This window comes from Heptranchias perlo, chromosome 14 (genome assembly GCF_035084215.1).
Source record: "Heptranchias perlo isolate sHepPer1 chromosome 14, sHepPer1.hap1, whole genome shotgun sequence".
NCBI classification, from domain to species: Eukaryota; Metazoa; Chordata; class Chondrichthyes; order Hexanchiformes; family Hexanchidae; genus Heptranchias; species Heptranchias perlo.
Window position 1 is genome coordinate 32,996,363 of NC_090338.1, and position 569,896 is coordinate 33,566,258.

General features: G+C 43.4%; 2 protein-coding genes across 4 annotated transcripts; both read right to left on the minus strand.

Annotated features, from left to right (window-relative positions):
* Window positions 1-242,591: 242,591 nt before the first annotated feature.
* LOC137332413 (BTB/POZ domain-containing protein KCTD16-like) lies at window positions 242,592-472,110 on the minus strand. Of its 3 annotated transcripts, none has more exons than XM_067996225.1 (2): window positions 471,208-472,110; window positions 242,592-245,392 (listed from the first exon to the last, which is right to left on the minus strand). In XM_067996225.1, the coding sequence occupies exons 1-2, from the start codon at window positions 472,034-472,036 to the stop codon at window positions 244,944-244,946; spliced, it is 1,278 nt and encodes a 425-aa protein (XP_067852326.1). In that variant the 5' UTR covers window positions 472,037-472,110; the 3' UTR covers window positions 242,592-244,943. The 3 variants fall into 3 exon arrangements, with proteins under 3 accessions (XP_067852326.1, XP_067852328.1, XP_067852327.1); XM_067996227.1 differs by lacking the exon at window positions 242,592-245,392 and adding an exon at window positions 325,532-325,613; XM_067996226.1 differs by lacking the exon at window positions 242,592-245,392 and adding an exon at window positions 391,091-394,112.
* Window positions 472,111-502,736: 30,626 nt separating this feature from the next.
* yipf5 (Yip1 domain family, member 5) lies at window positions 502,737-531,844 on the minus strand. The gene is made up of 6 exons (XM_067996228.1): window positions 531,698-531,844; window positions 526,654-526,779; window positions 521,736-521,896; window positions 519,459-519,604; window positions 515,696-515,877; window positions 502,737-503,831 (listed from the first exon to the last, which is right to left on the minus strand). Exons 2-6 carry the CDS (start codon window positions 526,764-526,766, stop codon window positions 503,669-503,671), a joined length of 765 nt encoding a protein of 254 aa, XP_067852329.1. The 5' UTR covers window positions 526,767-526,779; window positions 531,698-531,844; the 3' UTR covers window positions 502,737-503,668.
* Window positions 531,845-569,896: the final 38,052 nt, after the last annotated feature.

Below are 569,896 nucleotides of genomic sequence, written 5' to 3' on the forward strand. Positions count from 1 at the left end.
GCTGACGGCTGCAACATGTCCAGTTCAACTAGGACTGTTTCCCCCAGTGTGTGAAACAGTCCCATGTTTCCCCAAAATCACACACAGTCCCTTAATCAGGTCAGTTAATGACTTGAACAAGCAAAATAAATAACCTCAAGTGGCATCCCACTGGCTTTAATTGCCTGCGGGATTCCCACCAGCGGGGGCCACGCACGCACCCCCGCACGTCATCGGGGAACCCGGAAGTGGGCGGGATCGTGGCGCGATCCGGTCACGTGACTGGATATCGGGATTTTCGGGCCCCCCCCCGCTGGAAACCCACAGGAAACCCGACGGTAAAATCGAGCCCATTAAATAGAGTTCAAAGCTAGATAAAGCCATTTAAAGGAATGGAATTTATAGAGTACAAGAGAAATGAGGCTATGATAAATTTGTACAAAACACTGATTTTGCCACAATTCAATTTTGGATGCACCATTATAGAAAAGACAGTAAAGCCTTAGAGAACATACAGTATCCAACATGGAAGGACAGTGGACATATAATCATTTTTATAATTATGTGTATGAACAGTTTAAAATGTGCCCTCTAGAAATTATTCATAAATACCATTATTATTAAAATTATAATTCACCAGATATACCAGGGATAAGCAACTATAATTATGAGGAGCGACTTTGAAGTACTGGGACTATTTTTATTGGAGCAAAGATAATCTGCCTCTTCATTATGATGCACTCCCAGAGCATCATCAGGGTATGCCAGGAGTGATGTTAAAGCCTCCTTTTATAGTAGGGAAAGGGGGTCAGAATGCACTGCACTGAAGAAGCATCATTCTCACCATCATTGCAATGGAATCACATCATCAGCCCCTTAGTCAAATTCAGTCAATATGTACGATAGTATTTTATTGGCTTGACATTGCTTCGAAATTTTAGTGAATGATCAATAATTTCACTCAAATTTTCCTTCTTCTCCATCTTTACTAATGGACACCTTTTCATCATGTACACATTTGTTGTTTCTTGTCGGAGTGCTGTGGGCAGTTTTGTGCTCCACGGTATAGAAAAGGATGTTGAGGCAATAGAGAGAGTACAGCTCAGATTCACTAGGATGCTGCCTGGTATGGGAAAATGCAAAAATGAAGAAAGACTTGAAAATTTGGGGCTGTTTCCATTACAACAGATAGATTGTGGGGTAAAAGAAAGAACTTGCATTTATATTACGCCTTTCAAGACTTCAGGATGTCTCTAAGTACTTTGCAGCCAAGGAAGTAGTTGTGAAGTATAGTCACTGTTGCAATGTAGGAAACATGACAGCCAATATGCGCACTGCAAGTACCCATGGGCAGCAATGAGATAATGACCAGTTAATCTGTTTTAGTGATGTTGGTTGCGGAATGAATATTGGCCAGGATTTTGGGAGAACTCCCCTGCTTTTCTTCAAAATAGTGCCATGGGATCTTTTACATCCACCTGAGAGGACAGATTCTGCCTCGGTTTAATGTCTCATCTGAAAGATGGCACCTCCGACAGTGCAGCATTCCCTCAGTACTGCACTGGAGTGTCAGCCTAGAATTTGTGCACAAGTCTCTGGAGTGGGACTTGAACCAACATCCTTCTAACTCAGAGGGAAGAACGCTACTACTGAGCCAAGGCTGACACCCAGCCAAGGGTGATTTAATAGAGGTGTTTAAAATTATAAAAAGATGGGGCAGAGTAGATAGAAAAAGACTGTTTCCAGTGATTGAGGGATCTGGAACAAGGGGACTTGGATAGAAGATTAAATGTAAGAGATTTAGGACAGAGAACAGGAGAAACATTTTACACAGAAGATTGTGAAGCAGTGGAATGCATTACAGCAGTTAGTGATTGAAGTAGAGACCATTCAACATTTAAAAATAGGTTAGATAGGTGGCTGAAGGAAAAGGGAATAAAGGGATATGCGAACAGGGTGGGCACATGTGATTAGGACTACCGTTCGTGTGGAAGATAAACACCGACACAAACTAGTTGTGTTCAACAGCTTGTCTCCATGTTTTAATTTCTATGCAATTCTATATATTTGCTATGGTACTGTTAGAAAACTTTATAATTTTGCATATACTTTCCTATAAGACATGAATAGTGTGAAAAGCAAAGGCCTCAAAAGAGACTCTAGAGGGATTTTGCTAGTCCTTTACCCAGACAAAGTTTATTTATTCATTTATCATTATCTTTCCTTATTATTGCCACCCAATTTTCATTCTAGTTAGCAAATTTTTATTAATTCCATGAGCCTTATGTCCATTAACTCTCACACTGAACTTAATTAAATACTTGCTTTAACTCCAAATAATTTTTATTCATTGAATACTCTTCATTCACTCATCTCTCAAAAACAACAAATTAGTTATCCATGAGCTATAACTTCTGAATCCATGCTGACTTCTAATCTAGGCGCACGGATAACATCCTGTATGCGCACTGAGCTCATCCGAAACTCTGTTACCCGAATCCTAACTCGCACGAAGTCCCGTTCACCCATCGTCCCTGTGCTTACTGACCTGCAGTGGCTCCCGATCCAGCAATGCCTCGATTTAAAATTCTCATTCTTGTTATCAAATCCCTCCATGGCCTCGCCCCTCCCTATCTCTGTAACCTCTCCAGCACTACAACCCTCCTAGATCTCTGCACTCCTCCAATTCTTGCCTCTTGCGCATCCCCGATTTTATTCGCTCCACCATTGACGGCAGTGCCTTCAGCTGCCTAGGTCTAAAGCTCTGAAATTCCTCACTAAACCTCTCCGCCTCTCTACCTCTCTCCCCCTTTAAGATGCTCCTTAAAACCTACCACTTTGACCTGTCCTAATGTCTACTAATGCAGCTTTGTGTCAAATTTTGTTTGATAACCCTCCTGTGAAGTGCCTCAGGACGTTTTACTACGTTAAAGGCGCTATATAAATGCAAGTTGTTTTTGTTGTTGATGCAGTAAAAGAGAATTTTGTTGTGCAAAATTCTAATTTGGAGGCAAGGGGCTCGATTTTACAATCGTGACGGGTTGGCAGCGGGGAGGGGTGAAGGAGCGCGTGGCAAACCCGCACAAACAAAACTTACCGTTTCCAACACGATCGTATGTTGATTGCTGATGATTAACGGCCTCTCCGGGTTTCGAGTCAGGCAGCTCGCCTGATTGACAGGCTGGCTGCCGTCAGGAGCTGGACTGGAAGACTGGGGAGGTGGGGGTGGAGAGGGGAAGATCGGGGGGACATCGGGGAAGATCGGGAGGACATCGGCAGAAGATCGGGGGGTAAAGAGGGGGACGTCGGGAGGACATCAGGGGTGAAGAGGGGGACATCAGGGGGGGGAAGAGGGGGACATTGGAGGGAGAGACATTGGACATCAGAGCAGGGTGCAAAGGTAGGTTCATTTAGTGTTTTCACTTCCGTCTATGGTTTTTTATTTCATTTATTTAGTTTCTTGTTCCCTGATCCAGCCCTTCACATCTGGTTTCACCAGCCGTGAATCAGAAGCAGTGGGCAAGCTGCCCAGATAAATTAAAAATCTTTCTAAGTACTTAACCTGTCACAGGCAAAGTGCCTTAAGTACCTCAATGAGGTCCATTTGGCTCTTTAACCGTCATCCCACCGGCTTTAATTGCCGGCGGGACGTCCGTTTTTGGGTCGCCCGCGCGCACACAGGTGGGTCCCTGGGAAACTCAGAAGTCGGCGGGTGGGAGCCGGCTTCCGAACCCGAACGGGATTTCCGTGATTTTCGGAGACCCCTGCGCCCAATGCACCTGCAATTGCCTCTTAAAATCACCCTCAAGGGATTTGATGGCACTAGGGGTTAAGTGTGGATTTTCTAAACAAATCTGCAATGGTAGTGATTGGTATTTCCTCAGAATGGGCCTCAGAGTTAAAAACCTTTGGATTTTTAAAAATGAAATCCAAAGATCGGACTTTGATCTCAATTGCAGGTGAGTCAATGACAGGGGAGCTACATCCCAGCACTGGGCTGTGAAGAGAAATTGATCCTACTCACCTGTATACTATCAGGAATTGCATGCACCCTTCCTCAGATTGATGACATTTCAAACACACACATACTCTGAAAGAAGACCATAAGGGATTACATATACTCACAAGTCTGATAGTGAAAATGGACTTAAACTAGGCTACAAAGAGTAAAACAGCTTCCCCCAAAATGGACCATCAGATTTGGCCTCTCCTCTTGTATCAGATAAGCAAACATTACTCTTTTCAGTTGTTGAGTATGTGATCCTCACTGTTACCTCTCATGCAACATCAGTTAAAAATATTCCAGATGATGAATTAATTGACACTGCACACTACCCTGATAAATATTCCCACTACAGTTTTCACAAGGTTTTCCACAATGCTGAAATATAATGATCATAATGACAGCAACTTTATTGATTTCCCCTCAGATGAATTCCATTTATATTGTTCATTATCTGGGAAATATGATGTGCAATAAAACTTCATATTTTCATTGGGAATTTAATTTGCCTGATCTGGTGAATTTTATAAACTCCATGAATATTAAATCCCACTGAAAGTTAATGCGTGTCATTATTAATACACATTTCAGTTTCATAACAAAATTTTAAAAAAGCAAATACATCAGTGCTTTTAATATTTTGGCATATAAATCCAAGAAAACTAAAAGATTTGATGGGTTTATCTGTTACTTTTGAAGTGACAGCTCATCTTGTTATGAAATAAGGCTGTTCTGAAGCTGCTCAAGGAGCTGTAGAGGCAATTCTCAGTCTGCCAGCTCATTAATTAATACCTCAGGACATCTGAGGAACCTCTGGCCTTGGACGTCATGGACTGAGAGACTTTGGAAATGAACTGACTGTTTTCCCTTAAAAACAAGCAACAAATTAGAGTTTGGTCATTCTATTTAGAAAACCTTGGGATATAGCTTTGCCTCTTTTTGATGACCCTCTGAATTCCACAACCTTAATTATAATGCAATTATTTATAACAAAATCCCAGAGCACTGAAGCACAAAATTTTTGGGGGGCTGTACTGAAGGTAAGTGAAGCCTGGGTTAGCATTCGAGTTTATACTTTGACTGTTTTGTAGCACATCCTATTTATTGATATCTAGGGCTGAAATGTTTCAAGTCCTCAATCCTCACCATACAACTTGTTCCCCTCTCTCTGCATCACTGGTTGGTATCATAGGGTTAAAGATTTAATGCAAGGGGAATGGATGGGTTTTAATCTATTGCATCATTTCATCCAGTGACAGCAGCAGGAATAATATTTATTAGATCACAAAATTTGACACCTATATATTTTGAATTTTAAGTGCAGTCTTAATAACCATTATTAAAAAGAAATTAAATTCTGTTATGTAAAAATATGAAAAAATGCTGTTAGTGGTTTAGTTACAAGGATTTATTGAATAACAAAATATACCCAATTGGTTTCTATTAACATATTCAGCCCTTTATTTCTATACAGTGCTGTATATGTCCATTTATATATTTATACGTTTCTATATTTAGATTCCTGCATACAAATATCCAAAGCAAAGCATTGCCAAAATAAAATAACAAGGAGGTATAAAGAAAACCGCAGTAATGGATATCTTAAATAACAGAAAATACTAGAATGCACAGCAGGTTGAAATATAGGCAAATATTTGATGTGTTATTTTTCATCAGAACAATACTTGAAACTTTAACCTATCTTTGTCTTTTAGGTGCTGGTTGACCTGCTGAGTAGTTGCAGAATTTTCTATTTTTATTTTGAAATAACAAGGATATTAGTGCAATCATATTACAAAAGCAATTGCAATAGAGTAAAGATGATAAATAGAGAGACTAAATGTTAATTCAATGAAACTGAATAGATCTAAAACACTACTAAACAAGAACTCAGAGCTAAACAAAAGTAATGGGACATGTTTTTTATGCTCAAGATGAGGGATGTTTGTTCTGGCAAACTATAAATTTCTCTACCTTTACCCTCCTGCATTGCCCAATCAAGCACTCCCCAATCAGATTGAATACAGGTTAGATGCAGAGTATTCCAGTGTCCCAACAATGTTCCCACACCTTTACCTCAGAAGAAAGGCCTCTAGCACAACTGTATGACATTTCCTGTTCCAAAACCAACTGTATTTGTGAACTGAATAAAATTGATAATTTGGTGCCAATTAAAGTCAGATTAATGCCAGCTATGTGTTATCAATGTGTGCTTAAACCATTGTATTCAAAGTATTTCACTTGAGCTTTAATAGTTTTCAGAGGAGACTTCCATCCCATCAGTCTGGGCAGGAATTAAACCTAGGAATAGAGGTGGCAGGACAATGTACTTACCCGTTGCACTTGCCAGTTCCCTAAAACCACCACACAGAAGTCTGCTACATCATAATTGGGAGGATTTGAGAGAATCACATATAACACCACAACTAACGCAATATTGTACAGTCACTGGTACATTTTCTGCCAAACATGGCATGAAAACCCTTGTCTTGGTAGTGGCTCTACATGTTGATAAGTTGATCTTTTCTGCTACTAATTACAAGGGTCACTGCAATCTATCCTTTCTGCAGATTGTAGAGACTCGTAATCGAATGACAATAAAGAACTAAAAAGCAAGCCAGCGAGGTGGCAAATTATTTCCTAATTAGTGCACTCCATTAAATTATTCCTTCCACTTCTCCATTTAAGCAATGGATGTCGGAAGACAATTTGAGACTTGTGCTGAAGTATTATTGGTGCAAAATTCAGAGCTTTACCTCTCCATTAAAACCAGGTAAATTGGAATAGGGTTCATTCTCTGTAAATAGGAACTGTAGGCCTAAAAATCCAAGCGTGCCAGCACGGGGAGTGATCCCTATGCCAGAATGGATAGGCACGAGGTGCACATAATATTGGGCCTCAGGCCTCACCTAATGGGTGTCCTCAGGCAGCTCGCCGGAGACGAGGACTCAATGATCTTGGGCCTCTGTGACATCAGCAGCAGCCCTCATGTAAGTTCTTAATGTGGACCAGGAAGGGGGCGGTGGCAAGGAGGGAGTTAGACCGCATTTAGACCTGCTTTTCTTGAACACAGCTGGCCCAGCGCTAGCTGTGTTCAGGGCAGCCCAATATTGCAGAGGGTCCTCAAACAGGGGTTACCCCTTATTTGCATATGCAAAGGACTTAATGTCTATTTCAGGTGTGGGTTCTGGACACTTATTTTTCTGCCTACACCAAAATGGTAGGCAGCACACTTCCATCTCGTAATGAGTGTGCGCTTCCTACCTGCCATGTTGGAGGCTTTGGTGGCAAATTTAGCACCCAAAAAAGGGCATCTCCCTGAAGTTGGATTCAAATCTGATGAAGGCTGGCACCTTTTGCCACATACAAAGCTGGATAAAGGTTGGGGTGTAGAACGATAGCTTGAGTTCTTGTGCATGCTTTATTTCTGGTGAAAAGTTATTAAAAAAAACTTAATAACTTTAATAACTAATGCTCCCACAACATTAGAAACTGACAAAAAAGTAAGAAATTAAATTATACTTTAAAAATCAGATTTTTGGTGTTTAGTTTATTTTTTAGAACTTTCTGGATACTACACTGTCTGATTTAAACCTGGAAAGGTGGCAACACTAAATCTAACCCTTACAGAGATTCAGTGATACAGTGTAAAAGAATATTACTCTCTCACTGCTGGGACTTTGGGCTCAAATCCAGTGGAGACTGATTTAGTATAGCGACATGCTTGGAGGAATTGTGGCACAATGTTTCAGTATATTTTTCCTTAAGCTCTGGATTCTGTTTCTGATTCCTGTCCATACACACAGAATGAGTCACCTGCCTTTAATGCCTGTCGGAGGTCCTGAGGGAAATATGTTTCGCTTGTCTCAATACTGTCCTCAAAGGATGTAAATCCACGACACAAAACTGTTCTTAAATTGAAACTTTTCCTCTTTGGATGTTATGCAGTAGATGATTTGTCATCATTGATCTGCTCAGATACAAGTGTAAGGTGTAATGTGAATAGAATGGCAGAATGGAACACTGCATCATCGTAGCAGCTGTAATTACAATCACATCTGGGTCTATAATAAACTCTCTGAAAGAAACAGATTGGATGAGATTTCAGCCAAAAAAACCTTCCTCAGGGAGAACTTATGGGAAAAGGAAGTGTGCTTGATGGAGAAGAGGGCACATGCTATTTATAGATACACAAGATGGAACTACAGTGTGGATATAGATGATGAAATTGCATGACAATGAGACACAGAAGGGAGTAAATAGAAGTGGCGATAGTCCAAAATTCTGGCTTCACAGATTTAAGCTAACTGAATAATTATATTTCAGATTTGAATTTGACTTTTGACTGAGGTTGACTTTAAAAACAATGAAATTCCTTGAGGAGGACATAAGATGTAACAATGAATAGTGGTGTGGAGATAGAGCATATAGAGTGAGCAGCATTGCTAAGATACACATTGATGGAATCAGTACCAAAAGAAAAAAAAGACTTGCATTTATATAGCGCCTTTCATGATCTCAGGATTTCCTAAAGCACTTTACAGCCTTTGAAGTACTTTTAAAGTGTAGTTACTGTTGCAATGTAGGAAACACAGCAGCCAATTTGTGCACAGCAAGATTCCACAAACTGGACAACCAGACCAGAGATACAAACATAATAAAACAGATTATAAATCAAAACCACACTGGAAGAGAGAGAAAATGTCATTTTGTGTTGAGTATTTCCTTGTTGTTGAATCTGAGGGGTTTATTTCAATGCTGATGTGTAGTTGTTTCCCTGGTATAGTCCAGAACCAATAATGTTTCAATTTATTTTAAAGGAAAAAATTTGCAGGGCTATGGGGATAGGACAGGGGAGTGGGACTAGCTGAATTGCTCTTGCATAGAGCCAACGCGGACTTGATGGACCAAGTGGCCTCCTTCCATGCTGTAACCTTTCTATGATTCTATAAAGCCGGACATTTACAAACTGCCTGATTAATTGAAGCATAGGAAACAACATCAATTTGTATTTATATAGCACCTTTAGTGTGGAAAAGTGTCTCAAGGCACTTCACAGAAGCTAAAAGAAAAGTTAATGCCAACCCAAAGTAGCAGAGATTGGGAAGGGTGACCAAAAGCATTGTCAAAGATGTGGGTTTTAAGGAGGATCTTAAAGGAGGAAAGGGAAGTGCAAAGAAGGAGCGGTTCAGGGAAGGAATTCTGGAGCTTGGCACCTAGATAGCTGAAGGTACACCACCAATGGTGAGGCAAAGGGAGGGGACAAAACACAAGAGGGTGGAATCAGAGGAACAGAGAGCACAGAGAAGATTGTAGGGCTGGAGAAAGTCACAAAGATAGGGAGCAGCAAGGTCATGGAGCGATTTATAGAAAAAAGTTTGAATTTTAAATTTGAGGTGTGGGTTGGGGAGGGGAGGGGGGAACCATAAGACAATATAAGTTATGCAAGGAGAGGGTTGATGGTTAATTGGGACTTGGTGCAGGATAGGATATGGTCATCAGAGCTTTAGATGAGCTGAAGTTTACAGAGAGTAAAAGATAGGAGGCCAGCTAGAAGAGCATTAGAGTTTGGAGGTGACAAAGGCATGAATGAAAGTTTCAGCAGTAGATAAGCATCGAGCCCCCAGACTGCTTACACATTAACCAATCAAATTAAAACAACTGTTATCACCTTAAGACAGTATGCCTTTGTTTCACGCAGTCTGGTTCTATAGTTTTATCAGTTCGTTGTGAAATGTCTTTTGTATTCCCAGACTGTAAGCCAGTTTTGGAATGTACAAACTCAACACTTTTAACTGTCTTTCCCACAGTCACAGAATCCATTTTGTTTAGTAGTGTCCATTTTGTTAGTAGTCAAGTGTTATGTTTAAGCTTTAATTAGGGTTAGTCTAATCTACACAAAGCGCATTTCGGTGTGGTTTCAGGGTAAAGACCACCGCCATGTACCCAATAGTCACTTCATCGTTGCCTTTAACCCAACAGCCCAAATTTTACGCTAACAGACCCCCCTGTTGGTCATGATTATGGCTTAATAATCATAGAGACCAATACCGATAAAGTCCATGCAACATTGGTCCGGCACTTAATACACAGCCTTTCGGGTATTTAACTTCCGTGATGTTCTGTGCGTATGCCTAACCCGTAGTTGGGTTAAAGGCAACGATGAAGTGACTATTGGGTACATGGCGGTGGTCTTTACCCTAAAACCACACCGAAATGCGCTTTGTGTAGATTAGACTAACCCTAATTAAAGCTTAAACATAACACTTGACTACTAACAAAATGGACACTACTAAACAAAATGGATTCTGTGACTGTGGGAAAGACAGTTAAAAGTGTTGAGTTTGTACATTCCAAAACTGGCTTACAGTCTGGGAATACAAAAGACATTTCACAACGAACTGATAAAACTATAGAACCAGACTGCGTGAAACAAAGGCATACTGTCTTAAGGTGATAACAGTTGTTTTAATTTGATTGGTTAATGTGTAAGCAGTCCGTTGTTGCCATGCGGGCTTAATTGGTTAATGTGTGTAATCAAGATTAATGATGTAAAAGCTACTGAAAATCTGTATTTCAAAGGTATAAAAAAGCATGACAACCATTTTAAAGTTGAGAAAGGTGACTGCGTGCACTGCGGAGTGTCCAGCTGTTCTCCCAAAGCTTTGTCCAATAAACTGCATGTTGAATCTTTAAGTCTGACTCCGAGTGGTGATTTTTTTCCCACAACAGCAGTAGATAAGCATATGAGCAAAGGCAGGGAAAGTAAGAGAGAGGGAAGTAAATAGTTGTGATGGGGTGGATAAGGGGTTGGGAGCTCAGGTGAGCATTGAATAGGATGGCGAGGTTCCAAACAGTCTGGTTCAACCTGAGACAGTAGCCTGGGAGGAGGAATGGAGTTGGTGGCAAGAGTATGGCATCTGTGCAGATGGCCCAAGGCAATGGTTTCAGTCTTCCCAACACTTAGCTGGAGGAAATTGTGACTCATCCAAGACTGGATGTTGGACAAGCAATGTGACATCTCAGATGCAGCGGAGGGGACAAGAGAGGTGATGGAGAAGTTGAGCTTGGTGTCATCAGTGGACATGTGTAAGCTGACCCCATGTCTATGGAAGATGTCACCAAGGGGCAACATGTAATTAAGGAAGAGGAAGGGGACAAGAATAGATCCTGGATGGTGACATTGCAGGGATGGGAAGAGAAGCTGTTGGTAGAGATGCTCTGAATACTATTGAATAGGTAAGAGTGGAACCAAGTAAAGGCAGCTCTACCGAACTGGAAAATAGAGGAGAGGCTATAGGGGAAGATGATGTGATCGACTGTGACAAAGGCTGCAGAGAGGTTGAGAAGCACCCTAGTCCTGGTCACTGAGAATGCTATTTGTTGTTTTGGTTAGGGTCTTTTCAGTGCTGTTGAAGGGGCGGAAACCTGTTTGGAGAGATTCAAACAGGGAGTTGCAGGAAAAATGGGCATGGATCCAGAAAGCGATAATACATTCAAGCTAGACCCAAAGAATATGTATGAGAAGCAGAGACAATTCAAAGGAAAGTACTTGGCAAGGAAGTTCTTTGTGTCTGCTCTTTTATCTGTATAATTCATACAACATCAAAAATAAACAGAGGCCTAGTTTCTTGAGTTGGGAGTACAGCTGCATCATAATTCAAAAGTAATTCTGGCAACATAAGTAAAGGTGATTAGGAATAAACCATTACAATCGTCCACAGCTAAAAAATCGCCCAACCTGATATGAGGTCAGATGACTTTCAGACATCCTTAGGGCACAGGACATAGCCCATGAAATTGGTCCTTCTTGCCCCCATTTTCCATCCCGAAATTAGGTGCAACTAAGTCTAATTTCTCCCCCTATATCTTGTAATGTACTCTAAATGTGTTCTAAATAGTTACACTAGTCAAAATTATCCCCATTGCTCCTTTGTGAAGTTGAGGAATGAAAAGTGCTCCCTGAAGACCAGGCATGGGTATGGCCTCCTGTATAGTGTCCTCTTCCTCCCTCTTCTCCCTCTTCTCCTGTTCTATCCTGTCTAATTCACTGCTCTCCCTCCTCCTCCAGGTCCAAACCACCCAAGATTGGCAAAGCAGACAAAAATAGTTCACTTGTTGTTAGAAGTCAGAATCATTTGTGGAATGAAGAAAATAGCCATAGAAAGGCTCAGAAGTTACCTAGCTGCCTAAGAGGACAAACCAGCAACTAACCAGTATTGAGCGGAAGAGCCCTTTAAATAGCACTCCTGCAGTGTCCTTGCTGACTGTTAGTGCCACAATTTGTTGGGCGAGTTTGTTACATGGCAAATCGGGAACTGGGGAAGATCAATTTCTCAAAAGGGTGCTAAAAAGTATAGGACCTTTATTTTATTATAATGAGGCTTTTTAATACTTTTGGCACTACCTGGATGCCCAAGGAGCAGGTGGCGTACCTTCGGCGCGGGACGGGCGTACTAGCGCCTCCCACCATAATAGACCATCAGGCACCGGTTTTACGCTTGTAAAATGGGCGCAGTGCGATTGGCTTTCTAGGTGTGTCAGTGAAGGCATTGTGAGCTGTTTTGAGAATGTGCCTGTCATGACTGAATAGTGCAGATGTTGTGCAAAAGGTGTGAGGTGCGGAGAAGTGAGGGTTGTAATAATGGTGAGTTGGAGGTGTGGAATCTAAGGAGGTGGTGTGAACTGTGGTGCAGTGATTGTAGGAGAGTGAAGGAAGACGATGGAGGGGGGTGTTATGAGTAGTGTGGCTGCAGGTGTGAGCAGAGAGTAATTGAGGTGAGAGGTAAGGTTCTTACCTTAACAACACTGTTGTGGTCATTAAACTTCTTTCGGCATTGCAGCCATATCCTGGGAGGTAAGCTCCTTACACTGACCTTCTCAGCTATCTCTTCTTTCTGGCAACGGAGCCTGGAGGGCTTTCTGCCCCCAGAGGGAACAAGATCTCCCTCCTCCTGCCAACCGCCTGCACCAGGGCCTCCAACACTGCATTGGAGAACCTAGGTGCCCTCTCTAGACCTCTTGCAGCCATATTGCACCTTTCAGCATTTCCCGCTGTCTGCAGCAACAGTGCACCTCCCTTATAAGAGGTGCTGGCTGTCTTTAAGTGGTATAGAGATGCCCAATTTGCACCCCCCCCCCCAACCACGCAGCCAATAAGCAAAGTGGGTACCGCAGGCTGTATACATGATATTGAGGTCCCAGCATGAATTTTGCGTGGTTCCTGTGCCCACATGAACAGGCGATTGCAGCACGCGCCCCACCTACTGTACGCCCATTTCCAGGCGTGATCGAATTCCTAAGCCCATATATTCAGAATGACAGACAACTTTTTTTATTAGTGAGGGAAGCACAAACAAACTGTGATGTATTAGTAGGTGGTCATGATATATCACAAAATGTTAGAGTGAGGAACTAATGTGCTTCTATTCTATGTAATTAGTTGAATAAAAGGTACTAGAGTTCATAATGGCCCGGAATTTGTTTTAAAAATAATGGCAAGCCTAACAACGCTCATCGTTATTTCAGTGCAAATAATGGTAGAGGTCCACATGTCCGGTGACCGCACATGCGCAGTTAAACTTGGAAATCCGGAAGTTCCTCAACCAGATGCCCCACACCTCCATAAGTTACGCGGCAAGGAAATCTCGCTGGCTGACACAACGTTGAAATGATTGCGAACAACACGATGTTCCTCTCCTGCCTTGCTGGAAACGAACTAATTTCCCAGAAAAAGATACGTCCCATTTTTTTGGTCTAAACAAAATTTTAACGGCATGGTAAGTCTTAATGACTGCCAAACAACCTCTCTGGCACTGAAAATTAACTTTTATAAGTGTGGATTCTCATTCCTTCAGATTTTAATTGTTGTTGGACGTTTAAAAAACATTTTTTTTAAATTTACACTTTTTTTTAACTTTTTCTGTCTCTTTTATTTCTGACTTTTAATTCAATATTTCTTTATTTCTCTCCTTATTTCGCTTTCTGCCACTGATTTTACATTAAATTTACTATTTGAACTTACACTTCTTGGTTCTGTGTCTGCGCTGCTTATTAACGATGCTTCAATCTGATCGGTTAAGGGGGATACCCAGCAGCTTGCCCCGTTCACACAGTTCACAGATGCCCGGGAGAGGGCGCCACGTTGGATTGAGGGCCCAATATGAGGAACTTGCAATGTAAAAGTCCATGAAAAATCAATGGGCAGGTCCAAGCCTAACGAACGGCAGGCGTCGTTTGTTTGCCACTCAGAGCAAAATCCAGCCTATTATGTTTGTACTTTTAAGAGTAGGTAGATTCTGTTGGATAGTAATTCATGTAATGTTACTGAGTGCTGTTTAAAGGTTGAGGTTCATTGTCTGAGAGTAATTAGAATTCTTGATTATTGTGACATTCACTATGCCCCTTATAGGCTCATGGATCATAGGTTCCTGACTGTATACAGTAGACTGTCTTTTAACGCCAGCGAAAATATATTTTAAACATAAGTGCATACAGACAGCAAAATGTACATTAATTCACACATACCATGGGCCCAAAAAATTCAAGTAGCATTTAAGATTAATTCCTTTACTTTAAACATGTACTGTATTTTCACTGCAGACAAATTTCTGCTTTTGGTGAGTGTTGAAACTAAACCACTCAGGAAATAATCATCTTAAAGTAAATTGCAGATAATTACAGGCCATTAAAATGCTGATTAATAGCCAAACCAATTTTTAAAAAGAGCACTGGATGAACCTATCATAAGATTATCGCTTCCAGGACTCTTTGGCACAGTTCTAAAAATATTTATTATTGCACTGACCGATGGTGCTAAAAATATTTAATATATAACTTGTAGCAAACTCTATTTTTTTTTATAACAGCACTTAAAGATATGTCAGGCCACTGCCATTAACAGTGAATGGGCAAAGTAAGATTCATTGTGACCATGTGGAGGTGTTATCAGTGTAATGAAGGTGATTAACAGTGTTTACTCTGTGGGAGAGTGTTTAAATGGGCCTCTGGGAACTCAAATTCAGCTGCATCTGCTTCTCACAGCTCAGGCAGCAGTGCTTTGATATTATAGTTAATACAAAGCTTGGAATAGATTCTCTGACTAAAAGGCCTCGCTAAAATGACAAAAAGTGTGAGCATAGATTATAATTAATCTGTGCATCAGGGTATCTCATTTCTAGCTCCATGCTGTGCCTGAAGTATAGGCAATCAAACTGGCATCACCAGTTTTACAGCAAGCTATTGTGCTCAATACTGAAAAGAACTTTTCTTATATCGCCAGACATCAAATTATCTCAGCACCCAGCCACTTAATAAGAAAAATCGTGAATGTTTAAAATTATTGAGGGTAGTTCTTAAGAAATTTCTATGGAAAAGCTGAATGATCTATGACTTTTATCCAGTTTCCTCCATCCGAATGAACTGTTCAGAAAATGTCTCATAGGGGCTATGAAGCATTAAACTGTTCTTGTCTGGAGCTCCCATAATTTTATTATTTACATTGTTTTTATATCAGGCTGAATGTATACAATAAGAAAATCGAGCCAATGGCTTTTAGTGCACCAGTTAGAGTCACAGTGCTAGGGAGACTTGTCTCTACTTTATTTTCCCAATCACTTATCTACTATTTGCTGCAAACTCACTGCAACCAGGGCTTTGGAAATGACAAACATCCAAAGCTGCTGCAGTTAATGGAAGCTGATGACAAACACAATAATGCACTGTAGTTAATGCGAATTGGTGACAACCTCAGAAACACTACTTAATGCAAGCTGATATCAAGCTCTTAAGCCTTGCAAATAAGCTCCTAAGCAGATACAAATGTGGAGAATGGGCATGTAAATGGCAAATTAATTTCAATACAAATAAATAAGAGGTGTTGCATTTTGGTAGGAAGAATAAGGAGGCCTCCTTAGAAAATAAGAGTCTAAATGGAGTGGAGGAGCAAAGAGATCTAGGGGTACAGATTCACAGATCATTAAAAGTAGCAACGCAGGTTAACAAAGCCATAAAAAATGCGGCCAAAGCACTGGGGTTTATTCCTAGAGGAATAGAATTCAAAAGCAGAGAAGTTATGTTAAACTTATATAGAATCTCGGTTAGACCACACTTAGAGTACTGTGCACAGTTCTGGCTTCCATATTATAAAAAGGATACAAAAGCACTGGAGAAAGTGAAAAAAAGACTTACATGGATGATACCAGACTGAGAGGGTACAACTATCAGGAAAGACCGAACAGGCTGGGGCTCTTTTCTCTAGAAAAGAGAAGACTGAGAGGTGACCTGATAGAAGTCTTTAAAATTCTGAAGGGGTTCAGTAGGGTAGACGTAGAAAGGATGTCCCCACGTGTGGGAAGTCCAAAACTAGAGGCCATAAATACAAGATAGTCATTAATAAATCCAATAAGGAATTCAGGAGTAATTTCTTCGAGACCAAATGGACAGTGAATTCAGTCGATCGCGGATCTCCTGCAGTATGCTGTCCAACAAATCAGTGGGAGTGTTGAACCACAACCCGATAGTGGAGGCAAATATGCAAAGGGAATGAAACAGTTTCCCATCTCTGGCGATGGGGTTGCGTGAAGGTCAACATGAGTGCAGTCAATGATGCCCTGGACTTGGGGGGAGCTTGCAATCTGTGCAAATCCCAAAGCCCTATCCCGCTGCTTCTTGTTGTCAGTAGGAAAAGTGATGAAAGTGTTTTTTCTAACAAACATGGCATCAGTTGACGATCCGGATTCTTTCCCCTCAGTCTGGTTCAGTAAAAACTGAAGTCGAATACATTTTAAAGTTCAGCACACCTTTAATAGCAGGGTTCTTAGTCTGCAGCATTGATTTGGACTCCTGATAGAGCCCCTCTATGCTGGCAGAGCAAGAACAAAAACATACAGAAATCCACACGTTTTTATACAAATCAATAGGGTTGGAACATACTTAACCAGGGTCAACACCAATCATAAGCCGGGCATAGGTTGCCATGCGGGGTTACATTATTGCCGGCCAATCATAGATCGTCCATGTGCTGATCATGTTGCTGTTAGACATCAAAGGGGATACTTCCTCACTTTCCAACTTGGAATGTTCTTCCCTGTTCCTTCTGTTCCTTATCTCCCAACCTGGAATGTCTTTCAACTTTGGCTAAGCTCGTTACCTATATTGATCTGCCATAAACATGGAGACATTCAGACCAGTCCTTGAATCACATCAAAGACTCTACATTGCTAATACCATGCAAACCTGCTGACTACGCAAACAGATGGCCCAGCAGGAGGGCCAGGCCACTTGTATCAATCTCAGTTACTAACTAATTAACCCTTTCTAACCATTTTGCATTCTGCTTCTTTGCCACATAGGCATCTTAATTTTTTACCGAAAACTGACCACGTAGGGATTCTCACAGTCACCTGTTTAATGCAAACATAAACTGCAAACTGACTGATGTTACTGATATCCCCTGAGCAGTCTGGAACAAGCCAGGGACAAAGTAGTTCAGGGCTGCAATAGTTAATGCTGTGCTAGTTGTAGCAGTTGGTTGCAGGTCTTGTTGCAGGAGGCGACACAACTCTGTCACAGCCTCCCTAGAGAACCACCACCTTCTTATGCACTACTCTGTTGGGACCATAAGGATTCCAAGAGCATATCTCCTTTGAAATGGTCTAAATAGCAAAAAAAAAGTACAATGTAATACAAGCAAAATGTCTGAAATGTTCTAGAATTTTACTTGAGAGTAGCTGAGAATCCTTTTAAATATTGTTAGAAATGACTGTCCCATGACTTGTACTACGGGATCAGGAACTAGTGGTAGCAACGCAGGCAGAGTCAAAAATGGCATTGGGAGTTCTGACTACGTCATCTGATTCTGATTAGCAAATATTCATTAGGCCCCAGCCTATTTCTGGTGACACTCTGTCCTAAATCAAGGTCTGCTGGAAAATCGGAATGGGCGGATAGCCAGTGATAAGTTGATGGTTCTGTCACCCAAGCGATTTTGGTCCCATTACTGCAGTTTCTTAGGCATAAATAGGATGATAGAGATGAAAATCGTCCCCAATATTTTAATTCTGGGTTTTTCCCACTTTCAGAGCCAAGCATTTGATTATCATTATCAGAACCTGTCCAAAGCCAGGATTATTGATATTTTAGTAACATTGCTTCCAGACAACCTATAAACACCATATTATCATCTTGCACTACAGCTCATCAAATGCCGGCAATAGCATTCAAAAATATGCCACGTCCAGTTTCCACCTTTCCAGTACCACCAATCATGAGGAACAGCCTTCTGAGAGAATGGCACACTGGGCCTCCTCTCAAGTACCAGTACCTTGTGATGACCCATGACACTGCTCTAAAGTGGAAACCACTGACAGTGAAATCCTGAAGGTTTCAGCAGTGTGTGATGACAGCATGATACCACAGCAGGTTTAAAAATCGATTCTCCAATGATCCTACTGCACTTCATTTCTAATTAAGTGTTTAAACTTCATAAGAATTATCTCCTCTTAGAAAGCCTTTTGTGCCCATTAAAATTGTCAGTTACTGCCTGTATCCCATGGTAATGAGGTGTTTGGAATTAATAACATTATACTGTCAGTTTGAAGGACTAATCATTTAGAAAACACATCTCCCTGTGAGGCAAGCATTTATACAAACATATTTACAATATTATTTTTTTTGTTTCTAAATCACAGAGGTGTTTTCACCAAACACTTTTCTCAAATTGTGCAGGGTCCTTCTATGCAGGTTTGTATTACACTAAACTGCTAACCAGGCTGCAGCCAGTGCCATAACTAATCCCACTGAGGGGTAGTGAAAACATTTCAATTCATTAATTAAAATGGACCCAGGAAATTTCTACCTCATTGATCACAATAGCACAATGGGGTGACATTTGGGTAATCTAGCTCTGTCTAATGAGAAGAATTGGAGGTCCCACTACAGGATGTGCACCAAAGAAGGCAGGCCCTATTTGAGGCTGAGGCCCACCTCCAGTAAAAGCAGAGGTGCAAGCTGTAGGAAACACGACAGCCAATTTGCATGCAGCAAGCTCCCACAAACAACAAATGAAATAAAATGACCAATTAATCTGTTTTGATGTTGCTGGTTGAGAGAACAAATGTTGACAAGAAATTCCTTGCTCTTCTTCCAATAGTGCCATGGGATTTTTTATGCCCAATTGAAGAGGCAGACAGTGCATCAGGTTAAAATGCACCTGCATTTGGTAACCCTCATGAACTCCTCTTCCTCATCGCAAGCATATTTGGAACCCAGCATGGAATGCTTAAGCTTAGCAGTTGGCGTGTTGTCATTTAAATACTTATGTGTATAGAATGTGGTGCATGTGTACACTTTCTGCAAATTAGAAGATACGCAACACAAAATGGGGGCAATTTTCAACTGGCTGCCCGTTTCTCAAATGGAAAATGGGCGCCCAGCATTGAAAATCGGGGAGGGAGTCAACTCAGCTGCCCCCATTGATGTCCAAGGCCCGTTTGATGCAATTTTCAGATGGGCTTGTAAATGGGCGAGTAGCCTGAAACAAGTGGTAGGCTGCTTAAAAATGCAAATTGTGTCCAACGCCAGCTGTAGGATCTGATTGTAATATTCAAGTACAACTGGGTGGACCGAGCGCCGTGCATGCTCCGCACCAGTTGCACCAGACATTGATTGGCCTGATCAGCTGTCCTTAAAGAGACCATTGGAGGTTGCTCACCGAATGGCCTAGGAAAATTTAATTTTTTTGGTGGGGCCCACAAAAAAACTTCGGCCCACTGCTGGTCTGCTTGGGGCCCTCCGCTCGGCATCGCCTCCCCGCAACACGCCTTGCCGGCTGGCTCAATGTAGTAGTCGACTGATTTCCCACCTTCCCACAACCAGCAGGGCACCCATTTGACACCCACAGCTTGCCGGTGGCAGCCAGATGCGGCCTGAAGAAAAGATGCTTTGGGTCCTCCTGACGTCAGCATTGGGCAGGTGGCACCTGTTTTGGGCGGAATTTGAAGATTGGCCCAATCCAGCCAAACATGAACGGAGAGAAATTATGGGGAAGAAGCAAGCACGAGGGGGAAAAGTGAAGAAAGAACAAGAAAATTGATGGGGTTTTTTTTAACCTTTTTTTAAGTACTTATTTTAGAAGTTATGGGGTTAATAATACTCATAAAGCTACTCCGTATATTTAAGTGCTTTACTACTGTAATATCAGAGTTTGATTCAGTATCACTGTATGTGAGCTGGTAATCGGGCTGAGTTTGCTGTGAGCGGCGCCCTCCAGTCATTAGACTTGCACTTGCCCACAGACTTTCTATGAGCTTTCGCACGGCAAGTTTCTCTAAATTAGAGATCCAAACAGCATGGTGGCCTCTACAGGGCATCTGGGACCTGTGTGAACAAGGCAAGCAGCTGTGTATCTCGTTAATCAATCAGATTGAAACATCGTTAATAACAGCGCAGTCTCAGAACCAGGAAGTGTAAGTTAGACTAGCGAATTCAATGTCAAATCAGGTGCAGGAAGCAAAATAAAGAGAGAGAAAGAATGATTGAATTAAATGACAGATAAGAGAGACAGAAAGAAACAATAAAAATTTAATGTTCAACAAAAATTAAAATCTGAAGGAATATGACTCCATGCTTGTAAAAGTTAATTTTCAGTGCCGGAAAGGTTGTTTGGCAGTAATTTAGACTTACCATGCCGTTAAAAGGGTACTTAGACTGAAATGGACTTGACTTAATTTTGTTTGGGGGGATTAGTCTGTATCTATCAGGTAAGTACAGGAACTTCACATCGTTCAATACATTTGAATGGGGAGCCAGACGGCGAGATGCCATATTCGCACAACTTTTGGAGGAGCAGAGTGTTTAACTGCGCATGTGCGGTTACTAGAAGTTGCTGTACCAGATGCACAGAAATAACGGTGGGGCCTGTTAGTCTCGCCGTTATTTTTACAGCAAAATCTGGCCCAATGTTAAAAGATGGATGGCTCAGGGAGACTAGAGTTTCCCTAAATCTGCTGCCAGATTAAGACTGCCTTGTCACATCTTTCAGAAATATCCCAAAGCACTTGACATACAATAACTCATGTTGAAATATACTGAGTGTTGATATTTAGGTGAACATAACAGCTATTTCACACAAACAGGTAATGAGATGAATAACCAGTCAATCGATTTTGCTGGTGTTGATTGAAGGAAGAATGTTGCCCGTGAAACCTCCTTGCATTTCTACCTGAGGATCCTTAACATCCACCCAAACAGGCATATAGAGTTTCAGTTCAACAGCTCATCCAAAGGACAGAACAGCACCTGTGATGACGCAACGCTTTCTCAGCCTAGATTATTTGTTCAAACGGGGCTTGAACCACTAGGGGCAAAAATTCAACTCACGGCCACCTGCTCTGCATCTGAAAAATGGACAGCCAGCGGTTGAAACACAGCTGCCTCTTTGATGTCCAAGGCCCGCCTGATGCGATACTAAATCAGAGGACAGCATGGTCCCAGCATCTGGTTGATTCTAACTTATTAATTGCAAAAGCTGCACTACTGCTGGCATCAAGTGCAAGCAAATACAGACACATGACCATGAACAAAATGAGAAAATGTCCAGAATAGCCGTGGAGATGTTTGCAATTTAAATGGGACAGTTCTGCTGAGTCCAGTCTTGGAGGAACTCAAAATCTGAGTTTGGACTAGGTATTGGTCGCTGGGACACAACAAAAAAATACCTTTCAAGACTGAAGGAGTATTGTCCAGAACAATGTGTTCCCAGATCAGTCCACAACCTGCAATGTGACTGAAGATACATAGGGCCAGATTTTCCTGTGAAAATAATGGTGAGACTAACAGGGCTCATCATTATTTCTGTGCAAATGGTAGAACAACTTCAGGCAACCGCGCATGCGCAGTCAAACGCAGAAATCCGAAGTTGCTCTACCAGATGCTCTGTGCCTCCGTAAACTCTGTGAGAACAGCATCTTGCCGGCTGGCTCACCGTTCAAATAAATAGAACAGCGTGAACTTCTTGCACTGACCTGATGGATACGAACGAATCTCACCAAAAAAAGGTAAGTCAAGTCATTTCAAGTCTAAGCACACTTTTAACAGTGTGGTAAGTCTTAATGACTGTCAACCAACCTCTCTGGTACTGAAAATTTACTTTTACAAGTGTGGAGTCTCATTCTTTCAGATTTTAACTGTTGTGGACATTTATGAAGAAAAACATTTTACATTTTTATTTTTTTAATTTTTTTTGTCTCTTTTATCCCTGAATCTTAATTCAATATTTCTTACCCTCTCCTTATTTCACTTTCTGTTTCTGATTTGACATGGAATTCACTATTCTAACTTACACTTCCTGGTTCTGACTTTGCGCTGTTATTAGCATGCTTCAATCTGATTGGTTAAGAGGATACACAGCTGCTTGCCCTGTTCACACAGGTTCCAGATGCCCAGGAGAGGGTGTAGCGTGGGATTGAGGGCCCCATCAGAGGAACTTGCCATGCAAAAACCCATGGAAAGTCTATGGGCAAGTCCAAGTCTAATGAAGGGTGGGTGCCATTCATTCACTGCTCAAAAGAAAATCCGGCCCATTATACAGGAGGACAAACTAAGGCAGCAAAGATACCAGCATGGGTCATTAGCTAATTTTAACATCTACATAATTCAGCAGGAAGGCAATTAATTTATTTCTCCATTCTCTCAGGAGGTCTATGCTGAAGATGTTCCATATGAAAAGAGGCTGAATGAGGCTCTTAAATTAATCCCACACTAAAGTAAAGTATATTAACAGAGTAATGGATCTCGGAGGTGATTTATAGTAGCTTGCCTCAGGAAATCCACAACAATTTCAACTGCAGGTTCTCAAAGCTGACACAAAATCTATGAATATAAATCACTTTGGAGGCCTATTATTTTTTAATTAAAGGATCTAACAGTTTCATTTTTTAAAAAAATACCTGCAGTGGTGATTGAGCTCTTTTTGCTGTGAATGTGATTTTCACCTAAACGTTTTATGTACTGTGAAACCATTCTAACATAACAACTGAAAATTTGTGAACCCTAAATGTTATGAAAAATCATCCCCAGCTACACATTTTAACTTTCCCTTTGACCCTCAGGCTAGCCCAATCAATTTTGTTAGTTTCTGTGTAGCAGTTACTCTCAGAATGAGGAGTTCTTGGGGACTGATAAGAAATAGATTAATATTAACTTGAGAGAAATTTCACACTGCTAGCAGAGCAGTTAAAATGCTTAACTGGCAATCTTGAAGTCATGGATTCTAATCCCGCTGCTCCCTGGTCCTCTATTCAGTTAGCCTGATGAATTTCATTACTTTTTGGTCAGCAATGCATGTCATTCATTTACCTGCTCTTGTACCGAAGAGACGCAAGTTATCTGTTCTCCAATTGATTGGGGGTGAAAGTAATATCAGGCCCTGTTGCCTCTCCTCTAGCTAATTGGAGGCGAGACTACACTCCAGCTTAATCGTCTACCCTTCAGCTGATTGGGAGTAAGAGCAATCTCCAGGTCCCACTTCTTCTTCTCCTTCTTCTTCTTCTTCTTCTTCTTCCAGTTGGATGATGCCTTGGACTTGCTGTGTGCCGAGGCTAGCTAGTATCTACAACAGTCTTATTGATACCTGTTGGCTGTCCTTAGTTAAATAGTTTCAAGCCAATTTTCAACATCATGAATCATAGGATGTAAATTCAGTATCAATTTGCACAAAAAAATAAAATTAAATGAGACATCCCTCAAACTATGCACATATAAGGAGCAATATTTACACTCGTATAAACTATTATGAATCATTAAATATGTGTTAAGCGAACAGGAATTATAGATAAATCTATAGAAACTAGCATTTGTTGCTGGTTGGGTTCCTCAGAGTATAACTAACAGATACATGGGAAACAGCTTTTGAAGGGCAAGTTTACACTTTGGAAGTCCTTGTTAAAAGTAATCAGTGAGAAAAACGTACAAAATTACTCTGGGTGCAAAGTAAAAGATATTGGTGTCGTTAATACATACTCAGACCCGGAATCAGCAGACTACTACTGAGAAAGAGTAATCTCAAACATGTTAATACCATGCTTCACTAGCTACCCTGTACTGTCATGCCATATGTAATGAAGTTCAGTACTTTTACCTTCTATATCTTCCTTGTTACGTTCTTTATTACAAAGGTCTGCGGAACTTCATTTCAAATTGTTAGATGTACTTAGTACTTACTTTTAAGTTTCATGTGTACACCTTCTGATTATATAGGAAGGCAGTCAGCTTATCTCCCCAGTTAACTTGCTTTTAATGTTTATTGATGTCATCCTCTTCATATAACAACTTGCATTTATATAACACCTTTAACGTACCTCCTTTCCTATTCCTTTCCATGTTCTTCTTGTAACGGATTGTATGTTGGTATTTTCCATGATCACTTTTCTGTATGCTTTTGTCTCCTGCCCTTCAATTCTTGTTTTAAGTAAAAACTCATCAGTGAATAGATATTTCCCTTTGCAGCACTCAGTAGTTGTGTTAAAGGTTTGCTTTCCTTAGGCCACACTAAAACATTTCCACAAGATTGAAATGAATTCAGCAACTGGTTAGCTATTTGAAATGTGCGAAAAGGCTCGTTATTGCAGCTACTGCTGACTGGAAGCTCACAGCTGGGCAGAGTGTGCAGATTCACTGTGCTTGCAACCAACATCAGGAAATTTGTGTTGATAACGCACACTCAACTGCACATTGAAAACACCTGTAAATGTACTTTACTAGAGCATGGTATGTGGCAGAGGAAACTATGGTCACTGGTATGATCCTGAATGTTTGGTTTCACTGCTAATTTTGCAGTAAACCAGATTTTCATTGTGGTAACAAGATCACAAAAGGGGCAAATTTCCTTTGGCTATTAGAGCTTATTAGTTATTTTATGCCTTAGCATTAATGTAAGAATTCATAACTTTTGCCCTGGATGTAATGTATGTAAATGAGCTGACTGCAATAACTGTTTTTGCTTGTTAAGGAGAAATTAAAGTATTTCTCCCAAAATTTCATAGGCTTGACTTTCAGCCAAAACCACTGTTCAAAAATTGGCATGAGAGCAGCTAAAAGAATGAGAAGGTGCACAAACTGAGCAGAAACAAACTGAACTAGAGCTTGGAAATGGTGAAGCTGAGACAAATGCATAGAATATCAAGGAAACTGCAGAAAACTCCTGAGGATGTCCTGATGGGAAAATGCTCAACATGTCTCAAACATTCTTTGTGGGTGCCTGGAGGTTCTGTTAGAGTTGATGTCGAAGCATAAAATTCTGCTTCTGCCAGCAATCTGATACAGTCTATAATGTTATTGATTGCACTTATAAAAAGGTATATTCAAGGAATATAAATGGTACCCATGTAAAATGAGAATTTCCATACTGATTCTTTTTATATAGTCTTGCAAGCAAGTTTTCTTAAAGTTATACAAAATGTGTATGAAGTTATCACCTGAACTCATTTCATTATGGCAAACATAATATTTAGGGAAAATACATAGTCCTCTCAGGGCAGCTTTCCATTAATCTCTTGACCACCCAACTTCCCTTCCTGGCCCCTATGCTAGCTGACATTATAAATGATTCTACCCCCCCAGGCATGATCCCACTCCCCTTCAAAACAATCGTCATCACCCCCCTCCCAAACAAATTCATCCTCAGCTTCTCTGTTCTTGCAAACTGTGCCCCATCCCAAACTTTCCTTTTCTCTCCAAAGTCCAAGATCTGTACAGCAACTCCCTGTTTAAATCACGACAACCATGTTGCCACCCTTTCCATAGCACCAAAACAGCCCTAACCAAATTCACAAATAACATTCTTTGTGACTGTGACCATGGTTCATTATATCACCTCGTCCTCCTTGACCTCTTATAGCCTTTGACATGGTCAAAAACACAATTTTCCTCTAAATCCTCTTCCCCATTGTCTAGTTCGGTGAGACTGCCCTTGCTTGATTCCACTCTTGCCTATCAGACTGTGCTGTCATTCCTGTTTCCTCTCTTTTCCAGCTTACCTCTATTTATCCCAAAGCTGTTAGAACAGTCTCTAAATGCCTATCTGACATGACATGGATAAGCAAAAGTTTCTTTCGGCTTAATGTTAGTAAAACCTAGCCATCCTCTTTGGCTCCCAATGTACCTCTGCCCTTTGCTCCCAACAACTTCCACAGCTGCCACCTCAATTTAGTCCAGAGATGTGGAATCTTGGCATACTGCCACCCAACCTGAACTTCTTTCTCCGTATCCACTGTTACCAGGACAACTTTCTTCCACTTCAGTAATATCACTAACTCTGCTTCTTCCCCCTCAACATTTCCAAAATAACCTAATTATTTATTTATCGTCTCAAAGCTCAATTTCTCTAATGCCCTCCCAGCTGGCTTCCCTGCCTCCACAAATTACAACTTGCTCAGAATGCTGCAGCCTGGGCACTCAACTGCACAAGTCCCTCACTCCCATCACCGCTTTCTGCTAAGCTTCACTGCCTCTCTGTGCCCTAGTGAAATGGATTCACATTATTGACTTTACTTTCAAATCTCCCACGGCTAGACCCATTGTACCTCAGTGATCTCCAGCTATACATGCTTGCATACACCTGCCACTCCTCCAATACCAGTGACCACCTTGTTCTCAGCTCCCTCTGCTCTACCAACTGTGGCTGCTCTTTCAGCCACTAAGCCTCTGCCCTCTGCTTTTAAATCCTTTTGCTTTACCATCTCCCTCCCATGCTTTTAAAAGCCTTTGCTTCAACTGGAACTTTGCTCCCTTTCATCCCATACTCAATTTTTTTTCTGTTCACTTTCTCTTCCTATTCAGTGCCCTATAAAGCACTTTGAGATGTTGTTCTGTAAGTGAGCAGTGCTATATATAAACTATTGTTGACAGCTTCTAGCTCATTCTTACTGAAATTAGGTTCAGGTCAAACAAGTTTAAAAATCTAAATTAATTAGGATTCAATTACAGTGTTTGATAATTATAGGATTCTGATTGGCTGAATGCTGCTGTTTAAACTCAATTGATAATCAGTCCAACTAAGAATAGCCTCACAAGAAGCTCTGATTGGACCCTTCAGCCATTGATGACAATGAAGATAACTCGACAACTATTTAGATACAGAGAAGGTGTGTCCACAATGATTTTTAAGAGCTCCAAAAGAACCAGAAATAACAAAGTGATGACTATATTTTTTTGTTCATGGGATGTGAGCATTGCTGGCAAGGCCAGCATTTATTGCCCATCCCTAATTGCCCTTGGGAAGATGGTGGTGAATGGTAACAATGGGAATTGTGTAATAAGGAACTAAGGAAAGTGGGCAATTGAGGGTGGAAGTCTATGTAATATGTATGTGTTTGAAAAGAAAAAAACTTCAAGTGAAGGTTGAAAGATTAATAGAACATTCGATGATATAAGGGATCCACCAAACAGACACTGAAGAAACAATAGATTGAGAAAATAGTTAAGACTATAAGAGATCCACTCTTGATTTAAAAAAAAAAGAAAATAGCATAAAATTGATAAAAAGAAAAAGCCTTTAAAAGTAGGTCTGGAATTAAAACTGTAATGCTTGAAAATGGAGGATATTTCTGAGGTCTGAAATTACTATATGAATCTGTATTCTCCGTGAGCTATGTACCTGCCTCTGTGATCAATTATTTTGCCTTGTAATAAAGCCATAGGCATTCCCTGATGACTTCTGACTGAAACCTGCATACCATGTGAATCTTTAAACATTGTATGGTGGTTAATATCAGATCTTATCCACTGGAAACAAGAGGAAACTATTGATATAAGCTTTGCTTACTGAGAACCCTTCAGCAGAAGAAGAGCAGAAACAGACATCAAGTAGGGAAGTCAAAGCCACATTGGCTATGGCTGAAATACTGTTAGGATGTTCCGAAATGTGAGATAAGTGTCAAGCAAAACTAAATATGATGGCGGCTGATAGTGCTATAGTTCTTTCAGTGCAATTTAATTTTTTCAAACCTGAGGAATGGTTAAGGTGGAAAAAAGTTTGGAACACTATTGTATTCCTTCACACTAGCAGATAGTACTGAAATTAGATAAGTAAACACACCAATTTGCTGCATGCATGATGAAACTATCGATATTCTCACATGCCTTAAGCTTAACAGTTTGTTCATTCATTTCTATATAATATGATGAATTTTGTTTTATGATATATCATTTACCTTAACTATTTTGGTAAAAATTGCACAGAGCAAATTAGAATTTATTGGAATGTTGTAGAAGATTTCAGTCAAAAGTGAAGAATGTTCTTGACGTTTCTGGATATGATTGGAAAGCTTCCAGTTACCTATAGCTTGAAATTAAAACGTGACATTATGCTTGCTGCATGTGATGTGAGTTATTCCAAGTGGACAGTATGTTCGATCCACATAATATATGTGATCTACTAAGTTATACCAGTGTGGATATTTGCCTTAATGCTATAAGTTCCTGTCCTAGATTATATAAGGTCAACTTCTGGTGTAGTATATTCAGCCTAGCAGAGTAATAAAGTTACAGGAAATTTTAAAGCTATACTCACTATTGCTCGGTATGTTATTCTGCTTATAGCTTTAAGAATCTGAGACTGGACATTTTCAACCTGATTGAGTTCTATTTCAATTCCAATCTTAGAAGTGAAAGAATAATGTTTTAACCTTGTGCATTGCTAAGTCCCCTGCTGGAAAATCCATTATCACTTGTTTCAGGACTGGGTAGGAAGTATAGCTGCATTTTGTTACATGAATTGCCACAACACAAACAGAGGATGACCAAGGTCCCAACCAGTCTCTGACTCAGAAATGTTCTGTTTCATAATCAGGAGCCATCTATATTTGTTGTCATTTATCTAAAGGCAGTGCTAAGAAAAAGTTACAGGGAAGATTTAAAATCCCGCAGATGGTGTCTTTTTAAAAAAAACTGAACAGTTATGTTCCAATCCTTTCAAGAGATTACTGCAGTGAATGAAAGAAATCGGATTACAGTCTGCCTGTGCAGAAGGTCGATATTGTGCTTTATCTCTAATGACATTCATTGCTCAAGAGAGAATTGGTACTCTTAATAACCATATGTGTCTGCCATTGCAATTCTAAACAGGCTATGAAAAAAGAGATGAAGAGAGAAACTTAATTCAGAAGAGAATCCTTCTAAAATAATCCTGAGCCATTACCATTTCACTGAATATGCTGGAAGGAATAAAAGTGAAAATATTTCAGTTCATTGAAGGAATTGAATACAGATAACAAATTAATGCAGCACTGCATCTGAAAAAACTGCAGACAATCTGTTATTGATTTGAACCTGCTCATCTGCTTGTTTTGATGAATCTTTGTTCTGTAGCTTGCAATACAGATTTGATATTTTAAAAGCTGTCTGTGAACTATACTTTGTATGATATGCTGAGATTTTGTGCCTTGCGAAGAGTAACTGGTTACATTGAAAACTAAATTAAGACACTCACTCTTTTTGGTAAATATATAAAATAGTTGGGGCCAGAGAAATCTGGCGCAGGGTAATTAAAAGATTCATGAGATGAACAGGTATTAGGAAATGATCAGACTGGAGGTAGCTAATTGAAAACGATGATGTCCCTTTGTGTTCCAGTAGGAAGTTTGCAGATGATATAAAAATTGGCCGTGTGGTTGATAGTGAGGAGGAAAGTTGTAGACTGCAGGAAGATATCAATGGACTGGTCAGGTGGGCAGAAAAGTGGCAAATAGAATTCAATCTGGAGAAGTGTGAGGTAGTGCATTTGGGGAGGGCAAACACGGCAAGGGAATGTACAATAAATGGGAAGATACTGAGAGGTGTAGAAGAAGAGAGGGACCTTGGAGTGCATGTCCACAGATCCCTGAAGGTAGCAGGACAAGTAGATAAGGTGGTTAAGAAGGCATATGGGATATTTTCCTTTATTAGCAAAGGCATAGAATATAAGAGCAGGAAGGTTATGCTAGAACTGTATAAAACACAAGTTAGGCCACAGCTTGAGTACTGCGTACAGTTCTGGTCACCACATTAAGGAAAGATGTGATTGCATTAGAGGGGGTACAGAGGAGATTTACAAGGATGTTGCCAGGAATTTTAGCTGTGAGGAAAGATTGAATAGGCTGAGGTGGTTTTCTGTGAAACAGAGGAGGCTGAGGGGAGATTTAATTGAAGTGTATAAAATTATGAGGGGCCTGGATAGAGTGGACAGGAAGGACCTATTTCCTTTAGCAGAGAGGTCAATAACCAGGGGGCATAGATTTAAAGTAATTGGTAGAAGGATTAGAGGGGAGCTGAGGAGAAATGTTTTCACCCAGAGGAGTGGAACTCACTGACTGAAAGAGTGGTAGAGGCAGAAACCCTCATTGCATTTAATAAGTACTTGGGTATGCACTTGAAGGTTCACTAGATTAATTCCTGGGATGCAAGGGTTGTCCTATGAGAGGTTGAGTAGAATGGGTCTATACTCTCTGGAGTTTAGAAGAATGCGAGGTGATCTCATTGAAACATATAAGATTCTGAGCAGGCTTGACGGGGTAGATGCTGAGAGGTAGTTTCCCTGGCTGGAGAGTCTAGAACTAGAGGGCATAGTCTCAGGATAAGGGGCCGGCCATTTAAGACTGAGATGAGGAGGAATTTCTTCATGCAGAGGGTTATGAATCTTTGGAATTGTCTACCCCAGAGGGCTGTGGATGCTGAGTTGTTCAGTATATTCAAGGCTGCGATAGATAGATTTTTGGACTCTAGTGGAACCAACTGATATGAGGATCGAGCAGGAAAGTGGAGTTCAGGTTGAAGATCAGTCATGATCTGATTGCATGGCGGAGCATGCTCGAGGGGCCATATGGCCTACTGCTGCTCCTATTTCTTATGTTCTTATTGTTCTTATGTTCTTGAAGTGCCGTAATCTACCAAGAGCTGGAAGGTGGGATTAGGTTGAATAGTTCTTTTTCAGCCGGCACAGACATGATGGACCGCATGGCTTCCTTCTGTGCATAAATTTCGATGATTTCTATGATGTCAGTCTAAAGATAATTTTTATCAAGTTGACAGATTCAGGATTAAGTGTGATATGAGTAAGCTGCAAACGAATTCAATCTCTGTCACTGGGAGGTTGAACGCTCATGACACAACCATTGAGTGGGACACAGTTAAGATCTAAGCCTGTTTATGTGCTAAAGATCCAAGCTATGTTACATTAAAAATGCTCAATAAATATTTTACTGCAAAACAGCTGATAGCGAATAGGCAGCCCATTTTACATCTCTCTTGACTTTTATTTCCATTGAAGTCATTGGGGAATTAGTTCATAACTGTTCTAGTAAAGAGCTGGCACATACAAGATGGGCCGAATAGCCTCCTTCTGTGCTGTAAACTTCGAAGGTTCTATAGTTAGCTTTTGAAAATTCACTTTTCTAGAGCAAGTTAATAATGCTGCAGAGAAAATAATTGACATTATCTGGAAGGGAAGGCATACTGGTTCCACTCAGACCATGTCATCTCTCGTGGCGATAAGAATCTGATCCAGCTGAATTCCTCGAGCAAACCACAACTTCAGTTTTAATTCATTTTTCGATATGAGACAGTATAGCTGATAATGGATAAATTATTAAGGTTGCTGAAACGTCAAGTTTTCATGTTTAGAGTAACTACTGATGCATTAATCATTATTGTAGGACACTGTCAGAAAGAAAAGAGGAGGCTTGATTTTCTTCACATTCTGTGGTTTTGTTTCACGGCTCTGCCAACTGAACCCTGCTGTATCTATGGAACAATTTAGAGTACTTCAGTGAAAATTTAACTCTTGGTAGACATTCTAAAATTATAAATTAAAATATAGGATTTGTTGTTTAGTGTTTACTGCCATTAATTGTACCTGTTAATTTTATGGTAGATATTTTTATAAGGGCCCAGACTTTCAAGCAGCGGTGAGATTGGCGACAAATCTAGCATCCATCCATAAGTTCCTCGATATTTTCCTGCATTTCTCATTCAAATGTGCCACAATGATGATGGCAGCGAATTGGAAGCACTGCGGCCATTTTCTCCCGGCGATTTGACAAATATATAAACAGATGCTGAAGTCTGGCGCTCAACAAAAGTGCAACTCCCACTAGGCCAATTTCTTCTCCATGGAATCGGTTGGCTTGCTTCTGTTGAGAACGCATTGTTAAAGTGTCATGAATTTGAGTAAGAAGATTCCACGGGTGTGCTGGGCCTGTTTTCTAGCCTCAGACCAGCCATTGTTTAATCGTGCAAGCAATTTTTTAAAAAAAGAATCTATCAGCTATAAATCACTCCACTGCCAGACCACCAGAGCCATTATTTTTCAGTCCCAAAAAGTACTTCATCAGCTGTAAAGCGCTTTGAGAGGTCCTGAGGTCATAAATACAAGTCCTTTCCTTTCTCTTGTGCTGTACAAGGGTCGCTATGATGTAGATGCTCCAGAAAATCTGGGCCAATATCTTATTCAACTGTTCTATAAGGCCCAAATAGGATTATTCTCATTTCCAGAACATCTCCTAAATCTAATGAAACTCCAAGAATGGCATTTTATACAAAAGTTTCAAACTGACTTGAGTTGTTCTAGATGGAGATGTTCCAAAGATCAAGCTGGATTTTAAACAAGCTTTGGAGAATTTAAAGAATGACATAAACCTACCAGTGTATGTTCATGTTATTCTTAAACTCCACCTGGGGAGTGCTGCCTAAATTGAGGTGTACTTTAGGTGGGCGGGGCCTGTCACAGTGTAGGGGTGCAGTCAGCCTCTGTGCTTCCTGTAATCTTAATATTTTCTTAGAAAGTTTTATGCTCACCTTTTGGGCCTGTACAGTGCATCAATCAGAGAGCCCTGCAGCCACTGGTGTTCTTCTGTTGACTTTTCTACACTATATGCCTGGGATTTACAAACATCCTTAGTGATGCAAATGGAGGGAGATATGTTAAATCATAGAAAATCTACAGCACAGAAGGAGGCCAATTGGCCCATCGTGTCTGCGCCGGCTGAGAAACGAATCACTCAGCCTAATCCCACTTTCCCGCATTTGGTCCGTAGCCCTGCAGGTCACGGCTCTTTAGGTGCACATCCAGGTATTTTTTAAATGAGTTGAGGGTTTCTGCCTCTACCACCCTCTCAGGCAGTGAGTTTCAGACCCCCACCGCCCTCTGGGTGAAAACATTTTCCTCATTTGCGCTCTAATCCTTCTACTGACCACTTTAAATCTATGCCCCCTGGTTATTGAGCTCTCCACTAAGGGAATTAGGTCCTTCCTATCCACTTTATCTAGGGCCTTCATAATTTTGTACACCTCAATCAAATCACCCCTCAGCCTCCTCTATTCCAAGGAAAACAACCCCAGCCTATCCAATCTGTCCTCATAGCTAAAATTCTCCAGTCCTGGCAACATCCTCGTAAATCTCCTCTGTACACTCTCTAGTGCAATGACATCCTTCCTGTAATGTGGTGACCAGAACTGTGCATAGTACTCAAGCTGTGGCCTAATTAGTTTTATATAGTTCCAGCATAACATCCCTGCTTTTATATTTTATGCCTCGGCTAATAAAGGAAAGCATTCCATATGCCTTCTTAACCACCTTATCTACCTGTCCTGCTACCTTTAGGAATCTGTGGACATGCACTCCAAGGTTCCTCACTTCTGCTACACCTCTCAGTATCCTCCCATTTATTGTGTATTCCCTTGCCTTGTTTGCTCTCCCCAAATGCATTACCTCACACTTCTCCAGATTGAATTCCATTTGCCACTTTTCTGCCCATCTGACGAGTCCATTGACATCTTCTTGCAGTCTACAACTTTCCTCCGCATTATCAACCGCACGGCCTATCTTTGTGTCATCTGCAAATTTCTTAATCTTGCCCCCTACGTTTAAGTCCAAATCGTTAATGTATACCACAAAAAGCAAAGGACCTAGTTCTGAGCCCTGCGGCACCTCACTGGAAACAGCCTTCCAGTCGCAAAATGACCCGTCGACCATTACCCTTTACTTCCTGCCACTGAATGAATTTTGGATCCAATTTGCCAGATTCCCTTGGATCCCATGGACTTTTACTTTTTTGACCAATCTTCCATGTGGGACCTTGTCAAAAGCCTTGCTAAAATCCATGTAGACTATATCAATTGTGCTACCCTCATCGATCCTCCTTGTCACCTCCTCGAAAAATTCAATCAGGTTAGTCAGACGCGACCTCCCCTTAACAAATCCGTGCTGACTGTTGGAGGATGCATTTCCATCGTTTGCATTTAGTTTCTTATGCCTGCTCATAAAAGTGCACTGTCTGTTTCCAGGCCTGGACAGCAGAAAATGGGGGGTGGAGGGTCTGCATGGATTGCATTCTCAAGCAACTTTCCATCCTGTCTGAGACCAAGATGTGCCCCTCACCTTGGTAGGGAACAAAAAATCCAGACTAATGTCTCTAAAGTCTGATTGAATTTATTTGCAGGTTAAATCACCATAGCCTGCATTTTCCTGGGTGTGGACTTTTCTGCTAATTTCTTTTAACATACAGATATAACCTTCATTGGTCTAGGCTGCAATGTTACTCACCTGCATTTAATTAAATAGGCAACAGGCTATTCTTTTACTGTATCACCAACTGTTTTCATTATTTGCTCTCTGTACCATAACTAATTTACTGCATTTTAAAGTTTCCAGACAGCAGTCTAAAATTGTAAGAATACACCTTTATAATCTATTAAAATTCTAGTCTCACAACACATTGATGAATATGGGAATAAGAGACTTCCATTTTAGAGTGAAGTATGGTCCATATAATTTAATGAATTCAAAATATAAATGATCCTGATTATGGGAGCATACAGCAAGATTCTTGCCCAGTCTGGGACTTAGCTCCAGTCATGTAAGAGGAAATGAAGGAACATTTCTTCATAAAAATAGTTTATTGGTCATGGCAACATTTATTGAGCAACTGAGGATTGTAACTTAGAGTTGGATGATAAGTGCTGCTGCGCACACTGTCTTTCCACTAAATTAATTTACCCTCAGCAGTGACAAACCATTATTGGTTAAATGGCCACACATTGGAAAATGGAGTACCAATCAGTAAACTGATGGTATCCATTTCACATGCAAGAAAATATCCGAAATTGTATTTAACTTTAAACTAGTCTGTAAAATGAAGCTCCATTATTCCAGCACTGTAGATAGTACTGTGGTTTGTTGCATATAAACCTGATAATAAACAGTCACCAGCAATAGCTCCATCTAGGATTGAAAGATCTATACTGATGCACTGATGTGCCATTATTGCAACTTATGCTGTAAATCTTTGAGTTAATGCATACTCCCTCCCACCCCCACAAACACTTTTGGAACATTTTTGGCATGAAAATGTGTGCATTATACATAAAGGTTCATGATGCTCAGATTTACGGAGTAATAGGAGAAAACTTACATGTACCAGGCAGAAAAATAAGACTGGTCTTCAATATCAGCCTATGCTTGCACATCTGTAACACATTTCCCACAATGTCCGTTGCTTTTTATTTATTTTTGAAGTATAAATTTACAGTTAGCCTTTTTGCAACAATCATGCAAAGTACACAGAGTAAACAATATATAATCAACATTAATAATTTTGAAATATTTGAAAACGGAATTACGAACATGGAGGAAAACCATGTTGGTCCTTATATTTGGAGCTATGAAGGAACCAAAGGAGAAAGTTCAGAGGAACTCTGACCATGAGTACTATTGATGAAACAGAGAAAGGTTAGAGAGGTTGTAACAGAGAGAAAGAAGTTGGAGGCTAGAAATAAGACAATTTTTTTTCGTCTCCTATCCAGGAGTACGGGAGATGGCAAAAGAGCCTCTGCTGAAATGGGAGTAGCAGTCCATTCTTGGTTGCGCTTGGATTTTATAGAGAATTAAGAGTTACTGGAGGTAAAATTCAACTTCAGCAGGGGCTCCTTATTGAAGACAATGAGAAGGAAAATCAGGCTAGGTGTACAATGGGTAGCCAATCTGTTACTGTTCATTTTGCACTCCTACCAAAGTTGAATTTTACCCCTGTTGAAAGGAAAAGAAGTGTTTGGCATAAAAGAGGAAACAGCTCCTTGAAAGCACTTTAGCAATGGAGGAGATGTTGAGGTTTGAGGAGTTAGTGAGGCCAAAAATGAAGAAGCATTAGTGTAGAGCACTAGGTTAAGGGATGGTAGCTGGTAAACTTACAACACACATGAAGAAACAATGACCCTGAAATGGCACTGCAAGATATTAACATATACATGCTAAATGCGTTTGTCTGAAATTGCTTTTTCTGTTATTTTCACAGAAGCAACATCCAATTATTTTGAGCAGGCTAAAGTCTTTTTTAAACTAACAGAGAGAAGTTTCAGACATGCATTAAGAGTTTGTTTGCTACTTGCAATGGTTTAGGGGGTAAAATTCAACTTCGGTGGGGGCGCAAATAGGCGATAGTGGATTGGCTGCCAATTATACAGCCGCCCAATGGAATGGATATTGGGCAGGGTGCATAACGGGCAGCTGATCTATTACTGCCCGTTTTACGCCTCCACCGAAGTCGAATTTTACCCCCTTAATTTCAGGGTCTGTGTCCAATTGGAAAAAAACTAAATTTTCACTGATCCAAGTGCACGGAGTTGATAAAGACATAACAATTCAGCCATTGCACGGCAAGAGCCGTGGATGTTGTGAGCATAAGGGTGTGCAATCTGAAGGAGCCTGCAATATGGCACCAGGCCAGGGATTAGAGTGATGTATTATCATCACCAACCGTCAATAATTACTTAATTAATTAAGCCAGATGCTGTGCTGTCAACCATTAACAGTTACATTATGCTGCACATAGTCTTCATACTGCTCATTTTCAGGGCCCCTCTGATGGCTTAGCAAACGTACCCAGTGAATAGGTGAGCCATACAGCCACGGTAGAGATGTTATAATTGGCCTTGATCAGAGAGGGGAAAATTGGCTAGTGTTCCCTCTCCTGATCGCCATCCAGCATCGCCTGCTGAAAATCTAATTATCCAGGTATCGGGTGAGGGCAGGATTGGGCTTGACCCGATTGGTCAAATAGTCTGTTGACATTCATTGTTGGCCATTCAGGTGAGATACCCAGAAGGCACCCCACACTATTGGAACTATACTGTAATAAGGTATCAATGTGTTTGGGAAAGGAAGAGAAGGAAGAGAAGGAGAAGTTTAGTGGAGAAAATTGTTGAGAAAGCAAAAAAAATAAACACTTTCACATCAATCTGAAGTTTGGTAAATGTGGTTTAAGATATTGCAATCTACTATATCCTTGTTTGTTACATTATTATCAGCAATGCACAGCCCATAACTGTAACAGCTTATTTGACCCATTTAAACCATCTAACCCTGGGGATTTCTTTTTTTAAAGCTCTTTCACTTTGTCTAGGGCTTCCATCTCATTTATTTCAAATTCCTGAATTTTGTCTTGGTAATCTTTTTTTGGGGGGGAAAGAGCATGTTGTTCATGTCTTCCCTTGCAAATACTTGGAGGAAGTAATCATTCAGAATATTTATTATCTTATGCTCATCCTCAGTTTCAATTTCAAGTCCATTCGCATCTTTTAATGTTCTCACTACTTCTCTGACAGATCACTTGCAACTGTAGTATTGAAAGAATTTTCCACTCTTTGCCTCTGCAACTCTGTTTTTTCTAGGTCTCCTTGTCTCTCTGATACCCCTTTAATTTATTTTCATGTGATCTTGTATTCATCCCAGTGAACCCCCTTCTCCTCTTTCCCTGCAAGAATTGTAGAGGTCATTTTGACTCTTTATTTCACTTTTAATTTGTTTGTTAGTCCATTTAGGAATTGTTAGTCCTCAGAGTCTGAGCTTACTGATATTAGGTAAGTACTTGTCTTGCATGTCTAGCAGTATTATTTTAAAGTTCTATTTATCTTTGAATGAAGTGTTGTTAAGCACCCTCCTCCAATTCATTTGTTTTAAATTTTCCCTCATCTCTTTGAATTTAACTCTTTTAAAATTATAACCCTTGTATATTGTCTTAGGTTTAATTGTCCCATTGTGTGGTCACTGTCCCCTATGATGCTACTAATTTCATTTCCTGTACATTGTCTGGGTCATTTACAAATGCCAGGTCAAGATGCCTCTCATGACCTCCCTTACACACTAAATCATGAAGCCTTCATGAATTATATTTACCAATTCTGACTCTAGGCCACTTGGGTTTTTCCAAATTATATTGGCTTCATTGAAATCACCCATTAAAATTACTTTTCTGTTCAAGCACACCATGCTTATCTCTTTGAAGAGCAAACTATCCTTCTTATGCTGTCCTGATGGTCTACAACACTGCCCCTAGTGCTGGCTTGGATTTTTCATATTAGATATTTTTATATCCAAAGCAGTTCTTTCTGTAGTTAACCTCCTCCCTCAGGATCAACTTCATTTATCTCCCAGTTGTGTTTGACATACATGGTTACACCACCTAGTTCCCTAATGCAACCTAGCCTCCAGTTCTGTCATCCTATTTCTAATGCTTCTAGAGTTCATATATAAGTGTCTTTTTTCATGTCCCTCAGTTTCAACTTATTCCTGGAATCCTGTACATTTATGTCTCTCAGAGTTACTGTGTCCATATCTATCTGATGATTACCTTCTGCCCTCTGATCCATCCTGTCTGGGATCCGATTATTTCCGAGTTTCCCTCCTCATCGCCCCACCTATCTGGTTTAAGTAATTTTTAATTGCTGCAACAATGTTTCTCACCAGACCATTTTGTTCCAATTTAATGAAGGTGCAGACTGTCTCTTCTGTAACAGTCCTTTTTATTCTGATAGGGTTCCCAGTTATTTATGAAGGTAGCATTGTTGCGTTGACACCAGGGAGTAATTTTAACCCCAAAGAATGGGTGGGTTGGGGGGGGGGATGGTGAGAGGTTAAAATAACAGCTTTTTCCAGGGTGACAGCAACCCCAGCTCCAACGCATCCACTTCTGGGTTATATGTGGATGCACAGCCAAAACCTGGAAGTTGCATCCCCAATTAATGCCGGTGGGTGGATCGTTAACAGAACGATTTACCTTATTGAAATACTTGAGTAGGTAATTTTTTGTTGATTCTGAGACTGAAACGAATTTTACTTCACCTGCACAGGTTTTCCACGGCTTCTGAATCTCGTATTGAAACGGAGGTGAGATGCAGCCGAAGTTGATTGGCCTTTTAAACCTATGATTGACGCATATAAATAACAGCTCAGGTATCACAGGTGGGCTTTCAGTTCTCTCAGCAAACGTTTGGCTGAGAGTTCTTTGTGTTCACTCTTCCAGCCATCATTCAATTAAATTAAATATTCAGAAATTAATCAGTTGTTAACATCCTGAATCAGTCTTGAGGATGTGCACAAGATTATATTTTTAAGAATGATGACAAAATCCGAAATACTGGAATATTCTGCAGTCAAGTCACTTGAAAGAATCATAACATTTTATAAGAACTTGGCTCTTTTGCTAATATAAATTATAGCGCTCCAAATACATTTCCAATTCTCATCCATTCTTTACCTTTGTGTGGTCCATCTCTTCCCTTCTTTTTCTGGCTTTCTCTCTCTCCATCTTTGGCAATAGATTTTCCATAGATTTTTATTACAAGCTTGGACTCTCACAACTATTTGGATTGTGTTTCTTCACTCCCCACTTCCAGTAAATACTTCATCCCTTTCTCTAATTTTCTCCTTCTCTGACATATCTGCTCCAATAAATCTACTTTCCACACCAGAGTTCTTAAAGGTCCTTTTTCCTCAGCTAAGTCTTCCCTCAGCAATGGTTGACAGGCCCTTTGGTTGAATCCACCACATTTCCCATAGTCAGCAGAAAATAACTGCCAGGGACATCTATTATGCTTTTCATCTTTTAATGCTAATGCTGGTGCTATTAGGAAGTTCATAATATGAATGTTACTTCTATTATACTGATCGTCAAATCGCTTCTCTGTTTCTCATCCTGGGTATGTGTTCCTTATTCCTGGCCTGAATGTGGAGCCAGCTCTACATGCCCTCCTCCCCGTGCAGCCTCAATGCAGATCGGCATGTACTGGAGTGGGTGCAAGATGCTGCTGGCTCCCTTTGACTCCCTGCTCAACTTCAGTACGTTGGTTGCAGGTCTTTCCTTGTTTAATATTGTTATGTGTTGTCTGATGGCTTCTCCCCACCAATATACAGTCGGTAATAAAAAACCTAAAGTTGTTTGTAAGGAAGTATGGGGTACCTTAAAAATACAGCAAGTTAAGTAACCTGCATAGAGTAAACGTCCTTAGAAATCCAGGATGGTGGAAACACACACGGAATCAATTGTAGAATCCTCAGAGCAATAGGCAACCCCAAAGAATGAATCCCAAATAACATGAAACACAGAAGTCAACCAAAAATGACTGAAAATGTTCATTAACAAATCTACTTGAATTACACTTGTGGCTGGCGGCAGATGTCCATGAATTACAAATAGCTCGACAAACTACCAACCTGCCAAGGAAACTATCAATTGGACTTATTGCTTGTTGCTGAGTTCTTGGGAAGCACCAAGACACTCCATCCAGAAATCGGATAAACCTCAAGCTCCTGCCTCATTGCCCCTTCCCCCACTCATCCCTCTCTCCCCCTCATCTGCTTCTCTCCTCCTCCACCTCACCCTCTTCTTTCCCTCTCCCCTCCTCCTGCTCCCTCTCCATTCCTCCCCTCATATTTCATTTCCCTCTATCTTTTCCCTTACCATCCTCCTCTCCCCTTATCTCTCCCTCACCCCACCCTCCCTGTCCTCACCCTCTATCCGCCCTCTCTCCCGTCCCCATTCCTCCCCCTCACTGCCTCTCCCTTCCCCACCCTTTCTCTCCCCCTCACTCAGCCTGCCTTCCATGTTATCTCCCTCTCCCTTTCTCTCACCCCTCCCCTCCATGTCTTGGTTTAATTATCTCCCTTGGTTGACCTGGAAAGTTTCATCGGTTTTGACTCCTTATGTGCAATGGCATGGGAGATTAACTTGCAAAACATATAGCAGAAATTCCAGGATAGGATAACAAACCTTCTCCTCCCCACCACTGAACAGAAATTCTGGCATAGGATCACAAACCCTCATTCACCCCCATCCACCCCCATCTCAGAAATTGCTGGTTAGGACTTAAACCAACATTCACCCCAAAACCCTCCCGATGGCCGGGATGGCTGAGTCTCCCTCCCAATGGTCACCCCCCCTCCCCCCCAATGGCCAGGATACCCCACCCTCCCCATGGCCAGGATACCCCCCCTCCCCCCGATAGCCGAGACCCACAGATGGCCGACCCCCTCCCCCACCGTGATGTCTCCAGCATTGACAATTCACCCCGATCTCAGACTTAACTGGCATCCGCTCCCTGGCTGTTTTCCTTCCCGACAGGCAGTCGGCCTGTCAATCTGGCTGGTTGTCACGCGGGAATCCCGGAAGCAAAGATAATTTCCTTCAATTGGGTTGTAATCACAGATTCCGACGCACTCACTTCACTTCTGGGTTTCCTAAGCAAAAATCTACCCACCCGCTCAGTTCCCGGCTCCAGGTAAAAATCATGCCCCAGGTTGCAATCGTGGTATATGTGCTTTCTCAGGCCCCTCTATTATTTGTTCCTATGTTGTTTACCCCTATATGGGCTACCACTACACGCCTGGTCCTAATCCCTTCAATGTTCCTTCTATCCACAGCATCGACACCTCATGGCCTCCTTTTTAATTTTGCTTTTATCAAATACTGTCCTTTCAATCTTGTTTCTCCATTTTGCCCTCTTTACATAAACTTCATTATCTTTGGTCTTCCTTTTTTGATTTAACTGCTTGCTGGTATTCTTTCTGATTTTTTTCTTTCCTTTAGTTATCTGGCTTGCCTCAATGGACCCTTTAATAGTTTTACCTCCACATGTTCTCTAACAGCTTGGCACCTTTCCCCTAATAACAATTTATTTTTTAGCTGCTGTCCCTTTAATATTTATTATTGCCTGTGGTGCCCTTTCCTTTTAAAACAATCAATCCATACTCCCCGTTATTTACCTGAGCACTATGCCTGCTGCCTTTCTCAGAGCTTTATAGAGTGGTACTGTCTCACAGTGAGATATTTCACTGTTTCATCACCAGAACCACTGACTTGGAGCCTGTGAAGTCAGTTACTTATGATCATTGCCAGATAAGTGTGCCAAAGCCTGCAGATACAGAAGGAGTTACCATGAGGGTGCAGTTAATCAGGCTCTGCTAGTTGTTGATCTCCTATCAAGTCTGCTTTCATCCAATGTTTCTGAAGAACTAAGTTTATTCAAGCCTTCACGTATCACATTTCTGCCTTCAGCCTCCTTTGGGAATAGGAGCCTTCACATGTGCTAATTATCTGACAAAACAACATATATGCACATCTGTCTGTAGATGTGGGTCTGAGTGTATCATCAGATAGGCACAGAATGCCTTTGTTGCAGCCTGACCTACCTGACAACCCTTTGTTCGTTCTCTTTGTTGTTATTGCTACTAAAAGTACAAGTATAAGGGGATTCCCATGGGAATCTCAATGTGCCACTATTGTTGTTGACAAAAAAATAGCTGTGCTACAGCAATTGCCTGTGGATTCTGACCACCTAAGTGAGAACAGCAAAAAAAGAAAAGAAAAAGAAAAAAATTGAGAGCCTGAAAACGCTCCGAGGAATCTTCAAGCAGAACTCTTAAAATCCATTGTTACACAATGTACTATTGTGTCCGTGGTGTGCTTTTGCCCTGAATTTTTTTATGGTACCTTTTGTGTTAAAATCAGTTACACTTTATGTCATTACATCAGTGTATCCACCACCAAACACAAACACCTGAGATGGGAACAGTTGTTTTTTAATCTGGAACTCCGTCCCCCAAAAAGATGTGGATGCTGGGTCAATTGAGATGTTCAAGACTGAGATTGATAGTTTTTCTAGGGATATGGAAGAAAGCTGGTTAAATGGAGTTGAGGTACAGATCAGCCATGATCTAATGAATGGAGGAAAAGGCTCGAGGGAATGAATGGCCTACTTTTGTTCCTATGTTAATAATGATGTGGAGATGCCGGTGATGGACTGGGGTTGACAATTGTAAACAATTTTACAACACCAAGTTATAGTCCAACAAATTAATTTTAAATTCCACAAGCTTTCGGAGGCTTCCTCCTTCCTCAGGTGGTGTGGAAATGAAATTTTTGAATCCTTCGCATTTGAAAATCACAGAACAATGCCTGGTGATTACTGCCTGTTGCCAAGGCAATCACAGTGAGCAGACAGAGAGGTGTCACCTAAAAGTCCACCGAATATACAAACCCCCCAACAAAAAAAAGAGAGAGAAGGAAGATAGTCAATGACCCGTTATATTAAAAACAGATAACGTTTGTTCGCTGGTAGGGTTACGTGCAGTATGACATGAACCCAAGATCCCGGTTGAGGCCGTCCTCATGGGTGCGGAACTTGGCTATCAATTTCTGCTCGACGATTTTGCGTTGTCGTGTGTCTCGAAGGCCGCCTTGGAGTATGCTTACCCGAAGGTCGGTGGCTGAATGTCCATGACTGCTGAAGTGTTCCCCGACAGGGAGAGAACCCTCCTGTTTGGCGATTGTTGCGCGGTGTCCGTTCATCCGTTGTCGCAGCGTCTGCATGGTCTCGCCAATGTACCATGCTCTGGGGCATCCTTTCCTGCAACGTATGAGGTAGACAACGTTGGCCGAGTCACAGGAGTATGAACCGTGCACCTGGTGGGTGGTGTCCTCTCGTGTGATGGTGGTATCTGTGTCGATGATCTGGCATGTCTTGCAGAGGTTACCGTGGCAGGGTTGTGTGGTGTCGTGGACGCTGTTCTCCTGAAAGCTGGGTAATTTGCTGCGAACGATGGTTTGTTTGAGGTTGGGTGGCTGTTTAAAGGCGAGTAGTGGAGGTGTGGGGATGGCCATAGCGAGGTGTTCGTCATCCAGTACTTCCCCGGAGCGGAGAAACTACGCCATGTTCTCCGCAGCCTTCAACATGTCATCAATGATGACAAACACCTCGCTATGGCCATCCCCACACCTCCACTACTCGCCTTTAAACAGCCACCCAACCTCAAACAAACCATCGTTCGCAGCAAATTACCCAGCTTCCAGGAGAACAGCGTCCACGACACCACACAACCCTGCCACGGTAACCTCTGCAAGACATGCCAGATCATCGACACAGATACCACCATCACACGAGAGGACACCACCCACCAGGTGCATGGTTCATACTCCTGTGACTCGGCCAACGTTGTCTGCCTCATACGTTGCAGGAAAGGATGCCCCAGAGCATGGTACATTGGCGAGACCATGCAGACGCTGCAACAACGGATGAACGGACACCGCGCAACAATCGCCAAACAGGAGGGTTCTCTCCCTGTCGGGGAACACTTCAGCAGTCATGAACATTCAGCCACCGACCTTCATGTAATCATACTCCAAGGCGGCCTTCGAGACACACGAAAACGCAAAATCGTCGAGCAGAAATTGATAGCCAAGTTCCGCACCCATGAGGACGGCCTCAACCAGGATCTTGGGTTCATGTCACACTACACGTAACCCCACCAGCGAACAAATGTTATCTGTTTTTAATATAACGGGTCATTGACTATCTTCCTTCTCTTTTTTGTTGGAGGTTTGTATATTCGGTGGACTTTTAGGTGACACCTTTCTGTCTGCTCACTGTGATTGCCTTGGCAACAGGCAGTAATCACCAGGCATTGTTCTGTGATTTTCAAATGCGAAGGATTCAAAAATTTCATTTCCACACCACCTGAGGAAGGAGGAAGCCTCCGAAAGCTTGTGGAATTTAAAATATGTTAATAATAATAGTTCATTGCAAAGTAATTGGGGTTTAAATCACCTGATAGCTCTTGTTTTGTTCTGTGGAGTGTCCATTAGGACAAAAGGAATTTGCAGTCAGGTGATAAATGAATTTAGTAATGAAATTTAGTAGATAGAAACTGTAGACATCCTCTGTGTCTTTCTATCTCAGGTCTAGATTCAATAAGAGTTTTAGCAAAGATTATGACCATATTACTTTCTGTATTTCGGGAAGAACCGAAACGTTCTGTAAAATACTGTATTGCCTTTGCTACTGCTTATCTGTTGCGAATAAATCAGTTCTGTAGTTTATTGGCTAAGTTATGGATTGTTTATTCTACTGCTTTCTGAAGTCCAGGAGATCACTAGGCGGTTCGTGACATAACCATTAAGCTTACGGGAGTTGTTTTTAGTGCCTAACATGAAAATAATACCTGATTAAAAAGAGCAAAAATGTAACATCCAGTTCCATTTGTAACTGTGCCTATTAACTCTGGATGTCTGTTTTCAATTGGCTGGAGCATGAATCAGTGCTTTGTGAGGGGGAATGCTGAGAAATTGCATTCCCATCCAAATGACATAATGGGAGCTTTATTAAAATGAAGCTCCTGTGTATTTCAGGGGGGAGGTTCCTGCGCCCAATATAACTCTGAACTGGAAATGCAAGTGTTGCGCCAAAGGGGCAGAGATCTAACATTACGATTCTTTGTTCCACTTTCCGATCAGATTTGCCTAATTTATCAGGTGAACCCAATTTAAAAATTTAGGTTAAGAAAAGAAGAAAAACAGAAGAAGGAAATAAACTCCGATCTGTTCTGAATATTACCATGACTTGTATTTTTTTCTGCAGTTTATCTGCTACCTCCAGTTGTGGACATTCCTACAAACTGCTCCCCTGGTAGGTTTTAGCTTTTATGTTTTTGGCACTCTGTTCCATGGCCAAAGTCTTAACTGAGAAATTTCTTTGAAATATGGCCTTAGCAGAGTATGGGTATTGACTTAATCTTATCTGGTTATCCACTTAAATAAATGTCTTAAATACATTAATCTGACTTAATTCTTTAATTTACTATTCTCATCAATATCCCTCTGTTTCATCTAGGTTAATACAGTAGTTTGTTACCGAGTAGTCCTGCTTTTATTTCTACAAAGGCTTGGCTCTGCTACTGTGTCCATACCTCATGCAGCAGATAGGCACTGATAAAGCCTGAGGCTCAAATGTCTGAGCATTCACTTGTAAAGAAAGTATCTATTAATGGATTTTCTTTATATTGAACACAATGTACAAAGACTACTTTGAACCTTGTTCAGTTTCTATCCTGGGAGAAAATGTTCCATTCACATGCATTCTCCATGTGATCATACAGAACATTTAATCAAAGAAAGAAAACACATGAATCAGTTTTACAGCATTACTATTGATATAATTTCTTTTCATGTGGTTAATCATTGAAAAATAACCTCCTCAAATTCATTAACCTAGATTTTGAGGTTGAATTGTCCTTCTGTGCAATCAGTATAATTTCACATTCATGTAATTTTATTTGATTCAAGTGCAGTTTAATATTATTAAAGGGAAAACCCTTTAAAGATTGATTAATTGGAAAATGAATGAATGTGGGCCCACAATTCCAAATTTTTTTGTGGGGAGGATAGTTCCGGGACCAGTAAGGGCTAAAATTTGACTAGAGTGATTAGAAAAATCTTTTCTTAGCTGTGCCGCTAAGAAAGGACACACCAAACTGTCCTTCAGCAATTTCAGGCAGGGAAATATTTTGCTTCCCACCCTTCTGTCCTGGAGCCTTTACTATGGTGTTCATCAGGCCTATTCCTATATATGTTCTCACGTTGGAAGCAGAACGAGAGTAGAAGGAAGAAGAAATGAGAGAGACATGCAGGATAAGGTTACACCAAAGGAGAAGATGATCAGCTAGAAGGTGCCCTTCCACAGGAAATGCAGCTCCTTTGGGAATATATTGAAAGCAATTTGCTTAAGGAGTCAATGGTTCATTAAGGAAGCAAAGAATGAACTGTCTGTCCCATTTCAAACTGACCTTTAAACATCCTCTCAAACACAAAAATAAAGGAACAGTCCTGAGGAAGGGTCTTAAGACCTGAAACGTCAACTGACGTCAGTTTCTCCATAGATGCTGCCTGACCTGCTGAGTATTCCCAGCTTTTCAGTTTTTTCTTTTCAGATTTCCAGCAATTGCAGAATTTTGCTTTTTGATTACATCACTGGGGTTGTACTCCAACCCTCCTAATTGTACAAGGGAAATGGAAGAGGAAATCTGTAATTAGATCAGGGAGATGAGTAGGAATAACAAAAATATTGTTCTAAGATATTTTAATTACCAACTTATTGATTGAGACAGGAAGGGCGTAAATGGTAAAAATGGAATGGAATTCCTAAACAGCGTTCACGACCCCTTCCACAAGCAGTATATTCATATGCCTACAATGGGAAAGGCATTGCTAGATCTAGATATACGTAATGGAATAGATCAGATATAAGAGTTAAATATGGGTGAGCACTTCGGGAATAGTCACCATGATATGATAAGGTTTAAGGCCCAAATAGTTAGAACATAAACAAGGGCATCAGATTAGAATAGGGTAGATTTTAGAAAGATGATGTGAGGTGGATAAATAAATTGGCACACAGGACTCTGGAACAACAATGGGATATTTTTAAAAAGGAAATTGCAAAGGTGCAGACTAAAAATTTATACTATTAAAAAGGGAAACTACTTCAAGTTAGAGAATGCTGTGGAGGTTAGAAACCAATTAAAATTGAAGAAGAGGGCAGTATGGGACTATAAATATGATATTTATAAAAGAGAATGCGGGGAAACAAGGAAGGAAGTTGAGAGGGATAAAGAATGCAGGGCAGGTGAGGGCCTCATAAATATGCAAAAGTTGGGGTCCTACAACGCAGTTAGGACCCGGACGCCATTTTAAATCAGGAGTGCCAAAGCTGTGCAGGAGGGGGGCCAGAAGTGTTCCTCTGGGCCTCACAAAGGAACATTGGGCTTCCCCTGCCCTGGGCTTCTCTCCCCTCCAAATGCGACTGTCTCCTAACCCCTCCCTCCCCCACCACCCCCCCCCCCCCTGCCCGCCCCACATGCCAGGAACCATTCCCTAGGATCCCATGCGGCAACCACCTGCTGCTTGAAAGTCCCATTCCTGCCTATCACTGGGTTCGGGTGGGAGACTCACATCCAACATTTAAATGAGGCTTGGGAGTTAAAATCTCTCCGGGTCTCACCCAGTCCGGTGTTGCAAGCTAGCCACTCGACCGGTCCTTGCACTCCACACACATGCTCTGAGTTAAAACTGGGCATAGAGAGTCGTTTTTCCAAATTTGCAGATGGCACTAAGTTAGGAGGCTTAGTATGTTGTGTAGATGGGAGCAGGAAGTTACAAAGGGACAGAGGAAGACATTTATCTCTCACCAACTACCACCAAAACAGATTAACTGATCATTGCAGTTTAAGGGATTTTGCTGTGCACAACTTGGCTGCTATGTTTGTCTACAGTACAGCAGTTACTACACTTCAAAAGTAATTTGTTGGGTGTGATGTGCTTTGGGATATCCTGGGGATGTGACAGGTGCTATATAATTGCAACTTTGTTCTTCCTTTCTTTACAGAGCCACACAGACCAAGATGATTCTAGTTTTGATCCTTGATCTGTACTGTGTTAGCCGATCTCAGCAAAGACAACAGTAGGAATGCTACAACTAGACCCAATTTTTACATGGAGGCAGGAAGGGAGTGGGGGAGAAGATAATCGGTCATGAAACCGAAAGTAAAGTTGGTGAGTCACCATCTGTGATCGCGACCTTAATGAGGGCAATAAATTTTACTTCCAGGTTTCGCACCTGGCAGCCAGCTTGATTGACAGGCAGGCTGGCTGGCTGTCAGGCAGGAATCGGAGAGGAGAGAGGGAAAGATCGTTGTCCATGGACGACATGGGGACAGGGGTCAATACTTGCTCATTAGCCTAGTAAAACCACTCTGAACAGCTGTCAGAGCAATTACACTTGTATAAAGGAACTTGGGCAATCATTGTCATACCTTATGTATCATATCATAGCCAAAAACTTAATTAAGGCTTAAAGAATGTTTTCATCTATGGTGCAAAAGAACTCACCAGGTTAGCTACCAGAGACCAAGGTAAAGGTTTTCATGTCATTGAATCATAGAATCATAGATTCTATGATTCAGCCCATCGTATCCGTGCCGGCCAAAAAGGAGCTATCCAGCTTAATCCCACTTTCCAGCACTTGGTCCGTAACCCTGTGGGTTACGGCACTTCAAGTACACATCCAAGTACTTTTTAAATGAGTTGAGGTTTTCAGATATTGAGTTCCAGACACCCACCATCCTCTGGGTGAAAACATTTCTCCTCAGCTCCCCTCCAATCCTTCTACCAATCATTTTAAATCTATGCCTTGTGATCACTGAGCCCTCTGCTGAGGGGAAATAGGTCCTTCCTATCCACTCTATCTAGTCCCATCATAATTTTATACACCTCAATTAAATCTCCCCTCAGCTTCCATGGTTCCAAAGAAAACAACCCCAGCCTATCCAATCTTTTCTCATAGCTAAAATTCTCCAGCCCTGGCAACATCCTTGTAAATCTCCACTGTACCCTCTCTAGTGCAATCACATCTTTCCTGTAATGTGGTGACCAGAACTGTACGCAGTATGGTGGCCTAACCAATGTTTTATACAGTTCAAGCATAACCTCCCTGCTCTTATATACTATGCCTCTGCTAATAAAGGAAAGTATCCAGTATACCTTTTTAACCACCTTATCTACCTGTCCTGCTACCTTCAGGGATCTGTGGGCATCACTCCAAGGTCCCTCTCTTCCTCTACACCTCTCAGTATCCTCCCATTTATTGTGTACTCCCTTGCCTTCCCAAATGCATTACCTCACACTTCTCTGGATTGAATTCCATTTGCCACTTTTCTGCCCATCTGATATCTTCCTGCAGTCAACAACTTTCCTCCTTACTATCAAACACGTGGCCAATTTTTGTATCATCTGCAAACTTCTTGATCAATCCCCCTACTTTTAAATCCAAATCATTAATATATACCTCAAAAAGCAAGGGACCTAGTACTGAGCCTTGCGGAACCCCACTGAAAACAGCCTTCCAGTCACAAAAACACCCGTCAACCATTACCCTTTGCTTCCTGTCACTGAGCCAATTTTGAATCCAACTAGCCATTTTCCCTTGGATCCCATGAGCTTTTACTTTTTTGGCCAGTCTGCCATTTGGGACCTTGTCAAAAGCCTTGCTAAAATCCATGTACACTACATCAAACGTGTTATCCTCATCGACCCTCCTTACTACCTCCTCAAAAAATTCAATCAAGTTAGCCAGACACGACCTTCCCTTAACAAATCCATGCTGACTGTCCTTGATTAACCCTTGCTTTTCTAAATGACGATTTATGCTGTCCCTCAGAATTGATTCCTATAATTTGCCCACCACGGAGGTTAGACTGACTGGCCTATAATTACTTGGTCTATCTCTTTCTCCCTTTTTAAACAATGGTGCAACGTTAGCAGTCCTCCAATCCTCCAGCACCACACCTGTAGCCAGTGAGGATCGGAAAATGATGGTCAGAGCCTCCGCTATTTCCTCCCTTGCTTCTCTTAACAGCCTGGGATACATTTCATCCGGACCTGGCGATTTATCTACTTTCAAAGATGCTAAACCCCTTAATATTTCCTCCCTCACTATGTTTATCCCATCCAATAGTCATCTTGCATTACCAAGTCTTCCAAAATGGCTGTAATGTTGAGCTTTGCATTTAAGGAATAAAAATCAGTCATCTATCACATGTGTGGTCATGTGGTTAGAACTTCTCCAGTTGAACCTTCCAGAAAGACTATAACCACCAACAACTGTTACATTAGGAGTAACTGCAAAAGCTCTCAGAGGACTATATTTTTTTTCTAGGTTCTAGTTTTGTTTGAAGATTTGCATAGATATATATATTGTTCCATCCTTCCTGTTGGGAAAACATTTAAATATGGAGTACCTGCACAGTACAACATTCCATCAATTCAATTTAGGTGCAGTCCAGTATTAGCTGTAGCCCTATGTCCACCATGGAGCTTAAATCAATAACCTTTGAATCCAAAGACAAGAGTAAATCTAGCAGGATCTACCATACGATGATATTGTTTCTTTCTTTAATTCAAATCAATAACAGAATTCATAGTAGTATCATAGTATGTTACAGCACAGAGGAGGCCATTCGGCCCATCGTGCCTCTGCCGGTTCTTTGAATAAGCTATCCAATTACCCACTCCCTGTTCTTTCCCCATAGCCCTGTAATTTTTTTCCCTTCAAGTATTTATTCAATTCCCTTTTGAAAGTTATTATTGAATTTGCTTCCACCATCCTTTCAGGCAGTTCATTCTAGATCTTTGCGTAAAATAATGTTTCTCGTCTCTGGTTCTTTTTCCAATCACCTCAAATCTGTGTCCTTTGGTTACCGACCCTTCTGCCACTGAAAACAGTTTCTCCTTATTTACTCTTTCAAAACCGTTTATGATTTTGAACACCTCTATCAAATCTCCTCTTAACCTTCTCTGCTTTAAGGAGAACAATCCCAGTTTCTCCAGTCTCTCCACATAACTGAAGTTCCTCATCCCTGGTACCATTCTACTAAGTCTCTCCTGCACCCTTTCTAATGCCTTGACATCCTTCCTAAAGTGTGATGCTCAGAATTGAACTCAATACTCCAGCTAAGGCCTAACCAGTGTTTTATAAAGATTTATAAAACTTCCTTGCTTTTGTACTCTGTGCCTCGATTAATAAAGCCCAGGATCCCATATGCTTTTTTAATGGCCTTCTCAACTTGTCGTGGCCACCTTCAAAGATTTGTGTACATACACCCCCAGGTCTCTCTGTTCCTGCACTGCCTTTAAAATTGTACCATTTAGTTTATATTGTCTCTCCTATCACATCATACTTCTCTGTGTAAAATTTCATCTACCATGTGTCTGCCCATTTCGCCAATCTGTCTATGTCCTCCTGAAGTCTGTTACCATCCATCATATTGTTTACTATATTTTCAAGTTTCGTCTCATCTGCAAACTTTGAAATTATATACCCTCTATATCCAAGTCCAGGTCATTAATATATATCAAAAAGACCAGTGGTCCTAATACTGACTCCTGGGGGACACCATTGTATACTTCCCTCCAGTCTGAAAAACAACTGTTCACCACTACTCTCTGCTTTCTGCCCTTTAGCCAATTTTGTATCCATGCTGCCACTGTCCCTTTAATCCCATGGGCTTTAATTTTGCTAACAAGTCTATTATGTGGTACTTTATCAAATGCCTTTTGAAAGTACATATACATAACATCAACCACACTACCCTCATCAACCATCTCCGTTACTTCATCAAAGAACTCAATCAAGTTAGACAAACATGATTTTCCTTTATCAAATCCATGCTGGCTTTCATTTATTAGCCCATATTTTTTTGTCTCGGATTATTGTCTCTAAAAGTTTCCCCACCACCGACATTAGGCTGACTGGTCTGTAATTGCCAGGTTTATCCTTCTCCCCTTTTTTGAACAGGGGTGTAACATTTGCAATCCTCCAGTCCTCTGGCACTGCCCCCATATCTAAGAAGGATTAGAAGATTGTGGCCACAGTCTTGGAGGAAGAAAAGGCGTTTGATAAAGTGCCGCAGGTAGGCTTATCATCAAGATTGCAGCCCATGGAATAAAGGGGGCAGTAGCAACATGGATACAGAATTGGCTAAGCGACAGGAAACAGAGAGTAGTGGTGAACGATTGTTTATCGAACTAGAGGGAGGTGTACAGTGGTGTTCCCCAGGTTGGTGCTGGGACCACTGCTATTCTTGATATATATTAATGACTTGGACTTGGGTGTACAGATTTGCAGATGACACAAAACTTGGAAGGGTAGTAAACAGTGTCAAGGATAGTGATAGACTTCAAGAGGATATGGACAGGCTGGTGGCATGGGCGGACACGTGGCAGATGAAATTTAACGCAGAAAAATGCGAAGTGATATATTATGGTAGGAAGAATGAGGAGAGGCAATATAAATAGAGGGTACAACTCTAAAAAAGGTACAGGAACAGAGAGATCTGGGGGTATATCTGCACAAATCGTTGAAGGTGGCAGGGCAGGTTAAAAAAGCATATGGGGATCTTGGGCTTTATAAATAGAGGTATAGAGTACAAAAGAATGGAAGTCATGATGAACATTTATTAAACACTAGTTCTGCCACAACTGGAGTATTGTGTCCAATTCTGGGCACCACACATTAGGAAAGATGTGAAGGCCTTAGAGAGGGTGGAGAAGAGATTTACTAGAATGATTCCAGGGATGAGAGACTTTAGTTATGTGGATAGACTGGTGCAGCTGGGGTTGTCCTCCTTAGAACAGAGACGGTTGCGAGGAGATTTGATAGAGGTATTCAAAATCATGAAGGGTCTAGACAGAGTAGATGGAGAGAAACTGTTCCCATTGGCAGAAGGGTCAAGAACCAGAGGGCACAGATTTCAGGTGATTGGCAAAAGAACCAAAGGTGACATGAGGAAAAGCTTTTTTACACAGTGAGTGTTAGGATCTGGAATGCACTGCCCGAGGGGGAGGTGGAGGCAGATTCAATCATGGCCTTCAAAAGGGAACTGGATATGTACTTGAAAGGAAAACATTTGCAGGGCTACAGGGAAAGGGCGCAGGAGTGGGATTAGCTGGATTGCTCTTGCATAGAGCCTTTGAGAACTCGATGGACCGAATGGCCTCCTTCTGTGCTGTACTTTCTATGATTCTATGTAAGAAAATGTCAAAAGAGTAAAGTATATAGAATAATAATCATGGGAGATTTTACCTATCCCCAAGAAGAGGTAGATAAAAGGGTACAGGGAATAGAGTTTTTACAATGTGTGCAGGACTCCTTTCTTACCCAGTATGTAAAAAGTCCAACAAGAGAGGAAGCACTGCTGGATCTAGTAATGGGAAATGGACCAGAACAGATAAGAGAAGTAAACGTAGGGGAATCTCTAGGCAATAGCAATCACAACATAATAAAGTTTAAGATAAGGATTGAGAAGGACATAAGTCAGACAAGGACCAAAGTAAGAAATTGGTAAAAAGCTGATTTTCAGTGGATGAAAATAGAACTAGGTAAAATAAAATGGAAAGATTTACTGATGAGCAAAGAAATAGAACAGCAGTGGGAAACATTTAAAATGGTGATCAATAATGTCCAAGAGAAATGTATCCCACTAAAAAGCACTAACAAACTAACCAGTAATGATTTACCATGAATAAAGAAATAAGGGCAAAATTGAAACTAAAGAAAAAGGCATATTCTCAGTACATAGATAACAAAGGAGAGGATGAAAGGGAATATGAAAAGGTTAGGAAAGAAGTTTAAAAAAACAATTAGGAAGTCAAACAGAGAACTAAAGGCCAGTTAGCCTGACATCAGCCTGGAAAATGCTGGAATCTATTATTAAGGACATGGTAACGGGGCATTTAGAAAATCATAATATGATTAGGCAGAGTCAACATGGTTTTATGAAAGGGAAATTGAGTTTGACAAATCTATTAGAGTTTTTTGAGGATGTAACTCACAGGATAGATAAAGGGGAACCAGTGGATGTAATATTTTTGGATTTCCAAAAGGCATTCGATAAGGTTCCACACAAAAGATTGTTACATGAGATAAGGGCTCAAGGGGTTGGGGGTAATGAATAGAGGATTGGTTAACAGACAGAACACAGAGTAGGAAAAAAACTGGTCATTTTCAGGTTGGCAGGCTGTAACTAGTGGGGTGCCGCAAGGATCAGTGCCTGGGCTTCAGCTATTTAAAATCTATATTAATGACTTAGATGAAGGGACCGAGTGTAATGAGTCCAAGTTTGCTGATGATACAAAGCTGAGTGGGAAAGTGAGAAGGACACAAAGAGTCTGCAAAGGGATATAGACAGGTTAAGTGAGTGGGCAAGTAGGTGGCAGATGGTGTATAATGCAGGGAAATGTGAGGTTATTCACTTTGGTAGGAAGAATAGGAAAACAGAATATTTTTTAAATGGTGAGAAATTATTAAATGTTGTGTTCAGAGGGATTTGGGTGTTTTGTACATGAAACACAGAAAGTTAACATGCAGGCACAGCAAGTAATTAGGAAGGCAAATAGTATATTGGCCATTATTGCAAGGGGGATGGAATACAAGGGTAAGGAAGTCTTGCTGCAATTGTACAGGGCTTTGGTGAGACCTCACCTGGAGTACTGTGTACAGTTTTGGTCTTCTTACCTAAGGATGGATATACTTGCCTTAGAGGCAGTGCAACGAAGGCTCACTAAATTGATTCCTGGGATGAAAGGGTTGTCTCCTATGAGGAGAGATTGAGTAGAATGGGCCTATGCACTCTGGAGTTTAGAAGAATGAGAGATGATCCCATTGAAACATTGAGAGGGCTTGACAGGGTAGATGCTGAGAGGGTGTTTCCCCTGGTTGGAGAATCTAGAACTAGGGGGCAGAGTTTCAGGATAAGGGGTCGGACATTTAGTACTGAGATGAGGAGAAATTTCTTTACTCAAAGGGTTGCGAATCTTTGGAATTCTCTACCTCTGAGGGCTGTGGATGCTCAGTCATTGTATATATTCAAGACTGAGATCAACAGATTTTTGGACTCTTAGGGAATCAAGGGATATGGGGATAGGGCAGGAAAGTTTAGTTAAGTTCGAAGATCAGCCATGATCTTATTGAATGGCGGAGCAGGCTTGAGGGGCGGTATGGCCTACTTCTGCTCCTATTTCTTATGTTCTTATGTTCAAGGAGAAACTATGAAATTAATTATCAAGAAATAGTAAAGTATTCTACAGACACAAAAATAATAAAAGGAAAATTAGGATGAGGATAGGGCCACTAAGGGATACACACAATAAACTCACAAGTAATTTCAGCGAAATGGCAGAAATGTTAAATAATTACTTTGCCTCATTATTTACCAGGGAGACTAACATAGTGGGCATGACATTAGAAGAAGAAATCAAAAAAGATATAAAGACATTTATGATAGAAAGGTAGGAGATAATTGATAAGCTTATCAAATTTAGAGAGGATTAAACCCCTGGTCCGGATGGATTGCATCCGCACATATCAAAAGAAGTTAGGGAAGAGATAGCAAAGGCACTATTACTTGTATATAAAAATTCATTTGAAAAGGGAATAGTGCCAGAGGACTGGCAGAGAGCTAATGTTATTCCTATATTTAAACAGGGAGATGGAACCAGTCCAGGGAACTATAGACCAATTAGCTTAACGCAGTGGTAGGAAAGATAATGAAATCCTTTCTCAAAGATTTAATAGAAAAACATCTAAAAACCAAAAACATAATAAAAAATAACCACGGATTTTAAAAGGAAAGGTCATGCTTGAAACTTATTGAACTCTTTGAAGAAGTAGCAGAAAGGGTAGACAAGGGTATATAATATATTTGGCTTTTCAAAAGGCCTTTGATAAGGTACCGTACAGTAGACTCATGACTAAGGTCAGAGCATGTGGAGTCAGGGGACAAGTAGCAAAATGGGTAACAAGCTGGCTACAAAACAGAAAACAGAGAGTAGGGGTTAAGGGTAGCTACCTAGACTGGCAAAAGGTGGGAAGTGGTGTTCCACAAGGATCAGTGCTGGAACCATTGTTGATCACCATTCACGTAAATGATTTGGACTCAGGAATCAGAAGTACAATTTCAAAATTTGCGGACAACACCGATTTGGGGGATACAGTTAATACTGAGGAGGACTGCGACAAAATACAGGAAGACATTAATAAGCGTGCAGAATGGGCATGTAATTGGCAAATGAATTTCAATATAGATAAGTGTAAAGTATTACATTTTGGTAGGAAGAATAAAGGGGGCACATACTGCTTGGATAATAAGAGTCTAAATGAGGTTAAGGAGCAGAGGGATCTGGGGGTACAGATACACAAATCACTAAAAGTAACAACGCAGGTTAATAAGACTATAAAAATGGCAAACCAAGCACTGGGGTACATTTCTCGAGGGATAGAATTGAAAAGCAGAGAATTTATGTTAAACTTGTATAGAACCTTGGTTAGACCACACTTGGAGTACTGTGAACAGTTTTGGTTTCCATATTATAAAAAGGATATAGAGGCACTAGAGAAGGTGCAAGAAAGATTTACTAAGATGATACCAGAACTGAGAGGTTATACCTATCAGGAAAGATTGAGCTGGCTGGGGCTCTTTTCTCTAGAAAAGAGAAGACTGAGGGGTGACCTGATAGAGGTCTTTAAGATTATGAAAGGGCTGGATCAGGTAGACGTAGAGAAGATGTTTCTAGTTGCAGGGGAGACCAGAACTAGGGGCATAAATATAAAATAGTCACTTCTTTACCCAGAGAGCGGTTAGAATGTGGAACTCGCTACCCCAAGGAGTAGTTGAGGCGACTGGCATAGATGTATTTAAGGAGAAGCTAGATAAACACATGAGAGAGAAAGGACTAGAAGGATATGCCGATAGGGTTAGATGGAGTAGGGAGGGAGGAGGCTCATGTGGAGCATAAACACTGGCATGGACCTGTTAGGTTGTTTGGCCTGTTTCTGTGCTGTACATTCTATGTAATTCTTTGTCATTTCTACCCTTACTTCCCTCAGTAAGCCAGGATGCATCCCATCTGAAGCGGGTGACTTTTCTACTTTTACTACTGCCAAACTTTGAAGTACCTCCTCTATACCTATTTTTACACTATCCAATATCACTACTACCTCCTCCTTTACTGCTACATTGGCAGCATCCTCTTCTCTACTGAAGACCGATGTGAATTCAGACAACCTTTTACATAATATATTTGTCAGATCCAAATAGGCCAAGGCTTTTCTGAAATCTTTGCACTCCACATTTCTTAAATCTTTAATTAGCTAAATTTGCCCATAGCTCACTAGCTGAAAGCTTTTAACAACCCAAGCATAGATTTTGTGCTCCACAAGACATTAATAGTTGATGTGTTTCTAAGTACAAGAATTCTCGGGTCAACAGATATACATATGCTAGAAAAAAGCCAGCCCTGGGATTTATATGGTACGTGTACATATGCTTGTAAAAAGGTTTCTCCCAGATACACTAGAATTACTTGGTTAAAAGAAAGTTTTTGCTTTATTGCATGGATGTGTGAGGAGCCAAATATTCTTTTGGATTTCACATTACCTGTATTAAGTCTATTCTAATATTTTTTTTAATCAATTATAAAATTTCACTTTGTATATGTGGATTGGATGGCACACAGAGGGTAATCAAATGTTCCCTTATTGTATTGCATGTAAAAGTGGGGTATACATTCCTGTCCTGGCAATATAGGTTATGGATCCAGGGCACTATAAACTATGCATTCACCTGAACTAGGAAGGGCTGACCTCACTGGATATGCTAGGGTCAGCACTCATTAGGAACACAACTCGTCAAAGGGGAGAAGGGCAGAATACCCGGCATGCTAGCAGCTCTTGAAAGGATGCAGCCATTTAATGGTAAGTGGCTGCATGTGGGACTAACATTTTTGGCTGCTTCTCCAAAGGCTTTCTGGGCTCATTATTTTTTGGCTTTGTGGGCTCAATATTTTTTATTTGCCTGTCCAAAAGCTGTTTGAGGAAAAAAAGTGGCTGGCAAAACCAATGGATGGAAAGACAAATAGGGAGGCAGGAAATGGAGTCTGTGGGCAAATAATGGAGCAGCTTAGTCCTCACATTCCCTGGTTGACTGATAGTGAAGTGGAGATGCTGCTGCATGAGGTGGTTCGACCTCTTTGAATTCTAGGGCATCTCCCCAGAAGACAGCAGTACAACGTGCCTGTCAGAAGATGGAGGCAAGGATCAATGCTGTTTACGGTACCTGCAGGGCCTGAGAATGAATGCAGAAGTAGGCAAACTTAAGAAAGTTGCTCAGATAAAGCTACACAGAAGTACCGTATACCAATTTGATGAGCCAAGTATGCATGCTGCAAAGTTTTACCAGTCAATCTGCTATACATTTACTGTAGACCAATCCCAAATCCCCAGACATCCTTACAGCTCTTTCATTGTTTATCATGCATGCCCACATTCCAGCTGGGCACCTATTCAAGTGCAACTTCCAACTGAAATCCTTGACACTTTAACATCTTGTAAGGGCTTCATACAGCAAATCATTGTAATATCATCTTGCTGCACCATGCGTGGTCATAACAACTACAACAACTTGTACTTATATAGCGCCTTTAACATAGAAAATGTCCAAAGGCACTTCACAGGAGCATAATCAGACAAAAATTGACACTGATCCAAAGAAGAAGATACATTTGTATGGGTGACTAAAAGCTTGGTCATAAAGATAGGCTTTAAGGGGGGTCTGAAAGTAAGAGAGATAGGTTTAGGGAGGGAATTCCAGGGTTGAGGTACTAGATGGCTGAAGGCACTGCACCAATGGTGGGGTGAAGGGAGTAGGGAATATATAAGATGCCAGAGTTGGAGAAACGCAAAGTTCTTGGAGGATTGTAGGGCTGGAGATGATTGCAGAGATAGGGAGGGTAGAGGCCATGAAGGGATTTGAACACGAGGATAAGAATTTAAGTGTGAGGCATTGGTGGAATGGGAGCCAATGTAATTCAGTGAGCACAGCAGTGATGAGTGAGCATGAGTTAGTAGGGGTTAGGATACAGGCAGAGTTTTGGGTGAGCTCAAGTTTATGGAGGGTGAAAGTTGGGAGACTGGCCAGGAGACCATTAGAATAGTTGAGTCTAGAGATAACAAAAGAACACAGGATGGACTGAAGACTTCACAAATGTCTATCATTGTATGTGCTCCAGCACAAAGCGGTACAGGCCACCTCAATCCCAATAAACACACAGTGACACCTAACAACTAGCCACCTCACTTATTACTCACACTAAAAGGAACACTAGGATAGGTTCCAAAAGATGCAACCCATACACTGATTCTAAGGGGAAGAACCAGGATAATAAAACCACAGTAAAATCAAATACACTGACCACGTATGGAGTAATAAATTAGTTGCACTTTATCTCAACTTTGTCCAGAGAGCTTACTTCTGATGGGGACAAAATAAGGCAGATCAAAGAATGGACATCCAGGGCAATTGAGGTTGTGCAGAGGATAATGTTGTGGATAGTGTATTGGGCCAATTCATTGAGCTTATGTAGACTGCTAATGCTTTGGATGAATCAGGCACACAGCTAAAGGTTTTGTCCATGAGAACCTATCATATGACTCTTCCAGGCTGCAAAGAGATTTCGGCAAAAAATACCTTCTTGGTCATTTTCAGTGTCCTGCTCTGCCATTGGCTGCAGCTGAGGGGGAGGGGGTGTTGAATTATATTCTTTCTGATGGATTAAATGGATAGTGTGTTGGAATGCTAATCTATCAACTATTTTTCTTTACTTTGGTCTAATTGTGCCAGACAGAAGAGATGAAGATTGACTATCCTTGGAAATGATTTATGTTCAACCTTCAAAAAACACAGAAAGAGTATAGCAATGAAGCAATACAGCGAGTGCTCTTTCAAATCCAAATTTGCGATAAAATGTCAGGATAGTGTGTGAGGCAAGGAGGGGGTGGAAATTTTCTGTTAGATCTGGTCCATGTCATATATGCTTAATGCTCTTTCTGACTACAAAGTACGAGAATGCTCAGCCTCCATGCTAATTGTCAATTACTTTGATTAGTGCACAATAAAGAATGAACATAAGTTTATTGTAGGTCAAACAAATCAATGGCCCAAAAATTGCTCCCAGTAGCGAGGCAGCAGTGCTCGCCGCTCCATATATTTATACTAACCCACTAACTTACTCAATCTTTACTGAAAAGGAAGTGGAGAAGAGCCCAGCGTTAGCTCCAGCGAAGTTAGGACCTATGGGAGAAGCGAAAGGATCACTCTCTCCCCTCGACCAATCAGATTGCAGCTTTTTTGACATGCTACGAACATTTTCTTCAATCTGGAACGTAAAATCCAGGAAGTAAAAGGCACAGCATTAAAATCATTTGTAAAAACAGATATAGACAGCGAAAAAAAGAAAGGTTAAGAAAGAATCACATTAAATAAAAGAGACAGAAGGGAAAAGTTTTTTAAAAATGTATTAATTTTTAATTTTAATTTTTTTTTGATGACCAAGAACTATTAAAATAAGGAGTAATGAGACTCCACATTTTTAAAAGTTAATTTTAGTTGTTTAGCAGTCATTAAGACTTACTGCACTGTTAAAACTTACTTAGACCTGGTATTTTTATGCATACCTGTTTTGTGGCAATATTAGTTACTTTCCAAATGGGCAGCAGAGCAAGTTGACGCTGGTCTGTTGATTGCAGCCAATGATATCCCTCTAATGTGAAGCTGTCAAGTCGCCGACAAACCAGGAAGACCAAGTTCCAGGTTTCTGCGTTTGACTGCGCATATGGGTACACCAGAACCTGCTCCTCAATTTCACCACTAAAAACGGTGAGCACTGTTGAGCTAACGTTTCTTTTTTAAGCAATTTCTGGGCTAACAACATCTTATAACACTTATGCTGTGCTCAGACATGTTTCTATTTAAAATGTTGATTAGCTCCAAATGGGCTATGACTTCCCAGGTTCTTTCCACTCCATTACTCAAAAATCTTTAATTTGTTATAAGTGGCATCTATTCACTAATTGAAAGGAAGAGCCAAGTTCAGAAGCAGAGAAGTTGTGACGTTTGTGATGAAGATTATTATGTTGGTTCTTTACATGTTTTTTAAAAATTCAATCTGGATGTGGGCTGGCAAGGTTGACATTTATTATCCATTCCCAGTTGCTCTTGAGAAGTGAAGGCTGTCTGAGTGAGGATGTGCATTGGCAAGTGTAGATAGACACCTTAGCTACCTTTATGAGGCCATTGAACCTCTTCAGGCACTGTGTGGCAGTTAGAAACATAGAAAAATTTACAGCACAGAAGAAGGCCATTCAGCCCATCATGTCTGTGTCGGTAGAAAAAGAGCTACCCAGCCTAATCCCACTTTCCAGCAGTTGGCCCATAGCCTTGTAGGTTATGGCACTTCAAGTGCATATTAAAGTACTGTTTAATGTGATGAGGGTTTCTGCCTCTATCACCCTTTCAGGCAGTGAGTTCCAGACCCCCACCACCCTCTGGGTGAAAAAAAATTTCCTCAGCTCCTCTCTAAACCTTCTACCAATTACTTTTAATCTATGCCCCCTGGTTATTGACCTCTCTGCTAAGGGAAATAGATCCTTCCTGTCCACTCTACCTAGGCCCCTCATAATTTTATACACCTCAATTAAATCACTCCTCAGTCTCCTCTGTTCCAAAGAAATCAACCACAGCCTATCCAATCTTTCCTCATAGCTAAAATTCTCCAGACCTGGCAACATCCTCATAAATCTCCTTTGTATCCTCTTTAGCACAATCACATCTTTCCTGTAATGTGGTGACCAGAACTGTACGGAGTACTCAAGCTGTGGCCTAACTAGTGTTTTATGCAGTTCTATCATAGCCTCCCTGTTCTTATACTCTCTGCCTTGGCTATTAAAGGAAAGTATCCTGTGTGCATTCTTAACTTCCTTATCTACCTTTCCTGCTGCATTCAGTGATCTGTGCACATGCACTCCAAGGTCCTTCTCTTCCTCTACACTTCTCAGTATCCTCCCATTTATTGTGCATTCCTTTGTCATGTTTGACTTCCCTAATTGCATTACCTCACACTTCTCTGGATTGAATTCCATTTGCCACTTTTCTGCCCACCTGACCAGTCCATTGATAGCTTCAGGGTAAGATAAGGCAAAAAAAGAAAGCCTATGATAGACACCGAGAACTCAATACTACGGAAAGCTTAGAGGAGTATATAAATTGGAGGGTTGTAGTTAAAAAGGAAATTAGGAAATTAGGAAAGCAAAGGGAGGGCATGAAAAAATATTAGCAGGTAAAATCAAAGAAAACCCAAAGATGTTTTATAAATACATTAAGAGCAAGAGGATATCTAAGGAATGAGTAGGGCCTAGTCGAGACCAAAAAGGTAAATTATGTGTGGAGGCGGAAGATGTGGGTATGGTTCTTAATGAATACTTTGCATCTGTTTTCAGAAAGGAGAGGGATGATGCAGGGATTGAAGTTAAGGAGGAGAAGTGTGAAATATTGGATGGGATAAACATAGTGAGAGAGGAAGTATTAAGGGGATTAGCAGCTTTGAAAGTGGATAAATCACTAGGGCCGGATGAAATGTATCCCAGGCTGTTAAAAGATGCAAGGGATGAAATAGCGGAGGCTTTAACAATCATTTTCTAAACTTCACTGGATACAGGCGTAGTGCCGGAGAATTGGGGGACTGCTAAAGTTGTACCGTTGTTTAAAAAGAGAACGAAGGATGGATCGAGTAATTACAGGCCAGTTAGCCTAACCTCGGTGGTGGGCAAATTATTGGAATCAATTCTGAGGGACAGGATAAGCTGTCACTTAGAAAGGCATGGACCAATCAAGGACAGTCAGCACAGATTTATTAAAGGGAGGTCATGTCTGACTAACTTGATTGAATTTTTCGTGGAGGTGACAAGGAGGATCGATGAGGGTAGCGCAATTGATGCAGTCTATATGGATTTTAGCAAGGCTTTTGACAAGGTCCCACATGGCAGATTGGTCAAAAAATTAAAGGCCCATGGGAATCAAGGAAATGTGGCAAATTGAATCCAAAATTGGCTTAGTGGCAGGAAGCAAAGGGTAATGGTCGATGGGTGCATTTGCAGCTGGAAGGCTGTTTCCAGTGGGGTGCCGCAGGGCTCAGAACTAGGTCCTTTGCTTTTTGTGGTATCCATTATCGATTTGGACTTAAACGTAGGGGGCATGATTAAGAAATTTGCCGATGGCACAAAGATAGGCTGTGTGGTTGATAGTGAGGAGGAAAGCTGTAGACTGCAGGAAGATATCAATGGACTGGTCAGATGGGCAGAAAAGTCGCAAATGGAGTTCAACCTGGAGAAGTGTGAGGTAATGCATTTGGGGAGAGCAAACAAGACAAGGGAATACACAATAAATGGAAGGATACTGAGTGGCGTAGAGGAAGTGGGGGGCCTTGGAGTGCACGTCCACAGATTCCTGAAGGTAGCAAGACAGGTAGATAAGGTGGTTAAGGAGGCATATGGAGTATTTTCCTTTATTAGCCGAGGCATAGAATATAAAAGCAGGTATGTTATGCTGGAACTGTATAAAACACTAGTTAGGCCACAGCTTGAGTACTACGCACAGTTCTGGTCACCACATTACAGGAAGGATGCCATTGCACTAGAAAGGGTACAGAGGAGATTTACGAGGATGTTGCCAGGACTGGAGAATTTTAGCTATGATGACAGATTGGATAGGCTGGGGTTGTTTTCCTTGGAACAAAGGAGGCTGAGGGGTGATTTGATTGAGGTATTTAAAATTATGAGGAGCCTGGATAGAGTGGATAGGGAGGACCTATTTCTCTTAGCAGAGGGGTCAATAACCAGGGTGCATAGATTTAAAGTGTTTGTAGACGGATTAGAGCGCAAATGAGGAAATTTTTTTTCACCCAGAGGGTGGTGGGGGTCTGGAACTCATTGCTTGAGAGGGTGGTAGAGGCAGAAACCCTCAACTCATTTAAAAAATACCTGGATGTGCATCTGAAGAGCCTTGGCCTGCAGGGCTATGGACCAAATGCAGGAAAGTGGGATTAGGCTGGGTGGCTCGTTTCTCAGTCGGTGTGGACATGATGGGCCAAATGGCCTCCTTCTGTCCCTCAGAATTGATTCCATTAATTTGCCCACCACCGAGGTTAGACTGACTGGCCTTTAATTACTAGGCCTATCCTTTTCTCCCTTTTTAAACAACGGTGCAATGTTTGCAGTCCTTCAATCCTCCGGCACCACGCCTGTAGCCAAGGATTGGAAAATGATGGTCAGAGCCTCCGCTATTTCCTCCCTTGCTTCTTTTAACAGCCTGGGATACATTTCATCTGGGCCTGGTAATTTATCTACTTTCAAAGATGCTAAACCCCTCAATGCTTCCTCTCTCACTATGCTTATCCCATCCAATGGGCCCAATGTTAGCAGGGATGCGGGTTCTCGGCGGGGGGGCTATCGGGCGCGTGGGTAACGCCCCCGGTGAAATTAGTCTGCTTCCCACGCGATCGTAGCAGACAAACCACTAATTGGATCCACTTACCTGCTCCTCCGGGTTCCCCACTGCTGATCTGCGCGTCGGGTGGGCTATGCATGCGCAGTAAGATCTGTCAGCTGGAGGCGCTCTATTTAAAGGGGCAGTCCTCCACTGACAGATGCTGCAACAAATAGCAAAAATTACAGCATGGAGCAGCCCAGGGGGAAGGCTGCTCCCAGTTTAATGATGCCTCACTCCAGGTATCAATACATGGGGTGAGGAGGAGGGGGAGGACAGAGATCTCCCTCCTGGCGTGCGGGAGGAAGCGGCCTGCCTCTACCACCAGGAAGGCCTGGCTCGAGGTGGCAGAGGAGGTCACCAGCGCAACCAACATATCGCCCACCTGCATACAGTGCAGGAGGCGCTCAAATGACCTCAGTAGGTCAGCCAAAGTGAGTAAACGTAGTCTTTCCCCTACACTCCGTCTGTCACATCACTGCTCCCACCCCACATCTCCTTCAGCACTGCCAACACAACTCTGTCACATCACCCCTCATACCCACTCAAACCTCATCCTCATCTTACCTGAACCTACTCACCTCACCAGTACTCATCCCGCCACTACCGCTCAACCCAATCCTCATACAATCTCATGGCTCTATCTCATACTCACCCTCTCGTGCATCTCTTTCACGGCCAGCCTCACTCAACCTGCCACTACCTGTGCTGCAGCCACAGGGCATGCATCACATATGTGCAGTAGGCAGCGTAAGGCAAACGTGTCGTGAGCATGAAGGGGATGCACAAGGGTGTTGAGGGTTTGTCATGGGTGTTACTTATATTGAATTTCTGAACAACTCACATTACATATTATATTGGCACCATTACTGCCATGTCTTCGCGAATCCTGTCTGGTTTGTGCAATAATGCCCGCTCCTGAGGATCACTATGAGGACCCACAACTGATGCCACCCATTGTGTCACTGCAGAGTGGGTGTAAGTGTATTTGCAGGGCTCTTTTGTGCAAATGACTGAGAGACATCAGCGATGTCCCTGGTTGCACCCTGGAAGGATGTGGAGGAGAAGTTGTTGAGGGCAGTAGTGACTTTGACAGCGACAGGTAGGAAGATGGTGCTCGGGCCAGCCAGGAGCAGCTCGGCATGAAAGAGGCTGCAGATGTCCACGGCTACATGTCGAGTGACTCTGAGCCTCCGTGTGCACTGCTGCTCAGAGAGGTCCAGGAGGCTGAGCCTCAGTCTGTGGACCCTGTGGCGAGGGTAGTGCCCTCTGCGACGCATCTCTCTCTGCGGTAGCCCTCCCTCCTGCTGTGCAGGTGGATGTGTCACAGCACTCTATTGTGGAGCTCCACGTGTCAGAGGTGGACTGCGTGGATGGCGAGGCTGGTGAGGCTGGTGATGCTGTTCGCCCTCCGAGGAGGTCATGACTGCAGCTACGGCGGCCCCCATCCGCAAGATGTACATCTGAGGGGGTGCGCAAGGTAGGTATATGTCTCCGGACCCCGGGGTAAGTGTGCAGGTTGGTGACTTTGACCGTCAGGAGGAGGGTGGTGGAGGCCAAACTTTGTCCCCACAGGCTGACAGCTGCAACACGTCCATTTTACCTGGGAGTGTTTCCCCCAGTGTGGGAAACAGTCCCACTTTGTTCTAAAATCCTACATAGTCCCTTAATCGGGTCAGTTAATGACCTGAAATATCTAAATAAATACTGTCAAGTGGCATCCCGCTGGCTTTAATTGCCTGCGGGATTCCCACCAGCGGGAGCTGCGCTCGCACGCCGGCGCGTCAGCGGGGAACCCGGAAGTGGGCGGGATCGAGACGGGATCCGGTCCCGCTCCGGGATTCCCCGATTTTCGGGGCCCCCCCTCCGAGAACGCACCCGATAGCGGGTGGTAAAATCACCCCCAATATTTCACACTCCTCTTCCTTTACTACAATCTCTGGATCGCCCCCCTCTTTTGTGAAGACAGTCGCGAAGTATTTATTAAGAATCGTACCCTCATCTTCTGCCTCCACACATAGGTTCTCGGTTTGATGGAGGTAGCGCTAATTGCCTCCACTACCTCCTTCCAATCAACCTGCATCAGCCTCTTAGGGGGTCTCCTGCCCACAGAACCGTATTGCTTCCCTGGCCCTGAATTCTGAGAAAAGGACCACCAGGGATGCATCTGAATATCTGGGAGCCCTGCCAGCTGCTGACGCACATATGGTTGCTGCCATTTTTCCAAAAAAGTGATGTTGCCCTTTAACTGGTTGTAGCCTTTTAACAGTATTATTGCTCCAAACCTGCCCTGCATATCAATTGAGGGCTTTAGGAGGAAGTTGCAGTATTGTGGATTCACAATGGTAGGAGGTATTCCAATTCCATTGTAAACCCAGCAAGGGGAGAGAAATCCAGGTCAATATGTCTTAGTCCATACATGAAGAGTGGTCACTTGAGCAAAGTGCAGCCTTCTGCTAGTGCCTATGGAACTGTACCCCAGGATCAGTTACTACCTTTAAAGCAGATGTGAAGATTTTTTTTGAAAAAAGCATGGGATGAGAAATGACCAAAGCCATTTGGCTCATGAGCCCTATTCTTTCACAGGCCATTTACAATCTGCTCTCATGTGGACTCTATCCAACCCATTTAATTATAGGAAGGTTAATTTAAGTAAGGTTCATGCTCGGAGCATAAAACCTCGTTTCTTGTTTATATCAAGAGCATAATGAAAGGTTGCAGACTTTAACAGTCTGCAAGGATGTAGCAAGGCTTGTACAGAGATCCAAACCACAGATTTCCCATCACCCATTGCATTTTGCAGCAACTTGAATTCAAGAAGTTCCTATAAGAATTAGAAGGCTGGGAATTAATGTTGATGATATTAACAGATTAGTGTTTAATACATATGTATGATACTTCTTTGTCTGGTTATATCGTGGAGGCCTCAACCCATTTAAATTAAGCATGCTAACACCTGTGTTAAAATAGTTGTAGGGGTGGTGGTGTGTGTCAGCTTCACCTCTGACTTCTGAGCGGTTCGAATCGCTCCCACTCCCTGGGTTCTAGACCTTGGACTTATTTGGGGGTTGTGACAAAGTGCAGCAGACAACTGGTTTTGGTACAAGAAAAGAAACTGGGTTTATTGAAGTCACAAATGAACTTATAACATTAGGATTACACTGAGATTATACAGACCTACAAAAGTACACTTAGTTAAGAATGGGGAACACACGGCATAACGAGGGAAAATCACGCTACTAATCCCCTTACCCTTGTCCCACCCCCAAAACCTAACTAAATTGAACTAGGAGAGGTCAGGGATCATGCTCACCAACCAGGGTTCCGTGACAGTTCGAAATCCAGCCAGGTAAGCCAGTTGCAGTCTTGTGGTACGCTCTTTGTGTCCTTTGGGGCCTCTCGTCCCCACGTGGTCCTGGTCTGTGGAATCTGCAAAGGTTCTTCAGTTGGGTGGAGTCCGCTGATGCGGTAAGGCGCGGTTGTGGGTGGTTGATCTTCGTGGAGGGCTGCGGTTGCGGCCTTGTTGTCTACGGTTGAGCCTGCCACACCGTGCCCCTCGCCGTGATGTTGCCTGCGGGCCTGCGAACCTCCGGATCTCCTTCCTCCGCTTAGCTCAGCTACCTCTCCCCGCTTAAACTCTACTTCCACTCTGCTTAAACTGCTTAAAACCCGCCCCCTTCGTAACTTGTGGTCCAGTTATACTGTTTTTTTCGAATTTCTTATCTGAGAGCCAAATCAAGGTTAGTTCTTTGTCTGATTTAGGTGGGCTTCTTCAGGTGATTATGGTTTTTCGCCTTAACTGGTTTTGGGGCGGTTGTCTCAATGTTTTTAATGGGCTTGCATAATGTTTATCATTGCCTTCCTGCCCCCGTAACTAGTCTTGAATTGAAAGCCATTGTATATGTGAAGTCTTGATGGCTTGCATAATTGCTCCATTGTTGCCTTCCTGCCTTAGTGATTATTTATGCAAGGTTTTGATGGGCTTTAGATTCGTGTAAGATGAAGTCTTTCGCTGGGTTGATTGTTTTAAAGGGAAGAATGTGTATTCTGTCTCCTCTCGTTGTCTGGTTTCAGGCAACAATCCACACTGCACCCAACAAGCCTGGGCATGTCAAGTCCCAGGCCCTCATGGGCCTAACCTCCTGTCTGCAGGGTTCCACATTTAACCCAGCAGTTGGGTCCTCTGCCATAAAAGTCCAAAAGTCATATCCTTGTTGATGATATGAAAAATGTTGGAATTTTGAGAACCCTTCATAGTGGATAAAGGAATGCCATGCAAACATGTTAAGCAATTGCTAATATAACCAAGTGTAATTTTTAGCCTAGTATATCTTTGGAAAGAAAGATCCACTTTTAAGACAAGGTTTGTGTAAGGTTCACTGAGGCTGCATCTGTCCTTCAACATTCTGGGTCAATGCAAGAAGTCCACGCAGAATATCAGAAGCAAAGCTGCACACACTAAAAGGCTTCTCCGGCCTTCAAAATGTTATTCCAGATAATGGCCGGGATTCTTCTTCTTTGTAACCCCAAGTGGGATCATGGGAGAGAAGGAGAAAAAATTTGAGTGGTGAGGTTGGCTGCTGCTCCCCCCACCCTAACTGGGTGGGGCCCCAGTCCCTGGAAGATTTCCCTCCCGCCTCTTCCTCAGGCCACTATGTGGAAGGTAGTGGAAGGCCCTGGGAAATGAGGGTAAAAGCCCTAAGGTCCCCCAATGGCAGAAGAGAGCCTTGTGGTGGCCTCCTCTCCTTCCATTTCAGGCTCAGCACTTATCTGGAAGTCCAACCGCAGAGAAGAATCCTGGTCCATGTCTGCACCTGGAATGCTGATCCTTTTATGCAGTTTATATTTTCTGTAACATGTCCTTCAATAGCTCAGTATTCATATTGGTCTCAAGCACAGTGTTTGGTGAACAAGTGAAAAAATGCTGACAAAAATTTTAATGAGTGAATACCAGAAATGGGTTTCGTAGGCTGGCTGTTCAACTTTCAGAGGCTGAGTGAACAGCTGACAAGCTCAAGCTTCAGTATGTCCTTCATTTATTCGTTCTAGCCTCTGGTTAACAGGATGATGCACACATATATTTTTTATTTCTTAATTTTAAACACTCCTCCACATAAGACACTTGTTAATAATTGTTTCATGCAGAAATATTATAACAACAGAGCATAATAAAACAAACTCCAGGACAGTTTCCTTAGTAACATGGGCTGCTGCCAAATATTTCAATTTAATCAACAGATGCTGAATAGCATTAGAAAAACAAAAGCTTAAAATGAAAATGTAATTATCAAGTGTTGTAAAATGTCAATGCTACTGGAGGTGGGATAGGTGACTGTGAGTTTCATTGTGCTTTCTGATTGTTACAGACAGTTGAGATTAAACAAGAAGGCAGGGAAATGACAGAATGATGAAATTATGAGCTGGCATGGGAAATGAACATGATAACATGAAGTCACTGAGGGCTACTGGAGATTTTCTGCATTGCATCAAAATGATAACAGAAAAAGAATTTTATCTTTCAGGCAGACACTAAACCCTGTCCTAACTGAATTAATATATCATATCAACATCATACAAACATAGTGAATGATGCTTTAACCATTACCCTGCTGAATAACTAGGCACTCCAAACAGTTACACAGCAAGTAACCTTTAACGCTGAAAAAATAGGAACTCTACAGATATACAATGATGGAAGTTATAGCTCCCCTGGATTGAGGAATTAAAAGTGACCTAAAGAGGAAAAGTGACCTCTACAGATCACGCAGGGAGAAAACAAAAAGGGCTCATCGGGATGAAGAGAAGAAAATGCAGAAACATGTTAATAGGGTGATCGGTGAGGCAAAGGGAAACCCAGAAAAAGCACAGCAGCAGAGACTAAACATAACAGTAAAAACTCTTTTGGCACTCCAACAATAAGAGGGTAGTCAGGAAAGAGAATAGAACCATAAAAGTTGCAACTGGGCTCAAACCAGAGGATGAACACAAAATAACAAATAATCTGAATGATTGCTTCCTCCAAGTATTCACAAGAGAAGACATGAGCAACAAGCCTCCTCCAAACTGGGGTAACCAAAATAAATTCAATGGCCTATAATTTCCACACTGTTTTCAGCATAATATCAGTATATTTGGCAGTAAAATAGGATGAATGCCATTTATGCCAGTTTTCCATCAAAAAATCAATCCCCCAAAATTCCCTCACACTTCTTGGCCCTTCCTGTGATCTGGCCATCGAGTACATGGTGAGATCATTTACATATATTATATAATGAGGGCCAATGGTGCTGCTGCTCTGAATTTCCTGGCTATACACTTGCAAAGTACTTGGGGTAAGTTAGACTCAGAATTTTAAAGCTGAGACATGCAAAAGTGAGAAGTTTCTGAGCCTCGAGATTGTAGACAGTTTCAGTCACAATCTCTGCAACTCCAAATGACATTTTGCCATTTTTTTTTTGGCATTCTCCCTACATAGACCTGGACTTGCTTCTGACAGTATGAGACTCCAAGAAGATTTTCTGTCCCCTGCTCCACGGTGAATGCATCTCAGTAGATTTGGCATTCCTTATGGCCATCACCATGTATGACATTATCATGGATGAGGAGGGACAGCAGCAAAGGATGGAGCAAAGGAGAGTCAGGCAACTTTTAAGGATGATGAACCGCACCAGGTATTTCCCCGCCCCAATAGAATATACAGGCAACACAGGTTATATGAGGACTTTAGTGAGGAGATAAAACAGAGAAGTTATGTTAAACTTGTACAGAACCTTGGTTGGATCACACTTGGAGTAACAGTTCTAGTCTCCATATTATAAAAAGGATATAGAGGCGCTGGAGAAGGTGCAAAAAAGATTTACAAGGATGATACAAGAACTGAGAGATTATACCTATCAGGAAAGGCTGAACAGGCTGGGGTTCTTTTCTCTAGAAAAGAGAAGACTGAGGGGTGACCTGATAGAGGCCTTTAAGATTATGAAAGAGTTTGATAGGGTAGACGTAGAGAAGATGTTTCCACTTGCAGGGGAAACCAGAACTAGGGGCCATAAATATAGTCGCTAATAAATCCAATAGGGAATTCAGGAGAAACTTCTTTACCCAGAAAGTGGTTAGAGTGTGGAAAACGCTACCACAAGGAATAGTTGAGGCAACTAGCATCGATGCATTTAATGAGATGTTAGAAAACACATGAGGGAGAAAGGAATAGAAGGATATGTTGATAGGGTTAGATGAAGATAGGTGGAAGGAGACTCATGTGGAGCACAAACACCGGCATGGACCTGTTGGGCTTCTGTGCTGGAGAGTGCATGTAATTCTATTCTATGTATAGGAAGAATGTGCTTCACCAATGAAGCAACGGAGCAGCTCTGCCACCTACTACATGAGGACTTGCAGCCCTGGGTCTTCTGCTCACATCATTCTCTTTAAGGCTATGAATGTGACAACTGCACTCAACTTTTATGACGCAGGCTCATCTCAGACAGCCACAGGGTATGTCTGTAATATCAGCTAGGGTGCACTATGGGCATGGGTTCCTCAGATGACTGACAAATTATTCAAAGATGTTCCAGTAACATTTTTCCAGGAATTAAAAGAAACAACTATATCTGAATAGAGGATCAGTTGGAAAATCTCATGAAGAAAGGCAGTTCCTGAAATTTTACAGAATCAGTCAGTGGCAATTTGAAATCCCTAGAAGAAAAGAGAAACAATGATTTTCCTCTTTATCACCTGGATGTTGAGCATCTCGTGGATGGAGCACAGAAAAGAAAATCAGGCAGGAAGCATCAAACATTGGTAAAGAGCCTGCCTAATTTTCCTTCTCATTAATTTAATAGATGGAAAATCAGGCTGGCTCTGTAACTAATGTGTGATGCTCCCTGCCCAATTTTCCGTTCTTCGCTCCATCCATGCGATGCTCAACGCCCAGACAGTAAATAAAGATGTATACCCCAGCCTTTGTATTTAAATTCATTTAGAAATGATTAGGTTAGATCTTAGAGTGAAGAGGCTAAAAATTATGCACCATTTTTGATGTGGAATTAGCCTAATCTGGATGGCTGGTGAGGAATTTAGGGTGAACTCCATTCCTACCAGGTTTTCTACCCCATTCTGTTCCAAATTTCAATTCTGAATGAAGGGGAGGGTGGACACTTCCTGAGTAATATTTACCTTGCGAAATAAATTGCAATTTTGTAGCGTATCCAAAAGATAAATGCATGTATTTTTAAAGTGCATAATCCTTACCCTGATGAACAAGTTTTTTTTATTCGTTCATGGGATGTGGGTGTCGCTGGCAAGGCCAGCATTTATTGACCATCCCTAATTGCCCTTGAGAAGGTGGTGGTGAGCCGCTTTCTGAAACAGCTGCATTCCGGGTGGCGAAGGTTCTCCCACAGTGCTGTTAGGTAGGGAGTTCCAGGATTTTGACTCAGCGACGATGAAGGAACGGCGATATATTTTCAAGTCGGGATGGTGTGTGACTTGGAGGGGAACGTGCAGATGGTGTTGTTCTCATGTGCCTGCTGCCCTTGTCCTCTAGGGTTTGGGAGGTGCTGTCGAAGAAGCCTTGGCGAGTTGCTGCAGTGAGTAACCCTTACCATGGTGAGTAAACAGAATCTCCATATAGTTGTCATAACAAATGATTAGTGTGTTCATTTTCATGTTAATTGATTTGCCCACATTCTCTCTCATGTTTGAGAACAGCAAATGTGTTTTTACATAAATTAAATGCATGAAATAGAAAAGTAGTAGCTTTGATTCATAAATAGGACACAGTGAAATAAGAAATATTTCAAGCTCCCTTAAATTTCCCAATTCTAATATGGAGCACTTACCAATGTCAAACATGTACATTTGCTTCAAAAATTAATTTTTAAGTTAGAAGTTTTATAATTTTCTGGGGTTTTTTTGTGTCTTCTCTCAATTTAGCTCCCTCCTTGGGTGCCAACAGGAGAATGCACTTGATATCAGGGGCCCAATTTTAGCATCGGGTTTCGTGTGTGTTCTCGGCGGGGGGGCCTCGATAATCCTGATCCCCAGGTGCGGGACCGGAACGCGCCGTGATCCCGGCCACTTCCGGGATCCACGCTGACGTGCGGGGGTGCGTGCACAGCCCCCGCTGGTGGGAATCCCGCATGCAATTAAAGCCAGCGGGATGCCACTTGAGTGTATTTACTTTGCTTGTTCAGGTCATTAAATGACCTGATGCAGCTGTCTTATTAGGAAGTGTGGGATTTTACCTTCAACTCAGACTGTTTCACATACTGGGGGAAACAGTCTCACTCCAACCGGACGTGTTGCAGCCAGCAGCCTGTGGCAGCTGCCAAGGTGCACTCCACAGGGGGGGGGGGGGGAGACCCCGCACCCACGCAGGAGGCCACTCCGTCACATAGGGCAACGCCTGCCCTCCACCATCCCCCTCCAAGCCAGAGGAAACCCCGACGTGGAACCGCAGCCCCAGTGCGAGGAAACACCTACCGACCGTGCACAACCCCTCAGACCAACACCTGCCAGATGGGGGCCGCTTCGACATCCTCGGAGGACGAACAGCATCACCAGCCCCAGCAGCCTCGCAGTCCACGCCGTCCGCCTCATTGACGTGGAGCCCCCAACACGTTGCTGCGGCACACCCACCTGCACAGCAGGAGGGAGGGCAACCGCAGAGAGAGCTGCGTCGCAGGAGGCACTACCCTCCGCAGAGGGTCTACAGACCGAGGCTCAGCTTCATGGACCTCTCCGAGGAGCAGTGCATACGGAGGCTCAGAGTCAATCGCCAGGTAGTCGCCGACATCTGCAGCCTCCTTAACGACGAGCTGCTCCCTGATGGACCAAGCAGCATCTTCCTACCCGTCGCCGTCAAGGTCACCACTGCCCTCAACTTCTTCGCATCCGGTTCCTTCCAGGGTGCCACCGGGGACATCACCGGGGTCTGTCAGTCCTCTGCACACAAGTGCATAAGGCAGGTCACCGATGGTTTGTTCCACAGGGCCTCGCACTACATCAACTTCGCCATGGACGAGCGCAGCCAGATGGAGAGGGCAGTTGGATTCCATGCCATGGCCGGCTTCCCACGGGTGCAGGGTGTAATCGACTGCACCCACATCGCAATACGGGCACCTCCGCATGAGCCAGGGCTGTTCATCAACAGGAAGGGGTATCACTCCATGAACGCCCAGCTCATCTGTGACCACCGCCAGAGATTCCTACACGTGTGCGCCAGATACCCCAGCAGCTGCCACGATGCCTTCGTCCTCAGGGAGTCCACCGTCCCGCCCCTCTTCCACGCACCCAACACCGGCAACGGCTGGCTCCTAGGCGACAAGGGGTATCCCCTGCACACGTGGCTCATGACATCTCTGAGGAACCCCATCACCGAGCCGGAGCGTCGGTACAATGACAGCCACATTGCTACCAAGTCTACAATTGAGCAGACCATAGGGCTGCTCAAGATGCGCTTCAGGTGCCTCGATCGTTCTGGGGGAGCGCTCCAATACACGCCATTCAGAGTGGGACGAATCATAGTTGTCTGCTGTGCCCTGCACAACATGGCCCAACAGAGAGGGGTGCCGCTGGAGGAGGCCCCATCTACACCCGCCACCCACATTGAGGACGACTATGAGGAGGAGGAGGAGGTGGAGGAGGAGGTGGAGGAGGAGGAGGAGGTGGAGGAGGAGGGGGATGAGGAGGAGGCCACGTGAGAGGAGGATGTACGACCCATGCGCCGAACACCGGTTCACCGGGATGCTCGCCAGGCCAGGGAGGCACTCATACGTCAATGGTTCTCCTAGAGTCAGACAGTCTGAGGCGTTCACATCCCATCACCTGCACATACGAGGGGCCATACCAGCGCCCTCCACAGAAGAGTCTCGCCAGTACTCCCGCACCCACAGCAGTGTGGCCAATGGGCGGCAGCAGGTGTTCGTCGTCATGATGGCCCGCACGGAACGCACCTATTGCACAAGCCGCAGAAGAATGGACGAGAGGTGGCAGGAGTGGTGAGAACGATTGTGTTTAATATGTACATGGTGAACGACTATAAACAAAAAGTGTACAAACGAACAGACACCCTGGTGCATTCCCTTTGTGCTTATAACGCCCTTGGCTTTCGTTTACGGGAACCCCTACGTGGTGCTACCCCTGTGGCTCCAGCAGAGGTAGTGGCAGGTTGCTCCTGTTCTTGCCCTGACCGTGTAGATGCTTTGGGCCGACGGCCCCTGGGTTTCGGTGCCCGTGAGGGCACCTCCGTAGACTGCTCCTCCTGCACCTGTGCAGGGGCAGACTCGGCCACCTGGAGAGGAGGCACCATTGCGGGTACTGGTTGAGAGGGGGGCAACGGTGGGACGTGGTGGCACCTTGAGTAGCGTCCCCGCTTCCATGTCCCCATTCACCATCATCCCTCTCGTGGCGTCGGCCCACATCACCCCTTCCACCCTGCTGGACGACAGTTTGGATGGCATGTGTGAGGCCTTGCAACGCCACCTCTAGTGTATCCGTCAGCCTGTTTATGGCGGCGGAATGTTGCTCAGCCTGAATCCGTACAGCCGTTGTCAGGGCCTGCATGGACTCGATGTTCAGCTGTGCGTGACGCTCGAGGGAGGCTAGCCTATCCTCCACCGCAGACGTTCTCGCACCTACCCGTGACACTGTGTCGCCGATACCCTCCTGTACCTGCGCCACCAATGCCCGCGTGCAGGAGTTGGACTCCTCCATCACCTGCGCGATCGTGGACAATGCGCGTGGCACCTCTCCCAGTACCTCGACGACTCTCCTTTTGACTGGTGGCCCCCAGGGTTCAGCATCTGGGTCCGGCTGAGCAGAGCCTGGAGATGAGTGCTCCCACCGACGCGGACCCTCCGCGGCTGCCCCTGCCACCAGGGTCTGCTCATGCTCACACGTGCGCGGTGAATCACCATGTGCACGCCCAACTAGTTGGCGAGGGGGACCCACCGAGGTGCGTGTCTCTGCGCTGGTGGATGGTTGGCTGATATGTGACGATGCACCCTCAGAGACCGCCATGTCCTCTGAGGAATCGCCCTCCTCACACACAGCGCTCGCAGACGGCCCTGCAAGAGAACAGAGGGCACTATGAGGCATGTGCACAAACGTTACGGTGCGCCTGATGTCAGGTGATCATACGGTCACTCGCGATCATGAGTGCTGAGTGTCAGCTTTCCCTTACCGGCCGTTTCTGCAGCGACAGACTCGCCATCCGCCACGGAGAGGCAATGTTGCGTGCCGGCGAGGTCGAGCGCCTCCACCTCTGCATCCGTCAGTTGGACCACATGCGGCGGGCCCCCTCCGGTGCGGCCCTTTCTCGGTCATTCTTGCATCTCTTCTCCTGTCAAGGCAAAACACAGATGCGTGAGTGAGTGCAGATTGCATAGTGAGACGCATCAAGCATCGGTGTGGGTGGGTTGAGCGTGGGGCAGATGGATGGGAGGATGCGTGTGCCACATGCCCATCCCATTGCATGGGGATTGGGGTGTGTGTTGTGTTCGGGTGGGGACAGGGACGGTGGGTACTTGCGGGCACGGCGAGGATGGTGAGTGAGTGGCTGTGAGGATTGCTGCGGGAGCGCTGTGGTGGCTGTGCAGGAGGGGTTGTGATATGTTTGGCGTGATGGTGGGGAGGGGTTGTGGGAGGGTACGTTAGTGTACTCACCTTGCCGGACCTAGTGAGGTCATTGAACCGCTTGCAGCACTGCTCCCATGTCCTGGGGGTGTTGGCCCTGCTGCTGACCTCCGCCGCCACCTCTGCCCATGCCTTCCTGGTGACGGAGCCAGGGCACTTGCGTCCGTCCGCCAGGAACAGCGTGTCCCTCCTCCTCCTCACACCCTCCAGCAGCAGCTGCAGCGCGAGGTCGGAGAAGCGTGGCGCAGCCTTGCCCCTGGGTTGCGCCATCCTGTGTTGCCTCTTGCTTGCAGCAGGAGGGGCTTTGGGGGACTGCCCCTTTAAGTGGAGCTCCTCCATCGCGATAACGTTAGTGCGCATGCGCAGCCCGCCGGCGCGCAGCTGGGGAGCGGAGAACCCGGAACCAGGGCTTAATGTGATCAATTATCCCGCGATCGCGCGGGGGGCGCACTCAATTAGCCGTCCGCGTTTTCCAAGCTCCCGAAGGATCACCCGCTGGGAACCCGCAGGCCTGCTAAAATCGGGCCCCAGGTCTCTGCAATGCCCTAGAACACAAGAGCAATTTGAGTTAACCAATACATCAAATTTCCCTTCCGAGCTCTTAGGATCTATCAAATGTCAGGGCATCCTGGTGATGCAGTGAATCACATATACAGAGATTGGCATGGAGCAAGCCATAACTTGTATGTACATAGTGCTTTTACCTTAAAGAATGTCCCAAGCGCTTCACAGACAGTCATATAGGAAACAGATGCCAATTTAAGAAGGGAGGGGTGACCAAAAGCTTGGTTGCAGAGATGGGTTTTCAGAAGATATTTAAAGGAGGAGAAGGAGGCAAAGAGGTTTTTTTTTTATTTATTCGTTCATGGGATGTGGGCGTCGCTGGCAAGGCCAGCATTTATTGCCCATCCCTAATTGCCCTCGAGAAGGTGGTGGTGAGCCGCTTTCTTCAACTGCTGCAGTCCGTGATGTGAAGGTTCTCCCACAGTGCTGTTAGGAAGGGAGTTCCAGGATTTTGACCCAGCGACGATGAAGGAACGGCAATATATTTCCAAGTCGGGAGGGTGTGTGACCTGGAGGGGAACGTGCAGGTGGTGTTGTTCCCATGTGCCTGCTGCCCTTGTCCTTCTAGGTGGTAGAGGTCGCGGGTTTGGGAGGTGCTGTCGAAGAAGCCTTGGCGAGCTGCTGCAGTGCATCCTGTGGATGGTACACACTGCAGCCACTGTGCGCCGGTGGTGAAGGGAGTGAATGTTTAGGGTGGTGGATGGGGTGCCAATCAAGTGGGCTGCTTTGTCCTGGATGGTGTCAAGCTCCTTGAGTGTTGTTGGAACTGCACTCATCCAGGCAAGTGGAGAGTATTCCATCACACTCCTGACTTGAGCCTTGTAGATGGTGGAAAGGCTTTGGGGAGTCAGGAGGTGAGTCACTCGCCACAGAATACCCAGCCTCTGACCTGCTCTTGTAGCCACAGTATTTATGTGGCTGGTCCAGTTAAGTTTCTGGTCAATGGTGACCCCCAGGATGTTGATGATGGGGGAATTTGGTGATGGTAATGCCGTTGAATGTCAAGGGGAGGTGGTTAGACTCTCTCTTGTTGGAGATGGTCATTGCCTAGCATTTGTCTGGCGCGAATGTTACTTGCCAATTATCAGCCCAAGCCTGGATGTTGTCCAGGTCTTGCTGCATGCGGGCACGGACTGCTTCATTATCTGAGGGGTTGTGAATGGAACTGAACACTGTGCAATCATCAGTGAACATCCCCATTTCTGACCTTATGATGGAGGGAAGGTCATTGATGAAGCAGCTGAAGATGGTTAGGCCTAGGACACTGCCCTGAGGAACTCCTGCAGCAATGTCCTGGGGCTGAGATGATTGGCCTCCAACAACCACTACCATCTTCCTTTGTGCTAGGTATGACTCCAGCCACTGGAGAGTTTTCCCCCTGATTCCCATTGACTTCAATTTTACTAGGGCTCAATTGACTTCAATTTTACTCGGTGTTGGGGTTTAGAGAGGAAAGGCCAGACAGTAGATCCAGGCAGCAACAGGCTCTGGCCTCAATGGTGGGCATGCACAAACATTCCGGGTCCAAGGAATGGAGTGTTTAGGGGAGCGATACAGGGCTGGAGGAGTTTACAAAGATAGGATGGTGTGAGGCCATGGAGGAATTTAAAGGCAATGCAATACTCTACACTTACTGACACCAAATACAAGCTGTATTAGTTCAGCCTTTCATAAAAATTCTGCATTTTAAAAAAAATATGTAAAGTTTAGGATCATGGTAATATCTGAAAGCCTTTTATTAAATCTGCAGCCTATTATTAAAATACTACTGATAATAATTAGCTTTGTGATTATGCACTGAGTGCTGGATCAAGTTAGTTGTTAATGAGCTAATGAGAAGCATGTTACATTTTTTGGCCCCGAATTCCAAGCTGTCAAGTAAGCATGTTAGCCCTTGGCTCAGAGTATTGAGTAGCCTTTACAGCATTTAAAATACATCAGCCTGAATTTTCCTGTGGGTTTCTAGAGCTGCAAGAAGTGCTGCTAGTCATGTGTGCCCCTGATTCCAGCCAGATCCCAGGGTCAGGGTGAATGCAAGTGCTGGGGCAATTTCTGGTGTCGCTGGACTCCCCATCTCAGGTGGACGGAGGGAAATTACTGTGGAATCTTGTTTCAGTGTAAGCGTGTCTAGTGGTAACAGGTGAAGATGAAAACATTTTTGGAAAAATTTTAAAATAAGTTTTAAAATTTCCTACTTTGACTAAAGCATTCAGGCACTCTGTGATCGACTGGCTTAATCAAAGCGGCTATTTAAATTTTAAATCCCCCCTGCAGCCCTTAGCAACACTGGATGTCAGGATTGCAGTATTGTTCCTTCGCCCAGCATTGCTAGTGTGCAAATGATGGGAAATATGTTATATGACATCAAGTCATTTGCATCTATTACAATTTGGCACAAGGTACCTGACATAATTTCTTATGAAAAATCCTGGAAATGGCTCCCTACCCAAATTTTCTCCCCCCACCCCTCCACTCTGAGACTATGCTGATTTATCAGTGTAACAGTAGAGGAAATTGAGTACTGGATTCTCCATCAATGACCTAACCTATAATAGATACTGTACATAGAGAGGTTAACCTCAAATTACTCAATGATTCTGAATAGTGTTTAACCTAGTTCTGGATCTAGTTCTGGGGAATGAAGTGGGGCAGGTGGTGCATGTTTCAATGGGGGAGCATTTGGAGTAGAGTGAACATAATATCATTAGGTTTAGAATAGTTATGGAAAAGACAAGGAACAATCAAGCGTAAAATACTTAACTGGAGGAGGGCTAATTTCAGTGAGTTAAAAAGGGACCTTGCCCTGGTGGATTGGAATCAAAAATTGTTCGGCAGAACAGTATTGAACAATGGGAGGCCTTCAAGAAGGAAGTGGTTCGGGTACAGAGTAGACACATTTCCTCAAGGAGGGCATTCAAAGCTAGAGCTCCCTGGATGACTAAAAAGATATAGAAATTAAAATGAAACAGAAAAACAAGGCTTATGACAAATGGAAGATTCTCTATCGGACCAAATGCTGGAATATGGGATTAGAGTAGACAGGGCTGATGGCCGGCGCGGACACGATGGGCCGAAGGGCCTCTATCTGTGCTGTATGACTCTATGACTCTATAATGCAGTAGAGAACCAAGCTGAATACAGAAAGTACAGAGAAGATCTAAAAAAGAGAATAGGAGGGGCAAAGAGAGAGTATTAAAACAGATTAGCGGCTAAGATAAAAGAGAACCCAAAAGTCTTTTATAAACATTTAAATAGTAAAAGGGTAGTCAAAGGAAGGAAGGGGATAATCAGGGACAAAAATAAAGATCTTCTTGTGGAGGCAAGGGGTATGCCTGAGGTAATAAATGAATACTTTGTATCAGTCTTCAGTGGAGAAGATGCTGCTGCCAATGTATCAGTCAAGGAGGAGGTAGTAGCGATATTGGATAGGATAAAAAAAGATAAAGAGGAGGTACTTAAAAGGTTGGCAATATTCAAAATAGAAAAGTCACCTGGTGCAAATGGGATGCATCCTAGGTTCCTGAGGGAAGGGTGGAAATTGTGGAGGCTCTGGCCACAATCTTCCAATCCTCCTTAGATATGGGAACGGTGCCAGAGGACTGGAGGATTGTAAATGTTACAACCCTGTCCAAAAAAGGGGAGAGGGATAAACCCGGAAAATACAGACCAGTCAGCCTAACATCGGAGGTGGGTAAACTTTTAGAGATAATAATCCAGGACAAAATTAATTGGCACTTGGAAAAGTATGGGCTAATAAATGAAAATCAGCACATTAAAGGAAAGCCGTGTTTGACTAACTTGATTGAGTTCTTTGATGAAATAATGGAGAGGGTTGACGAGGGTAGTGCGGTTAATGTTGTGTATATGGACTTTCAAAAAGCATTTTGATAAAGTACAACATAATAGATTTGTTGTTTTTCAGACTGGAGGGAAGTGTACAGTGCTGTCCCCCAGGAGTCAGTATTAGGACCACTGCTCTTTTTGATACATATTAATGACCTGGACTTTGGTATACAGGATATAATTTCAAAGTTTGAAGATGACACAAAACTTGGAAATGTAGCAAACAATTTGGAGGACACAGACAGACTTGTGAAATGGGCAGACACATGGCAGATGAAATTTAACGCAGAGAAGTGTGAAGTGATGCATTTTAATAGGAAGAATGAGGAGAGGCAATAGAAACTAAATGGTACAATTTTAAAGGGAGTGCAGGAACAGAGAGACCTGGGGTTGTATGTACACAAATCTTTGAAGGTAGCAGGACAAGTTGGGGAAGTTGTTAAAAAATATATGGGATCCTTCACTTTATTGACAGAGGCATTGAGTAGAGAGCAAGAGCGGGAGGTTATAAAGCCCAAGAGGAGAGCAAGAGCAGGAGGTGATAAAGCCCGACAGCAGACAGAGAGCGGGAGGTGATAAAGCCCGAGAGTAGAGCGAGAGTGGGAGGTGATAAAGCCCAAGAGGAGAGCTAGAGCGGGAGGTGATAAAGCCCGAGAGTAGACAGAGAGTGGGAGGTGATAAAGCCCGAGAGTAGAGCGAGAGTGGGAGGTGATAAAGCCCGAGAGTAGACAGAGAGTGGGAGGTGATAAAGCCCGAGAGTAGACAGAGAGTGGGAGGTGATAAAGCCCGAGAGTAGAGCGAGAGCGGAAAGTGTTAAAGCCCGAGAGTAGAGCAAGAGCGGGAGGTGATAAAGCCCGAGAATAGAGTGAGAGCAGGAGGTGATAAAGCCCGAGAGGAGAGCGAGAGTGGGAGGTAAAAAAGCCCGAGAGTAGAGTGAGAGGTGATAAAGCCCGAGAGGAGAGTGAGAGTAAGAGGTGATAAAGCCCGAGAGTAGACAGAGAGCGGGAGGTGATAAAGCCCGAGAGGAGAGTGAGAGTAAGAGGTGATAAAGCCCGAGAGGAGACAGAGAGCGGGCAGTTATAAAGCCCGAGAGTAGACAGAGAGCGGGCGGTGATAAAGTCCGAGAGTAGACAGAGAGCGAGCGGTGATAAAGCCCGAGAGTAGAGCGAGAGGGAGAGGTGATAAAGCCCGAGATTAGAGCGAGAGCAGGAGGTGATAAAGCCCGAGAATAGAGCGAGAGCGGGAGGTGATAAAGCCCGAGAGCAGACAGAGAGCGGGAGGTGATAAAGTCCGAGAGTAGACAGAGAGCGAGCGGTGATAAAGCCCGAGAGTAGACAGAGAGTGGGAGGTGATAAAGCCCAAGAGGAGAGCGAGAGTGGGAGGTGATAAAGCCCGAGAGGAGACAGAGAGCGGGAGGTGATAAAGTCCGAGAGTAGACAGAGAGCGAGCGGTGATAAAGCCCGAGAGTAGACAGAGAGTGGGAGGTGATAAAGCCCAAGAGGAGAGCGAGAGCGGGAGGTGATAAAGCCCGAGAGGAGAGTGAGAGTAAGAGGTGATAAAGCCCGAGAGGAGACAGAGAGCGGGCAGTTATAAAGCCCGAGAGTAGACAGAGAGCGGGCGGTGATAAAGTCCGAGAGTAGACAGAGAGCGAGCGGTGATAAAGCCCGAGAGTAGACAGAGAGTGGGAGGTGATAAAGCCCGAGATTAGAGCGAGAGCAGGAGGTGATAAAGCCCGAGATTAGAGCGAGAGCAGGAGGTGATAAAGCCCGAGATTAGAGCGAGAGCAGGAGGTGATAAAGCCCGAGATTAGAGCGAGAGCGGGAGGTGATAAAGCCCGAGATTAGAGCGAGAGCAGGAGGTGATAAAGCCCGAAAATAGAGCGAGAGCGGGAGGTGATAAAGCCCGAGAGTAGAGTGAGAGTAAGAGGTGATAAAGCCCGAGAGTAGAGTGAGAGTAAGAGGTGATAAAGCCCGAGAGGAGAGTGAGAGTAAGAGGTGATAAAGCCCGAGAGTAGACAGAGAGCGGGAGGTGATAAAGCCCGAGAGGTGATAAAGCCTGAGAGGAGAGTGAGAGTAAGACGTGGTAAAGCCCAAGAGTAGAGCGAGAGGGAGAGGTGATAAAGCCCGAGAGGTGATAAAGCCTGAGAGGAGAGCGAGAGCGGGAGATGATAAAGCCCGAGAGTAGACAGAGAGCGGAAAGTGTTAAAGCCCGAGATTAGAGCGAGAGCAGGAGGTGATAAAGCCCGAGATTAGAGCGAGAGCAGGAGGTGATAAAGCCCGAGAGTAGACAGAGAGCGGGAGGTGATAAAGTCCGAGAGGAGAGTGAGAGTAAGAGGTGGTAAAGCCCGAGAGGTGATAAAGCCCGAGAGTAGACAGAGAGCGGGAGGTGATAAAGCCCGAGAGGTGATAAAGCCTGAGAATAGACAGAGAGCGGGAGGTGATAAAGCCCGAGAGGTGATAAAGCCTGAGAATAGACAGAGAGCGGGAGGTGATAAAGCCCGAGAGGTGATAAAGCCTGAGAGGAGAGTGAGAGTAAGAGGTGGTAAAGCCCGAGAGGAGACAGAGAGCGGGCAGTTATAAAGCCCGAGAGTTGACAGAGAGCGGGAGGTGATAAAGCCTGAGAGGAGAGTGAGAGTAAGAGGTGATAAAGCCCGAGAGGAGACAGAGAGCGGGCGGTGATAAAGTCCGAGAGTAGACAGAGAGCGAGCGGTGATAAAGCCCGAGAGTAGACAGAGAGTGGGAGGTGATAAAGCCCGAGAGGAGACAGAGAGCGGGAGGTAAAAAAGCCCAAGAGTAGAGCGAGAGGGAGAGGTGATAAAGCCTGAGAGGAGAGTGAGAGTAAGAGGTGATAAAGCCCAAGAGGAGACAGAGAGCGGGCGGTGATAAAGTCCGAGAGTAGACAGAGAGCGGGAGGTGATAAAGCCCGAGAGTAGACAGAGAGTGAGAGAGGGAGGTGATAAAGTCCGAGAGTAGACAGAGATTGAGAGCGGGAGGTGATAAAGCCCGAGAGTCGACAGAGAGTGGGCGGTGATAAAGCCCGAGAGTAGACAGAGAGTGGGAGGTGATAAAGCCCGAGAGGTGATAAAGCCTGAGAGGAGAGTGAGAATAAGAGGTGATAAAGCCCAAGAGTAGACAGAGAGTGAGAGCGGGAGGTGATAAAGCCCGAGAGTAGACAGAGAGTGAGAGAGGAAGGTGATTAAGTCCCAGAGTAGACAGAGAGTGAGAGCGGGAGGTGATAAAGCCCGAGAGTCGACAGAGAGCGGGAGGTGATAAAGCCCAAGAGTAGACAGAGAGTGAGAGCGGGAGGTGATAAAGCCCGAGAGTGAGAGTAAGAGGTGATAAAGCCCGAGAGGAGACAAAGAGTGGGCGGCGATAAAGCCCGAGAGTAGACAGAGAGCGGGAGGTGATAAAGCCCGAGAGTAGACAGAGAGTGAGAGAGGGAGGTGATAAAGCCCGAGAGGAGACAAAGAGTGGGTGGTGATAAAGCCCGAGAGTAGACAGAGAGTGGGAGGTGATAAAGCCCGAGAGGTGATAAAGCCTGAGAGGAGAGGTAGAATAAGAGGTGATAAAGCCCGAGAGTAGACAGAGAGTGAGAGCGGGAGGTGATAAAGCCCGAGAGGAGACAGAGAGTGAGAGCGGGAGGTGATAAAGTCTGAGAGTAGACAGGGAGTGAGAGCGGGAGGTGATAAAGCCCGAGAGGAGACAGAGAGTGAGAGAGGGAGGTGATAAAGTCCCAGAGTAGACAGAGAGTGAGAGAGGGAGGTGATAAAGCCCGAGAGTAGACAGAGAGTGAGAGAGGGACGTGATAAGGCCCGAGAGTAGACAGAGAGCGGGAGGTGATAAAGCCCGAGAGTAGACAGAGAGTGAGAGAGGAAGGTGATAAAGCCTGAGAGGAGACAGGGAGTGAGAGCGGGAGGTGATAAAGCCCGAGAGTAAATAGAGAGCGGGAGGTGATAAAGCCCGAGAGTAGACAGAGAGTGAGAGAGGGAGGTGATAAAGCCCGAGAGGAGACAAAGAGTGGGTGGTGATAAAGCCCGAGAGTAGACAGAGAGTGGGAGGTGATAAAGCCCGAGAGGTGATAAAGCCTGAGAGGAGAGGTAGAATAAGAGGTGATAAAGCCCGAGAGTAGACAGAGAGTGAGAGCGGGAGGTGATAAAGCCCGAGAGGAGACAGAGAGTGAGAGCGGGAGGTGATAAAGTCTGAGAGTAGACAGGGAGTGAGAGCGGGAGGTGATAAAGCCCGAGAGGAGACAGAGAGTGAGAGAGGGAGGTGATAAAGTCCCAGAGTAGACAGAGAGTGAGAGAGGGAGGTGATAAAGCCCGAGAGTAGACAGAGAGTGAGAGAGGGACGTGATAAGGCCCGAGAGTAGACAGAGAGCGGGAGGTGATAAAGCCCGAGAGTAGACAGAGAGTGAGAGAGGAAGGTGATAAAGCCTGAGAGGAGACAGGGAGTGAGAGCGGGAGGTGATAAAGCCCGAGAGTAAATAGAGAGCGGGAGGTGATAAAGCCCGAGAGTAGACAGAGAGTGAGAGAGGAAGGTGATAAAGCCTGAGAGGAACAGAGAGTGAGAGAGGGAGGTGATAAAGCCCGAGAGTAGACAGAGAGTGAGAGTGGGAGGTGATAAAGTCCGAGAGTAGACAGAGAGTAGAGCGGGCGGTGATAAAGTCCGAGAGTAGACAGAGAGTAGAGTGGGCGGTGATAAAGTCCGAGAGTAGACAGAGAGTAGAGCGGGCGGTGATAAAGTCCGAGAGTAGACAGAGAGTAGAGTGGGCGGTGATAAAGTCCGAGAGTAGACAGAGAGTGAGAGCGGGCGGTGATAAAGTCCGAGAGTAGACAGAGAGTAGAGTGGGCGGTGATAAAGTCCGAGAGTAGACAGAGAGTGAGAGCGGGAGGTGATAAAGCCCGAGAGGAGACAGAGAGTGAGAGCGGGAGGTGATAAAGTCTGAGAGTAGACAGGGAGTGAGAGCGGGAGGTGATAAAGCCCGAGAGGAGACAGAGAGTGAGAGAGGGAGGTGATAAAGCCCAAGAGGAGACAGAGAGTGAGAGAGGGAGGTGATAAAGTCCCAGAGTAGACAGAGAGTGAGAGAGGGAGGTGATAAAGCCCGAGAGTAGACAGAGAGTGAGAGAGGGACGTGATAAGGCCCGAGAGTAGACAGAGAGCGGGAGGTGATAAAGCCCGAGAGTAGACAGAGAGTGAGAGAGGAAGGTGATAAAGCCTGAGAGGAGACAGGGAGTGAGAGCGGGAGGTGATAAAGCCCGAGAGTAAATAGAGAGCGGGAGGTGATAAAGCCCGAGAGTAGACAGAGAGTGAGAGAGGAAGGTGATAAAGCCTGAGAGGAGACAGAGAGTGAGAGAGGGAGGTGATAAAGCCCGAGAGTAGACAGAGAGTGAGAGTGGGAGGTGATAAAGTCCGAGAGTAGACAGAGAGTAGAGCGGGCGGTGATAAAGTCCGAGAGTAGACAGAGAGTAGAGTGGGCGGTGATAAAGTCCGAGAGTAGACAGAGAGTAGAGCGGGCGGTGATAAAGTCCGAGAGTAGACAGAGAGTAGAGTGGGCGGTGATAAAGTCCGAGAGTAGACAGAGAGTGAGAGCGGGCGGTGATAAAGTCCAAGAGTAGACAGAGAGTAGAGTGGGCGGTGATAAAGTCCGAGAGTAGACAGAGAGTGAGAGAGGGAGGTGATAAAGCCTGAGAGGAGACAGGGAGTGAGAGCGGGAGGTGATAAAGCCCGAGAGTAAATAGAGAGCGGGAGGTGATAAAGCCCGAGAGTAGACAGAGAGTGAGAGAGGAAGGTGATAAAGCCTGAGAGGAACAGAGAGTGAGAGAGGGAGGTGATAAAGCCCGAGAGTAGACAGAGAGTGAGAGTGGGAGGTGATAAAGTCCGAGAGTAGACAGAGAGTAGAGCGGGCGGTGATAAAGTCCGAGAGTAGACAGAGAGTAGAGTGGGCGGTGATAAAGTCCGAGAGTAGACAGAGAGTAGAGTGGGCGGTGATAAAGTCCGAGAGTAGACAGAGAGTAGAGCGGGCGGTGATAAAGTCCGAGAGTAGACAGAGAGTAGAGTGGGCGGTGATAAAGTCCGAGAGTAGACAGAGAGTGAGAGCGGGCGGTGATAAAGTCCGAGAGTAGACAGAGAGTAGAGTGGGCGGTGATAAAGTCCGAGAGTAGACAGAGAGTGAGAGAGGGAGGTGATAAAGTCCGAGAGTAGACAGAGAGTGAGAGAGGGAGGTGATAAAGTCCGAGAGTAGACAGAGAGTAGAGTGGGCGGTGATAAAGTCCGAGAGTAGACAGAGAGTGAGAGCGGGCGGTGATAAAGTCCGAGAGTAGACAGAGAGTAGAGTGGGCGGTGATAAAGTCCGAGAGTAGACAGAGAGTGAGAGAGGGAGGTGATAAAGTCCGAGAGTAGACAGAGAGTGAGAGAGGGAGGTGATAAAGTCCGAGAGTAGACAGAGAGTCGAGCGGGCGGTGATAAAGTCCGAGAGTAGACAGAGAGTGAGAGAGGGAGGTGATAAAGCCCGAGAGTAGACAGAGAGTGAGAGAGGGAGGTGATAAAGTCCGAGAGTAGACAGAGAGTAGAGTGGGCGGTGATAAAGTCCGAGAGTAGACAGAGAGTGAGACACAGTTGGAGTCAACTCACCACAGGCAGAAATTGAAAGAGTGACGTCGCAGGATAGCAGGAAGGTGATTGGTTGGTGAGTATTGGTGAGTATTACTGTTTTTTTTCTCTTTGAGTTAGGGCAGGGTTTAACTGAGAACTTAAATCAATAACTTGATGCGGCTAGCGGTGCAGTTGGTAGGAGACGCCACTTGACAGTTGACCTCACTCACCTGACCACTCGTGTCAAAGCATTGAACTTCTTCCTGCACAGCATCCATGTTTGTGGTGCTATGCGCCTGGCATTGACTTCGTCCCCTACTGCTTCCCATGCCTCTTGAGACTATGTCTGGGGCGGGCGGGGTCTCTTGCCCCCCTGCGGATATAGGTTGCCCCTCCTTCTGTCCACCTCTTACACCAAGGCCTCTAGTGCATCAGCAGAGAACCTTGGTGCACGCACTCTCGCAGGCCTGGTACAAACTTAGATCGGCAGATTGGTGAGGTCTGGCATGCAGATTGGAGGATGTGGGATTTAATAGTGCGCAACCTTTATTCAGTGTTTTAACATTTCTCAACAGTTTGTAAACATAGGGACGGGACCTGCATCTGTGTTTTACGTGTGCGATGTCTGATTTCCATTCAGACTCCCTGTGGACCCGTATCTTATTTTTTGCAAATAAAAGGCAATATTTGGGCCCCACCCCCGCTGATGAGAAGCGTGAACTTGGTGAAAGCATCGCAGCTAGGCCTGATTGCTGCGCTTCTATCAGGTAAGTGACCATCGGAACCACTGGGCGTGGGTTAATGGTGCACCTCGATGCCCGCACCTGGATTCGGTGGTTAACCAATTTAACCCCCAGAGATTTTTCTCTTGGAACATTTGCTGCTTAATGCTAGATACTAACAAGTGAGCTTTAGTAACTGACGATGTCGGGCACATTTTAAAAAAAAGCTTCTTTGGTTAGACAATCAAGCCCTTCAGCTGCAAAGCACATTGTTGCAAACAGTGTGAGCGCTTGAAGGAGTGACTACTGTGGGGCAGCTCATGTTTCAAGAGAGGAAGACCTATTGGGCTCGATTTTGGCGTCGGGTTTCCGGCGGGTTTCCTGCGGGGGGGGGCCCCGAAAATCCCGATATCCGGTCACGTGACCGGATCACGACGAAATCCCGGCCACTTCCTGGTACCGCGCTGACGTGCAGGGCTGCGCGCGCAAGCCCCGCTGGTGGGAATCCCGCAGGCAATTAAAGCCAGCGGGGTTCCACTTGAGTGTACTTACCTTGCTTGTTGAGGTCAGTTAATGAGCTGAATCAGCTGTCAAAAGAGGAAGTGTGGGATTTTAGGTTCAAGGCAGTGAGTTTCCCACACTGGGGGAAACAGTCCCTCCTCAACCAGGCGTGTTGCAGCCAGCAGCCTGTGGCAGGTGCCAAGGTGCACTCCACGGGGGACAGCCCTCACCCACGCAGGAGGCCACCGCGTCACATAGGGCAACCCCTGCCCCCCACCACCCCCCGCCAAGCCAGAGGACAGACCGACACGAAACCGCAGCCCCAGTCCGAGGATCCACCCACCTACCCTGCACAACTTCTCAGACCAACACCTGCCAAATGGGTGGTGTGTGGACACCCTCGGAGGACGAACAGCATGACCAGCCCCAGCATCCTCGTAGTCCACGCCGTCCGCCGCAGAGACGTGGAGCCCCCCAACACGGTGTTGTTGCACGCCCACCTGCACAGCAGGAGGGAGGGCTACCGCAGAGAGAGACGCATCGCAGAGGGCACTACCCTCGCCACAGGGTCCACAGACCGAGGCGCAGCTCCCCGGACCTCTCCGAGCAGCAGTGCACAGGGAGGCGCAGATTCGCTCGACATGTAGTCGTGGAGATCTGCAGCCTCTTTCATGCCGAGCTGCTCCTGGCTGGCCCCAGCACCAACTGCTTACCTGTCGCTGTCAAAATCACCACTGTCCTCCACACCTTCTCCTCCGCATCCTTCCAGGGTGCAGCCGGCTACACCGCCGATGTCTCTCAGTCGTCTGCGCGGACGAGCCCTGCAAATACACCTGCACCTACTCTGCAGTAACACGATGGGTGGCATCAGTGGTGGGTCCTCATAGTGATACCCAGGAGCGGGCATTATTGGACACAACGGACAGGATTCGCGGAGTCGTGGCAGTGGTGGTGTCAATATAATGTGTGCTGTTTGTTGCTCTGAAATTCAATATAGGTAACACCCATGACAAACCCTCAGACACCCTTGTGCACCCCCTTCATGCTCACGACACGTTTGCCTTACGCTGCCTACGCACATATGTGATGCATGCCCTGTGGCTGCAGCACAGGTGGTGGCAGGTTGAGTGAGGCTGGCCGTGAGGGAGATGCACGAGAGGGTGAGTATGGGATGGAGCAATGAGATTGTATGAGGATTGGGTTGCGTGTTAGTGGCAGGATGAGTACTGGCGAGGTGAGTAGGTGGAGGTAAGATGAGGATGGGGTTTGAGTGGGTATGAAGGGTGATGTGACAGAGTAGTGTTGGCGGTGCCGAAGGAGATGTGGGGTGGGGGCAGTGTTGTGGCAGACGGAGTGTAGGGGAAAGACTTCGTGTTCTCACTGTGGCTGACCTACAGCGGTCATTGCAACGCCTCCTGCACTGTATGCAGGTGGGCGATATGTTGGTGGCGCAGGTGACCCCCACTGCCACCTCGAGCCAGGCCTTCTTGGTGGCAGAGGCAGGCCGCTTCCTCCCGACCGCCGGGTGGAAGATCTGTGTCCTCCCCCTCCTCCTCACCCCATCTGATGATACCTGGGGTGAGGCATCATTAAACTGGGAGCAGCCTTCCCCCTGGGCTGCTCCATGCTGCAATTTGTTCCATTGGTTGCAGCATCTGTCAGTGGAGGACTGCCCCTTTAACTAGAGAGCCTCCAGCTGACAGATCGTACTGCGCATGCGCAGCCCGCCCGACGCGCAGGCCAGCGCCGCGGACCCCGGAGGATCAGGTAATTGATTCCTATTAGTGTGTTGCCTGCTACGATCACGCGGGCAACCCACTAATTTCTCCGAGCGTGTTGACCACGCTCCCGAAACCCAACCCGCCGGAAACCCGCAGGCCTGGTAAAATCAGGCCCCTGGAACTCCTTCGCCACACGGACTGCAGACGTCCCATTACCACCTTCTCAGGGCAACTAGGGATGGGCAATTATTGCCAGCTGTAAGAGAAATGATTTTTTACACACTTCTCCCCACAGGTATACAATGATCAGCACCTGAGAAATGAGAAGCACTAACACAGGATTGTTCCTTTTTATTCAAGTTTGTTATAACCCAATCCAGATATAAACAAATACGACCTTTAAGCAGGGAATATGACTCGACCATGGAGGGTGATCAGTCCTCGTAGCAGAAAGAGAATCTTTCTTCACCGATGTTCCCTGACGTCTCTTTGTCAGGACCCCCCATCCTGGGTTGCGCCCCTTCTCCAAGCAACACACAATCTTATACCAACGCCCTTCTTATCACAAAATCTTTAGCTTTAGACTGATTGGTCAAAGCCCTTTCACCTGTTCCTAGGCAACCATCTTCTCTAATCTGCTCACATGGAGCTGACTGCAGACCATTCTCATCACAGCTTTGAAGCTGTCTGACTAATACGCAAAGTCTGCAGCTGTATCCTGATGAGGCCTCTTTTAGGCAATGTCTTTGTTCTTGCTTATCATGTTCTTTCCGTTTCTGCAGTCTCAGCAAAGTCTTTTATGACCACCTGAGGAGAGGCCAGCAGGACCTGTTAGCCCTCCAACCGAACAAATCCTTATTAATTTCTCTGCTGATCTAGATTTTAATTCCCGATTCTTTCTCAGCCTTGCCAGCAATGCCCACATCCTGAGAATGAATTTAAAAATAGATTTATCTATACAGTTGTGGCATCAATTTACTCTTGCAAACTTCTTTCATTGGAGATGTGCACCCCTATCCAACTTTCACACCCGAGCACCCACTCCGCTCTGACTCACTGGTGCAATGGCACTGGAGGTCTATAATATCATCATGTCTGGCACGTGCTTTGTTCGTCGTGCTTTGGGCGTCACACGATAGCAGGCGTTTATATATGCACATTTCTGTGATACAGGACTTGATTGGCTCAAATTTTATGTTCATGAAACATTAAAGAATCAGAAGTGAAAGGGCCAGCAACATACAAATCAAAATGGGAAAAGCAGCAACAAAAACTACCAGTGGGGAATTACTAAGGATGGATGAAAACAAAGAATGAACAGTTGGAAAAGTCTACCTATAAAAGAGAAGAGAAGGAGAACCATTAAAAATTATTCTAAATATTTTTTGAAAATCCTTTTGGTAACCATTTTAGTTTCTTAATTAAGCTGAGGATTTATTACTGCGTTACAAAGTTTGTAACATAACAAAGATATAAAATTTAAAATAAAACTGTTAAACTTACATTTTCTGTGTTTGAAATGACTCCAAGAACATTTTACATTGGAGGAATCTCAGCTAACTCAAAAAGATACTTAACGGGCTCAGTAAGATAATAGGCTACAGCTCCTAACATACAATTATGCCGACAACTCCAACTATGTTTCTGTGATTGACAGCAAGATTGGCCATTCAGAGAGTGAACTAAGACTTGCTGTTTGTAAGTTCCACTGCCTCTCTCCCTGATGTCCATAAATGAAGAAAGACTGCCAACTAAAATCGCCAACAGAACCATTATTAGAAACCGTTAAGGTAATCTGATTTTTTTAATATAAAATCAACAAAATGTAAAGCATGAACTTTGAAATTTAATCTATAATTACGTAAATATTACAACACAGAAACAAGCCGTTCGGCCTAACCAGGCCACGTTCATGTTTATCATCCATGTGAGCAGTAGTCCTAATCCCATATGTCTGCCCTATTCCCATATCCCTTTAACCCCTATCCTTCAATTACATATCTAGCCTATTCTTAAATCTATCTGAGGTAACTTTCACAGAAATTCAATGCAAATTACTATATTCATGTTGTTTAATTCAATAACTACAATATGATACATTTGTGGCAAGTAAAACAATGTACTTTCAAATGTTAACAATGTTTAATTTTATGTTTTGTAATATGTTCTAAATAGTTAGAACAGCTGTACATGTTTGTCTTGGTGAATGCACTTGGAAGCATCAGCAGAAAGAATAGCAACTTCTGAAAGGACTGTGCAATTATTCAAATTTAGAAGGAGGCCCTTAATAAAAATCCTGAACTTAAGCTTAATTTTAGCAGAACCTCTTAGTAACATTAAGTAATGTGCCAGAGATATTTGTAAAGAAGAAAAGATTCAAATGGTTTAGAATTTTCTTCTATTTTATATTTCTTAGTCCTCACTCTAAATCCTTCATGGGATGTGGACGTCACTGGCAAGGCCAGCATTTATTGCCCATCCCTAATTGTCCTTGAGAAGGTGCTGGTGAGCCTCCATCTTGAACTGCTGCAGTCCGTGTGGTGCAGGTTCTCCCACAGTGCTGTTAGGTAGGGAGTTCCAGGATTTTGACCCAGCGACGATGAAGGAACAGTGATATATTTCCAAGTCAGGATAGTGTGTGTCTTGGAGGGGAATGTGCAGGTGGTGTTGTTCCCATGCGCCTGTTGCCCTTGTCCTTCTAGGTGGTAGAGGTCGCAGGTTTGGGAGTTGCTGTCGAAGAAGCCTTGGCAAGTTGCTGGAGTGCATCTTGTAGATGGTACACACTGCAGCTACTGTGCGCCGGTGGTGAAGGGTGTGAATGTTTAAGGTGGTGGATGGGGTGCCAATCCAGCAGGCTGCTTTGTCCTAAACACATAGGACAGCCTGCTCACTCGATAGTGCAAGGACAGTTTTTGAAAGAAATGATAATTTATGTATTATTGATGCTCCAAACATGCCATGCAGGAAACATGGAAGGAACTGTAAGGCAAAATATTAATGTTTAAAATTGTGCTTAGAAAAAAATGGTTAAAACAATGATCTGTAACCTGGTTTGTGTATTTTAGTTTATGCGATACAGTTCAGATCAATGTAGATATTTATTCCTCCAGGCCCACAAGGAACCTTTAAAGATTTTTTTTAAAAGGACTTATCTGGATCCTCACTGCTGCCATTTTAGTGGGCCAGAAACCATGTGGGCCACAGTTGGACACGACACTGCCATTTAAATTAGGATTCTGGTCCTCTGGGATGGGTGCCCTTCCCATGCCTGAAGACAGATAAGTAAAAATGATGGAGTAGGAACGCATCACAAACATGGCCTGAACCCCCCCACCCCCCTCCACCTCTCTCCGCCATCTTATCCTCCGCCAACAACGGTTCTGCTAGTTGCGGGGAGGGGTTAAAATTGACCCTTTAGAGTTCCAGCCAGGCAAGCAATAAGCAACATGAACCCAGTTATGCCTGGTTGGAACCCAAATTACAACTACCAGTAGCTTCAAAGTACATGGATCCTTAGAAGTGAAAACATTTTTTTTAAATGATGTCTGCTGAGCACTTTCAATTATGCAGAAGAGTTTCAGCTCAAAGAAAGGGACAATCACCACCTCAATCAGCTTTTTGATCATAATTGTAACTTCAACTGTTAACAGAAATAAATCACTACAGTACTGAAGTTAAGTCCTTCATGTCCAAGCCATTCAATCCTCCTGCACCAATAATACCTGAACTCACAAGTCAAATTAGGCAGAAGCCATACAATTAATAAATGCAAATAACAACCAGACGTAGCACAGAGATGTCAGTTGTTCTTATTTCTGAGTGCTTCCAGTTCTAATTATTTCTCTTAAAAGTGTGAACTGCTGCATATGAAAATACTTTGGACCAAACTTCCAGTTAAATGTCATGGCAGCATTAATCTTGATTCAGAAGTACACTTCAATGAGAGCACAATCAAGACCACAGAAATGGCTCCCTGTTTGAAGGTACTAATTTTGTATTTCTCAGGGCATTTGAGATGTCTCCAATATAGAAAATTACATTTTATCACAGCCCTATTTCTTACAGTATCTGGGGGATTCTTAAACTTGAGTACAGTATGACTGCACAGAAGACCTATTCCTCCCCAAGCTCAGCACCAAATACCATCTATATGCATTTCTGCAGTTCTGTGATTTGCAGTCACTAGGCATGTTTTATATTGAATTGTGCAACTGTGATCTAATGACTTTTTTTATTGTGTTAATTAGATTTTCACATCTTCTAAGGTCCCCACAGTGGTCTATTTCACAAGCCCTAAAGCTTGCCATGCTATCATTGCAGGTTTGGACTCAGTCAAATTGACAGCAGACGCCAAAGAGTTCTCAAGCATGAGGTAAAATTAGAAAGTAAATTCAAATGTATGGAATTACTCATTCTTTTAAAAAGGACACATTTTCCAATCGTTTTGGAAAAAGCATGAAATTTAACTCTGATGTGACCCGACATTCATCCTAGCTTTGCCAGCGAGCTGCCTGGGGACGCTAGCTAGGTGTCTACAGCTTGCCGATCTTATTAAAATGAGGCCCAAGGCCCAATATGGATCTGACCTCGGATGTACCTGTTCCAGCGCAGGGGTCATTCCCTGTACCCAGTTCAGCCCGGCCTGCCAGCCCGAGCAATTTCTACCTCCTGTTCTGGTAATCCTTTAACAATTGCATTTAAATAAAATCTGTAAGGAGAATACTGATTATCGCCTAGAGTACAACACATGCAAGCGGAAAAAAGTGACCCACACTGACCCTGTTCTGTTAAGTGTCCCTCTGCATTACTGTACTGATTGGTGCTGTAAAGCTGTCATTTTCCCATAGGGACATCTGTTTTTAGACAGAATTAAAAACGAGAAGACTTCACATGTTTCATAAGCATTGTTGGACTCTGCACTGCCTTCAGCTGTCTCCATTCACAGGCCCTTGTCAACAGCATTCCTGCTTGATGCAGATGACAATGTGCATTCCTCTTGTGTTGGATCTGGATCTTTAAAGAGATCCCAACTTATAAGTATTTATAATCTCACAAAACTATTCTCGATTTATCTCTGCAAGCATTTCATATGTCCTAAATCATGCAAAAATCAGTTATTCACAAATTAACCCAAAATATGCCCAGTTCAGGTCTCTTACATTCTGAACTTTGTTCCTCTATGAGCATACTATTAGGTAAGATGTTACAAAGGGTAATGGAAATGTGGAACTCTCTCTCCCAAAAGGCTGTGGACGCTGGTTCAGTTGAAAATTTTAAGACTGAGGTTGACAGATTTTTGTTAGGTAGGGGTATCAAAGGATATGGATCAAAGGCGATTTGAGGTACAGATCAGTCATCATCTAATTGTAAGGAGTCTTACAACACCAGGTTGTAGTCCAACAGCTTTATTTGAAATCACAAGCTTTCGGAGCTTTCCTCCTTCGTCAGGTGAGTCACCTGACAAAGGAGGAAAGCTCTGAAAGCTTGTGATTTCAAATAAAGCTGTTGGACTATAACCTGGTGTTGTAAGACTCCTTACATTTGTCCACCCCAGTCCATCACTGGCATCTCCACATCATCATCTAATTGAATGGCGGTACAGGCTTGAGGGGCTGAATGGCCTACCCTGTTCGTATGCTCCCATGAATAGTCTACCCATATGGACCAAATTTAATCCTTTCATTATTTTAAACACCTCCATCAAATTTTCTCAAACTTTATGCTTTTCTAGGGTGAAATCCCCAGCTCCCTAGGCCTATCCATCTCAAAAATTTCAGCTTCATGCTTACGCTAAACTTCTGGATTTTGAATGCAAATTTAGAAATAGTCTCAATGCACAACTGTACTCATACCTACTACATAAGCAAACACTCCTTTTTTGAAAATCTTGCTCCTCTGTTTTAAGTACCAGTCACAGTTTACAACCAAATCAGTTCAATATAGATATCAGTATTTATCATCTGTGAGGAGGAAATTAAATTTTAAAAGCTGTTAAATAGTAAACATCAGATGGCAAGTATTCTTGGAGGAGCTTTAAATAAAGACAAAATTCTGTCTCTAGAAAATCTAAGTTATCAGGAACTTGCTTCATTATCAAAAATTTGCTTCAGCCAGTGGATCTCAGGCAAGGAATAGGAAATTCTCACCAGTTGGTCAGAATACTATTAGCAATAGAATTATGACTTATTACAAATGTTGCATGAAACCATTTTAAACATAACATCTGGGAAGGAGGTCTTATACTATCACAGAGACTGACTAATGCAAATTTTTGGATGCAACAGTAAGTTCAAACACATTAATGCCCTTGTGTCAAAGTCACAAGACACAAATACTTGTCTTTGAATGTTAGTATGTATCAGCAATTTAATATGTACTGGTTGCTGTCACAGACAATAAACAACTCAGAAACAAAATTACACCCTTCAAAGACATGAAACTATATAAGAATAACAGCAAGTGATGAATTCAAGGCAGTAATCTAAACTGAGTTCAAATCAAAATATAAACTAAACTAGTATAAATGAGATGACTTTTGTGGCTTATGATCTTATCTGAAATCCTTGAAGTGATTACAGTCTCGTAGTTCACTCCCAATATGCATCAATGTCTATGAAAAGAACACGAATATCACCTTACAGAAAGAGGGATATTAATTATTCTATTGCTGTTATAAATGTAAAGCAAACCAAAATGCTGTCTGATGCCAGGCAGGAGGAATGTTAATCAATGTGTTCTGATGCACTGTGAATACAAAACAAACAATGCTACTGAAGCATTAGAACAAATTACAATTCCATTACATTGTTCAGAAGATTCTGTTAATTAAATTGCACCTATATTTTCTTATGAACTCATTTATCTTACAATATTGAGGAACAAAATGATCAGATTTTTTGAACAGAGCTGAATTTGACTTTGATACCATGGGGCATGACTTGAGAAAACACATATTTAATATTGTTTTGCATCACCAAATTTTGGACTAGCATAGCAATATAGGGGGAAAAAATTGGATAGGGCCTATTATTGGGTGGGGGTAACGTGATCCGCTATTACCCCACGCAGGCAGGACGAGACTTTCGTGAGGCCTGAGGACTTACCTTCAAGCAGCATTCTGAATCAGCGTTGACACGAGGATTCAATGCAATTCACACTTTACAACAGCAGGGGAAGCCCCAAACTCTTAAAGGCAGGCTGTCCCTTAAATATCTCTTAAAGGTGACTGGTACATGTTACTGGCTGAAAATAACAGTCTGCTGGCTGCACGGAGATCAGACATCGCACATGCAAAACACAGATGCAGCTCGCGTCCCTATGTTTACAAACTGATGAGTTGTGTTAAAATATTGAATAAAGGTTGCACACTACTAAATCCCACATCCTTCAATCTGGAGGCCAGACCTCATCAATCTGCCAATCTGAGTTTGTACCAGGCCTGCGAGAGTGCATGCATCAAGGCTCTCTGCTGATGCACTAGAGGCCTTGGACAGAAGGAGGGACATCCTATATCTGCAGGGGGCGGGGGGGGGGGGGGGGGGGCCAAGACGCAACATGGATGTAGTGCAGGAAGAAATTCAATGCTTTGACGCGAGTGGTCAAGGTGACTGAGGTCAACTGTCAAGTGGTGTCTCCTACCAACTGCACCACTAGCCGCATCCACTGCTTCACGCACTACACCCACCATCACTCATATAACGACAAACTCTTTTCATCAGTACTCAACTCTTCCAATCAGATGCTTCCTCTCACCCTTACACATTACCACTGTTGCAAGCCGCCCACCCACAACTCATAGGCCACACACACTGGCAGCTATTCAACCATGACAGGCACATCACCCAGACACACATCCCGCTTTCTTGCAGGAGAAGGTGGCACATATCAGGAGGCAGCAAGTGGCAGTGGCATTTATCCCCTTGAGCCTGTTTAGCCATTCAATGAGATCATGGTGGACCTGTGACCTATTTCCATATACCTGCTTAGCCCCATATCCCTTAATACCCTTTACTCACAGAAAACCATCAATCTCAGATTTAGAATTCACAATTGAGCTAGCATCAACTGCTGTTTGCAGAAGAGTGTTCCAAACTTCTCCCACCCTTTGCGTGTGGAAGCATTTCCTAACTTCACTCCTGCATGACTTGGTTCTAAATGTTATGCTATATCCCCTAGTCCTAGTATTCAAGTCCAGGAGACCTCCAAAAGCAGTTACAAATGTCTTGGCAGCCAGAAGTAATAATCTAGCCACTAACCTGTAAATCCTACATAGTCCCTTTAAATAGCACTGGTGGGGGATCCTCCAGGCACTGTAAGACACGTTTAGATGGTCGCGGTTAAGACTGTGCATTGAGTTGAGCGTTAAGTCCCAAAATGGTGTCTATCATTTTAAATCAGCGTTGCACACTGATTCTATCCATTTTCTCCTTACTTTACATGCTTCCGCCATTCGGAATTTGCGCATGCGCTAACTCCTATACCAAGATGGCATCCGGCACACGTCACACTTGAAACATGCGTGCACAGCCAAGACCCCACCTTGGATGCTGGAGAGGCTGTGTAGCATTGAAATAACCGGCGCTACACGGCCCAATTTAGCGCTCATGAAATTTATAATATAATAGCCTTATACCATGTTCCCAAACCATAACCCCTAGCAAGGTGGCAGGATTGGATGCTCACAGCACCAGTAAGTTGTGGATTCAAGCCCCACTCCACTATTGGGGCACATAATATAGGCTGACATTCCACTTCATTACTGAGGCAATGTTGAATTGTTGGATGTGCTGTCCTTAGGATGAGACATTAAACTGAGGTCTGTCAGATGGATGCTAATTCAAAAAGAACAGGGAGTTTTCCTGGTGACATAGCCAGCATTCTCCCTCAATCAGCAACAAAATCAAATGAACTGGTCATTTATCTCATTGCTGGTTGTGGGATTTTGTGATGTTCAAAATATCTGCCACATTTGTGTACATAACAGCAGTCATTACATTTCAATGTCATTCTTGTAAGATGTTACATAAATGCAAATCTTTCCTTCCTTCTTTTAAGTTTCAACCATTCTCTGAATTGCCTTATATGATAAATTCACCAATTCTGTGCTCTGCCAGTTCACCACTCAAGCAGTGAAGGTGCAAATTACCTCCACTGATCCAGAAAGCAATCCTGGACACATTGTAGAAATTCTTCCACTTTCTTCCCCCTTACATAACTTTTACCCCAGTGTATCATTGGATAATTAATGTCGTCCATTATTATGGCTCTGTCATTTGTGTTTTTTTGTCTAATTTGTCTACATATCTCTACCTCTATCTCCTTTCCACAGTGCAGCAATTTATAATTACATAGAATTACATTGAATTTACAGCACAGAAACAGGCCATTCGGCCCAACTGTTTATGCTCCACACAAGGCTCCTCCCCACCTTATTTCATCTAACCCTATCTGCATATCCTTCTATTTCTTTCTCCCTCATAATAAAATTTCTAATAGCGTAATAGTTCCTTTCTTATTACTTAGCTCCAACCAAAATAATTGAGCTGTTTCACCATCTCCTATGTTTTATTGCTGTAATGAAATCTTTGATTAATACTGCCACTTTACTATTTTTGTGCTCTATCCCTCCTGGCATTTTGCAACCAGGAATGTTTAGCATCCCTGTTTAAGCCACATCTGTTAATGCTATTGAGAAGTTTGTAGTCATAGGGGATTCAATAATTAGGGGGATAGATAGCATCCCCTGAAGTCGCGACCAAGAGTCCAGAAGGGTGTGTTGCCCACCTGGTGCAAGGGTAAAGGATATCTCGGAGCAACTGGAGAGGAACTTGGAAAGGGAGGGGGAAGATCCAGTTATCATGGTCCATGTCGGAACCAATGACATGGGGAAGAAAAGGGAGGAGATCCTGCTAAGGGAATATCAGAAGTTAGAAACTATATTAAAAAACAGGACCTCACGGGGGATAATCTCAGGATTACTATCTGATCCACATGCTAATTGGCATAGGGAAAGGCAGATCAGAACGGTAAATGCGTGACTGAAAGACTGGCGTGGGAACGAGGGGTTCCATTTCATGGGACACTGGCACCAGTACTGGGACAGGAAGGAGCTGTCCCACTGGGATGGGCTCCATCTGAACCAGAATGGGACCAGTGTCCTAGCGGAAAGGATAGATAGGGCTATGTATAGAACTTTAAATTAATAAGATGGGGGGAGGGATCTGGTGAAAATAACATTAGTCTGAAGATAAAAGACATAAGAGATGAGAGTAAAGGTCAGACCAAGGTAAGGAACAAGGGTAACATAAACGGTTAGGGAACAAATACAGTTATAGAACATGAGTACAAAATAGCTGTTAAAAATAAAGTGAGGGGAACAATTATTGAAAACAAATTAAATTGCCTGTACAGCAATTTGCACGGAATCCAAAACAAAATGGGGGAACTGGAGGCAATAATTCATAATGAGGAGCCAGATGTGATAGGGATAACCGAAACGTAGCTACATAAAGAAAAGGACTAGCAGTTAAATATTGCAGGATATAATTTATTTAGAAAGGATAGGGAAGGAAAAAGGTGAGGGTGGAGTTACTGTGCTAATTAGAGACAACATAATGGCAATAGAAAAAAGGGACATAAGTAATATTCAGATAGAAACAGAATCCATGTGGATTGAGACAAAGGATAAGAAGGGATCGATCACGTTAATAGGCATATTCTACAGTCCACCTAATAATGGAAGGGTGGTGAAGGACGAAATATGTGGACAAATCTATAAAATGAGCAAAGGATATAGAATAATAATCATGGGAGATTTCCCCAAATAAACTGGCAAGAAGAGGTAGAGAAAGGGAAAAGGGAATGAAGCTTTTACAGTGTGTAAAGGATTCCTTTCTTACCCAGTATGTGAGAAGTCCAAAAAGAGAGGAATCACTGCTCGATCTCATAATGGGAACTGAACTGGAGCAGATAAGGGAAGTAAGCGTAGGGGAACATGTAGGCAATAGCGACCATAATATAATAAGGTTTAAAACGGTGAGTGAGAAAGACATAAGTTAGACAAAGACCAAAGTAATAGATTAGAAAAAAGTTAATTTTGAGGGGATAAGAATGGAACAAGGGAAGGTAAACTGGAAAAAAAATTGACAGAAAAAGAGAACAGGAGTGGGAAATATTTAAAACGGTGATCAATAGAGTTCAGGAGAAATATATTCCTCTAAAAAACAAGAACAAACTAGCCAATAATGAAACACCATGGACGAATAAAGAAATGGTGGTAAAATTGAAACTAAAAAAAAAGGCATACTCTAAGTACATAGACAATAAAGGAGAGGATGACAAAAAGGAATCACTAAAAGTAGCAAAGCAGGTTAATAATGCCATAAAAAAGGCAAACCAAGCACTGGGGTTCATTTCTAGAGAAATAGAAAAGATAAGCAGAGAAATTATATTAATCTTGTATAGAACCTTGGTTAGACCATGCTTGGAGTACTGTGCACAATTCTGGTCTCCATATAATAAAAAGGATATAGAGGTATTGATGAAGGTGCAAAAACAATTCACAAGGATGATACCAGAACTGAGGTGTACTTACCAGGAAAGGCTGAACAGGCTGGGCTCTTTTCTTTAGAAAAGAGAAGGCTGGGGGGTGACCTAATGGAGGTCTTTAAGATAATGAAAGGTTTTGATAGGGTAGACGTAGAGAAAATGTTTCCACTTGTGGGGAAGTCCAAAACTAGAGGTCAAAAATATAAAATCATCGGTAATAAATCCAATAAGGAGTTCAGGAGAAACTTCTTTACCCAAAGAGTGGTAAGAATGTGGAATGCGCTATCACAAAGAGTAGTTGAGGCAAATAGCATAGATGTATTTAAGGTGAAGCTAAATAAACACATGAGGGAGAAAGGAATAGAAAGATATGTTGATAGGGTTAGATGAAGAAGGGTGGGAGGAAGCTCACGTAGAGCATAAACACTGGCATGGACCTGTTGGGCCGAATGGCCTGTTTCTGTGCTAGAGACTCAATGTAACATGATGTAACTATTATATCATGCCCCCATAACAATTTATGCTTCTAATTTTATTCAGAATATATTTTGTCCATTTACATATACTGTATGCATCTCAAACCTGCCTCTGTGTTGGGCAATCTTACTCTTTTAATCCTTCCTCCTGCTGCTCTGTTTCTTAATATTTCACTGTTTTTCTCTTATCTTTCCCACACCCCTTGCTCCTTTTTGCTTTCCTTCATGGTTCCTCATTTAATTTTTATCTTCCCCTGCTATATTGGTATAAACACTCCCCCACAACGCTAGTTACTCTCCCAACAAGGACATTGATTCCAGCCTATTCAGGTGAAGCCCTGTCCCAGATCTGGCCCAATCACCCAGGAATTGGAACCATTCCCTCCTATACAACCTCTTAAGACATGCATTTACCACACTTTTATCACTATTCCTATATGAATTAGCATCTGACACAGAGAATAATCTTGGAATTACTATCCTCAAGATCCTGCTCTTTAATCTATCATCCCTTTGTATGACCTCCATTCTATTTCTTCCTATGTCATTTGTTTCCATATGAACCAGGGTTTCTGTCTGTTTTCCTTCCCTCTCCAAAATGTTTTGCATCCGCTTCATCATATCCCTTACCCTGGCACCTAGGAGGCAACACACCATTCAGGATTCTTGGCCACTACTACAAAAACACCTGTCTATTCCATTGACAATGGAATCCTTTAATACTACTACATTTCTGCACTTCACTTCCCTCCTTTTCACAACCATTTGCTCCATGGTGCCACGCCGTTGTTTGTGGTTACCCTCCTCCAATTTGTTTTATAAGTTTATATTCAGTGTATGGGCATCACTGGCAAGGCTGGCATTTATTGCCCATCACTAGTTGCCCTTGAAAGGTTGGTGGTGGGCTTCCTTCTTGAACCGCCGCTTTCGGTGTGGTGAAGGGCCCAAGATGCTGTAAGTTATTCCAGGATTTTGACTCAGTGACAATGAAGGAACGACGATATAGGTCCAAGTCAGGATGGTGTGTGACTTGGAGGGGATCTTGGAGGTGGTATTTTTCCCATGCACCTGCTGCTCTTGACCTTCTAGATGGTGGAGGTCGCGGGTTGAGGAGGTGCTGAAGAAGACTTGACGTATTGCTGAAATGCATCCTATAGATAGTACACACTGCAGCCATGGTTCACCAGTGGTGGAGGGGGTTGACGTTTAGACTAATCAATGAGGTGCCGATCAAACAAACTGCTTTGTCCTGGATGGTGTTGAGCTTCGAGTGTTGTTACAGCTGCATCATTCCAAACAAGTGGAGAGTATTTTATCATATTCTTAACTTGTGGCATGTTACATGTGGTGAGGCTTCAGGAAGTCAGGAGGTGAGCCACTCGCTGCAGAATATCCAACCTTTGAAACCTGCTCTAGTAGCCACAGCATTAATGTGGCTGGTCCAGCTGAGTTTCTAGTCAATGGTGACTCCCAGGATGTTGATGACGAGGGACTCGACGATGGTGATGCAATTAAATGTCAAGGGGTGATGGTTACACTCTCTCTTGGAGATGACCATTGCCTGGCACTTGTGTGGGTGAATGTTTTGTAACCCAATACCTGCCTCAAACTTTAGATGGGCCTGGATTTTCCCCTTTCATTTTAAAAGTACTGCAGTCTCTGGTACGGAACTGCAAATTCCAGTACAGCATTAGAATCTCTAGTACAGTGCTAGAACTTCAGGTATCATACTGGAGCAATGGCATAGTGCTGCAGTTTCCTACAGTGTGTTTGTAAGCTAGTTTCCTTTTGAGTGTTGCACTGGGAAAAAGATATGCAAAATGTCACTGTACTCCAATAATGGCCTTAGACATAAAATCTACTGATATCTTCAGTTCGCTTTTAGAATAACATTTAATCTCCAGACTGGAGCATAATTTTCAAATTAATATGATACACTTCAAGGCAGATCAGTTGTTTAATTGTAGTTCCTCTCTCCAACCACCTGATGGCACAAGGGGGATCTTTCAACAGACCCGAAATAGTTTGGTTTTAGGATGTAAACATAAGGAAAGGTGTGGTAGAAAGAGAGATGTTTTGAAGCTGAAATAAATCTTTGACTTATGGTCTCCCTTAAGGAAGACTTAGTTTGGGTGGTAAATCAGAATTTGATTTGAACCTGAAATTTCAAGAAGACTGATGTGCAAGTGATCAGAGACTGGCTGGACACATAACTGCCATTCATTGAGGAATCAGCTACAGCCTCTGGACAACTGACACAGGATGAATTAGGTTCAGCCATCATAAGACAAGACACATAGCTTGATACCACTAACAACAGACACAATGAAAACAGTAACAAACTAACTTGAAGTAGCATGACACACACTGTAGCACAAAGCAACGCAATAACATTCCAACTGAAAAGTTACAACAGTACCACTAAAAATGAATATAGGAATTACAGAATAGCATTGTCCATAGGCATAGAGACAAAATCCAGCAAAGGGATAGTGCAAGCAGAAGCAATCATTGCATGCAACCCTCCAAGGTCTGTCACACAGTGCAGAAGAGGTTAACTGACATCACAAAGGTGGCCAAAGTAAGTCAAAACACTCTTGCCACTTATGCAGCTTTCAATCAGCTTTGTACCTCTCACACCTTTTCTCTATAAGAATCTGGATGCCGTGGAAATTACTTCTGCAAAGGACAACATCTGCAAATACTCAAGCACCTTCTTTACTCAAAACTATTCTGGCAACTCACATTGTCTGCCAGAAAGGTCACTGTTAGTCTTCAAGGATACTTCAATTAAAGAGATAATGCACACCCATGTCTCATCACCATGGAATACATGGACTCATATTGAGGAACTTGGGGAGGGCAACAGTGTTGAAAATCCTGAGCCCTCATGAAGAGAAAGAGCTGCAAATCATGGTCCAGCAGACTGGAGAACCTATAGGAGAGGAAGAGGTTAGAGGTAGGGTGGCAACAGAAGGTCCGTAAGGCTGGGAAATGCTCATCATAGGAAGTCTCAGCTTCATGTGCTTTCCCAAAGTTTTGTAATGGCGTAACGTTCAGCGTCTATCTTTTCAAGGGAAAAATGTCTGCATGTGCACAGCTAAACAAGCTCCCTCTGTTTGTCATTATAGAGGATGCCTTGCAGGAAGCAGCTGATCATGGCGATGACCCACGCATTATCACTGGGGAATTAGCTGTCAGAACCACAGCTTCAATTGCTGCCACTTCCTTAGCAACTGTGTCATTTCATCTTACTCACACAAGCACCAGCACAGAGATATATGCTTGTCATTGGGTGAAGTACTGTGCACTAGAGAGAATGAGGACCTGAGAGTGAAAGGGAAGGAGTGTGGCGTTTCTCCATGGAAAATGGAGAAACAACTTCTCTCTATTGATGAGCCTAGGAATCCAGATTTCAGGGACCTAGACTTCCAAAGAGCTATGATTAGGGAGCACTGATCTCATGTGGAGGCGGTGGTGATGGTTTCCACTCACATGGTTGAGATGGACAAATGGAAGGGGTTCACTATCTGCACCTGTAACATATTACAGGAAGTTTACCACAACCTACAGAACACTGTGAAGACTATGACAACGCAGGAGATTTCTTCATCAAGAAGCCAGGAACAGCTTCTAAGGATACTGATGGCTTCTGGAGTGGCAGCTAATAGTGCTGGCATAGATACAATGAACAGGGCACATTCATAGCACTTGCAAAACCTGGTTGGGGCTATTTGGTCTGTAATGACATTGACCAGTCACTCATCTGAGTTGCAAGGAGTGGGCACAGATGTTACTCTGAAGAGTAGCATTGAGCCTGCTGCTTTAAGGCTCTCTTCAATGGGTACATGAGGCAGCCTCAGGCATGGACCTTGGACCCTTGCCACTGCAAGTGGAAGGCTCCAGGTAGCTGATCTCTCGCAGACAGCTGCTACACTGAGTAAATGCCACGGTTCATTTTTCTCATAGCAGGTGCTATTTGTAAGTCTGTGTTCACATAACAGAGATGGGGCTTTTGAAATTAAGATGTTATTGGCAACTGTTTTTGTAAGACTGTCATTTGGATAATAAATTCAAGGTGCAGGCTTTTCATATCGCTGACACTTGCCTTATCAACATCAGCACATGAATGCTTTGGTGACATTCATTACCATCCAGGCTCCAATTTTTAAAAATATAACGCTTGCTCTCAGGATTTCTACAGTTGGTGCTGTACCTGTGTATTTCACAGAAAATAATGATTAAATAAATGGACTTGACAACAATGTTAAGATGTTCTTCCCACAGTCCCTTGCAGTTTGATTGAATCCTTTTCTGCAAATTTGTTCCCATTTTCTGATTCTTTAGGATTTATTCATCCACCGTTCACAATGGTTGACAGACTTGACAATTGACTTCTATATTATTAATCTAACCATAACAATTTTTCTCCTCTTTTTCCACCAATAGTCATTCTTTACCCTTCCTCTTCTGAAGGTGGTGATGGGTGGCGTTATATTGCTCATGGATGCCATTAGGCCTTCAGCACCTCACCTAAGTGAGCATTTATCATCAGCAAGCCTAGACAATGAATGTTAACAAGCATCGGGAGTGAGAGAAGAGGAGAAACCAGAGCTGAGTCCTCATCCAGCATTCATGCACATCCATTTCTAGAATGGATCATTAGATAAGGATTAGAATTTTTGGCTGCCTTTTTTCCTTTGTTAACCCACGGACACCGAGTCCAATCATACATACCAATCATTTGTGCTTTATGCGGACAGCTAGTGTTTTGTACCTGATATCCACGCTTCTGAGTAAAACGTCCCCCGTTGCACTGAGGTTGACTCATGAGACACTGTGGTTCAGTTTTAATGGTCCTGCTCATGCTAATCATGGCTGAATCAGTGAGTTTAGAATTCTGCACAATCCTTCCAAATGTGTCCTTCTCCCACATGCTCATCAATTTGTGTTGCAATTCTAAAGGGGTCCAAGAGCAATGCTTTTTAAGAAAGGAGAGAGAGGGAAATCGGGGAATTATAGACCAGTTAGCCTAACATCTGTTGTGGGGAAATTGCTGGAGTCTATAATTAAAGATAGGGTGACTGAACACCTCAAGAATTTTCAGTTAATCAGGGATAGCCAGCATGGATTTGTGAAAGGTAGGTCATGCCTGACAAACCTGATTGAATTTTTTGAAGAGGTGACTAAAGTAGTGGCCGGGGGAATGTCAATAGATGTTATTTATGTGGACTTCCAGAAGGCATTTGATAAGGTCCCACATAAGAGACTGTTAGCTAAGTTAGAAGCCCATGGAATCGAGGGAAAAGTACGGACTTGGTTAGGAAATTGGCTGAGCGAAAGGCGACAGAGAGTAGGGATAATGGGTAAGTATTCACATTGACAGGATGTGACTAGTGGAGTCCCGCAGGGATCTGTCTTGGGGCCTCAATTATTCACAATATTTATCAACGACTTTGATGTAGGCATAGAAAGTCTCATATCCAAGTTTGCCGACGACACGAAGATTGGTGGCATTGTAAGCGTTTTAGATGAAAACATAAAATTATAAAGGGATATTGATAGATTAGGTGAATGGGCAAAATTGTGGCAAATGGAATTCAATGTAGACAAATGCGAGGTCATCCACTTTGGATCAAAAAAGGATAGAACAGGGTACTTTCTAAATGGTAAAAAGTTAAAAATAGTGGATGTCCAAAGGGACTTAGGGGTTCAGGTACATAGATCATTGAAGTGTCATGAACAGGTGCAGAAAATAATCAATAAGGCTAATGGAATCCTGGCCTTTATATCTAGAGGACTGGAGTACAAGGGGGCAGAAGTTATGCTGCAGCTATACAAAACTCTGGTTAGACTGCACCTGGAGTACTGTGAGCAGTTCTGGGTACCGCACCTTCGGAAGGATATATTGGCCTTGGAGGGAGTGCAGCGTAGGTTTACTAGAATGTTACCTGGACTTCAAGGATCAAGTTACGAGGAGAGATTACACAAATTGGGGTTGTATTCTCTGGAGTTTAGAAGGTTAAGGGGTGATCTGATCAAAGTTTATAAGATATTAAGGGGAACGGATAGGGTGGATAGAGAGAAACTATTTCCGCTGGTTGGGGATTCTAGGAGTAGGGGGCACAGTCTAAAAATTAGAGCCAGACCTTTCAGGAGTGAGATTAGAAAACATTTCTACACACAAAGGGTGGTAGAAGTTTGGAACTCTCTTCCGCAAACGGCAATTGATACTAGCTCAATTGCTAAATTTAAATGTGAGATAGATAGCTTTTTGGCAACCAAAGATATTAAGGGATATGGGCCAAAGGCAGGTATATGGAGCTAGATCACAGATCAGCCATGATCTTATCAAATGGCGGAGCAGGCACGAGAGGCTGAATGGCCTACTCCTGTTCCTATGCTGCCATGGAAAATGTTTAATTTTTATGTTAACTATAACCACTTCTATATTATCACTTACTTTTGGAAGATTGTGGCAAAAATTGCTGGGGAGAAAATGCCTAGTCTATGCTAATTTTGGTCTACAAATACAGACTTATCAAATGTGGACAGTTGGCATGCATGATAAGTTGGTAGTGCCTGGCAGGCTTCTGATGGCTGGCAGTTGCTAGTTGGATGGCTGTGGACAAACTGGTTGGGTGGTGGTGGTAGATGGCTGGCTGGCTTCAAGGGCTTGTCTGCTGATGATGGTTGGATGGCTTTTAGGAACTGACCTTCCTGGTCTACCACTACTCACTGAATATCAGGGGAGTCTGTTGTGTAAGTTTTAATAGTTTGTCGTGTTTTTGCACACTATGAAGTAGTACACACATCATAATAAATGCCTGTATATAAATCCATTCCAAAATGCTCATAAATAAAGTAAAACATCAAAAATTTAAATTTTCTATGGGAACATGCTCATCTATTCATGATGTACAATGTACCTACCTCTAAAACGAGCACATCACCACTGAGGATAGGGGGAGATGAGTGCATCTGTATCACTGTGATAACAGGAGAAATACTTTATCAGACTTAACAACAGAGAATATCAGTACATATTCACAATAGCCCACAATTTCTCTACAAGACATGAGGGAAAATACTCACACAATTTTTGCCACAATCTTCCACTAAGTAAGTAATAATATATTGAATGTACTTGCACTTAGGTTATGACAAGTCTATGCCCACTGCACTTTCAGGGCAGTTTTTGAGTTGTTAGCTTTTTTGGCATGTGTCAACTGTTGCTATTTTTTTTAGTTTGCCATGTAGGCAATTTAATTTTTATATCTAGGATATTTGTTTCAAGCTTCTCCAGACCAATGGGATGAAAGTTGAGTCTCTCAGGGGTCCGTAAGTGTCCTATGTGAAATGGAGCTCCCAACCCAGTTCTTCATTGCCACAAGTAACTAGTACAGAACTGCCCATTATTCAGCACAAATTAACACTAATTCAACAATCTAACTAAATCACTCAAAGTCCATTAGAATGCCTGATGAGGGAAATGATGCAATAGGTGGTGCTGATCTGCGGTTGGGGTAATTTAATTTGATAGGGTTGAGTAGAGAGACCTTTGTCCTAAGATTCCTTGATGTTGGCAAGGGTTCCATCCCCTGCAATGACGCCACTGACCTTTACCGGCATCTAACTGAAAGGAAAATATTGGGCCAATAATGCGGCCCTGGCAGTTTAAAAAAAATATTTTTTATTATTAATTCCTGGGTTATGGGTCTCGTTGGCAAGGCCAACATTTATTGTCCATCCTTAGTTGCCCAGAGAAGGTGCTAGTGACTCTCCATCTTGAACCACTGCAGTTTTTGTGGCTATTCTTTGTAGCGATTTAATACAACTGAGTGGCTTGCTAGGTCACTTCAGTGGGCACTTAAGAGTTAACTACATTGGTGTGGGTCTGCAATCATATATAGGCCAGACCATGTAAGGACAGCAGGTTATCTTCCGTAAAGGATATTAATGAACCAGTTGGGTTTTCAACAACAATCTGACAGCTTCATGGTCACTTTTACTGATACCAGCTTTTTTATTTCCAGATTTTTTAAACTGAATTTAAATTCTCAAATTGCCATAAAAGAAAGACTTACATTTACATGCACCCTTTTTACAACCTCAGGATGTTCCAAAGCACCTTACAACCATTGAAGTATAGTCACTGTTGTAATGTGGTAGCCAATTTGCACACAGCAAAGTCTGACAAACAGCAATGAGATATTGACCTGATCATCTGTTTTTTTTAGTGATGTTGGTTGAGAGATAAATATTGGCCAGGACATCAGGGAGAACTTACCTGCTTTTACTTTGAATAGTACTCCCTTGGCACTGCACCAGAGCATCAGCCTAGATTATGTATTCAAGTGTCTTGGAGTGGGATTTGAACCCATGATCGCCTGACTTAGAGGTAAGAGCATGACCACTGACCCAAGGCTGCCATGGAACAATTTGAGCTCTGGTTCTCTGGATTTAGTCCAGGCCTCGGCATTACCAGATCAGTAGTAAAGGATTGTTGCTTATCAGGTCATGGCCATGCCTGTGGCTAAAATGTGAGATCATGCTCATTTAAATATTTTTTGATGCTCCTAGTGCATAGCATATGCCACACTGGGAGCACCATGGAGGTCTAGGGCTGGTATTTTGGGCAGCAACAGCCAGTAAAGGGCTGATGGTTGCCCATCAAGCACTTCCAATTTTTAGACTCGAAATGTATCGGAATTTGAGTCCCCTTACAGGCATTTGACCATTGAAAGACAAAAAGGGGCTGAGTAAGAAACAGTGTCCTTGTAGGAAGGAGTGGGCCACCCTGAGTTAAAATTAAAAATGAGCACTACACAGAAGCTTCAATCTCATTATGGGAAGACTTACTCATCTGCATAATTTTGGGGGCCCTAATGAGCCTTGTGCACAATTTGCGTTCAGGAGCTGAACCTGCATTAGAGGATGCAGAGCGCATCAGGCAGCTGGCATTGTATTATTGGTCCCATTTCAGAAGAAATGCATTTGAAAAAAATAAATGAGCAAAAAAACTTTGAATGTTTGTAAAGTGAAAAATGCTTTTTATAACAAAATATGATTCATAATGAAAATATCCCATTTCAGTTTTATTAGTGTGAAGTGAGTGCCTTTGTCAGTGACAGCTAAAGAGCATGATGCATCTATTCTAAATAATTCCCATGTGTCACATCCTCCTAAAAGCACATTAGATGTTCCCCATTCTAGACTTTAGAGATTTATGGGGTCAACCCAATCCAACCCATCCCAGCTGCTTGCAAACTGCCTCCTGGTCAACTGGAGCAACAGACAGTAGTGTGAGACTATCACATCCATCACTAACACGGTGGGCATGAAATTAGAAGAAGAGATCAAAACAGATATAAAGACATTTAAGACAGAAAGGATAAAACCTCTCTGAATAGATTGCATCCACGCACATTAATAGAAGTTAGGGAAACGATAGCAGAGGCATGATTGTATATATATATAAAAATTAATTAGAAAAGGGAATACTGCAAGAGGACTGATGAACAGCTAATGTTATCCTATATTTCAAAAGGGAGATAGAACAAGTCCAGGGAACTATAGACCAGTTATCTTAATATCACTGGTAGGAAGGTAATGAAATCATTACTCAAAGATTTAAATGAAAATATAATGAAGAGTAGCCAGCATGGATTTCAGAAGGGGAAGTCATGCTTGACCAACCTTATTGAATTCTTTAAAGAAGTAACAGAAAGAGTAGACAAGGGTAATGTAGTCATAGAATCATAGAATCAGAAAGGCTACAACACAAAAGGAGGCCATTTGGCCCAACGAGTCTGCGCCAGCTCTATGCAAGAGCAATCCAGCTAGTCCCACTCTCCCGCCCTATCCCCGTAGACCTGCAATGTTTTTCCTTTCAAGTACTTATCCAGTTCCCTTTTGAAGGCCATGATTGAATCTGCCTCCACCACCCCCTCGGGCAGTGCATTCCAGATCTTAACCACTTTTCCTCATGTCACCTTGGATTCTTTTGCCAATCTATGTCCTCTGGTTCTTGACCCTTCCACCAATGGGAACAGTTTCTCTCTATCTATTCTGTCTAGACCCTTCATGATTTTGAATAACTCTATCAAATCTCCTCTCAACCGTCTCTGTTCCAAGATGAACAACCCCAGCTTCTCCAGTCTATCCACGTAACTATAGTCCCTCATCCCTGGAATCATTCTAATAAATCTCTTCTGTACCCTCTCTAATGCCTTCATATCTTTCCTAAAATGTGGTGCCCAGAACTAGACACAATACTCCAGTTGTGGCCAAACCAGTGTTTTATAAAGGTTCATCATGACTTCCGTACTTTTGTACTCTATGCCTCTATTTATAAAGCCCAGGATCCCGTATGCTTTTTTAACTGCTTTCTCAACCTGCCCTGTCACCTTCAACAATTTGTGCACATTTACCCCCAGATCTCTCCGTTCCTATACCCCTTTTAGAGTTGTGCCCTCTAGTTTATGTTGCCTCTCCTCGTTCTTCCTAAAGAAATGTATCACTTCACATTTTTCCGCGTTAAATTTCATTTGCCACCTGTCCGCCCATGCCACCAGCCTGTTGATATCCTCTTGAAGTCTATCACTGTTCTCCTCATTGTTTACTACACTTCTACATTTTGTGTCATCTGCAAATTTTGAAATTGTGCCCTGTACACCCAAGTCCAAGTCATTAATATATATCAAGAAAAGCAGTGGTCCCAGCACTGACCCCTGGGGAACACCACTGTACAACTCCCTCCAGTACGAAAAACAACTGTTCACCACTACTCTCTGCTCCTTTCACTTAGTCAATTCTGTATCCAAGTTGCTACTGCCCCCTTTATTCCATGAGCCATAATCTTGATGATAAGCCTACCATGCGGCACTTGATCAAACGCCTTTTGAAAGTCCATGTACATCACATCAACTGCATTGCCCTCCATTACACTCTCTGTTACCTCATCAAAAAACTCTATCAGATTAGTTAAACACAATTTGCCTTTAACAAATCCATGCTGGCTTTCTCTAATCAATCCACATTCATCCAAGTGACTGTTAATTCTGTCCTGGATTATCGTTTCTAAAAGTTTCCCCATCACTGAGGTTAAACTGACTGGCCTATAGTTGCTGGGATTATCCTTATGCCCTTTTTTGAACAAGGGTGTAACATTTGCAATTCTCCAGTCCTCTGGCATCACCAATATGTAATATATTTGGATTTTCAAAAGGCCTTCGATGAGGTACCACATTGTAGACTCATGACTAAGATCAGAGCATGTGGAGTCAGGGGATAGGTAGCAGAATGGATAGCAAGCTGGCTACAAAACAGAAAACAGAAAGTAGGGGTTAAGGGTAACTACTCACATTGGCAAAAGGTGGGAAGTGGTGTTCCACAGGAATTGGTGCTGGAGCCACTGTTATTCACAATTTACATAAATGATTTGGACTCGGGAATCGAAAGTACAATTTGAAAATTTGTCGACAACATCAAATTGGGGATGTAGTTAATACAAAGGAAGAATGCGTCAAAATGCATGAAGACATTAATAAACTTGCAGAATGTGTAACTTGCAGGGTGTGTAATTGGCAAATGAATTTCAATATAGATAAGCATGAGGTGGTACATTTTGGTAGGAAGAATAAGGAGGACACATACTGCTTGGATAATAAGGATCTAAATGGGGTAGAGGAGCAAAGGGATCTCGGGGTACAGATACACAAATCACTAAAAGTAGTAACGCAGGTTAATAAGGCCACAAAAAAGGCAAATCAAGCACTGGGGTTCATTTCTAAAGGGATAGAATTGAAATACAGGGACATTATGTTAACCATGTATAGAACCTTGGTTAGACCTCACTTGGATTATTGTGCACAGTTCTGGTTTCCATATTATAAAAGGATATAGAGACATTGGAAAAGGTGTGAAAAAGATTCATAAAGATGATACCAGAACTGAAAGCTTATACTCATCAGGAAAGACTGAACAGGCTGGGGCTCTTTTCTCCAGAAAAGCAAATGCTAAGGGGTGTCCTGATAGAGGTCTTTAAAATAATGAAAGGGTTTGATAGGCTGGACGTAGAGAAAATGTTTCTACTTATGGGGGAGTCCAAAACTAGAGGTCAGAAATATAAGATAGTTACTAATAAATCCAATAGGGAATTAAGGAGAAACTTCTTTAGTGGTAAGAATGTGGAACGTGCTACCACAAGGAATAGTTGAGGCAAATAGCATAGATGCATTTTAAGGCAAACTAGATAAGCAAATTTGGTAGAAAAGAAGAGAAGGGTATTCTGATATGATTAGATGAAGTAGGGAGGGAGGAGGCTGTTGTGGAGCATTAGCGCCGACATAGACCTGTTGGGCCGAATGGCCTGTTTCTGTGCTGTAGACTCGATGGGTTCAATTTTAAACTTAAATTGGGGTGCATCGGGGGCGGGGAGGGGGAGGCTGTGAAAATTGCAGAAATGCACAGCGGGTTCAGAAGCCAGCTCCAACCCGTCGACTTCCGAGTTCCCCACAGACGCAGCTGTGTGGGCATCCTGAATCCAGAAGTTAATAGTTAAAAAAACAAATGTACCTCATTGAGGTACTTAAGGCACTTTACATGTGGCATATTAGGTAGACAGAATGATTTTTAATTTTCCTGGGCGGCTTTCCCACGGCTTCTGATTCACGCCTGGTGAAACCAGGTGTGAAGGGCCAGATCAGGCAAAAAGAAATGAAATAAATTAAATAACAAACCATTGCACAAAGTTAAAACACAAAATCAACCTACCTTTCCACCCTGCTCTGATGTCCAATGTCCCCCTCTCCGATCTCCCCCTCTTCCCCCCCGTGATATCCCTCCCATCTCCCCTTCTTCATCCCCCCGATGTCCCCCTGATCTTCCCCTCTCCTCCCCCCCCGATCTTCCCCTCTCCCCCCACCCCCGATCTTCCACTCTTCCCCCCCCCCGATCTTCCGTTCCAGTGCCGGATGACGTCTCGTTCTCTGTCTTTCTCTTCCCCCCTAACCCTGGTGTTGCAGCTCCTATCAGCAGCCAGCCTGTAAATCAGGCTGGCTGCCGGGCGCGAAACCCGGAAAGAACCTTAATCACCATCAACTACATTGCGATCGCGTCGGAAACGTTAATTTTTTTTATTCGGATTTGCCCCGTGCACCTGACGAAACTTAACACTATACAAATGCATTAACACCCAAACTGAGTAGTACAAGGAGAAACTTTATTGAACCCCAACTTGTATACAAATGGAAGTGCACCTCAAACAATGGTTGAGGGTACAACTTCGCCGAGTCAATGAAACAGCTCATGTTTATACAATTCATTAGGCAACGCCCACCTGTTACAGAATATGGGCGTACAAGTACATTCTTTATTGGCTCAGGTAGTTGGTCAATCAAGTAGTGAGCCTGCCCCCGAAAATCCATAGCCATCACGTAGGCCTGAGCAGATGTCAGCTATTTTCTTTCTCTCTACATTTCTGTTCCTTGTTATCAGTAAGGCTGGAGCCAGTCTCAAGGCTTCATGGCCATTCATCAACTCTATAATTATTATACTCTGTCCTTATCTCAAGGAAGGCCAGGCTGTGCTAGGCTTAATTATCAACATACCAAGGCTCAAACGCAATTACACAATTGTGCTTACTGTGTGTTTGTGGCTAATCCTATCATGTGAGTTAATAAAGAGTTAATATGGTCAAGTATCCCTTCATGCACTTCCACACACCTTAACCACGACCCCCCAACCCCTGCTGCCAACCCGCCACCATTTCAAAGTTGAGCCCCATGTAACTCAATGTAACTGCAATACAGGCTGCCTGGGAATAGCACCAAGCTGCTTGTGGATGGAAACATGCAACTGCAGTTTGTGCAGCCTCACCCATATGCAAAGTAATAGCTTTCATTATTGGGGTAAAGGAGCCCTACTGGAATTTAGAGGGCTTTAAAAAAAATGCTCTACATTTGGTCACAGTACCTTGAGATTGGGTTAAGGTGGCAAATCAACTATCGTCCCCACTCCCAATTGCTACCCAGTGACCCATGTTCGAAAGTATGCAAGTGGAATGAGGACAGGATAATTTTGGCTATGGATGTTCCCAATTATCAGACAGCTTGCCAACATCCACTGCCTTGGCTCACATGTGAAAATGGCCACTTGGGTGAGATAGCAGAGGGCTGCTGGTACCCATCGAACCACAACCAAGAGCATTCTTAGGAGAGAAGGAAAAAATATTAGGAAAACATCAGTCATTTATATTTGCTAAATTGTTGACAGCAGAGCCACATAATTCCTAACTACAGAATACCTCTGAGCTAGTCAGAAAATGTTTAACATATGAAAATAATGTACAATTAAAATAAATTCTAAAATAAACATTTCCAAGGTTATTGAAGGAAGTAACAGAAACCATTTCAATGAAAGCATCAAAGTTTAATTAGTTGTTTTGAAATAATTGTCACCTAATCCTCTTTCATGGTTCAATTAACCTGTCGACCTTGTTTACCTTGCTTTTTTTTAAATCACAACATGTCGATGAATCCCAAAGCGTCACCTTATTTAGAAATACCACCAGTGGCAGTAAAAATTAAACTAAGAACTTGAGTGTCAAATATCAAGGGGGTTGGGGGTGGGACAAAACAGGTTACAAGGCTTTCAAAGCAGTCAGATAAAACTGAGTACGAAAACTAAATGTATTCATACTACATTCCTCTGTGCTCCACTTTTAAGCAGGCATTAAACCTGATAAAATATAATAAACGGGATAATGCAGCCTAAATAAAATGAATAATACGAGTATATAGTGTTAGGTCATTAAGCTTTCATGGCCTAGAAATTCGGGCAAACCCATTATTGGGCAAGCAGGGCATGCATGGTACAGTCCCTGCGCCTGAATGGTGAGGCCCAAGATATTGGGTCTTGGGCCTTATTTCCAAGAACATGGGGAGCTGCGGAGTGTAAGAGTGAGCTCACCTCGTGAAGTAGAAATTGGGCCAGAGGAGTGGGGGAGCAGCCCGCGGTCTTTTAATGTGTGGTCGTGAGGAGCTCCACATTCAGGTAAATATGGGGCCTTTCTCCCAGTTAGCATTATGCACGAATTGCAGGACCCTAATTTAAATAAATTATACTACCTTTGAATGTTCCCGATATGCGCTCCCGACGCAACTACCTTATCCAAAATGGCGGGCAATACACCTTGGGCCGGAAATGTGCATACGCTTAGGAGGTGCTTAACGCCCAAAAAAATCGGCACTGCACAGCCAAATTTCTAGGTCCATATCCATTTGCCGATTGGACAATATACCCTAGTTCAAAGTGTAATTTTAAGAAGTTTGGCTGTAAAAACAATAACAACTTGCATTTATATGGCACCTTTAATGTGGAAAGGTGCTTCACGGAGACGTAATCAGACAAAGTGGATGCTGGGCCAAAGAAGGAGATTTTAGGAAGGGTGACCAAAACCTTGCTCAAACTGGAGGGTTTTAAGGAAAATCTTAAAGGATGAGAGGGAGGTGGAGAGGCATAGAGGTTTAAGGAGGTAATTCCAGAGCAAGGGACCAGAATGGCTGAAGGCACAGTCACCAATGGTGGGACAAAGGCAAGGGTGGGATGCACAAAAGGTCAAAGTCAGAGGAATGGAGAGTTCTGGAGGGTTGTAGGGCTAGAGGAGGATACCAAGGTAGGGAGTGCCAAAGCAAAAATGATTTTAAACATGAGAATGAGAATTTTAAATTTGAGGCATTAGGAGTTCAGGAGCCAATGTAGGCGCCAACAAGGACAGGGTTAATGGGTGAATTGGACTTGGTGCAGGATAGGATTCGGGCAATGGAGTTTTGGATGAGCTGAAGTTTATTGAGCATGGAGGATGGGAGGCGAGCCAGGAGAGCATTCGAATAGTCGAGTCTGGAGGTGACAAATACATGGATGACAGTTTCAGCAGTAGATTGGGAGAAGCAGGGCTGGAGATGAGCAATATAACAGAGATGGGAGTAGGTGGTCTTTGTGATGGAGAGGATAAGAAATCGGATTGAATAGGATGCCGAGATTGCAAACCGTCTGGTTCAACCTGAGACAGTGGTTGGGTAGGGGATGCCATTGATGTTAAAGTACAGAATTTGTTCTATGGACCAAAGGTGATGCCTTTAGTCTTCCCAAAGTTTAACTGGAGAAAATTGTAGCTTATCCAATACTGGATGTCGGACAAGCAGTCTGACAACACAGAGGTAGTAGAAAGGTTGAGAGATGTAGTGGAAAGGTAGAGCTGAATGTCGTCAGTATACATGTGGAAGCTGACCCCATATCTTTGGATGATGTCGCCAAGGGGCAGCATATAGATGAGAAAGAGGAGAGGGCCTAGGATGACCTTGGTAGACTCCAGGGGATTTGGGAGGCAACAATATATTCAAGGACTTTGGAGAGGAATTGAAGGGTGGAGTAGGGATGATAAATTGCAAGAACAAGGTGGATGGTGTGTTTTATGAGGAGGGGTTGATGATGGTGGTTTTGAAAGGGGGGAGGAAAGTACCTGAGGAGATGAACCATTTACAATGTCGGCTACTATGTATGCCAGATAGGGAAGTTTGATGGTCAGCAGTTTAATGGGAATGGGGTCAAGGGAGCAGAAGGTGGGTCTCATGGACACAATGAGTTCGGAGGGGGCACGAGGAGAGATAGGAGAGAAACTAGAGAAAGGTGTAGGCTCAGGGCTATAACTTCACCATGAAGTTGAATTTTGTCACTGGCATTTCTCGTTTTGGTGTCTCATGGAAGATTAATCACGTATGAGCTGCTGTAGAGAAAAATTTTGCAAATATAGAGCTTGAAACATAAAAAAATAAATGGAGAAAAACTGCTGATTAGAGAGTTGGTCCAGTGACTATATAATTGGACAAAATGACATAAAACTAAACCTTTCCTTCTGCAAACCAGTTCTGCTTTGATTTTTCTTTTGTGCAAATAATTCAATGACATTCTGTGAAAGATCTTTCTATCCGTGTGTATGAGTTTGAAAATTATGATAATTACCATGTTTCTCTCAGAGTGCTGACAATACCAAAGCTGGAACACAAATTATACCATAATTGGGGCGAGCTCTGGGTTAATCATGGTGTTTCTGTCATTTTTATGGTATACAAATTCTTTTGCCTACATGCAGTAACACAGTTGAAACTCTGTACACTCTGTGGATGGCCTGCAGCCACCCTATTTATTCACCCTATTTTTTCTGACTAAGTGAAATGCCACATCAAAACGCAGTGAAGCCTTTCTGTTGAATTACAGCCAATGTATGTGCAGACAGGCATGTCCTGAATCCACTGTTTCTCTCTTCATACAAGTATTCCATTCTCAGCTCTTGATATTAAAAAAATCTTACGAACAGAGAAGTCTCCTGCATAGTTTGTTTTTCCATCTCATGGATCCTGTTGCCATGGTACATTCCACTCCAACAGGATAGCATAGATGCATTTAAGGGGAAGTTAGATAAGCACATGAGGGAGAAAGGAATAGAAGGATATGCTGGTAGGGTTAGATGAAGTAGGGAGGGAGGAGGCTCGTGTGGAGCATAAACGCTGGCATAGACGAGTTTAGTCAAATGGACAAGGGAACAAGCTCCCAAACTACACTGAATTCGCTAGTAAAGGGGAAATAATCATATTATTTTAATACAACAAAAAATATTCTTTCTAATTTCCATTGCCACAGATTGTATTCCTGCATCTATTGGGCACCATATACTTTAGAAACAGATTATGGTACCCAACATTAGGACAGCTGAAACAGCTAAACTCCTGCCTCAGGTTCTAAACTTGCTTCACAAGATTTCCAATGTCTTTTTCACACTACAAAAATTTTAAAAACTGACAGTAAACTGACCAAATCAGCATCACGCAGAACTATTGTGTTCTTCTATCTATCTATGCGGAAACCCAATGGGGGATGCGATATGCAGCATAATTTCAGTGCAGTCAGGCCAAAAATACTTTTTTTGAAGGAAAATGGTGTGGAATCCATATCTGTGGGTTTTCTGCCCCCAAATTGATCCCCCTGAATTCTCTTGCATTTTTTGGCCTTTCCCACGATCCGCCCACCAAATTCTGAGTTACCTCATTTAAATATATGCTAATGAGGGCCAGTGATGCTGCAAGTTTCCTGCTTTTACACTTGCAAAGCACTCATGGTAACTTAGACTAAGAGTTATAAATCACAGCTGTTGCCAGTATCAGCGGAGATAGGGGGAAGTGACTCCAGACCCACAGCAATGTGGTTGATTCTTAATTGCCCTCTGAAATGGCCTAGCAAGCCACTCAGTTGTAAAATCTCGCTACGAAAAGTCATAATAGGAATAAAACCGGACGGACCACCCGGCATCGGACCACTAGGCACCGGACACAACAACGGCAAAACACCAAGCCCAGTCGACCCTGCAAGGTCCTCCTTACTAACATCTGGGGACTTGTGCCAAAATTGGGAGAGCTGTCCCACAGACTAGTCAAGCAACAGCCTGACATAGCCATACTCACAGAATCATTTCTTTCAGCCAACGTCCCAGACTCTTCCATCACCATCCCTGGGTATGTCCTGTCCCACCGGCAGGACAGACCCACCAGAGGTGGCGGTACAGTGATATACAGTCAGGAGGGAGTGGCCCTGGGAGTCCTCAACATTGACTCTGGACCCCATGAAATCTCATGGCATCAGGTCAAACATGGACAAGGAAACCTCCTGCTGATTACCACCTACCGTCCTCCCTCAGCTGATGAATCAGTCCTCCTCCATGTCGAACACCACTTGGAGGAAGTACTGAGGGTAGCAAGGGCACAAAATGTACTCTGGGTGGGGGACTTCAATGTCCATCACCAAGAGTGGCTCGGTAGCATCACTACTGACCGAGCTGGCCGAGTCCTGAAGGACATAGCTGCTAGACTGGGCCTGCGGCAGGTGGTGAGCGAACCAACACGAGGGAAAAACTTACTTGACCTCGTCCTCACCAATCTACCTGTCGCAAATGCATCTGTCCATGACAGTATTGGTAGGAGTGACCACCGCACAGTCCTCGTGGAGATGAAATCCCGTCTTCGTACTGAGGACACCATCCAACGTGTTGTGTGGCACTACCACCGTGCTAAATGGGATAGATTCAGAACAGATCTAGCAGCTCAAAACTGGGCATCCATGAGGCGCTGTGGGCCATCAGCAGCAGCAGAATTGTATTCCAGCACAATCTGTAACCTCATGGCCCGGCATATTCCTCACTCTACCATTACCAACAAGCCAGGGGATCAACCCTGGTTCAATGAGGAGTGTAGAAGAGCATGCCAGGAGCAGCACCAGGCGTACCTCAAAATGAGGTGCCAACCTGGTGAAGCTACAACTCAGGACTACATGCATGCTAAACAGCGGAAGCAACATGCTATAGACAGAGCTAAGCGATTCCACAACCAACGGATCAGATCAAAGCTCTGCAGTCCTGCCACATCCAGTCGTGAATGGTGGTGGACAATTAAACAACTAACGGGAGGAGGAGGCTCTGCAAACATCCCCATTCTCAATGATGGCGGAGTCCAGCACGTGAGTGCAAAAGACAAGGCTGAAGCGTTTGCAACCATCTTCAGCCAGAAGTGCCGAGTGGATAATCCATCTCAGCCTCCTCCCGATATCCCCACCATCACGGAAGCCAGTCTTCGGCCAATTCGATTCACTCCACGTGATATCAAGAAACGGCTGAGTGCACTGGATACAGCAAAGACTATGGGCCCCGACAACATCCCAGCTGTAGTGCTGAAGACTTGTGCTCCAGAACTAGCTGCGCCTCTAGCCAAGCTGTTCCAGTACAGCTACAACACTGGCATCTACCCGACAATGTGGAAAATTGCCCAGGTATGTCCTGTCCACAAAAAGCAGGACAAATCCAATCCGGCCAATTACCGCCCCATCAGTCTACTCTCAATCATCAGCAAAGTGATGGAAGGTGTCGTCGACAGTGCTATCAAGCGGCACTTACTCATCAATAACCTGCTCACCGATGCTCAGTTTGGGTTCCGCCAGGACCACTCGGCTCCAGACCTCATTACAGCCTTGGTCCAAACATGGACAAAAGAGCTGAATTCCAGAAGTGAGGTGAGAGTGACTGCCCTTGACATCAAGGCAGCATTTGACCGAGTGTGGCACCAAGGAGCCCTAGTAAAATTGAAGTCAATGGGAATCAGGGGGAAAACTCTCCAGTGGCTGGAGTCATACCTAGCACAAAGGAAGATGGTAGTGGTTGTTGGAGGCCAATCATCTCAGCCCCAGGGCATTGCTGCAGGAGTTCCTCAGGGCAGTGTCCTAGGCCCAACCATCTTCAGCTGCTTCATCAATGACCTTCCCTCCATCATAAGGTCAGAAATGGGGATGTTCGCTGATGACTGCACAGTGTTCAGTTCCATTCGCAACCCCTCAGATAATGAAGCAGTCTGAGCCTGCATGCAGCAAGACCTGAACAACATCCAGGCTTGGGCTCATAAGTGGCAAGTAACATTCGCGCCAGATAAGTGCCAGGCAATGACCATCTCCAACAAGAGAGAGTCTAACCACCTCCCCTTGACATTCAACGGCATTACCATCGCCGAATCCCCCACCATCAACATCCTGGGGGTCACCATTGACCAGAAACTTAACTGGACCAGCCATATAAATACTGTGGCTACGAGAGCAGGTCAGAGGCTGGGTATTCTGCGGCGAGTGACTCACCTCCTGACTCCCCAATGCCTTTCCACCATCTACAAGGCACAAGTCAGGAGTGTGATGGAATACTATCCACTTGCCTGGATGAGTGCAGCTCCAACAACACTCAAGAAGCTCGACACCATCCAAGATAAATCAGCCCGCTTGATTGGCACCCCATCCACCACCCTAAACATTCACTCCCTTCACCACCGGCGCACTGTGGCTGCAGTGTGCACCATCCACAGGATGCACTGCAGCAACTCGCCAAGGCTTCTTCGACAGCACCTCCCAAACCCGCGACCTCTACCACCTAGAAGGACAAGGGCAGCAGGCGCATGGGAACAACACCACCTGCACGTTCCCCTCCAAGTCACACACCATCCCGACTTGGAAATATATCGCCGTTCCTTCATTGTCGCTGGGTCAAAATCCTGGAACTCCCTTCCTAACAGCACTGTGGGAGAACCGTCACCACACGGACTGCAGCGGTTCAAGAAGGCGGCTCACCACCACCTTCTCGAGGGCAATTAGGGATGGGCAATAAATGCCGGCCTTGCCAGCGACGCCCACATCCCGTGAACGAATAAAAAAAAAGTGAGGGAATTTCTGAGCCTGAAGGGTGCAGAGAGTTTAAGTGGCGATTTCTATAGCTGGGAATGGCTTTTTGCAGCACATTTTTGCCATTCTGGACCTGCTTCTCAGGGGGTCATTTTAATTTTGGGTGATAGTATAAAATGGGCGATATCGATCCAGCCGTTATACATTTCTTCTGATTTTCATTTCCATTGAAATCTATATCGTCCATTTTACACTATCATCCAAAGTCAAAATTGCCCCCTGACAGGAAGACCATCAGTAGATTTTCAGCCCCCTACGCCCACTAAAAGTGAGGGCTTCTCAGGAGCAGGTATGGCATTCACTATGGGATTACCCTTGTATACCATTATCATGGAGGAGGAGGAGCAGCAGCACAGGATCGAGCAGAAGAGAGTCAGGCAGCAATTAAGGAGGAGGCACCCCATAGATATTGCACCCCCAACCCCCACCCCAAAAGAATATACAGGCAATTTGAGGGCCTTAATGAGGAAATGTGTATAAGAAAAGTGTGCTTCACAAAGAGGCAATACGACAGCTCTACCACCTACTGCATCAGGATCTGTAGTGTCTGTCATCCGTTTGCACCACACGCTGTGTAACTATAAAGGTGACCACCACACTCAACTTAAATAGCACAGTCTCATATCAGGCAGCCATGGGGGAATTTCTGTAATATCAGGCAGGCTGCAGTACCTATACCCATGAGATGTGGATCCTACAACTTTAAAGCCACAGAAAGCATTTTCCTCAGCCTCCACTGGGAAGGTGGCATGTCCTCACCCATTTCCCACTCCTCTGGCTCCCTTGAGCTCTGTCAAATGCTCGGTGCCACATTCTCGCTAACTCTATTTAGTTTTCCAGGGTGAAAGTATCTGAGCTGCTGTGAAGAAGCAAGTGATGCAGAGAGTCAGTTCAAGGGAGCTGTGGCAGAAGGACACTAGGCAGGAGGTCTCTGTAGGAACTCATGGATGGGCTTGAGTCCAAATTGATCTCCATCATCTCCCTCTTCATCATTATCCTCCTCATTTTTCTCATTATCATCCTAGTTTACAAGGAAGTAGTTGTGTCTTTGCTCCTCATCGCCATCAACTTCCTCCTCTTGTGCCCACTTTTCTACAGTTGACATACAGGAAAAGAGGGTACAAGCTAAGAATAGATGAGCATTATTTCCTTGTTATTAAGGAGGTATAAAAGGGAATGGAAGCTCATGGCTGTGTGATGCTTCACAGGGATGGCACAGTGATAGTGTTGGTTCTCAGTTGCTAATCTGGTGCCGACAATATGCCCCCAACCTTGCAATCTTCCACAGCAGCTCCAAGGGCTGCTTCTTGTGGAGCATGAAGTGTTTCAAGTTGAGGCTGTGCCTTCCGGTGGCCTGCATTTCGTGGGCATTGTCCGCCATTTTCTCCTGCAACAAGATCTAGTAAATTAGGTGAAGGCTAGTAGCTGAGTGTGTGCCAAGTGGCATGAGAGAGAAATATGTGGCTATCACCCTGTGCAGGAAGAGATTTTAGGGTGTATATACCAGTAATTGTTGTTAAGATCCTGCATTAACACTCCCCTTAACTAGCGTCTGTTGTTCAGGATTAATTATACAGATGGCGCCCAGGGTGCCCAAGAAAGTAAAAGTGTGTTACATTGCTTGCCTTAGTCAGGCCATTGAACTTTTTGTGGCACTGATCTGCAGTCCTGCGTGAGAGTCGGCCCATTGTGTCAGTGCCACTTCCCTCCACACGGCACAAGTGATATTTCTGACAAGTTTCCTGCTGTGGACACTTAGCAGTTTGTGTACTCCAAGCTCAATTTCATTGAAAAGACTTTGTAAAATTATAACATCTATGCAATGCTCTGGTCCCTTATTTGGCTGCCTATGTCAGTTGCTCCTGTGGTAGATATTCTTGAAAGTTGGCACAAAAAAATTCAATTAAGGTAGCTGACAGTCAAGTAAATGAGCCAAACACTGTCATTCTTTACCTGCTGTTCCCCAGCCTGCTGTGGTGATCTTCAGCCAGAGCTGGATTTTTAAAGGCTGCACTCTAATTTCCACGTACCCCAGCAGATTACACCCATTTTACAGGGGTTTTAAACCGATCACTACTCCAATGGATATGAAATGAGCTGATGCAGGAAATTCAGGTGTAAATACTTCTCCAGCCCAATGACAGGCGCAACTCATTATCCAACAATGTAAAGACTCACTGTGTGGGAATTTGGGGCTTATATCTTTTTTTTAAATTTAAGCTTTTCTGCCATTACATATACATCCAATATAAATAAGGAAATTGTATTTATGCAAAGAGTAAACACAAAGTAGTTTTTGACTGGTCCATCTGGAAAGTTCTAAAATGTAAACCTTATGCAAACAGATAATATGCATAAGAAAATATACCAGCCTGGCATTAAATCTAATAATGCTACCTTGAGGTTTAGATGTTTAAATTTGTAGTCTATTATCCAAAGCTTTCAATGAAATTACTGGTAACCCGTACTCTGCCATGCCTATCATGTTTCTCTCCGTTCTTCATAGGTACAGTTTCTTCATGGGGACTTCCACATGAGGGCTTCCACTCTATTAATGTGCAACTGGTGTGCGATGATCAGCAATGCATCATGCTGGTCTGCGCCTGCTTTCCTGGCAGCTGCTGTAATACCTTTATATTGTGTCAATCGTCCTTACCCCCACTATTTGTCCCTGAACAGCAAGTTAAAGTCTGGCTGCTTGGAGATAAGGGCTAGCTCTTGCATATGTGGCTTATGACGTCTCTTAGGAGTCCACGGTTGGCTGCGAAACTCTGCTACAATCAAACCATGGGTCAACAAGGGATCTCGTTAAGCAGCCCATTTGCGTCCTTAAACAGTGATTCAGATCCCTGGACAAGTCTGGTGGCTTCTTGCAATACAGCCCAGAGAGAATGTCCCGTATAATTGTGGTTTGCTGTATGCTACATATCTTTGCTATGCAATGGGGACAACGTGTGGAGCCATCATTGGAGGAAGACCTTCAGCGTGATGAGGAAGAGAACATTGATGACAGAGGATGGCAAAGATGCAGGAGGGGTCAAACTGCTTGGCAGCAACTCAATGAAGAGAACTTCAGCAGAACAACCTGTGCTTCCCTGCATTAACAGTCATATCCAACAATAGATCCCAATGCCCTAGTGCTTCCACCCTACAATTAACAGCATATGCCCACAAACCAAAATTGATATTCATGTCAACAAATATTGCAGGATCGCCAGTTACTACAGAAACACTCTCTGTGCAGAAAGTATGAGAGATATGAAGAAGAGTCTTACTTTGGCACCCCTGGTAAGATAATTAAATTTCTTTCGGCACCGCAGCCAGATCCTGGAGAAAATGCTGGTGCCATTCACATGTTGTGTCACCTCTTGCCATGCCCCTTCACCAATTTGCCGTGATACCTATCCGCCATTTGAGGGGAAGAGGATTTCTTTTCTATTGTGAATTTGCTCCACCAGCACCTCTATGGCTGCATCTGAAAACCTTGGAGCCCTGCTGGAATCTTCTTGCCCATAGACATCGCTCTGTTTGGGCCACAAAAAAGCACCTCCCCTTTAAACTGCTGCAGGCTCTTAAAAAACCACTGCAGCGTCAGATGTTCTGCTTTTAATTGGCAAGCTGCCTTTGGGTAGCGCATTTTGTACTGGCAGCTCACCTCAAATGAGGGATGATCGAGAAAATGGGATGGGATGCCCGCAGGCTTGTCTGGGTGGCCATTGCTCTCTCTCCACCCATCTCTAGCCCTTTTTCTACTGGGAGATGAAAATCATCCCCCCCCTCCCTCATGTCTCTCACAAGCTCAACTTACAGCCACTGCCTTTGATGGCTGTACCCTTGGTCCTTCTTCATCTAGTGCATACTTCCTCACAACAACTCTTAACTTTTTATGAAGACTTAAACTTCAAACATCTAAGACTTTGATAATACTCTTGTATGTGTGACGGCTATTAGAACCATAGAACCATAGAAAAGATACAGCACAGAAGTGGGCCATTCGGCCCTTCGTGTCCCCGCCAGCTCGAAGAACAACCAGGTGCCCATTCTAATCCCACCTTCCAGCACCTGGTCCGTAGCCCTGCAGCTTACACCACTTTAGATGCAGGTCCAGGTACTTTTTAAAAGAGTTGAGAGTCCCTGCCTCTACCACCAATTCGGGCAGTGAATTCCATACACCCACCCCCCTCTGGGTAAAAAAGTTTTTCCTCATGTCCCCTCTAAGCCTTCCGCCAATCAGCTTAAATCTATGTCCTCTAGTTCTTGAACTCTCCACTAGGGGAAACAGGTACTTCCTGTCTACTCTATCTGGGCCCCTCATAATTTTGTACACCTCAATCAAGTCTCCCCTCAGCCTCTTCTATTCCAAGGAAAACAATCCCAGCCTATCCAATCTCTCCTCGTAGCTGCAACTTTCAAGCCCTGGCAACATTCTTGTAAATCTTCTCTGCACTCTCTCCAGAGCAATTACATCCTTCCTGTAATGTGGTGACCAGAGCTGCACACAATACTCCAGCTGTGGCCTTACCAGCGTTTTATACAGTTCCATCGTTATATCCCTGCTTTTGTATTCTATACCTCGGCTAATAACGGAGAGCATCCCGTATGCCTTCTTCACAACCTTATCTACCTGTACTGCCACCTTCAGGGACCTGTGCACATGCACTCCAAGGTCTCTCACTTCCGCTACCCCTCTCAATATATTCCCGTTTACTGCGTATTCCCTTTTACTGTTTGTCCTCCCTAAGTGCATTACCTCACATTTCTCCGGGTTGAACTCCATTTGCCACTTTTCCGCCACTCCGCCAACCCATTGATACCTTCTTGGAGTCTACAGCTATTCTCTTCACTATCAACTACACGGCCAATTTTTGTGTCGTCTGCAAATTTGCCAATCATGCCCCTTACATTCAAGTCCAAATCGTTAATATATACCACAAACAGCAAGGGACCCAACACTGAGCCCTGTGGCACACCACTGGAAACAGATTTCCATTCGCAAAGACATCCATTGACTTTTACCCTTTGTTTCCTGTTACTGAGCCAATTTTGGATCCAATTCGCCACATTTCCCTGTATCCCATAGGCTTTAGCTTTCTGACCAGTCAGCCATGTGGGACCTTGTCAAATGCCTTACTAAAATCCACTGCACTACCCTCATCAATCCGCCTTGTCACTTCCTCAAAGAATTCAATCAGATTTGTAAGGCATGACCTTCCCTGAACAATCATCCAACCCCCCCCCAACCCGATATTCTAGCATCTCTTTCACATTCCTCAACAAGAAACACCAAACGTTCATCTTCTGATAAGAAATTCTTTCCTCACCGTAGCCTCCATCCACTCTATACACAACCTTTCTTGATTTTCTTCATTTTAATTGATACTCCTCATTTGAGTCCCTCCCATCTGTTTCTGCCCACAGCAGAAAAAATACATTTGTCAAAGTCATTATGACATTCTGTGTGACTGCAACTATGACTTTCCGTCCCTTCTCATCCTCTTCAGCCTCTCCACTTCTCCGCTGCCTATGATATCACCTGACCATTCCATATTCCTTCAATATTGCTGCTCTGCAGTTCACATCCATGCAATGCTCCCTTCTAGGTTTGCTCATATCTGTCGCAACACAGGCACTTCAGCAGCTTTTCCTTCTCTGTCCACATGGTCACCCATGGTTTACATAACGGGTCCATCCCTGGTCCCCTCCTTTTCATCCCCTTGGTGGCATCGTCAGGGAGCAAGGGATCAGGGTCAGCTTCTGCATTTATGCTCATGACACTCTGTTCCCACTCTTCTGCCTCCTTCAACAATTCGAAGGCTGTTGCTACATTCTCCAATTGCCTGCCCAACATCAAGTCCTGGATGAGCCAAAATTTCCTCAGGCTCAATGTCAGAAAAACCAAAGCCATTGCTTTTGGATCCCATCAGCACCTACTTGTCTCTGGCTTTGATTCCATCCACCTTCCTGCTGCCACATCAGGGTGAGTCAGGCATTGTGGAACCTTAACATACTGCTCGACCCCAAGCTCAGCTTCCCCTCCATAACTGCCCCATTATCGACACTGCTTTCTTCCACCTCTGCAATACTGTCCTCCTGTGCCCATACACTTCTTTCCTCCCCCCACCCCAGTCCAAGAGGCCTATCTTTGCTTTAATTATCTCGAGGCTCAACTTCTGTACTGCACTCCCTATCACAACCCTCCACAAGCCTCAACTTATTTAAAATACTGCATCACCCCATCCTCTGCAAGCTCTACTGCCAACTTGTACTTTATCAAGTTGACTTCAAAATTCCTGTCTTTCCCTTCATATCCCTCCGTGGCTTCCTCCCACCCTACCCTATTAATCTTGTCTTACCTTAATTCCCTTCAAATCTTTCATTCCTTTAGCACCAGACTTCTTTTTGTTCATTGCTCCATCTGCTTCATCATTGGTGGCCAGTTGGTCAGCTACAACATTCCTCCCCTCTGGAATTCCCTACACGTTACCCTTCACTTTGCCACCTCCACTCTACTTTTAAAAAGCTTCTCAAACCCCTCTTCTGACCATTGCTTTGGTCCCTCCCCCTTAACCTCTCCATATTTCCCTTTTCTCCCCTGCTTGACATTGATAGTTTTGTCATTCTAATATTAAACACTTTGAGACTTCTTTCAGCACTTGAAGAGCAAAAATGGGAGTGGATGTTATTTACACCACTATGGTTCCTCTGAACTTATTCCTCCTAAGTTCCTATCCACTCTACCTTTTGCATGAGTCACCACCTTTAGAACAGAAGAGGAGAAGTAAAACTGCAAAAAAAAATCATCTTAACCTCAGCTCAGTGATTTTCCAATATACTTTGTGCACGCACTACTGAATATGCAACAGAGTGCATCAAAACCAAACATAAGATAAAGAAAAATAAAAAGTGCCGTAGAGGAAAATGATCATTACGGAAATGTGTACATTTCCAGCACCCAGCAGTACAGCAGGATGAAAATTAATTTAATATAGGAAAAAAACAGAAGTTTAATTTGTCTGGCTGCACAGACTCATTAGCAACTTATTAGAATTTAACATTTAAAAAAGAAAATGTGACAGACCATTTGGAGAAGATTGGCTCTGTAAATGTGTTTATAAAGAAAAAATTTAAACAGAGTTGAAACTCAATAAAACCCACTGATAAATTATTTTTCAGAATTAGTGAAGTTGAAAAAGGTCAACTGGATGTTCTCAGAAACACAATTTTCTGATTGCAAAGAAGGGAAACATGATGAGTTATTAAATACAAGTAAAGGTATTTGTCACCTTTAAACAGTGACTGTGCAGATAAAATCTGGACAGCGTGCGATTAGAAATAGCAAGCCCTCTTTTGCCATTTCTTTTATCTCAAAACGTCCGCTCTCTGCTAGGGAATCTTTCTCAAGGCAAGCATCTGCTGGTTGAGATTACAGAATTAAGGAGAAGGTAATTGGACGCAGCCGTTTGAATAATGGTGCATGACAAAAGGAATGCTGACAGTCTGGCAGGTTTGAGAATACAAGACTGCAACATCAGTAGCTCACCAAATGAACACCTTTAGATAAATTGGTTTGCTTTTCCAACAATTTGCAAATAAAACTCTTTCAGAAGATTTAGAAACACCAACAGGATTTCACTTTCAAATTATCATAAATTATGCATGTGAAGGATTGCTGGTTGTGATTTACAAATCATGGGTGCAGGAACCTTTTTTTTAATTGTCCGCACATATGTCTCCTTAAATTCTCATTAGTTGCCTATTGAATGATAAATATTTGAGTTAAGAGACATCTTGATAGTTTTTTTTGGAAGTACCATTGAAATAACTAACTATAGTCAACAGATACCTGTGACTTGGTACACCATTTGTATCATTTAATCCAGTAATTTGGTCATTTTACTTACGCAACTGGGCTTCCAGGAGTTCTTGATGTCATTGTCATGTGTGAACATCATTTGTACTGCACAACATGAACATGCCTGACAGCATCAGGAGAGTGCTTCAAAGTGAGAAGAAGCATCAGGTCAAGTGAATGTGGTTGCAGTGAGGTAATCACCCAATTTGCAAATTAGATTGTATTAAATCTTCCTTAAACAAAATGAGAAGCTGATGTTTCTACACAAATTTCAAATAAAGAAAAAACAGTTTAGAATGTTCTGAATTCTCATTTGAAGATCTGCCTGAATAATGTCACTTCTACTGGGACTTTGGCATTTGAGTGTTTTAACTCTTTGAGAGCGGTGGAGGTACTGCCACCAAATAAAAATATGTTACAGGATTAACTTTAATTTAAAATGGGAATGGTGGGGGTGGGGGTGGGGGGGGCATTCAAAATAATTAGGAGTCTTTGCTCAACACATTTATCCCCAGCTGAGAAGCCTTGTGGGCAACCAAACCCTAGGCTTCTTGTCATTGCTGAGTCCAAACTAACAGAAAGAAGTGTAATAAATATTACAACAAAAAATCACCTTTCTGATTTTTCCAACAGGGATATGCGAATTGAAGGATGAAATAGTTAATGTCCCGAACAAACTATAAGACACAGAATGACCACAGTAAACTCCATGGACAAAGCAACAGAACTTATCAATCACATTGCAAGAGTACTTCCATTAGCCTCACAGTTAGAGCTCTGCATTTCCAGATGCTGTTAACGTGATGAGGATATCAATATAGACTGTGGAAGAAATATATTTGTGATTTTGACTGCTGCTTAAGACAGAGTTCACTGAACAGCTTCAAACTCATCTACAGAGATAAATTCTTAAATAAGGAGAGGGTACAGTGACAAGCTCTTACATTTGAAATAGTTACAGTAGTGAACCCATTGTCCTTATTCAAACCACAATGTCCAGGAATGTAAATAATTTGTATTGATGGCAAAATGTCAAATCCTGCTATTTATAGAACATTGTTGGACAGTGATTAAACATAGCTGTGTTTAAAAATGCAGTACAAAAGGAAATTTAGTATTTGTTTTATTTCCATATTTCAGGATATTTATCAATTTTTTTAAAAATCCCCATCTTTTTTCTCTTTTGAAATCGATAACTCACAATTGCATGATGGATAACAGCAGCCCTCCGGTATCTCACCCATGGGGCCGTTCTTCATTTGTGAACCTAAACAGTGAACATAAGCAAGCTCCTCAATCATCACAGTCTAGCTTCACCAGACATCCACAGCCATGCATTTCCAGTAAACATCTCCCCCTCGCCTGATAACACTAAGGAGAATTGTAGTGACCCACTGTTGCTCAGAGCTCAGCCGTTGCAGCACAAGCTTAGGATCTTCCTGGTCTATATGGCACAATGGCACACCATGCAGAATTTTTTATTTGGGAAGATTTGCGTACAATAAAATATAGAGAACCTGATACAGGTAAAATATACACCACCCAATAAAGCATCGTGTGAATTGATTTCACTCAAACAGCATCAATGCAAAGATAGCCAAGAGGCTCAGCAAATGAGACCTTAAAACCTCTTATGAGGTGGAGGTTAGGAACATTCTTGCCCTGAAGTGAAAGGTCCTGAACCCACTCCTTATCAGCTTATCTTCCAAAGCTGCTTGTAGCATTTCCTTACCTCCGTTAAGACAGTGGGTAGTATAAAGAGGTAATAAGACCAAACACAATATATTGATTTACATTTTTCTGTTTGCTTTGGATGACTTTTTTTTGTCTAAACGTTAAGTGTTTATGATGTCATCCAGGGGATTAATTGGGACTAATTACTGAGGTCAACAGCACAGGGGCACTGGATTAACATCAACAGAGATATAACCAAGTGTATTCTGGAAACCCATCTCAATTAAACTGTGCATGGGCTAATTAATCTCTCTTGCAAAATCAAACACAGTCATTCGGTCCAGCCAGTTCCCCAATTAGGTCATTACTATTCACAATTTGATAATGCTCAAATTGTCAAGAGAAATAGAAAAATTTAAAAGAGTGTTAGTTCATTTTGGCTTTTTTTTAGTAAAATGTTATTATTTGTAAAACTGATACTGATGGTGATTCTCTTTAAAAATATATTTAATATACTTTTGAGCACCTTGCAAATATTATTCAACATTGCTTTACTACAGAAGTGGAACGCCCATGATGATGAGAAAAAATATTTAAACTCTGATTGATACATCCACAAACAGGCTAGTCTCAATTTACAGACAAAGAGTTACTTTGTGAAGCAGTCAATCAATATTCTCAAGGGACAATGGATTGACCAACAGAGTTACCGGAGAAGGACATGATCACTTAGGGCTCGATTTTCGGACCTCCTCGGAGGACAAGCAGCATCACCAGCCTCGCCGACCACGCCGTCCACCTCTGACATGTGGAGCTCCACAACATCGTGCTGTGTCACATTCACCTGCACAGCAGGAGGGGGGGCAACTGCAGAGAGATTCTCAGGAAAGGGCATTATTGCACAAACTAGACAAGATTTGCAAAGGCATGGAAGTAGTGGTGTTAATATAATATGTTATGTGAGTTGATCAGAAATTAAATATAGGTAAACACCATGACAAACCCTCAAACACCCTTGTGCATCCCCTTCATGCTCATGACACGTTTGCCTTACGCTTCCTACTGCACATATGTGATGCATGCCCTGTGGCTGCAGCACAGGTAGTGGCAGGTTGAGTGAGGCTGACCGTGAAAGAGATGCATCAGAGGGTGAGTATGAGATAGAGCCATGAGATTGTATGAGGATTGGGTTGAGTGGTAGTGGCGGGATGAGTACTGGCGAGGTGAGTAAGTGCAGGTAAGATGAGGATGAGCTTTGAGTGGGTGTGAGGGGTGATGTGACAGAGTAGTGTTGGCAGTGCAGAAGGAGATGTGGGGTGGGGGCGGTGATGTGGCAGACGGAGTGTAGGGGAATGAGCAAGTGTACTCACTTCGGCTGACCTACTTAGGTCATTGAAGCGCCTCCTGCACTGTATGCAGGTGGGCGATATGTTGGTGGTGCAGGTGACCTCCGCTGCCACCTCGAGCCAGGTCTTCTTGGTGGCAGAGGCAGGCCGCCACCTCCTGCCCACAGGGGGGATGATCTCTGTCCTCCCCCTCTTCCTCACCCCATCCAATGATACCTGGAGTGAGGCATCATTAAACCTGGGAGCAGCCTTCCCCCTGGGCTGCTCCAGGCTGTAATTTTGCCTATTTCCTGCAGCATCAGTCAGTGGAGGACTGCCCCTTTAACTAGGGCTCCTCCAGCTGACAGACCTTACTGCGCATGCGCAGTCTGCCTGCCGCGCAGCTCAGCAGCGGGGAACCCGGAACAACAGGTAAGTGGCTCCAATTAGCCTGCGATTCTGTGCGGAGCACCCCGAATTCACTGGGCGCCTTACCCACGCGCCCAGTCGACCCCCCGCTGAGAACCCGCCGCCCTGCTAATAACGAGCCCAATACTTCAGTTGTGGCCGAACCAGTGTTTTATAAAGGTTCAACATAACTTGTTTGCTTTTGTACTCTATGCCTCTATTTATAAAGCCCAGGATCCCTTATGTTTTTTTAACTGCTTTCTCAACCTGTCCTGCCACCTTCAAAGATTTGTGCACAAATACCCCCAGGTCGCTCTGTTCCTGCACCCCCTTTAGAATTGTATCATTTAGTTTAAATTGTCTCTCCTCATTCTTCCTTGCATTTCTCTATGTTTATTTTCATCTGCCATGTGTCCGCCCATTCCACCAGCCTGTCTATGTCCTCTTGTAGTCTATTGCTATCCTCCTCACTGTTTACTACACTTCAAAGTTTTGTGTCATCTGCAAATTTTGAAATTGTGCCCTGTACACCCAACTGCCAGTCATTAATATACATCAAAAAAAGCAGGGATCCCAGTACCGACCCCTGGGGAACACCACTGTATACCTTCCTCCAGTCCGAAAAACAACCATTCACCACTGCTCTGTTTCCTGTCCCTTAGCCAATTTTGTATCCATGCTGCCACTGCCCCTTTTATTCCATGCACTTTAATTTTGCTGACAAGCCTATTATGTGGCACTTATCAAATGCCTTTTGAAAATCCATATACACAACATCAACTGCATTGCCCTCATCAACCCTTTCTGTTACCTCATCAAAAAACTCTATCAAGTTAGTTGAACACAATTTGCCTTTAACAAATCCGTGCTGGCTTTCCTTTATTAATCCACACTTTTCCAAGTGACTATTAATTTTGTCCCAGATTATTGTTTCTAAAAGCTTCTCCACCACCCAGGTTAAACTGAATGGCCTGTAGTTGCTGGGTTTATCCTTACATCCTTTTTTGAACAAGTGTGTAACATTTGTAATTCTCCAGTCCTCTGGCACCACCCTCATATCTAAGGAGGATTTGAAGATTATGGCCAGCACCTCTGCAATTTCCACCCTTACTTCCCTCAGCAACCTAGGATGCATCCCACCTGTACCGGGTGACTTATCTACTTTAAGTACAGCCAGCCTTTCTAGTACCTCCTCTTTATCAATCTTTAGCCCTTCCAGTACCTCAACTGCCTCCTCTTTTACCGTGACTTTGGCAGCATCTTCTTCCTTTGTAAAGACCGAAGCCTGGTTCTCAATTGTATTATCAACCTGACATCTGTCACACACCCCTTTTTTTCTGCTTCATGTTACTCTCTATCTCTTTCACCATCCAGGGAGTTCTAGCTTTGGTTGCCCTACCTTTCACCCTCGTGGGAATATACCTAGACTGTACCCGAACCATCTCCTCTTAAAATGCCACCCATTGTTCAATTACAGTTTTGCCCGACAATCTTTGATTCCAATTTACCAGGGCCAGATCCGTTCTCAACCCACTGAAGTTGGCCCTCCTCCAATTAAGTATTTTTACTCTAGATTGCTCCTTGTCCTTTTCTATAACTAATCCAAACCTTATGATACGATAATCACTGTTCCCTAAATGTTCCCCCAATGACACTTGCTCCACTTGACCCACCTCATTCCCCAGGTTAGATCCTACAATGATTCCTTCCTTGTTGGGCTGGAAACATGCTGATCAAGAAAATTCTCCTGAACACACTTTAGAAATTCCTCCCCCTTTCTGCCCTTTACGCTATTACTATCCCAGTCTATATTTGGATAGTTGAAGTCTCCCATTATCACTACTCTATAGTTTTTGCATCTTTCTGTGATTTGCCTACAAATTTGCTCCTCTATATCCTTCCCACTAGTTGTTGGCCTGTAGAATACACCCAGTAGTGTAATGATGCCTCTATTGTTTCTTAACTCTAACCAAATAGATTCTGTCCTTGACCCATCAAAAACATCCTCTCTCTCCAGCACTGCAATATTCTCCTTAATCAAAACTGCCCCCCCCTCCTTTTTTTTCTTCCCTATGTTTCCTGCACACCTTGTAACCAGGAATATTTAGTACCCAATCCTGCTCTTTTTTGAGTCAGGTCTCTATTATTCCCTCTATATCATATTCCCATGCAGTTATTTGCTCCTGCAGCTCACCAACCATATTTACCACACTTCATACACCATGCATTTACACACATGCACTCAAAACTTTTCATATTCTTTCTTAGTCTGGTCCCACCTAATACTGTACTATTTCTTGCTCTAGTGCTATCTGTCTCTCCCAGTCCTTTGTGCACCTCGTTTCTCCTTTCTAATGCTACATCCTGATGCTCATTCTCCTGCCAAATTAGTTTAAACCCTCCCCGCAGCACTGGTGAACCGCCCCGCGGGGACCTGCTACTGATGACCTGCTACTAGGCATGCTGCTACAAGTTGGCTATTCAGGGCTTTGTAGGAGGGGAGGATGACTCTTTTTTGGATTTTCTCACTCCTCTGTGTAGGTACTTAGTGTTACTGCTTCCCCACAGCAGCATGGCTGTGCTCAACAACATGGTGATATTGCAATTCCAACACATATTTCCCATTACTATGGCATCATGTGTAGTGGTTCCAATGTTTAGCACTAACTAAGGAATAACGGCCCACCCCACCCCCAACTAGACTACTAAGGAATTTCACACATCGGCCTAGAAATTCAATCACGCTCGACTGCTTTTTGGGCACTAAACGGTCCCCTAAGCCTCTAATATGGCGGACAGAAAGCGCTGTCCACCATATTGGAACATGCTTCTCTGTGGGTATCGAGAGCGCACGTCAGAAATATTTAAAGCAATGATTAACTTATTTAAATTAGGATCTTGTGCTTCTTGGAGGACCCTTTTCTGATATTGGTATGCCCCAGCACCTAACTCGTCACGTACTAAACTCACCCATCAACTCGTGGTGCTAATAGGCAGACCCTTCACCAACGCCATTTATAGGGATCATGCAGTACTGACAGTTTAGTTGCTGGTTTGTTATTTCAGGCTGCTGGTTAAATTCTAGGCGTGTTTTGGTCTATTTTATGACTTTGGAAAATTTAGTTTGAATGTTGAGAAGAAGATTTTACTGGTGTTGCACTGTTGGCAGCTGCCTTATTAAGCATTTAACTGCAGTCATGTGTGGTCTCATAGGGCTGTTTTCAGGCTAGAGGATGAGGGGAAGCAGCAAGGTAGACAGCAGAGAGCAGGAGCAGCTGGAGAAGGAGTGACGATCCGGATTCTTTCCCCTCAGTCTGGTTCAGTAATAACTGAAGTCGAATACATTTTAAAGTTCAACACATCTTTAATAGCAGGGTTCTTAGTCTGCAGCATTGATTTGGACTCCTGATAGAGTCCCTCTATGCTGGCAGAGCAAGAACAAAAACATACAGAAATCCACACGTTTTTATACAAACCAATAGGGTTGGAACATACTTAACGAGGGTCAACACCAATCATAAGCCGGGCATAGGTTGCCATGCGAGGTTACATTATTTCCGGCCAATCATAAATAATCATGTGCTGATCATGCTGCTGTTAGACATCAAAGGGGATAACTTCCTCACTTTCCAACTTGGAATGTTCTTCCCTGTTCCTTCTGTTCCTTATCTCCCAACCTGGAATGTCTTTCAACTTTGGCTAAGCTCGTTACCTATATTGATCTGCCATAAACCTGGAGACATTCAGACCAGTCCTTGACTCACATCAAAGACCTATCATTGATAAGACAATGCAGGCCTGCTGACTAAGCAAACATATGGCCCAGCAGGGGGGCCAGGCCACTTGTACCAATCTCAGTTACTAACTAATTAACCCTTTCTTACAAAGGCCTATGGCCTGGTGAGCTATTGCAACCACTCTTTAAACAAACCAGTTGCTTTTACAGGACTGAATCCTACAGGACATATGATGTGTGCAATGGAAAATGTTCGGAAATACCATGAGGAAGAAGAGACTGGCCAGCAGAAAGTTAATATCCAAGAACACTAAGCTCATTCCTATGAGATGCTGCTAGTATGCGGAGATACATGAAGAAGATACAGTGAAGAATGAGTCTCAGACAGGCTCAGTTACTTGACAACAGCACAACAGGAAAATGGTTAATGTGGTCCAAGCGAGTGAGAAATCCTTTCTAACCATTTTGCATTCTGCTTCTTTGCCACGTAGGCATTTTAATATTTTACCGAAAACTGACCACGTAGGGATTCTCAGGAGGTGGAGTGACCTGTGGTACGGTGATTGTCTGAGAGTGAAGATAAGTGGGGGAAGGAGTATTGTAATGGATGTGGTGAAGGTGTGAGCAGAGAGTTAAGAGAACATTATTCTTACCTTGACAACTCTGGTGAGGTCTTTGAACTTTTTCCGGCTAAGATGCTGGCATTGACCTCCTCAGCGATATCTTTCCACTGGCGATGGAGTTGTTGCCTGGAGGGATTTTTGCCCCCTGGGATGAAGAGGATCTCCCTCTTTCTGTCCACTGTCTGCACCAGGCCCCCCAACGCAGCATCAAAGAACCTTGGTGCCCTCTCAGTGCTTGCTGCGGCCATTTCTGTATTGAGAAATTTACCCTGGTGTCTGCACCAGAGTGCGCTGCCCCTTTAAGAGGTGCTGGCTGCCTTTAAGTGGCATCTGAGACGCCTGATATCCGGCCACCCAAAGAGGCGTGTAGCCAATGAATAGCACAGGCAGTGCTGGCTGTATGCATGGGTCATGATAATTAGCAGGCAGCACGTGCTGGGATAACACTAACAGAGATGTTCAGTGTGCGCCCCACCCCTTACATGCCCGTTTTAGGGTGCGATCAAATTTCGAGAACACCCTCTCCATTTGACTGCCAGAGGAAAAAAGATTTATAGACCACCTGTGATAGAAAATGAATAAATACCGTGAACGTTTTTCTCCATTATTAACTAACAGATGCATCAACTAAAAAATAACATTCAGAGAGAGAAAAACAAGCAAATTTGTGGTGCTATTTTAAAAATAGTAGGCGCATCCAAATCTCTAGATCCCTGAATTACTAAAATAATTGGGATTTCCCCTTCCCCTTAAATTTTAACCCAATCTGGGTCATTTTTATTTGAGTTCTGATTTGACAGAATACTTCAAGTTGTTTTGAGACTGCCTCTGAAACACATGAAGTTGTTCCCAAGGGCGACTGTTACTGGGAAAGTATAAGCCCAAATCATTATTTTAGTGCTGAAGCTGGTTGCTATTATATTTGCCTGCATTATATTGCTGAAAAGTTGACAGTGAAGCTCTTTGAATGAAACTTCCATCCATGATATTATCAGATCTTTCTTGCACTGGGTTTTTGTGGGCCCTAATTAACTTCAGTGGAATTTATTAACCTGCCTTTTGTCACTTATTATTTTCAATGAAAATAAATGCTGGATTTGCTAATCGTAAATGACGTGCACTGTGATTTCAGGATAATAGCTCGTGAATTGTACGGTTCTACATAATTTCCAGCCAGCTGATATAAAATGCAATAAAGTCTGTCAACGTTAAGTCTTCTTATTATAACAAGAAATTCAAAAGGACATTTGCATCATCTGCATTGTAGGGGACAGATAACATAATAAAAAGGTGAAATTAAAGTTCAGACACATAGGAAGAGCTGGTCAGATTGTATTTGAATGTGATTAAACCCATTTCCCACTTTAATCAGTCTAAATCTGAAAGACTGACACATTCCACTATTGACACCGTGATTTACATGAAATTGTTTCTCTCTCCCTGGCCTGAGATTCTCATCACTGTGCAGTGTGAATGTGCATGTTTTCAGTTTCAAACTTATCAGATATACAAACCCAAATGCTTAACGATGCAATAATGTGTTACAGCACAACTTACAAATGAAACAATTCTCAACTGTGTTTTCACAAGGACATCGTAGGTTCAATTAAACCAAATTATTTAACCTTCCGAGCACTGTGCGATCTTTTTGTTGTTCAATTTCTCACAGATTTTTACATTTCTTAAACTATCTTCAGAGATTCTTCCATTTCTTAAACATTATACAGCCCCACCTAGTTTTTATTTGGTACAAATCAACAGCACAAAACCGCCCCTAATTCAGTAAACAATGGCGGTCTCATTCAGAGTGGCTATTGTGGGGAAAGGAAGTGCTGCAATGTTGCCCCATGGAGTGTCCTCAGCGAGTGGCAGTATAGAGGTAATCATGATGTGGAGATGCCGGTGATGGACTGGGGTTGACAATTGTAAACAATTTTACAACACCAAGTTATAGTCCAGCAATTTTATTTTAAATTCACAAGCTTTCGGAGGCTTCCCCCTTCGTCAGGTGAACGATGTGACATCGTCACATCGTTCACCTGACGAAGGGGGAAGCCTCCGAAAGCTTGTGAATTTAAAATAAAATTGCTGGACTATAACTTGGTGTTGTAAAATTGTTTACAAGTATAGAGGTAAGCCAAGGTGAGGTGCAATGGAAGTCTTTGATGAATGCTGTTAAATGAAACTTTAGCATGCATCTAATCAACATGCATGTGTATTTTAAAACCTACAAAAGATTTTTGGTACTTAAAGGGATATGGCACAGTTTATTTTAACTAATTGATCAGAGGATTTAAGTCTTTGGATTTGTTTAAATGAGACTTTTCCTCTCATAATGTAGGTATTCATTTCAGTTAAATCACATGGAAAATGTTGGGGGTCAGCCTCTATGGGCTCGTGTCATAGAAATCATTCTGCAGTCATTGACCTCCTCAGTGACATCTTTCCACTGGTGACGGAGCTGTTGCCTGGAGGTTAACCCCAGTCCATCAACTGGCATCTCCACATCATGTTAACCCAGCATCAGCCTAAGAAAACCTTTCATTGAATGTAAGCAATATTTCTCCTCAAACTTTTAGGTTTTCCCAAAAGAGGTCATTTTGTGCAAACTTTGCTATCAACGCACTGTAACTTGATGATATAAATAAGGTATTTTGATGGCTGCTTTCTTTAAAGCAGACCTCCGACTGTTTGTCTTTGTTCTGTGCTCTCCTGTGATGTACATTGTCTACTGATACTGTCTGATCTCCTATTTACATGTCATTAACTCAGCAGGATCCTTCTTCTCAGAGCCCATCCATTTCTGTTGAATCACATCTTTATAAGGTCTTCATTCTTTTCACATCATATTGAACAGAAGGGTTGGGTTAAAACATTTAACCTGAAGATAATACAGCTAGATATATCATAGTTCAATGTAACTGGCACACAGCCAGCATTATAATATATACAGAACACATGATGGGAATTCAGGGCCTAACTAAAAGCAAACCTTGAATGACATCAGGGCATATTGTGCACGAATGCCATGGGATAAAGTCCTGAATTAGTTTAGCTGAAAAAAATGAATCTTAAAATATTTACTAGTTTATAAGTCTTGCCGTATAATGGAGAGGAGGCACAGTGATACATAAAAGCTGCAATACGCAAGTCAAAATGGCAACAATGATCAATTATCTACTTAGTATTACAATTGTTCTACAGCATGGCTTCATTGAAACTAAGGAGTATGGGTAAAAAGTTACATTTTTTTCACTTACAGACAATGCAGCATTGAAACAAGAAGAGATTCAGAAATCAAGACAGAGGAAGAGAAACAAAATAGAAAATGCTGGAAATAAACAGCAAATCAGGCGGTATCTTAAAGGATGGAAAAATGTTGACATTTCAAACATGGCCCTTCATCAGAACTCGAGGGTAGTATAGATGAACAATTTATAAGGAGAGAGAGAAAGGGAGGGGGGAGACCACATGCACAAGAAAAGAAAAAGAATGAGCTGTAAAGTGATTAGGTGTAGAACAGAAGATGGTTAAATGGCCCATATCACCTGGTCACATGCTTGGTCTCTCTCCATGCTCATTTAGAACCTAAACCTGTTCCACCCTTCTTACTTCTCCTTTAAAATCCTTCTCTTCTACTGCCCCACCCTCTTTCCACTTTGAGTTTCTCCCTGCGATATCCTCCCTCTTTTTTTCACTCAGCTTCTGCATTGAGTTATTCCTCATCCTCAGTGATTTTGATCTCCATCTCAGCTCCCCATGCCCTCTCTCATGTGAATTAATTGCCCTCCCATCCTCCCTAAACCTTTTCCTCCATATAAACTCTCCGAGCCATATTCGTGGCCTTTGATGCAGATTCTCTCTTACCTCCCTCCCATGCCCTCTTCGGGTTCATCTTGTCTTATGAGACCTACTCCCTTGACTCCATTCCCACTAAACTGCTGACTACCCAACATCCCTTTCTGGCCCCCCCATGCTAGCTGACATTGTAATTGGTTCCCTTCCCTCAGGCACAGTTCCCCTCCCTTTTGAAATTACGTTAATGCCCCCTTCCTCAAAAAAACCACCTTCGACCCCTCTGTTCCACAACTCCCCATTTGAAACTCTCCAATCAGATTTTATCCTTCCCATAGGACCAAAATGGTTCCTGCCCCCTCCTGGCCACACAAAGGAAATTTATTTCTCACTTGGAAGCCTCTTCATCTTTCCATCCAACCCGTCGTACTTCAGCCTGGTGGGAAAGCAGCCGTGGCTTCCCAATCAGCCCCCAGTTAAAATGCCATTGGGGTCCTATTGACGTCATAGAACCCCGTTCAGCATTTATGCAGGTTGCTCTCGCCTGAGTCCGACGGGAGCCTCGTCCGCCGTCAAAACTAACAGCATTAAAATTGGAGCATAACTGGAAACAGAGTCGCTCCATTTTAAAATTAAAATTCCCCACAATGTTACAAAAAAGATCTATAACACTGAATTCAAAACTCATCCAATTAGTTAGTGATCATTTGCATTTAAGAACTGCTGTGGCTAATGAAATAAATTCATTCTTAGTGCATACCGAAGTATTTTCATAAGAACGTCACTCCAGCCTGGAGATCTCTATTGTCAGCAATCTATGATTTGGTTCCACTAAGTTATACGTAACTACATAAGGATCCTGCAATTCAAATTATTTATAGATATTAAAGCTTGCTAATTGGGACACAGTGAGGGAAGTGAACTCTTAGTATTGATCAAATTATTCTGATTAAGTAAAATCCATCAGGACTGTAAATGCACTGGAAATCAATGGGGACATGAAAAAATTGTTATTGGAATGCCCTTAGTAACCACATCCCATGAAAGGAGAAGAATAATATAGCACGGGATAAGTAGTAATGTACCCCTTTACACTTGAAGTACAGCTCATTTCTTATTTATCTCACATCTAGCATGATAAGAAAAAAGATTTTATAGCCACAATTATCATTATTGAGTTTGTCACAAATTGCTTAGTATTCCAATGCCTGTGCGGTGATGTGATGTAATGTGGCCTCAGCTGAGACGCTGAAGATAATTTACTGCACTGAACATCATTAGGTCCATATTTGTGGTGAAATCAGAAGCTAGTCTGGTTTATGGGAGTTCTGTGTGGAGAAATAAGATGACTAATATGAAGCCCGAGTTAGAAGCTTAGCTGGTCTGGGATGGTTGTAGTGCTGAACGCTGCTATTTCAGGGTTGGGTAAATTGGAATTTCCAGGTGAATTGGAAGTTGTTTGTCAAGTTGCATTAGTTCCTTTATAAGGGAACAGAGGATCTTAATGAAAATAGAAATAGGGTCAAGTACATTTGGATTAATGAGATAAGAGAACAGCCCTTGTTTTGAACTAACGTTGGCGATTTAGTTTGTGGATAATTATTTGAGGCAATTATTTCAATAATTTTTGAAATAATTTGAGATAACGCAGATGTGACATGAAGACATGAATAGATAATAGCATTGCTTTTAAGTTTTAGAATACTAAGATGATCCATGAGATAAAGCTGCATAATAACAAAGTGTTTCAGTGTGCTATCTGGTGAAAAATGTTTGCCTCCTTTCAACAAAAGGCTACAGCAATATAAATAACCAAATGTTCATTTTGCATGGACACATTGGACATAAATATTGAATAAATACAGAAGCCAAAGGATGACTTGGGCACATAGAATCATAGAATTTTACAGCACGGAAGGAGGCCATTTGGCCCATCACATCTGCACCTGCTCACTGAAAGAAACTATCCACTTAATCCCATTCCCCTAACCCTTTTAAATATCAAGGTCCCATCAGTTTGCTGGCAGTATTAGGATGGATACGGCTAGAAATGTGCTTGGGGATGTGCTCTACCATGTCCCTATCTCTCCCCCCACCCCCAAACCCCAGCCCCCACCCTCGTTTTCCCAAAAGGCGGGCCCGGCGGCCCTAAAATGCATTTACCTATATGTGGGCGAACACATGCAAATCACAGCATAATGAAGGAAACCAACTTCAGTTCTTCATCCATAATTCCTGCACTTGATGGAACTCACATTAATATTCAGTTGGAAACAAAGATATGTAATTTTGATCACTTTGTTCCTCCCAATGAAGTAGGGATATGATGTGCACTAAAACGATCCTCATAAATTGTGCCTGTCTTCTGCGTCGCCTTACAACTAAAAATAGGAACAGCAGCTCTCTGTAATGCTTTCACTATCAGAACAATTGCCATTATCTTGTTCAGCAGCATGCATTCATTGTAACTGGGACAGCAGCGTGTCACGTCAGTTAGGCTACATTACTTAGGCCTATTTACATGCTAAAATTGGATATTGTGTCCATGTATGTTCATAATAGCTCTACACTTCAAGGCCTCTTAGATCGGGATAAATATACCAGGCTTTCATCATACCTTTAAAATTAAACAATTTTCAAATCCGATGGTTTTGTTGGTTCAAATTGAATGGTCATACAGTAAAAATGTGTTCAATATTCCAAGGACCCCTTCTCTTTCTTCACTTTCATATTTTATAAATACAGCTGTAAATTTTTCATGCTGACAGAGGTGACCAGTGAGCTGCAAGCCCACTGTCTGCTTCATGCTGCTCTCTAATGTGAACACATTACACCTCAACAGTAATCCTCCCAGCATAGAAAAAAAGAAAAACTTGAATTTATAAAGCGCCTTTCACAACCTCAGGATGTCCAATTAATTACTTTTAAAGTGTAGTCACTATTGTAATGTAGGAAACACAGCAGCAATTTGCACACAGCAAGGTCCCACAAACAGCAATGTAATAATGACCAGATAATCTATTTTAGTGATGTTGGTTGAGGGATAAATATTGTCCAGGACAGCGGGAAGGACTCCCCTGCTCTTCTTCAAAATAGTGCCATGGGATCTTTTACATCAACCTGACAGGACCTCGGTTCAACAAATTATCCTAAAGACAGTACCTCTCACTGTGCTGCACTCCCTCAGTACTGCACTGAAGTGACAGCCTAGATTTTGTGCTCAAGTGTCTGGAGTGGAATTTAAGCCCATAACCTTCTAACTCAGAGGCGAAAGTTCTACCACTGAGCCACGGCTGACACCTATAATAATATAATTGAACAGAACACAATCAATGGTCTGATTTCACCTTAAGGAAACAGCAACAATCTAATCTTTCATTTGTTGACATTATCTTGTGTGGGATCATTTGCAGCAAAGCCTGGACAACATCCAGGCTTGGGCTGATAAGTGGCAAGTAACGTTCGCACCAGACAAGTGCCAGGCAATGACCATCTCCAACAAGAGAGAGTCTAACCACCTCCCCTTGACATTCAAAGGCATTACCATTGCCAAATCCCCCGCCATCAACATCCTGGGGGTCACCATTGACCAGAAACTTAACTGGACCAGCCATATAAATACTGTGGCTACAAGAGCAGGCCAGAGGCTGGGTATTCTGCGGCGATTGACTCACCTCCTGATTCCCCAAAGCCTTTCCACCATCCACAAGGCACAAGTCAGGAGTGTGATGGAATACTCTCCACTTGCCTGGATGAGTGCAGCTCCAACAACACTCAAGAAGCTCGACACCATCCAGAACAAAGCAGCCCGCTTGATTGGCACCCCATCCACCACCCTAAACATTCACTCCCTTCACCACCGGCGCAATGTGGCTGCAGTGTGTACCATCCACAGAATGCACTGCAGCAACTCCCCAAGGCTTCTTCGACAGCACCTCCCAAACCCGCAACCTCTACCACCTAGAAGGACAAGAGCAGCAGGCACATGGGAACAACACCACCTGCACGTTCCCCTCCTAGTCACACACCATCCCAACTTGGAAATATATCGCCATTCCTTCATCGTCGCTGGGTCAAAATCCTGGAACTCCCTTCCTAACAGCACTGTGAGAGAACCTTCACCACACGGACTGCAGCGGTTCAAAATGGCGGTTCACCACCACCTTCTCAAGGGCAATTAGGGAAGGGCATTAAATGCCGGCCTTGCCAGCGACGCCCACATCCCATGAATGAATTTTTAAAAATTAAAATAATATTACATAAAAATATTAATAATATTTTGAATTTTAATTGTCTAAGTTTGTGGATTAACTGCAAATATTGCATTTTCCCTTTGTCAGTACAAATACTACTTACATTCCTTTAACTAACACTGTCTCTATTCTAATAGCAAAACTCCCTTTCATAGCATCATAGAATGATACAGCACAGAAGGAAGCCATTCGGCCCATTGTGCCTATGCCGTCTCTTTCGAAGTGCTAGCCAATTAGTCCCACACCCCTGCTCTTTCTTCATAGCCCTGCAAATTTTTCCACTTCAAGTATTTATCCAATTCCCTTTTGAAAGTTATTATTGAATCTGCTTCCACCACCCGTTCAGGCAGTGCATTCCAGATCACAACGACTCACTGTGTAAAAAATGTTATCCTCATGTCGCCTCTAGTTCTTTTGCCAATTATCTTAAATCTGTGTCCTTTGGTTACCGACCCTTCTGCCACTGGAAATAGTTTCCCCTTATTTACGTTATCGAAACCCTTCATCATTTTGAACACCTCTATCAAATCTCCCCTTAACCTTCTCTGTTCTAAGGAGAACAACCCCACCTTCTCCAGTCTCTCCACGTAACAGAAGTCCCTCATCCATGGTGCCATTCTAGTAAATCTCTTCTGCACCCTCTCTAAGGCATTGACATACTTTCTAAAGTGTGGTGCCCAGAATTGGACACAATACTCTCCCTGGAGCCTAATCAGCATTTTATAAATGTTTAGCATGACTTCCTTGTTTTTGTACTCTATGCCTCTATTTATAAAGCCAAGGATCCCGTGTACCTTTTAACAGCCTTCTCAACTTCTCCTGCCACCTACAAAGATTTGTATGCATACACCCCCAGATCTCTCGGTTCCTGCACCCGGTTTAAAATTGTACCATTTAGCTTTGATTGCCTCTCCTCATTCTTCCTACTAAAATATATGTGTCTGCCCATTTCACCACTCTGTCTATGTCTTCCTGAAATCTATTACCATCCTTCACATTGTTAACTACATTTCCGAGTTTCGTGTCATCTGCAAACTTTAAAATTATGCCCTGTATACCCAAGTCCAGGTCATTAATATATATCAAAAACAGCAGTGGTTCTAATACCGACTCCTGGGGAACACCACTGCATACCTCCCTTCAGTCTGTAAACCAACCGATCACCATTACTCTCTGATTTCTGTCCCTTAGCCCATTTCACATCCACGCTGTCACTGTCCCTTTAATCCCATGGGCTTCAATTTTGCTAACAAGTCTATTATGTGGTACTTTATCAAACGCCTTTTGAAAGTCCATATATAATATTAACTACACTACTCTATCAACCCTCTCCGTTACTTCATCAAAGAACTCATTCAAATTAGTCAAACACGATTTGCATTTAACAAATCCATGCTAGCTTTCTCTTATTAGCCCATACTTTTCCAAACGCCAATTAATTTTGTCCTGGATTGTTGTACCCCCACCGATGTCAGACTGACTGGCCTGTAGTTGCCAGGTTTATCCCTCTCCCTTTTTTGAACAGGGATTTAACATTTGCAATCCTCTAGTCCTCTGGCACCACTCCCATATCTAGTGAGGATTAGATGATTGTAGCCAGAGCCTCTGCAATTTCCACCCTTACTTCCCTAAGCAACCTAGGGTGCATCCCATCTGGACTGGGTAACTTTTCTACTTGAGAACTGCTAACATTTTAAGTGCCTCCTCTTTATCTATTTTCATCCTATCCAATATCTCTACTACCTCCTCCTTTACTGTGACATTGGCAGCATCCTCTTCTTTTGTGAAGACAGCTGCAAAGTACTCATTTAGTACCTCAGCCATGCCCTCAGCCTTCACAAGAAGATCTCCTTTTTGGTGTAAAGAAGCAGATGAAATGCTAAACCTGGGCACACCCATCAATTCTAGATGAGATGAAATAGTAGAGATTATTTTAGAAATGGCTATAGCCTCAAATAGAATAAGACATTGGGAGAAAGAAAAAAATGCCATAGTGCTTTGAGGGAAGAATAGACACTTAAGAACTTGCACCACTTGCAAGTTATCATGTTTCCTATTTTGCAACAAGCTTCTTATCCAGTTTTATATTCAACCCTGGATTCCCATGGGTCAAAATTTAATTGGAGATCTTTCATTTGAAACTTTGTAAAAAACTTTCCAAACTATATCACAGGTCTGCCACTATCTACTTTATCTAGAATGTCCTCAAGAAATCAAAAGATTTGTCAGATAGATGCTTCCCCTGAATTGTGAATTATTCATACACAGATACGCCTCTGGCCTACCACTCAGAATACAGTCCATTATTTTGTCTGTTGTTAATGATTAGCTAATGATTCTATAGTTCATAATTCCTAACTTCTTTGCAATTTGATTTTTTTTAAATCATAATTTTAAATTTAACAATATTGTGGTCAATACTGCCTAGAGGTTCCATTGTTTCTATTATTATCCTGATTACTTGTAAGAACCAGATCTGGATTTGACTTACCCCTTAACCCGCCCCTCTAGAAGGCTGTGACTCACGTTGGAGTGTAGCTCCATGACTGCTAGCAGTGCTCTGGTACCATGCTTATTCTTCAGGTGAGAGCATGGACTGTGAGTGTTGGTAGAGTATTCCATTGTAGAAGCCATTACAGCCAATCCCAACTTTGTTTTCAAGTGGGTGGAATATTTCCTCTGTGTGCTTTCTGTAAACTTGTAAACACATTTATAAAAATCAGATTCATGTTTTCACATTAATAATGAACAGAGGAAACCTTACCTCCTCCCTCTTGCCTCTGGATGTTCAGACGTGCAGAGTTCCAACAAAGATCACTGTATAGTGATAAGGAGTGTGAATTCTGGCTTATTTCTTTCTGTTCCCTAGCAAAATAACTAAGGCTAATTATAGTGCTCCATTGTCGCCCTGAATGAAATTGGCCACTTAGCACAGATGTAAGACTGAACCACAGCTTTCCTGGTACATTTGGCTCCATCCCACATCACATCACATTAATTTCCCAATTTAAAAAAATAACACCAAGTCTTTAGGGAGTACAGCTGAAAAGTATTCAACCACTTTAAAATTAAATTCAAAAAAGATGAGCAAAATCTTTATGGTGGATATGAATATCATTTGTACCATTGTTCTGGAGAAAATCTGGGTGTTTACCCTTACGGTTTCATGATTTTATAACCATTATAAGCAACATGGATAAAGACATTAGTGCACATTGTAAGCAAATGTAGACAAACAGATTAACAAATAATTTGATAAAATAATTCTACATTTATAAAGGTTCTAAACTAAACTAAATCTAAGAAATAGTAGCCCCTACCAAACCTTTCAGTTTGGAGTGAATGTCCAGTATAATGCACCTTTGCAAACCAGAGAGGCAATATCAAGGAGCAGTTTGCAACTATATAAGCAAGAATTACTGGAATATATTAATGTAAAACATTAGAATACTGCTTCCTGTCAACAACCTTTCACCCTGTGAGTTCTGATACACAGGGACTCCCAAACTCATCAATGCAAAACAGATACCATAGAGATTTTTTCTTTCTTTCTCTCTCATTTTCCGTCACTGCTCCCAAGTGATGGCGTGTGATGGTGTCAGAGATAGGATTCCATCCCCAGAGATGTGCAATGCAGCAGGCAAACCCAATGAAACAACTGCACCCCCATTTAATTATCCTCAAGGGGGCATGCTGAAGAATTTCACCTCAATTAAGACTGTTTTTCTTTAGAGTAACCCTTTGATGTCAAATGTCTGCTGCAACCTTAAACATTGTCATGTTCTCTATCATATTGCAGCTACAGAAATGAGTTTGTATAACTTTTTACTCTAAATTATCAGTTAAAATGAGATGTTTAAAAACTATACAGAAAATTTGTAATAATATTATATAGCTTCTTTCATTTCAAAACATTTTAAAGTACCTTACTCAATGAATTACTTTTTAAAGTGCCATGTTGTTATATAAGCAAATACTGCTGCCATTTTGCACCAGTAATGGCTCATAAACAGTCATAAGATGGCTGATCAGGCAATCTATTTTTAGGTGATATTAATTGAAGGACGAATGCTGGCCAGGGACCTCCTATTGGTCTTCAAATAGTGCCCTGGAATCTTTTATATTCTTCTAAACCAAAGAAGAGACAGACAGGATCTTATTTTAATGCCTCATCTGAAGGATGATGGCTACAATGCAGCACTCCATCAGTATTGCACTGGAATGTCAGCTTATACTCTGCATTCAAGTCCTACTGTGGGGCTCAAACCCATAACCTTAAGACCAAGGAGGAAAACTACTTTTAACTAAGCTAAGCTAACACAGTTTGAAATAATTTTTGATTTTTTTTCTGAATGCCTGCTGCTGTGTCACTGAAAGAACAGCGTCTGCATAAAAGTGTCTGTTTAGCAAGCCTTTATTTAAGTGAGATGAAAGAAGTCAAAGAAAAGCCAGAGGCGTCACATGTTATTTTTGTCATGATGATGTCATTGCCAAAGTGATGTGATGATGGATTTCAACACAGTTTACAAAAGCGTATTTGTAAGCAAATGAAAAACGTTTGCCAAATACTTTTCCATTGAGACACTGTTCCTTTAAAACATCTTCCCGCCAACATCCTAATTGATGGAACATTTCATTTGGTTGGGTGGTGTAAGAAAAAGCATGATAATTTTTAGTGAACAAATCATAGTTCGAGTGCCCAAGCAGGCTTTTCCTCAATCTTTTTGCCACGGTTGGAATGAATTCTGTCAGTTGTTCAGTCAGATTTCCTCTTTCAGTACTTGTCAGAAAATTGTAAATACATTTGTAAAGAACATATTTACAATTTGGCTGCACATAGCACCCAGAGGAATTCTTCCCCCAGGTGGTGTGCTTGGTTAGTCAGTTCTTTCATCTTTAGAAAGAGGAAACATGGACACTATCTTACAACTTTGTAACCGTATTTCCTGTTCATTGATCATAGATCTGCATTGGTGGTGTTAGACACCAATAGGATGGAGCTCTTTACGTTTTCGATTTAAAGAAGAGACATGGTAGGCATAATGTGCCCCAGAGAGAACATAAGAACATAAGAAATGGGAGCAGGAGTAGGCCATCCGGCCCCTCAAACCTGCTCCGCCATTCAACAAGATCTTGGCTGATCTTCTACTTCAACGCCATTTTCCTGCACCATCCCCATATCCCTTGATGCCTTTACTATCTAGAGATCTATCGATCTCTGTTTTGAATGTATTCAATGACTGAGCCGCCACAGCCCTCTGGGATAGAGAAATCCAAAGATTCACCACCCTCTGAGTGAAGAAATTTCTCCTCACCTCAGTCCTAAATGGCCTACCCATTATTCTGAGACTGTGGCCCCTGATTCTAGATTCCCCAGCCAGGGGAAACATCCTCCCTGCATTTACCCTGTCAAGCCCTGTGAGAATTTTGTATGTTTCAATGAAATCACCTCTCATTCTTCTAAACTCTAGAGAATACAGGCCTAGATTACTCAATCTTTCCTCAGTCGATAATCCCACCATCCCAGGAATCAGTCTGGTGAACCTTTGTTGCACTCCCTCTATGGCAAGTATATCCATTTCTTACTCCAGGTGCGGTCTCACCATGGCCCTATATAATTGCAATAAGATATCCTTACTCCTGTACTCAAATCCTCTTGTAATAAAGGCCAACATATCATTTGCCTTCCTAATTTCTTGCTGCACCTGCATGTTAGCTTTCAGTGACTCATGTACAAGGAATCCGTTTGAACATCCACATTTCCCAATCTCTCACCATTTAAAAAATACTCTGCATTTCTGTTTTTCCTACCAAAGTGGATAACTTCACATTTCTCCACATTACATTCCATCTGCCTTGTTCTTGCCCACTCACTTAGCCTGTCTATATCCCCTTGAAGCCTCTTTGCATCCTCCTCACAACTCACATTCCCACCTAGTTTTGTGTCATCAGCAAACTTGGAAATATTACATTTGGTCCCCTCATCCAAATCATTGATATAGATTGTGAATAGCTGGGGCCCAAGCACTGATCCCTGTGGTACCCCACTAGTCACAGTCTGCCACAGAGAAAGTGTTACTGCAAAAACGCTTTTTAAAAACTGGATTTTCTAATATAAAAAATACTGAAAATCAATTTTAACATACTGTTAGTACCATAATCCACAAATTTGAAAAGGTTTAAATTGGCCAGGAAATTCTTTGGAGCTGCTCCTGCTCTTCTGGCAAAGTAATTTCCCGGCCGTTGTCACAGTATTGGGCATTTTTGGCTAAGGTAATTTCCTGGAACATCCCAGCTAAAACATTCTGCTCTGAAAAATCTTATAGTTGCATCTTCTGTTATTTAAAAAGCCCTTGATAGAGTCTCAACAATGGAAAGTTCAAAATGTTTTTTAAAAACTTTACAATTGCTGAGCTGGGAGGAAGACATCTTTGAAAAACAACTGATCTCTAAAAATGTAACATTCCTGACAGAGCAAGGTTTCAGTTATCACATTAAAGTAGTTCTGCTAATGTCTCACAGTTCTGTCATTTGTTAGGGAGTGTCTGCTCACTCCTCGCAATTCTGTAGCATGTGAGGGAGTCTTGGAATCACATCCTACAGTTCTGTAGTATGTAGCAGAAACTGGACTGATCCTCAGTAGTATTATAGTGTGTGAGGCCGCCTTGGCTGAATTCTGTCCTCCTATAACATAAGTGAATTTGGATATTGATACTAGCTCAATTGCTAATTTTAAATCTGAGATAGATAGCTTTTTGGCAATCAAAGGTATTAAGGGATATGGGCCAAAGACGGGTATATGGAGCTAGATCACATATCCGCCATGATCTTATCAAATGGCGGAGCAGGCACGAGGGGCTGAATGGCCTACTCCTGTTCCTATGTTCTTATGTTCCTATGATATTGCTCTCTCAAGCGGAAGAGAACTCTTTCGGCAACCATTTTAAAATTTGTAAAGTCTCTAGATCATTCTTTCAAACTAGAGCTCCTTGAACTGTGCATTCACCTTTTTGTATTCTGTAGAAAATCACGGTCACAAACTAGACATGGCAAGGCTTGCCCATGAGTACTATTTCCAGAGGCTTTCGATCAGGAAATAGAAACAGAATAAAAACAGGAAAAAAGGACAATCAGGAGAAATAATGTGAGAGAAAGCAGAGAGTTATGACTATTGTTGTATGCTGTCAAAATATTTTATGTATTCAAATAAATGAGAATACCGAAAGAAAAGTATAGAAACAGATTCATTTTTACCACTCATAATGCATAGGAAAAACATCCAGAAGACAGAAAACCCAGGCAAGAAATGTAATACTCATGCCTGGTCATATCACTCGTGTGTTAGTACTGCACCTCCAACGATCATCAAAAGCATGGCATGATGGTAGTCCTGATCTGTATGGAGCCATCTATACACAATCATGATGTTATCCAATCCCTGACAGACTCTAGTATCGATAATGTAAAATGAAAATTAAAAGTTACTGTGTTCCCACTGCTCAATTATAGCACCAGTAATTGTCAAGAACAATATCAGTAGCATGCACTTGTCCTTAATAAGTGTACTCAGTGCAGCTTACTACATTCATTCGGCCTCTCCCAGATTAATTTTCTACATGTAATTCAATAATATTGAAAATTGAAATCCCTGGAAACGTTTAAATGACCAGGCAACAGAGCCTTGTGAATAATATGACTTACTTTCATACAGCCTTACCTTTCAATGTTAACAGATTGCTGGGATAATACTGTTCACAAAAATGCTAAAATGAGCTTACTGATGTTAAACAAAGTGGTTGGAAAGTCTCCCGTGTAAAAATGGAAAAAGTAGCAGCATGGGTAGAACTTTCAATAAATCATCGGGTCTGCTGGGAAATCAGGCCACAGAAATGCTGTAGGAGCCAGTAAAATGCAGAACTGACACATTTTTCAAAAGTCAGGAGTTGGGGACAATTTTATTCTTTGCTACACCCTCCAACAGGCACAGATGGGATATAATGCAATGGTAAATCCACCTGATTTCCACCACTCTTAGCATAGTCAGATTTTCTACCTGTTATCCAAGGTCAAACAATGACAAACAATGGGGGAATGGAGGACTGGAGTAAGAAAAAGACGTCATGGTAGCTGCTGGGAAAGTAGGCATTGAATTGAATGATCCTCTACTGATGGTTGCAGACTAGTTACACATTCATCGAATGGAAGCTCTTATGATTCATACAGGCTACAGTATTGTGGGAAAGAGCAGCAAGACAACATGTGTACAATCTATGATGCCCTGGACTTTGGAAAATCCTGCAGTTTGAGAAAAAGCCACTGTCGTCTCCTGCTGTTTCCAGATGTCTGTGGGGAAAGTGATGAAGACGTCTGTTCTGAAAAATAATGCATCAATCAATTGTGTGATACATGTATGGACTGCAGATAGGCTGATATTACTGATAACCCCTGTTTAGCCAATATAAAACTAAGGTTGCATTTACACTATAATTATCCAGTTACAATGTAGCCTGAATCTGGGATTAAGACCCGACTTGACACCAGAGTGAAGCAGAGTGAGACTCCCTGGAGTATTGTGGGCATTGAAGGCCAGGTATGAGAACCTACTCAATTTTATCAACATGAAGGTGTATCATTCTAGAAACTTGCAGTAAGTACATGACACCAATACCATTATTTTGCCTGTGAATGCTTGCTTCCCAAGAAGCTGCTATGACTCAATCAATCATTGACACCTACATTGTTGATCCAGAACACTGCCTTGGGTTGGTTGATTGGAGACCATGGCAGCCCTGACTGGTGACACCTCTCCAACACACACGCTCAGCAGCAAAGAGCAGCTTTAATGAATCGTTATAGATCAGTTGGCATGTTGAAGTCCCATTTCAGGTGCCTTCATAAGTGTGGAGGGTCCCTATATTACAACTCAGTAAAAGACTGAAGAATGATCATTGCCTGCTGTTTGTTGCACAATTATCCCATTCTGAATAGCATCAAAAGGGACATAGATCCACACACTGCAAGAGAATAATCCACAATCACATGCTTTGGCAGACAAATTTGAAGTTCACATTTAACTACTTTTATTTCTTACCCCTTGTGCCTAAGATCTTGCTAACTCGTGCTCCTCACCTCTTACTTCCACATGGTGCTCCCTGAGTGACAGGAGGTTGAGATTTGAGTGGCGGCGACGTTTCCATTGGAGCTTCGGAGGCGACACTCTCAGTCATGCTGATGTCCTTGAAGGATCTTCTTCTGGCTCCTTTTCTGTGACATTTGAAAGGGGTGCCAGGCCCAGGCCTGAAGCTCCCTCATACTTAAGAAAAGACATACTTGCTCTCGAGGCAGTACAAAGAAGGTTCACTCGGTTAATCCCGGGGATGAGGGGGCGGACATATGAGGAGAGGTTGAGTAGATTGGGACTCTACTCATTGGAGTTCAGAAGAATGAGAGGCGATCTTATTGAAACATATAAGATTGTGAAGGGTCTTGATCGGGTGGATGCAGTAAGGATGTTCCCAAAGATGGGTGAAACTAGAACTAGGGGGCATAATCTTAGAATAAGGGGCTGCTCTTTCAAAACTGAGATGAGGAGAAACTTCTTCACTCAGAGGGTGGTAGGTCTGTGGAATTTGCTGCCCCAGGAAGCTGTGGAAGCTACATCATTAGATAAATTTAAAACAGAAATAGACAGTTTCCTAGAAGTAAAGGGAATTAGGGGTTATGGGGAGCGGGCAGGAAATTGGACATGAAGCTGAGTTCGGATCGGTCAATGCTCTGTGGGTGGCGGAGAGGGCCCAGGGGCTATGTGGCCGGGTCCTGCTCCGACTTCTTGTGTTCTTTAGATTTGTGGTTGGGATCAGATCAGCCATGATCTTATTGAATGGCGGAGCAGGCTCGAGGGGCCGATTGGCCTACTCCTGCTCCAATTTCTTATGTTCTTATGTTCTTATGTTCTTATATCCTGCCATTAGAGTGGACTGGAAGGATGTAGCCTCATTTTCACTATCCTGAGAGACGAAGACATCTGTTACCATCTTTGCAGCTCACTGATGCTAGGCATCAGCTCGGTGGGTCTATTGGTTATAATGAGAACAGTCTGAATAGTCAGAATTAAACCTTGGATTCCTATGAAATAGTCATCCTCTGTGACATTCTCTGTGACTGTGATCATGCTGTATTATTCCTCCTCATCCTCCTTGCTCTCTACAGTCTTTGACACAGTCGACCACATCATCCTCCTCCAACACCTCTCCTCCATTATCCAGCTCAGTGGGACTACCCTAACTTGGTTCCATTCTTGCCTATCTGATCATTGACAAAGTATCTCCAGCAATGGCTTCTCTTCCTGTCCCACACTGTTACCTCCAGAGTCCCCCAATGATCTATCCTTGGTGCTCTCCTCTTCATCTACATACTGCCTACGACGTACTTGGTGACATCATCTGCAGACATGGGATCAGCTTACACATGTATGCTGACAACATCCAGCTCTGAACTTTCTACCACTTCTTTCAACCCCTCCACTGCCTTTATGTTGTCAGTCTTCTTGTTTTGAATGAGCCAGTTTCCTCATTGGGAAGGCTCAAGTCATCGACTTCAGCCCCTGCCACAAATTCTGTACTCTTGACACTGATTCCAGCCCCTCAGACACTTTTTCAAGTTTTTTGCATCCTCAGCAACCTATTTGACCATAAGCTGAGTTTCAGATCCCCAATCCTCTTTATCACAAAGACCACGTACTTCCACCTTTGTAATATCACTTGTCTACACCACTACCTCAGCCCATTTCATGCTGAAACCCTGATCCATGCTTTTATCACCTCCAGATCCACTCAACTGTCCCAATGGCTGGCTTCCGATCTTCCACCCTCAGTAAGCTTCAATTAATCCAAAACTCTGCTGTCCGTATCCTACCTTGCTCCTAATCCCACTCACCCATCACCCCTGTCCTTGCTGACCGACATTAGCTTCTGGTCCCCCAACACCTTCCAAATAAAAATTCTTATTCTTGTGCTTAAATGCCTTAATGACCTCAGCCCTCCCTGTACTCTCTCCAGCCTTACTACCCGCCCAACCCCCCCACCCTTTCCCCAAAATCTCTATTCCTCTGAGACTGGCCTCTTGTGCATCCCTCGCTCACTTTGCCCCGACATTGGCAACCTTGCCTTCAACCACCTAGGACCCATGTTCTGGAATTCCCACCCTAATCCTTGACCTACTCTCTTCCCTCTTCTCCTTTAAGGCCCTCCTTAAAAACCTTCTCTTTTTTTGTTACACCCATGTTGAAGTGCCTTTGGACATATAAAATGCAATATGAGAAAAGGGTTGATTTTTTCTACCTTGATGAAGCCTTTCTCAGATTCCTCAAATGCACTAGCCAAAGACTGGCAAGACACAAAAACATTTCCATTTTATGTTTCTACTAATATTTTATTTCCGTTTCCATTTTCTGTAAATATTATTTTTATTTTCCTGCAGGTTTCAGCTTCAGAAGATCAGGTCCTGCTGTTTAAACACAGCACAAACTAATCAATACAATACTATGTAACAGTCAAACTGTTTCTGAGCAATAAACTATGACATCTTTGCAAAATAAACTAAAACCATTAAATACAAAAGGTCCAAAATTCCTTGGGTCAAATTCCGGGTGATTACACTAAAATAGCGCCTAATGGTGCTTCCAGCATTGAGCCAGCCAGGTTTTGTGGGGTCAATGGGAGGGCACTTCATTAGCATGGGGCAGATTGACGCAAGCGACATTTCAGGCACACCTCCCATGCCTTCCTGCCCCATGCCCGTGGAAATTCCCACAGTTATCCACCTTTGGGGAATAGTTGCCCAGGCGCCAGCCTAACCACAGAACCCCCCCAACCCCAGATATGTTCTCCTCAGCTTCCTGAGCAAGGGGGCAAATCTTATGAAAAAAAGTTATTCACCAGTGGGTCCCTCATACACCCTTGAAGAGGCCTGTATGCCTCTCCCATTCAGTGCAGCAGCCACCACAATGGTGCCAGATTCCTTTCATGGGGTAGGCACTCCCAGATTAGGAATTCTCTGTCCCTGGCCCCACTCCCAGCCCATCATTTGCCTTGGAACAGGTGAATAGAACTTGGACCAGTGGAACTCTCACAGAATTTCAGGGTCAACATTTCATTTGTTTTTGGGCTCTTTAAAGTGAGAGTTAAAAGTGACAAATAAATGTCAATTTTGCACTAAGGACTCCTTCATAGAAAATGAATTGAGGTTCCGAAAATTAATTTTATTTACGTCCATCAAAGGAAAAAGACCTGTATCTCATCCGTCTGGAATGAATTTAGACTAAATCACAGAGATGAAATAAAATGTTCTCGATTATATATTTTCCTGAATTCAAAACTTACTGTAAAACCTGTAATTAGTTAGGGAGGCATCTACAATGTGTCATCAGCCCCAGTTGTACCATTCTGCACCTTTATCATTTTGAAGGGTAACAGAGCTGGGAAATGTAGTGCTTTCCTTCTTTGATATTAGGCTCTCCGATCAGGTAAACAGCAATAGTGAGCCGCAATGCAGCAACCTCCTTCACAATGGACCCTCCCAGATTAACTTCTGAGGAGGGACCTTGCTGTGCCCACAGAATAATCCTACTTCTCACACCTTCCTGGTAAAAATACAATGTAAAAGCCACTTAGTATTGAATACAGAGAGTTCTGTTTTGTGATTCTCTTGCTTTGCTTTAAGAAACATTTCAAACCATCAGCTGTTTTCACTTTTGTCAGTTCAAGACTCATTAGTGTACAGCATAGGCGGCACCAGAGCTTCACCACTCCACATTTTAAAAATAAATTGTCTCAGGGTAGTTGATGCTGCTGTTCTTTATTCAAAGAAAGAAAGTTTCCATTTCTCAATCTTGTCACTTTTCACTTTAATGAGCACAGATTCACCCAAAAAAAATCTCTTACTAGTACGCACTAAGTGCCCACTGCAGTATTCTGTTATAATTCAGGATAGTCAGGAAAGATATTTAATTCAGAGTGGAGGCATGACTTTCTAAGAAGAAGCTATCTATAAACTGTGGCAATAATCTTTACAAAATGGAGCTCACTTTATAATAAAATGCATGGATTCAGCTATTGTTGCTTATGTCTTCTGCTGTAGTTGTTGATGTAGATACAGCATACATAGCGCTGGAGATTTTAAGGCTAAATTTATTTCTACTAAATTCACTGAACATTCACTGCATGTTTTCAGGTCGTGTGTGTAACCATTATCAACAAAGCTAATCAAATACTCAAGACACCTTGAAGCTATTTGATCATAAATAAGAAAAAGCTACTGTAACCTTGTTTAGAACATGAGTGAAGCAACATTTGGAATACTGCCTTCAAAAGGATATTGCCGCATTGAAGATTCAGAGGGGTGCGCCCAAAGGGACATAACTAACAGAAGGATAGAAGCAGAATCCATATGGATTGAAATAAAAGAAAAGAAGGGATCGATCATGCTAATAGGCATATACTACAGACCACCTAATAGTGGAAAGGAGAAATATGTAAGCAAATAAGTGAAATGAGTAAAAGGCATAGAATGATAATCATTGGGAGATTTTAATTTCCTCCAAATAAATTGGCAAGAAGAGGTAGCTAAAGTGGTACAGGGAATAGAGTTTTTACCCAGTATGTAAAAAGCCCAACAAAAGAGAAAACACTGCTGGATCTAGTAATGGGAAATGAACCAGAACAGATAAGAGAAGTAAGTGTAGGGGAACATCTCATCAATAGCAATCACAACATAATAAAGTTTAAGATAAAGATTGAGAACGACGTAAATAAGACAAAGGCCAAAGTAATAAATTGGAAAAAAGCTGATTTTGAGGGGATGAGAATGGAGCTAGGAAAAATAAAAAGGAAAAAATTTACTGACAAACAAAGAAATAGAACAGCATTGGGAAACATTAAAAACAGTGATCAATAGAGTCCAGGAGAAATATATCCCACTAAAAAGCAAAAACAAACTAGCCAGTAATTACACACCATGGATGAATAAAGAAATAAGGGCAAAATTGAAACTAAAGACAATAAAGGAGAGGATGACAAAAGGAATACGAAAAGGTTGGGAAAGAAGTTATAAAAAACAATTAGGAAGGCAAAAAGAAACCACAAGGAATATCAAAAAAAAGTAAAGTATTCTACAGACACATAAATAACAAAAAAAAATCAGGATATGGATAGGGCCATTAAGGGATACATATGATAAACTCACAGGCAATGACAGTGAAATGAGAGAAATGTTAAATAATTACTTTGCTTCAGTATTTACCAGGGAGACTAATACGGTGGGCATGATATTATAAGACGAGATCAAAAAAGATGTAAAGATATTTAACACAGAAAAGGGGGAGATAATTGATAAACTAATCAAACTTAGAGAAGATAAAACCCCTGATCCAAATGGATTACATCCGCGCATATTAAAAGAAGTTAGGGAAGAGATGGCAGAGACACTATTACATATATATATAAAAATTCATTAGTAAAGCTAACAATGCCTGAGGACTGGCAGACAGCTAATGTGATTCTTATATTTAAAAAGGGAGATAGAACAAATCCAGGGAACTACAGACCAATTAGCTTGATATAGGTGGTAGGTAAGATAAAATATAATAAAGAATAGTCAGCACGGATTTCAAAAAGGATAGTCAAACTTGACCAACCTTATTGAATTCTTTGAAGGAGTAACAGAAAGGGTAGACAAGGGTAATGTAGTAGATGTAATATATTTGGATTTTCAAAAGGCCTTTGATAAGGTACTGCACAGAAGACTCATGACTAAGGTCAGAGCATGTGGAGTCAGGGGACAAGTAGCAAAATAGATAGCAAGCTGGCTATAAAACAGAAAACAGAGAGTAGAGGTTAAACTCAGACTGGCAAAAGATGGGAAGTGGTGTTCCACAAGAATCGGTGCTGGGTCCACTGTTGTTCACCATATACATCAACAATTTGGACTCGGGAATTAGAAGTACAATTTCAAAATTTGTGGACGACACCAAATTGGGGGGTATAGTTAATACTGAGAAGGACTGCGACAAGATGCAGGAAGACATTAATAAATTTGCAGAATGGGCATGCTATTGGCAAATGAATTTCAATATAGATAAGTGTAAGGTATTACATTTCAGTAGGAATAATAAGGAGGCCACATACTCTTTGGAAAATAAGAGTCTAAACGGGTAGAGGAGCAGAGGGATTTAGGAGTGCAGATATAGAAATCACTAAAAGAAGTGATGCAGGTTAATAAGACCATAAAAAAAATCAAACCAAACACTGAGGGTCATTTCTAGAGGGAAAGAATTGAAAAGCAGGGAAGTTATGTTAAACTTGTATAGATCCTTGGTTAGATCACACTTGGAGTACTGCGAACAGTTCTAGTCTCCACACTATAAAAAGGATATAGAGGCATTGGAGAAGATGCAAAAAAGATTTACTAGGATGATACCAGAAATGAGAGGTTATACCTGTCAGGAAAGATTGAGCAGGCTGGGGTTCTTTTCTCTAGAAAAGAGAAGACTGAGGGGTGCCCTGATGGAGGGCTTTAAAATTATGAAAGGGTTTGATAGCGTAGACGTAGAGAAAATGTTTCCAATTGTGGGGAAGACCAGGGGGTCGATTTTACAGTGGTGGCGGGTTGGTAGCGGGGGGGTGAAGGTGCGCATGACAAACCCGCACAAACAAAACTTACCGTTTCCAACGCAATCGATGATGATTAACGTCCTTTCCGGGTTTCCGGGATTGACAGGCTGGCTGCCGTCAGGAGCTACAATGCGAGGGGGGGTGGGGGGGCGAGAAAGAGAGAGAGCGAGACTGGCGCTGGAATGGAAGACCGGGGTGGGGGAGAGTGGAAGATCCGGGGGGAGAATGGAAGATCGAAGATCGGGGGGGGAAGAATGGAAGATCAGGGGGGAGAGGGGAAGATCGGGTGGAGGGAGAGGGGAAGATCAGGGGGAGAATGGAAGATCAGGGGGGAGAGGGGAAGATCGGGGAGAAAGGGGAAGATCGGGTGGAGGGAGAGGGGAAGATCAGGGGGAGAATGGAAGATCAGGGGGGAGAAGAGATGATCGGAGGAAGAGGGAAAGATCGGGAGGACATTAGGGGAGGTGAGGAGGGGGACATCGGAAGGACATCGGGGGGGGGTGAAGAGGTGGAGATCGGAGAGGGAGACATCGGACATCGGAGCAGGGCGCAAAGGTAGGTTCATTTTGTGTTTTAACTTCCTTCTATGGTGTTTTATGTAATTTATTTAGTTTTAATTTCCCTGATCCGACCCTTCACATCTGGTTTCACCAGGCATAAATCAGAAGTGGTGGGCAAGCCGTCCAGGTAAGTTAAAAAGCATTACAATTACTTCATCCGTCACAGGTAAAGTGCCTTAAGTACCTCAATGAGGTACATTTGGCTTTTTAACCGTCATCCCACCGGCTTTAATTGCCGGGGGGACTTCAGTTTTTGGGTCGCCCATGCACACACAGGTGGGTCCCTGGGAAACTCGGAAGTCAATGGGTGGGAGCTGGCTTCCAAACCCGAACGGGATTTCCGCGATTTTCGGATCCCCCTCACCCCCAACACACCTGCAATTGCCCCCTAAAATTGAGCCCCAGAACTAGGGGCCATAAATATAAGGTAGTCACTGATAAATCCAATAGGGAATTCAGGAGAAACTTCTTCACCCAGAGAGTGATTAGAATGTGGATCTCGCTCCACAAGGAGTAGTTGAGGTGACTAGCATAGATGCATTTAAGGGGAAGCTAGATAAACACATGAGGAATAGAAGGAATAGAAAGGAATAGAAGGATATGTTGATAGGGTTAGATGAACAAGGGTGAGAGGAGGCTCACGTGGAGCATAAACACTGGCATGGACCTGTTGGGCCGTTTGGCCTGTTTCTGTGCTATACTTGCTTTGTAATTCTTTGTAATTGTTTGTAATGATATTGCTGTAAACTGGCTATTTGTCTTGGACTGTAAGTGCAGAACCAGAGAACACCATTTTAAACTTATGTGGGTACACAAAATAGGTTCCCAGAAAAAGCAGGAAATTCTTTGTCAATGTATTCCTTCAAAAATCTCTGGTTAGAAATAGCACTGGTGAGTATAGTAATGTGTATAGACTGAGATGGTAAAATATCCCATGGGAAAAGATGGGTCTTCTTGCAGAGATGGAAGGGATGGGAGGTTTGTCACATGTGAAAATGTGGGGATGAATACAAAGATTCTGAAATTTTTCTCAATTGTCTTTGGGGATCACAGAGGATGTATGCAGAACTTTTGCTCACAAAATTAAATAGGTGGAATAGAGCCCATGATCCAGCAGATTATAGATGGTATGAGTAAGGAGTGAGGTGATTGTCCTTTTCTCATTTGATATTTTATGTATGTTGTGCATGTTACAAATTTATATGCCGGCATGGATTAGCTATGCACCACGTCACATACTTATTCGATAAAACAGTAATTAGCATCCATATGAATCAATTAATCATGCAAAAATGAATGTATAATGAATGTATGATGATTGCAATTTACACTTGACACTGTAAATGGATGGACTTAGCTGTAATGTTTTTCCCTTTTACCGAGAACTGCATTGAAGCCGAATCATTACATCACTTGCTCATAACGCCATAATATCAAAAATGACAAATGGAGCTCTCTCAATGGCTCAGCAAGTTTATTTAATGCATTCTGATCCATACAGACAAGGAAGGTCCCAGGTTTGATTTGCTGTCTCAATGCCCTTGGATTGAGGAGGAGAAAATCAACCATTGATTCTAGTCCTAATCACTATCTATTAGCCTCTGGTGGAACGGTGCGTGCGTGGACATCAGGTGAGGACAGAATTGATCTCAGTTGTGATGTCCTCTCATGGTAGAATAGCCTTATCAAGACTCAGACAAGTGGCAGCAATTTGTGTGAGGTGCTGGGGGCGACTGATATTCATGGAAATGTATCCCAGCGAGGAGTCAATGGGGGGAATTTTAACCCTCCCATGATGGGTAGAAGAGGGACGGAAGGGGGTTAAATTGTTAAAAATGTGAAACCTGAACCCAACCTGCTGTGAACGTGCCTACTTCCAGTTTAAGCACAGCAGATTCGGGGGCGACCAAGTAACCCGCTCTGGAGAGGCGGGTTAGTGATTTTAATATGTCAATAAGGCTGTGTTCCTGATATTTCAGCAGCCATTTGAATTTATCAGCTGCGGGCCAGGTTTCCCATGGCTCGGGAAACCGGCAATGACGGGGAGGTGGGAGCTGCCAGATCCAGTAGGTAAGTGCTTTTCCAGCAATGCTTGTGGGCCAGGAGCAGTAGAAGGTCTTCCACCCTAGTCCCTCAAACAAGTCTGCAGCCGCGATCTTTCCCTCCCCGCAATCTGCCGAACCCCCCCATGTGTCTATCTCTCCCCACCGCGATCTCTTTCCCTCCCCCCCGTGATCTCTATCTCTCCCCCCAGCGATCTCCATCTCTCCCCCCAGCGATCAGCCAACCCCCCCCTCCCCCACGCGATCTCTCCCCCCAGTAATCGGCCGACCATCCCCGCGATCTCTCGCCCCCGGGGATATCTCTCTCCCTCCCTCCATCCCTCTTCGCTGCCGTGCTCTCAGCTCCCCACCCCCACCACGACCCCAGATTTTCTCGATTGCCGGGGACCGTCCCCAGCAGTCCCTGGCTGCTGCCTTGTGCCGCAGGCTTTCCCGCCTGGCGGCCAGCCTGCCTTCAATCTGGCCAACTGCCGGGCGGGAAAGGGAGTAAAGATATCCGAATGAGGCCCCGCCATCAAATTCGGCAGGACCTCCGCCTCCCCGGTATTTCCGGGTTTCGCAGCCGCAGACACGGGCCCCGTTCCCTCCCCCCTTCTCCATAAATATCGGGGCCAATGTCTTCAGGATTGAAGAAGAATTTTGGGGAAAAATTCGTAAGGAAAAAAAATTGATATATGGCTGTTCCAGGGTTGTCCCCCTCCCAGTGGCAGGGAATGCTCCTTAGTAAGTTAGCCCAGACTGACTTTGGGCCACATTGTACCCAGATTATAAATGTTAGCAGAAGCAGAGAATATCTGCACTACTTCATTCAGACAGGTTTAGAGTAAGTCATTAAATGTTTTAAAACCTGAATAACCATTAAAATTTCCCTTGAGCATCTTTTTTTAAATAAGCTACAATAATGACTGAATAACTCTGCCTTGAGTAAAGCATTAATATTTTTATTATCAGTGATTTGAGTGTTTCCAACCGGTTATATCTGCATAGAACCGAATAGTTACTGAGTTTAGTATTTGAGCTACAGATTTTTTAAATGAGCAAGACCTAATAGCAAAGGTTACATTTATTTTATCCACTCCAGGATCAGAGCACATAATCTAGGCTGACATACTAGTGTAGCACTGGAGGAGTGCTGCATTGCTGGAGGTGCCGTCTTTTAGATGAAACATGGGAGTAAATTTCGCCTTCACCATCTGGACGGTAATCTGGCAGAACAGATCGGCTGCACGCTGTAGAACCAGTCCAATTTTCATCCCATTGAAATCCAATCCACCAGATTACTGCCCAGATGGTGCAGACATGTTCCTCCCGGCTCCACTACAGCGCCTAAGACCGTTGCTGACCATTGCTTGGCCCCCTCCCGATTGCCCCTCACTCTCCTGATCGCTGCCTCCCTCCCTCTCCTGACCACTGCCCCCTCCCTCTTCTGATCGCTGCCCCTCCTTCTCCCGATCTCTGCCCTGTCTCTCTCCTGATCACTGCCTTCCCCTCCCAATTGTTGCTCCCCTCCCTCACCTGATAGCTGCTCCCTTCCCTCTCCCTATCGCTGCCCCCTCCCTCTCCTGATCGCTCTCCCTCTTTGGATCACTGGTCCCCTCCCTCTCCCGATCACTGCCCCCTCCCTCTATCAATCGCTGCTCCCCTCCCTCCCAAGTGCTTACTGCCCTCTCCTGGTCACCACTCTCCCTCTCTCCTAAATCCTACCTGAGCAAACGGCTGGTCAATGCAACGGCCTGAAATTGAAATTCTCTTCGCCAGCGAGCTTGCCTGGGGACTCGTGTAAATGAGACACGAGGCCCAATATCGGGTGGGTGTCAATTTCTAGGCCATGGCGTCAAAAAGGGAAAAGGAAAATTACATTGCAGCAGAGGAAGGGAGTCGCCACAGAATAATTAAATAACTTCAGACTTTGGTCTAAGTTACTCAAATTTTACATTTTCCAGGTCCAATATTGAAAGAGAAAAAACTGAAAAGAGGAGTGAGAGACCAATCCTTAAATGAGAAGGAATATGAAGGCATCCCCTCACCATTACACTGGCAAAGATCATAGATACATTCTCCACTCCCAGACTGGTAAAGAATGCAATCACAGACTCCCCTCCTTTCTTTTCCACTACTAAACTGCCAAGGTTCTCAAACATAGGCCCTCTCATTCCCTGGAGTCTTGCTTGATACAAATAAGAAGCCCACCAGAATCCTGACAGATGGTGTAAATGACTAAGCACTGAGCGTATCAGGCAGTTTGCGTCTTCTGTATTATTCAGGACTGGCCAGATAATGGCAGGATTATTATGTTGCCAAAGGGAATGATGCTTGCCAGTCTGTCAGTGCCATCTAGCATTAATGCTGAAAAGGTTAGACCAGACTGGCCTTGTTCCAGCTGAAATCATGGCGACAACAGCTGTGTTAGCCGCAATCTGCACCAAAAAGGTTAAGATAAGATTCCAGTTTTTTATTGAGTCACCTAGGTTTATCAGGATTAATTGTACCAGTTTTTAAAACTGTAACAACAGGGTATTCTCTTACACTCTATCGTGTGACACACGCTTAAAATGAGACTTCAGTCGCAACAAGTTGGCCTGCAGAAAAGAAACATTTGTGGCTTAATGGGATGCCAAACTGAAGTCTCATTTTGCTAATGGCCTGTGAAACTCCTATAATTTAAAACAAGCAGCTTGAACAGTTCCAATGGGATGTTTTCTCACTTACTGTCAGCAAACCAACAATCATGCCACAATTTGTTTAAAGAAATTCATAACAGCTTGATAGGAGAGGCTCAGATCATGTCCACTTTGCCCAAACACCTCATTCTATCAGTTAATTCTTGAATATTTACTCTGTAGTTCACTAAATGCCAGATCTCACTGAGACGATGCTATAAATTACGTTTGCTTTCATTTGATTGTGATAGACGTAGGGTAGAATTTTGGTAGAATTCCAAAATTCTACCACATGTCTATCACAATCAAATGAAAGCAAATGTAATTTATAGCATCGTCTCAGTGAGAGCCGGCATTTAGTGAACTACAGAGTAAATATTCAAGAATTAACTGATAGAATCAGTATCACAGTGATGGAACCTATGTGTAGAGGCAAATTGCCTCAGCACAGTACAGTATCTAATCAATATACAGGCTCATTATTTCTTGATTTACTTTGTCTTCTTGCCAACAATTTCAGCTTGGTGGTTTCCTATACTATGGCCCTTCACCTAGATTTCTCAAAAACAATTTTTAAATTATTGATGTTTGTTTTTTTCAGCAATGTGTGATCGGATTTGGCAATATGACTGGTAATATATTTTGTTTGGCGATGTGCCCTGTTATGTATATTTTATATGATGATGTGCCCAGTTATGTATATTTTATTTGATGTTATACTGTTAACGAGCACCATCCTATGAATATTTAAACCTTCATTTGAATCTACTTCCATGATGTTACAGCTGAACACGTGAAAGGCAGATTTGGAGGCAGCACTTACCCATTGCATTTATGCAATTAAGATATGGTTTAAATGTAACAATAGATGAAAGTCAAACGGAATTTAGTTCAGAGAAAGCTGCTGGCCAAAATCAGATGCCCTCATGTTGGAGCATAACCTATTTGCAGTTGATCAAGTGCTCCTGTACAATATGCCAAACAAAAATCAACCATTGTGGGGACACTTGGACGAAAGAATACTTTCTTTTTGGGAAAAAAAATATTTTTAGCACAACTGCGACCTGCTTTTATTTTCTTATAGAGAGGAACATGTTCTGATGCTTTCTGATCTGATGATCTATGTGGGCTCCTGATCCAGTGCAGTACTCTTGATAATTCAAAGTCATTTTCTGTGCTTAAAAAAATCAAATTATCCAGCAATTCAAATTAAGCCATGTAAATAACACAGCAAAGTGATAATTTAGTACTAAAAAATGGAATTAACAGCTAATTAAAATTAAATTATTTTAAATTAACGGAAATAGACTGTAGAGCAGATTTTGACCTTCATTGACTGTCAGCCCCAGGCACATCGAAGAGATAATGGGGGGATCCCCAAACTAACATAACTGGGCCTGTGCCTGCAGTTCAGAAGCAGAGGAGCAGAGCAGCTAGAGTCCAGCAGAAAGAAATCTAAAAGCAGAAGAGCAGGGCACAAGTTTTACAACAATAGTGATAACATTTCTAAACATTTAAAATCCATTATTTCTTTGTTCGAAAAAATAACTTGTTTGCCATATTTAATATTCTTGCTATATATTCACTGTAAATTGGCATGATTATTGAATAGTTTATAATAGTAATGAGAGACTGTTGCAATATAAATGGGTTTAAGATCTGAAGGGGTAGATTATCGACTGATATTGGGCAGTTGATCTGCAACACCTGCTATGCCCAGGCAGCAAGTTGACAATCTGCCCCGATTATTTTAACGCACTGCACTTTCAAATTTTGGAAAAATAACCAAAACTGTGTATTAGATTATATAAAATGTGACTACATATCATTTTTTTAAGTAGTAGAATTATTAACCTGCATAAAATAGAAATATTCATTCTACAGCACTTCTCCAAATAATCCATTGATGTATATGGGGTTAATATAACCAGTACACAGAGAAATGATTCTTTATTTTTAATCTATGAGTTTAATTTCCTTATCAAACTCATTGGGGTAGATTTTATCTAACAGGCGCTGACCGCCCAATAGTGCTGGCACTGGGCTGGCACAATATCGGGCAGCCTGGAGGTATATCCGCAGAGAAAAAGGTAGGTCTGGAGGGGTTGCGATCGCCAAGGTTGGGGTGGGGGGGAGAAGAGGGTGGAGTACTGCACTGGATCAGGAGCCCACATGGTTCGTCAGATCAGAAAGCATCAGAATATATTCCTCCTTCTAAGAAAATAAAAGCAGGTCACGGTAGTGGTAAAAAGATGACATTACTTCCATCTCCAAGCTCCAGTACATGTTATAAAGTAGATTTTATTCTTTTAAATATTAGTGTTATAATTTTTGCAAAGCTATCAGTGTTGAAACTTCAGTCTATAGTTATATTGGGAAGTGGGCCCAAACACCAACCAATTCCAATATTTGGGAAGCAGCAGTAGGCCACCCCAAGGTTTTCAAGCAAGAAAACAGTATCTGTGGGTCGAATGTCACAGAGAAGGGTAAGTAGAGAGGCTTGGAGTCACAGAAAGCGACGGGAACAGATCTTAGAATCAGTGAGCAGGACCAGGCAAAGGCTTAGCTGTGAGAAGAATGGAAACTGTTATAGTGCTCATAACCGATCTAATTGGTTAACGGAATCATGTTGAAAAGACGGAGGTTTCTGACATCTGTGGAGAAAGAAACAGCGTTAACATTTCAGGTCGATGACCTTTCATCTGAACTGAAAGATGTTAGAGATGAACAGATTTTAAGCAAGTACAGAGCCCGGGAAAATGTTCCGATGAAAGGTCATCGACCTGAAACGTTAACTCTGTTTCTTTCTCCACAGATGCTGTCTGACCTGCTTTGTGTGTTTTACTTTTGGTTTCTGACATATAATTGGTTTAATGCTCTGGGATGTGATTAGTCATAGACAAGTTAAGTGAATGGGCAAGAAGGTGGCAGATGGAGTATAATGTGGGAAAATGTGAGGTTATTCACTTTGGTGGGAAGAATAGAAAAAGAGAATTTTTTTTAAATGGTGAGAAACTATTAAATGTTGGTGTTCAGAGGGATTTGGGTGTTCCTGTACATGAAACACAGAAAGTTTACAAGCAGGTACAGCAACCAATTAGGAAGGCAAACGGTATGTTGGCCTTTATTGCAAGGGGGTTGGAGTACAAGAGTAAGGAAGTCTTGCTGCAATTATACAGGGCTTTGGTGAGACCACACCTGGAGTATTGTGTACAGTTTTGGTCTCCTTACCTAAGGAGAGATATACTTGCCTTAGAGGTGGTGTAACGAAGGTTCACTAAATTGATTCCTGAGATGAGAGGGTTGTCCCATGAGGAAAGATTGATTAGAATGGGCCTATACTCTCTGGAGTTTAGAAGACTGAGAGGTGATCTCATTGAAACATATAAGATTCTAAGAGGGCTTGACAGGGTAGATGCTGAGAGGATGTTTCCCCTGGCTGGAGTGTCTAGAACTAGGGGACATAGTCTCAGGATAAGGGGTCGTCCATTTAAGACTGAGATGAGGAGGAATTTCTTCACTCAGAGGGTCGTGAATCTTTGGAATTCTCTACCCCAGAGGGCTGTAGATGCTCAGTCATTGAGTATATTCAAGACTGAGATCGTTAGATTTTTGCACTCTAAGGGAATCAAGTGATATGGAGATCGGGCGTTAAAGTGGCGTTGAGGTTGAAGATCAGCCATGATCTTATTGAATGGCGGAGCAGGCTCGAGGGCCTGTATGGCCTACTCCTGCTCCTATTTCTTATGTTCTTATGTTCTTAGCTGCAATGCTGCCTGGCTCCAATTGGTCAAAGCAGCACTATAATCATATATTCTTTGATTTTGACAGTCATAAACCTCTATACTCTCACAAACGCAAAGATTTTAAACAGATTCTTATTACTAAACCTGTAAAGCTTTGACTTCAAATGTATGGAAACAATTTTAAACATGTATCACATAAACAACGATATCTAGGGTTGTTTATCTCAATTAACTTTTATTCTGCTAATTAATCTACTTTAAAAACTATTTCAGTGACAGTTGCCAATTACACATAACAGGAGGCTGACTAGAAGCCTAAACAGGAATCATAGGACCTTTGGGTATATCACAATTTGGCTATTTTGTGGAGAAATTACATGCTCACATACTCAACAGCTGGCATGTCCAACCATTTTTGTCAATTATATCGGTCAAATGGCAATTTAGCTGCTTGAGAATTGTGAAAGGAACAGGTGGATCAGATATTTTTCAGGCTGGAGGGAAGTATACAGTGCTGTTCCCCAGGCGTTGATATTAGGACCACTGCTCTTTATGATACATATTAATGATCTGGACTTGGGTATACAGGGTATAATTTCAAATTTTGCAAATGACATGAAACTCGGAAATGTAGTAAACAATGTGGAGGATAGTAACAGACTTCAGGAGGACACACACAGATTGGTGAAATGGGGAGACACATGGCAGATGAAATTTAACGCAGAGAAGTGCAAAGTGATATACTTTGGTAGGAAGAATGAGGAGAGGCAATATTTTGTTTTATTCGTTAATGGGATGTGGGCATCGCTGGCGAGGCCGGCATTTATTGCCCATCCCTAATTCCCCTTGAGAAGGTGGTGGTGAGCCGCCTTCTTGAACCGCTGCAGTCCATGTGTTGAAAGTTCTCCCACAGTGCTGTTAGGAAGGGAGTTCCAGTATTTTGACCCAGCGACGATGAAGGAACGGCGATATATTTCCAAGTCGGGATGGTGTGTAACTTGGAGGGGAACGTGCAGGTGGTGTTGTTCCAATGCGCCTGCTGCCCTTGTTCTTCTAGGTGGTAGAGGTTGCGGGTTTGGGAGGTGCTGTCGAAGAAGCCTTGGGGAGTTGCTGCAGTGCATCCTGTGGATGGTACACACTGCAGCCATAGTGCATCAGTGGTGAAGGGAGTGAATGTTTAGGGTGGTGGATGGGGTGTCAATCAAGCGGGCTGCTTTGTCCTGGATGGTGTCGAGCTTCTTGAGTGTTGTTGGAGCTGCACTCATCCAGGCAAGTGGATAGTATTCCATCACACTCCTGACTTGTGCCTTGTAGATGGTGGAAAGGCTTTGGGAGTCAGGAGGTGAGTCACTCGCCGCAGATTACCCAGCCTCTAACCTGCTCTTGTAGCCACAGTATTTATGGTGATGGAAGAGTCTGGGACGTTGGCTGAAAGGTATGATTCTGTGAGTATAGCTATGTCAGGCTGTTGCTTGACTAGTCTGTGGGACAGCTCTCCCAATTTTGGCACAAGTCCCCAGATGTTAGTGAGGAGGACTTTGCAGGGTCGACTGGGCTTGGTTTGCTTTTGTTGTGTCCGGTGCCCAGTGGTCCGATGCCGGGTGTCCGTCTGGTTTTATTCTTATGACTTTCTTTAGCGAGATTCTACAACTGAGTGGCTTGCTCGGCCATTTCAGAGGGCAATTAAGAAACAATCACATTGCTGTGGGTCTGGAGCCAGACCGGGTAAGGATGGCAGGTTTCCTTCCCTAAAGGACATTAGTTAACCAGATGGGTTTTTATGACAATCCGGTAGTTTCATGGCCGCCATTACTGATACTAGTTTTTATAATAATTTTATAAATTACTGATACTAGTTAATATAAACTAATTTTAAAGTGGGTGGAGGAACAGAGAGACCTGGGGGTGTATGTACACAAATCTTTGAAGGTGGCAGGGCAAGTTGAGAAGGCTGTTAAAAAGGCATATGAGATCCTGGGCTTTATTAACAGGGGCACAGAGTACAAAGGCAAGGAAGTTATGCTAAACCTTTATAAATCATTGGTTAGGCCTCAGCTGGAGTATTGTGTTCAATTCTGGGCACCACACTTTAGGAAGTATGTCAAGGCCTTAGAGAGGGCGCAGAAGAGATTTACTAGAATGGTACCAGGGAAGAGGGACTTCAATTACATGGATAGACTGGAGAAGCTAGGGTTGTTCTCCTCAGAGCAGAAAAGGTTAAGAGGAAATTTGATAGAGGAGATTTAAGGTAATTGGCAAAAGTACCGGAGGCGACATGAGGAAACATTTTTTCACGCAGCGAGTTGTTATGATCTGGAATGCACTGCCTGAAAGGGTGGTTGAAGCAAATTTAAAAATACCTTTCAAAAGGTTAAATACTTGAAGGGAAAAAATTTGCAGGGCCATGGGGAAAGAGCAGGGGAATGGGACTAACTGGATCAGCTGAATGGCCTCCTTCTGTGCTGTATCATAATATGAAACTATGAAACTACTATTAGCCAGTTTTCTGTCACTCCTGAGAAGGAATTTGTATTTAACAAAAACACCTATAGGAAAACGGCACTCAGCCACTATTTTGATTGGCGGCCATTAACATCTACAAGAAATTGATTGTTAACCTTTTGCACTCAAAATGTAACCCCTTTAAGACATCTTACCCTTTTATGCTTACTATTTTACTATTTCTATTATTTTACTAGCATGGTTACAATGACAGAGGACAGGCTCCCTTGATCCAATCACATGATTAGATCAAGTAGTGACACCAAAATTTACTTAACTGGATAATACAAGGCGATATTGTAGCTTGTGTATAATTTTAACATGTCATTACCCATTCAGCAGTGTCTTGACGCTTTTTGGTGTGAAAATGAACAAGTTTTAATGATCACAGTGGCTGTTTCATGATATCACGAAGCACAATAACTGCTTTTGATGTTGAATTGTTTCAACTTTCTTCAAAGAAACTTTCTGAACATTTACAATTATTTTATGTCTAATTTTTTGCATTTTCTAACTTTAGAACCCAAGGTGAAGGACGAAGATTCTGAGGATTTGTTTAAATTAACTGATTCCCTGCTGTACCTGTGTTGGTTTATGTGGATCCAACTCTCTTTTTTGGCTTCCTGCAGGCACACTATTTTACACATAACCCATATTAAACTACACCAGTCATCTATTAGCCCTGAAAGATCTAAATGATTCTGAACCTCATCACACATAGAATCATAGAAAGGTTACAGCACGGAAGAAAGCCATTTGGCCCATCGATTCTGCATCGGCTCTATGCAAGAGGAATCCAGCTAGTCCCACTCCCCCACCCTTTTCAGCCCTGCAAATGTTTTCCTTTCAAGTACTTATCCAATTCCCTTTTGAAGGCCAGGATTGAATCTGCCTCCACCACCCAGATCCTAACCACTCGCTGTTTAAAAAAGTGTTTCCTCATGTCACCCTTCGTTCTTTTGCCAATCACCTTAAATCTATGTCCTCTGGTCCTTGACCCTTCTGCCACTGGGAACAGTTTCTCTCTATCTATTCTGTCTAGACCCTTCATAATTTTGAATACCTCTATCAAATCTCCTCGCAACTGTCTCTGATCCAAGGAGAACAACCCCAGCTTCTCCAGTCTATCCATGTAACTGAAGTCCGTCATCCTTGGAATAATTCTAGTAAATCTCTTCTGCACCCTCTCTAAGGTCTTTCCTGAAGTGCGGTACCCAGAACTGGACAACATATTCCAGTTGTGGCCGAACCAGTGTTTTATAAAGGTACGTCATAACTTCCATACTCTTATACTCAATGCCTCTATTTATAAAGCCCAGGATCCCCATATGCTTTTTTAACCGCTTTCTCAACCTGCCCTGCCACCTTCAACGATTTGTGCACATATGCCCCCAGATCTCTCTGTTCCTGTACCACTTTAGAGTTGTGGTCTCTAGTTTATATTGCCTCTCCTCGTTCTTCCTACCAAAATGTATCACTTCACATTTATCTGTATTAAATTTCATCTGCCATGTGTCCGCCCATGCCACCAACCTGTCTATATCCTCTTGAAGTCTATCACTAGCCTCCTTACTGTTTACTACCCTTCCAAGTTTTGTGTCATCTGCAAATTTGGAAATTGTGCCCTGTACACCCAAGTCCAAGTCATTAATATATATCAAGAAAAGCAGTGGTCCCAGCACCGACCCCTGGGGAACACCACTGTACACCTCCCTCCAGTACATACACTGCCTCTTATTTTGATATCACCTGCACACTGGGTAAAGAAGTTTCTCCTGAATTCCCTATTGGATCTATTTTTGGCCCTTAGTTCTAGTCTTCCCCGCAAGTGGAAACATCTTCTCCAGGTCTATCCTATCAAACCCTTTCATAATCTTAAAGACCTCTATCAGGTCACCCCTCAAACTTCTCTTTTCTAGAGAAAAGAGCCCTAGCCTGCTCAATCTTTCCTGATAGGTATAACCTCACAGTTCTGGTATCATCCTAGTAAATCTTTTTTGCACTTTCTCCAGTGTGCCTACATCCATTTTATAATATGGAGACCAGAACTGTTCGCAGCACTCCAAGTGTGGTCAACCAAGGTTCTATACAAGTTTAACATAACTTCCCTGCTTTTCAATTCTATCCCTCTAGAAATGAAACCCAGTGCTTTGTTTGCTTTCATTATGGCCTTATTAACCTGCATTGCTACTTTTAGTGATTACCAGAAGGCTAATGAAGCATGATCTCATCTTCCTGGACCATGCCGATTATCTTTTAACAAGTTATACTCTTCCAAGTATTCACCTACAACACCTCTTAATATTGTTTCAAAGAATTTTCCTAGAATTGATATTAAACTTACCAGTATATACCTGCTAGAGATGTCACTTGATCATTTGTCTAAATAATGGAATTTCCAATATGTATATTGAACATTTATGTCTATTGTTAAGGGAGCCTTCAAATGACTGTCATGTTCCTGAATTTATTGACCATTTTTCCACAGAAAAGATTTGGAAACGTATAAAAAATGCACTGGGACAATAGGTGGTTAAAATGCTAATGAGTACAGTTTTGATGTTGTTTCTCTATAAACTGTAAATAAGCATTTTTTCAGCCTGGGCAGCAATCAATAAACACCTCACACCCGTAGCTTTGGAAGTCTCAGGTCCTGGGTGCTTGATCAGAGCTTCGTCTGTCAGGCATTCCCTTCCACCTGTCAACACTGGAGAAAAGAAATAAAGACAGAGGCACAGGCATACAGTCAGGTCTAGCAAAAGCTGTAAAGTCAGTCAGGCTTTAAACAGAAAGCTACAAGGCCAAGCTTTGGCCAAGCTCAGAAGTTTAACATGCAGGAAGGTAGTTGGTAGTAAAATTCTTCAGGGGTTCCAGCCATAACTCCAGTGAGAGACCAGTAGAATCACCTGGAAAAACCGAGTTGTGCTGAGTCTCTGCCATTTCTGGGAACTTCCGACTTCTGGGAATCTTCCCGTCAACTCCAGTGGGGTCAGCATTGGAGGGTATAGCAAGCACAATCCTGGTATAACTCTCAGATTTGCATTTCGAGGATTTCAGGTCAATTTTGTATTATTATGTGAAGACAAGTTGTATTGATTGAATTAACTGAGTCTGACCATAACTGTTGCTCTGTATGTTCACTCACTGTGAAATAAAGTGCCTTTAATGATTCATATCAGACCTCATCGCACCAAGCATTTTCTCGGTTGCCTTTGAAAAGATTGAAGCACACACAAAAGGCATGACTATCCATTTAAATCACAAGGGAATTTACGCTTCGCAGCCCTGGGTTATACTATTGTGTAATTAGATATTGGACAGTATAGGAATACCCCTGTACCCAAGAGAATATTTAAGGTAAGGCCCTAAACTTGTAACACTGACATTAAAGGATTGCAGTGGGTTCAGGCGAGAGTGATAGAGAATGATTACGGGACATTCTGCTTTAAGCTATGAGGAAAGAATCACAGACTGAACTTGTTTTCATTACAGTAGATATAATTGAGAGGAGACATGATCCAGCTCTTAAAGATGATGGATAATATAGATCAAGCATGTTACTTAATTTGGGCTGTGAGTGCAGAATTCAAGGACATGTCTCAACCAAGAACTGGGATTGGAAATAATGATCTCTCCCCAGAGTGGGGAGTGGAATGATGTCCTATCTAAAACAGTGATTTCGAGTGGCCAACACCACAATAAATAAATAATTGTTAATCCTAAGCATGTGATCTCAAACACAGCAGGTATAAGGGAATAGATATCAGTTCCTGGAGACACCTTCAGCTTGTAGGAACTATCATTTTGCTGTGAAAACAAAACAATGGTGGTGGGAGAAAGTTTAATCCATAACAATGATGTTTCTAGCTTTCTTCTGTGTTATTGCAAACATTCCTTCTTGAAAACGGTGCATCCTCAACAAAAAGGAATTTTGCTTTCACATGTAGGGTAGCATTTTTTCTCTGCAGTCCTCAAACAGGTTATTGGCATTGAAACTCTGGGCATTTGTTAATTAATCATCTTAAATGCCAGATAACCAGTTGCTCTACATCTTTATATTATTGGTCGATGATGACTGTGCAAATTATTGATGTTTGTGTGAAGGCTTCCTGGTGAACTCAGGAGATTAGATCTGTTTGTCATTATTTTGAGGCCTGCCCCTGTCAATGTTTGTGGCTCATTATCTCAATCAGCAAAGATCAATGACTGAGATACACAACGTGCTATGTGAGAAAGTACTAGAATAGTTCACAGATATGTAGGTGAGATAGTTCTCAAGCTTCCCTAGGACCAGATATGCCAAATATATGAGCGTAAGAAAGTATGAAAATAGCATGAAAATAGGGAAAGACAATTGGTCTATCAAGCTTGTTCCTTCGGCAGACCATGTACAATCCATCTGATCTTAAGCTCCACCCAACCAACATAACTTTAGGAAAGTTTCTGGAACATTTCTTTGTACCCTCAAAAGGTATATCCAATAAAAGTACCAAATATTACGTGGCCTTGTTTCCTATATTATAGGCCAAGTGCAGTGGTGACTTTGGCAGCCACTGGCACAGCATGGAGCCCTGGTCCAGCAGGCTGCATAGATCAGCAACAAGCAGCCTGGTGAAGCGCAGCCTCCTGACACTGTGCTCCTCCATTATATCCAAGAAAGTGACTCGGCTGTGTAAGACCGCCTACTCTCAGCTGCTGTCTTCTAACAGGCCAACTTGCTGCTCATCGTCATCATCGAGGCTACTGCTCCTGCAGCTCCTCTTCATCCAACTGTTCCTAAACCCAAAGCCATGAAGTAAAAATTGCATCCATGATAAGCTGTGCCAGCTTAATCAGAATGTGTAAAACCAAAAGGTAGAGAAACAAGCCATCTCCAGGCTCAAAAATCCCTTGGAAATTCACTAAGTACAATGGCACACGTGTTCCTTTGACCTGAGTGCCTGCTGCTGAGTGTCCCTTTAAATCTAACCATTCAGTCAGTGCCTGAGGCCAATCCTATGAGGTACTACTCAGCGGGTTGACAGCTGGGTGGGGCTTCAGTTCCACTCAGTTAAAATTGCGTCAAAGTCCTAATTACATCATAGGACCTGAATTTGCATGTATTCACAAGGCAGTCACCTGCTTCCAGTAGGCGACTCAGCCACCTAAGTGAATAGCTAAAATGGCAGCCAGCACGATTAGAGTGGGAATGGGGCTGTAAGTCGAATTGATCGATTCTAACAACCCCCGCCCCCCATTCTCGCCAGGTGAGATGGGTAAAAATAACCTCCAAGTTCCTCTTGCATCCACACTCAAATTAGTAACTCAACACTACATCTATATTAGTATCACAAAATGTGTGCAGTTAGAAGCCAGAAATGATATTCACCAGTCAGAAGGTTAATTTGACAGCTTGAATCCTGCCCACTCGGGCTTGTAGCTCTGGTTTTGCTTGTTCCACATCAGTGGGGAAGAGACAGACCGAAATTTCTCCGTATTGAATTTGTGGCTCTGCTCTTACTTGCTGAATAACTGTATCTGATATTAGAACTGCAGCAGCTCCCTTGTTGAAGATTAAAAACACTCCTGATTAAAACTGAATATTTGTTTTACAACTGGGCTTCTTGCCTGCACAGAAAATTAGAGCTGCAAGCATACATAAGAGAAACAAGCACTAATGACAAAATTCCAAAGGGAACAAAGATCTGTGCGAGGTATTTTAGGATTGCTGACTGTAATTCAGCAAGGTCATTTTCTCTCATAATCTGGGAAAAAAAAAGTATGCTTCTAATCAGACCATGTATTGTATCTTCTGAACCATCCAGCTCACATTCAACTCTGTCCTACTGTTTATGTCTTGCCCTAAAATCAGCCATTATATCACAAAGCTTTCTTGGGCACTAGATGAATATCACATATTCTCTTCTTGATGCCTTAATAGAACAATTAGTATAAAAAACTGTCAAATTTCATCTAACAATTCACTTCACCTTTTTCTCAGTTCTCACTTGTGTACATGCCAGATGGCAGTGAGTTTGCATCAGATCATAATAATTAGCTTTCAACTATACAAAAGTAAGGAAGTCATGATGAACCTTTATAAAACACTGGTTTGACCACAACTGGAGTATTGTGTCCAGTTCTGGACACGCACTTCAGGAAAGATGTGAAGGCCTTAGAGAGGGTGCAGAGGAGATTTACTAGAATGATTCCAGGGATGAGGGACATTAGTTACATGTATACACTGGAGGAGCTGTGGTTGTTCTCCTTGGAACAGAGAAGGTTGAGAGGAGATTTGAGAGAGGTATTTAAAATCATGAAGGGTCTAGACAGAATAGATAGAGAGAAACTGTTCCCATTGGCAGAAGGGTCAAGAACCAGAGGATATAGATTTAAGGTGATTGGCAAAAGAGCCGAGGTTACATGAGGAAAAACTTTTTTACACAGCGAGTGGTTAGGATCTGGAATGCACTGCCGGAGGGGGTGATGGAGGCAGATTTAATCATGGCTTTCAAAAGGGAACTGGATAAGTACTTGAAAGGAAAAAACTTGCAGGGCCACAGGGATAGGACGGGGGAGTGGATTGCTCTTGCATAGTGCTGGCATGGACTTGATGGGCCAAAAGGCCTCCTTCCGTGCTGTAATCTTTCTATGATTCTATGATTCTCTACATTGATGTTTGCAAAATAATTATTAGAAGTTATTCAGAGCTAGTTCCTTTTGTTAGCTCCTATTGACATTTAATGTTTTTATTTGTGTATTGTACCTTTCTACCTGTTATGTTACAGCCTCATTATAATTAAAGCGCCAATAAAATCCAGCCCATGAGGTAAACACTGCAATGCTACAAGAAATTAAAAGGCTTTTACCTTTAGGCTCTGTTAATGGAAAATTTCTGATGACATATGTGCTGTCTGTCACCTGTGAGAATATGACTCAGTACCATTTGCTTATCTGGAAAATACCATATGAACCATCAAACCGGTTTCATTCATAAGTTCTGACTTTTCTGCACATATTCAATCTGCTTCCATTATACCCTCAGAACCCTGTCATTACTGAAGTTCTGGCACATCTTCCTCATTATTATCAAGTGCCAGAAACCAATTTCATTGACTCAAACCTTGACTCAAGCCATATTTTCATAGTCATGTTTCAGGATTTTTTTAATCATTTGACCTGCATAAAGGATTTGGAAATAAGTTACAGTTTAATGGTCTGTTTGAAATCAGTTTAGGCTCATGTGGAGCATAAACACCAGCATAGACCTGTTGGGCCGAATGACCTGTTTCTGTGCTGTACATTCTATGTATAAATCAAAGTGGATTGAAATTGGTTACAATGCTGTTTAAAGCCATGTGCTGCAGCCACAGAGACAGAGGATTTTTTTTTATTCATTCAGGTGGGCATCGTTGACAAGGCCAGCATTTATTGCCCATCCCTAATTGCCCTTGACAAGGTGATTAGCCACATTCTTGAACCGCTGCAGTGCATTGGGTGAAGGTACTCCCACAGTGCTGTTAGGCATAGAGTTTCAGGATTTTGACCCAGCGACGCTGAAGGAACGGCGATATATTTCCAAGACAGGATGGCATGTGACTTGGAGGGGAACGTGCAGGTGGTGTTGTTCCCATGTGCCTGCTGCCATTGTCCTTTTGGGTGGGAGAGGTCACGGGTTTGGGAGGTGCTGTCGAAGAAGCCTTGGCGAATTGCTGCAGTGCATCTTGTAGATGGTACACACTGCAGCCACGGTGAGCCAGTGGTGGAGGGAGTGAATGTTTAGGGTGCTGGAGGGGGTGCCAAACAAGCGGGCTGCTTTGTCCTGGAATGTGTCGAGCTTCTTGAGTGTTGTTGGAGCTGCACACATCCAGGCAAGTAGAGAGTATTCCATCACACTCCTGACTTGTGCCTTGTAGATTGGTGGAAAGGCTTTGGGGAGTCAGGAGGTGAGTCACTCGCCGCAGAATACCCAGCCTCTGACCTGCTCTCGTAGCCACAGTATTTATATGGCTGGTCCAGTTAAATTTCTGGTCAATGGTGACCCCCAGGATGTTGATGGTGGGGGATTCGGTGATGGTAATGCCATTGAATGTCAAGGGGAGGTGGTTAGACTCTCTCTTGTTGGAGATGGTCATTACTTGGCACTTGAGTGGCGCAAATGTTACTTGCCACTTATCAGCCCAAGCCTGAATGTTGTCCAGGTCTTGCTGCATGCGGGCACGGACTGCTTCATTATCTAAGGGGTTGCGAATGGAACTGAACACTGTGCAATCATCAGCAAACATCCCCATTTCTGACCTTATGATGGAGGGAAGGACATTGATGAAGCAGCTGAAGTTGGGCTTAGGACACTGCTTAGGATGTTATTATTAATGAACCAGGCATGGAATATGTGTATTAAAGCTAGACAGACCCATTTGAATTTAAAGAAACGTATGTATCATTTCTGTGGCTATTATTATGTGGAGACCTCTAAAGGAGCAGAAATGCTTAGTGATTCTTTTTATTTCCACAACGATCCACAAGAAGAAAATCACTGGAACATACGAAAATGACTGGCAGGACAAGACCAACTGGTCCATCAAGCCTGCCCTACAAAAGGAGATGCAGAGGATGATTTACTAGGACCCACAATATCAGGCACCACAAGAAATTCTCCCATTTTGTCATTTACCACACTAGCATTCACCTTCCCAAATAGAGACATATGGGGTGAATTAGAGGGGATAGATCAGGATTTGTCACTGTGAGAGTCACATAACACAAAGCAGTCAGAGGATGTGGCAGTAGAAGAGGAGCTTGAAGTTCCTGAGCAAAAGCTCAGGAAAAGTCAGTCCCTGCCTCTAGAGCATGCAGATGATGATCTCAGGGGTCCTGCAATGAAGAGAAAGATGTTTGCAGAGCGTCACACACATAAAGAGGCTCTGTATGCATCACACACATAAAAAGGCTCTGCTTGCTATCTAGCATGATGTCCAACTGATAGCTGGAGTTGTGTCAGACTTCAATGCCAGCCTCTGTGACATGATCACAGAGAGATACTAATTGATGCAGCGCATCCTGGAGTGAGTGGGAGTTGTAAGAACATTTGCAACCATCCCAAATAACATGGAAACCTCGAGGCCAATGAGTGCCTCCAATATGGAGGCATTCACTAATGGCCTAGAGACTTTGGGAGACTGAATGGAAAGATGGATGACTACCACAGCTAGATTTCTCCAGAGCAGTATGGCAGACTATCACATTTTGGAGGATATTAGATACACTCTGCCTCAGGGGTTTAGGGATCTCAATGATTCCATTAAGTCTGTTCTTCTACAGATCAGATAGTCACCAGTATCCTGACCCAGCTCTGAGTTTTGGACGATCATTGATATTGTCTAGTAAAATATTATTTAGATTTTTTTCCACTATCAGTGTTATTCTATAATAGTCTAAAAATTTGTTATGTTCATATTTTAATCTATATTTGGATTATTGGAGTCATCCTCCAATCCCCATGTATAGCCTTGGTATTTATGGACTCCTAAATAAATAATCTTTTTGACTTAATTGAGATTTCTTTGTTATATTCTATCCAGCCCAGGTATCCTGTCGGCATTTAATGGCTGGATTTTCCTTCCAGCAGTGAGGTAACGGTGGGGCAGGACCTTCACTTGTTCCTCCAACCCCGCTGCAGCCCAACATAGTTTCCAGGGCCATGCAGGACAGGCTCCCAGCACGATTCCTGCTACCAGGAGGGAGCCCACCAGGGCCAAAGAGGGAATTCTGACGGTGCTGCAGCAGGGATGTAGCTGCAGCACCACAAGAGGTGCTAAGGGACCTCAAAGGAACAGAAGAGCCCCAAAAATGAAACCTACCAATTTTGTAGGCCTTGGCCTTGAAAGGTAAGCGGTGGTGTGGAATTGGAGGGAAAGGAGGGTCCTACAAGGCCCTCTCCCTCCATTTACATAAATCAGGATGATTACCGTTGCTACCAGCAGGGAAGGGGCAGTCAGCAGCTGTCCTGAGGTGGCAGGGAAATTTAACTCGAGCCAGGAATATACCGATAGACTTACCGCTCAAACTTTCCCCCTTTTCCACCACCAGCCTCCCCAATAACAAAGGAAAATCCAGCCCTTAATTTTTTCAATTTCTTCACAAATAATTTTATGACTTTTTTTTAACTCTCCGCAAAACAATTTTTGAAGATAAAAGTTTTAGCGAACAAATGTGCAAATCTGGATTGAGAATAATTAGCAAATAGCAGCTTGTCTCATAAAATAATATTAACTTTTGATGAGATTGAGTTGCTACTTTGCAAGCTGTAGTGCATGAATTTGAAAAACACTCAGGCAGACTCAGGATACCTCCTGGGATTCTCCCATTGCTGTTCTCTCATTCCCATTATTCCAATATACTTACCTTTTTTGATTAGCTTCCTCTGATTAGCATTATCTCGTTATCATTGGGATTTCCCACTGGTGTTCTCATTGCCTTACCAGATCAGCATTACCATTAGCACTGTGTATTCTCTCTCCCTCTCTCCCTCTCTCTCTCACACACACACACACACACAAGATTTCTTTCATTGGCCTGGATTTGTCCATTTGGCTTTCACTCATTCATCATTTTGCATTGTCACTATCCCATTGTCAATAGTATTTTCTCACTGGCTTTTTTTTATGTTAGCCTTCTGTCATTGGTAGTACTCCATTAGAATTGGCCTTCTTTCATTTGCTTTCTCTCTTTGGTATGCTCTTATAGAACTGGCACGATCTCATTTGCATTACATCCCAGCTTTGAGCTTTTTTCTCACTGTGATTCAATTGGTTTTATCTCTGATTGCAGCACAGCTGCTTCAGGCTCCTGTTTAAAATGCTCTGTCTGAATTTCCTTTCACCATCACTGATTATAGCAATCTCCGCAAATTCTACTTTGGATTTACCAAGAGATACTTTCTTATCAAATTTGCAGAAACCAATCACACCACACTTTCTAAGGTTGGCATTAATTCCCAGGAGCAGTCGCATGCAATTTATTTTTACAATATTTATATCCAATCATTTATTATTTTTGACTTTACATTTGGAAGTATAGGTTCTTACTGAATGAAAATATAACTAGGGGGCACAGTCTCAGGATAAGGGGTCGGCCATTCAAGACTGAGATGAGGAGGAATTTCTTCACGCAGAGGGTTGTGTATCTTTGGAATTCTCCACCCCAGAGGGCTGCGGATGCTGAGTCATTGAATATATTCAAGGCTGAGATGGATAGATTTTTGGACTCTAGGGGAATCAAGGGATATGGGGATCGGGCAGGAAAATGGAATTGAGTTTGAAGATCAGCCATGATCTGATTGAATGGCGGAGCAGGCTCGAGGGGCCGTATGGCCGACTCCTGCTCCTATTTCTTATGTTCTTATGTTCTTAATATTTTGAGTTTAAGGTATCAATATAAGGTTGTATATTGATTTAATCTGCCTTTCAACTTTGTACAATCAATAAATCTTCACAACTCTAATGTTTTCTCTGGAAGTGAAAATACATGAATCAACACAGGAAAATAAAAAAAACTAAAATTTTTCTGAAAGTGAATTCAACATTACTTAAACATTCATTTCTCTTTCTCCAGAATTTGGGTGGCTTTTGTAAAAGTAAATTTGAAATATAATATTTCTTTGAGATTTCATAGCTGACGTGCACTAAAATTTCTCCTGCTGTGAATGGGTACACACTAGCCAATTGGAATGCATGTATTTATTTGATGCTTAGCCAATTAAATAGGGGGTTCATAACTGCCTTTTCTTCTTTGATGTCATCAATTGTGAGCTGGGAAATGTATAGACAGGGGTCAGGCAGAAAAAAATGGCCGTTTTTTCATCCTATTGTTTGACAAATAAGGGATTTATCATTCACCAAAATGAGAGAATTAATTAATATGCATCACCGAGTTATTAATTGATGACCTAAGCTACTAGCTGATGACCGAACACAAACACCACAGGTGTCCATCAGCATTCTTCTACATATATTTGTTTGCTGTCCATCATGCAAATGGGTACGGTAGCATAGTGGTTACATTACTGGACTAGTAAATTAAAGGCCTGGACTAATAATCTAGAGATCATGAGTTCAAATCCCACCATAGCACCTAGAGAATTTAACTTCAAATAATTTTTTTTAATCTGGAATTTAAAAAAACCTAGTATCAGTAATGGTGACCATGAAATTACCAGATTGTTAAAAAAACTCATCTGGTTCACTAATGCCCTTTAGGGAAGGAAACCTGCCGTCCTTACCCGGTCTGGGCTAGATGTGACTCCAGACCCACAGCAATGTGGTTGATTCTTAATTGCCCTCTGAAATGGCCTAGCAAGTCACTCAGTTGTACAATCTTGCTTAAAAAAAGTCATAATAAGAATAAAATCGCATGGGACATGACAAAGGCCTCCTCACTAACATCTGGGGACTTGTGCGAAAATTGGGAGAGCTGTCCCACAGACTAGTCAAGCAACAGCCTGACATAGCCATACTCACAGAATCATACTTTTTCAGCCAATGTCCCAGACTCTTCCATCATCATCATCCGTGGGTATATCCTGTCCCACTGGCAGGATAGACCCACTAAAAGTAACGGTACAGTGATATACAGTCAGGAGGGAGTGGCCCTGGGAGTCCTCAACATTGTTTCCAGACTCCATGAAATCTCATAGCATCAGGTCAAACGTGGGCAAGGAAACTTCCTGCTGATTACCACTGACTGTCCTCCCTCAGCTGATGAATCTGTCCTCCTCCATTTTGAGCACCACTTGGAGGAAGCACTGAGGGTAGCAAGGGCACAGAATGCATTCTGGGTGGGGGACTTCAATGTCCATCACCAAGAGTGGCTCGGTAGCACCACTGCTGGCTGAGTCCTGAAGGACATAGCTACCAGACTGGGCCTGCGTGCAGGTGGTGAGCGAACCAACACGAGGGAAAAACCTACTTGACCTTGTCCTCACCAATCTACCTGTCACAGATGCATCTGTCCATGACAGTATTGGTAGGAGTAACCACCGCACAGTCCTCGTGGAGATGAAGTCCCGTCTTCGCACTGAGGACACCATCCAATGTGTTGTGTGGCACTATCACCGTGCTAAATGGAATATATTCAGAACAGATCTAGCAGCACAAAACTGGACATCCATGAGGCGCTGTGGGCCATCAACAGCAGCAGAATTGTTTTCCAGCACAATCTGTAACCTCATGGCCCGGCATATTCCTGATGTCTACCATTACCAACAAGCCAGGGGATCAACCCTGGTTCGATGAGGAGTGTAGAAGAGCATGCCAGGAGCAGCACCAGGCGTACCTAAAAATGAGGTGCCAACCTGGTGAAGCTACAACACAGGACTACATGCATGCTAAAACGACGGAAGCAACATGCTATAGACAGAGCTAAGTGATTCCACAACCAACGGATCAGATCAAAGCTCTGCAGTCCTGCCACATCCAGTCATGAATGGTGGTGGACAATTAAACAACTAACGGGAGGAGGAGGCTCTGTAAACATCCCCATCCTCAATGATGGCGGAGTCCAGCACGTGAGTGCAAAAGACAAGGCTGAAGTGTCTGCAACCATGTTTAACCAGAAGTGCCAAGTGGATGATCCATCTCGGCCTCCTCCCGATATCCCCACCATCACAGAAGTCAGTCTTCAGCCAATTCGATTCACTCCACGTGATATCAAGAAACGGCTGAGTGCAATGGATATAGCAAAGGCTATGGGCCCCGACAACATCCCGGCTGTAGTGCTGAAGCCTTCTGCTCCAGAACTAGCCGCGCCTCTAGCCAAACTGTTCCAGTACAGCTACAACATTGGCATCTACCCGACTATGTGGAAACTTGCCCAGGTATGTCCTGTCCACAAAAAGCAGGACAAATCCAATCCGGCCAATTACCACCCCATCAGTCTACTCTCCATCATCAGCAAAGTGATGGAAGGTGTCGTCAACAGTGTTATCAAGCGACACTTACTCACCAATAAACTGCTCACCGATGCTCAGTTTAGGTTCCGCCAGGACCACTCGGCTCCAGACCTCATTACAGCCTTGGTCCAAACATGGACAAAAGAGCTGAATTCCAGAGGTGAGGTGAGAGTGACTGCCCTTGACATCAAGGCAGCATTTGACCGAGTGTGGCACAAAGGAGCCCTTGTAAAATTGAAGTCAATGGGAATCAGGGGGAAAACTCTCCAGTGGCTGAAGTCATACCTAGCACAAAGGAAGATGGTAGTGGTTGTTGGAGGCCAATCATCTCAGCCCGAGGACATTGCTGCAGGAGTTCCTCAGGGCAGTGTCCTAGGCCCAACCATCTTCAGCTGCTTCATCAATGACCTTCCCTCCATCATAAGGTCAGAAATGGGGATGTTCGCTGATGATAATGAAGCAGTCCATGCCTGCATGCAGCAAGACCTGGACAACATCCAGGCTTGGGCTCATAAGTGGCAAGTAACATTCGCGCCAGACAAGTGCCAGGCAATGACCAACTCCAACAAGAGAGAGTCTAACCACCTCCCCTTGACATTCAACGGCATTACCATCGCCAAATCCCCCACAATCAACATCCTGGAGTCACCATTGACCAGAAACTTAACTGGAACAGCCACATAAATACTGTGGTTACAAGAGCAGGTCAGAGGCTGGGTATTCTGTGGCGAGTGACTCACCTCCTGACTCCCCAAAGCCTTTCCACCATCTACAAGGCACAAGTCAGGAGTGTGATGGAATACTATCCACTTGCCTGGATGAGTGCAGCTCCAACAACACTCAAGAAGCTCAACACCATCCAGGACAAAGCAGCCCGCTTGATTGGCACCCCATCCACCACCCTAAACATTCACTCCCTTCACCACCGGCGCACTGTGGCTGCAGTGTGTACCATCCACAGGATGCACTGCAGCAACTCGCCGAATCTTCTTCAATGGGACCTCCCAAAGCCACGACCTCTACCACCTAGAAGAACAAGGGCAGCAGGCACATGGGAACAAAAGCATTCCCCTCCAAGTCACACACCATCCCGACTTGGAAATATATCGCCGTTCCCTCATCGTCGCTGAGTCAAAATCCTGGAACTCCCTTCCTAACAACACTGTGGGAGAACCTTCACCACACGGACTGCAGCGGTTCAAGAAGGCGGCTCACCACCACCTTTTCAAGGGCAATTAGGGATGTGCAATAAATGCTGGCCTCGCCAGCAACGCCCACATCTCATGAACGAATAAAAAAATAGAAAGCAAGGGTTAACTTGTCCTGAACATTACAGTAGAAATGCAGAATTACAAAATAGCGAAGTGCAGACCATTTAAACTGTACAATTGGACATCAGTTTAACACTGCAGGAGCAATGCAGTACAGAAATTGTAGACAGGCTGCAACTTTCAATAACAACTGATAAGGAGAAGCTTCCAGAAGGTTTTCGATGTCGACATCAACTGCGAAGGTCAAAGAACTGATAGGACACTTGGCTTCATGTAGAGAGGAGGATATAAGGGGTTTACACAGTCCACGAGTGGTTCAACCAGCCATCCATCTTAATGCTATGGACAAATTGGACCTTCTCGTAACTTGGTTCACACCCATTTGCTCAGAAGCATATAAAGATAAGACATTGTAGCAGTCAAAACAACAGACAACATCGGAGAAGCTGGAAGAAGCTTCAAGAGTTAACGACTGCAGCATGAGCTGCTCCAACGAGACTTTGTTTCTGAACTTTGACAAAAAGACTTTCGGATCAATTTTCGGATGGCCGAGCGGGTGCGTTCGTGGCGGAGGGGCTCCTAAAATTGGGGATTCTTGGAGCGGGTCTGGAGCCCGACTCCAACCCACCCACTTCCGGGTTCCCCAATGACGCAAATCGGTGTGCGCGCAGCCCCCGCATGCGGGACTCCCACCGGCAATCAAAGCCAGCAGGATCCCACTTAAGCTCATTATCTGGGTACTTGAGGTCGTTTACAGACCTCATCAGTTGGAGATTTTAGGAGGATTCGGATTTTGGACTACGCAGAGCATGTTTCCCATGCTGGGGGAAACACTCCCTGTAGAAACAGACGTGTTGCAGCCAGCAGCCAGTGGCAGCTGCAAAGGTCCATTTAACAGGTGTGGGGTAAACCCTCATTCATTGCAGCAGGGCACTCTGTCACCTCAGACAAAGTTTTGCCTGCCACACCGTTGTCTCCACACTCCAAATTATTAAATCATACCCTAAACTCTGCGGTACAAACACATTTACCTACTTTGTGGACCCCCTCACACTCACACCGTCAGGATGGGGGGGGGGGGTCCATTGCTGCATTCATCACTCCATTGGAGGACAGGCAACATCACCAGCCTCTCCAGGCACGCCATCCACCTCCGCCAGGTGGAGCAACACAACACAGTGCTGCGCAACAGGCACCTGCACAAAGTAGTCGTGTAACTACACATACACCCACTGTAGAGTGACCCAATGGGTGGCATCAAGGGTGTTCATGGAGAACCTCATGAAAGGGCATTATTGCACAAGCCAGTCAAGAATGGCCAAGACGTGGCAGTAGTGGTGACAATGTAATGTGAGTTGATCAGAAATCAAATATAAGTAAAAACCATGACAAACCCTCAAACACCCTTGTGCATCCCCTTCATGCTCAAAAACATTTGCCTTAGGCCTCCTATTACACATATGTGATGCATGCCCTGTGGCTGCAGCACAGGTAGTGGCAGGTTGAGTGAGGCTGACCTTGAAAGAGATGCACGAGAGGGTGAGTATGAGATAGAGCCATGAGATTGTATGAGGATTGGGTTGAGTGGTAGTGGTGGGATGAGTACTGGCGAGGTGAGTAAGTACAGATAAGATGAGGATGAGCTTTGAGTGGGTGTGAGGGGTGATGTGATAGAGTAGTGTTGGCAGTGCAGAAGGAGATGTGGGGTGGGGGCGGTGATGTGGCAGATGGAGTGCAGGGGAATGAGTAAGTGTACTCACTTCGGCTGACCTACTTAGGTCATTGAAGCTCCTCCTGCACTGTATGCAGGTGTGTGATATGTTGGTGGTGCTGGTGACCTCCACTGCCACCTTGAGCCAGGCTTTCGTGGTGGCAGAGGCAGGCCACTTCCTCCCGTCCGCCGGGGAGAAGATCTCTGTCCTCCCCCTCCTCCTCACCCCATCCATTAGGACCTGGAGTGAGGCATCATTAAACCTGGGAACAGTCTTCCCCCTGGGCTGCTCCATGCTGTAATTTTGGATCCTTTCTGCAGCATCAGTGAGTGGAGGACTGCCCTTTTAAATAGAGCTCCTCCAGCTGACAGCCTATGATGTGGGTGCACAGTCCGCCCGCTGCGCAGCTTTCCAGCGCGAAACCCGAAAGCCAAGGTAAGTGGCTTCAATTTACTTACGATTGCGTGGGGAACCCATCGATTTTACTGGGCGGGTTACCCACGCGCCCAGTCAACCCCCTGCTGGCAACCCGCCTCCCTCCTAATATTGGGCCCTTTGATTCTGAGGTTTGACCAAACCACTTTGTCTCTAAACTTTGATGAAAAGACAAAACATGATGAGAAGAACCTCGACACATCACTCAACACGTCTCTCAACGGCGCACCTGTTACTGCAGCAATTGACACCCTACTTCTAGACCCAGACGGATGCTTTGATGCATAATGTTGTATATGCTACTTGCTCGCTTTGCTTCGTCCCTGCTTATGTGCTCTTTTAAATCATTAAGTAAGGAACGTTGCAAACCCCCAATTGCATTATCGGGTAGACAATTGTAAACAATTTTACAACACCAAGTTATAGTCCAGCAATTTTATTTTAAATTCACAAGCTTTCGGAGGCTACCTCCTTCCTCAGGTGAACGATGTGGAAATTTCCACATCATTCACCTGACGAAGGGGGAAGCCTCCGAAAGCTTGTGAATTTAAAATAAAATTGCTGGACTATAACTTGGTGTTGTAAAATTGTTTACAATTGTCAACCCCAGTCCATCACCGGCATCTCCACATCATTATCGGGTAGGGTAATCCTTGCATTAATTGAGTTACTTCATGCTTGCTATGTGCTCTTTTTAAATTACTAAATAATCACTTTGATTCACAAAGCTATCGCGTCAGGTGGCTTTCTTTGCCTGAACTATCGTCCAGATCCACGAATCTCTGGGAAAGACTTTAAATTCCCTACAATATTTCCAGGACCGTTATTTTTAAAATTCTTTTAACGTGAAGGATGTCAGTACTGGGTAACCGAACACTTCCCATTTTTGTCTCCCAGTATCAGGATTGAACACTCCCAGGTTATGCATTGCACTGAGGGAGCTAAAATGACAGAAAAATAGTAAGATTTAGGAATGTAAAAAAAAAACAATCAGAAAATGGAGAGGTTAAGGACAGTATGCTATAACGTTTCAATATGCTTTCTTACTTATAGCAATCTGTCATATTTGGATCACCCTTGCAGATTTTTAAATGTAATTTTTTTAATTACCACTGCAGAAGCAGATGAACAAGTGACACATCTGTTCATGGGATGGTTTATGATCTGCACTGGTGAGAGTTAGGATGGGAAGAGCAAAATGTCTTAGTTGTCTAGTTCACAAAAATGTAAATCAAATGTATGCAATATCAACACTCAGTTATAAGTGTACAGTAAGCAGAAGGTTGTTTACTTCAAACCTGATTCACTCCTGCTGAACGATATTAGATCATTGTTATCACAATGCTACATTAACAATTTAGACCAAGGATATTTGGTTCGTCATTTTGCAGCTGAAAATTCAATCTGAAAGTATGCTATGTTTGTAAATGTACATTCAACAGTTTAATATCATCACAGATCTAGGTGCGGAATTGGACTCTTTTTGTAATGGTACAAAATAATTTGTAGCACATATTGTGATTAAAAAAAGTTTAGGACCATTAAACTTCTCTCTTTTTTGGTTCCATTGCAGCAGAGGAGGCAGGGACATTAAAATGGATTAGTTTACAATGTATCACATAGTGTCAGCAGTATTTAATTCAAAACCTGCTACATGTTATATTTCATGTTTTGGGATTTTTTGACCATTTATCCACAGAAAATATTTGAAAAAATAATTATTTTTATTGTTGGGTTTTTAAAGCAAATTATATTCAGAAGTTTAGAAAAAAGGCACAGTGACAAAAGATGGCTAATATGCTAACAAAAGTTGTTTTTCCCCAAAGACTGCAATCAAAAGAAATTCATTAGCTTGCCTTGGTAATTGATAAACCTCTCACACCAACTGTGTTGTGAAGTCTCTGGTCCCAGGCACTTGGCAAGGGGTCTGGCAGGCTGTAAATGAAGGGTAAAAAAGAGACAGAGACAGTCGGTCAGGTTTCTAGAAACAGAATGCTGCAATTTTGCTATTTTGCATTATTATGTGAAGACAAACTATACTGTACAAGCCAAGTGAATCTGGTCATAACTTTTGCTATGTATGTTCACTCGCCGTGAAATAAAGCAATCTAATGATTTGTATCTGACCTCATCTCACTGAGTATTTACTGGCTCTGCCTTCGAAGATTTCCCTTTCCATCTGGCCAGGTGTATAACAGGCGGCTAATCCACTACCACCCGTTTTACCCTTATGCCTACATTGAAAGTTTTACCCATTGTGAATTAGTTAGCAGCATGTCTAAATCATTGTGTTCTTAGCAAAGGAGAAATGTGCACACGACCAGAAGCAAAGTATTGTCAAGAGTGGAAGAGTGGTTAGCATAAGTCCCCTCTGCAGGCATAGTTTGAGACAGTGGGTAGCGGAGTGAGTTTGAAACTCACCCGATACGCCAGAAAACAAGCTCAGGGTATTTTAAATCCCTCATTAGAATCTCAGGGAGGGCTTCCTGCCCAATTTGCTGTCACTCCAAGAAACATGCCCACTTCCGGAATGGAATTTCTGGCAAGTCAGCCAGAGGCCTAGTTAAAGTGGGAATTTTGACCTGACCAGTTAAAATCACATTGGGGTCCAAATGACATCATCGCAGCCCTATTTGAATTTATTCAGGAGGCACTTGCCTCCTTCCGGCGGGTGCATTTGCGACCTGAGTTAGCTCCATAATAAAAGTGGAGATCGTCAGGTTTCTGGTGGTAAGTCGATTTTAGTGATGTTAACCCCCGTATCTCCTGGTGGTTAAAATCAGGGCCTATGAATACACTGACAGTTCTGCAGGCAAATGCAACAGCCACAAAACAATAAGATGAAGGGCCAATTAATCTGCTTTTTTTTGGTGGATTTGGTAGATTTAATTGAGGGAGGAATGTTTGCCGGATACCACGAGAACTCCTGGCTCTTATTTAGATTGTCCCATTGAGATTTTCTCCTAACCATCGTAATGGGTAGACAGGACTTCAATTTAACATCTCATCCCTGGTACAGCATGTTTGCAGTTGTCCCCCAGGACTGCATTGGAATGTCAGCCTGGACTTTATTTTAAATGGGTTAATAAAATAATTCAGAAAGGAACTTCTGAAAAACCATTAACCAATACACTACCAGAAGAAATTAAACCCCAAGTACATTTTCACTTTTCCCTTTTTAACCTTTCTACCCATTATTAGATCTGAGATTCAATCACTACAGGATATATTTTCCTCTGTGTGCAAAGTGAAAGATTTTTTTTTAACTGAATATTCATAGTGGTTGAATTTCCGTGATGAGACCTCCCAAACATCCACTTTAAGTCTGGCGGAAGATCCGCAGAAATCCTGAAGAAACAGTGCAAGCAGTGTTTATAAGTGCAGCGTATTACATGCAGCACTACAGCCACCAGGGATTGTAACCTCAGGAGCATCATTTGTAGAATTTAATGGAACTGACAGACAGGGTTGCAAACATAATTCACTAGACTTAGTCTAGAAACAAGACATTTTTAGAAGCATGGTTAATGGAGGCATATTGTGCACTCGAGTGAATTTAATAAAATATATAAGCCTTAATATATTCCAAATGCTTACCATTGTTCTCACAACCTTCTGGTATTTCGCTCAAAATTACATTTTTCAAACTCAGGAACGTGATTTCATGCATTTTCTCTTGTTTCTCTCTTTCTAGAAGATGTATCATGTAAGAAAGAGGTAGAATAATTCCCAAATAAAAAAGTGTAGTCCACCGTTGTGTAAATAGTATTACACCTCACATTAATGTACGAAAGGAACTTTGAAGGATATACTCGTAATTGAAATTTGAAATACATAGAAGTTAGGCGATATCTACGGGGAGGAGGTGGAGAAGGAGCAGGGTGCGTATTTGCTGGGGGGAAACTCTGAAATGCCGGGAACGCAGGGATCCTGCTGAATTTAATGGCGGGACCTCATTATCATTTTTTTTACACCATTGTCCGCCCGGCAGCCGGCCAAATTGATAGGCCGATGAGCTGCCGGGCGGGTAGCCAAATGTAGGAGGTCATAGCCGGGGACCGTTGGGGACGGTCCTGGGCAACAGGGAAACATTGTGGGTTGTTCGGGGGGAGAGTCGGATGTGCAATCGGAAGGGAGGAGGCACCGGGAAACATCATGGGTTGTTGGTGGGGGGAGAGTTGGACCGACAATCGGAAGGGGGGGACATCAGGAAACATCATTGGTTTGGAGGGAGGTGTCAGCCGATCGCAGCAAAAGATTTGCTTGGGGAGCCGGGGGAAGCACCCCTGCCCCTCCTTGCCCACAAACTGTGCTGCAAAAAGCACTTACCTGCTGGATCCAGCTGCCCTTGCCTCCCTTTAGCTGCCGAGTTTCCTAAACCCTGGAAATCCGGCCGGCCATCGGTAACTTAAATTGCTGCCAAAATATCAGGAACGGAGCCTCATTTACATAAGAACATAAGACCATAAGAAATAGGAGCAGGGGTAGGTCATACGGCCCCTCAAGCCTGCTCTGTCACTCAATAAGATCATAGCTGATCTTTGACCTCAACTCCACTTTCATGCCCGATCCTGATATCACTTGATTCCCCTAGAATCCAAAAATCTACCTATCTCAGACTTGAACATATTCAACGACTGAGCATCCACAGCCCTCTGGCTCAGAGAACTCCAAAGATTCACAGCCCTCTGTGTGAAGAAATTCCTCCTCATCTCAGTCTCAAATGGCCGACCCCTTATCCTGAGACTATGCGCCCTAGTTCTAGACTCTCCAGCCAGGGGAAATAGCCTTTCAGCATCTACCCTGTCAAGCCCCCTCAGTATCTTTTATGCTTCAATGAGATCACCTCTCATTCTTCTAAGCTCCAGAGAGTATAGGCCCATTCTACGCAATCTCTCCTCATAGGACAACCCTCTCATCCCAGGAATTAATCTGGTGAACCTTTGTTGCACTGCCTCTAAGGCAAGTATACCCTTCCTTAAATAAGGAGACCAAAACTGTAGGCAGTACTCCAGGTGAGGTCTCACCAAAGCCCTGTACAATTGTAATAAGACTTCCTTACTCTTGTACTCCAACCACCTTGCTATAAAACCCAACATGCCATTTGCCTTCCTAATTGCTTGCTGTACCTGAATACTAACTTTTTGTGTTTCTTGTATGAGGACACCCAAATCCCTCTGAACACCAACATTTGATTGTTTCTCACCATTTAAAAAATATTCTGTTTTTCTATTCTTCCTTCCAAAGTGAATAACCTCAAATTTCCCCACATTATACTCCATCTGCCAACTTCTTGCCCACTCATTTAAACTGTCTATATCCCTTTGCAGACTCTTTGGGGCTGATTTTCGGATGGCCAAGCGGGTGCGTTGGGGGCGGGGGAGCTCCGAAAATGGCAGAATCCTGGAGTGGGTTCGGAGCCCGGCTCCAACCCGCTCACTTCTGGGTTCCCCAATGACGCGTTCGGGTGCGCGCGCAACTCCCGAATGCGGGACTCCCACCGGCAATTAAAGCCGGCAGAATGATAATTTAGATAGTTATTTAGCTAGTTGAGGTACTTGACAGACCTCATTGAGTGGAGATTTTGGCAGGGGTGCAATTTTGAAGGATCCTCAGCGTGTTTCCCGTGCTGTGGGAAACACAACCTGTTGGAGCAGATGAGTTTCAGCCAGCAGCCAGCGGGAGATGCAAAGGATTATTTGACAGGTGGGGGGAAAACCTCATTTATTGTAGCAGGGCACTCTGTTACTTCAGACAAAGTTTTGGCTGCAACACCTTTGTCTTTCCACTCAAAATTATTAATTTATACTCTAAACTCTGTTGTGCAAACACATTTACCTACTTTGCAGACCCCCTCAAACTCACACCATCAGGATGGGGAGCACTATAGCTGCATTCGTCACTTCATCCGAGGACGAGCAACATCACCAGCCTCGCCAGGCACGCCGTCCACCTCCGCCACGTGGAGCTCCACAACACAGTGCTGCGCCACAGGCACCTGCACAAAATAGTCGTGCACCTACACATACACCCACTGTAGGGTGACCCAATGGGTGGCATCAAGTGTGGGTGTTCATGGTGAACCTCATGAAAGGGACTTATTACATAAGCCAGTCAAGAATGGCCAAGACGTGGCAGTAGTGGTGACAATAATAATATTTAACGTGCCATTGACAAAAATCAAATATAAATAAAAAACATGACAAATCATCAAACACCCTTGTGCATCCCCTTTCTGCTCACAAAACCTTTGCCTTACGCTTCCGACTCCTCCTATGTGGTGCTTCCCCTGTGGCTGCAGCAGAGATAGTGGCAGTTTGCTCTTGTCCATGCCCTGACTGATTAGATGCTTTGGGACTACGCCTTCTGGGTTTCGGTGCCCGTGAGGGCCCCTCCAAAGACTGCTCCACCTGCACCTGTGCAGGGGCAGACTCAACCACCTGGAGAGGAGGCAGCATTGTGGGTACTGGTTGAGAGGGGGGCAACGGGTGAGACGTGGGAGCGCTTTGAGTGGCGGCCCCACTTCCATGTCCCCTTTCGCCATCATCCCTCTCATGAGCCAGGCCCACATCACTCCTACCACCCTGCTGGACGACAGTTTTGAGGACATATGTGAAGCCTTGTAAGGCCAGTGCTAGTGTATCTGCCTGCCTGTTTAAGGCGGCAGAAAGTTGCTCACCCTGAGTCTGAAGGGCCGTTGTCAGGGCCTCAATGGACTCACTGGTGAGCCGTGCTTGAAGCTCAATGGAGGCTAGCCTTCCCTCCATTGCAGACATTCCCGCACTTACCCGCGACACTATCTCAGGGATGCCCTCACGTCCCCACCATTCCACTCATGCAGGAGTTGGACTCCTCCATCCTCTGCGTGATTGTGGAGAGTGCGCGTGGCACCCGTTCCAGCACCTCGCAAATGTGCTGCTGCCCCTTGATAATTCTCCTTTTAAAGGATGGCCCCCAGGGTTCAGCATTTGTGTCCAGCTGAGCAGAGCATGGAGGAGATCTCCCACCAATGTGGACTCTCCACAGCTGCCCCTGCCACCAGTGTCTGCTCGTGCTCACGTGTGTGTGGTGACTCACCATGTGCGATCCCAACTAAGTGAGGATGGGGACCCACCGAGGTGTGTGTATCTGCGCTGGTGGATGGCTCGCTCAGATGTGACGGTGCCCCCTCGGAGGCCGGCAGGTCTTCTGAGGAATTGCCCTCCGCCATCACGGCGGTTGCTGAAGGCTCTGTAAGAGAGCCGAAGGCAATATTAAGCATAATGACAGATTGTGAGGAGCTGAAGATGGCAAGGCATGTTAACATCATTTGCTATTGTGAGTGCTGAATGTTAAAGTTCTGTCACCAGCCGTTTGTCGGGTGGCAGTCTTGGCATCCCCGATGGACGGGCACTCGAGGGTGCAGCTCAGTTCAAGAGCCTCCTGCTCCGCGTCCGTGAGGACAACCTGATGTTGTGACCTCCTCCGGTCTTCGCCTCCTCCCGTGCATTCTGGGCTCTCTTCTCCTATAAGAGGAGAAAGTAGAGAGGCATGAGTGAGGGATGGTGATGTGGCCAACCGCTGAATGCATTGGTCTGGGTGAGGCTGACCGTGAAAGAAATGCATCAGAGGGTAAGTATGAGACAGAGCCATGACATTGTATGAGGATTGGGTTGAGTGGTAGTGGTGGGATGAGTACTGGGGAGGTGAGCAAGTGCAGGTAAGTTGAGGATAAGCTTTGAGTGGGTGTGAGGAGTGATGTGATAGAGGAGTGATGTGATAGAGTAGTGTTGGCAGCGCAGAAGGAGTTGTGGGATGGGGGTGGTGATGTGTAAGACGGAATGTAGGAGAATGAGTAAGTGTACTCACTTTGGCTGACCTAGTTAGGTCATTGAAGTGCTTCCTGCACTGGATCCATGTGAGGGAGACGTTGCTGCTGCTGGTGACCTCCTCTGCCACCTCGAGCCTTCTTGGTGGCAGGGCCAGGCTGCTTCCTCCCGTCCGCCAGTTAGAAAATACCCCTCCTCCTCCTCACCCCATCCAGTAAGACTGGAGTGAGGCATCAGTAAATCTGGGAGCAGCCTTTCCCCTGGGCTGCTCCAGTCTATAATTTTGGTTCTTTGCTGCAGGAGCAGCATTGGAGGACTGCCCCTTTAAGTAGAGCTCCTCCAGCTGACAGCCTGTGATGCGGGTGAGCAGTCTGCCCATTGCGCAGGTTTCCTACGAGAAACCCGTAATCCACGTTAAGTGGCTTCAATTTACCCGCGATCGTGTGGGGAATGGATGGATTTCACTGGGCGGGTTACCCACACGCCCAGTCGCCCCCCCGCTGCCATCCCGCCTCCCTGGTAATATCTGGGCCTTTGTGTCCTCCTCACAGCTTACTTTCCCACCTACCTTTGTATCGTCAGCAAACTTGGATACATTACACTCGGTCCCTTCAACTAAGTCATTAATGTAGATTGTAAATAGCTGAGGCCCAAGCACTGATCCTTGCGGCACCCCTCTAGTTACAGCCTGCCAACCTGAAAATGACCCGTTTATCCCTACTCTCTGTCTTCTGTCCATTAACCATTCCTCCATCCAAGCTAATATATTGCCCTCAACCCCATGAGCAACCTTTTATGCAGCACCTTTTGGAAATCCAAATATATGACTCCCACTGGCTCCCCTTTATCTACCCTGGTAGTTACATCCTCAAAGAACTCTAATAAATTTGTCAAACATGATTTCCCTTTTATAAAACCATGTTGACTCTGCCTAATCATATTATGATTTTCTAAGTGCCCTGTTACAACTTCCTCAATGATGGATTCCAGTATTTTCCCAATGACTGATGTCTCTCTTCCTCCTTTCTTGAATAGCTTGGTTACATTTGCTACATTCCAATCCACTGGGACCGTTCTAGAATCCAGATAGTTTTGGAAGATCACAACCAATGTATCCACTATCTCTGCAGCCACCTCTTTTAGAACCCTCAGATGTCGGCCATCAGGTCCAGGGGATTTGTCGCCTTTAGTCCCATTGGTTTGTCCAGTACTTTTTCTCTACTGATATTAATTGTTCTAAGTTCCTCACTCTCATTTATCCCTTGCTTTCCCTCTATTTTTGGTATGCTTTTTGTGTCTTCTACTATTATTTGTTTAATGTCGCTACCATTTCCTGATTCCCCATTATAATTTCTCCTATCTCGGCCTCTAAGGGACCAATGTTTACTTTTGCTACTCTCTTCCTTTTTACATACTTGTAGGAGCTCTTACAAGTATGTAAAAAGGAAGAGAGTAGCAAAAGTAAACATTGGTCCCTTAGAGCTCTTACAATCTGTTTTTATATTTCTTGCTAGTTTACTGTCGTGTTCTATTTTCTCCCTTTTTATCAATTTTTTGGTCATCCTTTGCTGGTTTCTAAAACTCTCCCAATCCTCAGGCTTACTATTATTCTTCGCAACATTACAAGCCTCTTCTTGTAATCTAATACTATCCTTAACTTCTTCAGTTAGCCACGAATGGATCGCTTTTCCCGTGGAGTTTTTATTTCTCAATGGAATATATATTTGTTGAGAATTCTGAAATATTTCTTTAAATGTCTGCCACTGCTTATCGACCGTCATATCTTTTCATCTAATTTCCTAATCAACCTTAGCCAACTTGCCCCTCATACCTATGTAATTGGCTTTATTTAAGTTTGAGACTTTAGTTTTGGACTTAAGTATGTCAGTCTGAAACTCAATGTGGGATTATAGTCACTGACCCACCTCTCCAGAACAGGTTAGTCAGCCGCCCCTTACCCACTACAGTTAGAACAAAAGCGGGCGCGTTCGTGGCGGGTTGGGGTCAGGTTTTGCACAAAGGCTGATTTAACTCCCCCCCCCCCCCGCTCTCCGCCCGTTGTGGTGGTGTTAAAGCTCCCTCCCACCCCCCCCAAGCTGTCCATGTCAACTTTTACCCCCGTTCCAAGCAAATAGTCCTAATCACATTTACCCACCCTGTTCCCATATCCCTTCATACCCTTTTCCTTCATCCACCTATCCAATCTAATCTTAAATGTTGCCATAGTTTCTGCCTCAACCCCGAACCCTGGAAGTGAATTCCATAACCTCACAACCCTCTGTGTAAAGAGGTTTCTCTTGCTCTCTGTTTTAAATCTCTTATTGGTTTGTGTTATGGATTTATCCCACTGAATGCTTTATTTTGACGGTTGAACTCCTTGTCCTGGTGATGAATGCCGAGGAGAGATGGCTGCTGGGCGAATGGACAGTAATTCAGAACACCCTGCAATGGATTAGTTACTCAATCCCTTGGGCTGGACTTAAAGCCTGGGTTCCAGAAACTGATTGAAATTCCCTCAACCATTCAATCCCTGCCAGTCTGAAAATCTTTGGTGGGAGAGAAATTTAATTTTGTTTGCCCATTTTTTGGGAGTAAAATGAAGGATAGGGTCCAGACATTCTGTGCCCAACATGCATTGCAAGTGTGTCGGTCTCAATATTGAGAGCAGACACCTTTTAGGTGTCCAGGGCATCCGGCTGAAACAGGCGTTAGGCACCTTGCAGATGCAAATCATGGTCCTAATGCCAGCTGTAGGACCCTGATGCAAAATTCCGGTACAAACGGGCAGAGCTTGCACAATGCAGCTCCATCTAGTTGTGCCTGGTCTTGAGCAGCCTGACCAACAGTCCTTAAAGGGACCACTGGACAAAATGGAGACAAAACTTTTTAAAAGTTATATTTGTGTGGAACCAGGAGGAATAGGAGTGCTGCTCTTGACTCCACAATAATACTACAGACCACTGCTAGCCTGGGATTGCCCCCCTCCACTTTGCCTCGCCTCCCAATTCCAGGACCTACCTGTGAGCCAGCTTGGTGTCGGAGCAGGCCGAAATTCATCAGGCCCCAACTGGCGAGCTGAATCGGGACACCCGATCGGCATCCACAGCTCGCCTGTTTCATTCAAATAAGGCTCGATGCCAAAATGGGCTCGGGCCTCTCACCAACGTCATCGGCCGTGTGTTCCAATTGTGCTGCCCATTTTGCGCCAGAAACCAGCGCAAGTTAAATTTCTCCCCCTTGGTTTTTGTTGTCCTGCAATATTGTACAAATGGGTGAAATTTCACAACTTTACAGAATTGCTTGTTAGGGAACAGAAATATGTAACATCTGTAAAGAAGCTTCAAATTGTTTACACAGTACCTTTAACTGATTATGACAAAACTGAATGCTTTGTTTTATTTCCTGTCCTGTAAGTACATTCTAACCAAATCGATTAGTATCGATTAAAACACAAATTGCAGTGTGGCCGACTGTTGGATTCTCTGAATTGGTGCTTGCACCTAAGAGACTGTTGATTTGTGTTTCAGGAGCACTGTGACCAAGTTGTATTTAAAAAAGAACATTTGGTGGAGATGCAACGGCTTCAGAAAATCTACTGGTGTGTGGAAGTGTAAAAGCATGTGACAGAACCACTGCACTGGTGTACACCTCCCACTAAAACAGAATAAATGAAGGTTTGTTTCTGCTGAAGCTAAGCATTGCTTTCACATAACTGAACAATTCATGACCCAGGTGTTCTCTGGCCCTGGGCTGCTTGAATAATTAGCATTACATTTAGTGTTTGTCCTGAGAAGAGCGCTTTGTGAATAATGAATGTACTTATCTGTACTGACTCCAGTATGCAAGAACTAACAGTATCTTTCTCTCCATAAGGAAGTGACAAAATAAAGCATTCAGAGAAGGAAGATCAGAGAAAGACAAAGGTGGTCTTTGAAAATGGGCGCTGGGATCGCAGAGCCCGGTCGTAGCGATGCAGGTAGCATGTAACATTTGCGCTGCCTGATGATTTAAATGATTGCTGCATGCAGCCGTCACCACCTGCTCTGTTGATTGACTGCATGCATCAGCAGGGGGACCTGATATCGGGAGTGGCTAGCACTACTTAAAGGCAGCCTACACCTCTTAAAGGGGAGGTGCACTGTGGCTGCAGGTAGTGCTGGAAGTCCATTGGGAAGTAAATCTGTGCTGGAATTTTGTGAAGAATGGCTGGGCCTGCAAGAGAGCACCAAGGTTCTCTGATGGTGCACTAGAGGCCTTGGTGGAGGAGGTGGACAGAAGGAGGGGCATCCTGTATCCGCAGGAAGGCAGGTGACGCTCCAGACATATGCTGAAGAGGCAGTGGGAGGAAGTAGTGGATGAGGTCAATGCCAGGAGCATAGCACCACGCACTTAGATGCAGGGCAGGAAGAAGTTCAGTGATTTGACACGAGTGGTCAAGGTGAGTGAGTTCAACTGTCAAGTGGCATCTCCTACCAACTGCACCATTAGCCTCATCCACTACTTCGCGCACGACACCCACCCCGTCACCCACATACCAACAAACTCTTTCAATCAGTACGCAACTCTTCAAAGCAGAGGCGCCATCTCACCCTCACACATTACCACAGTTGCGAGCCACACACCCACAACTCACAGGTCACGCACACTGGCAGCTATTCAATCATGACAGCCACATCTTGCAGAACATTCACTGAAACACTTCCTTCTTTCTTGCAGGAAAAGGTGGCGCACAACAGTAGGCAGCAGGAAAGAACTGGGGATGGACAGGCACGCCTACACGTCTTCACCCCCATGGAGGAAATATTGCTGTCCATCATTGGGCGGTCCGTCACTGTGGCCATGGCCACTGGCAATTCTGGAGGTATCGATGATGAGGGTCTCCTCCTTCTTGATTCCCACTTCTCCATCGTCCCACAATCTTTTCTGACTCACGTGCTGCAGATGGTGTGAGCACGCACGTCTTACTTTCTCCTCTCCCTGCACCACAACTCAACCCGTGTCCCTTTGTCATTTCAGATTCCCAACAACTGGAACCTGCCCAGTCAGAGGAGGCAGAGGAAGACAACAGTGATGATGAAGACACACCGTCAATTGATCTTACACTCACCAGCTCAGATACTGACATTGCTCGTAATTTAGAGGCTAGGATAGAAGAGTGATCTGCATGTGGTGAGACACCAGGCACAAGTGCGCAGGAGCCGGGGCGGGGAGAACAGATACCACAGGTGCCAGTTGCCGCAGGGCGAGGTCGCTCACTAGTTCTACTGCAGAGGAGTCAGATGATGCCTTCGGTGGGCCAGGCTACAGAACAAGACTGATGGGCATACACAACCAAATGCTTGGAGTACTGGAAAGCCTGCCAGAAATCCTGCGCACTATGTCAAGGGGCATGGTGAGTCCAGCTCCAACTTGGCACAGGGCTTTGTGCATAGCTTGGAGCCCATCCTTTCCCATGTGGAATGGGTGGCCACCTCCATCAGCACACCTGTGGAACCCACCATGATGCAGCATCTGATGACTGGTGTCACAGATTCTATTGCAGCACAAACAGCTTCCATCCCAAGGTGCATTTGGAGATCAGGCTGCTGCTTTGGAAGCTCAAACTGCTGCTATCGTGGCTTTGGGTACCGTTATGGAAAGGGGCTTCCAGGGTCTCACAGCAGTCCAGCAATCTGTTCTCCAGCTGATCTCCAGAAGTGCTGCATCGCCTCCCCGGGAGAGTGGCAGTGGCGCCATGGCAGTCGGACCTGCTGTCCTCTCTCAGAATGACAGCATTCCTGTTCCCACCCCTGCCGCTCTGCCGATGCCCTTGCTGTTGCCTGTCAGCCAGCCAGGCCAGACTGCTGCAGCCCAGGCCGAGATGGTGCAGTCTGAAGCCGGGCCCTCCCAGCCCAGAGCTGTTTGAGGTCATCTTCCAAGGCCATCTGCATGCTCCTCAATTGAAGGTCAGCAGCCTTCCATCGCACATGCTCCAGCCACTGGGGATGCCCCTCGTAGGAGCACTAGGAAAGATAAAGGCACACGAACGACAGACACTATGGGAATGCACAAGGGTGAATAGTATCAGTTTGTTTGAATCATTTCATGTGTAAATCTGTAAACGTTGTTTTGAATTTGTATTTGGTGTTAGTTTTCATTTCTGCAATGGGCTGAGGGAGGAAGCAATGTGTAATCATAAGGGGATGATTTGATGGAAGGAATTTCTGAAGTGTGTTCAGGAGAACTTTCTTGATCAGTATATTTCTGGCCGAATGAGGAAGGAGGCATTGCTGGATCTAGTTCTGGGGAATGAAGTGGGTCAAGTGGAACAAGTGTCAGTGGGGGAACATATCGTGATCATAGTATCATAAGGTTTAGATTAGTTATGGAAAAGGATAAGGCGCAATCTAGAGTAAAAATACTTAATTGGAGGAGGGCCATTTTCAGTGGGTTGAGAACGGATCTGGCCCGGGTAAATTGGAATCAAAGATTGTCAGGCAAAATTGTAATCGAACAATGGGCGGCCTTTAAAGAGGGAATGGTTCAAGTACAGTCTAGGTACATTCCCACGAGGGGGAAAGGTAGGGCAACCAAAGCCAGAGTTCCCTGGATGATGAAAGAGATAGAGAGTAAGATGAAGCAGACAAAGGGGGCATATGACAGATATCAGGTTGATAATACAAGTGAGAACTAGGCTGAATATAGAAAGTATAGAGAAGTGAAAAAGGAAATAAGAGGGGCAAAGAGAGAGTATGAGAATAGATTGGTGGCTAACATAAAAGGGAATCCAAAAGTCTTCCATAGACATATAAATAGTAAACGGATAGTAAGAGAAGGTGTGGGGCCGATTAGGGACCAAAAAGAAGATTTACATATGAAGGCAGAGGGCATGGCTGAGGTACTAAATGAGTACTTTGCATCGTCTTTACCAGGGAAGAAGATGCTGCCAAAGTCACAGTAAAAGAGGAAGTAGTTGAGATACTGGATGGGCTAAAAATTGATAAAGAGGTGGTACTAGAAAGGCTTGCTGTACTTAAAGTAGATAAGTCACCAGGTCCAAGTGGGATGCATCCTAGGTTGCTGAGGAAAGTAAGGGTGGAAATTGCAGAGGTGCTGGCCATAATCTTCCAATTCTCCTTAGATATGGGGGTGGTACCACACGAATGGAGAATTGCAAATGTTACACCCTTGTTCAAAAAAGGGTGTAAGGATAAACCCGGCAACTACAGGCCAGTCAGTTTAACCTCGGTAGTGGGGAAGCTTTTAGAAATGATAATCCGGGACAAAATTAATAGTCTCTTGGACAAGTGTGGATTAGTAAAGGAAAGCCAGCACAGATTTGTTAAAGGCAAATTATGTTTAGCTAACTTCACTGAGTTTTTTCATGATATAACAGAGAGGGTTGATGAGGGCAATGCGGTTGATGTTATGTATATGGACTTTCAAAAGGCATTTGATGAAGTGCCACATAGAATCATAGAATGGTTACAGCACAGAAGGAGGTCATTTAGCCCGTGCTGGCTCTCTGCAAGAGCAATCCAGCTAGTCCCACTCCCCCACTCTGAAAAAATTTGCAGGGCTACGGAGAAAGAGCAGGGGAATGGGACTAACGGGATTGCTCTTACAAAGAGCCAGCACAGGCTCGATTGGCCAAATGGCCTCTTTCTGTGCTGTAAGCATGCTATGATTCTATGATTCTATGTGGGAGAAGAAAGGTAAGGAGTGTGGGACGGTTGGTGAATGGGGAGGTGTCGGTGAGGTTACTGGTATCGTTCATTAATAATCTGATCACGCAAAGCTCTGGCAGACAGGGCCTGTCGACCTTGTTGCCTCCCTGCCTCTTCCTCCACTTCTTCCTCCGACTTCTCCTCTTCCTCCTCTTCCTCTGCCTATAACAAATCGTGATACCTGCTCAGCTGAGTACTGCAGGGCTCCTCCAGAGCGGTCCAGGCAGCGGAATCATTACTTGAGGATGCCTATGGCCGGAGTCATGACCCAATTCATGAGGGGATAACCCTTGTCGCCCAGTAGCCAGCCTTCGACTTGCTGTGCTGGTTGAAATATAGGTGGCACGTTGGACTGCCGCAGAATGAAGGAATCATGACTGTTGCCAGGGTAGCGGGCATTGACCTGCACTTTGAGGGTGTTCGCAAATATGGCCAAGTTCTGATGTGGAGCACGCATGGAAATATGCATGCAGTCAATGGCACCCTGTACCATGGGGGAGCCTGCAATGTGAGCAAACCCTCATGCTCGCTCCTGTTGCTTGTCTTTGGCAAGAGGAAATTAGATGAATCTGTTTCGGAGTGTGTACAGAGCCTCAATGACCTCCCTTATACAGCAGTGCACTGCAAACTGCGAGATGTTGTTTATATCTCTGGTAGCAGCCTGAAAGGAGCCAGAGCCATAAAAATTAAGTGCCATGGTTACCTTGACAGCCACAGGCAATGCTGTCCTTGCCCTGCTCTGAGGCTGCAGTTGTGGCTCCAGCAGTTAACAAAGTTCAATCATGACCTCTTTAGTGAACTGCAGCCATCTGCAGCCATCGCTGAGATTGAGGTAAGAGAATTGGTCCCTGAAGACCCTTGTTGGATATGGCCTCCTGCTGAGTGCCCTGCACCTCCTCCTCCCTCTTCTAGCAGCTTGTCTGCATGCTCCCAGTCATGTTCGATTCCCAGAGGAAGCCCTAGCAGGCCACCCATGTCGGGAAGGAAGCAACTTTGGTCAGGACTCTATTTTAATTGCCACTAACAGTAATGCAAGACCAGCCAGACCACTCTCTATAGAATATTGCAACTTTCTCCAAATATAGGAAACTTCCACAAACACATGCAATTGTACCAGCAGCTAGAATAACTAGTCCAGCAACTAACCTGTAAATCCTGCATGTTCCCTTTAAAAAGCATTGGGGGTGGGGGGTTCTTCATGCCATTTAAGCCCTGTTCAGCTGTGCAAGGTTAAGACAGCATTGGAGTTCAAAATGTTGCACGCTGATTCACGTCATAATCTCCCTACTCTACATGATGTTCATTAGGTGCGTGCAAATGCCTTTACCAAGATGGCGTCCTGCGCACTTTACGTCAGAAGTGTGCGCACGCATCTCGGACGCCATTATCGGGGCATAGGTGTCCTTTGTAGCGCCTACTCAACAGGTGCTACACAGTCCAATTTCACCCCCAAAATATACAGAATGATAAGTCTTTTACAAGTCCAAAGATTATCTCTATTTGATGAGAGCTTATCCTGATCTCAAAATAATGTTAATGCAATTTTAATGTATCACACTGTCTAATAACAGTACAGTATAGAAACCCATTGGATCTCATACTTCTAATGAAAGCAGCATCCTCAGCAAGTAGGTAAGGTTTTCTTTAGAAAGGTTCTTCTACATTATTCCAGATATCAGCGATTAGCTGAGTGTGATGGAGGCTAATTTTTAACTTTTTCTTACCCGTGTCTCACAGATAACTTATAAAAATTAAGACCCGGAAAACTGGCCTCGCCCGCCCATTCTGTGCTGGATGGACACCCGACTCCGTTTTTAGTCTGGCTTCTTTTTAGTCGTTCATCAGGCCCACCTGAAACCAGCAGTCGCCTAATAAATATATATAAATTATGCGGTTTTCAACCTCCTTAGTGCAGGATTCTCCAATTCTACAACCCACCCACAAATCATAGGTGGGCACATTTGGGAGGGCTGCTTTGCAGCATTATTTAAAGGGATCCTCAACTGCTCTCAGTTATGCCACTGGTTAGCTGATTTTCACAAGTGGGCATATTTGGCCATTTTCCCTGTGTTGGCTGCTGCAGCAGAACTAAAACTTTATGAAGAGTTAGTTTTGGATCCTTGAGTGGACTTTTCACTGGGGCATCCGGCCAAATTTCTTAGTGGCAAGATTGCTGGATTGCCATTGTAGCTGGAAGAACATGAGAGTCCACAGATCTGCAGCTGCAGGGAGAAGAGGTAGAAAGAGGAGAACTCACAGGAGTTTACAGACCAAGGACTTCATACCTGCAGTTCAGTGAGGAGGCTCCACTGTACCAGGGAGGCTGTCACAGACCTATATCATCTTCTGCAGCAGCAACTGCAGCCCAAGCACCAGGTCACACTCATCCTTGCCTGTGGCTCTGAAGGTGACTGTGGCCTTGAAGTCTTTATGCCTCATTGTCATTCCAGGCTGTAGCATATAGCATTAACACCATTGGTTAATCTGCTAGGAATGCTGCATCGAACAGGTGATGGATGTGCTATTCAACAAAGCCAACAAATTTATATTCTTCCCTGTGGAGGCCACGTAGCAGGAAGACAGGGCTATGGGATTCGCCAGGAATGCAAGCTTCCCTCAGATGTAGGGCATCATCGATTGCACACACATAGCCTTGCGAGCTCCGCCACAATACCCCGGAGCATACCTGAACAGGAAGGGCTTCCACTCACTGAATGTGCAACTGGTGTCTGACGACATGTAGTGCATCATGCAGATCTGTGCCTGGTATCCTGGCTGTTGTCATGATACTTTCATCCTGCACCAGTCCTCAATGTCCCCTCTCTTTCACCCAGACTATCGGGTGAGAGGCTGGCTGCTTGGGGACAAGGGCTAACCCCTGCACTTGTAGGTCATGACAGCTGTCAGGAACCTGCTACAGACTCAGAGATGAGATACAATCAAAGCCATTCCCCACTAGGGAAAGACAACAACAGTGGAAAGGTAGCATCCTTTAATTTAGCTAAAATTGAATTTGAAAAAACAAAATAAAGAAAATCCTGCAATACAGTAAGAATGGGCCAGATCTTGTTGGAGTGGGGCATCTGGCGGCGTACACCGTTAGTTAGACTTTTTCCTGCAACCTTCAGCTCATAATGTTTTTGCGCCATAACTTGCTGGAAGTGCGAACTTATAATGGCCTGAACCTTAGTGAAAGGTGGGACCAACAATGTATCTCCTTTACCAATGAGGTTTAAAAATTGAGAAACAGAAGAACGATGGAGAAGGAAGGTAAATTAGAGTGGGTGAATTAGAGTCAAATCAGGTACAGAGGGGACAAGACAGATTGGATGAAGAGAGAGAAAAAAGAGTCAGTAAGGAAAAGTAAGAAAAATAATTTAAAATTTAAAATTTGACATTTTTAAAATCTCTAACAATTTACTACATGCAGAATGAACTTGAACCATTTAAATTGTTCCCTTTCTGGGCCACAGAGATTGATTGGCTTTGCATTAACAATTATCACGTCATTAAAAAGGTACTTATGCTGTTAAGTCCCAGCCCTAGCTTCCAGTGGCGAGTTTAATGGGCACTTAATATGCAAATTCTCAAATATAACGGGAGGGTAAGGGCGAGATGCCGTTTGTGCAAAGCAAACGGCGGAGTGGTGTAAATCTGGAGATTCGCAACTCACGGAATATCTCTTAAACCCCTGAACTTGCTGGCGATTTGTGCATTAATAACGGCATGCGTCATTTTTCCAGCAAGATCCGGCCCATTCTGACTATCACAGTTTCTCTCTATTTTAATTAAATAAAAGAAGAGAAATTGAAAGCATATTTCAGCAGTTGGTTTTTGTTCTTTTGCTGTTTGATGTTGTTTGAGCTTGAAAACCACACACATAATTTTTCAGTGAGTGATGCCTGATAAAGGTTGTAAAATGAGTTCCTTTAGGACTACCTACAGCTAGCTGATCTCTGAGGTATAGGAAAGAAACCTTTGTAATTACTGCATCTGTAGTCAGGCAGTATGTGCTCTGACTCCTCAGGTGAAGAACTTCAGAGTGTTCTGAGCAGGTGGATCATTTTAGACTGATGCCTGTTGATGTTAAATTGATTAAAATTGAATCCAAATGAAAGGGATCAAAGGAGATGCATAAGTAGGTTTATAGGAAGAATAAAACATCCATGGGTAGTTAATGACAGTCGGAACTGTTAGTGAAAAACAGAGAACATTATGCATTTCATTCTTTTGTGTTTTGTGTCAGAGTGAACTCTGCATAGCATCAATTTTAAATGAGGTTCCCATTGGTAATCATGGTAAGGGAAGATGAGCCTTCCTACAAGCCGGGTAATAATTACATTATGACAAAACTATCACTTAGATGGGCAAAGAAATATAAAAACTTCTGTCCAATTAGCTCATAATTACATCAAAGGAATTAAGTGCAAAGGAATCAAAGTTCTTTGGTTTCTTCTTGACTCACCAACCCTCTTTTTTTCTCTGCTTACTCCCAATAACATCGCTGTCTCCCTCAGCCAAAAAAGCTGATCAATTTGTTTGGCAGGTTCCTTCATGGCCACTGTCAATGCCATTCCATAATTATTCAACAGGAGGTCTTATTCCAGAGGGTGCAACCAGCCCTCTGCTCTCTTGCTAGTTTTACTCTACAGCCAACTCTGCTCTACAGTACTCTCTCTGACGGTTCAGCTGTAAACAACTAAAGCTCACTCAGTTGACTCCAGTCTGGGGTTGCCAACTCTGGTTGAACCTATGCCTGGAGATTTTATCACATGACCTCCCGCCTCCCGCCCAACACGTCCATCCTCACAATGCACCGCCTTCCGCGCCAATTGGAAAGCAAACAGACTCTTCGTTACCTGATTGAATGATTCTGGACTGTTAGTTAAACAGACTTCTTTCCCATCTGCAATATTTTAATAAAGTGTTCAAAGAAAATAAAAAAACACAATTTTTTTAATGGCCCATTGATTTTTCTCCTGGATTGCTTCCAGTAGTGTCCTGGAGATTAATCTTTAATTCCTGGAGACTCCAGGATAATCCTGGAGGGTTGGCAACCCTACTCCTGTTGAATAGCCAAATTTATTGTCAAATGTTATTGGTGTTTCAGTAAATAGTTCCAGGAAATGGTTCAGTTTGGTTTTTACTTGTCAAGATTGATTAGCTTGATGACAAGTTCTGGAAACTAGTCAATAAACTATTTGTACTGATTTGTCAACAAATATTGACCTTACTTGTTTTCTTTTGCCCTGTTTCAACTTGCCTGATTCTTTACACAGTGTTTACGATTGAAGGAATATGGCAGATTTTTTGGTGCCAGGTATCAGTTTGGTTTTTGTGGGTTTATATACACAACAGACATTGGAAAATTCTAATATACTTTAGTTCATCAGAACTAATCAACAAAAAGCCATCTGCACAGACTCAGGCAAGAGTGGATTAACAATTTTGCACAAACTACACTCTAGCATCAATCTAGACACCAAAGAAATTAGATTTAATGACCTCCTGTAAATGCAGGAATAAGAGCGGGGAGCTTGAGAGTAGACAAGCTCAAATAGAGGCAACAAGAAAAGATGAGCTAACACAGAACCCGTGAGAGGAAATCAGACAGAACAGAGCCAGCAAGAGAGCAGGAGGGCTTGAATAAAACCATCAAGGAAACAGGCAAGTTGAAACAGAGCAAAAGAAAACACGTAAGCTCAAATAGAGCCTGCAAGAGCAAGCAAGTTCGAATAGACAAGCTCAATTAAAGTGAACGGGAGCATAGGGGTCCAATAGAACTAGCAAGAGAGCAGGAGAGCTCCAATTCTAACTGAGGGTGTGAATCAAACTCTCAGTGACCTATGCTTTACCACTAGAACTGTTGGGCCAATTTACACTTGTAACTATCCCACATGTATTCTTCAACTAGATGAAAACCCAGGATTTTTTTCCAGCTCCTGGCAAGATACAGTTCAGAAGCAATACAGCTCTTCATTGTTAATAGATTCAGCCATTAGGTTTGTGAGAAAAATCAAACAGTGGGTAGGAAAGTTTAACTTTTGCCTAGAAGCTATGCCTACTTGAATATTTCACTAAATCTTTTCACTGACAGCAACAGAAAGATTCCACACTCACAACCTTAATGAGAACTTCACAAAAGCTAGAACTTTGCACTGGAATACGGAGTTATGGCAAAGAGTTAAATGAATAAGGTCATTAAAAATTTATTTCGCATTCTTGTTGTAAAAGGAAACTAGTCTTAAATCAGCACTTCAAACATCTCGAGCACTTCACTGTGTTCAAAGGATACATACATGTTCTGGATCACTGAACCACTTCCAAAATCTCAGGTCATCGCACTGGTTGATAGGAGGAGGGGGAATACAAGTCTAATACCAAGGTAAGCAAATACATTTTACTTGTAAATAAAAGTTGACAGATTGGAAACCTATGGTTTGGGTTCTATAGCCTAGAAATTTGATGATGCTGCGCCTGTTTAGCAAACGTAAAACAGGCACAAAAGCATCCAATATGGTGGGCAGCATGCGCTCTCCCATTCTGAGTCAGAAGTGCACCATCTGTCATGCTGGAAGTGGCATCAGAAGAAGTGTCCAAGGCTCGACCCTGAAACCAGTGTTATGCTCGTTGTATATGCAAATAAGAGGCCTAATCCCTCTACCAAATTAGTTTGCACTGAATGCAGCCAGGAAAGCCAGGTCTACATGTGGCCTAGTCAGCGATCCTTAAAGGTCGCCACCGTAAAGGTAAGTTTTCCTAAAAATATCACCATGCCACTACCATCTCAATCGCATGTAGTGCCCATGCAAATGATGTGGTAATGCCACGGTGATATCAAATGCCCCATTTTCCTTCATTTCTGCCTCATTTGCACTGATTCATATACAAGTGTACTGGGTTGCTAAGCACCATGGACAAGTTGAAAGAGAACTTTAAGGGCTTAGATTCAATGTTAACAGGTGTAGTTTAAAGTTTATTTTTGTATCATTGTTGTTATGTTTTTTGTATTTCTGCTCCTGCTAACTACTTTGTGATATGCATTTGTACCATTGCTGAGAGGCCACCATTCCTTTCTCATGCATCATTTCAGATGAGGCACAAATTGCACACTCACCTACTTCTGCTTGGATATTCAACCAAGTGCATGGTCTAGCTGTGGTATGCTGCCTGAATGCAATTTTCCAAGGTCAGTTCATTTCTATAATTATTGACAGCTTCCAATGAGCTTTGGCATTGTGCAGAACACAAATTGGAGTACAACTGAAAAATCATGGGAGGGGATGAATTTAAAGGGATGTGATTCCTTACATGTAAGTGACTCATGGGGGAATAAAATGTCTAAAACCTTTAGATCCAAATTGAAATAGACGTCAGGAACGTCACAGATTGGAAGCTCTATGAATGTGCTGCTGCAGTATTTAAAGTCCTGCAACAGCTTAAAGGAATGATCACCAAACAAACAGTTTGATCAGGCATATTCATCGGCCGCTGCTTTGAAAGATTCAAAAGGCATTTCAATATATTTGTAGCTTTTACCAAAGATGAAGGCAGAGGGGAGAAAGAAGTGCCAAGCAAAAATTAAGTGAAAGGAAACCCAACTTGGAGCCTGAAAACTGACTCCGCAGACAAGTGACGAAGCAGTCCAGCACCAGACCCATTTTTACATGGATGGCGAATTGGAAGTTACGATGCACAGGAATGCATGGGCGTAGGGTTGCCATGTTTGAAACTCCATGGTACCCTCCCCATAGTTCAGCAATGCAGCATGCCTTGAATGATGGTGAAGCACAGAAGGAAAGGGCATTTTACCTTCACAACCATTGACAATGTAATATGCCTGTGGTGAAGTTTAACTGCATGTCAGATGACAACCTGCTGCACAACTCTGCCACTGCCTCTTTAGTGTACTGAAGCCTTTGCATGCAGAGTTCCTGAGGCAAGTCCAGGGAAATGTACCTAATGCTTTACATATAGGAGGGTAACAGCAGATGGACACTGTCCTTCTGTGATGCAGCCTTATCTGTCTGGCATCCTATAGGTAAACCCATTGTCCAAATTTTTGTGGCTTAAGCAAAACCTGGGATACAAAGCATTGTCTCCAACTAAGCTTCCCATTAAATTTACACTTCTACTGGCTAGCGATCCTGAACAACTATTTTCCAAGGGTATTTTTATGGATGAATGTGGATACATTGTAAAGGCTGGGAAATCACGGGGATACCTACATAATGTCAGCCTACCTCTTGCAATTAAACCATTGAAATGAAGCTCCCCTCTTTCTAGCAGCAGCTTCCTGCGCCATTCACCCTACAGAGATCCACCTGATGCGCATTATGGGTGGAGATCAAGTGCAACTAATCTGCTCCCACATTCCTACTTCATTACAACCTGATTGCACATATTTACGGGGCATATATAAGCCTAAAATTGGGCCTTGTATTGTTTTTTGTGCTCATCAAAATGAGGGATGTTAGCGCTTGGGAATAGAACATTTCCAATTTCAGTTTCAGCATTAAACACTGGGAGGTCCGCTATGCCACAGCTAGACTTAGAATAAAGCTTCTTCTACTTTACCGCAACAATGTGCCTCAGCCCTAACCTCAGAAGAGTACCCTCTACTGCACCAGTGGGACATTTTTTTCCATTTCCCACACCCGGCATTCTGACTGAAATTGCTATATAGCACTGAATTTGGGCAGTTTTGCACTGTAGGCCCATGCCTACTAAGAACTGGATTAGAGTGCCAAGTTTATTTCACAAAGGACCCCCACAGCCAGCAAACAGAAGAGAATTTCATTCCATCTGTCTGGGTTGGATTTGCAGAAGTGATAAGCCAGTATTTAACGCACTGCAGCAGCCAGTTCTCCCAAGGCCCATATTTTAATTGACATTGGATTTTCATAGCTGGTGGCTACTTTTAATTTGATTACTGCTTGCTGGAGATGCTGGGATTTTCCACTGCAGCTGACACCTAGCTGATACGTGGCAGGGTGAGCTTTGCACCTGCTCGACTTAACTGCTGCTGATCACTACAAATTTTCCAGGGTTAGCCTAATTAGTATAATTTTGGAGGGCTCCTGATGAGATTGTGGCTGGTGCCAGGAACCTTGTATTGGGGGAGGAAAATGGTTGCTGTAGGCCTTAGGCATCTGCAATAACAGAGCAGGGCAAGCTGCCTGCAGGGCAAGTGAAGGGAAGGGCCAATTTTTGTAAGAAAATATTCTATATTCCACAGGGTCCTATAATACAGTTGATCCCACAATGAGTGATTGCAGTTCCTTGGGGGAACCTTTAAAATTTAAATCCTTCCTACATGCCACAACACCTTTAGGCAGCAGGAATATGCTGGCGTTCCTTGCATCCAACATTTTTGTGGTGGTAGTAAGAGCAAATGTAACATCGAAAGGTCATCCTGTCATTATTGCACAACTTGTATATGCCCATCCATATTTGGGTATGTGTATTCACCAGCAGCTGTCACTTCCGGCGGAATATCCTGGAAGTGATGACAATCAGCAGGAAGCCAGCAGAACAGCTCTCCAGCTGATTACCTGCCCCAAATCTGCCTAAAATCGTGCAGAATCCCCACTGGAAATCAGAGCTAGACTGCTTCTGAGCCTCTGAAATGCACATCCATCTTATGTGCCGAAAGGCATTTCAAAGGATGAGTTACTTCTGTCTGGCTGGAATGTTTAACAAGTATCAGACACAAAGTTTACCCAGGAGTTAGAAACATTTAACACCGTTCACAATCTGCTACCACAGTCAGGTTGGCTGCAACTATTTGTTTGATCTGCAATCAGTTAAGGGACAGAAAGATGTAATTGTTTCAAAATTTGAATACCTGGTTACAAGAAGGAGACAGTGGACTGCAGGTATGATTTCCCAATGGGAATCCATCTAGTCCCATATTATGAAGAGGAGGAGGAGGAAATGGTAGAGGCTAGACTGGAAGCACTAAGAGTGAAACATCACATAGATACTACTTTGGAAAGTCTATCGGATGACATGAGGGGGCTCTGAATGCCTTCATCCAGTGTAGAAGAGGATTTCTGATTTTGTAGAGTGGTAAGGAGATTGACTGGATAGCCCAGCTGCTTTATCAAATGAGTACAGTCCAATTGTACAGTCTCACCATGTTATTATGCATTTGGCCATCGTTTGAAGGTACATAATTCCCTGAAGATTGAGAAAGGTTGCTACAGATGCCACCCAGGCATTTAATGCTATATGCAAACAAAGTACCACCAAGGGATATTACTTTATGAGACTTCACAAACTGTTAGAATCATGATGTGCAAGGCAAGTGTACTGCATTTTACAATTACTTTATTGTAGTTGGAACTTTAAGTAGTGGACTCCTCCATGGCCTCTGTCATGACTACACTGGAATTGTCCAATAGGTTGTGTTGTATTGGAGTTTCCAACCAGTCCTCTGGCCTGTTGCCAGCCAGTATTTCTTTTAGTAGCCCAGCTGAGATCTACCAATGCTTATACAATTGATCCTATTTCTGTGAAATTGATTGCTAGCAATTTTTTGGTGCTTTAATGAATATTTTACTGGATTACATGATGTAGTGTCAGCAGTGGTTTAAATGCTATTTACTCATCATGATTAAACAGCTTGTCAACAAATTCTGAAAACTAGTCAATAAACTATTTGTTCTGAATTGTCAACAGGAAATAGCAGCTTGTGTTTACATGATGCTCATAGTTCGTAGAAGCTGGGCATTACACCAGTCAGCAGATTTATTTGTGGCAGATATTAGTTTGAATTTCAGGCTTCATCTACACACCAGATGTTGGAAAATTCCAGAACTAGTCATTATTTCCAGATTTGTCAATAAAAGCCAGAATGGCACAAAACTATACATCACCTGCATGGGCACAGATAAAGGCTGGATTCATATTTATAAAGTACTTTCTTTATGTGTAATAGTGACATTACAAACTATTGCTATTATGCTGTTTAAGGTAAACTTTGAGCACAGTGCCTTTCACTACTTTTACTGTACTGACAATTTGTTCAACAAATATATTTTACACTTAGATTGTTAGAGCTCTGAGGAACTGTGAGAATGACATTTCTCCCTCAGGGACTGATATGAATGGCTTTGCTATGATTTCCTCTGGCAGCATGAGATGGAGGAATTTTATCAACAGCAGGGATCTTTATGGGTTGTGAATATACTTCTCTCACATTTATCAATTAATATATTTGTCCAATTCAGTATGGAGTTGGAAAAGTAGTTTCAATACTATGTTGACAAAAAGTATCAGAATTTACACTTTTAGATTGGATGCCAGAAATAACTCGTTTGGAGATGTTCAACATGAATCTGACTCTTAAAATTAAAGGATCAAACCTCACTCAGCTACCATCAGGAATACATTACAACATTACTGAAGGTATCACAGATTCACAAGATAATTATGAATGAGAAAGACCATTCAGCCCATCTTGATTCATCCATCCAAAGAGATGCTATTGCCCCTCCATTATAGCATCCAATCGTTTTTTGAATGATTCCAGGATTTTTGTCTCCACTACTCTATTTAGAAGTTTATTCTACATGTTCATAATTATTTGTGTGAAGAAGAGTTTCCTGATATAGAATGGTGACAGCGCGGAAGGAGGCCATTCGGCCCGTCGAGCCCGTGCCAGCTCTCTGCAAGAGCAATCCAGTCAGTACCACTCCCCTGCCCTTTCGCCATAGCCCTGCAAATTTATTTCCTTCAAGTACTTATCCAATTCCCTTTTGAAAGCCACGATTGAATCTGCCTCCCCCATATCTGCCTCCCCCACCAAGATATTTGTCCTATAAGTACCGTTCTCTAGTTGGAACCTGTGTCCCTGGTTTTACTTCCAGGGTTTGATTTAAAATAACATTCTGGGTTAACTTTTTCTATACCCTTAACTATCTTACATAGTTTATAAGATCACTTTTCAGATTCTTCCTTTTCAGACTGAAAAGCCTACGTTTCTCCAGTCTGTCGGTCCTACGTCTGTCGGTCCTATGATGCAATTAGGATCTGATATGATCATAACCATTGATTCATAGGATTCACGGAGGTCAGTAACATCGCATGGGGAACTCCTGCGGGATTGGATCGGGACTGCTCTGTGTGTCAGCAGTAAAGGGGCCATGATGTGAATAAAGGTACAACATTCACAGCTGTTCCTTCAGTTCTTTGTGGGCTGTGGCTCTGTAGTCACTGTTGGGTTTTTGTTGCAATTGAAAGGCTTTTTCTAAAAAAGTTAGAAAAGCTGAGTATGAGTGCTGCTCAGCTATGAATGAGATGTTTAAAAGTACTTTTCCCTTGTTAAAATTATCAATAGATGGAATCTTACACCCTTCATTCAACAACTGAGTGAAAATTGATTTTATTCTTTAAATAGGATTTATTTCAGCACTGCTATCTCTCAGTGTAATAAACAGACATGCACAAAAGAGGAATTTGAAAAGGGCAGGCTTTTTGGTAGATAGGGAATGGAGATAAAAGCACATTGTATTTACTTTCTGGAAAGATGAAGATCACTCGATTAAATCTATTTCATGGAAAAATTGGTCTGATGTCACTATGTTTGATAGGTGGCATAATGACTGTTGTATAGCAAACTCTTATGTAGAATGTATAGCAGTGGGTCATAGAAAGGAGGGTCTCACAGGCTCAGGGATGTAATTGGTTTAATTCTCAGAGGAGGAACTTTTGGAAAGAAGAAAGAACAAACAAGCTTGCATTTATATAGTGCCTTTCATGACCACAGGTCGTCTCAAAACACTTTACAACCAATGGAGTACTTTTGAAGTGCAGTCACTGTTGTAGTGTAGGAAATGCAGCAGCCAATTTGGAAACAACAAGGTCCCACAAACAGCAATGAAATAAACAACCAGATAATCTGTTTTAGATGTTAGTTGAGAGATAAATATTGGCCAGGACACTGGGAGAACTCCCACTCTTCTTTGAATATTGCCGAAGGATCTTTTACGTCCACCTGAGAGGCAGACGAGGGGTCGGTTTTAACATCTAATATGAAAGACAGCACCTCCGACAGTGCAGCACTCTCTCAGTACTGCCCTGAAGTGCCAGATAGATTACATGCTCAAGTCTCTGGAGTGGGACTTGAACCCACAAACTTCTGACTCAAAGTCAAGAGTGCTGCCACTGACAAGGCTGGCATCTTTATAGATATAGATCTTTACAGTTATAAATGGCTGTTATTATATGTAATGGATGATGCCCAGCTGAAATGGTCCTTGATCAGATTATTTCTGATGATTTGGCAGCTAGAGGGGTAGTTCATCTCCCTGAATATCATCTAGGTCAACCTTGTCCATGGCTTGGCTACTTGTATCTGTCATTTCTCCTTGGGACGTCTAAATATCCATTCACCTTGTCAGAGCCAGAAGTGTGGGGTCATCCACTTTGGACCTAAGAAAGATAGATGAGAGTATTTTCTGAAGAGTGAGAAGCTAGGAACTGTGGATCAGCAGAGAGATTTATGGGTCCAAGTACCGAAAATACTAAAAGCCAATGGACAGGTACAAAAATAATTAAAAAGGCTAATGGAATGTTGGCCTTTATCTCAAGGGGGTGGAATACAAAGGGGTGGAAGTTATGTTACAGTTATATAAAGCTCAGTTTAGACCCCATTTAGAGTACTGCATTCAGTTCTGGACATCGCACCTCAGGAAGGATATGCAGCGCAGATTCATCACAATGATATCAGGGTTAAAAGGGCTAAATTATGAGGACAGATTGCATAGACTAGGTTTGTATTCCCTTGAGTATAAGAGATTCAGGGGTGATCTAATTGAGGTGTTTAAGATGACTAAAGGAGTTCATAGAATCATAGAATGATACAGCACAGAAGGAGGCCATTCGGCCTATCATGCCTGTGCCAGCTCTTTGAAAGAGCTATCCAATTAGTCCCACTCCCCTGCTGTTTCCCCGTGGCCCTGTAAATTTTTCCACTTCAAGTATTTATCCAATTCCCTTTTGAAAGTTATTACTGAAACTGCTTCCACCGTCCTTTCAGGCGATGCCTTCCAGATCATAACAACTTGCTGCGTAATAAATTTTTTCCTCATATCGACTCTGGTTATTTTGCCAATTACTTTAAATCTGTGTCCTTTAGTATTCGACCCTCTTATCACTGGAAACAGTTCCTCCTTATTTACTCTTTTAAAAACCTTCGTGATTTTGAACACTTCCATCAAATCTCCCTTTAACCTTCTCTGCTCTAAGGAAATCAACCCCAGTTTTACTAGTCTCTCCACGTAACTGAAGTCTTTCATCCCTGGTACCATTCTGGTAAATCTGCTCTGCACCCTCTCCAAGGCCTTGACATCCTTCCTAAAGTGTGGTGCCAGAATTGGCCACAATACTCCAGCTGAGGCCTAACCAGTGTTTTATGAAGGTTTAGCATAACTTCCTTGCTTTAGTACTCTATGCATCTATTTATAAAGCCAAGGATCCCTTTTTAACAGCCTTCTCAACTTGTCCTGCCACCTTCAAAGACTTGTGTACATACACCCCCAGGTTTCTCTGTTCCTGAACCCCCTTTCAAATTGTACCAATTAGTTTATATTGCCTCTCCTCATTCTTCCTACCAAAATGAATTACTTCACACTTCCCTGCGTTAAATTTCATCTGCCATGTGTCTGCCCATTTCACCAGTCTGTCCATGTGTTCCTGAAACCTGTTAATATTCTCCTCACAGTATACCACATTTCCGAGTTTCGTGTCACCTGCAAACCTCGAAATTACGCCCTTTATACCCAGGTTATGTCCCAGATAAATGTGTCTAAAGGTTTCCCCACCACTGACGCTAGGCTGACTGGCCTGTAGTTGCCAGGTTTATCCCCCTTCCCTTTTTTGAACGGGGGCGCAAAATTGCAAACCTCCAATCCTTTGGCACCACCCCCATATCTAAGGAGGGTTGGAAGATTATTTTTTTTATTCGTTCACGGGATGTGGGCGTCGCTGGCGAGGCCAGCATTTATTGCCCATCCCTAATTGCCCTCGAGAAGGTGGTGGTGAGCCACCTTCTTGAAACGCTGCAGTCCGTGTGGTGACGGTTCTTCCACAGTGCTGTTAGGAAGGGAGTTCCAGGATTTTGACCCAGCGACAATGAAGGAACGGCGATATATTTCCAAGTCGGGATGGTGTGTGACTTGGAGGGGAACGTGCAGGTGGTGTTGTTCCCATGTGCCTGCTGCTCTTGTCCTTCTAGATGGTAGAGGTCGCGGGTTTGGGAGGTGCTGTCGAAGAAGCCTTGGCGAGTTCGGTCAGAGCTTCCACAATTTCCACCCTTACTTCCCTCAGCAACCTAGGATGCATCCCATCTGGATTGGGTGACTTTTCTACTTTGAGAACTGCCAACCTTTTAAGTACCTCCTTTATCTATTTTTATTCTATCCAATTTCTCTACTACCTCCTCCTTTACTGTGACATTAGCAGCATCCTCTTCTTTTGTGAAGACAGATGCAAAGTATTCATTAGTACCTCACCCATGCCCTCTGCCTTCACATGAAGATCTCTTTTTTGGTCCAAAATTGGCCTCACCCTTCCTTTGACAACTCTTTTAATATTTATATCACCATCCCTGGGTATGTCCTGACCCGCCGACAGGACAGACCGAGCAGAGGTGGCGGTACAGTGATATACAGTCAGGAGGGAGTGGCCCTGGGAGTCCTCAACATTGACTCCGGACCCCATGAAATCTCATGGCATCAGGTTAAACATGGGCAAAGAAACCTCCTGCTGATTACCACCTACCGCCCTCCCTCAGCTGATGAATCTGTCCTCCTCCATTTTGAGCACCACTTGGAGGAAGCACTGAGGGTAGCAAAGGCACAGGACTTCAACGTCCATCACCAAGAGTGGCTCGGTAGCACCACTACTGACCGAGCTGGCCAAGTCCTGAAGGACATAGTTGCCAGACTGGGCCTGCGGCAGGTGGTGAGCGAACCTACACGAGTGAAAAACCTACTTGACCTCGTCCTCACCAATCTACCTGTCGCAGATGCATCTGTCCATGACAGTAATGGTAGGAGTGACCACCGCACAGTCCTCATGGAGACGAAGTCCCGTCTTCGCACTGAGGACACCATCCAACGTGTTGTGTGGCACTACCACTGTGCTAAATGGGATAGATTCAGAACAGATCTAGCAGCTCAAAACTGGGCATCCATGAGGCGCTGTGGGCCATCAACAGCAGCAGAATTGTATTCCAGCACAATCTGTAACCTCATGGCCCAACATATTCCTCACTCTACCATTACCAACAAGCCAGGGGATCAACCCTGGTTCGATGAGGAGTGTAGAAGAGCATGCCAGGAGCAGCACCAGGCGTACCTCAAAATGAGGTGCCAACCTGGTGAAGCTACAACTCAGGACTACATGCATGCTAAACAGCAGAAGCAACATGCTATAGACAGAGCTAAGCGATTCCACAACCAACGGATCAGGTCAAAGCTCTGCAGTCCTCCCACATCATGTCATGAATGGTTGTAGATAATTAAACAACTAACGGGAGGAGGAGGCTCTGTGTACATCCCCATCCTCAATGGTGGTGGAGTCCAGCACGTGAGTGCAAAAGACAAGGCTGAAGCATTTGCAACCACCTTCAGCCAGAAGTGCCCAGTGGATGATCCAAATCGGCCTCCTCCCGATATCCCCACCATCACAGAAGCCAGTCTTCAGCCAATTCGATTCACTCCACGTGATATCAAGAAACGGCTGAGCGCACTGGATACAGCAAAAGCTATGGGCCCTGACGACATCCCGGCTGTAGTGCTGAAGCCTTGTGCTCCAGAGCTAGCTGCGCCTCTAGCCAAGCTGTTCCAGTACAGCTACAACACTGGCATCTACCCGACAATGTGGAAAATTGCCCAGGAATGTTCCATCCACAAAAATCAGGACAAATCCAGTCCGGCCAATTACCGCCCCATCTGTCTACTCTCAATCATCAGCAAAGTAATGGAAGGTGTCATCGACAGTGCTGTCAAGCAGCACTTACTCACCAATATCCTGCTCACCGATGCTCAGTTTGGATTCTGCCAGGACCACTCGGCTCCAGACCTCATTACAGCCTTGGTCCAAACATGGACAAAAGAGCTGAATTCCAGAGGTGAGGTGAGAATGACTGCCCTTGACATCAAGGCAGCATTTGACCGAGTGTGGCACCATGGAGCCCCAGTAAAATTGAAGTCAATGGGAATCAGAGGGAAAGCTCTCCAGTGGCTGACGTCATACCTAGCACAAATGAAGATTGTAGTGGTTGTTGGAGGCCAATCATCTCAGCCCCAGTTCATTGCTGCAGGAGTTCCTCAGGGCAGTGTCCTAGGCCCAACCATCTTCAGCTGCTTCATCAATGACCTTCCCTCCATCATAAGGTCAGAATTGGGGATGTTCGCTGATGATTGCAGTGTTCAGTTCCATTCGCAACCCCTCAAATAATGAAGCAGTCCGTGCCCGCATGCAGAAAGACCTGGACAACCTGCAGGCTTGGGCTGATAAGTGGCAAGTAACATTCCTACCAGACAAGTGCCAGGCTACAACCATCTCCAACAAGAGAGAGTCTAACCACCTCCCCTTGACATTCAACGACATTACCAACGCCGAATCCCCCACCATCAACATCCTGGGGGTCACCATTGACCAGAAACTTAACTGGACCAGCCACATAAATACAACAAGAGCATGTCAGAGGCTGGGTATTCTGCAGTGAGTAACTCACCTCCTTACTCCTCAAAGCCTTTCCACCATCTACAAGGCACAAGTCAGGAGTGTGATGGAATACTCTCCACTTGCCTGGATGAGTGCACCTCTGACAACCTTCAAGAAGCTCGACACCATTCACGACAAAGCAGCCTGCTTAATCCACCATCCACCACCCTAAATATTCACTCCCTTCACCACCGGCGCACTGTGGCTGCAGTGTGTACCATCCACAGGATGCACTGCAGCAACTCGCCAAGGCTTCTTCGACAGCACCTCCCAAACCCGCAACCTCCACCACCTAGAATGACAAGGGCAGCAGGCACATGGGAACAACACCACCTGCACATTCCCCTCCGAGTCACACACCATCCCGACTTGGAAATATATCGCCGTTCCTTCATCGTCGCTGGATCAAAATCCTGGAACTCCCTTCCTAACAGCACTGCCAGCGAAGTCCACATCCCATGAACGAATAAAAAAAAAAAGACTTTTGGGTTCCCATTTGTGGTACCTGATAATCTATTCTCATACATTCTCTTTGCTGCTCTTAATTCCTTTTTCAGTTCTCCCCTGTACTTTCTGTATTCAGCTTGGTTTTCTACTGAATTATGAACCTGACATTTATCATAAGCCTCCTTTTTTTGTTTCATTATAATCTCTATATCTTTAGTCATCCAGGGAGCTCTAGCTTTGGATGCCCTTCCTTTCCCCCTTGTGCATATGTGTCTAGATTGTACCCAAACTATCTCGTCTTTGAAGACCTCTCATTGCTCAATTACTGTTTCAGCTGCCAATCTTTGATTCCAATCGACCAGTGAATCCCTTTCAATTCACTGAAATTAGCCCTCCTCTGGATAAATATTTTCACATTTGATTTTTCCTTGTTCTTTTCCATAACTATCCTAAACCTAATGATAATGTGATCACTGTTTCCCAAATAATCCCCCACTGAAACATACTCCACTTGCCCCACTTCATTCCCCAGAACTAGATCCAGCACTGCTTCCTTCCTTGTTGGGCTGGAAACACACTGATCAAGTTGATAGGATAGATAGAGAGAAACTATTTCCTCTGGTGGAGGAGTCGAGAACAAAAGAGTCCAAATTTTTTCACCTAAAGGGTGGTGGCGGTCTGGAACTCATTGCCTGAAAGGGTGGTAGAGGCAGAAACCCTCAACTCATTTAAAAAGTACTTGGATATGCACTTGAAGTGCTGTAACCTACAGGGCTACGGACCAAGTGCTGGAAAGTGGGATTAGGTTGGATAGCTCTTTTTCGGCCGGCACAGACAGGATGGGCAGAATGGCCTCCTTCTGTGCCATAACTTTCTATGATTCTATGATTCTATAATTAGGCAGCATAGCCTTAAAATAAGAGCTAGGCTGTTCAGGGGTTATGTCAAGAAGCACTTCCTCACACAAAGGCTGGTGGAAATCTGGAACTCTCTTCTCCAAAAAGCTGTTGAGGCTGGGTCAATTGAAAATTTAAACTGAGACTGATAGATTTTTATTAGGCGAGGCTATAAAGGGTTAAGGAACTAAGGCATATAAGTGGAGTTAAGATACTGATCAGCCTTGATACTTCGCATCAGTCTTCACTAAAGAAGAGGATGCTGCCATTGTAGCAATAAAAGAGCGGTTAGGAGCGATATTGGGTCGGATGAAAATAGTAAAAGAGGAGATACTTAAAAGATTAGCAGTACTCAAAGTAGAAAAGTTACCTGGTCCAGATGGAATGCATCCTAGGTTACTGAGGGAAGTAAGGATGGAAATTGTGGAGGCTCTGGCTACAAGCTTCCAATACACCTTATATATGGCGACGTGCCGGAGGAGTGGAGGACTGCAAATGTTACACCCCTGTTCAAAAAAAGGGAGAGTGATAAAACCAACAATTACAGGCCAGTCAGCCTAACGTCGGTGGTGGAGAAACTTTGAGAGACAATAATCCGGGTCAAAGTTAACTGGAACTTGGAAAAGTATGGACTAATAAATGAAAGTCAGCACGGATTTGTTAAAGGAAAATCATGTTTGACTAATTTGATTGAGTTCTTTGATGAAGTAACAGAGAGTGTTGATGAGGGTAGTGTGGTTCATGCTGGGTATATGGACTTTCAAAAGGCATTTGATAAAGTACCACATAATAGTCTTGTTAGCAAAATTAAAGCCCATGGGATTAAAGGGATACAAAATTGCTTAAGGGACAGAAAGCAGAAAGTAGTGGTGAATGGTTGTTTTTCAGACTGGAGGGAAGCATACAATGGTATTCCCCAGGGGTCAGTATTAGGACCATTGTTCTTTTTGATATATATTAATGACCTGGACTTGGGTATAGAGGGTATAATTTCAAAATTTGTAGATGACACGAAACTCGGAAATGTAGTGAACAATGAGGAGGATGGTAATAGACTTCAGGAGGACATATACAGACTAGTGAAATGGGCAGACACATGGCAGATGAAATTTAACACAGAGAATTGTTAAGTGATACATTTTGGTAGGATGAATGAGAAGAGGCAATGCAAACTAAATGGTACACTTTTAAAGGGGGTGCAGGAACAGAGAGACTTGGGGGTGCACATACGCAAATCTTTGAAAGTGGCAGGACAAGTTGAGAAGGCTTTTCAAAAAGCATATGGGATCCTGGGCTTTATTAATAGAGTGCAAAAGCCAGGAAGTTATGTTAAATCTTTATAAAACACTGGTTAGGCCTCAGCTGGAGTATTGTGTTCAATTCTGGGCACCACACTTTCGAAAGGATGTCAAGGCTTTAGAAAGGGTGCAGAAGAGGTTTACTAGAATGGTGCCAGGGATGAGGTATTTCACGTTATGTGGAGAGGTTGGAGAAGCTGGGGTTGTTCTCCTTAGAGCAGAGAAGGTTAAAGGGAGATTTGATAGTGGTGTTCAAAATCATGAATGGTTTTGGTAGATTAATAAGGCGAAACTGTTTCTAGTGGCAGAAAGGTCGGTAATCTAAGGACACAGATTTAAGGTGATTGGCAAAAGAGCCAGAGGCGACATGAGGAAACATTTTTTTACGCAGCGAGTTGTAATGATCTGGAATGCACTGCCTGAAAGGGTGGTGGAAGCAGATTCAATAGTAATTTTCATTAAAGAATTGGATAAATACTTGAAGGGAATTTTTTTTAAATTCATTCAGGGGATGTGGGCATCACTGGCAAGGCCAGCATTTATTGCCCATCCCTAATTGCCCTCGAGAAGGTGGTGGTGAGCTGCATTCTTGAACCGCTGCAGTCCGTGTGGTGAAGGTTCTCCCACAGTGCTGTTAGGAAGGGAGTTCCAGGATTTTGACCCAGCGACGATGAAGGAACGGCGATATATTTCCAAGTCGGGATGGTGTGTGACTTGGAGGGGAACGTGCAGGTGGAGTTGTTCCCATGTGCCTGCTGCCCTTGTCCTTCTAGGTGGTAGAGGTCGCGGGTTTGGGAAGTGCTGTCGAAGAAGCCTTGGCGAGTTGCTGCATTGCATCCTGTGGATGGTATACACTGCAGCCAAGGTGTGCCGGTGATGAAGGGAATGAATGTTTCAGGTGGTGGATGGGGTGCCAATCCAGCGGGCTGCTTTGTCCTGGATGGTGTTGAGTTTCTTGAGTGTTGTTGGAGCTGCACTCATCCAGGCAAGTGGAGAGTATTCCATCACACTCCTGACTTGTGCCTTGTAGATGGTGGAAAGGCTTTGCGGAGTCAGGAGGTGAGTTACTCGCCGCAGAATACCCAGCCTCTGACATGCTCTTGTAGTATTTATGTGGCTGGTCCAGTTAAGTTTCTGGTCAATGGTGACCCCCAGGATGTTGATGGTGGGGAATTCGGCAATGGTAATGCCGTTGAATGTCAAGGGGAGGTGGTTAGACTCTCTCTTGTTGGAGATGGTCATCACCTGGCACTTGTCTGCCACTTATCAGCTCAAGCCTGGATGTTGTCCAGGTCTTGCTGCATGTGGGCACGGACTGCTTCATTATCTGAGGGGTTGCGAATGCAACTGAACACTGCAATCATCAGCAAACATCCCCATTTCTGACCTTATGATGGAGGGATGGTCATTGATGAAACAGCTGAAGATGGTTGGGCCTAGGACACTGCCCTGAGGAACTCCTGCAGCAATGTCCTGGGGCTGAGATGATTGGCCTCCAACAACCACTACCATTTACAGGGCTATGGGGAAAGAGCAGGGGAATGAGACTAATCGGATAGCTCTTTTAAAGAGCCGGCACAGGCACGATGAGCTAAATAGCCTCCTGTTCTATACGTCCTATGATACTATGATAATTGAATGGCGGAACAGGCTTGAGGGGCTGAATGGCCTATTCCTGTTCTTGTGTTCCTATGTTCCTATGTTCCTACAGCAAGGCTCCTCCTGACTGGTCTAGACACCTGAAGCATGATTTCAAAATCGCTGCATTGTGCCCAATTATAAATCTGGTGGAAAAGTAAGCCTCATTGTAGCTCTCCTCAGCATTGTTCCTTGGGAAGTATACAGGTGTTGTCAGTTAGGATGATGTCATAAGGATGCAGGGACCTCATTTACATCCCTGTATCTGTGGGTGGGCAGTTGCTTCCCTGACATAGAGAAACAGAGAGCAGAAAATCATACCAGTGCAATTCTGGAACCTTTCCCCACCACTGCACAATCCCATGCTGATTTGCTCTCCTTCCTGCCCGACTTATTCTTCTTCTGGGCAGAAGGTCCAGGACCATAGTTTTGAAAATCAGCTGCAGTTTAGAAAATGATTTAGGATGCAGTTTAGGATGGCTCCAAATGATTGCTGGAATTTTTTTTTGTAGCTAATTCCGAATACGTTTGACAAAAGTTTTGAAAATATGAATTACAAAAATAATCTGAAGTGTAACATGCGATGGAAAACCTTCCACAAATGATGTCACTGAATCACATGATGTTAAAATAGGAATCTTTTCCGCGGCAGTGCTTTTTGTTACGATTCAGTTTCCACCATCAGCGGCAGTGTTCTGACAGTGATGGACACAACTATTAAACCATCTCTGCAGGTTGCCAATTTATCGTCAGCATTAGACCCCAATAAGGTTAAATCCTGGCTGAGCTTAATACAAAGCTCTTTATATAGAACAAGGATGACTAAAAGGTTCAAACTGACTTGTTCCCTTCAAGGTTTTTATTATAATGGGTGGGCTGTGCTGCTGAAGAACCATTTGTTCTCACTAAGTGCAATGAGCGTGTGATTCCATTGTTGTACGACAGCCAAATTACACGGTCAATGCACATATTAAAAAAACGAGTATTAAAACAGTTGCATTTTAAACCCAATTTTGAATAGTAAAATGCTGGAGCAGTTTCTACCTGTCTCCTAGGTGTGTGTGTGTGTCTGTGTGCGTGTGTGGGTGGGGGTGTGTCTGTGTGCGTATGCACACGCACCTGTGTGTGTGGGCACACATGCGAGTATATGTGTGTGGGAGGAGGTCAGGAAATGTTAACCTTCAAACTCTTTCTCTAGCCCTCCTCTCATTGAAAAATTCCTGCATCTCACAAGACTGTGGGCAGGGTTCCACTAGGGGAATGGAATATGCAGATTTATTAACCATTTTGCTAGTGCTATATCCACTTTCATCCAATTTTCCCCTTGTGGTGGAACATATGTACACATTACTGCACACTAAGCAGGTGTTATGTGTGATGATTTCTTTTTTTGCGATGGTTAAAAGGAACAATGGGTGGTAATTATTTCTATATAAGGCAGTTTTGCTTGTGCTGGTCGAAATGAATAAATTACTTTCTCCACAAAAAAGCTGCAATTGTAAACATAGAATTACAGCATGGAATACAACACGCCCAATAGTATTTAAATCTAGGTTGCCATTAATTTGCATATATATCTAATAGATTGTGCTGTTCTCATTTAGGATTTATTCACTACTGAGGTAACAGTGTCAAGAACAGCCCTTTCCAAAATTCCACACCAACAAAATTCAAACAGGTAAATTGGCAAATAAGAAATAGAAGTGCAAATAAGACTGAATTACAAGTTCTCAGGGGCCTCATGTGTGCCACAGGTCATAGTTCAGGCACCCTGGTTTAAACAATAGATATTGAAACTGGGACCTCTCAGTTGTAATGGGTCTGTGAGGGGATGAATGCATTTTGGCAATTTCCAGCAAATCTCACATTGACGTGGAGGATTTGCATATTGTCACTCACAGTCTGTACAGTCAGCTCTTTCTATTGAGTAAATTGAAGGGGCTAATCATGGAAGCTCACAAAGCAACCCCATAAAACCCCATAAAACTGGATGACGCTGCCTCGCTACTGCCTTGATTTGATGCCAAACTGGATGCATTCCCAGCTCTGCAGATGAATGCATGTCCGGATGGCATGTTGTGTGATATTACACAGATCCCCCATGGCTGCCACCCTAACCACGTCAAAGAGGCCATCCCCAATGGACAGGCCCTACGAATACACAGGATCTGCTCAGACGAGGAGGAACGCGATGGACACCTACAGACGCTGAAAGGCGCCCTCGTAAGAACGGGATATGACGCTCGACTTGTCGATCGACAGTTCCGACGGGCCACAGCGAAGAATCGCATAGACCTCCTCAGAAGACAAACACGGGACGCAACCAACAGAGTACCCTTCGTCGTCCAGTACTTCCCTGGAGCGGAGAAACTATACCATGTTCTCCGCAGCCTTCAACATGTCATCGATGACGACGAACACCTCGCTAAGGCCATCCCCACGCCTCCACTGCTCGCCTTTAAACAGCCACCCAACCTCAAACAGACCATCGTTCGCAGCAAGTTACCCAGTTTTCAGGAGAACAGCGTCCACGACACCACACAACCCTGCCACAGCAACCTCTGCAAGACATGCCAGATCATCGACACGGATACCACCATCACACGAGAGGACACCACCCACCAGGTACATGGTTCATACTCCTGTGACTCGGCCAACGTTGTTTACCTCATACGTTGCAGGAAAGGATGCCCCGGAGCATGGTACATTGGCGAGACCATGCAGACGCTGCGACAACGGATGAACGGACACCGCGCAACAATCGCCAGACAGGAGGGTTCCCTCCCAGTCGGGGAACACTTTAGCAGTCAAGGACATTCAGCCACCGATCTTCGGGTAAGCGTTCTCCAAGGCGGCCTTCAAGACACACGACAACGCAAAATCGTCGAGCAGAAGTTGATAGCCAAGTTCCGCACCCATGAGGACGGCCTCAACCGGGATCTTGGGTTCATGTCACGCTACACGTAACCCCACCAGCAAAAAGGGGGAAAATAATTATATGTTTTTTAAAATTCTCTCTCTCTCTCTGCCATTTTGAGTTTCTTTCTGCCTGCCTGTGTAATCGACACAATGTATATCTAGTGTACTGGGACGTGCTGTTCTCCGTGACTGGCCTGTTTGAATAACAACGACACCTTTTGATTGGTGTGATGCTGTCCCAACATAGTATAAGATATGCGATTTGAGAACCTTTTCACTCATTCATCTGACGAAGGAGATAATCTCCGAAAGCTTGTGATTTTAAAATAAATTTGTTGGACTATAACCTGGTGTTGTAAGATTCCTTACATTTGCCAAAAGTGATGCAGTGCCATAAAAGTTGAGGGCAGTCGAAACCTTTGTAGCCACAGATAGATTCTTGCTGGCAGAAGCATTTGGCTGCAGATTTTCATGTGGTAGCTGGCACTGGTCCCCTATTGCCCCTTTGATGAAACGCATTCTTCTGATACAGAGTTCCTCACTAAATTCTTATAGGACTGTGTGTTGCCTGTATATTCTTCTGGGTGGTGGGGAGGGGGGGTAATATCTTGAAGGGTGCATCCTCCTCAAATGTTACCTGTCTCTCCTTTCTTGCTTCTATCCCTCCATGATAATGGTATACAAAGGAACCCTATCACTGTTCCTGAGAAGCTCTCACTGTGGGACGGGACAAAATATCCTGTGGGTCTCATAGTCATAGACAATTAGAGGCAAGTCCAACACTGTCTAAGTTTTAAAAAATAATTCCCAAAGCAGTAATCAGTATTCAAACTTTCAGGAGTCCTCAAGCTAAAAAGCTGTTCATTTCTGTCAGTCTCAGCTGGTCCTTGTATTTCAAAATCTAACTTACCCCTCGTGTATTTAAATATACTTAAATCAGCTACATGGGGACTTAGGCATAGTTCACAGATGGGGTTCAATTGCAATTGTAAATTTGGGTCCATTGTTTTTTGGTGTGGAAAACTGGTATAAATGGCTCCTTCCCCAATTTACAAGCTGCAAAACATTTTTGCCTCAATTTTAGGCCTCAGAAACGTCACAAATAACATGGGATTTCACAGTTATTAAAAGTCTTGCATATTGTGCACACTTCCTGTAAGTGTCACTTCCGTACCATTTTCTCTGTCACACCTTCCCTGTCAAGCTTTCCTTGTCACGCTTTGTTGATTGTCTCAAAGCAAAACAGCAGCAGATCAGAACTGAGGAGTATGAATGTATGAATCAAAAGCAAGGAAGGTAGCTAGAAAATGGCCAATGAGAAACTATTAGGGAATTTTGAAAACCACTAATGCTGAATGACCAGGCAAACCTACCAATAAACAAGATGAACCAGATGAATCATTCAAAATTTTTTCTGAAACAAATTTTGTTTGCCATTTTTTCTCAGTGACTAAACTTTCTGTCTAAAATAAGTTTTTAAACAGAATAAAAACAACTACAAAAATGCATTATCTACAATAACATGAACATTCTTACTGCACAATTGTTTTTTGTGTCTTTCAATACTTTCAGCAAAGGTTTCGCATCACGGTCTCAGTCTGTTTCAAAGGCTCTAGATTTCAACTAGGTATTTCTTCCCCATAACACTTAGAGTTACCAATCATATCTGTGGATTCTGAGCCTAGCACTGCCAGAACCTGGGACCCTTCCCAGTTATTTCAGGGCCCAGGGCCACTCCCAGTGCTAATATATCAATGTCCCTTATAATACTGCTTCCCTAACACCCCTATTCTTATAAAACCTTTGCTTCATCATGAGCAATGTCAGAGGATGTCAGCTGGTAAATTAAAAATAAATAAAATAATATTGACCTAACCATAATGAAACCTAGCTCAAATGTGACTTAAAGCACCAGCTGTGTAATGGATTTAAAATATTGAAAAATAGCAGACTAAAGCTAATGGGATTTGTCCTACTAATTTTGTAAATTAGTGGTTTTAGTTCCTAGCTGTAAGAATTTATAAGCATTGTTTAGAGAATGTATGAATCAAAAGCAAGGATGGTAGCTAGAAAACGGCCAATGAGTAACTACTAGGGAATTTTGAATAAGTTCATATTGGCAAATGCAAGATGGGGGGGGAGTGATAAAAACAATAAAAGTACCCCCAAAATTGTCAAAACTGCAATTTTCTGCTTGGCAGTAATTAGTTAGACAAATTATGGGGTGCAATGTGCTGATATTGTTAACAGTTCCCTCTCTTCAGGTACTGTCCTCCTCTTCAAATCTGCTGTCATCACCCCCCTCCTCAAAAAACCCACCCTTGGCCCCTCTGTCCTTGCAAACTACAACTGCTCCATCTCCAACCTCCCTTTCCTCTCCAAAGTCCTTTTGAACATGTTGTCGTCTCCCAAATCCATGCCCATCTTTCCCACAACTCTATGTTTTAATCCCTCCAATCAGGTTTCCGTCCTTTCCATTATACTGAAATGGCCCTTAACAAAGTCACAAATGACATCCTTTGTGACTACGACCATGGTAAACTATACCTCCTCATCCTTCTCAACCTGTCTGCAGCCTTTGACATGATTGATCATGCCATCCTCCTCCAACGTCTCTCCTCCATCGTCCAGCTGGGTGGTACTGCGCTCACCTGGTTCCATTCTTATCTATTCAGTCGTAGCCAGAGTATCACCTGAAATGGCTTTTCCTCCTGCTCCTGCACCGTTACCTCACTGACATGCTGCCCTTCAGTGACATCATCTGAAAACAAAACATCAAATTCCAATGTGCTGTGTGATACAGACCAGAAAAGTCCCAGGCTCAATCTTTGGCCTGTGTTGTCATCTAATATTAGCCACCAGGAATGTGTTAGGAAAGCAGAGTTTAAAGAGATCTCGTCTAATTAAGTAAAAAGGTTAAAGAATGTAAATAGACTTAGGGTAATGCATATTGGAAAAGGAAACAGAAAATGTGTACCTGGTGAATGCCTGTCAATCAGCCAAGGTGAAGAATGAAAGGATTTGGATACAACTATTGATCATTCCAGTCAAGGTGAAGACGTTCACAAGATACAGATGTGGAAGGCCATTCAGTCCAATTTAGGTCATCAACCAGAATAATCCAAGATCCCCCACTGCAGTATCCATATTTCTTTTTTGAGCAGTTTTTTTGCCTCCACTACAGTATTTGGAAGTCCATTCTACGTATTGATCACTCTTTGTATGGAGCAAAATCTCTGAATATCAATTCTACATTTACCTTTTATTAGTTTGAACCTGTGTCCTCCATCCTACTCTTCAGTCTAATTTAAAGTAATATACTTGTTTCACCTTTTCCAACGAATTAACTATCTTGTATAACTTTAAAAGATCACCTCTCAGATGTCTCATTTCCAAGCGGAAAAGCCCGTAGGCTAGAAATTCGGCCACCTAGCGCCCATTGTTTCAGTGCCATGCAGCCTTCCGAAGTGCCAAGATGGTGTCCTGGCTGCACACGCATGTTTCCAGCATGACGTACGCCGAATGCCATCTTGGTATGGGATTTAGCACGTGCACAAATACCGAACGCCGGCTGCATGTAAAATAAGGAGAAAATGGATACAACCAGCGTGCAACGCTGATTTAAAGCGATAGACACCATTTTGGGACTTAACGCTCAACTCAACGCACAGTTTTAACTACGACCATCTGAACATATCCTACAGTGCCTGGAGGACCGCCACCAGCACTATTTAAAGGGACCATGCAGGATTTACTGGTTAGTGGTCGGATTATTGCCTCTGGCTGCTGAAGCATTTGTAACTGTTTTTGGAGGTCTCCTAGACTTCAATACTAGGACGCGGGGACATAGCCTAACATTTAGAGCCAGGACGTGCAGGAGTGAAGTTAGGAAACGCTTCTACACGCAAAGGGTGGGAGAAGGTTGGAACGCTCTTCTGCAAATGGCAGTTGATACTAGCTCAGTTGTGAATTCTAAATCTGAGATTGATAGATTTCTGTGAACCAAGGGGGAAAAACTTGATAGGGGCTGTTTTTGGACGCGAGCAGCGTGATGCACTAGTACCCCGCGCCCAATGGCCCCTGCGCAGGCAGAACGCAAGTTTGGACCCACCAGAGCACTTACCTGCAATCAACATTCCCTTCCAGGCCTTGCACATGGAATCAATGCAATTTGCACTTTCCATCACCAGAGGGAGCTCAATCTCTTAAAGGGAGGATGTTTCTTAGAAATCTCTTAAAGGTAGCTGGTACCTGTTATTTGCTGAAAATAACAGTCTACCGTCTGCACAGAGTCTGAACGAAGATCAGACATCGCACACGTAAAACACAGGTGCAGGTCCCGTCCCTATGTTTACAAACTGTTGAGTTATGTTAAAGCATTGAATAAAGGTTGCGTACCACTAAATCCCACATCTTCCAATCTGCATGCCAGACCTCACCAATCTGCCGGTCCGAGTTGGTACCAGGCCTGCGAGAATGTGAGCACCTAGGTTCGCTGATGATGCACTAGAGGCCTTGGTGCAAGGGGTGGACAGAAGGAGGGGCACCCTATATCTGCACAGGGGATGGGCCAAGAGGCCCTCCAGTTATATGCTCAAAACGCAGTAGGAGGCAGTAGGGGACGAAGTCAGTGCCAGCTGCATAACATCACGAACATGAATTGAATGCAGGAAGAAGTTCAATGCGTTGACACGAGTGGTGAAGGTGAGTGAAGTCAACTCTCAAGTGGCATCTCCTACCAATTGCCCCACGAGCCGCATCCACTGCTCCAAACACTACAACCCCCATCACCCACATCCCAACAAACTCTATCCATCAGTACTCAACTCTTCCAATCAGCTGCTTCCTCCTGCCCTTAACATATTACCACTGTTTCAAGCCGCTCACCCACAACTCACAGGCCACACATACTGGCAGCTATTCAACCATGACAGGCACATCACCCAGGCACACGCCTCGCTTTCTTGCAGGAGAAGGTGTCGCATATCTAGAGGCAGTAAGTGGCAGTGGCACTTAGCCCCTCGAGCCTATTTCACCATTCAGTGAGATCATGGTGGACCTGTGACCTAACTCCATATACCTGCCTTAGCCCCATATGCCTTAATACCTTTGGTTCACAGAAATCTATCAATATCAGATTTAACATTCACAAGTGAGCTAGCATCAACTGCGTTCCAAACATCTCCCATCCTTTGCATGTAGAAGCATTTCCTAACTTCACTCCTGCACGTCCTGGCACTAAATGTTAGGCTATGTCCCCGCATCCTAGTTTGAAGTCTAGGAGACCTCCAAAAATGGTTACAAATGTCTCGGCAGCCGGAGGCAATAATCCAGCCACTAACCTGTAAATCCTGCATGTTCCCTATAAATAGTGCCAGTGGGGGGTCCTCCAGGCACTCTAAGACACATTCAGATGGTCGGGGTTAAGACTGTGCGTTGAGTTGAGCGTTAAGTCCCAAAATGGTGTCTATCACTTTAAATCAGCGTTGCCCATTGATTGAAGCCATTTTCTCCCTACTTTGTGTGATTCCAGCGTTTCTTATCTGCGCCTGCGCAAACTCCTATACCAAGATGGCGTCTGGCGCACGTCACGCAGGAACCATGCGTGCATATCCAAGATGCCGTCTTTGATGTTGGAGAGGCTGTGTAACGCTGAAACAACGGGCGCTGCATGGCCCAATTTAGCGCCCCAAGGGTATTAAGGGATATGGGACTAAGGCGGGTATATGGAGTTAAGTCACAGGTCCGCCACGGTCTCATTGAATGGCAGAACAGGCTTAAGGCTAAATGCCACTGCCACTTGCTGCCTTCTGTTATGCGCCACCTTCTCCTGCAAGAAAGCAGGACGTGTGCCAGTCATGGTTGAATAGCTGCCAGTGTGTGTGACCTGTGAGTTGTGAGTGGGCGGCTTGCAACAGTGGTAATGTGTAAGGGTGAGAGGAAGCAACTGATTGGAAGAGTTGACTACTGATTGAAAGAGTTTATTGGTATGTGGGTGATGGGGGGTGTAGTGCATGGAGCAGTGGATGCAGCTAGTGGTGCAGTTGGTAAGGGACGCCACTTGACAGTTGACCCCATTCACCTTGACCACTCGTGTCAGAGCATTGAACTTCTTCCTGCACTGCATCCATGTTCATGATGCTGTGTGCCCAGCATTGACTTCATCCCCCGCTGCCTCCCACTGCGTTTTGGGCATATGTCTGGAGGGCCTCTTTTGGCCCCCCCTTCCCCACGGATATAGGATGTCCTTCCTTCTGTCTACCTCTTGCACCAAGGTCTCTAGTGTATCAGCAGAGAACCTTGGTGCACGCACTCTCACAGGCCTGGTACCAACTCAGATTGGCAGATTGATAAGGTCTGCAATGCAGATTGGAGGATATGGGATTTAGTAGTGCACAACCTTTATTTAATGTTTTAAAATAACTCATCAGTTTGTAAACATAGGGACAGGAGCTGTATCTGTGTTTTACATGTGCGATGTCTGATCTCCGTTCAGGCTCCACGCAGACAGCAGACGGTTATTTTCAGCAAATAACAGGTACCAGTTGCCTTTAAGAGATTTTAAGAGACAGCTTGCCTTTAAGAGATTGGTGCTCCCCGTGCTGGTGGAAATGCTAATTGCATTGAATCCTTGTGTCAACGCTGATTTCCAATACAGCTTGAAGGTAAGTCCTCAGGTCGGACGAAAGTCTCTTCCTGCCTGCGCAGGGGCCATTGGGCACAGGTTAAAAGCGGATCGCGCTACCTACGCCCAAAAATTGGCCTTATCCAATTTCTTTCCCCCCATGTTTCTCCAATCTTTCATCACCACACAGAATTTTAACATTAGGAATATCAGAATTGATGAAGAACACACATCAAATATGAACCCACCCTTTCTCTTTATCTGATTCAGCTGGTATGTATTTCCACAATTTTCTGTTTCACTATAAATTGGGATATTGATTGGTAGGTAGTTAGATGGATTACCTGATTTCATAATCAGTCATGGATTCTGTTAACTCAAATGTTTGCCTAAGTTCTTCTATCCCATAAGTAATTATCAAGTGTAGTTTAGGGACATGGTCCTACTATATTAAACACAGAGACCTAGTGAAGCTTTAGCCACATATGAGGCTTCATATGAAGCTTGATTTGTTCCATGAAATGTCTATGAACATGGACACTGAACAATACACATTACGTGAACAGTGGAAAACAAATGCAAGCAAAGGAGCAGGTGAAAAGCAGCTAAAAAGGAAGAAAAAATACAAAATAAGAAACATAGTTGAATGTTAAAAAGAAATTGAGAGGAAAAAACACAAAATACTGTCTACTCCTGACAATTTAAAGTAATTTTTGCCAAAACAATGAATCATCTAATGATGTGAATTAAGCAACATAGATAACACAGCAAAATGGAAATATAGTGCTAAAAAATTCTGAATTATCATATAATTTAAATTAAGTAACTTTTAATTAAGAGAAGAAAGACTGTAATGTTAAAACCATGGAATAAATAACAATAAATAAACCACATAGAAGAGAAAGAGAAAAAGAATGGAAGAAAAAAGAAAATAATAACAAAGGAGACAAAAAATGTAAATTAGGCACCACAATAAAATGATGGAAGATAATGGAACAGATTTTCATCTTTATTGCCTTGGTGTGGAGCATCGCTTCAGTGGAGCACAGAGAGGGATAACCATTGGGGAGGATAGCACACCTGTTACAGAACTCACCCGATCTTCCTTCCATTAATTTAAATGGAAGGAAAACAGGCAGGTTCTGTTAGTAACATCCGATCCTCCCTGCCAGATTTTCCACTCTGCATTCACTAACCTGATCCCGGTGGTAAAGACGAAAGGGGAACATTTTTGAGACGTCTTAATACCCTTTAATCTTTAAAATGTTAGCAGAAACTTCCAGACCTGGCATTGAAAACAGAAGCTTGATTAAAACGAGAATTGTGATAACAAGAGGGTACAAACTGCGCCCCTTTGGCCCCCGAGTCCTGGCGATGCTGCCCTCAAAGCCCAGTCAACTCATTCATATTTGTGCTTATATTTACTACTTGCAGATTGTTTACTTTAAGTTTTATGGCCCTGGAGGTTTGGAAATGGCTGTTCTTGCTGCTATTGCCTACTTGGTGAATCAATCTTAAATCAGAGCACTGAGATTTATTAGTATCAGCAACTTCATACCCATGCAAAATAATAGGATTTATACTTAATATGAGGCCCTCAAGGTTCCATAATATACGCCCATGGAGCCCACAAAGACTAAAAGCTTGTACAAGGCTAGGGTATTAATCTCTCCTTTGGGCAACATTGTTATGTCCATCTCTGTGCTTTAGGACCAGCTGCTTGCCTGACATCACCTGAGCAAGAATCATCACATTCCCCAATGCAAATTGTTAGTCTCTATTGAGCTCACATCTCTGCTCTGAGATAAGATTTCCTTATATTTGTACATTTTCAAGTTAATAAGGATAAAGAAAGTAACAGGGATGAGGAATTTGTTTTGAAAAAATATCTTCATAGAGGATTATTGTGGTTGGCTGCCTCCTGAAGGACATATAGTAGTTAGATAAAGCTCATTGAAGGGCAAAGAGTACATGGTCTACAAGAGGACAGATTCAGTGGGCCATTGGCCTTTTCTCATCCTATATTTTAATTCTTTAAGTACTTTCCCTGCATGGATAAATGTTTGAAACAGAGGAAGATACAATGTAATGGGGAGACAGCAGGGCAGTGGGATTAATTCAGAACTGCTCTAGCAATGAGCTGGCACAGACACAATGGCCCGAGTGGCTTCCTGTGCTGCAAACTTCCACAGTTCTATAATATTCTTCTTTAACAAAACTTTGACTGTAAGCTAGAATTTTGCTGGTACTTTATCTATACTGGATAATCACATCATCAGACTCATCAATAACTTTTGACTGTAAGTTTTTTGCTTCATATTATGGTACAACAGCAATCTGAATACTTTGTATATATTTTTATTTATAAATATTGTGCATTGCCTTATACTGTATATTTAAATTGTACATATTTTCAACCATTACAAGCCATCAGTCACACATTTCTTTTGTGTCTGTAATTTATAAAACAAAACAGTGCAGTACCACAGAAATACCAACCAGTTAGATGGAGATATACAAGAACACAGTGCAATATATCACCTTAATTCACAAAAGCCAACTTACTACCGAATCCAATAAGCCCAGTAGCCAAAGATGGTGTCCTGGTGGCCTTTGCATTCAGCTAACAGTCTGATGTAGTTCAGATGTGGTCATCATCTAGATCACTTCGAGTTACTTTAAAGGACATAGATCCTGATGGTCCACAGGGAAAAGAGGCTGAAATAGCCTAGTTAGCAATGCTTTTCTGTCAATAACTTGGCACTGACAAGATATGTGCTAAGCTAGTGGCTCAATTCAGGCTGAGCTTACTTGTTAAAAGGTGATATTGTGGATGTCAATCCTCAGCAAAATTATGTGAGGAAAAATTGCTTTTCTGGCTAGTAAGTAAAAAACAGAAACAAGGTGACACGTGTCCTTTAAAGAGGATTCTCATTGTTTGGGGCAGGGGAGGGAAAAGAACCCAGAAAACCTACAAATTGTATTTGTCACAATGACATCACGCAAAAATGACAATGTTATTTTCACCAACACAAAATTACACCATCTTATTGCACATTTAAAAGATAGTGAGTAAAAAGTGACCATAAAACTGCTTGGTTCAATTGGCCCTTGGATTTGTTCACTTTGTAGAGAAATGTGTAAGATTTAAGGTCCCTTTTCTTTATATCTTCAACTGAAACACAGAAAAAAATTAAAAAGAACTCGGTTTCTTATTTAATTAACCCTCTGAGGACTGAAAAATTAATTTCTAAATTCTGCACTAATATAATAGCGAGGGGCACAGACCACAAAGAGACCAATGTATAACACATAAAACACAGCTTTCTGTACCAAACATTCAAACAATTGAAATATAAATATTCTATCAAGTTCAGACATAGTGCAGAGATACTACTGTAGCCCTCAAAGGGTTTTATTTAATGAATTTAACCTGAAATTAGCAAATTGATCATCAAAGTAGAGCCCACCATTGTGGCAGCATTTAATGGAAGAGATAAACTTGTGCTTCAACATCCCAGGTGGGAAACAAGTATCACAAACTTTACTGGAAAAAAAATCACAGGTCGCAAGAGGGTTGCACAAATCTCCAAGGAAAGAATGTGAGTCATCAATAGACCGTTATTAATGATCCAATTAAAACATCACACAGTGAATACTGAATCTCAGAGTCACACGTTGTTAGGATAAGTCAGTGCAAGTCCACTTTACATCAATTTTATCCTGTATAATTCTCAAAGAAAAAGTAATCGTCAACTTCGGCAGCCACTAGATTCAAGAGTAGAAATGTATCCATCACTTTAGAGTCAGGGGCACTTGCACAGTCCGTGCATGGAATCTCTGTCCAGACTGGCATTCCTGCACACAACATAACCAAACTTTTCAATGTGCTTTTTCTTTTAAATGGAAAAAAAAAGTATCTATATTTTTGTTGAATTAAGCAATTAGTGTCTGAATAGGGTGCAGCTGTAAGATAGTTCAGAAAGGAAAATGTTTAATAAATGAAAGCTTTTTGAGAGAGCTTCCAAGTGAGAGAAGTTAACTTTCTCTTTGTGACACACACCAAAATCTTTACAATGAACAGCACAGTAACTGAAGTCTGATTGACTATCTGCACACGTAATACATGCAGGAGTCAGAGCAGGGAGTAGGGGGTAATCAGAACTCAGGAGCAGTCAGAGCCCAGTGTGCCCAGGAGCAGGATTACCATCCGTCCATTTTTGAACGAGACAAACTGCTTTTTTCGAGTGGGGCATCTGAAAATTTGTAAAATATGACCCTGACACCACAAGTCCTATTTTCTCATTTTCTCAGTATATCTAATGATCTGGAGGCATTAGCGATTAAGGTTTCCAATTAATTTTGATCAGCAGCAAATAAATGATCAGAATTCAAGCCATGTTCCCATCCATTACCTTGCCCCTGTTTGGTTCAGGACATGGTATATAAGGGACCAACCCTGCCCAGAAACAGTTCAAGATGAGAGCAGGGAGCAGTCAAAACCCAATAGTATCCAGGAACTGTCAAAGCCCAAAGCAGGGAACAGAGAGCAGTGACAGCCCAGGAGCACTGGGGAGCAGGGAGTAGTCAGAACCTAGGAGCAGGGAATAGTCAGAGCCCAGGAGAGCCCAGAAGCATAGAAGGGAGAGTAGTCCAAGCTCGGGAGCAGTCCGTGCAAGGACCTAGCTTATTCTCTATAGATGGTATTTCCGCAGCAGTTCTAGTTGCCATGGATATTTCCGCTCTGGGAACCTGTCAGGTATTTTAATTTTTAGAAAATCTTGGATGCATTTCTCTAACTCTTCCTCAATTGTCAGTTTCTCTTTGACTTTCTTTTTGCAAGTGTTAGATTCACGGGATCCACTGGTGAGTGTCCTTAAGAGATCACTTTTCCTGCGGACTTCACTTTGCTGCACTTGCAGCACTGGCCCTTTCTTGACAGGCCGGTCCAGGGTCTGGATGTTGGGTTGCCTGGACACTGGACCACAGATCACTGTCTCCTGTGGGGAGCTGGCCTCAGACTGGCTGTCGCAGCTCGAGGTGGACATTTCATTGCAGGATGTTACACTTTCTCCATCCTTTTCACTTTTGTCATTTCTGCAGCCACATTCACACTGTGGTGAGGGCCAGCGGGAAGAACCACCTGGAAAAAAGAAAAATACCTTTCAGCAAAAGGAAAACAGAATACTTTCAGAATCCTAGCTTGATTCCTAAACAATTTTATGATGAAATGTCATCTGCTTAAAGGGATATTGTCTTTCTGAATTTTTTTTTTTTACAAACCCCTTCGCCTTGGAAGGGACACCAGTTAGAAGGGTAATGCAGGATTTCCGCTGCAGTAACATCACACACAACTGACATGATGATGTGTTTCAACACGATTTACATCACCATATTCGGTTTTGCCGATAAGCAATGGGATTGCCAGTTTCCAAGAAGGTGGTGCCCCTTTAAAGAGCAAGCTGCCTAATTATAGAACTATTTCCAAAAGACTTTTCTGTACTATATTTCGCACTTTAGTCTTAACTTTCTTGTTAGTTTTGTTTCTGTGTACACTCAGGGCAAACACACATAAATCAAAATGCTTCTACACTGTTCTTGGTGTGTACTTATTTAAATATTTATGGAAGAAAATTAACCCAATAATATTATAGAACATAGTAACTCATTACTCTATCGCTGTAGGTTCAGTCTCTCCTTTTTCTTCCCTGCACACTCTTTCCTCTCCCCGAACGATGGACCAGAATCAAAGGTATTTTCATTATGTTGTAACTGAGACATTTTAAATTCTGTACATTCTGTGCATGTGCAGCATATGTCAAAATAACTTGCTGTTTGTTTCCCGTTTAGATTTACGAAGAATCACCTGCCTGATGGTTATCAAATATGAAATTAAAAATGATTCCATTCCACAGTGAAAGGTTACACTTAATCCCTACTTTAAAAACTGTAAATTTTATCTTTTTGACCCCCCCAGAGTCAAACAAAAACTTTCCCAAATCTGTATGCAGACAGCAGGCACCAGATCTCCGGGTTCCAACATTGAGTGGAATCTATCAGAAGGAGTTCATTTCAGCAAATAAGGTTCCCTGCCACGCCTTCCCGTCGATTTTTTGGTGGATCTGGGAACAGCTCAGGTGGAAAGCAAATCGGGAATGCACCAGGTACACGAGGTTGTATCCCCGCCTGCTCTCCGTGGGCCCATTGTAAGAAAGAGAGTCTGTGCGCACCAATATATTGGCAGGCGCATGCTAACAAATTGCAAATGAGGGAACCATGACCTCCACCATGTTTCACGCCGTTGGAACCGTTAGGCCCTAGCATCCAAAAGTTGGCAGAGGGCATGTCGAGACTGATTTGGAAAAGGGACCTATGCCAGTGCAGGTCCCCTGAGCCTGCAGCTACATATTTCAGCCCCCAGACTAGCACAACCACCCGAGAGAACCTGTATGCTCTATGGTAATTTCAGCATGGCTGGAAGAACGGCTGGGGTCAGGAGCGGGCATCTCAGGAGCAGGTATTTGCATACTGTTGGCAGGCACCTGTGTCATTTACATCATAACTGGAAAGCCCATGTCAGTTTGGGGCAGTGGAGAGTAAGTGTGCCAGTTGTGCTGATGATAAAAGAAAAAAGTGGCCAGTTTTTAAATAGGTTGGCTTCCAAACTCTCATTGATTGCAGCAGGGAAAGTTTAGCCTTTTAAATTCCCCTCATGCTCCGAGCAATGTTGTACACGTAGATGTTCCTTGTGCCCAGCCTTCTAGGTCACAAATGGCAAGAATTATATTGCATGGCATCATAATATCCCTGTTCATTTGTGGGTGAGTATATTATGCACCAACCCCAATTCCTGCAAAAATTCTGACAGCTGGAAAATGGGAAGAGGACCTGTCGTTAGAGCTCTGTCCAAATTTCCACCTCTGCCCACCTAGACGGCAATGTTTTTACATCAATATCAGTGCACAAATTTGTCCCTGTTATGTCAGACTAAGAACTGCCAATTTCCACTATGTACCATGGTGGGGCCTCCTGCATTATGATAATTAAGGTTATACTATATTGTCTGAAGAATTTCTGTGAAATAATACACTTTAATGGCTTCAGGTCATGTCTGGTTAATGCCACGGCTTTTCCACATGCACGTGGATATGTAGAGCAGACTGTAACTGTCTTCCTGAGTTTTGTAATGTTTTTAGCCCCTAGAAACACAATAGACTTTTCTTCACTGACACTGTTTTTCACTAAAGCAACCATACTCAAGTACCTCATTCAGGTATTATTTTCCAAGTTGCCAGCCGCCATTTCTACATGTGTAAATGTTAAAGTCCATAATGGGTTTAAAGTAAAAAGAATGGACTCAGGTTCCCAGGTTTGTTTTCCCAATTTGGACCTGTAGCTTTAGCTAACCAGCTAGTAGGAAGTGTATGAGATTGCTCTGCAGTGATTCTCACTTGACTATTTGCTCCATCCCTTTGGAGGAGCATTTGGCTTCTGCTCAGCACCACCTGAGAAGGCAAGGGCAAGATCAATAAATCAGCCACTCTACAGTAATTCCAACACATTATACTATTATGCTACAGCTCTTTTGTACACTACCCTTTTACACTTTAGTCGCCTGTCATATTTTACTGCATTGTGAAAAACAGCCAGTAGTTCTGGGTTGGTCCCACTAGATGAAACCACAATTTTAAAATCTAAAAAGCTAAAGAATGCACAGATTGAATTGAACATCACCCTTAAAGTGAGCAGCACCTTGTTTGTGCTGACAATGGTTGTGATTTGGTTTCCAGTAACAGATTTCTTGGCCTGCAAATTCATTCATTGCTGTTAATCTCAGTGGGGCTCCATAATTTTTGACTATGGTCTGCTAGTTATAGTTACACTCTTGGAATGCTTGCAGTTGAACTTATTTCAAGTTTCAATGGCTCATGGGTATATTTCACACAATGACGAAATCAGCAGGAGAGAATATGGTAATCAGTGTGAGGAGGCCAGCTATTTCAGCTCCGATTCTGCTGGCGATCAGAGCTCGGATTGAAGCTGAAATCTGATCAAATCTGACCTTGGACTATGACTGCAAATATGGTAATTCATCTCTCAATGGGTCCAGGCACCTTCAAGTGGGTGGAATCATGATTGTGTTTACACAATAAATTTCTCCCATGGAAAGTGCCCCAATTTAAGTCACCAACATAAATGGGCCAGAACAGCCTCTGTGCCTACCCAGATTCACAGATTGGGCCAAGAATAGTGCACATGGCCTACTTCAAGGCACATCTGGTTAATCCCATGGCTTTCCCACACTCATGTCAATGTGCTAGTTCAGAGAACACAATTTCGGAGGGATTATGTTGTCATTCTTATGCCCTGATGTCCAAATCATTTCGACACAAATATACAGTAAGAACAGAATGAGTGAATGCTGTTTTTGACATGGTAATGTCAATATATGTTAGCAAAGGTTTAGCCTGAGGTGAAGTTGATGGAGAATGTGATAATACTCTTGGTGGACAGGAGGAGGTATTTTTGGTAAGAAGTACTCGTCCCTTATAATCATTGCCATTTTTTTTAAACCCGAGCAACTCATAAATACAATTCTGTGATCCTCCCCTGGAGCATCTCTTTAATAAAGTATTATGGTAAATTCAATAATTCCACACTTCTAGTGGGAGCTGCACTTGAAAGGAGTATAGGTCATAGAGACGTTGCTACAGTATTGCAGCCCTGCCTCTGATTCACACATCCTTTGAGTATAGTTCTCCGCTGGGAGCCTGTGATAGATTTATTTAACCTGTAATACATCTATCTGGCTTTTTACTACACTCATGAGAAAGACCTTGCAGAGCGTTTTAACACCATCTTTCATTCCTTTATAGTTTATGTCAGACTCTTGAAGCTTTGGATTGTTACAGATTTCTATACCAGCCATTGATATGCTTCTATTAACTGACACTATTTATTATAAAATTATCATTCATTTGGGATTCTGTGGGCTGTAGTAGTGAAATCTCCATGGGTTCTCTCTGCCACTTTTCCCATCACAATATTCAGCAGAGTTTTACAGTATTCACCAACACTTCTTTAGACTGCTGTCAGCTTATCAACAGCAGTTCCTCCTATTGAGTCTTCCAACAACAACTTTAATAACTTAATACATAATGTATTAGAACTGCTCACCTCATTCATAATCTGCACAGCTCTTAAATTTCACTGATTGCACCAACAAGATGAACATCAAGTATATTAGTAGGTTGATACTGTCCATAATCATTTTGCCTGTTCCCTGCATCTCAGTTACATCAACAAAAAAGCATTCTGTACTTTTAAATCTTCATATTATTTAAACAGGTTACAAAGGTGAGGCAACGATGGTTCATCCTTGAATGTGATCTGAAAGCATGTAGTACTGGGCTTCCCATGTTAAGCTGCTTGTGTAGCTCTGCATCTGGAATAATTTCAAGTAACTGTGTTTTAAGTAAAGAATTAATTTCAAAATATGAATGTAGATAATGAAAACTTAAAATTTGATGTTGTTGGTTCTCACAAATTTTACATAAATCACACTTGAACGGGTTACTCGCATATGCAAAGTCTATGTCACATTTGTACCCGACTGACTTGTATATCATATTCATAAAACAGTATCAAACAGGGAACATACTATCAAATCGCCTCTAAAATCCTTAAAAATGTGCAGTTCTAAAAGCAATGCATTATGGGCAGTAAGATACAACTCGTACCGGTGGCTCATGCATGTACACTGATCACAGCATCTCACTTCGATATCTAAATGTGAATTTGAATATGTATTTCAATTAAAACATGTATGGTGTAAAAAATACATAACACGTCCAAGAAATCCCATTCATTGTGACAATAGTTACTTTTCATTTTCATCAAATGACAGTAACAATTCATACAGTCATTCTGTTTGAGTATGATATATACGCTGTGGATCTATTAGGAAATAGTGTTTGGAAAAGTTAAATATGGCACAATGACAGCTGAGTGAGTTAATACCTAGTATGTTAATACCTAGAGAAATTCATGCCTTTCACTTTACCATTGCGTAAAAATGCTGGGTAGATCTGTTTGTTATTCATTAAATGTGTATTTTTCCCTGTTGCTGCCTTTCATTTCCTGGCAGAAGTAATTGTAAACTGATGAAAGGTTCAGAGGTTCGACCAGTTCTCAGTCAATCAGAGCTTGGCTGCCCAGAATTTGATGGTTTGTACAAAGTGAGCTGTCACCACTGTCTATACAAGATAAAGGGTCACAAAGACAACATTAATTACAACACTTACACTTCTTAATCTAATTCACGTTTGTCAAGTCATCACACTTCCCACGCTTCCCTATGCTTTGCCAAAGTATAGCTCCATCAATCCCAAATGACCAGAATTGACTCACTGGCCTTTAATCTTGTTCAGACAAAAGAAGATTTTCAAACCTGTGCAGACTCTGAATTTTAAAACAAAATCTTAGTTCTCTGTCGGTTCCTACAAAATAGACCCCAAGAAACCTTCTGAAATGCTTTCAATCATGGTTTGAAGTTTGGTGATCAACATATTTTCAGTATGGAAAGTGTTCACAGTATTGATGTGTTACTTTCTGATATAAGTAACTATAATCCATCAGTGCTGTTGAACATATGCAAACTGATATCAAAGCAGTTACATTAAGAACCAGAACAATATTCCCGCTAACATCTACAAGAAAACCTAGAACAAGAAACCCTAGCAAACCAATTTCTTCCACAGATCTGCCCTATCATGATGTTATCCATTATTTAAAAATCTCTCCAAACCCCACCCCATGTAAAGACAGTCATACAAAACTTCCACAATATATTCTTTCACTTGCTTCTCCATTTTTCAAACCTGGCTAGTTGATTTCCACTAATGGCACTTCCTTGATCCCAATAGAGGCTCCAATGTTATTTAAACAAGTTGGGTGAGTGGGTAAGAACATGGAAGATGCAGTAAAACGTGGATAAATGTGAGGTTATCCACTTTGATTGTAAAAACAGAAAGGCAGATTATTATCTGAATGGTGATAGATTGGGAAAAGGGGAGATGCAACGAGACCTGGGTGTCCTTGTATACCAGTCGCTGAAAGCGAGCATTCAGGTGCAGCAAGCAGTTAGGAAGGCGAATGGTATGTTGGTGTTCATTGCAAGAGGATTTGAGTACAGGAGCAGGGATGACTTACTGCAGTTATACAGGGCCTTGGTGAGACCACATCTGGAGTACTGTGTGCAGTTTTGGTCTCCTTATCTGAGGAAGGATGTCCTTGCCATGGAGGGAGTGCAACGAAGGTTTACCAGACTGATTCCTGGGATGGCAGGACTGACGTATGAGGAGAGATTGGGTCGACTAGGCCTATGTTCACTAGAGTTTGGAAGAATGAAAGGTGATCTCATCGAAACATATAAAATTCTAACAGGACTAGACAGACTAGATACAGGGAGGATGTTCCCGATGGCTGGGGAGTCCAGAACCAGGGGTCACAGTCTCAGGATACGGGGTATGCCATTTAGAACCGAGATGAGGAGAAATTTCTTCACTCAGAGGGTGGTGAACCCGTGGAATTCTCTACTATAGAAGGCAGTGGAGGCCAAGTCATTAGGTGTATTCAAGAAGGAGACAGAATTATTTCTTAATGCTAAAGAGATCAAGGGATTTGGGGAAAAAGTGGGAACAGGGTACTGAGTTAGACGATCAGCCATGATCACTTTGAATGGTGGAGCAGGCCTGAAGGGCCGAATGGCCTACTCTTGCTCCTATTTTCTATGTTTCTATGTTCCCATAGCATAGAAAGCATTGTATACCATAAAGGATTTGATTAATTTTGTCAATTTAACCCTATGCGGTGGGGCATGATTTCCACCTGCTGCTTTGGCCTGCCATTTACTTGTCTCAAATATTCGGAGCAGGTGCTTGGGCCTGTACTGGTACAACAGAGGAGGCAGAACGGAGACAAGCACCTTGCCACTTCAAGAGGGGGCACCAGGGGCCCGAACTGGGCCAAAGAAAAATGGAACAAATAATTTCTTCATTCCCTTCAAGGGACTCAAGGGCTGCTATTGTTAAGGTCATCGATACCAGAGGGATTATCACTAATGATATTTTCTTGGCTGTAGTAGTGATGAAGCCTTCACAGAAGGCCCAGGAAAGATATCCATATATCCTCTTAGCAGGCATAGATTCCACTGAGCCTACCTGGGACAAGCTGGGTGGAATTCCAAGGCTAGCCTGGGAAAATCCCCAGGCACCCCTCCCCTCCCCAGCACCCCCCCCCCCCCCCCCCCCATGAAAGCTAGGGGATGAGCCTAAAAAGCATGCACCCCCCTCGGAGCACAATTTATTGGGGCAGAAACCTGGCGGATATGGTTTTCAACACAAATTGTGCTTCCCCTCCACCCCCTCTGGAAGCGTGCCACAATTCCACCCCCTCTTGACCAGAATTCCTACTCTGCTATCTATGAGAAAATTTCTATCTTTATAAAAGTATCTAAAAATTATTGAACTGTCAGCTTGGCTCAGTGGTAGCACAGTTATCTTGGAATCAGAAGGTTATGGGTTAAATCCCACTCCAAAACCTGAGCATATGATCTAGCCTGGCACTTCAGTGCAGTACCGTGGGATGGATGCATTATCAGAGATGCTGTCTTTCAGATGAGCTGTTAAACAAAGGCCATGCCTACCTGTGCTGCTGATCTCACAGAAGATCGCATGCCACTATTCAAAGAGTATGGAGCTCTCCTGCTTTCCTGGCTGACATTCCTCACTCAACCAACACTACCAAAGATAGTTTAACTGGCTATTAATTTCATTTTCTGTTTGTGGGGTTTTGCTGTGTGCCTACATAAAAACAAGGACTGTCATTCAAAAAGTAATTAACTGGATGTGAAGCACTGAAAATATGTTCAGGAACTTTTCCTTCTGATGAGATGCATGTTCACTTTTTTTTTACAATTTTTCTTCATTCACTAAAATGAACCAATGAACAACCAATTAAATCCCTGAATTTTTCTTTCAACTCCTTTGAATGGCCATGTTGATTCCTCACCCACCCAACAATATACTGGTAAAAATAAAATGTATAAAATAACACAATAAAAATTGAACATTTCTGGAAAAAGTTCACAAAAAACTTACCATCCCACCTCCAATACGTTTCCTCTAAAAGGTTTCTTCTCTTTCAAGAACCTTGGGCTTGTTTTGTGCTTCCTTCCCAGAGCTTTGTTTGTGATGTTTTCTGTGCCTCCTTATATATGAGATCCAAAGCTCAATCTCCCTCACTGTTGCCTTTTTTGCTGCTCAGTGGTTCGAATGTACCTCCATGTATGCACAGTAACAATATTTTCCTGGTTTCTACAAATGAACAGTCGTGCTGCTTCCCAGCCTTCCATGTATGTACAGCTTTTAGCTGCACTAAATCCTATTTATTAGCTGATTGTTTCAATGCAGTGGTGAACACAAAGTTATAAGCTTGAGTTGTGAAAGAAAAATGTCTTTGGGGATAACAATACCAAGGAGGAACTACCTGCCAACAAAAAAAAATGGTGGCCAGAGAAATCGACGAGTAGGATCATTCTTAAACAGTTCGGAGGTCAATAGTTCTGGGGAAAATGGAAATGTTTATGAAAGCGTGGGGATAGTTGGTGAATAAATTGGTACTGGAGGATTACTGTAGAGTTTCTAATGTTTCTGTGGAAGGCAAAATAGCAGTTTATCTTGAATGAAGATGATGAAATACTGGGAAATCCACACTAAAGTAGATGCACCAATGAGTGCTCCCTTGCCCACCTGATTGCTCTGCTCCTTGGCCTATGCCCAGACTACCCACAAATAATGTCATGGGAGATCTACAAATATTTGAAATAAAATACCAGAGTCAAAAAGTAGAAAAATACATTGTTTTCTCCAGAATGCTTTGGCATCATCTCCCCCCCAATGGGAAAAGGTTGTGAATTTTTAACCTACCCTGATTCTGGTGGTTCTTTCAAAAAGCTTTCTTGTATAATTAGTTAAGCTCATGAAATCGTTCATTGAAACAGTTCACGTGATGATAGGCCAGCGCTATAATTCCAGCAATAAAATACAAACTGAGATTCTGCAATTGCATCACTAAATGCTGGGCTTTAGCAGAGGACTAATTAGCTGTCCAAAATGTACACTATGCTGCTAACTCAAGGATTTATCTTAAAGATTTTAAGCTGATGACAGGACATAACGTTTTAGCAAATCAACTGATCCTTAAGTCAAAGAGCAGAACCCATAAACAAGCCCTAGATACTACTGAATCTACTAGGACCACAGGCTAATTAGAACATCATGTCAGACAACAGCATCCTAAATCCTTCTGCCCTGTCAGAAACACGAAATATCTGCTTCTGCAAGCATCAAGATGAACAGTATATCCAACTTTTATTTCAAATATGCAACTTTAAGAATATGCAGGTAATTTTAACCCCAAAGAACGGGTGGGTTGGGGGCGGGTTGGAGGTTAAAATAACGGCTTTTTGAAGCATGACCGTAACCCGGCTCCAACGCGCCCACTTCCAGGTTTAATGTGGGCATGTTTGGATGTGTGCGCGCAGCCGAAACCCGGAAGTCAGGTCCCCAATTAATGCCGGTGGGTGGATCGTTAATGGAGCAATTTACCTACTTGAAATATTGAGTAGGTCATTTTTTGTTGATTCTGAACCTGAAACGATTTTTACTTCACCTGCACAGGTTTTCCATGGCTTCTGAATCTCGCCATTGAAACGGAAGCGAGATGCAGCCAAAATTGATTGGCCCTTTAAACCTATACACATATCAATAACAGCTCAGTCATTGCAGCTGGGCTCTCAGTTCTCTCAGGCAAACGTTTGTCTGACAGTTCTTTGTGTTGGGTCTCTATTCACTCTTCCAGCCATCACTCAATTAAATTAAAGATTCAGAAAATAATCAATTGTAAATATTCTGGATCAGTCTGGAGTATGTGCACAAACTTATATTTTTAAGAATGATGACAAAATTTGAAATACTGGAATATTCTGCAGTCTGGTTAGTTAAAAAGAATCATAACATTTTATAAGAACTTAACTATTTTGCTAATATAAATCATAGCTCCCCAAATATGTTGCCAACTCTCATCCATTCTTTACCTTTGTGTAGTCCATCTCTTTGTTTCTTTTTCTGGCTTTCTCTCTCTCAATCTTTGGCAATAGGCTTTCCCTGGATTTTTATCACAAGCTCAGACTCCCACAACTATTTGGATTGTGTTTCTTTGCACCCCATTTCATCCCTTTCTCTAATTTTCTCCTTTTCTGTCATATCTGCTCCAATAAATCAACTTTCTAGACCAGAGTTCCCAAAGATCCTCCTTTTTCCTCAGCTGAGTCTTCCCTCAGCAATGGTTGACAGGCCCTTTGGTTGAATCCACCACATTTCCCATATTCAGCAGAAAATAACTGCCAGGGAGATCTGTTATGCTTTTCATCTTTTAATGCTAATGCTAATGCTGGTGCTGTTAGGAAGTTCATAATATGAATGCTACTTAGAATCATAGAATCATAGAAGTTTACAACATGGAAACAGGCCCTTCGGCCCAACATGTCCATGTCGCCCAGTTTATACCACTAAGCTAGTCCCAATTGCCTGCACTTGGCCCATATCCCTCTATACCCATCTTACCCATGTAACTGTCCAAATGCTTTTTAAAAGACAAAATTGTACCCGCCTCTACTACTGCCTCTGGCAGCTCGTTCCAGACACTCACCACCCTTTGAGTGAAAAAATTGCCCCTCTGGACCCTTTTGTATCTCTCCCCTCTCACCTTAAATCTATGTCCCCTCGTTATAGACTCCCCTACCTTTGGGAAAAGATTTTGACTATCTACCTTATCTATGCCCCTCATTATTTTATAGACTTCTATAAGATCACCCCTAAACCTCCTACTCTCCAGGGAAAAAAGTCTCAGTCTATCCAACCTCTCCCTATAAGTCAAACCATCAAGTCCCGGTAGCATCCTAGTAAATCTTTTCTGCACACTTTCTAGTTTAATAATATCCTTTCTATAATAGGGTGACCAGAACTGTACACAGTATTCCAAGTGTGGCCTTACTAATGTCTTGTACAACTTCAACAAGACATCCCAACTCCTGTATTCAATGTTCTGACCAATGAAACCAAACATGCTGAATGCCTTCTTCACCACCCTATCCACCTGTGACTCCACTTTCAAGGAGCTATGAACCTGTACTCCTAGATCTCTTTGTTCTATAACTCTCCCCAACGCCCTACCATTAACGGAGTAGGTCCTGGCACGATTCGATCTACCAAAATGCATCACCTCACATTTATCTAAATTAAACTCCATCTGCCATTCATCGGCCCACTGGCCCAATTTATCGAGATCCCGTTGCACTTATATTGCACTAATCATCAAAGCGCACCTCTGCTGTTCACCCTGGGTATATATTCCTTATTCCTGGTCTGAATGTGGAGCCAGCTCTTCATGCCCTCCTCCCTGTGCAGCCTCAATGCAAACCGGCATGTACTGCAGTGGGTGCGAGATGCTGTTGGCTCCCATTGACTCCCTGCTCAATTTCAGTACGTTGGTTGCAGGTCTTTCCTTGTTTAGTATTGGTATGTGTTGTCTGCTGGCTTCTCCCACCAATATACAGTCAGTAATAAAAAACCTAAAGAGTAGAGTACCTTAAAAACACAGCAAGATGTGTAATCTGCCAAGAATAAACGTCCATGGAAATCCAGGATAGAACAACAAACTATCTCCTCCCCACTACTGAGCAGAAATTGTGGCATAAGATCACAAACTCTCATTCACCCCCAACCACCCCCATCTTAGAAATTGCTGGTTAGGACTTAAGCCCTGAGACCCCCCCCCTCATCTAACAATGGCCAAGACCCCTCCCTCAACTAATGACCCCCCTTCCCCCCGATCTCAGACTTAGCTGGCAGCCACTCCCCGGCTGCTTCCCCTCCCGACAGGCCTGTCAATCTGGCTGGCTGTGATGTGGGAAACCCGAAAGCAAAAATAATTGTCTTCAATTGAGTTGTGATCACTTCACTTCTGAGTTACCCATGGGAAAATCTACCCCCCAGCTCTCTTCCCGGCTCCAAGTAAAAATCATGCCCCATATCTCCATGGACAGCATCCCATTGGTGGGAAACAGGATAGATTAGACTTGTTAAAGAGTAAATTTGAGGTGAAAAAATAATAAAATGGTACAAGTTTTGCTACAGGTTGAGATGAATTCTCTTCAATGTTTGTGGAATGTGCAGGAACAGAGTACAGCAGCATTAGCACACACTGTAATGGAGGATGCCTGACCCTGCCAGATCTTCCAGGGTCAGGGCTATTTAAAGATGACTGTATTGAGTACAACAAAATTAATCGGCTAATGCAGCAGTAACTCTCCAAGTAATTAAAGTTCCCAATTAGTGGTGAATTTTCCTGGCCCAAATGCTGATCCCTACATTCCCTGTGGATCTACTGACTGGTGCTCTTGTTGCTAATGTCATTAGAGCAGCTCCTGGTGTGAGAAGAGTCCTGAAATGGCCAGCTTTCTAAGGCTGAAAGACTAACCTTGAATAATATACAAAGACAGGAGATTTTTACATGACATTTTAAGAATATCTACTAGTGCCAAGGGGTACTTTATGTTGAAGGTTCTATCCTAATACTTCCCTTCTCCTTAGGTGTCCTGTGCTCTAAGATTTTCAGCTACAACAGTGAGAAGAATGATTTCTACTGTGTAATTAAAATTAATTTAAAAGATATGTAGGGAATAACAAATTCACTGAACAAACTCAAAACCTTTGATTTGTTATAATTATCATTTGTTTTGAAGAATAAGTAGCTGTAGTTCATCTGGGGTTAATTCTCCAATGCAATCTCCTTTAAAAGATTATTGGCCATGAATATAACAAGGAAGTTATGCCAAACCTTTATAAATCACTGATTAGGCCTCAGCTGGAATACTGTTTCCAATTCTGGGCACTACACTTTAGGAAGGATGTCAAGGCCTTGGAAAGGTTGCAGAGGAGATTTACTAGAATAGTACCAGTGATGAGGGACTTTAGTTACATGGAGAGACCGGAGAAGCTGGGATTGTTCTCCTTAGAGCAGAGAAGGTGAAGGGGAGATTTAATAGAGGCGTTCAAATTCATGAAGGGTTTTGAGAGAGTAAATAAGGAGGAACTGTTTCCCCTGGCTGAAGGATCAGTAACCAGAGGACACAGATTTAATGTAATTGGCAAAGGAGCTAGAAGTGAGATGCAGAGAAATATTTTTATGCAGCACGTTATTATGATCTGGAATGCACTGCCTGAAAGGGTAGTGGAAGCAGATTAAATAATAACTTTCAAAAGGGAATTGGATAAATGCTTGAAGGGGAGAAAATTTACAGGGCTATGGGGAAAGAGCAGGGGAGTGGGACTAATTGGATAGCTCTTTAAAAGAGCTAGCACAGGCAGGATGGGCCGAATGGCCTCCTTATGTGCTGTAAAATTCTATAATTCTATGATTCTATGAATATATTTATCTATCATATGCCATTGAGGGAAGTAAATAGTTTATAATTAGCTAGGACAATTACACTGTCATATGGATCCAAAGCAGAGTTATTCATTCGCTTGGAAAATAAAACCCAACAATAAAATTCAGAACACAGGCTTTCTCCTTAGTAATGTTTTGTAAGTGTTAGTCTGTAACATTGGCTCTCTATCTATTGCTGATAACAATTGAGTGTCTCGCCAACAGAGTTGACATTTGGAGAAATGTTACATGATGCTGAGCAAAGTTAGTTGAATTTTGGAATTTGGAATGTCTTAATGCTTCAATCAGGCTTATGTGCAGCCTCAGTCCTTATCTGTTCCAACACCTGTCACTCTATGACGGGTCTCAGTTGGGCTATATTCCGATTAGCGTTCCTGTTGAATGTCTACACTTCCTACAGGCTCAGATGGAGTGCAGGAAATAGTTGGGAAAAAGTTCAATTTTTTTTAAATGAAAGTATCGTTTGCTTTTCTTTATTCCAATATAGATACAACCAAGTTTGCATAACAAATCAATTTATGCCAATTCCATTAGTTAAGGGTACAGTACATAATTCAACTTGCAAGGATTGTTCTATATTGATATTGCATACTGCCCTACAGTACATCACCATACCCGTGTCCTCTTTCTACACTATAAATCTGTACTGTATCACCAGTAACTCTGGAATTACTCCAAGGATAACATCCTTGGCCCTCTCCTCTTCCTCATCTACAAGCTGCCCCTCGCCAACCTTATCCAAAGACATGGGGTCATCAACCATGTACGCTGACGCCACCCAGCTCTACCTCTCCAACACCTCTCTTAACCACTTAATTACCTTTGTGTTGTCAAACTCCTTGGCATCATATGGGCCACAATTTCCTCCAGTTAAACATTGGTAAGACTGAAGCCATTGTCGTCAGCTCCCACCACAATCTCCGTACCCTGGCCACCGATTCCATCACCCTCCCCGACCACTGTCTCAGGTTGAACCAGACTGTTCACAGCCTCAGCATCCTATGTGATTCCAAGCTGAGCTACTGACACTATATCCTCACTAGCATAAAGGGTTCCTTCCGCAACACCATCTGTCTCCGCCCCTGCTTCAGCCCATTTGCTGCTGAAACCCTCATCCATGCCTTTGTCACCTCCAGTCTCAACTATTCTAATGTTCTCCTGGCTATCCTCCCATCCTCGAGCCTCCATAAACTTTAGCTCATCCAAAACCCTGCTGCCCATATCCTATCTCACTCACCCATTACCCATGTGCTCACCAACCTACATTGGCTCCTGGTCCCCTAAAGTCTCAAATTTAAAATTCCCTTCCTTGTGTTTAAATCCCTTCATGACCTTGCCCTCCCTATCTCTGTAACCCTCTCCAGCCCTACAACCCTTTGAGGACTCTGGCCTCATGTACATCCTTCCCTTCTTTCACCCCATCATCGGCAGCAGCGTCTTCAGCCATTTAAGCCCCAACTTCTGGAATTCCCTCCCACAACCTCTCCACCACCCTCTCCTCCTTTACGACTCTCCTTAAAGCCCATCTCTTTGACCAAGCTTTAAGTCACCTCTCCTAATATCTTCTTTGGCTTAGTGTCGATTTTTGACTGATTACACTTTTGTGAAGTGCTTTGGAATGTTTTTCTACATTAAAATGCTATACAAATACAATTTGCTGTTGCCCATACCCCTACTTCTATATGCCTCACCCTCTGCTCAACCATAGAAGAATATTCCAGTCCTTACCACAGCACTGCTGTTGTCAGAATTCAAGGAACACATATCTGGATATTACCATTCTGTTCATCTTCTGCTCAGTGCTTGTGGACCAGTAATGTGTCAATATCGCCCACATTTTCTGATATCAACTTTGGTTCCCATGGACCTATACACAACATTTTTGAAGTTTTTTGTCTTCTTAGCCACTTATCTCTTGCAAGACACTTTCCAGGTTTTCCAAGTTTCCAAGTTTTCTCATCGTCATTTTCAAATTGCTTCATGATCTCACCACTCCCTATTTCTGTAATCTGCTCCCGCCCTACAACCCTCTGAGAATTCTGCATTCCCCCAACCCTGGTCTGTTATAAATCCCCCACTCCCTTTGGCCCACCATGGGCGGTCGTGCCTTTCCGAAGCATCTCTGCCTCTCTATCCTCCTTAAAATCCTTTTTCAAAACCTACCTGTTTGATCAAGCGTTTAGTCACCCCTCCTAATATCTCCTTCTTTGGCTCGGTGTCAATTATATCTGATTACGCTTCTGTGAAGTGCCTTGGGATTTTTACCTATTTTAAAGGCGCTATATAAATGCAAGTTTTTAGGCATATAAAGTTGCCAGAAAAAGCAGCAAGCCTGAGGATTGGGAGCATTTAACATTTCAGCAAAGGAGGATCAAGAAATTGATAAAGGGAAAATAGAATATGAGAGTAAACTAGCGAGAAACATAAAAACGGACTGTAAAAGCTTCTATAGGTATGTAAAAAGGAAAAGACCGGCGAAGGCAAATGTGGGTCCCTTACAGACAGAGACAGAAGAATTTATAATGGGGAATAAGGAAATGGCAGAGAAATTAAATAAATACTTTGGGCCCGATATTAGGAGGGCAGCGGGTTGGGAGCGGGGGATCGAATGGGCGCGTGGGTAACGCGCCCAGTGAAATCGGGGTTCTCCGCACGCGATTGCAGCTTGATTGAAGCCACTTACCTTGGCTTCCGGGTTTCGCGCTGGAAAGCTGCGCAGCGGGCGGACTGCGCATGCGCAGCATAGGCTGTCAGCTGGAGGAGCTCTATTTAAAGGGACAGTCCTCCACTGACTGATGCTGCAGAAAATAGGAAAAATTACAGCATGGAGCAGCCCAGGGGGAAGGCTGCTCCCAGTTTAATGATGCCTCACTCCAGGTATCATTGGATGGGGTGAGGAGGAGGGGGAGGACAGAGATCTTCCCCCCGGTGGGCGGGAGGAAGTGGCCTGCCTCTGCCACCAAGAAGGCCTGGCTCGAGGTGGCAGAGGAGGTCACCTGCACCACCAACATATCGCCCACCTGCATACAGTGCAGGAGGTGCTTCAATGACCTAAGTAGGTCAGCCGAAATGAGTACACTTATTCCCCTACACTCCGTCTGCCACATCACTGCCCCCACCCCACATCTCCATCTGCACTGCCAACACTACTCTGTCACATCACTCCCCACACCCACTCAAAGCTCATCCTCATCTTACCTGCACTTACTCACCTCACCAGTACTCATCCCACCACTATCACTCAACCCAATCCTCATACAATCTCATGGCTCGATCTCATACTCACCCTCTCATGCATCTCTTTCACGGTCAGCCTCACCCAACCTGCCACTACCTGTGCTGCAGCCACAGGGCATGCATCACATATGTGCAGTAGGAAGCGTAAGGCAAACATGTCGTGAGCATGAAGGGGATGCACAAGGGTGTTTGAGGGTTTGTCATGGTTTTTACTTATATTTCATTTCTGATCAACTCACATTACATATTATATTGTCACCACTACTGCCACGTCTTTGCGAATCTTGTCTGGTTTGTGCAATAATGCCCATTCCTGAGGATCACTATGAAGACCCACAACTGATGACACCCATTGTGTCACTGCAGAGTGGGTGTAGGTGTATTTGCAGGGCTCTTTTGTGCAGACGACTGAGAGACCTCGGCGATGTCCCCGGTGGGACCCTGGAAGGATGCGAAGGAGAAGTTGTTGAGGGCAGTGGTGACTTTGACAGCGACAGGTAGGAAGATGATGCTCGGGCTAGCCGGGAGCAGCTTGGCATGAAGGAGGCTGCAGATGTCTACGACTGCATGTCGAGTGACTCTGAGCCTCCATGTGCACTGCTGCTCAGAGAGGTCCAGGAATCATAGAATCATAGAATCATAGAAGTTACAACATGGAAACAGGCCCTTCGGCCCAACATGTCCATGTCGCCCAGTTTATACCACTAAGCTAGTCCCAATTGCCTGCACTTGGCCCATATCCCTCTATACCCATCTTACCCATGTAACTATCCAAATGCTTTTTAAAAGACAAAATTGTACCCGCCTCTACTACTGCCTCTGGCAGCTCGTTCCAGACACTCACCACCCTTTGAGTGAAAAAATTGCCCCTCTGGACCCTTTTGTATCTCTCCCCTCTCACCTTAAATCTATGCCCCCTCGTTATAGACTCCCCTACCTTTGGGAAAAGATTTTGACTATCGACCTTATCTATGCCCCTCATTATTTTATAGACTTCTATAAGATTACCCCTTAACCTCCTACTCTCCAGGGAAAAAAGTCCCAGTCTGTCTAACCTCTCCCTGTAAGTCAAACCATCAAGTCCCGGTAGCATCCTAGTAAATCTTTTCTGCACTCTTTCTAGTTTAATAATATCCTTTCTATAATAGGGTGACCAGAACTGTACACAGTACTCCAAGTGTGGCCTCACCAATGCCCTGTACAACTTCAACAAGACATCCCAACTCCTGCATTCAATGTTCTGACCAATGAAACCAAGCATGCCGAATGCCTTCTTCACCACCCTATCCACCTGTGACTCCACTTTCAAGGAGCTATGAATCTGTACTCCTAGATCTCTTTGTTCTATAACTCTCCCCAACGCCCTACCATTAACGGAGTAGGTCCTGGCCCGATTCGATCTACCAAAATGCATCACCTCACATTTATCTAAATTAAACTCCATCTGCCATTCATCGGCCCACTGGCCCAATTGATCAAGATCCCGTTGCAATCCCAGATAACCTTCTTCACTGTCCACAATGCCACCAATCTTGGTGTCATCTGCAAACTTACTAACCATGCCTCCTAAATTCTCATCCAAATCATTAATATAAATAACAAATAACAGCGGACCCAGCACCGATCCCTGAGTCACACCGCTGGACACAGGCATCCAGTTTGAAAAACAACCCTCTACAACCACCCTCTGTCTTCTGTCGTCAAGCCAATTTTGTATCCAATTGGCTACCTCACCTTGGATCCCGTGAGATTTAATCTTATGTAACAACCTACCATGCGGTACCTTGTCAAAGGCTTTGCTGAAGTCCATGTAGACCACGTCTACTGCACAGCCCTCATCTATCTTCTTGGTTACCCCTTCAAAAAACTCAATCAAATTCGTGAGACATGATTTTCCTCTCACAAAACCATGCTGACTGTTCCTAATTAGTCCCTGCCTCTCCAAATGCCTGTAGATCCTGTCCCTCAGAATACCCTCTAACAACTTACCCACTACAGATGTCAGGCTCACTGGTCTGTAGTTCCCAGGCTTTTCCCTGCCGCCCTTCTTAAACAAAGGCACAACATTTGCTACCCTCCAATCTTCAGGCACCTCACCTGTAGCGGTGGATGATTCAAATATCTCTGCTAGGGGACCCGCAATTTCCTCCCTAACCTCCCATAATGTCCTGGGATACATTTCATCAGGTCCCGGAGATTTATCTACCTTGATGCGCGTTAAGACTTCCAGCACCTCCCTCTCTGTAATATGTACACTCCTCAAGACATCACTATTTATTTCCCAAGTTCCCTAACATCCATGCCTTTCTCAACCGTAAATACCGATGTGAAATATTCATTCAGGATCTCACCCATTTCTTGTGGTTCCGCACATAGATGACCTTGTTGATCCTTAAGAGGCCCTACTCTCTCCCTAGTTACCCTTTTGCCCTTTATGTAGGAAGGGCAAAAGGGTAACTAGGGAGAGAGTAGGAAGCTGAGACTTGGTCTGTGGACCCTGTAGCGAGAGTAGTGCCTTCTGCGACGCATCTCTCTCTGTGGTTGCCCTCCCTCCTGCTGTGCAGGTGGATGTGTCACAGCACTGTGTTGTGGAGCTCCACGTGTCAGAGGTGGCCGGCGAGGCTGGTGATGCTGTTCGTCCTCCGAGGAGGTCATGACTGCAGCTACGGCGGCCCCCATTCAGTAGATGTACATTTGAGGGGGTCCGCAAGGTAGGTAAATGTGTCTGGACACCAGGGTAAGTTTGCAAGTTGGTGAATTTTATTGTTAGGAGGAGGGTGGTGGAGGCCAAACTTTGTCCAAAGTGACAGAGTAGCCTCCTGCAATAAGTGAGGGTCTCCCCCCACAACTGTCAAATGGACCTTTGCAGCTGCCACAGGCTGATGGCTGCAACACGTCCATTTCAACTGGGAGTGTTTCCCCCAGTACGGGAAACAGTCCCAGTTGATCTGAAAATCCCACCACTCCTAAAATATCATGTCAATCAGGTCTATAAACGACCTGAAGTACCTGGTTAATTACTTCAAGTGGCATCCTGCCGGCTTTAATTGCCGGCGGGAGTCCCACATGCGGGGGCTGCACGCGCATGTCCGCGTGTCACTGGGGAACCCATAAGTGGGCGGGTTGGAGCCGGGCTCTCGACCCGCCCGCGAATCCCTGATTTTCGCAGCCCCCCCCGCCACGAATGCACCCGCTCGGGGTGTGAAAATCGAGCCCTTTGTGTCTGTCTTCATGGAAAAAGACACAAAAAAACTCCCAGAAATACTAGACAACCAAGGGTCTGGCGAGAATGAGGAAATGAACGAAATTAGTATTAGTAAAAAAATAGTACTAGAGAAATTAATGGGACTGAAAGTCGATAAATCCCAAGGACCCGATCATCCACATCCCAGGGTTTTGAAAGAGGTGAGAAAGTGGATGCATTGGTTGTCATCTTCCAAAATTCTATAGATTCTGGAATGGTTTCTGCAGATTGGAGGGTAGCAAATGTAACTCCACTATTTAAAATAGGATGGAGAGAGAAAACAGGGAACTACAGACCTATTAGCCTGACATCAGTAGTAAGGAAAATGTTAGAATCGATTATAAAGGATGTGATAACAGGACACTTAGAAAATAATAATAGGATTTGGCAAATTCAACATGGATTTATGAAAGGGAAATCATGTTTGACAAACCTATTGGAGTTCTTTGAGGATGTAACTAGTAGAATAGATAAGGGGGAATCAGTGGATGTGGTGTATTTGGATTTTCAGAATGCTTTCGATAAGGTCCCACACAGGAGGTTGGTGAACAAAGTTAGAGCACATGGAATTGGGGGTAATATAATGGCATGGATTGAGAATTGGTTAACAGACAGAAAACAGAGAGTAGGAAGAAACGGGTCTTTTTCAGGTTGGCAGACTGTGACTAGTGGGGTACCGCAGGGACCGGTGCTTGGGCCCCAGCTATTCACAATCTATATCAATGATTTGGATGAGGTGACCAAGTGTAATATTTCCAAGTTTGCTGATGAGACAAAACTAGGTGGGAATGTGAGTTGTGAGGAGGATGCAAAGAGGCTTCAAGGGGATATAGACAGGCTAAGTGAGTGGGCAAGAACATGGCAGATGGAATATAATGTGGAAAAATGTGAAGTTATCCACTTTGGTAGGAAAAACAGAAATGAGAATATTTTTTAAATGGTAAGAGATTGGGAAATGTTGATGTTCAAAGGGACCTGGGTGTCCTTGTACATGAGTCACTGAAAGCTAACAAGCAGGTGCAGCAAGTAATTAGGAAGACAAATGGTATGTTGGCCTTTATTACAAGAGGATTTGAGTACAGGAGTAAAGATGTTTTACTGCAATTATATAGGGCCTTGGTGAGACCGCACCTGGAGTATTGTGTACAATTTTGGTCTCCTTACCTAAGATATGGATATACTTGCCATAGAGGGAGTGCAACGAAGGTTCACCAGACTGATTCCTGGGATGGCGGGATTTTCGTATGAGGAGAGATTGAGTAGACTAGGCCTGTATTCTCTAGAGTTTAGAAGAATGAGAGGTGATCTCATTGAAACATACAAAATTCTTACAGAGCTCAACAGGGTAGATGCAGGGAGGATGTTTCCCCTGGCTGGGGAATCTAGAACCAGGGGTCACAGTCTCAGAATAAAGGGTAGGCCATTTAGGACTGAGATGAGGAGAAATTTCTTCACTCAGAGGGTGGTGAATCTTTGGAATTCTCTGCCCCAGAAAGCTGTGACAGCTCAGTCATTGAGTACATTCAAAACAGAGATTGATAGATTTCTAGATATTAAAGGCAACAAGGGATATGGGGATGGTGCAGGAAAATGGCGTTGAGGTAGAAGAAGATCAGCCATGAATGGCGGAACAGACTAGAGGGACCAGATGGCCTACTCCTGCTCCTATTTATTATGTTCTTATGTTATTATGTGAGTGTTGTTTCTTCCAGCTGCTTGTCAGCTGCCCATAGGAGATGTGACAAGCGTGGTCCAGTGGCAACTTTCCTTCCAATTTTTCCTATCTCCCTGTAGGGAGGCGCGTGGTCTTCACTCAGCGCCTCCCTATAGCAGCTCGTCTAGAATGGAATTCAATGTTGCATGGAATCAAACTTAAATCCTTGGTTACTGTGCATACACTATTTTCTAACACTACATTTATTGTACCCTTGCTATTTCCTACCCTGATCATTGTCCCTGGAGTGGGCCCCATTTTCACACCCTGAAGTCCAAGGTGTGTAAACTTGAGCGTATCTGTTGCGCAATTGGTTTAACCTACAATCACCAGGTCTGACTGAATGAATCAAGCAGCAATGGACCTCGCTGTCCTTTGCCAAAATGTTTCACTATTCCAGGTTCATCTTGGACAGCAAAGATAACCCCAGGCATCTTTTTCCCACTTCCAACCAACTCCTTAAACCCCTCTCCCCTGCCACCTCCACCCTCACCTCCAACAAGAATTGCAACGAGCTCATTGACTTCTCTGTCGCTAAGATTGAAACCGTCTTTTCAGCTGCCTCTGCCATGATCCCCCCCCACCCCCCGCCCTCTGCCCAAGAAGCCAAACCTCTGAGGATTCCCCCAACCCTTCCTTTGAATCTGTATCTTTCTCCAATTTCTCTCCTATCTTCCCTCATGCCCTCTCCAAACTCATCTTGTCCATGAGATCCACCTCCTGCATTCTTGACCCCATTCCCGCTCCAAAGTCCTTGACCTGTTGTCGCTTCCCAAATCCATGCCTCTCTTTCCCGCAACTCCATGTTTGAATTTCCCTAATCGGGATTCCGCCCCATCACAGCACTAAAACGACCCTAATGAAAGTCACAAGTGACGTCCTCTGTGACTGCGACAATGGTGCACTATCCCTTCTCGGCCTTCTTGACTTCTCTGCAGTCTTTGACAGGGTCGTCCACACGGTTCTCCACCAATGCCTCCCCTCCACCGTCTAGCTCAGTGGGACTTTCCTCTCTTGGTTTCACTCTTACCTATCCAATCATACTCATAGCATCTCCGGCAATGGCTTCTCTTCCAACCCTCATACCATCACCTCTAAAGTCCCCTAAAGATTTACCCTTGGGCTCAACAATTGGTCCCCCCCAACACCTCAAAGTTAAATTTTTAATCCTTGTGTTTAAATCTGTTTATGTCTTTCCCCTCTCCACCACTCTAACCTCCTCCAGCCCTACACCCTCCAAGAATTCTGTGCTCCTCCAACCCTGGCCTCTTGTACATCTCTCACTTGCTTCAGCACACCATTCACAGTTGTGCCTTCAGCCATCTAGGCCCTACACTGTGGAATTATCTCCCTAAACCTCTCCACCTCTCTTTCTTCCTTTAAGACCCTCCTTAAAACCGTTCTTTTTGACCCAGCTTTTAATCACCTCTCCTAATATCTCTGTCTTTGGCTCAACATGCATTTTTGTCTGATTACGCTTCTGTGAAGCACCTTGTGTTATTTTTCTATATTTAAGGCATTATATAAATGCAAGTTGTTGTTGCTTGGTAGGAGGGAAAACATACTTGCATCACTAAAAAATATAAATAATAGTATTACTACTGTAGACCTTGAAATTCTAAATTCTTTTGTGTATCCCATATATTTGTATGTTGGGATTTTCTTTCCCATCACTTCACCAGCATTTCCAGGACGTCCTTTCAGAAAGAGATTAGAATGAGGCAATGGCATAGAAGATGGATTATGGGCATGATTTTGACCTCGAGCCGGGAAGGGAGCCGGGGGTGGAGGTGTGGGAGGGCGGTGGTGGGGGGAAGATTTTCGGATGCGAAACCTGGAAGGTAAGCTGGCAGTATGAGGCCAACAAATTTTACTTCTGGGCTTCGCGCCCAGCAGCCAGCCTGATTGACAGGTTAGCTGGCTGTCGGGCAGGAAGGCCTGCGGTAGCAGGCCGCAGCCGGGGATCGGAGGGAGGGAGAGAGGGAGGGATCATGGGCCGGAGAGGACATCGGATGGCCGGGGAGAGGATTGGGGCAGGGAAGGTAAGAAGATTGGGGGGCCAGGGAGGAAACCGGAGGGGGAAACAAGGATAGAAACAAAAGACAGAAAGGAAAGAAGCAATAGTGGAAGGCAGAGAAAACAAGGGCGAAAACCAAACAGGGCCATAGTGCAAAATAAAACTCAGATGACTAGCAATCTTAAAAAGACAAGTCTAAAGACATTGTGTCTTAATGTGTGCAGCATTCGCAATAAGCTAGATAAATTAACAGCGCTGATAGATATTAACGGTTATGATATAGTTGCGATTGTGGAGACATGGCTGCAGGGTGACCAAGGATGGGAACTGAATATCCAGGGGTATTCAATATTTAGGAAGGACAGGCAAAAAGGGAAAGGAGGTGGGGTAACGCTGTTAGTAAAGGAGGAAATCAATGCAATAGTGAGGAAGGATATTGGCTCGGAAAATCACGATGTGGAATCTGTATGGGTGGAGCTAAGAAACACCAAGGGGCAGAAAACATTAGTGGGGGTTGTCTATGGGCCCCAAACAGTAGTGGAGATGTAGGGGTGGGCACTAAACAGGAAATTAGAGATGCATGCAAGAAGGGTACAACTATAATCATGGGTGACTTTAATCTACATATAGATTGGTCAAACCAAATTAGCAATAATTATGTGGGGGAGGAATTCCTGGCGTGTGTACGTGATGGTTTTCTAGACCAATATGCTGAGGAACCAACTAGAGAACAGGCGATCCTAGACTGGGTACTGTGCAATGAGAAAGGATTAATTAACAATCTTGTTGTGCGGGGTCCCTTAGGGAAGAGCGACCATAACATGATAGAATTCCTCATTAAGATGAAGAGTGAAGTAGTTGAATCTGAAACTAGGGTCCTGAATCTAAATAAAGGAAATTACGAAAGTATGAGGTGCGAGTTGGCTATGATAGATTGGGGAACTTTACTAAAAGGGGTGACAGTGGATAGGCAATGGCTAATATTTAAAGAACGTGTGCAGGAATTACAACAATTATTCATTCCTGTCTGGTGCAAAAATAAAACAGGAAAGGTGGCTCAACCGTGGCTTACAAAAGAAATTAGGATAGTATGAGATCCAAAGAGACATAAAATTGCCAGAAAAAGCGGCACGCCTGAGGATTGGGAGCAGTTTAGAATTCAGCAAAGGAGGACAAAGAGATTGATTAAGAGGGGAAAAATAGAGTATGAGAGTAAACTGGCAGGGAACATAAAACTGACTGTAAAAGCTTCTATAAATATGTCAAGAGAAAAAGATTAGTGAAGACAAATGTAGGTCCCTTACAGTCAGAAAGGGGGAAATTATAATGGGGAACAAAGAAATGGCAGAACAATTAAACACATAGGGCTAAAGGCTGACAAATCCCCAGGGCTTGATAATTTACATTCCAGAGTACTAAAGGAAGTGGCCCTGGAAATAGTGGATGCATTGGTGATCATCTTCCAAAATTCTATAGACTCTGGAACAGTTCCTACAGATTGGAGGGTGGCAAATATAACCCCACTATTTAAAAAAGGAGGGAGAGAAAAAACAGGGAATTACAGACCAGTTAGCCTAACATCAGTAGTGGGGAAAATGCTAGAGTCTATTATAAAAGATGTGATAACAGAACACTTGGAAGGCATTAACAGGATTGGACAAAGTCAGCATGGGTTTATGAAAGGGAAATCATGCTTAACAAATCTACTGGAGGTTTTTGAGGATGTAATTAGTAGAATAGATAGGGGAGAACCAGTGGATGTGGTGTATATGGATTTTCAGAAGGCTTTTGATAAGGTCCCACACAGGAGTTTAGTGTGCAAAATTAAAGCACATGGGATTGGGGGGAATATACTGGCATGGATTGAGAATTGGTTGACAGACAGGAAACAGAGAGTAGGAATAAACGGGTCTTTTATGGTGGCAGGCAGTGACTAGTGGGGTACCACAGGGATCAGTGCTTGGGCCCCAGCTATTCACAATATATATCAATGATTTGGATGAGGGAACTAAATGTAACATTTCCAAGTTTGCAGACGACACAAAGCTGGGGTGGAATGTGAGCTGTGAGGAGGATGCAAAGAGGCTCCAATGTGATTTAGACAAGTTGGGTGAGTGGGTAAGAACATGGCAGGTGCAGTATAACGTGGATAAATGTGAAGTTATCCACTTTGGTTGTAAAAACAGAAAGGCAGATTATTATCTGAATAGTGATAGATTGGGAAAAGGGGAGGTGCAACGAGACCTGGGTGTCCTTGTACAACAGTCGCTGAAAGCGAGCATTCAGGTGCAGCAAGAAGTTAAGAAGGCGAATGGTGTGTTGGCCTTCATTGCAAGAGGATTTGAGTACAGGAGCAGGGATGACTTACTGCAGTTATACTACATCTGGAGTATTGTGTGCAGTTCCTTATCTGAGGAAGGATGTCCTTGCCAAAGAGGGAGTGCAACAAAGGTTTACCAGACTGATTCCTGGGATGGCAGGACTGACGTATGAGGAGAGATTGGTTCGACTAGGCCTATATTCGCTAGAGTTTAGAAGAATGAGACGTGATCTCATCGAAACATATAAAATTCTAACAGGACTAGACAGACTAGATACAGGTCGGATGTTCCCGATGGTGGGGAGTCCAGAACCAGGGGTCACAGCCTCAGGATACGGGGTTTGCCATTTAGAACCGAGATGAAGAGAAATTTCTTCACTCAGAGGGTGGTGAACCTGTGGAATTCTCTACCACAGAAGGCAGTGGAGGTCAAGTCATTAGATGTATTCAAGAAGGAGATAGATATATTTCTTGATGCTAAAGGGATCAAGGGATATGGGGAAAAAGCGGGAACAGGGTACTGAGTTAGACGATAAGCCATGATTATTTTGAATGGCGGAGCAGGCCCGAAGTGCCGATTGGTCTACTCTTGCTCCTATTTTCTATGTTTCTATGGATGGCCGGGGAGAAAATCGGGGGGGGGGGGGGGGCGGGGAGAAGACCGGGGGGTCCGGGGAGGACATCGGATGGCCAAGGAGAAGATCGGGGAGGACATCGGATGGCTGGGAGGTGGAGATCGGGAGGTCTGATGCCGGGACTTGGAGATCAGAGGTCGCTGGAGGTCGGGGGCCAGCCAATCGCGGGGGTCCTCTCGGCCAAGTGAGCTTGTTGGGCCTGGCAGAAGCACTCACTACATGGATCCGGCCTTTCCCGCCTGCTTTCACCTGATGTGAATCGCAAGCGATGGGAAACCCAAACAGATAAGGTTAAATTCACTTAAGTTTTCTAATACACAAAGACTCAAGTATTTCAATGAGGTACATTGCCCTTTTAAGTGTCGGCTCGCTGGATTTAAGTGGGGGCAGGGCTTCCTGGTGTCTGTTGTGCGCACGCATCCAAACCTGCCTGGGTTAAACCCAGAAGTGGGCGAGTTGGAACAGCTCCAAAAAGCTGTTATTTTAACCTCCCACCCGCCCCCAACCCACCTGTTCGTGGGGGTTAAAATTACCCCCTATGTCTCCCAAATGTTTCCCACACCTCTACCACACAGTCCCAGCAGAATGTATAATTTTGTCATATAAAATACTTATTGTAACATATTTAATTATCTAAAATACAAAGTATAGCTTGCAGAAGCATGTGACTTTTATTAGCTCATTTACTGTTTATATGATACAACACATGTTTTGATGGGTTACAGATACATATTTTCAGTGCTTTGCAAGGCCTGGGATCTAATGGGCCAGAATTGGCTGGAGTGGAGCATCTCACGGTGAACGCCATGAGTTGGATTTTTTCCTCACCCTTCAGCTTCAATTATTTTTGCGCCGCAAATTGCTGGAAGTGCGAACTGATAACAGGTCAACGGAGCATCTGGGGCCTTGGTGAATGACGGGACCAATAGTCTATCTCCTTAACCAATGAAATTTGATAGAGAAACAGTGTGAACGATGGGGAAGGAAATACGGCCAATTAGTGTCAAATTAGATACAGGATGAGAAATAAAGAGGGAAAGACAGACTGGATTAAGAAAGAGAGAGAGAAGAGTCAGAAAGGAAAAGTAAGAAAAAAATTAAAAATTTTAAATTTAATAAATCTCTAAGAACAATCTACTACCTGTGAGTGAGATGCCACAGTTTCAATTGTTCCTTTTCTTTAACTTCCAAGGTTGAGTGGCATGTCAGTACCATAAATTGCCTCATTAACAGGGTCCTTATGCCCTGAAACAGCAGCCCTAACTTTCTGCAGCAGATTTAATTTGTATTTAGGGCGCAAATCCAGCAATTTCTTGAAATTCATGGGGAGGTTGACGGCGATTACAGTTTGTGCGAGGCTAATGGCAGTATACTCGGAGTTGATTCAAAAGGTTGTAGGTTCAACCCCATTGAGATTTCAGCACGTAGTCTAGACTGGCACTTTGATACAGTACTGAGGGAGTGCTGCATTATCAGAGGACCAGTCATTTGGATGAGACATTAAACTGAGGCCTAGTCTATTCACATAAAAGATTCTATAGCATGATTTGATGAAGAGCAGGAAATTGTCTTGATGTCCTGGCTAATGTTCATCCCTCAACCAAAACAGATAACTGATTACTTATCTCATTTGCTCTTTGTGAACCTTGCTATATGCAAATTAGCTGCTGTGTTTGCCTACAAAAGTAGTATCCCCCACAATGACGGCATCGCTGCGACAGCATCAATACTCAACACCAACAACAGCCAATCTCCGGACGCCATCCTACAACTCATCCGCTTCATCCTCGATCACAATGTCTTCACCTTCGATAACCAGTTCTTTACCCAAACACACGGAACAGCCATGGGGACCAAATTCGCACCCCAATACGCCAACATTTTCATGCACAAGTTCGAGCAGGACTTCTTCACTGCACAAGACCTCCAACCAACACTATACACCAGATACATAGACGACATTTTCTTTCCCACGGCAAGGAATCACTAAAGAGACTACACGATAACATCAACAAGTTCCATCCCACCATCAAGCTCACCATGGACTACTCCTCAGAATCAGTTTCTTTCTTGGACACACGAATCTCCATCAAAGACGGGCACCTCAGCACCTCACTCTACCGCAAGCCCACGGACAACCTCACGATGCTCCACTTTTCCAGCTTCCACCCTAACCACGTCAAAGAGGCCATCCCCTATGGACAGGCCCTGCGAATACACAGGGTCTGCTCAGACGAGGAGGAACGCGATGGACACCTACAGACGCTGAAAGACGCCCTAGTAAGAACGGGATATGACGCTCGACTCATCGATCGACAGTTCCGACGGGCCACAGCAAAAAATCGCATAGACCTCCTCAGGAGACTAACACGGGACGCAACCAACAGAGTACCCTTTGTCGTCCAGTACTTCCCCGGAGCGGAGAAACTACGCCATGTTCTCCGCAGCCTTCAACATGTCATCAATGAGGACAAACACCTCGCTATGGCCATCCCCACACCTCCACTACTCGCCTTTAAACAGCCACCCAACCTCAAACAGACCATCGTTCGCAGCAAATTACCTAGCTTTCAAGAGAACAGCGTCCACGACACCACACAACCCTGCCACGGTAACCTCTGCAAGACATGCCAGATCATCGACACAGATACCACCATCACACGAGAGGACACCACACACCAGGTGCATGGTTCATACTCCTGTGACTCGGCCAACGTTGTCTACCTCATACGTTGCAGGAAAGGATGCCCCAGAGCATGGTACATTGGCGAGACCATGCAGACGCTGCGACAACGGATGAACGGACACCACGCAACAATCGCCAAACAGGAGGGTTCCCTCCCAGTCGGGGAACACTTCAGCAGTCATGGACATTCATCCACCGACCTTCGGGTAAGCGTACTCCAAGGCGGCCTTCGAGACACACGACAACGCAAAATCGTCGAGCAGAAATTGATAGCCAAGTTCCGCACCCATGAGGACGGCCTCAACCGGGATCTTGGGTTCATGTCACGCTACACGTTACCCCACCAGCGAACAAATGTTATCTGTTTTTAATATAACGGGTCAGTTGCTGTCTTTTCTATGTTTCTACCTCTCTATCTGTTTTTTTTGTTTGTTGTTTTTTTTTGGTGATTTGTATATTCTGAGACCTGGCAGGTAACACCTGTCTGTCTGCACACTGATTGCCTTGGCAACGGGCAGTTGAAAAAACTGTCTGTAATCACCAAGCATTGTTCTGTGAATTATAAATGCGATTTCATTTCGAGGATTTCATTTTCACATCGTTCACCTGACGAAGGAGGAAGCCTCCGAAAGCTTGTGAATTTAAAATAAAATTGCTGGACTATAACTTGGTGTTGTAAAATTGTTTACAATTGCCTACAAAACAGTGACTATACTTCAAAAATAATTTATTAGCTGTGAAATGCTTTGGGATGCCCTGAGGGTATGAATGACACTATGTAAATTCATTATTGTTCCCCAAACAGACAATTCACAAGGCAAAGACATCAAATCCAAACAGCCTATAATAGAAATGGTACTAAAGTGAAATGGCATCACTTCATGTGCCACAGCCAACACTAATCAGCTCACCTTATTCTCTGCCCACTATTTCTGCACTGCCATTAACAGTTACATACTGATTACAAAAGAACATTAAATAGCGGCATTCATTTGCTGCAACCTGCTGATACATTCGATAGCCGACATCACCTACTTATGAAGTAATATCTCATATTAATTGAACACCCATTAAATTGTTAATAAAAATAATACAATTCACTTGACGATAATTGTGGTGCAAATTATAGCCAGACAATTGAGCAGAGTTTTGCATTCCTAACATAGAATGACCAGTTTTATTTCTAGCCATCAGAATTAAGTTGCAAGGAATGGGTAAAAGTGGTTTTCTGAGGTCTAAATTGATCCAAACTGGATGATGAAATTAAGTTAGCACAGTTAAAAATCCAGAAATGACTTTGAAGCTCACCCTACTGTGAGGCCAACAAGAATAAAGTCTAATTTGTCATCAGTCAGAGGCCCATGCCATTTTTGTAGTCAGGCCTCATTTACATTGGTAGGCTGCTCATGCATTTCCAGCGATGACCAACTTGTCCAATTTGAAGGTGGAATTTCTGGTGAACCCACCACCCATTTAAAGAGTGAATGTGCCTCTTAAAGCAACGCTGTGCAAACCTTTGCTGCTACTGGAAGGTTTCTGGAGAGCAACAAGTTGCAGGCAAAAACACCTCGATCCTCAGACGCAGTGGTGGACATGCTTGCAGAGCAAGTGAGGGCACACAAGTAGGTCCTGTTCCCCTCAGATGGCATGTAGGTGCCCGAACAGACTCTGCAGCAGGTCTGGAGGGAGGTGGCAGACAATGTCAATGCCCACAGCTTCACACTAGGACATGGGTGCAGTGCCACAAGGGCTTCAATGACCTGACCTGGACAGGAAGGTTGAGAATGATGTCTTCCTATCGCTATTTATCTGCATTAGACCAGGCCACAACACTCCCCCCTCCCAAGGGCACCAAAAACTTTCCTTCCCCACTCCACATGCTTCTCCACCAATCAATACACCAACTCTTATTATTCCAATCACACATTCACCTGTTGCTCCCGTCATTACCAGTCACCAACAACATTATGCTTTTGCTTTGAAGTGATACATTTCGGTACCAAGAATGAGGAGAGGCAATATAAACTAAATGGTACAATTTTAAAAGGGGTGCAGGAACAGAGAGACTGGAGGGTGTACATACACAAATCTTTGAAGGTGGCAGGACAAGTTGAGAAGGCTGTTAAAAAAGCATATGGGATCCTGGGCTTTATTAATAGAGGCATAGAATACAAAAGCAAGGAAGTTATGCTAAACCTTAATAAAACACTGGTGAGGCCTCAGCTGGAGTATTGTGTTCAATTCTGGGCACCACACATTAGGAAGGATGTCAAGGCCTTAGAGAGGGTACAAAGAGATTTACTAGAATGATACCAGGGATGAGGGGCATCAGTTATGTGGAGAGACTGGAGAAGCTGAGGTTGTTCTCCTTAGAGCAGAGAAGGTCAAGAGGAGATTTGATAGAGGTGTTCAAAATCATGGACAGTTTTGATAGAGTAAATAAGGAGAAACTGTTTCCAGTGGCAGAAGGGTCGGTAAGGACACAGATTTATGGTGATCAGCAAAAGAAGCAAAGGCAACATGAGGAAACATTTTTTTACACAGAGAGTTGTGATCTGGAATACACTGCCTGAAAGGGTGGCAGAAGCAGATTCAATAATAACTTTCAAAAGGGAATTGGATAAATTGGAAGGGAAAAAATTTACAAGGCAATGGGGAAAGAGCAAGGGAGAGGGACTAATTGGATAGCTCTTTCAAAGAGCCGGCACAGGCGTGATGGGCCAAATAGCCTCCTTCTGTGCTGTAACATACTATGATACTATGATTTACCTGCTGGCAATTGCTGAGCATTTCCCTCCTTTGCTGACTGCTTTCTCATTTCGCAGAGAAGCCACTTTCTTGCAATGACCATCTTCCCCATTCTGCTTGCAACTTGCTGCTTCTCTCTCTCAGCACGCTGTATGAAGCTGACCCACACATCTGCACAGTCCTTTACAACAACTACTCACTAATCCTCTCCCTCTCTGGTCATAATAACCGGGAGAGGACCAGAACATGGACATCATTGGGACAGGCAGAGCAAGGAGCATTGGCAAACAGCAAGACTGGAGCCACACTCAGCAGGGTATATGCCTATTACTTATTCCTCTTTTCTTTCCTCAAGCAATCATACTTACAGGCAGCGTGGCAGCCTGGTGCTACATAGCGCTGCTACTCATCTACTACTGTCTAACCTATCCTTGCCATGCTGACCATTGTCTCTCTCCCCTTTTTCTAGGTCCACCTGACGACATGGGCCCTGCAGAACTTCACTCGGAGGGGGATAATCCTCCTGAACGGCACTCACTCCATCCCTCCCAAGCAGCAGAACTGAAATTAGCACCGCGGGTGGCATAGATAGCAAGTTAGAGACGTCTGCATGTGGTGACTCAAAAAGCACAAGTGAGCAGGAGCTAATGAAAATGACGTCCCAGGAGGTGGGTTGCTTGAGGGCAAGCTTGGCTCCTTGCTCTGCTGAAGAGGACTATAATTTGGAGTATATCTTAGAGCTAAAACAACTTTAAAAGATGTATCTCATAAGACGAAAATTCTTTTTTCATTACAATCACCAACTCAAGAGGCCTCACTACTGACTGGATCTTTGATTTATCAAAGTTATCCTGTAGAAATTGAGTACATACATCAATAGTGATCAGATAACTATGACCATCCTTTCTCTCTTCAATAAAAATACATTAAAATTGACCATAATTCACATTTATTTGTGGGAAAAATGCCAACCTCATCTTTGTCCACAAAAGCTGCAGCTTCAGATAGGTGTAATTTGGTCCAGCCTCACTGAGAATTGAAAATGAACCTGTTTGTTTCGGATGTCTTCTGATGCTCGTACACAGCTGCAAACAGCAAAGCTGTAACACAGGGCATTGACATGGATGTGATTTGGTTATATTTAGTGAATAAGTATGTATCTATCCTGCATACTCCAATTTTTTGGGGATATGTGATCCTTTTGTATTCCAATCAAGGAGTTAAGGATAATAGTGAAATGCTATGACAAGTTTGTCATGCACTTTAGAACTGAGCAGCAAAGACTGGACGGGGGGCTACTAGGGGGCCAAGAATACCAACTGTAGCTCTGACTTGAGTGGAAAGAAACCAATGGAATGCTACAGGCTAGGAGAATATGAAATTTAGCTTCAGTAGGAGTACTGAAATTTTAACTTATTTATTTTGAATTTAATTTACTTCACTTTAGCTCTTCAATCCTAGACGCTGTTTAAATGTAAATACTTAGTACCTTACCTGTGAGCTGGTTCTGGGACAGGAGTGGCCTTCACGTGAACAAGGTTAGGACCAATGTCCTTGCTGAGAAAGTAACTAGTGCTATGGGAAAGGATACTGAAGGAAAGAGAAAAACAAGATAAGGAAAGCAAAAAAGGACAGGAAAGTAGGAAAGATGAAAGAGAAAAACGGGAAAGTTATAAAGAGCAGATCAGAAAGAGCACAAGTAAGGTTGCCAAAAGCACAGAGGCAGGTTAGAGTTGTATGTACATAAATGCACAAAGTATTGTAAATCAAATTGGTCAGCTAGAGGCATTGATTGCTATAAGGGTAGATATAATGGGGGAAAAATTGGATAAGGGTCCGTTCTGGCGATGGTAGCGCAACCCCGCGCCTAATGACCCTTCACAGGCAGCACGTGAACTTTGCGCTGCCTGCTACTTACCCTGAAATCTCCATGCAGCTGAGAGGCTGCACGGAGAATGAGGAAGTTGGAAATGGGGCCTGAACAGCGCACGTCATCAGCTGCCTGCACTACTTAAAGATGCAGGCACATTTCCAATGGCAGATACACAGCCAAGGAGGAGAAGGGAGAATGGCCTCACGAGTAGCTGCACCAGCAAGAGAGCGGGCACCAAGATTCTCTGACGATGCTCTGGAGGCCCTGGTAGAAGGTGTGGACCAGAGGAGGGCAGCCACGTACCCTCAGGGTGGCTGGAGACTGTCTAAACTATAGCTGCGTAGGCATTGGCAGGCCGTGGCACATGAGGTGAATGCGAGGAGCATTACACCATGCACGTGGGTGCAGTGCCGCAAGAAATTTAATGATTTGACACAAGTGGTCAAGGTGAGTGAATGCAAGTGTCAAGTGGCGCATCCTACCAACTGCACCAATACTCCATGCACGACACCTCCCGTCACCCACCCACCCACCAACAAACACTGCCATCCATACGCCATGCTGCATCTCAACCGCACATAATATCACACTTGCAGGCCACACAAACTGGCAGCTATTCGACCATGATAGGCACATCACCCACACACCTTGCAGGACACTCAGTGACATACTGACCTCTGTCTTGCAGGAGAAGGTGGCGTATAACACCCGGCAGCAGGAGGGACCTGAGGTTGGATGGGCACGTCTACACATACTCACCCCCCTAGAGGAGACGGTGCTGCGGATTATTGGGCGGGCCGTCACTGCATCCGTTACTACGTGCCGCGTTGGAGGTCCCGGTCAAGAGGGTCTCTGCATATCTAATGATCCTTCTCCTTTTCCACATCTCCCTCCTCCCATAATCTTTTCTGACTCACGTGCTGCACATGCTGTCAGCACGCACCTCTTACTTGCTCCTCTCCCCACTCCACAACTCAACCTGTTTCCCTTTCTCATTGCAGATACCCAAGAATACGTGACAGCACCCGAGGAGGAGGAGGAGGGGGAGGAGGACACTGAAGCCACACCGTCACTCAATCTGACACTTGCTTCCACCAGCTCAGAGACTGACACTGTGCGTCCTTTAGTGGTTAGGTTAGAGGAGGGATCTGCATGTGATGAGACACCAGGCACAAGTGCGCAGGAGCCAGTGCGGAGGGAACAGATACCACAGGAGCCAACTCACCGGAGGGCGAGGTTGCTCACTAGTTCTGCTGCAGAGGAGTCAGATGAGGACTTCGATGGGCCAGGCCACAGAAGAAGGCTGATGGGTGTACACCATCAAATGCTTGGGGCACTGGTAAACCTGCCAGAAAGCCTGTGCACAATGAGAAGGGGCATGGAGGAGTCCAGTTTCAACATGGCGCAGGTCTTTGCGCAGAGCTTGGAGCCCATCCTTTCCAACATGGAACAGGTGGTCACCTCCATCAGCGCACCTGTGGAACCCACCATGATGCAGCGTCTGATGACTGATGTCACAGCATCCATTGCAGCACAAACATCTGCCATCCAAGGTCTGACTGCTGCATTTGCAGCTCAGACTGCTGATTGGAAGCTCAGATTGCTGCTATCGTGGCTCTGGGGACCACTGTGGAACGGGGCTTCCAGGGCATCACAGCACTCCAGCAACCCGTTCTCCAGCCGATCACCAGGAGTGTTGAGGCACTGCCCTGGGAGAATGGCAGTGGTGCCATGGCAGTCGGACCTGCCGTCCTCTCTCAGGACAACAGCATTTCTGCTCCCACCCCTGCCACTCCGCCAGTGCCCCTGTTGTTGCCTGTCGGCCAGCCAGGCCAGACTGCTGCAGCCCATGCTGAGATGGTGCTGTCTGAAGCCAGGCCCTCCAGGCCCAGAGCTGCTCGAGGTCGTCCTCCAAGGTTATCTGGACGTTCCTCCATTGAAAGCCAGCAGCCTTCCACCACCCATGCTCCAGCCACTGGGGAAGCACCTCATAGGAGCACTAGGATAGGTAAAGGCACACGGATAACAGGCACTAAGGGAATGCATATTTTCATTTATTAATCCATAAATGAGAGTTTGATTTGGCATTTGGTGGTGGTTTTTATTCATGCAATGAGCTGAGAGGGACACCAATGTGTAATCTGATGGAGGGCAATTTGATTGTCTTGTGGGAGGGGAAAGGTGGGGAATGTAGGACTGTTGGTGAGTTGGGGGATGTAGTTCCAATTATTGATACCAGGCACGGATCAGGCGAGCATGCACAGCCCTTGCAAACAAGGCGTGTGGTTCCTGCTGCAACTTTACGTCTTCCTCCACCTCCTCTTCTGGCTCCACCCCTCCTCCTGCTCCTCCTCAGCCTCTTCCTCCTTCTGCTCCTCCGCCTCTTCCTCCTCAGCCTCCTCCTCCACCTCTGGTTTAGGAGCTTCTGCAGTCATCTGTGGCAAAGGCTGGTCCCTCATGATGGCGAGGTTGTGCAGCATGCAGCAGACCACCACAAATCTGCCCACCCGCTCAGGGGAATACTGCAGGGCTCCTCCAGACCGAGAGGCCTATGGTGTGCTCCACGATGTTGCGTATGGCAGCATGGCTCTCATTATAGGCCTGCTGTGCATGTGTGCGTGGATTCCTGACCGGTGTCATGAGCCATGTCCTGAGGGGATAGCCCTTGTCGCCCACTAGCCAGCCTTTGACTTGCCAAGTCAGATGAAAGATAGTTGGCACGTTGGACTGTCGCATGATGAAGGCGTCTTGACTGCTCCCAGGGTAGCGGGCATCGATCTCCAAGATGCAATGCGTGAGGTCGCTCTCCAGCTGCACGTTGAGGGAGTGGAAGCCCTTTCGGTTGACGAAGACGGCCGAGTTGATGTGCGGGGCATGCAGGGCAATATGTGTGCAGTCCATGGCACCCTGCACCATGGGGAAGCCAGCAATGCGGGCGAACCTCCATGCTCGCTCGTTCTGATTGTCTCTGTCAAGAGGGAAGGTGTTGAACCTGTTCCTCATGTGGTACAGTGTGTCTGTGACCTCCCTTATGCAGCATTGCACTGCATACTGCGAGATGTTGCACATAAGAACATAAGAAATAGGAGCAGGAGTAGGCCAATCGGCCCCTCGAGCCTGCTCCGCCATTCACTAAGATCATGGCTGATCTGATCCTAACCTCAAATCTAAATTCATGTCCAATTTCCTGCCCGCTCCCCGTAACCCCTAATTCCCTTTACTTCTAGGAACTGTCTATTTCTGTTTTAAATTTATTTAATGATGTAGCTTCCACAGCTTCCTGGGGCAGCAAATTCCACAGACCTACTACCCTCTGAGTGAAGAAGTTTCTCCTCATCTCAGTTTTGAAAGAGCAGCCCCTTATTCTAAGATTATGCCCCCTAGTTCTAGTTTCACCCATCCTTGGGAACATCCTTACCGCATCCACCCGATCAAGCCCCTTCACAATCTTATATGTTTCAATAAGATCGCCTCTCATTCTTCTGAACTCCAATGAGCAGAGTCCCAATCTACTCAACCTCTCCTCATATGTCCACCCCCTCATCTCCGGGATTAACCGAGTGAACCTTCTTTGTACTGCCTCGAGAGCAAGTATGTCGCCAGCAGAGGCCTAAAATGCTCCTGAGCCGTAGAAATTCAGCGCCACGGTGACCTTCACAGCCACAGGCAATGCTGTCCTCGCCCTGCTCTGAGGCTGTAGTTGTGGCCGCACCAGTTGACAGATCTCTGTCACGGCTTCCTTGGTGAATCTCAGGCGTCGGATGCAATCCTCCTTGGTCATGTTGAGCTAAGAGAATTCATCCCTGAAGGCCCTCATTGAGTAGGGCCGCCTGCTCAGTGCCCTGTGCCTCCTCGTCCTCCGTCTCCTCGCAGCTTGACCTGCTAGGCGTGGCCTCTCTGCATGCTCCCAGTCATGCTCAATGCCCAACGGGAGCCCTAGCAGACCGCCCATGGTTGGCAGGAATGTTGTTCCACCAGGGTTGTAACTTTCCGACCCGTAAGGCAATACTTGCCAAAGCACTCTCAAAAGTAGTGTAAGAACTCTCAATAAGAATAGTGAGCTTTAAAAAACACTTCCTACTCCTCCAGCAGCCAGAAGCAATAATCCAGCAACTAACCTGCAACACCTGCATGGCCCTTTAAATAGCGCTGGTGGGGGGGTCCTTTAGGCACTGTAAGAAACGTTTAGATGGTCGAGGATAAGACTGTGCGTTGAGTTGAGCGTTAAGGTCCAAAATTGTGTGTATCACTTTTAATCAGCGTTGCACACTGATTGCAACCATTTTCTCCCTACTTTACATGCTTCCAGCATTCAGGATTAGCGCATACGCTAACTCCTATACCAAGATGGCGTCTGGCGCATGTCTCGCAAGAAACGTGCCTGCGCATCCAAGACGCCATCTTGGATGTCGGAGGGGCCGTGTAGCGCCAAAACAACGGGCGCTACACGGCCCAATTTAGCGCCCAATAACTTTAACAGAGACATAGCTTAGGCTAGGGCAGGACTAGGAGCTGAACTACAAAATAATAGGAGGGATTCAATAGGAAAAGTCTATTTGATTAGATTTAAAGACTAAGAAGAGAACTGTTACTCTACTGGGAGTATCTTACAGGCTGCCAAATAATAGAAAGGAGATAGAGGAAGAGATATGTAGGAAAATTTAAAAATGCAGGAAAAACAGATGACTTTAATATCCAAAGATAGACTGGGCAAGAGTTTACCATCTGAAACGTTCCAGTCTTTAACATATGTTAAGTGTGTCTCCTCACAGATAGTGAGTAAAAGTAATGTATGTCGTAAAGAAGGGGAGACATCTCTACAATGTGTCCAAGACTGCTTTCTAGATCAGGAGATTTTCTAATCCAAGAAAGGAGGCAGTGCTGGATCTAGTTCTAGGAAATGAAGTGGAGCAAGTAGGTAATGCAAGGGCAGGGTACCATCTAGGAAAAAGTTGCATCAATGATTCCATGCTCCTTAAATGACATTGCACCAAGTTATGAGCATATTAAGGCCAGCCTTGCTTTGGCATTCTTCCTCAGGTTAAGGAACTTTTTTTTCACCTCTCATGGTCCATGCACATGAGAGACGGTGTTGACTTGGTCTATTGCCTTTGTAATGTTTTCTGCGTATTGTGGGGCAGAGGATGGTTCCCCTCAGCCCAAACATGGCTATACTCCTCTGCTGCACCTCCTCCAGGAGAGCATCCAAGTTGTCTTCATCAAAGGGGGTAGTTCTGCACGTGTTCCCTGGATCACCTTTCACTGCTGACTTGAGAGATCTACTGCAGCCAAAAAAGCAAGTTTGTTTGAAGTACAAGCAGTAACTCTACTGATATCCTCCTCCCTCCCCAACCCTCCCCTCATCAATCAAAGTTCTCCCTGCACTCCTGAAAAATATGCAGGGAGAATATTCTAATTGCACTGATTAGCTGAGCTTGCTGAATCCGGTGAGGTCAGCTGCCATTCCAGTAGCACAAAGTCTCATGAGAGCACAGCAATTCCGGTGCCATTTCAGCCAGGACTGCTGAGTAGTTGAGCAAATAAAATGTTACAAGAAGGAATATTCCAGTCATTATTACTATTTAGCATATGCAATTTCCAGTCATTAAAGATATTAAAGCATTGGAGGGAGAAACTTGGGTTGCAGAAGTGGTCAGATAGTGTAGGCAGGGTGCTTCAGTTATATGAAACCACGCTAACGAAAGGAAGAATCCATGGTCACATCGATGGAGAATCAGTGTGGATGCTGGATAATCAAGCCACTTTATGAGGTTTTGCCAACACCCAATAGGGCCTACTGAGAGAAGAAACAAATGGACACACCACAAAAGTGCTGTTAATTTGGAGCGTACATTACCAAATTCACAGTACTCCTCAGCCAGGGCAAGTACACCATTAAGTACTATGGGCGCTAAATTGGGCCATGTAGCGCCTGTTGTTTTAGCGCTATGCGGCCTCTCCAACATCCGAGATGGCGGCTTGGCTGCGCATGCACGTTTCCAGCGTGACATGCGCCGGACGCCATCTTGGTATAGGAGTTAGCGCATATACCGACCACCGGAAGCATGTAAAGTAGGGAGAAAATGTGTGCAAACAGTGTGCAACGCACAACTCAACGCACAGTCTTAACCCCGACCACTTGTACATGTCTTAGAGTGCCAGGAGGACCCCACACCAGGGCTATGTAAGGTGACCATGCAGGTGTTGCAGGTTAGTTGCTGGATTATTGTTCTGGCTGCTGATGGACTAGGAAGCGTTTTTTGAAGCTCCCTATACTTACTGAGAGTTCCTAGAGAACATTTAAGAGTGGTTTGTCTGGTACTGCCTTACGGTTCGGAAAGTTACATCCATGGTTGAACAACATTCCTAGCAACCATGGGCAGTCTGCTAGGGCTCCTGCTGGGCACTGAACAAGATTGGGAGCATGTAGAGAGGCCACACAGAGCAGATTGAGCTGCGTGGAAAGGGAGGTGCAGGGCACTGAGCAGGAGGCCCTATCCAATGTGGGCCTTCCGGGACCAATTCTCTTACCTCAACATGACCAAGAAGGATTGCATCTGACGCCTGAGGTTCACCATGGAAGCCGTGACCGAGATCTGTCAACTGGTGCAGCCACAACTGCAGCCTCAGAGCAGGGCAAGGTCAGCATTGCCTGTGGCTGTGAAGATCACGGTGGTGATGAATTTCTACGGCTCAGGCTCATTGCAGGCCTCTGCTGGCGACATGTGCAATATCTCACTGCTGCATAAGGGAGGTCACAGATGCACTGTGCCAGTTAAGGAACAGGTTCATCTCCTTCCCTCTTGACAGAGACAAGCAGAACGAGTGAGCACGGGGATTCGCCCGTATTGAGGCTGCCCCATGGTGCAGGGTGCCGTTGTCTGCACACATATTGCCCTGTGTGCCCCGCATATCAACTCGGCCATCTTCATCAACCAAAAGGGCTTCAACTCCCTCAACGTGAAGCTGGTGTGCGACAAAACACATCGAATCATGGAGGTCGATGCCCACTACCCTGGAAGCAGTCACGACGCCTTCGTTATGCGGCAGTCCAACGTGCCAGCTATCTTTCACCCACCTCGGCAAGTCAAAGGCTGGCTACTGGGCGACAAGGGCTATCCCTTTACATCATGGCTCATGACTCCGGTCAGGAACCCATGCACATGTGCACATCAGGTCTCTAATGAGAGCCATGCTGCCACATGCAACATCGTGGAGCACACCATAGGCCTCCTCTGTCAGTCTCTGAGCTGGTGGAAGCAAGTGTCAGATCAAGTGACGGTATGGCTTCAGTGTCCCCCTCCTCCTCCTCCTCCTCCTCCTCGGATGGTGCCATCACGTGTTCTTGGGTATCTGCAATGACAAAGGGAAACAGGTTGAGTTGTGGAGCAGGGAGAGGAGCAAGTAAGACGTGAGTGCCGATAGCATCTGCAGCACGTGAGTCAGAAAAGATTATGGGAGGGGGGAGATGTGGGAAAGGAGAAGAAGCATTAGATATGCAGAGACCCCCTTCATCGGGACCTCCAGCACGGCATGTTGTCACAGCTGCAGCGACGGCCCGCCCAATGATCCAAAGCACTGTGCCCCCTAGGGGGGTGAGGACGTGTAAGCATCCCCATCCACCCTCAGATCTCTCCTGCTGTCGGCTGTTATGCGCCACTTTTTCCTGCAAGACAAAGGATAGTATGTCAGTGAGTATCCTGCAAGGTATGTGGGTGATGTGCCTGTCGTGGTTGAATAGCTGCCAGTGTGTGTGACCTGTGAATGGTGGCTGTGTGGCCCGCAAGTGTGGTAATATGTGCGGGTGAGATGCAGCATGCCAAGTGCAGCATTGCGTATGGATGGGCAGTGTTTGTTGTTGGGTGGGTCTCGGGGGGTGTGATGCGTGGAGCAGTGGTGCAGTTGGTAGGATGTGCCACTTGACACTTGCATTCACTCACCTTGACCACTCGTGTCAAATCATTGAACTTCTTTCGGCAATGCACCCACATGCGTGGTGCCATGCTCCTGGCATTCACTTCCTGCGCCACAGCCTGCCAATGCCTGCGGAGCTGCAATCTGGAGGGTCTCCTGCCACCCTGTGGGTACATGTTGGCCCTCTTTTCCTCCATCCCTTCCACCAGGGCCTCCAGTGCATCCTTGGAGAACCGTGGGGCCCTCTCTCACGCCGGTCCTTGCGGCCATCTTTCCCTCCTCCTAGTGAATTGTGCATGTCTCATTTAAAATGTGCACCTGCATCTTTAAGAGGTGCAGACTGCTGATGACGTGCGCTGAGCACGCCCCATTTCCGACTTCCTCATTCTATGTACAGCCTCTGAGCAGCACGGGTGGCGCTGGCTGCACGGTGATAACATGGTAAGTAGCAGGCAGCTCGAAATTCACGTGCTACCTGCGTCGGGGCCTTCGGGCGTGGGGTAATAGCACATCACGCTACCCGCACCCTACTTGATCTACTTGGTCCTATTGATTGAGCGTTAGTGGCAATAGGTGCCTCAAACTCCAATGAAGCATGTTGTGCACCTGATGATCATCACTGATGTTAGAGAGGAATAGCACCAGTAATGTCCCATAATAGTGTGGTATATTAAAGTACCATAATAAGGCATTACTGCAAAGCATCATGTAATATATTAAAGCTGCACAATATTAAAGTAATATAATCCAGTAAAGTTCTGCAGCAATTTATTGTAGTGATGCATTCTTTTTTTAACAAATGAATGGCAAGAAAAGCTTTGTAATATATTAAAGACCTTAAGAGAAGGAGTGGGAGAGAAAATGAGCAAGACAGAGTGAGTAGCGCAGGAATTAAAATCATTCATTGATGCATACAGCCTTAATGTTCGTTTGTGTCAATAAATTTACAAAGACATTGCTGAGTGATGAATAAGCATATTTAATCTGCAGTTTTTTTAAGAACTTGCTGTTACTTGGTAATATACTAAATTTATCACCGACAATGCGTTCTGAATAAGATTACCCATCACATTTGCACTACAAATGACATAACATTACATTTATTTTAATCACTATCAATAAGGAGAGATAATCTTCTAAACACTTAGTCACATTATCATTAGCCTTAATGCCTTTTGGGTTGTCCAAGAAGTAAAGCATCTTGGGTTTTTATTTGAATGCAGATAAAAATACACAAATATTAGAAACATAAAACAAGAAAATACGGTTCAGGCAATTAAGCCTGCTTTATCTGTCAGATCTACTCTATCCTTGAGTATACTCAATACATTTATTATTATGGTGAAAGGTTCTGCAAGTTTTTCCCTGCCTTCCCTGTAGACCCACTTCAACAGCACCAGTTGGTTAAGCATCACCTTGGAAGTCTAATGGCAAACTTGAAATAATTGATCAAAAGTGTCTGAAGAGTAAGATTGTCCAGGCAGCAGACTGCAATCCTACATCTTGGTTGTCAATAGTATACAGTAAAAGTAAATTAGTGGTTGCATAACACCATGAAGCAAGCGGGTAATTTTGATTTGGTGCGATAGTGTAAAACGGGTAATAGCGAAGAGGCAGCCCGTTGTACATCTCATTTCCATTGACTTCATTGCATTTCCATTGCCCGATGCAAATAACGTCTGTTTCAGGCCTGGGCCCTGGACTCATATTTTTTTGCCATACCAATAAGGCGCGTGGTTCCTGCACACCATATTGGAGGCTTGGAAGGCCGTTTCACATTATCTCAAGGGGGTGCTTTTATTGCCAGTTTCGTTTAGATAAAGGAACACTTGGGAAAAAATGGAGCAGTGGCAGCAACCAGCATCAGAAGCAGTTGTGCCTATGAGAAGACAATAGGTGAGGTAGTGCTCCTAGGGAGCCATATCCAACATACAGGGTGTACAGGCCAAGAACTCTTAACTTTGTTGCCACTTGCTCCTTCCTGTCTGGTACAAGGAACATCACCCGCATCTCCTAGTCTGCAGTATATGGCTGCATTAAGCAATGCCCTGTTTGCCAGGGCTAACCACTACATGATCTTCCCCATTGACCTCAATACTCAACAGACTGAGGTCGATGGATTTTTGGACTCTTAAGGCAATCAAGAGATATGGGGATCGGGTGGGAAAGAAGATCAGCCATGATCTTATTGAACGGCGGAGCAGGTGCATGGGGCCATATGGCTTACTCCTGCTTCTATTTCTTATGTTCTTATGTTCTTAACAGGAGAGAACTCAAGGATTTACACTAGTTGCTGGCTTTACTCAGCCATTGAGTAAATGTAGTCATCGACTACATAGATATCGCCATCAGGGCACCAGAACACCAGCCAGCAGCATTCGTCAAAAGAAAAGGCTACCACTCCATTAATGTCCAGATAGTGTTTAATCACAAGGATCATGCAAGTTTGTACACAGTACCCTGTGACAGTCTACCATCTCCCTAATATTCAACCCTTCCAGGAACAAGTCAGGATGGCAGCTTGATGACAAGGGATACCCCCGACAGACACTCCTCCACAACCCCACCACGCCTGAACAACACAGGAATAATCAAAGTCAGAGGACCACCAGGAACATAATTGAGCACATCACAGGGCTGCTAAAGCAGAAGTTCAAGTGTCGCAACAGGTCTGGGGGCTCCTACAAAATGCCCCACAAAATGTTTCCTGCATCATAATGATATGCTGCATCCTCCACAACCTTGCCATACAGAGAGGCCTGTCACTTGGAGGAGGGAGAGCAGTAACAGCAGTCCTCGTTAGACAAGGAAGACCAGGGGGAAGATGAAGCAGAAGAAGAAGGAGGGCCATCTCAACACCTTGCAGCAAGAGATGTGAAAGTTGAGTTAATTGCTCAGCGATTCCAGTGACTTGCTCATTTCCCAGCCCTGAAAACTTACACAAAACCACCCTGCATTAACAGTCTTTGTTACATCCTTCACAACTCTCTTAATTCTGCTTTAAAGAGCACTGAAAGATTGGTACCAAATACAAAAAAAGTTTAATTTTCAATATTAAGAGAGCTTAAAGATCCTGTCGAGAGTGTGAGGTAAACATTTTTTGGAAAGAATATATTGTAACCTTTGGAAAAATAGCAATGCATATTTTTGGACAAGTCATAGCTGGGAGAGTGGGATTACCTCGGCCACAAACTATCAGCATTGCTGTACGATGGGAATGAAAATTATAACAAAATAAATTTTACTTAGTTTATTACATACACACAATTAAACCCATTGGAGCTGTCCAGCCATTAGCCAAAATATGGTATGTTGCAGCTTCCAAGGTTTAAAATTATTACTGTAATAAAACACTTATAAATTGCATGATTGTCATTTAAGGGGATATCAACATTTTGCTTAAGCAACTTTCTTTGTCAATACCATTTGTCTCTTCTTCCTCTGGGTAAAAGGCGTGATTCTATCTTTCTTTATCTCTAGATATAGAACAGTATAAAGGCTGCACACCATAAAAAGGTTGATGTAAAATTCCAAAAAAGTAGTAAATAACCATAAGGACACATCTTTCCTGGGAATCATTGAGGTTTTGATCCATTACCCTCTGATAAGATCATGTAGTCTCAAATTATAATGTGGGCTCATCTGAATCCACCAACAGCTTGTTTGTGCCTTAAATTTAAAAAAATACTTGAATGGATCATGCTTATTTTTATCCTGCAAAACAACTTATGGAATATTAGCTATCACTGCAGCTTAAGTCACGACAAGTTCATGTCCCATTACGACTACTTCTTTTAGTATGTCATGCATGACATGATTGGTTTCAATTTTCATAGAAAAACCAAACTGAATTGTAGAATGAAATGCAATCTATTAAAAAGCAACTTAACTTATTAAATTGCCTTGAAGCAGTGGCCTTAGTCTTAGGCCTTCATTCTGGGCTGTTTTACAGTTTTTTGTTTGAGGGCTGGGTCAGCTTTTTTGAAACTGTTTGATAGTTTTCTCAAGTTTGTAAGTGAAAGGTATGGCCCCGAATTAAAAATAAAATTGCTGGACTATAACTTGGTGTTGTAAAATTGTTTACAATTCCCGAATTAAAGGGGAGAGGGGTATGATGCGCGCGAGCCCATTGGGCTTGGGGGAGCCCAGGGCAACAGAGGCCCAAGGCTTCCTCGTGAGGCTCCTCCGGGCCCACAAGAAAACATAAAATTAAATTTAAACCTTACCTGCCGGGCCTCTTCTGACCCAGGATCTGTATCCTGACAGGTTTGGCCTGACGGAGAAGCCATCACTACTCCCCTGCTCAGGCCTCCAACTAAAATTGTAGATCGGGTCCTGATGGCATCATCGGACCAGACCTGCACATTTAAAGCAGGACCTTGCTTCCTTCCGGCAGGTGTCCTGCTCGCCTGCTCAAAAGAGCAGGTTAAGATCAGGACACGGCGGGAAGGCAGCGGGATTAAAGGAGGTAAGTGATTGGCCTCATTTTAACTGCCCCTCCCGCCCGGTTTCCGCCAGGCAGTAGTTCTGCTTTTAGGTTTGGACTACAGACTGAAATCTGTAGATTGCTTTGTAGAGAAAGTGCATCAAATGAAGCCACCCAATGCTCCAGATCATTTTCCATTATTTAGATGATCTCAACTAAGCCGATTTAAACCCTGCCCACCTGGCAGGAATGGGGTAGGTGGGAGGTTAAAATGGCGGTCGCATGCTTCCCGCTATGTTCCTGATGCGTTTGCACCTGCTGCCATTTTAACTCCAGGTTTTTAGCAGCGTCAGGGTCTCCCGGCGCAGGCCTCATTAATATTTAAATGACGTCATTCAGACCCCAACGCAGTTTAAACTTCCAATTGCAGCAGTGACACACAGTGCCGATACCGCCAGTGAAACCTGGCGGCAGGAAGGATCGTGTTCCAGAAGAGGACGAGGCAGGTTTAATTTTGTTTTTTGATAGTTTGCTTGTGGACCAAGAGCAGCAAGAGTGCTCTTCCAGGACCCACGAGGAAGCCATGAGCCTCCTCTGCCCCGGGCTTCCTTTCCCCTTCCCTGAACGTGACTGACTCTGGACTTCTTCCCCTCCCCCCCCCCCCACCCCGCCCCCCCACCCCAAACACTTATCTTAGTGCCGGATCCACTGGGGCGGCTTCCTGGCACATAATATCCCGCTCCCGCCCGCCGGCCACCTCATCATTTCTGCCAGGTTCGGGCAAGAGCCCTGTCTCCTATGTGATAATGAAGTCCGGGTGGCACAAAAGCATGGGCCTTACACTGGTGCACTCATGGGCACCTCCCGCCCACCCCAGCTCCTGCACAACGTACTCATGCCCAAAGTTAAAAATCAGGGCTATCCATTTTGGAGTAGAGTTGCTGCTAAACTTATTAGGGTGACATGCTGAGGAAACAAGACAGTATGTATAACAAGAATGGCAGCTAGAAACCAAAGTGACATCAGATTCCAATGGAAGAAAATACTTTAGCACATTCCCTGGCAGAAAGAAACAAGAATTATGCAGCCCGAGAGTAAGGAAGATCAAGTGGATCTTGTAAGGATACACAAGCTGCTGATTTCACATTATTCTAGCATTATCCCCATTAATGTACGTGATGGAAAGAATCAATGAGGAAAGAAAACTCTAAATGACCTGTTTACAGAATGTTTTTAAACTTGTGCTCATTAGCTCTTGGCTGTGCTTCTTTTAAACCAGGGCAGCAAGTAATTATTTCATGTATCACAGATAATGGAGAATCTACTTCACTGAGCTAACAATTTCTCTCAATTTCAGCTTCTTTGCTACACTAAGATCCCAGAGCTGCACAGCATTTTAAGTTAAATGCCACTGCTAACTCCCAAATTCATAGTTATGCCCTGAACCCAATCGCCCTATTGCACAACTCCACTGATATTTAAATGTAACATTTTCATAGATGCCATTTAATGAAAACTATTTTCAGTGGCTGAAAAATCAAATGAACTCTTAAAAGGCCAACCAAAATTCAGGTTGGCCTTTAAATGTTGTAATAATGTATCATTATGGCAGAAATAAAAACAATGAGGTGCAATTTCTTTGCACATTCAACATATGTTAAGAAGAAATATATTTGTTATTTTTTTTATTCCACATATTTAGTCAGCTTTGGAATTTTCCAGACGTGGAAACAATGGCCCCAAAATACTTATCTACCACCATAAGCGAGGGGGAGTGGGACAGCCACTGTCCAGTCAGCCAGACACTGACTGCATCCTACATTTCAGGGTCAGTTCATTTCAATATTGCTGGCAGGGTAAAACCAGCAATTACCTATTTACGCCAGAAGGCCTGGAAAATTCATGGTGGGGGAGGGGGGAACCTTGTAAGGGCAGAGGTGCTGTTTCTAAAGCTGGACTACTCTTAAAAGCAATGACAACTTGCAGCAATTTGAAACCATGGATCAAAAAAGAACCAGGAAGAGGAGAGGCTGAAACTTATCGGAGAGTAACATAAATATGACTTTGCCTGAAATTAGGCACCGAGGTGGAGGAATGGAATAGTGGTGCTGTGTGGCAAGAGACCTGATGATACAGCAGCCAGGATCACGTGGAAAAAACCCTCTCCAATGCAGGATGAAGTTTAATGACCTCACAAGGTGGGCAAAGATAAGTGCGAGGGCTATAAGCTGCTGTTAATGTATATTTTGTAAATTTTAGACAGTAGACCTACATTTAATCTAAATGTGCAATCACAAATCTAAGGATATCACATTGTGCTCTAAATGACCTGTGGTAATGGCTGCGCATGGAAGACTTCAATTAAATGGATACAACATCCAACAGCGCATGTATGCCCATTGGAGCCTCACCACTTATGGAATTCTCACAGAAGTAAACTGATGAGAATTCTTAAATAATTATCAAATTCAACATTCTGTGACTGACGATAACAAACATTTTTTTGTCAGGCAAGAAAAGATTGTGTACAATTGCCAAGAAGGACAGACTACAGGAGGAGGCACATCAGAGAGAGGAGGCAAAGCACATCCTGGGAACTCACTCAGCTCATGCTGTAGAGGATAAAAAACATTGAAAGGCCGGCATCCATAATTGGCTCGTGCTGATGGTCAATGATCATAAATTGTTTCTCTTTTTTAAGGCTCATACACCGACAAGACCTTTACATGAGCTCAGCAGAAAAGAAAAAATGGGCCGCAGAAAACTCATTACATTTCTCATTCTTATCTCCACAGAAGCCAGAAACAAGAAAGATGCTACAGAAAGAGAGCTCAATGCTATAACTATCAACATCTGGCAGTGCCAGAAGAAATTGGCCCACTCCATCACACACCTTATCACTTGCACTCATCAGCAAATAAGTTAACTCAGGATGATACAAGTAGACGGGGATGATTCACAGCTTACAAGGAAGCCAAAGGATGAGATATTGGAGGTGCAGCATGAGGTACCCGAGTGGAGGCTTAAGAGGCTTAAGAACTTGGCTGGGAGCATTCACATGATGATCTTGGAGGTCTTGCCACAGAAAGACAAATATTTGCAAAGCATTCAAGCCATATGAAGGCACTACAAAAATGTGCAGCAGATGACAGGGATGGAGGTGGAGTCCAATGGCATCTTTTGGGCATTATCAGATAGGATTTCTCTACAAAGCAAATCATTTTGGAGTGAGTGGCAGCTCTAGGAACTTTTGAACATGGGCCACACAGAGGCCTCCTGACACTCAACACCATGTATATATTGAGGAATGATCTTGAGGAGCTATACATCCTCGTTGGATGGGTATCTGCAGGAGGTCACCTGCAGTGCTGTCTTAAAAGCCTGGTTTCCCGGGTTGTCTACTGTTCTTCCTCCTCCAACAGATAAATGATAAACGATGGATAAAGACGATGGATGTCTTTGCGAATGGAAATCCGTTTCCAGTGGTGTGCCACAGGGCTCAGTGTTGGATCCCTTGCTGTTTGTGGTATATATTAATGATTTGGACTTGAATGTAGGGGGCATGATTGGCAAATTTGCAGACGACACAAAAATTGGCCATGTAGTTGATAGTGAAGAGGATAGCTGTAGACTCCAAGAAGATATCAATGGGTTGGTGGAGTGGGCGGAAAAGTGGCAAATGGAGTTCAACCCGGAGAAGTGTGAGGTAATGCACTTAGGGAGGGCAAACAGTAAAAGGGAATACGCTGTAAATGGGAACATATTGAGAGCGGTAGAGGAAGTGAGAGACCTTGGAATGCATGTGCACAGGTCCCTGAAGGTGGCAGTACAGGTAGATAAGGTTGTGAAGAAGGCATACGGAATGCTTTCTGTTATTAACCGAGGTATAGAATACAAAAGCAGGGATGTAATGATGGAACTGTATAAAATGCTGGTAAGGCCACAGCTGGAGTATTGTGCGCAGTTCTGGTCAACACATCACAGGAAGGACGTAATTGCTCTGGAGACAGTGCAGAGAAGATTTACAAGAATGTTGCCAGGGCTTGAAAATTACAGCTATGAGGAGAGATTGGATAGGCTGGGGTTGTTTTCCTTGGAGCAGAGGAGACTGAGGGGTGACTCGATTGAGGTGTACAAAATTATGAGGGGCCCAGATAGAGTAGACAGGAAGTAACTGTTTCCCCTAGTGGAGAGTTCAAGAACTAGAGGACATAGATTTAAGCTGATTGGCAGAAGGATTAGAGGGGACATGAGGAAAAACCTTTTTACCCAGAGGGTGGTGGATGTATGGAATTCGCTGCCCGAATTGGTGGTAGAGGCAGGGACCCTCAACTCTTTTAAAAAGTACCTGGACCTGCACCTAAAGTGCTGTAAGCTGCAGGGCTACGGACCGGGTGCTGGAAGGTGGGATTAGAATGGGCACCTGGTTGTTCTTCGATCCGGCGCGGACACGTTGTATCTTTTCTATGGTTCTATGTTTCTATGATGGGAATTCCCATGGGGAAAAACATTTTGCCACCTTCCTCTTCATTTTGGGGGAATAAACAGTCTTGAGGGAGACTTCCACATGAAGTTAGAAGCCTCTAAAATAAAGAGCCTCCATCTAACAGCACAGGAAACACAGCAATTCAACTTTAAGATTACAGCACCAGTTACAGCTTCCTCCGCTGCTATTCTAACATAGCCCTGTCTTATAGTGGTATAAATTAGCTTAGTGGATTCTAGAGTGGAAATGTTGAAATTTAGGATTTGTGATGTCATCCTAAACCCATGTAAAGAATCTTACAACACCAGGTTATAGTCCAACAGTTTTATTTTTTTCAAATAAAACTGTTGGACTCTAAGCTGGTGTTGTAAGATTCTTTACATTTGTCAACCCCAGTCCATCACCGGCATCTCCACATCATTCCAAACCCACATGGTGCATCTTACACTGTCCCTCACTTTCAGCAAAATTTAGGGTAAAATTTAAAGGTGGCATAAAACTGGTATATCCTCTCTAAGTCCCAAATACAGACCTTCACCAGTTAGAGCCATCTGGTTTACACCCTATTAAACATTTGGAATTTCAGGACTGATATCCATAATAAGTGTTCTAACACAAATTTTATCATTAAATTATCTGAGGTTTTTATTTCCTTCTCTGCTTTGGACTCCAAGATTGTTATAATTGTTCAGGCATGTTTTCTTATGCAAACATGTTTTGCTTCTAAAAATGAAAATATGAACATTTATTTGTAAAACTTTTTCAAGATGTGAGATTAGCAGTGGTTTTTTTTCCATCCATGGTAATTTCAGACACTCAGTCAAGTATAATATGGGCTAGATACACTTCAGAGAACTGTTTACAGCATGCTGCAGATCCACAATGCCCACCTGAAACAGCGCTAGTGGAATCCATAGCAAACGTAATGGAGATATGTGCCTGGGGAGCGAACAACTTTTTTAACCCCGCGTTGTTGCCAGCAGTTACATCAATTCTTGTGCAAAGTCTGAGGCTTTGGTCTATTACAATGGCTGTTTGTAAGTCTGGAAATATTGTTATATGTTGCAACACAAAGGTGAGTGCAGGCTTCACATTTGTACCTTCCATAAAAATGACAAACGAAAAGTACCCAACCAGCTGGCCATTTGCACTCCTGTCCCAACAGGGACATAGATTTAATAATTCAGCTGTTGTTTTGTTCTTTTAAATGCCAAATATGCAAATTTTGTAAATCTGAGTTTGCAGCTGCTGTTATTTGTGATAAAAGAACTGCTGGTAATATTTTCAGGCTTGAGAGGGCAAATTGGAAGATTTAATGGGCATAGCTCCAGATTGGCCTCATCTTACTTAGCCAGAGCAAGGGAAAATCCTTTTACTACAGGTGTAGGGAGTAAATCCTCAATTTGTAATATTATCCAGAGCCAAAATACGTTTTTATTGTTGTTCCACCAGATATGTTTAGAACTAGTCTCAGGAGAGATCCCATATTCCAGCACTCTGGCATTTCTATTTTCTAAAACGCTTACCAATGGCCAAATGGCTGACCGTTATAACCAAGTAGCTTCCAGATATTGCCAAGAGTTCAGTTTTGTGCTATGGACTTTTGTCCGCTAACAACTGGATTGAGTCTTTCCAATTACTTTCATTTAGAACCCTAAATAGACATACCTAAATGCATAATAAAAGCTTTTGTGACCATCCTCTCTGCCTATCCGAAGAATCATGCAAAAGCTTCCTGGTTGCTTCAGCGTTTCTACTGTTTGTATTATTTTTTATTATTATGTTTATTTTTAATTTAGTACAGTGACAAAAATTAGCAACCACATTCTACTAAAGCAAATGCAAAATGATACAGCCGCCACGATCCAATCACTGTTAAAGTTATACAGAGGAGCTCCAAAAATCCATGGGCCACTTATGCTGGTCGTGTCCCAGAGGTGGCACTTCCACCCACCAAATCACCTGCAGCACTAACCCCATAAGAGAATGTGGGATCAGCTTATTTAAATACTTAGTTGCAATTCAGTAGTGAACTGCAGTGTATCAAGAGGGTTGGGGTGGGGGGTGGGGGGAGGGGGGAGGGGGGAAGGAGGGGTGGAAATTTTATATGGCAGGCTTTTAAAAAGTTTGACAGGGTGAAGATTGCCACAGTTATATAGTGAACATATTGCAAGACTGAGATAACTGTCAGGTGTATGTCATAGATGGATCATGAGAGATATTATGACACCATTAAAGAACGCCTTCAAGTGGAGGACCTGGCAGCAGCATCCAAAGAAGGGAGTAGGGCATTGGAAAAAGCAGGAAATAAGATGACACAATTTCACTAAAGACCATGGAAAGGTAGAGCTGAGTGTTGTCAACATACATGTGATATTCTGAGGGTTAACCTAATGTCCTTGTTGATCTGTCCAGCTACCTGTCCCAAGAAACTGCTCCCCAACCTCCTACCCAAAGCAGGTTTTCTGGACTCCAAACCACCCTGCACAGCTAATGAGGGTTCTAGGAGCAAATTGTGGCAGGTCAGCAGCAGTTTCACATTGGCAGGTGTTAGGAAGACCCCCTTCCAAGTCTGGGAGTTGAATCCAGGCCCAGAAGTCACAGTTTTTACTCACACCTGGCAATAAAAATTTATAGTTGAAAATAATCAGTCACATCCTCTATCAAAATCTGTAACATCTGGTGTATATTAAAAGCAACACGATCTGCACTTCTAAGATTGCACAGCATCATATCTCTCCACCACAGTGCTTTCTCTTGGTGTCTCCATGGCCCCGATATTACCAGGGAGGCGGGATGGCAGCGGCGGGGGGCGACTGGGCGCATGGGTAACCCGCCCAGTAAAATCCGCCTGATCCCCACACGATCGCAGGTAAATTGAAGCCACTTACCGTGGCTTCCGGGTTTCCCGTCGTCAACCTGCGCAGTGGGTGGACTGCGCACCCGCATCACAGGCTGTCAGCTGGAGGAGCCCTATTTAAAGGGGCAGTCCTCATATGATGCTCCTGGAGCAAACAATCAAAATTATAGAATGGAGCAGCCCAGGGGAAAGGCTGCTCCCAGATTTACTGATGCCTCACTCCAGGTCCTACTGGATGGGGTGAGGAGGAGGAGGAGAGATACTTTCTACCCGGCGGACGGGAGGAAGTGGCCTGTCTCTGCCACCAAGAAAGCCTGGCTTAAGGTGGCAGAGGAGGTCACCAGCAGCAACAACGTCTCCCTCACATGGATACGGTGCAGGAAGTGCTTCAATGACCTAACCAGGTCAGCCAAAGTGAGTACACTTACTCATTCTGCTACACTCCATCTTCCACATCACAACCCCCACCCCACAATTCCTTCTGCACTGCCAACACTATCACATCACTTCTCACACCTACTCAAACCTCATCCTCAACTTACCTGCACTTACTCACCTCCCCATTACTCATCCCACCACTACCACTCAACCCAATCCTCATACAATGTCATGGCTCTGTCTCATACTCACCGTCTGATGCATCTCTTTCACGGTCAGCCTCACCCAAACCAATGCATTCAGCGGTTGGCCACATCACCATCACTCACTCATGCCTCTCTACTTTCTCCCCTTATGGAGAAGAGAGCCCAGAATGCATGGGAGAGGGCGAGGACCAGAGGGGGGCTGCAACATCTAGTCGTCTTCACAGACGCGGAGCAGGACGCTCTGGAAATGAGCCGTACACTCAAGTGCCTGTCCATCGGGGACGCGGAGACTGCCACCCGACAAACGGCCGGTGACAGAACTTTAACATTCAGCACTCACAATAGCAAATGATGTTAACATGCCTTGCCATCTTTAGCACCTCAACATCTGTCATCATGCTTAATATTGCCTTCTGTTCTCTTACAGGGTCTTCAGCGACCGCCGTGACGGCGGAGGGCGATTCCTTAGAGGACCTGCCGGCCTCTGAGGGGGCACTGTCACATCTGAGCGAGCCATCCACCAGCGCAGATATACACACCTCGGTGGGTCCCGTCCTCACTTAGTTGGGGTCGCACATGGTGAGTCACTACACGTGTGAGTACGAGCAGACACTGGTGGCAGGGGCAGCTGTGGGGAGTCCGCGTCGGTGGGAGCACTCATCTCCAGGCTCTGCTCAGCTGGACACAGATGCTGAACCCTGGGGGCCATCTATGAAAAGGAGAAAGATTGAGGGGTAGCAGCACATTTGCGAGGTGCTGGAACAGGTGCCACGCGTACTCTCCACAATCGCACAGAGGATGGAGGAGTCCAACTCCTGCATGAGTGGAATGGTGGCACGGGTATGGGAGAGAATCTCTGAGATACTGTCACAGGGAAGTGAGGGCATCTCTGAGATAGTGTCGCGGGTAAGCGCGGGAATATCTGCGATGGAGGGAAGGCTAGCCTCCATCGAGCTTCAAGCACGGCTCACCAATGAGTCCATTGAGGCCCTGACAACGGACCTTCGGACTCAGGGTGAACAACATTCTGCCACCTTAAATAGGCAGGCAGGTACTCTGGCCTCACAAGGTTTCACACAAGTCCTCCAAACTGTCGTCCGGCAGAGTGGTAGGAGTGGTGTGGGCTTGGCCCACGGGAGGGAAAATGGCGAAAGGGGATATGGAAGTGGGCACACCACTCAAAGCGCTCCCACGTCTCACCCATTGTCCCCCTCTCAACCAGTACCCACAAGGCTGCCTCCTCTCCAGGTGGCCGAGTCTGCCCCTGCACAGGTGCAGGTGGAGCAGTCTTTGGAGGGGCCCTCACGGGCACCGAAACCCAGAGGGCGTAGGCCCAAAGCATCTAATCAGTCAGGGCATGGACAAGAGCAAACTGCCACTATCTCTGCTGCAGCCACAGGGGAAGCACCACATAGGAGGAGTCGGAAGCGTAAGCCAAAGGTTTTGTGAGCACAAAGGGGATGCACAAGGGTGTTTGATGATTTGTCATGTTTTTTATTTGTATTTGATTTTTCATAATGGCATATTAAATATTATTATTGTCACCACTACTGCCACGCCTTGGCCACTCTTGACTGGCTTGTGTAATAAGGCTCTTTCATGAGGTTCGCCATGAACACCCACAATTGATGCCACCCATTGGGTCACTCTACAGTGGGTGTATGTGTAGTTGCACAACTATTTTGTGCAGGGGGTGGGGGGGGGGGGGTGGGGGGCTGCTCTATTCAGGTGATGAGGACTGGACTCTTTACACTGTCTGATGTTAGGAGAACCGTTCACATATCAGTGACTCCCTGGCCTCACGAGCAGCCAGGTGAGCCGCTGTTCTGCCCATGGGTTGCGCCTCCTCCTCCTCCTCCGCCTCCTCCTCCTCCTCAATATGGGTGGCAGATGTGGATGGGGCCCCCTCCAGCAGCACCCCTCTGTGGCACAACAGACGACTATAATGCATTCCACTCTGTCTGGTGCGTATTGAAGCGCTCCCCCAGAACGATCAAGGCACCTGAGGCGCATCTTGAGCAGCCCTATAACATGCTCAATTGTACACCTGGTAGCGATGTGGCTGTCGTTATATCGAAGCTGTTGCTCGGTGATGGGCTTCCTCAAAGGTGTCATGAGCAACGTGTGCAGGGGGTATCCCTTGTCCCTGAGGAGCCAGCCCTTGCGGGTGTTCGGTGCGTGGAAGAGGGGCGGGATGTTGGATTCCCGGAGCATGAAGGAATCGTGGCAGCTGCCAGGGAATCTGGCGCACACGTGAAGGAGTCTCTTGCGGTGGTCACAGATGAGCTGAGTGTTGATGGAGTGAAAGCCCTTCCTGTTGATGAACAGTCCTGGCTCGTGTGGAGGTGCTCGTATTGCTACATGGGTGCAATCGATTACACCCTGCACCCTTGGGAAGCCAGCCACAGCGTGGAATCCCACTGCCCTCTCAGTCTGGCTGAGGTCATCCATGGGGAAGTTGACATCGTGCGAGGCCCTGCGAAACAAGCCGTCGGTAACCTGCCTTATGCACTTGTGTGCAGATGACTGATAGACCCTGGCGATGTCCCCGGTGGCACCCTGGAATGATACGGAGGCGAAGAAGTTGAGGGCAGTGGTGACTTTGACAGCGACAGGTAGGAAGATGCTGCTCGTGCCAGCCGGGAGCAGCTTGGCATGAAGGAGGCTGCAGATATCCGTGACTACTTGGCAACTGACTCTGAGCCTCCGTGTGCACTGCTCCTCAGAGAGGTCCAGGAAGCTGAGCCTCAGTCTGTAGACCCTGTTGCGAGGGCAGTGCCTCCTGCGACGCCGCTCTCTCTGTTATTGCCCTCCGTGCTGTTGTGCAGGTGCTGGTGGTGCAGCATTATGTTGTGGAGCTCCACGTGGCAGAGGTGGACGGCATGCCTAGTGAGGCTGGTGATGTTGCTCGTCCTCGGATGAAGTGATGAATGCAGCTATGGCGCCCCCCCATCCTGACGGTGTGAGTTTGAGGGGGTCCGCAAAGTAGGTAAATGTGTTTGCACAGCAGAGTTTTGGGTATAAATTAAGAATTTTGAGTGTTGCAGCCAAAACTTTGTCTGAAGTGACAGAGTGCCCTGCTGCAATAAATTACGTTTTCCCCCCACCTGTCAAATAATCCTTTGCATCTCCCACTGGCTGCTGGCTGAAACACGTCTGCTCCAACAGGGAGCGTTTCCCACAGCACGGGAAACACGCTGAGGATCCTCCAAAATTGCACCCTGCCAAAATCTCCACTCAATGAGGTCTCTCAAGTACCTCAACTATCTACCTAACTATCTAAAGCAGCATCCCGCCGGCTTCAATTGCCGATGGGAGTCCAGCATTCGGGAGCTGTGCATGCACCCGAACGCATCTCTGGTGAACCTGGAAGTTAGCGGGTTGGAGCCTGGCTCCGAACCCACTCTGGGATTCCGCCATTTTAGGAGCCTCCCTTTTCTACTTTTCTGAAGTGGTACCTCAAGCTCCACATCCCCAAAGTTAGATCATCGCCCCGATTTTGACCTTACTGCCATGTCCAGTTTTTAATTTCCTACAGCTGCCTAACTCTTAAAATCAGGAGATTTTACACCCCATCCCCCGCAGAATGCCAATCAACAGTGTGACTTCATTGGGATGCCAGATAATAGGCATGTCAGGTGGCAAGATGTACCTGCCCACTACACCTCCACCGGCACAACCGGAAATCTGATATTATTGCTCAGCTGAAGATAAATCTTGCACATGCCTTGATTTCTTCAATGCCATCAGAGATAGCCTCTCATTCTCCTCTCTCCACAAACTCCATCCATTTATAGTTTCCACAGAATACTGGACTGTCATGAAATTTGATCCCCACAACACCAGTAAAATTCCTAAAATGTCATGTAATAAAAATGGGATTTGACTTATTCACTGTAAATCTGTGATCATGATGTTATGTCCTCAAATATCATAATGTCCCTATTATTGTAAAACTGGGGCCGACTCCCCATGAGCAACGCCATGGGAGATCTGCTTGCATTTTATAAAATGTTCATCTCGACAACAACTTGAATTGATGTAGCGCCTTTAACAAAGAAACACGTCCCAAAGTGTTTTACTTAAGCATAATCAGACAAATATCAAATACAAGCCAAAGGAGATATTAGGAGAGTTGACTAAAAGCTTAGTCAAAGAGCTGGTATTTTTAGAAAGGACTGCCCCAGCTGAATGCATAGCCACCAAGGGTCGATCGAAGGGATTTGGGAATGCACAAGAGGCCAGAGATGGAGGAACGCAGAGTTCCCGGAGGGTTGTGGATCTGGAGAAGTTTACAGAGCTAGGGAAAGCTGAGGCCATGAAGAGATTTGAACACAACATCAACTTGCATTTATTTAGTGCCTTTAATGTAGTAAAATGTTATTGCGGCGTTGGGGAACTGGGAGCCAATGTAGGTCAGTGAGCACAGGGGTGATGGATGAGTGGGCCTTGTGTAGGATAGGATACAGGCAGAGTTTTAAATGAGCTCGAGCACAAATTTTGTGAATCTTTAGACTCTACCCTTTAAATTCAATACATTTACTTCAGTTGTGCACATTGCAAGTGTGTCAGCCTGGCTCAATTGAAAGCACTTTCATCACTGGGTCAGAAGATTATGACTTTGAGTACTACAACAGCATTTGAGCAGACACCCCAATCCAGTACTGAGGGAGTGCTCTATTATTGGAGGCAACATCCTTCAGTTGAAATGTTAAACTGAGACACCATCTGCCTATTTAACTTAATGTTAAAAGATCCCAAAACTCCAATTGAAGAAGAGGAGGGAGTATCTCCTTCAACCACCAGCACCAAAAACAGGTTAACTCTTCATTTATCTCATTGTTTGTGAAACATTGCTCGTACAAAATGGCTACTGCATTTGTCAACAGAATAACAATTATTGCACTCCAAAAAATGTAATCCAATGTGTGAAATGCTTAGACACATTTCAACATAAGATACCGTATAAGGGCAATGATTATAAATATATTGTTACTTCTAAGTTATAATTTAACAGTTATCCTTTTAAAGTTTTGTGCAGCAGTAAAATGGTAATTGATGATCAAGTGTTGCAACCAGTGCTGATATATTCCCACTGAACTTTAATTGACTTCAAAGAACCCAAGGTCCCATCATATTCAGCAAAAACTGGAAATATATATATTTGTTTCTGTGGCAGGCATGGCAACATCCAAAAATTTAATTGAGGAACATCTGAAATTAATTTTAGAGATTCATCTGCCACGTTGAATGATTATCACTACTCAGATTAGTGCAACCTTCCTGACCATCCATCCACCATGATATTCTAACTTCTTCTGAGGAGATTATAGATACCTAGATAAATCTCTCAGCTGCTGTGTACATTTACAAGGTGATAAAATGAAATCCTAGTCTGTGCACTAGTGCTACCCCAAGACTCCAGGTCAAATTTTACCAATTAACTGACCAATTGACATGGTGTTGGGGGGGGTGGGGGGAAGGAGAGTGGAAGTAGAGGAGGCCATTTGCAATCAATCAGTCTCTCAACATAAATCTTATCTGCTGCATATGCTGACGTCTCTATCTAGTTTGATGGAAAATGGTACTTCTCCTCTCAGTGTTCCGAGACAGCAAAAGATGTTTTGTGACATTACTGGAAAAAGCGCTTGGAAACTATTTCTCTCTGGTCTTGCTGCCAATATGGTTTAATAGATCATTGTTACACACTAAATGCTGACACTGAGTTGATGGACACTTCTGTCAATTACATTTCCATTTTCTCCATCTGCGTGCCAGTGCTTCTGCTAGTTATTACTCTGGAAAGAGCTCATCAGTGGTTTTTCTGTGATTAAAGGCATGCTACCTCAGGCAAAATGCAGCACGAAATAAATTAAATCAGGTGACTTAAGAGAAAGATTGAACACTGTTCAATAATGGGCCGGATTTTCCTCTGAAATTAACAGCGAGGTGAACATGGCTCAATATTATTTCTGTGCATCTGGTTCAGCAACTTCCGGCAATCGCACATGCGCAGTTATACGCGGAGATTCAGATTTTGCTGCATCAGATGCCCTGCTCCTCCATGAACTCCATGAAAACGGCATCTTGCCAGCTGACTCACCGTTCAAATAAATGGAAGAGCCTGAAGTTCCTGCACTGCTCTGATGGATACGAACTAATCTCGCCAAAAAAAATATGTCAAGTCATTTAAATCTAAGCACACTTTTAACGGGGTGGTAAGTCTTAATGATTGCCAAACAACCTCTCTGGCACTGAAAATTAACTTTGACAAGTATGGAGTCTCATTCCTTCAGATTTTAATTAATGGATATTTTAAAAAGTATATATTTTTTTACTTTTTCTTTCTGTCTCTTAATTCAATATTTCTTTCCCTCTGTTTCGCTTTCTGTACCTGATCTGATATTGAATTCATTATTCTAACTTACATTTCCTGGTTCGGACTCTTCGCTGCTCATCACATGTTTTAATCCGATTGGTTAAGGGGATAGACAGTTGCTTGCCCTGTTCACTCAGGTCCCAGATGCCCTGTATGGGGCACCGTTTTGAATTCAGCGCCCAATGAGAGGAACTTGCCACGAATAAAAGCAAGAAAAGCTTATGGACAAGTGGAAGTCTAACAAGCACCATTCGTTCGCCATTCCCAGCCATTAACTCTTTAAATCCATTATTGCACTGAAATGTTCTAAAATGCATTCAGCTTCTTGCTTATTACAATCACTTGTGGATTGGAATAGTAATACTCCACTATTTATTATCTCTAATGATTATTCAGGGGTAGTATATCACAAATGAAGAAAATAAAAAAGGAGATATTTAGGCATACAAATAGCCCGTCAGTGCCAAATTCAAATCCCAGGGTTGCCTGTCACTTGAACTCTCTTGTTTCAGTCAGGAGAATTCGATCAGTTCTCAGAAGCACCTGCAAATTAAATGCTGCATGATAGAGAGGCACTCCTTCTTTGGCGAGAGGAGAAGCAGATATCCTGCAGAGTGGCCAGTTAGACTCATGCTTTGTGCTGGCAGGTATATCAGGATTAGCAGCAGTCAAAAAAGAGGTCCACCTCAAAAACTGCTTCACCTTTCTGGCTCGAGCAGCAATGGTGAGCAATCTGAAACTCCAATCCTGTGCATACCTACGTTTTAATTAAAAGCATGTCCTGTATTCTAAAAATGCCATATTCAATTTCAAAATTGATTATTCAGCTTGCCTTACTTACTGTGAATCAGTCAGGAAATAGATACCAAATAAAACAGGATGTGATTGTATTACTCTACTGAAGAGGAGCTGCGCGAGTTTGGGAGTCTCAACCAAGTCGGCATAAGCCAGCAGCAAAAACATGGCCACAGGGGTCGGAAGTAGGGTGGGAGGGGGCGGGGTCCCATCGATTGGGGGGGTGGGAGGTCGCCCATCGATTGGGAGGGCGCGGAGAAGGGGTCTCCCATCGATCGGACGGGACTATGATCGCAGCAGGTAAGCTTGTCGGGCCTGGATAAAACACTTCTACTCCTTCGGGCCCACAAGCAGTGCAATATAGGCACTCACCTCATGGATCCAGCACTTTTCGCCTCCTTTCACCTGGCGAGATTCACGAGCCCAGGGAAAGCAGTCCTGGAGTAGTTAAATTTAAAGGTGAGCAACATTAGATAATTATAAAACCTACCTCAACTATCTCAAGTAGGTAAACTGCCCCGTTAACGATCCGCCCGCTGGCAGTAATTGGGGATGCGACTTCCAGGGTTCGGCTGTGCAGCGCATCCAAACGCGCCCACGTTAAACCCAGAAGTTGGAGACGGGTTGCGATCGCAATTTAAAATGCTACAATTTTTACCTCCCACCCGCCCCCCCAAGCCACCTGTTCTTGGGGGTTAATATTACCCCTCGGGTCTCTCACCATTTTTGTGAAGGTGCCACTGATCTCACACCAGCATCCCCAGGAATTGTAGAGTTAGTGTCCTTGGCACATAAAATAGTTATGGTCAAAAAGATATGAATTGATAAAGAAAATAACGTTATCTTGGTTTCTGGGGTCTGCGATAGTAACAGGAAACTCAGATCTGATATATATTAGAAAAGTGAATCCGAAGTATTCATGGGCAAGAAATCATTTAACGCAGAGTGCGAAGTGATACATTTTGGCAGGAAGAATGAGGAGAGACAAAATAAACTAAATTCTAAAGGGGGTGCAGGAACAGAGACAACTGGGGGCATATGTGCACAAATCTTTGAAAGTGGCAGGACAGTTTGAGAAAGTGGTTAAAAAAGATGGGATCCTGAGGAAGGAGAAAATCTCCGAAAGCTTGTGAATTTAAAATAAAATTGCTGGACTATAACTTGGTGTTGTAAAATTGTTTACAATTTATAAATAGAGGCATAGAGTACAAAAGCAAACAAGTTACATTGAACCTTTATAAAACACTGGTTAGGCCACAGCTAGAGTATTGTGTCCAATTCTGGGCACTGCACTTTAGGAAGGATGTGAAGGTCTTAGAGAGGGTGCAGAAAAGATTTATTAGAATGGTTCCAGGGATGAGGGACTTCAGTTACGTGGATAGACTGTAGAAGCTGAGGTTGTTCTCCTTACAGCAGAGAAGGTTGAAAGGCGATATGATAGATGTGTTCAAAATCATGAAGGGTTCAGATAAAGTAAATAAAGAGAAATTGTTCCCAATGGCGGAAGGGTCGAGAACCAGAGGACTCAGATTTAAGGTGATTGGCAAAAGAACCAAAGGCGACATGAGGAAGAACTTTTGCGAAGTGAGTAGTTATGATCTGGAATGCGCTGCCTGAAAGAATGGTGAAAGCAGATTCAATCATGGCTTTCAAAAAGGAATTGGATAAACACTTGAAGGGAAAAAAATTGCAAGGCTATGGGGAAAGAGCAGGGGAATGGGACTAACTGGATTGCTCTTAGAAAGAGCCGGTACGGGCATGATTGGCCGAATGCCTCTTTCTGTGCTGTAACCATTATATGATTCTATCATAATTGACTGAAGTAAGCCACATCTCTTAATTTAAATGATACTGCTTGCTTTCACTAAAATATTCCATGTTAAATGCAATCAAGAACCAATTCCACTTATTGAACAGATAGGGAAAAATTACCAAACAGCCACAGGTAAGTAAAACAAATCCATCTCCTCCCCTGCCCTGCAAATCTTGCAATCTGGCATAAGCAACTGCAACAAGTCATTCAAACCACTCAAAATTTTTGTCAAGCTGCTTTCAACTGTTATTTTCCTTCCTCACTTGGATCAGTATATTCAGCTAAAAATAATATTCATAAGCACAGGCCTGTACTTCGGTCTGAGAGCAGGGACTTAATTTCTTTCCAGAATTAAAAATTTTATCCGGGCCTTGGTTGCTGAGGATTTCCAGAATCTGATAACAAATTCTCCAAGGGAAATGCAACATAGGAGTTATGGTCTTCACCCTGCTCCTGTGGAATTAGAAAATGTAGAGTGCACCACAACAATACTTGCTATTCGATAATCCGCCAGAACATTCACAAACAACAACTGTGAGGCATGAGCAGTGAAAAAAACTATATATTTTCTCAGGACATTATATAATTTGTCATCAAGAACTCAAAGCTAATAGTGTTGTTTGAGATGAGTGCACGTTTTGTGCCTCTGCCAAAATTGAACTTCGCCCCTTTTGTCTCGACTAACTTGTCTGGCAGATTATTCCAAGCATTTAGCAGTGATCACTTCTTACTAATATCTGTTCTAAATTTACTTTTCATTAATTTAAATGCGTCTTCTTGCCTTACTAATTTGACTTACTTTGAAGTCATAGTTCAAATTTATCTTACTGATTCTATAAGAAGATTTGTACTTTGATAAAGTTCCCTTCAAAGCTTTTTTCTTTAGGTGGTAAACTTTCCTAATGTTTTTTCGTAGCCCTTTATGCTCAAGAGTTTATTGTTCTTCTCTGTATCCTCTTCAATATATGCTTATCCTTTTCGTAGAATGGTGACCAAAACATAAAACTCCAAATTCAAATGTGGTAAGTTCAGTGCATTTTAAGACCTTAGCATAATCTCTGTAGAATTATTCTTGCTACATAACCCAACATTCTATTTGCATTTTAATTGCTTTGACACAGTGCCTCAACATTGAAAGTGATGTTATTCCCAGATCCGCTTTAAGTCTCTACTAATTCTATTCCATTTATTGCATGCTTATTTCATTTTCTTCACCCAAGGCGCAATGCTTTACATGTGAATATTAAATTTCATTTGTGTTTCCAATTGTATAACTGATCTAAGTCCATCTGGAAATCTCTAACTGCCTTACAGGAGAGATTTTAACTCACTCTGCCAGCAGAAATTAAAATGATAGCGGTACACTTACTGCTTGGTTTCCGCCCCTTGGCCTTTTTTATGCTGCTGTTTTCCTGGACAGTTGAGGTACCAGCCTGACTCAGGCAGTTCCCTCCTAAATATATGCTGTACAAATATTTCTCAAGTCATTTTAATGGCCTACTGAACGTACTATCTGCCATGAACACTCCACTCAGTAGAAGCAGTTGCAGCAGAAACGGAGGCCCCAAAAGGCAAGTACAAAACTTATTTTTGTGGGGCCCAGGAGAGCCTTCGGGCCCCACAAAGAAGCTTTTGGTCACTGCTGCCCCAGGCTCCCTGATGACCAGTGCTGGTCGGGTGGCCTCCGGGCCACCAAATATTCGCCAGCCAGAACCTGGCAAGCTGCCTCTGGAGATGCCAGTTTCGAGCAGGCAGCTCAACCGTTGCATTTAAATAAGGCCCAGTCATTAAAATGAACTGGGTCTCTCACAGCATCTCCCAGTTGGTCTGCCTGCACGTCATGCGTTGAAATTCCTCCTTCTGTCTCTACTGCTCTCCCTTTAAGGTTGTCTGCACATTTGACAAGCTTGGTTTTGGATGCAGGTCATTTATGTAGATTAGATACAAAAGGTCTGAACACTGACTTCTACAGGTCTCCACTCAACTCCCCTCCCTGATCTGACATTACAACTCTCACAAGCACTCTTGGTTTCGTATTTTTTTTAAATTAACTTCTTATCCAGTTCACGTTTTACTCTGCATTCACATGGCTTTTAGTATAACTTAAAGGACTTTCATTTGAAATTTTGCCAGCATCTATCTGCAAGTCGAAAGAACCAACAATGATAGGGAGTACCATTGTCTATTTGATACATATTGGGCCGGATTTTATTGTGAGTGGCGAATGAACGGCACCAGCCATTCGTTAGACTTGCCATTGCCCATTGACTTTCTATGAGCTTTTTTGTGCTGGACGTCCCTGTAAATTAGAAATCGAAACAGCACAGCGCCTTCTGCAGGGCATCTGGGACCTGTGTAAACAGGGCAAGCAGCTGTGTATCTCCTTAACCAATCGGATTGAAGAATCGTTAATAAGTAGCGCAAACTGAACCAGGAAGTGTAAGTTAGAATAGTGAATTCAAGGTCAAATCAGGTACAGAAAGTGAAATAAAGAGAGGGAAAGAAAGATTGGTTTAAGAGACGGAGTTAAAGGAGCCAGAAAGAAAAAGTAAGAAAAAAAATTATGTTTTTTTAAAAATGTCTAACAATAATTAAAAGCTGAAGGAATGAGATCCACACTTGTTAAAGTTCATTTTCACTGCCAGAGAGGTTGTTTGGCAGTAACTAAGACTTGCCGCGCTGTTAAAAGGATACTTACACTGGAATGGACAAGCCCGAAAATTTTTCGTCGAGTTTAGTCCGTATCTACGACGTCAGTGCAGGAACTTCACCTGTTCAATTCATCTGAATGGGGAGCCTGACAGCGAGATGCCGTTTTCATGCAGCTTACGGAGGAACATTGCACCTCAGTCAGCAACTTCACGATTTCCACGTTTAACTGCGCATGTACGGTCGCCCGAAGTTGCTGTTCGATTTGCACATAATTAACAGTGAGCGCTGTTAGCCTGACCGTTATTTCTACAACAAAATCTGGCCCACAGTTCTCAAAAGCCGAGCAGATTATTCTTCGAAATCCTGGATGTTTCTTATAAAGCAATTGCTATGAAAGTACTTCAAGACTAGAGAATGGTTTCCACAATTGAACTGATATATTGATGTGAGGCTCCTGGACCTGTACTTGCCTTGGTCTACTTAATCACCTTTCCAAATACAGGTGCTATATTTCCTGCTTCCACTCCTGCAGAACCTCACCAGTATCTAATAATTTTTTCATGACAGCCAATATCATTGAAATTTACTTCCCAATCTCCTTCAGCACCCCAAGATATATACCGTCTGCACCCTATGAGTCTGTAGCTCTCCCACACTACAATACACTGAATAACCGAGAGTATTCTGAAGTCAAAGATTGGATAGCAAATTAATATTATTCTCTTTTATAAATACTGCTGGTAAATATTAATTAAGTTATTTTGATTGTTTTCTCTTCAGTCATTTGGTTGCCATTTTTATGCTTCAGAATTCTAGTTTCTTTAGTAACCTCCCACAATTATGATATTGGAAGAATGTTTTAGGATTGTGCTTATTAAATAGTGTGTGAAGCAAGGTTGTGTACTCACCTTAGGTTGTTCTTCACAGCCATGCTTGACAATACCACAACAGATTTGAGAAAAGGCACCTACATACAATCCAGACAATCTCAGCAGATGAAGGCCTGAAACTAAAATACGCCAAAGCGTTATCTGTGAATACATATTCAGTGTTGAGTGTGTTATACTTGCCTATTCTAATGCCAATCTACAACATGGGGGAGATTTTAACTACCAGAGAGTTCCTGCTGGAAGAACGCTGGTTTGAGTTAGATTCCCGCCCTTCCATGTCAGAATGATTTTAACTGCTCAGAACAGGTGGTCTGTGGAAAATCGGACAACCCGTTGCTGCCTACTGGCGCTCAGATAAGTGTAGTGAGCGGGGTTCCAGGGCGGCCTGGAGGTACTGAAGGGGGGAGGTGGGGAGGAGTCCGGGGCAGGGGAGGCCTAAACTTTCCACAAAACAAAAGTAGAAAATGCATTGAATGACTTCTTTTGCTTCGCATCCTCTTCTCACTTCACTTTTCCTGGTGGGAAGGATGCAATGGATTCCCCACTCAGGTCAGAGCCCAGTGTTGTGATTGGACCCCAAACTGCATATTTAAATAAGGATCCCTGGCAGTTGCCTTTGTCGCCTATGCAAAAGAGTGGGTTAAAATTGAAGACGGTGGGATTCAGGTGGGACGTCAGTGGGTTTGTCACTCAGTCGATTCCGCCAGGCCAAAGTTTACAGGGGGTGGAGAAAGGGAGGCCAACCAGGAGAGCATTGGTATAGTTGAGTATGGAGGTGACAAAGACATGGGTGAGGGTACCCAGCAGCTGATGGGCCAAGGCAAGCAATGTTATGAAGGTAGAAGCAGGCAGACTATGTGATGGAGAGGATTTGGAATCAGAAACTCAACTCGGTCAAATAGTACGCCAAGGTTGCAAACTATTTGATTCAGACTGAGACAATGGCCGTGAAAGGGATGGAATTGGTCACACGGGTATGGGGTTTGTGGCAGGAGCTTCCAATATTTAACTGGAGGAAATTACTGCTCATTCAAGACTGGATGTCGAACAAACAGTCTGGCAATACAGAGGCAGCAGAGAGGTTGAGAGGTAGTACAGAAGTACAGCTGGGTGATGTCAACATGCTTGTGGAAGCTGACCCCATGTCTGCAGATCATGGACTCAAGGGGCAGCATGTAAATGATGAAGATAAGGGGGCCAAGGATAAATCCTTGGAGGTCTCGAAGTAATTGTGCAGGTGTGGGAAGAGAAGCCATTGCTAGAGATGCACTGGCTACAATTGGATAGGTAAGAGTGGACCCAAGCAAAGGCAGTTCCACTGAGCTGGAAAACGGAGGACAAGCTTTGGAGGAGGATGGTGTGGTCAACCACGTCAAAGGCTGCAGAGAGGTCAAGGAGAGATAATGTACCATGGTCACCGTCACAGAGAATGTCATTTGCAGCTTTGATAAGGGCCGTTTCAGTGCTGTGGCAGAGGTGAAACTTGATTGAAGAGATTCAAACATGGAGTTGCAGGAAAGATGGGCATGGAGTTGAGAGGTGACAAAACATTCAGGACTTGCAAGGAAAGGGAGGTTGGAGATGGGGTAGTAGTTTAGGGATAGAGGGGTCAAAGGTGTTTTTTTGAGAGGGTTAATGATGACGCTTTTGAAAGGGGAGTGGGGAAAGAAAACAAACTGTACCCCAGAGAGGGAACCATTTACAATATCAACTAGCATGGGGGCCAAGAAGGGAAGTTGGATGGTCAGCAGTTTAATGGGAATTGAGTCAAGGGAGCAGAAGGTGGGTCTCAGGCAAGATGAGCTCAGAGAGGGGAGATATGTGAGAAACTAGAGAAAGGCACAGGTTCAGGGCTAGGTGGGCAAGAGAAGGGGAAACAGCTGAGGTAGCTGAACAGATGGTCTCAATCTTAGTGATAAAGTCCATGAGCTCCTTGTACATTTTGTTGAATGGGAGGGTGGAGGGGGCAGGGGAAAGGGGAGATCGTTGGTAGTGAAGCTGGGGGTTTTCTCTGCTCTTCAGGATGATGCTGGAGTATTGGACAGTTTGGGCAGAGGACGTTTGGATCTCTTTGGATGGATGAATCAAGATGGGCCAGATGGCCTTTCTCATCCGCAATATCTTCTGACCCCAAAGTTAAGACTCATGGAATCTGCCATTAGTCGAGAAACTTGGGAAAATTTAGCCAAGACTGCAGAGTCTGGAAATCTTGTGAAGCATGGGACCACACACTTCAAATTCAATGTGTTAACAGTAGAAGAAAAACAGTTACAGAAATTGCAGCCAACAAATGGGTAACAATGGGCTTCATAATATCATGCAATACATGTGGATGTCAATGTGTGCTGACTATGATACTTTCACACACGTGTCATGTCATTTTTATCTTGGTGATTTATACTATTCTTTGGTATATTCATTTCTAGGGCCCTTTTTGCCCCTCTCATGACACTTTTAATCTGTTTTAGCATATTCATATACTCCTCACTAAAAGGTTTTCCCACTATATTTTTGCCCTGCAGGCTTTCCATAACTTTTTCTATATTATTTTCCATTTTAATTGCTCTATTCATCCAATTTGTGAATTTCTTGTTCAGTTTATATTTAGTTTTCTTGGGCAGTTTTAAAAATGTTCCATTCTTTTGTAACTAAGGTATCTTTCACCAATATATCTCAGACAATTTATTTTAGTTCATTCTATCCCTCCGCATCCTCTCGACCTGTCTGCAGCCTTTGACGCGGTTGACCACACCTTCCTCCTCCAACGCCTCTCCTGCGTCGTCCAGCTGGGTGGGACTGCGCTCACCTGGTTCCATTCTCATCTATCCAGTCGTAGCCAGAGAATCACCTCCAATGGCTTCTCTTCACACTCCTTTACCGTTACCTCTGGAGTCCCCCAAGGATCTATCCTTGACCCCCTCCTATTTCTCATCTACATGCTGCCCCTCGGTGATATCATCCGAAGACACGTCAGATTCCACATGTACGCCGATGACACTCAGCTCTACCTCACCAACACCTCTCTCGACCCCTCCACTGTCTCATTTGTCACACTGCTTGTCCGACATCCAGTACTAGATAAGCAAAAATTTCCTGCAACTAAATATTCGGAAGATCAAAGCCATTGTCTTTGGTCCCCACCACAAACTCCAGTCCCTAGTCACCAACTCCATCCCTCTTTCTGGCCACTGTCTGAGGCTGAACCAGCCCATTCACAACCTTGGTGTCCTATCTGACCCTGACATGAGCTTCCGACCACATTTCTGCTCCATCACCAAGACTGCCTATTTCCACCCTGTCTCCGCCCCGCCTAAACTCATCTACTGCTGAAATTCTCATCCATGCCTTTGTTACCTCTAGACTCGACTATTCCAATGCTCTTCTGGCTGGCCTCCCATCTTCCACCCTCCATAAACTTGAGCTCATCCAAAACTCTGCTGTCCATATCCTAACTCGCACCAAGTCCCCTTCACTCATCGCCCCTGCGCTCACTGATCTACATTGGCTCCTGGTCCGGCAATGCCTCGATTTTAAAATTCTCATCCTTGTTTTCAAATTCCTCCACGGCCTCACCCCTCCCTATCTCTGTAACCTCCTCCAGCCCTGCAACCTTCCAAGATCCCTGTGCTCCTCCAATTCTGGCCTCTTATGCATCCCTGATTTTAATCGCTCCACCATTGGTGGCAATGCCTTCAGCTGCCTAGGCCCTAAGCTCTGGAATCCCTTCCTAAACCTCTTTGTCTCTCTACCTCTCTCTCCTCCTTTAAGATGCTCCTTAAAACCTACCTCTTTGACCAAGCTTTTGGTCACCTGTCCAAATATCGCCTATGTGGCTCAGTGTCAAGGTTTGTTTGATAATTGCTCCTGTGAAGCGCCTTGGGACATTTTACTATGTTAAAAAAGCACTATATAAACGCAATTTGTTGTTGTTGAGAGTTTAGTATTAGTGGAAGTTCAGGCTAACACTATCTACATTTTTAAGTTAGTCACAAAGGGATGGCAGAGCAAGGAGCCCTCATGATGTGTGTGGAGCTTAATATGTGAGCTATCATGGATCCTCATCCTAGTGGGAAATGGAGCCTCTGATCTTTGCGAAGCAGAAATTCGATGGTTAGGGAAGAAAAAGTCAGAAAGAATTCCTGTGCCTGACTGTTAACCAGTGATCCCTAGAAGTGCATGTTGGATCAGATTAGAGCACTATTGAATAGTCTGCCAATATTAACTGTCAAAGTCCACACTTTAGTGATGGCTACTTGGACAAAGTAAAGGAAGGTGACCAGTGTCCATGGAACCATATCAACAAGAATAGGAGCGAGTGGAGGATATGTCACAGATACCTGGCAGAAAAATTAGCACAGTTAAATAAAGGTTCAATTCCATTGCAGTGTCATTCCTAAATTTTAATCAAATATTCATTAAAATAACCAAATGGGGAGTTTAATGAGTCCCTCATTACATAATTTCATCTCACAAAGAGTAAGCAACACAATATCTTCCAAAAGAATAGTTTTAAAAAATATATTTTAGGAATGATCTCATCTATCAGAATAATCTGAGATAAACTAGGACGACAAATGCTCCAATATCACCATAATGTTCATAAAACACAGCTGCTGACCTGGATCCGCAACAATACCATAATGTATTGCAATGCACAACACTGAGCTTGTACTCCAACCGCATTGTAAAGTGCTGCAGCAATGCACATCACTGAGCTAGAACTGCAGCAATATTTCTAAGACATGCTACAAATCATCTCCCAAATGGCAGTGGATCAGGATTAATGGTACGCTTGCAATCTACCTTCAATCATCTACATACCTGCCACAATAAACTCATATACCTGTTACAATAACCCACCAAGTATTATTTCCTAGTAATATGTAATCGACAGTTTTGAATCTGATCATCAATTGACATGTGCAGATCATACTTGAAGGCCTAGGGTGGTGTGTTGGGCCACAACAAACTGTACTACAAAGTGAGAGAACATACGTTTGTACCAATAACTTTCATGCATGTTGAGTTTCTAATCTCGCCATGCTGCCTGGTAGAACAAATAATTGAAGCAAATTGATTGAAGAAGGTTGTTGAACAACACTTCAGTGGAAAACAAGTGGAACACCTTTAAATGAATGCGACTGAAGATGCAGAATAAATATACGCTTAGAATCAGCAAGCTTGGCCTAAACAAGCATGACCCTAAATGGACCCAAGCACATTAAAAAAGTGAAATAAGGAGGAAAAATGTTCTACAAATCCTGCAGGTAGAAAAAGGAAAGAGCTCACTGGGATGAATATAGGAGCATGCAGAATTATGTTAAATAGGTGACCAGAGAAGCAAAAAGCGATCCAGAAAAAAAAGCATGGCTGCAAGGGGAAAACATAACAAATGATATCCCCTGATAATGTAACCTTCATTTCAGTTACGTTCCTCCTACGTTCAATAATCAAGGATAGTTTTATTTTTTATACTTCTACATGCACAAGGCTGCAGCATATTTCAGATGTGTTTGATAAAACTATTAATATACAAATGTGATTAAATAGACAGTGTTCAATATACAGTCATTATGAAGTTCTTATGATTTCCCCTAAATTGTGAATCATAATTAAACTGGAGGCCACCAGTTCTAAAAATGAAAACTGATTGTGTAAACAGGAATTTATGTTGAGCAATTACTGCTGGACCTCATCAGTAAGTAAACATTTTAGCAATTGCCCTTGAGCCATTTAACAAAAATATTGTGCTTTCCACAGATGGATTAACAAACATTTATACAATTTGATTGGTTTGTAAATGGCTTGAGATATATTAATGGATCATTGTTACAGGCGACTGCATTTTTAATGCCGCTATTGTACATATTTCAAAACTGTGTAGTTCCATGAGGTCATAAATTACATTAAAAATACAGGCATTTGTCCCATTTTCTTCATGAGAGGAAAATACACCCCCTCCCCGCCCTTGGCTTAATGTGCTGCTGCCTATCAATCCCTTAATCATAGGGGAAAAATGGATCAAAAGTAAAATATATTGCAAACTAAAGTACCCTGTCATGTCAATGTTACTCCAAGGCACTGTGGCTACCAATGTCAAAATACTCATTGTGCGGTTACGAATTAGATTAGCAGATAAATACAATATTAAATTGGTGATTTTTTTTCTGATGTTTTCCAGAGGGAAGGGACAAAGACCCAGGAATGGAAGTACCTGCGTCTGAAGGTTCTACCAGAGGCAGTAATGTGTAGTAGCTCTGTCTGACAGTCGGTACTACATTGTTCCCAAATACCAGTGAATGCGATCAATCAGTGCCATGCTGCTATATTCATTCACAGCACAATGCTGGAGGTGATGGAGTTAATTCTTATGGTGTGTCAGTTCAGAGAGCACAGACAATTGTTACCGTAGCAACAGAGCTCCAGAATAATGATTCCCCTGGGCAGAGGCAGTCTTGCCAGATTGGGGAGTTCACGCCCAATTGGGCTTGTTTTTTTCTTTTATTGTGTGGGAAAAAATAGTTTTGGTTGGGTGCCTCATTTTTGGGCTAGTTTTTGTCACTTTTGCAGCAAGCGCCGGCCACTTACTAACCTTCAGCACTTACCCCCTATCCCACGGCTATCAGGCAGCGCTACTGACTCCCTCATCACTGGCGGGCATTCAAGTTTCAAAGCATGCTATCTTTGCTCTACTGTTTTAAGGAGTATATTGTTAAACAAAATACTAAACTAAACAACATATAGCACATTTCGAGCGTGCCTATTAACTGAAGACAACAACAGATAAAGATGGAAATACTCAGCAGGTCAAGCAGCATCTGTGGAGAAACAGAAGTTAGTCAGTTGACGTTCCAGGACTCAAGATCTGCACCCTACCTCAGGACTGGAAAATGTAAGGAATCTTACAACACCAGGTTATAGTCCAACTGTTTTATTTGAAAATCACAAGCTTTCGGAGGCTTTCTCCTTCGTCAGGTGAGTGTGGGATTCCCACACTCACCTGACGAAGGAGAAAGCCTCCGAAAGCTTGTGATTTTCAAATAAAACAGTTGGACTATAACCTGGTGTTGTAAGATTCCTTACATTTGTCAACCCCAGTCCATCACTGGCATCTCCACATCAGGACTGGAAGATATTGCAGATGATTATAAATTATAAGCATTTAAAAAGGAACAGAACATGGGGGAAGCGGGAAAAAAAAACACAAAAGAAGAAATAGAATGACCTGCGAAGTGTTTGGATGGAGAACAGCAGATGGTTAAATTGCAGTGATTTTACGAGGAAAAAGAAGGCATCATAATGAGGGAATGTAAAGAAACAAAATATTCAAGACATAGGGAGTGTGTGAATAGCTAAATGGAGATAGGTAGAAAGGGAAGCATTAGAAACTGTTAAGATTGAGCAGACTCCTGCGGCTCGGAGGACTGGTGGAAGAAAAAAAAGCAGGTCGACATCAAGGGTACAGATTACCCTGTCCATAGCATCCGGACTGGGGTGGGGGGGGAGGTAGGAGAATGGGGTGGAACCCCAAATACCAACCTGGTTCTTCCTCCATCCTTGGAAACGCAAGCATACCAATCCCATATTGCAAACGCCTACTGGCAGAAAGGAAGTGTAAGCTGTAGTTGTTAAAATCATTGTTAATGCCAGAAAGCTGCAAAGTGCCCAGTACAATGATGAGGTGCAGTTCCTTGAACTCACATTAAGCTTCATTGGAACAGTGTAAAAGGTCAAAGACAGAGAGGTAAGAGTGGAAGTACGTTGGAGAATTGAAATAGCAAGTAAAGAATGCTGAGTGTCTCACTGCGGATAGAATAGAGGTGTTCAGCAAAGCGATCAGTTAATCTGCGTTTGGTTTCTCCGATGCAGAGGAGACTTTTTTTTTGGGATGTGGGCGTCGCTGGCAAGGCCAGCATTTATTGCCCAACCCTAATTGCCCTTGAGAAGGTGGTGGTGAGCTGCCTTCTTGAACCGCTGCAGTCCGTGTGGTGAAGGTTCTCCCTCAGTGCTGTTAGGTAGGGAGTTCCAGGATTTTGACCCAGCGACAATGAAGGAACGGCGATATATTTCCAAGTCGGGATGGTGTGTGACTTGGCGGGGAACGTGCAGGTGGTGTTGTTCCCTAGGTGGTAGAGGTCGCGGGTTTGGGAGGTGCTGTCGAAGAAGCCTTGGCAAGTTGCTGCAGTGTATGCTGTGGATGGTACACACTGCAGCCACTGTGTGCCGGTGGTGAAGGGAATGAATGTTTAGACTGCACCGTGAACAGCAAATATAGTATGTTAGGTTGGAGGAAGTACAGGTAAACCACTGTCCCACTAAGAAGCAGTACTTTGGGCCCTGGACAGTGGTGTGGGAAGAGGTGAATGGGACTGTATCTTGAATTAAAGTAGCCGTGAAGCTTTCCTGATCACTTAAACCTGCAAAACATTTTTTCACTTTGACGATCTTTTCTCACACTGTTTCAAATGCTCTAATCTAAACATAAAATCGACCACTCTGCTACCTGTAGCTACACAATGTGTGTGTTTATGTACTGCTGAGATCTGATCGTTCTAATACTTTAAGATAAAATTTACTAAGAAACTTAAAACTACCATGATTTTTTGGGCTTCTTTTGAGCTAGTTTGGCACTATAATATTGGGCTACCTTTGGTTGACTTTGGGCTACAAACATGTTTTAACTTATAGTAATCCTAGTAAGCAACATAAAACACAAACATCAGATCAGAGATAAAAAAAAGGTGTTAAAATAACCACCATTTTCAATTCTTTATAAACGGGTGCATACAAGTCAAAATAAAGAATGCAAGAGTGGTGATTTGGTTGGATTTTCAGCTTGGACATCCAAGCCTAAATCTCAGAGGCTGAATCACACTTCATCTACGGTGTCAAAGGGGGATCAGATTAATCCCCAAGGTTAATCTCCACTTCACAGTACAAAAATCACCTGATTAAAGTCTTTTGAATACTTGCACAGATATTGACAGATCCACCTCAATAGAGGGTCTCACCCTAATGGTCAATCTAGCACGGATAAACTAGAAGCTCAACACAAATCCCCCAGCACCCCACTCTCCCATACCAGCTGCTGAAATTTAAAAACTAGGTATGTTTTAAATGTTACAAGTCTGCATGTATATTTGGACATACATTGTGTCCATATAAAAAGCCTGATATGTAAATGTTTTTACAAAATATTATAAATATTAATGGAAGTCCAATCAGTGTATTTGGGGTAGTTCCATTAGATTGGCTTATGACAATGGGTCCATGATAAATAAAACTTATCAGACAGAGATATTCAGATCATATTATATCTTTCCGAATTGCACAATCTCAGGGCAGTCAGCATTGTCAGTCCAGTTCAATGCCCGTCTCGATATCAGTTAAATACATTGCCCAACTCCATCAGCTGTAGATCTGTGTAATGAAAAGCGAGTGCAAGAAGAAAGGTAATGTTTTTCTTGTTCTAGAAAGGATAACTTTCCAGCTCACACCTTTTCCCGCTTGTAGTTATGTTGAGATCAACACAAGTTCCTTCTGGGACCGAGTTACAGACCTGAAAATAATCAACAGCCCATTCAAAAAAAAAACTAATATTAGTTTAACAACTAGGTGTCAATAGTCTGCTAATGTTTGTGAAAAAGTAGGCCCAAGTAAGAAATGATGCACTACTACCTTTTATTCGCATTGTTTTTTGCCAAACATTAATGAAGATAGGAATTTTGAACCACAGATCTCCTAAATTGCTTACATGACTAAAAACATTATTAACCCAATTTATGTTTTGAAACCTCAGGGACATGCACACAATGTGGTCAATAATCTACTATAACAAAATCATTAAAGGCAGTCGGTCCAATACAAAATACAAATGGATTTTACGCATCACTGTGTACAGCATTGAGCTCAATCTCATTGATAACTCATCAATAACCTAGGTGGTAATGAAAGCGCAATGCTGTATAGTTATAGACTGCCAAGACTGTCATTGATCGGAATACTATGTTAAAGCTGGAACATGGAAAGCTCCCCGATGACTCAGCAAGTTTATCCAGTTAGCGTCTGAAGCATACAGACCAGGAAGGTTCCAGGTTCAATCCTAAAATAGCTGATTTCAGCCAGGACTGCAGAGGATGGATTATGATAGAGGATAAAGGGAAGTGAGGGGAAAAAGTATCAGCTAAGGTTTCTTGATCACTTTCCAGTAACTCCTACTGGAAAGTACATTTGTGGAGACATTGGCTATAGACAGGATCATGCTCAGCTGTGATGCTGCTGTGGTAAAATAGCCTGTGAACCTTCACTTTTCGAGGCTCACACCATAGGCCACTTGCAGGGGATACTGGAGGACACTTACTGCCTGTGGAACCAAACCCCATCAAAGAACGAATGCCTTCAGATGATTTTAAAAAAAACAAGCTGGCATAGGATTGACACTAATTCAGAACTTTTCTTCTCTCCTATTCCTTACTGTTAGTAAATTATTTTCCTCTTTGCCACCACACCGCATTTCCCAGCAGACAGTATCCAGATGACTCGCAGTGTTCTTAAATAGACCACATCAAAGACCTATCGTCCAATCTTTCCTCCACTGCTTTGGAAAGTGCTTATTTTTTTCCCTTAGAGAGGCCAGTTGAGATAATTTAAAAAGAGCATCAAGACCAGTTCCATTTTGATAAAAGGTGGGCCGAGGGCAGCGACAGATCTCTAACAGATGAAAAACTGCTGAGGTTGCAGATGGAGACAGCAACTTATTAGTGTGCACTAGTTGATCTTCCATGGCATGCACGGAGTGAGGGGGAGCGGAAATAGAGGGACAAGTCCAAGTGCATTTTTCGGGTCAAGAACGTTGAGAACGAGAGAGAGCACGCAGGTGCGAAGATAAGGAGGACCGGGAGAGAAGGAGAGGATGGAGCAGAGAGGAACCATATGGCGGGGGGGGGGGGGGGGGGGGAAGGAAAGAGAGGAACTCACCTTTCCACCCACAGGGCCGATTTACCTGCTGTGGGGTGGGGGGGGGGGGGGGGGGCAAGGGACCAATTATGGTGGGGGAGGGGAACGGTCCAAGCCTGATTTTGTTTTCATTAACGGTGGTAGGAGGACCAATTTTCTTAGTATGGAGTCCGGGTGCAGACTCAATATTTTTGTCCATGTGGTGGGTTCCAGGGCCAATTTTCTGGTCAGTTTGGGAGGGGTCCAGGCACGATTTTCTTCTCATCGTAAGTCAATTTCCTTTTCAATTTTGGGCGGGGGGGGGGGGCGTGCTCAATGACAGAAGATATTTTTACTTCGGGATGGGGTAGGGAGGGTCCAGAAGATATGCTCATTTGGGGAGCAGGTTGATGGCCAGGTTGTTTTCTCAGTGTGGTAGTCACAGCATGGATTTTCTTGCGGGTGGGGAGAGGGGCCACGGGTCACAATTCTTTCTAGTGTGTGTGGGGGGGGAGAGGGGTTGGGAGGTCTGATTTTATTCCCCCCGGAGAGGTGAAGAGGGGGGTTTTTTTGTTACTGTTTGCGAGCGGCTGAGGCCAGAGGTGCCATAGTTTGGTTGTACTTATAACAGGGACAGATCACTTGACTTCGATTCCAATCGGGGAAGTAAGTTTTCCCTCTGCTGGAATAAAAACAGAAAATGCTGGTAAAATACTCAGCAGGTCAGGCAGCATCTGTGGAAAAAGAGAAGACGGGAAGTTGGGTTAAAATTTTAGGTCCAGATTTCTCTAGATTCTGAAACGGTCCCAGTGGACTGGAAGGTAGCAAATGTAACCCCGCTATTCAAGAAGGGAGGGAGAGAGAAATCAGGGAACTGCAGGCCAGTTAGCCTGACATCGGTCATCGGGAAAATGCTGGAATCCATTATTAAGGAAGTGGTAACAAGGCACTTAGAAAATCATAATATGATTAGGCAGAGTCAACATGGTTTTATGAAAGGGAAATCGTGTTTGACAAATTTATTGGAATTTTCTGAAGATCTAACCAGCAGGATAGATAAAGGGGAACCAGTTGATGTAGTATATTTTGATTTTCAAAAGGCATTTGATAAGGTGCCACACAAAAGGTTGTTTCACAAAGTAAGGGCTCATGGAGTTGGGGGTAATATATTAGCATGGATAGAGGATTGGCTAAAGGACAGAAAGCAGAGAGTAGGGATAAACGGGTCATTCTCAGGTTGGCAGGTTCTAACTAGTGAGGTGCTACAAGGATCAGTGCTTGGGCCTCAGCTACTTACAATCTATATTAATGACTTAGATGAAGGGACTGAGTGCAATGTATCCAAGTTTGCTGATAATACCAAGCTAGGTGGGAAAGTAAGCTGTGAGGAGGACACAAAGAGTCTGCAAAGGGATATAGACAGGTTAAGTGAGTGGGGGTGGCAGATGGAGTATAAAGTGGAGAAATGTGAAGTTATTCACTTTGCTAGGAAGAATAGAAAAACAGAATATTGTTTAAATGGTGAGAAACTATTAAATGGTGGTGTTCAGAGAGACTTGGGTGTCCTAGTACAAGAAACATAAAAAGTTAGTATGCAGGTACAGCAGGCAATTAGGAAAGCAAATGGAATGTTGGCCTTTATTGCAAGGGGGTTGGAGTACAAGAGTAAGAACGTCTTACTACAATTGTACAGGGCTTTAATGAGACCTCACCTGGAGTACTGCGTTCAGTTTTGGTCTCCTTATCTAAAGGAAGGATATACTTGCCTTGGAGGCGGTGCAACAAAGGTTCACCAGATTAATTCCTGGGATGAGAGGATTGTCCTATGAAGAAAAGTTGAGTAGAATGGGCCTATACTGTCTGGAATTTAGAAGAATGAGAGGTGATCTCATTGAAATATATAAGATTTTGAGGGGGCTTGACAGGATAGATGCTGAGAGATTGTTTCCCCTAGCTAGAGAGTCTAGAACTAGGGGGCATAGTCACAAGATAAGGGGTCGGCCATTCAAGACTGAGATGAGGAGGAATTTCTTCACGCAGTGGGTTGTGAATCTTTAGAATTCTCTACCCCAGAGGGCTGTGGATGCTGAGTTATTGAATATATTCAAGGCTGAGATAGATAGATTTTTGGACTCTTGGGGTATCAAGGGACATGGGGATCAGGCAGGAAAGTAGAGTTGAGGTCGAAGATCAGCGATGATCTGATTGAATGTTGCAGCAGGCTCGAGGGGCCATATGGCCTACTCCTGCTCCTATTTCATATGTTCTTATGTCGATGACCTTTCGTCAGAAACGTTAACCTTGCCCTTTTCTCTCCACAGAGGCTGACTGATCTGCAGAGTGTTGTTATTTCAGATTTCCAGCATCTGCAGAATTTTGCTTTCCCTCTGCTGGCTTTGATGCTGTCCAGTGGTTCACTGTCAGGAACTTATTAGAGCTTTCAATTTGATGCTGAGGTACTAAAACACAATAAACATCTACAACGAAGGCTACACTTACCTGACCATTCCCATCAAGCGTGGTTTCTATTGCGACCGGAGAGAGGCATGCTGGCTCTGGCCCGTTTCTGCTGCTGTCAAACATCTGATAAGAACAGGTAGGTATTTTAATATTTTCCCTGTCATTATTCTTGGAGTTGAGCCAGAAGACTATACCCGCAGTTCAGTTCAGTGCTCTTTCACTTCCAAATTCCCGTACTGTTGCACAATAATTGCTTGCTGCAGCTAACTGGCAAAGGAAGGTTCAGTACAGTGGAACTGTCTCATAATGTTAGTTGAGCCCCACTGTACTTATATCAGTCACATAACATAACCCTCACCCTGTGTAATATAGCAGCCACAAACCATTTTTAATGTCTAATAGAAGCATCATATTACAATATTGACGTGTCAGAACATTAGGGTTAATTTTCCAAATGTATGCTTCCAGCAGGAAACCTCAAGTACCAGAAGTGCACTTCAGAAAATTGTAGGCATGTTCACCATGATTCTATGTCCAGTGGATAAATTTGGAAAGCCTGCTCAATCATATCTTCATATTCTTTTTTGCAAAACCTCTATTGGATTAAACAGTTCAGCTTCAACAACCCAAATGGATCAAACACTCATTGTTTACTTCAGTGTCAGTGAATACTACCAAATTGGCCCTGAACTGTCAAATGCCTGCTGAAGCCACTGATGACAATCTGACCAATACATTCCCAGTTAGTGCTTTTAAGCAATTAAAATACTTCCCCAGCCCCAGCTGTTAAAATATTACAGCTCAGAAAGCCAAACCACTCAGCAAACCCAAACTGCCAATGTTTCCAGTTCACTGTACAAACCTTGGCATTATCCATTTGTTATTAATTTTAAAGATGTAATAGGAAGGCTCCCAGCAGGAATATGTGTAAAATTTTAAATTATGCTTTTTGCAAAAATATCAGGGATACCCTTGTACATTTTCTGTTTTTACAAATGTATATATGTAATGTTCCATTTGATCATACTGCTATAAATAAACGTTCTGACCAGACAGTAGTGGGTTACTTATGGTGGCAACTCCATTTCCAACCATTTTTTAAATATTTGCACTTCTGATATCCAACACTACATATAAATATTTCAATTTTAAACCTCAAGATCTCAGGTGATGCAATGGCCATTTTCCTTGATAAACGCTCCAGATAGAATAAAAATGCACCTAAACTGTAAATGGTTCTAATCATCATGAAAATCTTGCTTCATAGCCCTAGTCAATGTGGTTTGAACACATAGCCGGAATCCTGCCTCACTAAGCACAGACTCTAGTTTTGTGCAAGAATATTTTAAAAATAAAAAGAAATATGATAAAGCTGACCTCCACCTGTATTGTTCTTTGTTGCTCTTATCAAAATAGAAACTCAGATATAAGGTCAGTAGTTCCATGGACCCACCCTTTATGATCTTATCTCATTGTCATCGCTTAAGTAACATGAAACCTTTTTTTAACACTCAATGGAACCTCACGCCAGTTCACCTAATAAGGAAAGTCAGGCACCCTCTTTCATATTCTGTCACATAAGTAATGCTTGAGCTATATTGTATTAGATAATTTACAGACTAATAAACGGAGAACTTGTAAGACAACCACACTGAAACTACGTCTACATAATTAACTTTAGGACAAAAGACATGAAAAATAAAATGAGACAAGGTCATTCAGCTCATGAATACATTTCTTCCAAGTGTCTATGCCCATTTTGCATTATTATGGACTCTCCCCAACTTACTCCCGTAGGGGGCAAATATCCACAGATAAAACTTCCCAGGGGTTAAAAAAAAACTAGGCCCTAAAATTCCACAGGGATTCTCCTTGCTCCATTTAATTTGCACAGGAGACTGGCAGAACCCCAGGAGAAACAGTATAAAAAGTGCTTTGCAACCTTTACGAGAGATGTAATAAGGTGTATAAACACAAGTCTTTCTATCAGGATTTTAAGAATCCAGACTATGGGCATGATTTTAATCGGGGAGTAGGGAAGGGGCAGAGGGGGGTGAAATTCCTGACCGTAAACCCAGAAGTACGGGTTTCCCGGATTGGCAGGCTGGTCTCAGTCAGATGGGAGAAGAGGAGGGAAGAGGATGCAAGCAGATAAGTCTGGGGGGGGGGTGGTGGGCGGCGATCAAAAGTGAGGGGGGGTCAGAGAGCAAGGATGGGGTTAGAGAGCAGGCATGGGGGAATTCCGGGGGGGTTGGGGTCGGGGGGGATTTCACTGCAGGAAGGCTTGTTGCGCCTGGGGGAAGCACTCCTGCTCCTCCAGGCCCACAAGCTGTGCTGTAAAAGGCCCTGACCTGCTGTTTCGGGCCTTCTCGCCTCCTCTCACGTGGCGTGAAGTAGAAGGCCCAGGAATCCCGGCCCCCAGGGGTTAAAAACAAAAAATCTGTTCAAAATGGAGGCCCGCAGTATCCTTGATAGCTTTTAGTAACCAACCCGCCTCCTGAGAGTGGGTTGATCGCCGCCCCTCGTCCAGCCTACATTAGAACCGGAAATGGCCGGGTTTTAGATTTTTAAAATTTTTACTGCCCACCCCCACCCGTTTTTCCTATTAAAATCATGCCCCATATCTTTATTAATTATCTTTTATCCACTCAAATTCAGTTCCATCAATCTCACCTAAAAGGCATCATTCATCACTCAAAGTGCAAAAACATTGCTTATATTATCAACTAGTCCAAGCTCTAGGTAACAAGGTGATAATACAGGAAGATAGGAGGTATTTATTCTTTCTCTCCCCATTTAATCCCCTGCCTTTTGTTATCTTGGTTGCAATTATTTTGCTGTGGTAAGTTAAGTCATAAATTAAGTGTTTTGATGGAGGATAAATTGGATTCAATCTGGCAATAAAAACAAAATCAGAATTAACTACTTCCAGCTTGATCACTGGCTGGATTGATCAACAAATGAGGTGCTTGGTCATTTTATTCCACATTTAAAGCATATTGAAATTCTATCACTGTTCAGCTACTTCATTTCTTTTATGAATAGCACATTACAGCACAATCACAACTTGGTCAGCATCAAGGCCAGGCGAGTTATTCAGATCCCTTCAGATTTCAGAGTAAAACCTTACTCCTCAGTCCGAATCACCCCAATACCACAAAACAACTAATTCCCAACAAGTGCCCACTCAGGGGAGCACCACTAAAATAACTGGTTCAAAGAAACTAATATCACATATGGTAAGTTGAAATATGACATTATTCTTGTTATTGATAGAAAACAATATATTCCATGGTGCCCACTGGTCTTTTTGCTCTTCTCATTGGTTTGTGTGGTGCTATGAAATAGGAACTACGCATCAAGCTAGTATAAACAGCTGGTATGAATCCCTGATCATTTTAACCGGGAATCAAAAGTTAGTTTATGCATCCGTCTGGTAATTTCATACTCCCACAACAACATCTGGGGCAACCCTCTATGGAATCATTCAAGTTATATTGAACTGAACATGGTGAAATCTCACCGAGGTGGAAAGTATAAGAATATAAGAAATAGGAGCAGGAGTAGGCCATACGGCTCCTCGAGCCTGCTCCACCATTCAATAAGATCATGGCTGATCTTATACCTCAACTCCACTTCCCTGCCCTATCCCCATATCCCTCGATTCCCTTACTGTCCAAATATCCATCGATCTCAGTCTTGAAAATACTCACAGTGGAAAGGATATCCAAGAAGATCGCGCATATAGACACAGATATCAAGTTATTACAGAGCTGCAAGAAAGCAGACAAGATCCCGAAAGGACTACAGATCACGAACCCACTCAAGTCCACATACAACTCGGATTACGCTGAGAGACTCTGCCGTCGTACCTCTCGCACACTCCACAACCATCTCGTACACCAACTCTACAGCAGACGCCGCAACCTCGAAACTAAGATAGAGTCCATACTCTCAACCTGTACTCAGGACACAGCAGACCAGCTACGAGATACCGCCAAACAGACGAGACAACGGAACGACGCCGCCTACATGAAAACCAAGAGCAGGAAGCTTGAGAAACTCGGCATCACCACCAGCATCGACCAAGCTTCCCCTGGGACAACGGTTGCAACCACAGGGAAGTCTATCGTCAATTTGTCCGACCACACCCTTCAACCAGACGAAATCGAAGTTCTCAGCCGAGGGCTCAATTTCTGCCCCACTACCAAAATGGACCCCATTAGTCTCGCAGCGGACACAGAGGAATTCATCAGGAGAATGAGGCTCCGGGAATTCTTCCACAAACCCCAAGATTTCAGCAGCGAACCCAATGAGACAATCAACGATCCGGAACAGCAGACAGAGGGATCTGCGGTATAGCAACCGAAGAGGAAAGAGTCAAACTGGACTCCTCCGGAGGGTCGCTGCCCTCAGCTTGACATGTATGCTCAAGCTGTCAGGAAATGCGTCAATGCCAGATTCATCAGCCGCACTCAGAAGACAGTCCAGAATGTCACCCGAGCACAACGCAACGCCATCAACGCTCTCAAGACCAACCGCAACATCGTCATCAAACAAGGAGGAGCCATCGTCATACAGAACAGAACGGACTATTGCAAAGAAGCACACCGACAACTGGACAACCAGGAACACTACAGACGGTTACCCGCAGATCCAACCAAAGAACACACCCACCAGCTCAACAAACTGATCAAGACCTTCGATCCAGACCTTCAAAGCATCCTACGCGCTCTCATCCCACGTACTTCCCGCATGGGAGACTTCTACTGCCTCCCAAAGATACACAAAGCCAACACACCCGGACGTCCTATCATATCAGGCAACAGAACCCTGTGTGAGAACCTCTCTGGATACATCGAGGGCATCCTGAAACCCATCGTACAGGGAACCCCCAGCTTCTGTCGCGACACTACAGACTTCCTACAAAAACTCAGTACCCACGGACCAGTTGAACCAGGAACATTTCTCACCACGATGGACATCTCGGCACTCTACACCAGTATCCCCCACGATGACAGCATCGCTGCGACAGCATCAATACTCAACACCAACAACAGCCAATCTCCAGACGCCATCCTACAACTCATCCGCTTCATCCTCGATCACAATGTCTTCACCTTCGATAACCAGTTCTTTACCCAAAAACACGGAACAGCCATGGGGACCAAATTCACACCCCAATACGCCAACATTTTCATGCACAAGTTCGAGCAGGACTTCTTCACTGCACAGGACCTTCAACCAACACTATTCACCAGATACATCGACGACATTTTCTTTCTATGGACCCACGGCGAAGAATCACTAAAGAGACTACACGATAACATCAACAAGTTCCATCCCACCATCAAGCTCACCATGGACTACTCCTCAGAATCAGTTTCTTTCTTGGACACACGAATCTCCATCAAAGACGGGCACCTCAGCACCTCACTCTACCGCAAGCCCACGGACAATCTCACGATGCTCCACTTTTCCAGCTTCCACCCTAACCACGTCAAAGAGGCCATCCCCTATGGACAGGCCCTGCGAATACACAGGATCTGCTCAGACGAGGAGGAACGCGATGGACACCTACAGACGCTGAAAGACGCCCTAGTAAGAACGGGATATGACGCTCGATTCATCGATCGACAGTTCCGACGGGCCACAGCAAAAAATCGCATAGACCTCCTCAGAAGACTAACACGGGACACAACCAACAGAGTACCCTTCGTCGTCCAGTACTTCCCCGGAGCGGAGAAACTACGCCATGTTCTTTGCAGCCTTCAACATGTCATCAATGACGACGAACACCTCGCTATGGCCATCCCCACACCTCCACTACTCGCCTTCAAACAGCCACCCAACCTCAAACAGACCATCGTTCGCAGCAAATTACCCAGCTTTCAGGAGAACAGCGTCCACGACACCACACAACCCTGCCACGGTAACCTCTGCAAGACATGCCAGATCATCGACACAGATACCACCATCACACGAGAAGACACCACCCACCAGGTGCATGGTTCATACTCCTGTGACTCGGCCAATGTTGCCTACCTCATACGTTGCAGGAAAGGATGCCCCAGAGCATGGTACATTGGCGAGACCATGCAGACGCTGTGACAACGGATGAACGGACACCGCGCAACAATCACCAGACAGGAGGGTTCCCTCCCAGTCGGGGAACACTTCAGCAGTCAAGGACATTCAGCCACCGACCTTCGGGTAAGCGTTCTCCAAGGCGGCCTTCGAGACACACGACAACGCAAAATCGTCGAGCAGAAATTGATAGCCAAGTTCCACACCCATGATGACGACCTCAACCGGGATCTTGGGTTCATTTCACGCTACATGTAACCCCACCAGCGAACAAAAGTTATCTGTTTTTAATATAACGGGTCATTTGCTGTCTTTCTCTTCCTTCCGGATGTTTCTATGTTTCTGCCTCTCTCTCTCTGTTTTTTTTTGGTTATTTGTATATTCGGTGGCCCTGTAGGTAACACCTCTCTGTCTGAACACTTTGATTGCCTTGGCAACGGGCAGTTGGAAAGACTATCTGTAATCACCAGGTATTGTTCTGTGATTTATAAATGCGAAAGGTTCGAGGATTTCATTTCCACATTCACCTGAGGAAGGAGGAAGCCTCCGAAAGCTTGTGATTTTCAAATAAAATTGTTGGACTATAACTTGGTGTTGTAAAATTGTTTACAATTGTCAACCCCAGTCCATCACCGGCATCTCCACATCTTGAAAATACTCAACAACACAGCATCCACAGCCCTCTGGAGTACAGAATGTCAAAGATTCACAACCCTCAGTGAAGAAATTTTTCCTCATCTCGGTCCTAAATGGCCGACTCTTTATCTTGAGACTATGTCCCCTAGTTCTAGACTCTCCAGCCAGGGGAAACAACCTCTCTACATCTAACCTGTCAATTATTCTAAGAATTTTATACATTTCAAGGAGATCACCTCTCATTCTTCTAAATTCTGGAGAATATAGGCCCATTTTACTCAATCTCTCCTCAAAGGACAACCCTCTCATCCCAGGAATCAATCTAATGAACCTTCATTGCACCCCCTCGAAGGCAAGTATATCCTTCCTTAGGTTAGGAGACCAAAACTGTACACAGTACTCCAGGTGTGGTCTCACTAGAGCCCTATATAATTGCAACAAGACCTCCTTACTCTTATATCAAAAGCAAAATACTGCGGATGCTGGAAATCTGAAATAAAAACAGAAAATGCTGGAGAAGCTCAGCAAGTCAGACAGCATCTGTGAAGGAAAGAAACAGAGTTAACGTTTCAGGTCGAAGACCTTTCGTCAGAACAGACCTTACTCTTACACTCCAACCCCCTTGCAATAAAGGCTAACATACCATTTGCCTTCCTAATTGCTTGTTGTACCTGCAGGTTAACTTTGTGATTCGTGTAAAAGGACACCAACTGAATACCAACATTTCTTAGTCTCTCAGCTTTTCTATTCTTCCTACCAAAGTGAATAATTTTACATTTCCCCACATTATACTCCATCTGCCACCTTCTTGCCTACTCACTTAACCTGCCGATATCCCTTTGCAGCCTCTGTGTCCTCCTCACAACTTTCCCACCTAGCTTTGTACTGTCAGCAAACTTGGATACATTACACTCGGTCCCCTTATCTAGATTTTCTGGTAGATAGCAAATTTAGCGACACTTCTAAAGTGAATAACAACTATGGAAAGAAGATGAGCTCATGGAAGGGAGGGGGTCAATAATAAGATTAGAAATAAAATAAAACAAATCAGAATTATATAAATTATATTTAACTTTACAAGAAAAAGTTACATTTACTTCTTATGTACAGGGAGACATCTCAGAATGCTTTACAAGGCAGTGAACAATTAATAGACACCGACCAGGAGGGAGGAATGAAAAAGAGGGGTGAGGAAGGGGTAAGAGCATAGTCAAAGAGAAGTCTGAAGGAGACTTTTGAAAGCAGGGAGGGAGCTGATGAGGTGAAGGTTCTGGCAGAGTGAGCTCCAGAGGACAGGGCTGTAATGCTAGGAAGAGCAGCTGGACCAGAAAGAGTGGAGAATGAGAAGCAGATTGGTAATGGAGGAGCTGAGAGTATTTTTTTTTATTCGTTCATGGGATGTGGGCATCGCTGGCAAGGCCAGCATTTATTGCCCATCCCTAATTGCCCTTGAGAAGGTGGTGGTGAGCCGCCTTCTTGAACCGCTGTAGTCCGTGTGCTGAAGGTTCTCCCAAAGTGTTGTTAGGAAGGGAGTTCCAGGATTTTGACCCAGCGATGATGAAGGAACGGCGATATATTTCCAAGTCGGGATGGTGTGTGACTTGGAAGGGAACGTGCAGGTGGTGTTGTTCCCATGTACCTGCTGCTCTTGTCCTTCTAAGTGGTAGAGGTCGTGGGTTTGGGAGGTGCTGTCGAAGAAGCCTTGGCGAGTTGCTGCAGTGCATCCTGTGGATGGTACACACTGCAGCCACAGTGCGCCGGTGGTGAAGGGAGTGAATGTTTAGGGTGGTGGATGGGGTGCCAATCAAGCGGGCTGCTTTGTCCTGGATGGTGTTGAGCTTCTTGAGTGTTGTTGGAGCTACACTCATCCAAGCAAGTGGAGAGTATTCCATCACACTCCTGACTTGTGCCTTGTAGATGGTGGAAAGGCTTTGGGGAGTCAGGAAGTGAGTCACTCGCCGCAGACTCTCTCTTGTTGGAGATGGTCATTGCTTGGCACTTGTCTGGCGCGAATGTTACTTGCCACGTATCAGCCCAAGCCAGGATGTTGTCCAGGTCTTGCTGCATGCGGGCTCGGACTGCTTCATTATTTGAGGGGTTGCGAATGGAACTGAACACTCTGCAATCATCAGCGAACATCCCCATTTCTGACCTTATGATGGAGGGAAGGTCATTGATGAAGCAGCTGAAGATGGTTGGGCCTAGGACACTGCCCCGAGGAACCCCTGCAGCAATGTCCTGGGGCTGAGATGATTGGCCTCCAACAACCACTACCATCTTCCTTTGTGCTAGGTATGACTCCAGCCACTGGAGAGTTTTCCCCCTGATTCCCATTGACTTCAATTTTACTAGGGCTCCTTGGTGCCACACTTGGTCAAATGCTGCCTTGATGTCAAGGGCAGTCACTCTCACCTCACCTCTGGAATTCAGCTCTTTTGTCCATGTTTGGGCCAAGGCTGTAATGAGGTCTGGAGCCGAGTGGTCCTGGCGGAACCCAAACTGAGCGTTGGTGAGCAGGTTATTGGTATGCAAAAGGACATACAGCTGGAAGAGATGGCAGAGACAGGGACCACTGAAGCCATGGAGAGATTAAAAGCTGATATCAAGAATCTTAAAATCAAATCTTTGGCATGGGGAGCTTGGCAAGGACTGTGGTGACATTTATGTAAGCCTTAATGCGGGTGAGAATGCAAGTGTTTTGGATGGAAGTGAGGAAGCTGAGAAGAAGAGGCTTGAAGAAACCCAGGCTTGAGAAAATAAAGGCATGGGTTCGGGTTTCAGTGGAAGAAGAGGAGAGCTAGGAGTGGAGTTGGATATGCTTCAGAGGTGATTTGTATAAAGGATTGGATGTGAGGGAGGAAGCTCTGGCTCAAGCAGTACACCAAGACTTAGCCTAAGGTAGTAGCCAGGGAAGTTCATGGAGTCAGGGCCAGAGATGCATTGATGTTTGCAAAAGCCAGAAGATGACTTCAGTTTTGCCAACATTTAGCTGAAGGAAGTTTAGGCTCATCCAGGTCTTTATATTGGTGAGGCAATGAAGAAAGTGGCAACAGCTCTGGGCTGTTGGAGATATGAAAATAGAGATGAGTGTGATCCCATGGTTCCAAATGTTGTCGCCAAGAGGTAACATATAAATGATAAAGAAGTTGGGGTCTGGGATACACCAGAGGTAACCACGTGGTCACAGAAAGTGAAGTTGTTATAAGCAATGTAGTATCTATGATGTGACAGGTAAGAGTAGAACCATAAGATAATAGTGCTCCAGAGGAGGACTGCGGAGGAGAGACATTCCAGGAGGATGGAGTGGTCAACTCTATTGAAGGCAGCATAAATCATAGTATCACAAATTTTACAGCACAGAAGGATGCCATTCAGCCCATCACACCTGTGCCAGCCATCTGCAAGAGCTATCAGATTAGTCCCATTCCTCTGCACTTTTAAGTTTCTTGTTTTCAAATATTTATCCATGTCCCTTCTAAAAACTATTATGGATTCTGCTATCATCGCTGTTTCTAGTGGAACATTCCATATCCTAATTAACCTCTGCATAATAATAAAAATCTTCTATCTCTCACTTGATTTTTTTTGGTGATGATCTTAAATTTATACCCTCTAATTATCAACACACAGACTGGTGAAAATTGGTTTTTACAATTTACTTCATTAAAACCTCTCAATTTTGACTATCAACTCTTCTCTTGGCCTTCTTTATTCTAATAAAAGAGCCCCAATTTCTGTAGTCTTTCCATAAGACCATAAGAGATAGGAGCAGGAGTAGGCCATTTGGCCTTCCAGCCTGTTCCGCCATTTAATGAGATCATGGCTGATCTGATTTTTACCTCAACTCCACTTTCTCGCCTTTTCCCCATATCCTTTGACTCCCTTGCTGTTCAAAAATTTGTCCAACTCAGCCTTGAATGTGTTCAATGACTCAGCCTCCACAGCTTTTTGGGGTAAAGAATTCCAAAGATTCACGACCCTCTGGGAGAAGAAATTCCTCCTCATTTCCGTCTTAAACGGGCGACCCCTTATTCTGAGACTATGCCCCCTAGTTTTAGATTCCCCCATGAGGGGTAACATCCTCTCAGCATCATTACTAAACCACTCATCCCTGGTACCATCCAAGTGAATCTCTTCTGCACCCTCTCCATGGCCTTGATATCCTTCCTAAAGTAAGGGCCCAAAATTGGACATGATATTCTAACTGCGTTCTAACCAACGATCTGTATAGGTTTGGCATTACTTCTTTGCTTTTGTACTCTATACCCTTAGTTATAAAACCTTGGATTCCATATGCTTTTTTACAAACTACTTGTAAAGATTTGTGAATCTGAACCCCTTTGTCTCTACTCCTTCAAAAGCTTTTCCAATTTAAGGCCCATGGTCTCCCCTTATTCTTCCTCACAAAATGTATCATTTCACATTTCTCTGCATTAATTTTTAAACTGACATCCATCGATCCAATGTATTAATTTGTCTATGTCATGAAGTCACCAGCAGTCCTCTTCATAGTTAAACACAGTGCCTGAAAAACATCCATTAATCACAGCTGGTTCAATGAGGAGTGTAGAAGAGCATGCCAGGAGCAGCACCAGGCGTACCTAAAAATGAGGTGCCAACCTGGTGAAGCTACAGCTCAGGACTACATGCATGCTAACAGCGGAAGCAACATGCTATAGACAGAGCTAAGCGATTCCACAACCAACGGATCAGATCAAAGCTCTGCAGTCCTGCCACATCCAGTCGTGAATGGTGGTGGACAATTAAACAACTAACGGGAGTAGGAGGCGCTGCAAACATCCCCATTCTCAATGATGGCGGAGTCCAGCACGTGAGTGCAAAAGACAAGGCTGAAGCGTTTGCAACCATCTTCAGCCAGAAGTGCCGAGTGGATGATCCATCTCAGCCTCCTCCCGATATCCCCACCATCACGGAAGCCAGTCTTCGGCCAATTCGATTCACTCCACGTGATATCAAGAAACGGCTGAGTGCACTGGATACAGCAAAGGCTATGGGCCCCGACAACATCCCAGCTGTAGTGCTGAAGACTTGTGCTCCAGAACTGGCTGCGCCTCTCGCCAAGCTGTTCCAGTACAGCTGCAACACTGGCATCTACCCGACAATGTGGAAAATTGCCCAGGTATGTCCTGTCCACAAAAAGCAGGACAAATCCAATCCGGCCAATTACCGCCCCATCAGTCTACTCTCAATCATCAGCAAAGTGATGGAAGGTGTCGTCGACAGTGCTATCAAGCGGCACTTACTCACCAATAACCTGCTCACCGATACTCAGTTTGGGTTCCGCCAGGACCACTCGGCTCCAGACCTCATTACAGCCTTGGTCCAAACATGGACAAAAGAGCTGAATTCCAGAGGTGAGGTGAGAGTGACTGCCCTTGACATCAAGGCAGCATTTGACCGAGTGTCGCACCAAGGAGCCCCAGTAAAATTGAAGTCAATGGGAATTAGGGGGAAAACTCTCGAGTGGCTGGAGTCATACCTAGCACAAAGGAAGATGGTAGCGGTTGTTGGAGGCCAATCATCTCAGCCCCAGGGCATTGCTGCAGGAGTTCCTCAGGGCAGTGTCCTCGGCCCAACCATCTTCAGCTGCTTCATCAATGACCTTCCCTCCATCATAAGGTCAGAAATGGGGATGTTCGCTGATGATTGCACAGTGTTCAGTTCCATTCGCAACCCCTCAGATAATGAAGCAGTCCGAGCCCGCATCCAGCAAGACCTGGACAACATCCAGGCTTGGGCTGATAAGTGGCAAGTAACATTCGTGCCAGACAAGTGCCAGGCAATGACCATCTCCAACAAGAGAGAGTCTAACCACCTCCCCTTGACATTCAACGGCATTACCATCGCCGAATCCCCCACCATCAACATCCTGAGGGTCACCATTGACAAGAAACTTAACTGGACCAGCCATATAAATACTGTGGCTACAAGAGCAGGTCAGAGGCTGGGTATTCTGCGATGAGTGACTCACCTCCTGACTCCCCAAAGCCTTTCCACCATCTACAAGGCACAAGTCAGGAGTGTGATGGAATACTCTCCACTTGCCTGGATGAGTGCAGCTCCAACAACACTCAAGAAGCTCGACACCATCCAGGACAAAGCAGCCCGCTTGATTGGCACCCCATCCACCACCCTAAACATTCACTCCCTTCACCACCGGCGCACTGTGGCTGCAGTGTGCACCATCCACAGGATGCACTGCAGCAACTCGCCAAGGCTTCTTCGACAGCACCTCCCAAACCCGCGACCTCTACCACCTAGAAGGACAAGAGCAGCAGGCGCATGGGAACAACACCACCTGCACGTTCCCCTCCAAGTCACACACCATCCTGACTTGGAAATATATCGCCGTTCCTTCATTGTCGCTGGGTCAAAATCCTGGAACTCCCTTCCGAACAGCACTGTGGGAGAACCGTCACCACACGGACTGCAGCGGTTCAAGATGGCGACTCACCACCACCTTCTCAAGGGCAATTAGGGATGGGCAATAAATGCTGGCCTCGCCAGCGACGCCCACATCCCGTGAACGAATAAATAAAAAATAAAAAAATTCTGTCCTTTAACCAACTTGCGGTCCATGTTGCCACATTCTCCTTAATACCATTTGCCTTCATTTTATCAACAATCCTGCGGAGCACCTTATCAAATACCTTTTGAAAATCCATATGCACAACTTTCACTGCATTTCCTTTATCAATACATTCAGTTATTTCCTCAAAGACCTCTATTACATTTCATCATATATGATTTGCCTTTTACAAATTCATGCTGGCTGTCCTTGAGTAACTCATGTATTTCTAGTTGAGTATTAATTTTATCTCCATAGAATCGCCTCTGGAAGCTTACACACGACTGATGTTAGGCTGGCTGATCTCTGGTTACTAGGTTTATCCATTACTCCTTTTTTGAACAGAGGTGTTACATCGGCAAACCACCAATCCTCTGGCACAACTTCCATATCCAAGGATGTTTGAAAGGGAGCAATTTTAACCCTATACTGTCGGCAGAAATCGGGCAGGTAGGCAGTTGAAAAGTCTCCAAGTTCCTTACTGGAGTAATCTACCTGGAGCCGGCAGGAACTCGCCACCCACAATTTTAACTTGCTTTACTGAGCAGGCGGCAAGAACACTCACCCAAAGCCCATGAGATCCTTCTTTACATATGCATATCAGATCCCGATGATGGCATCACTATATCAATGATTTCTACTATTAAATTATGATTCCACTAGGAATGCTCCCACCATTGTACATTTCCTTTCCACCCATTCTAAATTAATTTGGCACTTCCTGCATCCACTGTATTTCACAGCCATGCTTATTTTTAATTGCAAATTATCTTAATAGTTTGTTAAATCCATTGGGTTCATCCAGTTGGGGATTTTCTATATTTCATGTGTAGCAGCTTCCCACCCTTATTATCAAAGCCAACCAGCTCCTACATTTATGGTTGTTTAAGTCTTCCTGTAGTTGGCTGTATGAACAGAGTTACATTTTTTTAGCTAGTAAACATTTAAATCTTTTTCATATCACCAAGGTAATGCAACAGATTCTGGATGACACAGACAACAGGAACCCTATCAGGTGTAAGCTTGCCACCACTCCAGCCCACAGGTAATACTTACGTGAGCCCTTCAGCGAGCTCAATGTAATATCGGTATATTCTGCCATTGTGAACTTTGCCACTGCTATCAAGTTTGAGGCAGGAAGTCGGCAAACTAAAATTTCACATCGGTTCCTACAAGATCAAATTTGGGAGTTCATCATGATTTTCACTGGTCAGCCCATTCTCAGTTATTCATAGCTCCAGGTGCAGCTTTGCTTGTGTGCAAATATAAATGCAAGTTGTTGTTGTGTGCAGGGAAGTGTCTAGTGGTGAGACCAGAAATTGAGATTCAGGTGAATTTTAAAAGGATGCAGTCAATTAAGGGAATAAGGGGCACAACAACAACAACAACTTGCATTTATATAGCACCATTATCATAGTAAAACGTCCCACGGTGCTTCACAGAAACGTTATCGAACAAAATTTGACAACAAGCCACATAAGAAGATATTGGGACAGGTGACCAAAAGCTGGGTCAAAAGAAAGTTTTTAAGGAGCATCTTAAAAGGAGCAGAAAGAGGTAGAGAGGCGGAGAGGTTTAGGGAGGGAATTCCAGAGCTTAGGGCCTAGGCAGCCGAAGGCACGGCCACCAATGGTGGAGCGATTAAAATCGGGGATGCGCAAAAGGCCAGAATTGGAGGAGCGCAAAGATCTCGGAGGGTTATAGGGCTGGAGGAGGTTACAGAGCTAGGGAGGGATGAGGCCATGGAAGGATTTGAAAACAAGGATGAGAATTTTTTTAAAAAGGAGCCAATGTAGGTCAGCAAGTAGAGGGGTGATGGGTGAATGGGACTTGGTGTGAGTTAGGATACGGGCAGCAGAGTTTTGGATGAGCTCAAGTTTATGGAGGGTGGAAGCTGGGAGACCAGCAAGGAGAGCATTGGAATAGTCAAGTCTAGAGGTAACAAAAGGCATGGATGAGAGTTTCAGCAGCAGGTGAGCTGAAGCAGGGGCGGAGCTAGGCGATGTTACTGAGGTGGAAGTAGGTGGTCTTGTTGATGGAGCAGATATGTGGTCAGAAGCTCATCTCAGGGTCGAATAGGACGCCAAGGTTGCAAATGGTCTAGTTCAGCCTTAGTGGCCAGGGAGAGGGGTAGAGTCAGTGGCTAGGGAACAAAGTTTATGACGGGGACCGAAGACATTGGTTTCAGTCTTCCCAGTATTTATTTGGAGTAAATTTCTGCTCATCTAGTACTGGATGTCTGACAAGCAGCGTGGCAGATCAGAGGCAGTGGAAGGTTCGAGAGAGGTGGTGGTGAAGTAGAACATTTTTACAGCCTTTGGAAATGCTCAAGCCTTTGACAGCCTTTATTAAGGCTAAACGAGGAGAGGGGTAAGTAGCGACAGCAAAATTGAAGTGAAATGAAAATCCATCTGGAAGTACAAAACAGCCTCTGTAGGGAAGAGAGGGAGTGGCTCAGCACCCAACAATGATGGAAACTGAAGTAAAGGAGATGCTGCATGAGGTAGTTACAAGGAGGGTGGTCCTTCCCGACACTCCAGGACATCATTCCAGCGTTGCAACATATATAGACGCCAAGATCATCCGAGGTAATGTATGGTGGAACACTGGCATTTAATCACCCAACCTTCATTAACAATCTACAAAGTCACTCCTGCTTGTTTCAAGCAAGACCTTCCTAGCCCATTTCCAATGCCAGAAATCCGCACAATGCACAAAGTGGGTGATAAGGATCTACACCCAATTTTATCATCAAGTTTGCCCAAATAACACCTTTTTTTCAGCCAGTTATGAAGTGATAGATGGTTGAATCTTGATAAATGGATCGCTAGTTTGACAAGAAATTTATGCTTGGATGTAGAATTTCTGTCAACTCAGGTTAAAAATAGCCAATTTACATAGAATGACATGGAGTGTACAGCACAGAAACAGGCCATCTGGCCCAGCAGGTCCATGCCAGTGTTTATGCTCCATATGAGCCTTCTCCCTCCCTCCTTCATCTAACCCTATCAACATATCCTTATAGTCCTTTCTCCCTCATGTGTTTATCCAACTTCCCCTTAAACTCATCTATGCTAATCGCCTCAACTATTACTTGTGGTAGCAAGTTCCACATTTTAAACCACTCCCTGGGTTAAGTAGTTTCTCCTGAATTCCCTATTGGATCTATTAGTGACCATCTTGTTTTTACGGCCCCTAGTTCTGGTCTCTCCACAAGTGGAAACATCTTCTCTATGTCTACCCTATCAAACCCTTTCAGAACCTTAAAGACCTCTATCAGGTCACCCCTCAGTCTTCTCTTTTCTAGAGAAAAGATCACCCCAGCCTGCTCAATCTTTCCTGAATAGGTATAACTTCAGTTCCGGCATCATCCTAGTAAATCTTTTTTGCACCTTCCCCAGTGCCTCTATATCCCTTTTACAATATGGAGACCAGAACTGTGCACAGTACTCCAAGTGAGGTCTAACCAAGGTTCTATACAAGTTTAACATAACTTCTCTGCTTTTCAATTCTATCCCTCTAGAAATGAACCCCATTGCTTGGTTTGCTTTGTTTTTATGGCCTATTAACCTGAGTTGATACTGTTAGTGATTTGTGTATCTGTACCCCTAGATCCCTCTGCTTCTCTACCCCATTTAGACTCTTATTTTCTGAGGAGTACGTGGCCTCCTTATTCTTCCTACCAAAATGTAATACCTCACACTTACTTATTTTGAACTTCTTTTGCCAATTATATGACCATTCTGCAAGTTTATTAATGTCTTCCTGCATTTTGTAACAGTCCTCCTCATTATTAACGATACCCACCGCCCCCCCCACAATGTGATGTCGTCCGCAAATTTAGAAATTGTACTTCCGATTCCAACTCGTTATGTAAATGGTGAACAACAGTAGTCCCAGCTCTGATCCTTGTGGAACACCACTTCTCATCTTTTGCCAGTCTGTGTAACTACCTTTAACTCATACTCTCTGCTTTCTGTTTTGTAGCCAGCTTGCTATCCATTCTGTTACTTGTCCCCTGATTCCACCTTAGTCATGGGTCTACTATGTGGTACCTTATCGAAGGCCTTTTGAAAATCCAAATATATTACATCTATTACATTACGCTTGTCTACACTTTCTGTTACTCCTTCAAAGAATTCAATAAGGTTGATCAAGCATGACCTTCCCTTTGAAATCTGTGCTGACTATTCTTTATTATACTTTTGATTTCCAGATGTTTGTCTATTACATCTGAATAAGGATTCAATTATCTTTCCTACTGCCAATGTTAAGCAAACTGGGTCTATAGTTCCCTGGACTGGTTCTATATCCCTTTTTAAATATAGGAATCACGTTAGCTGTTTGCCAGTCCTCTGGCACTGTTCCCTTTTGTAATGAAATTTTATATATATGTAATTATATATATATGTAATAGTGCCTCTGCTATCTCTTCCCTAACTTCTTTTAGTCGCCAGGAACTGTGCTATTTTTTGCATTTTCGTATGCTTTTTCTTTTAGTTTTATGTTGTTCCTTATCTCTTTTGTCGTCCATGGCTGTTTTTTTTGGCAAGTAAAGGTATAAACCGGTTCTGTAGCACGTTAAATTCTTTTTTGAACACCCCCCACTAATCTTCAGTTGTTTTACCCATAATAGATTTGCCCAATTTACTGTGGACAGTCTCTGTCTTATCCCGTTGAAGTCGGCCTTACCTAAATATAGGATCTTAGTTGCTGATGCATTTTCTCCCTTTCAAACAACATTGAACTCGGTCATATTATGATCGCTATTAGATAAATGTTCATGCACCATTAGGCTGTTAACTAAATCTGGCTCATTACTCATTATTAAATCTAATATGGCCTGCCTCCTTATTGGTTATATGACATATTGTTGCAGAAAGCTGTTCTGAACACAATCAAGAAATTCGCTACCTTTCTGACATGAGCTCGTCTGCTTATCCCAATCTACATGAAAGTTAAAATCCCCCATTAAAACCCTTCTGCCTTTGCTACATGCTTGTCTAATCTCTGCATTTGTAGCTGTTAACAGGGGGCCTATACACAACTCCCACTACAGTCTTAAATCCTTTTCTATTTCTTAATTCTACCCATAAAGTCTCCACTGCCTGCATACCTCTCGTTATATCCTCTCTTATCACTGACGTAATTTCATTCTTCATCATTAAGGCTACTCCTCCCCCTCTACCAGTTTCCCTATCCTTCCTATGGACCTTATAACCTGGTATATTCAGTTCCCAGTCCTGACCGTCTTGCAGCCATGTCTCAGTAATGACTACCACGTTGTACCCTCAAAGTTGAATTTGCACCTGCAATTCAATCAAGTTGTTCCTTATACACCGTGCGTTTGTATAAAGAACGCTTATTTGGGCCACACACCCAAACCTGTCCTTCTGCTCTAATATTGTTTTTCTCACACATTTCTTATTTCTCTCTTCTGATTTAATTACTTTACATCTTTTAGTTTTCCCTTTACCTGTAGTGCCTAAAGCATAATTTCTGACTATTACTCTACTCTCTTCCTTTTCATTTGTTTTAGAATTATTATTTATACTACCTTTTCCACCTAAGCCCCTCCCCATTTATTAGTTTAAAGTGCTTGTGACCGCTCTATTTATCCTTTCCACCAGGACCCTGGTCCCAGCCTGGTTCAAGTGGAGCCCGTCCCAACGGTACAATTCCTTCCTGTCCCAGTACTGGTGCCAGTGTCCCATGAAATGGAACCCCTCCTTCAGTCACATGTTCACCTCACTAATCTGTTTATCCCTACGGCAATTTACACATGGCTCGGGTAATAATCCAGAGATTATAACCCTTGAGGTCCTTTTTTTTAAAATTCAGTTCCTGACACTCTCTGAACAGGACCTCTTGCCTACTCTTTCCTATACAGGTGTCCCTCACCCTGGCACCAGATAGGCAACATGCCATGTGGGACTCTCAATCCTGCTTACATCTGTCCCCCTAATTATTGAATCCCCTACAACTACCACATCACACTTCTCCTTCTCCTCCTCCTCCTCCCCCCCCAACTTTTGGACAGCCTCCTGCTGCAGGGCGCCATGGTCAGCATTCTGGCTGACCTTCCAACAGTCTTTATCCTTATCCTCACAGTTAGCAAGTACATTGTACCTGTTGGATAGGATCAGTTTCTGTGGATCCTTGCTCTCTATTTCACCTGGGTTCCCCTTACTTTGTACACTATCGGTCACACGAACCCGTTCCGATCCTGTACTTCTCCACAAGGTGTGACTGCGGTCTGGAGCAAACTATCCTGATACGTCTCCCCCTCCCTTATGTGTCAGAGTGTCTCCAACTCACACTCCATCTCAATGACTCTGAGCTGTACTGATTTGGGGCAGAGACATCTACTGCAGATGTGTTCATTTGGGACATTCTCAATGTCCACAAACTCTCACATACTGCTGTCCAGACACACAACCTGCTCTGCCATATCTTAGTCTTTATTTATTTATAGGTAATTACTTTTTAGTCTGTTTTGGTTTTATTTTTTGCTTCTTTTTAAAAAAAATTAGCACCTGATTCCCACTCTCACCAAATTCTCAAGTTCACACTCAGTTCATGATCCACTCTCTTTGCGATGCACTCTGTGCTTCACCGGATAACTTTCCACTTTAAACACCTTTTGAGAACACCAATCAGCTTCCAGCTCACCATAATTACCCTCTATTCAGGCATTCATTTACAGCTGACTGACTGTTAACTGTTAACTGCCACTGACTTGTAGTGTCTGTTAACTATTAACTAACTTGCTAACTTGCAGTTTCTTTTAAAGTTTTAAAGTTCTAAGTTAAATTTTAAACTAAATTTTAATTTCAATTCACCCACCACTTTACCACAGAGTCCCACTCGTGCCAAATTCTCAAGCTCTAAGGAGAACAACCCCAGCTTCTCCAATCTCTCAACATAACTGACATCCCTCATCCCTGGTATCATTTCTGGTAAACCTCCTCTGTACCCTCTCGAAGGTCTGGACCTCCTTCCTTAAATGTGGTGCCCAGAATTGTACACAATACTCCAGCTGAGGACTAACCAATGATTTAAAAAGGTTTAGCATGACTTCCTTGTTTTTGTATTCAATGCCCCTATTTACAAAGCTTGCGCACTGCATTCTTGAACGCATTATCAACTTGCCCTGCCACCTTCAAAGATTTGTGAATAAGCACCCCCAGGTCCCTCTGCTCTTGCACCCCCCTCAAAATAGTACTATTTAGATTATACTGCCTCTCCCAAAGTTTTTGTTCCTCCCAAAGTGCATCATTTCACACTTATCTGCATTAATTTGCATCTGTCATGTGTCTGCCCATTTCACCAGTCTGTCTATGTCCTCCTGAAGTCTGCTACTATCCTCCTCACTATTTATTCCATTGCCAAGTTATGTATCATCTGCAAATTTTGAAATTGTACTCCCTAAACCCAAGTCCTGGTCATTTATATATGGCAAGAAAAGCAGTGGTCCTAATACCGATCCCTGGGGACCCTACTGAATACTTCCCTCCAGTCAGAAAAACGTCTGTTCATCACTACTCTTTGCCTCCTATCCCTTAGTCAACTACATACCCAAGTTAACGCCGTCCTTTTAATCCCATGTGCTTCTATTTTCCGAGTAAGTTTTTTAATGTGGTACTTTATCAAATGCCTTTTGAAAGTCCATACATACAACATCTACTGCAATACCTTCATCAACCCTCTCTGATACTTCATCAAAGAACTCAATCAGGTTAGTCAGACATGATTTGCCTTTAACAAATCTGTGTTGGCTTTCCCTTATTAACTCATGCTTCTCCGAGTGAGAATTAATTTTGTCCTTGACAATGGTCTCTAGAAGTTTTCCCACCATTGACGTTAGACTGATTGGCCTGTAGTTACCAGGTTTATCCCTCTCCCCTTTTTTGAATAGGGGTGTAACATTTGCAATCCTCCAGTCCTCTGGCACCACTCCCATATCCAAGAAGGATTGAAAGACTGTAGTCAGTTTCTGCTATCTCCACTCAGCAGCATAGGATGCATCCATCTGGACCAGATGACTTATTAACTTTGAGTGATGCCAGCCTATTTAGCACCTCCTTTCTATCTATTTTTATCCTATCTATTATCTCTACTCGCTCCTCCTCTACTGCAACATTAGCTTCATCCTCTTCTTTTGTGACAAATGCAAAGAACTCATTCAGTACCTCAGTCATGCCTTCTGCCTCCACAAGAAGATTTCCTTCTTTGTCTCTAATCAGCCCCACCATTCCTTTAACTATTCTTTTACTTTTTATATCTTTATAAAAGATTTTTGGGTTCCCTTTAATGTTACCCGCTAATCTTTTCTCATATTCTCTCTTTGTCCTTCTTATATCCTTTTTCATTTTTTTCCTGCACTCTCTGTATTCTGCCTGGTTTTCTACTGTATTCTGTACCTGACATTTGTCATAAATCTCCTTTTTCTGTTTTATTTTAACCTTTATTTCCTTTATCATCCAGGGAGCTCTAGCTTTGGATGCCCCATCTTTCCTCCTTGTGGCAATATGTTTGGTTTGGACCTGAACCATCTCTGCCTTGAATGCCTGCCATTGCTCATTTACTGTTTTCTTGGTCAATCTTTGTTTCCAATCCACCTGTGCTAGAACCCTTCTCAAATCACTAAAATTGTCTCTCTTCCAGTTGGGTATTTTCACCGTTGATTTTTCTTTGTCCCTTTCTGTAACTACTTTAAACCTAATTGTATTATGATCACTATTACCCAGATGTTCTCCCACTTAAACACAATCTTGCCCTATTGCATTCCCCAGAACCAGATCCAGCACTGCTTCCTTCCTCGTCGAGCTAGAAATATACTTATTAAGAAAGTTCTCCTGTACACATTTTAGGAATTCTTCACCCTCCTTGCTCTTTATACTGTTTTTTTCCCAATCTATATTAGGGTAATTGAAGTCCCCGACTATTACTGCTCTATAATCTTTATATTTCTCTGAAATTTGCCTACAGGTTTGCTCCTCTATCTCCTTCTCAATATTTGGGGGTCTATAGTAAACACCCAGCAATGTAATAGCTCCTTTTCTGTTCCTTAACTCCAACCAAATAGATTCAGTCTTTGAACCATCTAGTATATCGTCCCTCGGTAGAACTGTAATATTATCCTTGATCAATACTGCCACCCACCCTGTCTTTTTTCCTTCCCTATCTCTTCTGAATACATTGTAGCCAGGAATGTTTAGTTCCCATTCCTGCCCATGTTTAAGCCTGGTCTCGGTTATAGCCACTATACCATAACCCCATGTGGCAACTTGTGCCTGCAGTTCATCAACCTTATTTGTAACACTCCTCGCATTAACAGACATGCATTCCAACACCATGCTAGTCTGCTTTGCTTTTTTCATCCATCTAATTCCTGCTTTTTCTACACTATTCTTTATTCTGTTGCTATTTGCCCCTGGTAGTTCTCTATGCACCTTGTCCCTCCTCTCTGCTGCCACGTCTTGTTTCCCCTCCCCCTGCCAAATTAGTTTAAACCCTCCCCCACAGCATTAGTTAACCTCCCCGCGAGGACATTGGTCCCAGCCCTGTTCAGGTGCAACCCGTCCGCCTTGTACAGGCCCCTCCTGCCCCAGAACTGGTCCCAATTCCCCAGGAATCTGAAGCCCTACCTCATGTGTCACTTCTTCAGCCACGCATTCACCTGCCTACCTTCCTGTTTTTGTACTCACCAGCATGTGACACTGGGAGTAATGCAGAGATTACCACAGATTTATTCACAGAATTATTTATTCAGCAATTCATTCTAAACAAAACTAATCCAAAATGCTGAACAAAAGCAGATTTTACACAGAAATGATTAGGTTTTGAAGTATGCTGTGAGCTCTAGGTGACCCTACAGCAGGTTGACTATATCCAATATGTCGAGTATGAACAAATGGATAATTGAAGAACATTGTGTGCTTGGATAAGAATTTTGTATTTAAATGTTATGCTCATAAATATGACATAATGAAAGTGACTGGATATGGTTTGATTCATTTGAATTCTACACCTGAAACAAATATAGAATACATCAAATATTTTCATCAAGAGTTTAATTCAAGCAGAATCCCTCTCTTCAACAAGTCTAGTTTCAATTCTTACTGTGTGTAAGAACATAAAGTTCAGATCAAGAAAAAGTCACTCAAGGTCACTCCTTTCAATAAACCATGTTTATTTAACCTGCATTGTCAACAGACTGACCAATTTGTTAAAGCTGCCAATGCATGTTTATTTGACATATCTACAACTCTGGAAAAAAAGCATATAATCTAATCTTTGGTCTTGTTTAATGTTTGCCAATTTTCTAGTAGTGTCCTCCAGTTCTGTGTCCACAATTTAAATTACATAGCCTATTTCGGTGTTATCCATGCCTTTCGGCATTTAAGATTTTGGATTATAGTTCTTCTCAATCTTTCTTCCAGTGGTAACAGCCCTAAGTCTGGAATCATCCTTGTTACTCTTCTCTGAATTTTCTCCACTGTATCATAATCCTTTTGAATTTGGATATCCAAACTTGCATACAATGCTTTATAAGGATAAATATGTGTGTACATACAAAATTTCTTTCTGCACTATTTTAATGGAGTCTTTTACTCATTTACAACAACAACTTGCATTTATATAGTGCATTTAATGTAGTAAAGCATTCCAAGGCAATTCACAGAAGCGTAATCAGAAACAAAAATTGACACCAAAGGAGACATTACGACAGGTGACCAAAAGCTTGGTCAAAGAAGTAGGTTTTACGGCGTGTCTTAAAGGAGAAGAGAGAGGTGGAGAGGAGGAGAGGTTTAGGTGGGGAATTCCAGAGCTCAGGGACTAGACAACTAAAGGCACAGCTGCCAATAGTGGGGTGAAGGAAATCGGGAATGCAAAAGAGGCCAGAATTGGAGGAACACAGAGTTCTCACAGCATTGTAGGGCTGGAGGATGTTACAGAGATAGATGGCGAGGCCATGGAGGGATTTGAACACAAGGATGAGAATTTTAAAATCGAGGTGTTCATGGACCGGAAGCCAATGTAAGTCAGCAAGCAGAGGGGTGATGGGTAAACGGAAATTGGATCAAGTTAGGATGCGTGTAGCAGAGTTTTGGATGAGCTTAATTTATGGATTGTAAACAATTTTACAACACCAAGTTATAGTCCAACGATTTTATTTTTAATCCCACGAGCTTTCGGGGGCTTTCCCCTTCCTCAGGCGGTTTCCACACCGCCTGAGGAAGGGGAAAGCCCCCGAAAGCTCGTGGGATTAAAAATAAAATCGTTGGACTATAACTTGGTGTTGTAAAATTGTTTACAATTGTTAACGCCAGTCCATCACCGGCATCTCCACATCTTAATTTATGGAGGGTGGAAGATAGGAGGCTGGCCAGGACAGCATTGGAATAGTCGAGTCTGGATGTAACAAAAGCATGGATCAGGGTTTCCACAGCAATTGGGCTGAGGCAGGGGCAGAGATGGGTGATATTAGGGAGGTGGAAGGAGGCAGTCTTAGTGATGGAGAGGATATGAGGTTGGAAGTACATAAATTTACTTAAACACTTGCATTAAAAGCAAACAAAATAATTGCATACAAATATGATGATCTTTGCACAGTGAATGTAAAAAACAATATTACAGATGTAGCATCAGCAGTGATCTGTACAAAGTTAGTGACTTTGGGTCTGAAATTCCATGGGTTTTCGCAGTCTCTCTCCATAATTTCGAAGGGAGACTGCGAAACCCCAAAGAAATGGCTTAAATGACCGTTTTTAGTTGTTTATGCTGTTTTCCTGGGTGTTCTGCCATTATCCATTGGAGAAACCCTTCGGAATTTTCAGGCATTTGTTTCTACTTGCAATCAAATGCCTTCAAGATGTATCCAAATATTTTATAGTTTTATATAACAGCTTCTCATTGACTGGAAACTTTCAGTGAATTATAAGGGAAGTTTAGCAATTCTGTAATTCCAGCATGGAGCTTCGCTAGATGGGAGCAACGATCAGAGAAGCAGGGCCACAGTATTATAGCCCTATCTCCAATCTGCACTCTTGTCAATGAGGCTCAGCACTGGGAGTAGTGGACTATTGAATTTCCTCCTTATAATCACAACTAAAACCTCATTTGTCATTTGTTAATGGACACTTCTTTCAATTTTAGTTTAATAATCCTATCCAGTGTCATTTATGGTCTGTTTCTTACCATGACTGGAGCGGGGGAGGGGGGGGGGGGCATCCAATTACTGGTGGCAGTGCCTGACAATGTATCCAATCCATTTTCTTTCCTTTATTTAGGTTTCCTTTTTAAAACTTGGCAGTTTATTCATTAGTATATGCTTGATTGCTTCGGCTTCACAAATACCTGACGTTTAAGTACTGTGCAGCCAAAACTTGATAGAAGATAAAACATTCATTCTCACACTTAGTGGGGAGGATTATAAATACACAAACATATATGATTTTTCTAAAATTAGTAACAGTATTTCCTCCTTTGGCACAGATTGTTGAATTACAAATCATGTAGCAGCCCAGCAACAAAGATATTTGCTTCTAAATCAGTTGTCATGAATTTGAGTCAATGGCTACCTTACCGTCAACTCTGCTGTGAGCCGCATGTGTTGCTGCCTTGTAATACACTCTTAGTAAAGTATTATCCTATATATAATAATTGGCTTGGCATTTGTCTTACATCTGTGATATGCTCGAGGGATTCAAATGATGTCATGAACAATGAGAGTGAAGCTCATTATCTGAACTCTGAGGTTGTGTTACACCCCCATGGCATTCTATGCAAGCCAGCTGTTTTTATTATAATGTATACTATCATCTGTTTATCTGTTCAATTTTGTTTCTTCCATTGTCACTGCGTTGGTTGCCACTTAGTTTCAAATCTCTTATACGCATGTAACAATTTTGGGTTTTAATGAAACCGACTTCAGATTCTTAATGGTTTGATAGCAGTTCCTATTAGCAGACCTTAATTCCTATAATCTGGAATCTATAGCTTTTCCATATGTTGTCATCACTGAAATATATAATCCCAAAGGATTAACAATTACCCCATTTGCAGTAATCTGTTTACTAAATTTAACAAAATCTCACTGTGTACCACCAAACTCTCTTCAAAAGGGTAGATATTAACATACAGATTAGAGATTTACGAGCTAATGCAAGCAATACATATATTTATATCTAAATAGTAACATAGAATCATAGAATCATAGAAGTTACAACATGGAAACAGGCCCTTCGGCCCAACATGTCCATGTCGCCCAGTTTATACCACTAAGCTAGTCCCAATTGCCTGCACTTGGCCCATATCCCTCGATACCCATCTTCCCCATGTAACTGTCCAAATGCTTTTTAAAAGACAAAATTGTACCCGCCTCTACTACTGCCTCTGGCAGCTCGTTCCAGACACTCACCACCCTTTGAGTGAAAAAATTGCCCCTCTGGATCCTTTTGTATCTCTCCCCTCTCACCTTAAATCTGTGCCCCCTCGTTATAGACTCCCCTACCTTTGGGAAAAGATTTTGACTATCGACCTTATCTATGCCCCTCATTATTTTATAGACTTCTATAAGATCACCCCTTAACCTCCTACTCTCCAGGGAATAAAGTCCCAGTCTGTCTAACCTCTCCCTGTAAGTCAAACCATCAAGTCCCGGTAGCATCCTAGTAAATCTTTTCTGCACTCTTTCTAGTTTAATAATATCCTTTCTATAATAGGGTGACCAGAACTGTACACAGTACTCCAAGTGTGGCCTCACCAATGCCCTGTACAACTTCAACAAGACATCCCAACTCCTGCATTCAATGTTCTGACCAATGAAACCAAGCATGCTGAATGCCTTCTTCACCACCCTATCCACCTGTGACTCCACTTTCAAGGAGCTATGAATCTGTACTCCTAGATCTCTTTGTTCTATAACTCTCCCCAACGCCCTACCATTAACGGAGTAGGTCCTGGCCCGATTCGATCTACCAAAATGCATCACCTCACATTTATCTAAATTAAACTCCATCTGCCATTCATCGGCCCACTGGCCCAATTTATCAAGATCCCGTTGCAATCCTAGATAACCTTCTTCACTGTCCACAATGCCACCAATCTTGGTGTCATCTGCAAACTTACTAACCATGCCTCCTAAATTCTCATCCAAATCATTAATATAAATAACAAATAACAGCGGACCCAGCACCGATCCCTGAGGCACACCGCTGGACACAGGCATCCAGTTTGAAAAACAACCCTCGACAACCACCCTCTGTCTTCTGTCGTCAAGCCAATTTTGTATCCAATTGGCTACCTCACCTTGGATCCCATGAGATTTAACCTTATGTAACAACCTACCATGCGGTACCTTGTCAAATGCTTTGCTGAAGTCCATGTAGACCACGTCTACTGCACAGCCCTCATCTATCTTCTTGGTTACCCCTTCAAAAAACTCACATACAACATACAATAGTAATATTCAATAAGAACTAAAAGTACTATGTAAACATACAAACGCATCCTTCAGAAGAATATGTTCAAATGAAATATGAAAGTTGTGGTAGATTCAATAAGCAAAGTTTGGGATTCTGACATAGCAAATTGATTCACAGTCTCCGAAAACTTCCTGTATTAGCAGATCATGCCATAATGTTTTGCTTAAGCAAGAAGAAAAATGGAGGAGTTTATCTGATCAAGTACCTGAATTTGCAAGAAATCCAGCCTTATTTCCAATTCCAGTCTTTAACCCCCTTAGTTGTCAGAATTCTGTTAATTCCTTTGACTTGGATAATCTCAAACAAGTTTAACAAATCTCCATACCTAAGTACAATTTACAATGGAGAATAGTGCAGATTTTCCTTTTCTGTGCTCAGGCATAAGAGCTTGGTGGGGTGGGTGCACTTATCACAGGTTCAGGCACAAACTGCTCATTATGGACAGAAAATCAGGTGCAGTTTGTGCCCAAATCTGCAATAAAGTTCTTACACCCAGACACTGAAAACAAAGATCTGCTCCTTGACATCCCTAGCAAAATGCCAAATTTTCACGGACGATATGAACGTTTCATTTGATGTTATCACATACAACAGAAGAAAGTGTTTCTTTCACATTAAAGGTAAACTGGTATTAATTCAACCAAGGAAATAACTTTGATATTTTTATCAAAAGATACAGTTTATTCTTTAAGAAAATGAAACAAGAAATTCAAACTTTGTGACAACCTATTACAGCTATTTTGAAGTAAATTCTCAGAATAAGGTCATTTTACATGACAGAAGGCGATAAAACAGAATGTTACTGCAATGGGCACTATCCACTTTATAACATCAATTAACTGCATTTAAGAAGTTACATTTCTGCGTTACAGTGTTCTTTCACTTCTGAGACATGGGTTCAAATCAAAATGACAGCTGTAAGAATACTGTGAGAAATAAATTTGGGGTCATCCAAATCCAGTTCATAGTGGTACGGTTCTACAATATTAAACTGCCTTTGAATCAGCACAAATTGGTACTATATTGGCAATCTCATTCATAGCTGCTGTTAATGTCACACTGGTGTACTAGAGGGGTCGCCTCTTCTGAGACTGGAGTTAAGATGCATTATTATGATACAGAAAGAACTTTAGTCTGCCTCTAACATGTGTTACATCTGATACTGTTTGATAGGACAGTATAGTTAGACAAGGCTCTATCCTGCATTCAGCTAATGCTGTGCCTGACTCGGAAGTGTTTGTTGCAACAGGTGAGACAAAGCTTTACATTGCTTCTAAACCATGCTATACGTCACCTAGAGCAGTGGCAAACACATCTTCCTCTCTCCTCCCCTTTTAGCATTCCGAAGGGACCAATCCCTCCGCGATATCCTAGTCCACTCTTCCATTACCCTCAACACCCGCTTTCCTCCCCACGGCACCTTCCTGTGCGAGCGCAGGAGATGCAACACCTGCCCCTTCACCTTCTCCCTTCCCACCGACCAGGGCCCCAAACACTCCTTCCAGGTGAAACAGCAGTTTACTTGTACTTCTTTCAATTTAGTTTACTGTATTCGCTCCTCTACACTGGGGAGACCAAATGCAGACTGGGTGATCACTTTGCGGAACACCTCCATCTGTCCGCAAGCATGACCCTGACCTGCCGCTCGCTTGTCATTTTAATTCCCCTTCCCACTCCTACTCTGACCTCTCTGTCCTCTGCCTCTTACACTGTTACAATGAAGCTCAATGTAAGCTTGAGGAACAGCACCTCATCTTTCGTTTAGACACTTCACAACCTTCCAGACTCAACATTGATTTCAATAACTTCAGATCATAACCACTGCTCCTATTTTTTCGGTCAGCGAGTGCTGGTAATGGTTCTGCTGCTGCCATTTACAGCTACTCCTGATCAATCTTTTGTTTCTTAACCTGTCCCATTACCACCTTCCTTGCCTTGCACCATCATCTCTTTTGTCATTTAATCACTCGAGCCCTCTACCCTATTACAGAGCTTCCCTTTTGTTCTTTCCTCCCCTCCCCTCCCCCCCCACCCCTTTCCCTAGCTCTGTACTTACTCAAAAACTTTAACTCTCTTAACATCTTTCATTTCAGATGAAAGGTCTTCAACCTGAAACATTAACTCTGTATCTTTCTCCACAGATGCTGCCTGACTTGCTGAGCTTCTCCAGCATTTTCTGTTTTTATTTTACACTTCACCTAGGACTGATTATGCTGGACCTGGATACAAAAAGTGGTATTGTTGCATTAACAAATATGGACATCCCTCATCTATAAGGGTTCAAAATTTATGGGCTATTAAAAAATAATTGTCATGAATAACAGCAACAAAAATAATGATATGGGACTGCCTCCTCCTTCAAACCTGTAGATCAAATGTAGCAGACAATATATCATAGCTGGCCTTGTGACTGCTTAAAGTGCAACATTCCTGCATTTGAGTCTGACACAATCTCCTCATCATCATCTCCTCCTCATCCTTCACCCACAGTCATATCAGTGCTGCTGTCCCAAATACATCAGATGCAAAGCTTCATTCTATGTGTAATTATGGATTACAGTCTGTTTCAATGAAATATTTTCTCAGTAGATGATTTGTTCCATTTTATGGTTTTTCCAAATTACAAAAGTTTAGGGCCTAGAAATTCGGGTGTGCAAGCGGCGGGGCGCGTGCTGTGCGCACTTCTTCATGTAGTCACAAGGGACCACGTTAAAGTGGAACTACCAGCTCATTATAATGACTCAGGCGTGCAGCCAGTGCTACCTGCACTATTCATTGGCTGCGCGCCTGCTTGGGGGATGGCAAGAAATCAGGCTTCTCTGACGCCATTTAAAGGCAGCCCAGCACCTCTTAAAGGGGAGATGCACTCTGGCTGAAGATAGCAGGGAACGCTTGTCATAGAAATTTACAGCACAGAAGGAGGCCATTCGGCCCGTCGTGTCTGTGCCGGCCGAAAAAGAGCTATCCAGCCTAATCCCACTTTCCAGCTCTTGGTCTGTGGGTTAAGGCACTTCGAGTGCATATCAAAGTACTTTTTAAATGCGATGAGAGTTTCTTCCTCTACCACCCTTTCAGACAGTGAGTTCCAGACCCCCACCACCCTCTGGGTAAAAACATTTCTCCTCATTTCCGTTCATAGAATCATAGAATCATACAATGGTTACAGCACAGAAGGAGGCAATTCGGCCCATCGAGAACATGCCGGCTTTCTGCAAGAGCAATCCAGCTAATCCCACTCCCCCGCCCTATCCCCGTAGCCCTGCAAATTTTTTCCTTTCAAGTATTTATCCAATTCCCTTTTGAAAGCCACGATTGAATCTGCCTCCACCACCCTCTCAGGCAGTGCATTCCAGATCATAACCACTTGCTGTGTAAAAAAGTTTTTCCTCATGTCACCTTTGATTCTTGTGCCAATCACCTTAAATCTATGTCCTCTGGTTCTTGACCCTTCCACCAATGGGAACAGTTTCTCTCTATTGACTCTGTCGAGACCCTTCATGATTTTGAATACCTCGATCAAATCTTCGATCAACCTTCTCTGCTCTAAGGAGAACAACCCCAGCTTCTCCAGTCTATCCACGTAACTGAAGTCCCTCATCCCTGGAATCATTCTAGTAAATCTCTTCTGCACCTCGCCAAGGCCTTCACATCCTTCCTAAAGTGCGGTGCCCAGAACTGGACACAACACTCCAGCTGTGGCCGAACCAGTGTTTTATAAAGGTTCATCATAACCTTCTTGCTTTTGTACTCTATGCCTCTATTTATAACAGAATAGAGCAGAAATTGATAGCCAAGTTCCGCACCCATGAGGACGGCCTCAACCGGGATCTTGGGTTCATGTCACGCTACACGTAACCCCACCAGCGAAAAAAAGTTATCTGTTTTTAATACAATGGGTCATTCTCTGTCTTTCTCTTCCTTTCGGATGTTTCTCTCTCTCTCTCTATCTGTCTTTTGTTCTGGCCGTTTGTGTATTCGGTGGTCCTGTAGGTAACATCTCACTGTCTGAACACTTTGGTTGCCTTGACAACGGGCAGTTGGAAAGATTATCTGTAATCACCAGGTATTGTTCTCTGACTATAAATGAGGCAACCTTCCATGGAATCCGAATCCCACTCACCTGACGAAGGAGAAAGCCTCCGAAAGCTTGTGATTTTCAAATAAAACAGTTGGACTATAACCTGGTGTTGTAAGATTCCTTACATCTATTTATAAAGCCCAGGGTCCTTATGCTTTCTGAACAGCTTTCTCAACCTGCCCTGCCACTTTCAACGATTTGTGCACATATACCCTCAGATCTTTCCGTTCCTGCACCTCCTTTAGAATTGTACCCTTTAGTTTATATTGACTCTCCTCATTCTTCCTACTAAAATGGATCACTTCATAATTTGCTGCGTTAAATTTCACCTGCCACGTGACTGCCCATTCCACGAGCCTGTCTACGGCCTCTTGTAGTCTATCACTATCCTCCTCACTGTTCACTACCCTTCCAAGTTTTGTTTCATCTGCAAATTTTGAAATTGTGCCCTGTACACCCAAGTCCAAGTCATTAATATATATCAAGAAAACAGTGGTGCTACTACCGACCCCTGGGGAACACCACTGTACACCTCCCTCCAGTCCGAGAAACCATCGTTCACCACTACTCTCTCTTTCCTGTTACTTAGCCAATTTCGTATCCATGCTGCCACTGCTCCTTTTATTCCATGGGCTTCATCTTTGATGACAAGCCTCTTATGTGGCACTTTATCAAATGCCTTTTGGAAGTTCATATGCACCACATCAACCGCATTGCCCTCTCTGTCACCTCATCAAAAAACTCAATCAAGTTAGTTTAACATGATTTGCCTTTAACAGACCCCTGCTGGCTTTCCTTTATTAATCCACACTTGTCATAGAGTCATAGATTCATAGAGTTATACAGCACGGATAGAGGCCCTTCGGCCCATCGTGTCCGCGCCGGCCATCAAGCCCTATCTACTCTAATCCCATATTCCAGCATTTGGTCCGTAGCCTTGTATGCTATGGCATTTCAAGTGCTCATCCAAATGCTTCTTGAATGTTGTGAGGGTTCCTGCCTCCACAACCCTTTCAGGCAGTGAGTTCCAGACTCCAACCACCCTCTGGGTGAAAAAGTTCTTTCTCAAATCCCCTCTAAACCTCCCGCCTTTTACCTTGAATCTATGTCCCCTTGTTATAGAACCCTCAACTAAGGGAAAAAGCTCCTTAGTATCTATCCTATCTTGTCCAAGTGACTATTAATTTTGTCCCGCATTAGCGTTTCTAAAAGATTCCCCATTACCAAGGTTAAACTGATTGGCCTGTAGTTGCTGGGTTTATCCTTACACCCTATTTTCAACAAGGGTGTAACATTTGCAATTCTCCAGTTCTCTGGTACCACCCCCGTATTTAAGGATGATTGGAAGATTATGGCCAGTACCTCTGCAATTTCCACCCTTTCTTCCCACAGCAACCTAGGATGCATCCCATCTGGACTGGGTGACTTATCTACTTTAAGTACAGCCAGCCTTTCTAGTAACTCCTCTTCATCAATTTTTAGCCTAACCAGTATCTCAACGACCTCCTCTTTTACTCTGACTCTGGCAGCATCTTCTTCCTTGGTAAAGACAGATGCAAAGTACTCATTTAGTACCTCGGCCATGCCCTCTGCCCCCTTGCGTAAATCTCCGTTTGGGTCCCTAATCAGTCCCACCGCTCCTCTTACTACCCGTTTACCATTTACATGCCTATAGAAGACTTTTGGATTCACTTTTATGTTGTCCGCCAGTCTATTCTCATACTCTCTCTTTGCCCCTCTTATTTCCTTTTTTGCTTCCCCTCTGAACTTTCTATATTCAGCCTGGTTCTCACTTGTATTCTCAACCTGACATCTGTCATATGCCCCTTTTTTCTGCTTCATCTTACTCTCTATCTCTTTTGTTAACAAAGGAGCTCTGGCTTTAGTTGCCCTACCTTTGACGGTGTGCGGACAACATAGTGTGAACTGAGACTTTGGTAAGTGTGGGAGTTCAGTGAAGTGGGGGAGGGAGGTGCTGCTTTGCCTTGCTTTTCCTAACTTTTTCCCCAGAGCGGCAGTGGACCTGAGAGTAGAAGACTGAGATTGGGGAATAAAAGCAGCAGCAGACCTGCAACAAGCGACAACTATTGTGCAACGTCACAGGTGAGGCAGGAGAGTCCAACAGGTGAGCAGAGTATAAAAGGAGAGACCTAAAGCGGGAGGAGAGTCTGAGAGTCTAAGGCAAGTCATGGCAGCACAGCTCGCACCCGTGATATGCTCCTCCTGCACGATGTGGGAAGTCATGGACACTACCAGTGTCCCTGGCGACCATGTGTGCAGGAAGTGTGTCCAGCTGCAGCTACTGGCTAACCGTATTTCGGAGCTGGAGCTGCGGGTGGATTCACTGTGGAGCATCCGCGATGCTGAGACTATCGTGGATAGCACATTCAGTGAGGTGGTCACACCGCAGGTAAAGATTACACAGGCAGAAAGGAAATGGGTGACCGCCAGGCAGAGTAAAAGGACTAGGCAGGTAGAGCAGGAGTCCCCTGGGGCCATCTCCCTCTCAAACAGATATTCTGCTTTAGATACTGTTGGGGGAGATGGCTTATCAGGGGAAAGCAGCAAGAGCCAGGTTCGGGGCACCACGGGTGGCTCTGCTGCACAGGAGGGGAGGAAGAAGAGTGGCAGGGCTATAGTGATAGGGGATTCAATTGTAAGGGGAACAGATAGGCGTTTCTGCGGCCGCAAACGTGACTCCAGGATAGTATGTTGCCTCCCTGATGCTAGGGTCAAGGATGTCACGGAGCGGCTGCAGGGCATTCTCGAGGGGGAGGGTGAACAGCCAGTAGTCGTGGTCCATATTGGTACCAACGACATAGGTAAAAAAAGGGATGAGGTCCTGCAAGGTGAATTTAAGGAGTTAGGAGATAAATTAAAAAGCAGGACTTCAAAGGTAGTGATCTCAGGATTACTACCATTGCCACGTGCTAGTGAGTATAGGAACAGGAGAATAGACAGGATTAATGCGTGGCTGCAGGGATGGTGTAGGAGGGAGGGATTTAGATTCCTGGGACATTGGGACCGGTTCTGGGGAAGGTGGGACCTGTACAAGCGTGACGGGTTACACCCGAGCAGGACCGGGACCAATGTCCTCACGGGGGTGTTTGCTAGTGCTGTTGGGGAAGGTTTAAACTAGAGTGGCAGGGAGATGGGAACCTGAGCGGGGAGTCAGAAGGGAATAAAGTTGAGAGCAGCAAGAGCGGGGAAGACCCAGGGGAAATCTACAATACAAATAGTACAAACAGTTGTTCAAGAACAAGTGAAAGGGAAAAGCGTAGAGCAGCGGAAAGAAAGTGTACTTTAGGCACGACAGATAAAATAAAAACTAGAAGGCGTAAGGCGATTAACCCAGCATCAAAGCTGTGGCAGGGGTTGGGAACCTGAGCAGGGAGACAGAGGAAAGCGTGTCAGGAAGGTAAAGTGTTAAAAAAGGAAAAAGCAGGAACTAAGTGTCACAAAACATATTTGAAAGTTCTTTATCTGAATGCACGTAGCATTCGTAACAAAATGGACGAGTTAACGACACAAATAACTACGTATGGGTATGATCTTGTGGCCATTACAGAAACATGGCTGCAGGGTGACAACGACTGGGAATTAAATATGCCAGGGTATTTAACAATCAGGAAGGACAGGCAGGAAGGAAGGGGAGATGGGGTGGCTATATTAATAAAGGAAGGAATCACTGTAATACAGAGAAATGATATTGGGACAAAGCATCAAGATAATGAAACAGTTTGGGTAGAGATAAGGAATAATAAGGGGAAAAAACACTAATGGGCGTAGTATATAGGCCTCCTAATAGTTGCAACTCTGCTGGAAGAAGTATTAATCAGGAAATAGTCGGGGCATGTAATAAGGGAACAGCTATAATTATGAGGGATTTTAACTATCATATTAACTGGACAAATCAAATTGGGCAAGACAGCCTTGAGGAAGAGTTTATTGAGTGTATTAGGGATGGATTTCTTGAGCAGTATGTAACTGATCCTACAAGGGGGCAAGCAGCCTTGGACCTGGCACTGTGTAATGAGCCAGGATTAATTAATAATGTCCTAGTTCAGGATCCCCTTGGAATGAGTGACCATAACATGGTTACATTCCATATCCAATTAGAGGGTAAGAAGGTTGGTTCTCAAACAAGCGTACTGAGCTTGAATAAAGGAGACTATGATGGTATGAGAGCGGAATTGATTAAAGTGGACTGGGAAAATAGATTAAAGGGTAAGACGGTACATGAGCAGTGGTGTTCATTTAAGGAGTTATTTTACAACTTTCAAAAAATATATATTCCACCGAGGAAAAAAGGGTGTGAAAGAAATGGCAGCCATCCGTGGCTAAGTAAAGAAATTAAGGATAGTATCTGACTAAAAACAAGGACATATATGGTAGCCAAACTTAGTGGGAGGATAGAAGATTGGGAAGTCTTCAAAAGACAGCAAAAAGTAACTAAAGGATTGATTAAGAAAGGGAAGATAGATTATGAAAATAAATTAGCAAAAAATATAAAAACAGATAGCAAGAGTTTCTATAGTTATATAAAAAGAAAAAGGGTGGCTAAGGCAAACGGAGGTCCCTTACAGGATGAGACCGGGAAATTAATGGTGGGAAACATGGAGATGGCAAAAATGCTGAACAAATATTTTGTTTCAGTCTTTACGGTAGAGGACACTAAGAATATCCCAACACTGGACAAACAGGGGGCTCTAGGGGGGGAGGAGCTAAATACGATTAAAATCACTGAGGAATTGGTACTCAGTAAATTAATGGGACTCAAGGCAGATAAATCCCCTGGACCTGATGGCTTACATCCTCGGGTCTTGAGGGAAGTGGCAGTAGGGATTGTGAATGCTTTGGTAATAATTTTCCAAAATTCTCTGGACTCGGCAAAGGTCCCGGCAGATTGGAAAACTGCTAATGTAACACCCTTATTTAAAAAGGGTAGTAGGCAGAAGGCTGGAAATTATAGACCAGTTAGCCTAACATCTGTGGTGGGTAAAATTTTGGAGTCTATTATTAAGGAGACAGTAGCAGAACATTTGGATAAACATAATTTAATAGGACAAAATCAGCATGGCTTTATGAAGGGGAAGTCATGTCTGACAAATTTGCTTGAGTTCTTTGAGGACATAACGTACAGGGTGAATAAAGGGGAACCAGTGGATGTAGTGTATTTGGACTTCCAGAAGGCATTCGACAAGGTGCCACATAAAAGATTAGTGCTCAAGATAAAGAATCACTGGATTGGGGGTAATATTCTGGCATGGGTGAAGGATTGGTTATCTAACAGGAAGCAGAGAGTTGGGATAAATGGTTCATTCTCGGACTGGCAACCAGTAGCCAGTAGTGTTCCGCAGGGGTTGGTGCTGGGTCCCCAACTCTTTACAATCTATATTAACGATTTGGAGGAGGGGACCAAGTGTAACATATCAAAGTTTGCAGATGATACAAAGATGGGAGGGAAAGTAGAGAGTGAGGAGGACATAAAAAACCTACAAGGGGATATAGACAGGCTGGGTGAGTGGGCGGAGATTTGGCAGATGCACTACAATATTGGAAAATGTGAGGTTATGCACTTTGGCAGGAAAAATCAGAGAGCAAGTTATTATCTTAATGGCGAGAAACTGGAAAGTACTGCAGTACAAAGGGATCTGGGGGTCCTAGTGCAAGAAAATCAAAAAGTTAGTATGCAGGTGCAGCAGGTGATCAAGAAGGCCAACGGAATGTTGGCGTTTATTGCTAGGGGGATAGAATATAAAAACAGGGAGGTATTGCTGCAGTTACATAAAGTATTGGTGAGACCGCACCTGGAATACTGCATACTGTTTTGGTGTCCATACTTAAGAAAAGACATACTTGCTCTCGAGGCAGTACAAAGAAGGTTCACTCGGTTAATCCCGGGGATGAGGGGGTGGACATATGAGGAGAGGTTGAGTAGATTGGGACTCTGCTCATTGGAGTTCAGAAGAATGATAGGCGATCTTATTGAAACATATAAGATTGTGAAGGGTCTTGATCGGGTGGATGCGGTAAGGATGTTCCCAAGGATGGGTGAAACTAGAACTAGGGGGCATAATCTTAGAATAAGGGGCTGCTCTTTCAAAACTGAGATGAGGAGAAACTTCTTCACTCAGAGGTTAGTAGGTCTGTGGAATTTGCTGCCCCAAGAAGCTGTGGAAGCTACATCATTAAATAAATTTAAAACAGAAATAGACAGTTTCCTAGAAGTAAAGGGAATTAGGGGTTACGGGGAGCGGGCAGGAAATTGGACATGAATTTAGATTTGAGGTTGGGATCAGATCAGCCATGATGTTATTGAATGGCGGAGCAGGCTCGAGGGGCCGATTGGCCTACTCCTGCTCCTATTTCTTATGTTCTTATGTTCTTTCTACCTCATGGGAACGTACTTAGAATGTACCCGAACCATCTCCTCTTTAAAGGCAGCCCATTGTTCAATTACAGTTTTGCCTGCCAATCTTTGATTCCAATTTATCTGGGCCAGATCCATTCTCATCCCACTGAAATTGGCCCTCCTCCAATTGAGCATTTTTACTTTAGAATGGTCCTTGTCCTTTTTCACAGCTGATCTAAACCTTATGATACTATGATCGCTGTTCCCTAAATGTTTCCCCACTGACACTTGCTCTACTTGACCCACCTCATTCCCCAGAACCAGATCCGGCAATGCCTCCTCCCTCATTGGGCCGGAAACGTACAGGTCAAGAAAGTTCTCCCGAACACATTTCAAAAGTTCCTCCCCCTCTTTGTTCCTTACTATTCCAGTCTATATTAAGATAGTTGAAACCCCCCATTATCACTACTCCATGGCTCTTGCACATCTCCGTAATTTCCCTGCAAATTTGCTTCTCTATATTCTTCCCACTAGTTGGTGGCCAATATAATAGCCCCAGTAGTGTAATGGCACCTCTATTGTATTTTAACTCTAACCAAGTAGATTCTGTCTTTGACTCCTCCAGGACATCCTCTCTCTCCAGCAATGCAATATTCTCCTTAATCAATACTGCCACTACCCCACCACTTTCTTTCCTTCCCTATCTTTACTGAACACCTTGTATCCAGGAATATTTAGTACTCAGTCCTGCCCTCTTTTGAGCCACAACATCATAGTCCCATGTGGCTAATAGCGCCTGCTGCTCACCAACCTTGTTTACTATACTTCGTGCATTTACACAAATGCACTGTAAACCTATCTTAGACCTTCTTGTACTCTCTCTTAGTCTGATCCCACCTAATACTATACTATTTCTTACTCTGGTGCTATCTGTCTCTCCCAATCCTTTGTGCACCTTGTTTCTCCTTTCTAATGCTAAATCCTGGTGCCCGTCCCCCTGCCAAATTAGTTTAAACCCTCCCCCACAGCACTAGCGAACCTTCCTGCGAGGACATTGGTCCCAGCTCTGTTGAAGTGCAACCCGTCTGGCCTGTACAGTTCCCATCTCCCCCAAAACTGGTCCCAATTCCCTAGGAATCTAAAGCCCTCCCTCCTGCACCACCTCTCCAGCCACGCATTCATCTCCTAATTCTATACTCACTAACCTGTGGCACCGGGAGTAATCCGGAGATTACGACCTTTGAGGTTCTGCTTATTAATCTCTTTCCTAACTCCCTAAAATCTTCCTGCAGGACCTCATCCCTCTTTCTACCTATGTCGTTGGTACCGATATGGACCACGACCTCTGGCTGTTCACCTTCCCCCTTCAAAATGTTCTGCAGCTGCTCAGTGACATCCTTGATCCTGGCACCAGGGAGGCAACATACCATCCTGGAATCACATTTGCGGCTGCATAAACGCCTGAATGTTCCTCAAACTATTGCATCCACTATCACTATTGCTCTGCTGACCTTTCTCCTCCCCTCCTGTGAGCCACCCATGGTGCTGTGAACTTGGATCTGGCTGCACTCCCCAGAGGAACCCTCTCCCTCCCCAGTACTGGTTAGAGAGCGAGATGCACTCAGGGGACTCCTGCACTACATGCCTGATCCTCCTTGTCTGTCTGGCGATCACCCAGTCCCTCTCTGCCTGCAATCTCTTATGCTGCGGGGTGACCACTCCTGAAACTTGCTTTCCACGTAGCTCCCAGCCTCACGATGCACTGCAGTGACGCCAGCTGCTGTTCAAGCTCCGAAACCCAGAGCTCAAGCTCCTCCAGCTGACAACACTTCCTACACATGCGGCCGTCCAGGACATGGGAAGCGTCCTGGAGTTCCTACATGGCACAAGATGCATATTCGACAGGTCTGAGGTGCCCTGCCATGCCTCTATTTATTAGATTACTACTCAACTTACAGAAATAAACTGAAGACTTACAATACTGTTACTATTAATTTACTTACTGTTTACTTACCCTGATTAACCCACCCCTTTTTAATTTCCCAGTTCTTAGTTTAAACCAATGCCATAGTTCAGAGAAAAAAAAAGTAACACTCACCAACCAATTACCTGCTGTCCTTTGACATCACTCCTTGATTTTTGTTGTTTTTCTCGGTCTTGTTCCCCAGATCTTTATGGGCCCGCTGCCCCTCTATTGCCGCTCCGCTCCGCCACTGCCGGTACCTCTGGTCTCGAGGCCTCTTCCCCAGATCTTTATGGGCCCGCTGCCCCTCTATTGCCGCTCCGCTCCGCCACTGCCGGTACCTCTGGTCTCGAGGCCTCTTCCCCAGATCTTTATGGGCCCGCTGCCACTCTATTGCCGCTCCGCTTCGCCACTGCCAGTACCTCTGGTCTCGAGGCCTCTTCCCCCACTCTTTCTGGGCCCGCTGCCGCTATGGCGCTGCTCAGGTCCGCTCTGCTCTGCCGCCGCCGGTACCTCTGATCTCGAGGCCTCTTCCCCCGCTCTTTATGGGCCCTCTGCTGCTCTGTCGCTGCTTAGGTCCACTCCGCCGGTACCTCTCTAATCCTTCTACCAATTACTTTAAATCTATGCCCCTTGGTTATTGACCTCTCTGCCATGGGAAATAGGTCCTTGCTATCCACTCTACCTAGGCCCCTCATAATTTTATACAGCTCAATTAAATCTCCGCTCAGCCTCCCCTGTTCCAAAGAAAACAACCCCAGCCTATCCAATCTTTCCTCATAGCTAGCATATGAGTAAATCTGAACAAAGAAATGGCTGTAAGTCCCACAGATCAGGCCTTCAGGTTCTCCAATGCTGCTTTGGAGGCCCTGGTCCAAGCGGTGGACAAGAGGAGTAAGATCCTGTTCCTCCTGGGGACAGAAAATCCTCTAGGCAACATCTCCATCACCAGTGAGAAGAGGTTACAGAAGAGGTTCATGCTAGGACCTTAGCTCCTAGGACATGGCTACAATATGGAAAAAAGTTCAATGACCTCACCAGTGTTGTCAAGATAAGAATCCTAACTTTCAGCTCACTTACTCTCTGCTCACACCTCCACAACCTGCAGCCTCACTACTCACAATGCCCCCCTCCCCCCACTTCCCTTCACTCTCCTACAATCACTGCACCCAACTTCATTCCATCTACTTCTCCTCCTACTCACACACTCTGCACCTCCTGCTCTGACCACTATTGCAACTCTCATTTCTCCACATCCCATAGCCCAGTATCAATCCACATTTATCACCTGGCAATCAGGCGCTGGGGCAGATCAATTTCACAAAATAGTCCTACAACAAGCGTAGGACCCTTGTTTAAATTTTAATGAGCCTTTTTAATACATCCAGCGTGCGTCCTGAATACCTACGGAGAAGCCCAATCAAACATGGCAGGCGGCACACTTCAGGCGTAGAATGAGTGACCAAGCACTGCCCACCATTCTGGATCCTTTAGCATCCATTTTACGCCTAGAAATGTTGTGAATTAATTTATAAACAGAAATGTCATTCCACTGAGGTTTGACAATTACGAACACATTGCTCAGTAGGAAACATACTATGAATTCTGCACAATCAATAAAACTGTTTTGTTCCACTGCAATAATTCAGAAAAAAAACAGCCTTCAGTATCTGTACCCCTGGTGGTGCTTTATACAAATGCAAAAAACAGCTGGGCTAACATCCAAACAAAACTCTATAAATAAACCAAGAGAAAATGAAGAACAGCCTTGAAAACAATGATGCAACAGAAGTAAATATTGTATTTTACAAACTGGATTAAAAGAAATGTATTCAAAAGTGAGGTTTTTAGGAATGAGGCTCTTCCTTCTATACATTAACAATATTTTTTCGATTTGTGCCAGATAATATTCAGATAAATCCTGTAAATATTTTCAGTTATACGTCTAAACAGCCTTAGTCTGGCTCCTATAGATGTGAGAAATGTGTCCCGATTGGAAAATCCATGCCAGTAAGTTCAGAGCAATACTTGGAATTAAACCACAACAGTTGGACAAGGGCAAACAGGCACAAACAAGTGAAAGGCAAATTTGGGACTAATGTCAGGAAGTTCTTCTTCACACATAAGGTTAAATTACATAAAGCCCTGCCAGCAGCTCAGGGCCTTGCGCTGCATGCATATTGGAAAATTGATTTTCCATCCATTGAAATGATAGACATTGTGCCCACAATTTTCCAACAGGCACTGACTCACAAAATTTACCCTACAAAGTTATCAACGCTTGAATGGACTTCTGCATTGGGAAGTGAAGGCAAAAACCTTGGAATGATTTAAAAATGAAATCATTTATTGGACATTGTGGTGAGGGAATATGGGTTTTTCTAAATAGAGGCTATAAGGTGGGCCAAATAACCTTCCTCAATCATTTCTTTGTCATCCTGTGATTTTGAGAGTTTATAGAAGTATAGGTAAATTTGATCTTTAATAAAGGTATCATTGTGTTTGTTAATATTTATGTTCATTTTGTTCTATATTGTATAGACAGAATTTATTCACCTAGCATCAATTCCACACTATGTGGCAACAGTGTTGCATTCAAGCACAGCAATATGTTTCAATTCTACCCTCTCAGTAGAGGCGCACAATTTCCACTCTGTTCCACCATCAAGAGCATGAAGATAGGCACAGTTTCATTATCATAGTAGTGTGGATGGTGTTACTAGAGCACAAGCCTCTGCTCGACAGTGATGTAGCCATGGTTCTACAAACCCATTCTGTGTTTTTTTAGTTTTAATTTGTTTGATGTGGATGTGGAATACATATACGTAGATCCAGAAGTCATGTCACTATTAAAGCATTGGGATGTAGAAACTGACTCAGGTGGTTTGCTATCACTTCAAATTGCTGTCTTAGCCTCTGGCTATTTTATTCTCTATTCAGTCCAGTAAAAGTACAACATTTCATTTTCACTAAAGATTGTTTAATTTCTCATGTTCTGGCAATCTTAGTTGGGTCACCAGGGGTGAGAAGAAACATGGATGAAATTCTGGGCTTGGAAACAGGAGGCAAGGATTAGAATCACTCATAGATAGCAACCTGGAAAACGAGCAAAAGCTGACCATAGCTTCAAAAAAAAGTGACAACTCAAGAACAGCCCTAATGATAACATGTACCCAGCAGCTAGTGTCTAGGCACAAGGCTCAGCCAAGGGGTAAATTGCTTTAGAGTTTTTGGCTGCTGGAGAAAATATCTTGCAAGATAAAAAGGTTTTGTATCCAAAAAATAAATAAGATCATGATGTCATATAGTTAGAAATTCCTCCATTCACTAAAGTGGGAACATGATTCTGCCCATGGGATCAATACAATTCATGGAGGAGTTTCTTGTCAATACTCAAGGAAGTTATCATGCTGTTCTTTAAAATCTTTGTTTCAAGAGTCTCATTTTACTGATTAGTCACTTAAATGTAGCAGAGTCTATTTTGAGAGCCATTGATTATGAGACCATGACCGCCAGCTCTCTACCTCTTGGTTCATTCATGCAGTAAAAAAGCAGGTCAACTATTGGGCCAAACAAGTGTTTAATAGTGATCTGAATGGGCACATCTACTGTTATTTTCATTTTTATAACTTGTATTTAGTTTGATTCTATTTGAGCTTACCTATGCATTGTGGTGTGCCCACTGATTAGCAATAATGCATTTGCAATCATGTTGACATTGTCAGGGAAATCTGATACTTTGTTAGAGACATGTCAACATCATGGGCCTGATTTTGCTGTGAGTGGCTCCCGCCGTTCGTTAGACTTGCACTTGCCCATAGACTTTCTATGAGTTTTTGCATGGCAAGTTTCTCTAAATTAGAGATCCAAACAGCATGGCGCCCTCTACAGGGCATCTGGGACCTGTGTGAACAAGAAGAGCAGCTGTGTATCTCCTTAATCAATCAGATTGAAGAATCGTTAATGAGCAGCACAGAGTCAGATCCAGGAAGTGTAAGTTAGAATAGTGAATTCAATGCCAAATCAGGTACAGAAAGCAAAATAAAGAGATGGTTAGAAAGATTGGATTAAGAGACAGAGATAAAAGAGACAGAAAGAAAAATAAAAATAGTATTAAACTTTTTTTTTAATGTCCAACAACAATTAAAATCTGAAGGAATGAGCCTCCACACTTGTAAAAGTTAATTTTCACTGCCAGGGAGGTTGTTTGGCTGTAATTAAGTCTTACCACGTCGTTAAAGGGTACTTAGACTTGAAATTACTTGATGAGATCAGTCTGTATCTGTCAGGTAAGTACAGGAACTTCACGCTGTTCAATACATTTGAACGGGGAGTCAGACACGAGGTGCCGTATTCAAGCAGCTTTTGGAGGAGCAGAGATCTCGTACAGCAACGTCCGGATTTCCGCGTTTAACTGTGCATGTACTGTCGCCACGAGTTGTTGCCCTATTTACATATGCATAACGGTGAGCGTTGTTAGCCTCATCGCTATTTTTACAGGATAATCTGGCCCCATAAGTTGCACACCAAATCAGAGGAATTGTTTCATTCTTCATACAGGTAAAGACTATGGCTTGGATTTTCCTTTTTGAGGCAGAGTTCTGCCCATTACGCCGACATTTTCCCAACCTGACCCATTTCCGTTGGTTAGGGATATCGTCAGATACATAGCTGGCTCCCAGCGGGATTCTCACTGCTAACAGCAAGCCCAACAATTCCTTGGCACCAAATATTGGTGGTGCTGCAGCAGCGATTCCCAGAAGAGACAGCTGGGCAGTTAAAGGATCTAAAGTACCCCATATATTGGCACCACAGCTGCCTTGTATGACCTGGCAGAGCCCAAGGCATACAAAGGAAGGTAAGGGGGGGCCAATATGGAAGGAGAGGAGGCAGCAGCAAGGTCCTCGCCCTCCATTAGAGGACCATTACCGCCATTTCCCAGTGCGTACTTCCACATGGTGGCTCCAAGAAGAGCCAGCAAGTGGAGAGGATGCCAGGAAAATCCACCGGGGGTCATGGCCATTCCCCACCCTCCTGCTGCACTCCTCCTCCCCCACCCCCCCCCCCACCCCGCCACCAGATTCATGGATCATGGAGGAGAATCCAGCCCTGTAAATTAAAACATTACTGTACTGGAAATGATTCATGGATTTCTGATCTGTTTCCTGGGGCTGTATAGACTTAAGCCAAAAATATTATTGGTATCTTGTACCAATATGAATATTTTTTAGGACACATTGGAGTCTCAAAAATCTTATTAGAATCAGTATGAATATCTAGGATAGTTTGGATCCCTGATAATGACCTGTACAAGTAATTGAAAGGACTCTTGTGGCTTCCTATAGATACAAATGACAGAATGACATAGAAACACATACAACATTCATAAATATGTGCTCTGACATTAAGAAAGACTGACAAAGTGTGCTCCACTCATTTATAATGTAACTGGAAATGTACACAGAGATGCAGCTGGGCTGAACAGCCTTGTCTTGGAGTATGAAATATTTAACAACTAAAAATAAAAGACTCCTCTAGATGCAAATCTCTCATCTGCGAAAGGGCATAATTACCTTTCTTAAGTGATTGAAATCTGAGGCCGATAAATCCGACTTGAATGGGCACAAAGTTATTGGAATCTATAATTAAGGACAGTGTGATTGAGCACTTAGAGAAATTTGAGCTGATTAGAGAGAGCCAACAAGGATTTGTAAAGGGTAGGTCATATCTAACGAACCCAACTGAATTTTTTGTGGAAGTAACTAAAGGAGAATGTCTACGGATGTCGTTTATATGGACTTTCAGAAAGCATTTGCTAAGGTTCCATGTAAGAGACTGTTAGCTAAGGTTAAAGCTCATGGAATTGAAGGCAAATTATTGACCTGGTTAGGAGATTGGTTAGATGGTAGAAGGCAGAGAATAGGGATAATGGGGATGTACTCGAATTGGAAGAAAGTGACTAGTGGTGTCCCACAAGGATCTGCGCTAGGGCCTTAACTATTCACTATATTTATTAGTGACTTAGATAACACAATAGAGAGTCATGTATCCAAGTTTGCCGATGACACAAAGATTGGTGACATAGTAAATAATGTAGACGGGAGCATAAAATTACAAAGAGATATTGATAGATTAAGTGAGTGGGCAAAATTGTGGCAGATGGATTTCAACACAGGTAAGTATGAAGTCTTCCACTTTGAGTCAAAAAAGGATAGATCTGAGTATTTTTTAAATGGTGAAAAGCTAGGCACAGTGGAGGTAGAATCATAGAATCATAGAAAGTTATGGCACAGAAGGTGGCCATTTGGCCCATCGTGTCCGTCCCGGCCAAAAAATAGCTATCCAGCTTAATCCCACTTTCAAGCATTTGGTCCATAGCCCTGTAGGTTACAGCACTTCAAGTGCACATCCAAGTACTTTTTAAATGAGTTGAGGGTTTCTGCCTCTACCACCCTTTCAGGCAGTGAGTTCCAGACCCCCACTACCCGCTGGGTGAAAAAAATTCTCCTCAGCTCTCCTCTAATCCTTCTACCAATTACTTTAAATCTATGTCCCCTGGTCATTGACCCCTCTGCTAAGGGAAATAGGTCCTCCCTATCCACTCTTTCTAGGCCTCTCATAATTTTATATACCTCAATCAAATCTCCCCTCAGCCTCCTTTGTTCCAAAGAAAACAACCAGCCTATCCAATCTTTTCTCATAGCTAAAATTCTACAGCCTGGGTAACATCCTTGTAAATCTCCTCCGTACCTTCTCTAGTGCAATCATATCTTTCCTGTAATGTGGTGACCGGAACTGTACGCAGTACTCAAGCTGTGGCCTAACCAATGTTTTATATAGTTCTAGCATAACCTCCCTGCTCTTATATTCTATGCCTCGGCTAATAAAGGAAAGTATCCGGTATATCTTCTTAACCACCTTATCTACCTGTCCTGCTACCTTCAGGAATCTGTGGACATGCACTCCAAGGTCTCTCTCTTCCTCTATACCACTCAGTATCCTCCGATTTATTGTGGACTCCCTTGCCTTGTTTGTCCTCCCCAAATGCATTGCCTCACACGTCGCCGGTCTGAATTCCACTTGCCACTTTTCTGCCCAACCTGACCAGTCCATTGATATTTCCCTGCAGTCTACAGCTTTCCTCCTCACTATCAACCATACGGCCAATTTTTGTATCATCTGCAAACGTCTTGATCATGCCCCCTAATTCAAGTCCAGATCATTAATATATACCACAAAAAGCAAGGGTCCTAGTACTGAGCCCTGCGGAACCCCACTAGAAACAGCGTTCCAGTCACAAAAACACCCGTCGACTATTACCCTTTGTTTCCTGCCACTGAGCCAATTTTGGATCCAACTTGCTACTTTCCCTTGGATCCCATGGGCTTCTACTTTTTTGACCAGTCTGCCTTTGCTTTTTTGACCTTGTCAAAAGCCTTGCTAAGATCCATGTAGACTACATCAAATGCGTTACCCTCATCGACCCTCCTTGTTACCGCCTCAAAAAATTCAATCAAGTTAATCAGACACGACCTTCCCTTAACAAATCCATGCTGACTGTCCTTGATTAACCTGTGCCTTTCTAAATGACGATTTATGCTGTCCCTCAGAATTGATTCCAATAATTTGCCCACCACCAAGGTTAGACTGACTGGTCTATAATTACTCCGTCTATCTCCTTCTCCCTTTTTAAACAACGGTACAACTTTAGCAGACCTCTAATCCTCCGGCACCACGCCACACATTGAGTGGCAGAACAGACTCAAGGGCTGAATGGCCTACTCCTATTGCTATGTTCCTACGTTCCTAAAGTTGGCAAAGCAACGGCTCTACATGCTCCACACTGTGATGGCATGAGGCCCGATCTATATACAACTTTGGGCCATATATAAATGTCACCAGAAAGCTGTGGGTGCCACACAGGCACCCCGCTGCAGCTTGCTGTTTGTGGAGGGCAGGAAATCTGGCAGATCGGGTCTGGAGCGGGGACGGGGGGAGGCGATCCAGGGGAGAGATCTTGAAAATGCCAACAGCAGACTGGAGTATTTTCTGGGTGCAGGAGGAGGCTTATCCTGGACTCAAAAAAAATAAAAATCAAGAATTTCTTCAGCCTTTTTTTGAATGGCCTGCAGCGGTCCATTTAAGGATCGCTGGTTAGGCCGCTCAATGCTTGGTTCTGCTAGGCAAAGCATGCATGGCACATCTCTGCCCATTTGTACCTGAATTTTACAACTGGGATGTTACAACTAGCAGAGAAGCCGATTTGCATTATTAAGCAGCCTTAGCCCGTTTGCCCAACCATTTATAGGTTCTCCTGTATATTGTACGAGGATCCCCGCCCCCACACTCCCCAATATTTTCAACGGCAAGCTGCACATTTTTCAGGTGCAAAACAGGCAGCCATGAGATGAATTTCTCCCCTGAAGAGTTGTGTTTTATGACCTAGGCTTTATTGACGTTCAACAACGTCAATCAATGAACAGGCTTGAATGAAAAGATTCCAGGATGTCATTAACCTGAATATATATTACCATTGTTTATTTATCATTTGACACATATCACCTGAAACACATGCCGCATTATACGAACATACGAAACTAATGGGCCGGAAAAGGCCAGCTTGTCCATCAAGCCTGCCCCACACCATGATTGCTGGAGCATCGTGACTAGACACTTCCTCCTTCCCTCCACCCCCGCTGCCCCCCATCGCCACAGCCATATAATCTCCTGGGAGAGGCAAAAAAAAGTGTGGCTTATGTGTATGTTTGAAATGGATATAGTTCAATGAAGACTTGAACAAGACATTTTTCAAGAAAGCTAATGAAACAATAAATGAAAAAATAATGTATTGCTGCTTCAGCAACCAGCATCCGGACAGATCAAAGAATTGTGTACTTTATTCCCAAATGAAGGGTCAGTAATTCAAATTGCTTATCATTTTTGTTTTAATTGAGTAGTTGCAATAGTATGGATTCTAGAAGTTCCTGGATAGAACAGCTTGTGGTCCTGACGTGCTTTTTTTTTTATTCCCAGGGGGAGAGAGAGAGACTGGTGGAATCAGACATGTCTCATTTGAATCATGCTCCAGCTAGCCAGTCAGGGAATAGCATTAATAGCAGCAGCCATGGAGAATTCTATGAACAAGAGACCATCCAGATAGGAAGAGTAATCTCAAATGGATGCATTCACCAAGAGAAGATGGGTGGAAAAATTAAAGAAAGTTAGAATAGATTATGGTTTTCCAGTAAGAGCCAGGGACCTGTAAAAGAGTCATGATTTTAGCTGGACCATCTTTAACAACCTTCATTACAGGACATATTTTAAAACATCCACCCCCCCGAGAAATGGTGTAAATGTCCATTTTTAGCCACTTACGCCATTTTGTCTGTGGGATCAAAGTTGTATTGGGAGAAAAGGAGAACCCTCAAAGAAATTTCCGCCCCAGGTTTAAGGCTCAGCTTGTTAAAGTAGAAAGCAACTGAGCCATACAGATCAAAAAGGTTCCATGGTCAATGTCCAGTCAGCGCCAAGTTAGCTGATATCAGCAAGTGTAGTGGTAGAAGTGCTACAATTGGTCTCCATCCTTGAGTTAGGAAGGGAAAATTGGAGGGTCCCAGCTTGTGATTGCTATCCAGTGACCTCTGCTGAGCATGTCTGGACATCAGGTGAGGATGCCATTAAGTTTGACTTGGATGCACCCTATGGTTAAATACTTTGCTAATACTTAACCATCCAGGGAGTTCATCTTTGAGACACTGATATTAGCCTTGGAAGCCCGTTGCAGCTAGATTTAATTTGTAAATCCTCCATCAGCTCCCCCATTGCAACTCTAGATGCCAGGAACACACGGGCATCCCTTACGCCCAGCGTTGCTAAGACACAAATCATGGGAAATACATAATTTGACATGCTTCTGTCATTTGCATGTAATTATAATATACCCACCCCATACACCGAATAGTAATTCTGACAGAAAATGCCAGGAATAGCTGAAGCGAGAAGGGAGCAAGCTCTCGAAGAAGTTTCCATTACAATCCCCTGGAGTTATGCAGAGGAGGTAGCATAAATCCAGCGGAAAATCTGAGCCAACATCGTCAGGAAAGGAGGGAAAGGGTAAAAGCATAAGAAAAGAAAGGAGGAAAAAAAAAAATCGAAAAAAAATACTGCGGATGTTGGAAATCTGAAATAAAAACAGAAAATGCTGGAGAAGCTCAGCAGGTCAGGCAGCATCTGTGGAGAAAGAAACAGAGTTAATGTTTCAGGTCGAAGAACTTTCATCAGAATTGGAAGGTGTTAAAAGAGTTAAAGTTTTTGAGCAAGTACAGAGCTAGGGAAAGAAGGGGAGGGAGGGGATGGGAGGAAAGAACAAAAGGGAAGGTCTGTGATAGGGTAGGGGTCACGAGCGATTAAATGACAAAAGGGATGATGGTGTAAGGCAAGGAAGGTGGTAATGGGACATTACGTTGAGTGTCATTGGAACAGTGTAAGAGACAGAGGACAGAGAGGTCAGAGTAGGAGTGGGAAGGGGAATTAAAATGGCAAGCGACCGGCAGGTCAGGGTCATGCTTGCGGACAGAGCGGAGGTGTTCAGCAAAGCGATCACCCAGTCTGCGTTTGGTCTCCCCAATGTAGAAGAGACTGCATTGTGTGCAGCGGATACAGTACACTATATTGAAAGAAGTACAAGTAAACTCCCAGAACCATGTTAGAGTCCCCCTTGTCCTCACCTTCCACCCCACCAGCTTCCACATTCAACATATCATCCTCCGCCATTTCCGCCACCTGTAGCGCGATCCAACCACCAAACACATCTTCCCCTCCTCTCCCCTTTCAGCATTCTGAAGGGATCGCTCCCTCCACGACACCCTGGTCCACTCTTCCATCACCCCCAACACCCGCTTTCCTCCCCACGGCATCTTCCCATGCGCGAGCAGGAGATGCAACACCTGCCCCTTCACCTTCTCCCTTTCCACCGACCAGGGCCCCAAACACTCCTTCCAGGTGAAACAGTGGTATAAATAGCGGTTGCTATGGGGGAGCGGATGGAGGATTTACAAATTAAATCTAGCTGCAATGGGCTTCCAAGGCTAATATCAGTATCTCGCAGATGAACTCCCTGGATGGTATACTGTATTCGCTGCACACAATGCGGTCTCCTTACATTGGGGATAACAAACGCAGACTGGGTGAACACCTCTGCTCTGTCCGCAAACGTGACCCTGACCTGCTGCTCGCTTGCCATTTTAATTCCCCATCCCACTTCTACTCTGACCTCTCTGTTCTCGGCTTCTTACATTGTTCCAATGAAGCTCAATGTAAGCTCGAGGAACAGCACCTCATCTTTTGTTTAGGCACATTACAACCTTCTGGTCTCAATACTGATTCAATAACTTCAGATCATAACCACTACTCCCATTTTTTCGGTCAGCTGGTACTGGTAATGGTTCTGCTGCTGCCATTTACAGCTACTCCTGATCAATCTTTTGTTTCTTAACCTGTCCCATTACCACCTTCCTTACCTTGCACCATCATCCCTTTTGTCATTTAATCGCTCGTGCCCTCTACCCTATCACAGACCTTCCCTTTTGTTCTTTCCTCCCCTCCCCTCCCTCCCCCCTTTCCCTGGCTCTGTACTTGCTCAAAAACTTTAACTCTTTTAACATCTTCCAGTTCTGACGAAAGGTCTTCAACCTGAAACATTAACTCTGTTTCTTTCTCCACAGATGCTGCCTGACTTGCTGAGCTTCTCCAGCATCTTCTGTTTTAAAAAAAAATCAGGTTTATTTCATCAGCAACAGATACATCCATAGTAAGTGGTAAAGTGATATAAAATCACCCTTGTATAATTCGTTGGGTTTTTTATTATTAGCTGCATAAAGCTAAACAACTGAAATAGTCTCCCTGCATCTTCTTTAGAGAGAGAACTGTATGTAAAATGATCCATTCAAATAATCTGGCAGATGGGATTAGTTGGGAAATTGGGAAAAAATTGAGGTCCCAGCTGTGATCAATTTCAGCATAGTTCGTGGATCATTAAGATGAATTATTATCTGATATGGTTATAAATAGTGGAATAAAATTCTGTGTACCAATGATGGATGGTGAAAGGAGTTAACATTTAACCATTTTCTGGACAACAGATCACTGATAAAGGCTGAACTGCTCTTATCAACAAAAAGGCCGAAGGTGTTTTCATTGAATCCATTTTCCCTGGGCTTTTTTTGTGCCTGCGGTAAAATATTTAAACTAATGGACACTGATCTTTATATGAATCTCAGGAATTATTTGACTTTCATGTTTCTTTTTCAAAGTGATTTCACTGTATTGAACCGCTGAGAGCCCTGCTCTCAAAGAAACCTGTGTACACAATGATAATGGTGGATTTTGAGATTATAAAATTGGCATGAAATTGACAAGCAGATCATTAAGCTGGAGATGGAGGAGCCACAAGGGAAAATGCTGCATTACAGGAATAGAATTCTGCTATCTTTCGGAGACAGTGCATAGACACTTCTTTTCCATTTCAGTACTAGGAGAGCAGTCAAACACATTTGCTGTATCGATGATTAAGATTCTTTCCAACACTTTGTGATGGATGTGTGCATCTGTGCATTAAACAGGTACTAGTCGGAAAGGACCATACCAAACCTGAATAGAGCCAATGCAAAATTCTAAAATTCAAGATGTTCGTTACAGTGCATACTAAAATAGAAGGAATTCTTATTCACATTTCCTTGGACAATTCATTAGAAAGCAAAAGTTAATGGACTCTACCTGATACACAAAAGACGACTTATTTTATGCATACCCTGCTGTAACAGGGATTTAGTGCCACTGTTTTATTGCTATTGACAAAATTACAGCATGGCCTCGATTTTAAAATTCTTATCCTTGTTTTCAAATCCCTCCATGGCCTCGCCCCTCCCTATCTCTGTATCTCCTCCAGCCCTACAACCCTCCAAGATCTCTGCGCTTCACCAATTCTTGCCTCTTGCGCATCCCTTATTTTAATCTCTCCACCATTGGCGGCCATGCCTTCAACTGCCTAGGCCCTAAGCTCTGGAATTCCCTCCTTAAACCTCTCCACCGCTATACCTCTCTCTCCTCCTTTAAGGCGCTCCTCTTATGTGGCTCGATGTCAAATTTTGTTTGATAATGCTCCTGTGAAGCACCTTGGGACGTTTTACTATGTTAAAGGCACTATATAAATGCAAGTTGTTGTTGTTGTTGCAGTCCTGTGTTTCATTATGGTGGTTTTGATTCGCTTCAGTAGAGTGCGATGAGCGGACACAACGGCACGATTTTAACACTGAAAAACGGGTGGGTTGGGGGGGGGGGGTGCGGGTGGGCATTGGAAATTGCATCCATTTCAGTCCTGCCCCCAACCCGCCCATTTCCGGTTTTCACCAGGGCAGGACGAGGGGCGGGCAACCAACCCACTCCCAGGAGGCGCGTTGGTGACTAAAACCTTTCAAGGAGGCAGCGGGCCTCCATTTGTACAGATTTTGCAATTTCAACCTCTGGGGGCCGGGATTCCTGGGCCTTCTCCTTCACGCCTCGTGAGAAGAGGTGAGAAGGCCCGAAACTGCAGGTAAGTGCCTTTCTGGCACAGCTTGTAGGCCCGGTGGAGCAGAAGTGCTTCCCCCAGGCCCAACAAGTCTACCTGCAGCAACCCCCCAATGATCGCGAAAACCCCCCACCCCGATCTCCAACCCCCCACCAACTATCACGGACCCCCCCGATCCCCGAAACCTCCCCCCAACGATCCCCGACCCGCCCCAACGATCGCAGACCCCCGCGATGACCCCCAATCCCGCCACCCATAACTGACTTCCCCCCATGCCTATCGGTGCCCCCATACCCACCCATGCCGATCGGTGTCACCATGCCCACTGATGCCCATTGGTGCCCCCATGCCCATCAGTGGCCCATGCCCACCCATGCTATCAGTGCCCTATGCCTACTCATGCCCCCCCCATGCCCACCCACGCTCCCCTCCATTCATACAATCAAAGACTTACCTGAAGACTTACCTTTTCACGTCCTCTCCCTGGCTGCTCTCCCGTCCGATTGAGACCAGCCTGTCAATCAGGCCGGCCAGTCGGACAGCAAACCGACAAAAAAAAAGACGTCCTTACGTCAAAATCATAAGGACTTCCGGGTTTCCCATCCACAATTTGACCCCCCCTTCCCCTTCCTGACTCAAGGTCAAAATCATGCCCAACGTCACAGCAGCCTCTGTGTAAATGAAAATAAACCTTGACAGGAAAAATGTTTGTGTAATTATTTAAAAAGTAAAAAAAAAAGCTTGAAAACCTGCATTTTTCAAATCCATTTTTATGCCAAAATAGCTAAGCGCACAGATTTTAAAGGCAACGAATTAGACAAAAAAGAAAGACCCCCACACGAACAATAAAACTAACTGAAAATTATTTAGCTTTAATGATGGCCATTCAAAGTCAGAATTCATTTATTTTTAACCCAAAGGTACAAAATCACGCTTATTGTTTGCCAAGCTATTGTGTGACAGAACACATTTTCTTAGTTCATGCATGGTACTCCTGCTGGTGCCCCCAAATGAGTCAAAGTATTCCAAAACATTGGGTACTAATAACAGCATATCAACTAAGGCATCTTGAGGGTAGGGACACACTGGTAAGTATAAGGAGCCATGATGTGGAGATGCCGGTGATGGACTGGGGTTGACAATTGTAAACAATTTTACAACACCAAGTTATAGTCCAACGATTTTTATTTGAAATCTACAAGCTTTCGGAGGCTTCCTCCTTCCTCAGGTAAATCTCAGGAGCTCCTTGAAGCCTACGCATTTATACATCACAGAACAATACATGGTGTTTACAAACTGCCCCTGCAACTGCCCATTGCCAAGGCAATCACCGTGTTCAGACAGAGAGGTGTCACCTACAAAACCCCCGAATACACATTCAACAAAAAAACAAACAGGAAAAAAAAACAGAGAGAGGCAGAAACATCCGGAAGGCAGAAAAAGCCAGCAAATGACCCATTATATTAAAAACAGATAGCTTTTGTTCGCTGGTGGGGTAACGTGTAGCGTGACATGAACCTAAGATCCTGGTTGAGGCCGTCCTCATGGGTGCGGAACTTGGCTATCAATTTCTGCTCGACGATTTTGCGTTGTCGTGTGTCTCGAAGGCCGCCTTGGAGAACGCTTACCCGAAGATCGGTGGCTGAATGTCCCTGACTGCTGAAGTGTTCATCGGACACCGCGCAACAATCGCCAGACAGGAGGGTTCCCTCCCAGTCGGGGAACACTTCAGCAGTCAGGGACATTCAGCCACCGATCTTCGGGTAAGCGTTCTCCAAGGCGGCCTTCGAGACACACGACAACGCAAAATCGTCGAGCAGAAATTGATAGCCAAGTTCCGCACCCATGAGGACGGCCTCAACCGGGATCTTGGGTTCATGTCACGCTACACGTTACCCCACCAGCGAACAAAAGCTATCTGTTTTTAATATAATGGGTCATTTGCTGGCTTTCTCTGCCTTCCGGATGTTTCTGCCTCTCTCTCTCTGTTTTTTTTTCCTGTTTGTTTTTTTGTTGAATGTGTATTCGGGGGTTCTGTAGGTGACACCTCTCTGTCTGAACACGGTGATTGCCTTGGCAACGGGCAGTTGCAGGGGCAGTCTGTAAACACCATGTATTGTTCTGTGATGTATAAATGCGTAGGCTTCAAGGAGCTCCTGACATTTACCTGAGGAAGGAGGAAGCCTCCGAAAGCTTGTAGATTTCAAATAAAAATCGTTGGACTATAACTTGGTGTTGTAAAATTGTTTACAAGTATAAGGAGGGCAATGTATCCATGTCATTCTTTAAATTCTATGTTCTAGATATGTGCCTGTGTATTTTCACTAGTACACCTACTTGTTCAGGAATTGTATGATTCACCACATAGATAGCAGATCTGTAGCAGGTGTAATCATTGCATGTGCCAGCATTTATAAATACCAGTGATTACATCTTTATATTTTTTGTGTGTCTGTAATTTTTTTTTCTGCTCCTAGTTAGTTATTTTCTACTTTCTAATTGATTACCTCAGCAATCACATTCCACAGAAACAATCAATCACATTTCACCACGAAAAATTGCTTTCCTTTCTAACTCATCATATTTTACCAAAAAAATACTACCAATTAAATTCTACAAAAAGTGTAATACAGTCACCAGGATGATTCCTTGACCGCTAAACTGGCCTCCTACTTGAGAACGAGACATAGGTACCACGACACTGCTTCAGCTCTAAAGTTATGCTTCTTCACAGGACTGAGCACTAGCCGGAAGCAGCAGGACAGAGATAAAAATCCAATGCATACAAATCATAGAGCAATGCCACAGGAGGTTCACCAGTTATTCTTACTTCATCTAGTTAATCTTACTTACATTATTGTAATTTGGCTTCTTTTATATATAAGTATATGATGCCATTAAATTCACTGAAAGTTAAATAAGGAATAAGCTAAGCTAGCTGTATGAGAAGGCAGATTAAGCTGTGGTGTAGCCTGGAAGAGAAAAGACAGCAGGAATCAGATGCAGTGAGAGAGCAGAAAGTCTGGATTCTGAGAGTTAGGAGATTTATGAGTGCAGGAAAGATCAGGGAGAGAGAAGAAAGTCAAGAGCAGTGAGAATTAGAAGGACTGAAAGTCATAAGCACTGAGAGTTGGAAGGACAGAGACTTAGGAGCAGTGAGAGATTTGTGAAGAAAATCATTACAGCACAGAAGGAGGCCATTCGGCCCATCAAGCCTGTGCCGGCTCTTTGTAGGAGCAATCCAGTTAGTCCCATTCCCATGCTCTTTCCCTGTAGCCCTGCAAATTTTTTCCCTTCAAATATTTATCCAATTCCTTTTTGAAAGCCACAATTGAATCTGCATCCACCACTCTTTCAGGCAGTGCATTCCAGGTCATAACTACTCGCTGCGTAAAAAAGCTTTTCCTCATGTCGCCCTTGGTTCTTTTGCCTATCACCTTAAATCTGTGTCCTCTGGTCCTCAACCCCTCTTCCAACAGGAACAGATTCTCTTTATCTAAACCCTTCATAATTTTGAACACTTCTATCAAATCTCCTCTTAACCTTCTCTGCTCTAAGGAGAACAACCCCAGCTTCTCCAGTCTATCCACGTAACTGAAGTTCCTCAACCCTGGAACCATTCTAGTAAATCTTTTCTGCACCCTCGCTAAGGCCTTCACAGCCTTCCGAAATTGCGGTGCCCAGAATTGGAGACAATACCCCAGTTGTGGCCGAACCAGTGTTTTATAAAGGTTCAACATAACCTCCTTGTTTTTATACTCTATGCCTCTCTTTATAAAGCCCAGGATCCCGTAGGTTTTTTTTAACTGCTTTCTCAACCTGTCCTGCCACCTTCAAAGATTTATACACATATACCCCCAGGTGTCTCTGTTCCTGCACCCCCTTTAGAATTGTACCATTTAGTTTATATTGCCTCTCATTCTTCCTGTCAAAATGTATCACTTTGCACTTCTCTGCATTAAATTTCATCTGCCATGTGTCCGCGCATTCCACCAGCCTGTCTATGTCCTCTTGAAGTCTATTGCTATCCTCCTCACTGTTTACTACACTTCCAATTTTTGTGTCAACTGCAAATTTTGAAATTGTGCCCTGTGCACCCAAGTCCAAGTCATTAATATATATCTAAAAAAGCAGCGGTCCTCGTACCGACTCCTGGGGAACACCACTGTATACCTTCCTCCAGTCCGAAAAACAACCGTTCACCACTACTCTCTGTTTCCTGTCACTTAGCCAATTTTGTATCCATGCTGCCACTGCCCCTTTTATTCCATGGGTTTCAATTTTGCTGACAAGCCTACTATGTGGCACTTTATCAAATGCCTTTTGAAAGTCCATATACACCACATCAACTGCATTGCCCTCATCAACCTTCTCTGTTACCTTATCAAAAAGCTCAATCAAGTTAGTTAACACGATTTGCCTTTAACAAATCCGTGCTGGCTTGCCTTTATTAATCCACACTTGTCCAAGTGACTATTAATTTTTTCCCGGATTATCATTTCTGAAAGCTTCCCCACCACCAACAAGGTTAAACTGACTGGCCTGCAGTTGCTGGGTTTATCCTTACACCCTGTTTTGAACAAGGGTGTAACATTTGCAATTCTCCAGTCCTCTGGCACCACCCCCTTATCTAAGGAGGATTCAAAGATTATGGCCAGCACCTCTGCAATTTCCATCCTTACTTCCCTCAGCAACCTAGGATGCATGCATCCAGATCTACTTTAAGCATAGCCAGCAGTTCTAGTACCTCCTCTTCATCAATTTTCACCCCATCCAGTATCTCAACTACCTCCTCTTTTACTGTGACTTTGGCAGCATCTTCTTCCCTGGTAAAGACAGATGCAAAATACTGATTTAGTACCTCAGCCATGCCCTCTGCCTCCTTGCGTAGATCTCCTTTTTGGTCCCTACTCGGTCCCGCCCCTCCTCTTACTACCCGTTTACTATTTATATACCTATAGAAGACTTTTGGGTTCCCCTTTTTTGTTAGCTGCCAGTCTATTCTCATACTCTCTCTTTGCCCCTATTATTTCCTTTTTCATTTCTCCTCTATTTTCTATATTCAGCCTAGTTCTCACTTGTATTATCAACCTGACATCTGTTTCATCTTACTCTCTATATCTTTCATTATCCGGGGAGCTCTGGCTTTGGTTGCTCTACCTTTCTCCCTCATGGGAATGTACCTAGACTGTACTCGAACCATCTCCTCTTTAAAGGCTGCCCATTGTTCGATTACAGTTTTGCCTGTCAATCTTTGAGAGAGAGAAAGTCAGGAGCAGTGAGAAAGGAAAGTCAGGGCTGCTGAAACTATTGACAGTCAATAAAAAAAACAGTGGAGGTCTTTCTGTATTGTTAAAGCAGATGCATTTGATTTTATTTGTGATTTTCATCTTATAAATTCTCTGGAGGGAACAGATAAGTTACAAATAAGCACTTGTGAGTTATGACAGATCTAAAGCCTAGTTATGAGACTCACAATCCTGGCTGTTATCTGCTGAATGAGTTGCTCCTGACACTGAGTTGCCTATTTACAGGTTTGTATTAATATACATCATTAAAATTGACGTAGGTTCTTGTTAGCTTCTTTTTCCTCCTTACTATGCACACACATATCTCCTGGCATTGTGCACTCCCGTGGAAGCTGTATACAGGTTTAATTATTTATTCTTCGTTTAAATTCTACTCTACTTCATCAATACTATCATGCTAATGCTGTCAAGCAACATCAAAATTATTTTACATTTCTCTGAAAAATCAATTTCAAGTAAAAAACAGATAACATTTTTGAATTGGTTATGCCATTTGCTTCTCAAAAACAAGTATGTACTACAATGATTTGTCTTGATTGTGTGAAATATGTATACGACATATTCATAGCAGTTCTAGGTTGTTCTAAGGAGCCTATTTCTTTATTATTATTCATTCTCAGGATGTTGGCGTCACTGGCAAGGCCGGCATTTATTGTCCAACCCTAGTTGCCCTGACGAGGTGGTGGTGGTGGGCCTTGTTCTTGAACCCAACAGCTTGATACAACTGGGTGGCTTGCTAGGCCACTTCAGAGGGCAGTTGACCTAAATTTGGCCGAGTTTAATTACACCATTCTCATATTGATCACTGATATAAAGTAATCACAGTGAGCAGACAGAGAGGTGTCACCTACAAGGCCACCGAATATACAAACCCCCCCAAAAAAAGAGAGATAGGCAGAGACATAGAGACATCCGGAAGGAAGACAGCAAATGACCCGTTATATTAAAAACAGATAACATTTGTTCGCTGGTGGGGTTACGTGTAGCGTGACATGAACCCAAGATCCCGGTTGAGGCCGTCCTCATGGGTGCGGAACTTGGCTATCAATTTCTGCTCGACGATTTTGCGCAAAATCGTTGAGCAGAAATTGATAGCCAAGTTCCGCACCCATGAGGACGGCCTCAATCGGGATCTTGGGTTCATGTCACGCTACACGTAACCCCACCAGCGAACAAATGTTATCTGTTTTTAATATAACGGGTCATTTGCTGCCTTCCTTCCGGATGTCTCTATGTCTCTGCCTATCTCTCTTTTTTTTGGGGGGTTTGTATATTCGGTGGCCTTGTAGGTGACACCTCTCTGTCTGCTCACTGTGATTGCCTTGGCAACGGGCACTAATCACCAGGCATTGTTCTGTGATTTATAAATGCGTAGGATTCGAAGATTTCATTTCCACAACATTCACCTGAGGAAGGAGGAAGCCTCCGAAAGCTTGTGAAATTTAAAATAAATTTGTTGGACTATAACTCGGTGTTGTAAAATTGTTTACAATTGTCAACCCCAGTCCATCACCGGCCTCTCCGCATCATGATATAAAGTACACAGTAAGCTGCTTGTGCTGCAACTATTACTTTTTTTTAACCCTGCCTTGATCCTCAAATTCATTCTGCAGAGAACTGTATCTCCCTCAGGCACAGTGTCTGCTCTGACTTCAGGGCTGGCCTTTGATCCAAACTATATAAGGATCACACAGGGCCCTGTCCCAGTTCATTCCTCCTTTTCTTTTCTTATCTACACTTTAAGCTAGGAATGGGTTGGGCAGGAAGCCCCATAACATCAAGAGCATGAGGCCCAAGCAATTTAACTCCCAGGCCTCATTTCCATCTGATCGACGGGCTTCCCTCCCGATCCTGATGGGAATCTGGCAGCCCATTTGATGTGCGCAATTTCCGGTGGGCCTCCCGAAGCCTACTTAAAGTGAGATGCACCTCTTAAAGTGAGGTTGCATTCCCTGCTTTCATTTTTGCCTGAACAACCTTGGAAAATATTATGGCAACACAGAGGATTCGCAAGGGCTGCAACCCTGGAGGTCCTGGTGGAGAAAGTCAGGGCAAGGAGGTAGGTACTATTCCCCGGCAACCCCAGGAGCAGCTCCAATGCCACTATTCAGTAGGTCTGGACAGAGGTGGCTGACAGCGTCAATGCCACCCGCATCACCCCCAGAACCTGGCTTCTGTGTATGGCTGCAAGTGAGTGACCCTTTAAATACTGGTTCAGTAGTTCTCAGACACCAATCCCACCAAGTTTTACTAGCGGCACCAGTCTGGACTGCTGCAATTTTTTGTTAAATTGTCGTTGGGATCCTAATTTTGTCATTGGATCCCGATTTTAATATATTCGCGAGGACTCTGACCACCTGCGGCGAGCATCTGAGCCATCTCTGAAAAGTGCACGGTTAAAATGGAGGCAGGTGGGAGCGCCTCGGGAATGCAGAGGTAAGTACTCTATTGCTACTTTAACCACCTACTTGTACCAGTCCCACTGGGCGAGCAGAGTTAAAACCAGGGCCTCAACACTGATTATTGCAGACATTAATAAAACAGTGCAAAGAAAAGCGCCCTACACAGATCAAATGAATTGTTTTTTTGGTCTGACAGGTGTTTGACACACATTGAAATCCATCATTATGTTTAAGAGTGTCTAAATTAAGCTACTGAGAAAGGCAGGTACAGTTCCCATTTGCCCAATATGGAATGCATACACTGTCTCCCACAGTGACAAAGCTCATTTATCTACATCCAGAAAACTTAGATGCAGGTTAGTAGTGCCAAGGCTTGGACACCCCAAGGCCCCGATATTTACGGGGAGACAGGGATGGAGCAGGAGAGTGTGTTTGCAGCCAGAAAACCCGGAAATTCCAGGATTTAACAGCAGGACCTCATTAATTTTTTTTTAACTCAGTTTCCCACCCGGCAGCCAGCCAAATTGAGAGGCTGGCCAGATTGGTAGGCTGGCCAGATTGATAGGCTGGCCAGATTGAGAGGCTGGCCAGATTGAAAGGCTGGCTGGCTGCCGGGGAACACTGAGGACTGTCCCTGGCAATCGGAAAAGATCAGGGGTTGGTGAGAGGAGGGGGCTTGGAGCACGGCCATGAGGAGGGAGGATGGGAGGGAGGGAGAGATCAGGGGATAGTGGGAAGGAAGAGGGGTTCGGCAGATCATTGTGGGGGGGGGGGGAGGCCGATTGCGACAGAAGATTTGCTTGGGGAGCTGGTGGGGGGAAGCACTCCTGCTTCTCCTGGCCCATAAGCAGTGCTGGAAAAGCAATTACCTGCTTGATCTGGCAGTTCTCACCTCCCTTTAGCTGCCGGGTTTTCAGAGTCCTGGGAAACCCAGCCCCAGCCATTAAATTCAAATGGCTGCCAAATTCTGAGGAACAGAGCCTCATTTAAATATTATAATTACAGACCCAGAACTGGTTACTCGGTTGTTCTCCGACCCACCGCGTTTAAACCTGAGGTAGGCTCATTCGCGCGGGGGTTTCACCATGGCCGGGTTACAATTACCCCACAAGTGTGCGCAGAGGTACTGCTAGTGTTTAACCAGCTGAAACTGTGCAGCACTGGTGAGTTCTAACTGTTTGTCCAACCAGGACCACCCTACCTGTTAGAATATTGGATTTCAGGGTTGTCTGTAGTCCTATGGGAAAAAAATCACAGCGCCAATGACGTGTCTATGCCTCCAATTGCCATTAGTGAGCTAGACTGGCTGGTCAATCATCAATATTGACCTGTAGTACTGCAGACCTGACTGGCTCAAGGATTCGATTAGAGAGTCTGCCACAGAAGAGTACCCTGGTTTGAATTCCATCACCATATGTGTAATTTTTTAGCCAACTTGACCTCAAAAAGAATCCATTAATCTACTGTAATGTGAGTAGCCAGTAGCCAGACTGCCCTCAGAAGATTTACTTCTGTAAAACCAGAGTCAGTACAAAAAGGGCATAAAATATAGTTGTGCATAAACTAAACTGTTACCTCACATCCATATCCAATTCAAGACTACCACAGTCTTGACCGGTTCAAACGTGTTTCCTACCTTCATTAGTAAAAGAAAGACTTGAATTTATATAGCGCCTTTCTTGACTCAGGACGTCCCAATGCGCTTTACAACCAATTAAGTATTTTTGAAGTGTAGTCACTGTTGTAATGTAGGAAACGCGGCAGCCAATTTGAACACAGCAAGATCCCACAAACAGCAATGTGATAATGACCAGCTAATCTGTTTTAATGATGTTGGTTGAGTGATAAATATTGGCCAGGACACCGGGGAGAACTCCCCTGCTCTTCTTTGAAATTGTGCCCTGGGATCTTTTACATCCACCTGAGAGGGCAGAAAGGGCCTCAATTTCACATCCCATTTGAAAGACGGAACCTCCGACATTGCAATACTCCCTCAGTACTGCACTGAAGTGTCAGCCTACATTTGATGCTTAAGTCTCTGGAGTGGGACTGTGAGCCCACAAAACTCTGACTCAGAGGCAAGAGTGCTACCCACTGAGCCAGGGCTAACACTACCAACAGTATAAATAATTAATCATTACGCACTGGACCATTATATGTAGGAATCGATCCGTTCAGAATAATGAATAATCCATGAGACCTTTAGCACATTCTTGGCACCAGAATCAGACATTAACATCAATTTCTTTAGAACAGAGATAATTCTGAATGTAATTATTTTTATTTTTAATTCACATTGTTAGAAGAGGGGATGTGAGTACGGAGTATTGGTGAAATTAAGAGAATTATTATTGGAGAATCAATTTATGAAAGTAATAACATTTTGAATCAACTCTCAGTTTTTTTTCCTGCTTAGGGGTATTTTGGACAATTACAGATTATAAACCATGTCACACAAGATTTCAGATTCTATAATGTGGAGTTATTTACTCCATACAAGAAATCAATCAGTCTAATAAAGCACTATCTGCTTGAAAAAAACTGATGGATTTAATCCTCTGAGAATCACATCAATGTTTCTGCAACAAAAAGCATTTTTAATCACATATTTTTATAATGGGACATTGTCTTCATCACAGGCAGGGAGAAGAGCTGGAATAACTGTGAGATACTTTAATGATTTTTGGGAATAATGCTTTTTGATGTGAATTGAATTATTATTCCATTATGTTTAAAAGCAAACAATAAAGTTTATAAAATATATTTTTATGAAAAGAATTCTTCTTTAAATGATGAATACAAGCTTGCAATGTTTTTACATTTATTCAGATGTTGGATTGTTTGTTATCTCAAATAATTTGGCTGACACATTATATAATGAATTAGTGCAATACAACCAATTCAGTAAAAAGCCTCCTAATGCAGGAACTTTAGGCAATATTTACGAGCATCTATTAGCAGTGCCTGGAGACCTTCCAAAGCCTAACCATTTCCACTGCATGATTCCGTCAAAATGTTTGTGCCATTTTAAGGCATCCATTTTACAATACCTGGCATCAAGATGCTCATGTATATTTTTATATCATCAATGATATTCCTCATCTTCTGTACTGTTTGACTTATTTTATTCACAAGGTCATTCATTTGCCGAGAGAAAATTAAATTTTGTTAAAAAAATATTTATAGATTGTCTATAGTGAGTACCATGCTCGAAGAAGGTGTAGGAGAGATGTGTCATTTATAGCTTACTGCCATCATATGCAAGTGATGCAATAGGTTTTCTAAAGCAAACTAGATCAATACACTGAAGACCTTTCAAAAACAAATAATTGGTACAAACATCTTCGCCTTTTTAACTTTATGACAGCTACATTGAGAAGTCACCATACAACTACTAAGGATACGGCCAGTATTGTTTTGTAAAGAAAAATTGCACCTTTGACTATGCATGTCCACATGCATTAAAAAAAGGAGAAATTTACTATTTTACGTAGAGAACATTCTTAAGATATGTCCCTTTATATAGCCTGTCTCTTTGATTTGCAGTGGTTTGAAACTTAAAGCTGTCACAATAGAGTATGTTTTATATTTTATGCTTCCAATCTCAGCAGAACCATCAGGACAAGGCACTGAGTGGACATCATTGGGCAGAGCTTCTTGATGTCTCTAGAGGGGAATTTCTGTAATTGTTTTTGCACTGTTTAAATTTTGTTCTCTATTCAAATTTATTTTCTTACAATTTAAATATTTTTCAAGTTATTTTAAAGTTTTTTCTTTTTCTCACTTTCTCCTCATTATGACCTCTTAATTTCTCTTCCTGAAATTATCATTTTCACCTTCCTTTGAGACACTTCTTATTTTTGTCAGAACAGGCAGACCAAGGATGGATGTGAAGGAGGAGATACTGGGACAATGCTTCGACATAACAACAAGAATACATGTAAAGGAAAGAAATTGAGACAATAAAGTGAAGGGGGGAAATATGAAACATGGTTAGACAAAGAATGAGAGAGAGGGAATTAAGTAATGATGCCTTGGTAAATGACAGCAATGAAAATCAGCCAGTATAGCGCCATTGAAATTACAGGGCACTGAAATCAGGACATCCTCAATGTGAGGCAACTACACAATTTATTTAAAAAAAAACTAGAATATAACAGAATGAATGCACCATACAAACTGTATATTACAAATCTAACAAAATTGATCTTATCATCTCAATATTAGCACTCCCCATCCTGCAAAATATGAAGCAATTCTGATAATTCTGCTAGTATTCCTGTGTTCACAAGCAGTAGTCTACAAGTACACATTCGCACATCTCTTCAGTGTACAAAAAAAGTTATTTTACAGAACATTCATTAACAACTGTGGCATAAGAAACATTGATACAGAACTTCCTGTGCATTACCACCTGTCAAGTACACAGCACAACAAAAACACTCAGATAGGCCATATATATAACCTCTAGAACCAGCCTAGTTGTCAAGTTGGTCACAAATAAAACCTAATTGCAAGAGAAAATGCCATTTAGATCTGACACAAGTAGATATTGCAGCAGTTGCTCTTTAATTCATAAGTAGTACCTTTTCTGTCTTAATACAGCACATTCAATGTTTTTAAGCTAAGTGCTATGAGCATATTCTGTCGTCATTTTAAAGTAAGCCAAAGTTGCTTGTTAAAAGATTGGTCATTCCACTTGAATAGTCTCAGGAGATTTGAATCAAGTACACTGTGATCAGGAAGAGTCTTTTAATGCACTGAAAGCAATAAACTCACTCAAGCCTATGGTATGATTTGGGAAACATGAGAATATTAAGCATTATCCCCTCTACGTTTTGCTGTTGTTTCCTATTATCATACTTTGAACAGGACAACATTTCCCTTGCTATAAGTTTGAGAAAGTAAACCTTTCTGACATGTCATGATAGTTTCACATGCTCGTTTGCTGTCTCTCTCTATAGTTCTCATTTATGGCTAACACTGATTTTAATGAACGCAAAGAACTAATGTCACATTTTTTAATTAGAAGTAAAATATACAGTGGACAACCAGACTTATTCAAACTACTAACTCTGAAGTATTCAAAGTGCTGCATTTGAAACTTTATTCAAAACTCCTATTCTGATTCATTACATTAGCTTTGCATTTTTAAATAGGAAGTTATATTATGCTTTAGGATTAGGATTTGGATTAATGTATTTGAATTACCTCATTCAGGATCAGTGTGAAGGGGCTTGCATAATATCTGCTGCTCAGATTTCTGAACTAAAAGCCCAATACTGAGGTGTCTTTCTATCTTTTTCACATTGAACCTTTGTGTTGACAAATAATAAAATCTTTTCAAAGGCAGCTGGTCAATGCCACAGCATGTTAGCGCATGCTGTTTAATGGGAAAGAACATTTTTTTAAAAATTAAGCACACCACAAACTGATTCTAGAAAAAAAATGTCTTAAGCCCAGTTGCCCAACAGCTAGCCGTAAATTGTACAGATGAGGTTACATTATTATAGATCAAGAGAGTTAAAAAGGAAAAACCACTCCAGGGTTAAAAAAAAATCGAGTAGGTGTTTGTTGAATCCCAGCAAAAAGGGAATATGAGAGTTTACGAAGTTATCATGGGCTGGATTTTCCTTTAAGAGGCGAGGTCATTTCTCATGCATGGCGGGCTCCCAGCAGGATTCCCACCACCAAGACGGGAGCCCGCCGTTGGTCCTGAGGGAAATGTTGGCAGTGCTGTAGCCGGACTGCTGCTGCGGCATCACAAGAGGTCACTGCCATTTGCATGTGGCAGACAAAGAAGAAACAGCAGCAGCGGTCCTGGCAAGTATGGTGGTGGGAGGGAGTGGGGAAAAAATGCAGTTTGGGTGGCGGTTGGCCTCACCACCCAATTTTTCCATCTTTGCTGCGATCCCACCTGATTTTGGATGGGATCGGGGAGAAAAATACAGCCCCATTAGGAGAATAAAACTGCACCAAAGAAAAATTTGCCAAACTCAGCAAGGCAAAGAATCGTTGAGGTGGAGACCCCTTCCCCTATTCCCACTATAGCTCCTTCATATTTCAAAAGAGCAGGTTGCTGATACCGTCAAGTAAGAGAGCACTCCTAAGATCATGATATAGCCCAGCATTGTTCCAGCAGGGATAATCAACAATTGATAACCCTGAACTAAGCACCAATAGGAACAATAGTACTGTGTGGTCCAGTGACATGCACTCAAGCAGCAACCACTCTAAGCTTCTATATATGCAGGTATCTTAGCAATCCCAAAAGTCTCAGGAACCCAAGCAGGACCACTAGTACATAAACAAATCCGGAGTTACCATATTCACCAGTATAGCAGCTCACTCACCCAGAACACACTTCAGTGACAAGTTGCAAGCATAGTCTGTCCAACAAGAAAATATACTAGATTCACAACATTATATGTAATTGGGCTCAACATGATCACAACATGCACCCTGTTTTGCAAGGTGCCTATTTGCACCTTCATATCTACAGCTTGACATTTTAAGCATAACTTGCTAATATGTAATGCATAAAATCACAGTAACATATTGCAGTTCACATGATCTCTTTTACAGATCTTTGCATGATTCTCTCCCTATCCCCAAATGATGGCTTTCAGTATAATTCCAGTTTTTATGTTTGTCCCACCGAGACCATGACGAGATCCTCCAAATGATGGTAGCCCAGGTCAGCGAGAACAATCCATTTGATCATTCAGATACATTCCCTCTGCTCAAGGAAATAGTCTAGTCAGGAGGGAGAGGAGGGCACCAGAAAGAGTCCCAAGAGCAAACTGGATATACAGAACAGACGTGAACAGCTCCACCAACAGACCAATCAGATGATAATAGGGATTACGCAGAAGATGCATGCACTCAGAGTAAACATCCATCAAGAGTTTCAGGAACTCAGGGGGAAGAGTCAGAATGGGTTTCAGGAGCTCAAGGGGGAGATTTGAGATCTGGCAGCATCCCACCGGAGTCCCCTGAAACTGCTAGCGGCCAGTATGCAGGAGATGGTGGCCCAAATGAGAGCTCCTCCTTGTCCAGAGCTGGTGGTTAGGGCAGAGGCTGAACCAGCAGGACAGTCCAGTAGTTCTGCTTCACAGGGGTGCACACAGAGTGGTTGGCAGACCTACAAAAGATAAGAGGATGGATCTGTAAACTTTGGGCAGAATACCATGAACTGTATTTTTTGTTTGTTGCACATGTTCTGCAATGCTACACAGCACCTTTGCACTGTTGGCTACCTCCGACTGTGCTGGGACAGACACTGGAGTTGACATGTATATATGTGAAGTGTTATTTTGTACAGGATAAAACTTTTACTTTTGTGTTGCTTGATATTTTATTGGGATTCTGTTTTGTTTGAAGATTAATCATTCAGGAATGTGCTAGAACATCATATAGGGTGACTAGAGTAAGGAGAACATGTATACAACAAAAGAGATACATCTATGTAACCAACCAGTGTGGTGGTCTTGACGAATGCATACATCACCAATACTCACTTCCTTATAACCCGTCACCAATTAATGCATTATGGATTAATAAACCCATGGCATTCCTAGATGATCAAAAGTGATTGTCACTGTGTGTTGATAAACACCTGTCCAAGCCTTTTCTCCTTCAGAAATCCAGCAGCATTGCACAGGCAAAGACAATGTTCAACATTGCCAGGAACAGGCCACAGAGGCCTATTTTCTATGAGGTATATTACAAAATATCCACTGATGCATTTAGACACTAAAATTAATTTTTGAAAATTTCAGATGCACTAATGATGAAATATGGGGTGGTGTAATGGAACTGATTGTATCCAACTTGGTTGCACGTAGGATTCGAAAGCTAGATCCTGACAAACAACCACTGTTCCTAAAAAGGTGGACACAGAACACTATAAAATTATTTAGCTTGGCTTCTAATAATGCTAAATTTACCACAAACCAGTCACCACTGTTATTAAACGTCCAAGTCAAATAAGAGTTTGTTAGACCATAGATATGACTTGATCTTTAGAATTTGACTTTGGCATTGCAGATACGTACTTGTTATCTGAATGCACCTGGTTGTTGACAAAGTGATAAGGTTTTTAATGCTAAAGACCAGTTCACTCTTTGGTGGTCCACAAGTGCAAAACAACTTACTGCTATCAAGATATGAAGGAAACCAACTAGAGTTTGCATTTCCTATTTCACTTTGCATTGTTGTTAGTCAGAGGGAAAACTAATGTCTTCTCTTGATAATGCAGTGTGTACCAGTAGATATTTGGACATTGCAACCTTGCCAGTCAAAATCTGAAACATGCCAATGCTAAAGAAGATTTGTGCTCAATTTAGAAACATTTCTGATGTCTACCTTGTAACTTTGTAGAATTTCTCCATTGAAAACTGAGCTTCAATCACATTTTTGTTGCAAATGAGAGATGACACAGAATTGTAGGACACAAATATACTTGCAGCATTGCAAATGCTTGGAAAATTGAACCCACGGTTTCTTAATAATTTCCAGAAGGAGTCACAATATAACATTTCTCTTGGTATATATTAATAATCACAACTTATGTTATCTCTCCGATTTGATAATCGTTAATCACAATAATTATGATAGATCTATAGAGAAAGGTTGTACAATACTCTAATAGAGCCTATTTACCCAAACAGGGTTAGGTTTTCATACAAACTTGACAGCACTAATGGGATTCTGCCATATCTGAATTAACAAATTAATATACTGTGACAGTTTTTGAATAAAAATCATAGCATTAAAAATGTGACATCTCTGCTTTCCAATTCAAAATGCATCTTCCTAATAAATCCTTCTTCAGCAGATTTTCTAAGAAAAAACAAATGATATCTTTTATTCTTTTTTCCTGCACACCCTGAGTACTCCCCTCATATAAAATTATCTTCCTCAACCAGGAGAGCGAGATGGTCTAACTCAGGCCACAGATGTCTCAATGAACACTGTCAAAGTCATTCTTAAATCAATCTATCAACAGACAAATTTAAGTGATGTTGGATTCCTTCCAGATGCCCTCCTTTGAAAGAGTTTATAAATTAAGATGTATTCAAAACATTCTATTCATGGTCAAATCACTGCAAACCTTGCTTAGAGTGACTGGCTGTAGTAGTGGCCTCCATTATGGAGTGAAATCTAAGATATTAATCCTACACACTGGATTCACATCAATTCTGTCACAGTTTCAGAAATATGTCTGAAAGAGTTGGGGGGGGGGCAGGGAAATCTTCATCTTCCACCTGAAATGGGCACAAAGTCAGTGGAACAGCCATGATACCCGCCTGAAGCGGGCATCGGGACATCCAAACCATTTACAGGTTAGCACCTTATTTCAATGTAACTGGTGAGCTTCAGGTGCCAAGTGGGCACTCCACTTGTGGGGGTGGGGAAATCGGCCGGCTCATATGCTGAACTGGCCACCAAGTTGAGTTGGGGGTACGGTGAGGGTGAGAGGTTGGCGAGCACTGCTGGCAGCAGACTGCAGTTGTTTTGTGGAGCCAGAACGAGCACACCTGCTCCTCCTCTCAAAACATTAAATTTGGACGTCTTCTGTCTAGAGTTGCCGACTCTGGTTGGTTTTATCACATGTCCTTGCCTCAAGCCACCCTGTCCAGTCAAATAGCCTTTCTCCCCATCTCCAATAAACAAAATTGTTCAAAAAAATGATAAGAAAAGCACACAATTTTTTTTAATGCCCCAATAATTTTCCTCCTGGGTTGTTCAAAACTGTGTCTTTAATCTTTAATTCCTCGAGACTCCAGGACAATCCTGGAGGGTTGGCAACCTTACTTCTCTCTGGCTGCCTGTTACTGGGCATTAATAGAATGTGATAACCCGAAGTCTGAGAAGTAGGGGTATATTTTCCTCTATTTATTAATGTTAGAAAAATGTTGGTGAGAGTATAAAGCCAGCTATTAGAAAATATGTCCCATAGTTTCAGTATCACTAAACCTGATGTGTAGGTTCTATAACACCACCAATAGTGCATGAACCAGACATATTGGCCTAGAAATTCGACCATGCCCAAAAATTCGTGCTTCCTGCTCATTATCATGAGTCAGGCGTGCAGCCAGCGCTAACCACACTATTCAATGACTGCATGCCTGTTTGGGGGGCTGGATATCGGACATCTTTGCCATATGGGGACACACTAGGTAGGAGCACTAAGACAGGTAAGCTAGCACAGAAGACAGGCACTAAGGGCTTGCACAAGGGTGATTCATAATTATTTCTGTTAACTGTTAGATACAAATGGAATTCAGTCGCTTGATCAATTTTCTGTTTGTCCTGGATTTTGTGTTGGAGTTTATATTTGTAGTGAAGTGAGAGCAAGACCCACAAGGCTGGACTGAGCGCAAGCGATCGGTTGGTGGTAACAAGAAAGTGATGATAAGAATTGCGGGGCCGTTGGTGTATTGGGGATGGGAGGGATGAAGCGCTCTTCGATGAGCTGCTCTCTGAGAGCTCTGGCAGTTCTGATGTTCAATACTGCTCCTGCTCTTCTTCCTCTTCATGCTGCTCCTTCTCCTCCTTTACTGCACTTGCTGCTGCCCAAGTTGAGGTAAGGGCTGGTCTCTCATGAAGGCAAAGCTATGGAGCATGCAGCAGATGACCATAAATCTGGGTACCTGCTTAGGGCTGCACTGCAAAGCTCCTCTGGAAGGGTCCAGGCAGCGGATGCGTTGCTTGAGCTCGCAAACTGTCTGCTCGATGACGTTTCTGGTGATGGCATGGCTCTCGTTGCAGGCCAGCTCTGCAGCTGTTCCCGGGTTCCTGAGCCATATTTGGAGGGGATACCTCTCGTCGCTCAGTGGCCAGCCTGTGGCCTGATGGCTAGGCTGGAATAAAGGCGGCATAGTGAACTGGCGCAGAATGAATAAGTCATGATGGCTGTCAGTAAACTGATCACAGACCTGCATATGACCATCCGGATTCTTTCCCCTCAGTCTGGTTCAGTAATAACTGAAGTCGAATACATTTTAAAGTTCAACACATCTTTAATAGCAGGGTTCTTAGTCTGCAGCATTGATTTGGACTCCTGATAGAGTCCCTCTATGCTGGCAGAGCAAGAACAAAAACATACAGAAATCCACACGTTTTTATACAGATGAATAGGGTTGGAACATACTTAACGAGGGTCAACACCAATCATAAGCCGGGCATAGGTTGCCATGCGAGGTTACATTATTGCCGGCCAATCATAGATCGTCCATGTGCTGATCATGCTGCTGTTAGACATCAAAGGGGATAACTTCCTCACTTTCCAACTTGGAATGTTCTTCCCTGTTCCTTCTGTTCCTTATCTCCCAACCTGGAATGTCTTTCAACTTTGGCTAAGCTCGTTACCTATATTGATCTGCCATAAACATGGAGACATTCAGACCAGTCCTTGACTCACATCAAAGACCTATCATTGATAAGACAATGCAGGCCTGCTGACTAAGCAAACATATGGCCCAGCAGGAGGGCCAGGCCACTTGTATCAATCTCAGTTACTAACTAATTAACCCTTTCTAACCATTTTGCATTCTGCTTCTTTGCCACGTAGGCATTTTAATATTTTACCGAAAACTGACCATGTAGGGATTCTCACATGATGCATTGCCTGTGATCGCAAACCAGCTGGACACAGAGAGAGTGGAATCTCTTTCATTTGATAAAGATGCCAGCTTTGTTATGGGGAGCACACAAGGCAATGCTGGTGCTGTCTATGGCACCTTGCACTCTGGGGAAGCCTGCCATGCAGGCCAAGCAAAGTGCGCTCTCATCCTGCTTCACTCTGTCCATGGGGAAAGTAATGTAAATGTTCTCCCTGGCGTAGAGGAAGAACACGGACTGTATAATCTTCTACAAGTATGTAAAAAGAAAAAGATTAGTGAAGACAAATGTAGGACCCTTACAGTCAGAATGGGAGGATTTATAATGGGGAATAAAGAAATGGCAGAGCAATGTAACAAATACTTTGGTGGTTCTGTCTTCACGGAAGAGGACACAAATAACTTCCCAGAAATGCGAGGGAACCAAGGGACTGGTGAGAAGGAATTAAAGGAAATTAGTATTAGTAAAAAAAAGTGCTGAAGAAATTAATGGGACTGAAAGCTGATAAATCCCCAGGGCCTGATAATCTGCATCCCAGAGTACTAAAAGAGGTAGCCATGGAAATAGTGGATGCATTAGTTGTCATCTTCCAAAATTCTACAGATTATGGAACAGTTCCTACAGATTGGAGCGTGGCAAATGTAACCCAACTATTTAAAAATGGAGGGAGAGAGAAAACAGGGAACTACACACCAGTTAGCCTAACATCAGTAGTAGAGAAACTGATACAGTCTATTATAAAAGGTGTGATAACAGGACATTTAGAAAATATCAACGGGGTTAGACAAAGCCAACATGGATTTATGAAAGCAAAATAGTGTTTGACAAACCTACTGGAGTTTTTTGAGGATGTAGCTGGTAGAATAGATAAGGGAGAACCAGTGGATGTGGTGTGTTTGGATTTTCAGTGGGCCTTTGATAAAGTCCCACATAAGAGGTTAGTGTGCAAAATTAAAGCACATAGGATTGGTGGTAATATACTGGCATGGATAGAAATTTGGTTAACAGACAGGAAACAGAGAGTAGGAATAAAAGGGTCTTTTTCGGGGTGGCAGGCAGTGACTAGTGGGGTACTGCAGGGATCAGCGCTTGGGCCCCAGCTATTCACAATTTATATCAATGATTTGGATGAGGGAACCAAATGTAATATTTCCAAGTTTGCTGACGACACAAAACTAGGTCGGATTGTGAGTTCTGAGGAGGATGCATATAGGCTTCAAGGCGATTTAGACAAGTTGAGTGAGTTTTTTTCTATTCGTTCATGGGGTGTGGGCGTCGCTGGCGAGGCCGGCATTTATTGCCCATCCCTAATTGCCCTTGAGAAGGTGGTGGTGAGCCGCCTTCTTCAACCGCTGCAGTCCGTGTGGTGAAGGTTCTCCCACAGTGCTGTTAGGAAGGGAGTGCCAGGATTTTGACCCAGCAACGATGAAGGAACGGCGATATATTACCAAGTCGGGATGGTGTGTGACTTGGAGGGGAACGTGCAGGTGGTGTTGTTCCCATGTACCTGTTGCTCTTGTCCTAGGTGGTAGAGGTCGCGGGTTTGGGAGGTGCTGTCGAAGAAGCCTTGGGGAGTTGCTACAGTGCATCCTGTGGATGGTACACACTGCAGCCACAGTGCGTCGGTGGTGAAGGGAGTGAATGATTAGGGTGGTGGATGGGGTGCCAATCAAGCGGGATGCTTTGTCCTGGATGGTGTCGAGCTGCACTCATCCAGGCAAGTGGAGAGTATTCCATCACACTTCTGACATGTGCCTTGTAGATGGTGGAAAGGCTTTGGGGAGTCAGGAGGTGAGTCAATCGCTGCAGAATACCCAGCCTCTGGCCTGCTCATGTAGCCACAGTATTTATATGGCTGGTCCAATTAAGTTTCTGGTCCATGGTGACCCCCAGGATGTTGATGGAGGGGGATTCGGCGATGGTAATGCTGTTGAATGTCAAGGGGATGTGGTTAGACTCTCTCTTGTTGGAGATGGTCGTTGCCTGGCACTTTTCTGGCGCGAATGTTACTTGCCACTTAACAGCCCAAGCCTGGATGTTGTCCAGGTCTTGCTGCATGCGGGCTCGGACTGCTTCATTATCTGAGGAGTTGCGAATGGAACTGAACACTGTTCAATCATCAGTGAACATCCCCATTTCTGACCTTATGATGGAGGGAAGGTCATTGATGAAGCAGCTGAAGATGGTTAGGCCTAGGACACTGCCCTGAGGAACTCCTGCAGCAATGCCCTGGGGCTGAGATGCTTGGCCTCCAACAACCACTACCATCTTCCTTTGTGTTAAGTATGACTCCAACCACTGGAGAGTTTTCCCCCTGATTCCCATTGACTTCAATTTTACTAGGGCTCCTTGGTGCCACACTCGGTCAAATGCTGCCTTGATGTCAAGGGCGGTCACTCTCACCTCACCTCTGGAATTCAGCTCTTTTGTCCATGTTTGGACCAAGGCTGTAATGAGGTCTGGAGCCGAGTGGTCCTGGCGGAACCTAAACTGAGCATCGGTGAGCAGTTTATTGGTGAGTAAGTGCCGCTTGATAACACTGTCGACGACACCTTCCATCACTTTGCTGATGATGGAGAGCAGACTGATGGGGTGGTAATTGGCCGGATTGGATTTGTCCTGCTTTTTGTGGACAGGACATACCTGGGCAAGTTTCCACATAGTCGGGTAGATGCCAATGTTGTAGCTGTACTGGAACAGTTTGGCTAGAGGCGCGGCTAGTTCTGGAGCAGAAGTCTTCAGCACTACAGCTGGGATGTTGTCGGGGCCCATAGCCTTTCCTGTATTCAGTGCACTCAGCCGTTTCTTGATATCACGTGGAGTGAATCGAATTGACTGAAGACTGGCTTCTGTGATGGTGGGGATATCGGGAGGAGGCCGAGATGGATCATCCACTCGGCACTTCTGGCTGAAAATGGTTGCAAACGCTGCAGCCTTGTATTTCGCACTCACGTGCTGGATTTCGCCATCATTGAGGATGAGGATGTTTACAGAGCCTCCTCCTCCCTTTAGTTGTTTAATTATCCACCACCATTCATGACTGGATGTGGCAGGACTGCAGAGCTTTGATCTGATCCGTTGGTTGTGGAATCTCTTAGCTCTATCTATAGCATGTTGCTTCCGCTGTTTAGCTTCACCAGGTTGGCACCTCATTTTGAGGTACGCCTGGTGCTGCTCCTGGCATGCTCTTCTACACTCCTCATTGAACCAGGGTTGATCTCCTGGCTTGTTGGTAATGGTAGAGTGAGGAATATGCCGGGCCATAAGGTTACACATTGTGCTGGAATACAATTCTGCTGCTGCTGATTGCCCACAGCGCCTCATGGATGCCCAGTTTTGAGCTGCTAGATCTGTTCTGAATCTATCCCATTTAGCACGGTGGTAGTGCCACACAACACGTTGGATGGTGCCCTCAGTGCGAAGACGGGACATCATCTCCATGAGGACTGTGCGGTGGTCACTCCTACCAATACTGTCATAGACAGATGAATCTGCGACAGGTAGATTAGTGAGGACGAGGTCAAGTAAGTTTTTCCCTCGTGTTGGTTCGTTCACCGCCTGCCGCAGGCCCAGTCTGGCAGCTATATCCTTTGGGACTCGGCCAGCTCGGCCAGTACTGGTGCTTCCGAGCCACTCTTGGTGATGGACATTGAAGTCCCCCACCCAGAGTACATTCTGTGCCCTTACTACCCTCAGTGCTTCCTCCAAGTGGTGTTCAACATGGGGGAGGACTGATTCATCAGCTGAGTGAGGGCTTTAGGTGGTAATCAGCAGGAGGTTTCCTTGCCCATGTTTGACCTGATGCCATGAGATTTCATGGGTCCAGAGTCAATGTTGAGGACTCCCAGGGCCACTCCCTCCTGACTGTATATCACTGTATCGCCACCTCTGGTGGGTCTGTCCTGTCGGTGGGACAGGACATACCCAGGGATGGTGATGGAAGAGTCTGGGACTTTGGCTGAAAGGTACAATTCTGTGAGTATGGCTATGTCAGGCTGTTGCTTGATTGGTCGGTGGGACAGCTCTCCCAATTTTGGCACAAGTCCCCAGATATTGGTGAGGAGGACTTTGCAGGGTCAACTGGGCTTGGTTTGCCTTTGTCATGTCCAGTGCCTAGTGGTCCGATGCCGGGTGGTCCGTCCGGTTTTATTCATATTGTGACTTTTTTTAGCGAGATTTTACAACTGAGTGGCTTGCTGGGCCATTTCAGAGGGCAATTAAGAATCAACCACATTGCTGTGGGTCTGGTGTCACATATAGGCCAGACCGGGTAGGAACGGCAGGTTTCCTTCCCTAAAGGACATTAGTGAACCAGATGGGTTTTTACGATAATCGGTAGTTTCATGGCCACCATTACTGATACCAGTATTTTAATTCCAGATTTTATTTAATTAATTGAATTTTAATTAATTGAATTTAAATTCCCCAGCTGCCGTGGCGGGATTTGAACTCATGACTCCGGATAACTAGTTCAGTAACATAACCACTATGTTACCGTACCAGAGTGGGCCAATACGTGGCAGATGCAGTTTAACATGGGTAAATGTGAAGTTATCCACTTTGGAAGGAAAAACAGAAAGGCAGATAGATTGGGAAATGTTGATGTACAAAAGGACCTGGGTGTCCTTGTACACCAGTCACTGAAAGCAAACATGCAGGTGCAGCAAGCAGTTAGGAAGGCAAATGGTATGTTGGCCTTCATTGCAAAAGGATTTGAGTACAGGAGCAAGGATGTCTTACTGGAGTTATAAAGGGCCTTGATGAGACCACACCTGGAGTATTGTGTGCAGTTTTGGTCTCCTTACCTCAGAAAGGATATACTTGCCATAGAGAGAGTGCAGTGAAGGTTCACCAGACTGATTCCTGGGATGGCAGGACTGTCGTATGAGGAGAGATTGGGGTCGACTAGGCCTGTATTCACTAGTGTTTGGAAGAATGAGAGGGGATCGCATTGAAACGTACAAAATTCTGACAGGGCTGGACAGACTGGATGCAGGGAGGATGTTTCCCCTGGCTGGGGGGTCTTGAACGATGGGTCACAGTCTCAGGATACGGGGTAGGACATTTAGGACCGAGATGAGGAGAAATTTCTTCACTCAGAGGGTGGTGAACCTGTGGAATTCTCTACCACAGAAGGCTGTGGAGGCCAAGTCACTGAATATATTTAAGAAGGAGATAGAGAGATTTCTAGACACAAAAGGCATCAAGGTATATGGGGAGAGAGCGGGAATATGGTATTGAGATAGAGGATCAGCCATGATCAGGCAGAGCAGGCTCTAAGGACCAAATGGCCTACTCCTGCTTCTATTTTCTATGTTTCTATTAGAGAGCCTCAGTGACCTCCCTGATGCAGCGGCAGCCTGCAAACTGTGGGATGTTGGTGATGTCACCTGCTGCAGCCTGAAAGGAGCTGGTGGCAAAAAAGTTAAGGGTCAAGGCGACCTTGATAGCCACAGGCAGTGTTGTCCATGCCCTGGTGCGAAGCTAGAGTTGTGGCTGCTTTGTGACAGCCTCCTTTGTGAAGCAAAGGCACCTCATACATTGCTTCTCTGGATATTTGAGGTAAAAGTGCTCCCTGAATACCCGCTGTGGATTTGGCCTCCTGCGCTGTACCTTCCTCCTCCTCCCTCGTGTCACAGCTCCTCCTACTCTCACCTGTCTACCTCGCTGTTCTGCCTCCACCATCAGCCCCAAAGGCAGCCCTAACGGACCATCCATGACTGCAGTCAACTGTTTTGAAGGCAGGCAAAAACCGTGCAGCACCAGCAAAATCTTCTTCTCAGCAGTCACAATTAAGTTTTCAGAGTCAGAAAACAGGCCACAAAATGCCCAGAAGTTAACTAGCAGCCTCAAATGACAAACCAGTAATTAACCTGTGAGTAGAGGATGAGCCCTTTAAATAGGGCTGCTGATGAGTCCTTCCTGCCTGTTAGCACCATGAGTTGCTAAGCGAGTTTATCACAAAGCGAGTCAGGCAATGCGGAGACCAATTTCAGAAAGGGGTTTCTACAACAAGCATAGGACCATTATTTAAATATTTTAATTCGCCATTTTGATAGTTCTGGCGTGCACTCTGGATGCCTACGGAGAAGCCCAATCCAATATGGCGGGTGATGTACTTCCGGCTCATCAGAAGCGCACGCAGCCAGCCCGCCATATTGAATGCTTAGGTGTCCATTTTGTGCCTGAAAACGGGCACGCCGCCACTGAATTTCTAGGCCAGTATTCGTTGGGTGTGTACGTTGGTGAATAAAAAAACCTTTTAAATTTCATGGCAAAGAAATCTGCAATCAGTTCAAGTGAAACATATCATAGTTCCCTTACTCTAATTGAAGCAGAACTCAGATATTTCCTGTATCTGAGATTAAAATGGATTTTTCACAAAAAAATGGTGCATTTCTCGTAAAATCGGAATACATAATAATTCTAAGACAAAATGTGAAATTGGAAAATTGTTTTGGGGGCAAAGCTGTAGATTTCCCCTTTCCTCAATAATGTAAGAGCAATGGTAACGGTCTGATCTAATAAGGCACTCATTTTAGAGGAGGAATTGACTTTAACTTATAACCTTCACGGGACATTAAAGAAACTTCTTTCCCATCACTGTTACTATGAGAAGTTCGTTATAAAAATGCAATGAAAAAGACAAATGATTTGAGCAAGCCAAAAACTTGACATTCTTTTATTATTTCATAAATTGATACATTGCATAAATGCCACAGATTCATCTATATTGTTTGCATGTGGGATACCATTAAAAAGCAATTGAAGGTGTGCTAAAATAGTGTCAAACTGAAGACACTATACCCGAACAAGATAGCTTGTTTGAATTATCAATAAATCTGTTATGAGTGCTCCAATACAACAATAATACTCATTTCATTACAAAAATATTGCAGCTTTGGCGGGGCAGATTTGATAAGGGCCACCATGTATTGCCCTGCCATTGCTTTAACTGGTATCAAAATATAACTTGGAGGCAAATTGGGTACAAGTGTGACCCTTGGACTTGAGGGCTATGTTGTCTCTTTAATTTAGTATGATTATCACATGTTAACATTTATATAATAAATACTACTTGTAACCCACACTTTATAAAAGTATTTTATTTTCTATTAAAATATAGTTGCTTTAATTTCATTAAAGTAATAAAGTTACTGATAGATTCAGAGCTCCAGTTGATTTATGAAACTAATCTGAAATTCACATAACAAATATTACAAAAAGGTACAGGCAACATTGTTAATCCAATATCTTGTGCAGGTATCCTTTTGTATTTTTAAAATTGTAATAAATTTTGTGTTCAAATTGATATTTTAAACAGTAACACAAAAATTTACAATCACTAAAAGACTTTTTAGCACTATCTAAAAATGGACACGGTTGTGTTGAAATAGAATGAGGCAGCATCGTTTGTCCCTCAGGCAGTGTCGCCTATAATAGGTTATAGCGGAATGTCTAGCAAGTGCGGAGATAGCCATTTTGAAAACTTAATTAAAATCGCATATTTCTTTCTTGTGCCTCTGGGGTTATATAAAACGGACTGTTTAAAGCAAATAATGTGCAGCAATAGACTGTTAAAATCAATGACTCACGCCACTACCAGGTCATCAAGGGCCCACCAGTGCCATTATTTTCCAGTCTAAGTGGCAGTGGTGATAGAAGTAGCGTTAATTCAGGAAATTTGTGATTGCCATTGATTTTAACGTGGGCGGAGCTATATTAATTATCTGCTCAGCGGGGCCAATGGTGGAACGGTGAAAAAGTCCCAGGAAATCATGGAGTGGCATGAGTTATAAGTCACTTCTGCCATAATTTGCTTTTTATGGCGTCGTAAAATGGGCCCTACGACATAGATATGCCATTACAATGACACAAGTCTCAAGGAAATTCCCGCCCAAATGTTTTTTTATTTGTGAAAATAGCATTTGCCTTCTCTAAATTCACTAGTTTATGTTTTTCGTTTCCTCGTTTCAGCAAAAGGATTTTACTTTTACTTGGAAAATATTGAAGGATCAAAAAAAAGACTTACAACTTGAACTGATAAGATGTATCAAAATAGCTTCTTTGTGTCCTTAGAGCATACGCTATGCTTCATAATAAAAGAAGTTTCTTCAATCATAAAAGGGTTAAGTCTTTTAGACTGAGTAAATAGAATAGAGAGCTGACGATAATTTTGAGGTTAAGTTACCACTGTTCTTTCATTCTAGCTCTGTGCTGATCCCTGGCACTTGGACACCAGCTTAGAGAGTTTATGTGAAATTGCTGATTGCAGAGAATAGGCTTAAAAATCCTTCAGACTGAGTGGCAATGACTGAACAATGAGTCAAGCTGCTTGATAAAGAGAATTTTTTTAGTGCCTCAGTACATTTATCTTACAAGGATACTGCTGTTGATCCCACAGGGCTCATAACCAACAGCAGAACAAATAGAAAGCAATGACCAACCCACTTCTCATCTCTGTGAGGACAGCACTGCTCAAGGCTGCTGCGTGGATATGTAATTCAAAATAAAGTTGAATTTCAAGGATCATTGCTGTCGCCCAATTCTATGAATATTTACATACGCATTAGAATGAGCAAATATTTCAGAAGCACTTGAAGTAGCAAGATAGAAATGAAAAAGAAATAACCCCACCAGCTAATGATTTTTCAATGAGGTTCAGCTCCTCATTATATGTGTTAAAAAAATTGATGAAATTACTGCCAATCTGCCAGCCCTCATTGTGAATGCTTTCTTATGATCAGTTGGCATTAAGATCTTCCTTCAGTTAATTGGAACTGTGAACCCTTCATTTTGTACTCTACAGCTTTAATTTTTGGAACTAACCACAGGGTCTTCATCAGTTTGACAATCATAGTTGATATATAGTTATTACACTTACTACTGCAAAGTGGTGTTAATCTTTGACCTACTTACTGTGAGGTCCCCTGGAAACTAGAAACTAGATGGTAATGCAGTTTTATAGTATTAACTGTAGCTTACATATTCTGATATTTTATTGCACAACTATTTAATGCTCAAGATTTCGCTTTGCAAGTGTTTTGTTATCACTTCATCGCAAAATTAATTACCGAAAAAAGAACATAGACAGTTAAGGCATTTTCTTAGGTTCTGTTGTAACCTGTTGTGTGGTAGTCAGGTACAATTCTATTCTAAAATATGCAGCAAAGGTGAACCATTCATCTCGCCAAATCAACAACATGTTCCTAAGAAACAGAAACAGTGATTGTACCAGAGATAAAGCTACATCATACCTTATGCAGGAAAGTTTATATATTATATATATTTATTTTGAATATGATCTCAGAATTGACTGAACAATCTCATAGCTCAAACTGGCAGGACTAGTATCCACCTAAGTCAATGACTGCTGAACCTGTCCAAATTTCCAGATTCAGCAGGGGTCATTTTGGCTTTGTGTGAAAGTGTAAAAGAGTCGATAGCAAATCAGCAGCCCATTTTACACCTCTCCCAATTTTTATTTCCAATGACTTCAATGGACTCGCTATCACTTGGTGCTGATTCGCTATCACCCGTTTTACACTATCGCACAAAGTCAAAATTACCCTCAGCCTCTTCAATATATTGTGGGTGAACTGCAGGCATGAATCTGATTGGGAGACCACTCATAAGTGAGTGGATCATTACCTGCTACAGCAGATCTTAAAGTCCTGTAGCATATCTACATTATTGCAGGTGTGGGGAAAGATAAAGAAGAACAATTTTTACCTTGCAACAATATCAACCAGCAGCCATAGGAGCAGCAGGGTGAGCTGGTTTTCTGATGGGGCTATAGAAATGTTAATAGAGCAAGTGCAACAGATGAGGGAGGTCTTCTTCCCTGCAGATTGTAGCCTGCAGATTGTCATTGTGTGTCATGCTGGATGGGTCAAGAAGCCTGGCAGGAGGTGGCAACCCATGTAAATACAAATAGCATTGCTCCTCAGGCCTGGCTACAGTACCACAAAAACTTTAATGACTTTACCAGGTGTGCCAAACTAGGAGACCAGAGTGAAATCTCACATACGAATAAACGACTAGTATCCCCACCCCATCCATACAATCATACACAATCTCAAAATGCTCCTGTGATTATTCACCAGGAAAGATTTCACTGCACCTCCCTTTCCCACAACACCTCCTTTCCTCACATTTTGAACTGCTGTTTCCCTGACAAATCTTCCATCTACTGTGCCAGCACAATAAAAAAAATATGCCAGCTTCCCCACACATTCCCACCATTTTGGGGATTTTCTCCCAGAAGTGCCAGCAGACGTTAATTAGGCACAGCATATTCAAAGTAGCTGGTAATGATATAGTGGCATCTCACATCACATTTTCAGTCATTATCACAATATTAATGCTGGATGCAAGTAATGCTAGCGCTTTACTGGCATCCAGTGTTGGTAAGGGCCAGAAGGACATTTAAATTTTAAATGCTCTCCTCAAGGAGTGGAATTGATTGTGGGGTGATTAATTCACTTCATCAGCCCACAATTATTATATTTTAGAGAAAAAAGACCTTTCTCCTTCTGCCCAAAGGTAGCCAGCACTTTTCCACTGCTGCAGGTGTCTGAGGCCTGCAGTAACCATTTACCACCCACCCAAGGTGTACTCTCCAATGCAGACAGGAACAACGCCAGGAGCCCACCTGTAAATACAAATTGGGCTGACTCCAGGAAATTCACTGGGGTTAGCAGCGTAAGAGTTGGACAGGCAGAATTCCCATCCTGCCACATTAGCAATGTTATTGCCACCAAAGCTACACAATTTAAATGGTGAAATGAAGAAGCAGTGTACTTCTGACCTAAAGGTCGGACAATGGCACCAACATCTAAATGACACCACATTATCATATTACAATAAAAATGCTGCCTATTTCTAGTGGATGCTTCCTACACTAAATAAATTTAAAACAGAAATAGACAGTTTCCTAGAAGTAAAGGGAATTAGGGGTTACGGGGAGCGGGCAGGAAATTGGACATGAATTTAGATTTGAGGTTAGGATCAGATCAGCCATGATCTTATTGAATGGCGGAGCAGGTTCGAGGGGCCGATTGGCCTACTCCTGCTCCTATTTCTTATGTTCTTACACCATTTGTTTTCACTGCCAGAAATTTGCATCATTTTTGTAGTGGGGGGAATTCCAAAGTAACTGATCTCTACCCACATTTTCATTCCATAATCCACTGAGCACCTTTATGGGATGTTCCAGAGACTAAAATTGAGGCCATAGAATTCTTATGTCTCGGTGTTTGGGGAGAGAAATATGCATAGGCTGCCGAGGCACAGCTATTAGTTCTGTGAAGAGGCAGGCAGCCATTGTTTTAGTGTTACTGCCGAATCAGAAACTATTCATTTCAAATTTGTTTGGCACAGTCAGGGAGACTAAGTGCTGCTGTGATACATGATATTATTGGAAGTTGTGTGGTGGCTTAGAATGCAAAGAATCTGGCACAGTGCTTACACCCATCACTGTAAATAAATGGCCAACAGAAGGCTTGCATGATGTAGACTGTAATCCTACCCTGCTACATCCACTTCTGATTCAGTCAAATCAGTTTCTAGAGAACAAGAGTGCCAGCATCCGTTGTATTTTGAGGGTGAAAAATGTACCCTTGTCATGAGCGTAGCTAGAGTGCCCAATTTAGATGGTTAAAGAAAAGGTAAGAGCTTTAACATCCTTGCACTATCCTTACAGTGGAATGATTTAATTGTTGATATAGCCTCTGCAGTTAAAAGGAAACAAGCTGGAGCCAATCCTATACAGAACAAGTACAGACAGCGTGGCGAGTGCTGGCGACATTATGCAGAAACAGAGGCTTTACCAACCCGAACATGTTCATTGGGCCAGACTGCCCGGAGGCACAAACCTACTGTGTTAACTGTGAGCGTAGTGAAGTTGCTTTCAGTATACAGTTCCCAGGAGCCTGGGTTTTGTAAACCAAGCAATGTTGACAGAGGTTCAGCACACCAATTGTACACTGTCTGGGGGCAAGCACAGGGCACCGACCTCTTAGTGCAGTCCAAGAACCTGCTATCAGTGCATCAGGGATGTCCAGTACAGCATAATAACAAGTCAAAACCACATTATTTCATAATGGGACAGCCTTGGGGGTAAAATTCAACTTCGGTGGGGATGCAAAATGGGTGGTGTTCAATGGAAAGGAAAACTGGGAGGAGGGGGGGGTATAACCATTGGCCAATTTGCTACTGCCTGTTTTGCGCCCCCACTGAAGTTGAATTTCACCTCCTATGTGTCTTTATTTGCTTAAGGAAAGGACACAAGGGGGTTCACAAAATTGGTACATTAGCTGGGAGTAGAGTGAATTCTTGGGGGGTAGAAGTTATTCTAACTAAACAGCAGGGACAGGAATTTGGAAAGTCTTTGGAAATCTTTCAGCCATTGTCATAGGCGAAATAGGCAATACAACACCAGCCAAGCCACATCCACAACCCATGCCACATAGTGTACAAGACTGTACCTGCAGAAGCCTTAGTTGCAATAGGAACTAACCTGTCAAAAGAACTCCACTCACAAAATCCAAAACAGAGAATTCATATTTGTATAGACTAAATATTTGTAATTTTTAGACAATGTTCAGTTGCAGAGCTTAAATTATTCAGGAAGCACTGCAACTAACTACACAATTATGTGATCTTTATGCCTGCTATTTCTATGAGCGAGTTCAGGAGAATTCCTGCCAAAATTCTATCCCCTAGGGTTCTGCACTTCTGTTGTGGAATATCAATGTGCTGAGTAAAATAGTAACTGTGAGAGAATGAAGTTGGGATGAATCATGTGTCACTCTTTGGCTACCATAATGTTACAAGGTGAAAGACCACATTACTGACATAAACATAGTTGCAGTGCATTTGTAATATTTGAACAACAGAAACACCCAGCTTATTTACTGAAGTGAAGGTACATACTTAACATCTGAAAGCAAAAAGCAGAAATATAAAATGTCAAAATGGCAGTCACTTTAACAGCTTCCTGTAATGTGTAATTACTGGAAAGAACACTCTAGGTCTCACCCCAACTTCTCAGATTGTTCATGGGAGTATGGGGCAGACTAACACATCCTATGCAAGAATGCAACAAGACTTTGGTACAGTATGGGAAACATCAAGAAGAATGTTCTCTCAAAATTTGGAATTTTTGCTTACCAGATATCATTGGCTTGAACATCTGTGAAGCTGCATCCTGGCACAAGTGCTGGGATGCGCCCGCCAGGGGCCTTCAGCATTGACCCTGCCAAATTTGGCAGGATCGGGGGAGGTCCCTTCATTCATATGGCAATAGGAAGCCCCTCGCCACTAGAGGCACACCTGGGGTGCCTGATTTTCACCACAGACCATAAATTGCAGCACAGGTTGTCAAGTCCTAGGGGGATGTTGGATCCTAGCAAGATAGGGGGCCGAAATATCTTTGAAAAATTCCTTGAATCTTCAAATGTTCAAACCAGGATCCCAGCCTGACAACCAGGCAGTCCCCACTTGTGCCATTCAGCAGGCCAGTATATCTAGTCTCACCCAATGTACTAGCCACCAATAATCTTTCCAGCTTTCTTTAGGCTCGAAATGCAGGAACTCCTGGGCTAGGAGTCCCCAACTTTCAGCCCTGCCCCCTCCTACTTCAATGGCTTTCTTCGAAGCAAGCAGAGCCTCCGCACATAATCCAACAGAAGGCCAGGACATGGTGTGTCAGGGACACAAACTATTTTGCGGCACTTCTGCGGGGTTGCAACGGCAATGTGCTGGAAGGGCCACAGATTTTCCGCCACAATAAGTTTTATAAGGGAGCTGTACATCCTGAGACCTCAACAAAAGACTACCGTCCCTTATATTAGAAACTTAGCTTAGTAAGCAGTTGCAAGGAAAAGCCCCACATTGGAACATGAGGACATAAACTAGGTTGACACTCCACTACAGCGCTGAGGGAGTTGGACTGTTGGAGGTGGTGACCTTCAGATGAGATATTAAACTGAGGTCCCATCTGCCTACTCAGGTGAACGTTCAGGATCCCATGGCACTACTTGAAGAAGAGCAGTCAGTTTTCTCAGTGCATTGGCCAACATCCCTTCCTCAACAAACAGATCATCCAGTTACTTTCTCATTGCTGTTTGTGAAACATGGCTGCTACAGAATAGTTGCTGTGTTTGATTGCATAACAGTTATTGCACTTCAAAAGTAATTTATACTATGAAGTACTTCAAGATATTTTAATGATGTAATAAGGCATTATAAAAATTCATGCTTTTTTTAAAAAAATGTACCCCTTTTATGTCTGCCTTCTTGACAGATGCAGCTCTGGCTTGGTGGTCAGTGTAAAAGGAGTTGGGAGTTAATGCAAGGCTGGAATAGGGCTTAGATACTATCTTGCATTTATCAAACATGGTAACTGAGTTTCATCTGATTCAGGAGATAACTTCAATCACAGCCCTGGAATGTGCTGATTGTACAAGAATCACACTAGTGAAATGAATATAAAGTACTTGTCAATCAGGCCTTGCAGACTGAGGCCTGAACCATTTTGATTAGCAGTCTGTCGGTGAGCTGATCGCATCACCTGCTCTCCAATTCGAACAGAAAGAATATCTGGTGGCTTCACCATGGGACCCAGCTGGTCCAGGTAAGTTAAAGGTGATCCCAGGGGATGGCCATGGAAGGTCGGGCTTTCGGAGGATGTCGATTTTTGAGGGGCCAGATGGAGCATTAAAATCCTGAGTGGCCTGCAACGGTCACTTTAAGGACTGCTGGTTAGGCCACTCAACACCAAGTACCAATGTGGGGAGCGTGTGCAGCGTACGCTCTGCCCGTTGGTGTCTCAAAATTGCATCGGGGTCTTATTGATGTCACAGGACCCCGGTTTAAAAGGGCTAGTGAGGCTCCCGCCTGTTTCCAGTGGGCACCTGGGCTGCCCATTTCAAGGCCTCCACCAAAATGGCATGAACAGGGGCCCCGATATTAACCTGGAGCCGGGAAGAGAGCGGGGGTTGGAAGTTAATCGGACGCGAAACCCAGAAGTGAGGTTCCCTGGTCGGATTCTGAATCGCAACTTAATTGAAGGATTATATTTTTTCTTCTGGGTTTCATGTCTTCAAGCTGCGCTGCGGGCGTTACGTGCACCCACATGATGCGATCTGAAATCCCAATGCAAAAATGGAATTTAGAGGAGAAACGAGGAAGTGAAGCCACGGATTTACAGAGAGCAAGGCCAGTACCCAGATTCACCGATGCTTCCCTTGAAGTACTGCTGGGTGCAGCGAGGACCAGGAGGGAAATAATTTACCCCAGCAATGGGAGGAAGAAATCTGGTTCTGCCACCAAGGTGGCATGGCTGGAGGTGGCTGAGAAGGTGAACAGCAGGAGCATTGTGGCCCGGCCTTGGATGCAGTGCAGGAAGCAGTTTAATGACCTAACCAGGTCAGGAAAAATGAGTACAGTTGCTGATTCACTTACATCTGTGGTGTACAACACATCCCCTCTTATTCTGTCTTGCCAAGCGTACTCCATCACATCACTCCTCACACCCACTGAAGTATTAGCAGCACCCATCCTCCACTTTCTATGCACTTCCTCACCTCCCCATGTATCCATCCACAACTGCCACTCACACCAATCCATATGCAATGTGATGCATCTGTCTGTTAGTCACCCTCACCTAATGCATCCATCAGGTGAATACGTGTCCTTCAGTCACTCACAGGACTGTTCTTTAGCACCTTGTAGGAGAAAAGAGCGCAAACACAAGGGAGAGGGAGAGGACAGGAGGTGGCCCTCCAAAAATAATCCAGCTCATTGATGCAGAGGACAGGGCCATGGAGATAAGTGACACAGCCGCATCCTTCTCAATCGGAGACTGGGAACTCGTAGATGCCTGGTGACAGAATTTAAACATCTTTCACACACATGGAGCTCAATTTTGAAATGGTGGCGGATTGGCAGAGGGGGAGTGAAGGTGCATGTGGCAAACCCACATAAAAAAAACTTACCGTTTCCGACGCGATCGCAATGTATTTGATGATGATTAAAGTTCTTTCCAGGTTTTGTACCCGGCAGCCAGCCTGATTGACAGGCTGGCTGCTGACAGGAGCGGCAACGCTGAGGGGTTGGGGTGGGGGGGGAAGAGAAAGAGAGAAAGCGAGACGTCATCCGGTGCTGGAGCGGAAGATCGGGGAGGTCAGGGGGGAGAGTGGAAGATCGGGGGGAGGAAAGGGGAAGATCGGGGGGACATGGGGGGAGAGGGGAAGGGGGGGAGTGAAATTGGGGTAACATCATGGGGGGAAAGAAGGGGAGATCGGAGAGGGAGACATCTGAATCAGAAGCCAGGCAATGACCATCTCCAACAAGAGAGAGTCTAACCACCTCCCTTTGACATTCAACAGCATTACCATCGCCGAATCCCCACCATCAACATCCTGGGGGTCACCATTGACCAGAAACTTAATTGGAAGAGCCATATAAATACTGTGGCTACAAGAGCAGGTCAGAGGCTAGGTATTCTGCAGCAAGTGACTCACCTCCTGACTCCCCAAAGCCTTTCCACCATCTACAAGGCACAAGTCAGGAGTGTGATGGAATACTCTCCACTCGCCTGGATGAGTGCAGCTCCAACAACACTCAAGAAGCTCAACACCATCCAGGACAAAGCAGCCCGCTTGATTGGCACCCCATCCCGACCCTAAATATTCACTCCCTTCACTACCGGCGCACTGTGGCTGCAGTGTGTACCATCCACAGGATGCACTGCAGCAACTCACCAAGGCTTCTTCAACAGTACCTCCCAAACCCACGACCTCTACCACCTAGAAGGACAACAGCAGCAGGTACATGGGAACAACACCACCTGCACGTTCCCCTCCAAGTCACACACCATCCCGACTTGGAAATATATCGTCTTTCCTTCATCGTCGCTGGGTCAAAATCCTGGAACTCCCTTCCTAACAGCACTGTGGGAGAACCTTCACCACACGGACTGCAGCAGTTCAAGAAGGCGGCTCACCACCACCTTCTCAAGGGCAATTAGGGATGGGCAATAAATGTCAGCCTCGCCAGCAATGCCCACATCCCATGAACGAATAAAAAAGAAGTTATATTGTGAAGTTTCCTTTTACTTTATTGGCATATAAAATTTATTGATTAGCATCACTTCCACATCTTGACCATTATTGCGTCCAGAGCGCCAACTCGCCCTTTCATTTGCTTCATGACGAATGTCAATACGTGACACTACCCATTGGGCGGATTTGCAATTGGTGTATGCGTGGTTGAAGGACTGTTTTGTGCAAAGGGAAGGGCGTTGGTAGTGGGATTTGGCTGTAATATTTTAATGTTTCTTTTTTCCCACTCTGGCTAAGTGAACCATTGAGATATGAGGGTATCCCTGGCATCCTGGGCAGCAATGTACATGGCTGGTCTGGTGATGGGTACCCCATTTTCCTATTGCTCATCAGATGATGACTGACAGGCACCTTGCTCATCCTCCACCTCTAATCCTCTCTACTGCGCAATGTTGTGCAAGACACAGAACAACACTATGATTCTCGACAACCTCGTTGGTGAGTACTGAAGGGCACCTCCAGACCTATCTAGGTACCTGAAGCACATCTTCAACATGCCGATGGCTTGCTCGATGAGACACTTGGTGGTCACGTGGCTTTGGTGTAGCGCGCCTCATTGGTGGGGTCCTTCACAGGTGTCATGAGCCAAGTTTGCAGGGGGTATACCCTTGCTCCTATGAGCCAGCCCTTAAGTCCGTCTCCTGGTAGGAAGAGGGAGAGGTCTGGAAGGTTGGATTGCCACAGTATAAAGGCATCATGACAGCTGTCAGGAAATCTGGTGCACACCTACATGAACCTCTTCTTATGGTTGCATACCAGCAGTGCATTGGAGGAGTGAAATCCCTTGAGGTTGATAAAAACTTCTGGTTCATGAGATGATCCTCGGATTGCCAAGTGAGTGCAATCGATTGCACCCTGCACCTGTGGGAAGCCAGCCCAGAGATGCAAAACTGACTGCCCGCTCATTCTGGCTACTGTCGCCGCGGGGCAAGTTTACATAGGTGGACGCCCTGGCAAACAACCCATCCATTGCCTGCCTTATACATTTATGTGCTGCTGACTGAGAGACTCTGGACATGTCTCCAGTGGTGCACTGGAAGGAGCAGAGGCAAAGAAATTGAGGGCAGTGGTGACTGTTACTGCGACGGGCAATGTGTGTCCTCCAGGTCCAGCAGCGAGCAGCTCTTTTTCAAGGAGGCTGCAGATGTCTGTGACCACCTGCCGGCTCAATCTGAGCCTGTGTAGGCACCACTCTTCAGACTGGTCAAGGAAGCTTAGCCTCTGTCTGTAGACCCGTTCATGTGGGTAGTGCCTCCTGCGACTTCGGACTCTCTGTTGCTCCCCTCTCTACTATTCTCCAGATACGTGTTGCACACCTCGCTCTTGTGCACCTGCAGATCCCAACACAGCACGACGTCGCTGCCGTGGATGGTCATAGAATCATAGAATGGTTACAGCACAGAAGGAGGCCATTCGGCCCCTCGGGTCCGTGCTGGCTCTTTGTTAGGGCATATCCAGTTAATCCCATTCCCCTGCTCTTACTCTGCAAATTTTTTCCCTTCAAGTATTTATCCAATTCCTTTTGAAAGCCACAATTGAATCTGCTTCCACCACCCTCTCAGGCATCACATTCCAGATCATAACTGCTCATGTCTTCCTCCTCCGATGTCCTTTCAAAAACATCCTTTGCATTATCCCATCCTGATCTTGTCAGTTTGAAAGGCTCCAAAGTTTTGAAAATGCTGTATCAACACAAGAACTCTCTGCCAAACGTTTGCCAGAGGGAACTGAGACACCAGCTGTAATCACTGAGCTTTTATTCAGATGGGGCAATCACAACTTTAAATACCCGCATGAACTGCGGCTCAGTCTCGCCTCCGTTTCACTGGTGAGATTCACAAGCCCCAGGAAACCTGTGTTGGAGGCATTAAATTTCAAGGTCTGTGAAAATCAATTTAAAAAGACCTAATTAACGTCTCATAAGGACCTTAATTGCTGGAAGAACTACCCGCCCGCCTGCATTGATTAGGATCCTGGCTGCGGCGAATATGTTACTCGCACGCATCAAAACGTGCCTCCATTAAACCCGAAAGTGGACGCGTGGAGCTGGGCTGAGGTCACGCTCCAAAAATCAATTTTAACTCCCCACCTGCCCCCAACCCACCTGTTCTTAGGAGTTAAAATTCCCCCCAGGGTAGTAAATGCTACATTGCTATTTACATTGTGCTGCCGCTCAATTTACATCCAGCAGGAAGGGATAAAATTTAGCCCCATTATCTCGAGATCCCACAGCTATGCTCATTGCAGCACATCTTACTTATCACATTTAAAATAAATTTGCTTGTGTTTTGAAGAGTGTCCAAATTTGCCTGAAGAGATGAAATGACAAAAGTATTAAAAGTCAGCTGTAATCACAATGCAGCAGGTATCATGGACAACAATTCACATCTGGCTCATAAAAGCCAATCTTACAAAACCAAGTACCCAGTGGACAGGCTCACCTACCAGGATCACAAAATGGGAAATCACAGGCAAGCTCCCCATGATTTTCAGTCCATTAAAATGAATGGATGGAAAACTGTGGGGAACATGCGCACAATTTCCTGATTGGAATGTGTTTACACGTCAGTGTTTCCAGTGAGAAACCATGTCTGCCAGCGATGCAAATCAGAAATTCAGGCATGGGCTGACCACAATTTTCTGGGCAGTATGCACTTGAATTTTGAATATGCAATGTTGGCAGGTGAGGGTCCTACTAGCAAGGTGGACGTGTAAAATCACTCCAGATATGCGTTTGAAGCAAGCAAAGCTCTGCGACAGAAGCACACATTCATAAAATGGGTCCTATAGTATTTTGTGAACAGTTCGACTTATACTATGTCCCAACTGCTTAAATGGTTTAATATTCACTTTTGTTAACGCTCGCATAGTACAACACAATCGCCCTCTTAAATACAGAGTTCATAATGGTTACAGCAGAGAAGGCCATTCGGCCCATCAAGCCCATGCCATTATATCAGGTCATGTCAGTACAATTGTTGTATGTTGTAAACATCTATACATAAGCTTTCTAATTTATCTACCTTGCGTGTTTCTTCTGAAATTTATTGTACTTTTCCGAAAGACTACACAAGAAATCCAGTGTGCAAATACTGAGCCTGTTTACCCTAAGATACTGTCAACTCATCTGTTTGGCACAATTTTCATAAGTACACAGTTGTTTTATTTATCATCTCTTTAGCTGGTGACCTTTTCTAATATCTGTACAGTAACCACTATAGATGGAAAAAGGACAATTATCTGCAAGCTCTAGTCTTTCTACCAATGCTCAAGTGTACCTGGAGGAGTTGTTCAATGCAAAATTATCAAGGGAAAGATACATACCAGCAGCAAGATTACAAGCATTTTGGATGAAGGATAAGAATTCAAGGCTCTCTCTCACTCTTTTTATACACATTCACAGTGAATTCCACTTTCCATTGGGTATCTGCAGCCCTGCTGATCTGAAATTTACAATTTAAAGTGGACTGTGAACAAGACTAGCACATTACAGAACTAATCATTATCATTTTACCATTGGGTTGCACACTGAAGGTTGCATGGGTTGCCCAGCATATATTCCTATTCTCTCCAATAGATGGTGTCACCATATACAAGTCAAAGTTATTGTAAGAATTAAATATACACAGAGCAAAAGGAGTATGTAGAACAAACAGTAATTAAATGCTTAACTTACACACTACTTTATCCTTACTTAAAAAATAACAAGCCGTTCCAAAACCTTAGAGTTCTTTTTAGGATCTTTCGGCTGAGACTTTGATATCTATATGTAATCCATGTCCTTGTCCCCACATGAGTTCCACCTCATCACCTTAGCATGGACATAAATGATTGAAAGAAATGAACTGAAGATGAGTAGCTATGACAGAACATTAATTTTTTTTAAGTCTTTCATGTCAGAAGCGTTAATCTTGCAACATTAACTGCCATCCATTCAGGATATCCCCTGATGGAACATGCCATTACAGATAACAACTTTGTCCACCACTTCACTTGGAAACTTGCTTATATTCAGCATTTTAAAGCCAGGAAGAAATCTTTGATGAAATTAAAATGCAATGTCTTCTCCGCAGGATACCAGCTAGACCTGAAAGCTCCCACAAAGATGTGTATAACCCTAGATGGTACTTACAGATTGTGTTAACTCAGGCCCCAAGACCAATACAAAAGAATCCCTTTCAGAAGCAGCTATTCTCAATACTAGGCCTAGCTAAAAATTCATGGGAAAAGATTTAATCCAAAAAAATTATAATATGATGCAAGTTCGATTTCTGCTCACATTGCAAGATCATTTCATGTTTAATGTAGAGAATCCTTCTTCTTGTAAAGCTTTTCTATGTAGAGGGGATGTTGCATTGTTAAGCCTTCCAAATTTACAGAAGTATAATTTTGTTCCTACTTAGTACTGAACAGCAATTTGACTGAGAAGGAACTGGTAGAGATAGAGATAGTGCCAAAATGAAGCATTTGTGTTTATGATGTACCATGATAAAGGTTTCTTTCTTTTTGTCACAGTATATATAGGCTTAAAGGCCAGATATACTCACAGAAAATGGCCCAGAGTGCTTCGATACAGTATTTTCAAAATATACATAATTCCTAATCAGGTAGCTGAAGACTGCGCCAAGTCATTCAATTTAAATAGAAGCATCCTGTGGGTTTTGTATGTATATACGTTTGATTGGCAATGCTTTTTGAGTTTAAGAGCATTTAAATTTCTATTGTCCAGGTCATTTTTTAGAGTATTTCTCAGCCTGTTTTGTTCCAAGTAAGTAGTCTACCTGAATCCATCAGAGAACATAGATAAACCAGACAAACTCCATAGATGGTCAGCAATAAACTGCCATGTAAATGTAATGTTCATGAAACTTGTACCGACTGTGAATCCACAGTGTTTCTGTTTACATCCATTTATTATGTAATAAATCTGTTGAGTAGTTTATAACATAAACCATGATCTACTGACGTAATTATCCTACCTCCTTCCAAAGCAATGAAAATTGCTTGAAGGCACATAATATAATTGGTCATTCGAAATACAGCAATTAGGTTTTTCTGGTTCATCCCTGGGCTTGCTACAAATTATCTAGATACTGGGCAGGTAAAGGCACATGCTGGGTGATAGGAAGTAAAGGTTCATTTTTCTCAGGTTCAGCATTCTGCAATGCTGAACCTGAGAAAAATACCTAGAATAAAAACCCAATAATGTAATAAAGGGTTCCAGAGATAGTGCCGAAATAGTCACTTAACTGTACATCAATCAGTCTTATATGATGATTCCTGCACCACAGAAAAAAGCAGTATTCTGTGGCTATATATACAAATATATATATACACAAGGATAGCACTATGGGGAGTAGGTACTGCCCATTGGTGTGCCAGGTACTGTCAGCTAGCTTTTTTTAAAGAGGTACCTCAGACATAACCTTTGCAGATGGACTCGAATGATAATGATAGGTCAAATTATGGTCAATTTTCATCCCAAGATAAATTGTTGCCTTCATATGCTGAATCTGGGCTCCACCAAATCATACACAGAGTTGAACATTGGTCTTCTAATATGAAGGTGGAAAGCAGTTGTCACAGGCTTCATTAGATTAGTTTTAAATGCCACTTTCTTAAACCAGTGCTGAATCACCCGCAGGTCTACTATTAGTACTTTATTCGGCCCTCCAAAGGTGCTAGCCTATGCTTTTTAAAAATTTGTTCATGGGATGTGGGCGTCGCTGGCGAGGCCGGCATTTATTGCCCATCCCTAATTGCCCTTGAGAAGGTGGTGATGAGCTGCCTTCTTGAACCGCTGCAGTCCGTCTGGTGAAGGTTCTCCCACAGTGCTGTTAGGAAGGGAGTTCCAGGATTTTGGCCCAGCGACGATGAAGGAACGGCGATAAATTTCCAAGTCGGGATGGTGTGTGACTTGGAGGGGAACGTGCAGGTGGTGTTGTTCCCATGTACCTGCTGCTCTTGTCCTTCTAGGAGGTAGAGGTCGCGGGTTTGGGAGGTACTGTCGAAGAAGCCTTGGCGAGTTGCTGCAGTGCATCCTGTGGATGGTACACACTGCAGCCACAGTGCGCCGGTGGTGAAGGGAGTGAATATTTAGGGTGGTGGATGGGGTGCCAATCAAGCGGGATGCTTTGTCCTGGATGGTGTCGAGCTTCTTGAGTGTTGCTGGAGCTGCACTCATCCAGGCGAGTGGAGAGTATTCCATCACACTCCTGACTTGTGCCTTGTAGATGATGGAAAGGCTTTGGGAAGTCAGGAGGTGAGTCACTCGCCGCAGAATATCCAGCCTCTGACCTGTTCTTGTAGCCACAGTATTTATATGGCTGGTCCAGTTAAGTTTCTGGTCAATGGTGACCCCCAGGATGATGATGGTGGGGGATTCGGCGATGGTAATGCCGATATATTAGTCTAGGCTTTCCACCTCCGCACCCCCCCCTCCAACCCCACGCTTCCCCTCCCAATGTTTCAGTAGATCTGAGGTAGGCGGAGGCAGAATACAATTCGGGGATGTGTTCCACTGTACCCTGATGTTTTCTGGGAACTGGTCGCAAACTGTGCCCACCCATATGTGGGTGGCCACATGGTACAGACTTGCAAATGAGGAAAACAGAGTCGCTATTGTGTTTCCTGTCACTTATACTTTTTGAACACTGGAAACAAGGGCAGTTAGGATTAGTATTCAGTATTCAGAGGTTGCCAACCCAGGCAAAAATTAAGCAGGGGCCTGTGCAAACCCCATTAACAAAATTTGAAACTTTGAAGGAAAACAAGATTTTCTGAACAAACACCTCACTGACCACCCACTGTGGCAAGCACTCAACGCCTGCAGAAGCACCCACCCCGACCAGTGCAATTTCCCAACAGAGGCTGTATGTAAATGACTCCAAGGCCAGAAATACAACAAGAGTCAACAGAGCAACACGGGGGCAGATGGAAGTCAACAACAACTTCTATTTATGAAGCATCTTTAACGTAGCAAAACATTCCAAAACCCGCCCTGCCAGAGATATGTCAATCAGGGGAGAAGGGGACAGAAAGCCCCCTTTCTAGAAGCCTAGGCCTCTTTCTAGTCATGGAAGATCAGTAGTAGAATAAAGATCAAAAAGCACTGGTGCTAGAACAGTGGCCTATGCTACAAAGGCAACAAGCATAATTAGCATCATCAACTAGTAAAACGCTTAAAGTATAGTTGCCAAGAACAGAAAAGAAAAAGACAATCATTGTATCAGGAGTGCCTTTGAAATTTAATCTATGAATCCATCCAGCCAAATTCTGTCTATGCAAATAACAAATAAATGAAAATGGCACTTGTCTTCAGTCTATGTTCAAAACCAACATCTATATCCTGGGCTAGTCTTAACACTTGTTGGAATGTTGACCTCCCTTTTCCAAACCCAGCTAGCTCTGAAAGTAAATTGTCTCCACTGATGCTATTCAATTCATTTGAAAACAGTCATACAGGATAAAAGGCCAATTTTACAAGGTGAGGATTCTGTCCCACTGGGCAGCAGCACATATCTAAAATGCATGTGCGTACTGCCTGCAATTTTCTGGCCATTAATATGAATAGTTTGCAAAATTCCGACTTGTAAGATTACCCCTGTACAATGAAGAATTTGTGGTGTAATGAGAATGGCCTCTAGGATCTTTACCTGCTTCAAGCTGTCACTGTGGAGGACCTATCAAAACATTGGTTTAACAAATCCAAGAGCCTTTCTTCCGATTCAGGACCAAGGTGCATTCAGGATAGATATTATCAGGTTCAGGAACCTTACCAGACTTTAGAAGGTCAAGTGTAGAATCAAATTCTAATTGAGTTAATGAGACAGAGATGAGGTTCAATTAGGTTATGTTGAATCAATGTCAGCAACGTGCTTGGTTAACACAATGCTGTAAAGCGACAAGTACAATCACTTCAAATGTTGATTTTAGAATTTTAATTGTGTCCTCTGTGTGTCTCTGCTAAAACATGCTTTCATTGCTTCAAATACATTCTGCATTTTAATTCTTTTCAAGACTATTTATCTCAGTAGTTAGAGCTTTAGACAGTTTTCAATTTTAAAAAATTATATTGATTTTTACTCCGGTCAATAAATTGGATTTAGCAGCAGTAATGGAAAAAAATTGTCGTATCCACTGGAAAATGGCTTGAAACAGTTCAGACCAATTTTATTTTAGGATCCTCAATACTTTCTGGAGAGAATGCTGAATGTGTAATTAACATACAATGGAAGTTTATGGTGTATTGAAAAATAACTGAGATACACAGGCCTGCCTCACCAGTATTTTATGCTTCTTGAAACCATTGGGTCCCACTGTGTGTCTAATTAATACCAAAGGTTGATATTATGAGTTTCAGTATTTTCTAAATGAAGAATTGAGATAGTGGCCCAGAATTTGCTGAGAAAATAATGGCGAGTTTAATGCTCGCACCATTATTAGTGTGTAAATCGTCCAGCAATTTGTGGCGAGGAAGAGATACCCCATGAGTTACGAATCGTTAAAATTGTTGGATGATTTGCATCGCTCTGCCGTTAGCGTCGCGAAAACGGCATCTCAACATCAACCTCTGTGTGAGTTTCAAGAAATTGCTACATTTACGCAGTAAATATGAATTAAACTTGTCTCAGAAAGTTAGGGCTGGTACTTAATAGTGTAAGTATCCTTTTAATGACGAGATTTATATTCCTGCAATGCCACTCAACCTCTCCAGCCCAGAAAGGGAACAATTGAAACTGTGGAGTCTCATTCCTGCATGTAGTAAATTGTTCTTAGAGGTTTTTAAAGTTTAAAATTTTAAATTTTTTTCTTACTTTTCCTTTTTGTCTCTTTATACAATCTTTCTTTCCCTTTATTTCTCTTTCTGTACCTAATTTGACTTTAATGCACCCTATTTCCTTCTCAGTCATTCCTCTGTTTCTTTCCCTGTCCTTAAATCTCATTGGTTAAGGAGATAGACTGTTGGTCCCATCATTTATCAAATGCCTCGTTGACCTCACCGCGTCGTTATCAGCTCACACTTCCAGCAATTTGCGATGCACAAAATTTTGGAGATTAAGGGTGAGGAAAAAAATCTAATTAATGGGCACGACATAAGATGTATCACTCCAGCAAATTCAGGGCCAATAATCACCTCAATAATGCAATGTAATATTATCACTCTAAGTATATGAACCATAGCCTTACCGTGAATTGTACACAATTGTTTCTAAATTAAGAGGCTTACATGAACTTATCAGGATCAACATTAGTGTTATCAATTAAATGATCACAGACTCAAATACATCAACCATAAGTGTGTGAGTATTTGAAATATGTTTACGTCAGCAGTTACAGCAAGTATGTGCTTATTTTTCAAGGAGAGAATTACAGCTTGGAAGAGCTCAAAACTGCCAATAGGGAAATTGGGAGCATTTGCTTGGTTTGATGGTTGATGAAAAGGACTAGAAAAGTGAGAACTTTCTGATTTCTCAAAGAAAGAGGAAAATACTATTAAAAATACATGGGGTGTTTGCTTAACCTAACATCAGTCCTCCAGTGGATGGGATAAATATAGTAGCCAGAATTGATTTTCTGCTTCAGTGGTTCTGGCGCATGCAAAATAAATGTGGAGGCAGGAAATGGAGTCTATGGGCAAGTGATAGAGCAGCACAGCATCCAGGTTCCCTGTTTGATAGCTGGTGAAGTGGAGGTACTACTGCATCAGAGGGGTGCAAAGAGCTGTGCCCTGTTAGGCAGCATGTGGCAGCAAAAAAGTGGAGGGAAGAGGTCACTTTGATAGTCATAGGCAGTGCCATCATTACGATGTAGCTTGGTTGCAAGTGTCCTTACAGCAGGAAACACAGATCTGCAATAGGCTTGATGCTCACCCACAGACGGCAGAGGCAGTTGACCTTCGTCATTGCCAAATAGGTGTTCCAGGGCCAGCAAAATAGATGGTTTGGTGGTATAACAGCTGATGCAATCCAGCTCTGAACCCTGCTTTCAACTGATATCACTTCAAACATGAAATACTGAGATTGAGGCACTTCACAACCAACCTCTATCACTAGTTTGAACTTGACTTAACAATCACCAGGGACTCGTTACTAAGCTGCCTTGTCACTTCCTGAGCTCCCACATGAAACTTTGTAAGAGCTCTTTTTCATGGCTCCCTTTTTCTTCCTGTCCTGCCAAAGTTTTGTAAATATTTCAATTACAGAAAATTTTATGGTGAATAAGCAAACAATATTCAACTCATTTAGGTTCTACATAAACAGTTAGCGCGGAAAAAAACTCCCAAAAAATTTATAAAAACGTTTTGTATAAAAATGCCAACAAAATTATTAACACCAGACAGCACTAAAAATACACTGCAAAACAAAAAAAAAATCCTACAAAGCCTCAGACTTTTAAGGGCTCCATTACTCATGGGGCTTCCCTCTGGCCCACTCCAGATGGGTGAAGTGAGCACCTAGTTCAATCTCAGCCTAAGCAGATGGAATATTGTGCTAGGCTTCATGTAAATGTGTTCTCATATTCAATGAAGCTATTGCTCTTTTTGAGACCACTTTAGGTTGGTCTTTAATGCCTGCAGGGAAATCAGTCAAAAGTGCCACTGATCTGGTTATATTACTCTCCAGTCCTCCAGTGTCTGTTCCGCTCCTGCAATACTGGCCTTAAGAACTAGAAAATATACTCTTGTATCTTTAGATGGACATTGGTGCATCAGAGAGTATTCAGAGAAGAGCAATAACAGTTCTAGACTATCTCACTACACAGGTTAGTGCACAATATTACAATGTGCCATGGATATTAGCAGATGAACAGGGATGCATTTGTCTAAAATTCTTCTCTGCTATTTTAACAGAGGTGTTAATCCATTTAAAATAAATGCCTCTGCTAAAATTCTGCAGGGAGGAATTTCAGACAAATTAGTTGGCATTCATCCACTAGTGTCCCATGATGTACACAACTGAATGTGTTTTCATTAAAAAGAGACGGTATCCAGATTTTGAAAAGTGCCGAGAGAAATGGATAATGTAGATTGATGTAAGCAGGCTATTTAATTTGCACAGTGAGTGCAGAACTAGAGAGGATGAGTATATATAAATTAATCAGTGCACACAAGCAGTATGGAATATGTGAAATAGATTTGCAGCTAAGATAGTTAATTCTGTGACAGTTAACAGCTAAAAAAAAAACTAGATGAATATCTGGTTAAAAAAAGGGATTGGAAGTTATAAGGGTACCAATAGGGTAAGATGACTGAATTTTCTGTAAAATGTGATGGTTTCAGAGCAGCTACAACCATGCAGCTGTTATATCAAGAAATCAATGGGTCTAAGATGCATAATGCGAGGTTATATAGGTATTCTGGACTATTGTTTTATTTATTTTTGGGTTTACAGTGAGGAATTTTCCAGGCACTTTCATCAGAACATTAAATGCTTTTGGTAGAATCCACAGCAAGATGGATTATGGAAGGAGTGATCTGATGAACCAAATGTCTTTTCCTATTCTGTGATTTCTTACATTATGTCATCCAGCCAGCTAGTGCATTGTGACATAGTGGTCCTGAAATTTTACCAAAGGACACTTGCGGGTGAACGCTAACTGATTTATCTGAAATTCTTCTCTCCACTATTTTAGCAGAGACAATTATTTTAATTGGGTTAATGCCTATGCTAAAATAGCAGAGAAAGGAATTTTACACAAACACATCAATAGTCATCCATTAATATCAAAGGCATTTCAGAGACATTGTAATGCTCTACGCTAATATGTATAGTGAGACAGTGCAAAATTATCAGTGCTCTGTCTTTACTCAATAAAAGTCTGAGAAAACAACTCCTCTCAAAGTCTGCTCATTTCTCCCATTTTCGTCTTGTCTCTCTCATAATAGCTCTCATTTTGAATAAATAATGATAGCACACCCATGCTCTGTATTTCAAAGTGCTCAAGACTTCAAGAAATAGTACGGTATTAGGTGGGATCAGAATAAGAGAGAATACAAAGTCCAAGATAGGTTTACAGTTCATGCACGAAGCGTGGTAAACAAGGTTGGTGAGCTCCAGGTGCAATTAGCCACATGGGAATATGATGTTGCGGCGATAACGGAGACCTGGCTCAAAAAAAGGGCAGGATTGGGTACTAAATATTCCTGGATACAAGGGCCCCGATATTAGCGGGGATGCGGGATGGCAGCAGGGGGGGCGATTGGGCTCGAGGGTAACCCGCCCAATAAAATCTGTCCATTCCCCATGCGATCACGGGTTAATTGGAGCCACTTAACGTGGCTTCCGGGTCTGCCGTATGACAGCTGCGCAGCCGGCGGACTGCGCACCCGCATCACAGGCTGTCAGCTGGAGGAGCTCTACTTAAAGGGGCAGTCCTCCAATGTCTGCTCCTGGAGCAAACACCCACACAACACAATGCAGCAGCACAGGGGAGAGGCTGCTCCTAGATTTAGTGATGCCTCACTCCAGCTGCTACTGGATGGGTGAGGAGGAGGGATGTCTTCTACCCAGTGGACGGGAGGAAGTGGCCTGCCTCTGCCAGACCTGGCTCGAGGTGGCAGAGGAGGTCACCAGCAGCAGCAATATCTCCCGCACTTGGATCCAGTGCAGGAAGCGCTTCAATGACCTAACTAGGTCAGCCAAAGTGAGTACACTTACTCATTCTCCTACATTCCGTCTTCCACATCACCGCCTCCACCCCACAATTCATTCTGCACTGCCAACACTGCTCTATCACATCAGTCCTCACACCCACTAAAAGCTCATCCTCAACTTACCTGCACTTACTCACCTCCCCAGTACTCACCCCACCACTACCACTCAACCCAATCCTCATACAATCTCATGGCTCTGTCTCATACTCACCCTCTGATGCATCTCTTTCACAGTCAGCCACAGCCTAACCAATGCATTCAGCGGTTGGCCACGTCACCATCACTCACTCACGCGTCTGCACTTTCTCCCCTTATAGGAGAAGAGAGCCCAGAATGCACGGGAGAGGGCGAGGACCGGAGGGGGATCGCAACAGATCATCGTCCTCACAGACGTGGAGCAGGAGGCGCTGGAGCTGAGCCGCACCCTCGAGTGTCTGTCCGTCGGGGACGCCGAGACTGGCATCCGACAAACGTCTGGTGAAAGAACTTTAACATTCAGCACCCACAATATGAATTGATGTTAACATGCCTCGCCACCTTCAGCACCTCAGTATGCTCATCTGTGATCATGCTTAATATTGCCGTCTGTTCTCTTACAGGGCCTTCAGCAACTGCTGTGACGGCAAAAGGAGTTTCCTCAGAGGACCTGCCAGCCTCTGAGGGGGCACCGTCACATCTGAGCAAGCCATCCACCAGCGCAGATACACACACCTCGGTGGGTCCCAGTCCACAGTTATTTGGGGTCGCACATGGTGAGTTACCACACACGTGAGCACGAGCAGACACTGGTGGCAGGGGCAGCTGTGGAAAGTCCGCATCGGTGGGAGCATTCCTCTCCAGGCTTTGCTCAGCTGGACACGGATGCTGAACCCTGGGGGCCATCCATGAAAAGGAGAATCGAGGGGCAGCAGCATATTTGCGAGGTGCTGGAACAGGTGCCACGCGCACTCTCCACAATAGCGCAGAGGATGGAGGAGTCCAACTCCTGCATGAGTGGAATGGTGACACAGGTGCAGGAAGGAATCTCTGAGATACTGTCACAGGAACATCAGGGCATCTCAGATAGTGTCGCGGGTAAGTGCGGGAACATCTGCGATGGAGGGAAGGCTAGCCTCCATGGAGCTTCAAGCACAGCTCACAAATAAGATCATTCAGGCCCTGACAACGGCCGTTTGGACACAGGGTGAACAACATTCAGCCGCCTTAAATAGGCAGGGAGATACATTAGCACTGGCCTTACAAGCCTTCACACATGTCCTCCAAACTGTCATCCAGCAGAATGGTAGGACTGGTGTGGGCCTGGCCCAGGGGAGGGATGATGGCGAAAGGGAACATGGAAATGGGGATGCCACTCAAAGCGTCCCATGTCTCACCCATTGCTCCCCTTTCAACCAGTACCCGTAATGCTGCCTCCTCTTCAGGTGGCCGTCTGCCCCTGCACATGTGCAGGTGGAGCAGTCTTTGGAGGGGCCCTCACGGACATCGAAACCCAGACGGTGTAGGCCCAAAGCATCTAATCGGTCAGGGTATGAACAAGAGCAACCTGCCACTACCTCTACTGCAGCCACAGGCGATGCACCACATAGAAGTAGTCGGAAGCGAAAGACGAAGGTTTTGTCAGCACAAAGGGGATGCACAAGGATGTTTGACCGTTGGTCATGTTTTTTATTTATATTTGATTTTTGTTAAACTCACATTAAATATTATTATTGTCATCACTACTGCCACATCTTGGCCATGATTGACTGACTTCTGTAATAGGGCCCTTTCATGAGGTTCACCATGAACGCCAAAACTTGATGCCACCCATTGGGTCACACAGTGGGTGTATGTGTAGTTGCAGGACTGTTTTGTGCAGGGAGTGGGGGGGGGGGGTGCTGGTGTGGGCGCTGCTCTATCTGGGTGGTGTGTGGACTGGACTCTTCACACTGTCTGACATTAGGAGAATCGTTCACATATCAGTGACTCCCTGGCCTCATGAGCAGCCAGGTGAGCAGCTGTTCTGCCCATGGGTTCGTCCTCCTCCTCCTCCTCCGCCTCCTCCTCCTCCTCAATGTGGGTGGCAGATGTGGATGGGGCCTCCTCAAGCGGCACCCCTCTCTGTTGTGCCTTGTTGTGCAGGGCACAATTCACGATTATAATTCGTCCCACTCTGTCTGGTGCATATTGAAGTGCTCCCCCAGAACGATCAAGGCACCTGAAGTGCATCTTGAGCAGCCCTATAACATGCTCAATTGTAGACCTGGTAGCGATGTGGCTGTCATTATATTGATGCTGTTGCTCGGTGGTGGGGTTCCTCAGAGATGTCATGAGCCACGTGTGCAGGGGGTATTCCTTGTCCCCGAGGGGCCAGCCCTAATGGATGTTCGCTGCATGGAAGAGGGGAAAGATGTTGGATTCCCAGAGGATCATGGAATCGTGGCAGCTGCCAGGGTATCTGGCGCACACGTGAAGGAATCTCTTGCGGTGGTCACAAACGAACTGAGTGTTGATGAATCCTGTTGATGAACAGTCCTGGCTCGTGTGGAGGTGCTCGTATTGCTATATGGGTGCAATCGATTACACCCTGCTCCCTTGGGAAACCAGCCACAGCGTGGAATTCCACTGCCCTCTCCATCTGGCTGAGGTCATCCATGGGGAAGTTAACATAGTGCGAGGCCCTGAGAAACAAGCTGTCAGTGACCTGCCTTATACACTTGTGTGCAGACGGCTGAGAGACCCCGGCGATGTCCCCTGTGGCACCCTGGAACGATCTGGTGGCGAAGAAGTTGAGGGCGGTGATGACTTTGACAGCGACAGGTAAGGAAATGCTGCTTGGCCCAGCCAGGAGCAGCTCAGCATGAATGAGGCTGCAGATGTCTGCGACTACCTGGTGACTGACTCTGAGCCTCCGTATGCACTGCTTCTCAGAGAGGTCCAGGAAGCTGAGCCTCGGTCTGTGGACTCTGTTGCGAGGGTAGTGCCTCCTGCAACGTCTCTCTCTGTTGTTGCCCTCCATGCTCTTGTGCAGGTGCCTGTGGTGCAGTACTGTGTTGTGGAGCTCCACGTGGCAGAGGTGGACGACGTGCCTGGCGAGGCTGGTGATGTTGCTCGTCCTCGGGTGTAGTGTTGAATGCAGCCATGTGACCCCCCATCCTGTGGGTCCGCAAAGTAGTTAAATGTGTTTGCACAGCAGAATTTTGCTTGGAATGTAAGAATTTTGAGTGAAAACACAAAGGTCTTGCAACCAAAACTTGTCTGAAGTGACAGAGTGCCCTGTTGCAATAAATGACGTTTTCTCCCCACCTGTCAAATAAGCATTTGTACCTCCCACTGGCTGCTGGCTGAAACACATCTGTTGCAACAGGGAGTATTTCCCACAGCATGGGAAACACGCTGAGGATGCTTCAAAATCTCACCCCCGCCAAAATGTCTAGTCAATCAAGTAGTTCAAGTATCTCAACTATCGGAGAAACTATGCAAATTATCATCCCGCCGGCTTTAAATGCTGGTGGGATTCCCGCATTCGGGAGGCGCGCGCGCACCTGGGGAACCCAGAAGTCAGCGAGTTGGAGCTGGGCTCCGAACCCGCTCGGCATTTCAGTGATTTTCGGAGCTCCCCAACCCCCAATGCATCGGCTCCGTTACCAAAAAAATCGGCCCCAAGGTGTTCAGGAAAGATAGGGAAGGAAAGAAAGTGGGGGGTGGTGGCAGTATTGATTAAGGAGAATATTGCAGTGCTGGAGAGAGAGGATGTCCTGGAGGGGTCAAGGACAGAATCTATTTGGTTAGAGTTAAGAAACAACAGAGGTGCCATTATACTACTGGGGGTAGCCTCTAGGCCACCAACTGGTGGGAAGGATATAGAGAAGCAAATTTGCAGGGAAATTACAAAGATGTGCAAGAGCCATGGAGTAGTGATAATGGGGGACTTCAATTATCCTAATATAGAGTGGGATAGTAATAGTGTAAGGGGCAAAGAGGGGGAGGAATTTTTGAAGTGTGTTCAGGAGATCTTTTTTGACCAGTACGTTTCTGGCCCAACAAAAAAGGAGGCATTGCTCATCTGGTTCTGGGGAATGAGGTGGGCCAATTGGAGCAAGTGTCAGTGGAGGAACATTTAGGGAACAGCGATCATAGTATCATAAGGTTTAGATTAGCTGTGGAAAAAGACAAGGACCATTCTAAAGTAAAAATACTCAATTGGAGAAGGGCCAATTTCAGTGGGATGGGAACGGATCTGGACCGGATAAATTGGAATCAAAGATTGGCAGGCAAAACTGTAACTGAACAATGGACAGCCATTAAAGAGGAGATGGTTCGGGTACAGTCTAAGTACATTCCCAAGAGGGAGAAAGGTAGGGCAACTAAAGCTAGAGCTCCCTGAATGACAAAAGAGATAGAGAGTGAGATGAAGCAGATAAAGGGGTGTATGACAGATGTCAGGTTGATAATACAAGTGAGAACCAGGCTGAATATAGAAAGTTCAGAGGGGAAGCAAAAAAGGAAATAAGAAGGGCAAAGAGAGAGTATGAGAATAGACTGGCGGACAACATAAAAGTGAATCCAAAAGTCTTCTATAGGCTTATATACAGTAAATGGGTAGTAAAAGAAGGGGTAGGACTGACTAGTGACCAAAAAGGAGATCTACGCTTGGAGGCAAAGGGCATGGCTGAGTTACTAAATGAGTACTTTGCATCTGTATTTACCAAGGAAGAAGATGCTGCCAAAGTCACAGTAAAAGAGGAGGCAGTTGAGATACTGGATGGGCTAAAAATTGATGAAGAGGAGGTACAAGAAAGGCTAGCTGTACTTAAAGTAGATAAGTCACCCAGTCCAGGTGGGATGCATCCTAGGTTGTTCAGCAAAGTAAAGGTTGAAATTGCGGAGGTACTGGCCATAATCCTCCAATCATCCTTAGATACGGGGGTGGTGCCAGAGGACTAGAGAATTGCAAATATTACACCCTTGTTCAAAAAAGCGTGTAAGAATAAACCCAGCAACTATAGGCCAGTCAGTTTAACCTCTGCAGTGGGGAAACTTTTAGAAACGCTAATGCGGGACAAAATTAAGAGTCACTTGGACAAGTATGGATTAATTAAGGAAAGCCAGCACGGATTTGTTAAAGGCAAATTGTGTTTAACTAATTTGATTGAGTTTTTTGATGAGGTAACAGAGAGGGTCAATGAGGGCAATGCGGTTGATGTGGTATATATGGACTTCCAAACGGTGTTTGATAAAGTGCTGCATAATAGGCTTGTCATCAAAGTTGAAGCCCATGGAATAAAAGGGGCAATGGGAGCATGGATACAAAATTGGCGAAGTAACAGGAAACAGAGAGAATCATAGAATCATAGACGTTTACAACATGGAAACAGGCCCTTCGGCCCAACATGTCCATGTCACCCAGTTTATACCACTAAGCTAGTCCCAATTGCCTGCACTTGGCCCATATCCCTCTATACCCATCTTACCCATGTAACTGTCCAAATGCTTTTTAAAAGACAAAATTGTACCCGCCTCTACTACTGCCTCTGGCAGCTCGTTCCAGACACTCACCACCCTTTGAGTGAAAAAATTGCCCCTCTGGACCCTTTTGCATCTCTCCCCTCTCACCTTAAATCTATGCCCCTCATTATTTTATAGACTTCTATAAGATCACCCCTAAACCTCCTACTCTCCAGGGAAAAAAGTCTCAGTCTATCCAACCTCTCCCTATAAGTCAAACCATCAAGTCCCGGTAGCATACGAGTAAATCTTTTCTGCACTCTTTCTCGTTTAATAATATCCTTTCTATAATAGGGTGACCAGAACTGTACACAGTATTCCAAGTGTGGCCTTACTAATGTCTTGTACAACTTCAACAAGACATCCCAACTCCTGTATTCAATGTTCTGACCAATGAAACCAAGCATGCTGAATGCCTTCTTCACTACCCTATCCACCTGTGACTCCACTTTCAAGGAGCTACGAACCTGTACTCCTAGATCTCTTTGTTCTATAACTCTCCCCAACGCCCTACCATTAACGGAGTAGGTCCTGGCCCGATTCGATCTACCAAAATGCATCACCTCACATTTATCTAAATTAAACTCCATCTGCCATTCATCGGCCCACTGGCCCAATTTATCAAGATCCCGTTGCAATCCTAGATAACCTTCTTCACTGTCCACAATGCCACCAATCTTGGTGTCATCTGCAAACTTACTAACCATGCCTCCTAAATTCTCATCCAAATCATTAATGTAAATAACAAATAACAGCGGACCCAGCACCGATCCCTTAGGCACACCGCTGGTCACAGGCCTCCAGTTTGAAAAGCAACCCTCTACAACCACCCTCTGTCTTCTGTCGTCAGTCCATTTTGTATCCAATTGGCTACCTCACCTTGGATCCCCTGAGATTTAACCTTATGTAACAACCTACCGTGCGGTACCTTGTCAAAGGCTTTGCTAAAGTCCATGTAGACCACGTCTACTGCACAGCCCTCATCTATCTTCTTGGTTACCCTTTCAAAATACTCAATCAAATTCGTGAGACATGATTTTCCACTCACAAAACCATGCTGACTGTTCCTAATCAGTCCCTGCCTCTCCAAATGCCTGTAGATCCTGTCTCTCAGAATACCCTCTAACAACTTACCCACTACAGATGTCAGGCTCACCGGTCTGTAGTTCCCAGGCTTTTCCCTGCCGCCCTTCTTAAACAAAGGCACAACATTTGCTACCCTCCAATCTTCAGGCACCTCACCTGTAGCTGTCGATGATTCAAATATCTCTGCTCGGGGACCCGCAATTTCCTCCCTAACCTCCCATAACGTCCTGGGATACATTTCATCAGGTCCCGGAGATTTATCTACCTTGATGCGCGTTAAGACTTCCAGCGCCTCCCTCTCTGTAATATGTACACTCCTCAAGACATCACTATTTATTTCCCCAAGTTCCCTAACATCCATGCCTTTCTCAACCGTAAATACCGATGTGAAATATTCATTTAGGATCTCACCCATCTCTTGTGGTTCTGCACATAGATGACCTTGTTGATCCTTAAGAGGCCCTACTCTCTCCCTAGTTACTCTTTTGCCCTTTATGTATTTGTAGAAGCTCTTTGGATTCTCCTTTGCCTTATCTGCCAAAGCAATCTCATGTCCCCTTTTTGCCCTCCTGATTTCTCTCTTAACTCTACTCCGGCAATCTCTATACTCTTCAAGGGATTCACTTGATCCCAGCTGTCTATGCATGTCATATGCCTCCTTCTTCTTTTTGACTAGGGCCTCAATCTCCCGAGTCATCCAAGGTTCCCTACTTCTACCAGCCTTGCCCTTCACTTTATAAGGAATGTGCTTACCCTGAACCCTGGTTAACACACTTTTGAAAGCCTCCCACTTACCAGACGTCCCTTTACCTGCCAACAGACTCTCCCAATCAACTTCTGAAAGTTCCTGTCTAATACCATAAATTGGCCTTTCCCCAATTTAGAATTTTAACTTTTGGGCCAGACCTATCATTCTCCATAGCTATCTTAAAACTAATGGAATTATGATCACTGGTCCCAAAGTGATCCCTCACTAACACTTCTGTCACCTGCCCTTCCTTATTTCCCAAGAGGAGGTCAAGTTTTGCCCCCTCTCTAGTCGGGCCATCCACATACTGAATGAGAAATTCCTCCTGAATACACTCAACAAATTTCTCTCCATCCAAGCCCCTAATGCTATGGCTGTCCCAGTCAATGTTGGGAAAATTAAAGTCCCCTACTATTACCACCCTATTTTTCTTGCAGCTGTCTGTAATCTCCTTACATATTTGCTCCTCAATTTCCCTTTGACTATTTGGGGGTCTGTAGTACAATCCTATCAAAGTTGTTTTGCGGACAGGAGGGAAGTAAAGAGTGGTGTTCCCCAGGGGTTGGTACTAGGACCGTTGCTTTTCTTGATATATATCAATGACTTGGACTTGCGTGGACAGGGCACAATTTCAAAATTTGCAGATGATACAAAACTTGGAAGTGTAGTAAACAGTGAGGAGGATAGTGATACTAAAGGGTACAATTCTAAAAGGGGTGCAGGAACAGAGAGATCTGGGGGTATATGTGCACAAATCGTTGAAGGTGGCAGGGCAGGTTGAGAAAGCGGTTAAGAAAGCATTTATAAATAGAGGCCTAGAGTACAAAACCAAGGAGGTTATGATGAACCTTTATGAAACACTGGTTCGGCTACAACTAGAGTATTGTGTCCAGTTCTGGGCACCACACTTTAGGAAGGATGTGAAGGCCTTGGAGAGGGTGCAGAAGAGATTTACTAGAATGATTCCAGGGATGAGGGACTTCAGTTACATGGACAGACTGGAGAAGCTGGGGTTGTTCTCCTTAGAGCAGAAAAGTTTGAGAGGCGATTTGATAGCAGTATTCAAAATCATGAAGGGTCTCGACAGAGTCAATAGAGAGAAACTGTTCCCATTGGCAGAAGGTTCAAGAATCAGAGGATATAGATTTAAGGTGATTGGCAAAAGAACCAAAGGCGACATGAGGAAAAACCTTTTTATGCAGCGAGCGGTTATGATCTGGAATGCACTGCCTGAGAGGGTGGTGGAGGCAGATTCAATCGTGGCTTTCAAATGAGAATTGAATAAGTACTTGAAGGGAAAAAATGTGCAGAGCTACAGGGATAGGGTGGGGGAGTGGGACTAGCTGAATGCTCTTGCAGAGAGCCAGCACGAACTCGATAGGCCAAATGGCCTCCTTCCGTGATGTAACCATTCTATGATTCTAAGACTCCTAGATGAAGCCATATTAGAGTTTCCACCATCAGATGCAGGAAAGGGGTGTGCTGTACTATTTCCCATCCATCTCCAGCATGTGTCCTACTTCAGCATCGAGGAGATTCTTCACATCTGTGGAGAAATCCATGCTGTAGCCCTTCCCCATCCTAAACAAAGGGAGGTTGTCATATAGAGGTGAACACTCACTTGGTGGGGCAGTTTTCTTGCAATAAGTGCGACACCTTTTATTTAATTGATTATTACACGATTATTTCCACAAACTTACAGAATTCCACTGGTCCATGAATCAAATGAGAGATTGTAAGGAATGTTGCTGCAGTTGGATTGTAAGTTGATTGATGTGATATTCCGCAGTTATAATTACAATAATTGTTTAGTTATAATTAAAATACCTGCTGCTCTGAATATCTAAAGACCTTTCAGCTTCTGTCACACATCTGTGAGTGAGAGCAACACAGGGGCAATGAGGGGAGGTGGGCAGAGTAGTAAGTGCCTATACCCCATACACTGACACACTTCTGTGAGTATAATTTTCTTTGGATCATGACTGAATGTTATAAATGCTAATTAAGGAAATTGACAGAACCACGCAACATTTTTTAATTCATAGTATTCCTGGAATAATCTTCTTTTAAAAATGGTCATCTCATTTTTATTCAACCTGTATCACAATACAGGTTCATGAACACAGTTCCTCACTGTGTACTATTTTCAGAGGATGTACCCAATATCACTAAGTATCAATTTATTTCCTACTTATGTATCTGTTAGTGTGTTTGAACAATACCAGATTTTTTTTATTTCTGAGGCAAGGGTTGGATAAGTTGCAAACCCATCAGCTTTCTTCAGTAAACTAATTGACATGATGGAGATTTAATATGGGATTTATATGAAGTCATAGAGGGAAATTTTAAACCCCCAGGATGGGTGGGATAAAGGCGGGTGGGATAAATTCTTAAAAATCTGAAACCTGACTCCAACCCGCCACGAACGTGCCTATTTCCGGTTTAACCAGGGCAGGTTGGGGGGCAGGCGAGTAACCTGCTCTCAAGAGGTGGGTCAGTAATTTAAATATGTTAATGAGACTGCATGCCTCAGGTTTTAGCAGCCTTTTACATTTAACTGCTGCGAGCCTGGTATCCCAGGGCTCAATAAACCCGGCAGCTGAAGGGAGGCAATAACTGCCGGATCCAGCAGGTAAGTGCTTTTCATAGCACTGCTAGTGGGCCAGGAGGAGCCTGGCGCCCCATGCTAACCTGCCCCGGTCGGCCTCCCTCTCCGTGCTCTTCCACCCCCCCACCCCACCCCACGCGATCTGCCAACAAACCCCCCCACCCCCGTGACCCGATGTCCCCCCCTCCCCCCGGTTTCCAGGCCGACCCCCGATCTCCAGGCCGACCCCCACCCCCCCCGCAATCTCCGTCCCCCCCACAATCTCTCCCTACCTCCTTCCTCTCTGCTCCGCTCCGCGGCTGCATCCTTCTAGCGCAGGCCTTCCTGTCCAACAGTCAGCCCAGCCTCTCAATCTGGCCGGCTGCCGGCCGGGAAAAGGAAAAAAAAAATTCAAACGAGGTCCTGCCGTTAAATTTGGCAGGTCCTCCGTGTTCCCCGTATTCCCAGGTTTCCCAGTCACTACAAGTCCCTCACGCTCCCTCCCTGCCTCCCCCTAAATATCGGGGCCATTGACAACTGAAGGAGCTTCACTGATGTCAAACAGATCTTTTATACAGACTGGAAATGGCTCCATTCACTGTAGTGAAGTTTAAACATTTACAAATCAGCAAACTCTCAGGCAACCCTCCCTCCACATCAGTTAGTGACAAGCAAACACAAATACTAAAAAATGATAGCACATACCTTTGCTATCTAAGGTTCCAAAACATCGACATACACACTGGCATTGATCAATACCATAGTGTAAAGGATATTCTCCCACATAAAGTCGGTCCCTTTTTACAAAACTAGAACACCATTTTCTCCTTGTCAAAATGAAGAATTAAAAATATTTTCCTAATTATTTAATTGATAATTAATTCAACCATATTCACCAGCAAGACAAGTTACCACTAGTGGGGAGGGGAAACAATTCAATGGTATGTGTACCTGCACCATGGGGGGGGGGGGGGGGAGGAGGGAACGTCCATAAGGTATGTAGTGGAAACTATTTCTGGATGGCACACACTTGATGGACCAGATAATCTTTTCCCGTCCTTTTCATATGTTTGTAATTGCACTGTTGGTCAAAAATTTGACATTTATTGAGAGTGCAGGCAGGATTTTGAACTGCGTTGTGATGACTCAGAAGTAGCACTATAACTGCACCCTTCTTGCAGTGTACTGAACAAAGTGTAAAGCTCACTGCCTGGCTCCCTTGGGCTATACAAGGTAGAAAATTCCTTCATGTGCCAGGTCTCCCCAGATGCTGTCATTCATGAAGAGAATAGAAACAATATCAGATAGAAAATAGCTGCCTAAAACAATAGTTGTAGCCAGGGATTTCATGACTAAGTGAATGAATGGATTTTAGTACCTTCCAAATGTGATGAGATGGTTCACCACATTTTAATTCTGTACCGGACACATATATTACATTCTTAACTTCAAGCTCACAGAAATATAAATTGCAGTAATGAGATATATTTAAAATGCTGCTATTTATGCATACAGTATATATTACTCTTAGCAATAAGTATAGATACTTATTTTTAAAGTTGAAGGAAGGAAATGTTTGGGCAACAGAATCCTCACTCCATAATTCAGCACTCATTAATGCTGCATTACAACCACTGTAGGTAAACACCATAAAAAGTACCAATTTGCATTTCTTGTTACTGCTGTCATTGTATATTGTCATAGTATTGTCAGTTTTATTAACAGAATTCATTATCTATGCAATTTCTAGATTATGAATAATTCAATAGTTTCTGTTGATAATTACTTTTCCTGCTGCATTTCTCTCTCTTTACATTTATTTATGTTTTGGCTCCCAAACAGTAGGCCTTAGTTTCTAAACTAACAATTAGTTACTTCAATATGAGCAAGAGAGGGACTTATGAGTGTCGTGAGGCATTCTGTGCCCTGGCCATGATCTTATCAGTGATTGTGCCACTGTCAATGCATATTGGTCCTTCATGATGTCAGCTGATTGGTGTGAAACAACTTCCCACTTCTCCAGGACCCTAGGATGGGATTTGATAGACTTAAGTTCCTCAAACTTATCTCATAGTGCTGCCACACTGGCTCCAAAGTCCTCTAGAATATTCAGTGTAATACAAAAATTGGATAGCAAATTACTGTTATCCTCTTTGGTGAATACTTCCAGAATACATTAATTTGATGTGTTAAATTATTCATTCTTCAGCTTCAACGCCACTTTTTATCTTTTAAAATTCTAATTTCCTTTTTCTACTCTTATGATAGTGGAAGAATGTTTACTATTGTGCATAATATATTTTTCAAAACTCATCTCTTAGGCCCTTTTTTCCAAAAAACCCATTCAATCCCTCCATGCTCTTCAATTAAAACCCTGGGACCAAAATTCCTTGAGCCATATTTTTCTGTCAGAAGTCCTTCTGACCATCAGCGTGACCCAGTGCTGACTCAATTCCAAATACCAGAGATGGGTTTCTTAGTATAAAAGGAGCATGAAACCGCACCATTTACAGCACTTACAGGATATCTGCCCTGCCCCTGGAAGGCGGGGGGGGGGGGGGGGGGGAACGGGGGAGTAGGAAAATCGCAGGAGCACTTTGCCACTCCATTGGGGAGGTGGGTAGGCTATTATGGGCAAAAATAGATGATTTCTGAAGAAAAGCTCTTCAATTGCATGTTTACCTGTTTCCTAACAATTGATTGGTCTTCTGCTGGGAAACTAGCATTAAGGCCCCACTAATACATTCATGCACTAAGTATGTCTGCCTCATGCACACTCAGTAACTGATTCATGCTGACATACTTTACCTTGGCCACAGTAAAGGCAGAACTGGCAGAAATTTCTATTAACATCCTGCCAGTCCCAATTCTTTGAGTGACATCATGACAGAAGGAGGCGGGCGCAAGAAGCAAGGGTTACATTTTTTAAAAGGGGCAGAGACCAGTGGAACTATGTCCCACTGCATGTTTGCGCTCCCCTTCTTGTTTCATATTACGTAGGAATTTGGGGTTCCCTATTTTCAGCCTTCCTTTCTTTTCCAAATTCCTGGACTGCATTGTTAGCTCAATTTTCCCACCACTCCCTATTCGAGAACCTCAAATCTAGTTTCTGTTTAGCTACTACACTAAGACCATATTGGTTAAAGTCAGAAATGACACCGTGTGTCTGTGACCAGGGCACACTGTCTCTCTCCTCATCCTCCTCGACCACTCTGTTGACTGTGTCACTATAATCACTCCATCTTCCTCTACCTTTATGGCATTGCTCTCTCTGGTTCCACTCATACTTGTTGCACGAAAGATATTACATCTCCTCCAATAGTTTGTCCCCCTTTCCCAGGTGTTCGCCTGTGGTGTATCCCAGGTCTCCATCCTTAGCCCACCACTCTTCATCACTTATATGCTACCCCTCTCTAATATCATCTGAAAGCATGTACAGATACCCAGCTTTACATTGCTGCCTGCTCATCAACCCTGAGGCTGTTGATACACTTTCCAACTCCCTTTCTGACAATAAGAAGTGTACATGCCAAAATTTCATCTGGCCTAATATCAGCAAAACCAAGACATCCTCTTTTGGCTCCAAACAGCACCATTGTGGCACAGGTCTTGACTCCATAAATGTCCCTAGCTGCCACTAGCTTAGCCCAGAGATATGGAACCTTGGCATACTGCTCAACTACAAACTCAGCTTCCCCCCACATCTATTCCATTATCGAACCTGCCTTCTTCCACCTTCATGTCACATTTCTTTATCCCTACCTCTCCCTTCAGTTGCAATAACCATAATCTATGTATTTATCCCCTCAAGGCTTGCCTTCAGTATTGGTCTCCTAACCAACCTTCACCCTCTACAAATTACAACTCACTCAGAATACCACAGCCCATGTCCTCATCTGTATAAAGTCCCCCACCTACTTCACTCCATCCTTTCTTCATTGGGCTCCCCAAACCCCAGTCAATTGACAAAGATCCTAAACCTCATTTTAAAATCCTTCACTTTAAAATGACCCCCTGTATGTCCCTTGTTACTCCACTGTTCTTGCCTCAATCAATCTACTTACTCAACTCCTTCAAGCAAACTTGCTTGTTCAGCAACCTCAATCAAACTGCTGTTCAGCTCTATACCTGACCTGAGAATGTCTGACAAAGCTTCTAACCTAAGCTGCACTTGAGAGGGACTGGCCTTGTATTGACACTCACCTCTTTTCATGAATATATAATTGACCAAAAAAAACAAGTTGTACTAAATAAGAATAAAAAATAAATGAATATTGTCAGTAAGTGAGAGGTTGATGTTATTCTTTGAATGACTGAAATGAACATGAAAGTATTAACTTGTGACATACCAAGCAAATCTAACTTCCCCATGAATTTCAATAACATCTTAAAATATTAATGCTATTTTTTACCATTACTTCAAGATGTTTTATATCTGACAGATAAATACAATATTAATGCTCAGGAAGGGATTATCAGATCAACTATAAGAATCATTGCAGCTGACAAGGGCTCAGATAAATCTTTACACCTTCAGGCATCCTCACAGCTACCCTGATGGCACCTCAGAAACACTAACCCATCAGCACATTTCACAATTTTAAAATATAATCACAAATGATTGTATCAGCATTCCGAAGCTGAAATAAAAATGGGTCAGATATTCCCCAGAGTGAACAGGAGTTGTGGGCTACCTGCACACAATCATCTACCAACAAAGTTTGTATTTTTCCTCACTGGACTGTGAGCTTCATGTTTCTGTGTGTCAGGACTGTGAGCCATACCCTAGCACAGGACTGTGGGTTTCATAGTACTCCACATCAGGACTGTGGGTATTATAGTACCCCACATCAGGACTGTGGGTATCATAGTACCCCACATCAGGACTGTGAGTTTCATAGTACCCCACATCAGGACTGAGAGTTTCATAGTACCCCACATCAGGACTGTGAGTTTCATAGTACCCCACATCAGGACTGTGAGTTTCATAGTACCCCACATCAGGACTGAGAGTTTCATAGTACCCCACATCAGGACTGTGAGTTTCATAGTACCCCACATCAGGACTGAGAGTTTCATAGTACCTCACATCAGGACCATGAGTCCTACCCTAGAACATGACTGTGGGTTTGACAGTAACCCAAGACAGGATTGCAGGTTTCATGATATGCAACATCAGGTCTGTGAGCTGTATTCCAGGACAGAACTGCAGGTTTCACAGTAATCCAGGGCAGGACTGCAGGCCCCACACTGCATGCAGATCAGGATTGCAAGCCATGGGATAGCACTAGGAGCTATATTTGGTACTGAAAGGCACATTGAGAGTCATAGATCATTACCATGTTAGGGATAGGCCCAAGCTTTAATTGATGGCGGTGGAGTTTCCAAAACACCATTGTCACTCAAGGAAAATTCAAATGTCAGTTGAATGCCAACAATCTAAACTCTTCCCTCAGCACTGGGGTCGCTGCCTAACACCAAATCATAGATTAAGAGCAAAACAATACCCGATGTTAGTTATACCAGCACCGTTCATATTTTTAAGAAAATACAGTGAATTATAAATGTTTGTTAGTTACATTTGCCTACTTGACAGCTACTTTACTTTGAGATGTGTCTGAGAGATGTGATAAGGTATTGTTAAAGGCTTCCTTTCTTTCCATTATATTTCTCTAATAACACTTTAAACAGTTCTTGATCTTGGAAAACAAGAAGCTTTTTTGGTTGCCATCAGATAAGGGAAGTGCATACAGTTTGAGAGCAAAGTACTTTGAGTTTAGTACTCAAGGGGTTAAAATGATTTAGAACGCATTTGTGTTCATGCTACAGTTTCCTATTCAGATCCCTAGCCTCTTTTACACTTTGTGCATCATTGCATTCTGCAGCCTTTTAAACCATCCCTCCTAGCATTAAGCAAAAAAAACTTCTATGATTCCTGAACTGAAATATTTTATTCTGTCAACAACTTGCATTTATACAGCGCCTTTCGTCCCAAGGTGCTTCACAGCAGCGTAATCGGACAAAAATTGACACCAAGCCAACAGAATACAAATATATTTTCCTTTAAGGGAGCTGTCAGAAAGGAAATATCTGCTCCAAATAAATCATTAGGAATCATTTTTAAAATTCAATGTTAAATAAACTTACTTTGCCATGGTGATCAATATACAAAGCAACTGACCTGGGTTAAAAACATGTCATAATCACACACCACTTAACCATCATGTGGCGGACTTGATCAGTATTAAATAATCATCACAGAACTTTCATCTGCTGGGCTGTGCTAAGTGTTCAGTTGCTGTGTATTTAGCTGGGTAACAGAACACCTGATCCTTTTTTTACTACACCAGCTCCAAAATATCATTCAAGAATTTTCCATTTTCTTCAGATTATCCTCTAGAGAGACGTGTTTTCTCATGTGCAATTTGTTCCTAATTATAGCAACAACAACTGCAGGATGCATAGCTGTAATATATACTGCACAGTACAAATAAAGAATAGTAGATGGCAGGCAGTGAGGTACAAGCCAGTACTTCAGCTCAGCAGCTCTACATGGCATCACAAACCATGAGAACAAAGATTGAACATTTTATTACAAAAACTGATGTCCAGTTATTTCTTACAAAGGGAGAGGTGCTTAAGTAAATGTAACTTTTATTTTTCTATGCGTTATGTGGCAAGCAGGCTAAGAGCCATATAACAGCGTGATGTAAAGTCAGCAGTAACAAGGATGGGGCAGAATTTGCTCCCAAAATAATGAAGGAGCTCAACTGCGCTCTCCGTTTCTAGTGGTGAATCGAAGGAGCAAGTTCCTGTGTTTGCACGTGCGCAGTAAAACGCGGAAATCGTGAACTTGCTCCTGTTGATTCGCCGATGATTTGGCAGCTTCGAATTAAAGGGCCATCGCACGCTGCAATCAGAGAAATCATTGAAAAATCGCAAACTTGCTCATCTCTCCAGCTGGAAAGTAACTAATTACACTACCAAACAGGCACGCTTAAAAATACTAGGTCTAAACTAAGTTTTAAAAGCGCAGACAGTCTTAATGACTGTCAAACAACTAAAAATTAAATTTTGAAAATGTGGTCTCACAATACTCCTTATTTTGATAGTTTTTGGTCATCAAAAAATATAAAATTTAATAATTAATTTTTTTTAATTTTTCCATTCTGTCTCTTTAATTCAATTATTTCATTGGCTTTTTATAAAAAAGATTTTAACATTTTTATTTACAAAGACATCCAGAATACTAACTTTAAATGAATGAAGTCTGCTTGCCTGCTTGAGCAATGCAGCCTGAATCTATGGGTGTGACTTCTCGTCCTGACAGATTTTGTGGGCGTGTCTTCTATTCTCACAGACTGTTCCATGAGCGTCAACTCACACAATTTTTTAAAAAGATCAAAGTCAAGCAAGTTGACATCACAGAGCCCCCAGGAAGTACTTTCATTAATTTAATTCGCAGGAGCTGCGGCAAGCGTTGCCTCGCTGCTCTGCGCAAGTTCTGGCCCGAAAGCTAGAGGCGGACTGGCTATCAGGAAATCTCCCGAGTGCTCCGTCAATGTTTCCCGAGCTTCCCGTAAACTGGACAGCTGAATCAGCTGATTTTGGAGAATTCTAACCTACTAAGCCAGTCTTAAAGCGCCCCAACCTAAAGCATTTTACACTGTCGATTCATTTTCAGGAAATAATTTCCCGCCCGAAGCTGCTCTCCGCCACCGAAAGCACAAGAGCTCACCGTCCCATCTTTTCAAAGAAATTGCTTGCTGACAATGTTTCCTTTTCCCAAAGCCACCCGCAGAAGAGAAGATTAATGGGAAGAACTTAGGGTAGCAGAGTCACTACCGAGGACGAGTTTATGACAATCTTAGAAGCTGTACTGGATGAGCAATTCCAGTGCTAAATGGTCCGAATTCACGCGTAAGTCCGTGTTGTCTCCATGTTTTCAAGTCATGAAAGAGGATTGGATTCTCCAGTTTGACTTTTCCTCCAGCTCCCTTTCCCATCTCTCAAGCTTGGTTTTAACTGATCCACCACTACCATCTAAGTTAGTCCCCTGCGTTCAATTTATACAATTCTAGGGTTTAACAATCTCACTACTCTGAAGAGTGGTATCGTACCTTAATGAGTTTGCTTGTCTAGTGTAATTTTTCCAGTGCACAATCTCACCCTCTTCTGGTATCCAGATGTCCTTCTCTCTTGGGTCTATTTTAGATTAATCAAATTTCTGAAACCTGTCTTGCCTGTTATATTTCTTCTAACTGCTTCTCAACTTATGTTGGTACCTGTGGGTAACAACCAGAGGCTAGTCTTCCATATAACGATTGATGGGGTGTAAAGACTGTGCTTTCTGACATCATGGGACCTAAATTCATTAGTGCCCCAAATCAAGATGCCCGAGGGCTGAACTAAATTCATCCTCAGGTCTCATCATCATAATTCAGTCGAGCTACGTGCACCAATAAGGTGCCCTGATGCAACTCACCTGTCTAGGCCTAAACAACTTCGTCTGGCACTGAGGCCCACAGGTAAGTCCAGGAGGGGAGACAATCGGGGGGAGGGTGAGGGCGGGCTGTTATTTTATGGAGCCAGGAGGAGCAGTCCTGGTCGTTCCGACTCCTCACAAAACTAAATTTCAAAGTTTTGGTGCCTTTTTTGAATGGCCTCCAGCGGTGCTTTTAAGCACCCCAGTTCAGGCAGCTTAAAACCTGGAAATACCTTTTGAAGATTGCGCATCACATGCTTCAACAAATCAAAACAAATTTAGGAGTCTGGATCTGAAATGGGCGAAGGAGCCTTATTTCAATATTAAAGTGAGGCCTGCACTCATTTCAGGCTGCTTAAATGCCCACGCAGATCGGGCATGGGTGTCTGCCCTGATAAATTTGTTATTGTTGCTGGACACAACAACATTGAATTTAGATGTCCCTATTCCTTAAAACAGATTGAGTGGGCAGAACAATGGCAGATGGAGTTTAATGTGGGCAAGTGTGCTGTCATCCACTTTGGACCTAAGAAAGATAGATCAGAGTATTATCTCAATGGTGAGAAACTAGGAACTGTAGAGGTGCAAAGAGAATTCGGAGTCTGAGTACACAAACTTTTTAAAGCCACTAGACAGGTACAAAAAGCAATCATGAAGACTAGAAACCAAAGGGTAGAAGTTATGCTATAGCTACACCAAGCCCTAATTAGACCACACCTGGAGTACTGTGTTTATTCTGGGCATAGCACCTATGAACATACGAACATATGAATTAAGAGCAGGAGTAGGCCATTCGGCCCCTCGAGCCTGCTCTGCCATTTGATAAGATCATGGCTGATCTGATTGTGACCTCAACCCTACTTTCTTGTCTACCTACTATAACCTTTGAATCCTTTGTTAATCAGGAATTTATCTAACTCAGCCTTAAAAATATTCAATGACCCTGCCTCCACTGCTCTCTGGGAAAGGGAGTTCCACAGACTCATGACCCTCTGAGAAAAAAATTCTCCTCATCTCCTTAAATGGGAGACCTCTTATTTTTGAACTGTGGCCCCTAGTTCCAGTGTCTCCCACAAGGGGAAACATCCTCTCAGCATCTACCCCTTCAAGTCCCCTCAGGATCTTTTATGTTTCAATATGATCACCTCTTATTCTTCAAAACTCCAGTATATACAGGCCCAACTTGTCCAACCTTTCCTCATAAGATAACCCCCTCATCCCAAGAATCAGTCGAGTGAACCTTCACTGAACCGCCTCTAAAGCAATTATGTCCTTTCTTAAATAAGGAGACCAAAACTGCACACAGTATTCTAGATGTGGTCTCACCAATGCCCTGTACAACTATAGCAAAACATCTCTACTTTTATATTCCATTCTCCTTGCAATAAATGACAACATTCCATTTGCCTTCCTAATCACTTGCTGTACCTGCATACTAGCTTTTTGTGATTCATGTATTAGGACACCCAGATCCCTCTGTACCTCAGAGACACAAAAAGCATCAAGGGGTATGGGGAGAGAGCGGGAATATGGTATTGAGATAGAGGATCAGCCATGATCATATTGAATGGCGGAACATGCTCGAAGGGCCAAATGGCCTACTCCTGCTCCTATTTTCTATGTTTCTATGTTTCTGCAATCTCTCTCTATTTAAATAATACACTGGTTTTCTATTCCTCCTACCAAAGTGGACAAGTTCACATTTTCCCACATTATACTCCATCTGTCAAATTTTTGCCCACGCACTTAACCTATCTATATCCCTTTGCAGACTCTTTATGTCCTCTTTACAACTTACTTTCCTACCTACCTTTGTGTCATCAGCAAATTTAGCAACCATACATTCTGTCCCTTCATCCAAGTCACTGATATAGATTTTAAATAGTCGAGGTCCCAGCAATGATCCTTGTGGCACTCCACTCGTTACATCTTGCCAACCTGAAAATTACCCATTTATGCCTATCCTCTGTTTCCTGTTAGCTAACCAATCCTTTATCCATGCTAATATGTTACCCCCTACACCATGAGCTCTTATTTTGTGTAGTAGCCTTTGATATGGCACCTTGTCAAAAGCCTTCTGGAAATCGAAGTACATCACATCCACGGGATCCCCTTTATCCACGTTGCTTGTTACTTCCTCAAAGAACTCTAATAAATTAGTCAAACACGATTTCCCTTTCACAAAGCAGTGTTGACTCTGCCTGATTGCATTGAGATTTTCTAAGTGCCCTGCTATAACCTCCTTAATAATAGATTCTAGCATTTTCCCTGTGACAGATGTTAAGCTAACTGGCCTGTAATTTTCTGCTTTCTGTCTCCCTCCTTTCTTGAATAGAGGAGTTACATTCGCTATTTTCCAATCTGATGGGACCCTTCCAGAATCTAGGGAATTTTGGAAAATTAATACCAATGCATCTACTATCTCTGCAGCCACTTCTTTTAAGACCCTAGGATGAAGTCTGTCAGGACCTGGGGACTTGTCAGCTTTTAGTTCCAATATTTTTTTCAGAACCCTTTCCCTGGTGATTGTAAATGTTTTAAGTTCCTCCCTCCCTTTCACCCCTTGATTCACAGTTATTTCTGGCATGTTACTTGTATCCTCTACAGTGAAGACGGACACAAAATGTCTGTTCAATTCATCCGCCATTTCCTTACTCTCCATTATTAATTCCCCAGACTCACTCTCTAGAGGACCAACGCTCACTTTACTTACTCTTTTCCTTTTTAAATACCTGTAGAAACTTTTACTATCTGTTTTTATATTTCTAGCTAGCTTTCTCTCATTCTCTAATTTCTCCCTCCTTATTATTCTTTTAGTCATTCTTTGCTGTTTTTTATATTCTGTCCAATCTTCTGCCCTGCCACTAATCTTCCCGGAACTGTATGCTTTTTCTTTCAATTTGATACTATTTTTAACTTCCTTAGTTAGCCAAGGATAATACGTCCTTCCCCTACAGTCTTTCTTTCTCACTGGAATGTATTTTTGCTGAGTGTTATGAAATATCTCATTAAATGTCTGCCGCTGCATCTCTACTGACCTATCCCTTAACCTAATTTCCCAGTTCACTTTAGCCAGCTCCATCTTCATGCCCTCATAATTGCCCTTATTTAAGTTTAAAACACTAGTCGTAGACTTGCTCTTCTCTCCCTCAAACTGAATGCAAAATTCAATCATATTGTGATCGCTGCTACCTAGAGGCTCCTTTACAATGTGGTCATTAATTAATTCTGTCTCATTACACATTACCTGAGCTAGAATAGCCTGCTCTCTGGTTAGCTCTATAATGTGCTGCTCTAAGAAACTGTCCCGAAAGCCCTCTAGGATCTCATCTTCCAGGCTACCTTTGCCAATCACATTCTCCCAATCTATATGTAGATTAAAATCACCCATGATTATCGCTGTTCCTTTCTTAAAAGGCCCCATTATTTCTTCCTGTATACCCTGTCCTACAGTGTGGTTTCTGTTAGAAGGCCTATAAACGACTCTCAAAAGTGACTTCTTGCCTTTATTGTTTCTTATCACTACCCAAAATGATTTTACATCTTGGTCTTTAGAACTAAGGTCATTTCTCTCTATTATACTCACGTCATCCTTAATTAACAGAGCTACCCCTCCACCTTTTCTTAGCTTTCTGTCCTTCCGAAATGTGAAGTACCCTTGAATATTCAGGTTCCAGCCTTTGTCATCTTGTAGCCATGTTTCTGTAATGACTATTAGATCGTACATATTTATTTCTATTTGAGCTGTCAATTCATCCATTTTGTTACGAATCCCAAGCGCATTCAGATACAAAGCCTTTAGTGCTGTCTTTTTACTATTTTTGCAACTTCTAGCCTTATCTGCTGGCGCACTCTTAAGTTTGCATGCTCTGTCCCTTCCTGCCACTCTCTGATTATCATTTCCCTTATTGCTACCTTGCTCTCTTGCCTTGTCTCCTTTCTTTAATTTATCACATCTTCCTTTACTTGGTCCCTCGCCCCCACTATTTAGTTTAAAGCCTTCTCTACCACCCTAGTTATACGATTCGCCAGAACACCGGCCCCAGCATGGTTCAGATGAAGCCCGCCCCAACGGTACAGCTCCCACTTTCCCCAGAACTGGTGCCAGTGCCCCATGAATCAAAACACATTTCTCCCAAACCAATCTTTGAGCCACGAATTTAACTCTGTAATCTTGTTTACCCTATGCCAATTTGCTCATGGATCAGGTAATAATACAGAGATTATTACCTTTGAGATTCTGCTTTTTAATTTAGCCCCTAGCTGCTCATACTCCCTAAGCAGAACCTCTTCCCTCGTCCTACCTATGTCGTTGGTACCTACGTGAACCACAATAACTGGATCCTCCCCCTCCCACTGCAAGTTCCTCTCAAGCCCAGAGCAGATGTCCCGACCCCTGGCACCGGGCAGGCAACACAGCCTTCTGGATTTGCGTTCTCGGCTGCAGAGAACTGTGTCTATCCCTCGGACTATACTGTCCCATACTACCACTACATTCCTATTAACTCCCCCCGTTTGAATAGCTTCCTGTACCATGCTGCCATGGTCAGTTTGCTCATCCATCCTGTAGCCCTCGCTTTCGTCCATACAGGCTACAAGCACCTCAAACCTGTTGGTCAATTGCAAATGCTGAGGCTCCTCCACTTCTACCTTCTCGATCCCCTTACCTGCCTTGCTCACAGTCACATCCTCCTGTTACTGACCATTGACAAATTTAGATGACCTTATCCTTAGGAAGAATATAATATATTGGCCTTAGAGGGAGCGAAGCGTTCACTTTTCTGATCTGCCTATCACTGTAGATTTACTTAAATGATATCTGGACTCCAAGGGTTAAAGTATGACGAGAGATTACGCAAACTAGGGTTGTATTCCCTGGAATTTAGAAGACTACGGGGTGATTTGATAGAAGTTTTCAAGATATTAAGGGGAACTGATAGGGTAGATAGAGAGAAACTATTTCCGCTGACTGGGGAGTCTAGGACCAGGGGATCTAGCCTAAAAATTAGAGCCAGGACTTTCAAGAGTGAAGTTAGGAAACACTTCTACACGCAAAGGGTGGTAGAAGTTTGGAACTCTCTTCCACAATCGGCAGTTGATGCTAGCTCAATTGTTAATTTTAAATCTGAGCTCGATAGATTTTTGTTAACCAAAGGTATTAAGGGATATGGAGCTACAGCGGGTATATGGAGTTAGGTCACAGATCAGCCATGATCTCATTGAATGGCGGAACAGGCTCAAGGGGCCAAATGGCCTACTTCTGTTCCTATGTTTCTATGTTCCTAAGAAGGCTAATGGAATGTGGGCCTTTATCTCAAGGGGGTTAGATTACAAAGGGAAGTTATGCTTCAGTTGTATAGAGCCTTGGAGTACTGCATTCAGTTTTGGGCACTGCACCACAAGATGGATGTATTGGCCTTGGAGGGGCTGCAGCGCTGATTCAGTAGAATAATACTGAGGCTTAGAGGATTAGATTATGAGGACGGATTGCATAAACTTGGCTTGTATTCCCTTAAGTATAGAAGATTGAGGGGTGATCTGATCGAAGTGTTTAAAATGTTAAAAGGATTCAATAGGGTAGATACAGAGAAACTATTTCCTGATGGAGGAATCAAGAACGACGGGACATAATCTTAAAATTAGAGCTAGGTCATTTAGGAAGGAAATCAGGAAGCATTTTTCACACAAAGGGTAGTAGAAATCTAGAATTCTCTTCCCCAAAGGGCTGTGGATGCTGGGACAATTGTAGCTTTCAAAGCTGAAATTGATAGATTTTTGTTAGGTAAGGGTATCAAGGGATACGTTGCTATAGCAGGTAAATGGAGTTGAGGTACATATCAGCCATGATTTAACTGAATAGCAGAGCAGGCTCGAGGGGCTGAATGACCTACTCCTGTTCCTATGTTCCTATGTCAGACTCTTGACTCCAGATCCAGACTGCCTTTACAATATGCAGCATCAATGCAAAACCGCTTTGTACCAATGTTCGGCTATAGCTCACGTGTATGCTAAGTACCTGTCGTTGGTAATAAAGTCATATTTGTATTTAAAAAAACACACACCTTCTGTTTCATTAAATAGCTTTCTCCCACTACGTTTTTCCCAATGTAAATGAAGAAACTAACTCCAGTCTGCAGATTCTATCAATACTAAATTGGTAATTTACTAAAAGATTTTGAAAAAACACATTTTTGGAGCTTTCCTGGGGTTCTCCACCAGGCAACATTGACAGTGTTTTTTAAATAGTTACAAAAGGCCCTTGGTTTAGACGAAGGATCAAAAACATGGTGGGGAGGAAAAAAATGAAAACAAAATTTACATATTTTGCACATAAAAAAAACACATGGAAAGGTATTAGTACAAATTCAAAATAAGGGCCTCCTTGTTTTTGCACTGCATCCAAGTGTGGAAGTAACATTTGCTGATTGATACAGCTCATGAGTTTATGCTACATTAAAAATGCTTTTAATTCACAGTCAGTAAATGGAATTAAAATATTTGTGTCTGACAACTATTCCATTCAAACGTGAGTTATAGTGCAGCGGAAGTCCCTTGTTAGCCACCTTTTTTATTTTCATTTGATCATTATCATGAACTATTACGATAGAATCTAACTTGTTTATTATTCAAATCTGCCTCGTCTAGCTTAATGCATAGCATGATATGATGTAATCAACTTCATCTATGATTATATGGCTTGCAAATTTGAGTGTTTGATTTTAAGAGGTGACAAAAAACATATTTAGAAACAATTTATACCAAGATTACATAATTTTCAGGTCGGTTATATGGGGCTGATCATATGAACTGAATTCTTTAGCTCTATAATATGACACAAAGTAATTGGCGTCTATTTTGTAAAGTTTCGAGCCTTGCTAGCTCAGATTCATTCACAGCGTGTTGTATAATCATCGTGTTCAGCACGATTTCTCCCACAATGGTCGGAGTTGCAGTCATTTACTGTTTCGAATACATTTAGAAAAAAAAGGTTGGGTCAGTTTATCTGCACTGCACATCCTCTGTATACCAGAATGTTGCAGGTCTCACTGATGGCTGTCTAACATATCAAATTGAATGCAAAGATGGGATATATAAACATCAAGCTTACTGTGAAATTGAGTTTGTAAACATCATTCGAATTGTGGATAATTTATCATATCGCACTGTCAATTTAATGCTGGCACATGGATGTATACCTGTCAAAATAATAAAAATTTTAATTGCAAAAAATATTCGATTGCCTAATACAGATGATCCTCACCTTGGCAGAAAAATCATCCATTTTAAAAAATGCAAAATGGATGTGTAATTGAACATGTAGGTACTGGGGAATGTAGCATTGGTCTGATAGGCTGGTAACAAAAAATAATGTTAATGGTCTCTGAATTAGACAGCTACCCTCAAGCACATTATTTAAATTTGCAACCGTAGCTGGGTTTAGGTTCACTCTGCTAGCCCAGTATCTTATATCCTTGCTCAACGGCTGCATTAAACGGTTATTTCATAGAATCCTGAAGGTGGCTGCACAATTGAGCTTTTACTCCACAATTTTCACATGATCTCCTTTGCCAGCTGGAGTGCTTTGCATGATGAGGAAAATTAAACTGCATCATCAGTGTCCAACTGGAAAGAAGGTTGTTTGCTGGAACACATTGCAGCCATGACAACCCACTGGTAATGGACCATCATGGTAGCGGTGTAATAGTGTAGTACTAATGACTTCAAGCCTGATGGTGATATAAGCTCATCAAATTCAAGCAATAGTTTTCTATTTTAATAAATTAATTCTCTTAATTTTTTTTTTATGAGTTTCAGAATTTTTTTCTCCAGAGCCACCTGTATCATGCAGCATGTATCAGCATGTATCAGCATGTATGCAGGTGCATGAACCATCAACATCTCCACACAGTATAATTCAGTGAGACCACAGTTGTCCTATAAGAAGAGGTTGAGAAGAATGGGTCTATATTGGCTGGAGTTTAGAAGAATGAGAGGTGATCTCATTGAAACATATAAAATTCTTAGAGGGCTTGACAGGGTGATGCTGAGAGGCTGTTTCCCCCGGCTGGAGAGTTTAGAACCAGGGAGCATAGTCTCAGGATAAGGGATGGGCGATTTAGGACTGAGAAGAGGAGGAATTTCTTCACTTAGAGGGTGGTGAATCTTTGGAATTCTCTACCCCAGAGGATTGTGGTTGCTTAGTTGTTGAATATTCAAGACTGAGATCGATAGATTTTTGGACTCTAAGGGGATCAGGCGGAAAAGTGGAGTTGAGGTCGAAGATTAATCATGATCTTATTAAATGGCAGAGCAGGCTCGAGGGGCTATATGACCCACTCCTGCTCCTATTTCTTATATTCTTATGTTCTATTCAAACATTTCTATACAGCATTCCTTAATTGGGAGGAAGCATAGGCATACCCACACACAACTATAGAGTAATGATAATGGCGGACTTCAATTATCCCAATTTGGATTGGGACAGTAACAGTATAAAGGGCAAAGAGGGGGAGGAATGTGTTCAAGAGAACTTTCTGGAACAGTGTTTCCAGCCCAAACAGGAAGGAAACAGTGCTGGATCTAGTTCTGGGGAATGAAGGGGGCAGGTGGAGCATGTTTCAGTGGGAGAGCATTTGGGACACAGTGATCATAATATCATTAGGTTTAGAATAGTTATGGAAAAGGACAAGGAACAATCAAATGTGAAAATACTTAACTGGAGGAGAGCTAATTTCAGTGAGTTAAAAAAGGATCTTGCCCAGGTGGATTGGAATCAAAAATTGGTAGGCAAAACAGTAACTGAACAATGGGAGGCCTTCAAGGAGGAGTTGGTTCGGGTACAGAGTAGTCACATCCCTATGAGGGAGAAAGGAAGGGCATCCAAAGCCAGAGTTCCCTGGATGATTAAATTACAGAGATTAAAATGAAACAGAAAAAGGAGGCTTATCACAAATTTAAGGTTCATGATATAGCAGAGAACCAGGCTAAATACAGAAAGTACAGGGGAGATCTAAAAAAGGGAATAAGAGGGGCAAAGAAAGAATATTAGAATAGATTAGCAGTTAATATAAAAGGGAACCCAAAAGTATTTTGTAAACACATAAATAGTAAAAGAGCAGTCAAAGGAAGCGTGGAGCCAATTAGGGACAAAAAAGGAGATCTTCTTATGGGGGCAAAGAGCATGGTTTAGGTACTAAATAAATACTTCGCATTGGTCTTCAATAGAGAAGAGGATGCTGCCATTGTAGCAGTAAAGGAGGTGGTAGCGATATTGGATAGAATAAAAATAGATAAAGAGAAGGTACTTAAAAGAGTGGCAGTACTCAAAGTAGAAAAGTCACCCAGTCCAGATGGGATGCATCTTAGGTTACTGAGGGAAGTAAAGGTGGAAATTGCGGAGGCTCTGGCCACAATCTTCCAATCCTCCTTAGATATGGGAACGGTGCCAGAGAACTGGAGGATTGCAAATGTTACACCTCTGTTCAAAAAAGGGGTGAGGGATAAACCCAGCAATTACAGGCCAGTCAGCCTAACGTCGGTGGTGGGGAAACTTTTAGAGACAATAATCCGGGACAAAATTAATTGGAACTTGGAAAAGTACGGGCTAATAAATGAAAATCAGCACAGATTTGTTAAAGGAAAATCATGTTTGATTAACTGAATTGAGTTCTTTGAGGAAGTAATGGAGGGAGTTGATGAGGGTAGTGCGGTTGATGTTGGGTATATGGACTTTCAAAAGGCATTTGATAAAGTACCACATAATAGACTTGTTAGCAAAATTAAAGCCCAGGGGATTAAAGGGACAGTGGCAGCATGGATACAAATTTGACTAGGGGACAGAAAACAGAGTAGTGGTGAACGGTTATTTTTCAGACTGGAGGGAAATATACGGTGGTGTTCTCCAGGGGCCAGTATTAGGACCACTGCTCTTTTTGCTATATATTAATGACCTGGACTTGGGTATAGAGGGTACAATTACAAAGTTTGCAAATGACACGAAACTTGGAAATGTAGTAAACAATGTGAAGGATAGTAATAGACTTCAGGAGGACGTAGAGAGACCAGTGAAATGAGCAGACACATGGCAGATGAAATTGAACGCAGAGAGATGTGAAGTGATGCATTTTGGTAGGAAGAATGAGGAGAGGCAATATAAACTAAATGGTACAATTTTAAAGCAGGAACAGAGAGACCTGGGGCTGCACATACACAAATCTTTGAAGGTGGCAGGACAAGTTGAGAAGGTTGTTGAAAAAGCATATGGGATCCTCGGCTTTATTACTAGAGGCATAGAGAACAAAAGCAAGGAATTTATGCTAAACCTTTATACAACGCCGGTTGGGCCTCGGCTGGAGTATTGTGTTCAATTCTGGGCACTATACTATAGGAAGGATGTCAAGGCCTTAGAGAGGGTGCAGAAGAGATTTACTTGATTGGTGCCAGGGATGAGCGACTTCAGTCACTTAGAGAGACTGGAGAAGCTGGGGTTGTTCTCCTTAGAACAGAGAAAATTAAGGGGAGATTTGATAGAGATGTTCAAAATCATGAGCGGTTTTGACAAATTAAACAAGAGAAACTGTTTCCAGTGGTAGAAGGCTCGGTAATGAGAGAACACAGATGTAAGGTGAAAGGCAAAAGAGCCAGAGGCGACATGAGGAAACATTTTTTTACGCTGCGAGTTGTAATGATCTGGACTGCATTGCCTGAAAGAGTGGTGAAAGCAAATTCAATAGTAACTCTCAACAGGGATTTGGATAAATACTTAAAGGGAAAAAATTTGCAGGGCTATGGGGAAAGAGCAAGCTAATGGGATTAATTGGTTAGCTCTTTCAAAGAACCGGCACAAGCTCGATGGGTTGAATGAAACTATTATGATACATCATGCATTCAGTTAGCAATGTGGGTGAGAAAGTCTGGGCATTCATATACAGCATTCTTTAGCTGGGTAGGTGGGTCAAACATTATCGATATCCCAAACACAGCATGCATTGTGTCAAGCACACAGATCAAGCACACAGTCTAAGAACCTCCTTCCTTGAATGGTTACTGAGATTCATTCATTACAGTGTCTTTTCGAGCTTCCCAATTTTTTTGTCTGAGAAGGTGCACCTCAAAAATCATTTTTTCCAGGATGCTTATGGCATAAACATTGCTTTGATTACAGTGCATTGCACCTTTCCTTATAAATTCCATGTCGGTTTAGGAACAAACTTTCCAATGACTGTGGATACATGAGTGCTGAGAGTTCTAGTTTCAACTGTGGTCTCCATCTGTGCATGAATAAACCTTACGTGCTGCTATGCTATTTCATTGTTGTCAAGGAAACTGTATTAATTGAGATTTCAGCCACAGGGGTGCCAAGGAAAGCTTGCCAATAGATACGGAGACTCACAATAGTTATACCACACTGCAGCTCTACCCAGATAAAATTTTAAATCTCCAGCTGGAGGAGATGTTCCAACTCTCACTGGGATCTCATACATGTTGCAGTCTGAGGTGAGAAATACTATACAACAGTCTTTCTTCACCTCTTCATTCTTCAATTAAATTCCTTGCTGTCAGAGAAACAGTTGTTAAATATGTCAACTTTATATAAAAGAATATTTGACATTACAACTGAGGTGTTTAAGATGATCAAAGGAGTTGATAGGGTAGATAGAGAGAAACTATTTCCTCTGGTGGGGGAGTCCAGAACAAGGGGGCATAACCTTTGAATTACAGCTAGGCCGTTCAGGAGTGATGTCTGAAAGCACTTCTTCACACAAAGGGTAGTGGAAACCTGGAACTTTCTCAGCCAAAAAGCTATTGAGGCTAGGTCAATTGAAAAGTTCAAAACTGATATTGCTAGATTTTTGTTAGGCAAGAGTATTAAGGGTTACTGAACCGAGGCGGGTAGATGGAGTTAAGATACAGAGCAGCCATGATCTAATTGAATGGTGGCACAGGCGCGAAGGGCTGAATGGCCTACTTCTGTTCCTAAGTCCCTATGAAACAGGAATTGAAGTACTAAATTCTGTGTGAGATTGTGTAACGCCAACAGATTACTGACTTATCAGACTGCCTCAGGTAAAGTATATGTAACTAACTGGTCAATAATTGGCCAACTAATTAGCAAGTTACCAGTCAAACCAGGAAAGGATGGATTCCAGAACAACTGCACACAAGAGGCTACCACTAAAATTAACAGGCAACACACAGTGCTGCATCACAGGAGGATTGATTGGCCAGAGACATAAATCTCCAGAACTGCAGTGGCATCTGCCAATCTATACAGTCAACCATTACAGAAACCTGAGTATAAATGTACACAATGAGTGAGCTATCTACTATCAAATAATTACAGCTCCAATATTTTATAAGATGACCAAGGCATTGAAACGATTAGAATTCTAAAATAGCTTTGGCTTGTTTGCACAATTGTGCAGAGTCAGATAGCATTCATTCTAGTTTTGTCCCTGCGGTGAAAATTGGCATAACCAAATGAATTCTGATGAACTGTGAGAAATCCAGTTGGAACAATGCATTTTGCAGCACCCAGCGGACAATATTTCTTCTCCTTCATACACATTGAAAACTGGGATGACTGGCATCACTACAGTCAAATCCAAGTTGTTGTTTTGTGTATTAATGAAACTTTCCAGAAAATATTGGCTCACAAACAGAGGTTTATTACATCCTGGTGAAATATTTTATAGTTTAGTTAAAGAGCACAAACCTTTCACTGTGGTGTCATTCTTCACAACATTAATAGCATGAAAGAGAAGAAATAGCACCTCTGGTGAGAAAAACATGCAGCGTTGTAGTGGATTACTCTACAACATAAGGGCCAATGATATTAGAGAATTTGGCACAAGATTTAATTTGTTAAAAATCATAGAAATATATATACCAAGATAGTCTTCCTCTTTAAAAGGACAACTCCAATCTGATTTACTTTGAAGAAGCTGCAAAGTTGCTTCCAAATATAATGAGACTTCTATTAACAACCAGTTTAAGTGAAGCTCCTTTCCATTGTTTTTACAGTGGAATTTTAGAATATCTGAATATTGCCATTTTTTCACTTTTCGTTGTTTATTGCATTATTGATGAGAGAAATATTGTAATGAACCTTTTTTGCCGCAGATATTGATGAAAAATAAATTCTTGAGGATAGCCCTGAAATCTAAAATTACTTCACCCAGCATTTAAGCAACAAACAACAATTTGCCTTTATATGGTACTCATACAAAAGGACATCTCACAGGGAGAGGTGGATACTGAGAAGGAAATGAAGGAATTTGGGTTGGAAATTGAAGCCATAAATGAAGAAATAGGAGGCTTTCAAAAGCAAGAAGAGAAGTAGCAAGGTAAAATGGTTTTGAAAAAGAATTTCATAAGGCTGGATGTAATAGTTTGAAGTTCAGCCTCCAATGGTAAAGTGGAAGGGCAAGGGAAAAAAAGTATTCCACAGTTAGAAGAACAAAGAGCTGGGATGTATGAATGGAGAAAATTCCCCAAATAGGATGGGGTCAGGCTATGGAGGGATCTGCAATGAGAAAAGGGATCAACAAATCAATTTACTGGGTCCCAGAGAAATAATGGAATTTGACGAGGATGGGGATGATGAGGCCACATGAGTTTGTGTAGAAGCCTTGGTCTGTAGAGTTCTGAATAGCTGAAGATTGTAAAAGATGGAAGCAGAAGTCTGGCAAGAATATTATAGAACTTAATTGTGAGGTAATGAACAGGTGGTTGAGAGTTTCCGAAATGGAGAGGCTGAGGGTGGCACATAGCAGACAATGTTCTAAAGATGGAAGAAAGCAACTTAATGACAATTTAGATGTGGGGCTGAAAGTTTAGCTCAGATCAAACAGAACGTCAAAGTTGTACACCACCAGGTTCAGCCTGGGCAGGCAGTCAGGGTGGTTGATGGTGTCAAAGCCAGAGGCTTGTAGGTACTATCACCTAACAGCTGAAAAGGATAGCGTCAGTTTTGCCGACATTCAGCTCTATAACGTTTTGAATCATCTAACACTTAATGTCAGACAGGCAGTTGAATAATACAGTGACAGCCCTAGAGGCAATAGTGGTGAAAGGAAGACGCGAATTGGATATCATCTGCTTACATGTGGAAGTTAGCCCGTGCTAGCAGATACTGAGAAGTAGCAGCTTGTAGATAATTAAAAGCAGGGCACCAAGGATGGCACCCTGAGAAAAACTGGAAATGACTATGTGGGCAGGGAAAGAAACTGAGGAGATGTAGTGGCTGTATTGGAACAGATTGGAGTGGAACCATGAGGGAGCACTGCCACAGATAGCAGACCACAGAGGAGAATGGAGTGCGCAATGGTGCTGAAAGCAACAGAGTAGTTAAAAAAAACAGGAGAAACCACAAGCCATAGTTGTAGTCACTACTGACTTTGACCAGTTGTAAACAATTTTACAACACCAAGTTATAGTCCAATGATTTTATTTGAAATCTACAAGCTTTCGGAGGCTTCCTCCTTCCTCAGGACATTTAGCTGAGGAAGGAGGAAGCCTCCGAAAGCTTGTAGATTTCAAATAAAATCGTTGGACTATAACTTGTTGTAAAATTGTTTACAATCGTCAACCCCAGTCCATCACCGGCATCTCCACATCATGACTTTGACCAGGACATTCTTCGTGCTGTGGCCTGGTCAGAAGCTGGATTGGAAGGACTTGAACAGGGAGTAGCAAAAGAGATGTGCATTTAGTTGAGTGGCAACAATACAATCAAAGACTTGAGAAAAAAGTAGGTTAGAGATAAGTTTGCAAGGAAAGAAAGCATGGAGTTTTTAAGAAGAAACCAATGAAAGCAGTCTTCAAAGGCATGAGAACAGAGCCTGAAGGTAAGGTGAGATTGATAATGTCAGTAAACATGGGCTGAGATGGGGAAATTAGATAGAAGATAAATTGGAAGGTAGTTGAGGGAGTAAGTGATGGATTTCAAAGAGGAAATCAGCTGAAGAAGGTTGGGGGAGATGAAGGAGAAGTTGTAGAGTTTAGGGACTGAGTCTGAAGGAGGTTCAGGAGGAGTGGATGGAGAGAAGAAAATGGAAGACACAATGCAAGTAGCCAAGCAGCTGCCTTAGATTTAGGAAACAATGAAGTTCATGAGTTCCTAGTTTAACAAGGGAGGATGAATATTCTCTGCAGTGTTTGACAATGGGATACAATAAATCACTCTAAATATATTCCAGTTACAATTAAATGTCCATTCAGGATCTTGTACATTAACAAGTGATATCAGACTTAATCAACCAGATATTTGAATTACATTTTCAATCAATACATGCCAAATACCCAACCAACAATTAAAGCATTAAATATGCACATCTGCATTCAGCCACAGAGCCAGGCCTGAACAACAAGATGAATTATGTACACAGGCTTGTATTGGCTAACTTAATGACAAGCTGATTTGTCAATATTAAATTTTAAATAAAAGTATTGTAATAATTTTCCTCAAACAGTGGCATTGTAATCAGGTTATGCCATGTTGCTGTTTTAAAATTTTCCAGAAAAACACATTTGAAAAAATGTATGAGCTACAACTCTAGGAAGTTGCCTACAATGACCAAAGACACAGTGCTCACATAAAGAACTGAGACCTCCTACCTCAATGAGTACAAAAAATCTCCAAACAAAAACATCAGTTTGAAAGAAAAGTCAAGAGGCATTTTCTCTAGCTAGATACCTCGCTGAGTGGTTTGAAATGTCCGCAGTTCACAAAATCTCCAGATAAAAAGAAAAGTTCAAGAGGAAAGGGAACAGAAGTACTGGATAGATTTTATTACATTAGCTTATAGTGAAACCAAATATATCCACTTCATCACCAATGATTTCCCCACGTGATAACTACTGACAATGAGGAAAAAAATGAAAACATGGTAGAAGAAAAAAATCATTCCATCCATCCAGCTCAATGCTTACAAAGGCCATATACAATTGGACCATCATAGACTTATCCCAACTTATTTAATCATTTAAGAAACTAATCAGTCATTAGTTTCTTAAATGATAAGACTTCCAAATCATAAATTCCTTCTGAAACGTCTCCCAGACCCCTCAAGTAATTGGATTAACAATGTTGCATAATATGAGAGTGTAGCACATAATGACATAACCAGAAAAAAAAACACTTGGCTGCAATCTAATCAAGAGCTTTCGATTATCTTGAGATCATGAGAGTGAAATCTAGGAATGTATTAAGACTATGAAATCATTCCCTTCACTTTGTATTTTATATCAGATGCTGGACATTTTGGTTTACATTTACAGCTGTGTTTTAGATCTGGAGCTCAGTGAAGTAAGGAAGCTGCAAATAAGACTCACATTAACAATGTTATCTTTTGCTTTATTTTGATTTTTGCTTCAATAGATTTTGATCCTCCCACTGGCACAGACAAATTTATCTGCCAGCAATCGAAGTTGATGTAAAAAAATTGTAGTTTTCAGTTACATTTATCACTTTTCTAGTGTATGTGGGTTTCTGTGGCCAAGTAACAAATGATGTGGAGATGCCGGTGATGGACTGGGGTTGACAATTGTAAACAATTTTACAACACCAAGTTATAGTCCAGCAATTTTATTTTAAATTCACAAGCTTTCGGAGGCTTCCTCCTTCCTCAGGTGAACGTTGTTGGAACATTTCCAACAACGTTCACCTGAGGAAGGAGGTAGCCTCCGAAAGCTTGTGAATTTAAAATAAAATTGCTGGACTATAACTTGGTGTTGTAAAATTGTTTACAAGTAACAAATGACAGCTTACTACTCACAGACAAGAATTTGTGAAGTTTATGGAGAAAGAATCTACAATTAATTACAAATAAATTATACAAATACATATAGTAGTGTATTTGTTGCCTCAGATGCCTGTGTTTTTTTTAAGGGATTTATTATTTTGTTCCCCCTTGAGTTTATTAGTCTCATCACATCATTTACCATGCCTCAGCTGAGAGGGTAGTGGGCAACCTAATCTCAAGCATCTGCCAATGCTACTCTGTACCTAGCCCATAGAAAATATGAGATATAAGCAGCACAGGTTACCTTCCCCCACTTTTACATCCCTGTGGTAATTATAATTATTATAATAGCTGCATGCATTTAGTGAACTTAAATCTAACCACTAGAATGCAAAAATATTCTTACTGTTTATTGAAAAACATCTTTACGAACCATGCCACACCAGCATAGTGCAAAGAACAGCACTGCTATATGTGAATCATGATAGTCTCACCATCAATCACCCTGGAATTTAGTTTCAAATCCTATTTACTGTAATATTTGTGGGCACATTGCACCTAATTCCAGGCTTAGCTTCAGATTTTGTTCTAGTGCGTATTTTTGTTTACATTTTCCATAAAAGGATCCAGTAATTATTCTAACATATTTTTGCATGTGGGCCAAAAAATATGGATAACTGAATAAATTCCAGTTTTTATGTAACTAGTAACTTGACATTTACGAAGTAAATGCTGACATATAATTTTTAGGCTTTATTAATCCAATGCCCTTTTGTTTCATTTTGTTAATTAAAGAGAAATTATCAAGTGGGAATTAATTTGAGCAAACATCTTCAACAACCATCACGGCCACTTTCAATCATATAATGAATCAAAATGAGAGAGTAAAAATGAACAGGAAATATCTTTTGAACGATTATTGTTCAGTTCATCACCAATACTAAATTACAAATACCAGGAAGATCCCAAGTTCCACTCCTGTTCTGTGTTGAGTTAGCGGATCTCAGCTAGGCAACAGTAAAAGCTTTGCAATTGGCTTCAGTATCTCTAGGTTAGGAAGGAGCATGATACACATCATTCTCTTGCTGAGAATGGTGTGCATCATGACCCTCCCTAGCTTGGGAATACAAAAGTTACAAAGGATTACCTGTTTCCAGACCTCCTGAAGTTCTAGTAGGTTACTGACTGCTAATTAACATATTAGATTGGTTTCAGAATGACTTGCCTAATGATTTTTCTCCCTTTCTGTAGGTAACCTCTGCTACCAAAAGCAGCAATGTAATGGGAACATCATCACTTCCAAGTTCTCCTCTAAGTCACATACCATCCTGAATTGGACATATATCACCATTGCTTCATTATCGCTTGTTCAATATCATGGAATTCCCTACTTAACACTATCATGGGACCAGAATTATAGCAGTGAGTCAAGAAAAAGGCCCACCACCTTCTCAGGGTAATCAAAGTGGTTTTGCCAGTGTCACCCACATGGTGAGAAGAAATAAACAAAGAACACACATAGAGTTAGCAAGGATCTCTGCAACAGTAAGAAGGATCTTGAGACGTAGAATTCTATGGAGCAGCAGATTTTGTAGGCAATCGAGTGGGCAGAAAGGGAAATTATGGTCCTGTTGTAGAAAATTGTCAGGCACTCAATGACCCTCATCTATGTAAAATCTTTTGTGACTTTCTCACAAGTGAAAAATTTGCATAATATCCAGAACGTATTATTGCCGGTGAAGATATGTTCTTTGTTCTATGAGTTTCAACTTGCATACATAGAATGATTCTGGGGACAAGGTGGTTACAATATTTTCAGGAAAGATGCACTTGGTTAAAGAGTTGTTGCCCTATGCTGGCAATATTTTTGTCAGACTTAGTTGCAGCTGTTGAGTATGTTAGCATTCATTAGCCATAATTTGCAGTGTAGAAATGTGATTTTTAGGATTTCAGGACAGTTCATAACCAATATTTATACTTTGTAACAACAAATCATGATGTAATCACACTCTCATGTCATGAGCTGCGCCACTGCACCCTCTTCTGTTTACAGTTTTGTAAAACACTTTGTCAGCTGACAGTGAACCTTTAAATGGTAAAAATTCATTCAGGTGAATTAATGTTTTTCTTAAGCACTCAAGGGAATTATCATTTGTCTGTGAGCTGAAAGTAATGTTCACTCACTGAGAATAAATAAAAGATATTACACATGTAATGGTGTGTTGGAATTATTCTTTTAAGAGTATGAAAATAAATGAAGGATCCCACTTTTATTTAAAAATTCACTAGAAAAGTGAATATTGCCAGAGGACTAGCAGACAGCATATATTATTCCTATATTTAAAAAGGGAGATAGAACAAGTCCAGGGAACTATAGACCAGTTAGCTTAACATTGTTGGTAGAAAAGATAATGGAATCTTCACTCAAAGATGTAACAGAAAAACAGCTAGAGAACGAAATTATAATAAAGAATAGTCAGCACAGATTTCAGAAGGGAAAGTCATGCTTGACATACCTAATGAATTCTTTGAAGAAGTAACAGAAAGGGTAGACAAGGGTAATGCAGTGGATGTAATGTATTTGGATTTTCAAAAGGCCTTCGATAAGGTACCACATTGTAGACTCATGGCTAAGGTTAGAGCATGTGGAATCAAGGGACAGATAGCAGAATGGAAAGCAACCTGGCTACAAAACAGAAAACAATGAGTAGGGGTTAAGGGTAGTTACTCAGACTGGCAAAAGGTGAGCAGTGGTGTTCCACAGGGATCGGTGCTAGGACCACTGTTGTTCACAATTTACATTAGCGATTTGGATTTGAAAATCGGAAGTACAATTTCAAAATTTGCAGACGACACCAAATTGAGGGGTGTAGTAAATACAAAGGAAGAATGCGTCAAAATGCAAGAGGACAATAATAAACCTGCAGATGGGTGTGTAATTGGCAAATGAATTTCAATATAGATCAAGGTGAGGTGGTGCATTTTGGTAGAAAGAATAAGGAGGCCACATAGAGCTTGGATAATAAGAGTCTAAACGAGATAAAGGAGCAAAGGGATCTGGGGTACAGATACACAAATCACTGAAAGTAGCGACGAAGGTTAATAAGGCCATTAAAAAGGCAAATCAAGCATTAGAGTTCATTTGTGGAGGGATAGAATTGAAAAGCAAAAAGGTTATGTTAAACTTGTACAGAGTTAGACCACACTTGGAGTACTGTGCACAGTTCTGGTCTCCATATTATAAAAGGATGTAGAGGCATTGGAGAAGGTGCAAAAAACGTTCACAAGGATGATACCAGAACTGAGAGGATAGCCTTATCAGGAAAGGCTGAACAGGCTGGGGCTCTTTGCTCTAGAAAAGAGAAGGCTGAGGGGTGACCTGATAAGAGATTTTTAAGATAATGAAAGGGTTTGATAGGGTAAACATAGAGAAAACGTTTCCACTTGTAGGGGAGTCCAAAACTAGAGGTCATAAATATAAAAAGTTGCTAATAAACCAATAGGAAATTCAGGAGAAACTTCTTTACCCAAAGAGTGGTAAGAATGCGGAACTCGCTACCACAAGGAGTAGTTGAGGTGACTAGCATAGATACATTTAAGGGGAAGCTAGATAAACACATGAGGGAGAAAGTAATAGAAGGGTTAGATGAAGTTGGGAGGGAGGAGGCTCATGTGGAGCATAAACACCGGCATAGACCAGTTGGGCCAAATGGCCTGTTTCAGTGCTGAAGTTTCGATGTAACTTGATGTAGCTTAGAAAAAAATGAAGTATGCTGTTTAACATTATAAATGATGGAAATAAAAAAATGGTACCTTATTCTGACCTATTCTGGAATGAGAGCAAACCATTGATTACAGTGTATTAAGAGGTAACTGAGTAGTAAAATATCAATACTGTACTTTATACTAACCTGAGTAGTAACATAATACAGCAAAGAAACTGCTCAGGACAGAGTGAGGTACAATTTTTATTTACTGTTCATGAATATGTTCAAATATTAAAAAGTGTTATTTTTTAAATTAAATTTGTGAATAGCTTCTGTAACTTGGGAGCACAAAGCCCTGATACACATTAACCATGTCTGCACTTACAAACTCTAGGTTAGGATAACTTTTGAAATCATTCTCAGTTTAAGAATGTTGGGGTTGCATTGGCTCTAGTATTATCATCAGGATCACCTCTAAGGCTCAGCAGGAAAACACTAGGGGAGTTATAACAGAGTGGGACAGCTAACTGTTCCAGGGCATTTGTTCTGGAGCAAGATGTGAGAATAGACCATTATCCAGTGAATTATGAGGTCACGGAGTAGTAAAATAACAGCACTGTATGTTATGCTCAGCAGTAAAATAATACAACAAAGTAAGTTTTATGTCACACAATGCTCTAGCGTAGAGCACACCCATACTGTTCATCACAGCTGACAGGGAAAGCAAACCAGAATCTACTCCCAGGCTACTGTCAATGATGCTTTGTAACACACCTAGGTTTTCCCATTGTCCCTGTGAGGAAATACCTCCCATCTTCCCAATGACCCCACTAGATTTCCTACATTACAATGACTATACTTCAAAAAAAAAGTACTTCAATGACTGTAAAGTGCTTTGGGATGTCCTGAGGTTGTGAAAGGAGCTATATAAATACAAGATCTTTCTTTCTTAGATTCTCCATCACATAAAATTTATCTTGCCAGTCCTGAATTCATATCTTAACCCCCAATTCCCTTCTCTACATGGCGGAAACTAAGGTATATCTAATCTGAAACACAACCATCACTACACATAAGTGTTGACCTAGGGGGAGCCAGAGAGTAGCTGCTTCCCTGATAATTTTGCATTGCACCCCAAAATGAGCTCTGGCATTAAATTGCAGATGTGTTTCCTAATGATTGCCTTGGTTTCTTGCTGACCACCCAACATGTCTCCTATGTGACTGCTCGAGATTGTCATTTGTTAGATAGTTTAAATAATACATTTAGTTCTATCAACATTGCACAAGATAATAAATATCTCTTATACATTAAATCAACGCAGAGGCTACAAATTCAATTATTGGTTTGAAGAAACATTTTTGAAGAATTATTATGGACATCATTTACTAAGCTTACTGTTATACGAGGATGTAAACTTTTTAATGAAGAAATATAGAAGCAAATGTTGTCATCATTATTTGCTTAATTGTTGAGTTCAGGCAAGGTTTTCTTTCCAATCTTGAGAGCCTCAGTCCTTTCATTGACCTGTTATACTTGAAAAACTAATGGTATCTATGATCTGCAGATTTACCATAATGTCCAGCAGATGAACATGACCATAGGGCATTAACAGTTTAAGGTACAGCATTAAGGACCGAAGAAACTCAAGCTAATCACTACATTTGATGCACTCAAAAAAAAAGTGTGGTCCTCACAGGAGGAGTCAGGGTACACTTACATGGGGCCATTTGTTGTGGGGGACCTCAGGCTGAGGGACGCTCCATATGGAAACTAACACAAGGTGGTAGCCCGCAACATAGGGCAAGAATAGATCATTGTTTTAAATCTGTAACACGGAGGAAAGCAGTATTAAACTGTCCTTATCACAGCTTGCCACTGATAGGAAGAATTGGACACTTATTACCCAGTATTCGGCAGTGATGGTGCTTTAGTCCTGCTTCTCCACTATTGCACCAAATTGCTACTCCAGGCTACATAATACAGGATAGCTGGCAGTTTGTTTCATGAGCGAGAAGCTACACAACCTCACTGGTAAGTCCTCATTCATAAAACTAAAAAAATACAATGAACGGTTCCTACAATTTATGACTTGGATCAACACTGCACACTCAGAATACAGTAATGCAGGACGAAATATATCACATAATAAACACAGGCCATGTGCACTTCACTTTATAAACTGATTGAATTGCCCCTATACTTACTGTTAATATCAGCTAGGACCTGTCATTCTCTACTTTCCTTAATTGCAGATTGCCCAGGACCGTCCTTGCATTTGGGAGCTACTATTACTGTGTTTTGGATAAACGCTGTTGCATTTCAAGAATGTACTAAGGATATTTGACTGCATCTATAACAAACATAAATAAGGACATTTTTGCCAGTGACATTGTCTGGGGTGTCAGGTGCAGTTCTACAGTATGATTCAGCGGCGCTACAGTGACTTTACATAGCGGTGCATTATTATAAACCCATAAAAGAGCGTGTTCTGTCCCTGCCCTAGCCCCTGTTATTTGGATCCTGGTAGCACTAGGACCCTGCGATCGCTGAACTTCTCATGCTGAGATGATGACACTTTTATTTAAAGTTACAATTTTACAAGTAGATTGAATAAGAGTACTGGTCTAATCGGCTTCGCTGGCCAGCTATCTTCCCAATGGGTTGCCTACCCCACAACCCCATTCATTATAACGTCATATCAAATTGTAATAAACCCACTTTTCCAATGGAACTGAATCAGATCCTGTCGGTACTCGGTTAATATTGCACCAACTCTGATAAGACCTTGTCAGCGGAAAATACAGCTAGTTACTGCCTCCTGCTACTGACCCGAGGTATTGATCGAACCGCTTCGAGCTCTGACCTCCATCCCCGGCCATGGAGAGCCTGAGACAGGATACGGAGTAAATTTAATAAAAGCTGACTGATGTTCGAAGGTTAGAGTTGCTCCACAAGCCTGCCTTCCAACCCGGTTATAAATTACAAGCCGACTCCCTGCACCCGCCCCCCGGGTGAGCTGGGTCAACATATAACGCTATTTATACACGCAAAGTACGGTACAGTCTGCTCTTACACCTGTAAAGGATTCCTGTGCAACTGCCACTCGAACTCTACCTGCTGACAACGTGACAGCGGAATTAGTCCTGTTCAGGATCAAATATTATTTAATGCAAATTATAAAGCGTCTTTGGAGTTGCTCCAAACAGGAGGCAGCGAAGTTTGTACTCCCTCTCCGTTCCTGCCCAGAAAGGCTACAGTGCACAACCGGTGCAATAGTGCTCGGTGTTGGTTCCGGGGCGCAAACTGGCTATTGAATGCTGCTTGCGGACTGAATATATTGGGTGATAAATGCTGGGTCTAGACTCAATGTGGTGGAATATGGATGGTGGGTGTAGACTGAATGTGTTGGGTGTTGGATGGTGGGTGTAGACTGAATGTGTTGGGTGTTGGATGGTGGGTGTAGACTGAATGTGTTGGGTGTTGGATGGTGGATGTAGACTGAATGTGTTGGATGTTGAATGCTGGGTGTAGACTGAATGTGTTGGGTGTTGAATGCTGGGTGTAGACTGAATGTGTTGGGTGTAGACTGAATGTGTTGGGTGTTGGATGGTGGGTGTAGACTGAATGTGTTGGGTGTTGGATGGTGGGTGTAGACTGAATGTGTTGGGTGTTGGATGGTGGGTGTAGACTGAATGTGTTGGGTGTTGGATGGTGGGTGTAGACTGAATGTGTTGGGTGTTGGATGGTGGGTGTAGACTGAATGTGTTGGGTGTTGGATGCTGGGTGTAGACTGAATGTGTTGGGTGTTGGATGGTGGGTGTAGACTGAATGTGTTGGGTGTTGGATGGTGGGTGTAGACTGAATGTGTTGGGTGTTGGATGGTGGGTGTAGACTGAATGTGTTGGGTGTTGGATGGTGGGTGTAGACTGAATGTGTTGGAAGCTGTGTGCAAACAGGGGTGCAATATCGCTGTACTCACGGTAGAAGAGGTATTCGGTGTAGCTGCTCCATGTCCTGTCCTCAATGGTCTGACCGCACACTGAACCGGTGAGAGACGAATTACTGCCCAGCAGAGTGAAGCCTGCTTCGGCCAATGTGTCGAAGGCTCTCTCGAGCTGCCGGTAGCGGAGGTAGAAGCGGGACGTGTACCTGTCGGGGGTCCGGTCCGGGTCCCTGCTCTCGTTCACATTGTCTCCAAACACTTCCTTGAGGAGCCCGATGCGGCCACACGCGAGGATCCGAGGTACCCGGCGGAAGAGCCGGGCGTCCCCTTGCAAGCTGTCCCGCCCCAGGGTGCACGATCCCCGGTAACCCAGGGTGATGAAGCCGGCCCTGCGCTCGGCTGCCTGGCTGACGCCCCGCGGGAGATCGCTGCCCTGTGAGAGCTCGTCCAGGTCACTGTGCGAGGGGTCATCGAGGCCGGGGCTCTGCCTCTCGTCCGGGCTTAACATCCGAACCAGGTCGGGCAGCTGGAAGAACTCAGCCTCCCGCCTGAGGCGCATCTTCTCCGGGAAGAGCTCGGGCAGAACCACCGCCCGGTCCCGCAGGTAATCCAGGATGTAGCGGAACAAGAAGCCGTCCCTGTCGATGAAGAAGCGCCCGCGGTTGTCCCGGGCCAGGTCCGGGCCGCCAGAGTTCCTCTTGTGGCTGAACATCTTGCCGAGGACCGAGTTGGGGAGGCTGGTGAGGGTGGAGAGCCGTGTGAAGTACACCTGGCCGCCTACGTTCAGCTCCACCACTTCGGGCAGCCCTCCGCCGGTGTCCCGGGCTGGCAGAGGAGCTGCCCTGCAGTTGGCACTCAACGCCATCACCAACCCGCCGGCCGAGCCCCCGGGACACAACTTGTGGCCAGGTTACCGAGCCGCTCTCCCTCCTCCCTCCTCCTCCCCTCCCTCCCCTCCCTCCCTTCCTTTCCCCTCTCCGGCAGAAATTTCAAGCAGCCCGCCTGGCCGTGTCTCGGTGCACTCCCCGGGTCCCGAAAGGAGGCGAGCCCCGGCTTCTCCCCTCCCCGGCGGGCGGCTTCCAAAAAGGGGATGGAGCGGGCAAGACGCCGGCGAGGAGTTGGCTCCTTGTGATCCGCTGGGGAAGTTGGCGGCTCGGCTCTCACCGACTTGTTTTCTGCCCCGCTGCCCGTCTGCCCGCTGATGGGTTCGCAGCTCCAACCTCCCGGTGTCACATCTCTGTGAGAGAGAGAGAGAGAGAGACAGAAAGCAGCTGGGAAGCGGCTCTTACATCATCTCCCCAAGATCACACGCCGCCTCCTGTCGAGATCTACTTCTCCAACTTGTAGGCTCCGATGATTCAGGTTGCCGGTTCACACGCAAAAGAGAGAAATCTCCCTACCCGTTTGCGGCTCTCGCCAATAGTCAGCGGCGCTCCTGTCCAGTTTCAGACTCCGCCACTTCCAGAGACTCCGCCTGTCCCGCTTTCCTCACGTATCCGTCTTCCTAGATTTCACGGAAAAACCCGCGAGACGGGAAATAATTGTCCCCGAGGGTCAATCACAGACACAAAGTTGTCATTGAACATTAGTCACTCGGAAACTTAGTGTATTGTATCCCCACGGTGAAGCACTGAAGCTCCAGCCTCTTCTTCAGACAACTTAATGGTCTCATTTCATCATGTTCCAGTGCCATGGGGTTGCAAGGGATCAAATCTATTGAGACGCGATGGGATATTTTAGGATTGTGGAATAAATAATTAGATAAAGCTGGAACTGTGCAGGTAAGATGACCCAACAATCCATAAAGGCACGCAGCCAAATCTGAAGCGGCGGTGGACGCCAGCAATTAAGAGATATAGCAATTTTACAACAGAAGGCGAGAACTAGTTTCAGGGGAGAGTCGGTTGTAATTTATGAAGTGAAAGTTTAGACCTTGGGCGACATATATGGTCACACTAACCAGTGTTAGCATCAATAAACTAGTACGTAGTTGATAGGGATTTTTTTAAAAAATCTACAGTGAATTATTACTGGAAAGCCAGAAGTGTGCAATGGGATCCGAACATTCTTCAAACATTGTCTAGCACGGATATACACACGCCAGTAATCACATATCATGATAGCCAAAAATTGAACCATTAAATATGTAAAAATATATATAGGATTGGTATTTTTCTTCCCAGTAAAACAAACTACGCCATAAACAAAATAGCCCATTAGTGAATGATGATTATTGTGGTTAATTCAATTGCGTAAAAGGGCACTCAGGATTCATATCCCTTTCACTTCATGCATCAAAACCAGTAACATTCTTCATGGGTGCCATTTCCTATATTATTGTTGTAAAATTGCTGTTTGGAAATAAACACTGAAATTATGTGGGGTTCTTTATGATATCAGGAGAGAGCTGTTTTCAGATAAAGCTGTTTATGCTGTCAAAAAACACAAATGCTGAACATTGAAATAAAACAGAAAATGCTGGCAGTGCACAAGTAGCTCCATCAGCATCTGTATTGAGAAAAGTTGGGTTTAGTGTTTGCTAATGGTCACATTAGATGATAACCGATCTTTATTTTCCCCATGGTCTTGGGCCTGCTATCCACATCTAGCATTTTCTGTGTTTTTTTTTTAAATTCATGGTGTTACAATAAATATATAAAACACAATATAAGCAGCAGCTATAACATAGTCCAGAAGCTAACGATCATGTTAAAAACTGCCAGAAACTTGGCCAATTATTACGTGGTCACAAACTAGAGTTATCACTACTCTTCTCCCCTTCCCCCACCCCACACACACACACTCCCTGTGGTTTATAAGCAGTGAAGTTTTGAACTTACTAGACTGCGTGGACTGTATCATATGTTACAAAGGAGAAGCATACATTTAAGATATTTTTAATTGTGGCTGTGTGTTTTACAGTAGTTGCTGACCCTTTATATTATGCTTTCATTATCCAAGCACATTTCCAGCCCTGATTGTGCCATTTCTGACAGAAAACCAACAGAACAGGTTTAAAAAACCCTAAGCCTATTTCTCTAGATACAAAAACAAAGGTCCTGTTTGCCCTTTTCATAGCCTTGTCTACTTGAGCTACCACCTTTAATGACTTGTGCATTTGAACATCAAGGTATCTCTGCTCCATTATACTATTTAAAATTTTGCCATATAAGCTGTATTTCCTTTCCCTAATCTTATTTCCAAATGTATTACTTCCAATTTTCTACATTAAACTGCATCCACCACTTATTTGTCCATCCTGCTAGTCTATCCATGTCCTCTTGAATAATTTCACAAACTTCCTCACAATTTTTCATACCACAATTACAAATTTGGGTCTTCCATAAATACTTTCTCAGGTTCAGTAGCAGCAGTCACCCCCATTAGCAGATTCCATGTCCTTATGTCCGAATCCACTCACATGGCCCAATATCTACTTACACGATAACGTAACCTAAGGGGTGTAACAATGTGTCCCCCTTGTCATATGAACTGGATATATCTTTTGCATATGCTTTCATGTGTGCTTTTCCAACATTTCAGTAGGCGGGTTATTTACACATCGGTGAGACGAGGCCAGAATGAATAATTAAGTGGTTTTATTTCTCATAGCAAGTGAGCCTACAGAGCAACAGTTATGATTGAACTCAATTCAATCAATACAAAGTATTGAATCATAACAATTCTACCATGCGTTCCCCCCCCCCCCCCCCAATCAGTGGGTCAGCTTACTTGACTTAGACAAAATAACTTCTAACTTACCTCCTGCATTCTAACTTCTGAGTCTGAGTGAAAGCCTGCCTAGCAGCTTTCTATTAAAAAATCCAACTGTCAGTGTATGTTTCTGTCTCTGTTTTATCTCCCTGTGTTCACAACCAGAGGGAAAGTCTATGCCAGACAACCCCTGATGAGCGCCTAGAACCAGAATAATGGTCACACAGGCCCAAAATATGACATCCCCCAACTTCATGTCATCAGAAAATGTCAATATTATTCATTCAATTTCAGTCTAGATCCAGACAGGATGGGAAATACACAACTTCAGTTATGACATAAGTCATCCTGTGACAATAACACATGTTAAATTGATTAGAAAGATTGTCCTTCCACATCTTATTTTTATGCTGTGCTACAGGACAAAAAGTTGATTAAAGCCAAAGGGGGTGATTTTAAACCCCAAGAACGGGTGGGTTGGGGGCGGGTGGGAATTGAAAATAATTGTTTTTTTGGGTCGCAACTGCAAAAGTTTCGGACTTTGCATTCCCAGTGGGAAGCCTGTACTTTTACGCGCCCAAGTTACACCCAGAAATAAAGCCGGATTGCAGTCACGACCCAAAAAACAACTATTTTCAACTCCCACCTGCCCACAACCAACCTGTTCTTGGGGGTTAAAATCACCCCCAAGTCTCTCTCTCTGTCGATTGTAAGGGTTCTAAGTGAAATGTACTCTAACTTACCTCCTGCATTCTAACTTCTGAGTCTGAGTGAAAGCCTGCCTAGCAGCTTTCTATTAAAAAATCCAACTGTCAGTGTATGTTTCTGTCTCTATTTTATCTCCCTGTGTTCACAACCAGAGGGAAGGTCTATGCCAGACAACCCCTGCTGAGCGCCCAGAACCAAGAACCCAGTTTCTAGTAGGTGTCAATCCCTAGCACAAACTATCCATGCATTAGCAATCTCTCAGAGAGTAAGTACGGTTGGTAAAAGATGTTTTAAAAAAAAAATTGGTATAGTAGAGCCGCTCTTCTGAGATTTGGTTAAAGCCCTTTGCTGAGCTTTATTCTGCATTTGCCTTTACTACACCTGACTTGGGAGCCTTCACTGCGGATACTGGGTATCCAAGCTAAACACTTCTATATCCCCAGCATGCCATCTCACAACTTGGCAAACAAAAAAAATCACCAAAAATCATACATTTGAGTTAGGTACTTGAGCTCATTCTAGAAAAGTAAACTTCAATCAAGCATAAATATCCTTTCTGGTAATAGGATCACAAAAATTCAATATATCTACAAATGGAAACCATAACCACAATATAATTGACTATCACCACATCATAAACCCCCTGATATATGCACTGAGAAATTGCTTTTAGACAATTCAATGGTAGCCTCTGCTTTTCAGATCTCTGTAAAAACATTCAGCGGGGAGTGGGCACAACTACTGGTCATCGCAGGGTTAAAGAACGTGGGTGGAGCTTTCCAAGGCTAGATGTCACCAGTGGGGTCTCAGCTGCGGCAGGCAGCTTATTAGAAAATTGTGGGTGCATTATCCATGATTTTCCTTCCATTAATGTCAATAGATGGAACATCTCAGACAAAGCATGCATGGTATTCCGACCAGCGGCCACTGTGGGGACCTCGGAAAGTTTCACCCCACATGTTTAATCATCCAATTTATGTAACGTAAAGTTTGTTATTTCAAAACCTATTGGCCCTAGGAATTAAATTGTGTCCAAAACGAAGAGTGCATGGGGTGCGGCGCCCGCTGCACGTGACTGTTAATGTGGTCGCAGGGACCATGTGAAATTGGTGCTGGCAGCTACTGGGCAGGCATGCAGCCTCCCACTAGCAGGAAACCCTGGGAACTATCAGACAAGAGCTGTAGAAGGGGCACCCAGATTCTCTGATGCAGCTTTGGAGGCTCTTGTGCAGATGGTCGACAAGAGTAGGAGTAAGATCTTGCTCCCCCCGAAGAGGGCAGAAAGCCCTTTAGACAGTGCTTCCAATGACAGTGGGAAGAGGTGGCTGAAGAGATGAACACAAGGAACTTAGCTCCCAGGACCTAGCTACTATGCCAAAAGAAGTTTAATGACCTCATTAGAGTTGTCAAGGTAAGAATCCTAGCTCTAAGCTCAATTACTTTCTGCTCACACCCACAGCCCCACTGCTCACAACACTTCCCTTCCCCACGTCCCTTCATTCTCCTACAATCACTGAACCACACTTCACTCCACATCCTTCTCCTCCTACACACACACTGTGCACCCTTTACTTTCAGCACTATTGGAACCCTCACTAACACACTCCCTTCTTTCTTGTAGGAGAAGGTTGTATAGAACATGGGAGTGCAGGCAGCAACCAGAGGAGGCCAAAGCTGTCTACACATCCTTTCCACAATGGAGGAACAGGTCCTCTACCTGATGGGCAGAGGGCGATTCATGGCCGTGGCGAGTGAAAACACTGGAAGAGAAGTGCTGAATGGCTTCTTCACACCTTATCCTCTTTTTCCTTTCTTACTTCTATCTCACCCTACACAGGCTGCATGCCAAATTGCAGCCAGTCATCTTTCTCTGCTTATGCTGAACACAAAAAGCTAACCCTTGTCCCTCTCTTTCATTTCAGGTCCAGAAAACATCAATCCCCCTGTGGCACTTGAGGAAGAAGTGGGCAGCCTTCCTGAAGACACAGCATCACTCGATCTGACCCTAGCAAGCACCAGCTCTGAGATTGGCACCATGTGTACTTTAGAGGTTAAAAGTTAGAGGAAGGATCGTCATGCAGTAACTCATGGGCACAAGTGTGCAGGAGCTAGGGCAGGGGGATAGGATGGCACAGGAACCAACTTGCTGGAAGGTGAAATCACATCCTAGCCCTGCTATAGAGGACTCAGATGTTGACTCCGAGGGCCCAGACTACCGAAAAAAGCTGATGGCCATTCACCAGGAAATGCTAAGTGCATTCGCCTGCCTGCCAATGAACTTGTGCGCAATGACTGAGAGCATGGAGGAGTACAGCTCCAACTTGTGTCGAGCTACAGGCAGACCATCGAGACCATGCTGTCAACCATGGAGTGAGTAGTCAGCTCCATAAACACTGCAGTGGGGCCCACCATGACAGAGCCTCTGGTGACAGCTCTGACAGCTTACATGGCAGCTTACATGGCTACCGTGGAAGCTGACTGTTGCCATCTTGCCTCTGAGGTACAGCATTACACTTTACACAAAACATGCTTCCTTTCACACATAACACATCAATCACTACCTCCAAGCACAAGTGTCCCTGCACATGTGTACGTACACACATACATGTACTATACAACAATTTCACTAAGTCATGCTCCATGTCAACACCTTCGTACACAATTCTACCTCCACTGCTGCTCCATATATATGTCCTAAATATCCTCCAATTTTCTATAAGCAAAGTCATAAGGGATCAATTAAGAAATATAGTTAGGTGCAGAATGGATGCTGTAGGCTGTTAACCTATTCTGTCTTTTCAGCTGTCAGTGAAGGAGTTTATTCCTGGCTGGGTCCAATGTAAACCAGGCTCAGTCACACCTGGGAAAATTGCCCAGACACTGAACCAGTATCAGTAGGATCAGGAAGAAAGATCGATCCAAAAGAGCTCCATCTCCCCTGTTTTGTTTGTCACACTTCAGATGTCTTCTGGCATTACACATGTACATGCAGGAACTTGCATGAACTCAAAGCTTAGGTTCTCCAATCAAAAATGTTGTTAGAAGCATGTTTAACACAGAAAATGCGATTGTTTAGGTTAATCATTTTCTTATAAAATTTGCAACTTTTAGTTCTTTATTATGTTACAAACCTTATTTCCAATATGTGGAGATGCCGGTGATGGACTGGGGTTGACAATTGTAAACAATTTTACAACACCAAGTTATAGTCCAGCAATTTTATTTTAAATTCACAAGCTTTCGGAGATTTTCTCCTTCCTCAGGCAAATTTGCCTGAGGAAGGAGAAAATCTCCGAAAGCTTGTGAATTTAAAATAAAATTGCTGGACTATAACTTGGTGTTGTAAAATTGTTTACAATTATTTCCAATAGTAAGCGTTCAGCTTAGTAGAAACTCAAGATAGCCAGCAAATGGATTTTCAAAAGATTTTTCAGCAATTTGATTGGTTTGCCTTTTTTAAAAATCATTAACTTTTGCTGTCTGTACATTTTTTGTGGTACTTTTTTGAACTTTGTGGCTGAAGGTTTTCATTCCTACTCGCTGCTTGGTACATTCCCTATCTGGTACATTGTGCTTTGTTTTGTGAATATGAAATTGACTCAATCAAGTGCAAGAATTTTGCACATGTACAAGTGTAATGCCAGAAGACATCAAAGTGTAACAGACAAAACAGGTCAGATGGAGCTTTTTGGACAGATCCTACTGATATTGATTCAGTGCCTAGGTAATTTTCCAAGGTGTGACTGTGCCTAGTTTACATTGGACCCAGCCACATATAAACTCCTTTAGCTTATCTTTATAGGTGAAAATGGAATACTTATAGTCTGAAGTCTTACTGAGTACAATCTCTGTGCATATTATATGGATTTCAAACAGAGTAATCTGACATGTGAAAGATAAAAATGGAAATCTTAGAAAGCTTTTTATCACAACCATGAAAACTTAAGTGTCAGTCTCCAGGCTTAGCGAACATATCTCATTATCCTTCCGAAAATGCCCTGTAAATATCAGAGATGATCCACTTATTTGGATATATATGCAGATAATTAAAGTTTTAAGGGAAAAACAAATCAAGTATAATTGTAGCAATCACTGGTTAAACATAGTTTCCCATTAGAGTTAATTTAGGATTAGGGTTTAGGGTAAAAGATGGCACAGTATTGTTCTTCTAAATTCTATATAAATTCAATTCTAATTACCAAAGGTAGGGGAAACTATGCACAAGACAGATTAAGCATGCCTCAGACTGGAGAAATCTAAATTGCGGATTTGCAAACTTCAAGCAGTGAATTTCAGTGAGATTATTGTTGAAAGTGTCTCTACTCCATCACCACCGACCGCACCCCCCCAAAAAAAATACGTTTAGTCCAGTAGCTAACTTTTGTGGTCAAATTATTGAATATTACACATTCTTTTAAAAATGCAGACAAGCAAAAATGAACTTATTGCAAGATCCTATACATTGAAGCGGGAGCTTGTACGTAATTATAACACTTGGCAGGTTTACGACTAATATCATTCTGTTGTGTGAAGAGCCTGAGATCAGTCCAATGTTACACTACAATGTAGAGCAATTAGAAAAGCATTGGTGCTCACCTCAGAGGACCTCTTTTCTCATCCTTGGATCAAATCAGAATAATTCAGCAGCCTTGTATATCATCGCAATACTACAAACAGAAATGAAATGAAAAGAAGAGCATTTTCAAAATTTGCATTTCCAGCAGGTCCCTTCCAGGTGACTGAAGTAACTGCTTCAAACCTCTTACATTTATCTGAGATGCTGACAGTCTGGATGCAGAATCTGCGACTTCCTTTCTGTTTCAACCACTTACCCTGAAGGATCAATTTGTATTAATACAGTCTACAGTTGATAATTCAAAGTAGTTTGTTGTACTAAAAAAATGTGAATTATTCAAAGTTTGAATTAACCAATATAAATAACACAGAAAGATGGAAATTTAGTGCTAAAATTTTTAATTATCAGATAATTTGAATTAAATGGCTGATTTAAGAGGATTAATGTGTACTTGGTGATCTACTTGATATGGACATATCTTTGATAAGGATTTTTTCTCCTTAATAACAGAAGTGTAGAAGCAATGATTAGTTTTGATGCAATCTGATCTGAAAACCTGAATTCCACCTGTCAGTCTATTGTTGCTGCTCTTTTCTGAAATAACCAGTTGCTTTAAGATATAGATTATAGAAAGTCTGAAGCTATGAGGATAAACTGGTGGTTGCGATGAGCTGCATGTCATATGCCCCACCCGATCAGCCCAAGTCTCCTTTCTATTGATTTCAATGGAATGGAAAATTGAGCAGGGCAAAGAACAGGCAGCCAATCTGCAACCGCCAGTTTACCACTTGTGCTGAAAGTGAAAATGACTCCTATAACTTTAATTTACTTCAATGTAAATTTAGATCACTCAGTTCTTGGATTTGCTTTATGAAACTTCTGATCCTTTGCAATTTCATGCAAGGTCTTTTTTTGTTGTTTCTGCGATTTTTATTTTCATGTCTTTCCCACTTTTTGTCCTCACTACACAGTCAATACACCTCACTACAATCTCATGGTATCCTCACTGTAACTTTACCTACAAATTCCTGACTACACCCTCACTGTAACCGCACCTTCCGTTCACTACAAATTCATTGCAGACTCACAGTGACCGCACTTCTCCTTCATTACAATCTCACTCCATCCTCATGTTGCCTTTATTACAATCTCACTACACTATAGTTGCACCCTTGCCACATTACTATATATTTTTGTTGTCATTAATAATTAAATCCAGTTTCATGTCTGTCTGCTGTTAACACCTGGAACACCCCCTTGTGGCTGCAGAGATTCATTCAAATGCATGTTTTACATAACTATATTTCTGCAAATCATTTGCAAATATAATTGAGACATCTGGTTGCTCTGACACTATTAATTGGAAAAATCAATGTAATTCAAATCCATTGAAATGGTGTTTCCCACAGTTCACCGGAGATCCTTTTTAGATGTGGTTGCTGTAACTCCCAGCCAAAAACCTGACTAGAACCATCCTGTGGTGGCTCTGGCCATATCTCATTTAAACACTTTTGTGAATCTCAGGTTGAGCAGAGCTGAACCCTAATTGAGATTTTACTGTGTAAGTGGCTGCTGGACCTGGACTATCTTTAACTCTGAAATATTGAAATGCTGACCTTTGCTACTGACGGAAGCACTGGCTTTCCATTCGCCCTCCATCTTCTTCATTAAAGTGTTATTTCATCTGCCCCCTGCAGCTGACCACCCCAGTACTAATTTCTTATTCAATATAAAACTCCACTCGACAATCAGCTCTGGAAACTGCTTCAGAAACTTTTCAAATATTAAAAGCTATCAAAAGACTATTCTGAGGTTGTCCTGACCACCCATCTATGTATCCATCGATCTAGCATTCTATGTGTATGGGGTGGGGGCGTTGCCTATGCAGGGCTGATCTTAGCACAGTCCCACCAGTAAGAATGGGCAGCCAGCAGTCGCATTTCCTCCCACTGCCTGCCTATTCTCCACTGGTAGTTAAAATCAGCCCTGAGGAGTCAAGACCAAGAGGTAGATTTTGACTTGGGAGGTCAGTTGGCCGGCTGTTCCAGTGACGAAGAGGAGCCCGCAATTTTGAAGCCCCAACCTCAACTGAATTTGGCAGACAAGCTGCGGACGCCAAATAGGTGACCTTATGCAGCTCGACACTCTACGGCCTGAAGAATGCCAGCCAGCCGGGAAACCGGCAGAGGCCTGCAGGTAGATGCTCAGAACAGGGAACGCAATGCCAAGAGGGGGGCAAGACCAGGCCAGCAGTGACCCACAGTATTAGGCAAAACCATATCTCAACACGTATACATTTTGCTGTCATGGTTTGTTCATGAATCAACTGAATCATCAAAATGTTTTTTGAAAACAAATCTGTAATTTTGTTCTCAGTAACTGGGCTTGGATTTGGTATTTTTGTCCAGAGCAATGACTCTCCCAGCTGAAGACAGATCCTGTGGTCTAAGCACGTGCAGTGTGCACAATTTCAATGGATGCATCAGCAGCATTTAGCTAGCAAAATAATACAATGGGATAGAGTTTCAACCAGATAGCACTGGTTTTATCAGCGCAATCCAGCCAAACCAGCACAAAAGATCGAGAAATTTCTATTTACACTGGACATAAATTACATCCAGCCTTATTCGAGTTTCCATGGTCTTTTGCACAGGTTCAAAAATAATTGTGCTGAAGCTGGCCCCACCCACAAAACTGGCCACATCCCCCGAACGAAATAACAAGGTTAGCAAGTTTCCGCCGATTGCACCCAATTGCGGCCGTTCAAGGAGGGGCTTGAAATTAAGCTAGTTTTCTTAGGCGCACAGGCACTAGTAGGCACATTTTTACATATTAAAATTATTTAATTTACTAAGAAACTGACTAATATACACCAATGAAAGTAGTAAATCATTCAGTATAGTTTTTTTAAGTCATTTTCAATTATTTAAAATCAGGTTACTCACAGATGAAGGACCAGACACTTTTCTTTAAAAAATTTTATTTTTTGTGATAAACCCATTTTCAAATGTATTAATAAAACTGCACCAGGTTACCGCTCTTAAATATATCTTAAATACATCAATGAATATTTTTTACTGCAAAAGAAAAAAAAATGATTATGCTCTGTTAAGCTGCCGGATTGCGCTGGTTCATGGAAGATTTTATGTTTGTGATTATGCAAATGCATTTAGCAGAACTGTAACCGAGCCGGTGCAATTTGCGCCCAATTCTTGATTGCGCCCCAAGGCGAAAACTCTACCCCAGTAATTCGTTCTTGTTCTCCAACAGAATCAATTTGGTTGTCAAAATTACTTGAAGAAAAGCTGGAAGACAAATTTCAAAACTTTTATGCAGGTAAAATTTATATTGAGTGCTTTTAAAACAGAGAAGTTATGTGTGTGTGAACTCAGAAAGCTGAAATAGGAACATTCATACATAAAGTATCTTCATACAAATTTGCAATTTTTTTCAAAACAAATAAGTTGAATTTTTAAAAGCAAACAAAGCCTCTGATTATTGCCTGATTATCATGTGTTTTGTTGATAATGTAAATGGTCTAATTACTGACATCTCAGACAGAGAGACAGAGTTGCAGGGAGATAAAGAAAGTGAGAGAGAGGAGAGAGACCAGACAGCCACAAATAGAAAGAGAGAGAGCTGGACAGAGAGACATCAAGACACAGATATACACCTCCAAGAACCAATCACAAAACACTAAAATTAATGTTTTCATAGATCTCTTGAAAGCTTACAAACTAGTGATGCCGGACCTGGGTCAACTCCATCCCCCATCCTCCACCCTGTGCTATCAGGCCCATGCCCTCATCTTCCTCTCACTGCTGACATATTTCCCCATCCCCTGTTATTATTTTAAACTCTCCCCCATAGCACCAGTTACTCTCCCAGCTAGGACACTGGTCCCAGCCTTGTTCAGGTAAAGTCCATCCAGCCTGTAAAGGCCACTCCTGCCTCAGAACTGGTCCCAGGTATCTGAACCCTTCATGCATTTATCTCCCTTATCTTTATAGTCCTGTACCGATGAGTATGTGGCATCAGGCTAATCCTATCCTTGAGATCTTGCTCTTCAAACTATCCCCTTTTATTACTCTCCACTTTTAATTTTGCAATCATGCTTATTATTATTTGGATTTTACATTACAACTGTTGCTTTTCTCTGTAGTTTCTGCAGTTCAAAGATCTTCCTACCTGCCTGTTTTATATCACGTCTCCCTGTTCCTGCCTCCAGTCACCTGCCTGTACCCACCTGCCAGTTGGAATCTGTTGCTTTTGCTTACATCCCCCGCTTTCACTTCACACCTCCCACTTCTGGCCTACACATCATCCACAGCCTGCTTCCCATCTAACTGCATGCTTCATTCCTCCCACGTTCTCCACCAGGAACCATCAATTTCTTTTATAAGACTATGCTTCTTATAAGACTATGCTTCCCCCCCACCCAACTCTAATTCTGTTTCCTTTTACTATTTCCCACAAATGAAATTCAGCCAGCAACGATCCTCAGACAATTGCATTAGCAGCTAATGTGCAAAACATGCCTACTAACATCATGAAAAACAGGCTACAGCTTAACCTGGTGAAGAAATGCTGTAAACTACCCTCGATGTGGAGATGACGGTGATGGACTGGGGTTGACAATTGTAAACAATTTTACAACACCAAGTTATAGTCCAGCAATTTTATTTTAATTCTGTACTCACCAAGCATTGTTCTGTGAATTATAAATGCGATTTCATTTCGAGGATTTCATTTTCACATCGTTCACCTGACGAAGGAGGAAGCCTCCGAAAGCTTGTGAATTTAAAATAAAATTGCTGGACTATAACTTGGTGTTGTAAAATTGTTTACAATTGTAAACTACCCTCGTACGCTCTCACAAACTAAACAGTTGTATTGTAAAAAATACTGTTAATCAACTCATTAATTAAAGACTCAAGTAGCACCAAAGCTCTATTTAAATATTTTTTGTTTCTATCACTCACTCATCATTGATCGTACCTGTTCCTCACCTGCACCAAGAGTACCTCCACGAATACATCGGAGAAAAGGGTGGGGCCTGGACGGCGTCATGCTGCTTGCTGCCTCAGTAATATCCTCTCCACTGATCACCTTTAAGCGGCAGCAGGGCCGCCAGATTCCCCACTCTCCCAGATGGCGAACTGCCTGCGAGCCGTTCCGTTAGTACTGGCAGCATCTTGCATGCAAATAAGACCCAACCACGAAAATTGATCTTGTCTCCCGCCGACATTGGATAGGCGGAGTGAACACCCTACCTACCACCCTCCTATGTGTGAACATCGCACCGCTAGGTCATAAAACAATATATGAGATTGCTGTCTAATTACAGAACTCTCCACCCATAAAGCGGTTACATCTTATCTTGTTATACTGTTAGCACATTATGGATGACACTTATTACTTGTTATTAACATGAATTTTAATATCTCATTACCCTTTTGGTTCCTGTTTGTGGTACCCAAGAGCTGTAGTGCTAATTTGATTTTTTAACTGATGTTTGGAGTGAAATCACATGATTGCAGTTTTCTCATTTCTCTCCTTCCTAGTATCCATTAGTATAGAAATACCATTGGGAATTGGGAAAAGGAGACTTTGGGAAGAAGTGTAGAAGGTTGAGGGATGATCTGATTGAGGTGTTTAAAATGATAAAGGGTTTCTATAGAGTAGATACAGATAAATTATTTCCTCTGGTAGGGGAATCCAGAACAAGAGGGCATAATCATAAAATTAGAGCTAGGCCATTTAGGAGTGAAATACTTTTTTCACACAAAGGGTAATAGAAATCTGGAACTCCCTCCCCCATAAGGCTGTTGATACTTGGGTCAATTGAAATTTTCAAGACTGAGATTGATAGATTTTTGTTGGGTAAATGTATCAATGGATATGGAACAAAGGTAGTAAATAGAGTCGAGATACAGGTCAGCCATGATCTAATTAAATGGCAGAATAGACTCAAGGGGTTGAATGGCCTACTTCTGTTCCTATTTCCTGTGACCAAAATCATTAGTGACTGGCTCCCTGTCCCTCTTCCTGCTCCTGTACTCTGTGACTCACCATTTATGCTGCCCTCCTATTGTCTATCTAAACCTACCAGGATGGATATCTGTGACCTGGTGATGACTATGGTAAGTGCAGTGATGGGGTGCTAAGTGTGCTGCTACTTCTCTGTGTTTCCTACATTAAAACAATGGGTACACTTGAAAAGTACATCATTGGCTATAAAACTCTTTGGGACATCCTGATGCATGTCTTTTTCTTTCTTTTCTGGGGCTTTCGCCCTCCTGCTGACTATCTAATTGGTTTCGACCATTTTTGGGCCCAAAGTAGGCAAAATGCAGCAAGCGCACGCCAAAAGCCAGATGCCGAGGCACATCCAAAAGTGGGCCTCGGGCCTCTTTTAATAACACAGACAAGCTGCCGGCGCCTGGCATGCCTCCAGAGGCAGCTCGCCCAACGTTGGGGATAGACTCCTACTTTTTCACAAATATTGCAGGAGGGTCCTGAAACAAGTGCAGGACCCTTCTTTGCATATTTAAATTGATCCAACGCTGATTTTAGATGGCCGTCAGGAATGCCGAGAAATAATGCAGGACCAATATGGTGGCGGCCATGCTGCTGGCGCAGATTGACCTCAGGACCTCACGCCCAGAAATTGGTATACATTGTGCCTGTTTTACCCCTGAAAAACGGGTGAAATGCATACCAATTTCTACGTCAGAGATGAAAGTTGCTAGCTGTGAACTCTGTTCATATCATAGATCTTTAAAATTAAATATCTATAGCCTGGAAATTGCTGTTTATATGCTAATTACAGGGAAATTGAGTTAATACAAGTTACTGGGAAAATTAATTCTTGATTGCTTACCCACAATATTGCTGCTTCCAGTTTGCGAACAAAACTATGGGAAATCTCTCCCACTGAGAGCCAGTCAATGAGAAGGGCTATCATTAAATCCTCTAAATCAGCTGTGAGCTGTAATTAGATGCCAATTAATCTCCTGAAATAGCACTGGCAAAACAAAACTAGCTTCTGAGCAAATTGTTGTCGATTTGGTTGTTACTGACTGAGAAAAGGCACTTTACATCGAGTTACATCGAGTCTTCAGTACAGAAACAGGCCATTCGGTCCAACTGGTCTATGCTGGCGTTTATGCTCCACACGAGCCTCCACCCATCCCTCTTCATCTAACCCTATCAGCGTACCCTTCTATTCCTTTCTCCCTCATGTATTTATCTAGCTTCCCCTTAAATACATCTATGCTAGTCGTCTCAACTACTCCTTATGGTAGCGCGTTCCACATTCTTACTACGCTTTGGGTAAAGAAGTTTCTCCTGAATTCCCTATTGGATTTATTGATGACTGTCTTATATTTATGACCTCTAGTTTTGGATTCCCCCACAAGTGGAAACATTTTCTCTACGTCTACCCTATCAAACTCTTTCATTATCTTAAAGACTTCTATCATGTCACCCTCCAGCCTTCTCTTTTCTAGAGCAAAGAGCCCCAGCCTGTTCAGCCTTTCCTCATAAGTATATCCTCTCAGTTCTGGTACCATCCTTGTGAATTTTGTTTGCACCTTCTCCAATGCCTCTATATCCTTCTTATAATATGGAGACCAGAATTGTGCACAGTATTCCACGCATGGTCTAACCAAGGTTCTATACAAATTCAACATAACGTCTCTGTTTTTCAATTCTATCCCTCTAGAAATGAATCCCAATGCTTGGTTTGCCTTTCTTGTGGCCTTATTAATCTGTGTTGCTACTTTAAGTGATTTGTGTATCTGTACCCCTAGATCCCTTTGCTCCTCTAACCCATTTAGTCTCTTATTATCCAAACAGTATGTGGCCTCCTTATTCTTCCTACCAAAATACACCACCTCACACTTATCTCTTGAAATTCATTTGCCAATTACACGCCCATTCTGCAAGTTTATTAATGTCTTCATGTACTACATTTAAATAACTAAGTCCTCCCCCCACCCTCCCAGAAGTACCAGGGGAGCCGGTATGGGAGGAGGTAGCTTAAAGTAGCCAACAGAAGTCTCAGATCTGGGTCATTCATGTCCTGAGCCCTGGCAATTCATAACCTATGGATGTCTAGGGCCATCAGAGAATCAGTGAAACCCTGCAGCCAGCCAATACATAGGGAATCATTTAGAAGGAGTAGTATGTTAAATGTCACACATCAGAAACAAAGTGCAAGGAAAAAGAGGCAGAACCACATCAACTCAAGCTGCCAGCATTCACACACTACATAATAGAGGAAATAAATGCTGTACACTTCATTTGAATAATGTGCTGAGTATGGATTTGTCATTGATTACAATATAACTGGAGACCAGCATAAGAAGACAATAAATAGTATTTGAAGAACTGAATAGGAAACTATAGGACAGGATGCTTTGGGTACTGTTGCTTGGCAGATGTATGTTTCCCCTTTAAGAAATAATGCAGCTGTAGCACTCTTTCGAGGGGTGATTGTGCCTGGAGTACCAATCCTGTTTGCTGATACCACTGGTAATTCCTCACTTGCATTTACACCTTCTTACTCTGCCATAGGTTTACCATCAACCTACATACTGAAGCCTTTTTTCAGAGTGAAGGAATAGGGACTCTGAAATTTTTGGGCCATCAATTCTGGCTTAAATGCCAGATTGCACCCATCAGTGACCTCTGGCACTGACCTTACCAAAGTATACAAGCTCAGGGGGAGATCACTAATTTAAATAATACTGGTGGGCACCAGTGTTACATCTCAGGCACCTGCCTTACAGAGGAGTCTGGAAATTGTGACCATAGGAACTGGGTCTGGAAGGGGGAATTCTACCCCTCAAGAAGCTGCAGTTTACCCATCAGCCTCCTGTATAAGAGGGCTGAAAAACTGTTAAAAGATCCCATGCCACTATTGGAAGAAGAGATGGGAAGTTTTCCTGGCATCCTGGCCAATAGCTATACCTCAACCAACACCACCAATACATATTAACTGATCATTTATCTCATTGCTGTCCACAAAATAACTGTAACGTTACCTACTTTACAAAAGTGACAACACTTCAAAAGTTGTTTACTGGCTATGAAGCATTTTGAGGACATGAAAAGTACTACATAAATGCAAGTTCTTTTGTCCAATGAATGCCAAAGAGTTTAGATCTACCATCCAATTAACTCCAGCAGGTGAGCTAATCCCTATCTAGTCGCTTTTATTTCCCAAATGGAAAACAAACTGATTCTTCTTTGAAAACTTGTTAACAAGGCAGATTTGTCAAAAAAAAAATTGCTACAAATTTCACTCCCTTTATGGAGGGTGGGGGAGCAGAAAATGGAGAATTGCACAGAAAAGGAAAAATTGGCAGTTTCAGTTCATCTCCCAATTTTCTGAGTTTTAGCGGCTTTTTATGGTCAATTACTATAAGACAACATCAGAAAATGCCTTAACTCCAATTGCAGATAAGTGCATGCCACTGTACTCATGTGTACTCCTAATTTTGAAAGTTACTATTGAATCTGCTTCCACCACCCTTTCCAGATCATTACAACTCGCTGTGTAAAAAAATGTTTCCTCATGTCGCCTTTGGCTCTTTTGCTGATCACCTTAAGTCTGTGCCATCTGCTTACTGACCCTTCTGCCACTAGAAACAGTTTCTCCTTATTTACTCTGTCAAAACCGTTCATGATTTTGAACACCTCTATCAAATCTCCCCTTAACCTTCTGTTCTAAGGAGAACATCCCCAGTTTCTCCAAATCTCTCCACATAACTGAAGTCCCTCATCCCTGGTATCATTCTGCACCTTCTCTAAGGCCTTGACATCCTTCCTAAAGTGTGGTGCCCAGAATTGAACACAATACTCCGGCTGAAGCCTAACCGGCATTTTATAAAGGTTCGGCCTGACTTCCTTGCTTTTGTACTCTATGGGCTCGAATTCAGCAGGCCTGCGGGTTCCCAGCGGGTGGTCCTCCGGGAGCGTGGAAAACGCGGACGGCTAATTGTGTGCGTCCCCCACGCGATCGCGGGATAATTGGACCCATTAAGCCCTGCTTCCGGGTTCTGCGCTCCCCAGCTGCGTGCTGGCCGGCTGCGCATGCGCAGTACCGTCGACGCGATGTAGGAGCTCCAGTTAAAGGGGCAGTCTCCCAAAGCCCCTCCTGCTGCAAGCAAGAGGTCTGGGAGAATGGCTCAGCAAAGGGGAAAGGCTGCGCCCCGTTTTTCAGATCTGGCACTGCAGCTGATGCTGGAGGGCGTGAGGAGGAGGAGGGAAACACTCTTCCCAGAAGATGGACGCAAGTTCCCTGCCGCCGCAACCAGGAAGGCATGGGCAGAGGTGGCGGCGGAGGTGAGCAGCAGGGGCAACACCCCAAGGACTTGGGAGCAGTGCCGCAAGCGCTTCAATGACCTGACTAGGTCTGGCAAGGTGAGTACACCAACGCACCCTCCCACATCCCGTCCCCACCATCACGCCAAGCAGATCACAACCCCCTCCTGCACAGCCACCACTGCGCTCCATCAGCAATCCTCACAGCCACTCATTCACCATCCTCGCCGTGCACGCAAGTACCCACCGTCCCTGACCCCACCCGAACACTACCACACACCCCAATCCCCATGCAATGGGATGGGCACGTGGCCCACGCTTCCTCCCATCCGTTCCGCGCCACGCTCAACCCAACCACACCGATGCTCGATGCGTCTCACGATGCAAGACGCACCCACTCACACATCTGTGTTTTGCCTTCACAGGAGAAGAGAAGCAAGAACAATAGGGAAAGGGCACGCACCGGAGGTGGGCCGCCGCAAGTGGTGGAGCTCACCGACTCAGAGGTGGAGGCGCTCGACCTCGCCCGCACGCGACATTGCCTGTCGGTGGCCGATGGCGAGTGTGTCGCTGCCGAAACGGCCGGTAAGGGAAAGCTGACACTCAACACCCATGATCGCGAGTTACCGTCTCATCACCTGCCATCAGGCGCACTGTCAAGTTGGTCCACATGCCTCAAAGTGCCCTCTGTTCTCTTGCAGGTCCATCTTTGGGTCAAGCGAGCGTGGAGGGCGATTCCTCAGAGGACATGGCGGTCTCTGAGGGTGCATCGTCACATCAGAGCCAACCATCCACCAGCGCAGAGACACGCACCTCGGTGGGTCCCCCTCGCCAACTAGTTGGGGTAGCACTTGGTGAGTCACTGCGCACGAGTGAGCATGAGCAGACCCTGGTGGCAGGGGCAGCCGCGGAGGGTCCGCGACGGAGGGAGCACTCATCTCCAGGCTCTGCTCAGCCAGACCCAGATGCTGAACCCAGGGGGCCACCAGTGAAAAGGAGAGTCATCGAGGGCCACCAGCTAATTGCTGAGGTACTGGCAGAGGTGCCGCGCGCATTGTCCACAATAGCGCAGGCGATGGAGGAGTCCAACTCCTGCATGTGGGCATTGGTGGCGCAGGCACAGGAGGCTACCGGCGACACAGTGTCGCGGGTAGGTGCGGGACTGTCTGCGGTGGAGGACAGGCTGGCCTCCCTCGAGCGTCACGCACAGCTCCACTTCGAGTCCTTGCAGGCCCTCACAACGTCTGTACGGATTCAGGGTGAGCAACATTCCGACGCCACCAACAGGCTGAGGGATACACTAGGGGTGGCCTTGCAAGGCCTCACACATGCCATCCAAACTGCCGTCCAGCAGGGTGGAAGGGGTGATGTGGGCCGAGGCCAAGAGAGGGATGATGGTGACCGGGGACATGGAAGCGGGGACGCCTCTCAAGGCGTCCCCACGTCCCACCCGTCGCCCACCTCTCAACCAGCACCCGCAATGGTGCCTCCTCTCCAGGTGGCCGAGTCTGCCCCTGCCCCGGTGCAGGAGGAGCAGTCTGTGGAGGTGCCCTCACGGGCACCGAAACCCAGGGGCCGTCCGCCAAAAGCATCTACCCGGTCAAGGCGAGAACACGAGCAACCTGCCACTACCTCTGCTGGAGCCACAGGGGTAGCACCACGTAGGGGTTCCCGGAGAAGAATTGCAAAGGCCTTATAATCACAAAGGGAATACACCAGGGTGTTTATTATTTTGTACTTTGTTTCTTATATAATGTCACATTCCAGATATTAAATAGTCTATTCTCACCACTCCTGCCACCTCTCGTCCATTCTTCCGCGGCTTGTGCAATAGGTGCGTTCCGTGGAGGCCATCATGACGGCGAACACCTGCTGCCACCCATTGGGCACACTGCTGTGGGTGCAGGATTACTGGCAGCACTCTTCAGTGGAGGGGGCTGGTATGGCCGCTCGCATGTGCAGGTGAGGAGATGCGAGCGCCTCGCAGTGTCTGACTCTAGGAGAACCGTTGACGTATGAGTGCCTCCCTGGCCCGGCGACCATCCCGGTGAGTCGCGGCTTGGCGCATGGGTCGTCCAACATCCTCTGGCGCGTCCTCCTCCTCCGCCTCCTCCTCCTCCGCCTCCTCCTCCTCCTCCTCCTCCTCCTCGCCCTCGCCTTCCTCAATGTGGGTGGCGGGTGTGGATGGGGCCTCCTCCAGCGGCACCCCTCTCTGTTGGGCCATGTTGTGCAGGGCACAGCAGACAACTATGATTCGTCCCACTCTGAATGGTGTGTATTGGAGCGCTCCCCCAGAACGATCAAGGCACCTGAAGCGCATCTTGAGAAGCCCTATGGTCTGCTCAATTGTAGACCTGGTAGCAGTGTGGCTGTCATTGTACCGACGCTCCGGCTCGGTGATGGGGTTCCTCAGAGGTGTCATGAGCCACGTGTGGAGGGGATACCCCTTGTCGCCGAGGAGCCAGCCGTTGCCGGCGTTGGGTGCCTGCAGGATGGGCGGGACGGCGGACTCCCTGAGGACGAAGGCATCGTGGCAGCTGCCGGGGTATCTGGCGCACACGTGTAGGAATCTCTGGCGGTGGTCACAGATGAGCTGGGCGTTCATGGAGTGATACCCCTTCCTGTTGATGAACAGCCCTGGCTCATGCGGAGGTGCCCGTATTGCGATGTGGGTGCAGTCGATTACACCCTGCACCCGTGGGAAGCCGGCCATGGCATGGAATCCAACCGCCCTCTCCATCTGGCTGCGCTCGTCCATGGCGAAGTTGATGTAGTGGGAGGCCCTGCGGAACAACCCATCGGTGACCTGCCTTATGCACTTGTGTGCAGAGGACTGACAGACCCCGGTGATGTCCCCGGTGGCACCCTGGAAGGAACCGGATGCGAAGAAGTTGAGGGCAGTGGTGACTTTGACGGCGACAGGTAAGAAGATGCTGCTTGGTCCATCAGGGAGCAGCTCGTCGTTAAGGAGGCTGCAGATGTCGGCGACTACCTGGCGATTGACTCTGAGCCTCCGTATGCACTGCTCCTCGGAGAGGTCCATGAAGCTGAGCCTCGCTCTGTACACCCTGTGCGGAGGGTAATGCCTCCTGCGACGCATCTCTCTCTGCGGTTGCCCTCCCTCCTGCTGTGCAGGTGGGTGTGCCGCAGCACCGTGTTGGGGGGCCCCACCTCTCCGAGGCGGACGGCGTGGACTGCGAGGCTGCTGGGGCTGGTCATCCTGTTCGTCCTCCGACGATGTCAACGCACCACCCATCTGGCAGGTGTTGGTGTGAGGGGTTGTGCAGGGTAGGTGGGTGGGTCCTCGGACTGGGGCTGCGGTTTCGTGTCAGTCTGTCCTCTGGCTTGGCGGGGGTTGGTGGAGGGCAGGGGTTGCCCTATGTGACGCGGTGGCCTCCTGCGTGGGTGTGGGCTCTCCCCCGTGGAGCGCACCTTGGCACCTGCCACAGGCTGCTGGCTGCAACACGCCTGGTTTGAAGGGTACTGTTTCCCCCAGTGTGGGAAACTGACTGCGTTGAACCTAAAATCCCACACTTCCTCTTTTGACAGCTGCTTCAGCTCATTAACTGACCACAACGAGCAAGTTAAGTGCTCTCAAGTGGAACCCCGCTGGCTTTAATTGCCTGCGGGATTCCCACCAGCGGGGCTTTCGCGCGCAGCCCCGCACGTCAGCGCGGTACCCGGAAGTGGCCGGGATTTCGTCCGAATCCAGTCACGTGATCGGAGATCGGGATTTTCGGGGCCCCCCCGCTGGAAACCCGCAGGTAACCCGACCCTAAAATCGAGCCCTATGCCTCTAGTAATAAAGGCCAGGATCCCATATGGCTTTTTTAACAGCCTTCTCAACTTGTCCTACCACCTTCAAAGATTTATATATGTGAACCCCCAGGTCTTTCTGTTCCTGCACCCCTTTAAAATTGTACCATTTAGTTTATATTGCCTCTCCTCATTCTTCCTACCAAAATGCCTCACTGCATTAAATTTAATTTGCCATGTGTCTGCTCATTTCACCAGTCTGTCAATGTCCTCCTGAAGTCTGTTACTATCCTCCATGTTGTTTACTACATTTCCGAGTTTCGTGCCATCTGCAAACTTTGAAATTACACCCTCTATACCCAAGTCCAGGTCATTAATATATATCAAAGAAAGCAGTGGTCCTAATACTGACTCCTGGGGAACACCACTGTATATTTCCCTCCGGTCTGAAAAATACTGTTCACCACTACTCTCTGCTTTCTGTCCCCTAGCCAAATTTGTATCCATGCTGCCACTGTCCCTTTAATCCCATGGGCTTTAATTTTGCTAACAAGACTATTATGTGGTACTTTATCAAATGCCTTTTGAAAGTCCATATGCACAACATCAACCGCACTACCCTCATCAACCCTTTCCGTTACTTCATCAAAGAACTCAGTCAAGTTAGTTCAAGCACGATTTTCCTTTAACAAATCTGTGCTGACTTTCATTTATTAGCCCATACTTTTCCAAGTGCCAATTTATTTTGTCCCAGATCATTGTGTCTGCGGACGTTAGGCTGACTGGCCTGTAATTGTTGGGTTTATCTCACTCCCCTTTTTTGAAAAGGGGTGTAACATTTGCAATCTCCAGTCATCTGGTACCATCCGCATATTGAAGGAGGATTGTAAGACTGTGGCCGGAGCCTCTGCAATTTCCACCCTTACTTGCCTCAGTAACCTGAGATGTATCCCATCTGGACTGGGTGACTTTTCTACTTTGAGTACTGCCAAAGTACCTCCTCTTTATCTATTTTTATCCTATCCAATATCGCTACTACCTCCTCCTTTACTGCTACAACCGCACAATCGTCTTCTCTAGTGAAGACAGATGCGAAGTATTCATTTAGTGCCTCAATCATGTCCTCTGCCTCCACAAGAAGATCTTTTTTGTCCCTAATCGGTCCCACCCTTCCTTTGCCTATCCTTTTACTATTTATATGTTTATAAAAGACTGTGTGGATATCCGATTTATATCCCAGGAGTGAGGTGATCTAGCAACTCATGAACAACAAAGTCATTAGTTATGGCCAGTGCCTTGAGTGGAATTTAAATTGCATGCCATAGCTTCATAGGAAGTCAGGTACATAATTAAAATGTTAAGAATTAGAAGTAAATATTCATTTTAAATGGAAATTATATTGATGCATGAATTGTTCACTGGTTCTGGTAACGCAAATGTTAACCTTCTTTTCCCATCTGCTTTCAATTATGATAATATAGTCTTGAATTATGAAAAATATTGCACTGAGATGATATTACCTTTGGTGTAATGGTACCTTCAGTTCCACCTGTGTGCAACAATGAAAGGAGAAAATACCATCAGGCGTTAACCAAGAAAGAAAGGCTCACTAGCATCCTGTGCATGTCCAGCTGTTACATTTCAGCAGAACCTGCTCTGTGTTTCTGCTGAAGCACCCAAGTGAGAAGTGAATGTGCTGAGATGTGTGCAGCCATTTGTAAATGGATTACAGCTGCGCTCATGAATAAATGTAGATATAGTACTTCGTACAGACTATTTAAATGGTCTAAAAAGGAAACTATTCTACCTTTTTCCCCAGACAGAAAAATCTATAAGAAGGAAAATGCATTTAATGTTGAAAGTCTAGCAAATAATGAGATGGCAATAAAGTTGAGTTAAACCAGAGTGGGCATGTGCTCACATGTTCCTTTTATTTCCAATTTTATGTGAACAGAAGTTATACTGATTATATCATATTCAGTACCTCTGTATGTTTTGCCTATTGTGGTATGTTTGAAAATTCATTCTTGGGATATGGGCATTGCTGGTAAGGCCAGCATTTATTGTCCATTCCTAATTGTCCTTGAGAAAGTGAGTCGTTTTCTTGAACTGCTGCAGTCCGTGTGGTGAAGGTAATCCCGCAGTGCTGTTAGGTAGGGTGTTCCAGGATTTTGACCCAGTGACGATGAAGGATCGCTGATGTATGTCCAAGTTGGAATGATGTGTGACTTGGAGGGGAACTTGGAGGTGATGGTGTTCACATGCATCTGTTGCCCTTGTCCTTCAATTGTAAACAATTTTACAACACCAAGTTATAGTCCAGCAATTTTATTTTAAATTCACAAGCTTTCGGAGATTTTCTCCTTCCTCAGGCAAATGTTTCAAGAGCTCTTGAAACATTTGCCTGAGGAAGGAGAAAATCTCCGAAAGCTTGTGAATTTAAAATAAAATTGCTGGACTATAACTTGGTGTTGTAAAATTGTTTACAATTGTCAACCCCAGTCCATCACCGGCATCTCCACATCTTGTCCTTCAAGGTGGTGGAGGTCGTGGGTTTGGGAGGTGCTTTGGAGTGACTGAGGGAGTACACATGCTTAAGACACAGAGATCCAATCCAGAACACAAGGGAGTTTCATTGTTACACACCTGGGTCCCACTACCACAGTAGTAGATATAGGGCAGTGGGAATCAACTATCGTAAGAAGCAGGCAACCAGACTGCTTAAGGGAGCAGTTAACACCACTGAGTCCGAGTAGATAGCTGCAGCAGAAAGTTTGTAATAATTAATTGAAATATAGAATAATGTAGTGTGCATTCTTTGGAACCAAAACAACATCGCTGACCACAAAGAATCATCAAAGTATATGGGCCGGCAGTGTGAAGAAAGTTAATATGCAAAAGAACTGCCGAGGTCTGTTGTAAATGAATTAATGACTGGAAAAAAATTATGAGAGTTAAACTACAGCACCAACACCAAACACAATTCAACTACACAAAACAGAAGAACAGCAAGAAATATCACAGCCGGAGATAATAGGCAAAGTGTACATGCTCGAAGGCAACAACAACAACAGCTCAATATCAGATTTTACTGCTGAGTCTGTCAATCCTGACAGAAAAATCTAAAAGTTTCCCACATAAAGTCTGGACTTGTAGCTATTTTCCTTATATCTATTATTTATATCCTCAGGCAGCAAAATCAGCAAGGTGGGTGTTTTCATCGTAAATTGGGTCTTGTGAGCCATGTGTGCTCTCCCTGCCACAAATGTATAGCAGCAAGGCAGCTTTTCAAACTTGTTCATAAATAAAAATGAATCCACAAAAGGAGAACAATTCACTTCAGTGTGAGAATCATAGGCCCATTTCTCTCACCAGCACAGATTCTTAAATCAAAGCCAAGGGCCTAGCTTCCTGCATGAAATATATTCTACCTGTAGGTTTTGTCAAGAATTGGTTTTGATGGACAGGGCATATGTTTGTGGACCTTATGGTATCATCTTCTATATTATTGAAGGAATTTGTGCTTTTTGAGAATGTACTCTCAAAATTCTCTCCTCCAATGTGAAACAATGAGACAACGTCACATGCTATAGAATGAAGATGATTCAATTAACATAGTATAAAACCAAGAGAAGTCATCCAAGCCTCCCCACACACTATAGAAATGTGAGGGCTCACCTAGGACTCTTTCCTGCGCAACAGAATTGAGAGGTGTCAACTGAGATGCTTTCACACACTATTGAACAGAGAGAAGTCAGCTGAGACTCCCTTATACACTATAGAACTGTGAATGGTCACCCACAGCTCTTTTCTGTGCAATAGAACCGAGAGGTGTCATCTGAGAATTTCTCACACGCTATATAACGAAGTCAGCTAAGTTTCCATCAAACACTATAGAACCGTGAGGAACCAGCCAAGATTCCTTCTAAAAAAAAAACTCTTACCAAATGGTATAAAAATATATAAACTAGCTGATTGTTCTACTGTATAATTCCTTACTCCCGGACAAATGTAGCATTTGTCAGTATCTGTGGGTTGCTAAACAACAGAACATGCAGTCAATAACATCGAGTCATAAGAATCAACATCTCACAGTGGCAGCTGTTGCTTCTGGTTGATCATGAGTGACATCACAATATCCAAGATTTATTAAAACAGCATGTTTAAAAAAACTGAAGGACTTTCAATCCTCAAAGGGTTACAAGTTGTTTTCTTGAATTCTATTTTCCTATCATTTGGTTGGGTGAGAATTTTTGAATAGATGTATCGAGAGCTTCCTGTTTGTTGAGAATATTCACAATTTCCGCCATTGTTATTTCTTGGTCCAAGAGGCAAGGGACTTATTTTAACATTTAAATTTCTTGGCAACATTATTCAGGTATTTTTATACTTGAATGAGGGATAATGCCAGCGAACTGAAGAAGATGAGTTATCAAGCCAACAGGTAAGTAAAGGCCCAGCAAGAGTTTCCAAACCTTGGAAAAGATTTCCCCCATACACTAGGTGTAGAAAAATCATAAATGCTTTTATAATTTAACTATACCTAGTGCACAGAGGAAATTTTTTCCCACATTCAAATATATCCCTATTGTTCTGAATTCACATAATTCCTCCTCCCCCCACCCCCAACACCACCAGCTAAGGACATGAATCCAACTATTTCAAAGTGATCTAATTTTTTTTAATGGCTGTTGTGGTGATACAGGTAGCTTTTTTGTCTGTGTCTCAAAACCCACCATTTTTAAATGAAAAGTTGGGAATGGCTGGCAACTGCTACCAATCCACCTCAATTAACAACATAAGCCAATATCATTTGTGTGGTGTCCAGCAGAATATTGCACAGAAGAAAAATAGCAGATAACATAATTAAAACATTTTGAATATAGATATCACCCACTCAAAACATTCAACCTGGATTTTTAAGAGTTGTGAAAAAATTCACATGCAGATGATTTTGCAATCATCTGTTCTGGCTACTGGTCAGGGTCCTCCTTTGCCATTAGTTGAGTTTAACTCTCTTCTACTTGCTCCATGGCAATGCCTTTTTACAGGGTGAAGTTACGTTGTTCCATGATGAAAATAACGACATTTCTGGCTGGTGTACATCTTTCACCAGCACAATGCAGCTGTGCACTATTGCTTGGGAGAATTGACAGAGAAAAAGAAAAGACAGAACAAAATTTGACATCGGAACACGAGATATTAGGACAGGTGAAAGGTAGGTTTTAAGGAGTGTCTTAAAGGTGAGATAAAGAGACGGAGAGGTTTAGCGAGGGAATTCCAGAGCTTCGGGCTTAGACAGCTGAAGGCAGGGCTACCTATGGTGGGGCGAAGGAAATCGGGGATGAGAAAAAGGCCAAAATTGCAGAGTTCTCAGAGGGTTGTAGGACTGGAGGAAGTTACATAGATAGGGATGGGCAAGAACCTGCATTTATACAGAACCTTTCAAATCAGGGCATCCCAAAATGCCTCACAGCCAATGAAATACTTTTGAAGTGCAGCCACTGTTGTTATGCACACACACGTGACAGCCAATTTGTGCATGGCAAAGTCCACAAGCAGCAAATAAATGGCCAATTAATCTGTTTTGCGTTATTAGAGAGATAAATGTTGGCCAGGACACCAGAGAAGTCTTTGAATAGAATTATGAGATCACTTACAATAGGCAAACAGGGTGTCAGTTTAATGGTTCATCTTAAAGATGGCACCTCTGCAACTTCTCTGTGGTTTCTTGGGAAAAGTCAGTGACAAAAAAAAACTCAAGGCAGAGATCACCATGACAGCCCACTGACAGAGCCGACCCTGTCTTTGAAGTGGTTTCAAGAGACTCTGTCACAGCCTCCCTCATTAATCTGGGTATCCCCATGCAGATCTCATCAAATATGCCCAGGTGCCTGTATACAGGGGTGGCAGGGTAAGAGCAGCTATGTCTTTAACACCTAGAGAGTAAACACACCTGCCTTGCAGGCCACCTCTGTTCCTCCTCCAGAAGCAGCAGATAAAGTAATATGCCCAGTGGGTACCAATGAGGGTCTGGGTAATGAGAGTATTGCCTCACACAAAGACTTTAGTAAGATAACAATTGTTTCAGTGGCGAAGCCATAAAGGCACATAAACCGACAAATCACTGTGTTACTTTGACCTATTAAACAACAACGCCTTTAAGATCCAAAATGACTGGACTGGCCTACTACAAGCCAGTGCCTGTTTTATATGGGTGCTGTGATATAGCAGTTGCTTTATTTTCAGAACCTTAATAAGTCTCATCTGTGCCAGCTGTGAAGGCTTTCAGTACCATAATAATTTTTTGGCTGCAATGGCATTCTAAGTTAATTAGTTGCAGAACAGGTCAAAGGCCTAAACACACAATAATCTGTGCTGCTGGCGCCAACCACTTTAAATTGACCCCACGATCTATGTAAGGAACGTTCACTGCACTGGACCCTCAGTAACTCCAGTAATATAAGGAATATAATGTTACAATTTATTACTTATATAGCTAGCTGCTTTATCTGGCTTTCCAGGATCAGCACTAAATTCAGTATTTAAGCTACATATTAATCATACCAGTTAGACTTGGCACCTTCTATTATTTCTGATCTTTAATTGTGTCTTTAACAGTAAGCTGTTGCTGAGTGGTGTAGTGTAGGACTTCCTCCCACCAGGAATGATGCAGACCTCTCCCATGTTCCAGGAGACCGCAGCTGCTGCTTCTTCTAGGTAAGAACTTTACTGAGGCAGGTGCAGCCTTATTGTTCTCTGTCTCATGCCGACTCTCAATGCCACTCAGTGTCGAGGTAACGATCCGCTCTCAAAATTTTAGTCGCACTGTTTTACTATTAGCTTATGTCTGTGAGCTGCAGAACTTTTAAGAACAGCTTCTCAATGTGACAGAAAAATATCTCTTCAGTAGTCAGTCTGATGGGTATAAAACTCAACATGGGAGGATGGAACACTAAAGCAGGCTGAACACTTGGTTCAGGGGAAAAACACTGAGCTCCAGGGGGCATAGTACTCCATACAAGAGGGCAGAATAATAAGCACAAAGGATCATAACACACTGCACAAGGGGCAGAACATTTGGAACAAGGGAACAGAACATCAAGAGAATAATGGTTGGTATTAGGGAACATAAAGGGATAGACTGCTTGGCACAAAGTGATGAACATCCATCTTGAATTGTGGACTGTTGAGTTTGACATTGAGGAATGACCAGCTCAAGGTCAACCAATTGGGTTTATTAGTCATTGAGATGAATTCTTTTACGTTAACTTTCCCTCCAAAATGAACTGGATATTTTAATTGAAAACTGTAGTCCCATCAGTATAGCCCATTTTTAGAATCAGAGCTTAGGAAGACACCATCAGTTTCTTGCATGTTTAGGTCTGTTTACTAACCCCAGGGTAACGTACCAATTCCTATTAATTAGAAGAACTGTAACCCAGAATGAATTGCAAAAGAAGCCAGCCCACTGCACCTTTTAAGAATTGTTAAAGTATGTGACCCAGATATGACTATGGAGGAACTGGAGTTGTAGCAACAGTAGCATTGAGACTGGTAGAAGCAGAAAAATAGTCTAAACTTCCAAATAAAGGAGCACACCGCTGGGTTTGGAGAGTCCTAAGTTAGGCAGATGCCTTGTATGAGGTAATTCTGAGTCCTTGACTGCTGCAGGAGCTGCTGCACGACCCACTAACCAGAGGCTCGGGGGTCTGAGTACAAGCCGATTAGTGGCATCTACAAGGGCTGGACTGTGGTTTGCAATGAACCGGGCAGGGGATACAGATTGTGGCTTGCTTCAGTATTTAAAAGGAACTGTTGAGACTGCTGTGTGCTGAACTAGAGATTCTGAGGACAAGGCTGAAGTTATGTACTAAACTACCTAGGCAGCAAAGGCTTCATAATGGATTTGATGGTTGGTGTTAAAATCCTCATAGGAACATGCCTTCTATTTCACTTTAATCATTGTATCCATTTTTGGTAATAAATAGCAATATCATTAGGTTAATCTGGTCTGAATGATGGACCCTTAATTATAAACTGGGTTTGTGCTCCTGTTCTGTGCAATAAGTTGGAATTCATGTTTTGTTGACTTGTTCAAAGTAGTAAAAATTTAAAATTTTTAATGAATCAATAACATTGTCCTACAATTATAGCATCTAGTGGCAGTAAACCTGTAATGTGTATCACTCCACTCAAAAACTATACACAAAGTAACAATGAACCTACTTTTTATTTTTTCATTAGAACTTGCAGAAACTTCAGCCTCAACAACATAAATCCAGATAACTTTGTAAAGAGTCTGAATAAGTCCAGAAGCTGGCTACCAAACCACGATTTAACATTATTTGGATCACTGCTTTAATTCCAAGTACTTTGACAGGATAGCTTATTAATACTTCCAGCAAAGGAGATTTTATTCTGTTAGTTCAGGACAGGATTCCACCACGTTACCAGTAAAATAACAGCACTACACGTGTTGAACCAGAGATTAACCAATTTATTACAAATGTAATGGATAGGGCAAGATGCTTAAACAGGAAAACAAAAATAAACAGGCAACATAAAAGAAAACTAAAATATTTGAAATTTACAGATTGGAGCTGGAATGAAATTATTATTTTTCTTTCCCCCATGGGCCAGATAAACACTGGTCAAATGACGAATAATTTCCAAACTATAACTATTTATGCTGTAAAGCAAGACATGAAATTGCTGTGTGTTGGACTGGGATCTTTCTTTCACCAAGCACATTAAAGAGTGTGTACAACACATTTTGTAACTCCCCCTCCCCCAACAGTATTAAATATTCCTCTCTCCCAAGTGAAATTTTTCTGGTCCGTTGACCGAAAGGAACAAGACAAATATAATTTTGATTTAAATATTGAATTATGTTTTTCCGTATTGCACTCTGTGCTTGCTACAGATATAAATGCCACAGAGTACTGTATACTGCTCTATTTACACTGTTTTTGAAGGAACACTTTCTGATGGTCCTGACAACCAAGCTCACAATAAAAATAAACATTACGTCTGAACCAGTGGAAATTTCATCCCCGCATTATGGTGGAACTGCATTACAAGCTAGAGGCAAAACCACTTAATATATTATAATAATCCATTACTGAAACCTGTTGTCAAAAGAGGAGACAAAACATTTTGATTTCCAATCTGTACTCATGACATCTTCAACCACTGAAATGGGCATTTTAATCCAGCATTTTAAAAGAAGAAATTTAAGAACACAAGGTGTTTGTCCGATTGCTCCCCCAGAAACTTGGAATCAGAAGTGTCTCAACTATTTTGTTGGCAGGAAGCTGGAAAATTTTTAAACCACTTGAATGACAGGGGACTTGCGTCCGTTTCTGTTTGCGTTCAGAACATGGAGCCATATTCCATTCACAAAGACATTTAGAAAACAGAGATGAGAGCAAAAACTCCATATAATAAAGCACAAGGATATGCCACCAGTAATTGCTGTCCCTCCATTGCCAAGGCAGAGATGAAGATTTTAGAAGCCGACAAACTGCACCAGCCAATAATCATAGCAGCAATAACTATGCCCAACATTCCTCTGGAGGAAAAAGAAAACATTATTATTAGGTATTCTATCCAAAATATTTTGCAATGCCTTAGGCAACTGTCTCCTTAAATACACTAAATGCTTATTTGCATCTAATGTTAATTTTCTTGTCATAATTTCTACAAGAACAAATTTAAAGTGGAAGATTTCCTGTAACAAAATTGAACAACATGGAACAATTCAAATGTGTTCAGTCAATAGGGCAGGTAATGTATTCTGGTCCATTCCCAGCAGATGGCAGTGCAAGCACAGTGTAGAGAAGCATAAGAACATAAGAAATCGGAGCAGGAGTAGGCCATACGGCCCCTCGAGCCTGCTCCACCATTCAATCAGATCATGGCTGATCTTCGAGCTCAACTCCACTTTCCTGCCTGATCCCCATATCCCTTGATTTCCCCTAGAGTCCAAAAATCTATCGATCTCAGCCTTGAATATATTCAATGACTCAGCAGCCACAGCCCTCTGGGGTAGAGAATTCCAAAGATTCACAACCCACTGCGTGAAGGAATTCCTCCTCATCTCAGTCTTGAATGGCCGACCCCCTATCCTGTGACTATGACCCCTAGTTCTAGACTCTCTAGCCAGGGGAAACAACCTCTCAGCATCTGCCCTGTCAAGCCCCCTCATAATCTTATATATTTCAATGAGATCACCTCTCATTCTTCTAAACTCCAGAGGTTATAGGCCCATTCTACTCAATCTCTCTTCATAGGACAACCCTCTCATCCCAGAAATTAATCTAGTGAACCTTTGTTGCACCGCCTCTAAGGCAAGTATATCCTTCCTTAGATAAGGAGACCAAAACTACACGGTACTCCAGGTGAGGTCTCACCAATGCCCTGTACAACTGTAGTAAGACTTCCATACTCTTTTACTCCAACCCCCTTGCAATAAAGGCCAACATGCCATTTGCCTTCCTGATTGCTCACCATTTACCCTTTGAGCTCAGTGATAAGAATTAGACTGAAAAACCAGAACAGTTGTTAAAAAAAAAAGATATGGTACAACTCCTCAGTAGTATTCAGAGACGAGACAAAATAGTCAGCTTTTCTATATCAAAATAATGACCATAAAATCTCAATGGGAGAGTGCTGATGTGCATTTACCACCTGCCTTGTGCACCTATTCTTGCTGTAAAACTGTTGCACAAGCAGAGGTCTGAACATCACATTAACATAGGCAGTTTATGATCAGCTAATTAAGACACTAACTTCTGAAGCACTAAGACACAATGATTTACAGCCCTGAAATATTTAATTAAATCATACCTTACATGTAAATAGCTTTCTGTCTTAAATTGCTCATTTATTCTAACATGTTTTCTTCTCGTGCAAATCAACTACCCCCTTTAACATTTCATCTATTAATCTAACCCCCTGGTTTCAAGCCTCTTTTACTCTGCTGTACTCTCATGTAAATCACACTGGCTCAGTGCATCAACAACATGAAATTTGGATTCCATGCACCTGCCATCCAGGAGCCTGCTTCTGGCATTTACACCGCTAAATCTAACCCCTTATCCCAGTCCCATTTTGTTGGGAAGGTGTAGTCAAAGCTTCCATTTTTTAGTGCAAAGGAACATGCAGCTCTGCTTTGTGGCACAGCTTGAAGCCACATCCCCAGGAAATAGTCACAGCCTCCAACTCCAGCTGAACAGCAGAGTTTGTAGTGTGAATTTGCCTTTAACTTCTACACTTGTTTCAGTGGCAGATCTGTACTGTAAGCAGAGTATCAGCTGAGAAAACCTCTTAGAATTTGGGTCTGCTCCATAACATTCATTTTGCAGTTTGTTATTTCACATCTTTCATTTCTGCTTTTAAGTCCCTACAGGCCCTCCAAGCAGGAGCAGTCAGTCTAACCATGGACTCTTGCTACAGCTGTCAATACCAATCTAAATTTGGCCTATAGGTGACACATTTTCATGGAGTGAAACTACTTAAGTTTTTCCGCTTTCTTCTCCCACCCCTTCCAGGATACGAGCACTTAACCAAACAGTTGCTGAAACCGGTTTCTGAAAAAGTAACAATGTAAATGCAAATACAAATACAAAAGCATTCGCGAATTCAGTCAGTTGTCCCTCATCGTACAGTGTTAATTGTTTATAAATGAATTGCATCAATTGATGTATGATTGTGTTCAGGTGCATGAACAATTGGGAACTCTCTGGCTCTGGGAGAGGGTGTGGGCTTGTGTGTAATGTGAATCCCAGCAAATAAAGTTTATAAGCAACAAAGTATTCAGTCCTTCAGTGTCTGGCTATCCAGTTCTAGCATGGTAGCAGTGGATGGTTGCCTAAAAGTGGAGACTGGAAAGTAAGAAGAAAAAAAATGTTTTTTTGGGACACAGAACTTGAAAGCCGAGTGGCCATTGTGAAGAATGGCAGAAAACAAAAGTACGATTTCCCTCCGATGTTCTCAGAGTTTGAACCACATGACCAATGTAAAAAAGTTATTTCATGGACACAGGTTACTACTCTGCCAAAGAGAAAAAAGGGCTGGCCTTGGCATTGTCACTTCGTGCACACAGTAAGATTTTGACTTCCTAATAAGATTCCTGGACAAAATATATAAAAATGATGATCTGTTGAGTGCTTATGAGGCCTGGTCAGAGTTTGATCGATTTCGGAAGACAAACGGTCATTCCATGGAGTAGTAAGTACATCATGGACTTCAACAAACTAGACCAAAGGTTGACAAGATTCAAGTTGGGGATCCCTGAATCGGTCATTGTGTTTAAATTATTGGACTGTGCTGAAGTGTCTCGTATGGACAAACAACTGGCGTTAACTGGTGTCCAGTTCTTGGACAGAGCAATTCTGTTAGATCAGATGTCTGCCGCTTTAAAAAAATTCTTAGGGAAACATTCATTCCCTTCGGCCCTCATGGATCACATGGGGCCTTCTGCAGTAACACACAGAATGGAAGATTCCACGGTGACCAGGTTTAGGAGTGATGCGGATACTGAACGCAGACACCAAACCAAATTTCGGAATTCTCAGGAGACTGGACGAAGACCAGGCGATGAATGGATTAAGGCCAGGCAGACCGGTGATGAACGCCAGCAAAGCAAATCCGGCTATATAGACAGATGGCAAATTTGGGACAGGAATTATGGGTGACTGAATTCCAGGAATGGCCAAGGACAAATCAGGAGGCTTTCATTGTAACTCTCCATATCATTATGCAATGAATTGCCCGGAGCGTAGATGCAGGGTATTTGAGACGATCCATGACGACAGTAGCTCTGAGGCGGAGGATGAAGCTAATGATGCTGATCAGATCATTCTGGTCACCAAGAGTTTTAATCCAGTGAGGCAGGTGTTGGTTACGGATTCTTTAATTGTGCGGTACTTCGACCATTTGTGGGGTAGATTGGTTAACCTGTTATCTTGATTCGCTCAGCAGTGAAGATCGACGCAAGGTTAATGAGTATAAGAGTTCTACCTTCATTCAATCTGGTGATGACAACACCCTCTCTGGTTGCTCAAGCGTGTGGTCATTACATGAAAGATAGCTGGAGTAAGCCATTTTATAAGCACAGATGTAGTCTCAAGTGAGATACCTATGCTTTTGGATAAACCTTCAATGAAAAAGGGCGATTATGTTCGGAATATCACTGATCTGCAATTTACCCAGTCAGGGCATTACTGTCACACCTTAATGAAACCTGTTGTTTCTCATCAGCGTGTCAGGCAGGTATTGATGGTATCGGGCATTCAAGATGAGAGGGGGAAAAAGCAAATTGTCCTTAAGTTACACAGGCAATTTGCCTGCCCCACTTGTCAGCTTTTAAAAATCTTGCTGAAAGATGCAGGGGCGGTCGATGAGGACCCCTCGACTGATCGAAGAGATTAGTGACATCTGTACAATGTATAGACTGACACCCCCACATCCTAGTGTATGTGTTCCATTAGCACAGGACAACGAGGTAGCTGCCATGGATATAAAAGTGTGGGACAAGGCCAGAAATGTTTTCACCCTACATTTTATTGACCTGGCTACACGATTTAGTATTTCTTCCCTAATACAGAGTAAGGAGAAGGTTATTCTCAATCAAATTATGGAAAACTGGATAGGGACTGGGCTTGGGTTACCGGCCAAATTTTTGACTGGTAATGGAGGTGAATTCGCTAATGAGGAGTTCAGAGGCATGTGTGAGAATATGAATATGCTTGTTATGACTACAGTGGCTGAGAGCCCTTTTAGCAATGGTCTTTGTGAAAGGAATCATGCTGTGATCGATAACACTGTGCATAAAATTTCAGCTGATCGGCCAGAATGTAAGTTGTTAACTGCCCTAGCATGGGCAGTTCACGAAAAGAATTCTTTGCAGATGGTTGGAGGATATAGTCCTTACCAACTAGTGCATGAGCATAATCCCAAATTACCTCCTTACACGGTCTGGCCTATGTGTGATTCCAGACCCACAGCAATGTGGTTGATGCTTAATCGCCCTCTGAAATGGCCTAGCAAGGCATTCAGTTGTACAATCTCGCTACAAAAAGTCATAAGAATAAAACCGGACGGATCAGCAATCATCGGACCACTAGGCACCACATGATAAAAGCAAACCAAGCCCAGCTCGACCCTGCAAAGTCCTCCTCACTAACATCTGAGAACTTGTGCCAAAATTGGGAGAGCTGTCCCACAGGCTAGTCAAGCAACAGCCTGACATAGCCATACTCACAGAATCATACCTTTCAGCCAACTTCCCAGACTCTTCCATTACCATCCCTGGGTACGTCCTGTCCCACCGGCAGGACAGACCCACCAGAGGTGGTGGTACAGTGATATATAGTCAGGAGCGAGTGGCCCTGGGAGTCCTCAACATTGACTCCAGACCCCATGTAATCTCATGGCATCAGGTCAAACATGGGCAAGGAAACCTCCTGCTGATTACCACCTACTGCCCTCCCTCAGCTGATGAATCAGTCCTCCTCCATGTTGAGCACCACTTGGAGGAAACACTGAGGGTAGCAAGGGCACAGAATGTACTCTGGGTGGGGGACTTCAATGTCCATCAAGAGTGGCTCGGTAGCATCACTACTGACCGAGCTGGCCAAGTCCTGAAGGACATAGCTGCCAGACTTGTGGTGAGCGAAACAACACGAGGGAAAAACCTACTTGACCTCGTAATACCAAAGACAGATGCATCTGCGTTGGTAGGTTGGTGAGAAGTGTCCACCGCACAGTCCTTGTGGAGACGAAGTCCTGTTTTCACACTGAGGACACCATCAAACGTGTTGTGTGGCACTATCACCGTGCTAAATGGGATAGATTCAGAACAGATCTAGCAGCTCAAAACTGGGCGCTGTGGGCCATCAGGAGCACAGAATTGTATTCCAGCATAATCTGTAACCTCATGGCCCAACATATTCCTCAATCTACCTTTACCAACAAGCCTGGTTCAATGAGGAGTGTAGAAGAGCATGCCAGGAGCAGCACCAGAAATACCTAAAAATGAGGTGCCAACCAGGTGAAGCTACAAGACAGGACTACATGCATGCTAAACAGCAGAAGCAACATGCTATAGACAGATCTAAGCGATTCCACAACCAATGGATCAGATCAAAGCTCTGCAGTCCTGCAACTTTCTGTCGTGAATGGTGGTGGACAATTAAACAACTAACGGGAAGAGGAGGCTCCATGAACATCCCCATCCTCAACGATGGCAGAGTTCAGCATTTGATTGCAAAAGACAAGGCTGATGCGTTTGCAACTATCTTCAGCCAGAAGTGCTGAATGGATGATCCATCTTGGCCTCCTTCCGAAATCTCCATCATCACAGAAGCCAGTCTTCAGCCAATTCGATTCACTCCACGTGATATCAAGAAACGGCTGAGTGCACTGGATACAACAAAGGCCATGGGCCCCGACAACATCCCGGCTGTAGTGCTGAAGACTTGTGCTCCAGAACTAGCTGCGCCTCTAGCCAAACTGTTCCAGTACAGCTACAACACTGGCATCTACCAGACAATGTGGAAAACTGCCCAGATATATCCTTTGTAAACAATTTTACAACACCAAGTTATAGTCCAGCAATTTTATTTTAAATTCACAAGCTTTCGGAGATTTTCTCCTTCCTCAGGCAAATGTTTCAAGATCTCCTTGAAGCCTACGCATTTATACATATTGAACAATAATACATGGTGTTTACAGACTGCCCCTGCAACTGCCCGTTGCCAAGGCAATCACCGTGTTCAGACAGAGAGGTGTTACCTGCAGAACCTCCGAATACACATTCAACAAAAAAACAAACAGGGAAAAAAAACAGAGAAAAAAAAACACAGAGAGAGGCAGAAACATCCGGAAGGCAGAGAGAGCCAGCAAATGACTCATTATATTAAAAACAGATAACATTTGTTCGCTGGTGGGGTAACGTGTAGCGTGACATGAACCCAAGATCCCGGTTGAGGCCGTCCTCATGGGTGCGGAACTTGGCTATCAATTTCTGCTCGACGATTTTGCGTTGTCGTGTGTCTCGAAGGCCGCCTTGGAGTACGCTTACCCGAAGGTCGGTGGATGAATGTCCATGACTGCTGAAGTGTTCCCCGACTGGGAGGGAACCCTCCTGTTTGGCGATTGTTGCGCGGTGTCCGTTCATCCGTTGTCGCAGCGTCTGCATGGTCTCGCCAATGTACCATGCTCTGGGGCATCCTTTCCTGCAACGTATGAGGTAGACAACGTTGGCTGAGTCACAGGAGTATGAACCATGCACCTGGTGGGTGGTGTCATCTCGTGTGATGGTGGTATCTGTGTCGATGATCTGGCATGTCTTGCAGAGGTTACCGTGGCAGGGTTGTGTGGCGTCGTGGACGCTGTTCTCTTGAAAGCTAGGTAGTTTGCTGCGAACGATGGTCTGTTTGAGGTTGGGTGGCTGTTTAAAGGCGAGTAGTGGAGGTGTGGGGATGGCCATAGCGAGGTGTTTGTCCTCATTGATGACATGTTGAAGGCTGCGGAGAACATGGCGTAGTTTCTCCGCTCCGGGGAAGTACTGGACGACAAAGGGTACTCTGTTGGTTGCGTCCCGTGTTAGTCTCCTGAGGAGGTCTATGCGATTTTTTGCTGTGGCCCGTCGGAACTGTCGATCGATGAGTCGAGCGTCATATCCCGTTCTTACTAGGGCGTCTTTCAGCGTCTGTAGGTGTCCATCGCGTTCCTCCTCGTCTGAGCAGACCCTGTGTATTCGCAGGGCCTGTCCATAGGGGATGGCCTCTTTGACGTGGTTAGGGTGGAAGCTGGAAAAGTGGAGCATCGTGAGGTTGTCCGTGGGCTTGCGGTAGAGTGAGGTGCTGAGGTGCCCGTCTTTGATGGAGATTCGTGTGTCCAAGAAAGAAACTGATTCTGAGGAGTAGTCCATGGTGAGCTTGATGGTGGGATGGAACTTGTTGATGTTATCGAGAGATATATCCTGTCCACAAAAAGCAGGACAAATCCAATCCGGCCAATTACCACCCCATCAGAAAAGTGATGAAGGTGTCGTCGACAGTGCTATCAAGCGGCACTTACTCACCAATAACCGGCTCACCAATGCTCAGTTTGGATTCCGCCAGGACCTCTCGGCTGCAGACCTCATAACAGCCTTGGTCCAAAAATGGACAAAAGAACTGAATTCCAGAGGTGAGGAGAGAGTGACTGCCCTTGACATCAAGGCAGCATTCGACCTAGTGTGGCACCAAGGAGCCCTAGTAAAATTGAAGTCAATGGGAATCAGGGGGAAAACTCTCCAGTGGCTGGAGTCATACCTAGCACAAAGGAAGATGGTAGTGGCTGTTGGAGGCCAATCATCTCAGCCCCAGGACATTGCTGCAGGAGTTCCTCAAGGCAAACCATCTTCAGCTGCTTCATCAATGACCTTCCCTCCATCATAATGTCAGAAATGGGGATGTTCGCTGATGATTGCAGTGTTCAGTTCCATTCGCAACCCCTCAGATAATGAAGCAGTCTGTGCCGGCATGCAGCAAGACCTGGACAACATCCAGGCTTGGGCTGATAAGTGGCAAGTAACATTTGCGCCAGACAAGTGCCAGGCAAGACCATCTCCAACAAGAGTCTAACCACCTCCCCATGATATTCAACGGCATTACCATAGTAAAATCCCCCACCATCAATATCCTGGGGGTCACCATTGACCAGAAACTTAACTGGACCAGCCATAGAAATACTGTGGCTACAAGAGGAGGTCAGAGGCTGGGTATTCTGCGGCGAGTGACTCCCCAAAGCCTTTCCACCATCTACATGGCACAAGTCAGGAGTGTGATGGAATACTCTCCACTTGCCTGGATGAGTGCAGCTCCAACAACACAAGCAGCTCAACACCATCCAGGGCAAAGCAGCCCGCTTGATTGGCACCCTATCCACCACCTGAAACATTCACTCCCTTCACCACCGGCACACCGTGGCTGCAGTGTGTACCATCCACAGGATGCACTGCAGCAACTCGCCAAGGCTTCTTTGACAGCACCTCCCAAACCCGCGACCTCTACCACCTAGAAGGACAAGGGCAGCGGGCACATGAAAACACCACCACCTGCACGTTCCCCTCCAAGTCACACACCATCCCGACTTGGAAATATATCGCCGTTCCTTCATCGTCGCTGGGTCAAAATCCTGGAACTCCCTACCCAACAGCACTGTGGGAGAACCTTCACTACACGGACTGCAGTGGTTCAAGGCGGCTCATCACCACCTTCTCAAGGACAATTAGGGATGGGCAATAAATGCCGGCCTTGCCAGCAACGCCCACATCCCATGAACGAATAAAAACAAATTTCCATTCTCAGTGATAATCCCCCTGCTCTAGAAGGTACTACGATTAGTGCCGTTTTTTTCTGAGCATTTAAATGCTTTACATGCAGGAAGACGGGCTTTTATCAAGGCTGAGGTATCAGAGAATTCGTAGAGCACTGAGGCATCGTATTCGACCATCTGAGACAGAGTTCAGTTCAGGAGATTTGGTATACTACAAAAGAGAGGGTCATAAGGAATGGAAAGGCCCTGGTAAGGTCATAAGTCATGATGGTAAGACGGTACTCATCCAACATGACAAACTGTTAAGGTTCATTCCTCATGTTTACTTGGAATGAATTATAGAATCTCGGACTCTGAGCAGGCAATAGGAGTAAACGAGGCACCTTGTACCACAAATGTTCATAATTTTTTAGCTGCAGGTCCTGAGGAACAGAATGAGTAGATCAAGGGCTGGACAGTGATAATGTGCGTGATCAAATACATGACACAGCCATCACATCCAAATTACAATTACCCAAAGTGAGTACTCGGATGACGTATGTTCCAGAAGGAACCGATGAATGGAGAGATATGACAATTTTGGGATGTGCAGGAAAAGCTAGTGGGAAGTTTAAATAATGGTTAAATGTTCAGGATGATGGCCAAGAAGCAAGGTCCATGGATTGGCAGAATGTGGAGTGGAAAATCAGAAAGCGCAGTACAAGCGGTGACGTGAGGTTCACTGCTAGACCCCCTGTCAGAAAACAATCACGTACTAAAGAAAGAGCCTCAGATACTGCAAGAGGGAGTTTGTGCAGTAGTAGTCCCTACGAACATAGAAATAGAAGTAGAGGCTGGAGCGTGAATAGATCAGAGAGTGAAACAATGACCGCAGAACCATCACATAATAAAATGAGAAGCAGAAGTCCTCGTGACTGAAGTTTTGGTGGCTGCTAATAGACTTGAGGATAAAAGAATAAGGGAGGCAAAACAGAGGGAGTTGGATAGTTGGAAAGAACTTGGAGTTTATTCTAAGGTACCAAATAAAGGTACCAGCTTTGTCGCATAGATGGGTTTGTACTGAAAAAGTCCTTGCAGATGGGACTTAAGGCTAAAGCGAGGGTGGTAGCTGGGGTTTTGAAGAGAAACTGGGTGATACAGATGTTAGATTGGAATCTCCCACTGCTGAAAAGGTAATCTTAATCTTTTTGGCTCTTTTGGCAACATATTCATGGGAGTGGTGTAGGTCGATTAACATAAAAGCCACATTTCTGCATGGGGGATACTTTTCAGCGAGAAGTATTTCTGAAACCGCCTAAAGAGGCAGCAGATGCGAAAGGAAAACTATAGAAACTAAACAAATGTGTCTATGGGCTGAATGATGCTTCCAGGGTATGGTATTTCTTGGTGAGATCTGTTTTGTTGAAAATAGGTTGTGTTCAACTAAAAGCAGATCCCGCCATATTTTATTGGTACCATAATGGCAAACTTTCAGGCATCTTCATGGTACATGTTGATGATTTATTATGGGGAGGTACTGCAGAATTTGAGAAATTAGTCATTGGTAAATTTAGAGTAGAATTTAAAATTGGGAGTCAGGCCTGTGGGGGTTTAAATATATCGGTTATATCAAGCAAAGTGAGTCTAGTATAACTTTAAATCGACAGTCCTATTTAAGAGAATGTTCCTCCCATCCTGATTAACCGTACTAGATCATCACAAAAAGGTGCTGTTATATCTAAAGAAGGGACAGAGAAATTATGAAGCTTGATTGGTCAGTTGAACTGGTTGTGCACTCAGACTAGACCAGATGCTAGTTTTGATGTGTTGGAGTTAAGTACTTCAATGAAACACCCCATAGTAGTGAATGTTTTAAGGGCAAATAAAACATTACAGAAAATTAAATATAGATAAATCCGTACTTAAGTTCCCATCCTTAGGTGACCCAAAGAAAATGAATCTAGTTATCGTTAGCGATGCTTCACATGCTAATCTTCCTGATGGGTATTCTCGTGCAGCTGGTTTCATAGTGTTTCTTGTGGGTGAAAATGGGAAATGTCATTTAGCTTGGGAAACTAAGAAAATAAAAAGGGTTGTTAAAAGTACTCTAGCTGCTGAAACACTGGCTCTCGTAGGCGCAGTGGATGGGATTCTATTTGGCAAATATTTTTAAGTGACATCCTGTACAATGGGGGTATTGACAATAGTATACCCATAGAATGTTATGTAGACAATGAGTGTACATTGTGGGACAATGTACACTCTACTAAAAATGTAAGTGATAAATATCTACAGATTGATCTTATTGGCTTGAAACAAATGCTGGAGAGAAAGGAAATCTCCAATTAAATGGGTAGATTCAAGCCATCAACTATCGGATTGTTTTACAAAAAGAGGTACATGTACAAAGAAGCTTATGGGGATCCTGGAGAAGGGTCAGATCACAACATACTGCTTTATTGAGTATAAGAATTTTTTTTTTGTTTGTATTATATCATTTTTAAAAAATTATTTTAAAAGACAGAGGAATCTGTTAATTGTATATAAATGAATTGCATCAATTTGATGAATGATTGTGTTCAGGTGCATGAGCAATTGGGAACTCTCTGGTTCCCATATATAAGGGAGTAGGCTTGGGGAGAGGGTGTGGGCTGCATTAGGTATAATATGAATCCCAGCAAATAAAGTTTATAAGCAACTAAAAGTATTCAGCCCTTCACTGGCTGACTATCCAGTTCTAGCATACCAGAAGAGGTCAGACATGTCTTGCATATTAAACAATTGCAATGTTAAATCTACATATAGTTCACATTAGTAAGTGTATGAAAGTACTCCACTACTGGATAGGTTTTAGTATTAAGACAATATACATTCTTAAATGTAAATTGATGTGCGTGCATACTCTACTGAGTACACATATAAGAAAATATATGCACACGCAAAAATATCGATCTAAACATCTACACAGACATGATAAAACTACAATAGGATTTGCACAAGAATGCTTCTCAAAATCATATAGGCTGGTACCACAACCCATTTAATCATTTATACATTTACAAGTGAAGTATCATCTATGAGAAGTTTCATTAAAAAGTCTACACTTCAATCAGGGTGGATACTTACTGCAAGGAGAAAATCACAGCAAAACTTGACAGGATAATCATTGGAAGCAGACAATATCCAAGGACGCTGGCCACACAGCCAAAGGAGACTCCAGTCATACTCATCAGGTTCAACAGGCAGTACATGCCGAGACACCCAATAGTACTGATACCATACACGTAGCCAAACTGGATTTTACCAACCTAGAAAGAATTAAAAATGCAAAGTTTTCTCCGATATAGAAATGTAGTACATAATCACAATGCATCATATAGAAACCAGCTAAAAAAAAAATTGAGGCAGTATAAACACCACATTTTTAAGAGCAGTGGTAAAATATTGTCATTTTACACAAAAAAACTAGCAAGTTAACAATTATGAAAAAAAGAGCATCAGAAGTTCACACTTGATTCAATGCATTCCTCGGACGCAGTGTTTATGCTAGAATGCCCCCTCGATCATGTGCAAATTCCCAGTACTTTAAATATTGGATATAAAAAGCAGCAAATCCAGATTATTTTTCAAAATGTTATAAAGGACATGCAGTTCCAGTCCACTAACTTTACTTCCTCTTGTAACAATTTTTGGTCACACTTTGTCAACATTTCCTACACAATGTAGTTACCAGGCTCTGGCCATTATGTGGCTCTGTGGAGTGTTTTCTTCTCTATCGGGAGTCTCTGTCCAAAGTTTGCTACCATTGCATGTGTATCCATATTATATATTAAAAAAAATCATCAACTGACTCTGGGCAACAACACGGGTAATTCAGTAGTAAAGAATAAAAATGTTGGTATAAATTTGACTTTGCTGTTCAGGTGTATGCTTCTGGGCAGCTTACAAGCTTTCTCTGCATCTAACCCATGCTGCATCTGATCTTGAAGAACTCAGTGCTGGCCATGGGTGAGAAAAAACAGATGTTCCTTTTCTGTAGTCAGTCGCCTTGATATGTACAAAAGCTCACCAACACCCACTTCAATTTACCCTTCACCATATCACTTCACTTCAGAAAAAAAGATTCATGGTGGGAGAAAGTTCTTCAGGAATAGGTAGTCCTCTGGTACTTTGCACAAAGTGGAAAGTCTTCATCTGTAAAGTGAGTGCTGGCAAAGGGGAAGGGGGAGAATTCAACCACAGAGAGTTAGCATGTCTGAGACTAACCCATGCTTTTGCCCTCAAATGATGTTCACAGACACACACTTTCAGCAAGGGTCACTGGATGACAATCAAAAGCACTATCTTTGGTTGGCTTCCGCAGGTTTACAAGGACATAAAACTCTTGGGGCCTGATTTTAGCAGGCCTGCGGGTTTCCGGCGGGTTGGGTTTCGGGTGCGTGGCCTCCGCGCCCGGTGAAATTAGTGGGTTGCCCGTGCGATCGTAGCAGGCAATCCACTAATTGGAATCATTTACCTGCTCCTCCGGGGTCCGCGCTGCTGGTCTGCGCGTCGGGCGGGCTGCGCATGCGCAGTACGATCTGTCAGCTGGAGGCTCTCTAGTTAAAGGGGCAGTCCTCCACTGACATGCTGCAACCAATGGAACAAATTACAGCATGGAGCAGCCCAGGGGGAAGGCTGCTCCCAGTTTAATGATGCCTCACCCCAGGTATCATCAGATGGGGTGAGGAGGAGGGGGAGGACAGAGATCTTCCACCCGGCGGGCGGGAGGAAGCGGCCTGCCTCTGCCACCAAGAAGGCCTGGCTCGAGGTGGCAGAGGGGGTCACCTGCACCACCAACATATCGCCCACCTGCATACAGTGCAGGAGGCGCTCCAATGACCGCAGTAGGTCAGCCAAAGTGAGTACACTTACTCTTTCCCCGACACTCCGTCTGCCACAACACCGCCCCCACCCCACATCTCCTTCGGCACCACCAACACTACTCTGTCACATCACCCCTCATACCCACTCAAACCCCATCCTCATCTTACCTGCACCTACTCACCTCGCCAGTACTCATCCCGCCACTACCACTCAACCCAATCCTCATACAATCTCATGGCTCTATCTCATACTCACCCTCTCGTGCATCTCTTTCACGGCCAGCCTCACTCAACCTGCCACTACCTGTGCTGCAGCCACAGGGCATGCATCACATATGTGCAGTAGGCAGCGTAAGGCAAACGTGTCGTGAGCATGAAGGGGATGCACAAGGGTGTTTGCGGGTTTGTCATGGTTGTTACTTATATTGAATTTCTGACCAACGCACATTACATATTATATTGGCACCACTACTGCCACGTCTCCGCGAATCCTGTCTGTTGTGTGCAATAATGCCCGCTCCTGGGTATCACTATGAGGACCCACCACTGATGCCACCCATTGTGTTACTGCAGAGTAGGTGCAGGTGTATTTGCAGGGCTCTTCCGCGCAGATGAATGAGAGACATCGGCGGTGTACCCGGCTGCACCCTGGAAGGATGAGGTGGAGACGTTGTGGAGGGCAGTGGTGACTTTGGCAGCGAAAGGTAAGCAGATGGTGCTGGGGCCAGCCAGGAGCAGCTCGGCATGAAAGAGCCTGCAGATCTCCACGACTACATGTCGAGTGAATCTGCGCCTCCGTGTGCACTGCTGCTCGGAGAGGTCCGGGGAGCTGCGCCTCGGTCTGTGGTCCCTGTGGCGAGGGTAGTGCCCTCTGCGACACGTCTCTCTCTGCGGTAGCCCTCCCTCCTGCTGTACAGGTGGATGTGTCACAGCACTCTGTTGTGGAGCTCCACGTGTCAGAGGTGGATGGCGTGGATGGCGAGGCTGGTGATGTTGTTCGCCCTCCGAGGGGGTCATGACTGCAGCTACGGCGGCCCCCATCCGCAATATGTACATCTGAGGGGGTCCGCAAGGTAGGCACATGTCTCCGGACCCCGGGGTGAGTATGCAGGTTGGTCACTTTGACCGTCCGGAGGGGGGTGGTGGAGGCCACACTTTGTCCCAAGTGACAGAGCGGCCTCCTGCAATGGATGAGGGTCTCCCCCCCCCACCTGTCAAATGGACCTTTGCAGCTGCCACAGGCTGACGGCTGCAACACGTCCAGTTCAACTAGGACTGTTTCCCCCTGTGTGTGAAACAGTCCCATGTTTCCCCAAAATCACACACAGTCCCTTAATCAGGTCAGTTAATGACCTGAACAAGCAAAATAAATAACCTCAAGTGGCATCCCACTGGCTTTAATTGCCTGCAGGATTCCCACCAGCGGGGGCCACGCACGCACCCCCGCACGTCATCGGGGAACCCGGAAGTGGGCGGGATCGTAGCATGATCCGGTCACGTGACTGGATATCGGGATTTTCGGGGCCCCCCGGCTGGAAACCCACAGGAAACCAGACGGTAAAATCGAGCCCTTAGTGTCTGGATCCAGGAGGGGAAAGTGGCTTTGGGTCCAAGAGCAATTTCAATCAGGACAACATAAAAAAAGGCAGAGGGTCAAAATAAATTAATATCTATTTATAAATGGGTAATCTCCTTTTCCACTGTTGTACAGTGGCTGAAAAGTGGGTTCACTGAAGCCTGAAATGCAAGTCAGATTATAGTAAACTCCTGAATTAGTAACTCAAAGTACAGACTGAAGCAGAATCTCACTTCAGTTTAAATACAGAGTGGTTAAAGTGTGGAACTTGAGTGATTCTGTGGTCCATTTTTAACTATGCTACTCCTAAACAGGTAATGGGCATGTGGCAACATGGGCATGATTTCCTAGATATAAACTTCACATCTTTAATATAGAACTCAGGCCCAAAGCAAACGCATGTGCAATGCATCATTAGCACCTCAGCAAAATGCTAAACACTGCATACCAGTAATAATGTGGCTCCAAATGCCAAACAGAACACCATGGGTCCAGCCAGGTCAGTCTCATTCATAATGGTTCCATCTGCTGCTTTCATTGGATGGAGGACAGTCAGTGTTTTCTGCCAGATGTGGTCAAAGTTAATTCCCAGTTCTACAGAATTATAAAAGATACGAAAATTGACGTCAAGGAGGACATTAAAAAACATGAAAATAGAACTCAGCAATAGCTGAGTGATAAAGGCACAGCCCAGTGAAGTTATCTATAATGTGACTGCTACTTGGAAAAAAAAACATTTTGAAACATGAAAGATGATTTAAACAGAAACAACATACTACTCTATACTCTCATGTGGACATTGTGTGTAATTATTCAACACAAATTTTACTTTCCTTCCAATTACATAAAAAGTTAACATTTTAACGTCCAGTGAAGGGCATAGTTTAAAAAAAAATCATCCAACCAATAGTACAGCTGTTTAATGCACATATTGAGCACACAAGTGACGGCCCTTGACATCAAGGCAGCATTTGACCGAGTGTGGCACCAATGAGTCCTAGTAAAATTGAAGTCAATGGGAATCAAGGGGAAAACTCTCCAGTGGCTCAAGTCATACCTAGCACGAAGGAAGATGGTAGTGGTTGTTGAAGGCCAATCATCTCAGCCCCAGGACATTGCTGCAGGAGTTCTTCAGGGCAGTGGCCTAGGCCCAACCATCTTCAGCTGCTTCATCAATGACCTTCCCTCCATCATAAGTGTTCAGTTCCATTCGCAACCCCTCAGATAATGAAGCAGTCCGTTCCCGCATGCAGCATGACCTATACAACATCCAGGCTTGGGCTGATAAGTGGCAAGTAACAGTCGCTCCAGACAAGTGCCAGGCAATGACCATCTCTAACAAGAGAGATTCTAACCACCTCCTCTTGACATTCAACGGCATTACCATCGCCGAATCCCCCACCATCAATATCCTGGGAGTCACCATTGACCAGAAACTTAACTGGACCAGCCACAAATACTGTGGCTACAAGAGCAGGTCAGAGGCTGGGTATTCTACGGCGAGTGACTCACCTCCTGACTCCCCAAAGCCTTTCCACCATCTACATGGCACAATTCAGGAGTGTGATGGAATACTCTCCACTTGCCTGGATGAGTGCAGCTCCAACACTCAAGAAGCTCGACACCATCCAGGAAAAGCAGCCTGCTTGATTGGCACCCCATCCACCACCCTAAACATTCACTCCCTCCACCACCGGCACACTGTGGCTCCGGTGTGTACCATCCACAGGATGCACTGCAGCAACTCACCAAGGCTTCTTCGACAGCACCTCCCAAACCCACGACCTCTACCACCTAGAAGGACAAGGGCAGCAGGCACATGGGAACACCACCACCTGCACATTCCCCTCCAAGTCACACACCATCCCAACTTGGAAATATATCGCTGTTCCTTCATAGTCGCTGGGTCAAAATCCTGGAACTCCCTACCTAACAGCACTGTGGGAGAATCTTCACCACACAGACTGCAGCGGTTCAAGAAAGTGGCTCACCACCACCTTCTCAAGGGCAATTAGGGATGGGCAATAAATGCCAGCCTTGCCAGCAACACCCACATCCCATGAACGAATTTTTAAAAAGTGCTTTTCAAAGGGAGAAAACAGATTTAATCTCTACTGGCAATGGTATTACCTGGTACAGCACTAATCCATGAAGGCTGGAAGGTCACAGGTTTGATTCCTGGTCTGTACTGCAGCCACAGTTAGGGTTCTACAACTGATCTCAGCAAATCGCAGTCTGAACCATGCCATTAAATACATATGCTACATGGAGTCCAAGCACCTCATTATAAGGTCACAAAGAGGGTGCATTTCCTGTGCCTTCTTGCACAGTTCTTAGCCGCTAACTCACGGCAAAGTTCTCGGAACTGGTCACCTCCTCAGCTGTAGGATTGTATGTTTATACAAATCGGGGGGGGGGGGGGGGGGGGGTAAAGGAATCTTTCTTGTGATAGGCAACTCAGATGCCCAACTTCAGAACACTGCAAAGCAAACGGTGAGGTACAGCATACACATACATTTAAAAATATTTGGCAACCATCAATCTTGCATGCTACGTCTGAAGATTTAAACAACTGGAATCTAGCCACACTCCATTTGGATTTGTGGATATAAAATAAAAACACAAGTCACACAATGCACTTTCACCCAGCTGGGATTTGCAGTTGTTCTGAATGTTTCTGCATATACTTGCAAGTAATAAGAAAAAGGCAAAGTTGCATTTTTACCCTCTAATAATGGAGCTTCATCCTCAAAACTGTTACCATATACTGAATGTGGAGAGCTTGGAGTGAAGGTTGGTGTTGGCTGATAGATCTGTCCTGTGTACGGCTGTTGTGATGCTGTTGGATGAAAATACCCAGCCTGCTGAGCGTGACTGTCATACTGCCTGTACGCAAAAAAGATAAAAACAGATTAGAGGGCTAGATTTTCTGGTCCTTCCTGTCGGTTTCTGGTCACTGTACCAATTAGAATCTTGAAGTCTCCATCTGCCAAAAATTAAAAAAAGACGTCCCATGGCATTGCTTAAAAGGTAGTCCAGGCTCAGGGGATAGCTTTTAACTTATACCCTCCCCCCACCAAGGTCCTGTTCCTTGTTGCTTCTCCTACCTTGCTGATTTTAGATGCTGTACTTTCAGCATTTCCCCACTACAGTTACTTTTTCCTTTAATTCTTTTTGAATCTTTGACTTAGTCTCTGAATTCTGTCTTTCTCAGTTTCACTAACTGTTTTCTCTCTCCAACATTTCACTTGTCCTTTTTAATCTTGCGGGTCCATTTTTAAAAAATGGTCATCCCCTGCCCCTTCGAGCTTGACACCAGAAGAACCACTGATAGAATCATAGAAAGGTTACAGCACGGAGAGGGGCCATTCAGCCCATCGAGTCTACACCAGCTCTATGCTAGAGCAATCCAGCTAGTCCCACTCCCCCACCCTATCTCCGTAGCCCTGCAAATTTTTTCCTTTCAAGTACTTATCCAGTTCCCTTTTGAAGGCCATGATTGAATCTGCCTCCACCACCCCCTCAGGCACTGCATTCCAGATCCTAACCACTCGTTGTGTAAAAAAGTTTTTCCGCATGTCACATTTGGTTCTTTTGCCAATCACCTTAAATCTATGTCTTCTGGTTCTTGACCCTTCCGCCAATGGGAACAGTTTCTCTCTATCTACTCTGTCTAGACCCTTCATGATTTTCAATACCTCTATCAAATCTACAAGGTATTCAGGAAAGATAGGGAAGGAAAGAAAGGTCGGGGGGGGGCGAGCGAGGTGGCTGTATTGATCAAAGAAACTATTATAGCACTGGAAAGGGACGATGTATCTGGGAGGTCAAAGACAATCTATTTGTTTAGAATTAAGGAACAATAGAGGAGCTATTATGCTACTGGGTGAATAAGATGGGCTACCAAATAGTGGAAAGAGAGGGGGAAATTTGCAGGCAAATTACAGAAAGATGCAAAAGCTATACAGTAGTGATAATGGGAAACTTCAATTATCCCATATAGACTGGGACAGTAAGTGTAAAGGGCAAAGAGGGGGAGGAATTCCAGAAATGTGTACAAGAGAACTTTCTGGAAGTGTGTTTCCAGCCCAACTAGAAAGGAAACAGTGCTGGATCTAGTTCTGGGGAATGAAGTCGAGCAGGTGGAGCATGTAGAGTCTATTATAAAAGATGTGATAACAGAACACTTGGAGGGCATTAACGGGATTGGATAAAGTCAGCATGGGTTTATGAAAGGGAAATCATGCTTAACAAATCTACTGGAGGTTTTTGAGGATGTAACTAGTAGAATAGGTAGGGGAGAACCAGTGGATGTGGTGTATTTGGATTTTCAGAAGGCTTTTGATACGGTCCTACACAAGAGGTTAGTGTGCAAAATTAAAGCACATGGGATTGGGGGAATATACTGACAGACAGGAAACAGAGAGTAGGAATAAACGGGTCTTTTTCCGGGTGGCAGGCAGGGACCAGTGGGGTACCGCAGGGATCAGTGCTTGGGCCCCAGCTATTCACAATATATATCAATGATTTGGATGACGGAACTAAATGTAATATTTCCAAGTTTGCAGACGACACAAAGCTGGGTTGGAATGTGAGCTGTGAGGAGGATGCAAAGAGGCTCCAATGTGATTTAGACAAGTTGGGTGAGTGGGCAAGAACATGGCAGATGCAGTATAACGTGGATAAATGTGAGGTTATCCACTTTGGTTGTAGAAACAGAAAGGCAGATTATTATCTGAATGGTGATAGATTGGGAAAAGGGGAGGTGCAACGAGACCTGGGTGTCCTTGTACACCAATCGCTGAAAGCGAGCATTCAGGTGCAGCAAGCAGTTAGGAAGGCGAATGGTATGTTGGCCTTCATTGCGAGAGGATTTGAGTACAGGAGCAGGGATGTCTTACTGCAGTTATTCAGGGACTTGTTGAGACCACATCTGGAGTATTGTGTGCTGTTTTGGTCTCCTTATTTGAGGAAAGATGTCCTTGCACATGGGAACAACACCATCTGCACGATGCCCTCCAAGTCACACACCATCCAGACTTGGAAATATATCGCCGTTCCTTCATCGTCGCTGGGTCAAAATCCTGGAACTCCCTACCTAATAGCACTGTGGGAGAACCTTCACCACACGGACTGCAGCGGTTCAAGAAGGCGGCTCACCATTACCTTCTCAAGGGCAATTAGGGATGGGCAATAAATGCTGGTCTCTCCAGCGACGCCCACATCCCATGAACAAATAAAAAATAGGTTTAGAAGAGTTATGGAAAAGGACAAGGAACAATCAAACATGAAAATACTTAACTGGAGGAGGGCTAATTTCAGTGAGTTAAAAAGAGATCTTGCCCAGGAACGGAATCAAAAATTGGTAAGCAAAACAGTAATTGAACAATGGGAGGTCTTCAAGGAGGAGTTGGTTTGGGTACGGAGTGGACACATTCCTACGAGGGGGAATGGAAGGGTATCCAAAGCTAGAGCTTCCTGGATGACTAAAGATTAAACTGAAGCAAAAAAAGGAGGCTTATGATGAATGTACGGTTCATAACACAGTAGAGAACGAGACTGAATACAGAAAGTACAGAGGAGATCTAAAAAAAATAAAAGGGCAAAGAAAGAGTATGAGAATAGATTAGCGGCTAACATAAAAGCAAACCCAAAAGTCTTTTAAACACATAATAGTAAAGAAATAGTCAAAAGGAAGGGTGGGACCGATTCGGGACAAAAAAGGGGATCTTCTTGTGGAGGCATGAGGTACTAAATTAATACTTTGCATCCCTCTTCAGTAGAGAAGAGGATGCTGCCATTGTAGCAGTAAATATAGCATTGTAGGATAAAGATAGATAGAGAGGAGGTACTTAAAAGATTGGCATACCCAAAGTAAAAAAAGTCAACTGGCCCAGATGGGAGGTATCCTAGGTTACTGAGGGAAGGGCGGAAATTGCAGAGGTTCTGGCCACTCCTTCCAATCCTCCTTAGATATGAGGACGGTGCAGGAGGGCTGGAGGATTGCAAATGTCACACCCCTGTTCGAAAAGGGGAGAGGGATAAACCCAGCAGGCCAGTCATCCAATGTCGGTGGTGGGGAAACTTTGAGCGATAATAATCCGGGCAAAATTAATTGGAACTTGGGAAAGTATGGGTTAATAAATGAAAGTCAGCATGGATTTGTTAAAGGAAAATCGTGTTTGACTAACTGCAGTTAACGCGCAGGTAAAGCAAGCAATTAGGAATGCAAATGATATGTTAGCCTTTATTGCAAGGGGGTTGGGGTATAAGAGTAAGGAGGTCTTGCTGCAATTATATAAGGATCTGGTGAGACCACACCAGGAGTATTGTGTACAGTTTTGGTCTCCTTACCTAATGAAGAATATACTTGCCTTAGGGGGGTGCAACAAAGGTTCTCTAGCTTGATTCCTGGGATGAGCGGGTTGTCCTATTAGGAGAGATTGAGTAGAATGGGCCTATATTCTCTGGAACTTAAAGAGAATGAGAAGCGATCTCACTGAATCATCTAAAATTCTTAGAGGGCTGTTTCCTCTGGCCGGAGGATCACGAACTAGGAGTCATAGTCTCAAGATAAGGGGTTGGCCATTTAGGACCAAGATGAGGCAAAGAGTGGTAGAAGTTTGGAACTTTTCCACAAACGGCAGTTGATACTAGCTCAATTCTTAATTTAAAATCTGAGATTGATAATATCTTTGGTTAACAAAAATCTAAGGGATATGGAGCTATGGAGGATGTATGGAGCTAGGTCACAGATCAGCCATGACCTCATTGAATGGCGGAACAGGCTCGAGGGGCTAATTGGCCTACTCCTATTCCTGTTCCTATGTTGCTAATGCCTTAGAGAAGGTGCAGAAGAGATTTACTAGAATGGTACCAGGGATGAGCGACTTCAGTTATGTGGAAAGATTGGAGAAGTTAGGGTCGTTCTCCTTAGAAGAAAGAAGGTGAAGAGGAGATGTTCAAAATCATGAACAGTTTTGATAGAGTAAATAAGGAGAAACTGTTTCTAGTGGCAGAAGGGTCGGTATCCAGACACACAGATTGAAGGTGATCGGCAAAAGAGCCAGAGGCAACGTGAGGAAACATTTTTTTTTAAATGCAGCGAGTTGTAATGATCTGGAAAGCACTACCTGAAAGGGTGGTAGAAGCAGATTCAATAGTAACTTTCAAAGGGGAATTACATAAATATTAGAAGGGAAAAAAATTTACAGGGCTATGGGGAAAGAGCAGGGAAATGGGACTAATTGGATAGCTCTTTCAAAGAGCCAGCACAGGCACGATGGACCAAATGACCTCCTCCTGCACTGTAACTACTATGAAGGAATTATTTTGCAATTGAAAAAATTAAAAAGGAGTTATTTGAGCTATCAAATATCATTGTACATGTTACAAAACATTCAAATTGTCCCTCTTCAATGATATACCCTGCCTGCATCAGCAGGAACAGAAATGACAAGAGTCCAGCTCCCAACATTGAGCCGCTTTGATGTGGATTTCCCTGTGATAACGCAGTCACAGCGACCTGGACTGCACAGGAACACTTACAAATGCAAGTCAATATAAGCTGGCAAATGAATGAAAAATACTAAAGCCTTCTGGTGAGCTTGTCACACAGCTAAATGCTGATCCCAAGCACTGACCTGTTCTGGTAAGGATCCCCTGCAGCATTGTAGTCACAAGAAGCTTGCCCTTGGTCATCAATGCTATAACTTGACTGGAAGAAATCTGTGTTGAAGTTATTAAACTCCGCCATTGCAAATAATTCACTACAAGAAGAAAAAAGAAAAAAAACATTTTGAAGTATTTTTATAACCCTACATAACGAAGTATTCGAGGAACTTCTTGATGGAGGACACTATATAGACATTGAAAAGAATACTTTTGATCATTCAACACAGAATAAACTGGCAATACATCTTCAATAACAAACAATACTCATCAAGAAGCTTAATGTCAAACTATATGAATTTTTAAACTGTATATGTACAATAACTTTTTCCCCTCCCCGCCCAAAAATCTTCTAATGGTTGTGAACTTTAAGCAGTCAGAATGTTGGTCGTACAACTCTGTTAATAGAAACCAAAAGAGCATGAATATTAGGAATGCAGTCAAGTGCAAAAAAAATCCATGCTGTTACCCATTCAAGTATAAAAATAGTAGTTTAGCACATCTTTGCCACGTTAATTCCATTGCAGTGGGAATTTAATTAAGAATTTGTAGCATATCAGTGCATTTTAGAGACAGGCTATATGAGTGTACAAAAAATCTGCCATTGTCTGAAATTAGACCAGTATAAGAAGTCACTCCAAGTTAACTTAAAAGCAAATGAATAACTTGGTCACAAGACAGCAGCCGGGTACGGTAGCATGTTGGTTATGTTACTGGTCTAGTAATCCGGAGTCATGAGTTTAAAATCCCACCACGGGAGCAGCTGGGGAATTTAAAATTCAATTAATTCAATAAAATCACTAGTAATGGTGAACATGAAACTACCGGATTGTTGTAAACACCCATCTGATTCACTAATGCACTTTGGGAAAGAAACCTGCATAGTCCTTACCTGGTCTGGCCTATATGCGATTCCAGATTCTTAATCGCCCTCTTAATCGCCCTCTGAAATGGCCTAGCAAGCCACTCAATTGTACAATCTCGCTACAAAAAGTCATAAGAATAAAACCGGACGGACTACCCAGCATCGGAAAGGCAAACCAATACCCTGCAAAAGTCGTCCTCACTAACATCTGGGAACTTGTGCCAAAATTGGGAGAGCTGTCCCACAGACTAGTCAGCAACAGCCTGACATAGCCATACTCACAGAATCATACCTCTCAGCCAACATCCCAGACTCTTCCATTACCATCCCTGGGTATGTCCTGTCCCACCGGCAGGACAGAGGTGGCGGTAGTGATATACAGTCAGGAGGGAGTGGCCCTGGGAGTCCTCAACATTGACTCCGGCCCCCATGAAATCTCATGGCATCAGGTCAAACATGGGCAAGGAAACCTCCTGCTGATCACCATCACCACCCTCCCTTAGCTGATGAATCAGTCCTCCTCCATGTTGAGCACCACTTGGAGGAAGCACTGAGGGTAACAAGGGCACAGAATGTACTCTGGGTGGGGGGACTTCAATGTCCATCACCAAGAGTGGCTCGGTAGCACCACTACTGATCGAGTCCTGAAGGACATAGCTGCTAGACTGGGCCTGCGACAGGTGGTGAGCGAACCAACACGAGGGAAAAACCTACTTGACCTCGTCCTCACCAATCTACCTGTCGCAGATGCATCTGTCCATGACAGTATTGGTAGGAGTGACCACTGTACAGTCCTTGTGGAGACAAAGTCCCATCTTCACACAGAGGACACCATCCAACGTGCTGTGTGGCACTACCACCGTGCTGAATGGGATAGATTCAGAACAGATCTAGCAGCTCAAAACTGGGCATCCATGAGGTGCTGTGGGCCATCAGCAGCAGCAGAATTGTATTCCAGCACAATCTGTAACCTCATGGCCCGGCATATTCCTCACTCTACCATTACAAACAAGCCAGGGGATCAACCCTGGTTCAACGAGAAGTATAGAAGAGCATGCCTAAAAATGAGGTGCCAACCTGGTAAAGCTACAACACAGGACTACGTACATGCTAAACAACAGAAGCAACATGCTATAGACAGAGCTAAGTGATTCCACAACCAAAGGATCAGATCAAAGCTCTGCAGTCCTGCCACATCCAGTTGTGAATGGTGGTGGACAATTAAACAACTAAAGGGAGGAGCAGGCTCTGTGACCATCCCCATCCTCAATGATGGCAAAGTCCAGCACGTGAGTGCAAAAGACAAGGCTGAAGCGTTTGCAACCATCTCAGCCTCCTCCCGATATCCCCACCATCACAGAAGCCAGTCTTCAGCCAATTCGATTCACTCCATGTGATATCAACAAACGGCTGAGTGCATTGGATACAACAAAGGCTATGGGCCCCGACAACATCCCGGCTGTAGTGCTGAAGACTTGTGCTCCAGAACTAGCTGCGCCTCTAGCCAAACTGTTCCAGTACAGCTACAACACTGGCATCCACCCGACAATGTGGAAGATTGCCCAAATATGTCCTGTCCATAAAATGCAGGACAAATCTAATCCGGCCAATTACCGCCCCATCAGTCTACTCTCAATGACCAAGTGTGGCATCAAGGAGCCCTAGTAAAATTGAAGTCAATGGGAATCAGGGGAAAACTCTCCAGTGGCTCGAGTCATATCTAGCACAAAGGAAGATGGTAGTGGTTGTTGGAAGCCAATCATCTCAGCCCCAGGACATTGCTGCAGCAGTTCCTCAGGGCAGTGTCCTAGGCCCAACCATCTTCAGCTGCTTCATCAATGACCTTCTCGCCATCATAAGGTCAGAAATGGGGATATTCACTGACGATTGCAGTGTTTAGTTCCATTCGCAACCCCTCAGATAATGAAGCAGTCCGTGCCCGCATGCAGCAAGACCTGGACAAGCCACAGGATGCACTGCAGCAACGCGCCAAGGCTTCTTCGACAGCACCTCCCAAACCCACGACCTCTACCACCTAGAAGGACAAGAGCAGCAGGCACATGGGAACACCACCCTGCACGTTCCCTTCCAAGTCACATACCATCCCGACTTGGAATTAAATCGCCGTCCCTTCATCATCGCTGGGTCCAAATCCTGGAACTCCCTTCCTAACAGCACTGTGGGAGAACCTTCACCACACGGACTGCAGCGGTTCAAGAAGGCAGCTCACCACCACCTTCTCAAGGGCAATTAGGGATGGGCAATAAATGCTGGCCTTGCCAGCGATGCCCACATCCCATGAACGAATAAAAAAAGTTAAACATATCAAATTAGACAGGGATCAAACGGTCTTCAGCTCATCGAGTAACAAACCGAACAAAAATCTGATTAAAGCATTAAACCTGGTGTAACTGATAATACAGTAGCATGATGCTCAGGGTGTTTCAACCCAACCTACTGTGCCTTGGAATGATAGACTTTGGGCACAATCCTCCACACGCAAAGCTCCTAATCCAGTGTTGTTCAATAGAAATCACAGACTAGCGAGCAGTACTTTGACTTCATCAGAGTGATTGCTGAAAATGTTGACTCGCACACTGAGACCCATCCCCGCTCTCCATCCAAAACGCAATTGAATGCTGCTCGCCCTTTGCCATGATGTGCCCTGGTGGAGCTGCTCGTTATTGGTTGGGTTTGCTTTCTTCTGCTGGCCTGAAGCAGTTGTTCAGATTGGTTGAGTTGACCATGATGACAGCTCACTTCTCCATGCAGTGTTGCTGATGTTTCCATAATGCTGGAGTGCGCCGTTTTCACCCATGTTACACCATTTTAACAGATAACCAATACGCAGTAACCGAGGAAATAAAGCACACACAATGATCACACTGTTTTTCATCTTACCAACAGACAAAAAGGTTAGAGCATACATGCATACGCTGTGCGAATATTTAGATCACATGCCCATCAACAGTGTCTTTTACTCATTTTATATTTACTAATCAAAACTGCAATTAGCCACATCTGGATTCCCAATTAGCCATGTGCAGATAGTGGCTAATGTATTGGACAGCACTATCCTAATCTCACAGGACTGTAAGAAGCAGAAGCAAATGCAAAGTACTACCCCACCTATTTTAAGTCATTCCAGGCTGTTCTTGCACATCTCATAGCAAAAGATTCACAATGATGTTTTTAGAGGATTGAAATTCAGTCACTCACCCTTTGGTCTGTGAATTGCTATAATTATGAAGATAGCAAATCAGCAAGTACAGAATATCTGGACTAAGTCCAACATTGTTAACAGTTTCTGAAGTATCAAGTTTGGTTAAAGTCTGAAAGTGAAATTAAGGTATCAAAGGACACTTTACCTTGCACAGATTTGCAATAGTATATGGGAAGAAATCATAGTGTATCAAACTCAGAGTATCCTTGTGACAAACGAGGAGTGGAGGTGAGGGAAATACTTACATCTTTGGGCTAATTTCTGGTAAATTGTTTTATAGTTACTGAGACATCAATTTAACATTTGAAGAACTCAAAACAAAAATTTGCTTCCCTTACTTTCCCAGTTGTAGCAAAGTAAATAATTTAAAATAGAAACATACCACAGAACATAACTGCAAGTTTCTGTGTTAGCCAGCACTGTTCACAGTAACATTTTAAACCATCATTGACATGGTCAGAATTATGACACACACTTTCATGCATACATACATACAGAAACATCTCCTAATCAAAAGCAGAGTCTCAATTGACACTGCTTTAATTTTAGTCTCCAACTGACAAATTAAATTACGTTTATCAATTTTCAGAGTCTCATATAAAAACGCGCCGCTACCTAGTGCGCCTGAAAATAAGGTTAGACTCCACAGAAGGAAAGCTCCAGTGAATATTGCAGGGATTTGAGCTGCCCGTTACATCAGGACAGGAGAGCGGGTGGAGGGCCCGTGTGGAGCAGAAAACACAGACGGAGACCAGTTGGGCCGAATGGAACATTTCTGTGCTGCAGATCACAATTACACAGCATGACAGCACCCATTGCAGTCACCAATATGTTAGACACGAAGCTCTGACAGGGTGGAGGGGGGTGCAGCAGCAGTAACCAGCCCAGCATCAAGCACTGCCCAAGAGGTTGCCAGAGGTGCTCATACCTGGGCTGCTCCAACACTCGGCGGACCGCCCCGATTGATAGAAAGTTGATACTTTGTTACAAACTGGGACAAAGCAACTTGGTGCTGACAGGAACCCGGGCGAGTGCTGCCACCCGCACTACCACATCACTTCCGGCTCCCCCCCCCCTCACACACGCCTGCGCACAAGGACCTCGGCTCGCCACCGCGCTAGCAAGGGAGCCACGAACCGCGAAAAAAAAAACAACGAAGCAACTGCTCCAGTATTTTACCGAAGAATTGCAAGTTTACAAATCTTAGCTTAAAGCCAGCAGCTACACAAAAAAAAAACTTAAAGCCCCACCCCCCCCCCGGTTGAGCACTGGGGTCGTGCCACGCATGCGCGGGTACAGGAGGTTCTTGTGCGCAGGCGCGGCGGCAGTGACGTGGAAACGCGATCGGACTTTGTGCGCACGCGTGTGAGGGCGGAAGTGATGTGGAGTGTTGAAATAGTCCACGTATGATGATGATGATGATGGCGGCGATGGTGTGGTGGGTGCTGAGGTTTGGTGACTGCACTCGGAGCTTTCAGTCCCCGAATCAGTGTGTTTCTGGGCAGCTGAAATGTGATGAACTTGCTGATTTGAAGCAGATTATCTTTTTTAATTCCTTGTAGTCAAGCTGATAACTCTTTCAAAAACAGAAAATACTGGAGAAGCTCAACAAGCAGGGCAGCATCTGTAGAGAAAGAATCAGAGCTAATGTTTAAGGTCCAAGACCAGTTTTCTGTTTTTATTTCGGATTTGCAGCATCTGCAGTATTTTCCTTTCCATAGCTCGTTGTGGAGGTTTTTCTATATGGGGCTTAGGGTTCCCAACCCTCCCTGAACGACCAGGAGTTTCCCGGAGTGCTGCCTACCATAAGAGATAGGAGTAGGCCATTTGGCCCTTCGAGCCTGCTCTGCCATTTAAGGAGATCATGGCTGATCTGATTTTTACCTCAACTCCACTTTCCTGCCCTTTCCCCATATAATTTGACTCCCTTGCTGATCAAAAATTTGTCTAACTTAGCCTTGAATGTATTCAATGACTCAGCCTCCACAGCTTTTGGGGTAAAGAATTCCAAAGATTCATGACCCTCTGGGAGAAGAAATTTGTCCTCTTAAACAGGTGACCCCTTATTCTGAGACTGTGCCCCCTAGTTTTAGATTCCCCCATGAGGGGTAACATACTCTCAGCATCTACCCTATCTAGTTCCCTCAGAATCTTGTATGTTTTAATAAGATGATCTCTCGTTCTTCTAAACTCCAATGAGTATCGACCCAACCTGTTCAATCTTTCCTCATAAGACAACCCTTCCATACCCAGAATCAACCTAGTGAACCTTCTCTGAACAGCCTCCAATGCACGTTTGTTCTTCCTTAAATAAGGGCACCAGAACTGTATGCAGTACTCCAGGTGTGGTCTCATCAGCACCCTGTACAGTTGTAGCATGATTTCCCTGCTTTTATACTCTGTCCCCCAAAAATAAAGGCCAATACTCCATTTGCCTTCTGGATTACCTGCTGCACTTGTATGTTGACTTGTGTTTCATGTATGAGGACACCCAGATCCCTCTGTACCTCAGCATTTTGTAGTATTTCTCCATTCAAATAATATTTTGCTTTTTTATTTTTCCTCCCAAAGTGGATGACTTCACATTTTCCCAGATCATCTGCCAAATTTTTGCCCATTCGCTTAACCTGTCAATATCCCTTTGCAGACACTTTGTGTCCTCATCACAGCTTGCTTTTCCACCTATCTTTGTATCAGCAAATTTGGCCACAAGACACTCTCTTCCTTCATCCAAGTTATTGATATATATTGTAAATAGTTGAGGCCCCAGCACTGATTCCTGTGGCACCCCACTAGTTACAGATTGCCATTTTGAAAATGACCCTTTTATCCTGACTTTGTTTTCTGTTAGTTAGCCAATCCTCTATCCATGCCAGTATATTACCCCCAACACCACGAGCTCTTATCTTGTGCAGTAATCTTTTTTGTGGCACCTTATCGAATGCCTTTTGGAAATCCAAATATACTGCATCCATTGGTTCCCCTTTATCCACCCTGCCTGTTACTTCCTCAAAGAACTCTAATAAATTTGTCAGACATGATTTCCCCTTCATAAAACCATGTTGACTCTCCTTGATTGTATTATGAGTCTCCAAATGTCCTGCCACTACTTCCTTAATAATGGATTCTAGCATTTTCCCAATGACAGATGTTAGGCTAACTGGTCTATAGTTACCTGCTTTCTGTCTCACTCCCTTCTTGAATCCGCTGGGACCTTTCCAGAATCTAGTGAATTCTGGAAGATTACAACCAATACATCCACTATCTCTGTAGCCACTTCCTTTAAGAGCCTTGGATGCAAGCCATCAGGTCCAGGGGACCTGTCAGCCTTTAGACCCATTAGTTTACCTAGTACTTTTTCTCTAGTGATTGTGATTGTTTTTAGTTCCTCCTTCCCCTTTGCCCCTTGATTTTCTACTATTATTGGTATATTATTAGTGTCTTCTACTGTGAAGACAGATACAAAATATCTGTTCAATTCCTCTGCCATTTCCTTGTTTTCCATTATTATTTCCCCAGTCTCATCCTCTAAGGGACCAATGTTTACTTTAGTTACCCTCTTCCTTTTTATATACTTGTAGAAGCTTTTACTGTCAGTTTTTATATTTCTTGCTAGTTTACTCTCATAATTTATTTTCTCCCTCTTTATTATTATTTTAGTCATCCTTTTCTGGTTTTTAAAGTTTTCCCAATTTTCGGGCTTACCAGTAATCTTTGCCATGTTGTATGCTTTTTCTTTTAATCTGATACCATCCTTACCTTCCTTAGTTAGCCATGGTTGGTTCACCCTTTTTGTGGAGTCTTTCCTCCTCACAGGGATATATTTTTGTTGCGAGTCATAAAATATCTTTTTAAATGTTTGCCACTGCTTATCCACCATCATATCATCTAATCTGTTTACCCAGTCCACTTTAGCCAATTCCGCCCTCATTCTTTTATAATTGCCCTTATTTAAGTTTAATACAGTAGTTTCAGACCCAAGATCCTCATTCTCAAACTGGATGTGAAATTCTATCATGTTATGATCACTGCTTCCCAAGGGATCCTTTACTTTGAGATGATTAATTAATCCTGTTTCATTACCCATTACCAGATCCAAAATGGCCTGTTCCCTGGCTGGTTCCCCGATGTATTGGTCTAAGAAACCGTCCCTAATACACTCTAAGGTTTAAGGTCGGAGACCAGTTTTCTGTTTTTAGAGTCATAGAGTCATAGAGTCAGAGTCATAGAGTTATACAGCACGGATAGAGGCCCTTCGGCCCATCGTGTCCGCGCCGGCCATCACCCCTGTCTACTCTAATCCCATATTCCAGCATTTGGTCCGTAGCCTTGTATGCTATGGCATTTCAAGTGCTCATCCAAATGCTTCTTGAATGTTGTGAGGGTTCCTGCCTCCACAACCCTTTCAGGCAGTGAGTTCCAGACTCCAACCACCCTCTGGGTGAAAAAGTTCTTTCTCAAATCCCCTCTAAACCTCCCGCCTTTTACCTTGAATCGATGTCCCCTTGTTATAGAACCCTCAACGAAGGGAAAAAGCTCCTTAGTATCCATCCTATCTGTGCCCCCTCATAATTTTGTACACCTCAATCATGTCCCCCCTCAGCCTCCTCTGCTCCAAGGAAAACAAACCCAATCTTCCCAGTCTCTCTTCATAGCTGAAGCGCTCCAGCCCTGGTAACATCCTGGTGAATCTCCTCTGCACCCTCTCCAAAGCGATCACATCCTTCCTGTAGTGTGGCGACCAGAACTGCACACAGTACTCCAGCTGTGGCCTAACCAGTGTTTTATACAGCATCTGTAGTAATTTCCTTTCATTAGCTAGTTGTGGAGGATTTTTTATGTAGGGCTTAGGGTTCCCACCCCTCCCGGAATGACCAGGAGTTTCCCGGAGTGCTGCCTCCAGCAGCCCAGGAGATCAGCAATTTAATTTCCCGCCCTGCCCGGCTGGTTATGTCACCGGCTGCTGTTGGAGAAACCCCGGTCTTGGTGACGTCACCCGCAAAGAGCTGCGACCACGTGGAGTGCAGTTGGGAGGGGGCTGGGAAATCAGGGCTGTTGGCATTCGGTGGGGGGTTCTCTCAGTTTCTCCTCTTAGCCTGCTCACGGGTGGCCTCCTTATTCTTGGAACTTGTCACACAACAGCTGCTGGTGCAAAAACAATCAACTACAGGGGACCCAACCTTTATAAGGTAAACAATTGTAGAAGTCATGTGATCAGGATGTCACATGATCAAACTTTCAGGAATGCCTCCAGCCAGAGTTGGCAACCCTGATAGGGCTTGATAGATATTTTTAGCTATGTGGCCTAATTTCAGACACCATCTTCTGTCTTCGAGGAAACTTGGATATGATTGTACAGGTCTTTTTATTTAAAATAACTAATTTTGGCCACTATTGTGTGAAAGTATCTACTGTCTGCTTCTGCTTACCCCAGTGGCATAGCTGAGATTAGGAGCTTTGTGCCCACGGTTCTATCACTGTTACAAATATGAGTCTGTTACAAATATTCAGTGCTGTCAGCCGCTAACATAACTGGCCTAGTCACCTGCTTCTTATGGAAGTTGATTCCACTGCCCTATATCTACTATGGTGGTAGTGGTACCCAGGAGTGTAACAATGAAATTCTCTTGTGTTCTGGACCAGACCTCCATGTTTTATGCATGTATATTCCTTCAATCTCTCCAAAGGTGGACCAAGTTAACATTAGGCAAGATGACTTGCGCTTCAGTTGATAAGTTGCTTTATTCTGCAGTAGGCAAAACATACAGAATACCAAGTATGATGAGAGATACTTGTGGGGTTAAAAACCCTTTGAACAAAAGACATTTGAAGGAAAGGATTCCTTTTAAAAACATTACATTTTTAAAACTGATGACATAAGGACAGTGGTGAGAAAGGATCTTGGCTCGGAAGATCAGGAAGTAGAATCAATATGGGTGGAAATAAGAAATAATAAGGGCAGAAAACGCTGGTGGGAGTAGTTTATAGGCCCCCTAATAGCAATACCGTTGAACAGAGTATTAATCATGAAATAATAGGAGCTTGTAACAAAGGTAATGCAGTAATCGTGGGGGACTTAAATCTTCATATAGACTGGGCAAATCAAATTGGCAAAGGTAGTTTAGAGGACAAGTTCATGGAATGCATTCAAGAGGGTTTGCTAGAGCAATACATGATGGAACCAACCAGGGAACAGACTATTTTAGATCTTGTATTATGTAATGAGACAGGATTAATTAGTAATCTCACAGTAAGAGATCCTCTGGGGAAGAGTGATCATAACATGATAGAATTTCACATTGAGTTTGAGAGTGACATACTCAAGTCAGAAACTAGACTCTTAAACTTGAATAAAGCCAATTACATAGGTACGAGGGGCGAGTTGGCTAAGGTAGATTGGGAAAACAAATTAAAGAGTATGATGGTTGAAAAACAATGGCAAACTTTTAAAGAAATATTTCAATATTCTCAACAAATATACATTCCATTGAGAAATAAAAACTCCACAGGAAAAGTGATCCACCCATGGCTAACTAAAGAAGTTAAGGATAGTATTACATTAAAAGAAGAGGCCTATAATGTTGCAAAGAAGACTAGTAAGCCTGTGGATTGGGAGAGTTTTAGGAACCAGCAAAGGACGACCAAAAAATTGATAAAAAGAGAGAAAATAGAATATGAAAGTAAACTAGCAAGAAATATAAAAACGGATTGTAAGAGCTTCTACAAGTATGTAAAAAGGAAGAGAGTAGCAAAAGTAAACGTTGGTCACTTAGAGGCTGAGACAGGAGAAATTATAATGGGGAATCAGGAAATGGCAGATCCATTAAACAAATAGTTTGTACCTGTCTTCAGAGTAGAAGACTCAAAAAACATACCAGAAATACTGGGAAACCAAGGGTCTAATGAGAGTGAGGAAGTTAAAGTAATTAATATCAGTAAAGAAAAAGTACTTGAGAAACGAGTGGGACTAAAAGCTGATAAATCCTCTGGACCTGATGGCCTACATCCTAGGGTTCTAAAAGAGGTGGCTGCAGAGACAGTGTGTGCATTGGTTGTGATCTTCCAAAATTCCCCAGATTCTAGAACAGTCCCAGCGGATTGGAAGGTAGCAAATGTGACCCCGTATTCAAGAAAGGAGGGAGAGAGAAAACACGGAACTACAGGCCAGTTAGCCTGACATCAGACCAAAAGGGAAAATGCTGAAATCCATTATTAAGGAAGTGGTAACAGGGCATTTAGAAAATCATAATACGATTAGGCAGTGTCATCGTGGTTTTATGAAAGGGCAATCGTGTTTGACAAACCTATTAGAGTTTTTTGAGGATGTAATTAGCAGGGTAGATAAAGGGGAACCAGTGGATGTCGTATATTTCTTCGACAGCACCTCCCAAACCCGCGACCTCTACCACCTAGAAGGACAAGGGCAGCAGGCGCATGGGAACAACACCACCTGCACGTTCCCCTCCAAGTCACACACCATCCCGACTTGGAAATATATCGCCGTTCCTTCATTGTCGCTGGGTCAAAATCCTGGAACTCCCTTCCTAACAGCACTGTGGGAGAACCGTCACCACACGGACTGCAGCGGTTCAAGAAGGCGGCTCACCACCACCTTCTCGAGGGCAATTAGGGATGGGCAATAAATGCCGGCCTTGCCAGCGACGCCCACATCCCGTGAACGAATAAAAAACAAAAAAAAATTTGGATTTTCAAAAGGCATTCAATAAGGTGCCACATAAAAGGTTGTTACACAAGATAAGGGTTCATGGGTTTGGGAGTAATATATTAGCATGGATAGAGGATTGGTTAACAGAGAGTAGGGATAAACGGGCCATTTTCAGGTTGGCAGGCTCTAACTAGTCGGGTGCCACAAGGATGGGTGCTTGGGCCTCAGCTATTTACAATCTACATTATCAACTTAGATGAAGGGACCAAGTGTAATGTATCCAAGTTTGCTGATGATACAAAGCTAGGTGGGAAAGTAAGCTGTGAGGAGGACTCAAAGAGTCTGCAAAGGGATATAGACAGGTTAAGTGAGTGGGCAAGAAGTTGGCAGATGGAGTATAAAGTGGGGAAATGTGAGGTTATTCACTTTGGTAGGAAGAATAGAAAAACAGAATATTTTTTAAATGGTAAGAAACTATTAAATGTTGCTGTTCAGAGAGACTTGGGTGTCCTCGTACAAGAAACACAAAAAGTTAGCATGCAGGTACAGCAAGCAATTAGGAAAGCAAATGGAATGTTGGCCTTTATTGCAAGGGGGTTGGAGTACAAAAGAAAGGAAGTCTTACTACAATTGTACAGGTCTTTGGTGAGACCTCACCTGGAGTACTGTGTACAGTTTTGATCTCCTTATCTAAGGAAGGATATACTTGCCTTAAAGGCAGTGCAGCGAAGGTTTACAAGATTAATTCCTGAGATGAGACGGTTGTCCTATGAGGTGAGATTGAGTAGAAAGGGCCTATACTGTCTGGAGTTTAGAAGAATGAGAGGTGACCTAATTGAAACATATAAGATTCTGAGGGGGCTTGACAGGGTAGATGCTGAGAGGTTGTTTCCCGTGGCTGAAGAGTCTAGAACTAGGGGCCATAGTCGCAGGATAAGGGGTCGGCCATTTAAAACTGAGATGAAGAGGAATTTCTTCACTCAGAGGGTTGTGAATCTTTGGAATTCTCTACCCCAGAGGGCTGTGAATGCTGAGTCATTGAATGTATTCAAGGCTGAGATAGACAGATTTCTGGACTCTAGGGGAATCATGGGATATGGGGATCGGGTGGGAAAGTGGAGTTGAGGTCAAAGATCAGCCATGATCTGATTGAATGGTGAAGCAGGCTCGAGGGGCCATGTGGCCTACTCCTGCTCCTATTTCTTATGTTCTTACAGTAATGTAGACATAATTGGTTTAAAACAAATCCTGTCTTTTGGAAACATAAGCTTTTATCACAGTATGGGATAGTGTAAGAAAAGGAGATTGCTGGAATTTACAAGGTAGCATGTTGACTATGAGACGTATACATGAAAGGTTGTTTACAACAAAGTTATGATTCGGGAAAACTATTACAAGAAGTTTGAAACAAGCCTGCAAAGATAGAAACATTGAAAAAGCTTTCAGAAGATTTTAATAGGTTTTTGACTTGTAAACATGACTGATAAGAAAGGGACAAGTACTACATGAAACAAGAAATTAAGGCCATAAAAAGGATTTGAAGAAGGCCCCACACCGAATTGAAGACAAGACTGTTATAAAACCTAGTCTGTGTATATAGAATAGGGGCCACATACTTCGATCTCAGCATGGAAGGCCATAAACAGAGATAATATAGGGGCCTCTTGCATTCCACGGTTCGAGCACATGGTCTTAAACTACATCAAAGAGACCTGGTCTTAGTAACAAATGGAGCTTTTCCCCCAATCCTACATCTCATTGGTCCAAAACCATATAAAAACACTTCATGGTGGGAAACAGTCTGTACCACACTACAGTCGAACATTGTGCAAGAAGAAGAGAACCTCAAGGTTCAAGAAGCTGATCACTTCTCTGCTGCCTTGATGAAAAATCCTTGGTTTAAGGTTATATGTATTAATGATTTCTCTGATGTGTGTGTAAATTGTTAAATCAATAAATAATAACTTTGCAAATTATTAAGTGTGTAACGGATAAAAGTGAGGTCATATGTATGGTTTGATTTTGCTTCATGAATGCTCATATGAATTATAACATCATTAAATAATTATTTTTGATTAACAAAACTACCGTGAGCGGGGACTTTCTTGCTTGACTATTTGTCCAGGTTCAAGAATCAAAGGAAATCAGGTTTCCCTACACACTCGGTACAGTCAGTATAACTTTCGTTTGCTTGCTGTTACAAAAATAACTAAGCAACACGCATACACTAGCCCACTTTAGTGGGCCCTTTACTTAATGTACAAGCACAAACTCTACCTGACCAGAGCAGAAGTTCTCTCCTTGCACCCTGGCTGCTGTTTGTGATCAGATTTTTAAAAGCTTCTCTCCATGACTCACAGAGATCAAAAGGGTTTGTCAACACCAAGGTGCTAGATATCTCCCTCAATGACCAGGCATTTCTAATGGATTGCCCATTGTTTGGGATCTGTGCAAAACAACTGATGATTTTAAATACTTCTCATCTGCCAATGCATCCACAACTCAGCATGGGGCTGAACACTGTTTAAAAAACTGCTTATGTCCAAATCTTTAATGTTGAAAAATGGCCAAAGAATTCTGAGCCTTGACAAACTCCAAGGCAAAATGAGTTGATGCTGAAACATATGAGCACCATGCGACTGTATTTTATCACAATTTCACCAAATTTAATGCATTCCATGGGCTCTTTTGGTCTGTTTGTTACTGCATGAGTTGGAAACTGTGTGGTCCATATCTAACTTCATTGGGCCCGAGCTGCTAATTTATGACCTTAAGTTATTCATTTGCTTTTAACCCAATTTGTAGCGAAATCCTCTCATACACTGGACTAGTTTCTGACATTAGCACAATGGCAGCTCTCTCCTTGTATGGCTGATTACTAATGTAGCCCCTTACAATGCAATCTTATTATTAGGCCATAAATACTTCATTCCGGGTGTTAGGCTTGGCTCTGTGGTAACACACTCTCCTCTGAGTCAGAAGACCTGAGCATATAATGTAGGCTGACATACAGTGTAGTATTGAGGGAGTGCTGCGGTGTCAGAAGTGCTGTCTTTCAGGTTAGACATTAAACCGAGGCATTGTCTGCCCTCTCAGGTGGATGTAAAAGATTCAATGACACTATTTGAAGACCATGGGAATTCATAATGGCAACATTTATCCCTCAAATAATACCACTGATAAACAGATTATCCAGTAATTTATCTCATTGCTGTTTGTGGGACCTTGCTGCCATTTGGCTGCCATGTTTCCCCACATTACAAAAGTGACTATGCTCCAAAAGTACTTTATTGTCCCTTATGTCCAAGGGACGCAGACATGAACGTTTATGGCGGACAACTGGTTTAGCCATTCATCGCCAGATCTGGCTGGACCACATAAAGCACTATCGGTTCCTGCTCTCCTCTGCCAAAACTGCTCACTATTTCAGGATCTTCCTGGAATGCAAAGATAACCCCCAGCTTCTCTTCACTACAAAGCATCTTCTTAAACCCCTTTCCTCTGCCTCCTCCACCATCACCTCCAACAAGAAGTGCGAGGAGCTCATGAACTACTTTGTCACTACGATTGAGACCATCCGTTCAGCTGCCTCTGCTGATTCCCTCCCTTCCCCTAGCCCACCAAGCCAAACTTCCCCAAGACCTGAACTTGTATCTTTCTCTAGTTTCTCTCCTATCTCTCCTCATGCCCTCTCCGAGCTCATCTTGACCATGAGACCCACCTCCTGCTCCCTCGACCCTATTCCCAACAAACTGCTGACTACCCAACTTCCCTTCCTGGACCCCATGTTAGCTGATATTGTTAATGGTTCCCTCCCCTCAGGTACTGTTCCCCTCCCCATCAAATCTGCCGTCATCGCCCCCCTCAAAAAACCCACCCATGAACCCTCTGTTTTTGCAAACTACCGCCCCATGTCCAACTTCCCTTTCCTCTCTAAAGTCCTTGAACGTGTTGTCATCTCCCAAATCCGTGCCCATCTCTATTACTCTTCCCCCACCCCAGGGAGGATACTCGTTAATTGGTTAGACAACTGACAAGCGCAGATTTGAGCCTTTGCTAAGTGGATGACAGATACCAAGAGCACTTCATAAGTGTGCATGGTCAGCAGCACAAGTGATAAAATGTATGAATATATTGCCACCATCCTCCTGACCACATCAACCTACCTCACTGAATGGTGGTTCGAACAATTGGAGGTGTGGGGCTTCAGAAGCTAATTCCCTCTCTCTCTCTCACGTGTTCTCATACCCAACCTTCAGTAATGCCTTTGAGCAATTGTTGTCCTAAGTCTAAATTTTCTCATTGGCTATATGAGCAACTCATGCCTTCTGCATAGTCAAAGGACCTACTTGGCAGCTTGCAGCACGCCAGTTACCTTAACGTTCTAGATGTCCAAGTCCACCGCAGCACACCAGGTTTGCTCATCACCAATTGCTAACTCCTGGTTCCTTCCATGAAGGGTTTTGCCAAAGAGTTGTGCCTATTGTGAGATTGACTCCCTCTCCAGGGCACTCAGTGATAGGGCAATGTAGCTAGTGCTCCCCCTCCTTACATACAGTTTCTTTTTTGCCATAATTGTACCTCAGCTCTGTTCTGGATCCTGAATATGGACCAGGGAATGCCCTTCCATTGCATGCCTAGGAATTCTGAAATGTGAAAGAGAACATTTTTAGGCCCACTGTATATGTCATAAGTTTAATTTGCATTGGGACCTGGCTGTCATTGAAGAAAGATGTGAAAGATCAAAGTATATGTTATGAGTTAGCTGTAAGAAAAATATTTATGCGGTGTCCTTCCTAACTTCCAGCGTTGCTAACTCGTTAATGATGGGAAATATGTCAGATTACGTATTCCTATCATTATCCTATCATTTAAATCTCATGTCCAAGTATAGATGGCTGCAATTCAACATCTACCATCAGTTCCAGCTGAAAACCTCGGAACTAGCAGTCAATGCCAGGGCAGCTAGCAGAATGGCTCCCTGCCTATTCCAAAATTGGGAAGTTGTGATGTATTATATCTATTCCCTTGCCTTGTAAAGTTGTGATTCAACCACAAGTAAAGCAGTTGCACCCCATTCAGCTCCTCTACACTGAACTGAATCTTTTGTCTCAACTCTAAATACTGCCGAGGAGTTGTACAGTTTCCATTGTTTATGTGACAATGCTGATTTTGTTCCCATCTTTTTGTCACTTCCACTGCCACCTGCTGATAATTAACCAGACTATGTGAGCTATTCTGGTTGACAGAATGGTTCATGTTCAATTTTGTTGGAGGAAAATTTTCCACTTTATATTTGTTCTTGTAGATATTATAATAAGAAAATTAACGTATAAGATGCAAATAAACATTTAGTGTATTTAAGGAGACTTGCCCGTGCCTGAAGGGCATCTGTCTTAAAATATTTTGTACAGTATACCTAATGTTATTTATTACTGCCTTCTTTTTCCTCCAGAGGAATGCTGGGTATAGTTATTGCTGCTATGATTTTTGGCTGAAGTTTCTAAAATCTTGGCAATGGAGGGATGGCAATTACTGGTGGTATATCCTTGTGCTTTACTTTATGGAGTTTTTGCTCACATCTTTGTTTTCTAAATATCTTTGTGAATGGAATAAAGCTCCTTGTTCTGAGCTCAAACAGAAATGGATGCAAGTTGCCTGTCATCCAAGTGGTTTAAAAAAAGTTGGAGACTCTTCTGATTCAAAGTTTCTGAGGGAGCAATTGGACAAACATCTTGGGCCAGAAATTGCTTTTAAAATAATGGTGAGCCTAACAGCGCTCGCCGTTATTGTGGCGAAATAGAAGAGCAAGTTCTGGCAACTGCATATGCGCAGTTAAACGCGGAAATCTGGAACTTGATCTACCTGGTTCGCCGCAATGTGTCAGCTTCGCCTTAAAGGGATATCGCCGGCTGCAATCAATAGAATCAACGGACCAGCACCAACTTGCTCACCTGCCCAGCTGGAAATGAACTAATTTCACCACAAAACATGTACATTCAGTTTTTTAAGTCTAAACCATGGTTTAGCCACATGGTAAGTCTTAATGACTGCCAAACAACCTCTCTGACACTAGAAATTAACTTTTAAAAATGTGAACTTTCATTACTCCTGATTTTAATAGTTTTTGAATATTTAAAACAAAATGTAATTAAAAAAATAATTTTTAAAAAACTTTTTCCTTCTGTCTCTTTTATCTCTTTTTTAAATTTTATCCTCTTTATTTCGCTTTCTCTGTCATTTTATAATGCCTTTTTGGGCACATCCGGGTTTTTAGTCTGTACTGTTTGTCTATGAACTGCACTTCCTGGTTCTCACAGTGTGGTTTGCTTCAAGCTGATTGGTTGAGGGGCGTGGCGATCCTTTCACCACTCACGCAGCCCGGGAAAGAACAATGATATTATTTGAACTCGCAGTTCAAGGAAGTTGCCGCCAAAATGAAGGCGGTAACTTAGTGGGTGAATTTAAATCTAACGAGCAGCGACCACTGCTAATTTGCCGCTCGGAGCAATTTTCGGCCCATAATGTTCTTAGATTTCTTTTTTAAATGCTGAATTAAAGTGCCCATGTCAGCGATCAAAGATGTCACAAGTGCAGATTGGAAACCAATCTTTTTTTTGACTGCAGGCTTCAGTAATGGAACCTTCTCAAGGGCAATTAGGGATGGGCAATAAATGCTGGCCTTGCCAGCGATGCTCACATCCCATGAACGAATTAAAAAAAATGGAGATTATCATAAGGGAATTTGCCTCTACTTTGTTATACAGTTCTGCCATAATGCAGGGCTGAAAATTCCATTGGCTCAGATGTAATTATTTTTATTGTGAGCAAGGGTTGTCAAGACCACCATGGAAGAACAGTGTAAATAGAGCAATATACGCATTACTCTATAGCAATTACTTTTAAGCAAAATCTAAGTGCAATATTTAGCTTCAAATCATATTTCCTTCAGTTATCTTGGTCCATGGACCAGGAGAATTGCTCTCAGGAGTCAGGAAAATGTCATAGTTTGGGAATGAGTAGCGAGGAAGCAGGAGAGTTACAGAATGTGTTGTATATACTTCCCAAAGTGCTAAGGCAAAGAAAATCCCAATCCTGATAGCTGTTCCATGTTACAGTTTTCAAATTAGTCATCATTTGACCGTAGTGTTTATCTGGTCCATGGAAAAAATAATAATCTCATTCCAGCTCCAAATTTTTCAGTTTCAAATATTTTAGTTTTCTTTTATGTTGTGTGTTTATTTTTGTTCTCCTGTTTAAGCATCTTGCCCTATCCATTACATTTGTAATAAATTGGTTAATCTCTGATTCAGCACATGGGTAGCGCTGTTATTTTACTGGTAACATGGTGAAATCCTGTCCTGAAGTAACGGAATAAAATCTCCTTTGCTGGAAGTTCTTGGAATTAAAGTGGTGTTGCTAATAATGTTAAATCATGTTTCAGTATCCAGCTTGTGGACTTATTTAGACTCTTCACAAAGTTATCTGGACTCATGTTGTTGAGGCTGAAGTTTCTGGTAGGAAAAACAAGGTTCTATTGTACTTTGTGTATACTTTTCAAATGGAGCCATCTGCAGTACAAGATTACTGCCCCTGGGTGCTATTAATTGTTATAAACTGTGGTACGCACTAGCGATCTCTAATGACATTAAAGAGTCTCCAAGACTGTCAAACTAACACATTTGTCTGAACAGGACCAGGTTGGTTCATTGCAAGGTAATACGGGTTTGGTATGCAAAATCAATGTTCGCCATTATTTTGCTTATGGTTTATAATCTATGTTGATCATAAACGAACAAGAATTCTGCGTAATGGGAAATGACCAATAAACCGAGCCAGTGGCTCCCTTTTTGATTAAAATAGGCTGTAATGGTTAAATGTATGAAACTGAAACATTGCCACTTGCTTTTTATTTTAATAGTCCAGTATAGGCGAGGTACAAGACTGCCTAAGAACGTACTGGAAAGCAGCCATCCTCAGTATTACAAAGTACTGGTTTTCCATTAGAGTGAATAGGGAAATGAGTTTGCACCTGAGCAAATGTTTCCACTAACAAGTTTCTTCTGAAAGAACAATTAAAATGATCAACTGAAAGATCAATTGTATTGAGATCCCAGTATTAGGATTCATAACCACCTCACAAATCTATTAAATAGAGAAATAGAATGTAGGGGAAAATATCAGAAATGACAGGAAAAATTGTCATATCTTCAGAGGAAAAATATATTTCTTTCAGAGAAGAGAAAAAAATAGTTTTGCAAGCTTCTTAAATGCTGCACTTCATAACTGATGCAGGTTATGATTTAGGCACCAGAATGTAATATGAAAAAAGGCAGAGTCAGGGGACATGAAGTCAGCAGAGCTGTAGAAGCCAAACACAAGAGTATTATCATGCCAACAGCATTGTCAAAGGAGAATCGAGATCCCTTAAGGATGCAAATGTGGTTGAAACTGAGGATGAGCTAAACATGGGTAGCATATTAAATTATTAGTTCTCTAGAAGGATTCACTAGAAAAGGCACTTGGTGATATGCTACCTGTTGTTACAATTAAACTCCATGATCCTGCTATCCTTTGCAAAGAGGCACTAGAGAAGACAAATATATCCCCAAGGACAGGCTACATAAACTGAGTGCTAAGTGAGATTAGGGATAACATTTATGAAGTGCTGACAGTTAACATGAGCGAGTCAAATGAATAGAGTGGAGGTCCTACTGGAATGGAAATCATCCAACATGGTATGATATTCAAAAGCAATAAAGCAAACCCAGTTACCTACAGACCCATTAGTAACTGATTTCATTATTTCACCAATCATTAGAAACAAACATGAGGATTACATATATGAAAATAACCTAGTAAATGGCAGCCATCATGGGAGAAGTGGGGAGTTCCTACCTGACCAAACTCTTTGAGGAAGTGATGTAAAACTGGAAGTTGGAAGGCCCTATGATGTAGTGTCTGTAGACTTGCAGAAAGCTTTCAATAAAGTTTTGCATGAAAAACTGTTATACAAACTGAAAAGTCTCCTAGGCAATTATTGGAGGTGGACAAGATTAGCTGAAAGAGAGGAAGGAGTGTGTAGTAGTTAGAGGAATTGTATCAAACTGGGGAGACCCCCAGGAGTTGTTGATGGTCTCCTATTTCTATTTTTTGTGAATGACCTGGATTCAGAGACTCAATGCAAGTTGATCAAATTTTTATTGGGCTAGGATGGGGAACTGGGAACAATGAAAGTCAATTCTGATAAAGCAGCCAAGGAACTAAAGAAGGACCCTGACAATATTTGCAGCTGGACAGTACTATGGCAGATGCGGTTCAATACTTCTATACTATCCCGTTAGGGATGTTTCTTTTTGAGAATGAAGACCTCTCATTTATCAACTCATGCCTCATAGTTTATCCCTCTAAAATTGGGGATTAGTCTCTTTGCTCTCCTCTGCACTGCCTCTAAGGCCTGGGAATGGCCCCTTTTATGACTCACCAACCAGAATTGTACTTGAGTACTGATGGGCAGAGTACTGTGCTACTTCCGCATGATTTCTGGAGATTTGAAATTAACTGATTTTGAAATGTAACACAGTATCCTATTTATTGCTACCTCATACTGTTTAGACACGGTAGGTCGATTTTAACACCCATCCCCTACACCACCCCCTCCCATCCCCGCTTGGTAAGAATGGTGCGTGAGAGGGCTTAAAATGGGGCAAGTCCACTTGCTAGCCTAAGGTCTCTCCATTCCTGCCCCGCGCCATTTTATCTTCTCGACTTTCAAGTCACCCGAGGTTCCCGCTACAGGCAGGTGGGAGCCTCATGAATGATATGTTATATGATCCTATAATATAATTAGGACCCCAGTGTTACTTTAACTGAAAAAATCAGCTTAGTTACAATGCCAACTTAGCTTAGTTACACACCTCTATCTCAGCTCCACTGCCACTGAAACCCTTACCCACACTTTTGTCACTTCCAGATGTCTCCAATGTCCTCATTGATGGTCTACCATCTCCTCTCTCTATAAACTCTAACCTGTGCAAAACACAGTCACTGGTATCCTGTCCCACTTGGGCATTAGCCCCATCCTTGCTAAGAGGAAAATTTGAACAGAGGAAAACAAATACTTGTACATGCTTTCACATCAGGAATAAACGTACATGGCACCAGGAGAATATGCAGGCAGATTCTATCATCAGGAACCCATGTACACTCAACATTAGATATGAATAGATGTTCTGACACCACAGGAAACACTAACATCACTAACATGAACAACTGAAATCAGGAAGAAACAGATATTACAACATTAGGAAAATGTACAAATGGACACACATGCACAGTCTGACATTGGGATTAAAAGTACATTATTTTATTCTGCAGATTTACTTCTTTGGTTGTTAAATTAAACATCAGATGCCTTGAGTTGGACAATGCCAATGCTTAAAAACTATTCATATAATTGTCATTTTTGAAAGAATTTGCAAGAATTTAGCTTATCTTCATTAAATTGAAGGCAGCATTTTTTATAGATGTATTACAGAACACCCATTCCATATCTGTTTTGGTTACTTTAATATTTAAATAGCTGCATTGGGTGGCTTGTGTGCAATTTTGTCTAATTTTGCAAGAACACTCCTCTGGAGGATCTTGCAAAGATTGCCAAAGAAGAGACAAAGGCAGTGCAAGGATGAACAAAAAAATGTCAAACTTCCAATGAAACTGATATCTAAGCCCTTCTTCAGTAGATTGAGCAGAGGAGAGAGAGAGTGACTGCTGAGTCTCCATGGGAGGAAGCCTCAAAAAAATATTTTTCATGTGATGTGGAGGGAGGTGCCAGCTCTCTCACCCCCAGAACTAGGGCTCCTCAGTGCCACACTCGGTCAAATGCTGCCTTGGTGTCAAGGGCAATCACTCTCACCTGGTCTCTGGAATTCAGCTCTTTTGTCCATGTTTGGACCAAGGCTGTAATGAGGGCTAGAACCGGATGGTCCTGGCAGAACCCAAACTGAGCATTGGTGAGCAGGTTATTGGTGAATAAGTGCCACTTACAGCACTGTTGATGATTCCTTCCATCACTTTACTGATGATTAAGAGTAGACTGATGGAATGGTAATTGGCTTTTTGTGGACAGAGCCTACTTGGACAATTTTCCACATTGCCAGGTAGATGTCGGTGTTGTAGCTGTGCTGGAACTGCTTTGCTAGAGGTGCAGCTAGTTCTGGAGCACAGGTCTTCAGCACTACAGCCGGGACATTGTCAGGACCCCCTGCCTTTGCTGTGTCCAATACTCTCAGCTGAAGTAGAATACAGGTAGAACAACAGAATCTAATTGACCAACATGTTTGGTGTGGTGTACACATGTGGCTAAGAGGCTCCACATTGATGTAGGTTTTTTTTGCAAGATATTGCTTGAACCAAACTTGCCCCTTTGCAGCTGGCTGTGTTGCATTTGACCTGCTTGATGCTGACAGCAGTGACAAAGTGGAAAAAAAAAATTCACTCCCCAGCATTAATATCTTTCACCTTGATGTGCACAAAATTCATCCAAATACGTACATACACATAAAACACTGGTTCAGCCACAACTGGAGTATTGTGTCCAGTTCTGGGCATCGAACTTCAGGAAAGATGTGAAGGCCTTTGAGAGGGTGCAGAAGAGATTTACTAGAATGATTCCAGGGATGAGGAACTTTAGTTACGTGGATAGACTGGAGAAGCTGGGGTTGCTCTCCTTGGAACAGAGACGGTTGCAAGGAGATTTTATAGAGGTATTCAAAATCATGAAGGGTCTAGACAGAGTAGATAGAGAGAAACTGTTCCCATTGGCGGAAGGGTCAAGGACCAGAGGACATAGATTTAAGGTGATTGGCAAAAGAACCAAAGGGGACATGAGAATAAACTTTTTTACGCAGCGAGTGGTTAGGATCTGGAATATACTGCTCGAGAGGGTGGTGGAGGCAGATTCAATCATTGCCTTCAAAAGGAAACTGGATAAGTATTTGAAAGGAAAAAAATTGCAGGGCTACGGGGAAAGGGCAGTGGAGTGGGATTAGCTGGATTGTTCTTGCATAGAGCTGGCACGGACTTGATGGACCAAATGGCCTCCTTCCATGCTGTAACCTTTCTATGATTCTATGTCAACTCTGCTTATTGCTTGTGTTCCTGGACAGTCCCACTGAGGACGTTTGTCTGTGATTTACTTTCATAAGTCCTATCCACAATCACTACACATGTTTTGATAAGGTAAGCTGGGAATTATTTTTTTTTAAATAGCTTTAAGGAAAAAAATATTAATCCATCTCAGAAAAAACTTACTGAGAATGGATCTTGAAACCATGGAGGTGATAGTGATAACATTTGAATCAGAGGAAGCATGTTTATTAGATATTTTAAGAGCAATCCATTGCAGAATCCAGCAGGTGGCACACTTGTCAAGGCTTTATTTTGTGATACTCTTAGCTAACTGACATTGCATTTTATATTTTGAATTCTTAGCTAAATGTATCAAGTAACATTGTGAAGTTAATTTTTCTTTTTTCACCTCTGATTATCTTTTTGAACCATTTAGGTTTATGCTCATTGAGCTACATTTGCCAAGAATCATTTACCCATTTGAGGGTTTTAATTAATAAATAAGCCATTCTTACAGAAAGTCTTTCCACTATTTCAAAATGTTACACTGATTAAGAAACAAAGAACCCAATTGTAAGGTTCTGTGCTATCTTTGTTGAGACTTCTGGACTGTGACCTCTCCATTTGTCACAAAATTTTAATGGTGTTAACTGCTTTCACCAGTTTTAACCTATGTCCCTTTATTGTAGCATTCGGCATATCTTGAAGAAGTGCTCTGGGTTTATCTTATCCCAGTTAATATTTTGTATATGGTCCCCTCTCAGCACTAGTTTCTCCAGTCTTACCTCATAACTGAATTTTTTGACATTAGGGATCAGCCTGACCACAGTACTCAAAAGTATGGTTTGACCAAGGCACTTTGCACAGTTTTAGCATGACATCTTCCAATTTTCACTCAACTGACCCAGCAATATAATTAAGTGTTCTATCTTTGTTTATTGTTGCCCCACTGCAGTTTGACACGTTAAGCTAAGAAAAGCAGTTCATTTTTATGCTTCACTTGTAGCTATTTCTACACCATCCATTAGTGTTCTTACACCATCCATGTATAGTATTTTGCACTTATCTGTATTGAATTTCATCTGCCAATTGCGGATTTTATCCAATTTCTTTTGCAGGTCCCTGCTTCGTATGTCTCGACTGCCCCCCTCCTAGTTTAGTATTATCTGCAAACTTGACCAGTTTGCATTCAGTTTTTGCATTAGTGCAAATCATTAATGTGGAATTAGGAACAGTAGAGGTCCAGCAATGAACCCTGTGACATTCCACCCAGTACTTCTACTGTTTTCTTCAACTAATTCCTTATCTATGCCCAGGTTTTACATTGAATTCCCATTAGTTTCAGCTTCAAAAGCAGCCTTTCATGAGAAACTTTAACAAAGGCTTTTTGGAAATCTAACCAACCACATCATTTGGTTTTCCACTGCCCACTCAACATGTCATTTCCTCAAAAAGGGCAAGGACGTTAGTCAGGCATGGTCCTTCTCTTTTAAAGCTATGTTGGATTGTATTTATTAGATAATTCTCATACAGATACTCCTCAACTTTTCTTCTGATGTTTGATTCCATACTTTATGAAGTATTAATGTTAGGCTGATGGATCTGTGGTTTCCCAGGTTAGATTAATTCCCTTTGTTGAATATGTGTACTACATTAGTTAGTTTCCAATCTAGTGGGATCTCCCCAACATTCTCTGACTTGGTCTTGATTATTGTTAATACTTTTCACCCATATTCTCTCAATACCCTGGGATGATACCATCCAACAATGGTGATTTGTTTATTTTGAGCCCTTTAAACTGGTTTACAACCTTATTCTCATTGATGTCAGGTCTTTAAGAGTGCATTGATTACTTTTGTCACAGTAGGGCATGTTACTCTAATCTTCTCTAGTGAATACTTCAAGGAGTATTCATTTAATATACTAACTATTCCCTCCTCGTCCTCAGTTTCATCTCCATTAGCACCCTAAAGTTCTCACCTCTTCCCTAACTGCCCTCTTGTTGTAATGACACCGAGAGAAATTCATACTGCTATGTTCAGCAAACTCATTTCCAGTTCCCTCTTTGCTCTTTTAATTATTTCTTTGACATGTTTATGAAGTTTTCTGTAATCTTCCCATGGATTCCATCAGACCTGAGCTCACTTTACAACAGGGATCTTTGGATAGCAATCAAAAATATGATTCCTCTTCTCCAGTTAGTACTTGTAGTACCAACTGGGAATCAAATTTAAGATTTCTGCTCTGTGCGGCTAGTGTCACACAGAGTAATAGTTTTCAAAGCTGCTGTGGATCATGTGCTTAGATATTCCTTCAGCACAAATACTCCTCACCCCCCACCCCCCCCCCCCCCCCCCGTAATCTACTTAGATCCGTGCAGCAGGAGGATCACATCCAGGAACAGCCTTCTGTATAATCACAGTGGTATGACATCCAGTTCATGTCAGTATGACCCACACACGGTGTACTCTGAGCTACAAACAGGGCTCAGATATTCAGTGATATCAGGATTAAGCAAACTGCTCTGGATTCAACTAGACTGGTTACTGAAGGTTGAATATGTGAAAATAATCATACTCTAAACACATCAGTCTCAATTTATAAACCATAGTTGTGTGTTTGATGCTTCTTATTAAAGATGCAGCTGTGTTTATTCCACTGCTGATTAACCTTTTTTTCCATTGGTTGCACGTACATTAGCAGATCCCTGTGGAAGCAAGTGCCAACTAATTACATTTAGAAGAAGATGGACATTCTGAAAAGAATGTTAGAGGAGCATTCCATGTTGAAAATTAAACAGACTGCACTTACTAGCAGAACAAATGAGACTTCTGCATCTAACCCAACTGCATACCTAGCTCCTGCTACTAAAAATTGCCATAAGTAGATTTTGCTGTGCTCAAACTATGTCATGTCAATGTGTTGCAGGCACTTCACCTCCCTAATGAGAGACACAAGCCCCCATGATGCAAACATGTCATTAAACTACTGCTTTGACCAGATAGCTTGGCAGAAGCAAGCCTAACACCAGGGCAAGCCTGGACACAATGTGCAAATGAGGAATCTTAAAAAATAATTTTTAAGTGTAAAAATGGAGTTTGACATCTCATTTGAATCATTGTTTGTTAAGCTTGATATAGGGTTTTATTTTCTAATTTATGGAGATGTTCCTCATACAGCACATGTATCATAGTTTCAATATTTAAACTGCTATTGCAGCTCTTACTGAATGTTCCTATTTCATGGGCTTTTTGTTCCCAGAATATTATACTGGTATTTAACTGCATACATAACACTAACCTAAACATGGTGACGTTTCCTGGAGGCAATGGGAGTGAAATTGGGTAGCGCTGAAATGCCGGCGTGAATTAGCACAGGGAACGATCCCTGCGGTGCAATGGGTAGGCCTGAAGCAGGCTAGATATTGGGCTTCAAGCCTCATTAAATTAGACCGGCGAGCGGCGGACGCCGACTACGCATCCCCAGACTGCTGGCCGGCGAAGCGGATTTAAATTTCAGGTTACAATATCATTGGCAGCGGCGCTCAGGTAGGTCCTATGAGGGGGGGAAGCAATCGGGAGGGGACAGAATGGGGGCCGGCAACGGTCTTCGTGACTTGCATTTTTTAAAAAAAACTTACCTTTTCGGTGGCAGCCTCCAGCATCCCTTTAAGGACCGCTGATTAGGCCGCATGTAGACTTAGTTAACCAGAACACAACAGGCCCGGCGCCAGCAGCATTCAAGGCAGCCCAATTTCAGGATAGAGACCTGTAATAGGGGTTAGGCCTCATATTTGCATATGCAAAGATCCTAATGCCTGTTTCAGGTGCTGGACGCCTATACTTCAGCCATTACCAATATAGCAGGCGATGCACTTCCAGCGCAGAATGTGCGTGTGCGTACTGCCTGCCATATTGGACAGTTAGGCACCCGCTTTACAAGGACAGTGACTTTCAATTCTCACTCGATGAGTGCCAGAAGGGAAAATATGTGTAGAAACAATGAAATGCTGCATAATTCTGAAGCAAAATGACATTTACGGAGGGAAAGTACTTTGGAATCCACACATTGGGGATCCCATTTTGTGCGGTTGCATCAGCTGTGAAGCTGGAGGTGCAATTTGTGTCCTGGTGAGAGTGATCTCTTTCTGCTTGGAAGTTCAAAATTTAAAAATACAAGTGATACTTTTGCACTAGTCTAAATTATCCAGCAGATTCAAATGGTGTTTATGGAGAGCAGTCTGGCAGTTGTATCACTGTGCTAAGCCGGGCACATTGGAAATCAGATTTGGTTTCAGGACTAGATGACACACAGGCATGTTGTGACTTTGGTAAAATCGTTGAACAAATGCATCTGAGAGGTAATGAAGTCACTCGCTGACCTTTTGTGTGTCATATCAATACTAGTTACTTCATGCTCTCTTAACTTTGCAACTAGCATGTTTCACTGGCCCTTATTAAAAAATGTTTGTACTAATTTAGTATTTCTAATGACTCGTATCTTTCTCCTGACCTTCTTGTAGAGGAGATGCAATGACTAACCTAAGCATGAATTCGAGCCATGCTGAACCCATGTTCTGGGCTCACACTGACAAACAATTTAACTCAAACAGCTGCAGTCTTCCACATTAAAATATCAAAGAAAACATCCCTGCACCAAAACTGTTCCTTACAAGATTTCTAATTTATTTTGTGAATAGATAAAAAACATGTATGTGATTGTGTCTAATTGTGTGAACTTATTTGTCCTGCAGCAGTGTATTGGGGGCTGTACTGTTGGTTTCTGTGCTGGAGTCTGTGCCACAGTGAATTAAGCACCAGTGTACAGAATTTGTATATTGAAGTTGTAATTTATGTGATTTTTTTTGCAGGCCTGGGTGTCACTCTATTTATGGTACAGCACTGGATCCATTCCTGCTGATATGCATTAAAATATTTCCAAACAATCTGAGAGGTGAATGGTCTTTCAAGGCTCTTCTTCTGTCAGGGGGAAGAGCACATTCCTAATGCCAACAAAAGCAAAATACTGCAGATGCTGGAAATTTGAAATAAAAACAGAAAATGCTGGAAACACATAGCAAGTCAGGCAGCATCTGTGGAGAGAGAAACAGAGTTAACGTTTCAGGTCGATGACCTTTCATCAGAACTGGAAGAAGTTAGAGATTTAACAGTTTTTAAGCAAGTAAAGAGCTGGAGAAAGGAGGGGGAGGGGAAGAAAGAACAAAAGGGAGAGGTCTGTGATAGGGTGGAGGGCAGGACTGACTGACAAAAGTGATGATGGTGCAAGGCAAAAGGGGTTGGTAATGGGACAAGTAAAGAAAAACGATGGGTCTAGAGGAGCTATATATGGCATCAGCAGAATCATTACCAACATCTGCTGTCTGAAACAATGGGAGCAGTGGTTTTGATCTGCAGTTACTGAAATCAGTGCTCAGTCCGGAAGGTTGTAAAGTGTCCAATCGAAAGATTGCTGTTCCTCAAGCTTCCATTGAGCTTCATTGGAACAGTATAAGAGGCCGAAGACAGAGAGGTTAGAGTGGGAGTGGTGCGGAGAATTAAAATGGCAAGAAACCGGAGGCTCAGGGTCACACTTGCAGACTGAAGGGAGGTGTTCAGCAAAGCGATCACCCAATCTGCATTTGGTCTCCCCAACGTAGAGGAGACTGCATTATGAGCAGCGAATACAGTATACTAAATTGAAAGAAGTACAAGTAAATCACCTTCATCTGAAAGGAGTGTTTGGGGCCCAGGAATGTGGGAAGGGAGGAGGTGAAAGGACAGGTGTTGCTTCTCCTCCGCTTGCACGGGTAGGTGTCATGGGAAGGAGAGCGGGTGTTGGGGGTGACGGAAGAGCAGATCAGGGTGTCGTGGAGGGAATGGACCCTTCGGAATGCTGAAAGCAGAGGGGAAAAAGTGTTTTGTGGTGGTATTACGCTGGAGGCAGCAGAAATGGCGGAGGATGATCTGTTGAATGTGGAGGCTGGTGGGGTGGAAGGTGAGGACAAGAGGGACCTTATTGTGGTTGAGGGAGAGGAAGGGGTAAAGGCAGAAGTGCGGGAAATGGAAGGGACACGGTCGAGGGCCCTGTCAGCCACAGTGGAGGAGAATCCTTGGTTGAGGAAAAAGGAAGACGTAGCGGAAGCACTGGTGTGGAAGTCAGAACAGATGCGATGGAGGAACTGGGAGAACGGAATAGAGTTGGTACAGGAAGAGGGGTGGGAGGAAGTGTAATCAAAGTAGCTGTGGGAGTCGGTGTGCTTATAGTAGATATTGGTTGACACCCTATCCCCAGAAATGGTGATAGAGAAGTCGAGGAAGGGAAGAGTCAGAGATGGGCCATGTGAAGGCGAGGGAGGGGTGGAAATTGGAAAATTGATGAAGTGTTCCAGTTTGGGGCGAGAGCAGGAAGCGGCACCGATACAGTCATCGATGTACCAGATAAAGAGATTCCTAATGTTTTAAAACCTTTTTTTCTAAAAAAAAGTAATCTTCACTGTTTGATCACGCTCAAGCTGTTTTAATGATGAGTTAATAAACTGATTTCTCACAGACCAATTAGTTTTATAATCTCTCCACAGCAGCCAAGCAATAAACCCTAGTGACATCAGAAAAAGAAGGCAATAAATTTGATGTATTTAATTTGATGTCAAGAGAACTGTTTTTGGCTCACACAATATTTATTTATATGGCGAACCTCTGAAAATAATAAGCGGTGTGTAGTATTTCTTACAGGTTAGTTAAAAGCTGTGTTGCACCACAACCTTAGTCTTTCTGTCATTAGACAAATGTATCTACAGATGTGTTGAATTTTCCACACTGCATCCCACTTTGCTTAATTTGTTGGTCTGTGGTAATATTATATGGTTCCCTCTATATTGAATGGCGGAGCAGGCTCGAGGGGCCGATTGGCCTACTCCTGCTCCAATTTCTTATGTTCTTATGTTCTCTTATAATATTTTCCTAGAGAACAATATAAACTGTATGTTCTAGAGAAGATACTTCTATTGGTTTTCTATGAAACGGTGAGCTACTATGACTATCAGAAGGTGTGATACATCAAAGTTAACCACACCAAGGGGTTATGGTGGTTTTGGTTGCAGATATGTTTTTAGGACTTTATCACAGATGCTTGCTGTTCATCCACGATTGTCTGTCATAGCTGGGAAGCACTTGGATAATTTGTAGGGCTGATTTTCTGTTGTATTTTGCTAGTGACTGAGAAACTTATTAAGGATGTACAAAATATTTAAATTAAAACAAGTGACACCCTCTAAGTGAAGAAATTTCTCCTTATCTCAGTCAGCCTACCCTTTGTTCTGAGACTGTGACCCCTGGCACTAGATTCCCCAGCCAGGGGAAACATCCTCCTTGCATCTACCTTATCGAGCCCTGTAAGAATTTTGTATATTTCAATTAGATCACCTCTCATTCTCCTAAACTCTAGAGAATACAGGCCTAGTCTACTCAATCTCTCCTCATACGACAATCCCGCCATCCCAGGAATCAGTCTGATGAACCTTCGTTGCACTCCCTCTATGGCAAGTATATCCTTTCTTAGGTAAGGAGACCAAAATTGTACACATTACTCCAGGTGTGGTCTCACCAAGGCTCTAAATAATTGCAGTAAGACAATATTTACTCCTGTACTCAAATCCTCTTGTAATAAAGGCCAACATACTATTTGCCTTCCGAGTTGCTTCCTGCACCTGCATGTTAGCTTTCAGTGACTCATGTACAAGGACACCCAGGTCCCTTTGAACATCAACATTTCCCAATCTCTGACCATTTAAAAAAAACTCTGCATTTCTGTTTTTCCTACCAACATGGATAACTTCACATTTTTCCACATTATATTCCATCTGCCATGTTCTTGCCCACTCACTTAGCCTGTTTTTATCCCCTTGAAGCCTCTTTGCATCCTCCTCACAACTCACATTCCTATCCAGTTTTGCGTCATCAGCAAACTTGGAAATATTACATTTGGTCACCTCATCCAAATCATTGATATAGATTGTGAATAGCTGAGGCCCAAGCACTGATCCCTGCGGTACCCCGCTAGTCACAGTCTGCCAACCTGAAAAAGACCCGTTTATTCCTACTCTCTGTTTTCTGTCGGTTAACCAATTCTTAATCCATGCCAGTATATTACCCCCAATTCCATGTGCTCTAACTTTGTTCACCAACCTCCTGGGTCGGACCTTATCAAAAGCCTTCTGAAAAATCCAAATACACCACATCCACTGGTTCCCCCTTATCTATTCTACTAGTTACATCCTCAAAGAACTCCAATAGGTTTGTAAAACATGATTTCCCTTTCATAAATCCATGTTGACTTTGCCAAATCCTATTATTATTTTCTAAGTGTCCTGTTATCACATCCTTTATAATAGATTCTAGTGGTGACTTTAACTCCCATGGCCAATGCGTTGCCACCAGGCCTATCCGGGAGCAGCGCTGCGTGAAGGAGCGCGCAGATGTCTGCAACCACCTGGAGACTCACTCTGAGCCTTCTCTGCTCCTCAGAGAGGTTCAAGAAGCTCAGTCTCTGCCTATAGACCCTCTCAGTGTGCCTCCTGCGACGTCGGGCCCTTCATCGTTCCCCTCACTGCTCTTCTGCAGGTCCTCATGGCGCACCTATGTCTTGTGGAGCTGCAAGTCCCAGAACTGCACACCATGCCTGCCACAGATGCTGATGTGCCTCCTCCTCAGATGTACTGCTGAATACAATCATTGCACCCCCCCCCTCCTGATGTCAGTTTGAGGAGGTCCAAAAAGTAGACAAATATGTGTGAACACAAGAATTCTGAGTGTGAACAAAAAAAATCTGAGTCTAAACACAAAGAACTCCCAGTTTGTCTGAGAGAACTGCTTGCCCTGCTGCAAAAACTCACCTTTTATCCCCATCTGTCGAGCAGGGATTTAAATGTCCAAATGACTGCAGGCTGCAACTCGCCTCCATTTCCATGGCATGTTTCAGAGGCCATGGGAAACATGTGGAGGCAGAGTTAAAATCCTCACCCTGCCTCAATACACAAAAAATTAACCACTTCAACAAGTTCAAGTATCCTAATTGAGGGTTTAAATATCATCCTGCCGACTTTAATTGCCAGCGGGACTTCCGGCTCCCTGAAGCGCACACCCAGATGTGTCTGGGTCGAATGCGGAAGTCGGCGGGTTGGAGCCGGGATTCTTTCCCACTCCTGAAATCCGTGATTTTCATTGCCCACCCCCCCCCCTGCCCCCAACCCACCCGACTTGGGGGCTAAAATTGTGCCCATGCTTCCCCATTGAAAGGGAAGGAAAATACAAAGATGATTCACTCCTAGTCAACAGCTATAAAGTGGCAATAACAGAAGCGCAGGAGCAGGTTGCCAGCCCATCCTCTTCACAGAAGATACTTCAAGGGGCACAGGTCTCCCGCCTAATAGTTTATGGTGCAAGAAGAGAAAAACTAAAAATTGGAAATGGCCTAAACCCATTCAGCTCAAGATAATTACTTTCCACATTAAGAGATGTTTCCAAAGCTTTGTCTAATATACCAGGGGCATGATTTTTACCTGGAGCCAGGAAGAGAGCAGTGCGGTGGGGGGGTAGATTTTTGTGTGGGAATCCCAGAGGTAAAATTGGCGGGTTGGAATATGCAATTGCGACCTAATTGAATGATTACAATTTTAGTTCCGGGTTTCCCATGCGACAGCCAGCCAAATTGACAGGCTAGCTGCCTGCTGGGTGGGAAAGTCGCCAGGGAGTGGATGCCAGGTAAGTCTGACATTGCGAGTGGCGGTTGGGGGGGTGGGGGGGGGGGGGGGTGGGGGGGGGGCGGGGCGAGGGGGTCGGTCATCTAGAGCGGGTCAGACATCGGGGAGGCTGGATACATCGGGGGCTGTGGACATCGGAGGAAGGTCTGAGACATCGGAGGAAGGTCGGAGACATCGGAGACTGTAGACATCGGAGGCTGTGGACATCGGAGGAAGGTCAGAGACATCGCGGGGAGGGTCGGCGACATGACGGGGAGGTCCGTGATTAGGCTGCGGGTGTGCATCCAAATGCGCCCATGTTAAACCCGGATGTGGAGCCAGGTTGCGGTCGCAATCGCAAAAATTAGTATTTTCACTTCCCACCTGACTCCAACCCATCCATTCTTGGGGGTTAAAATTCCCCCTCAGATGTCTGAACCAGTCACAAACCCAATAATATGTACCACAGAGGGACAAGAGCAAGCCACAAGTCTTTTCATACCCAAAAGTTCTTCCAATCCCAAAAGAAACTGGACACTCCCTTTTATCTGTAAAATCACTGAACTTCGGACAAGTGCAGTAGATTGCTAGCATTTATAAAAAATAAAAACTACGAGTAGCATATCACTAATCATGGCTCTAATGAATTAACGTGAGTGCATTAGTTTAGTACTGTAGCAGACATTTAAAGTATTTTTCGCACAGGTCATCAATAAGTAAGATTTATTTAATTGAGAGGCTGAGGAGCTGGAGGGAATGAGTCTCTGTTCTGATGGGCAGCAGTTATGTACTGAGGCCTGATGGATATGAAAACTGTATCATCTTTTGTGTTTAATCTGTAATGTACAATGGGGTAGGCTCATGTTGATCTGCATGAGTTGCAGGACAGCCTTGAAAGGGTGTTTAGTTTCTGTAACAGATGCTGCAAGTCTCAATTTGTATCTGAATTGGAAATAGGAGTGTGCCATTTCAGGTCAGTTCCAATTTCCATCTGGCCTCGAGGCTCAAAACACCAACATTTTGCAACCTGCAATTTTTAACCTTGTGTGGGTAGTTGTACTTGTTTAATGGAATGGTTTGACTTTTTCTCAGCAACCAGCAAAACAAAGACTGTTTTCTGAGCATGTCCATTACTTGAGTTATTTCAGTTAAATTAAAAATAAAAACAGAAAATACTGAAAACATTCAGCAGGTCAGGCAGCATCTGCGGAGAAAGAAACAGAGTTAACGTTTCAGGTCAATGACCTTTCACCAGAACTGGTTCATTTTGCGTAAGAACTCTATTAAATCCTCCTGTAACTTCCTGCTCATCCCAATCTCAGGCCATTAGGGAGATGCAAACCCAAGACAAAGCATTGAGTCTTGACCCAACTCAAACACTTCCCACTTATGAATGTGCTAACCTATGTGTTGGGAGGGGTGGGAAGTAAACCAAATCAAGTTTTCATAAGTAAGCAACTTCCTATTACTCAATCCCAATGTTGTGAAAAATGTGTCCCTATCTGCAAAAATCTCTGAAAACTTTAAACATAGTCACTACTCACCTGAACTATTCTTTCAGGTAAAACTTATTTACCTTTGGGGTTAAGGAAGCATTTATGTACAACTTTCCCTCAGAAGTTCCTGATGGGATAGATTGTTTAAGGCTTCTATGGAAAGAGCAGTCATCATGGACCATGCTTACATGTGTTCTTAAAAGAATGGTAACAGTTTGAGATTATCATTGGTGCACTAATTCTTAGACATTTATTTTGCATTTTATTATCTTTGTGTAGATCTTTAGAAGCAATAACTAGCACAGGGTACAGCATATGTGCCTCAGTTTTTAAAAAATAGACCCGATCTGTGCCCTTGTCACCAGGTAGGGCACATGGCATGGAAAACAAAGAAAGGGGAAAGAGAGGAAAGTACCTTTTTAAAAAGGAGAATCTTACCCTTAACAGCTAAAGTTTAAAAAAAAGACAACTGGAAATAGTGCTAATGTTTTAACTATTGCAGACAATTCTACACTAAAATAACATATATTGAAATGTTTCAATTGATTTATTCCCATTAAACTGTTTTATGAATATCTTCATATTTGTGGATTATGAAAAACCTCAGCCATCAAGCCATCACTGATCTGTCCAGACAATGGGACTGTTTTTTGTTGTTGACTCATTGAGGTTCAGGACCAGTGAGTTCAGATTTCAAAATTAGTTCAGAGGAGTTTGCTACTGTTCAAAGCTCCCTGTTGCTCCTCTGTTTCTCTCTATCAACACCCCCACACCCCCCCCCCCAATTTATATGATTCTAAGGATTTGCTGCCACCCTTCTAACCAATACCAACAATCTCAAGTGACATTTCAGAGATGGGACTGCAGTGAGAATGAGGACACCGTTGGTGCTCGATTACAATTTTCTAATGCTGACTGCAGGAACAAAGAATGCATCAATGAACAAGTATATTAACCCATTTTCATTTGCTATTTGCTGACCTTTTAAAGTGTTGGTAATTTAACGAAGGGCTAATCTCACAGCCGTCTCGGTTTTCAGTGGATAACAAAACAAGACATCAGGGGTGTAATTACAGTATTATCGTTCTAATTGAATCAACCCCACCTGTTTAGAATAATCAACTGTTTAATTCACACATCACACATTCAAATGTTCTTTACTTCACTGAATATTTTATTTCCGCATTTAATTGCTTGGAGTTAAATTAATATTTATTCTGAAGGTTGTTCCATGAGAAGAACAAAAAAGCAAAGAACAGCCAATATTTAAGGTGCTTTTACACTCTAGGAGTGCAGCTGACTGCAAACACATGGCTCTCCCTCCGTCAGCTGCACTCGATTGTGCAAATAAATCTGGCTCTGTAATTATAACGGCATCATAAAGTCACAAAAATATGGACCTGTGATTCTGACGTTAGGTTAAGAGAACTGGTTTTAATAACATAAATGTGAGCAGCCAGTCCCATGCATTGCTCCCTGTGGAGATCAGTATAAAAGTGGAGTGCCGCTAACCTTCAGAGACCAGCTCTCGTGTCTGAATGTAAAAGCGGAATGGTGCACGGACATCTCCAGCCTGAAACAGGACGCAATGATAGAAGTACCTTCAGTGAAGGTGAAGATCGGGAAGGGGAATGAGTTACAAGGGCCACTACTACCTATGGGATAGAGAGCACAGTGTCTTACTAGCCTAGGGAACCAGCTCCACAAGGTCATTGCAGTCTTGATTAACAGGTTGTATGGGACCACTATATCCTGTGGGATCACGGTTGCACAGGATTACTGCAGTCTTTGAGGAGGCAGTAGGAGAAGAGAAAAAACATAGCCAGAGCAGCCTGGGGGTACAGGATGCAAAAGGTTGGCAGTCTCGGAAGTCTCTCTGGTTTCTAACTGCACCTCTGGGCAAGAGGATGGGCAGGTGGCCTCCTTGCAAGTTTCTGCTGATGCCAAAGTAATTGTACCAAAGATTGATTCTGATTCTTTTTTCTCTTCCTTGGGAGGAAATATCTAAGCTTCCCCAAAGAGACACATCTGAGACTGAGAATTTATCATGCATAGATATAAATGGCAAAACATGACCTACTCTCCTCTTGCAGTGTATTGAACCTCTATTGTGCCACGACAGGCTGATTCTGCTGTGTGATATTTTGTTTTGTGTGTTTGTGTGGATCAGAGCATGCATTGAAGTGCTTCCGAGGAAGTCTGTCAACAAAGTGCCCATGTTGCGGTATTTTGTTTTATTTTTCCCTCCAGTTTTTTTTACCCCCTTTTCTCCTTAAGACATTGATTCACACTGCGATACAATTCTCTGAGTGCCCGTGACCCTCCAATTGGCCATTTTTAATGTGTAAGCTAAAACAGTGAGTACTCACAGACTACTCACTTGTGAGGAACATTGCAACTCAGCTCTGTCCTTTCCTCACCAAACTCTCTTGTGCACTTCCCAGTTGGGGCAACAGCCCTGGTTGAGTGGTGAAGCCATTTGTAGTACCATCCTTCCTGAGGGACCTAATATGGGATTGTTTGATCTGTATGATTTAGTAGTATATTTACCCACTGAAGTAGTGGCATAGTCCTGGTACTATAGCATAAAATATCACTTACCGGATAAGACCATAAGACCATAAGAGATAGGAGCAGGAGTAGGCCATTTGGCCCTTCGAGCCTGCTCTGCCATTTAATGAGATCATGGCTGATTTGATTTTTACCTCAACTCCACTTTCCCGCCTTTACCCCATATCCTTTGACTCCCTTGCTGATCAAAAATTTGTCTAATTCAGCCTTGAATGTATTCAATGACTCAGCCTCCACAGCTTTTTGGGGTAAAGAATTCCAAAGATTCACGACCATTTGGGAGAAGAAATTCCTCCTTATTTCCATCTTAAACGGGCGACCCCTTATTCTGAGGCTATGCCCCCTAGTTTTAGATTCCCCCATGAGGGTAACATCATTCCAATAAGGTTCCTTCCTTCCTTCCTGAATAAGAAAATATATCCTAATTCTCTGATTCAGGAAGGAAGGAAGGAATTTGTATTTATATATAACACCTTTCATGACCTCAGGATGTCCCAAACTACTTCACATCCAATGAAGTGTAGTCACTGTTGTAATGTAGGGAATGGGGCAGCCAATTTCACACAGCAAGGTCCCACAAACAGCAATGAGATAATGACCAGATAATCTGTTTTAGTGATATTGATTGAGAGATAATTGTTGGCCAGGACACAGAGAGAACTCCCCTGTTCTTCTTCGAATAGTGCCATGGAATTTTTTATATCCACCTGAGAAGGCAAACAGGGCTTCAGTTTATCTGAAAGACAGCGACTCTGACAGTGCAGCACTCCTTCAGCACTGCAGTGAACCAAATTATTATAATGGGATTCTGGGAGAGGGGAGTTCCACCTGCCCTATTCAAATATGTATGGAGCTGAAGTAATGAGATACCAAAGATGACAAGATCATTGTTTTGTTCTACACAGCTGTATTATTTAGAGTCCTACAGCTAAATATATACACTTACAAAATCCTGAAATAAAGACCTATAGAATCTCACTATTTTCAATGATGGTCACTGATCTTTTGTTAAACACACTTTATGTACCATTGCTTTTATTTCTTTTTTTAAAAAAAATCTCTGTTTTGCTCCTATTAGTGAGCTTGTATCTATTTCTGTTTTTATACATAAAACTCACCATGGGAGAAATTCAACAGTACCTATTTTTAGTCCTAAAACGTACATTGAGGAGATCAATTTCCATAGAACCACAGAAAGGATACAGCACAGAAGGGGGCCATTTTGCCCATCGTGTCCGCACCAGCTCGAAGAACAACCAGGTGCCCATTCTAATCCCACCTTCCAGCACCCAATCCTTAGCCCTGCAGATTACAGCACTTTAGCTGCAGGTCCAGGTACTTTTTAAAAGTGTTGAGGGTCCCTGCCTCTACCACCAATTCGGGCAGCGAATTCCATACATCCACCACCCTCTGGGTAAAAAAGTTTTTCCTCATGTCCCCTCTAATCCTTCCGCCAATTAGCTTGAATCTATGTTCTCTAGTTCTTGAACTCTCCGCTAGAGGAAACAGGTACTTCCTGTCGACTCTATCTGGGCCCCTCATAATTTTGTGCACCTCAATCAAGTCTCCCCTCAGCCTCTTCTGCTCCAAGGAAAACAACCCCAGCCTATCCAATCTCTCCTCGTAGCTGCAATTTTCAAGCCCTGGCAACATTCTTGTAAATCTTCTCTGCACTCTCACCAGATCAATTACTTCCTTCCTGTAATGAGGTGACCAGAACTGCGCACAATACTTCAGCTGTGTGGCCTTACCAGCGTTTTATACAGTTCCATCATAACATCCCTGCTTTTGTATTCTATACCTCAGGTCACACCCAATCTCCCCCAGATGCACACGCCTTTTAGGTACCCAGGGTGCCTGCCTGAAACAGGTGTTAGGTGTCTTGGATATACAAATCAAGATCCTAACACTGGTTGTAAGACCCCAATTGAAATTTGTGTACAAATGGGCGGAGCATGTGGCGAGCAAGCTTCACTTAGTTGTACCAGGTCCCGAGCAGTCTAAATCGCGGTTCATAAAGGGACTGCTGGAGGCCACTGAAGAAATGGCCAGAAAACGTTTTAAAAGTTACATTTCAGTGGAGCCAGGAAGAGCACCAGTGCCCCTCCTGGCTCCACAAAAATGCAGCTGCCGGCCTAGGCTCACCCCTTTCCGCTTCGCCTCCCCCCTCCCAGGATCTTCCTGTAGCCTGGCTCGTCCTCGGAGCTAGCTGGAATTCATCAGGCCCCGACCGACAAGCTGCATCGAGAAGCTCAATTGGTGTCTGCATCTGTTTAATTCAAGTGAAGCCCGGTGATGAATTGCGATTGGGCCTCAGGCAGGCAAGGACTGGCGCACGAACCAATCGCTTTACCGATTTGCTGCCCGTATTTGACGCAAGTCCAATTTCTCAGCCACAGTGTTTGTGATCTGATCTCAGTCATACAGGATCTAATAATTCAGCGGATATAAACTGGTGCATTTAATTTTATTTATTTGTTGCTGAAGCCGTGTCCAAGACAGTAGTCAGTCACATCTGCCAAGAGGATGTAGCCAGTTGATGTGAGATAATGGGATGTATTAAAGCAGTGCTCTTAAATTAATTGTTTCTAAGCTGGTCACACACAAATCAATAAAATGTGATTTTTTTTCATTTTAACTCTTAGGCTGCTGAGAGCTGTTTGGGCTGGGCACTTTTTTAACATTTTCAGCTTGAGCATCAAACTGATATAAACCTCAATATTGCACAAATAAAGCAACTCAAATAATAAGTAGTTCCACTACTGTAACAAGCTTGCATAACTTGAACAAGTGATTAAAAATAATTTAAAATAAAAAGTAATGAAAACTTTACTTCTGCTCACCTGCAATCTCTTTTTTCCTCAGTCTTTTTCTCCATTCCCTCTTTTCTACTTTTGTAATTTTAACTTTACATCTACTTTACTTCTAACAGTGTGTACCCTATCATAAAGATTCTGTACCTTTGTTTCTAAATTTAAAATGCTTCACTTACTGTTTCACTGTGTCTCCAATACCTCAAACTCCATTGGGAGGTGGAATCCACATCGTAAATTGGCCTCATTCTGTCTCTGAAGGTTAGTTTTGCAGCCAATTGAGGCTCAAGATTGGAAAGATTGACTTAATTATGGGAATGTTACCACTATATTTGTCCAGATGAGATAACCAGTTATCCAGAAGACCCAAACATAGCGTCCACCATGATGACATCATGTAAACATGACACGATGCATTTTGCATTTTTCCAATTTTCTCCCTTTTTTTCTCAGCACCAACCTCTTCCCCTTTGGAGTTTCAAGCAGGGTATGGTTCCATAGGTGCTGTCTGGGCTCTGATACCTCACCCAAGTTGCCATTCATCATGCATTCACCCTGCAGTGAATATCAAAAGATGAACTGGATTCTGGCCTCTCCCAATAGCCACACCTCTATAATTTTACAGAAGGAATCACTAGGTTGTAATTTTTGCCAGTCCACAGCTCACCGGTGCCTTGGCTGAGATCAGCTAACTAAGACAGATCTCTGAATCACTGGGCATCTTGAGTCACCTGTTTCAATATTATTTATGTCATTGCCTTGTGTGGTTACAAGAAAAAATAAAAGGTTTATCAAATACTTTCTGGTGACGATTGTACCTTTAAACAAAACTATCCCCTCATATGTAAGTAAAGAGGATGTGGACAAGGGGCTGTGTAATACGTTCACTCAGAAGCGGTGTCTTTCTGATACATTCCATCACCTTGGTTTAACAAAGAAATATATTTGAGTTAACTGGTGAAGGAAACCATTGGGAATTGTTATTTGCAAATGATTCAAGATTTCCTGCCATGTAGAGAACAAGGCCAAAAAAATTGATTTAAGGACTCACGAAAGATAATTTAGCTCAGAAATAAAAGGCTTCCTCAGGTTAATATAAGAAACTAAGTGCAGCTTTTTACTCACAGCAAGATTGTGGGTTTAGCACAGTGTGGAAAAATTTGCAGGGCTATGGGGAAAGAGCAGGGGAGTGGGAGTGGGACTAATTGGATGGTTCTTTCAAAGAGCCGGCACAGGCACGATGGTCAAATGGCCTCCTTCTATGCTGTAAGATTCTATGATTTCAAAGTTTCCCAGTTAGCAGGATCAGCACTTGAACCTCAACAGGCTAGGAGTTTTCCTGCTGAATGCTGTTGTTGCACATACTGTCCACTGTGGTCCACAATAGAACATTGTAAAAATAATTGTACGTTTTTTAGAGGAATGAAAATGCCAATTGCTTTACCTGATTTGGCTGCCCATAACTACTTCCTAGGTTATTGTTATTTAAATAAAATACTGTATCATACATCGTTAGTGATGTAGTTGAGTGAATTACTGGACTTGTGTTGTGTGACTGCATGGGATGCAGTATATATGATGTTAGAGTGCAAATGCTCAACTAGTTTTCCTATTGTGCTATAATGTGCCATTTATATTTTGTGTACTTCTACCCATTCTTTATTCATGTGCAGTATAGCTAAATGATGCCCCAACTGAGGACATAGCAGTGGGAACTAATGGCACAGCCAACTATTCAACTGCTGAGATTACAAGGTCCGGTTATCTACATGAGTTGTGATGTATATGCAACAGTGGCATGAAACGTGTGCTGTTATTGAAAAGGGTAAGGTTCTGGCACCGAGCTACCACTGACCTGAGCAGCTTTTGTGTTCCTCGAACAATGCCACTGCAGAACTCTCCCTCTCTGCAAGGTCGCTGAAAGCCAGCCTAGTGATTACGCTTAAGGTTTGTCCAAGGCCACCTTTGACTGGTGTAATGTATTGACCCATTCCATGTTGTATACCTAGCACAATATGACCAAGAACTTCAATAGATTACAGATAGCAGGAAAGAGACTATCTGTTTAAGGGCGGGTTGGGCTGAGGGGGGTTATTTGAACAAGGCATTTGAACTATTCAAAACTACAAATATCCTTTGTTCACTAGTTCAAATCTTATTTTATAAAACATAAGTGTCTTTGTTCACTACATTGGCAATAAGGATCATAGTCTGATGCATAGCAGCTGTGACCTTCATTCTGCACATCCTTTGTTAAACAAATATTAAAAAATGCCTACCAAAGCCTTCTCCTCATTTCCTCAATATTGAGGTAGATCCAATTTCAGTTGGTGCTTAGTGGCAAATGTGGATCTACCAATTTGTAAATGTTCAGACTGCCTTTAATAAAATAGACAATGCCAGCAAAAGGACCATGTTATTGCATTACGCAGGGAAAAAGGTCTTTGAAATTTCTGAAACACAACCAGTAATTTTTTCAGCCAAATTACTAAGATGTAGTTGTGCAAAAACTTAAGTATTTTATATCAAAGAAGAATGCTGAATATGAAATCTGTGTTCCAATATGCTAAGCAAAAGCCTGGTGAGACACATACTGCATGTTAGATGCCATGTGTGAATTCACCAATATGGATAAAGAGACAAAGGCTCAGAATTTCCTGAATCACATATACAGAAATCACACTGAAATCTAGACAGGTTTCTGTGCGAATCTTAC

What these genes read in the sequence shown, in the direction of transcription:
- yipf5 (XM_067996228.1), bottom strand. Translation starts at nt 526,766, where the DNA reads ATGGCGGAGTTTAATAACTTCAACACAGATTTCTTCCAGTCAAGTTAT. An exon ending in TGAAGCTCCATTATTAGAGG is followed by an intron (nt 519,605 to 521,735) that starts GTAAAAATGCAA and finishes ATAATTCTGTAG; the next exon opens with AACTGGGAATTAACTTTGAC. An exon ending in GCTGTGATTTTCTCCTTGCA is followed by an intron (nt 503,832 to 515,695) that starts GTAAGTATCCAC and finishes TTTTTCCTCCAG; the next exon opens with AGGAATGTTGGGCATAGTTA.
- LOC137332413 (XM_067996225.1), bottom strand. Translation starts at nt 472,036, where the DNA reads ATGGCGTTGAGTGCCAACTGCAGGGCAGCTCCTCTGCCAGCCCGGGAC. An exon ending in CACCGAATACCTCTTCTACC is followed by an intron (nt 245,393 to 471,207) that starts GTGAGTACAGCG and finishes TCTTTTTTCCAG; the next exon opens with GTGGTTCTTCCCGCTGGCCC.